The sequence below is a fragment of the Myotis myotis genome, unplaced genomic scaffold, assembly GCF_014108235.1.
Source record: "Myotis myotis isolate mMyoMyo1 unplaced genomic scaffold, mMyoMyo1.p scaffold_m19_p_8, whole genome shotgun sequence".
Taxonomy (NCBI): Eukaryota; Metazoa; Chordata; class Mammalia; order Chiroptera; family Vespertilionidae; genus Myotis; species Myotis myotis.
This window is the reverse complement of record NW_023416390.1, coordinates 36,485,668-36,976,059: the sequence shown is the minus strand read 5'-3', so window position 1 is coordinate 36,976,059 and position 490,392 is coordinate 36,485,668. Positions and strand designations below refer to the sequence as shown.

The 490,392-nt window shown below is 50.4% G+C and overlaps 12 protein-coding genes and 1 pseudogene across 40 annotated transcripts; 6 read left to right on the top strand and 7 right to left on the bottom strand.

Annotated features, from left to right (window-relative positions):
• Positions 1-4,378: 4,378 nt before the first annotated feature.
• On the top strand, positions 4,379-15,980 carry STK25 (serine/threonine kinase 25). Of its 7 annotated transcripts, none has more exons than XM_036320487.1 (12): positions 4,379-4,522; positions 4,920-5,040; positions 9,823-10,053; positions 10,703-10,759; positions 11,295-11,403; positions 12,178-12,335; positions 12,417-12,602; positions 12,927-13,072; positions 13,334-13,448; positions 13,618-13,689; positions 15,000-15,136; positions 15,399-15,980. In XM_036320487.1, exons 2-12 carry the CDS (start codon positions 5,011-5,013, stop codon positions 15,436-15,438), a joined length of 1,281 nt encoding a protein of 426 aa, XP_036176380.1. In that variant the 5' UTR covers positions 4,379-4,522; positions 4,920-5,010; the 3' UTR covers positions 15,439-15,980. The 7 variants fall into 7 exon arrangements, with proteins under 7 accessions (XP_036176380.1, XP_036176384.1, XP_036176378.1 ...); XM_036320485.1 differs by having other exon boundaries at positions 4,411-4,584; XM_036320486.1 differs by having other exon boundaries at positions 4,411-4,584; positions 4,824-5,040.
• Positions 15,981-16,120: 140 nt separating this feature from the next.
• Positions 16,121-117,441, bottom strand: FARP2 (FERM, ARH/RhoGEF and pleckstrin domain protein 2). 8 transcript variants are annotated; one of them, XM_036320478.1, is made up of 30 exons: positions 117,354-117,441; positions 107,375-107,558; positions 101,825-102,056; positions 68,012-68,116; positions 67,794-67,836; positions 66,639-66,717; positions 64,052-64,149; positions 61,424-61,538; positions 60,758-60,905; positions 54,427-54,522; positions 52,022-52,185; positions 50,416-50,484; positions 49,888-49,945; positions 48,901-49,153; positions 35,713-35,891; positions 33,818-33,847; positions 32,188-32,277; positions 31,680-31,813; positions 31,192-31,273; positions 29,279-29,516; positions 26,101-26,231; positions 25,532-25,600; positions 24,878-24,967; positions 19,940-19,960; positions 19,647-19,729; positions 18,691-18,809; positions 18,279-18,442; positions 17,334-17,441; positions 16,971-17,122; positions 16,121-16,732 (listed from the first exon to the last, which is right to left on the bottom strand). In XM_036320478.1, exons 3-30 carry the CDS (start codon positions 102,026-102,028, stop codon positions 16,666-16,668), a joined length of 3,189 nt encoding a protein of 1,062 aa, XP_036176371.1. In that variant the 5' UTR covers positions 102,029-102,056; positions 107,375-107,558; positions 117,354-117,441; the 3' UTR covers positions 16,121-16,665. The 8 variants fall into 8 exon arrangements, with proteins under 8 accessions (XP_036176371.1, XP_036176370.1, XP_036176372.1 ...); XM_036320477.1 differs by lacking the exon at positions 19,940-19,960 and having other exon boundaries at positions 64,022-64,149; XM_036320479.1 differs by lacking the exon at positions 33,818-33,847 and having other exon boundaries at positions 64,022-64,149.
• On the top strand, positions 42,809-45,671 carry LOC118661439 (annotated as a pseudogene).
• A 3,402-nt stretch (positions 117,442-120,843) lies between the features above and the next one.
• Positions 120,844-156,248, bottom strand: SEPTIN2 (septin 2). 3 transcript variants are annotated; one of them, XM_036319394.1, is made up of 12 exons: positions 156,129-156,248; positions 151,434-151,463; positions 148,904-149,024; positions 139,644-139,730; positions 138,767-138,890; positions 134,432-134,684; positions 131,165-131,266; positions 130,665-130,810; positions 128,807-128,890; positions 127,462-127,519; positions 124,665-124,767; positions 120,844-122,909 (listed from the first exon to the last, which is right to left on the bottom strand). In XM_036319394.1, the coding sequence occupies exons 2-11, from the start codon at positions 151,440-151,442 to the stop codon at positions 124,666-124,668; spliced, it is 1,086 nt and encodes a 361-aa protein (XP_036175287.1). In that variant the 5' UTR covers positions 151,443-151,463; positions 156,129-156,248; the 3' UTR covers positions 120,844-122,909; position 124,665. The 3 variants fall into 3 exon arrangements, with proteins under 3 accessions (XP_036175287.1, XP_036175288.1, XP_036175289.1); XM_036319395.1 differs by lacking the exons at positions 148,904-149,024; positions 151,434-151,463 and having other exon boundaries at positions 156,129-156,243; XM_036319396.1 differs by lacking the exons at positions 138,767-138,890; positions 139,644-139,730; positions 151,434-151,463; positions 156,129-156,248.
• A 150-nt stretch (positions 156,249-156,398) lies between these two features.
• On the top strand, positions 156,399-238,114 carry LOC118661375 (high density lipoprotein binding protein). 5 transcript variants are annotated; one of them, XM_036319390.1, is made up of 28 exons: positions 156,399-156,516; positions 200,255-200,319; positions 201,621-201,733; positions 203,696-203,853; positions 205,179-205,394; positions 211,361-211,567; positions 211,677-211,892; positions 212,397-212,603; positions 212,735-212,842; positions 213,767-213,871; positions 214,198-214,276; positions 216,631-216,770; positions 219,285-219,389; positions 219,513-219,626; positions 220,724-220,810; positions 220,970-221,101; positions 223,499-223,717; positions 226,298-226,519; positions 226,609-226,827; positions 227,548-227,686; positions 229,529-229,674; positions 230,725-230,829; positions 231,101-231,235; positions 232,185-232,328; positions 234,562-234,747; positions 235,284-235,400; positions 235,551-235,679; positions 235,843-238,114. In XM_036319390.1, exons 3-28 carry the CDS (start codon positions 201,658-201,660, stop codon positions 235,927-235,929), a joined length of 3,798 nt encoding a protein of 1,265 aa, XP_036175283.1. In that variant the 5' UTR covers positions 156,399-156,516; positions 200,255-200,319; positions 201,621-201,657; the 3' UTR covers positions 235,930-238,114. The 5 variants fall into 5 exon arrangements, 4 of the variants coding, with proteins under 4 accessions (XP_036175283.1, XP_036175282.1, XP_036175284.1 ...); XM_036319389.1 differs by having other exon boundaries at positions 156,404-156,501; XM_036319391.1 differs by lacking the exon at positions 156,399-156,516 and adding an exon at positions 162,661-162,754.
• A 1,020-nt stretch (positions 238,115-239,134) lies between these two features.
• Positions 239,135-265,653, bottom strand: ANO7 (anoctamin 7). The gene is made up of 23 exons (XM_036319393.1): positions 265,542-265,653; positions 264,573-264,630; positions 260,126-260,268; positions 258,689-258,796; positions 257,883-258,019; positions 257,072-257,129; positions 256,192-256,302; positions 255,157-255,322; positions 254,578-254,668; positions 253,456-253,552; positions 252,194-252,337; positions 251,990-252,127; positions 251,246-251,344; positions 251,040-251,142; positions 249,982-250,093; positions 249,655-249,709; positions 248,278-248,375; positions 247,118-247,263; positions 245,852-246,057; positions 245,599-245,741; positions 241,075-241,165; positions 240,502-240,621; positions 239,135-240,381 (listed from the first exon to the last, which is right to left on the bottom strand). The coding sequence occupies exons 1-23, from the start codon at positions 265,644-265,646 to the stop codon at positions 240,265-240,267; spliced, it is 2,646 nt and encodes an 881-aa protein (XP_036175286.1). The 5' UTR covers positions 265,647-265,653; the 3' UTR covers positions 239,135-240,264.
• Positions 265,654-270,931: 5,278 nt separating this feature from the next.
• On the bottom strand, positions 270,932-287,955 carry PPP1R7 (protein phosphatase 1 regulatory subunit 7). 5 transcript variants are annotated; one of them, XM_036319667.1, is made up of 11 exons: positions 287,817-287,886; positions 284,916-284,977; positions 284,411-284,539; positions 280,668-280,720; positions 279,920-279,985; positions 279,281-279,411; positions 278,789-278,951; positions 277,358-277,474; positions 276,398-276,502; positions 273,459-273,545; positions 270,932-271,952 (listed from the first exon to the last, which is right to left on the bottom strand). In XM_036319667.1, exons 2-11 carry the CDS (start codon positions 284,923-284,925, stop codon positions 271,743-271,745), a joined length of 1,071 nt encoding a protein of 356 aa, XP_036175560.1. In that variant the 5' UTR covers positions 284,926-284,977; positions 287,817-287,886; the 3' UTR covers positions 270,932-271,742. The 5 variants fall into 5 exon arrangements, with proteins under 5 accessions (XP_036175560.1, XP_036175558.1, XP_036175559.1 ...); XM_036319665.1 differs by lacking the exon at positions 284,916-284,977 and having other exon boundaries at positions 287,817-287,955; XM_036319666.1 differs by lacking the exon at positions 284,916-284,977 and having other exon boundaries at positions 270,932-271,919; positions 287,817-287,955.
• Positions 287,956-288,040: 85 nt separating this feature from the next.
• Positions 288,041-322,152, top strand: PASK (PAS domain containing serine/threonine kinase). Of its 2 annotated transcripts, XM_036319663.1 has the most exons (19): positions 288,730-288,822; positions 289,290-289,373; positions 291,967-292,194; positions 294,553-294,785; positions 295,350-295,520; positions 296,090-296,230; positions 296,980-297,114; positions 297,291-297,551; positions 298,891-299,050; positions 300,865-301,021; positions 307,436-308,832; positions 310,013-310,194; positions 310,527-310,694; positions 312,031-312,156; positions 312,263-312,397; positions 316,705-316,904; positions 319,088-319,221; positions 320,767-320,913; positions 321,705-322,152. In XM_036319663.1, the coding sequence occupies exons 3-19, from the start codon at positions 291,999-292,001 to the stop codon at positions 321,833-321,835; spliced, it is 4,074 nt and encodes a 1,357-aa protein (XP_036175556.1). In that variant the 5' UTR covers positions 288,730-288,822; positions 289,290-289,373; positions 291,967-291,998; the 3' UTR covers positions 321,836-322,152. The 2 variants fall into 2 exon arrangements, with proteins under 2 accessions (XP_036175555.1, XP_036175556.1); XM_036319662.1 differs by lacking the exon at positions 289,290-289,373 and having other exon boundaries at positions 288,041-288,822.
• Positions 322,153-326,918: 4,766 nt separating this feature from the next.
• On the top strand, positions 326,919-331,791 carry MTERF4 (mitochondrial transcription termination factor 4). Of its 3 annotated transcripts, XM_036318948.1 has the most exons (5): positions 326,919-327,046; positions 328,071-328,569; positions 330,380-330,564; positions 330,948-331,060; positions 331,160-331,323. In XM_036318948.1, the coding sequence occupies exons 1-5, from the start codon at positions 326,930-326,932 to the stop codon at positions 331,182-331,184; spliced, it is 939 nt and encodes a 312-aa protein (XP_036174841.1). In that variant the 5' UTR covers positions 326,919-326,929; the 3' UTR covers positions 331,185-331,323. The 3 variants fall into 3 exon arrangements, with proteins under 3 accessions (XP_036174841.1, XP_036174840.1, XP_036174842.1); XM_036318947.1 differs by lacking the exon at positions 330,948-331,060 and having other exon boundaries at positions 331,160-331,791; XM_036318949.1 differs by lacking the exons at positions 328,071-328,569; positions 330,948-331,060 and having other exon boundaries at positions 327,006-327,046; positions 331,160-331,791.
• Positions 331,792-331,938: 147 nt separating this feature from the next.
• Positions 331,939-388,028, bottom strand: SNED1 (sushi, nidogen and EGF like domains 1). Of its 3 annotated transcripts, XM_036318944.1 has the most exons (31): positions 387,487-388,028; positions 375,879-376,166; positions 370,431-370,571; positions 369,545-369,707; positions 366,918-367,043; positions 366,507-366,620; positions 365,190-365,303; positions 364,913-365,026; positions 359,970-360,095; positions 359,678-359,782; positions 359,283-359,396; positions 358,621-358,737; positions 357,770-357,886; positions 357,500-357,616; positions 357,216-357,329; positions 353,422-353,535; positions 352,679-352,792; positions 352,234-352,347; positions 351,192-351,305; positions 350,123-350,419; positions 348,888-349,071; positions 346,955-347,067; positions 345,960-346,241; positions 344,767-344,911; positions 344,592-344,674; positions 343,080-343,172; positions 342,297-342,413; positions 341,738-341,825; positions 338,222-338,305; positions 336,919-336,962; positions 331,939-335,505 (listed from the first exon to the last, which is right to left on the bottom strand). In XM_036318944.1, the coding sequence occupies exons 1-30, from the start codon at positions 387,697-387,699 to the stop codon at positions 336,926-336,928; spliced, it is 4,062 nt and encodes a 1,353-aa protein (XP_036174837.1). In that variant the 5' UTR covers positions 387,700-388,028; the 3' UTR covers positions 331,939-335,505; positions 336,919-336,925. The 3 variants fall into 3 exon arrangements, with proteins under 3 accessions (XP_036174837.1, XP_036174838.1, XP_036174839.1); XM_036318945.1 differs by lacking the exon at positions 357,216-357,329; XM_036318946.1 differs by lacking the exon at positions 375,879-376,166.
• A 4,653-nt stretch (positions 388,029-392,681) lies between these two features.
• CROCC2 (ciliary rootlet coiled-coil, rootletin family member 2) lies at positions 392,682-449,700 on the bottom strand. Its single transcript, XM_036319611.1, is given in 31 exon segments — positions 392,682-393,007; positions 393,803-393,925; positions 394,502-394,624; positions 396,952-397,101; positions 405,341-405,474; positions 406,076-406,196; positions 406,662-406,843; positions 407,059-407,383; positions 408,944-409,108; positions 409,758-409,917; positions 410,444-410,661; positions 413,667-413,810; positions 417,038-417,151; positions 419,773-419,949; positions 420,588-420,757; positions 421,211-421,338; positions 424,364-424,557; positions 429,071-429,238; positions 429,566-429,712; positions 430,005-430,149; positions 430,609-430,791; positions 431,541-431,740; positions 431,952-432,158; positions 432,436-432,532; positions 433,610-433,837; positions 434,438-434,544; positions 437,360-437,525; positions 438,855-438,961; positions 441,004-441,152; positions 442,111-442,261; positions 449,547-449,700. Coding segments are annotated over 31 exon segments (4,845 nt in total). The 5' UTR covers positions 449,625-449,700; the 3' UTR covers positions 392,682-392,923.
• A 7,075-nt stretch (positions 449,701-456,775) lies between these two features.
• Positions 456,776-466,941, top strand: MAB21L4 (mab-21 like 4). The gene is made up of 6 exons (XM_036319777.1): positions 456,776-456,951; positions 457,634-458,287; positions 461,627-461,852; positions 463,307-463,460; positions 464,764-465,120; positions 465,930-466,941. Exons 2-6 carry the CDS (start codon positions 457,780-457,782, stop codon positions 466,020-466,022), a joined length of 1,338 nt encoding a protein of 445 aa, XP_036175670.1. The 5' UTR covers positions 456,776-456,951; positions 457,634-457,779; the 3' UTR covers positions 466,023-466,941.
• Positions 466,942-469,072: 2,131 nt separating this feature from the next.
• Positions 469,073-478,641, bottom strand: AGXT (alanine--glyoxylate and serine--pyruvate aminotransferase). The gene is made up of 11 exons (XM_036319778.1): positions 478,373-478,641; positions 478,089-478,281; positions 476,849-476,913; positions 476,217-476,317; positions 474,278-474,348; positions 473,365-473,449; positions 472,599-472,694; positions 471,866-471,935; positions 470,826-470,921; positions 470,153-470,281; positions 469,073-469,628 (listed from the first exon to the last, which is right to left on the bottom strand). The coding sequence occupies exons 1-11, from the start codon at positions 478,601-478,603 to the stop codon at positions 469,521-469,523; spliced, it is 1,245 nt and encodes a 414-aa protein (XP_036175671.1). The 5' UTR covers positions 478,604-478,641; the 3' UTR covers positions 469,073-469,520.
• Between the last annotated feature and the right edge of the window lie 11,751 nt (positions 478,642-490,392).

Sequence of the window (490,392 nt, the reverse complement as noted above, 5' to 3'; positions counted from 1 at the left end):
AGCTCGTGCTCAAGGACTTGGCTCCCCCATGACTTCCAGGGGGCGGAAATCATTAATCATGGTGACTAAGGGAGTTGGGGTCGCAGTCAGGATCGTAGTCTCCATCTTCTGCACAACCTCAGGCAGCGCCACTCAGCCGTGGAGCCAGGCTCACCCTGGGCGCCTGCTGGGCGTCCTCCATACCCTGGTTTCCAGGACTTTCCTGGAAGACATGCTGCTGTGCCCCCTCTTGGAAGTGTGTGAGCAGCCTGATAGGGCTCACCTGGGCCTCCTCACGGAAACAATAGAGCCTCAAGGCGACTGGGATGTCACCGGACAGGGGCCTGAGAGGTGAACCTGCGTGGGGAGGGAGAGAGGGTCTATCCACAAAGTTCAGCCACGGAGTTCAGCCTGGGGTCCTCCACAGGACAGGGGAGGGATTTTTTTAGCACCTAAATAGCAAAGGGAAAAAGAAACAAGCCAACCCATGGTGACACATGGACCTTACTGGGATCTTGACAGTCATAGACAGGAAATCATATGTCCATGTACAGGCACCCGTGTATGAAAGTGGAACGCTGGCTCCATCTGTGATATGGAGGAATTATTTAAATTTTTAAATCTTTGTTTTAAAAATATGTACAGTGAAATTGCCTTTTTTAAAAAAACTTTTATTGATTTTTTACAGAGAGGAAGGGAGAGAAACATCGATGAGAGAGAAACATCGATCAGCTGCCTCCTGCACACCTCCCACTGGAGATATGCCTGCAACGCAGGTACATGCCCTTGACCGGAATCGAACCTGGGACCCTTCAGTCCGCAGGCTGATGCTCTTATCCACTGAGCCAAACCGGTTTCAGCTGAAATTGCCTTTTTTTAGTGTTCAGTTCTGAGTTCAGCATACGGATAGCTTTGTGGGCCTCAGGGCGCAGAGCAGTTCGGCCACCCGGAGAGCCCCTCATGCCACCCCGCTCCAGGCTGCCCCTTAACCCCTGGGGACCACTGGTCAGTTCTCCCTCGCAGCTTTGTCCTCTTACAATGTCTCCTCTCTGGAATCACATACTGTGTGACCTTTCGGACTGGCCTCTTCAGGTTACCCGAGGTGGCTGCATCAGTGGCCGATTTCAGGTACGGATTCAGGTACGGAACCTCAGGTGACCCACGTGTGGCTGAAGGACCTCCGGGGTGTCCCTCCTGGCTAGGGGCTCTGAGATAGACATGCTGTGGACATCTATGTACAGGCTTTTGACTGAAGACCAGCTTTCTCTTCTCTGGGATGAATACCCAAGAGTGGGAACACTGGCTCATGTGTCAAGTGTCTAGTTGACTTTAAAAAAAAAAATGCCAAGCTGGATATAAAAGGATCTCTTACCCTTTTCAATAGCATGGATGGACCTGGAGAGTATTACGCTAAGTGAAATAAGCCAGAGAAAGACAAATATCACATGATCTCACTTATATGTGGAATCTAATGAACAAAATAAACTGATGAACAAAATAGGTCCAGAGGGCATGGATGCGTGGAACCGACTGACAGATCTCAGGGGGAGGATGGGAAGAGAGTAACCAAAGAACGTATATTCATGTATGCATGGCCCATGGACACAGACAATAATGTGGTGAAGGTGGGGTGGGGTGGGGACTGGGTGAAGGGGGGCAAAGGGGAAAAATGGGGGGCATCTGCAACGCTGTCAACAGTAAATAAATAAAAACACAATAAACCCCTGGAGTTTAGAGGGGCTGCACCGCTTAGCATCTGCACAATTTACAATGCGCCAGAGACCTGGGCTCTGCCTCCTCACCGGGGTGACCTAGTGACCCACCACCTCCTTAGCCCAGGACTAGGGCGGGGGGGGGGGGGGGGGTGTGTTTCCGGGGATGGGGAACTTTCAGTGTTAAAATGGGAAACTCCTGGGAAAATTAGAATGATTGGTCACCCTATCCTTGTCAACACTTGCTAGGGTCAGTTTTTAAAAAAATTATGCTTGTTTTGATTTGAGAGAGAGAGAGGAAGGAAGAAGGGGAGAAACTTTGATGAGAGAGAAGCATCCTGCATGCCTCCTGCATGCCCCCTGCTGGGGATCGAGCCCACAACCTGGGCATGTGCCCTGGTTCATGGGTCAAGGCTCAACCACTGAGCCACACTGCTGGGCATTATTTTTTACTGTAGCTATCTTAATGTGTGTGTAGTTAGTATCTCATCATTTTAACTTGCATTCCCCTGAGAGCTGATGATGTTGAGCATCTGTTCATGCACTGTTTGCCATCCATATGTCCTCTTTGGTGAACTGTCTCTTTAAATCTAGTCTCAATTTTTTAAAAAATATATTTTATTGATTTTTTACAGAGAGGAAGGGAGAGGGATAGAGAATTAGAAACATCGATGAGAGAGAAACATCAACCAGCTGCCTCCTGCACACCCCCTACTGGGGATGTGCCCACAACCAAGGTACATGCCCTTGAGCGGAATCGAACCCAGGACCCCTCAGTCCGCAGGCTGACGCTCAATCCACTGAGCCAAACCGGTCAGGGCTAAATCTAGTCTCAACTTTTGCTTATTGAATTGTCTTCTAACTGTTGAGTTTTGAGAGCTTTCTATATATTCTCTCTCTATAGTTGTTTGTGTGATTTCCACTTTTGGTCTCCCAGTCTGTTGCTTGTGTTTTCATTCCGGTAACTGTCGTTTTGAAAGCAAAATTTTAAAATGTTGATGAAACTCCAGTTATCTTTGGTTTTCTTTATTTGTGGTAAAATTTATATAACATAAAATTTACCATTTGAAACATTTTAAGTGTACAATTCAGTGGCATTAAGTATATTCAGTGTTGTGTAACCATCACCATGATCTATTTCCAGGGCTTTTTATCACCCCAAACAGAACTCTGCTCCCACTAAGTAATATCTCCCCATTCCCCTCACCCCCAGGCCCCTGAAACCTCTATTCTACTTTCTATCTCTTGGATGGGACTATTGTTGACACCTTATACGAGTGGAATCATACAGTATTTGTCTTGTTGTGACTGGCCTATTTCCCTTAGCATAATGTTTTCAAGGTTCTCCCATGTTGTAGCATGTGTCAGAACTTAATTCCTTTAAAGAAATTTTTTTGGTTAATCCTAACCTGAGGATATTTTTCCCATTGATTTTTTTTTTTTTTTTCCTGAGAGAGAGGGAGGGAGGGAGGCAGAGAGAAAGAGATCATGTAAGAGAGACACTTTGTTTGGTTGCCTCCTCCATGTGCCCCAAGGGGGTGGAGGATGGAACCAGCAACCCAATACTGTGCCTTTGACCGCGCCCTTGACCCTTGACGGGGAATGGAAACCCACGACCCTTCCCTGCACGCGAGAGTGTGTGTGTGTGTGTGTGTGTGTGTGTGTTCGCTCTAAACACTGAACAACACTGGACAGGGCTCAAAATTTTTTTTAAATTGTATTGATTTTTAGAGCGAGGAAGGAAGAGAGGGAGAGGGAGAGAGAGAGAGGGATGTGAGAGAGAAACATCCATTGGCTGCCTCCTGCACGAGGGCCAACCAGGGATTGAACCTGAAAGCTGGGTCTGTCCCCTGACGTGGATCGAACCCGCCACCTTTTGGTGTACACGACATTCAACCAAAGGAGTCCACACTCCAGAGCAGAACTAATTCCTTCTTAAATCTCATTTTACTTATTTATAACTGTGGTAAAATACACATAATCCTAAATTTACCCTGTTAATAGTGTTCATTTGTGTTAAGCAACATTCACATGGTTGTGCAGCTGTCACTACTATCCATCCCCATCACTCTTTTAATTTTGCAAAACTGACACTCTGTCCCCATTAAAATACACTAATTCTCCCCCTCTCCCCACCCCTGTTCCCACCGTCCACTCATTTGTCTTGTGAACCTGACTCCTCCAGGAACCTCAGATCCGTGGAGTCACACAGCTGTTGTCCTTCCGTCTGGCTTATTGCACTGTGCTCCCTTTTCAGGCCCAATTCGTCGGTCCTTTCATCATTCCAGGGACACTGGGGCTGTTGCCACCGCAGGGCCCACGGCCTCCACCGTGGGTGGGTGGGTGGGGGCAGGGCTGGGGGGTGGGGGCGCGGTGGGGAGAATGAAGGAAGAGGAGGGGACGAAGAGAAGGAGGAGCGGAGGGCGTACTCTACCCCACCAGCGCCCGGCCTGGCCCCACCTCCAGGACCCGGCCCCGCCTCCAGGACCCGCCCCACCCCTGCCCCGCGGCCTGCCGGGAGACGTAGTCCAGAGCCTCTTAGGCAGCTGGACTCGGAGTCCCAGCGAGCCCCGCGGCGCGCCTGCGGTCCGCAACACCGTCCCGCCCCATGGCCTGCCGGGACTTGTAGTCCAGCTCTGGCGGATGCCCAGGCCCGGAGCGAGCGGCGGGACTCGGTGTCCCAGAGAGCTCCGCGCTGGGCTACAACGCCGAGCTCCGCCCTCGCTGTCGCCGCCGCCGCGGCCGCCGCCGGCCTTTCTTCGGCTGTCGCCGCCAGAGCCGCTGCTTTGCGGGTTGGAGGGCCCGGCGTCCGGGGCGAGCGAAGGCAGCGGGTGGGAGCCTGTGCGGGCACTGCGGAACGGGCCGGGGGAGGCCGGGATGGAGCCCCCCGGAGGTGGGCGCGCTGCCGGGCGAGCCCGCGCCTGGGGCAGTTGGGGAGGGGGCCGAACGGTGCGGGGAGTGGGGCTGGGGAGGAGGGCACCGGGGGCGGGGTCCGGTGCGGGGAAGAGGGCCTGAAGGCAGCGCCGAGCCGGGCCCTGAGGTGGGAAGAGCCTCAGGGATGCCCAGGGTGGGCAGTGCTCCAGCTGCAGTGGGTTTCCCCCCAGAGTCTTTGTCCCCCCCCCCCCCCTCCAGTTTGTTCCCAGATGGTCGGAGGAGGGGGCGGCCGCCCGACCTGGCGGAGCCCGTGTGCGCTGAGAGGGATACTGAGCCGGCCTGCTCTCTCTCCAGTTGACTGAAGCGAGCGAGCTGGGTTCCAGAGCCTCAGGCGGAATCCAGGGCCTCCCGGGGCTGCGGCGGATGGTCTGAGGGCCGCGCAGACATGGCTCACCTCAGGGGATTTGCCAACCAGGTGAGGGTTGGTTTCTGGGTTGTGAGCGCGCGTTCGCTGGGTCCCCTGGGACGAGAGCACTGCCTGCAGAGTCCGAGGTCCCGAAGGGGCACCTTTTGCACCTATAAGTATCTCTCCTACGTCTGGGGTTTCAGGGGAGCCCTCCCCTCCAGGGTGTGTGGGATGACAGGAGGCCTTCAAGGGGAGCCTTGTGATGCGCGTGTGTGGGCAGAGTGGGGCGCAGTCCTCGGGGGCTGCTCGGGCGGGCACAGGGCTGGCTCCGTGTGGCTGGGGCGGCGTTTTGCGAGGCAGAAGCCCCCAGGCCTCTCCCGGGAACCACTGGAGGTCAGTGGCAGGTGTGCAGAGACCTGTCTCAGGAACAGGGCGGGGCAGGGCGGGAACCTGGACCCGCAGGGACAGCGAAGGTCAGAGTCCACGCTGGAGGCTGGGCCTGGGCTGGAGGAGGGGCTCTGGGGGACCCCTCCCTGATGGGCACTGAGAGAGGCTGCGAATGTGACTAAGCAGCTGTCGTGTACCAGTTGGCAGGTAGAGAAAGCAGAGGACCCCTGTGGGCATGGAGGGGAGGTGGGCAGGGCTGGTCTGCAGAACCGTGTTTGCCCAGGCTGGGAGTGCTTACCTGGGCGAGGCCTTCTCTCCGCTGTCTTTCTTTGGTTGATGGCTTCTTGTATTTTGTGGCACCGGCTGCCTTTGAGGGACCCTCTGAAGTGTGCCCTGAGTTTGCCTGGAATGAGGACCCGCTCCTTGTGCCAGGAAGGGGGGTGCGCATGGGACTCGTGGTCTGTACCTCCTCCCTTTTTGTTATTTCAGCGCCTGTGTGATGTGGTGCTGGTTCGAAGTGGAGTGAACCACCTGGTGGCAGGTGTTCCTCCTGACGTGCTGGCTTGGGCTAGTGCAGGCCAACTGCTGCATGTTGGGAGGACCTCTGAGAAGGAGAGTGCTCCTCCAGCTCGCACGTGTGGGGACCAGTGCGAACAGCGTGCAGGAGGAGCAGGAGCTGCCTGTGTCCGTGTGCGGCCAGGAGGAGCAGGAGCCAGGGTTCAGCTCCAGACACAGGCAGGCTCCTTGGAGAAACCTGGAAGGCCACACGCAGTGTTGGGCAGGGTATCTGGGCCCAGCTGTGGTCACAGATGGGAGCCAGGGCTTGCTGACTGAGGCTGACAGGTTTTTCATTCATATCTGACATTGTGTATTTGGTAAATTACATGACTAATGATGGGAGAAACGCCTGCCTCCAGCTTATTTTTAAGAGCTATAGGAATAGCTCCTGTGGGTTCCAGAATGAGAAATTGGAGCTGTGAGCTGCCTCTTACCATGTGCTGATGGTGCTTGGTGCTCGGCCTGGGGTGTCGAGTCAGATCCGGGAGGGAGGGCGGGCGGGTGCAGAGGAGCTGAGGAAGGAAGCCCCCTTTTTCCTTTCAGGGGCAGAGAGACTCAGCCTTTGTCCGTGGTGGTTGTCACTGGACCTGTGGGGAGTTCCCCCACAGCCTGTGCTCCTACCCTGCCATTTCTCTTCACCGAGCTAGTGCCCTCCTGCCTGCAGGGCCTGAGTGGCTGCCGGTGCTCACTGGGGACAGCTTGGCTCCTCTTATTTTGTGGGGTGACACTAATGGCAGGCACACTGCCACATGGTGTGCCCAGATCTGACAGCACCAGGGCTGACTTGGAGAACAAGGGTCTTGACCGCCAGTTGGGTGACCTGAGTGATTGTCCAGACCAGCCGTGGGCAAACTACGGCCCGCGGGCCGGATCCGGCCGTTTGAAATGAATAAAACTAAAAAAAAAAAAAAAAAAAAAAAAAAAGACTGTACCCTTTTATGTAATGATGTTTACTTTGAATTTATATTAGTTCACACAAACACTCCATCCATGCTTTTGTTCCGGCCCTCCGGTCCAGTTTAAGAACCCATTGTGGCCCTCGAGTCAAAAAGTTTGCCCACCCCTGGTCCAGACCATGTACATCACTTAGAAGGGCAGCCTGGGCCTCAGACGGGGGAGCTGCTTGCCTTTCCTTCACCAAGGTTTGGGAATGGTTGTCCCTGTGATTGCTTGTAGGGTCAGTATCATAGTTGGGACTATTCCCGTCACACCCTGTCAGCTCAGTTGACTGACCTGCAGAGGTGGGGATGCAGAGTATGGGAGTTGAGGGTTGGGGGTCCCCCTTCCATATTGAGCTGGAACCCTGGCTTAGGGGTGCTCTGAATTCTGCTTGTGGCTGCCCGGCGTTTCCCTTGGGTGGCTGCGTGGATCAGATTCAGCTCTGGCCAGGTGTGCAGAGCGACACTGTTCTGAGCGGAGGGTGTGTTAGCAGCAGAGGCCTGAGAGTGGTTTGGGGGCAGGGGCTGAGAGCTAGAGGGGCGGTGGTGACGAGGGTGCTGCCAGGCCTCAGTCCCACCTCCTTTGGGTCTTAGGCCACCTTAGAAGGAGAGGACTGTCCTTGCAGTGACAGAGGTCGCAAGGTTAGGGCACCAGCTGGACTGCAATCACTGGACAGCTGGGTGTCTTACAGGGCTGCCCCAACATGAGCTGGGGGCAAGCCTTTGGGGTACCCGTTAAGCACTGTGGGAAGGCACTGTTTGGGTCAGTGGGGGAGGAGCAGGCAGAGAGGGCCCTTTCTGGACTACATTCCACACGTGGCCAAGGCTGAGCAGGGTGCATTGAGGTTCCCCACCCAGGTCATGCTGATTGTCAAGTGGTCAGCAGTGTGGGCAATGCAGTGATGAGAGGCTGTTCTCTCCAGGGGGGTTGGTTCTATCCATGACCCCATCTCCCTTCCTGAAGATGGCTGAGCAGCTGTGATTTGACGCCACACACCTGTTAGAACACGTGAAGCAGGAGAGAAGGGGCTGGGGCAGCCTGGCGTGAGGGACCTGCACTGCCCTCTGCTTTCACTGTCCTGCCCTTGACCTTGACTTTGGGGATTTCTGGCAGCGGTTGGCTGCATGCTTCTGCGGCTGTTTCCTCCACATGCACTGGACTGCCATTTCCCGTGAGGGAGGGAGAAGGGCCTCATTCCTAACCGGCTGAGTCAAGGTGCCAGTGGACACCCATAGGCCTGCTTGAGGCACCTGCCTGTGGCTGCATCCCCTGGCTTTGTCCGGCCTGACTTATTGGGTAGGGTTCTGAATTGAGACCCTGCTCTGGCCCCTGGCCGCTGCAGTGCCTGCTTACCTGTCACCTGCAGCTCTCTTCCGGCTTGCCTGGTACCTGGAATCTTCCAAGGTGTGTTCAGAGGGGTGGGCCTTCGTACGTCCCCTTCCTCCCTCCTGGTGAGGAACCCCAGGAAGGCAGGTAGCTGGTAGCTTCTGATTGACGTGTGGTCTCAGTCTGGGCCAGGACGGAGCTCTGCCTGGGGGTGAGCCCAGGGTGAGCATGGGCCCTGAGGGGAGCACTCCCGCCCTGGGCCGGTGTCAGCACCTAGTGCAGCAGGTGTGGTTTTTGTCACTGCATTGGCCCTGGTGTAGGTGCTTTGGTGGGGTGGGGTGGCCTCTTCAGAGGGAGGTGTGCCCTGGGGCATTTGAGGTCTACGGGACTTGGAAGCCTTTCTGCCTCTGTCCAGACAAGGCTGCTAAAGGACATGTGGGTCCTGGGCACCTGGCTCCCTTGTCACTGGGCCTGCAGGGCCAACCCTGGCTTTCTGAGAACATGGTCTGTGGTGGTGGGTGGAGTGTAACATTCTCTGGAGCCCAGGAAGCCACGTGGGCAGGAGCTGGGGGATGCCCAGGGTGGCCCTGGCCAGCTCTCTGGTGTTGCTGTCCTCCATGCAGCCCCCACACTGAGCCCTCTGAGCCTCTGATGCATTGAGGGTCACAGCCCCTCTGCCAACCCTGTCCTGGGCACCATCTGCACTGGCAGCTCTGTACCTTTCCGGCCTTGTTTGTGTTTAAATCCGAGGGCCATGTGGGGCAGTTTGCTGTGATACTTGAGTGTCCAGGGTCAAGCTCCGTGCTGGTGTGAGGGTGCAGTGTCCTGAGGACTGCGTGGGGGTGGTGAAGGGAAGCCCTTTCTAAGGGGGTGTGGCTGCTAGGTGAGCTCATGCACGCTGGGTGTTTTGTTTAAGAGAATTTTTTTTAGAGTAGTTTTAGGTTTACAGGAAAATGAGTGAGAGGTCTGGTCACTGCCCGGGTGTTAGCATATTATTATTATTTTTTTAAAATATATTTTATTGATTTTTTACAGAGAGGAAGGGAGAGGGATAGAGAGTTAGAAACATAGATGAGAGAGAAACATCGATCAGCTGCCTCCGGCACACCCCTACATGCCCTTGACCGGAATCGAACCTGGGACCCTTTAGTCCACAGGCCAACGCTCTATCCACTGAGCCAAACCGGTCAAGGCAAGCATATTATTAATATCTTGCATTTGTGTGTGAACGTTTGTTAAAACTGATGAGTCAACATGGATACATTATTAACTATGTCCATGGTTTTCATGTGGTATTGTATCCTACAGGATGGTCTCACTGCCTAAAATCCTTATGCTCCCCCTACTTTTAACCCATCACTGTACCTCCCTTGGTCCTCCCCACCGGTGGGGGTGGGCAGCGGGTGTGACCTTTGTGGCCCCTCCACCTGCTCCACACCTCCATCCCTTGGCTGGAGCCAGGCCTCTGTGCTCTCTGAGGATCTCCCTGTGGAGGGTGCATTTTGGTTTCCTGAAACAAAAGGGATGAAAGAGGAAACTCAGAAAGAACCTGGGTGAGCTCCTGTCTGCTGCTGGCACATGGGATCCCCACGGCCTGCAGCTGCCTGCCCTGACGGGGCTGCCCGCCCTGTGTTCCTGCAGCACTCGCGTGTGGACCCCGAGGAGCTCTTTACCAAGCTGGACCGCATTGGCAAGGGCTCCTTTGGGGAGGTGTTCAAGGGCATCGACAACCGCACCAAGGAGGTGGTGGCCATCAAGATCATTGACCTGGAGGAGGCCGAGGACGAGATCGAGGACATCCAGCAGGAGATCACTGTGCTCAGCCAGTGTGACAGCCCCTACATCACCCGATACTTCGGCTCCTACCTGAAGGTGTCTGGGGGTGGGGCCCGTGCTCAGGTGGATGCCCAGGGTTCCCTGGGGCCAGGGCTAAACCCAACAGTCTCTGCACCTGCCCCCATATTGGAACAACAGGGAGGAGAGGCATGGCTTGACAGCGAGCATGGACACAGCTTCACAGTTGAGCAGGCCCCCAAAACAATAGCCCAGAGGGCCAGGCAGGTGTTTGGGAGACTCCTGTCTCATCCTGAGGGGGAGCCCTGGGAGAGGCAGGGCCTGAGTGGAGTCTGCAGAGTCTGAATGGGCTGTATGACTCCCTGGCTGGGGTAGCCCCAGTGGGATGGCATTTCTGAGGTCCTGTAGTAGAGCCCAGTGCCAGCTCGGGGGCCTGGCCAGGGCACACGTGTGGATACATCGAGGTCAAGCGCTAGCTGGGCAGCTGTCTCCCCAGCCAAGTTTTTGATGGCCTGTTGCAGAGTAGACTTGGCTACTTGTCTGAGCACATGTTCCATCTGCAAAGCTGCTGTCATAGGAGTGTGATGGGAGGGGAGCCGGGTGAGGCTGCTGGATCCCTTTCTTGGAGGGTTCCCCACAGGCCGGAGCCCTGCCTGGGAGTGTGTCATGTGGCCTGGGGTGCTCCCTGCCGACTACCACGTACTGACAGGCATTTCTCTGGTCCCAGAGCACAAAGCTGTGGATTATCATGGAGTACCTGGGCGGCGGCTCCGCACTGGACCTGGTGAGGTGTAGGCCGAAACAGTGGGCAGCTTGCTAGGGGCAGGACCAGACCAAAGGTTGCTATGGGGTTGTCCCAGCGGTGTCCCTAGACTCCGTGGGCCTCCTTTCCTGCGCTGTGTTGGTGTATTTTCAGCCAGGAGCCGACTAAGCCCAAATGAAGTGCTATTTTTAGTCCCACTGGTGGGTGCTGAGGGTCCTGAGCATCTTCTGGCCTGGGGAGGGGGCAGGAGGGTTAGTGTCCCCAGTCATACAGGCGTAGAATGTGGCTGGGACCCCATTTTCATCTGTTACCTTTACAGTGAAGGTGAAGGTATTGTATGTTCTCTAAAAACAGCCTCTTGACCCACACCTGAAACTTCATTTTATTTCCAAAGTAGTTAATGGAGTAGGGAGCCCCACTATGCACAGGGTCACCCTCCCCTGGTGGCGAGGAGGTTGAGCTGGAGCCTTGGTGACAGTCTGGGGTGGTGTGGAAGGAAGGGCAGATTGGCCTTGGTGGAGGGAGTCTGAGGCCCTGCTGTCCGGTCTGTGCACAGTTGAAACCGGGCCCCCTGGAGGAGACCTACATCGCCACGATCCTGCGGGAGATTCTGAAGGGCCTGGACTACCTGCACTCGGAGCGCAAGATCCACAGAGACATCAAAGGTCCCTCAGGGCATGGCTCCTGCCTGGGCCCCTGAGCTCCGTGACCCTAGAAAGACCAGGGCATGAGGTGGCAGGCTGATATGGGCATGTGGATGGTGGTGCCAGGCATCTGGGATGCGGGGACCCTTGTAACCTAGTGTTCACTGGATCCTGAGCATAGCCATCAGCTCAGTTGCCAGAAAACACAGCCAGTAACTGGTAGAACTTTCTTAGCACCATATTTCTGTATGGCAAAAACACCTACTGTGCGTCTAGTGTGAGAAGGGACCCTATTTAAGTCAGAGGTGTACATTCTTTATGTAAGGTGTGGGCTGGCCCTGCTGAGTGTCCCTAGGAGGGATGTGGCTGAGAGGCTGACTGGAGACTCTGGTGGAGTGAGGGAATCTGCATGTTGGGTGGTGGAGTGAGGGGAAAGCCCTGCCTTCTGGGCGGTTTGGGAGAAAAAGGCAATTGCTGTGTTTTTTGGGATCTGTCATAAAAGGCAAACTATGGCAGGGTCCTGGAGCTTGGGCTGGGGGGCTGCACACGGTGGGCCCCTAGCTTGCTGGCACTGCCCTATGGCCTTGGGTCTGAGGGTGGACAGATCTGTTCCCATCTCTAGCCTGCTGGATGGAGGAGAGACAAGATGAGGTCTCAGGGACAGCTCTGCTGGTGTCCCCAGGAGACCAGGTGGCTGCCAGCAGGCGCGTCTTTTGCAACTGCACATAGGGTGGCACATAGGCGCATCTTTGCAGTGGCTCAAAGGGTGACGCCCTGCTGTCCTGTGTTGGGCAGCTGCCAATGTGCTGCTCTCAGAGCAAGGTGACGTGAAGCTGGCAGACTTCGGGGTGGCGGGGCAGCTCACGGACACGCAGATCAAGAGGAACACATTTGTGGGCACCCCCTTCTGGATGGCACCCGAAGTCATCAAGCAGTCAGCCTATGACTTCAAGGTGGGCACGGCAGGCATGAGGGTGGCTGCAGCAGGGTTCAGGGTGCCCCTAGTGGCAACTGTCCTGTGTGGCTCTGTCCAGGCCGACATTTGGTCGCTGGGGATCACAGCCATCGAGCTGGCCAAGGGTGAGCCTCCGAACTCTGACCTCCACCCCATGCGCGTCCTGTTCCTGATCCCCAAGAACAGCCCGCCCACGCTGGAGGGCCACCACAGCAAGCCTTTCAAGGAGTTTGTGGAGGCCTGCCTTAACAAGGACCCCCGCTTCGTAAGCTTCAGGCCCCTGGCCACATGGGGTGGGCTAGGACAGCTCCAGCCCTCTGGGAAGGTCTGGTGGGAATGGGAGGTGACAGGGCCCTAGGCCCTGCCTAGTTCAGGGTCTGGGGAAGCTCTTGGAGGGTTTTGGCCCGGGCAGATAGTGGAGCCCAGCCCCAGCTTCCTGGTTGCCTCCCTCGGAACCCCTCACGGGTCCTGTCAGAGAGCTTGATGGCCAGGCCCGTTCCCAGCCTGGCTGCCTGGAGTCCAAGCTCCAGGAGTTTGCAGGATGAGCCCAGCCAGCCCTCACCCGGTGACGCCTGCCCATTGCCCGCAGCGGCCCACCGCCAAGGAGCTCCTGAAGCACAAGTTCATCACACGATACACCAGGAAGACCTCCTTCCTGACCGAGCTCATCGACCGCTACAAGCGCTGGAAGTCTGAGGGGCACGGCGAGGAGTCGAGCTCCGAGGACTCGGACATGTAGGCCTGCTTGTCACGCAGGGTGTCTGCCCTGGGCTGTGACATGCAAGGGGTCCCTGCTCCAGGGCGGGAACTTGGGTGCTGGTTTCTGAGGACCTTTGTGGTCACCTGGCTCCTGCAGTCTGAGCAAGGCCCTACCCAGCATTTAGGGCCGTAAGGATGCCTCAGAAAGTGGTGGGGTGGGGGTGCTGAGAGGCGTGTGCTTGGGATCCCCCTGAATCCTGGCCCTCAGGGCCCTCTTGACTTCACTCTCCTCTGCAGTGATGGAGATGCTGAGGACGGAGAACAGGGCCCCATCTGGACGTTTCCCCCAACCATCCGGCCGAGCCCACACAGCAAGCTGCACAAGGGGACAGCCCTGCATGGCCCCCAGAAGGTGCAGTCCCCCAGGCCCTGGCCCTGCATGTGCTGGGAGGGTGCCTTGTGCTTCTCACATTCTGCATCTCTCAAGGAGGCTAGAAACGGGGCCAGGGTGGAGCACACCTGCCCCGGGAATCCACTTGCCTCTCTGCCCTGTTCACCTCGCTGTGGCCTTGCTTTTACAGGCTGTGGAGTCCGTCAAGAGGCAGCCGCGGTCCCAGTGCCTGTCCACGCTGGTCCGGCCTGTCTTCGGAGAGGTGAGGGCTAGGCTGGGGGTTCTGTGGGGCATGGGGCTGCAGTGCCCAGTACACAGGGTTCCAGGTCCCTTGGAGTTCACAGTTTAATTCTTGGCCAGGCTTTGTAGCAGAAGGACTAGGAACAGCTGAGACTGGTTGCCCTAACATGGCTCTCTCAAGTTCCCTGGCCTGCTCTTGTCCTGCCTGGGGTCCCAGGATGGCTTTGAACTGCAAACATATGGGATGACCAGAAGCATCTTGAGGCCTAGTTCTTGCTTCATGGTGATTGATCCTGTATCTGTGTCACCTGCTGATGGGAGTACGATGCAGCTGAGAGCCCCCAGAGTGGCCAGTTTCTACCCCAGAGTGAAGGCAGCACTGGGAATCCAGGGAGGGGGACAGGATGCAGCAGAGTCTTCCCGAGGAAGGTGGGGGCGTCTGGGCAGGGCAGCGCGCTTCTAGCCCCCGAAGCCTGGAATTCGAGGGCAGGAGGTCGGATGGAGCTGGTTGTCATGGACCCTGTGGGAAATTATGAGCTCAGCTTGAATACTTGGATTAGAGGCTGGGCTCCACGTGGGGTAGGAACTGGGGAGTTGACAGGTGTTGGAGAGAAGGGCGGGACTACCATATCCCAAACTGCTTGGAGCACGTGTGTGTGTGTGTGTGTGTGTGTGTGTGTGTGTGTGTTTATGGGGGGGGATCTGTAGGCTGTTGCAGCCTCCACAGTGAGCCCAGTGGGGAGGCAGAGCCCCACCCAGGCTCACAGGGGCATCCCTTAGGGGTCCTGATCCTGTAAGCTGGGCCTGAGATCTGGGCTGCCCGGTGGGGTGAACTGGGAGACATGTAGGCTCTTCCTCATTTGTGTCAGGTGTCAGGGTGTGGCAGGGCGGGCCATGCTGACCTGTCCCTAACTGCTCCTGCCAGGTCAGTGGTCCCCACAGCTTGGGGCAGCGTGGAGGCTGAGGGGTGGCTACTAGTGTCCTCTCACCCTGAGGGTCAGAGCAGGCGGTCTGGCTGTGCAGTGCACTCTGGGAGTTATCGTTTCTGGGCTGTTTTCTCAAGTCCGTTGGTCCTGAGCCCTGAGTGTCATTTACAATGGGAGGAAGTCCTGTGGTTAGCTGGGTCTACCACAGCATGGGAGGCTGGCAGAGACACCCCTGTTGAGAACCAAGACCTGAGACTCTGAGGGGGGCAACCCCTGGTTGGACCCAGCCATCCTGGCTTTATGGTGGAAGGACCATGAGTGGGGCCCCCAAATGCAAGTCATAGGAGAGAGCCTGAGAAGCCTTCAGCGTGAGCCTCTGACCAGGCGCACGGTGGTCTGTCCACAGCTCAAAGAGAAGCACAGGCAGAGTGGCGGGGGTGTGGGGGCTCTGGAGGAGCTGGAGAACGCCTTCAGCCTGGCCGAGGAGTCCTGCCCCGGCATCTCTGACAAGCTGATGGCTCACCTGGTGGAGCGGGTGCAGAGGTGAGGGGGAGCTGGGGTGGGACCCCAGGACGGGCTATAGGGGTCACTCTGGAAGAGGCTCTCTGCCTCTCTTCCTTTCTGTTTTGTAGCTTCAGGGCTGGAGAGAGGAGGGTGGCGTTTCCTGCCAATAGTGGGCTACAATGGGAGGTGCCCCCATCCCCTCCCAGGCTGCTCTGTGTTGCTGACTCAGCCCACGCCACCTGGTGGCTTCCTGTGGGCCTGCACTGGAGCCAGGGGTAGTGACAGGGTCTCTCTCCTCTAGGTTTTCACACAACAGAAACCACCTGCCGTCTGCCCGCTAAAGCTGCTGTTTGTGCAGAGGGGAGAGAAGGGTCTTGTTTTGAGCTCTGTACGGACTGTGCTGACTTGGAACCCCTTGTGGGACAGGGCCCCCCACCCTGTGCTGAGGGCTGTCTGCTTCCATTTCCTCCTGGCCTGGCTGAGGTTACCCGGCAGCAAAGACTCATGGAGAACTGTGCAGCCCTGGAGGCGGCAGGTGCAGCCTCCTCAACTCCCCTTGGCAGAGCCGTCCCTCCTTGGACTCACGGGATGGTAGCCACTGGAACTGAAGGTGGGGGAGCTGTTGGGCAAGTCAGCCTTCTCCCCCGCTCCCCCAGGCGCCCCGCCCCCACCCAGGGCCCACGTTGGCCCACAGTGGTTGTAGATTTGCCTTGTGGTGTTGGATCGGGTACTGTGTCTTCTCATAAGTACGAGTGTCAGCCAGAATGTTTTTTGTTTAAGAAAACCGAACTTCCTTGTTTCCCCTTATACTCTGAGGTTAAGGTGTTAGTTTTCATAGGACATTGAGAGACTTCTGCCACTTTCAATAAAGACCTGAAATGAAGACGTACTGGTGGTGGGTGGGGATCCAGGCCAGGGTCTCTACAGCCCTGTCTCCCCCTTGGAGTGACCCGAGACTGAGCAGGCAGGTGCAGAAAGATGCCCTTTATTTTCAGCCACACACACATAAGCAGGTGCATGTCTACTTCCACTCGTTAAGAAATACTGGGTACTAATAAATTAGAGGCCCTTGCCCTCCCAGGGCCATAAGGAACTTTGGTTTCCACTTCTCCAGAGGTATGTGGGAGGGGGGGCACCAGAGTGGCTTATGCTGGACTTTTGTGCAGCTGTGACCTGAGGCCTGTGCCTCACCCCTGGTTGACCCAGACTGAAGGACAGGGCAGCCAGGCCTATGTACAGCAGTGAGTGATTTGGGGCCACCCTAGTTCCTGCTCAAAGCCCTTTCTCAGCAGGGCCCTGTTCTAGAAGAGGAGAGGGCAGGCGAGCACCGGCTTGGTGGCCACCCTGGAGCTGGGCCTGCATTTTCACTTTGGTGTTCTTGCCGGGGCCCCACAGGGCCAGGGGACTGCACTGGGTCTTCAAGAGGACAGTGTCCTTCCCCGATGTCACAGTGAGGCCCACCCATACAGCTGATCCGTTGTTGGGAAGACTCGGGATGAGCAGTCGTGGGGCCTGTGCTGACTGTGCTTTGCTTCCTGGGCACTGTCCTCATCCAGGGAGAATGGGCTTCATGCCTCCTCGGGGCCCCCAGCCTTCCCGGGCGAGCTGCTGGCTCTCTCAATCACCTCCATCCACCTGCAGAAGGGGTGGTCCCGTCAGAAAGCCCAGGATGCCCGCTTGGGAAGCAGGGCACTTTCTGGCCATCTGACAGTGGGCTTGTGCTCAAATACCTTCCCAAGATACGGAGTGAATGGGACAAGACGAGGGCCAGTGAAAACCCAGGAAGCCATGCGCAGCCCTTTCTTCCCAACACCAGGAACTTGCCTCCAGCCCCCAGTGGGAGCAGGAGAACCAGGCAGTCCACTGCAGTTACCTCCCAAACGTGTACTTGCTCTCGGCCCGGAAGAAGTAAACATGAGATTTGAACTGCAGCTTGAAGACATGCTCCTTGTGGATGCCGTCAGCCTCCCTGGGGATGCTCACACTGTAGCCCAGCAGGGGGAGGCTAGCCAGGGGATAGTCATCCTAGAAGGCAGCACGGCTCCATGGGCATTCATTCCCCAGCCACCTCTCCTCTCCTCCACCCCTCCCCTCCCCTCCCGTCCTGTGCCAGTAGGGTCACACAGGCCCAGAGGCCCTGGGGAAGGGTAAGGACATTCTGAAGTGAGAGAGAAGGGCATGGTGGGCCCTCTAGCACCATGGGCAGGCTACCCCGGGCCCTGGTAAACACCCCTACCTGATGTGTTTTGTAGAAGAACAAGCAGAAATTGGTGAAGACCACCCAGAGCTTCTGCCAGCCATTACTGTTTTTGAACTTTCTTAGCAGATACCCTGAAAGCTGGTTCTAAAAGGAAAAAGCAAAAGTGCATTAGTTAAGGTCCCAAGACCGCCGCCCATCAGAGCAATCCCCCCTGGCTCCATCCTCTTGGGATCTCCTGGGAGCAGGTGTGCTCCCCAAGAATACAGCCAGCCCCCCCCCATCCCCATCCTCACAAATGCCCTAGCACGAAGGGAGAATGCTGTAATAGACCATGTGCAGCCAAGTCTAGAAGGTTCTTTCACATGCTGGGTGAGGGCAGGGATGTAACCCCAGCCCAAGCAGGTATCCGCTGGGCAGCCTTAGGACTGAGCCGCTCTTGTGCTGATACGTTGGGAGCCCTGGCCCAGGGCTGACCCTTCTCTGCAGTGCCCCCTCCTTTCGCCCCTCCCACCCTCCTGCTGGTACCACACTTCTTTCTGTGCCCTCACCGTGAGGGGCACGGGTTCTGAGCACATCTGCGGCCTTCACCACCCAAGCAGCCACCCACAGGATAGCACAGATGGCTGAGCTGCTCAAGTCAGGGGACACTCCTGTTCACAGGCACCCCTGACTGGTGAGGGGGGCGGGGGCCCTCTGGAGAGCCTCTGGAGACACCAGTTTCCCTGTTCTTCCCAGCACACGGGCCTCTGAGTTTTCCTCACTAGGTTGCTCTAGTCCTGAGGGTGACTGTCACTCCACAGCTCTGGCAAAAACCCTGGGCTGCTATGCCTGAGGGGACTTTTCCAAACCAATTTCCTGCCCAAAGAGAGCAGGAGGCAGCTCGCCATGGCCTGGCCCAGTCCTGCTGCCTGCGATCCCCAGGGTCCCTTAACCTCAGCAAACACAAGCTGAGAGGGTGCTTGTGCCAGTTATACCTCGTACCTCAACGGCTGCGCTGTGGTCAGCTCTGGAGACACTGGTGTTCCGGTACCAGCACACGTGCACCGTGGTGTTGGCCCGGTGCTGGCCTGGCCCCTCCGAGGAGCTGTGGGGACCATGTGCATCATCTTCTGACTCCTGCTCCAGGGAGACTTCATCGGAGGGTCCTGGGGGAGAAGTCAGGCATCTGCTCAGCGGGGACAGGACCACGCTGGTGAATGGAGCCCTGAGAGCAGGGGAGCTATCCCTTTGTGCTCAGGCCAAGAGCAAAACTATATGGGCTTCTGCCGGAAGAGCTTGCCCTTCTGCCTGGAACCTTGTATAAGAGCACGTGGGCTTAGTGGGTAGAACGTGACCTAGGAAACCGGTTTATAGGAAAGCTTCCTCAGTACAGGGGGTCTCAGCCAGAACTCACTGCGGGGAGGAATGCACACCGCGCTGCCTGGCAGAGCCAGGGTCATGTTGCCACTGCTCTTTGCCGCTTCAATGGCATTGTTCAGGTCATGCATCCACTTCTCCTTTTCCAGCTGAGTGCTGTGGGGAGAGGGAGGGGCGGGAGGGCGGGCTGAGGCTCAGAGCTGGCCCTCAGGGCCCGCACAATCTCTCAGAGGGGACAGGAGTGCGGGATGCCTGTCTCAGGGTTCAAAGGATGGTCCAGAGTGCTGCTGGTGGCCCAGCTTGCATCCCTCTGTGGGCTGCCAGGGGCAGGAGGAGGGAGGGCAGCACCTTGGTGTGGACTGGAGTTCTCTACGGGGTCATCTGTTCCTAAAACAAGGTTTAAAGTCTCAGATACGAGACTGGTTGTTTCCTGGATCACTGTTTCCTGGTGGGAGCTGGTGGATGCCTGCCTGAGAGAAGGAGAAACACTGGAGTCCCCCTGCTCCCCCAGGGGAGGACAGCACAGCATGGTGCTGACGGAGGTCGGGCTGCCCCTCCTTCGTTGGTCTGATGTCGAATAGGGGAAAGTGGCCATTTGCCCCTGAGCTGTGGCCCATCAGCCTCACTGCACAGCTAGGGGCTAGGGTGCAGGTGAGGAGGGCCCCAGCCTGGCTGCCCTGTCGTTCTTCCACTAACCCGCTGGCACTGCCCCTTAACTTGAGTGTGCCAAAGAGCTTGTGCCCCTGGAGACCGATAGTCTTTGCAGGCCTGTTCTTGTCAAGGGCAGGAAGCAGCTTGGCAGTGCCATGGCCAGTCTGTGGAGATGTTCTCTGGCTCCCCACCACTGGAGAAGCAATGCTCAAGGGGCACACATCACTCCTGACTGTGGGAATGACACTCTCATCACTCAGAGGGAACTCTGGCTCATGGCAGGGGAGCCCCTACTCATGGGCTCCCAGGGCCCACTGGGATGCAGATGTGAAAGGCTCTTACCTGGCTGCCACCACGATTGTTTTTTGAGCTGCATAAATAGTAAAACAGTGTGGAACAGACCACTCACTCTTGCTTTCTTCTACCTATGGGTGGGAGAAGAGGTAGAAGTCTGGACCAGGAGCAGGGCTGGCTGACATAAGCTTAAAGCACAACACAGGTGATGTGAAAATTCTGTGCTGTCCAAGTCTACGCTGACTCTACAAGGGGCTATGGGAGGCATAAGGAGTCCTCACACCATGGCACTTGCCACCCAGGTGGGTAAGCTGTGGGCCACAGGGCACCCAACTACTCACCGGTGGGTCCAGTACTATTAGCTGAAAATCAAGCACAGGAGACAGTGTTGAGCATTATCATTAAATAGGGAGTTGGACAATTCATTTCATAAACTTGGTACCAAAACCTAACAAAGTTAGATTCAAAGAAAAACCTATACAGAGTAATCTCAGCTATAAATGACTAAACGAAATACAGTGGGGCCTTGACTTACGAGTGTCCCGACTAATGAGTTTTTCGAGATACAAGCCGTCTCTTGGCTGATTTTTTGCTTTGAGTTGCAAGCTAAAATTCGGGTTACGAGCCAGCTTCAGATACCCCACCGCTAATTGGCGCAGCGAATGTCACAGTGAACGCCACATCAGCCCAGCATCACGTGTCTCACTCGTGACATACGAGTAATTTGAGTTACGAGCTCCGTCACGGAACGAATTAAACTCGTAAGTCAAGGCCCCCACTGTAACTTAAAAATAAAATATTCCTACTCAAGTCTAAAAGCAGACAAATTATCCTGTGACCAAGTAAGGTTGTTCTAGGAATGGAAGGATAGTTTGACCCTAGGAGGTGATAAAAGCAATAACTTTGTCACAACGTCAAAGGGAAAATAGTGATCATTTCTCTAAATGCTCAAAGGAACTTTGCTAAAGTTCATCATGTTATTTCTGATAATATTTCTTAGAATCTGAAAGAAACTGTGAACATGATAAAGGTTCTCTTTCTCAAGCCAAGAGTTATCATCCTTCCCTAGGTTCAGCCAAGTTACAGATCACTCTGTAGAACAGACAGCTTCCCTGTGCAGGGCCTATAGGATGTCAACCACTGAGCCTTACATTGAACATAAAAAATCTAAAATTAACATGAGCAATGACCAGCAGGAGAAGGTTGTCAAGATGTTAGTATTCCCCCAATATGTAATTTTACAGTTAATTGCCATATATCACTTCCATCAACAACAGATCACATATATGACAGTGGTCCTATGGAACTGAAAAATTCTTATCACCTAGTGATGCAGTGGTCATACGGTCCTTACTCATGAGTTTGTGGTGATATTGGTGTAAACAAACCTGCCACCAGTCATATAAAAGTATAGTAATACAGTTATGTAAGGTGTGTAATACTTAATAAACTACTATGTCACTGGTTTATGTATTTACGATACCATAATTTTCATCACTGTTTTAGCGTGTACTCTTTTGATGATTAAAAAGCAGTTTATTGTAAAACAGCTGTGTTACATTGGCGGCACCCTCATATATCTTGTGTTTACCGTGTCATCTCTTGATGTCATCATTTTCTCTTGTGCTTGATTAAAATCATGTTTTATACATTGAGTGTAGCCTCAGTGTACAGGGTTTATAAAGTCTACAGTTGTGTGCAGTGATGTCCCAGACCCTCATGTCCACTCACTATCCACTGACTCACCCAGAGCAACTTGCAGTCCTATAATCTCCATTCACGGTAAGTGCTCTATTCAGTTATACCATTTTTAATATTTTTTTCCACTTTCATTTTTTTTTTTTTTAAATATATTCCACTGATTCTTCACAGAGAGGAAGGGAGAGAGACAGAGAGCTAGAAACATCGATGAGAGAGAAACATCAATCAGCTGCCTCCTGCACATCTCCCACTGGGGAGGTGCCCGCAACCCAGGTACATGCCCTTGACCGGAATCGAACCCGGGACCCCCGAATCCGCAGGCCGACGCTCTATCCACTGAGCCAAACCGGTTTCGGCCCACTTTCATTTTTATACCGTATTTTTATAGTATCTTTTCTATGTCTAGATACACAAATAACATTGTGTTATAGTTGCACAGCCTAGGTGTGTAGTGGAACCACTTCAGTTTGTGCAGGTGTGGTCTGATATTCACATGACAAAATCACAGCATGGCACATTTCCCAAATGTATAGCCCCATCATTATATGGCATATGACTGCAATGCAATTTCAAGAGAAATCTCAATGGTGTTTTTTGAAGGAACCTGTCCAAATTATTCAAAAATTTACTGGAAGAATTAAATACTTGAGAATAGCAAAAAATTTTTTAAAAAGGAGGACAAATGAAGGATGAAACTAATTCTCCTAGACCAGCAGTTCTCAACCTGTGGGTCGCGACCCCTTTGGCTGTCGAATGACCCTTTCACAGGGGTCGCCTAAGACCATCCTGCATACCAGATATTTACATTACGATTCACAACAGTAGCAACATTACAGTTATGAAGTAGCAACGAAAATAATTTTATGGTTGGGTCACAACATGAACTGTATTTAAAGGGCCAGACGGTTGAGAACCACTGCCCTAGACAGTGACTGTAACACACAACACCACAAATTAGAAGAGTGTGGACTGACGAGAAACACACAAACGCCCAGAAAGAGCCCAAGCATGAAAACAAGGGCTGTTTATATGGTCAAGGCAGCCTTCAAAATCAGAATATGAAGGGCCCAATGAATAAGGGGAAAACGGATTATATGGCAGAAAATGAGTCCCAATCTAATAACATCCAATGAAATATTTTAGGTAGATTAACTGAGAAAAATGAAGCCATAACTGTACCGGGAAATAATGTGCCAATATAATCTTGGCATGGGAGGGACTTTTTGAGCCCACTCCAAGGTCAGGAACCCTAAAGGAAAAGATGGACAGATCTGACTACAGAGTCTAAGTTCACTCTCTCAGCAAGAATGTGCCACATACTGTTCTAGGAGCAAGACAAACACAATTGCTGCCCAGATGGGTTTCAATTCTACAAGGTAAAACCAAACTGCAGGCAAAGTAAAAAGGAGTTATTAGCTGGGGAAAGCATTTCTGACATGTGAGGGTTGGCTGGCCTCTTTATAACTGTCACAAAAGTGCATGAAAAGCTAACATCATGGAGACCAGAGTGATAGACATGAATGCCTCCTAGAAGGAGTGCCAGGAGACAAGGACCCAGCCAGCCTCACTGACGTCCCTGGGTTGCTCCACTCACCAAACTGGAAAAGAGGGGGAGTCCCCAGTGCTCCCCAGAGCTGTGCAGATGGTGCAGCCTTAGATGTGCTCAGTGGGACGGTCCCAGTGCAAATGCTCCGACAGCCACGGAGCAGCAACACTCACACTGGACATGGCACACTACGTCTACACAACGCCTTTTGGAATTTATTTCGAGGACGTGGTTGAGGTGTAGAGGGGCACACAATGGTGCTGTTTCTAATTCTGAAATGCTAGATGCCGCTGGAGTGTGCAGGATAGCGAGCCAGTCAAGTAAACGGGCTGGCTCCCCAGTGTGCCGTTCATCTCATCTCCACTTGACACGGTGGTGAGAGCACAGAGGACACGAGCACGTTCATGACACATTGCTAAGCAAAACCAGTGCAGGCCACAAAACGGCTTGTAAAAGTGAGTCCACTGTGGCAGCAAAAAACCTCGATCTACTCGTGAAGCTGGAAGGGCGTTTTGTAAAATGCCAACAGTGCTTATTGGTGGTTGGTAAAATTGTGACTGATTTTCGTTTTATATTTTCAGTTATTTTTTTCTATAATGAAAGCATAATTATGAAAACAGAGGGGTCTGCTTCCAGTAATGGCAGGTGAGCACTTTCAAACTGATCCTCCTTGCTGAGAGCTGGAGAAGCTCAGAGGGACCCTGAGGGCCGGGAAAGGCAAGACACCCTAGAAGAAGACGGGGTGCGTGCAGGACTGCTTTGAGTGCAGAAATCGAGACAGCGGGCCAGGCACAACAGAGCAGAGCATGATCGGACCCCACCCTTGGACACCTGGAGGGGAGGCCTGGCTGGGGGGCCTCAGGAAGAGAGACTCACTGCAGTCAGATGCTCTGGACCCATGGCACCTCTGAACGGGGCCTCCTATCTACCATTCCTAAATGTGGGTTCCAGGCTGAGTGCAGACTTACATGGAGGGCAAATGCAGGTCTCTCTTCAGGCCATAAAAAGAACTGACCACACAGGAGGTGGCTACAACTGGATCACATTAAAATGAAGAATTTCTATTCATCAGAGAATTACAAGTGTCATGTTGCAGCTGTGACCGTGGGGATGGGGACATGCTGGACAGAGTGTGGTAGACAGAGTGCTCCCAGACCAGCAGGATCCCTAACAGCCCAGGCCAGCAACAACAGAGCGGAAATGGAGGTTAAAGGGCAAAGGGCAAACTGGATGCCACACAAGAGATCACTGCATGGACCTCACACTGGACTCAGAGGAAAGAAGCCAGGCGCCAGCTCACTGGGAGCTTCTCCAGCCCATAGCTTCCCCATCAGTGGTAGCATGTGTTTTTTATTTTAATAATCCTCAGCCAAGGATATGTTTTAGAGAGAGGAAAAGGTGTGTGTGGGAGAGAGATACATCAATCAGTTGCCTCCTATACACACCCTGATCAGGGATTGAATGTGCAACCTAAGTACGTGTCCTGACTGGGAATTGAACCCACAGCCTCCTGGTGTATGGGACAATGCTCCCACTAACTGAGCTACCTGGCCAGGGCATGTCTGACTGTATTAAAGCTGTGTGTGTATCCGTGTGTGTGTGTGTGTGTGTGTGTGTGTGTGTGTGTGTGAGTGATAACTAATGATGCCATGCAGGACCAAAATTGTCAATATAAAAGAGATACAAATCAAAAAATCAAAGAAGTAGGAACTCAACAGTCTTAAGATGTGGTGGTTTGGTTTTGTCTTTCAAAACCTGTGTCAGCTCCCACCCCTCCAGCAGCAGAGTGGCCCCAGCGCCTGCCTGGGGTCTTTCATTGCACCTTCCACCCTGGGGGTGGCATGTGGACAAGGTGAGTTGGGGGCTTATCCTGCAGGTGCTGGTGGTGGCCCCAGGCTTGAGTCTGGAGGGGCTGCAGAGGCAGCTGTTTGAGCACCAAAAACAGTAACCACAACAGATAGAAACAGACCAACAGGTGCTTTAAGCTAGCCGGTTGAATCCCAAATACCACAGCCGGTTCCTCAGCACTCACCAGCATGCCACGAAGTGGGAGGAGGCCCCGGATCCGGAAGTGGCTGGTTCCCGAGACACCTCTGCTTGTGTACAGCAACATATCTGAGAACTGAGCCAGGCAGCTTTAGATAAATCATTTAAAAAACAAGTAACAGGGTTTTAACTGTCAGATGAACTTCAACTCCAAGGGCTTGATGGTGTTATCAAACCTATTCAGCTTGCTGGAGATTTTTGGCGCAAAAGGGATTTTTATTTCATTCATACAATTGTTGTTGACTAGAAGTAACTAGTAACCACACAAACCAGCAGATGTCCTTGGCCCAGTCACCCCTCATACAGGATGCTGAGGTCTGGATCTAACTGGATGTGAGGAAGAAGCAGATGACAGGAAAGCTGGTGGCAGCAGGGACTGGCTGGGAGGGCCTCAGCTCCCAGAGTCACAGCCGGACAGCAAGATCCTGTGAGCTGGCAGCTCGGCAGGAGGGACATCCCTGCAGCCACAGGCACGTGGAATTTTCTATGGGCTGGCTTTGCTCATCCACAGACAGAATCAGGACGGCAACTGGCCTGGATGTGTTCTGTGACCCTCACATGGCTCCTGACTTTGAAGCTGCCCGCCTGGCCCAACGCGCTGGCATAGTCCCCCTAACACATCTGCTGCCCATCCACCTACCAGAAAGAACATTCTCTGCTGCAGGCCCTTCCTGGTGAGCTTGTGCAGGCAGCCCTCACGGATGAACTCCTGAAAGACAGGAATGAGGTATGCATTGAGTGGGCCCACAGCCGCCTCAGCAGATAGCACGCTGGCGGGGCCAGGGCCTGGCTGATGTCACCATGTTGCTTCTCTGAGCCCTTGGATGAGACCCTCACAGCCCCATCCAGCCCTTCACCGGTGCCCTCCTGCCCAGATGCTCAAGGACCCTCCGCACCTTTCTGCCTTCCTCCTTCCTGTCTGCTCCTCGTGGTCACTCGGGGCCTGTCTGGGTGCCAATTAACTCAGTCTCCAAACCATCTGCTGAGCACCTTACAGCAGGCTGGCTACACTAAGGCCGTCATGTAAAGCAAAGCGTGCTGCTCTTATTGAGAAGCTTCTGGAAAGTTCAGCCATAGAGATGAAGCCATGAGTTCCACATGGAGAAAAACTGAGTTGCGCACGCTGAAAGGTGAATTCTGTGGTATGTGAATTATATCTCAACCAAAACAATGAAGTAACCAGTGCAAAGAACTTTCTGAGTCACTTACCCTGCCTGGAGCGATGAGGTTCTCTATGCCAACCAAGTCCCGCTGCAGCTCTGTCAGCTTCTGGAGGTTCTCCAGTCGGACGAGGCTGTGTTGTAGTATGGAGGTCACTTCCGTGATGACCTGGAGGGCGTCTGTGTGAAGAGATCCCTCAGTACAGGCACCTAGGCAGGTGGGCGAGGGGTGGCACAGACAACCCTGTTCCCCCGCCAGCACCACTTTGTGACAGGAACTGGCATTTTATTTTTTAAAATCCTCACCCAAGGACATACTTCTATCAATTTTAGATGAGAGAGGAAGGGAGAGGGAGAGAGAGAAACATGGATGCGAGAGTGAAACATCCATCAATTGACTCCCATACTTGCCCTGACTGGGGATCGAACTCGAAACCTGGGTATGTACCCTGACTGGTAATCAAACCAGTGATCTTTTGGTGTATGGGAAGATGCTCCAACTAGCTGAGCTACAGCGGCCAGGGCAGAACTAGCATTTTGTTTTTATTAAAAAATATTTTTATTGATTTCAGAGAGGAAGGGAAGAGAGAGAGACAGAAACACCAATGATGAGAGAGAATCATTGGTCAGCTTCTTTCTACATGCTCCCCACTAGGAATCGAGCTTGCAGCCCAGACATGTGCCCTGACCAGAATCGAACTGCAACCTCCTGGGTCATAGGTCAATACTCACCACTGAGTCACGCTGGCTGGGCCAGAACTGGCATTTTAAAAAGCCGTTTTAATTCAAGGAACACTCCACTCAAACTCTACCCATAGCTAAGGCACAAGGGCAGGTTCCTGCAGATGAGCCACAACTTGAATTTGTTCAGCCCAAACTACTGTCTAGCCAACACTCAGATGTGGTCAAGAGAAAGAACAGCCTTTCTTTGTAAGTAACTAATGTTACAGGCAAGGCAGTATTTGTTCTTTAGGGAAAATCATTTACTGCAGTTTAAAGTCTAAATAATTTGCACCTTCAAAGTATTAGTAATTTTCTCTTTGAATGGAGGTGCAGATGCTAATCTTATAGTTCAAGCCAAGTTATGAAAATTTAGAATCAGGAAGGAAAACATATTCAGACGAAACACAACCTCAGATATTGAGTGGTCATTAGAGACCTGACCAGGACACTGGGAGCAGCTGTTGGCCAGACGGGCCCAATCCCACATGCAGTGACCACATCTTCCTGTCTCCTGGTCTCCACCACTGATGGGGGCCTGATATCTTCTCATGAGGATCCCGCTGACTGCCTGGCCACTGCCCCTCGAGGTCCCAAGAAGCACAGGTGACATCCACCCCACCCAACTCTGCACCTTCTCAGCTCCAGCTCTGTGAGTCTGGTAAATGGAGGTCTGTGAGTGCTGGCTCAGTCCCTCTTCAGTGGAGGGGACAATACCTTCCCCAGAGCTTTAGGAGGATGAAGTCAGATAGGAAGCACCTGGGGAGACGAATTACTCACTCATAAATGACCCATTATAAGAGCCTTGGTGATGCTAACACAGGGCAGACACCTGGAGTTGCTCTGTGCAGACTCCTGAGCTCTGGCCCCTCTCTGACCTCACTAGCTCTCAGGGCCCAGCTCAGATCTGAGTGACACACTGTTGGTAAAGATTCTTCACTTTGCTTGTTCACTGTAGGCTGCCTGGCCCCACGTGTCTGTGTCTGCCCTGGATGGCACCCAGTGCCACCTTGCCCTTGGACATGTGTGCATGGAGTGCAGGGATGGAAGGTTTGGCTGCCCTTGGGCTGGAACTAGAAGCTGCCAGATGCTGGGGACGTGCTTTGGACCTGATGCAGGGCTGCTGGACACAGTATCGTCCCGTGCCTGGGTCTCCACAGAACCAGCGTGATGTTGACAAACCTTCAATGAACACTTAGCACCTGGCCAGCCCAGGCACAGCCCTTGAGAACCCCTTACTGAATGAAGGATAAAATTAAGATGCAAGGCCATCTTCTCTAAGCCCCAAGCTGGAGGTACCTCCTTTTGTCCAACAGGCTCAAGCTCAACTCTTGGGAAGACCCAAAGGTCTGGTAACATCTACAGCCCAGGGGCCTTCTTCCTTGGCTCTGTGGGAGGTGGGTCGTGGTGGGAAGGGACTCCATCAGCTGAGCCCTCCGGAGACGGCTGAAGCAAACCCGTCCAGGTGCCAGTTATTGGCACCATGTTGCGTCCACAATTTACAAAGCACTTTCAGAAGTGCAGCCTCATTTGGCTTTTGCATCAGCCCATGAGACGGTTTGACTGATGAGGAACCTGAATAGTGAGGGTGCCCGGCCTTCTCCATGGGCATGGCCTCCCTGATGACCTGGGGAGGGGCCACCCTCTCCCCCTAGTACTGCCCCCCCCCCCCCTTGCAGGAAAAGACTGACAGAGGCCAGCATGGCAGCATTTTTAATGTTGCTGCACTTTATTTCCCTGAAAATGCTTGGAAATATTTTTGACAATTTTGTCTTTTCCTTTGTAACAAACACAAAACACTTGCTTTTAGAATGAAGAAGAGATTTGTCAACATCATATGATCCATTTTGTTTCTCATTCAGCAGAAAACATCTTAATTATATCCATTTATGACTATGGGAGGTCAGCAAGAAGTAGTGCCAGTCTTTTATCTTTTACTTGTAACGATGATGGTGAATTCACTTGTAAAAACCTTCCTATAGAGAGTAACTTCCTGCACTAAATTTATCCTACAACTAGAGGTGATATTGTAGGTTAAAAAGGTCAGGGTTTATTCTTTTGTTCCTTTAACACACAAAAATGATAAAGTCTGTCTATGACAGAAACTTCTAACAGCCACCCTGGACCAAATGTTTGAGTTTTAGTGTCAAGGCTTGCAGAACAGAAATACCTCCAGGTAGCAGGTCACTCTAGGGTCATCCCACCCCCACTGCACAGGGGGAGCTCCTCCAGGACGATTGGATCCCTTCACTCGTGGTTCAGATTTGGAGCAGGGCAAGGCCTTGCTGGGGCAGTGGGGCCGAAGGGCATACTGGCCTGTGCAGACCCAGGGCCTGCTGGCCTCCATCAGCTGGGGAGGAGGGTGGGCAGTGCCAGCTCTGCCTGCTGCAGACTTGGCCCCTGGGGAGGGGAGCGCACACACCCTGTGCTTCCCAAATAAGGGAGCTGAAGCCTGCAGGTTTGCCAACGCTGCTCCTCCCTCAGCACAGCACGGCAGCCCCACTCACCACAGCAGTCGGGGTAGTCGCGGTGCCCGGGTGCGTAGTGCCCGCACAGCCGCTGCAGCAGCAGGCGGTAGTGCACCAGTCGCTGGATGGGCTTCAGCAAGAACGTGTTGAGAGGCAAATAGCAGACTTTCTGGAGCTCGAACTCTTTGTACACGGTCTCTAGCTTCTTGAAGCGTTTGGTGGCCTTTTCCAGTTCCGTCAGGACCTCATCGTGCCTTTGGAAGCAGCCCGTGAACTGCTGTGGAGGCACAACAGGGGCTCGTTAGGTCAGGGACCTGAGAGGGCGTCCGGCTGGGGAGTGGCCTCCTGTCTGGCTCCCCGTGTGGACATCACACACAGGCTGGGAATCCCAATGGGGCAGAACAGAGGACAACGGCCAGGGCGTGTCAGCTGGGTTTCCAGCCCCCTGGGGTCCATCCTGCCCCACGGAGACTCCACCCCAACCCAACCTCACGCCAGCAGGAGGGCAGCGGCTTGTCCACAGCGAAACTACCCCTGCACTGCTGACTGCCCTCAAACCTCCTGGGGGGGTGGGAGAAGACCACAGGCGTCACCTCACTCTGCAGATGAAGCGCTGAGGCTGAGGGCTGTACCCGCCTCAGGTGCCAGCAGGGAGCTCTCCGCCAGCCACACTCCAGAGCAGGCAGAGTGTGTTCAACCCACTTGCCAGAGAGGGAGGGTCACTCCTGACACTGTTTACAGCACCATGTGCATACATGTACGGGCTGGCAGTGTTTCAGTCATAGTAAACTCAACTGGTCCCTACCTTCTAGAAGTTTCTAACATTTAATCAGTTTGTTTTAATGAACATTGCTTGTGACTTGTGTGGTATAAGCTCAATCAAACAGATTTATATATATTTTGAAATAAATTTTTTGTAAGGGCTTTTGGGGTAGATAACACTTACTAATGAACCTGGCTCAGAAAACCAAAAAGTGTGTGGGGGTAAAAAATGGGGCTCTGGGCAGAATGGAGCTCTTCACGCAGGGCTCTCTGAAGACAGCGTAAGCGAGCCTGCGGCCCCTCAGGTGTCTAGGAGCGGAATGGGCCGGAAGGACCTCAGGAGTCTGGGCGGATTGGGTGGAGGTGGGACAGGCTTGGGATGGAGGTGCCCACCTCCCAGTGAATGGGCACAACAGCGAAGGCTTGGGGACTTGGAGCGATGCAAGCGGGTAGAAGACAGCGGTGGGAGGGCCCCCAGAGTCTCAGGCTAGATGCGAGAGCTCCCAGGACAGATGCGTGGGCGGGAGAGGCCCATCCCATCTGTTCAGCAAGAGCAGGACCCTGAGCAGTGAAAGCACAGCCGCTGGTTCGAACGCCTGTGGTGACCGGCCCTCAGGAGAAGGCCTCCGCTTCCTCCGCGCTGCTGACCTGGTGACCTACAGCCAATCCTTTCCATGAAACTCTAATGCCTCTGAAGAAAAACCCCTGAACTATGAGCCCAGAAGGAGAGTGGACGCAAACCCTAACAACCCCTGGACAGGCTCTGCACACCCTGTCTAGGCGGGAGCTCAGCAAGCTCAGCAACACCGGCACCTGGGCCCGGGGCTCATGTCCTGGGTGAGTCCAGCGCACTTCCCTGGAGGCTGCTCTGAGGGGAGAGGGTGCCTGAGGGGCCTGGTTCCTAGAGGAAGGAGCCCTGTCCTGACGGAGTGCTGCTCGGAGGGAAGAGCTGCCTGGGTGGGAAGGCTGGGCACCGGGAATGATGATGCTCCCAGGGGATCGCTGCTCCGAGGGAATTCCATCCTGACTTGATGCCGTTCTTAGAGGAATGAGGGGCGCTCCTGTGAAGGGGTGTTGTTAGGGAGGACACTGTCCTTAGGGGAAGCAGCTCTGAGGTGAGTGCTGTTCCAGGGAACGTGGTCCGGAGGGCACACTGTGCTGCACGGCAGGTGCTCGCCCGGAGTCACTACCTTTAACTGGCGCATGTTCCTGAGCAGGACGTCCCCGATCCGCTGGTGGCTGCCTGGGGCCTGGGCACCGGAAGGTCCTTCCCTGGAGCAGAGATGGACAAATACAATCACACCTCAGGAAGGCTTGTGAGATCCATGCTGATCCATCTCGTGGGCCAGCCGTCCCAGCACGGCCAGGACAGCAGTGAGCTCCTTGGAGGTGGAGGCCTGTGCCTGACAGAAGCATCTTTACTCTGGGCCATTCTCTAAAAGACAGTAATTAGGAAAAAAATAGAATCATCTACTTTTAACCAACTTTGCTCATTCTTCTGAAGCAATATGAATAAAAGTGATTATTACTGTCTACTCCTCCTCACACGTTTTAAAAATAGACTTCAATGAAGTAATGACTCTGGTGAATTAGCGTCTGAAGCTGGGAGGTTCCCGAAAGCAGCGGTGGTGACGAGGGGCGGCCGCGTGTGCGGGGCGGGCACGGGGTTGGGCATTACCAGAGTGCCAGCCTCTGCTCCACCTCACACAGGAAGCCCCTGTGGAACTCGTAGATGGGGTCGATGTTGGAGAAGAGCAGCGTCATCAGGTCCGCAGGCATGGCGTCCTCCTTGACCACGGCGCTTCGGAACCACTGCGGGGAGAGCAGAGCTCGGGTGACTGAGGGATCACCCCGGGGCTGCGGCCACAGGGGCCTGCGCTGACCCAGAGCCCCCTGAGGACAGCTCACATGCCATGGCTTCCTCTTGACTGGCCACCAGATTTTCCCAATTATTACACGAGAACAATTCTGGTGAAAAGCTTCAAGTGGCTATAGTCCCAGTTTTATGAAAAAATGGACCCAATATTCTGACCCGACTTAGACATTGTTTAAATGTGTTTCACAGAACATGTACAGGTAAATCTCATGATGGCTGAGAGGTATTTCTTAGGAGGGCTCTTCCGTCTCTGGTTTAGAATTAAGAAATATGAAGAAAATCAAAGTAATAAAAGACTTAGTTTTCATACCACAGTGATAACTTCTAAATCCTTCAGGTATGTGCGTTCTGTGGCGAGAATCTCCTTCGCTATGAAGTAGGCCTCGTCGGCGCCCGTGCCCTGCAAGAGGCGCAGATGGTGAGCACGTGCCTGTCGGGTACGCCACGGACAGGCCACATGCGCAACCCTCGCTTTCTCCTGCTCAGATTAACGTTCTCACACGGTTTTGTCCATAATTCCTGAAGACATTCCCCTCTGAGTAAAAATATAAGCTCGCTGTTTCTCCTTCACATAGTTTTCTCATTGTATGTTATTCTTTTTGAGAAAAGAATTGCTGTTCAAACATCAACATATTGAAGCTAATTATTGGTTTTGCGATAAAATTATTGTTCGGATACCACTGCCAGGAGTGTAGCTGCTGAACACACAGACGTGAGTGTGTGTATAAGTATACATGTAATGATAACTGTTAAGCCTAACTCACAAAAAAGTTATTACGATTGCCAAAGCTCTACACCCTAACGGTGCCCTGTGAGAGCACCGGGCGGCCAGCACGCGTTGAGTGCAGGGCCAGAGATGCCCAGCGCTGGAGCTCTAAACCCCATCAGGGCCTCTGCCTAATGTGCAGGTGCCGGCAGGCCCGTCAGCAGTGATGGCACCCTTGGAGCAGAAAGGGTGGCCCTGTGCCCTTGGGCCCCACCATGCCTGGCTCTCGGCAAAGCACAGGCCTCACACTTGGGCTCAATGGCCCCTTCTCCATCCTTCCTGGCTGGACGACACCTGGTCCTGCTCTAGCCCTGCGCCCTTGTGTTGTCCTCCACCAGGCTGAGATCTCTGAGAGGCCAACTGTCCCGTCTGCCACGCAAACATGCCTGTGAAGCACATGCCAGCCCCAAGGAGGCACCTGAGACGGGCCAGGAACAGCGGGCAGCCGCTCAGCAGGAAGGAGACAAGCAGCCTGGCACTGACCAGTGGGGCGGTTCCCGCACAGGAGACAAGTCCTCTGGACCCAAAGCAGAGCAGGAGGGTGAGGCAGCCACAGCCCCCAGGGAGAGGGCGGGCTGCTAGCTGGGTGTGGGACACAGGTCAGAGGTCAAGGGGGAGGGGGAAGAGGTGCAGCAAGCTGGTTACTGGCAGGGAAGGCAGGGAGGGGTTTTGGGGTGACGCAGGCTGGGAAGGGCCGGGCTCTTCAGGAGGCCTCTTCCCACCCTGGGAAGGGGAATGGCAGGAGGAGGGGTGGGACCCTGGATACACGCAGGGTCCAGTTCTGGTGTGGGTGGAGGTGTGAAGGACAAAGGAGGCAAGGATGACTGCAGTTTGGGGCCTAAGCCAAAGTAAAAAGCCTCTGAACCATGCAGGTGACAAGTTTGAGGAGGAAGGTCAGGGGCCAGGTTGGCCCCCATTTCCATTGCTGACCCCCATTTCTAGGGCAAAGAAACCTCTCAGGAATCCCTCAGTGGAGAGAAGGTAAAGCAGCCACCCACACCTCTGCCGTAGGCTGGGAGGTGGAGGGGGGGTGCCCGGGAGGGGACTGTGCTTTCTGCCAAGCTCTGCCACCTGCCCTGCAGAAAGCAGCTGAGATGCCGAGCGTGGTGCTGTGGCCCTCTCTCAGCCCACACAATCACCTGTAAGAGGCACCAGCCACCTTCGGCTCTCATACCTTTCGAATATTGTTGGTCCTCACCAATTTCTATTAGAAAGGAGGAGAAGCAGCGCGTTAAGTGGGAGACGCTGGTGAGAACAAGCCACACGGATCTCCTGAGGGGCAGGTGGTCCTGAGGGAGCCCAGACGTGAACGCCCTGACCACACCCAACCCGTGTGTGTTTGTGAAGCTGAGGAACCCCAAAACTGCCCAGGTCCCACCAGGGAGTCATCAGTGAACCTGGGGGCCGGGGCCTTGTTGGGGACACTGGTTCACAAAACCAGCACAGAACACAGCTAGTCACTCACTGGGGTGACCCAGGGGGCAGAGGTGAAGAAAGTGTGTCCTGCCACCCTCGGGGCCCCTGTGCTTGATGCTGCTTTTACATGCAGCCTGGGACACCAGCATCCCGTGGCCACGTGGCCGGAATTAGGAGGCAGCGTGAGGGGAGGGAGCGGGCGCACTGTGTGAGGTGGCTGCACTGTGACGACCATGTCCCTTCTCTCAGAGGCCTGGTTAGATAACGAAGGCCATAGACACCTCTGTTAGCCCAATTAACCTCAAGTGGCAGGTGTCAGGGGTCATCACCCTACAGATCACCACCTAAAGATCAGCTGTTTTATTAATACAGAAAGTGACAAATTAAAATTTAGTTTTGTAAACAGCTTTCCTCCAAAGCCATTTTTGTTATGGCACCAAAGCAACATGGCCAAGATGGAGGCCTGCGGGTGGGGGGCTGGCTGCAAAGCCCCAACCACCAGGGGGGTGTCCTAGGCTGGAAGCCAGCCGGCACCCACACCTCTTCAACAGCAGGCCTTCCATTCCAGGGCTGCTGTCACTAAAGAGGGCCCAGGACCTGGCACAAGGACAGACATCTGCAGAGGCCTCCCCATCCTTGGAAGAGTTGCAGCCGCCCTGCTGAGGAACCTCATGGGTCCAGCTCAGGTGGCCCTGGAAGTAACATGCTTTTTGGCCAATTCAGAAGGAAACACACGGGTGCTAAGGTGTTCTCGATGACAGCTGCCCACATGACAGGCACCTGCGAGGCAGGGATCCCACCACTTGGGGCCCAGTTCAACACGCTTCCTTCAGGTGTGCACTTCAGGGGCCTCTACTAGGTGCAGGGAAACAGATAGATGGTTCCTGGCTTCTCCCTCCCCATGGCCCCCAGGGCCCACACAGTCCACAGTCCATTATTTTAACCACTCTCTTCCCCAAATGTCAGATTCTCTGGACCCTATGCCCTTCCTCATGTGCTCACATGCAAAGCCAGCTTGCCCTGGCTGCCTTGCCCAGGACATGGCCCATGATGCAGGCCAGGGCCACAAGAGTGGAAGTGGCCACGAGGCCAGGGGTGCCAATGCCTCTGGCCATCGCCTTGTCCTTGAACCATGAGCTTTCTACCCTACCTTTCCACACCTGCCACACTCCTATCCCTGGGATCACCTCCACTTTCTACCCTAAATCCACCCCATCCCTTCCCTCCCCTTGCAATGACACTCCAGGACCCACTCATACATCAGCCCATGACTCCCTTGATTCCAGACAAGACTGGTCCCCACCCAGCAAACCCTTTCTGTGCATTAGACCTCCTCCCGGTTACTGGGCTGAGGGCTCCTCCAGGGCCTGCCCCTTTCTGCCACATCCCCAGGATCCAGCCCAACACTCAGAACCCATAGGTGCCAGGTACTGTTACAAAGGTCCCAAAAGAGTCCCCAAAAGGACAGGAGGACCCCAAGACAAGATTTCTCTAGGGAAGCCAGCTCACCATCGTTCCCTCAGCAGGCCTGGGAGGGAGGGCTGTGTGGGCATAGAGCCCAGTCCTGCTCTGCCCACAGGCTTCCCAGCCCAGAGAGAAGTTTGCAAATCCAGGCCCACCAGCACCCAGCCCTCTGCTTGGGGTGGTGCCCACCTTGTGTTTCGGCTCCTCCTCATCGTCCATCCTGGTTCCGCCAGCGTCGCTAAGGACAGGGCTCAGGAGTGGGGACGAGCCCCGCTCAGCTGGGCCCAGCGTCACCTGAAACACAGGGCTCAGGCTCAGTGGGCTCTTCTGGGTGGAGGGAGAAGGCTGAGGACTGTCCATGGGAAGGCCTGGAATTGAACAGGGCGGGGGATGGAGTGAGAAATGAGAAGGGCCAGGATACGGCCAGACACCACATTTCTTACCAGGCGTTAGCCGACACTAGCCTTATACTGCTGCTCGGCACTTTCTGGAAACCGTGTAAGTAAAGACGCTACCACATGCAGTTCTCAATGTGACATAAAGTGAACATGAGAAAAGGCTGCTGGCTGACCAATCCGATTTCACAGACACCAACCACAGGCGCCTGGACCCCTGGGCTGTGCAGTTGCAGGGCTTTCTCTTTGCTCTAGAGATAAAATCAGCAGCACAAGCATGTGAGGCAGGACAGACAGGGAGGAGCACCTTCTGTGTATGTGTTAGAGACATACCGAACTGATGCCAACATATCTGAAGAAAATATCTATTTTAATGCCAAACTCATCAATCATTCAGTTAAAAATCTGATCATATAAAATTACAACTCATTGTTTTCTACTTAACTGAATTTTCCATTAACAAAGGTTTTATTTTGGTTTTCTAGAATTATAACACAAAAGTAATTCATAGTTAAATTTTCCCCCTTTTTAAATGTTCACTTTTGATTAGACAGAAACCAAAATTTTGGCCTAGTTCTAAAAAGGCTAATGATGAGGCATATTCTATCATACATTTTGTAATAAAAAATTCTCTTATCCATTATTTAAAAAAAATTCTTAAAGGTTTATTTCTAATGTTTTTTTCCCCTCTGTGGGAAAACAATTACTATTAAATGTCGAATTTTAAAGATACCATTAAAGCAGAGTTTTAACAAAAAATGTAACTGCTGTTTAAAAGCTCCTTAAGATAGACAATTACCTTAAGTTTCCAAATGTAGAGTGTTTTAACACTTAAACTACCATTATTTCTAACTATGATTAAGTCAGTTTACAAAATGCTGGGATAGAAATAACTCAATTCGAGCCCGTGGTGGCTGCCCACTCCCTACACAATGGCTTAAAGCAAGATCCTCTAACACTACCACTAACGACTTCAGATGCAGTCACCTAGTGAGCAGCTTATAAAACCAAAGCTTGGTTTATTTAGCCCAAAACATGGGAGTGTGTAGACAGGTGTAGAGGAGTTTTGTGAACACCCGACACACCTGTTTCCTGCTCCCCAGACAGTCATAAGCAACTGAACTAGAGTCAGTAGCCGTCCCAGGCAGCGGCGGGCTGGCGGGGCCCTATTTTCACATTGACAGATCTGGAGCTGGGATGCCACCGAGTGCTTCCAGCGATGAATTACCAAAGCCAGGACGGCAGTTACCTCTGGAATTTCTCACAACTGACAGATTTAAAACATGATGAAACACCCATTCACATTAGAAAACCTGGACAAAATAAGATATGAAATTAACAACCAGTTTATTAGAATTTGCTTTTATTATATTTAAAATATGCTAAGCCACCTTAAAATAACAAAATTCCTATACCCATCCTCCCACACCAGGCCGGGTGCACTCTGTAAGTTCTGGAGGGCCCAAACCCGAATGGAGGGCACAGTTACTTTTCACATGGAGAAGAGGCATGTGTCCAAAGATGAGCTACTTAGGATTTGCACTCCAAAACCCTTTTGTCCCTAATAAGCCCAAAATTGCATTATGAGATACCTTCACACATTGAAATTTTAGAAAAAAGTCTAGAAGTGACTAATAACTGATCTATTTATTCTTCACAATTGTATTGTTCAAGGTGTGAGAGCCAAGATGTTTTATGCTCATTGGCTGTGAAAGGAAGTACAAGGTCATTGTTTACTCTCCCGTCTACCAGCACCGCACACAGCACCTCCCTTGGAGATGGGCAGTCCCATAGCAAATTACTAGTTGGCAATTCACCAAAAAGTTGCTGCAAAACTTGACTTTATTTTTCAATAGCAGGAGAAAGCTGAGGAGATGGGTGACCAGTTCTCTGCTATGTTGGCCAGTGCGGGCTAGTAAAGCTGTCAGATTAGAGAATGCAGCCCAGTAAACAGCCCCTCTGTGAAGAACTCATAAAAGAGAGAGACCCCTTTCAGGACGGACTGCTCATTTGGAAGGTTAAAAGTCATCATTTGATGTTAGCATTGTAGATACTTATTATTTCACAAAAATTGTCAACTCACAATTTAGTGAACAGATTAAAAAGTACCACAAACTGCCATTAAACACTTGTCTTTATTAAATCTGTCAGCTACAGCACAATGTTGTAAGTCATACCACCTCCTTCCAATTATGTAAACACAGATCCTACAAGATAAAGTCAACAAATCTGTGAGGAGATATTTTTTCAAGCAAATGACCCATCTACACCCAGTTTGTCTGAGTGTACATCGTGTACCCATGCCCTACCTACGTGGCCAATCTTTCTACTGTGTGTATCGCTGACACACACTCCACACCAAGAAACAAGCGTGGACCGCAGCTCGGCAGGTATCTCCCCAGAATTGATGTTGGGGTAGCCCCAGCCTGCTGGGATGATGTGAGAGGTGTATGAGCGCTCCCTTGCCTCTGAATATCCTGCCCGTGTTCACAATGCACATTAGAGCACCTGGATAAAAGGCAGATGCCTTCAGAATTTTAGGTATCACAGAATATGCTTACCCTTAACTGACATGGTGAAGAATTAACCTGAAATTTTTGTAAAAACAGACCCGTGTCCAAGGTCCTCTACTGAACAACAGGCAGGAAGAGTTGATGTTGTTCTCCGTTACAAGAGTCCCTATGACAAGCATCCACTTAGACACAGAGCGAGCTTCCAGACCACTATGGTATCAAGAAATGGTAGACAAAGAATTTTTGGAAATTCTTCAATTTTCAAATCTGGTTACTTGAAAGTAACAGACACAAGCGGTAGTTGTTTCACTGAGCTTCGAGTTTCTGCTGGAGCGGGTCAGATTGTCTACTTGTGTTCACAGACAGGCTCCGTTCTCAAGGCTGCAAGTTACAAAAGCTTAAATTTAAATCTGTTTCAAGTTCGGCAGTGAGTACCTCTGGCAGTTGGTTTTCTTTGCTTTGTGGCATTCGTTATTTCCAAAAATTTCTAAATATTTATCTTACAACTTTTGAAATGTCATTTTAAAAAGCACAGTATTATACGTTGTGCTTAACTTCATTTTCTTCATCTAACTAGGTGATGAAAGACAAATATCACATTTAGAGGAAAGTTAACATTACTTTTGTTTCATACCTTTAAATCCTCTTCATCAAATCTCTATAATAAATAATCTTGAACATTTTTTGCATAATAGTGGAGAAAGAATCAGCTCCAGTTTGGAAGACTCAAGGTTAAGTTTGAAGGTTAATGTGACAGTAGGAGGCATAAGATCTAGAAATTCCTTCTATAGCTTGAACAATGGCTCAGTAATCCCATGAGAGTAGGGAAGGCTGACTTGTCCCAAGAACCCAGGTGAATGTGAGCTTGCTGTTGAGTTAGCAGAAAACTCTCTGGCTCCATTTTTGGACTAGAATGTCATGAGTCACTTTACACAAAATTTGGCTTAAAAAAATAAGTGGGCAGTAGAAAAAATGGCCCAATTATCAGTTCATCTTATACCGTGTTCTCGCAAAGGTCACCTCCCTGCTCTGCTTCTTCATCTACAAAATAGCAGGTGAGAACCTGACATGTGGTATGCCCTCTCCATGGGGCCGTGAAGCCTACACAAGGAAGCTTGGAGTGGGTGCCTGGCCCACGACCCACGTGGTGACCTGAAGTTCAGAGGGTGACTGACATCAACACGTGCAATGCTCCAAGAAGCATGTTTTAGCTTTCTCTTTTGTTTGTTCTAAATAATCAAGACTCTTTCCTTGTTAAGAAAAACAGGCGCATTAACCGATACATAGTGACACTTAGGGTCATGTGCCTGGCTTGGTGCCTGCTGGGCGTGGGTCTCCACTGTGTGTGCACACATATGGGTGTCTCAGGGAGCTCTGTGTCTTTGTTCTAATAAACGACACCTTTTGTCTCAAAACTGTGATTACAGATCCTCTAAACTATTGGATCAATGACAGCAAGGTCCCCAAAGCAAATTATTCAATAAATGAAAAAGTCTGTAGGTGACTTTCATTAGAAAAGAAATGTAATCTGAAATAACATACTTCAAATATAAAGGCCATACAGTAGCACTCTCCTAATGGCAACCTACAGAGCCAATAGAGAAATGCTTTCGAGCAGTTTCTTAAAATCTGGATTTGTCACAGAGGCGTCTCTCTGAGGATCCACTCGCTTCCATCACCACTTCATCCCCAAATTGGGGCCTCGGTCAGGGAGCAGGGCCGGCCTGACACCAGGGCCGGCCTGACGTGGGAGGGAACCGACGCTCACTTGGTGACTCACCACCCTCTTCTCTCAGTGGGGTGTGACTGCCCACTCAGGGTCTTGGGGAGTCTGTGCAAAAAGGGTCTTTTCTAGAAGGCCACTGGCATGTGCCAGGCACCTTAAAAGCCAGGGAGGAGACCACACCCCCACTCCCGTGCAGCACAGAACAGCCCAAGGGAGCAAATGCTGCTGCCCAGGAGGCGGGGGGGGGGGGGGGGGTAGGATATCACCAATCCCATGACCCAAGTGTGGCAGGAGCGCAGGGACAGCTCTGGGGAGGCAGCAGAAAGCATGTTAGCCGAGTGGGAAACAAGTTCAGAGCTGGAGTAAAGACTGTCCAGAATCCGAGCTGAGGCTACACCATGGGCCAGGGATTTTATAGGGTGGGTTCTAGCCAACTGGGTGGGAAAGGCAATAATGTTCTCTTTTTCAGAATTAAGAAGCCAACAGCACGTGTTCTGTGCACAGGACCAGCCCAGGGACTACATGGTTCACCCCAAGGCTGTAAACAGTGCTGCCCTCAGCCAGAGCCTCAAGCTTAGAGCAGGCGACTGCCATCCACTTGTGCACCCGCCCACAGAAAGCACTGAAAGAAGACTAAGGCTGAGAAAAGCAAGCCCTCTCCTTGCTCCCAATGACCTTCTGGGGATGTTGTCCACATGTGAAACAGACAATGCCTGTTTGCTGCTCAGAAGCCTATGAAGTGAAGAGCCGTTTCAGGGATTCATTTAACATGAGAAATAATTTTTAATTATGTAAGTCAAAACTATAACCAAGTAGAGGGAAAGAAAGCTAAAAAGCCCATTTAAAAATTCATAGTAAATATGTCCTTATTTTATTGAATAAACAATTAAAAAATTCTGAATTAGTACAATCTGCATATTTATAAATGGCAATTTCAATGGAAAACAAGCTTTATAAGTACCACAAACCAGGCAACATAATGTTTCTTTAAAGAATGAACAAGTTCAAATGCATAATGAAACGCCAGTTCCTTCTCTCTCCATTTTCTAGGGGAATGTAGATGCTTTCATGCAAAAACAAAACAAAACAAAAAAACAAAAAAAAACAGCACCTGGGGACACTTAAGGCACAGCTACTGTGTGACAAGAGGGGCCAACAGTGGCCACCACAGCGAGCTGTGACAAGCTCTGTACCTTCAGGACAAGGGCCAAGCAAAATCCCAGCAAAGTAAGACTCCATGGCTTTGGGAACAGATACTAAAATCCTCAATTTTAAGTGCCTGAGAAAACACTAACATTTCGTCTATGAAGTAATTGATCTAGTAACAATTTAAGTTCCACAAACGAGGAGGGAATAACCGTACCGTGAAGACAAAAGACTTGGCATCACATGTCACCTACATATAACATGTAGGGGAACGGTTCATTGTGCTTGACAGCACAAGGTCGTTGCCGCGGCACGGGACATTTCCAGTCACCGCTGGGCAGCAGGAGCCGAGAGCCTGCACTGGGAGCAGAATGTTCCTGCACACCAAAGCCATTCAAAAGGCCTTTGCAAGATGACAATGACGGGCGTGACATAACCAACAAGCTTAAACATCTTTCATATTAAACTTCTTTGGTGTGCTATTTTTACTGCCCATCTCTCTGTCATTACTATTTTTTAAATGTGTGTTCAGTGGAAAAGGGAACCCTAAGCTGATTCTGTACTTAGAGAGAAAAAAGGTGCCCATAAATACCTAATGGTTAGAGGTGCTCCCATTGCACACCATCCTGTCCCATGCATCACTCTTCCTAACATGGAGCTAAACTGTTGTTAGATTTTAACATTCACAGATTGGTAGAATACCTGGATTTGGAAGCTTAAATACAAAAATAGATTTGGTAACTAATAAAAATAAATATTCTACCTGGATTAGAGGTGGACTCTGCAGGGACAACAGGCACAGCCTGCTGGGGACCTGGCAGTGTGGGGACGGCGCAGGCCTGTGGTCAGCTGGCCATACCAGCACACATGCCCTCCTGTCAGGTGTAAGGCCTTGGGTCGAGCAAAGGATATCAACAGATGAAAAGGGAAAACAACAATTATCCTGTCATCCAGGTAAATGGATCCCAGGTGGCGTCATTGCATAACACAAAGGCCTCTCATGATCAATAGCCATCAGCAGGCATGGCCTCGTGGCCTTCACTCTGGGCTGTTCTGGATGTCTGAGTATTTGCTACAAACCAATTCTCACTAAGATCAAATACAACAAGGTCACTGCTTACATGACCTGCCGTGAGTAGAAAGCCACAATGTGAGCAGGATATATGGTCCTTTCTAAAGAAGTCCCTCTGAGTCAGAGGGATGTTTACAAGCCCTCAAAAATGAAAGGAGCTATCTATGAGCAGTAACCAAAGAAAGCCACAAGTAATTTTAAAGTAAATCATTTCATTATAAAGGAAAAGCTGTAAATTCAAAAATATTATGAATACCCTGGAAAGTAAAATTTAATTTCTGCCAAAAAGTAAAATTTAATAATTTCTGCCAAAAAGCTAAACCTGGATCTGAAAATGACACCTTCACCAGCAATGTCCACAGAGCATCTGGGACCCTGGGCTCCTTCCTGTGCTGTGGGCCCTCCAGGCCAGTGGGAGGGAGGGCAACGGTTGATGAGCTCCAGATCCAGGCCAAGGTGAGCGGCCCGAGGGGCGGGCCAGGCTGTGGGCATGAGGAAGGACCACTTCTTCCACAAGCCACTGGCACAGAGGAGGGGTCTTCTACTGTCAGGGGAGCTAACAGCTACCAGCCACATGTGGCAAGCACTACCGTTCTTGTTTCTGTAAATTTCGAAAACTTTATAAACAAAGAGCTAAAAAATAATCTCTAGAAAATAAAGTTTCATTGAAGAAACCAAACCAAATCCTTTTATGGGAAGGCCTGGGCAGAGGTCTACACAACGTGTCTTCAGAATCTCCAGGACAAGAGCATGAACCACCACCTGCAGCCTGGCTGCACTCAGGAGTGGCCACCAGGCCGGATGTAGGGCTGACTCAAGCCCACATCTGACCTGCTACTCGGGCACTAGTGTGGGTGCCCTAAAGAAAAAAGGAGAGAAACATCCATCAGCTGCCTCCTGCATGCACACCGACCAGTGATTGAACCTATAACCCAGGTTGACATGTCTAAACAAGGGCCCTACCAGGAGCTCAAAGATGCGATGATCTTTCCCTGGTTAAGCTTCTAGAAAGGATAGGGAACTACTTAACAAACGGTTGAACCTACAGGATATGGGACCTTGGGTGAAATTGACTAAGAAATAGACCAACCATGTCTTTACTGCTTACTCCGACATGTTGAATGCTGAGTTACAAAGATGGGAACATTTGAGCTGATTTCCTTGGCTCAGATAGGTGACATAAGGGGCACGTCTGATCTCTGCAACTCACTTAGTGACTTTAGGCTTAGCAAGAGGAGCTGGTGGCTGTCAGCTAAGCAAGTGGGAGCCAAAGGACACCTGCCTCCAGCTCGGATAAGGCTGTGTGACTGATGCCATTTGCAGATGGAACATCTGGAGCAAATGATACCCGCTGTGTACAGGGCCTGCTATTCTCTAGAGCAGCGGTTCTCAACCTGTGGGTCGCGACCCCTTTGGGGGTTGAACGACCCTTTCACAGGGGTCGCCTAAGACCATTGGAAAACACATATATAATTACATATTGTTTTTGTGATTAATCACTATGCTTTAATTATGTTCAATTTGTAACAATGAAAATACATCCTGCATATCAGATATTTACATTACGATTCATAACGGTAGCAAAATTACAGTTATGAAGTAGCAACGAAAATAATTTTATGGTTGGGGTCACCACAACATGATGAACTGTATTAAAGGGTCGCGGCATTAGGAAGGTTGAGAACCACTGCTCTAGAGACTGCCAACTGGAGGAACCATCAGGAGACTCAAGTGTCAGTCTGATGCATTCTACGGAGAGAGGCATTCTTAGCAGGACACCTATGCTGGATTGTTACAGCCCATCTAAGGCATGTGCTAGAAGGACAGAGTGCCTGTGTGCTGGCCTGTGGACACACACACAACCCTGGGCAGCCCAGAACCACCTGGATGATTCCCCAGCTCTCATGGAATTCCTACAGCTCACACAAGAGGAGGGTGCCGAGGGCTGGCCACGTAGAGATCTACCAGGAAAAGGTGTTAGATCTCCTGAACCCTGTCTCTGGAGACCTGGTGATCTGAGAAGACTGTCGAGTAAACATACTTATTTCGGGGCTCATACTGAAGCTCATCACTAGTTTTGCTGATTTTGAACAGCACTTCCTGCCAGCACTCCTCCCATAGTCATGCTGTGTTCCTGGTTAAGGTGGATCAGCGAGAATGCTTGGCCCCATTTCCTCAGTGGGAGGGGAAACTACCTGATAGAATTGGCTGGCTCAGAGGACAACCAGTGCAGAGGCAGCAAGGGCCTGAGGTTGAAGGAGAGTGGAACCATCTACTCCTCCCTCTTTGTCCTGGGCAAGATGGTGGATATGCTGAACCAGGGCCTCCCTCTTGTGCCTTATCAGGACAGCAAGCTCGCTCTCTTATGGCATCCTCATTGCCAACACTGCCCCTGAGAGATGCTTTTACCTAGACATAGTCTCTACACTCAACTCTGCTGCCAGGTCCAAGGAGGTGATCAACTGACCTTTTACCAATGAGAGCCTACAGCTTCCTGTCTTGGCACCTGTTAAACTGTTTCAGAAAGAACTGGTAGGCCCTTCAGAGGCAAAGAGAGCTCAAAGCCCTGAGGAAGAACAGATTGGGAATCCTGAGCCCCTGGTACCTTCAGCTTCTGTTTCCCAGAAGTTCAGCGCCTACAGAAGCTAAGTAGCATGGACTGGCCATGCTGTAGCGCCTCCTGAGCTTGGGCCCTCTGCTGGGCTGCCAGAGGGTCCAGGAGACCCTGCTGCTGAGCACCCCAAAGTGAGAGCGAATGGTGATCATGGAGACAGTGGAGGAGAAGGACTTGGCAGCGCTAGCTGGTTTGGTTCAGTGGATAGAGTGTCAGTCTGTGAACAGAAGGCATTTGTTTGATTACGGTCAAGGGCACATGCCTGGGTTGTGGGCTCAATCCTCAGTAAGGGCATGCAAGAAGCAGCCGATCAATGATTCTCTCTCATTGTTGATGTTTCTATCTCTCTCTCTCTCCCTCTCCCTTCCTCTCTGAAATCAATAAAAATACATTAATAAAAAAAGAGAGAGAAGGATTTGGCAATTGAAAGGCTTAATTAAGATGAAAAAAACCAAAACAAAACTGGAAGCCAAGGTGCGGGGCCCAGGAAACTGTGGACCCAAAAGAGAAAAAGAATTGCTCTCCCACAATGCTCTGACCCTTTTGCCCGCCACACGGTCACAGTGGCTAAGCCCCTCAAAAGGTTGTGGTGGTTCCCCTACAACAGATTCAGGAGCAGGCAGCATCCCCAGATGCCAACCTCCATATCGTAAAGAAGAAAAGCCACAAGAGAAAGTTGTAGTGCCTGGATGCCAGGAAGAAAAGCTGAGGACTCTGGGAGCTACAGATCAGCCTGGAACTACTAGTCCATGGGTACCAAACAATACTGGATATCCCAGCCTGGGATCTGCACAGCCTGCAATGCATTGGCCAAAAGAAGGCCCAGCTCATCATGGTCTGGAGGGAGCGCCACGGCCCCTTCAGCCAGAGGGAGGACTTGGAATGCGTGAAGGTCATGTCAGGAAAAAAGCTGGAGTCTCTCCTGAAGGTATTTTGGGTCCTGCTGGCCCCTCCTGACTGCCAGCTCTTCTTTCCCATTGGCCTTTTCCCCACCCTTTTCAGTACTTGTATAACCACTCCTTGTATACAGTTTAACTCCGTTAAAAGAAGAAAGGGCAACTTGCTAGTATCAGCCATGGGCAAACTACGGCCCGCGGGCCGGATCTGGCCTGTTTGAAATGAATAAAACTAAAAAAAAAAAAAAAAAAAAGACCGTACCCTTTTATGTAATGATGTTTACTTTGAATTTATATTAGTTCACACAAACACTCCATCCATGCTTTTGTTCCAGCCCTCCGGTCCAGTTTAAGAACCCATTGTGGCCCTCGAGTCAAAAAGTTTGCCCACCCCTGTGCTAGTTGAAAGTATCACTGTGCAATAGCAGGTGAAGGACTGGGCAGCCCTCATAGGACTGAGGCCCAGGAAAAGCATTCTAGATGTATATGCTCATTGTCTTCACCACACAAGTCCAAACTTTGCTTTCTGAGTGACACAGAGGAAAAATGTCCTGAACAGGCTACTCTAAAGAGCAATTCTGACGACATCGCCTTTCTCTTGAGAGTCCCACGGTCTCTTTTCAGAGGTTAGCCAGCCCCTCGGAATGACCCTGTGCCCTGAGGTGGGTCTGAAGCGGGAGGGAATGGGCAGCAGCCGCACACCCCAGACACCAGTCCAGAGACCTGGATGAGAGTTAGACTGCGGTGCAGGTTTAAGGCAGCTACAAAAACCAGGACATTTCTCAATACATTTAGCTAAAACCCCACCAGTATTGGACCAGCACTGATGAGAAGAGAATGAGTGAGCCTCACAAGAGGCCCAGGGCAGCTCTGAGTCCCTGAGAGCACGTGCTGTCACACAGCAAACCCACCCAGGCACAGAGTTACAGTCTCACACAGGAGTAGAGGCTGTAGGCTTGATGTCACCACAGGCCTTGGAAGAAAATAAACCTTTAAACATGGTATCGCTCTCCTAGGTAAGAGCAGGAAGGATAAACCACAAAACCCAAAGCCTAATCCGTGGACTTGACAAATTGAACAGTATGTGCCCAGGGCTAGAGTGCAGTCACCTGAGGTCCTGGCTGCACAGCAGGGGTTTCCTTCCGACAGCCACAGAAGACGTGTACAGTGCGGGCTGTGAGCATCTGCCCACCTTCCACAGTGGTGTAGATGGGGAACTGAAGGGGCCTGTATGGCCACCTCAACCTGCCTTTCCCACTGCCTGGGGACAAGTCCATGTCCATGATGGGGGCTATGAGAGACGGCTAGGGACTGTGTATTACACAGCCCTGGCCAACAAGAAACAACACTCATAAGGAAAGCGGGAGCCCTTGATGTTCAGGGGGTCCTGGGATGTTTGTTTGTTTTAGTGAATAACCCACTCTGATAGGAAACAGTTCTTGGATGAGAGCTTACACTACAACTCTCAAGCCAACCAGTGCGTCTGGTTCTGTTTTTCTTCAACCAAATACCTGTTATACCCCCAATTAAGCTAAACAGAAGGAAAGAGTTCAATTGCATTGTAAACCAATGCCTCTCCAAGCCAACTACCTAAACATAGCACTCTTTCTGGGTCTCAAGTCATTAATGGGACAATGCCTTTGGCACTGAGACACCAGGATTTGGCTCACTCAGGACTTCGTGCAGTGGCTGGACAAACCAGGCAAAGCTTCCATCCAATGACTTGTGGCAGCATGCCTCATCTTAAAAAGCAGCCTCAAAAGACAGACTACACACATTCTACTAAAGATCAACATGAGTCAGACTGTGTGATGTTGAAAGTGGACAGCATCAGCTTTCAGCTGAATCAAAAAACAGCAAGAAAAATATAGCTGCAAGACTAATTCACCAGCTCCCAGGGGGACTAACTGCAAACACTTATCTATTCTAAACTCGATGCATAGTTTTAAACATCACTCCAAGTGAAAGTTTTAATTCTGTGACATTCAAAACAGAATACTGGACCAGAGAATTAGGAGAAGAAAGAATCCCTAGCCATGGATATAAGCCAACAGTCTGAGCTCACTGCACGAGCAGGTGCAGGGCAGCCTGTGAAGGCTGGGAGTGGTCAACATGGGCTTTGATTTACCTGCTCTCCTGGACTCACATTCTTTAAATTATTCTGCAAATCGAAAATGACTCTCTCTCCACTGGTCTGTGCAAAACAGTTGCCAAAGAAAAGGCTCACGTCCAGGGGGGATTCGGCTTCAGAGCCCCAGGAGTCTGTGTCTGTGCTGCTAGAGTCCTCAGCCGTCGTGGGCGGGTAACTGAGCTGTTCTAACTGGTCGAGGATGTCAGAAAACTGAAAGGCTGAGCTGGCCTCAGAGCGCACAGAGCAGGCGGGGAAGTTGGCCATGGAGCTGGCCTCAGACTGGTTGGTGGAGCTGGGTGTGTGCACGGACAGGCCAAGCAGTGGGAGGTGGCTGAGGGAGCTGCTCTGGGAGGGGCTCAGCAGGCTCTGCATCAGGCTGGCCTGGGCCTTCACCTCCAACAGTTCCGACGTGTCTGAGGGGTGCACACTGCCAAAGCCACTCTCTCCTTCAAACTCAAAGCCATGCTCTATGCTTATGGGCGCTGCCTCAGTAGAGTACCTGTCTGGGCTGAACTGGGCCGAGCGTGGGTGACCACACAAAGGGGTCTGCAAGGCCAAACTGCCATATGGGCAAGAAAATGCCTCAGAGCCTCCGGCAAAGAAAGAGATGTCTGCTGGGTCGTCATCTATGAACTCCTCAGACACCTGCAGCTGGGTGTTTGTCAATGTGAAAACAGGGCTCCTCCCAATGCCCTGCCGACCACATGGGTGCTCCCCCATGGAGGGGAATGAGCTCGTGGTCAAGTCTCCCTTGCTGTGGTCATTTTTACCAGCAGCTCTGCACTCCCTGCTGTACCCCCCTGCACCCAGGGCTAAGGCACTGTGACTCTGCCCCCCAGGACTGCTGGGGCTGCAACTCCTCACAACACGACAAACCCCAACACCTTGACAAGGCTGGAGCGCAGGGGGCCCTGGGGGCTGGGCCTGTCTCATGTCTGGTCCTTCCATGGCTTCGCAGGTCCTCTCTGCAGCCGGCCTCTTGGTGTGGGGAGCCTGGGGCTCCGTCAGGGAGATGATGCTGTCCTTGATATTGGGCCGGCCAGGAGGGGCAACGGGGGAGGTAGGGACTGAATAGAAGGAGGCATGTGTTGATGATGGGGACGCAGAAGTCCTCATGCCCTCAGTGAAGGAGATGCTCTGGGGATCAAAATTAAGAAAAGAAAAATAGGAACATAATTTTATAAATCACCATTAAAAAGTTGCAAAATTAACTGGGCCCAAATTAGTAAGTCCACACATTTCTATCACAACTTCCACAAAGGACAGTGGGGTCGGACTTTCCCTTTTACCAAAGACTTGTCATGCACACAGGTGTCCAAAAGGACCAGGATCATCTGTGTACAATCCTTTATCCTGCCATTTTTCCTCTATGGAAGTAAATGTTCACAACACAGAAAACTCCCATCCCTGAAAATAAAGACTGCCAAGAGTGACTGAAAAAATCAGCCTTGGAATCCTATCACATGGAGATGACAGACAGATGATATGGTGAGGTTTGCTCCCCAGCCTTTTGTCTCCTTGTGTCTAACTGTCTTTTTTAATTAAATGAGAGTCATGGGCTTCTTTTCGATCTGCTAGTTTTATTTAGTGACATGTTTTGAATGTGTCCCTGGTCACACTATTTTTCTAAAACAAGACTTTTAATGGCTCCTGAGTGCATCAAAGGGACACAAGTAACACTGTGACACCTGTCTCCAAGAATGAAGCCTTCTCTTCACTTAGGACTCCTTTCTGCAGACAGAGTCCCAGGACTGGAATTGCTGTGTAAATGATACAACTAGTTTTAAGACTCTTGTTACAACATTGCCAGATTATTTCCCAAAAGAGTGCAGGGGACTGACATGGTGTCGGTTTTAACCAGAAGGACTTACCTGCTTTGGCAATTCTGTAGTTAGAGCGCGGCCGGACGTCCGCGTCCTGCTGTGTCTTCTGCAAACAGAGAACAAGCTGTGAGCTGCCCCCTCTGGATTCCTGCTTGACCGTGCTTTGCCCACAAGAAAGAGCTCACACAGAAATGTGGCTAAGACTCTGATTATATGCCAAAAGGCATCTAGCTAGAAATGGGCAGGAGAACAGAAAACAAGAACAGGAAATAAAAAATAGATGTCTCGGAGAGGTAAAACTGTCCTCCCACACTGAAGGAACAAGGTGAATGTTCGGATTCAAAGTTTATTATACTATGTAAAAACATTTGTAAGCTAAGCTATGCAGACTAGAAACTAAAAGTAATATCTGTATCTGTATACAATAACTATACATAGATATTACAAATAAACAACTCAAGTTTCAAAATACATGTTTATGTATTTGAAATGACTTTTATTCAAATAAAGGTTAAAATACTTTAAATATTAATTTTAAAAGCATACACTTTACATCCTCAAGACCACAGAGCTTACCTTTCATAGGAAGTTCTTGTCATCACACCGTCTTTGACATAATCTACTAGTTGTTTCTGAGTTCTTCCACTGTGAACAAAGGTTCAAACATTAAAGAAAAGAATCAATGATAATTTGCAGCATTAATTTTTCACAAAAGCAAGACGTGCCCTGCCGGGAGCCGGTCCATGCTTGCTGTTTCAAGGGACCTGGCATATATGGCATACTGTTCTTAATATGTTTGCTCACCTTCTTGGCACTATGTGTTTTAACCAAGGTCTCTGAGAAAGGTTGTTTCCCCAGGTAGGGATTTTCCCCTGAAGTTAGGGAGGGAATAAAACCTCTTAACTAAGTGCCAGGTGGGTAATTAATCACTTAAACTACAAACAATCATGCTTAAGCTACATAATCTTTACCCCCTGGAATGGAGATAAGAAACGCCCTAACCTTTGTAATAGAGATTGGTAGGATTGAATCAACTGGTATAAATACAGATGTAGTAAGACAGCAAGACACAGAACTTAGAATACGGAACCAGGAGAGACAGAACCTAGGCACAGAACCTACACAGAACGTTCTCTAGAGACAGAAGAACTTCGCTGGAGAGAACATGGCAAAGGATCCTGGACAGAAACTGGCCTCAGAACCTAGAGACAGAACCTAGCGAGAGAACATGGCAAAAGATCCTGGACTGAACCTGACTACAGAAATTGGCAAGAGAACCTGACTAGAACCTGGTGGCTGAACCTGGCTGGAGAACCTGGACAGAACCTGGCTGGAGAACCTAGCGAGGGAACATGGCTACAGAACCTGGCTGGAGAACCTGGAAATCCTAGCAAGACAACATGGACACAGACCTAGCTGGAGATCCTAAGCAGAACTTCGCTGGAGATCCAGACCAGATCCTGGCTGGAGATCCTGGCTGGAGATCCTGGCTAGGCTGCTGATCAACTGAACACTGTCTCCGTGCCCTTCCTTCTTCGCCGACTCCATCCACACCTTTGGGGACCCCTGGACCTGCTGGGGTTGGACCCCGGCAGTGCCCATCCTTCCTCATAAATCTATATACACATTTTAAAGTTGTGCTGTGTAATAAGCATCAGCAATTTTCTAAACAAAGTTTTTATTACATCTATTTTTTCCACTATTTTATTTCATATTAGAGGCCCGGTGCATGATATTTGTGCACTGGGGAGGGGGAGAGGAAAGTCCCTTAGCCTGGCTTGCGCCCTCTCACAGTCTGGGACCCCTTGGGGGATGTCTGCCTGCCATGGAGGTGAGAGAGCTGTGAGCCCAGTGGCAGCGGGAGCCTCTCCCGCCTCCGAGGCAGTGCTAAGGAGCAGCGAGCCTGGCTTCTGGCTGAGCAGCGCTCCCCGTTGGGAGCGCACTGACCACCATGGGGCAGCTCCTGCATTGAGCATCTGCCCCCTGGTGGTCAGTGCACATCACAGCGACTGGTCATTCCTCTGTTCTTTCAATTTGCATATTAGCCTTTTATTACACAGGAGGATACTTTCTCCAGTGTGACAGTACTGCCTTCTGTATGTAATTCTCTGAAACATCTTACAACATTTTCCTGAACTAGGGATATTTCTGTTCTCAGCTCTACAAAGCAGCTTAGTCCCACCTGTATCTGAAGGAGGAGCCCCTGCTGAAGAGGACGGCCTTAGCCTTTGGCTTCGGTTGATCAAAGAGTCTAAAGAAGGTGTGATACTCCACACAGATCTTCCAGAAGTTCTTACATTCATCTCTGCTACCCAACAAGAACTCCAGTGTGTCCTGGTAAGGTCCCTAGAAACAAATACAAAGGTTCAAGTAACTAATTCAACTATGAAATTTAGGGAGCATTTCAGATAACAGGCTACTTCGAAGTTAAAAATTAGGAAAATATTTTCCTGAAAATTGTAAAGATTCCTGGTTCCCTTTACATTTAAGAGAAGAAAAACACTATACACACACACACACACACACACACACTCACTGTTTAACTATCAGAACATGTAGCCACCCATAGCCACTGTGAACATCCTGGAGTGTGTCCTTGTCAGATTTCCGAGAGGGATGAGGGCACCTCCTGTGACGGTAGACATGCTTATCTGTTATTACTGAACCATTTTCAGTGGGGCCCTGGGGGATGATGTCCAGACTCACAAACATCACCATGAAGAAACTACTGCATTACCTCTCAGGGTTATTCCTGGAAATGTTATACTGAGCTCACAGAGAATGCAGTTTTAACGTTTTGATATATATTATTAAACTACATTCCAGAAAAACTCTAATACTTTGATTCCTAGTTACTCTTAGGCAAGCATGTCAAACTTGCGGCCCCAGGGCCGCATGCAGCCTGCGACGAATATTTTCGCAGCCCAGCCAATATAAAGGTATGTAAGAAGCGTTTTAATAAAAATTTCGTAACTTAATTTTTACAATATCCTATTATACATAATTATTAATAACAAACTACAACATTTACTAATGACTGATTACTATAATCGTGTTGCATTCACTTCCCTTACATGCAGGCGCACCATTTGTCTCCACTAATACTAGCAGTGAATATTTTAGCAGCCAATTGCCACATCATTAATCTTGTACTGACTTGCTTGGTGTGTGCAACAGGAAATATTTCGCTCTCGGAGAACAAGAAAAATAGGTTTATTTGCATTACGCTTATTAATTTGTGCAGTTATTCAGTGTCTGGTAAGTTAATGTTCAAGAAAAAATATTAATTTTTATTAAAATGTTCTATTATTTTATGTTAAAGATTACTCATTTATTTCAGTCCTTTGTATTCAGCTGTCTCTACTGAAATAAACTTACGTTTCTATGAAAATTGAAGCTTTTGTTTTTTTGCAGCCTACATAAACTTAAACCTTGTTTACTTGGCCTGTGTTAGCCTTTGGGATTGACATGCTTGCTCTTAGGAATCTAAGTGCTTGGGGACGAAAAAGGCAACTTTACCAAGTGCAGCAACAGACATGGTTCTGAACTTTGAATATTATGCTATTCTAATTAATAGTTGCTGTGCTATCTTGAGCCATAATTCTCTTCTTTCTCTGTCTTTTCAGAGTAACTGCTGGAAACATTTTTTTAACTAAGTAACTAAAGAGAAAACAAGCAGTCTTTTGCTTGTGTTTTGTCTGTTTTTGGCATTCCTTGTGTTTCCTTTCAACTAAGGAAGAGAGATCTGAATAATAAACAATTAGGAACCCTCTCACAGACAGCCTGTGGCTTGACCTTGACAAAAGCCCTTGATAATGAAGTGCCTGTGAATTCTCAGGGCAGCCCCTCATCTGGACCAGCCCAGGTCTGAATCCCCACCACCAAAGCTGTGTAAACCCTCCCGGCCTCTTAAGCTTCCACCCAGCAGGTGGCTCAGCTAATCTTTCATCCCTAACTTCCTTTGTACATTGTAAATGTAACAATTTGAACTTATTTGAAGTACTGGATTTTTGCCAACTATCAGATTGATATACACTTTTCCCATTTTCACTCCTTTCTGTAAATTCATAGGCAATTATTACTTTACTGATTAATAATCTCAATAGAAAGGAATATTTATTTTCTGAAAATCAAGCTCCTTCATTTAAAGTTATTAAAAGGGTTGATTTCTGAGCCACAGATATCATGAGAACGTGGGGAATGCCCCTCAGTTAACTCTGGACATTACTCAGATTTGCTGTAGGGCTCCCATCATAGCTCACATTTTGTATTTCAACTCCTGTTACTTTGAGCACAAAAGGCTGTAACATCCAGTATTCTCAGCAGCCCCAGGGCTTGTCAGACAGGCACATTCTCAGGGCCACCCAGCCCTGCAGAACCTACGCCCCCTTCGCCCCCCCCATGTTGCACTTTCACCAGAGAACTACTGGGCAGACTATGGGGAGCCCCGCCAGACCCCAAACCGAACCCTGTCCTTAAATTCCGTGTGCATTACGCCAAAATGACTTACAAAACAACTAATTACTTGCTATTCTAACAGAATACATTCTCTTACAATTTACCAACTGCTCAAAATATAATACTTACATGGACCTCTGGGTGGAGTTTGATAAGGAATCTTTTCCTCTTGAAGCTGAGTTTCCGGACCCGGGACCAGTTGAAGGTGTTGATTTTGGTGGTGCACTGAAACCCAAGAGCAGACACTTAGTAATAAGGACACAGACTCAGGAGCTAGAGAATGTGTAAATGACATCCTTGCCAGATGCACAGCAATGCACATGGTCTTTTACAATCCCATTGGGAATGACTGAATTAAAATGTCAATACTACCGACTAATTTATGTTTTAGAAAAACAACTTGATTTCTTGGGTAAGGCTTTACATAACAAGTTCTTTTTTATTACTGTTAATATTAAGCATTTAAAAAAATATATTTTTATTGATTTCAGAGAGGAAGGGAGAGGGAGAGAGATAGAAATCTGAATGATGGGAGAGAGTCATTGATTGGCTGCCTCCTGCATACCCCCTATTGGGGATCGAGCCCTCAACCCGGGCATGTGTCCTGACTGGGAATAGAACTGTCACCTCCTGGTTCATAGGTCAATGCTCAACCACTGAGCCACACTGCCTGGGCAATATTAAGCATTTTCGAAGCTCACCCCTACAAGAAGGCTTGACAGTCGGGAAAGGGAAAGGGGCAACAGTGGAGGTTGGGCAGGGCTGCTTTTTCACAGCCACGTTTCTCAGAAGGAAAGGGAGGCCAGAGTGGGTCCTGGGTACTGAACTGAAACTAATGACATGAACTCTTGACACTCCGCTCACCTAGTGCATGGACCTGGGTTTCTAACTACTCTCTACTAAGAAGAGCAGGGTTCTATGGTCTTCCAGGGTGAAGCAGGCAAAGCAGAAAACGAACCTAGAATAGTTTGTTGTGTAAGAAAGTGAACAAGTGCTCAAAAAATGATGGGGACATGTCACAAGGACACAGGAACCAGCACTAAGGGCCAAATGAAGGGACAATTTAAAAATCAAAATAACGATAAAAACAGAGGGTCAAATATCAGATTATAACCCAGGTTATTACAATTTGAACTTAATACAATTATAATATAAATCCATAAATCCACAGTAACATAAAGAAACTAAATAAATGTGGAGAAAACCCTTCTAGGAGCACAAAAAAGGGAATTTACAGAGTTGTCATTCAGCAACCATCACAGTAATCCAACTAGGAGGTAGTGAATGAGGCCTCAAAGTATCTTTCCACAAAATATTTATTAATAACAAAGGATGAATAGTAACTTTCAGTAGAGAAGCCTGGGGACACCATCTGACCAAGTGATCAATGTTGATACCACCAGCAATGGGAGAGGTGGGCTATATCACAGACTGTACCAGGTATATCCTTATGTCTGTGATTTCCTGCCCAAGAAGATGAGCCTCGGGCTAATCACTAGCAAGTACTGGACAAGCTCATATTACGGTCATTCTACAGCCTATAATGACCAGCCTATAATCTTCCAAAACCTCAAGGTCAAGAGGAAGTTCGTGACTGAAGAGACTAGACACAGTGGTTCTCAACCTTCTGGCCCTTTAAACACAGTTCCTCATGTTGTGACCCAACCATAAAATTATTTTCATTGCTACTTCATAACTGTAATGCTGCTACTGTTATGAATTGTAATGTAAATATCTGATATGCAGGATGGTCTTAGGCGACCCCTATGAAAGGGTCATTCGACTGCCAAAGGGGTCGCGACCCACAGGTTTAGAACCGCTGGACTAGAGAGACATAATGACTGCACAGTGTTGGATCTTAGATGGGATCTTTTGCAACGAACAAGATTGGGGCAATTGGTGAAATCTGGATGGGTGAGGGTCGGGTTGGATGAAGGAGGTCTTGTATTGCGTTTGTAACTTTTCCGTAAGCTTGAAATTATTTCAACATAAAAAATCTAAATGTATTAATACTTTTCTGGCATTTTCTACTCTTGATCATCATGACCATTTACTCTTTACTGCAAACTTGAGGTGGGGGACAGCAAGATAAAGAATGTTTTCCCTTCAGAGAGACTAAAAAAAATCTCTGCCATAAAAGGGAGGCGGCCCTGATACATGGTACAATGTGGTCTGACTGTGAGAACAAGGGGAGAGGCCAGGCAAGGCCAAACACTGAATGATCCCATTTCTGTGAACTGTCCAGAAGGAAATGCAGACAGAAAGCAGAGTAGAGGTGGTCAGGGCTGTGAGGGGCTGCTGCCAATGACTGCGTGTGGAGTGATTAAATGTTCTGGAATTAGGTAGTGGGGATGGTTGCACAATAATGTGCAATTGTTTACACCAAAAGAACTGAATGTACACTTAAAGTGGTGAATTTTATGGCATGTGAATTATATCACAATAAAAATGATTCCTGATTTATGAGATGTTCTCAAAGCCAAGACATACATGTCTGAGTCCAAATGAGACCGGAAGCTTCCTAGCCCCCCAACTATGGCCCAAACGCTAAATTACTCTAATTTCTACTCAAGATAAAATATTGGAGGATTTTCAAAGATGTTAAAAAAAAAAGAGAGAAAAGAAAAAAGAAAAAATACCCATCACAGCCAACAAAACAACCCAAACACAAAACAGCAACAACAGAGAAGAATTGTTTCCAGCTGCTTGCTTGCCTTTCCAGTTCCCTCTTGCTCGAATTAAAAAGCTGCAGAGGCACTTTCAGTCTGGAAGTTCCTGCCTCAGGTTCTGAGTGTTTTCCCTGATAATGCCACGACTTCCTCTGCCTCTAGGATTCCTGGGTGCTGGACCTGGATTCCTGCTGGAATCTCCTTCACCTCTCCCATCGATCATCCTTTAGCTTTTATTCTGCTTTGTGGAGATTCCCTCAACTTTGTTTTTCCAACTGTCTGGCTCTGCTAATGCTGTCACTTCTGCTCTCACATGTGGAAATCTGCAGGCCACCTGTCCTCCCTGTGCCTGCATCCCACTCCTGTTTCAGAGATATAAGGTTTTCTCTGACTCCTGTGAGGCTTTCTGGAAAATGTAATACAGTAAGTACATTAACAAGGTTCAAATCCCAAAGGTGCTGAAAGTGAGTCCATCGTGAAGTCTGCCTCTAACCCTTCCCCAAAGCCTGCCAGCTGCCACATCTTGCTAGAGGCGACCAGCGCCACCTGCTTATTCTGTGTGGAATAAATAGTGTGTGTGAGTAATTTCCTTTTCCCCACAAGCAACCTGCACACAGTTTTTAGTCTCATCTCCAAGTCTGTCTCCTGAGTCAGGACAGAGAGCTTCCGCATCTTTGTACAGCTGCTCACATTCCAATACTTCACTAATGCAAACAAGGCCAGAACAAAAAATTACAAGATGGGAGTTTTACATGTGTGATAAAGGAGTGATCTGGGTCCTCACGAGCTGACACAATGTGGAGCCTTCTGTTTTGCTGATATGACAGGTGATATGCAGTCATGTCCTGTGAGGACGGTGAAGGGTTGTTTTTTTCTTTCTTCCATCACTGGCACTTCTTCTGTTTCTTCTGAGTTTCTTTGTCCCAACAATTTGGTTCTGGTTCTTCAAGAGAGAGGTCACGTGGGTTATCGTCCCTGTGCCTCCTGCACAGCCCCTAATAGGGATGGAGTCCACACTCGGGCATGTGTCCTGATTAGACTCAACTGGTGACCTCTTGGTGCATGGGATGATGATCAACCCACTGAGCACACTAGCTGGGCAATACCGCATGCGTGTGTGTATATACATATAATTATTTTTTAAAAAAATATTTTTATTTATTTCTGAGAGGAAGGGAGAGGGAGAAATAAAAACAGCAATGATGAGAGCAAATACTTGATCAGCTGCCTCCTGTACACCCCACACTGGGGATCAAGCCCACAACCCAGGTATGTGCCCTGATCGGGAATCGAACAGTGTCCTCCTGGTTCAAAGGAGGCAGTGGTTCACTCAACCACTGAGCCATGCTGGCCAGGCAATACCGCATGTTTATGTGATACTGTTTGTTGTTCCACTGATTGTGTCTGGAATATAATTAATAGTATTTCCACACATGGTTTTGTTATAAATTCTGTATTGCCAGTTAGGGATATAAATATACATTTTTCCTATATAAAATAAATAAATAAAAATTAAGAGGGACTACAAGCCTGGCAACTAAATGCTCTGTCTGGTCTTAGACTAGATCCTGTCCCAGAGGAAATGAAGTTCTGAGCACACCCCTGGCCAGCTGACGAGCCTGGGAAATAAATGGTGTATTAAGATGTGTTTGAGCCCTAACCGGTTTGGCTCAGTGGATAGAGCGCCGGCCTGCGGACTGAAAGGTCCTAGGTTTGATTCCAGCCAAGGGCCTGTACCTTGGTTGCGGGCACATACCCAGTAGGGAGTGTGCAGGAGGCAGCTGATGGATGTTTCTCTCTCATTGATGTTTCTAACTCTCTATCCCTCTCCCTTCCTCTCTGTAAAAAATTAAAAAAAAAAAAAAAGATGTGTTTGAGGCCTCCATGGTAACTGCATTGTGATTATGTAAGGGAAAATTCTAGTAGGAAATACACACTACAGTTCTTAGGGGTAAAGGTCCATGATAAATATCAAATGCTTCAGAAATAATTGTCTGTGTGCAGGTGTGCACGGGAGTGTGTGCACGTTTGTAAGGAGGAAGGAACATGCCTGTAATGGCTGGATCTGGGTAAAGGATACATGGGATCCGAGCTACTCTCATTCTTACAGGTTTTCTGACAGTTTGAAAGTCTTTATAAGAGGAGGCTCTAAAATGTGGGCGCAGGCCACATTTGTGGAGTATCCCAGGGTCAAAACCTGTGGGGTTCCTGCAAGGCTGGTCAGACTTTCTGGAGAGCAGAGTGTCCTTCCTCCAAGACAGCAGCCCGGCCACACTCCAGAGGGGCTGAGATAGGAGGCCTGCAGCCTGATGCACTTACATCGCAGGCTCCCCCACCTATGGGACTTGGTATCTCTACCTCTGAGCTGCACCTGGAGAGAAACAGGCTGCTCTGCCTCGGATCTGAAGCTGTAAGTCTCCTCGCAGACGATGAACGGATGAAACCAAGTTTCCGTTTCCAGCTCCAGGCTTCCCCTGGCTGTCAAGGGGTGCCCTTGTCCACTACTGGACACAGTGGTCTGCTCACAGCTTTCCCTCTGCAGGCCATCGGATTCCAGTCTTTTCCAACCATCTAATCATTTCCCAACTTCCAAAATTTTGCTGTTATACCTCATCTTCTGGATTCCCTTGTTCTCACAGATTTAAACTTAAAAAGAAAAAAAATTCCTTTACTCTCATTCTGTGGGGTTTGAGAGAACAGAAGTAAATTCAATCTAGAAGTCTCTGCTTCCTGCTTTTACAACTTCCTCTGGTTATAAATGGTGAAAAGTGACAACAGCTGGATTTGGATGGACATGCGATTAGAATCTGTGTGTTGTAGGAACGACCAGAGTGAGTAGGTTTGGGACCTGGAACCGCCTACTCAAAGGGGTGTGGCAGCTAAAGTCTCTACCTCGAATTTTATTGTTCCTGTCACATCTAGTGCATAATACAATTAACATTCTAAACTCAAAATTAATTTTTTTTCTTTGGACAAAACACTGAAATTTAATGGCTAGGTAAAGAAAAAGAAAGCAAGCCTGAGCAGGGAGCCTGAACAAACCAGCCACTGCAGGTGATCACAGGCTGAAAGGCCTACAGAGGAAAGAGCTGCCAGTCAGGTTCCAGAAACGAGTGCCAACTGCCACCATGTGCTCTAGGAGTCACTGTGCTCAACCAGAGGTGCACAGCTGTGCAAGGCCCAGTGACCAGAGAGCTGATAGGGGGTCAGAGCCGATGGTGGGCAGGACTGGGGACCCACCCAGTGTTGGACACTCGAAGGCCTGCGTATATAGTTGTCAGACCAATGACACCACAGACCCTAGGGCACATATACTTAACTACAAATAAAACTCAGTAGTCATTTATATAACTATCTAAACACAGATGACACAAAAATGCCATTAGGCCCTACTGTTATCCCATGTGGCACCTCCTGGTATTTTCTAGTGTGTTCTACCTCATTAACCTAAATGATGGCTGCATCCACTCAGAGACCCACACCCGGAGGACCGAATGGAGGCATGGAGACTGCTCCAGGGAAGGGCCAGTCTCAGTGAAAGGTTCTAAGGGGCGAACTTTCCTTCAGCATTAGAAGGAACAGTGGGAACAGTGATTGGATGCCCTGAGGGGCAATGGTCTCTGTGACAGTGAGGAAAAAGGCCAGAAGACAATTTCTCTACTGGGTGAGAAGCAAGATCAGATGACATGCAAAGCTCTCCTCCAAGTCCAAGACCTTACTCATCAGAGCAAAGATTTATCAATGTATGTAAACCCTCCTCCCCATCACATTGAGAAGTTCCCACCCCCTACCTGGAACACGAGGACCCCCATGTGGGACACAGCCAGGTTAATCTTGGCTCCCTCCCTGTCGGAAGCCTTGTGAAACCTGATGCCATACATTTCCAACTTCCGGGCAACCTCGAGCACCTGGAAATCTGACTCGGCTGGCGTCTGGCCCCTGTGATAAAAGACAGCAGGATCACAGCACTAAAAACAACCAGGTTCTGAGAGAGCCTAGCACTTCACAGAAGTGATCAGGTCAGCAGAGTAAAACAAATCAGCACAGGAGGCTTTGTGTCACGGTCATCTTCACCTCACCCACAGTGACTGCCCTGGCTCTGCCTTCTCCTGCCCATCCCTACTGCCCCAGTATGTTCCCTCCAGGCGTCCTTCACTACAGTCTAGAAAACTTGCCAGGGGCCAGTGTGGAGAACCCAGCATCTCAGCACTGGGCCGAGCTCACTGCAGGGCCGGCTCTACCTGCAATGGATAAGAAAGCCCACACCAGCCACCCAGCACTCCTGTCCTCACTCCTTCCTGGCCCTGATGTCTCTTCCAGCCTTTTCTAAATGCTGTGTCCCCAGAGAGCCATGGTCAGCTGTGGCTTTAGTCAGAGCTTTAATGCAGGCTCCCTGGTGCACTAGTCACGACCCACCGTAGTGACAGCAGTCCAGTGGCCGATTCTCACTGACTTACATGTGCTTCCGATGGAATTCTAGGATCTTCTCTAGACAACACTCCTGATGGGGCAGGTACTTGTTGACTTTGAGGTGCTCCCGATCCAGGGTTTCATCATAATCTCCTATTTCCGCTGAGATGAGATAATAACAGTAAGCAATTTTAATTTTTAAATAAAGAAAATATAAACTCACCCAGCCAGGGTGGCTCAGAGGTTGAGCATTGACCCATGAACCAGGAGGAGGTCCTGGTTCAGTTCCAGGTCAGGGCATATGCCTGGATTGTGGGTTCGAGCCCCAGTAGGGGGCATGCTGTGGCAGCTGATCGATGATTGACTCTCATCATTCATGTTTCTATTTCTCTCTCCCTCTCCCTTCCTGTCTGAAATCAATAAAAAACATTAAAAAAAGAGAAAAATATAAACTCATATTATTTTACTACAGACAGGATAATTTTTTTCTACTTTTAGTTTATGCATTTGGGTGTACAATACCTTCTCTGACCCATACTAAAAGTAGAAAATATTATCCTAAATATGTAGTATGGGGGGAGCAGGGGCAGGCTGGAGGGGGTAAATGGAAAAAAAAGGGATTATCTGTAATACTTTCAACAATAAATAATTTTTTAAAAAAGAGTAATATAAATATGCCGAAACCGGTCTGGCTCAGTGGATAGAGCGTCGGCCTGCGGACTGAAGGGTCCTGGGTTCGATTCCGGTCAAGGGCATGTACCTGGGTTGCGGGCATATCCCCAGTGGGAGATGTGCAGGAGGCAGCTGATCGATGTTTCTCTCTCATCAATGTTTCTAACTCTCTATCTCTCTCCCTTCCTCTCTGTAAAAAATCAATAAAATATATTTTTAAAAAAAGAGTAATATAAATAAACAAGAGTTTGTATCTGTATTCCAAATATTTTATGCTATGAAGGCAAATATAAAGACAGGTGAAGAGAATTTCTTCTGTGTTTTGAAGAACTAAGACACAGGTGAATGACTCCAGGGAGGCAAATGCTGGGCTTGCAAGCTTGATGTGTTTGTTAAGTTTTACACCACACTTTATACCAAAGTTGTTTCAAGACTACTGTGACCAGGATAAGGTATTTTACTTGTTTCAAGATAATGTATTTTAAATCATTTTTTCCTTCAGGACCTCTCAAATTCTTTAGGAACAATGTTTCTTTCTAATTTCATGTATTTCCAGGCTACAAATATTTTAAAAATAGTAAAGCCCAATAATTTTAAGCAATATACCTCTTGTTTTGTCTTGAGACCATTTCAAATCCACAGTAAAGTTTCATGCATAGAATCACACTTTAGAACAGATTTTCTATAAACCAGACGTTCTTGCTCACAACCACAGCACAGCACCCACATCAGGATGGGACCATGACCTGCTGTGACACTGAGCCTCAGCCCCTATTCATATTTTACCAGCTACCCAACTGTGTCTTTTACAGCTAAAAGCCCAGTTCAGAATCATGCACTGAATGTGGCTGTCAAATCGCTTTAGTGACCTTCAATCTCGGCAGCACACTTCTAAGGTGAAAACTATAGTTGGACAAGTTATTACGATATCTCTAAGCTGTACACAGAGCCCTCCAGCATGTGGCCAAATGAGTTTGCACTGAAAAGCCATCTGTCTGCCTGAGAAGACTTCAGGCCAAATAAAAAACTAAGTCACTTTGAAAACGTATGTTAGTGAGAACCAACAAGTACTATCCTGCAGGAGAAAAACCATAGATAAAAATTCGCTATTTGGACCTGGCTGGGTGGCTCAGTTGGTTGGAGTATTGTCCCATACATAGAAAGGTTGCGGGTTCGATTCCCGGTAAGGGCACGACCCCGGGTCCGGATGCATACGTGAGGCACTGATGTTTCTGTCTCACAGCGATGTTTCTCTCTCTCCCTTCTTCTCACTCTAAAAATCAATAAAAACATATCCTCAGGTGAGGATTAAGAAACAATGCTATTTGAAGGTGTGCCAGGGAAAGAACCAAGTAAATTATAAACAAACCCACATATATATTACTAAAGTTTCTGAAACTTTCTACAGCATGCTTCTTGCTTTCAGAAGCACTAGTTTACACCACAAAGATGTGCCTCCACCTCTAGTCCAGAAGCAACGTGGGTATTTCCTTCCTTCTGTCCCACCAGCTGGGGGCTTGGAAAAGCTCTGGCAAAGACCATACTTGCTTGCCAGAACCTCTTCTTACATTTCTCCTAGTTTGTTTTTTAAGTAACTACAGTTCTTCACATACTGCTGAACTTTCTCTTGTGTGAGATATTGAGGAAATATTTTCTTTTTCCTTCAGGGTTTAATGCCTAACCCATCACCAGGGGAGCTGTGACATTCACCCCAAGGAGACCTCTTTCTGGGGGTGCCACGTCAGGGTTACTGCCTGGCTTTTAGACTGAAGAGGTTTTTGGTAAAATGTGTGAAGGCACAAATGAGGGACAATCTGAAAGAATGTGTGTGGGACCGACTTTGGCCTTGAGCCTTTGTTTCTTAGCTGGGGGCTGTTTGCCTTAAGGAATTCCACTTTGTAGAAGTTAGTCTTCAGTTTATTACAAAATGTGAAAACTGAAAGGCCCGTTCTCGTTCAGGAGCCCTACGACACCTGCTGTCTGCCATACTGGCAGATACTGACACTGCAGAAGGTGGGACGTGAGGAGGGCCGCTGTGGTGTCTGTGCAGGTCAGGCGCTCTTCCAACAGGTCTCTCTTAAGTTGCAAGGCAAACAAGTATCTACAAGGGAATTCAAAACATCAGAGAGATCAGCTCCAAGGGTTCTAGAACACACTCCCCATGTCTCCATCACAGGAGAACACAGCCACTGATGCCATCAAAGCAAAGTTATAAGTAACCCTTCATACCCCACAGCACTGAACACCTTCAAATTTCTCTTACTTCTGTTACACACCAACTGTACCCATGATTTTGTGTGAAAAAGGAGAATATCCAATTAAGATACAGCTTAAAACGTGGCTATGAAACTTGTAAGCAGATTGATATTTCTTGGCTAGAATTTGAAGAACAGGGACTCCTAATACCACTGGTGAGAATGTAACCAGAAAAAGTGATTTGGAAATATTTATTTATTCCATCAATTAGAGGCCCAGTGCACATCATTTGTGCACTGCAGGGGGGTGGGGGTGGGGGGGGAGAGCGTCCCTCAGCCTGGCCTGTGCCCTCTAGCAGTCCGGGAGCCCTCGAGGGATGTCCAACTGATGGCTTAGGCCCGCTCCCCCTCGGGCCTAAGCTGTCAGACATCCTTAGCGTTGCGGCAGAGGTGGGAGAGGCTCCTGCCACCACTGCTGCGCTTGCCAGAGGGAGCACACTGACCACCAGGGGGCAGCTCCTGCATTGAGCGTCTGCCCCCTGGTGGTCAGTGCACGTCATAGCGACTGGTCATGCCTCCTTTTGGTCGATTTGCATATTACCCTTTTATTATATAGGATAACTACTGAGCACAGATTGTATTCCAGATTTCCTGGATCTGGAAATATGACGGTGAACAAGACGAACACTCTCTCCTCCCATCGGAATTCACATTTTAGTGTGATATCTTAAAATGTACTGCATTCACTTAAAATTTACATGTGCGTACTCCCTGGGGAGACCAGGGGTGGGGGGAGGGGGAGGAGGGTATAGGGGGGATAAATGGTGATGGAAGGAGTTTTGACTGGGGGGTGATGAACACACAATACAGTGTATAGATGATCAGTTGTGGAATCATGTACCTCAAACCTGTATGATTTCATTAACTTGTGTCACCCCAATATATTCAATAAAAAGGAAAAAAAATGTGCATACCCCTTAACCCGGCAATTCCAACAGAAATATTTCCAGAGTTCACAAAGATATGTGGAGAAGGATGTTTATTTATAACATTATAAGAGAGAAAAATTGGAAATAACCTAAATATGAATTAATATATAAGAATGGTTAAATAAATTAGATAGCAGCCATATATATACTAATAGGGAAAGATGTCCATGCAGGCTATGGATGTGCAGGTAACAATATCCCCCTCTGAGTTTCATATGCACAGACTGCCTCTGCCCTAGGTGGGCTGTGCACTGCTGGGAATTCACCTGGAACATGTGGGGTCAGAGCTCCTGGGCAGAATGTGGTGCAAGGAGTGAGGGGCTACTTTTACTTTATAGAGCTTCATTTCAACATTTTTCTTCTCTTATCCCAAGTGAGTACTGTTTTTATATGAATAAACCAAGGACCATCTGCATAAACATGGCTTGGGCCCAGGATGCTGAATTAGGTAACACTTTATGTTATTCATCATTTTCAAGGTCTAAATATATTTAGAAGCTATTACCTTAAAAGAGATTTTTTTAGTGTCAGGTATTTAATATGCCATTGAGATACATTCTGTACCATAAAAACTCTTTGTCATCCTTGGGGTCATTTCCTCACCTATATAGCGAGAGGTAAACAAATGGGATCTCGGACATTGCCTCACACTGACAGTCTACTTTTCTGATGGTAAATTACCTGTGAAAACTGCAGAGAGAGGTTCCTAAGACATCTAGGTCAAGTCCATGTTTTGTCCGAGGGTTAAACAGTTGTCCTATTCAGCTCACACCTGACCTTGGCTGTGAGTTGTTTTAGGTTGTTGCTTTATTCTCATTATAAAATTGGTACATAAAACATAAGGGAAAAATCTTCTATAATCCTATTGCCCAGATGAAACAACTTTTAATATTTTCTTTCAATTATTTCTGCAAAGAATTGAACATGAATTCAAGAGCTGCAGAAAAGAAGTCACCAGAAGTGTCTGCCCTACCTATTCATGAGGTCTCGCATACTAGGTACTTCTCCTAATTAAGTGTATTTTGTTGTTAAAGAAGTACTAGTAAATACATGGGCAAAATTTCTAAGAACTTTATGCACATGCAGAAATTTATGCCCATTCAGAGAATACCTGTTCAACCATATCCTAATACCCTATTTTTTAATTCTCAAATTTGTATCATAAACCTTTCTTCTAATTCCCATTCACATTGTGTTTGTGCAAGGATTAACTGTCAGAATGCTTCTTTTCACTACTACATACAGATTACAGTTTTTATGTGTATACTGGATTACAGTCTTTATGTGTATTCATTCATTCTTTGAATAAATATGCCCTGAACATCTGGTGAGCCAGGCGCTGTGGGAAACACAAGTGAATTCAAGGCCCTGCTGATAGTGGCCTCAGTTCAGAACAGGCTCTTTACCGTGTGTATTCCTCCTGCAACTGACCCGGATCGGGTGGAAAAAATTTTACTGCTAGGCGAAGCATTGCGTTCTTTGGCCCTATAAAAAGAAAAAATTTAAATGTCACATATAAGGCCATCTCTCTGTATTGTAGTTATCTTTCCATGTATTATGATATAGTTAAGCTAGTACTTTCAAATGGACTATTAAAGCAAATCTTTCCAAATGAGATAATAAGAAATTTCCTATGCATGAAATTATGAGTCCTAAGTACCAGTAAAGAAAAATTTTAAAACTCTTGTGTTAAATGGAGATTACTCAAGGAAACTTGAAGAAATGCAGGAAATTGCACATTAAAATTTTTAAATATATTTTTATGTTAAAAAGTTAAGGTATTTACATAATTAAGTAGTAATAATAAAAAATTATTTTTGAATTCCTTATATACATTACTGAAAGAAAAATGTTGTCATCACTCACTATACTCAATTGGAACAACCTGATTATTGTTTAAAAAAACATAATATATTAGCTCATCTAAGTATCTCAGCTTTATTGAAATGTTATATCATAACCATGTAATTTTTACCAAAAAAAAAGAGGAACTGTTTGTTAAAATGTTATGGCAACCAAAATGGCCTTAGCTTATCAGTGAATAAAGAAGTTACTCCTCATGTCCTTCCTTCTTCAGTTTAGTACTAAGGAAGTTCCAGGTGAATTCATCCTATACAAATACATAAGAACTAAGAAGCATTACTACATGCCTTACATTTAAAAAAATTAATTAAGAGACTAACAAAAATAATCATGTTTACAATTACAATTATGTTTATAGTTACGGAATGGTATTAACTATTTTATTAAAATGCCAATTAAAGAAAGAACCTCAGTGTCATTTCATACCTTAAAGAGAAACTGCATACCTATTTTTGCATATTGCTTCCAAATGCGAGGCAAGTAACCTAGAACCAGCGTGAAAGCATTGGCCCCTTTTCCCCCTCCCCACTTATTAAACGGCACTGTGACCTCCAGGTCCATTTGCTGCGGGAGCACCCCTCCCCTCATGGCTGTCCAGAATGGTGACAGGGAACAACTCATCATGCCTCAGATTTGAACAGTCAAGAACAAAAACAAAGCACTTTGAGTGAACAGAAGTTAAAAAAAAAAGGACTTACTTCGTACTTGCCTACTGATGGGTTTCATAGGTTCAAGCCAAATCTAAAGAGGATTTAAGAAGAGAGCAAATCCATGAAAATAACTTCTCTATTTAGTAAGTATGCTACAAACAAGAAAATAACTATAGTCATACTCAAAGGCTCTCGGTGACCCGTGGATGTGGGGAGGGTCCTATAACATACCCAGGGCTATTTCCAAATGAATGAGGAGCACCTACCCAGTAGGAGGGGACGTTTTGAAACTCCAACCCGAAGTAGTCACATTCTATCAGATTCAAACGCCTCCACACTTGTGTCAATAAGACCTGGCCGTCACATTTAGGCTGTGGTGAGACAGGTGAGAAAAAGCATGTAGAGGATTATATGACTTTAACAACAAAGACTTTAAACACTGTGTAGCATAAGGCTACTTCCTGCACACGAACTTTATTACAGTTAATTTCTTATTTCACATTTCTTCTAGGAGGGCTTCAGAACAGTCACAAAGTAGCCCTAGCCAGTTTGGTTCAGTGGACAGAGTACTGGCCTGAAGGATCTTGGGTTCAATTGGGATCCAGGGCACATGCCTGGGTTGCAAGTTGGATCCCTGGTCCTGGGGTCCTGGTCGGGGCGCATGTAGGAGGCAACCAACTGATGTGTCTCTCTCACATGGATGTTTCTCTCTCTGTGTCTGTCTCTCCCTCTCTAAAAAATCAATGGAAAAAAATAACCTCAGGTGGAGATTAACAAAAAAATAAAAAGTAAAATAAACTAAGAACTGTCACAAAGCAAATAAAATGAGTCTTGGGCTCTTTGTGCTCAGAAACTGACACCATTTAAATAAAGCTAAAAAATTCCTTCAATTTTACATTCTCAGTGTCTTTAGTCATATTTCTTTGTAAACTTAGGGCTACAGAAACCATTTTTAGTCTCAGTAAACATTTTATCAAATTTTGATATTTACTAAAAAGGCGGATCTCAGAGTCCATGTTTGCATAAAACCCCAGTGAATAAGTTACTTGGCGGCACTTCACGCTTATGAGAAGAGAATGGGCCATTCTCAAATGAGGTGGGGCAATCAGCTCTAAATTCCAGTGGACTAAAGACTAGAACAAAACCAAGGGGGATATTTCTATAATCTTGGGGTAAATAAAGTCTTCCTAAGATCAGCACAAAGGAAAGAATGACAAATTTGATTTGCTCAGTGAATGGAAAGACACTGAGCAAAGTTACATTCTAGAACCAAACTGAAAAAACCAACCATTATCTCATACTGCTTTTATGAATCGAGTGAGAAAATACAAAGGGCACTCCAGCCCTCTAATAACTAATGAAGTAAAACAGCAGGAACACAGCCATATCCACGCACACTGCTGTGACCACAGTTCACATGACCTTCTGGGCTCATTTGAAAACACCTCAAAATTTAAAGTGTATAAAATACCTTTGCCTCAGCAATTCTACTTGTAGAATTACTCCTAGAGATAGATATTCTTTTGTTTTGTTTTGTTAATCTTCACCCAAGGATAGTTTTTCCATTGATTTTTAGAGAGTGAAAGGGATGGGGAGAGACAGAGAGAAAAATTGATATGAGAGACACACATTGATTGGTTGCCTCCTGCACGGGCCCCGACCAGGCCTGGGGATTGAGCCTGCAAACGAGGTACTTGCCCTTGACCGGAATCGAACCTGTGACTCTTCAGTCCATGGCCAATGCTCTAACCACTGAGCAACCAGCCAGGGCTCTCCTACAGATATTCTCACACAAATATACAGAGCTAAATATCAGGACAAACTCAGTAATGAACTGGTAAACTAAACAATGGTGCAATCATAATTGAAAATTGTGCAACCCTTAAAAAGAACACAGAACACTGCATATACCATCACGGAATAAAGCCAGGGCTACAGTTTAGTCAAGAAAAAATGTTTCCATGTCTATACAGTGTAGAAAATATGATTCCATTTCCCAGAACCCACACACCCTGTTTACATACAATAGAAACAAGTCCGGAAGGCTGGACCTGGCATCTTTACAGGTAGCCACAGTGAAAGGACTGAATGGAGATGGGGAATGGTCAGGGCTTTTACTTTTACCTTATTTATGAACTTCTGTAATGTCTGCATTATTTTTCAATAGACATGTCATTTCCGCGATTAAAAAATACTATATGCAAGTGTGTGTGTATTGTTCCAAAGGACACTCTGTTTCTTTAGGCTTAACCACCAAGTTTTCTAAATGTGTACCCAAGAAGTGCTTACTCTCCTAAAATGAGAATTCTTATCTGAAGGAATAAAACCTGCATCTGTTGTAACAAAGAAGCACAGAGAGACACAGCACAGTGAGAATCTCAGCAGAATGAGAAGTGAGCTGCAAGGTGATCTCATATGGAAAATATAACATAAAGACCAAAGAGCAAATCATCCTCTAGCACAGCGGTTCTCAACCTGTGGGTTGCGACCCCTTTGGGGGTCGAATGACCCTTTCACAGGGGTCGCCTAAGACCATTGGAAAACACATATATAATTACATACTGTTTTTGTGATTAATCATTATGCTTTAATTATGTTCAATTTGTAACAATGAAAATACATCCTGCATATCAGATATTTACATTACGATTCATAACAGTAGCAAAATTATAGTTATGAAGTAGCAACGAAAATAATTTTATGGTTGGGGGTCACCACATGAGGAACTGGATTAAAGGGTCGCGGCATTAGGAAGGTTGAGAACCACTGCTCTAGCATCACCTCTTACAAGTGTCAGGAAGGAGCCCCTGTGACATGCTGGGGGATGGGAAGAGGCAAGCCCACGCCCCACATAGGCTCCGTGTCACTGGGATAACCACGCAGTCCCTCCTCTCTATTCTCCCTGCTGACAGAGCTGACCAAGTTGCTGTAGCACTGGAGTTGGAAACACGGGGAATGTGGGGTTGGGGGGAAGAAGGCTGCACAAGGAACACCCAAGTCCCTCTGCTTGAGTGCACAGCCCCACACTATGAGGCGTCACCCACCAGGGGTGACCTGAACACCCAGGCTATTCGTGCACAGAAAAATTCCCTCACTTTCTTTCTGTTGGCCTCCAACATGTCCTCTGAGAACCTGGCAAGTCACTCATCTTTCAAGTCCCTGTAATTTCAGTCAGTTCCACCTAATACCACATCACCTGGTACTGACTCCAGTACTGCACTTCTGGCATTGCTATTTATACCTCTGTGGGTACATTTCTCCCACTAGACAGTAAATCTGAAGGACAGAGACTATGTCTCATCCACCTTGAATCTCCAGGCCTAGCACATGAAAGATGTGCCATCAACAACCTAATACCCTAACCAGCTGCTACTGCTCCACTATCCTCAGCCCATCCCTCTCCTTAAGCTGCCTGGCCACCCTTGTCTGCTGGGGGGGTTAACAGTCCTATCCAAGCCCTCCACTCCTGGTGAGGATAGCTGGCCTTGCTCCAAGAAACCTGCCGACTGGGCTAAGGGACGCCAACGCACATTACGTGTGCAGACCCACACAGGCACATTCATGATGCATTCTTGCCATGCAATGTCCAATACCCAGGATTGAGCTCATAAGTCTGGGCACAAAAATACATTTAGTGACACATGCATTTGTATTTATACACATACACACATGTATAATATACACATGTACGAGCACATATAGATACACGTGTATAACACAACACACACATGTATAACACACAACATACATATACAAACACTTGCATGCATAAGTATAAAACACACAAACACATGCACATATGTATAACACACACATGAATACATATCCCCAATACACACATACTCACAACATGGATGGATACACATATGGACATATGTATGTTATGTAGGTGGGTTTAACCTCCTGAATTGGAGTAATTTTATTAAACTAAAAAAGTTTTCGCAAGTCAATTAGCCTATGTTCAGGTAAGAAAAGGAATTTTGAATTCTCTGTGTCACCTGAAATATATATTCAACATCTACAAAACCATCAAAATCTGGTGTTTTTATAAACCATATAGAAACAGACAGTTCCAATGTTATTTAAACTGACCCCAAGCACTGTAGTGGGGAATCCTTTCTGAATCTTTTTTTTTCTGAAAAAGAACCCCCAATCTCCAAACAAATCCACACACACACCCCGCCTATAGAAACATCTCCATTTATGGGTATCAATGAAAATATCCCCACTAAGATATCAACAAATATAATCCAGCAACAACTAAAAGAATAATAAGCCATAACCAAGTACAATTATTCAAAAGATAGAGGATAATTTAACATATAGTGTTAGAAGATTTATTACTACATCATATTACTAGACCTGTAGGAAAAAAACCAATCCTATGATGAGATACCAATCCCAGTATCTGAGATGCTGAGAAGGCATCTGATAACATTCCATTTCCACTCTTGGTATAAATTCTTAATAAAATAGGAAAGAGATATGACTGTTTACCATCTAACAAGACGAGTCACTCCCAAAGCACACTCCACCGCTACTGAATTAACTGACATCAACACGGAGAAGAAATGAGGGGTAAAAATCAGAAAAGGGGAAGCAAAACTATCATTTGCAGATACAATAATTAACTTTGAAAATCCAAGAACATCAACTAGAAAACTGTTATGGAAAAGAAGGAATTCCATTAGGTGGAGAGAAAAACTTATACAGATATCAACAGCCTTCACATAAACAATTAACCACCATTTTCAGGACAGAAAGGAAGAAATAACCATATTGTAACAACAACAAAAAGTTGAAGGAACGTGGAATAAATTTAACACTAAAAGAAAGCTTTATGGAGATAATTTATAAATCATTATTCTGAGAGAGAAAAGGGGGACAGTGAAGAGGCCTGAAGAGGTGGCGGGCACGCCATGTTCTCAGGTAGAAACTTCCCCAAAGAGACGTCAGGTCTTCTTGAATAAACTGCTGTCCTAATAAGAGTATCAACAGGATTCTGAGGTACCTGATAGGCTGATTCTATAGTTAACATGTATTTTTTTAAATGCAAAAATGGCCAAGAAAATTCTGAAAGAAGAAAAATAGGGGAGGACTAGCCTTATAGATATTCAAACTGTTGGAAACCGTAATTGAAATGTTTGGTACTGGTACATGTCTACAAAAGACAAATCAACGGAAGAGAATAGGAGGTGAAGAAATATATCCAAATATATAAGATACTGGAGTGTCTGATAAAAGTGACATTTCAAATCAATCAGTGGGAGAAAAACAGATTTTTTTCAATGAATACTATTGGGTATCCATCTGGAAAAAATAAGGTTGTAGACTTACTTCATATCATAATTTCAAGATGAGTAAAACATTTAAACACAAACATGCCTATTCATCAAAGTGCTACAATGAGATAATTTTGTTTTATACTCTGGGTGGGGAGAAGGCCATTCTCAGTACACTCCAGAAGCTAAAAGCCGTAATAGGAGGCTTGAGAGACTGAAAACATGAAGATCAAAAACATCTCCCAAGAAAGAAGCACTGTAAACTCAAAAGACTTTTTCAAAGACAAACAGGGAAAAACATTTATGGCTCCTATCACAGACAAAGGGCTAATTTCCTTAAAACACAGCAAACTGCACAAATCAGTAACAAGATAAGAGCTGAATTTTAAAAAGGGCAAAAGAACAGGCTGTTCACAAAACAGAAAACTAAATGATGTTTAAACATACACAAACACATCATGAAATATTCTATATAATAAAAGCCTAATATGCAAATTGTCCCCTTGGGCAGTCATTTGGGAGACTGGGAATTTGACCACTCGCCATGATGTGCGCTGACCGCCAGGGGTGGTGCAGAACATGGTGGGTGTGAGCGGGGCTCAACTGCCCTGCAACGGCGAACAGTGGCAGCGGCAGGGGGTGGGGCCACCACTGGGCTCCCAGGTGCTGAGGGAGCTAGGCAGAGGGCCTGGCCCCAACCGATCACCCCACAGGCGGGATGGTGGAGCAGATGAGGGGGTGGCACCAGGCCAAGGTGGGGTGCCAGGCAGGGCTGTGAAGCTGGGGACGCGAGCTGAGGCTGTGAGGCTGGGGACGTGAGCTGGGGCCCGATCTTCGCAGGCCACCCTGAGGGAACCCACCCGTGCATGAATTCGTGCACTGGGCCTCTAGTAAGAAAATAAAAATGAAGCTGAAATTCCATGTTTTGTCTATTGGGTTGGCAGAACTCAAAGTCTGAATGCACGTGTTGGGGAGTGTGGGAAAGGCATTCATTTGTCCACAGGGCTGACTGGAGCAAACCCTGTGGAGGCCAGAAACTACCTACTAAATGTCCACATCCACACCATTCTCTTAAAAACCCCACTTCTAACAAGTATTTCACAGGTGCAAAAACATGCAGATAAATAAGACCTGTTCCAATAATGCCTCCAATAGCAAATGATTAAACATACCCGAAGTTCGCCAGGACAGGGCAGGTAATGAACTGCGGCACACCCACTGCCACGAAGGGCAGTCAGACCGAGGCTACTCCCTATGACCAACGTAGAAAAAGAGCACAGTGCAGAGCAGTGCCCACGATGTATACCTAATCCTAGCCAGCACCTATCACTAAACCTAACCCGTACTTTAACCCTAGAGTGGGGGATATAAACACAGAATAGATATGCTGATGTGCACGTGAGGAAGTGCAGAGACTCTTGGGAGGGAGCACAGGAACAACAATGCTGGCGATTCAGAAAAATGAACCGTGTGAATGCATAACCTTCTTTATTATTATCATGAGCATGTACTAACCTATTTTTTTAAGTCTCTACATCTTTTTTTATTTTTTTTAAATATTTTTATTGATTTCAGAGAGGAAGGGAGAGGGAGAGAGAGAGAGAGAGAGAGAGAGTTAGAAAGAGCAATGATGAGAATCATTGATTGGCTACCTTTTGCAGACACCCCAGTGGGGATCAAGCTCACAGCCCGGGCATGTGCCCTTGACTGGAATCGAATCAGGAACCTTCAGTCCGCAGGCCGACGCTCTATCCACTGAGCCAAACCAGCTAGGGCTACACATTAAGAAAAAAATTAAAAAAAGTAGCCCTGGCTAGTGTGGCTCAGTTGGTTAGAGCATTGTCATGTATACCAAAAGGTTGCCAATTCGATTCCTGGTCAGAGCACATACCCAGGTCGTGGGTTCGATCCCTGATTGGGGTGCGTGCAGGAGGCAGCTGATCCATGTTTCTCTCTCACATCGATGTCTCTCTTCCTTCTTCTCTCTCTAAAAACAATAAAAACATTTAAAAAGTAAAAAAGTAGGCTGAGTATGGGGGTAGGGGACTGTTTGTACACAGGGCCAAGTGCAGGATGTGGGAACCCAGGTGGACGAGGGCTTTCCCTAGTGAGGGGGTGGGTGGGACTGGGGGGAAGGCAATAGAGACAAGCAGCCCAGGATGGGATGAATGCCAGACAGCAAGAGCGTATGTGTACATGGGAGGGTGGCTTGGAAGAAGAGGGACACAGCCCCCACCTGTCCATGAAGAGGTCCTGGGTCAGCAGGACTTGGAGAGGAAGAAGTGCACCCATCTCACACCTGCCACTTTCCTTAGAGGATGGGGTGATGCCAGATCTGGAGCAGGAAGATGAACCAGAGCATTCTGCACCACAAAGTAAGGCAGTACTCACAGATCAATGGAGATGTGTCAAAGGACACAGACCAATTCCCACTGGTCAAATCTGGACAAACGGAGCCTCAGAGGAGAGAGTGACACAGTGGGCAGAATCCACTGATAGACAGGAACCCACTAGTCCACACTGATATACAGCAATGAATGAACTGAGTCTGAGGGGCAATGAAATGATCATGTGATTTCTAAGAACCTCCTCACAAAGTGCTAATTACAGAGGGAGGAAGAGTAATTTCACTGTGGAGAAACCTGGCAGGCATCACCTCAACCAAGCGGTCAAAATGAACATCACCAGAAATGGGACAAATTGAAACTGTATGCCACATGACCGGATGCAGTGAGAACCCATCATCCTTTCTGTGCCACCCCTGAGTCTTGGTCTGTTGGGCTACTACACCACAGACCTATGAACAACAGAAATTTATTTCTCATAGCTTTCAAGGCTGAAAGTCCAAGATCAAGGTGCCTGCAGATTCCATGTCTGGTGAGGACCCACTTCCTGGGTCCTAGGTGGCACCTTCTCCCTGTGTCCTCCATGGTGGAAGGGGCAGGGAGTTCTCTGGGGTCCCTTTTATAAGGGCACTAACCCCATTCACAAGGGCTGCACCATCATGACCTAATCACCTACCTAAGGCCTCACCTCCTAAAACCATCACATTAGGGGGTATGTTTCCACATATGAATTTTGGGGGACACAAACATTCTGTCCATAACACCGAAATCCAATCATGAGAAAACAGTGAAGTCAACCTGAGACTCGTCTACAAAGTAACTGCTGTGATCTTCAGAAATGTCAAGGTCATGAAAGTCACAGGCTGGACACTAGAGACAGTGGACTGGGCCCTGTGTTATGAAGGACACTAGTGGGACCCACAGGGGACCTGACAGTAGGAATGGATCTATGCTACAGTCCTGACTGATGTTGATGAAGAACCTCCTGGTTTGTAGGAAACACACCAACAGGATTACGATGTTGGAGCAAAGTGTTGGCAGTTCATTGTCAAATCTTCAGATTTGTACTAAAAAAAATTATTTGTACTATTTTTGCTTTCCCCCCAAGTTTGAGATTTCTTCAAAATCGAAAGTTAAAAAAAGTTAAAAATACAAAATCTTAGCAGCTGAAAACAAAAGAATCCACATATAAACTAAGGGTGTTAAAAAATGAATTTAGCCCTGACGGGTTTGGCTCAGTGGATAGAGCATCAGCATGCGGACTCAAGGGTCCCAGGTTCGATTCCGATCAAAGGCATGTACCTTGGTTGAGGGCACATCCCCAGTGGGGAGTGTGCAAGAGGAAGCTGATCAATGTTTCTAACTCTCTATCCCTCTCCCTTCCTCTCTGTGAAAAATCAATAAAATATACTTTAAAAAAAATGAATTTAGTAAGGTAACAGGACATAAAGTTATTACACAAAAAGCAATTCCATTTCTATAAACTAAAATAAACAACTAGAAAGTGAAAACTAAAAATTGCTATTTACAGTGGCAAAAAAAGAAAAAGAAAAAAGAAAAAAAGAAGAAAAAGAAATCAAATGCCTCGGAATACACAAAAAGATCTGGAAGTCTGCTATTCTGGAAAGTATGAAACAAATGTTGAGAGAAGCTAAAGCCCAAATAAAGGAGAGACAGAGTCAATGTCTTTCAATCTATGAACACAGCACATCCTCCATATGAGCGCTGATTTACCAAGTGAATTAATAAAGAAGCCCTGACATAAGGTGTTAACAATAGGCAGCAATGCAGACAGGTCTCACAGAGTATATACTCTGATGACATTTATATGAAACTCAAGGTCTGGCAAAACCATTTTGCGGTAGCAGAGAGAGGGGTATCACAACTGACTGGTTGGCAGGGAGCCTGCCTACCCCAACCTGGGCAGTGGTACCAGCGTGGGGCACACTTGCAAAATCCACCCGGGTGCTCGGGGAAGGTATGTGCATTTTACTGTGGAAACTATAACTTGACAAGTAGTTACAAGGAAAATAAGGCAAAAAGCCCTTGGAGTTCATGAAAACTGACTGCCACCTTTTACATTAATCTCTGAGGTGTCACTGACCCGAGAATTGAAAACCACACAGCTCACTCATCACACAGCAGCCGGTCCTCTCACTGATGGTTCTGCTTGACAAGAACACTTGCCTTTGGCCAATAGGTCTCTCCAACCTCCACCTGCCCAAATCCCACCTGATCAGTCCCCTCCAGACACAGTCCAGCTTGTCAAGATTTCTTTAAAATGGTTACCCAAAACAGAACACCCAAAAACACAAGTCTGGTCCAGTACCTACACAGTGGCACTGAGTCGCTGGCTATAGGCCACTGCACAGAAATTCAGTTTTCCAGAGAATAGAGCGCTGCTCTCCACGACCCCACAACACTAAACATATATCCATCCAGTTTACTTTATAAACAAATCATTTTACAAAGGATTGAATGCAAAAAAAAAAAAAAAAAAAAAAGGAGAGAATTTCTTAGACCATGTTTTGGGACAGCAGGAACCATGTTTTGAATTTTGTCCAATAGTAACAATCTCCACACATGTAGAGACTTTCAATGTTTTCCTTGAGGATAAAATGCTATACGGTTCTTGATACTTCAACTCAAATTATAAAAAAAGGACAGAGTTGTTTACATGGTAGGCACTCAGATTAATGAATGAACAAATCACTTAATAACTGGACAAAACCTCTGGTTATGACTATAAATAATGAAGTCCAATCTGATGTAACGTATAAAAGATGAGCAATTCATCAAGAACAATTGTGATGGGCTGATGAGGTATGATTCTGGCTGCAGGCCAAGAGTGGTTTTCCAAACAGGCCCCCTGTCCCGGCAGTGACATAAGTACAGTTTCCAAGTATGTAAAGGCATTGGTGGTTCAGTGGTAGAATTCTTGCCTCCCAAGTATGTAAAGAATTTGAGGAAGATGTTCACCAGTTATTTCCAAACCTAAAGAAGACTAAATTAGAAGAAACAGTTTAATTTTTTATTTATTTTTCTTTTGAAATATATATATGTGTGTATATATACTGGTATGTTAAAACTAGAGGCCCAGTGCACGAAATTCATGCACTGGGGGTGGTGGTGGGGTGTTCCTCAGCCCAGCATGCGCCCTCTCGCAGTCTGGGAGCCCTCGGGGGATGTCCTGGGGGATGCATTTAGTGAGTTCAGAGAGGAAGGAAGAAAGAGACAGAGAGAAACATCAATGATGAGAATCATCGATTGGCTGTCTCCTGCATGACCCCCACTGGGGATCGCAACCCGGGCATGTGCCCTTGACTGGAATCAAACCCAGGACCCTTCAGTTTGCAGGCCGATGCTCTATCCACTGAGCCAAACCGAGTAGGGCTAATTTTATTTTTAAAAAATACATTTTTATTGACTTCTGAGAGGGAGAGGGAGAGAAAGAGAAACATCAATGATGAGAGAGACACATTAATTGGTTGCCTCCTGCATGCGCCCCAACCAGGCAGGGCCAGGGATCGAACCAGCAACCGAGGTACGTGCCCCTGACCGGAATCGAGCCTGGGTTTTCCTCATTCGAAAAATAAATACCATTCTTACCTGGAAGGGTTGATGGGGATGTAATAAGATAACGCTCTGCATGATGCCTGGCCAGGCTAGTTTCCAAATTTGATGTCTGCATCCCAGAGCAGATCTCTAACTGGCTGAGAGAGCTGACACCCTCCCAAATCCCTTCATCCAGAACTCTGTGCCCATCCAGTGTATACAATGGGAAGGAAGCAGACGCGACAGAGCCCCTGGTTTCTGTGACGGGGCATGTCACTCAAAATGGCAAGTGGTAACTAATTTCTCCTGCCAAAAAGTATGAAAACTTACTATCTTTTCTATAATGAAAGTTAAAGATACCAAACTTTAAAAGTTTTTTTTGGTTTGTTAATCCTCATCTAAGGATATTTTCCCATTTATTTTTAGGGAGAGTGGAAATGAGGGGGAAAGACAGAGAGAGAAACATCCATGTCAAAGAGACACGTCGATTGGTTGCCTCCTGCACACACCCGTGGGCCGGGGATTGAGCCTGCAACTGAGGTAAGCAATCTTGACCAGGTTCAAACCCGTGACCCTTCTTCTGTCTGAGGGCTAATGCTCTAACCACTGAGAAAAACTGGCTAGGGCAGGAGTATTTTTCAACATTACTTGCCAAAATAATTTCTCACAGGTTCATTCCTCTTAATTTCTACAGGGGCATTGTGACTGGAACTAATTAGGTGTTACAGCCAGTTCTGTTCTCAGTGTCTCTTGTTTTGTCACTTGTCCACTTCTACCCACTCATATCTACACTTACAATTTACTTTCTCTTCCTAAAAGTGCAGAAATTCACCATCAGTTGGACTGCATTACCCACTGTATATTCCCAAAGTAGCAAATGGTTGGATGACATGAGACTGTCCCTGAATGGGGATGGCAAGTCCTCAGAGATAGCAGAGGCACTGGTGTCATCAACAGGTCCCACAAACAAAGACAAACTGCCCCTTCAGCCATTTCCCACTGCAGTGAGCAGCTGCCAAGTCAGCACTGTGCTTCGAGGGCTGGCTGCAGGAGAAGCAGCACCAAGAACATAATGTACAAAATATAGCTTAAAACCAAGATTTTTTTGTTCAGTGTTTCCATTTCCCCAGTTGGTCAGCTTAGACATAAAGCATATTGTTAAAGGTTTATATCCACAAAAATACCATTAAAGATTGTGTCTGGATGGGAATGGGCTACAAAAGCTTAGCTAACAAAGTACTTCTTTATTCTTTGTCTTAAGCAGTGTGGGAAAATCCTTCTTGAAAAAGCTTGATTTCTTCCTTCAATTTGTTTGTTTCATGTGTCCATTTACTTCATTTGCCAAATTCTAACATCTCTATCTAGATGCCTCCCCTGTTATAAAATGCATATCTCTACAGTTAGTTTCACTGCTTAAGATTTTTCTTCTCTAATAATTAAATCAGCCCTAATTTCCTTTTATACAATTCCATTATGGAAGGAAACTAAGCATGAGAGCTTGTAGGAGACTGTAGCTACATTCATCCTAGATTCTTTGAAAGGTCACCAACATTTTTGATGGGCGTCTCATTCTCTCTGGCACACTTTCAACTCTTAGGTTCTCCCATATTCCTGAAATGCTGCAGCCACAGAGACTGGTGTTGAATTTGGGAGCACAGCTGTGAATGTTGCTTCTGCTTGTTGGGGGTTCTGCATCGGGTGGGAGGGATGTACCCCACACAGTCCTCAGACTGCAGATCCACTCGCATACAGATCACCTCCACCGTAAGATATGGGTCTAAGACAAACTTCTCATCAGTGGGTCTGTGGGCACTCGGCTCTTCCACGGTGGTTTCTCTTCAATGACATAAGGAAATAGGACAATGAAAATCCCTACACTTGAACCCGTGAATGTGGGGAAGCCCGTGTTCTAGACGTTGCAGCTTCTCCAAGCCCACCACCCTAAGCCTTGCTTTGTGAGACTGAGGTCCACAAAAATAAGCCTTTCTGTTTCTGCAGCTCTGGGGACAGATGCCAGCAGGTCGCCAGCTGAATGCAGGAGACCCAGTACCCCCCACCCCCGGGATTTTCCCAGAACTCCAGTCCTGTCAGTGGGCAGTGACCATCTCCACCTCCCTGGTCAGAACTGGCCCTGGATTCCTCAGTGCTTTCCTTCCTCCTCAGCCATTCATTCCATTCATTTTCCAGTTCACATAACTGGTGAATTTGTCTCTTGACCAGTCCCTGGAAAATGCCCATGATCCGTGAGCCTCAACAGCTTTACCCCGGAAAGAAGAGTCCTGAAACTGGGGCATTTTCCTAATCTCCAGTGGCCAGCCTGCCATATGTCAGCTCAGGCAGTCAGCACCCAGAATGGTACAAAAGCTCAGCATGACCTGATGAGGTCTGAGAGTGGAAGAGGTCCATGTGGGCACCTGTCCTGCTAGCTCCCTTCGGAGTCCCCAAGTTCATTGAGCAGTTCTCACAAGTGGGGGGATAGAATCGGTAATGAGCTTCCTAAATCAAGTGGGTGCAGAGACGATGGGGACATGAGTGCAGAAAGGTACACATGAAATCCAATCTGGTCATGCGGGAGGACCAGCGAGACCTCCTCACACCATGACAAGGGCAAGGGCACATAGAACAGGACACATGAGAGTGAACAGGCCCAGTTCCCCACCACAAGCCTGGGACATGGGACATGTCAGATACTAGGACCAAACATGCAACCTGCTATTTCTTTTTTTTTGCTAATCATCACCCAAGGATATTTTGCCCATTGATTTTTTTAGAGAATGTAAGGGAGGGAGACAAAGAAAGAAAAACATTGACGTGAAAGAGACACATCGATTGGCCACCTTCCACAGGCGCCCAGGTCTGCCAGGGACCAAGCCTACAACTGAGGTACCGAGTTGTGTGCCCTGGACCGGAAGTGAACTATTGACTCTTCAGTCTGTGGGCTGACACACTAACCACTGAAGCAAACTGGCCAGGGTGCAATCTGGTATTTCTGATAAGTTTTAGGAGTTGGGAGAGAACCTACTTTTTATTCCTTATCTTTTTGTTGTTGTTATTAATCCTTACCTGAGGATAATTTTTCCATTGATTATTGCAAAGAGTGGAAGGGAAGGGGAGAGACAGAGAGAGAGAAACATTGATGCAAGAGAGACACATCGATTGGCTGGCTTCCTCCATGCACCCCGACGGGCTGGGGATTGAGCCTGCAACCAAGGTACTGAGGTACATGCTCTGGAGTAGAAGTGAACTAGCCCTTCATTCTGCCGGCAACACTCTAACTACTGTGCCAAACTGGCTAGGGCTATTCCTTGTCTTTTATTTTATTTTTTATTTTCTAATCCTCACTCAGGGATATATTTCCCATTGATTTCTAGAGTATTCCTTGTCTTTAATTGAGCCTCAGGGACAAAGGGAAACAGATGTCTCAGCTCAGCCGTCAGCCACCTGGGCAATTCCTCGCTTGCTTCCTTCCTTCCTCATCAACCAAGGGCTTCTGGTCGGTCTGCCTGTCCTTGCTTGTGAAAACACACCCAACAGAAAGGAAACCTGTCTGTCAGCGTGCCCTACCCACTCACCCAGCCTGGGCCCTGCGGCCAAGGCAGTTGTCACTTTCACAAGAGAAGCCTGCCTGGGAAAATCACACTTATTTTTTTAATCCTCACCTGAGGACATTTTTTCCATTGATTTTTAGAGAGAGTGGAAGAAAGGGAAGAAGAGGGACAGAGAGAAAGAGAGAGAAAAACATTAGTGTGTGAGAGACATATGGATGGGTTGCCTCTCACATGCATCCTCACCAGGGCCTGGGATGGACCTGTAACCCAGGTATGTGCTCTTGACCAGGAATTGAACCTACAACACTTTGGTTTGCTTTATCACTGACCTACACCAGCCAGGGCAAAAATCACACTTTTAAAATGGTCAATGATCACTTCTCAGCCTTTTGGCTAAGATAAAGTGTTTACATCTGTTCTTATCAGTTTAAAAAAACGGTCAATAAAACCAGTATTGGTCAGTCTGAAACCTCATTCCAAAAGTACAGACAACCCAGAACACCAAATACTGAAAACCAAACTCCTGACACAAAGACAGCAACCAAATGCAGAAAAATGAACTTCCGATGAACAGTGTGAATGGGCTACACTAAAGAAAATTTAATACATTAAGATTCTTGAAAAGATCAATGTATTAATAAAATGTGGGGACTTTGGGGGGGGAACTAAAAAATAAAAAGGGGAAATAAAAAGATAACTGCAGCCTGGCTGGCGTGATTCAGTGGTTGAGTGTCAACCTATGAACCAGCAGGTCATGGTCAGGGCACATGCCTGGGTTGTGGGCTTGATCCCCAGTGTGGGGTGTGCAAGAGGCAGCTGATCAATGATTCTCTCTCATCATTGATGTTTCTATTTCTCTCTATATTAAAAAAGAAAGAAAGATAACTGCTAAAATTAAACCTCACTAGGAGGCCTGAATACCAGATTAAGAGGTGATGAGTGGTCCCTGGCCAGTGTGGCTCAGTTGATTGGAGCATTGTCCTGCATTCTCAAAGGTCATGGGTTCCATAAATTATCATTCTTCAATCTCTTGTGGAATTATTAAAAATAACAACAACAACAAAAAATACACACACCAAAAGACAAAATAAGAAACAAAAATGTGAATATCAGTTGGGGAAAAAAAGGGAACTCCATTTTCAGCAAAACTAGGAAGAGTGCAGGAAGAACCCAAATGTCTATGAACTGAAGACATTACAGTTACATCCTAAATCACAAATTTGGAGGGAGGTGTGCCGACAGCAACAGAACCAGAGCGCACAGTGCCAGGGCACAATTTCCGCAGGAGCCACAAAGAGCCATGGCCAACGGCATAACCTGCAAAGTTAAACCTAAATTTCATCTGCAAAACTGAGGGAAGAAGCTCAGGTAGCAGAGTCCCAGCTTGGATCAGCCTGGCTTGGTATAGTAGCACAGGGGGCAGGACCACAGGAAGACACAGCAGGCAGGTATACCTGTGTGGGACAGTGAGAAACTGCAGGGCAGAAACCCCACTGAGGGACCTTCCATTGGCTGAGAAGAAATAAAAGCCAAACTAACTCACACATAAGCCTGGAGTCATTAGCTACATTTCAAGTTTCAACTGGTCTATAATCAGCCACCCACACAAAACCTCCTTTAGAATAGCCAAACCATGAACAACTTAATTCAAAAATGGGTAATCAAATAGAACCAACACTGCAAATATTCAAAGACATTCAAGATAAAAAGAGGAAACAAAACAAACAAATGTCAGATGCACACTCAGTAGAAATATGTTGCCTCTTTAGCAGATGAAACTGTGACCAAAATTTCATCATGAAATTAAAAAAGTTAATAAGGCACCTGCCTCTGAAATACAAGAGCACAAAGCAGAGATATAAGAACTCTAGAAAAAGAAGAGAAGGCAGCACCCATTAGAAGAAGGATCACTGTGTGAGAGCTCCTGTGCCGTTTTCTAGCCATGTGTGTGGCCTTGGGTAATACCTGAAACTGGGTTTCTTGTCTTTATATTATTGAGTTGTCTGTTATTTTAAAAAACATTCTAGATATAAATTCCTTATCAGATATATAACTTGCTCTCATTCTCTTCACTTTCTCAATAGTATTCTTTCTAGCACAAATGTTTTTTTTATTTTAATGCAGTCCAATTGATTTATTTTTTCTTTTGTCATGTGTGATTTTTGCTTCATATCTAAGAAAGCACTCTTTAACCTGAGGTCATGAAAATTTATTCCTAGGTTGTCTTCTAAGGGTTTTCTAGTTTTAACTCTGACATATAGGTTGTTGATCCATTTTGAGTTAGTTTATGTGTACAGTGTGAGGTAGGGGTCCTACTTTATACTTTGTGTATGAAGATCCAATTGTGTTAGAACCATATCCCCACTGAATCGGCTTGGCACTTTTTTCATTGTATTTTTATGAACTGACCATAAATGTAATGATTTCTGGACTCTCAACTCTATTCCATTGATCTGTGTGGCCGTCCTGACGTCAGTACCACACTGCCTTGATTACTGTAGCATTGGAGCAAGTTTTGATATGAGCAAGTGTGAGTCCTTCAACTTCTTTTTCAAGATTGCTTTAGGTTATTTATTCTAGGTCCCTTGCATTTCCACATAAATTTTAAAATCTGCTTGATTTCTGCAAAAAAAAAAAAAAAAAAAGCTTGGATTTTGACAGGGATCACCTTTAGTTGGGAAGTACCACCATCTTAATAATAGTAAGACTTCTGATCCATAATCATGGGATGTCTTTGTACTTATTTAGATCTTGTTTAATTTCTTTCAACAGTTTTATAGTTTTCAGTGCACAGTGTATTTTAAATTTTTATTTATGTATGTATTAGAGGCCCAGTGCACGAAATATGTGCATGGGTAGGGTCCCTAGGCCTGGCCAGTGATCAGGGCCCATTGGGGCCTTCTGGCTGCTGGCCAGGGCCTTCCTTTGTTCCACACCACGCCCTGGTGGTCAGTGCAAGCCATAGTGAGCGATCGAACTCCCTGTATCAGGTTGAACTCCCAAGGGGACACTTTGCATATTAGCCTTTTATATATATATATATATAAGATAGCTAGGTTTCACTGGATCTTATGCCACTCTGTGTGGAATTTAGCCACACTGCCCCTGGTGGTCGTAGAAGCTGGGCTGTCCTCAAGAGGGAGCAGGTAGAGGAATGAAATGCAAACCAAACACCTGGGCTTTCACAGCTAAGATCTATGCTCCATTTTACTACCTTTCTTAGAAACACTGGGAACACTTGCTAAGTATTTTTTTAAAAATATATTTTATTGATTTTTTACAGAGAGGAAGGGAGGAGAGGGATAGAGAGTTAGAAACATCGATGAGAGAGAAACATCGATTCAGCTGCCTCCTGCACACCCCCTACTTGGGATGTGCCCGCAACCAAGGTACATGCCTTTGACCAGAATCGAACCTGGAACCCTTCAGTCCACAGGCCGATGCTCTATCCACTAAGCCAAACCGGTCAGGGCCTTGCTAAGTATTTTTGATAAACACTACCCTAAAATGAAAGTGAGTGTATATGTTCTCTGAGCCAAAACTTTTCCTTCAATCTTTAGGTATTTATTGAAGGGGGGGGGGGGGACCTCAATTCCTTCTGATACTTGGTTCTGACATTTAAATATTTTCTTTATCCCTGGATGGTGTGGCTCAGGTTGGAGCCTCACCCTATAAACTGAAAGATCTCGGGTTCGATTCTCAATAGGGGCACATACCTAGGTTTCAGGCTCCATCCCCAGTGCGGAGAGTGCAGGAGGCGGCTGATTGATGTTTCTCTCTCTCCCTTCCTCTGTCTCTCAAATAAATAAAAATGTATTTTAAAAAAGATGGACAATGCAAAGGGAGGATAATTTGATCCTATAAATAAACATATCAGTGGATTGTATTTTACTTAGAATTTTTTTAATTATTATTATTTTTTTTTTAGGGAAAATTGATCTTTATTAGTATGAAAGAGCAGCCTTGAAATTACATTTTGACGACTATGGACATTTAGACACTTGCCATCTCTAATTACAGGCAGTGTGAATAAGTGGAGACAGCCAAGAATTGGAGGGAGGAGAAAAGTACAGCCCAATTTTTCAAGCTGTTTCTGTGTGACTCAGGTGTTAACCATGTGCCCATGCCTCAGTTTCCTTTTTCATACAACAGGAAAACCTACTGTTTATTTTTATTTTTTTCTTTATTGATTAAGGTATTACATATGTGTCCTTATCCCTCCACTGACCCCGACCTCCCCTCATCCCTCCGCTCGTGCCCTCACTCCCCTAGTGTCTGTGTCCATTGGTTACGCTTATAGGCATGCATACAAGTCCTTTGGTTGATCTCTCCCTCTCCGCGCATCCCCCCCACTCCCCCGCTCCCCTGCCTTCCCTCAAAATTTTATTGTGTTTGGAAATTTGCAATTATTTTTATAATTATACTGGGAAGGAGGGAAGATCTCTCTGGATTATTTCTTTTGTAATTTTTCCCCTATAAACAGTTTAATTAAAAACCTCTAGTTGACTAATAGGCTATTTGAAACTCTCTTTTTTATGATTTATAACTACAGATTTCCCCTTAAAAAATTAGTAGTTGACACCAGAACCGGTTTGGCTCAGTGGATAGAGCGTCGGCCTGCGGACTCAAGGGTCCCGGGTTCGATTCCAGTCAAGGGCATGTATCTTGGATGCGGGCACATCCCCAGTGGGGGGCGTGCAGAAGGCAGCTGATCGATGTTTCTCTCTCATTGATGTTTCTGGCTCTCTATCCTTCTCCCTTCCTCTCTGTAAAAAAGCAATAAAATATATTTTAAAAAAAAATTAGTAGTTGACTACCAGGGAATATACAATTTTGAGAGGGGGAGGGGGAGAAGGGGAGAGAGAAAAAAAGAGAGAGAGAAAGAAACATCAATTTGTTGATCCACTTATGCATTCATTGGTTGATTCTTGTATGTGCCCTGACCAGAGATCGAACCCAAAATCTTGGCATATTGGGATGACGCTCTAACCAACTGAGTCCGACCAGGGCTGTATTAATTTTATAATTTGAAAAGTACATTACAAATACCTTTTAGGGTGGAAAATACAAAAAGGCCCCACAAGACAGTTATTTTATAAATCTAGTAGATTTGAATAATTAAAAGTAACAGCATTAATTTCTAAACTGCAGAAAATTTACAGCAACAAAATTTTTTTTTTAGAACTTTACAGCAACAATATTCCAGAACAAGTCTGCCCTCCTGTAGTACTCTTAGTTCTCTCCAAATTGGGTTCCACAGAGTAAGAAACAACTGAAGACCCATTGTCAAAGCCTATGTTCTTAGCAAGAGTTTATCAGACTCTCTCAAGATGTCTGTTTGTATTCTTTTTTTTAAAAAAATTCTTATTATTATTTTTTAATCTTCACCTGCAGATATTTTTTCCATTGATTTTTTTAGAGAAGGGGAGAGGGGGAGAGAGAGAAACATTGAAGTGAGAAGACACACTGATCGGTTGCCTCCTGCACTCACCCTGACTGGGGCAGGGAATCAAGCCTGCAACCAAGGTAGGTATCTTTGCCTGGGAATTGAACTCAAGACCTTTGATACATGGGCCAATGCTCTAACTACCGAGCTCCACCAGCCAGGGTTGTTAGTGTTCTTTTTTTTTTTTAACTTTTAATATTTATTTATTAAATTGATTGGGGTGACATTGGTCAACATGAACATATAGGTTTCAGATGTGGGTTTCTATGGTGTTTGTATTCTTTATGTTAATATAATAACAAGTTACATGATGTTAGTACTTATTTATAATTCAGCATTTAATTTCATAATGAAATTTGCCTTAACCACATTTAGGGTATGTTTCTATTATTTTATATGGTTTTAAAAGATGCAAGATTTGAGATAAGTTAAAGCCAGAAGCAAACAGTTATAGAGCTAACTATCCTTGATTTAACATAAACTTGATTTAAAAGAGCTCACTTAGTATTTTTAACATGAATGTTCCAACATATTTTCCAGAAGGATAGCAATGTCTAAAGCCTTAAAGTCATTCTGAGTTGTCTTAACAGAAAATTATTTTAATAGGGAAAAAATGGCTTTTCTTCTGCTACAAAACTCTGACTTTACCAGTTTCAAATATCAACACATGCAAAAAGGCACATGGGCACATATTAGGAAGGACCAAACAAAAATGTTATAATTATGATGAAACATTATGAATATCTGAAAACAGAACACTAAGAAAAATGTATTTTTCATAGTCAGAAACATTAGAAAGATATTTTAGATTTATCAATGAAATATGCTGGGAGACTAAACTGAAGCTTTTGAGGAGGCTGTCAGTTCCAGACAGGGGTACAGGCTGGGCTTAGAGCACTTCTCTGATTTCCACTGTCGGCAGAGAAAGCCCTGGAGAAGGAAGGGCTGGGATCCTCTGCCACTGTGGTGAATGTGATCTACAAAATTAGACACAAAAATGCACAACATGTGTGCACAGACCATTCCAGTAACAACAGTTTGGAAGCACCTACAGATGTTTTTCATGTTTCTCTTTAACAACTAGTCAAAATCTCTAAAAATAAAAGCCTGCAATGACTGTGGCCCAGGAGTCAGCGGCTGCGGAGTTTCACTGCCTCCTTGGCTAGCAATGCAGCATCTGACACTGGGTGCAACACCAACTTGTGTGAATGTGAGGACAGCATCACAGAGGGACAACACTGGCACCTGTGGGAGGTCACAGCAGTGGCCACCCTGCCCTTGTGCATGAGAGCCCAGACCTCTGAGGAGACGGCAAGGCCCCTCCACGTGTCCACACCGCCCTGACCTTGCTCCCATTGGTGACTCAGGCCCAGCCTGCATCATCTTGGCATTTCTAAGCCCATGTCTCCTCTACCGGAGAACCCTGCAACGGCAGCTTCCGAACACTTCCAGGACCACACTGATTCTCACCACCCCCTGTCACTCCTGTCCACACCACATTCTGGGCCAGGCCCTGGACAGGCTTGGTTCAGAGTCATCGTGTCCTTGGTGCTTTTCTGTCCATGAACACTTTTCCTGAGAAGAGGCCCACCCCTCCCACCTTCCTACCCAAGTCCCCTCCCTGTGTGATTTCTCTTCTGAGCAACAAGGGCTCTGTTGTACCTTGTTTACCCTTGGGCTCCCACTGCAGAATAAGAAGGCTGGGCTCAGTGTCCATTCCCGTTGGCCTCTGTACCCCCAGTTTCTTTCTTTCTTTTTTAAAAAAATATATTTTATTGATTTTTTACAGAGAGGAAGGGAGAGGGATAGAGAGAAACATCGATTCAGCTGCCTCCTGCACACCCCCTACTGGGGATGTGCCCGCAACCAAGGTACATGCCCTTGACCGGAATCGAACCTGGGACCCTTCAGTCCGCAGGCTGAGGCTCTATCCACTGAGCCTAACCGGTTAGGGCGGTACCCCCAGTTTCTAAATCAGCCTGGTGCCATCCCCTGTCAGGAGACCCAACTGGCAAGTTTCATTTCCATACCCCTCTGCTGAGATCCTGAAATGACTTCTCTACTACATAGCTATGGTGGTGGGACTGTTTGGCATGGAGATTAGTAGGATCTTGTTGCTTGCAGAACTTCGTTGTCACTGTGTCACCTAACATAGACTGTGTACACCAACCTTATGGGTGTGCGTGAGTGCATGTTTGTATGTTTGTGTGTGTGTGTGTGTGTGTGTGTGTGTGTGTGGTGGGGAGGGGGAGTTGGCACTGGGAGCCTTGGTACCACAACGAAGTAACTAAGAATAACAACATCCACATCTCTGCCTTGTGCCACATTTCTGGGCATCAGGGGCAAAGGAACAGATAAACTGCCCAAGACAAAATGACAGGTTTCAAAGGCCAGGGCAGAGTCACATAATAGCTGTGTGCACTAGAAACACAGAACTCCTGTGGAAAGCCTATATTATCCTGGAGTTTCAGATGCTGAATTACTAACTTCTTCTCCTGAGATCAGACCAAAATAAGTTCTGAGGCAGTTTATTGCCATATTTAGGATGTTCATGTAGGAGCAATGACAAACATCTGGCTATGATGCTTGCTGGAATTTCGACTATTTTTTCCTGGCCAGAAAGAAAACATTAGTTTTTTACTGAAATAGCAACGTAGTCTTCTAGCATGGAACTCCACAACTGAGAATCTGTCCTCCTATGTGCCACATGCTCAAGCAAAAGCTTTTGCAATTCTTAGAGAAAAGGAAGGAAAGCCCACTCTAAAAATGTTGAGTATTTTAAGCAAAGGCACGGGTGCTCACACCATGGGTGGGGTCTCACACACCCAAACTAGGTCCCAGACTGTTCTTTTAACCACCAAATAGCACTTTTCCACAGTACTAACTTCCAGATAAGATAATAGAAACGCTACAACTTGCATCAATTCCTAACCCTAATAATTACAAATTGTCTAGACACCTTGCTCTCCAAGTCGAGGAGGAGACACCCCTCCTCTGCGCCAGGGTTGACTTCAGACACCTCACCCCTGACAGGCTGGAGCAGAGTGTTTCTGCTCCACAACTGCATATGAGCCAGGGCAGGTGGCACATGGCTTCCACGTGGCTTCTTTTATTGCTCAGAAAAAAAACTTTCTAGAGCTGAGGCCAGATCCCCCCCGAGATTTTATACCACCAAATAGCACTTTTCCACAGTACTAACTTCCAGATAAGATAATAGAAACGCTACATCAACTGGTATAAATACAGATGTAACTGGGCTCAATCACCAGTGGGGGACTTGCAGGTGGCAGCTGACCCATGATTCTCTCTCATCATGGATGTTTCTATCTTTCTCTCCCTCTTCCTCCCTCAATAAAAAATATACTTTAAAAAATAAAAAAAATAAAGGTCCCAGTTCTGTAAATTTACATGATGACTATATATATATTTGAATATATATATATATATATATATATATATATATATATATGTATATATATATTCAAAACCACAGAATTCATTTATCAACTGAAAACAAATCAAGATTTTACTAGATCAAAAAGCTGGCCACTGCCTGGCCAGTGCTGCTCAGTGGTTGAACGGAGATCCATGAACCAGTAGGTAATGGTTTGATTCCCAGTCAAGGCACATGCCCAGGTTGCAGACTCGATCCCCAGTAGGGGGTGTGCAGGAGGCAGCCATGCTCCTGCCGGTCCATCCTTGCTGTTACAAGGGACCTGGCATAAATGGCATACTGTTCTTAATATGTTTGCTCACCTTCTTGGCACTATGTGTTTTAACCAAGGTCACCTCTCTGAGAAAGGTTGTTTCCCCAGGTAGGGATTTTCCCCTGAAGTTAGGGAGGGAATAAAACCCCTTAACTAAGTGCCAGGCGGGTAATTAATCACTTTAACTATGAACAATCATGCTTAAGCTACATAATCTTTACTCCCTGGAATGGAGATAAGAAAAGCCCTAACCTTTGGAATAGAGATTGATAGGATTGGAATCAACTGGTATAAATACAGATGTAACAAGACAACAGGACACAGAACCTACACAGAACCTAGAGACAGAACATGGCAAAAGATCCTGGACAGAAACTGGCCACAGAACTGGAGACAGAACCTAGCGAGAGAACCTGGCTGAAGAACCTAGAGACAGAACCTGCCTACAGAACCTGGATAGAACATGGCAAGAGAACCTGACTAGAACCTGGTGACTGAACCTGGCTGGAGAACCTGGACAGAACCTGGCAGGAGAACCTAGTGAGGGAACATGGCTACAGAACCTGGCTGGAGAACCTAGCGAGAGAACATGGACACACAACCTGGCTGGCGATCCTAACCAGAACTTCGCTGGAGATCCAGACCAGAACTTGGCTGGAGATCCTGGCTAGAGATCCTGGCTAGGCTGCTGATCAACTGAACGCTGTCTCCGTGTCATTCCTTCTTCGCCGACTCCGTCTACACCTTTGGGGACCCCTGGACCTGCTGGGGTTGGACCCCAGCAGTTTCTATTTCTCTTTCTCTCCCTTCCTCTCTCTAAAATGAATAAAAACATATAAAATATATTTTTTAAAAAGCTGGCCAGTGACTAACCTTTGGTAGCTTAAAATCCCACCAATAAGTGTCAAACATCACACAATGAAGCCCACATCATGGGCTCCACTCTGGATTCACAGATTTCTCTCCCTTTCTCTGTACTATAGCACATAACCTTCCACAGAGAGAAGTATTTTAATCTAATTAGTGATCAAGAGGAAGAGCCACAAAGCACATCTCACATCATTACCTCACAAACCCTAGTGAGCACATCCCTATTGTACCAGTGATTTCAATGGACAGGATTATCAGACACTGGTAGTTGTTATCTACAAATGAGATAAGTATTGATTTAAATACAGCATCAATTAAAGGTCCCAGTTCTGCCCTAGCTGGTTTGGCTCAGCGGATAGAGCATCGGCCTTCGAATTGAAAGGTCCCAGGTTCGATTCCGGTCAAGGGCACATGCCCGGGTTGTGGGCTCAATCACCAGTTGGGGACTTGCAGGTGGCAGCTGACCCATGATTCTCTCTCATCATGGATGTTTCTATCTTTCTCTCCCTCTTCCTCCCTCAATAAAAAATATACTTTAAAAAACAAAAAAAATAAAGGTCCCAGTTCTGTAAATTTACATGATGACTCTAAATGAAACTTTGAGCCTCTGCTTTCTGCCAGCTTCACTTCTCTAGGTTCACTATGGTCAGCCGCGAGCTGTGCTTTCTCCACGGTCCTCACAACCCGGGGAGGTAGTTCGTTCCTATACGGAAATTGGCTCAGCAAAGGTTAACATCACGATTACTCACAATCTATCCAAGGAACCACCCCTGAGAGTAACTTCTTAATGGTACAATTCTCATACTTTTGGTTCAAAACCTTCCTTCTTTACCCATTAAAAATAACTTTTAGCCCTGGACAGTATGACTCAGTTGGACGTTGTCCCATGCACCAAAAGTTGTTGGTTGGATTCTCGGTTAAGGCACATGTCCGGGTTGCAGGCTCAATCCCCGGTAGGGGGCATACTGAAAGCAGTCCATCAATGTTTCTCTCTCCCTCTCCATTCCTCTATCTCTAAAAATCAATTAAAAATCTAAAAAAAAGGAGATTAAAAATGGCGGCAGAGTAGAGGATGCTGCACGGACATGCTCCCAGGAACAAGCTGGAATTACAACTGAAATACAGAAAGGCTTCCTGAATAATCAATGGAAAACTCACAGGAGAGAACCCTGATACCCAAGGACCGAAGATGGAGACTGCATAGAGACTAGGAGGGGTGGAGGCGTAAGAGGGCTGGCTGGGCACCCACAGACAGCAACTGAAGTCCTGGAGAGATATCTCAGCTGTGTGTGGGGGGGTGGTGGGGGGATGTGCTACTGAGAACTCTGGGCTCTAATGCTGAAGCTGGGCTCCCCAGCAGAGAGCACCAAACTGAGGAGGGTACCCACATAACATCTAGCTATGAAAAGCAGTGGGGTGCTGTCTGCCAGGGAGTGGCAGCTGCAAGTTCTGGCACCCTCTTAAAGGACCAACACACAAAAATTCCCTGTGGAGCCACCCACCTTGTGCTCTGGCAGAGGGAGGGTGAAGTGGACTGGACTTGTGAGAGCAGAACCCAGGACTGGGAACTCGGGGGACAGAGCTTAGAAAGCAGACACCCCAAGTTTCCTGGGCTGAGTCATTTCCTCACACAGCAGAGGACATCTTTCCCACATAGACATCTGCCTTGCCTGGGGGGGAAAGAGTCACCACACCCTATTGAAAACACCTTACCCTGAGGCCACTGAAGAGATTAAAAATAACCATTAGCCTCCAGGAAGAACTAACTGCCCCACTCTTGAAAAAAAACTCTCACCACACCTGAGAACGGTTGCCTGGGGGCAATTCAAGTTGGAATCCTATTAGTCTGTAGACAGAGGCAGTCTCTGGAGGCTTTGAGTCTTTGCCTGATCCAATTAGAAACAGCCTTTAACACTATCCTGCACTAGAGATTGAGAGGTATAGAGGATCTACCTTGAAAAATAATATTTTCCTTGAAATATTAAGGTTTATTGCATGTAATATTATTATATTTAAAATCGTTTTTCTTGAAAAAAAAAAAAAAAACGGAGAAAAAACAACAGAGCCAGAGGGGGTAAAATATACTAGAATATAATAGAAGTAATCCTGTTATTTGCAGATTTTTAATATTTCCTACAACTTTGTAATATCATACTATGTTAGTACAGTTTTGGTAATCCTATATAATAAAAGGGTAATATGCAAATTGACCCTAACAGCAGAATGACCAGAATGACCGCTCGACCAGTCACAATGAGGTTTACTGACCACCTCTTGGTCCCTTTCCCCAGCCGGCAGGCTCCCATCACCTGATGTCGAATGGGGAACTGGGGGTGGGTGGTGGGGGATGCAGGTGGCGCCAGGCCAAGGCCCCCACCCCGCCGGTTGCTCCATATACAGAGGGCAACCCGTGGTAGGGGTGGGGCTGGCGAGAGGGTGGGAACAGCTGACCTCTTGGTTTTTCCCCCTGGCCGGCAGGCTCCAATCACCCGATAGCGAATGGGGAACCAGGGGTGGTTGATGGTGGGGTGTGGGGCCAGCTGCCAGCAGCCAGGGAAGATGACCCTGATTGCAGGCCAGGCCTAGAGACTGTATCTGTGCACGAATTTCTCACACCCGGCCTCTAGTATTATTATACTTAAAATCCTTTTACTCTTGAAATATTGTTTATTGTATGTAATATTATTATATGTAAGATCATTTTTCTTGAATAATTGATGTTTATTGCTTGTAACATTATCATATTTAAAATCGTTAAAAAAAAAAAAAAAAAAAAAAGGCTTCCTGCCTGGCCAGCATGGCTCAGTGGTTGAGCATCAACCTATGAACTAGGGGGTCACGGTTGGATTCCTGGTCACATGCCTGGATTGCGAGCTCAATCCCCAGTAGGGGGTGTGCAGGAGGCAGCTGATCAATGATTCTCTCTTATCACTGATGTTTCTATCTCTCTCTCCCTCTCCCTTCCTCTCTGAAATCAATAAAAATATATTTTAAAAAATCTTAAAATAAAACTTTTAAAATCCCACCTCAAGCCACACTGAGATACCACTTCATATCTACTAGGAGGGCTAGAATCTAAGTCAGAAAGGTGCTGATGTGAAGGTGAGAACGTGGAGAAAGTGGAGCCCTCATAACACTGCTGGGGGATGTAAATGGTGCAGCCACTTAGGAAAAGGCTGTCAGTTCCTCAAACAACTAAGCAGAGTCATCGCATGACCCAGCAATTCCAGTCCCAAGTATACAGCTAAACAAAAACATGTACACGAATGTTTAGAGCATCATTCACAACTGCCAAAAGAAGGAATGTCCATCAGCTGATGACGGATAGATAGTGTGGTCCATTGCACAATGGAATATTTTTTGGACATGAAAAGGAACGAGGTCCTGACATATGTACTTGGACAACCTTCTGAAACATGGTGCTCTGTGAGGAGGCCAGTCAAAAGACCATTTGTGGATAATCCCACTGATACGAAATGTCTAGAACAGTGACATTCACACACAGAAAATAGATTTTTTTTTTTTGCTTAGAGATGAGGGAGAGGGGATGGAGGACAGGGAGGTGACAGCTGGTGATGTGGGGTTTCTTTCTTTCTTAAATGCAAATATATTTTAAAATACTAGAGGCCCCTCCTCGCAGGAAGTGGGCCTAAGCTGGCACTCAGACATCCTTAGTGCTGCGGCAGAGGTTGGAGAGGCTCCCGCTACCACTACTGCGCTCGCCAGCCGTGAGCTCGGCTTCTAGTTGAGCTGCGCTCCCCCTGTGGGAGTGCACTGACCACCAGGGGACAGCTCCTGCGTTGAGCGTCTGCCCCCTGGTGGTCAGTGTGCGTCATAGCAACCAGTCATTCTGTGTTCGGTCGATTTGCCTTTTAGTATATAGGATACTTTTATTGATTTCAAAGAGGAAGGAAGAGGGAGAGAGAGATAGAAACATCAATGATGGGAGAGAATCATTGATCGGCTGTCTCTTGCAGGACCCCCACTGGGGACTGACTGAGTTAGAAACCCAGGGATGTGCCTTGACTCAGAATCAAACTGTGACCTCCTGGTTCATAGGTTGACACTCAACCACTGAGCTACACCACTGGGCTGTGGGGTTTCTTCCTAACGTGATGAAAGTGCCCTAAAATTGACTGCGGTAGCGGTTGCACATATCTGTGAGTATACGAAAAGAATACTGAATTGTATACTTTAAACGAGTGAATTGTATGGTAGGTGAATTATATCTCAATAAACCTATGAAACATTTTCAGTTTTATTGACTCTAGCTTCTGGCTTCAAGCCATCTTCATCCCCAGCAGCAAGAATTAAACAAGCACGTGTTCTCTGGATCTAGACAGAAAGTGGGGCAAGCGTACAAGTGCTCCCCTGATGATGGGATGAGGCAATTACGTGGCTGTATGAACATCACTTCTGAGAAAGCAGAACGACTACTGTTTCTCCTCTAGGTGACAGCAGTGTGGCTCTACACCAATCTGCCACTACTGTGGCAATCAGCACAGATAGCAAACAAAGTTCATTTGCACACGTGGGGAGACAGAAAGTATAATTAAAACTGGGTCTTGCAAGCCCATCTTTCTGAAGCAAGTATGATGAAGCAACAGGGCTGCCTCACTTGTTGAGGACAAACATGAAACAATTAGCCATAGGCTCTGAGTAGAAAGACAGACATGACCACAGGGAGGCCTTCAGGCCAAGTTACTCTATATTTTCAAAATATAGGCATTTCAAAAATAACTAAATGTCAAATTCTTCCCTAAGTTAAAAAGGTCCCTTAAGTATAAATCTCTGACATCAAGTAGAATATTCTACTCAGCCTCACTCAAGGCCAGTGTTTTGTCAATACCTGTGCATGTTAGCTAGGGCTCTGCAAAGTGTCACCAGCATGTCTGCCCTGCCAGTTCACAGGCTCTGCAAATTCATAGACTTTGCTGCTTAAGACTTAAGTGAAATATAAACCAAGCAAGTAGGCACAAGATGGGCGCAGATGGCCAAAACCCCAGAATAAACAAAAAAGGAAATACCTGGATCTGAGGTCAAAAAGATTGCTGCAGAGAGAAGAACTCAAGCACTTAAATAAAGCATGTTAATCCAATCTAACTTCTGATTTTGTTCATCCAACGCATATTTACAGAGCAAGGCCCTGTCCAAACGCCGACGATACAGCAATAGATAGAACAAAGCCTTGCCTTCCAGGAGGAGAGACAGCAGCCAATTCTGGGACAGGGAGTGTCCTCACTGTGGCCAACAGACCCACCCAGCCAGGGACCTCACTGCTCTGTATGCCCACACCCTGCACTATAAGCTTGCATCATCCCGCCGATCCAACAGCAAATGTGACTCTCTGTTCAAATATAAAAAATATAAAGGAGTATCTGGGTCATCTTATACATAAGGAGTATCTGGGCCCCTTTTTCTCTCTTTCTCAAAAAAATTCAATTAAAAAAAAAAAAAAAAAGCCCTGGCTGGGTGACTCAGTTGGTTGGAGCATTGTTCCGTACACCAAAAGGTGGTGGGTTTGAATCCCAGTCAGGGCACATACCTAGTTTGGGGGTTAAATCCCCAGTCAGGGTGTGTATGGGAGGCAACCAATTGATGTCCGTCTTTCTTTCTTTCTCTAAAAAAAAATCAAATATAAAGGAGGGGGCAGTGGGGACACAGGTGATCAGTGAAGAGTGACAGTGGAACAGGGACGAAAGGCCCAAAGAGGTGATCAGACTTGATCTCTGGATCTTAGGAGCTGCAACACACAAGAGACATGGAGGCAGAAAGTAGCAGGTAGTAGCAGGGCGTACCTGCCTTCTCAGACTAGCCCCTTCCGGAGGAATTTAGGGGAAGCACTTATAAGACAGGGCAACGAAGTGTGTCTATCATCTAGCAAACCAGCCCACCAGGCACTGAGCTTCACAAACAGTCTTCTTTCCAGGACTGTGATCCTAATCCCCTGGCAACAGCTGCTCTGGTAGCTGCAAAAGGCCACAGCTTCCTTGGCACGCCCCACCCATCACGGTGGCTCTGCCTCTCCACCCTGTGAATCCTGGTTGGCCTGGGAGCTTGCTTTGATCAGTAAAACCTGGCAGAAGCTACAATGGATCAGTAAAACCTGGCAGAAGCTACAATGCATGAATTCCAAACCTAGACCTCAAGGGACTTTACAGTTTCCACTCATCCCTAGGCAAGCAAGGCCATGTTATCGCTGGAGGGAATGAGTATGCACGGAGGGAGATTCTAGTTGAGGCTGTGGAAATGTAAGGCCATCATAGACCACCCAGCCCCTAACAGCCAGCCAGACCAGAAGAACCTCCAAGCCAACACTCAGACACACAGGCAATAGTAAATGTTTGTTTTAAGCTACTAAGTTTTGTTATTTACCAAAGCTAACTGGTACATATTTGAATTTTAACTCCTCCTAAAAAGTATGCATCAGTAGATAACCACAATTTAAAAAGTACCCTATCTACCTCAGGATATGCAACAGCAATCTGAGTCTTTAATTTCTGGTAACTCTCCAGGTCTATAAAAATACCAAACATGATAGTTGTATTTGATTAATATAAACAACAATCTCAATTTATTTATTTATTTATTTTAAATAATATTTTATTGATTTTTTTACAGAGAGGGAGAGGGATAGAGAGTTAGAAACAATGATCAGCTGCCTCCTGTACACTCCCCACTGGGTATGTGCCCGCAACCAAGGTACATGCCCTTGACCGGAATTGAACCTGGGACCCCTGAGTCCGGAGGCCGATGCTCTATCCACTGAGCCAAACCAGCCAGGGCAACAATCTCAATTTATTAAAACTTTTACATGCTCTAAATATTTTGAAACCTTTACAACATACCATCTCTAACTTCCTTATGTATAAAATGACCCAGATACTTAGTAAAAGTAAATTTCTCAGAGAAGGACTACATCCTATTTATGACTCAACAATAAGTGTGTGTTTTTTTCTTTTCTGGGGCCTAGTTTTAGTTGATAAAGACCATAAAGCAGAACAACAAAAAGGATGCTCTAAAGTAAACTTAGTACAATTCTTTTCTTTTCTTTCTTCCTTCTTTCCATCTTTTAAAAATTTGGACCCTGTTATAAGCCCAGACCACAGCGAATGTGTTTAGCTACTTGGTGGAAATTCTTCCAAACATTTGCCTGGAAGAGTTTTGGGAGCCCTCTTAATTCCCAGATCTTTAACTTATTTCCTACAGGTGATTTACGGAAGGGTGTCTTGGTGAGCCAGGAAATGCGGTCATGGAACCAGTAGCCACCCATTAGCTGCTCAGAGTCAAAGGTTGCCTGTGCCAGACTACCTTCCCTACAGAGGCTGCCTCTTGCAACATAGTGACTTGGGAAGCTGAACAGACAGGTCCTGCCAGTTTCAGTTACCACTGCCCCGATGAAGTGATATTTGATGTCCTCCTCAAATAAGACCTTAAAAGTAATAGTCAGGGTCCCGAGTTCAGACACTATGAATCTGGGCCAGGGGTGGGCAAACTTTTTGACTCGAGGGCCACAATGGGTTCTTAAACTGGACCGGAGGGCCGGAACAAAAGCATGGATGGAGTGTTTGTGTGAACTAATACATGTTAACACTGCTGCTGGTGAAGGAGCGGAGGGGAGAGCAAGAGAACCCTCCGCTCTTTCGGCTCCGCGGGCCGGATAGAACAGCCGAACGGGCCGAATCCGGCCCGAGGGCAGTAGTTTGCCCACAGCTGATCTAGGCACTCAAGGTAGAGAATGGTGTGCCCTAGGCTCTAAGCAAGAGGCCAGCCTCCCTTCCTGCAGCTCTGCTGGCCCCTTTCTAGCCTCACTGTGCTCATCTCCTCCCTACCCTCTCCTTTTTCATGCAATGCACTCTGCAATTAGGCACTGCCAGAGCCTAAAGGAGGTTTCCTTCAGGCCCCTTCACAGCCTGGCCCACAGCTCAATAACTGTTTTATTTTCTGTGTAGCATCTTGATTTCTTGACAGAAAAACCCAAGCATAAATTAACCTGCTAAAGTTTAAGTTCATTCTCTTGTCCTTACTTGTGACATTAGATCAGGAAAAGCTTCTAAAAATACTTCTGTGCCCAGTGGGTGTGGCTCAGTGGTTAAGCCTCAACCCATGAACCAGGAGGTTACAGTTCGATTCCCAGTCATGGCACATGCCCAGGTTGTGGGATCAGTCCCCAGGAGGGGTTGTGCAGGAGGCAGCTGATCAGTGATTCTCTCTCATCATTGATGTTTCCATCTCTCTCTCCCTTTCCCTTCCTCTCTGAAATCAATAAAAAAATATATTCAAAAAACAAACAAACAGATACTACTGTAAGTCAATATGAAATATTTAAAAAAGATAATATATTTATGCATTACATTTGAAAATAAATAACTTAAAAATATTCATTCTAATGTCATTTAGAAAAATCAGAATAATATTTTCTAATGTATTACATGGGTCTAAAATTTTCCTTTAAAAATATATATATGTATATACATAGATACATACATATACATAATTGTTTTTGCCAACATTATCAGTTCAATCTAATATTAGGAAATTTAAAAAATATAAATGTTATTATGGCTGACCTAGAAAAACCAGTTCTATGCTAAGACTGTGCAACACTTCCCATCCAGGCTCTCTGTATGATGAGTGTTCAGTCCTCCCCAGCCACCCTGAGCTTGGGGACTGTATCACCCCCACATTTCAGACGAGGAAGTTGACACGTAATGAGGCAAATGAACACCCCCACCACCACCCCCACCACCACCACCCCCGGGCAGCCAGTGGCTGAGCCAGGAGAACCTGGTTCCAGTCTGGGCTCTATAGCACCAGGCAGTTTCTCAAAAGAGAAAAGTGCAGAGACAACATGATCGGAATTTTAAAGGACAGAGAGGAGGATCCCATTCTCCAAACTGAAAGGAGAAATGCAATGTCACCATCTGCAAGGATTTTATTGGGTGTACCAAAGCCACCTTCAGTCAACTTCATAAAAAAGCAATGTCTAACCAGCAAAATGTAATTTGGGGCATAATATTCAATTTTCATGCCCTAGCTGGTTTGGCTCAGTGGATAGAGCATCAGCTTGTGGACTGAAGGGTCCTGGTTTGATTCCGGTCAAGGGCACATACGGCAGTTGCAGGCTCCTACCCTGTCCGGGCCCTGGTCAGGGCGCATGCAGAAGGCAACCAACCGATGTGTTTCTTTCACACTGATGTTTTTCTCTGTCTTTCCCTCTCTCTTCCACTCTCTCTAAAAAAATCAATGAAAAAATATCCTTGGGTAAGGATTAAAAAAAAAAGAAGAAAATATAAGAAACTATGCCTCCAAAAATCACTTCTTACCTCAATGTCAAACATTTCCACAGAGTTGTCCAGCAGCTTTACTCTGAGAGGAAAGCGCTTCTCCTGCATTCTAGCTGCCATCCGCGTCATCCCTGCTGAGGGAGCCTGCCCAGGCTCCAGGGTGCTCACTCCTGCCGGGGGCTGGGCGCCAAGGCGTGCCCCTGGGGTTTGCAGGGCTCGGTATGTTCCTTCTATCTCCCCCATTCTTCATCAGCTATGAGTGAGGAATACGCTACAAAAAAAATAAAACCCAAAGAATCACCACCAGCTATTTAGACATTAAAACAATGTAAAAAAATGACCAGGTACACAGGAATTCTCTGCATGATTTTACAACTCCAATGAGTCTTAAATTACATAAAATTACAGAGGTGTCCTAGGTGGGTGGCTCAGTTGATTGAAGTGGTGTCCTATATACAGCAAAAGGTTGCAGATTCGATTCTCAGTTAGGGCACATACCTAGGTTGTGAGTTAGATCCCCGGTTGGGCGTGTATGGGAGACAAACGATCCATGTTTCTCTCTCCCTTCCACTCTCTAAAGAAAAATCAGCCGAAACCGGTTTGGCTCAGTGGATAGAGCGTCGGCCTGCGGACTGAAAGGTCCCAGGTTCGATTCCGGTCAAGGGCATGTACCTGGGTTGCGGGCACATCCCCAGTGGGAGATGTGCAGGAGGCAGCTGATTGATGTTTCTCTCTCATCGATGTTTCTAACTTTCTATCTCTCTCCCTTCCGCTCTGTGAAAAATCAATAAAATATATTAAAAAAAGAAGAAAAAAAAGAAAAATCAATAAAAACATATCCTTGAGTGGATTAAAAAATAAACAAAACTTCTTCTATCTTCTACTCATACTTGGTTGGTGGAACAGAAAATATAACAAGCACCTCCAATAACAATATTTCCCAGGGGATTCTGCAGGCTGGGTGGCATCTGAGCACACCGACCACACAGAAGCTCCTATGAGAGCTGCCTCACCATCACTTGGTGGGCAGAGGGCAAGAGGCTGGCAGGGCTAGTCCTTCTCAGGCTCTGCCAACCAGCCACACACCCACTGTGCTGTCCGGGCCTTCGGCACAAGTAACGGGTCCCACGTGGCACAGCACCAATGCACTCAGCAGATTCCTCATTTCTGCTGATGGGTGGGGAAAATTCCAAGGACAGTAGCTCAAGATAACCACCCCTGACTCTGCCAGCTTTGCATTCCTTGGTTTTTCTACGTCGTGTCTCACAAGGCTGGAGTGGGTGCCACCGATGGCGAGGGAAATAGTTTCAGGCACGGTATAGAGGAGAGCCTAGGTGAGTGTCACGAGGCTCACACCTGAGGTTGGAAGGCATCCTCCCATCCCGTCCTCACAATGACCACCTACCACCCACCTAACTGGCAACAACACTGAGGGTCCAACAGAGCTAAGTAGCTGGGGCAGCACTGGGTGCCCTTTTCAATCCTCCTTGTGCCCTGGGGAAGGTCTCGCTTTTTAAGCTACTGAGTTGATACGGGCAAATCACTTCAGAGTTTTTTAACAAAGAAAGAACAGGCTAAGTATCAGCCAGAATCTAATAAGACTAGCTTGCTTTGAATTGTATTCATTAATATAGTTACCTTCTATTTATGGCAAATTTCCTTCTTAAATATATGTATTTATGTTTGAAAGTCAACTTAAAGAAACATATTTAACAGTAAAACACAATATGACGAAAACGAATGCCAGATGTATAATCAAGAAAGAATGCAGCTGCTGCCAAGTGTTTTGTTTCACAAAATCACCTTCAAAAAGTCTTATACGAGTTTGCAGTAAATGTTTTAGAGGATTAATCTCACTACATTCCTGGTCTAGTTCCTTGCTTGCAAATTGCATGGCTGGCTGAGTCCTTCGGCCCTTTTCTCTTTGTCATGCTTATTTTGTTATCAAGACAAACTCATTAACTTTTTACTCGAATTAAGTCCTAAAAGCTTCTCAATGACCAGGTGCCAGGCATCCCACTCTGTCCAATTAAACTCTACTTGGGCGAGAACTTCCATGCACATCCACTTGATCAGACAGAAAGCGCAAAGCAAGGAAGTGAAACCCCCAGGAAAGTGGAAGGTGAACAGCACGGCACAGGATGAGGCTGTGTGTCATTCTGCCAAGCACACCTCCTGTCTCAGTTCCCACACGTTTGGGCTGGGTTAGCAGTTACCTATTATCTTCAGAATTCTCTCTCCAGGTTGTATGCCCCTGAGAGCAGGAACTAAATGCTACTGTAAATGTCTGCTATGTGTTTACTTAAAGTCACTGGCATCAAAGAACCCGAACTGCCTCATTATGCAGTGCATTGTGTAGAGTTCAGAAACAAAGACAGGGCTCCCTCACAAGCAGAAGGACACTTGAGGAAATCACTGTTTTCATGCCATTAAGAGTAAACCTGAGATATACAGGTTCTGAGAATCATAAATACGAGCTTTTTCATTTCAATTTCACAAACTTGACAGTTAGTACAAAAGTGAGGGAAGGTGTCTCCTGTGTGAAACATTAAGTTCTTGGTCAGCTCACATTTAGCGAACCCGGAACCATCAAGAGTAGGTTCTTTTGAAACAAGTTGGGGGGGGGTGTTTTATTTTAGGCACCAAAGCTACCTTTCCACTTTTAAGCCAAGCTACAATTCTGAAAACATATGTAAACCAGAATATATTTTTAGAAGTCACTATCCTTATTTATTCCATTGTACAATTCTCATTTACATTTGTTCTTAATAATTTTATATGGAAAAAACTTCTTCAGGCTCTTTCTCTTCTGTCATTATAAGAAAGTCATGTCTACACACATACTTCTAAAAAAAGGCAAGAAAGACCAACCCATAGTGTCCAGAGGGCACATTCAGGTGAGAAAATGCCGAGGAAAATATGCAAGGAGGTTATTGCTAGAAAAGTCAGGGCAGTGGTCCCTCCTTCGTGGTGGGAGGGGTCTGTCACTGGAGGGTAAGGGGACTCAGTTCTATTATTTGACCAGGGCAGCGTTCACTTTATAATTCATTGAGCTATAGATTTGACTCATGTGGTTTTTCTATGTTTGTGTTTATTTTATAATAAAAACATATTTAAAACAGCATACTTTTAATTTAACACTGCTTCATCTGTCAGAAGAACGAAAGACATATTACACATAAAAGACTTTTCTTAGTTCAAGGAATACTAAAACATGGCTCCCTAGAGGAAACTCCTTCCTCACAGCAAACTTAGATCCACTCTACTGTAAACATTGGCACAGCTGATGCTGAAACTCAGGGTCATCTGAGGAAGACAGATACACTTGAGTCAATGCCCCAGGAGGGACCCTGCTGTGACGTTCCAAAGAAAAATCTATCTGCTATGACATAATAGTAATGTGGCATAAACTACCCGTTTAATGAGCATTCAGCTTTAAGTTTAAGAAAGCCTTGAAAGTAAGAAACTCCAGTGCTGTGAATGTCAGCTAACCTTGTTCTCAAAGGCTATCCATCTATTTCAGAACAAGCAGCATAACTGGATACTTCCTGTAGAAAGTGAGGCTGATCATCCAAGTCACTTTCTACAGCCCGATGACTTCCTTCAGCCTGACTCTGGGAAAGATGTCTGCATTGAGCCGTTTTTACAAATTATGACCTACAGAAGTTACTTTGTTCTGTTCTGTGTGCTTATAAACCAACATTACAAAGGCAAGAATATGCAAGCCAGACTAGAAATAAACACAGCAAGGTCACTACCAGTCCCTGACACACCCAGTGTTCTGCAGCCCCTGCTCACGTCTCTGCTGCTGCCAGAGAACCTTTCCAGAAATCCCGAGAGAAGTGACCTCCGAGGGACCGCAGCCCATTTTCCCATCTTCCTTGCACCAGACTGAAATGCTTTGTGGTCTTCATTTCTAAAAATACTGCTGGTAGCTGTATAGTTTCCACTACTGACATTTAGTGCTACCTACGACAAACTCAGCTCCTATGCGTACATACTCATTTAATAAAAAACTTAAAAAACCACCTTGAGACATATTCCACCTTAAAGTTGGAAGAATTTGGTTCAAAAGTCTGCCAAGGCTTTGACTAACGATGTGTCAATGCAGGTTTGTAACAAATGTTGCCTGGGGAGGGAGGGTGTTGATATCCAGGGAGGCTGTGCCAGAGTTGGGGCAGGGGTCATATGGGAATTCTCTATAACTTCACTCAGTTTAGCTGTGAACTAAAAACTGCTCTAAAAAAAAAAAGAAAGAAAAAAAGAAAAAAGTCTAGTAAAAACAAAAGTCTGCCACAGAACACATAACTCAGAAGTGACAGAGTCAGGACTCAAGCCCAGCCTGGATTTGGCCACCATGTTCCTGGTCTCTGCTGGAAAACCAGCTCACAGCTCCCCAGACACAGCAGCCCGTAATCACACAAAGGGAGCTTGCTCAAATTTCTCTGTGCAAAAAAAATCTACCTTCCATGAAATATTTTTGGTTGTTTCTTTTTGGAGGACCAAAAAACACACAACAGGTTCTTGAATAATGTCATTCTGTTTAATGTCATTTCCTTACAACACCGATGAGGAAAAAAGTCCATTCCTGGTGGGACCACTGTCTGTGTGGAGTGTGCACAGTCTCCCATGTCCATATGGGTTTCCTCCAGGGACTCCGGGCTCCTCCCAAATCCCAAGGATGTCACGTGAGGGGAATGCCCTATGTACAGGTACAGTGTCCCTATCTTTGTGTGCATGGGTGGCCCTAAGATGGAAGGGCACCGGTGGGGGTGGGGCGCCCCCACCTTGCGCCCTGAGCTGCTGGAAGAGGCTCCAGCCATCCATGACCCTGAACTGAAACCAGCAGGTTAGAAAATTGTTACTTGTTTTTACTATTAATGTTTCTCAAATGTATGTGTAGCTGACGTTTATTTCAATGTTTAATATTAGAAGTGTTTGGGGTCTTTATTTAGAAGTTTGGTGATGTTTTTGTGACCAGAAATATGTGGTAGGAACTTAGCTCTGATTCACATCATTAGCTGCTGGTAAAACTGGCTTACTTTAGGTTGTTTCTCTTAATGTTACAGTTTCCAAGAACCTGTCGACGACTAAGTGAGGACTTGCTGTACTTCTACAGTGACCAACGAAGGACGCAGAAGATGGCACTCATTCCCCTGCACGTTCTAATATCCTAAACCCCACTGCAGTGTTGGGAATGAACTTTTGGTGCTGGTGGCATTTAAATGGAATTGTCACCTGGTTCTCAACCTTGGATTGCATTACCTCTTTAACACAATACAGCAAGAGATGGACCCTTTTTATTCCCTTTCTAGTAAGCATGGCTGATAGGTTTTAGAATAAACAACTGAGTAATTCAATCAATGTAAGGACCTGGAGGAAAACCGTCAGAACCTGCATTGCCAGGCAAGGCTTCATAGAGCTGACAAGGAATAAATGGCTGGCCAGTGGAGGGCGGGTGGGCATCCCACCCAGGGAACAGGGCCAGCTTCACAACACCCCCTCCCCAGGATACAGCCCATCTGTTGAAAGCCATAGAAAACACGTCTGGTGCTGAAAAGCTGGGGAGAAGGGCACTTCGGAACTCACCTGTACACTTGCTCCAATAGGTGCTTCAGGATTGATGTCACATATGTGAAGCCTAAGGACTGACAAGAACCTGCATCCTGGGCAATGCTGTCCCTCAAGTACCATGAAGGGCAGTCATAGTCGCCAACCTCAAAAACCTCTGGTGTTGAAGGGCAGCTCACGAAAACAGAAAGGTGTCCCCAGGCTGTGATAAAAGAGGCCAAATAATCATGTGGACACTCAGGCACTCATGGGAAATGAGGAAGGAAGGACACAGCAGTAGCCTGGGGGCAGGGGGTGGAAGTCTGGAGGCAGTGCACCTGGGATCTAAGTCTAACTCAGCCATGGATGAGTGGTTATTTCACCACACCCAGCCCCACTCTTATGACTTTAGATAACCAATATTTTCAAACCTTACAATTCTTTTACTCCCTAGGTTTTTAAAAGAACTGCCTGAGCACTAAATAGATGTCAGTAATTTTGACCTTCTACCATCAGGTATCCTGACTTTACATGAAACAAAATTCTATTAGCTGAAAAATAAAGTTTAAAAATTGTTTTTATTTATTGATTTTAGAGAGAGAGGAGGGGGGAGGACAGAGAATACATTGATTTGTTGTTCCACTTATTTATGCATTCATTGCTTGACCCTGGACCGTACTCGCAACCTTGGAGTATAGGTATGGCGCTCTAACCAACCAAGTACCTAGCCAGGGTGTGAACAATAAAGTTTTAAGAGCTGAAATGAATTTGGATAGCTGACTGATTTTCAACATTTTTTTTTTATATGAAGTTGCCCAATTCACCATCAAAATCTTCACAAAGTCAGAAAGAGGTCTATACCAGTACACTGCTTTGATGTGAAAGCAGGTGTTTGGCGCACTAACTTCTGTTAGAGGAGTAGGAATATAAACACAAGCATTTGCTTATATTAAAAAGACTGAAGGATAAAGCAGAAACTAATGAGACAGGTAGGCATCGGACTGGGGAGAGGGGAGCGTTGGGAAGACATCCTGGAAGCCACTTCTAATATACTATGTTTAGTCATGTTGACTTGGGAACCTTGTAAATGTTCTTATATGATTAGAAAGCAAAATTAAATCAGTTTTTTAGAAAAGCAAGCGCTAAAATTTCAAACAAAATGAGACAGATGATCCTCATTGTACACTAAAACAGTGACTAAACTACAAAGAGAATTAGTTCAAGTAACTTTAAAACTTAGTAACTTCGTTATATATCACTAATAAAATGTATCCTAATCATTAAAAGACTACAAGTGAAACCAGAATGTGGCATATTCCATAAAAAAGTGACCTCATTTCTTCAATAAATGGCAAAGAAAGTGGGGAGGGAGGAAAGAAACTATTAAAAGACTAGAGGCCCAGTGCATGAAATTTGTACACTGGTAGGGTCCCTAGCAGCTGCTGGCCAGGTACTCCCTTCCCTTCCCTCAGCCGCCTGCTGCTGTCTGCTGCTGCTGCTGCTGGCCAGGGCCTCCCTCCCTTCCCCAGGCCAGCCTGCCCCCTAGTCGAACTCCTGGAAGAACTCTGGTTGAGGGAACAATTTGCATACTACACTTTTATTATATAGGATGTTACCTGTCAGATGTGGACCTTATTTGAATCCTGAATCAAGTATTTATGGAACAATCAGGGAAATGTGAATAGTAACTAGATATTATATGTTATAAAGTACTGTTAATTTTCTTAATGGTATTGTGTATATGTAAAGGATAAAATGGAATAATGTCTAGGATTTACTTTAATATAGTAAGATGGAGGGGACTGTAGACGAAACAAACAAAAAACCCCCAATCTACTTGCCCATATGTTGACTATGGAAGCTGGGTTTGATATATTACCCCTACTTTTGTGAATGTTTGGAATCTTCCATAAGTTAAAAACAAACAGGTCTAGCAACAAGTTTCAATGTATATAAGGATCTAAGGATCCCCTGGAATAGTGCACAGCTGATAGGGAGTGTGTGAGGTTCCTACACAATGAAATGCTGGCTCAGGCCCTCCCAGGCCAAGGTAACATAAGGCAAATTCTTCAAGATTAAAAAAAAAAAATTGACTTAAAAAACTACACCATGCATTATAAATTCACTGTTTCCTTTGTCACCTCCATTTTATTTCAGTTATTGTATTTTTCAGTTCTAAAATTCCAACTTGTTTTTCTTTATATCTATATATATTTTTTTTTTTTGGCTAAAACTTTCTATCTTTCCACTTGTTTCAAAAGTACCCTTACTTCTTGGAACATTTCAATAATAGTTGCTTTAAAGTGTGTTTTAGTTTTTTTATTGAAACCATAACAGCTTACCACAAACTTAGCTTCTTAAAATAACAGCCTTTTATTATCTCAGTTTCTGTGGGTTGGCAGTCTGGATTGTATGGACCAGCAGAGTTCTCTGCCTAGGGTCCCGTAAGGTCTAAGTCAGGGTGTCAACTGGCTTAGGGTTTTATGTGGCTGCTCTGGGAAGAAGGTACTTCTGGGCTCGTTCAGTTCTGCTTGGATACAGGACTGAGGTCCCCAGCCCATGCTTCTGGAGCTGCCTCACCCCATGGCTCCCTCCATCTTCAGAGGCAGCATGCTGAATCCTTCTCAGGCTTCCACGTCCCTTCTGCTGCAGCTGGGGAATGAACTCTGGTTTTAAAGACTTATGGAAATAGATGAGGCCCTGCTGGATGATCCAGGACACCTCTCCTTTAAGATTAGCTGATTGGGACCCTAAATTACATCTGTAAAGAGCTTTTGCAGCATAACATAACATGTCCCCAGAAGTGATACTAGTGGATAAAGGTCATGAAGGCCCAATTTTTGCCTACTCCAAGTCTTCATCAGGTGATTCCAACACCTGCAGCATTTCAGCTTTTGTCTGACTTTTCTCTTGTGAGGTGGCATTTTCCTGGTTCTGCATATACTGGGTAATTTTGAATTGTATCCTGGACATTTAAAAAAATGTGTTATGAGACCTTGGGTTTTGTTTCAATCCCATGCAGAATGCTGGTACTTTTGCTTTGGCAGGCACTGGCCTGGCTGGGTGCAGGCTGCAAGTCCCGACCAGCCATCTCCAGGCTGTGGATGGCTTCAGCTCATCTGTAGAGGCTCTGTCCTCCCGTGTACCGCAACCCAATGGCCAGCATTGTTTCCATTATTTGAGTTGCCAAAGTCTCTGGCAAGTTGCTCAGGGTCAGAATCATGCCCGCACAGCTCAGTGTTGAGCCCCAAAGTTCATAAACCACTTGGGTCACTTTTCTGAGCTCCTCCCTCTTCACAATCTCCCTTGTGTACTTTCCAGTTGCCTGGGGCTCTCCTCAGTCCTCCAGCCAGAAACCTGGGGCTTTAGTCATTTCCTGTGACCAACCCATGTCTGGGACCAAGCTGCAGGAGGAGAGGGAGACAAAGCAACAGGGTTCCCCTACTCCCTTAGAGATTCAAGTGTCTGTAGGCTCCTGCTGCCACAGGTCTGAGTGGAAGACAAGGAAGGAGAGGACAAGTGTGGCTTTCCTCACCCTCTCTCTTCTCCTGCAGCTCTCCTTGCTCCCACCTGTGCCCATCTCTGGGTTTCAGATGTCTGAAGACCAGGCTGGGGATGCTGGGAGAAAAACAGGAGCCTCCCTGTTGGTGCAGTGTACTTTAAATTCTGTCCTTTGTACCCAATCCGCCTGTCACCATTTACTTGTCAGAGTTCCCAAATAGCTCCATGCAGCTGTCCAGGCTTATAGTCAGTGGGAGAGTCAGCGTGGAATGTACACATTTTGCCTTCTTGGAACCAGTCCTTGACATGCATACACACTAAACCAGGTCTACAGTGGTTATCTCTGGGCGAGGCAAGAGAGTTGATTTCTATTTCCTTTCTTCCAATAATCTGTACTTTTCAAATTGCCATTACTATTGAAATCAGATGGCTTTTCTGCAGACTACTGTTTAATTACAACCTGCTTTAGAAGTCTTCATTGACAGGGTTACTTATAGTATGTTCACCTGCCAAGAGAAAGCAGGAAGGACTATTCCATCTTTCCTCTAGTTGTGCTCACTCTTCTAAAATAGTTCATTTAACCCTGGTTGTTGTGGCTCGGTCTGAGCCTTGTCCCCTACACTGAAAGGGGCAGGTTCAATTCTCGGTTAGGACACATACCCAGGTTGTGGGTTTGACCCCAGTCGGGGTGCATATGGAAGGCAACCGGTCGATGTTCCTCTCTCACACTGATTCTTCTTATTCTTTCACTCCCCTCCTCTCTCTAAAATCCATTAATTTAAATAAATCAGTTCACTTAAATAAAAATTAATATTTTCAAACACCCGGAATAGCTATCTTGTTCAGATACAGTCATGGGCTGTTAATGACTGGGATACAGTCTAAGACATGCATCATTAGGTAATTTGGTTGTGCAAAAATCATAGAAGCACTTACACAAACCTATATGGGACCACCTATTGTTCCCAGTCTACTAGCCTGGACAGCACGTTACTGGGCAAAACACCATGGGATTAAATCAAGCACAAGAGAAAATGATGTTATCAAGAGACAGTAAACACAGATGTATGAGGCTGCGGCCGGTCTAACACAGCTGCTGTTTTATAGAAAACATTTTTTTATAAGTAGGAAGAGTACACTCTAAAACAGGGATGGGGAATGTCCAGCCCGTGAGCCATATAAAGTCGGCAAAATCATTTGGTCTGGCCCTGCCAAAGTATTAGGGGTGAGTTAATTATTTGTTTGACCAGATATAGTAGGCTAATTTATTTTTATTGATTTCAGAGAAGAAAGGAGAGGGAGGGAGAGACATCAATGATGACAGAGAATCATTGATCGGCTGCCTTCTTCATGCCCCCTACTGGGGATTGCGCCTGCAACAGGGATATGCGCCCTAACTGGGAATTGACCTCCTGGTTCACAGGTCAACACTCAACCACTGAGCCACTGGGCGGGGCAGCAGGCTAATTTTTAAGCTGATAATTTCGTATGGCCTGCGAGTGATGTTATAAATATACAAATGGCCTTTGAGAAAAACATTTCCCCACCCCTGCTCTAAAATAATGGTAAAAAGAATACAGTAAATACATAAACCTGTAACATGACCATTTATTACCATTTTCAAGTATTATGTACTGTACATAATTGCATGTGCTGTACTTTTATAAGTATCAGCAGGGTTTTTTACACTAGCATCACCACAAACACGTAATGTGTTGCTCTATGTTGTGATGGCTATGACATCACTGGGATTTTTGGGGAACTGTTGTATATGAAGTCCCTTATTGGACAAAAGGTTGTTATGTGGCCATGGCTGTAGAGACTTGTTCCCCCAACATTCACCTGGTTAAATACCACCAATACCACTGGGGTTTGCATCGTGAAGGAGACAAGCATTAATGAAGCCGAGCCATTTAAACAGTCTGTGAAATTGCCTCGTATGCTTCCTCCTTCCCAAACACATTCTCATTGGCGGCTGGAGGATGCTCAGAACTCCCTCGCCCCCAAGAGCTCTACTGTGTCATCATCTGGCATCAAGCAAAGGACCAGAAACTACCCCTGCAAAAGCAGCTATTCTGCCTCGGATTTTTGGCCCCTCACTTGCACTGGCCCCTCCCAAGGTCCTATGCAAACTGTGCCTATCATTAGAGCCTTTTGTAAAATTTGCAAAAAATATTCTAATTGCAATGGACTAAGACTGCTGCCTCTTTGCACTCTCTCCCTTTCCCTTTATATCAGGTTGCTTAGAAGGGGCATCTTAGATCCAGCTAAGGGCGCAATGAGTTGGAAACATTTATTTTAGGTTTAATAGGTTCATTTATATGTTGTTCGCTGTTACTTCTGTGTATACTTAAGTTATGACCAGCCATCTCAGTGCAGGTGTGGCTTCCAGGAATACTGTTATAGCATTGTGCCTGCTCACCAGGGGCTAAGACAAAGGGCCAGGTGGGGGCTGCAGCACGGGACTAGCACGGGAAGTGTGTGGGCAGAAACAAGGCTTGAAAACCTGTGGCGCTCCTGTCAGAAAAATTGATAATGTAGTAATATAATTATAAATGTACCATAGATTTTTCTACTTTTTTGAATGGAATTGTGCAAAACAGAATTTAAAAGAACTCATACTTTGCCGAAATCGGTTTGGCTCAGTGGATAGAGCGTCGGCCTGCGGACTGAAAGGTCCCAGGTTTGATTCCGGTCAAGGGCATGTACCAGGGTTGCGGGCACATCCCCAGTAGGAGATGTGCAGGAGGCAGCTGATCGATGTTTCTAACTCTCTATCTCTCTCCCTTCCTCTCTGTAAAAAATCAATATATATATATATATATATATATATATATATAAAAGAACTCATACTTTCCCAAGACACACAGCTGTAGCTGTACTAGAAACAGCAAATATGTCTATATGTGAAATCATGTTTTCTGTATCTATCAATAATAAAGTTTTTTTATCAACTATGCTAGAGGAATCACTAAATTCTTTCCATTCTCTGTCATATGAAGAGGCAATTAAAAGTACACAGTCAAAGAAAAAGTACTACAGCATGTATCAGGTAATTAACAAATGTGCTATTTTCTGGGATTTAGTGATTTGTGTTCCTGGTCAGATTCTTCAAATCTGTAACTTACTTGTTTTTTTAAAATTCTTAATAATTATTCACTTTCAAAATTAATTATTTGTAACATTGTATTCTTGTCTTAAAGAGGCCCTCCTTCGCCCAACTGTGTAAGTTTCAGGCCCCATAAAATTTGGCATCTGCCCTTGCCCCAAATGAAATCTAATTTTATTGAGCACCCAAGTAAGTACTTAAGGACACGGGACTTTACAAGAGAGAGAAAATCCCTTCCATTATAGTGGAAGACTATAAACAGGAGAGTGTGCTAAATGGTGGTAAGTCCATGGAGAATGTCAAGTAAGGACAGCAGATGGGATGTGACAGGTGGAGAGGAAGGGGGAAGGCCTCAATAAGAAGACAGCACCTGCATCAGGCTTAAAGAAGATCCTGGTGCATATTCCAAGAGCCACCGCATCCCGAGTGACCGCCATTGCTAGGAGCCCATGCCACACCCTCCTCCATGTCATTGCATTTGATACTCAGGATCCCATTTACAGACCAAGGTGCAGAAGGGTTAGTGACTTGCTTGTGGTCACTCAGCTCTGCAAGTGACCCAACCCCAATTCCATGGTGTATTGTCTCCTCTCTGCTTTGAAGGACCCAGGTGACTAGCACAGGGACACAAAGATCTAGAAGGGGAGACAACCATGTAAGTGGCCAAGAGCACCTCCCCACTGTAGTACCAGAGAGCAGAAAGTACGAGGTAACATCAAGGAAGAGAGTGCTGCTAGCCTGACCCAGAGAGGCTTCCCACGCCTGAAGTTGGAGTTGGGTCTTGCAGGTGACAGGAGACCAGCTGGACAAAGAGCAGTGTGCACAGGCATGGGACTGCTGGGTAAGAATGGAAGGCTGTGTGTGGCTGGGGCCCCAAGGATGCCCATGGCCGGCTGGGCAGTGAGGGTGTCATGGCCCAACCTAAGAGGTCTGGATGCAATTTCACACCTATTTGAGGTCTATAGCTGGGAAACAATGAGGAGAATAAGCTGGGAGAGATGGGCTGAAGAGTCATCACTGCATCCTACAACATTATAGTAACATTTTGCATTTGAATTTTAAAATGGCTATAAACCAAATACCAGTTTAGGGGTAAAACAATCCTATGACTCTAAATAAAACTACTTATATCATTCTAATTTCACTTCTGATCCTTGTCCACGTCCTCACATACTTTTACAACATATAATTGCTGTGTACACAGTTTTGCCTTTTGGGTTAAGCCATGTTTTTGAACACATTTCAATTTTTTTGTGAGGGAAGGACAAGAATGGGGTTGCCAGAACATGCTTATTGGCTGTGGAGTGCTATTGCATGCATATTGGAATTTGTTTTAAAAACTGGAATTCCAAAATCACAGTCTTTATCACATACTGCCAGTTGCTCTCCAAAAAGATTAGATTTACAGAATCACCACCAATGTAACTGCTCCCCAGAAACTCACCAAACACTGGGATTTTTTCATATTAAGTTTTATGGAACCCTCACCTTTTTTAGTCTGCTGCCACGGTAAAACCTGGAGTGACTGCGGTTTTCCTGCATACCTAACACTATGGTGTGTGCAGGAAGCTCGTGACCCATTGGTAAGCTGATAAGAAAGCGGGTGAAGGAAAAATGCAAACAAACCTGAAAGGGGAAGCAGCATGTGCTGTACTTTTATACATATCAGCAGGGTTTTTTACACTAGCATCACCACAAACACGTAATGTGTTGCACTATGATGTTGTGACGGCTACGACATCACTAGGATTTTTGAGGAACTGTTGTATATGAAGTATAGAGGTGTTGAGTATAGAGGTGTTGATGTGACTATGGTAGGAGTGTTTAAGAAGAAGGACAGAATTCCTTGTGGCTATATGGGTTTAAAGAACTTGCATAGAATTATTCCTGCATCAGTCTTTGCTTTGTCAATCCAGTGTATATCCTTCCCTCCATGCAGAATAACTGCTTAAATCCTGTCCACTTCTCACTGTCTACTCAGACTAATCTTTCACCTGAGAGCAGAATGGCTAGCATTTATTAAGCACTGACTGCGTACCAGGCATCTTGCTAGCAGCTATCCTATTAGTCCTCACAACAACCATCTGAGGTAAATTTTAACCCCATTTTATCAACAAGGAACCTTGTTGAGGCAGCAATGAATTAATACCATATAAACTTCTTTGGGAAAGGAATTAGTAAAGAAAGAACTTGGAAGTCCATGATGAAAAGATGTTCATGTGTGTAAATGAGCCCAAACTGGTGCAGTTCAGCAACCTGGGCCATGAATGTGCAGTAAATGGGGCGGGGCCCATACCAATTACTCCAGTGCCTCTCCTTTAAAACGGTGCCATGCAAACTGGCCACATCTCTGCAGATTTGAAAGAACCAAACAGAACCACCAGCATGACACAATTCACAACTCAACACAGAATTATGTCTTCCGGTGTTCAGGAACTCAGAAAAACTTTTCAAAAAATACCAGATACAGGAAATTAAAATTATATTTGGTCTACAGGTAAAGGTCACTCCATGGTGCTACCTCAAATGTCTTCTCCCATCTCGCTGGCATCGAGAAAATCTGTGTCCTCTGTTGCAACGCAGTCTACACTCTAACCTGGGGCCACCTGATGGTTATCAAACATTTCCATAGTGGTCCAGCCAAAGCTACCTCATGGAAACAAACAAAATGAAGGTAGAAAGAAAAACCACCCTCTAAAGATTTAGCCCTGGGTCTTAAGTCTTCCCATTTTTTCTTTACATTACGTAATGACGTTATTCCTATCAACATGCCTGTTTTGTTTTTTCACAGCCATTTCTGACTAGGACCAGGGTCAGTGAAAAAGATGCTTGTGTGATGGACTGGACCATATCCTGGTCCTACCCTTCATGATTTTCCTTTAGAAAGCGCCCCACTGCCTTAGGAAGACAGTATTTCCAGACCTTAGTGGAGTAAAAACTTTAATACCTAACGCCGAATTCCTACCTTTAGGATACAATAAGAGGAAAGGCCAAGAAGGGCCTGGTCCACGCCAACCAGGGGGAGCTGCCACCTGTGGCTCTGCGCAGGCCTCCACCGTGCACATCTGGGCCTCCGCGCGGGGCACTCTCCGTCCCACCCGCTCCCGGGGCCTCCACGCGGGGCACTACCGTCACACCACGGGGCACTCTCCGCCCCGCCCACCCACGGGCTCCACGCGGGGCCCTTCCGGGGCACCACAGGCCTCAGGCGGTGGGCTCCCCACACATGGCCCTCTTCTCACGGGGCCCGCCATCCTAGAAGGCCTCGCGAGCGCGGGAGTGGACTCCTCCGGTGGACCGCTGTCTGAGGCGCCCGAAACGCCGCGGTACATACGCACGCCCTGCCCAGACACTCGGCCTTCGGCTTCCGCCGCCCGCCCCCGCGTCCTTGCGGCCCCGAGTCCTCACCCGCCAGAGAGCCCGTGCAGTCTCCAGCAGCGGCCTCCGGTCCTCCGCCAGCTCCGCCCGCTCCCGACTGCCCGCGGGCCGCGCCGCGCCCCCGCCCCAGCCCGGAGCCCCACCCCCTCCCCCGCGGACACGCCTCCGATTGGCTTGTCTAGGCGCGGCATTGAATTCTGATTGGTGAACGGACCTGGAGTGGGCGGGGAGGCGGAGGGGCTCTTGTGGATTCTAATGCAAATCATCAGAAACTCGGCTCTCTAAGCTGGACTCTGTCCTGGGCGTGGCTTCGACTAGGGAGCGGGGCCTCGGGCTCGCTGGGCAGGTCCCGTACTCTGTCCTGGGCGGGGCCTGGACTTGGGCCTGGGCGGGGCTTCACCTCTGAGGGACCGGCGCGGTTAGCCCCTCCCTGAGGCTCCCTCCGCTACCGGCGGAGCCGTCCTTCTTAAATTCCACCCATTGCTCTCCTGGGGCTACCGAGACCATATAGACTAAGGGAACCGAGTGCAACAGGAGGATGTGATGCGGCGAAGATGCATTCCTCTTGGAGGAGAACCGCGGCCTTTCAGCCTTTGAGGACCACTCCTGCTTCCCGACCCCGACCCAAGCATGGAAATGTGACATCACCGCCCCCTCCCGGCTCGCAGGAGCACAAACTCCTTCTCCTCCAGAGGCTCGGTGAATGAACTTCAGGGCCACGCCCAAAGTGCCCTCCGAGATGGGTGTGGTGCTGGCACCGCGGCTTTATCCGCTAAGGCTGTAGAGGGGATTACTCCAAAACCGACTGGGGTCATCCTCCAGGCGACTTCTACAGTGCTCCCGACTCCTGAGCCATGCCCGATACCTCGTTTCCGAAAGCCGAGATGGGAGTAAGTGTCGCTCCCGGTAGGGGAGGCTCAGGTTCCAGGCACGGCAGAGACCCTCCCTCCTCCTGACCCCGCAAGCCCTCCACCGCTCCCTCTGGGACTTCCCTCCTAATGGCCCCCAGTGACACCACCGCCAGCCCCCACGTCAGTACCCCCAGCGGCTGCACTCACTGCCCCTAGGGTGACGCAAAGCCCCCACTAACCCCACCCGCACAACAGGTGCATAGCGCCATGGGGGACTGCAAACTGGAGAGTCTGGTTAGAGGGCGGGTGACCCTGTGGAGGCTGCAGCTTGCATGCTGGCTACCATAGGGGACAGAGAAGGAACTAGAGACAGCGGGAGCCTCACTACCCAGTGGGATAGCGAGTGCTGTCCAGACCTCCAGATCAGCCTTACAGTCCAGGTAAAGTGTAAAGGAACTTTCCTACTGATCTTAGTAATATTCAGAATAGATATGGTTTCTATTTGTCATTCATTGTACTTCCAGGTATTTAGTAGCTGCTGCCACAGTGAATGAGATTTTTATCACTAAAAATTTTTGTAAAATACTGACTTTAGAGAAACATCGATTTGCTTGCCTACTATTGATACATTGATTGGTTGATTTTTGTATGTACCCTGACCGAGGATTGAGCCTGCAACCTTGGTGCATCAGGAGGATGCTCTAACAAACTGAAATAGCTACCTGGCCAGAGTCCTAAGTAAAATTTATTAGTGAGTAGACATCATTGAACTCTTACTAGTGCTGTTTTATCAGACATTCTTTCACTTTATGTAGGAGATCAGATCATCTGTAAATAATTCCTTTTCCAGCCAAAACTGGTTTGGCTCAGTGGATAGAGCGTCGGCCTGGGGACTGGAAGGTCCCAGGTTCGATTCCGGTCAAGGGCATGTACCTGGGTTGCGGACACATCCCCAAGAGATGTGCAGGAGGTAGCTGATCGATGTTTCTCTCTCGATGTTTCTCTCTATCTCTCTCCCTTCCTCTCTGTAAAAAATCAATAAAATATGTTTTTAAAAAAATAATTCCTTTTCCAGTCTTTATGGCTTTTCTTTGGGATTGGATTGCCAATACAAAATTGCTGACTGCTTATGCTATCAATGCAAGTAATTTACCTGACTTTACCAGCCGTGGGCAAACTACGGCCCGCGGGCTGGATCTGGTCCGTTTGAAATGAATAAAACTGAAAAAGAAAAAAAAAAAAAAAAAAAAGACTGTACCCTTTTATGTAATGACTAGAGGCCCGGTGCACAAAAATTTGTGCACTCGGGGCGGGGGGGGGGGGTCCCTCAGCCCGGCCTGTGCCCTCTCACAGTCTGGGACCCCTCGGGAGATAATGACCTGCTGGCTTAGGTCTGCTCCCAGGTGGCAGAGGGCAGGCCCAATCCCTAGGTGCAGCCCCTGGTTGGGCTCAGAGCAGGGCCAATTGGGGAGTTGGGGCACCTTCCCCTGTCATGCACAGAGCAGGGCGGATTGGGAGGTTGCGATGCCACCCTCAGTCACGCTCAGGGTAGAGCTGATTGGGGGGTTGGGGCACCTCCCCCTGTCACACTCAAGGCAGAGTCGATGGGGAGGTTGTGGCACCCGCTGTCACACAGAGCAGGGTCCATGGGGTGAGGGGGTTGGGGCGCCACACCCTGTCACACACAGAGCTGCAGGGTGATCAGGGGGTTGGGGTGCCTCCACCTGTCACGAACAGAGCAGGGCCGATAGGGAGGTTGTGGCCCCACCCCGTCACACACAGAGCTGCAGGGCGATCAGGGGGTTTGGGCGCTGCCCCCTGTCACACTGATCCTGGTGCCAGGAGGCCTCTCAGCTCCGCTGATCCCAGTGCTGGGAGGCATATTACCCTTTTACTATATAGAATAGAGGCCTCGTGCGTGGGTGGGGGCTGGCTGGTTTGCCCTGAAGGGTGTCCTGGATCAGGGTGGGGGTCCCCACTGGGGTGCCTGGCCAGCCTGGGTGAGGGGCTGAGGGCTGTTTTCAGGCTGGCGGGTGACTGAAGCTCCCAACTGCTTCTTTTTTTCTTTTTTTATGCTGGGCCAGCTTTAGCTCTGAGGCTTCAGCTCTTACGCCTCTGCTCCTGAAAGCAGGTATCTGGTTTGTTTCGGTTCTATAATCGAAACTCTGTATCAACTCCAGCTCTGAGATCCCAGCCGGCTGAAAGCTGGTTTCTGGGGTTTTGTTTAGCGTCTATATTTGTTACAATGTTTGAAACTGCAGGCTCAGAGGCCGGCAAGGCAGGCCAGGAAAGTTGCAGTCCTCCATCACTGAAGCAAGCAAGCCTCATGTTCGCTTTCAGCTGCCTGGCTGCTGGCCACCATCTTGGCTGGCAGTTAATTTGCATATCTCGCTCATTAGCCAATGGGAAGGGTAGCGGTTGTACGCCAATTACCATGTTTCTCTTTTATTAGATAGGAAGGATGTTTACTTTGAATTTATATTAGTTCACACAAACACTCCATCCATGCTTTTGTTCCGGCCCTCCGGTCCAGTTTAAGAACCCATTGTGGCCCTCGAGTCAAAAAGTTTGCCCACCCCTGCTTTAGACACACATTTTAAGGGCTTTGAACCTTTCCCAGAAGACCTTACACCTTTCCGTGGGAAAGAAACAATAATGAGGAGTACTACTTTGACCTCTAAACAATAGTGCTTTATTGATGAAAGGTTACTTTCAATGGATACAAAATGGCTGTGTAAAATTTTTTCAAAATAATTCTATAGGTAAAGAGTATGGCTTAGTAAAAGAACAGTTATCTAGTAGCAAAACTATTTCAGTTTGAGCAACAGGAAAAAAAAGATTTAGAAGTATAAAGGTGTAGGTCCACCCATCTCGCATAACCATTACTAGGTGCAGTCAGCCCCAAATAGTTTTACTCAAAAACACACAAGCTTACACAGATCACTTGCAAATGTCCCCCTGCCTCCCTTTAAACAGCTTTTATTAGCAGTTAATAAGTACCAAAATAACCCAAGTAATTGGCCTTGATGGTACTCTTAAGTTATGGAACACCTCTTCTTGTTGAAAACTTCGCAAAATATGCCAAAACCTAAAGGTTTTGACCATTCACAATAGTTAACAGTGAGGGGCCAAGTTAGCAAAAATACCGTATTATTTTCTGTAGTACACTTTTGTAACTAACATATTTTGACCTGTTATTTTTTGACCAAAACCAAAAAACCCTCCTCATTCTCAGATTAAGCATTTTCTCTTATTTTAACCCCTCCTGTTATAGCAAAATGAAAATAGTGAACCAGCACCTGCTCCCTCCAGATCTCCTTTAATCTGTCACTTTCTTTTTCAACTTCAGTAGAAATGTTGAATAAAAGCAGGCCTTGGAGCATCAGCACCCTGGGAATGCAGAGTGTGAGTGCCACAGTGGAGGATGAAGACATTCCAGGAGGGAACGGAAGGGCCAAGGCCACAGAGCACAGAGAACCCACCAGGAGTCGCTTTGACTGGCAGTACCTGCAAATGGCCCATGGTGTAGTTTTGAAGTGTTTTTCATTCTTACATGATACATGGAGCAATTTGTATTACAAGTAATGAAGGAAATGACAATGGCTAAAAATAGGCAACACAGACACACACACACACACACAATGGCTAAAAATAGTCCACACACACACACACACACACACACACACACACAAATAACTACGCGATTTGCCTCTCTTCAGAAAACCATTCAAAAAAGAATTAAAGGAAAGCCAAATCTGGGTTTGGCACCCACCAAAGGACCCCATTTCCACTCCTGAGGCAGATCTTCTACACCTTTAGTTACAGAAATATATTAAAGTGCAGTATAAAAATACAAAAGGTCAGTTTCTGAACAGATCAACTGCTAATTTTCTTTAAAAAGTTGACTTAGTGGAGTAAAAATAGTTTATTGACTTTCACTGTGTTGATAAGAATCTTAGTTGCAATATGAAAACTGGAGCTCATGGATACTCTGACTTTTTCCATAGCAGAGTATAACGAGTATTAGTGGAAAACACTATAAAAAGTGGCCGTAACAAGTTCTCCCTGCCCAGTGGTTTAAAAAATGATCTAGTATAAGAATGTAGAAATTTCTAAAATTTACCCCTAAAAGCCTGTTTTTAAAAGAAAGCTACTTAAGTATAAGCATATATCTCATTACATAATTATTTTTCATTTGGTAAACAGATGAATGTGCAGGTGAATTAACGGTATTGTATTGTAGCAGCAAAACTGGTCTTGGGTGTTGTGATCAAACAGAAAGGAAGGCAGGGAAGAATCTCCACATGGTGCTACGGTTAAGTAAATGGCCGGGTACCTTCTATATCATTAGATGCATCTCTTTATCACTCAGAATATTTGGGGTAAATAACAAATCAAGAGTGCTCCTCCATGACTAGTTGGTTAGGCCAGTCAAATGATTTTAACATACATGCCGACTGGTCCCTGGAAATGAAATCTAACATTAGTGGTTAGTTAAGGTGGAAGAAAATGAAAATGCAAAGTTCACTCACAAAATATAAAGTCTACCCTCTAGTAATGAATATAAATGTTAAAAGTACTTCATACAAAAGAACACATCAACAGTTTTTTAAAAAATTAAATTCTCGGGCCACAGGCACTGTAAAGTGTGAATGCTCACTTCTCCAACAATTTCTTGAAAACACAGAGCTGTATTTCTCATTTGGAATACTTTCTTTATCTTGCAAAACGTTTTCTGAAAAAAAGAAAACAACATGTTTAAATGGGAGGGATGCAATGCCTGCTGCTTTGACCATTAATAGCATGCTTTTTCTGTTAACAACAGAGTTAGCAAAATCAAAATATAACTTAGGAGGCTCCAGGAAATTAGGACTGCAAAACTGAAAAGTATACAAAAATATAAATCCATTTTATGTACCTAAAGTTGAATTTCCCTAATTCCATAATTAAAGTTTTAAAAAGAGCAGCAGTAAGGTCAGAGGAATCCAGCAAACATCTATTGCCCCCTCCCACCTCAATAGAGCCTCCAGAGTCCTTGCTTCTTTCCACTTTACCCTCACGTAGCCAGTGGGTGCCAACTTGCACATGCAGAATCAGCCTCTGATGTCACTAGTTATATGACTGCAGGCAAATAATCTTAAATGCTTGCATAGCAGCAATGTCTTTATTGGCAAAGTGTGAACTCAGCATATACCCTGGGACTGTGCTAAGGTTTCAACCAACTCTGACCCAGGTAGAGTTACATGGTTGGTCTCAGGACAGTAACTACTTATATTGGACAACTGTACTTGTGTTTTTTGGTGAATCTATTTCATAACTAAAACCTTTCCCAATAAAACACACGAGGGCAGGAGCTTTGTTTGGTGACCAATGCCTCTGGTTATGCTCTAGGTTCTTCCTTTATCACCAGTCTGTCTGTCATGGAGGACTCCTTGCCTTTTATCTCATCCATTATGCCAGGTGTCAGCTAAGCTCAAGACATTCCTGTCATTACACCCTGAGGGGGTTTTCATCAACACCCTCATGCTTCTACAGTGAGGTCCCTAATGTGCAGTGCAGATGATGTCCTTGCCGTCCAGCTTCTCCTCAGACCTGAGCCAGCTCACACTCTTATCCAGTGCCGGTCATCTTTCTTCTGAGGACAGGAATTGCCTTTACCTAACTCCATGTGACTGCTTCCTTCTTTCTGTTGAGGTGATGCAACAGCCACTAAACAGCTCTGAATGCCCACATATCCAGAGCACACAAGTCTGGGTCCCCAGACTGTGGAGTTCCTTCAAGCAGGGAGGCCAGACACCTACTGAATCACTATTACCATGGGTTGGAGCAGAGCTGTGGTGAGGAAGAAGGAGGTCAGCAATCTCTATCAGGGTAACCCTGCCCACCAGGAATAATTCACCTGTTTTACCAGCTTTGTTTTTGGTCTACATAAGCTATTTAACACTTAAAATTCTCTTTGAAGAGATATTTCCAGCTTTAATTAACTACTAACCCTAACTAATAAAAGTTACTTTAATATAATTTTTCTTGTATTGTTAATCATATTTATAAGCTTGGAAAATATGAAAAATCTGTCCTAGACATGAGTGGAAGAGAAGCTTCCTTTTTTAGGAGCAACCTTCTCCCTTTATTTATTTATTTATTTTTTGATTTTTTTTTTTTTAAATATATTTTATTGAGTTTTTACAGAGAGGAAAGGAGAGAGATAGAGAGTCAGAAACATCGATGAGAAACATCGATCAGCTGCCTCCTGCACACTCCCCACTGGGGATGTGCCCGCAACTAAGGCACATGCCCCTGACCGGAATCGAACCCGGGACCCCTCAGTCCGCAGGCCAACACTCCATCCACTGAGCCAAACCGGCCTTGGCCTTCTCCCTTTAAATACAGAGCTTCCGAAGGTCAACTGTTAGTAAAACCTGAGGAGGCAGCGGCACCTGCCCTTATGTTCGGGCTGAGTCAGTAACAAAGCTGCTCCTGGGCTCACTACCTCACACGTGGTGCCCGTGAACTGCGCCGTCACCGTCTCCGCCCTGCATCTGCAGCTGCATCTGTGCCTGCATCCTGGCGATCATCTCCTGCATGCGGCGGAGCTGTGGGCACAAGACAGGGACACATCACTGTGTGCAGGGTCTGCTAGCCCTTATTCTTTATGGGTGTCCTGGGAGGCCTAATATTAACTTCTACGCTTACCCAAAACAAGACAAAGAATTAACAAAGAACTTTTACAAACCAGTAGAATGAGCAACAACTCAATAGAGAACTGAGCAAATGCTAAGAACATGCAATTCAAGTATAAAAAAGAAATGAGTAAACAAAATAAAGACAATGAGAGATTTTTTAAACCTAAAAGGTAGGAAAGAGACTGGGGCTACCCAGTGGAGAATGTGAGCCCAGGCCACAGGACAGCCCTGTCACTCCCCTGGAGAATGTGCATCCTCCGCTATCCCTATCCATTCTACCAGTGTGGTTTCTACATGTTTAAAGGACCTCAAGGTTTGCAAGGATTATAAATTATTTACCTAAGTTTTCTTCAGGTAACTTTTTAGTTATGTTATTTAAAAAATATTTTAATTGATTTTTAGAGAGGAAGGAAGAGGGAGAGAAAGAAACATTAATGTGAGTGAAACATCGATTGGCTGCCTCATGCACACCTTATGCTCACTGGGGAATGGAGCCACAACCTGGGCATGTGCCCTGAACAGGCAACCTTCCCATGAGCAGGATGCCACCCAACCAATTGAGCCACACCGGCCAGGGCTTGGTTATGTTTTTAACATTTAAATATTTGCTCTATATTGAATTTATTTGGCCAAAGAATTGAGTCTTATTTTTGTTTCCAAAAGGCTGCCCTGTTCTGGGATTACTTACTGAGTATGTCTAGATCCCACAATTCAACAAACCTCAAAGCCAACTTTGTCAGAGCACATTTCCATCCTTCTGACCTAGTTCCTGACATGTACTGAATCAACCTCCCACACCTGGACCAACTTCTCAGGGTGACCACTTGTTCTCTGACTTCTCTGTAACCACCAAAGCCAACCTCTTCTCATTAGTCTATTTCCTACAGCGTCCTGTGTTTCCCCTGCTTAGTCTTCAAAAGAAATACAATTATGTTATCAACCTCTTTCCTCAAAGTAAAAACTTGATAAGCACACACAAGTCTGCTGGGATTGCATTAAATTTAGAGAAAACTGTGATCTTTGTATTAAGCATCCTAAAAAGTTGTGTCTCTATTAAAATTTTGAAAATTGTCAGTAGTTTTCTAGTTTCTTTCCCCACATAAGTCCTATATATTTCTCCGTAAATTTGTTAATGATTATGAATAGCAGTTTCTCATTATATCTTCTAATCGGTTATTACCTATGTATAGGAAAGCTGATTTATGAACATATTACAAAATCAGTCATGTTACTAAATTCTCATTGGTTCCAAGTTTTTTCACTAAAGTGTGATTGGAAATTAAATGAGAGAATACATGTAAAACAATAGGCATATTATTATATACTAGAGGCCTGGTGCACAAAATTTTGTGCACTTGGGGGGGGGGGAGGGGGCCCCTCAGCCCCCTCTCGCAGTCTGGGACCCCACAGGGGATGACCACCTGCTGGCTTAGGCCCGCTCCCCGGGGGGGATTGGGCCTAAGATGGCAATCAGACATCCATCTGGCGGCCCAGCAGCTCTTGGGGGATGTCCACTTGCCAGCGGGGGGCAGGCCTAAACTGCAGTCGGACATCCTTAGTGCTGCTGAGGAGGCAGGAGAGGCTCCCACCACCCTGCTGTACTGGCAGCCATCAGCCTGGCTTGTGGCTGAGCAGAGCTCCTCCCATGTGAGAGCACCCTGACCACCAGAGGGCAGCTCCTGCATTGAGCGTCTGCCCCCTGGTGGTCAGTGTGTGTCATAGTAACCAGTCATTCCCAGTCCTTCTGCTGTTAGGGTCAGTTTGCATATTACCCTTTTACTATATAGGATAGAGGCCTGGTGCACGAATGGGGGCCAGCTGGTTTGCCCTGAAGGGTGTTCCGGATCAGGGTGGGGATCCCGCTTGGGTGCCTGGACAGCCTGGGTGACAGGCTGATGGCTGTTTGCAGCTGGTCACACCCCCTTCAGGGTGGGGGTCCCCACTGGGGTGCCTGGCCAGTCTGGGTGAGGGGCTGAGGGCCGCTTTCAGGCTGGCAGGTGACTGAAGCTCCCAACCTCTCCTTTTTTTTTTTATTCTGGGATTTATTTACCTTCTATGGCTGTCACTGGAACTGAGAGCCGGCTTTAGCTCTGAGGCCCGGCTTCAGCTCTGAGACTTCAGCTGCTGAAAGCAGGTATCTGGGTTTGTTTGGCTTCTATAATTGAGACACTCTTGCAGCTCCAGCTCTGAGGCCTGGCTGGCTGAAAGCAGGTTTCTGGGGTTTGTTTAGCTTCTATAATTGCAACGTTGTTTCTTAAAGTGCAGCTCAGAGCCCAGCAGCGGCAGGCGGGGAACCTTGGCTTCCTCCATCACTGGAGCACCCAAGCCTCCCATTCGCTTCAGCTGCCTGGCTGCCAGCTGCCATCTTGGTTGGCAGTTAATTTGCATATCACCTTGATTAGCCAATGGGAAGCATGTCGGAGGTATGGTTAATTACCATGTTTGTCTATTATTAGATAGGATAGATGGGTATATGAAGTACATTAGCTACATGAAATATATTCCTTCTTAAAAATAAGGGAAGCTATAATAAGCTAATTATAAATAGTATTCTTGATATAAACTAAACAGCTTCAGATTTAAAAGTAATACTTTTCTACTTACCTCAGCTTCCTTTTCCAGCAAGATCTGATCTTTATTCATGTCCTCATTTTCCACCTTTCTAAGAGTTGAAAAAAATTACAATTATAATACGGCAACAAATATAAGTTGGTTATTTCTGATGACAGATAACCAAAGTAACATTTCACTTTACATTCCTCAGACATGTATCTACTTAAAATTACATATATTTATCATTTGTCTAATTAATGGCATGAATAAATGAGGATGAAAAAAGAACAACATGAAATGGAAAATACAAGAGATACTCTAAGCTGGGATGATGACACTTCCATCGTTATCTACTAAAAATACAGCAGCTACTTTCTGAAGAATACTTTTTTGAGTTATTCTTTATAAACACAGACTATGTCCATCACACTGAAAATAAGGAACAGGCTCTGAGGTCTAAGCAGAGGGGGCCAGTACAGAGACCCCAGCTCATGAAGACACAGCTTCTAATATGCTGAGGCTGGCCTACCCCTGGTCGGCAAACTGAGGCTCGCGAGCCACATGCGGCTCTTTGGCCCCTTGAGTGTGGCTCTTTCTAAGCCTTAGGAGTACCCTAATTAAGTTAATAACAATGTACCTACCTATATAGTTTAAGTTTAAAAAATTTGGCTCTCAAAAAAAATTTCAATCGTTGTACTGTTGATATTTGGCTCTGTTGACTAATGAGTTTGCCGACCACTGGCCTAGTCCATTGCCTGGTTGTCTGCTCCTCAATGGGACCACCTTGTTGCTTCTACCTTTCTTAATGTCTAGTCCCCACATTAATAAAACAATAAAGTAGACTTTAATGTACACTTTGTATATATGCATATATCTATCAAATTTTAAAAATGTGAATATTTTAGTGAACTACAATACAGAAAATTATTTTACTGAATGCTGTACATTACTTATTTATTAAGCTCTATGCACAGATGTGATTTTATCAGACATGAATCAGGTCTCAATTAAAAACCATTGAGGATAGTAAACAGCTGAGTGAGGGTGGCCATGTGCACTGAGGAGTAGACCTGCTGCTCCCACCTTAACCCTTGGGGTGCTGTACTTTCTTAATGTGAGTCTGTCCTCATTTATAGACAGACTGACACTTTTGAGAAAGTACCCCATCACATGTATATGGCCTTTCCATTTAAAGCTGTTCTGTCCGTGCAGATGATTAAAGCTGCCTTTAACAGGCAAAAAAGGGCACAATTTGATTAAATTAGCAACAAGTAGCTTATAATAGCTCGAGTAGAAAATCAAATCATATTGCTCTTAGGTCAAGGAAGAAGAGCTGGACACATATAGGACAGTGTGACTTGGGGTGACAAATATGGACAGAGAGGGATAGTCTCACCTGCCGCCCCTTTTGAGCCTTTCAGAACGGAAGTTCTCATAGTGAAGGTCCTGGGTCACCTCCTGGAGGTCCTGCATGTGAGTGCTGAAAGAGGTAAGAATGCACCAAGCTGGGCTCCATGCATGTGCCATTTGCATGAAGAAAACAACCAATCACGGACACAAAAGAACCCCTGGAACTAAAACTCCACTTATTGCCTGGCAAATTGTACACAAAGTTGATGGAATTTGGGGATAAGGCTGTGGAAACATCTACAGAGGTGTATCCTTCCTTGCTACCACAGTAAATGAACAACACACCCACCCCACAGGGCCAGGTTAAGAGCCCCTCCATGGGGCCTCTACCACAGGTACGGCCAAATTCTGCACGAGACTATCATCCCTGGACAGGGCCAGATGCATAGACATTAGGAGATTTTTTTAGGTAAACAGTGTCTGAAACAGAACACACTTTCTGAATGTACTTATAGAAAACATGCAATTCAAATATTCATGACTTTGTATGCTTACAATGTATGTCAGAGAGAGTTAACTAGCTTAAGCTATGGGGAAGAACACAAAATGAAGTATTAACACAAATGTATGTCAGAGAGAGTTAACTAGCTTAAGCTATGGGGAAGAACACAAAATGAAGTATTAACATTCTGGATAAAATAGAAACAGCACTTCAAATCTTCTAATCACTGTATAGAACATTCCTGGGTTTCTGGCTGAGTTTTTTCCAATATGTAAGAACTCAAAGAGTAGAGAGATTATATTCCTGTTACTCCGGATCCAGGGAATAGACTGAGTAATGGCAAAGGGGTGGCCCATTTTCCCTCTTTCTGAGAAACATAACTGACACCAAAGTTCCCTCTTCAGCCCTCCACACCTTCCACCTCTGACAGGATCATGACAGCTGAAGGGGCCAGGTGCACTTTAAATGACTGAAGGGGCCAGGTGCACTTTAAATGACTGAAGTACGTTTAATAGAGCTTGAATAGTAAATTTAATGGTATATTTTTTAGTGATTTTAATTCACTAAAACTGCTAACCCAAGTGAGACATATGTGGCATATAGAGCAGTTTTCAGTTATTTAAAGTTTATCTAGATTAGCCATTGTTTGAACTCTTTTGATTAAAGAGGTTTGGCAATACTCTTTCTTTCAACCTCTTCATTCCAGAGCAACAGCATTACATGTATGTTGCTAAATGTGGAATCTATTTTTAGAGGAAACAGTCTGTTTTTGTAGTCAGGGCTGTCCTAGTTGCTAGGACTCAATAGAGCAGTGGTTCTCAACCTTGGCTGCACATTAGAATCACCTGGGAATCTTTTTAAAATCCTGATTTCTGGGCCTCATCCTCCAGAAATTCTGTTTCATTGTTGCTAATGTTGTGGCCTCACCCCATAACAAAATTTCTGGAGGATGAGGCCCAGAAATCAGGATTTTAAAAAGATTCCCAGGTGATTCTAATGTGCAGCCAAGGTTGAGAACCACTGCAATAAGAGGAATAGAATGGGGGCGACCCTGAGAGAGCCTGAGGCTGACCAGCAGTGGCAGCATACCCCAGCTGGCCCCTAAGGCAGATCCAAACACATCCTCCCTGGAGCAGAAGGTGACTCTTGCTGGGAATGGCCACCGCAACATTAAGTCTAGTCTACTTTTTGCCTCAAAAGAGACCCTGGCATTCAATGAGAAAGGAGTACTGAGCTAAAGGTCACAGGTGGAAGGGCTAGTTCAGATCATTCCAGAGAGCCTACAGGTGCGGGCCTTCTGTACTATGCTGCGGCAGGCCCACTGCAGGCACAATGGAAGTCCCATGCACATCCCACACTCTCTGTGCTGGGCTCTGCCAACTGTAGTGCATGACTGTCTTACATGAGCATTGTCCTCAGCTTCAGAAAGTCATTGTGTTCTGGGTTCTCCACTTCCACGACACCCCACGGATAGAGGCGGCCTCGGACCTTCTTGCCTTTGGCTTCTATCAGCTGATTGGATCCAACCACAGAGAACGGGATACTGGCCTAGAAAGAGACACACAGGGTTGACAGGCTCCACACAGGGACTGCTACATTCACCGCAAACACAGGAGCATCAACACAGAGGGGACACTTGGCTGCTACCACAGGATTACTTGGAAAGCTTATGGTGCACACTTTACTTGGAAGTGGCAGGCATCTTCCACACAGGACAAACTGCACGAACAAATTAAACCTGCAATTAAGATTTCTAAGCCTTACAGTGACAGTTAGGTCACAATTCCCAGACAACTTCTCTAAGTCAAGGCTCCAGGATCTGGTTCTTCACCAACTCCTCCCATTTTGAATGCGGACAGCAGGAAACAGGAGTTAGTCACTCTGTGCACCTGGAATTCTTACCTTGAGAAGTCTGGTCTGCTCTTTAAAATCTTCATCTTCATCTGATTCTGCATCAGGTAAGTGATAGATTTTGATGTTATGTTCTTCAATTTCATCCAGAATCTGAAAGAATGACAAAATCAGAAGCAATTTTAACAAACTGCACAAATTTTAGTCAAGCCTAACTCATCGGATTGGGAAATACATCAGAATTACCCAAACTTCAATAAAAAATAAAATGGATTATGACAATTATTTTCAAAGCTTTCATGAACTGCTAAAATGGTATTTAAGTATCTGGAGGGACCTCTGTCCATAGTAACACAATATACCACCACTGTCCATGTACACCCTCCTCCAACCCCCACTGTGGCCAGAATGACAAGTGCCTAAGGAGAGGCACAGACAAATGCTGCCAGTAGAAAAGAGCCACAGGTGTTGTCTAAAGGGTTCCTGAAGAACACAAAGGAGTCTCATAAGGAGGGGGAGAGGCACCTGGGGAAAATCTGTCAAAATCATGAGGGGAGAACAGAGGAAGTCCGTTTTGGTAATCACAAGAAATCTAGGATGGCAGAATACAGGACAATGAGTTGAGTAAGTCAGAAGAACCCCTGGGGTTACCAAGGGGGCGAATCCCCAGAATGCCAGGCCAGGGTCTAAGATCTGGGATCCAGACTTTTACTCAATAGGCAAAAAGTGGCCTCCAGTGAAACCTCACACTCTACTGTCAACCAGGGAGCAGACCACTAAGAGGGAAGGGAAAAAAGGCTGGAGTTGGGGTAAGCAATCATTCATCTGTCTATATGCTGGGCACTCCATAAGGTATGAGGAAGGCTGGAGCTCTGCTTATTCTCACACCAAGACTTGGGCATTGTGGATGGAAAAAGGGGTCCTATGGAAAGTAAGCTCACAGGGTGACCTAGTCATAAATTCCTAACTGGGTAAGTCATGGTGGATAGTCATACCCCAGGCATACAACTTCCTTAGTGAAAGGTTTATCTTCAATTTAAGCTAGCTCTGTCCATTGTTCCTAGGTGAACACACCTTTGAAATGCCCCCCTGCAGACCCGTATATGTCCTGTAATCTGATCACTGCCTTGCTCTTGCCCACCCTCATGTAAATCTTGTGTTCCCTCCTTAATTCCAAATACTTAAGAGAAGCTGCAAAAATAAACTCATAAAAATTCTCTACAGTTTGGGTGTTTCTTATGCCTGACAGCCCTAGGGAAGAGAGAACATAATCCAAGCCAGCAGGGAACACCCACTTCAAACCCTGCTCCCAGATTTGTTCTTCCTTTTTTTTTTGGTTAATCCTCACCCGAGGATATTTTTTCCATTGATTTATAGAGTGTGTGGAAGGGAGGGAGGGAGGGGGAGAGAGAGAAAAACATCGATGTGAGAGACAAATCTATTGGTTGCCTACTATAGGCACCCAGACAGGTGGGATTTGTTCTTAATGTAGACCTTCCATTGAACATATTGTTTGCAGCTGGACAGGTGAGCCCCAAGTTAAAGGGATTAGGAGAGGGTAGATGGACATCAAGGCATAAAACAAAGGAGGGTGGGAGAGGTTTGAGAGGTTCCTTTAGATCAGGGAGTAAAAAGGCCCAAGATAAAAGAGATTAGTGCACCAAGTATTTCAATTCATTTCAGAGTTTGAAGTCAAGCCCTAAGTGTTTTGAGTATAAGATGAGATGGGTATAAAGCATGCTACCCTGGGTACCTCTTTCCCCTACCATTTGAAATGGAATGTAACACCCTAAAGAAGGTGAAGTTTCCTTAAGTGAAAGTGCTAAAATACGGACTATAACATATAAAAATGCCTAAGCTTTCAGGGGTTCCTTCAAGGGCCTGAATATTTCCTAAAATATTGGCAGCCTCCTGAGACAGTAAAGGGTACAGTTGAGAAATATGAGTATATACAATTTAGAAACTCTGCTATGGAAAAGACAGCCAGAAAAATGTGAACACACAAAACTCAGACTTCGACATAATAGTCTAAAAACAAGAATATCTGTAACTCAATGAAAAGAGAGGCAAGTCTCTAAAACCGAAGAGAATGCCAAGGGCATCGAGCAGAAGGAAACACATGACAAAAACTGGTGATACATCAGGAATGTCGGGGAGAGAAGAGCGTGCTTGAATGCTGCTTTGGGAATAAGCTTATTTTGAGGAAAATTTAGCCATCTTTCAAGTATTTAAACATGCATTAATTTCCTTTTCAAGAATTTGTCTGACTTTACAACTGTGAGATGACAGATGTGGAAAACTGTTCAACACATAAACATTTCTGAGTGTCTAACACGTGCCAAGTCCTGTTCCAAACTTTTGGAATACACAAGCAAGCAAAGATCCCAATGTCAGGGACTGGGGGGTGGGTGGGAAGACCCAGAAACACACTGAAGAACACTATGCATGCCATAGATAAGGGTGAGAGGCATGCTTTCTGCGTAAGACTTAGAAAGTCAAGTGGCAGGGTCACAGGTATGACATAATCCTATTCTGTAAAAACAAAAACATAAAGAGACCATGTTCTAGAACAGTGGTTCTCAACCTTCTGGCCCTTTAAATACAGTTCCTCATGTTGTGACCCAACCATAAAATTATTTTCGTTGCTACTTCGTAACTGTAATGTTGCTAATGTTATGAATCGTAATGTAAATATCTGATATGCAGGATGGTCTTAGGTGACCCCTGTGAAAAGGTCGTTCGACCGCCAAAGGGGTCGCGACTCACAGGTTGAGAACCGCTGTTCTACAAGGACAGATACCTGTTAATAGTGGTTATTTTTGAGGATAATTAAAGGAATTCTTATTTGTAGAATATAGCATACGAGCTTGGAATTCTCAGTAAGCATACAAACAGGTATGTAATTTAAACAGATAACTGAATCTCTATGGGAGAACAGAGACCACAGACAGCTTAGGAGGTGGAGGACCGCTGTGCAACCTCCACAGCTAAATGCAGGCCTCTCAGCCTTCTGACACCAGACTATCATCATTAGTACACGTTCCCAGAAAAATGTGGGGGTTATAGTGTTTAGATGGAACAGAGAACCTCAGGGAGATCCTCCCACCCAGTGCACATTGTTACCGACCATGAAACGTGACTGCACATTAGCCATCTTCTAGGCACTGAGGGGAAGTTCACCTAAGGTGACTTATAAGAAACAATAGTAATTCGATACTTTTGTGAAGGAAAAATACTAAAACATCAGAAGTATTGGGTGCTGGTTAAAACTACCCCACATCTCCATCGCACTTTGCTGCCTGCCCCACAGTCACTCACCCTTTTCTTCAAACGTTCCCGTTCCTTCAGAGTGAGGGTATCAGCTTTCGCAATGACAGGCACAATATTGACCTTGTTGTGTATCGCCTTCATAAACGCGACATCTAAGGGCTTAAGCCCGTGTCCAAAGGGCGAGATGAAATAGAAGCAGCAGTGTACCCTGTTGTCCACAATGTGCCGTCGGTTGAGGCCGCTCTCATCATGTAGGTACCGCTCGAACTGCTCGTCAATGTAGGAGATGATGGTCTTGAAGCTGAGACACACACACACACACATTGAGGATCAAGGGTACAAAAGGCAGGCAGGCAGACCCTAACTTCAGAAACAAAGCAAGTTTTCTTGTCCCCTGTGCCCCACTCCCAAATATAATTTTGTAACTCATCTGTAAGATGGAAATGGAAACTGACTCCATTTGGCAAGATGGATATATCTGGAAACTGTGCCAAGAGCTAAGGGCCGGGGGTCAAAAGTCAGAATGGAAGAGGTCATAAGAGCCTGGGCTGCCAATGCTTTTAAGGGGCGTGGTAGCAGCAGCAGAACATGGCAAGAGCAGGCAGTGAAGATGTGGAGATGGTAAGCAGCACAGCCACAATGCCAAGGCCGACCTGCAGGAGGGGCAGTTCCCAATGATGGGGAGAGGCCTCCCTGTCCTCCCTTTTCTACCTAGTGTTGGGCATTGATGCTTTATGCTCCTGGGAAGGACCAGGGGCCTCCGTACATGAAAAGGGATCCTCAGCAGGATCCTGGGAAGACTGCTATCATTTTCTACTTGTGCATTTCCAAATTGGTGCAAATGCCAGTGAGCCGCCATTTTCAGGCACTGGGTCTTGAGTGACTGAGAGAGTTCCAGAGGAACACTGGACCCCAATATTGTGTCCACTGGTTACAGTTCCGATCAGGACAGAGGGTTGACTCTACAATCTCAGATCTCACTAGAATGTTCTTAAGAGGGAAAAAACCCTTATTCTCTGTGAAATTCCTTATTTAAAATATCCTAATTAATGTGCCTTAAATTGTCTTATTAATTCCCTGGCCAGTGTTCACAGTGGTTAGAGTGTCAGGCACGCATCAAAGCGTCAAGGGTTCGATTCCCAGTCAAGGGCATGTACCTGGGTTGCAGCTTTGATGGAGGCCCCAGTGAATATGTCTCTTTCACACACTGATTTCCCTCTCACCCTCCCTCCCAATGGAAAAAATATCCTCAGGTGAGGATTAACCAAAAAATAAAAATAAAAATTGTCCCATTATTTTACTATATCCAGTTACTCCATATCCAATAATTACTCAGCACTATACATTTAAATATAGCAAAACAAACAAAAGTGGAGAAGTAACCACTGACACCACAAAAATACAAAGGATTATAAGAAAATACTATGAATAAGCTGGACAAAGTGGATGAAATGGACAAATTCCTAGAAAAAATACAATCTCCTAAAACTGATTCAGGAGGAATCAGAAAGCCTGTATAGGCCAATAACAACAAAAAACTCCCAGCAAACAAAAGCCCAGGTCCCAATGGCTTCACAGGGGAGTTTACCAAACATTCAAAGAAGAACTAACACCTATACTCCTCAAACTATTTCAGAAAATCCAAGAGGAAGGAACATTTCCAAATTCTTTTTATGAGTCCAGCATTATCCTAATTCCAAAACCAGATAAAGATACTATAAAGAAAGAGAATTACAGGCCAATATCCCTGGTGAACATAGATGCTAAAATCCTCAACAAAATATTAGCAAATTGCATCCAGCAATATATTAAAAAGATCATACACCACGACCAAGTGGGATTTATTCCAGGGATTCAAGGCTGGTACAATATTTGCAAATTAATAAACGAGATACATCACATAAACAAATTGAAAGACAAAAATCACATGATCATATCAATAGGTGCAGAAAAAGCATTTGAAAAAATCCAACACCCATTTTTGATAAAAACTCTCAGCAAAGTGGGAATAGAGGGAGCATATCTCAATATGATAAAGGCCATATATGACAAACCTACAGCCAACATTATACTCAATGGACAAAAACTAAAAGCATTTCCCCTAAGAACAGGAACAAGACAGGGATGTCCACTTTCACCACTCTTATTCAACATAGTACTGGAAGTCCTAGCCACAGTGATCAGACAAGAAGAAATAAAAGGCATCCAAATTGGAAAAAAGGAAGTAAAACTCTCATTATTCACAGATGGCATGATATTAGTCATAGAAAACCCTAAATACTCCACCAAAAAACTACTAGATTTAATAAATGAATTTGGCAATGTAGCAGGATACAAAATCAACATCCAAAAATCGATGGGTTTTTTTATACACCAATAATGAATTCTCAGAAAGAGAAACTAAACAAACAATCCCATTTACCATTGCAACAAAAAAATTAAAATACTTAGGAATAAACTTAACCAAGGAGACAAAGGACCTATACTCAGAAAACTTCAGGACAATGAAAGAGATAGAAGATGATATAGACAAGTGGAAGAATACACCATGTTAATGGATTGGTAGAATCAACATCATTAAAATGGCAATACTACACAAAGTAATCTATAGATTCAATGCAATCCCTATTAAAATACCAACGAAATATTTCACAGAGCAAGAACAAATATTCCAAAAATTTATATGGAATGAAAAAGACCCTGCATAGCTGCAGCAATTTTGAGAAAGAAAAACAAAGTTGGAAAAATCACAATACCAGTTTTCAAATTTATACTACAAAGCCACCGTAATCAAAACAGCCTGGTACTGGTACATGAACAGGCATATAGATCAATGGAACAGAACAGAGAACCCAGTAATCGACCCAAGCCATTACACTCAATTAATATTTGACAAAGGAGGCAAGAGCATACAATGGAGTCATGAGAGTCTCTTCAATAAATGTTGTTGGGAAAATTGGACAGATACATGCAAAAAAATGAAACTAGACCGTCAACTTAACAACATACACAAAAATAAACTTAAAAGGGATAAAAGAGTTAAATGTAAGTTGTGAAGCCATAAAAATCCTAGAAGATACCATAGGCAGCAAAATCTCAAGACATCTCTCATAGCAAGATGTTTACAGATACATCTCCTTAAGGCAAAGGAAACTAAGAGAAAATATACAAATGGGACTACATCAACATAAAAAACTTCTGCACAGCAAAAGAAACCACCAATCGAAAAGATTACCCACTGCATGGGAGAACATATTTGGCAATGATACATCTGATAAAGGGTTAATATCCAAAATATATAAGGAACTCACACAACTTAACAAAAGGAAGAGAAACGACCCAATTAAAAAATGGGCAAAGGACCTAAATAGACACTTCTCCAAAGAGGACATACAGATGGCCAAGAGACTTATGAAAAAAATGCCCAAAATCACTATCATCTGAGAGATGCAAATCAAAATGACAGTGAGGTACCGTCTCACACCTGTCAGAATGGCTACCATCAACAAATCAACAAATGACAAGGGCTGGCAAGGATGTGAAGAAAAGGTACACAGCTGGTGGGAATGCAGACTGGTGCAACCATTATGGAAAACAGTATGGAGTTTCCTCAAAAAATTAAATATGGATCTGCCATTTGACCCAGTGATCCCACTTCTAGGAGTATATCCTAAGAAACCCGAAACACCAATCAGAAAGAATGTATATACCCCTGTGTTCATAGCAGCACAATTTACAATAACTAAGTGGATGAGTGGATAAAAAAGCTGTGGTACATTTATACCATGTAATACTATGTAGCAGTAAAAACGAAGACTCTCTTATCCTTTGAGAAAGCATGGAGGGACCTGGAGAACATCATGCTAAGTGAAATAATTCAGTCAGAGAAAGACAAGTATCACATGATCACACTCATATGTGGAATCTAACAAAATAAACTGATGAACGGAGTGGATCCAGAGACATGGAAGCATGGAACAGTGTGTGGAATCTCAGAGGAAGGTCGGGGAGGGTGGGTGGGTGGGAGGTAATCAACCAAAGACCTTGTATGCATATATGCATAACCCATGAACATAGACAATAGAGTCCTGAAGGCTTGAGGCAGAGTGAGGGTTGGGGAGGGTTGGGAAGCCAGTCCCCTCCCTGCTTCCTGTTTTAGAGGGGGTCAACGGAGGAAAAAAGGGACACATGTAATACTTTCAACAATAAAGAATTAATAAAAAAATATATACATCCTTAGATACTTGCTACATATAGCCACACCTTAAGCAATAAAGCTATGCAATCATGAAAAAAATAAATAAAATAAAATATAGCAAAACAGGTGTTAATACATGCACAGCCCTCAACACTTCTGGGTGCCCATCCCTGTGGGGTGCGTACCAATCCCTGCAGTTGATGGCATCACCATAGCCGGGTGTGTCCACCACTGTCAGGCGCAGCTTGACCCCTCGCTCTTCAATCTCAACAGTAGAAGCCTCAATTTGGACTGTTCTTTCAATTTTCTCTAGAAAAGAAACAAACTTAGTAAGAGAATGTGCCTTAACATTGAGCCTGTTTGCAAAGAGATGAAATCATCTAGTATTAAATGACCTGAAAGCCACAACCTCTCTGAGGAAGGTTTTCAGAAGGTAATATGAGGATTGTGTAAAAATGATTCCAGTGTAAGCAAGGGAAGTGTTGAAGCTAAGATTAAAGGGCTGCCCAGGAAGGTAAAAATGCCAATATTGAAAATTTTAATTTCTTTTCCTGGGACAAAGAATACATTTATGAATTCCTTTAAAATTGAATTCAATGACAGGGCTATATCTCTCCATTGTGGTAGCTCAGGTCCTAGGATCTATCTGTGCTTAATCCATTCACTTAATCAGCATTCACAGACACCAGTGTCCTGCACTGGGAACACTCAGAACCCCTGACCCCCACAGTAGCCTACTGGCTACACAGCTTTTTTCCACGAGATAACACTGTCACTTGATCCTCCCATCACACAGAGAACATAGGCAAGAACAATTTATGACACTGTATAGACTTTATAGACAACAAACTTGGAGAGGATGGATCCACGGATACGTTGTCAGTCTACAACCTGAATCCAAGGACACAGGTGCAGCACACTCTTCCTTACCAAAATGACATTTTCCTTGTGTTTACAGCCAAACAAAAGCAAAAACTCAAGGCCGAGGCATCAAATATTAATTGTGCACTCTTAAACAACTTCTATGGTAAATTACACTTAGGAGTGTATGAATTTTTGTACCTGCAGCTCCAGGTATGATTCTTTCTGGGTAAAGATCCGTCAAGAACAGGCTGTTTATAAGAGTCGATTTTCCTAGCCCCGATTCACCTTTAAACAAAAAGGAAGACATCATCATGGTATTATCTGGATGACCATCTGCTGAGAGTTTATGCTAGGCCTGGCACTGGGCTAAATGCCCCACAAACATCATTTTCTGGACTCCGTACGACAACTATGAATTTGGTACAACTCTCCCAATTTACTGATGGGGAGATGGATGCTCACAGGTCAGACAACCACCCAGAGCAGGGCCTCAATTTGAATCCAGTGTGTGGGGCTCCAGAATTCATACACTGTAAGATCAGAAATGTGATCTCACCTCTTAACAAATATATGGAATGAACTCTGGAGGGGGTCTTTATATTTTAATAGAATGCAAAGTAGGTTTTCAATCATGAGTTTGCCAATCATTTAATGTGTCATATTTTCAGAAAACTGAACATATCTCCCCATCAATGTCAACAGCACTCACCTCCTAAGCTGTGGGAACGGGACAGAAACGGAGATCCTTATATACTTTGACTTGCTGCAATCCACCCCCCCCCCCCACTGCCCCGCCCAAGGAGGGAGCCAGTCCCCCTCCCTGCTTCCTGTTTTAAACACCTCCATGTCCCAAACTGGCAATTGCCTATGTCAAGGTAACTCCCCCCCACCCCCACACTGTTGAGTGTAACATGACCAAGATGGGCGATATGTATTCATTCTAGCATTTAAGGAGTTAAGAATCCCTCTTCAACTACATATTGAATGTTTAAAATTTAACTTCAAGGATTTGCAAAATACCGAACAGTAAATCTTATATTTGAAGGAAGCATGAACAGACTCCATCACTTCATGGTTAAGTTATCAGCTACAGCTTAATTTTGTACAGAGAAGTGCTTCTGAACTCGGTGCCTGACTGTCTCTCAGGCATCTGGGTTTGAATCTCCCCCTGCTAAGTCCCATAGGACATGTGAAAGGAGCACATGTTTTAAAAATCATTGTTGTTGACAAAATCAAGAACACAAGGGTGAATGTGAAATGTGCAAACATAGAAATTAGGACTGAACTTCAATTAGACTTTAATTTTCACAGATGAAAAGGAACATCAAAAGAACAAAACTAGAATTACATGTTGAACATGTCCCAATATAGGAGCATAAAAAATGTGACTAAACACATACTATCTCATCAAGTTATCCTTTTAATAAACTTTCCAGCAATCCCCTATATCTTTACCATGCTCAAAGGGGGCCTGATCAATATGTACTAAATCCTTTCCGAGTCCCTAGCAGAGGTCTGGGTGCTAGGACACAACAGAAAACAGGGAAGACAAGTCCCTGCTTCATGGAGCTTTGCAATCCAGTGGGGCAGATGACAAAGTTACCCTCTATCACCTGATGACTCGACAGCTGAAAGGGGCTATCATGCAGAAGACATATGAGCACAAGTGTCCAAGTAGAAGCAGCCTCTTTTAAAAAGCAGTACTAAAATCCTGGTGGCTGATTCTAAATCTTAATTTTAAGGGTACAAGTGATTATTTCATTTAGGATAGCTTTAGGGTAACATCTACAAATAATCTGCTAACTCAGAACATGATGCTGTCCTTGAGCTAAATTCTGAGTGCCCAGCTCTGCTCTGCTCCACTGCCACTGATCTCTTTCCTGTAGTGGGTAGTTTCTCCCTTTAAATGGGGGAAACACACAAGAGATCTCCACCAGTGTAAAGGCATCACCGTCCAAAAACTTTGCATAAAACATACTGGGTCCACAATCTTAATTAAATTAACCTGTAAAAGTAGTGACAACAAAGACTGGCTGGGATGGTGGTATTCAGTTTACAAAATGGCTCGTTAGCACCTTTTAAAAGAAAATATGCAGCACCAGGCACAAGGTGGCGCCACAAGATGAGAGAAAAGTGGCACGTGCTTTTACAATTCCACTGAGATCCCATCAGGCAAACTGTCAGAGGCTTCAGATTTTAATCTGAGGTTGTTGTTTTTTTAATCCTCACCCAAGGATGTTTTTATTAATTTTAGAGAGAGGAAAGGGGGGATAAAGAAACTGATCAGTTGTCTCCCGTACATGCCCTGACCAAGGACTGAACCTGCAACCTTCTGGTGTTTAGGACAACGCTCCAACCAACTGTGAGCCACCCTGCCAGGGCTGAGGTTTTATTTTTTAAACCCCAGCTAAAAAAAAAAAAAATAACACCCATACATACATAGGGTTAATATCCAAACTATATAAGGAACTCATACAACTTAACAAAAGATAAACAATCCAATCAAAAAATGGGCAAAGGACCTAAATAGACACCTTTCAAAAGAGGACATTCAGAAAGCCAAGAGACATATGAAAACTTGCTCAAAGTCACTAATCATCCGAGAGATGCAAATCAAAACAACAATGAGGTACCATCTCATACCTGTCAGAATGGCTATCATCAACAAATCAACAAATGACAAGTGCTGGAGAGGATGTGGAGAAAAAGGAACACTCGTGCACTGCTGGTGGGAATGTAGACTGGTGCAGCCACTATGGAAGACAGTATGGAGTTTCCTCAAAAAACTAAAAATGGAACTGCCATTTGACCCTGTGATCCCACTTCTAGGAATATATCCCAAGAAACCAGAAACACCAATCAGAAAGGATATATGCACCCCTATGTTCATAGCAGCACAATTCACCATAGCTAAGATCTGGAAACAGCCTAAGTGCCCATCAGTAGATGAATGGATTAGAAAACTGTGGTACATCTACACAATGGAATACTATGATGCTGCAAAAAAGAAGGAACTCTTACCATTTGCAACGGCATGGATGGAACTGGAGAGCATTATGCTAAGTGAAATAAGCCAGTCAATGAAGGAAAAATATCACATGATCTCACTCGCTCATGGATAATAAAGACCATTATAAACTTATGAACGAAAATAGATACAGAGGCAGAGCTGCCTCGAACAGACTGTCAAACTACAGCGGGAAAGCTGGGGAGGGTTGAGGGGCGGGAGGTGGGGGGAGGGAGGGGTAAGAGATCAACCAAAGGACTTGTATGCATGCATATAAGCATAACCAATGGACATAAAACACTGGGGGGTAGGGGAGGCCGGGGGATTGTTAAGGGCAGGAAAAAAAGGAGACATATGTAATACTCTTTGTAATACTTTAAGCAATAAAACAATTAAAAAATAAAATAAAGCCAAAACCGGTTTGGCTCAGTGGATAGAGTGTCAGCCTGTGGACTGAAAGGTCCCAGGTTTGAATCCGGTCAAGGGCATGTACCTGGGTTGCGGGCACATCCCCAGTAGGGGGTGTGCAGGAGGCAGCTGATTGATGTTTCTCTCTCATCGATGTTTCTAACTCTCTGTCTCTCTCCCTTCCTCTCTGTAAAAAATCAATAAAATATATTTAAAAAAATAAATAAATAAAATGAACAAAAAAAACTTAGGCCAAGCCAGGAATGGTAGGAAATAATATTTCTAACCTGGGGAAGTTTCTATTCACATTTACTTTTGATTTTAATCAACAAGAAGACACTACTTCCTCAGTGTGTAACAAGGGCCTTTCCCGAAGGCCTCTGAAGGGCAGCATTCTGAGTGGCTAGGTTTTCTGCCCCTTCAAACAACTCCTGTCATATGCAGAACTCCTGAACCTATAATTAGGTTAGCATATTTTTGCTTAAGCCAGGTTTCATTTTCTGTGTTTACTCTAACACTCTTGTGAATTTGGTCACACTAAGCACCCTGTTGACTTTCTATAAAGTAACATATTTGGCAATAGCCTTTATAATTTTAATCTTGCTTTTCTTATAAATTAAGCCACCATCCCACAAAATTGTGGAAGCTAACAACTTGATATAAGTTATCACCAACAGTCACCACCTAAGGAGACTCTTCAGCAGCATGGTCATCATGTTCCCTCATGGATGATCTTGTCTATAAACAACTTATTTCAAATTCCTTGCAGATTGCTGCCCAAACATGTGTCTTTCATTCCCATATGCTCTATCATTTTGTGAAGTTTCTCATTTCTTTAGAAATCTGCCATAATTTTTAAAAACTACACCTTTCCTCTCCTATAGTCTCTGACTTACAAGTTGGGTGTATTGGGATTTTCCTGATACACCATTTTCTTGGGCTGCTAATAGTTAACATTTAAAAGTTTGGCCCTGGCTGGTTTGGCTCAGTGAATAGAGCATTGACCTGCAGGCTGAAAGGTCCCAGATTCGATTCCAGTCAAGGACATGTATCTTGGTTGCAGGCACATCCCTAGTGGGAGGTGTGCAGGAGGCAGCTAATCGATGTTTCTCTCTCATTGATGTTTCTAACTCTCTCTCTCCCTTCCTCTCTGTAAAAAATCAATAATATATATATATTTTTAAAAAGTTTGTGGTTAACCTTCTAGATGTTTTTCACTACCCATCTCACCCTTAATGGCCCAAATTCATTGATTATGTATCATTTACATATACCTCAATTAAACATACAATGGGCACTCACTCAAACTTCACTCAAGATAGAGTACCTTTCTACCACTCAGGAGTCACTCTCCCTACCCCACCCTCACCCCCTGCCCCCAATGCATACATCAATCTGCTTTCTGTTACTACACATTGGTTTCAATTATTCTAGGACCTCACATACTTAGGCTCATTCACACCTGCTTCTATCTGGCTGCTTTTGCTCAGCATAATTAGCTTTGGAGATTATTCTGTGCTGTTGACCTATCAGCAGTCTGAATCTGTTTCCTGAGCAATGTTCCACCCTCTGGGTCCACAATTTGTAGACCTACCCTCCTGCTGCTGTCCTTCCTTTTTCTTTGCCATGTGCACTGACATATCATTATTAGCATGGTTGTGTTCAAGTGTCATTTTGCCACATTTTTTTCTATTTGTATCACCTATTTTTTGTTGTTGTTAATCCTCACCTGAAGATATTTTTCCATTGACTGTTTTTAGAGAGTGGAAGGGGGGAGGGGAGGGGAGGAGAGAGAGAGAGAGAGAGAGAGAGAGAGAGAGAGAGAGAGAGAGAGAGATCTATGTGAGAGAGATACATCAATTAGTTGCCTCCCACACTTGCTCCAACCAGGGCCAGGGGTAGAACCTGCAACCCAGGTTACTACCCTTGATCGAGAATGGAACCTGCAATTCTTTAGTGTGCAGGCTGATGCTCTAACCACTGTTCACGGGCCAGAGCTGTCTCACCTATTACTTTCTCTTCTGCTTTCTTTTGGATTGAGCACTTTTTAATACTGTATTTTATTGAAGCTATTAGCTTTTAGCCAAATCTTTTTTTTGGCCACTCTGCAGTTTGCAAAATGTACTTTAACTTTGGTCTTCCTTTAAGATGTATGCTGTCACTTCACATATATCATGAGAAGTTTACCCCAGCACCTTTCTAGTCACCCTCCTGTCTTTGCAGTATCCATACCTTTATTATTTCCATGTGGTATACAATATTTTTGTTTTAAAGTCAGTTATCTTTAAAACAAGAGATCTTTTATACTTACAACACATTCACCATTTCCAGTGCTCCCCCTTGTCAACCTGCGGAACCTCATTTAGTTTCCTATGGTGCAGGTCTGATAGTCATCAAGTCTCTCAGCTTATTTATCTGAAAATGTCTCTTTTATCATTTTTTGCTTTCATTTTAAAGGTTATTTTAGGTGAAAACTTATAGGCTGGCGGTTCTGTTCCTTTAGTATTTTAAGCTGTCATGCCACATGGTTTACGTTATTCCTAAGAAGTCGGTTATATAACTTACCTTTGATCCTCTGTATGCAACATTTTCCTTTTCCCCCCCTGGCTACTTTTAAGATGACTTCCCGCCCTGGCCAGATTTGCTCAGTGGTTAGAGTGTCAGCCTGCGGACTGAGTGTTGTGGGTTCGATTCCTAGTCAAGGGCACACACAACCTCAGCTGCAGGTTCTCCAGCCCGGGGAGGGGCATGTGTGGGAGGCAGCCAATCCATGTGTCTCTCTCAAGGTGATCTTTCTTTCTTTCTCCCTCTCTCTCTCTCTCTCCCCCCCACCCCCCTCCCTTCCTTCCATCTCTCTCTAGAAATCAATGGAAAAATATCCTTGGATGAAGATAAAAAAGAAAAAAGATGTTTTCCTTTTTTTGAGGGGTCTTCACCTGTCTGCTGTTCTTGGCATTTATTCTGCACAGTGTTGACTTTAGTATGGATGCTCTTGACTGCCTTATGCAAAATTTTTTAAATATATTTTTATTGATTTCAGGGAGTGAGGGGAAGAGAGAGAAATAGAAACATCAATGATGAGAGGAAATCATCAATCGGCTGCCTCCTGCACGCCCCACTGAGGATAGAGCCCATAATCCAGGCATGTGCCCTGACCGGGAATTGAAACGTGACTCCTGGTTCATAGGTCAATGCTCAACCACTGAGCCATGCCACCTGGACTCGACTGCCTTTTTTTTTTTTTTTAATTCTGTAGTCTATGATTTACTGTTGGCCCATCAGAAATTTTTCATCTCAGATATTGCAGGTTTTTTTACTCTAAGTTCCATTTGGTTAGTTTTTGTTTTCTTCTATTTACCTCATTACATTCATGTTTTCCTTTGAGTACTGGAGTATATTTAAAATGCTTTAGTTCTGCCCTGGCTAGTTTGGCTCAGTGGATAAGAGTGTTGGCCTGTGGACTGGATCTCCGATGTGGGGGTGTGCAGGAGGCAGCCGATCAATGATTCTCTCTCATCATTGATGTTTCTGTCTCTCTTCCTCTCTGAAATCAATAAAAATATATTGAAAAATAAAAATAATACTTAAGTTCTTGTCTGCCCACTCTAGCATCACTGTCATTTCCCAACCTATATCTCTTGCCTGATTTCTCTCATTATATGCCACATTTTCTTGCTTCTTTGCATATCCAATAATTTTCTAGTGGATCCTAGATATTGTGAATTTTACACTGAAATGACTGCATTTTGATGTCCTTCTCTAATGAGTGAGTCTTCTCCCAGAAAGTAGTTTAATTGGTTCTTTAAGTCTTGTTTAAAAGTTTTATTAGGGAGTGTTTAAAACAGCTTTTCTGTCTGGTTTAACACAACTCCCATGTACTTTCTGGAATTTCTATGAATGCTCTAAATGTTCAGTGATATCCCCTCTGCTTGGCTGAAATTCTAATGTCTCCCAACCCCATTTCAGCTTTCCAACTCCATGTGGTCTCCAGTTCAGCTCGCTCCCTTTGTGGCTACATTTTGCCCAGCCTTGTGGAATTTCAGTGTCAGCCAGTGTCCAAGGGAACCCCATGAAGATTTCTGGAGGCCTGGCTGTTTTTGGAACTCTGCTATGATAACTCAGGATCCAGGTACTCAGGTTCACTTAATAGTGATCAGTCCTTCAGCTCTGAGACTCTTGTGCTCTGACCAACTTAGCTCTCCCCAGGTACATGCCAGAAAGCTGGAATGACTTTACACTTTATGTAATTTGTTTCCCTTCTCTCAGAGACTGAAGTCCTACACTGCCTATTGCAGAATGTCTTAGAGAAGCTGTATTCTGACCAGCCTTTAGTTATTCATCCCCTGACTAGTCTGGTAGCAGTTATTTCAGGGAGCAGCAAACGATGAACCTCAGTGCAAATCTAGCCCGCTACTTGTAAGTGAAGATTCACTGGAACACAGCAGAATTGAATGGCTCCACGAAAAACTGTATGGTTCACAAAGCCTTAAATATTCACTATCTGGCCCTGTGAATTATTTTATCATGGCAAGAAGCAAAAGTTATTGCCTGTTTTAGAATGCTTTAAAATGTAGCAACTGCGTGACAGATTACACTGAATCTCTCTTCCACCAGGAGCTTGAATCTGCATTATCTTTATCATGTAATTGTGATCCTAAAACATGTCGTCCTTCCCTTCTCTGGACCAAGGGTCCCACAATTTCTCTCATTTCATTTATGAACTATTCACCCAAAGAAACAATAATTTGTACTATTCATTATCAAACTACCTCCTCATTTTGAGAGAATTTTACAGTTATCAAGATTGAAATGTGATATGGTAAACAGAATTAATAGTTAATCAGTAGATAGTTAAGCCTGTAATGGTCATGCTGAAACATAATATATACCCATGAAAAAATATATGTGATAACAGGAAATAATTCCAGTAACCATTCAATTTCAAAGGACTTTAATAATTTAAAAAATGTGTATAGGAAGAACTGTTACTTGTTTAAAATACATCCACCACAAAAATGTAAGAAGCTGTCTTTTTGAGTATTAAAGAAACATACTTTTCATTAAATATGTGTATTTGTTATCTATTAATATGTAAAACTCATAGGCCTAAACCAGCCGTGGGCAAACTACGGCCTGCGGGCCGGATCCGGACCTTTTGAAATGAATAAAACTAAAAAAAAAAAAAAAAAAAAAAAAAAAGACCGTACCCTTTTATGTGATGATGTTTACTTTGAATTTATATTAGTTCACACAAACACTCCATCCATGCTTTTGTTCCGGCCCTCCGGTCCAGTTTAAGAACCCAGTTTAAGAACCCATTGTGGCCCTCGAGTCAAAAAGTTTGCCCATCCCTGGCCTAAACCAATAATTAACATTTATTATTATTTCATGGAGTTTTTGGTTAGGAATTCTATGGAGGGAGGCAGGGGGTGTCTCTCATGCAGTAACAGTGAATGTCAGCCAGGATGGCTGTAACCACAGGTTTAATTGGAGCTAGAGGATATTTCTAAGATAGGTCACTACATGGCTACTGGCAGGCCTCAGTTCCTTGCCTTGTGGGACTTCGCTACAAGGTTGCTCAAGTGTCTTCCCAACATGGTGGCTGGCTGCCCTCAGGATGAGCTAAGAGAAGGTACAAGCACAATGTCTTTTGTGACCCAGGCTCGAAGTAACAGACTTACCTTTCTGCAATGTCCTACTGGCTACACAGGTAAGCCCTATTCAGTATGGGAAGGGACTAGAGAGCTGCACGAATACCAGGAGGCAAGGATCACTGGGCAACATTTTGGAGGATGGCTGCCACAATGAGTAAAAATTATCACTACATATAAAGAAATGACAGAAAAATTGTAATTTTACTATAAAGCAAAATTTTCTAAAAAATTCTCGCCCCTCCCTCCCCCTCTGCCAAATTCCCAAGTTATTTGATTCTGCCAACAAAGGAATTTCCCCTTTATAAGTCATGCTATTATTACACTCCACAGGTTGGGAAGGCAGATAGCCACATCTTTAATAAGCTTGAAAATAAAAGCTAATTTCTTACCGACCACCATTAGTGTGAACTCAAAACCTTTTTTCACTGATTTTCGGTGAACTTGGTTAGGAAGATTTGCAAATCCAACATAGCCAGGAGTTTCTGGATTTATAAACTGAGTTGGTTGTTGCTAAAATAAAATTTTACAGAAAAAAGAAAAGGGAGAGAAAATATCTTATCAATTGCTGATAAGACATAATAAAACTGTGACAAACCTAAGTATCATTAGTTCTCATGAATTAAATATATACAGTACATAAATAACACTTCTAAAAAGTTACTTCTATCAGAAAATTAATGCTATTCACCTAAGAACATTTATTTAAAAGAAAAACCAATCCAGTATTATTCCATACCTATACATTAACCTAAAATTACATTTCTGTTAAACAATTAAGCAACACATCAAAGAAAAATGTATCAAGTGTGATGCATTTGTGAAAAGTATCCAGGAAAAAGTCTTCTCCCTTGCTCTATATTCCTAGCTCTTTGGAACAAGTTTCACCAAGGGTGAGTGAGGCAGGCAACTTGGGGGTAGGATTTTGAGTATCTACCTTTAAAGGCCCAGAGAGAGAAGACTGAGAATGAGAGACATAGCTGACAATGTTAAGTGTCAATATTCCCTGACAGATGGACACCTGATGAGAAATGACAGATGGGCATGGGACAAAGTAAGTAAAGCTGTAGAACTGGGCAGTGGCACACTATAAATGGAAGGAGATCAAGATAAATCAATTAATTTACTTTCTAAATGTATATTCACATGTGTACACGAGTAATAAGAATATTCATAAGAAACTATCAGTGGTTATTTCTGGGTAAGAGAATTAATGGTTAACTTATATATTCTTACTGGTGTTCCACACTAATCTATCTATATATCTAAAACCCTAACATGCAAATAGACTGAACTGTGGAACAACCGAAAACTGGTTGCTATGTCGTGCACTAACCACCAGGAACATGGCAGGTGTCAGTCATGGCGGGATGGTGGAGCAGGTGAGCAGAGTGTCAGACCAAGGTGGGGTGCCAGTCACTGTCATCAGGGCGAGCTTCTGGTGGTTACTGAAAATTCTTTGCTCCCATGTATGTGCCACAGTCCCGCCCGGTGCTTGCACCCGCTGCCAGTGACAGTCCTGCTTGCACCTGCTGCCGGCACTGGGGCTGCCATTCACACCCACTGCCGGCGCCAGCCCCACTTGCACCCGCTGCCAGTGCCTGGCGCAGGTCTGATCGCTCAGCACTGTCAGCGGGTACGAGTGGCGGCTGCTGGTCCGTTTTGCCTTTGAGGGCTTCTCCCTCTGCCCTCCCCCACCCCCCCCTCCTGAGGGGTGATGGGGCAGCAGCCGCTACTTGCACCCGCTGCTGGTGCCGGCCCCAATCACTCTGCGCTGTCATTGGGAGCAGGGCTGCCAGCAGACAGGGAACCAGGGGCCGCGGTGGGAGAGGCCAGGCAGGGGTGCAGAGGATGGGCCCCTGTGCCCACCACAACCTCACGGCCCACAGTTCCTTTCAAGGTGCACAAATTTGTGCACTGGGCCCCTAGTATATATAAAAGACCAATATGCAAAGTGTCCCCTCGGGAGTTCGACCGGGAGAATGGGAGTTCAATCACTCGCTATGACGTGTGCTGATCACCAGGGGGCGGCCCGGAACATGGTGGGGGACCAGCAGCAGCAGGGCGCTGAGGGAGCAAGGGAAGGAGGAGGTGGGGAACCAGATGGGTCCTGATCACCGGCCAGGCCTAGGGACCCTACTTATGCATGTGTTTTGTGCACCTGGCGTCTAGTACTTGTATAAAAAAACAAAACTAGCATGATGCTTATGCATCAGATACTAATTCCCACAGATTCAAAAACGAAAGGCAAAAAGAAAGAATATAATCTTGTAATTTTAACCACAAATTCTGCTTTCCTCCACGTCTTTTAAAACTAATTTATTTCAGGGCTCTGGGCTAATCTGCAAAAGATAATATAAACCAATTTATCAAGCTGAAGAGCCCCATCAATTTCATCATGATAAATTATTAGAATTTTAAATTATTATGTGATTAGTCTGCTGGGAATGACCTATGGAGGCTAAATGGGTTGTTCTTGATGTATTTAGAAACAAGAGATTGGAAATATGAGAGAAAAAAAAGCTCAAAGCTTTTAGGACAATTAAATTAGAACATTGTCTTAATGAGTCAAATAGACCAGCTATATTAAAAATAATGAATCAGCTATACCATAGTTAGATCAGCTATATTAAACATAATGCCTGGCTGGTATAGCTTAGTGGTTGAGTATAAACACATGAACAAGGAGGTGCCAAGCTTGAGGGCTCAATCCACAGTAGGGAGTGTGCAGGAGGCAGCTGATTAATATTTCTCTCTCATCACTGATGTTTCTCTCTCTCTCTCTCCTCCCATTCTCTCTGAAATCAATAAAAACATACTTAAATAAAAATAATAACGAATCATAAATTTTGACTGTAAACAGTTTGAGAACATAAAGCCATTTCTGCTCACACTGTAGAAACAGGAAGTATAAGTTCTTACCTTAGACATCTTCAGTGAAGTTCCGTCAATCTGTAAAAATACACAGGCATATATCCATAATGCATACACGTATTTAACTTAGCATGAATTGACGTGAAAAACACACATAAGGCATCAATAGCTTGTTCACTCAGCTTCTCAATTACATCAAATACTTCCCCAGAAATGATAAAATTGTATCATTATAAAGACAAGTTAGATATGAATTAGTTCACAAAAGCAACCAGATATTTCTATGTATACATATATACATCATTCCATATTTTCAAGAATATTCAGACTTTCTTTAATAATGAGTATATGTTAGGTACTACAATCTCAGGTCACACCAGGAGAAGACAAGTTTCCATGACCTCTGGAACTGGTCTTCTCTCTTTGAACCTTTTCAACTGCAGGGAGCCGGTCCATCCTTGCTGTTACAAGGGACCTGGCATATATGGGATACTGTTCTTAATATGTTTGCTCACCTTCTTGGCACTATGTGTTTTAACCAAGGTCACCTCTCTGAGAAAGGTTGTTTCCCCAGGTAGGGATTTTCCCCTGAAGTTAAGGAGGGAATAAAACCCCTTAACTAAGTGCCAGGCGGGTAATTAATCACTTTAACTACGAACAATCATGCTTAAGCTACATAATCTTTACTCCCTGGAATGGAGATAAGAAACGCCCTAACCTTTGGAATAGAGATTGATAGGATTGGAATCAACTGGTATAAATACAGATGTAACAAGACAACAGGACACAGAACCTAGAGACAGAAGAACTTGGCTGGAGAGAACATGGCAAAAGATCCTGGACAGAAACTGGCCACAGAACCTAGAGACAGAACCTAGCGAGAGAACCTGGCTGAAGAACCTAGAGACAGAACCTGCCTACAGAACCTGGATAGAACATGGCAAGAGAACCTGACTAGAACCTGGTGACTGAACCTGGCTGGAGAACCTAGCGAGAGAACATGGACACAGAACCTGGCTGGAGATCCTAACCAGAACTTCGCTGGAGATCCTGACCAGAACTTGGCTAGAGATCCTGGCTAGGCTGCTGATCAACTGAATGCTGTCTCTGTGTCATTCCTTCTTCGCCGACTCTGTCCACACCTTTGGGGACCCCTGGACCTGCTGGGGTTGGATCCTGGCATTCAACAAGAAAGGGGTGCCTGGCTCAGCTGATTGAGCGCTGGCCTGTGCACCGAAAGGTTGCCGGTTCAATTCCTGGTCAGGGCACATGCACGGGCGGCAACAGATTGATATTTCTCTCTCTCTCTTTTCCTCTCTCTAACCATGTCTTCAGGTGAGGATTAAAAAGAAGGGGTGCTTGGAGAGTACTGTGCTACCTGGCTGTCAGAGATTCCTAGAGCGCCTGAGAATTAGATTTTGGCACTGGGGCATACAGAGCAATATGAACTACATTTATAAGCAAAGGAAAAAGGACTGAAGGCAATTGAGTGTTTGAGAAATGTGACAGTTTTAGAGTTATCTGGAATTTTCATGCAAATTTTAGAAGCCCTGAAACTTTGGGAAATGTGTGGGATCTGTTGGCTAACCTTTGGTAACAAAGTCAAGAGATCTGAATGCAGTCAAATTTTATTCTCTCTGAAGCTTAGAAACTTTATTAGAAAGCTTCTTTTAATTTTCTGCCCCCCACTTCCCCCAAATCTTTTCATGAATACTTCAGACTCTTAAGTTTCTCTACCAAATGGAAATGTTTCCAACCACCTCTGAAGAAACGAGGGCCCTGCACTCCAGTGTATGGCTTGGTTAACCAAGGTAAAGATAGGATTTCTAAGGAATTTGTTTCAAAGAACCAGCTTCTGGATTTTATTTAACCTTCTATTGCGATACTTTGTTCATCATTTCTTTCTTCTTTTTTTTTTTTTTTTAGAGAGAAGGAAGAGGGACAGAGAGAAACATCTATGTGAGAGTGAAACATGTATCAGCAGCCTCCTGCACACTCCTTACTGAGGATGGAGCTTGCAACCCAGGCCATGTGCCCTCACTGGGAATCAAACTGGAAATCTTTTGGTGCACAGAATGGCACCCTACTAACTGACCTACACTGGCCAGAACCATTTTATTTAAATTTATTGATTTTAGAGAGGGAGAAAAAGAGTCATTGATTTATTGTTCCACCTATACGTTCATTGGTTGTTTCTTGTATGTGCTCTGAAATCTTGCCTTAATGGACAATGCTCTAACCAATGCTCAAACCACCTCCCCAGTTTTAACAGAGCATAATTTATAAACTGCTACTATAAAAATCTCTTTTCAAAGTTGCTTAAATTTTCTTCACAGCAGTTACATATTTTTTAAAATTTTAATTGTTTTAAAAATATATTCTTTTTAATTTGTAGAGAGAGGAAGGGAGAGGGAAAGAAACATTGATGAGAAACATCATCAATCGGCTGCCTCCCCCTACTGGGGATCGAGCCCAAAACCCTGGCATGTGACCTAACCGGGAATTGACCCATTGACTTCTTGGTTCATGGGGCCAGGCTCAACTGCTGACACATCAGCTGAGGACAAACTGCTTTTCTTTATGCACCTGGTTTTCAGTGAGAAAGTTTTGATCTAGCAACACAAAATGCCAAGTACTGTGATTAATTTAATCTTTGGTGCAGACCAACTAGATCCCCCAAACCTCAGAAATGTGGTCAAATGAAAATTTTATTCTTTCAGGTTGTGTTCATTCTAGCGTTCTAGATGCTAGATCTTGTTTAAAATTTTTTTCTCCTTGACCCATGGCTTTCTTCTTCCACAAAGCAATACTTCCCAAGCAATACTCACATTTTCCAAAACAAAAGATGAAGAACGATGGATAAAACTGGATTCTTGGCAATATAAACATATTCTGCTGGTGGCATTTATATTAATGGACTACCCATAACTACCATTTATCGGCATGTTACTCTTGTATTTTATATACATTACCCCACGTCCACAAAATGACCCTGCAGTGTAGGACCTAGAAGGTTCATAATCCCTTATCTAGAGCCCTTGGAATGTTCTGGCATTCAGATTATTTGGATCTGAAGAAGGTACATGTACAGTATATCCCATAACACCCTCAATGGTATCTCGGGCAGCACCCCACATCCAAATGTATTTTATGTAGTGACATGTATGACAATTAGCAAAAAATGGGATAAATATGGACTATACATATGGATTCAACCCAGTTCTGCTGCCAAATGAGTTTTGGTGTCCTCTCTCTGGAAAAAGAACAAAAACTGTTCTTTTTTTAGCAGTTTGTCTTTAGTGTTGGATATAAAAAGGTACCTGAATCACATTTATGAATGATCGAGGTTCCACTCTCCCCTGCTCATTTCCCTAGGTCACCCTGCTAATCTGACCTAATGGAAAAGCCCTTGTTCTTACTCTGGGTGAGAGATCAAGATGGACAGTGGAAAGAAATATCAGGATATCCTTTCCAGCAGAGATCATTGCCAAGATTCGACAGAGCAGCACACAGTGAGTTAGGAAGTTGGGTGGTGCAAAGAAAGCCCCTGCCGGAACTACCAAAAATGGAAATCGTGAACCTCCAACTACAAACACCAGGAAGCAACTTTCGTGACCCCTTACACCAGTATGTCTCTCTCCTCATGACAGTAAGTCTGTTTTGGAACATACTTATTTTGAGGTATTATAACAGTGAGTCGTTCAACAAATATTTGGGAACTTACTAGGTGAGGGTCACTGTGCTAGGCAAAGGGTAAAGGTGACTCAGTTCACACATCCCCTGCCCCTCACAGGACAACTACCATACAGTAAGTAGGACAAAGGCTAACACCAGGCCAACATCTATGCCGGCCGTAGGAAATCGAATCTGGACCAAGTCCTGAGTAGCAGAGCTGGGACTAGGCAAGCAAAGGGCAGAAAAGGTGGGGAGGTAGCTGGGTTCTAGACAAAAGAAAGGGTTTGGGCCCAAGCCAAAAGAAAGACCACAGCAGTTTGAGCAGTTCAGTGTGGTTGGTCACGTGTCTATGGGGGCGGGCAGACAAGGTAAGGATCGTCCTGGTAAAAAAAAATTAGGCGGAAAAGTAAATGGTGGCCAGGTCTTGTGGGTCCTGTGGACCACGTGAGAGTTGAGGCTTTACAGAAAGCAAGGGCAGCCGCAGATGGGCCTCCTCCCCTCAGGCCTTCAGGGGAATGGTGGGGCCTCTTCCCTGCAGCCAGACAGCCAAGGAGGCAAGGACTTCTGGAGGCTTCCCTTCTGCCAGGGGCTAGCGGGAGGAAATCACCCATGTCAAAGGGACAAAAGGATGGCCGCACGACAAAAGCACTCTCCCTCCGGACCACGACCGCCAACTGCGCGTCCCGCACCCCTGGCCAACTACTGAAACAGTTGCACGGAATTATCACACAGCGAGCAAGGGGTCACTTGGGTTCTCCCGGGACACACCCTGTCGTTTCCGCCGGAGCCAGGACTCTCGGGGGGCGGGGTCCGGGGAGGGCCCGGAAGGCTGGGGAGACGGGAGAGGAGGGCCCGGGAAAGGACGGGGGAGGATACAGAACCTGGGAGGGCGGGGAGGACCAAGGACCGCAGGCTGACAGCCCCTCCCCCACACTGCGCAGTCACCACCGCCGCTGCGTCCCCCGGGACGGCTAACCGCCATCCAGAGCGGGTCCCCTACCCCTTCTCAGCCAGCCCCACAGCTCGCATCCCGGCAGCAGCGGCGGGGACCCACGGCGAGACACTCACCGCGGAGGAACCGAAGAAGAGCCAACCGACCGCGCCGCGTATCCACCCAGCGCCCGCCGTCTGCTCGCACCCCGCCTCGCGGGCAGGCGGATTGCGTCATCACGTCGCCCCGCCCCTTTGCCAACGCATTCCTCTTCTCTGCGCGACCTGTCCTGCCTCCCCTCCCCCATGCGCCGGTTTCTGAGTGCGCAGGCGCAGGCTCGTCCGCGTTTTCCGCCTCTGCGCAGGCGCCGTGCCCCTCCCACGGCGGTTGGCCATATAGACGCTGGGGGTGGGGGGGAGGTCAAGCGTAGCCTCTTCTCCTTTACCAAGATGGCGGCTTGTCCCTGTTTCGCCACAGTTCCCAGCTTGTGAGCCTGATCTCCTTACGCTGGTAAGACTGGAACAGGTAATGTGATTCTTCGCCTGTGGGTAACTAGAGTGGGAGTAAGGAAGTCTCTTTAGAAGGAACTAAGTGACTGCTGAGAACAGAGGCGTTCGGGGAAGGGCAGGTGGAGGTAAGAGTGCGGAGCGACCGCAGGGGCGGGCGCCTTCGCCTCTGGCCCTCTCCTCCCGGAAGATGGCGGCAGCACCGAGCTGGGAGCACTGGAGCTGGGCCGGAGTGGGGGCGGCAAGCGGACGAGCGGGCCACTCCAGCCCTAGGCCACCGTCGTCTCGATGGTCGGGGGCCTCCTCACGATTGGCTGCCGCACGTCACGTGGGCCGGCGGGTCTATGCACAGACCCTAGAGTCGGCACGGGTCCCGGGGGACGTGGCCTTCGAGCGCCTGGGGCTGGGGCCTGTGCCCTAGGAGGAGGGCGGGGCCGCGGGCTCCTCTCCCCCTTTCTCCTTGGGGTCCGGGTCGCGAAGTGAGACCTGGGGGACACTTCCAAACCCACTGGGATCGCGTGGCTCGGGGACTCGGGGGCGGGAGGGCAACATGCCTGGCCGGGGCGGGACGGGAGCAGCGCTGCCCCCTGCCCTAGCCGGGGTGTCTTCCCTCCCTCCATCCCTCCCTCCCAGTGGCCTGTAGGCCCAGCAGCCGTCCCACACTCTTGAAGGCTGTGCGCGGATGCTCTCCCACAGGAAGCCTTTGTAGATTGCTCCCGACTGAAAATAAACACATTCTTGAGTCTCTGACGTGCGACAGCTTCGTGTTGGGGACCTGAAGCTGTATCTGACACTAGCGGATACCGAGGGCATATTTTGGAAAGTTTGTATGTACTCAGGGACAGCTGCCAAATATCCTCTCCCACCCGACTTAGAAAATGGGAGGGTCAGACTTTGCATGGAGTTTGGATACCACGTAAAACGAAAGGAAATACATATTATGTGCTATTTATTAAGCAACGCTTCTGGTCAGATGAAGCATCTTCAGGAACGGATGACTGGCCCTTCAGTTTTGGGTTTTGTTATGGGTCCTTCGCTTCATGGCTCACTTCAGCCCTCAGGCAATGACTTTACCAGTGTTTGGTATCTGCTTAAGGATTCTCACTTTATTGGCAAGTAGGGTGTTATAGTCAGGATTTTGTCTGAGGCAGTTGATGGATGTTCACGTATGGAAGCAAACCAGGAATGATGGAACATGGGAGGAAACCTAGTGCTCCAGTTTATATGTGACCATTTTGAACTGGTTAAATACCTGCAAGCTAAACTCATTAAGTACGTTTAATTTTAGGATGCTTGGAAGCAGTGTTTAAAGTAGTTGGGAAGGTGTTTCAAAGCCTTGAGGAATAACATTTGAAAGCCAGTTAATTTATAATGAGGATTGGATTTCCCTCTAATTGCCATTAGTTCAATTATGTGCCATGCATCTTCTGTAATCAGGTTAACATCACCTGGGTACGTGTGCAGTGAGCATAAGGAGAGCACTTCTGGGATCATTGAGGCCATATTCCGAAGCACCTCCAGGCCCTATCCAGTGGGCTAAGCTGACATCTCAGCTGCTTGATGGGAGAATTTCTTCTTGAATCATTAATTACTAGAGGCCCAGTGCAAATCTGTGCACTGGTGGGGTCCCTCGGCCTGGCCTGCGACCTCTCACAATCTGGGACTCCTTGGGGGATGTTGGACTGCTGGTTTCCGCGGATCCCAGCAGGCCAGGCAGAGGGACCCCACCTCCCAGGCCTCTAGTACACATATAAGAACTTTGGTTAATCTCTTCATGCCCTCCCTCCTTCCCTCTGATGGTCAGTGCGCTTCATAGCTACCAGTTAGGCATATAATATATATATATATATATATGTTTTTCTTTTGGTTTTGCTGTTTGGGGCTTCTTATTCTCTGACTTCAGCCTCATAACTTCAACAGTTCAAGAAACATTTATTGGGAATTGCCGTGTGCCAGATACTGTTAAGGAGTCTGAGGATGCAAAAGTAAAGAGGGTATTGACTTTTTTTCACTAAAGCAATTTATGGTCTAGTATAGGGGATTTTCTGGTAAAAGAATAATTAGATTACAGTGCTGTAAGTACAGTAATGGAAATAGGCCCAATATTTGGGTAGAGGAAGGAGAAGGCAGTAATAAGTTGGAAAGTCTTCAGAAAGAATGTAGTTATTAAACGGGTTTAGAGAATGAATAAGAGGTTTTCTATGTGAAGTTGGCAGGATGGGGTGTTCTAGGCAGGAAGATTAGCTAATGCAAAGGGGACGTGTGACAGCTATAGCTTGGCATATATGGGCAAGAGCTTGAGAATTTGGTATGCTGCCAACCTCTGAAAGGGTGAAGGGCTTCATGCCCTTTAGTTAGTCCTATCTAAAACACTGTTTGGGACAGGGTTTCAGGTGATCACACTGTCTGCCAGGATGACTTGTGACCTTCAGTCACAAATTGATCAGGTAGATTCTTCATTAATGCTTCCCAACTGAAACATTCATTTACCAAAAGGGCTTGAGCAGAGAACACACTTTTTGAACTACCGATGGTATTTATACTGGTATCACTCCTTCAGTACACATTCCTCCCACAGGGCTGGTGATCATACATAGAAAGGCATTTTCCTTTTCTATTAAGAAATAACCAAGCTCCTGGAAGAATCAGCACACAGCTGAATTCTCAATTGCTCTTTTATGGCTGCAAAAAGTCTCAAGATTCACGTTATGAAAGTTTTTGACCCAGTAGAAAAGCAACCAGAGAACATGCCTTTTCCCTTAGAGGCACCACACATTCAACATTGAAAACCAAGAAGAGAAGGTCATGTGTATGACACTTTAAAAATTGATTATACGCTCTAGCCGGTTTGGCTCAGTGGATAGAGCATTGGCTGCGGACTGAAAGGTCCCAGGTTTGATTCCGGTCAAGGCATGTACCTTGGTTGTGGGCACATCCTCAGTAGGAGGTGTGCAAGAAGCAGCTGATTGATGTTTCTCTCTCATTGATGTTTCTAACACTCTATCCCTCTCCCTCTCTGTAAAAAAAAATAAAATATTTAAAAAAATTGATTATACACGTTATTTTGGGCTAAGCAAGATTTTCTTTCTCAAATCAGAGACATTTTTAAAGTGACATCCCTAGTAGGCTGTTATTTTCCGAGCACGCTGAAATTCCTCGAATACCGTTAAATACAAGCCAAACATGTTGTTCCAGGCATGTCTGGGCATTGTGTGGAGTTAGTCATCTTTTTTTTTTTTAAATATATTTTATTGATTTTTTACAGAGAGGAAGGGAGAGAGATAGTTAGAAACATCGATCAGTTGCCTCCTGCACATCTCCCACTGGGGATATGCCCGCAACCAAGGTACATGCCCCTGACCGAATCGAACCCGGGACCCTTCAGTCCACAGGCCGACGCTCTATCCATTGAGCCAAACCGGCTTCAGCTGGAGTTAATCATCTTGATGCTTGCTGTTAATTTGGTAAAATACATTGACTGCATACTCACCCTTAATACTTGTTATTTGGATTCATATGAATTTTAAAATAAAAAATTAATTTTATTTCAAACCAATGATGTATCTTCATGTTTTTAAGAGGTCAAACAAATCTAGAAAGGCTTGTAAGGAAAAATTATGACTAGCCTTCCCCAGGTCATGTTTCTTCTGCTGAGCACCCAGGCTTGCTCTTGGGTGATTCCTTTGGTCTTTATAGTGTACTAGAGGCCCGGTGCACAAAATTTGTGCGGGGGGGGGGGGGGCGGTCCCTCAGCCTGGCCTGCCCCTTCTCACAGTCTGGGATCCCTCAGGGGATGTCCTACTGATGGCTGCAGTCTGGCCTCCCTCTGCAGGAGGCGACCCGCCGATCACGGGAACCACCGCCCCCATCATCCCCTTGCTGCTGCTGCCTCTGGCCTCCCTTTGCAGGAGGCGACCCTGCAATCAGAGGAAGGCGACACCCCCATCACGCCTCTGCTGCTGCCACTGCCAGCCATGAGGCTGCCTGAGCCTCGCCCAGCCCTCATTGCCTGAGCTTTGGGCCCTCAAAGTGGCAGCGGCCAATGGCAGCTTGCTGGAGCACCGGGCCAGCCCTGGGCAAGCGGCAGTGGCCACCTGGCCACCAGGAGTGCTCACAGCTGCTGCTGCCATGTGGGGAGTACAGGCCGCCCTCCGACGGGCCCTACCCCCGTCCCCGCTTGCCCAGGGCCAGCCCGGCGCAAGCGGCAGTGGCCATTGAGTCCCCAATGCTGCAAGTCCCCACCCACCCGCTGCTGATGGTTGTTACTGTGATGGTGTCCCAACCAATTTGCATATTACTAGATAGATGTGCTGACTTGCTTATTTATGACTCTTCCTCCATTTCATACATTCTCTTCACTTAACTCAGAAATAGGTGTGAAGTTTCTGGTTTTCTTTTACCCTTTGCTGTTGCTGTGCAGACAAATACATGGCTATACGAGCAGGCTCATCTTTAACTTGGACAGTTCAGAATTTAGTGTTTATATTATGACTGCATAGTCTCACAGCTAGACCAGATAGTGTGATGGGTCACTTTATCTTTCCTAAATAAAGTTTTGTTTTCTATGAAGTTTTTATGAGTCTTGTTTGTTGGCTTAATTTTCTATGTATTTGTCACTAAAACTCAATGCCAAACCCACCTTTTTATCTTATAAAATTGTGTTTTTTATTAACCTCATAGTGTATAAATCTGTCCTAGGCCTCCATCCCCATCTTCCAGTGTTATTGCTGAAGCCTTTATGTGTGACTGTTGTTGCGTTTGTTTTTTTTCAGCTTAAAGGATTTTCTCACTATGAAATTCAAAACACGAAGTGTGTTGATGTCCCTTGGAACGCTTTGGACCCCTTTATTTGGAAACTCCTGTCCTTCAATGCTGGGCAGTTTTCCTGATTTATTACTTTAATTTCTTCCCATTCACTTTCTCTTTCTATGTTTTTTCCTTTTAATTGATTGATTTTTTTTTTTTTTTTTTTCCCAGAGAGAGGAAGGGAGACAGAGAGAGAAAAACATTGATCGGCTGCCTCCTGCACTCCCTCTACTGGGGATTGAGCCCACAATTTGGGCATGTGCCCTGACCAGATATATAACCTGTGGTCTCTTGGTGCATGGGTCTTAGAGCAACCAACTGAACTACACTGACCAGGGCCACTTTCTCTTTCTAGAATGAAACTCTTAGAGCTTCTGAATGGACACTGATTTTCTTAGGTGTTCTATTTTCTTTTTGGAAGACATTCTCAACTTTATCTTCTAGTCCTTCTATTGAGTTTTTCTCATTCTATTTCAAAGAGCTTTCTCTTATTCTCTCTATTCCTAATTTATAACCTCCTGTTTTTGTTTCATGGATGTGGTATCTCCTCTTATCTGAAGACATTAATGAGTTTTAAAGTTGAAGTCATTGTTTCCTTCAGGCTGCTTTTTGTTTGGGGATTTTGCCTTTGATCAGAGCCTTTATGGGCTATCTGGGATGTTCCCCTGCCTGCACATTTTTCAGAGAGCTCCTGAGCCTGTGCCTAGAACAGCGGTTCTCAACCTGTGGGTTGCGACCCCTTTGGAGGTCGAACGACCCTTTCAGAGGGTTCGCCTAAGACCATCGGAAAACACATATATAATTACATATTGTTTTTGTGATTAATCACTATGCTTTAATTATGTTCAGTTTGTAACAATGAAATTGGGGGTCACCACAACATGAGGAACTGTATTAAAGGGTCGCGGCATTAGGAAGGTTGAGAACCACTGGCCTAGAAGCACCTGGCAGGGCCATTAAAACATCCTGTCAGCTTCTTTGGGTCTCTTCGGATTATCCAGAAAAAACTTTCCAGCCTCTTGCTTGGCTGCCTGTGTTCAGGGGGCCAAGAGAGGAGAAGGCTACAAACTCAGCAGTAACTTTGGAAGTACTTACTCCCTCTGTCTTCAGAAAGGCTTCCCACCCTCCATTGTAACAGGTGTCCCCAGGTGAAAGATTCTATTTCCCTTTCCTGAGAAAAACCTCCATAGCCTTTGACCAGGGCATGAAAGGCAAAACATATCTCTTTTGATAATATTTTCTTATCACTTTTGCCTGGGTGCCCTTTAGCAATGTTCTTTTGAGCTTACAACTTGAGTTTCACTGAAATTTATAGTTCTTTCTTTGCTTTTCTCCTTAGTTGCATAGCCATGGATTTTGCTTCATCTAATGTGTGCTGAAATACCCTGGCTGAAAAGTGGACAGAGGTTGTGAATAGGTTCGTCTTCTCGGTTAAGAAAATCAGATGGCCAGTAAGCAAAGCAAGATTTTACTTTCACTGACAATCAAAGAATTGACATTAAAATCATATTTCCCTACAGATTGGAAAAATAAGCATGACTGTGTTAGTTATCAAGGGTGAGGGGCCAGGTTAATGCAGATTTGAGTGTGAATAGTGTAGCTTATAGGGGGTTCATCTGCTTTGGCAGTGCCTATCCATGTACCCCTCGTGATCATGTAACTATTTCTAAAACTTTGTCCTGTGGAGATACAGGCTCAGGTGGGCAGATGGTATTCTCTTCAGCATTTGTAATCACTAAAAAGGGGGGGAAAGCAACATCAGCAGGGGATTTGTGTTCATCCTATTTCATGCAGTTGCTAATAGGTCAATTTGTGTATAAAACCTGGAAAGACAGCATGATGCATTTAAAAAAATGTTTTTATTGACCTTAGAGAGAGAGGAAGGGAGATAGAGAGAAACATAGATCAGTTGCCTCCCTTTTGCACCCTGAATGGGGATTGAACCTGAAACCTGGGCATGTGCCCTGACTGGGAATCTAAACTGGCAACCTTCTGGTACACAGGACAACTCTCAACCATCCGAGCCACACCGGCCAGGGCATGATGCGTTTTTTTAATGGAACTAAGTGCAGCAAGTGGTGAAACACTGCATTAATGTGATCCTGTTTTGATTTAAACCATGTATTAATATATCCAATAAAAATCTTAGATAAAGCCATAATTTTGGAGATAGTTTTTGGGGAAGAATCATGAAGGATTGCCATTTTGTTTGTTGGTTTTTTGTTTCGTTATTTCTCACCTGAGGATATTTTTCCATTGATTTTTAGAGAGAGTGGAAGAGAGGGGGAGAGACAGAAAGAGAGAAACATAAATGTGAGAGAGACACATCTATTTTTTGCCTCCTGCATGCACCCTGACAGGGGCCAGGGATCGAGCCCACAACCAGGGTACCTGCCCTTGACCAGAATCGAACCTGTGCCCAACACCCCACCACTGGTACAGCAGGCCCTGTCTGGATGAGGAGAGGCAGGAAGTTGGTGGTGCAGAAAAACCTGGTTAGCAAGTGCCATTGAGCAGTCAGTATAAATTCTTTTCAAATAAGTGTTTTCTGAAAACCCTCTTAGGTTTGCCTTTTATTTGTATGAACTGATATTCTCAGATGTTCCTGGAGGTGGGCCTTGTAAGTGTATATACAGCAGTGCTTGTGTGTTAGGTGTAGATTGCTGGCCATTAGTGCTTTTACCAGAGGGTTGAATATTTCCTGGACTGTGAGTCAGGAGACCTTATTTCAGTTTGGACCTACTTACTCTTCATCAGCTCTGGGACTTTGGGTGTTTCCTAATCTGTAGGACTTTAGCTCCTTCCTTTTAAAATTAAGGAGCTGAGCTCTGAGCTCTAGCCAGTTTGGCTCAGTGGATACAGCGTCAGCCCACAGACTGAAGGGTCGCGGGTTCAATTCAGGTCAGGGGCACGTACCTTGGTTGCGGGCTCAATCCCCAGCCCTAGTCAGTGCAGTAGGTGCTGGAGGCAACCAATTGATGTGTCTATCTCGCATCAATGCTTCTCTCTTTCTGTCTCTCCCCCTCCCTTCTACCCTCTGGAAATCAATGGAAGAATATCCTCCAATGAGGATTAACAAAATAATAAAGAGAAGAAGCTGAATCTCTGTGGTCTCACCCCCTACCTTTGATAGCTCTGAACTCTTGGTCAACTCAGTTTATCAGTAACTTAGTTTGAAAGAATGATACTTGGAGCAGATAGTCACTCATACAGCATCTCACTTTGATCTGTTTCAAGGGTGCGCAAGTGATGCAAAAAGCTTTGCCTATTAAAGCTTTTATTCTTTGCTTCCCTCTCACATACCAAGCATCATGCCCTTTGTTTCCAGCAATGGTTTAGTCAGATGATTTTGTCCCCAGAGAACATATGGCAATGTCTGGGGACCTTTTGGTTGTCATGACTCAGGTGTGCTACTGGCATTCACTGGGTAGAGGACAGAGGTGTGTGATATCCTATGGGGCCCAGGACAGCCCCACAGCGAAGAATTGTCTCATGCAAAAGGTCAGGGGCACTGAGGTTGAGCAGCCCTGCTTTCCAGGGTCAGTCCTTGAAAGGGCTCTAGGTGGTAGATCCATTTTTTCAGGCTGGCAGGTGAAGCTGCTTGCCTGAGTGGCTGAGTTGGGGCTGTATCACATGCACTGTTGGAGTCCTCAACGTCACAGATATTCACAAGGGTAATGGTAATAGAAAATCCTTACTGAAATTTTGTCTTGTGTCCTTTATAATTTTGAATATCTCTCATTTATTCAGTCATCAAGCAGGTATTTTTCATCAAGTACATATTCATTAGTGGGTCCAGGTAAGGAAGTGAACAAATCAAAGTCCAGAACTAATGTATTCAGGGACAATTTCCACGGTAACCTGTAGGTGACTGCTTTCAGTCTATGTGCGGCCACCTTCAGGGGTTGGCTTTCTACTCTAGGCTCTTGCTGGACTAGTGTGTCCATCATCCTGTAGCAGCAGCCCAAACAGGGCAGAGGGTTGGATGTTTACAGGAATCCTCCACTGGACTTGGGAGTCAGGAGACTTTATTTCAGTTTGGACCTAGTTGTATCATCTCTGGCTGCCTGAGCCAGGTCTCTTGTTCTTACCTGCCCCCACCCCCAGTTGGGTCACAGGCTAAGTCATCTATGTATCTTTACTTGTTTTGGGACCCCATGGCGTAGCAGGTGACCTGGTCATGGCAGGTACCCTGTGCTTGTTTTGAGGGGGTGAACCGATAGGACTGTGTTGATTGCTAAAAAGGGAATATTCTGAATACTTGTTATGTTCTGACCTAAGGTGGATTATAATGGGCTGCTGCCTCCTAGGCTCTGAGGGAGATGCTGGATGTAGAAACAAGCCTGTCCAAAGGACAGGCCCCAAAGTGTTGCTCTTGTGTGTTTTAGCTGCCATTGGGTTTGTGGCTTCAGCAGCTACCTTTGCAGAGCAGCCTTCTCTGGAGGTTTGGATGTGGTTGGACTGACAGACTGCTGAGAAGCAGAGTGTGCTGACCATGTGCCTACGGGAGAGCTGCTGCTGCTGAGTCCACTCAGAGCTCAGTGTATCTATAGACATACTTTATTATCAGCATGATCCCTTTGTCTAACCAGCTAGCATCTCTTTTGGGGTGTGTGAGCTGGGGACCAAATTTCTGAAGCGGCCGAAACTGGTTTGGCTCAGTGGATAGAGCGTCGGCCTGCGGACTGAAAGGTCCCGGGTTTGATTCCATTCAAGGGCATGTACCTGGGTTGCGGGCACATCCCCAGTAGGAGGTGTGCAGGAGACGGCTGATCAATGTTTCTCTCTCATCAATGTTTCTAACTCTCTATCTCTCTCCCTTCCTCTCTGTAAAAACTCAAAATATATTTTTTTAAAAAAAGAATTATTAAAAAAAAAAAATTCTGAAGCGGAACAGTAGTTCTTCTTCTTGCTCTGCTAAGTGAGGAAGCATCCTGCCTAGTGTCCCCACTGCTCAGGTCTCTCATTGACCGGCTGCTCATGAGCAGGATACACTCTTTTTGGCCATGGGGTCAGCGACCGCACTTAAAGCTTCTAGACACAGCACAGCTGGACCAGTGGGTTTTTTCCTGGTGGGAGAATAACTTCAGCCTCAGTTGGGTGCCTTTAGTATATGTCGTTACTCTCCGGCAGAAACTGATGTGCCCTTCTGGGAAGTTTGGTGCTGTGAACTTGGTGTTGGTGCCTCTCGTGAGGAGCCTTGAGTTAGGCCCCTGAATCACCTGGCCTGGGTGGCTGCAGTTACGTGAATGGGGGCTGGGAGGCAGGGCAATGGAAATGGAAATTTCTTTGATTCTGCTCAGGTCAGGCACAGGAGGGCCTGGTGGCTGAGCTCTCTCCTACTCCCTGGCTCTAAGTCATCCTGCAGAGCTCTGGGTGTATGGTTCCCCAGAGAGTAAAAGCAGTCTTCTTGCAGGTGCCTTGATAGCAACTACCTGTATGGCAACCGCTCCTCACCTGTCAGGAGAGTTACATCTGGAGGCTCTGGAGAGAGCTGTTCTCCTCAAGAGGTTGCCACAACAGATAGCCTTAGGGAGTATGGCCAAGCTAGAAAAACTGCCCTTATCCCAAAAGGACCAGACCCCTTGGAACAAATAGGTCAGGGGGAAAGAGGAAACCAAAAAAGTATAGAGTTAAAAGAAATAATTTTTGAAAGAGGGCATGTATTTGGCATTTTTTGACTTTGGGGTTGCAGTGAGTGACATCATTCTGCCCTCAGGGCTTCCTCTCAATATAAAATGTATGGTGTCTGATTCCATGTTATATAGGGCTGAAAACTTTTTGCCCTCTCTAAAACTCTTTTTTTCTTTAGAAATTAAAAATGAAAGAGGAAAGGATGGCCTTACACAGTCTTTTTTTGTCTTTCTGCTATACCGTCCTGATAGTAGTTGGAAGCATGTTCCTGGATGGTGTTCCTCATTTGGTGTTCTTTATGCTGGAGATGGTGCCTTGGCTCCTGGACCTACTAGGCGATGACTAGAGGGAACTCCCACCATTGTTGCCTGCGGGGGAGGCGGGGAGGACAAAATCAAATATGTTGTATTATCCTGACAGGTTTTACTTTGTAATTAATGTGTGTTGCTCTTCATTTCACTCTTACATATTAGGTTTCTAATTTTATTAATACTTAGCTCATTTGTAAATATCTTCCAAATGGAATTATTGGATTGTATTTACTGTTTAGACTTTGATAAGAAGAAGATGAGTTAGGTGGTCCTGTAGCACTGGTTTAAATCAGTGTGTGTGAGATTAATTGGAAGAATACAATATCTTTTGAGACAAAGCTTCTATTTTGCTACATTTGCCTGTGCTTGGAGTTGACTGCAGGCCCCTGAGACCAGAGTTCTGTTGCCTTTGTGCCTGCTCGGTGATGAGTTCTGCTGCCTGGCTTGCCTGTACACAGGAGCTCCTTGGCTCCCAGGCGTGGCCCTGTGGTCTCTGGAACGTCCAGACAAGAGCCGGCTGTAGTCAGGGCAACCCTTCCAACTTTGTGCTCTGGGGATCCCTCCTTAGTTTATACAGGTGTTGGAGATAACTCCCACATCCACTTGAGATTGGTAAGTGCAGCTCTTGTCTGCAAGATTAGGCAAACAGAAAAAGATGGTGTTACTGGGGGAGAGTCAGCTTTTCTTTGAGCTATGAAAGAGCCTTTGCCTTAGGAGCAGTGTGGCATGTCAACCTCTCCTTCTTGTCCTTTATTGGTTGGGGCTTCTGGATGGATGCTTAGCCACCAAAGATTCTGTGAGTTGGAGAGTGTGTGCGTGAAATCCAGCCCTTGATTTCTTCCAAGAGAGGCCCTTTTGGTTTCAGGCTGTGCTGGCAGTTTCAGGACTAAATCTTCAAGTAGGAAATGGTTTGCAAAGGACTCAGTGCCAATCTATGGGTCTTCAGGTCCCTCAGATCTCACTGTACTTGACTTGTAGGGTAAGTAGGTTTTTGCTATCAGCTGGGGTATGACTTTACTGAAGGCTACTTTCCTCTTAGCTGATTCAGAACTTACTTGGGAGGCATTAGGGAGCTTCTTACAAGAATATTTTAATTCCAAAATGTACTTTCGCTCATCTTCTCACGCCAATCCTGCAGTGGTAGGTATGTGTGGGGAGGGCTCCTTCCTTTAAGCCATTGCTTGTTGACAACATGGTCACCCTGCTCACCCAGCCCACATGCCACTCCTCTGTCCATGGGCAGTGCTCCTTTGGTGTGACATGGGTGGCTCCATGTGCTAGTGTCTCTGAATTTGCCTTTTGCTAGAGATGTTGTGTAGTTTGCATTTGGCTGGCTCAGACAAGTGGCTTGTGCTCTCTCCTCTGAACGTGGTGTCTGAATTGTTCATAGGACACTGAGAGTAGAGGTCCTGGGGACGAGCTGGAGGGGGTCCTAATGTGCACCTTGAAGTTATTTGGAAGGTGCTGCTATGCATGTCTAGGCTGTGGGTTGACAGCCACGGAACACTTCTTATGGCTCAAAAATCTGCTTTCATGAACTTTGAACAAATGATGTGTAACAGACTTTAGTATCATAACAGTACCCTCAAATGGAGGTAAAACTTTGTTGTGCTATATAAAATGGGGGTGAACAGTGCATTGGTCTTAATAGTTGCTCTCATGATGAAACATATCTAATTAAAATTGGATTTTGACTTAGAGCTTGAATGGTTAATGTCACTTGCCACCCCCCCTCCAAATGAAGGCGTTTATTTTTTCTAATTAAAAAAGTAGTACTATCTGCCATTAAATTTTTAAAAAGTGTCTTGTACTTATAGAGGAGTTGTGAGTGTGGCACAAAACACTTTTTCTGAACCCCTGAGTAAGCTGGGGACATGAACCCTCATCATCCCTTGGTTATATTGAAGTGTTTCCCACAAACAAAAACACTGTCTTTCTTCACCACATACCACCATCCAGCTCAGGGAGTTAACATGGATGCCTTGCTGCATTCAGACCCATTTACATCCCACCAGAAGGACCCAGCTCAGAATTGTGCTAACATTTTCTTGTCAGGTATCGTTAGTCCCCTTCGCACTGGGGCATTTACTCCATCTTCTCTTGGCGTTCCTGACCTCGATACCTGTATGGTTATAGGCTTTTATGTTGCAGACTGTCCCTCAGTGTGGATTTGGTGTTTTCCTTTCCTTTTTTAAAAAATCAAATTAATTAGGGCGACATTGGTTAATAAGATTATGTAGGTTTTAAATGTACAATTCTATGACACATCATCTGTATGTTGCATCGTGCACCCAGGAGTTTCTTTTGATTGAATTCAGGTTTTGCCTCTGGCTGGACTAGCACAGGAGGGAAGCTGACTTCTTCGCTTTGTATTTTGTTTGATGGCACACAATTTCAGTTTGTCCTACTACCAGTAATGTTTGCTTTGATCCCTTGATTAAGGTGGTTTCTGCCAGGATTCTCCACTGTGAGGTCTTTGTAATTAATAAGTATAGAGTGGGAAGGTACTTTTAAAACTAAATATCTGTTTCTATCAAACTTTCAGTTTATTTATTTATATCAGTACAGGCTAACAATTTTCCTTTTTATTGAGTTAGTTATTATTCTTTATTATCATTATTTATTTTTATTCTCATATTGTCCAGTTTTGGCCACTGGGAGCCCCTTAAGGCCAGCTTGTGTCTTTCTGATATGTTCCCATATCCATTTAGCTCTTGACGCTTTCTGGCACCACATGATACTCTGGGCTCTTCATAGACTTACCTGTCCAGACCTGGAATCAGCCTTCTCTTCAAGGAAACCCAGTTTCTTTCTACAAGAGTTGATATTCAGCAGAGTCTGGGCACCAGGTAGGTGGTGGCTGTGGTGTCAGTGCATGCAGACCTTCAGTGGTCAGAGCTGCAGAGTGCGTGTTGTATACTTACATGTACACAAATTCTTGTGTTGTTATAATATTCATGTCTATTTTAACATCTATATATATAAAAGCTAAACGACCGGAACGACAGAATGACCGGTCACTATGACGCACACTGCAGTGGCCAGTTGGCCCCGCAACCTCCCGTGACCCCTCCCCCCAGCTGTGCATGAATTGTGCACCGGGCCTCTAATATATATGTATATAGTAAAACAATATATATTTCTATAGCTGTGATTTCAATTAATACCACAGGGTCTGTCCCAGTTTCTCCCTTTCTAAATCAGTAACTCCTTTTTCCAACAGTGACAGTCCTAGATGCTGGTGTTCCTACTATATTTATTTGACTAGTCATTCTATGTGTTAGTCTCATGCTGCTGTTCCCTTTCTTGCACAGATGCCCTCTGCCCTCTTCATCTCTGTTAGCCTTGATACCCCAGCTGTGTGGACAGCCTCTTATGTGGAAGCCCATGTCCCAGTTGTCAAAAACCAAGTCCTGTGCACTGTCTTTCCCTCTCCAGGCTATTACCTGAGCCAGCACTTTATTGCTGGTAACTGTACACTTGTCATGTGGTTTTGATGTGCCACTGTGTAGTAACCATTTCCTCACTGATGCACACTTGTGTTCTTCCCAGTTCTTTGCCTGTGGATAGTGCTGCTGTGTGCCTTCCTGTATGTATTATACCGTACCTCTGCCATGTTCTGCAGGTACTTCAGGAGAGCAGCTTCTTCGCACTGTGATGGCTGAACTGGATTATACATGTATACATCTATCGTTATGTGTCTTTAAATGCCTTATAATTTTACACTTCCTCAGTGGTCAAGGAGCATATTTTTCTTAACCATTTCACAAACTGCATCACTTTTGTTCATATTTATTGATCTCAGAGTAAGGGCTAAATGAGAAGGAATGTGTATTTGTGTGTTTATGTGCAGTGTGTGTTGATATGTCTTAGCCTATTCAGATGTTTTTCAAGTAGAGAAAAACAGAATTTGTATTCTAACTTCTCTACTAGATAGTCTCTGCTACATAAAATTCTTTTTTTTTTTTAAATATATTTTATTGATTTTTTACAGAGAGGAAGGGAGAGAGATAGAGAGCCAGAAACATCGATGAGAGAGAAACATCGATCAGCTGCCTCCTGCACATCTCCCACTGGGGATATGCGCGCAACCCAGGTACATGCCCTTGACCGGAATCGAACCTGGGACCCTTCAGTCCCCAGGCCGATGCTCCATCCACCGAGCCAAACCGGTTTCGGCTGCTACATAAAATTCTTAAGCATTTGGGGTCAAATGAGTTAACCCTTTGCGGTCGTATTAAATTTGGACATGGGTGTTGTACTGGTCGGAATTAATTTCCATTGAAAGAGCAGTGATACATAACATGCAAGATTATGAAGGATAAACAAGATTTATTAATTCTTTTTTGGAACTACGTCACTACTAGTAGAATCACTACAAACATTATCACTTTCTACGTCAGAGTCAGCATTCAAGGTGCCAAAATAAAACTCTTCATCGTTACTTTCAGATTCGTAGTACACTTCTTTCGGTAACTTTCTTTTTGCCATTTTGGAGTATTTTTTTTTTTTAATTAAATCTTTATTGTTCAGATTATTACATTTGTTCCTCTTTTTTTTTCCCCCATAACTCCCCTCCTCCCAGTTCCCGCCCCACCCTCCGCCCTCACTCCCCACCCACTGTCCTCATCCATAGGTGCACAATTTTTGTCCAGTCTCTTCCCGAATCTCCCACACCCCTTTCCCCCCCAGGAATAGTCAGTCCATTCCCTTTCTATGTCCCTGATTCTATTATAATCAACAGTTCATTCTGTTCATCAGATTATTTATTCACTTGATTCTTAGATTCACTTGTTGATAGATGCATATTTGTTGTTCATAATTTGTATCTTTACCTTTTTCTTCCTCTTCCTCTTCTTAAAGGATACCTTTCAGCATTTCATATAATCCTGGTTTGGTGGTGATGAACTCCTTTAGCTTTTCCTTATCTGTGAAGCTCTTTATCTGACCTTCAATTCTGAATGATAGCTTTGCTGGATAAAGTAATCTTGGTTGTAGGTTCTTGGTATTCATCACTTTGAATATTTCTTGCCACTCCCTTCTGGCCTGCAAAGTTTCTGTTGAGAAATCAGCTGACAGTCGTATGGGTATTCCCTTGTAGGTAACTGAGTTTCTTTCTCTTGCTGCTTTTAAGATTCTCTCTTTATCTTTTGCTCTTGGCATTTTAATGATGATGTGTCTTGGTGTGGTCCTCTTTGGATTCCTTTTGTTTGGGGTTCTCCGTGCTTCTTGGACCTGTAAGTCCATTTCTTTCACCAGGTGGGGGAAGTTTTCTGTCATTATTTCTTCAAATAGGTTTTCAATATCTTGCTCTCTCTCATCTTCTGGCACCCCTATAATTCTGATGTTGGTACGCTTGAAGCTGTCCCAGAGGCTCCTTACACTATCCTCGCATTTTTGGATTCTTTTTTCATTTTGCTTTTCCGGTTGGGTGTTTTTTGCTTCCTCGCATTTCAAATCATTGACTTGATTCTTGCGCTCCTCTGGTCTGCTGTCGGGAGTCTGTATAATATTCGTTATTTCAGTCCGTGTATGCTTAATTTCTAGTTGGTTCCCCAATATAGCATCAAGGGTCTCATTAGTTTTCTTGTAGATCTCATTAAGTTTATCGGCGGCTTCTAAACAGTTCTTGAGAGACCTTAAAAGTGTGGTTCTGAACTCTATATCTTCCATTGACAATTTTGTCCTGTTTCTTTGTCTCCGCATTTTGTTATGCTTCCTTGGTGCACCCCCTAGTGGTCTTTGTTCGCAGTCTTATAGTTAAATCTTGATTGTTGTAGCTAATTCCAGGGAGGGTTTGACCTCCAGGCCAAGTGGCTATGAGAATCAGCTGTGTCAGCAGTGAGAGAACTTCTGTCCTCTAGGGAGGTGCTAATCTAGCCTTTGCCTGAGGCTATCCGGCAAATGCCTCAGTGCAGGGCTTGGGCGGGGCAGGTCGAACAGGATCAACAGGGTGGGCCGGAGAGAGCAGTTATGGCGGCTCTCAGTCCTGTCCCCAGGGGCTCTGCCTCTCTGAGTCCCAGCACCCGCTGCAAAGCTCGGAGAGAAAGCTGCACTCGCTCTGACCGAAGCCAGACAGTCCCATTTCTCCCGTTTGAGTCTGGGTCCCTAAAGACTCACCCGGATCTGGAGCTCAGAGTCTGCGACTCCCTCCCGATTGAAAACTCCAACCGCGCCCTCCGCCGCCAGCCCGCTCTGCGCACTCCGCACCTCAGAATTTGACTTCAGCACTGTGCCTCCTCTGAGTGTCCGTATGCGTTTCTCTTTCCTCCTAGTTGTAGGACTTCCACTCAGCCGGCGTTCCTGTGGTTCTGGGTGCTGTCCCTTCCGTTTTTTGGTTTCACTTTTGAAGTAGTTGTTCAAAGCAGCAAACTCCGGCGTTAACCTATGCCGCCATCTTGGTTCCTCCCGCAAAAATTCTTAAATCGATCCCATTTTGGAGTATTATTTTGAAATATCTTAACAAGCGAGAATGCCTAATTACAGTTAAATGTAATTTGTAAAGCTTTATTTGAAATTCTGCGAAGTATCTCCGAAGCTTGTCAATTTCTTCATTCTCAAAAGGTGACTGACTCCCCACGGTGTTTTGCATGGCGAGTGTGGAACAACCGCGCTTGTTTATATTGAGTTTCGATATCTCCGATTTGTCGGGGCAATGTTTTGGTTCGTGACAAGGTCGCTTAGACACTTAAGAGCTTTCAGAGAAATTATGAACTGATACATGAATGAATAGAGTTAAGATTCGTACGGTTCCTTGCTGTGGTGGCTGAGAGCAGATATACGACCGGAATGGTAAAAAAGCTTTGGTGGCTAAGAATAGACAAACGACCGCAAAGGGTTAATACTTTCCTTGATGATGTCTGCAGTCCGAGTCATCATTAGGTGCTTGCACCCCCTGGTTGCAGTTTTTCCTCCTCAGTCTTCTAACTCCTCAAGGCGAAACTGTTCACCTCCACATCTCCAATTTAGCTGAAATTTATGTTGGACTATGGTGTGAGGTAAGGATCACCCTTTATATTTTTAAAAAATGGATACCAAATTGGCCTAAATCTCTTTATTGCCTAGTCCATCCTTCCTGCTGACTTGAAATGGCACTTGTATCAAAAGATAAACTCACAGGTGCACATGAGTTCTGTTTAAATAACAGAAATCAATTCTCTCACGTTTCTGGGGGCTACAAATCTAAAATCTGGCAAGGTCACACTCCCTCTGGGGGCACTGGGACAAACCCTGTGATATTGATTGAAATCACAGCTATAGGAATATATATTGTTTTACTATATAGATATAGATATAGATATAGATATATACATACACACACACACACACACACACACACACACACACACACACTAGAGACCTGGTGCATGAATTCTTTGCCTCTTCCAGCTTCTGGTGGCCACCCTCATTCCTTGGCTTGTGGCTGCATCACTCCAATCTTTGCCTCAGTCTTCTTAACAGCTTTTTCTTCTGCATTATGTTTCTTGACTCTCTTATTTTTTAATATAATTTTTTTGTATTGATTCAAAAGAGAGGGAGAGAGAAAGAGAGAGAGAGAGAGAAACATCAATCAGTTGCCTCCCATACAAGCCGAGAGAGAGAGAGAGAGAGAGAGAGAGAGAGAGAGAGAGACAGACACACACATCAATCAGTTGCCTCCCATACAAGCCCCAACTGGGGGATTGAACCCGACTGGGTATGTGCCTTGGCCGGGAATCAAACCCACCCCCTTTTGGTTTATGGAATGACACTTCAACCAACGGAGCCACCCAGCCAGGGCTCTTTGGCTCTCCTTTATAAGGACATTTATGGGGCCTTATAGGACCCATTCAGACAATTCAAGGCAATCTCCTCGAGATCTTTAATCACATCTAGAAGGACTTTTTTTCCCCCCCAAGTAAGGTAACATTTACATTCCAAGTAATCAGGACTTGATATCTTTGGGTGGCCATTATTCAGCCTACCACAGAGATTTGACATTTCCTTGGGGGTGTAGCTGAACTTGGAGAGAACAGACATCTTTGTGAGAAGTCTCCTGGGCTGCGATTTGGCATCTCCATGATTTGGACCTTGTGTATGTGTGTGTCTGTGTGTATGTTTTGCCTAGTCCATCCTTCCTGCTGACTAGTTTTTCATTATAGTAGAGGTGTCTTCTCTTTGCTTAATTATGTATTTTAGGTAGCATGATTGACAGTCTGACAACAGTAGACATCTTTGCCATTTTGTTACTAGTGTCAGTAGGATAATTTTAGCTTTAAATATATTTTACTTTGGGGCAATATTTTAAATTTTATTTTTGGTTAATCCTCACTCTAGGATATTTTTCCCATTGGTTTTTAGAGAGTGGAAAGAGGGAGGGGAGAGGAAGAGCAGGGAGAGAGAGAATATCAATGTGAGAGGGACACATTGATTGGTGGCCTCCTGGGTGTGCCCTGACTGGGGCCAGGATTGAACCTGCAACCCAGGTAGATGCCCTTGACTTGCAATCAAACCCAAGACCCTTTCGTGTGCAGGACTGATACTAACCACTGAGAACACTAGCCAGACCGGGGCAATATTATTTTTATAGCTATTTCTGTCTATTCCTGATATTAAATTCCATAGGAAGCAAGGAATAGATGCTGAATTGCATCAGTCTTTTGGCCATTTTTTAAATGGCCATTTATCAGTCATGCATATTTGTTCAATTATCCTCCTTTGAGCTATAAATGTGAGATGTATACACTTCCTAATACTGAATCTTGCCCTGGCCAGGTAGCTTGGTTGATTAGAGTGTTGTTCCGATATGCCAAGGTTGTGACGTCAGTCCCCAGGCAGGACACATACAGGAATCAACCAGTGAATGCATAACTAAGTGGAACAATAAATCAATGTTTCTCCCCCCCTTCCTCCCTCCCTCCTTCCCTCCCTCCCTCCCCCTTCCTCTCTCTGTCAAATCAGTAAATTAAAAAAATAATAATAATAAATCCTTACTGAATCCCTAAAACAGATCCTACTTAGTTCTGAGGGCTTATTTTCTAAATTTAGTATGGATTTATTTGGCTGGTGTTCTGTTTAAAATTTTACATGTTTGTAAACTACATGGTAGTTAGTTGGTAATCTCTTCTCTCTGCAGATGTACTCATTGTTTTGGGGAGGGAAACAGTGCCATGATCTTCCTCTGGGAGCCACTCTTTTCCACCACCATGTGCAAGCCATATGTTTTTGATGAAATGGTCCAGCTGCATGGGTAGACCTGTTTGGCTGTGTCTGTCATATCCCATCCCCTTGTCCCCTTGACTACAGTTATTGGTCCCTTAATGGCCTCAGAACCCAATTAATGCCAGTGAGATGTAAAAATAATTTATGGGGCCCCCTTGGGGCAAAGAAACTCTGACTTCCTTGGGATCTACCCAGAGGTATAATTACTGCCATTTGTAGCACAGTTCTTATTTCAGAACAGGGTGAGAATAATCGTTGTGAGCTTGGATTCGGTGTGTTCTTTCCTTTTCTTTGTCAGACTGAAAAGAGCTAATTGCTTTTTAAAAAATCGATTTTAGAGAGGGGGGGGGGGCGGGGGGTGGATATCGATCAGTTGCCTCCTGAATCTACCCTGACTGGGGATTGAACCTGTAACCTGGGTATGTGCTCTGACTGAGAACCAAACCCGCCATCTAGGTGCCCAGGAGGATACTCGAACCGAGCCTCACGGGCCAGAGCAGAACTAACTGCTTTTTAATTGAGTTTTTCCAGAGAAACTGACTCTGGTTTTGCTTGATTAACTCAGCTGTTTTTTGTTTGTTTCAGTTTTGTATTTCACCAATTCTTTTATTTATTCCTTCTATTTTTTCCCCTCTATCTTGACTTAAATGCTTAGTGCATTTATCTTAATTCTTTCTTATAATGAAATTTACAAGTTTGATTCATCCTCTGAGTGTGGTTTTGGCAGCGTTCTGTAGATGTTGAGAAGTAGTACTCTTTGATTTTAAGGACACCTATGATTACATTTAGGTCCCACCGATAACTTAATTTGTCGGTAACATTCATGGGCTTCAGGACGAAGGACCTGGTTGTCTGTGGGGACCATGAGTTAGCCCACAATTGGCAATTGCAAAATAGAGATTTTTCTAATTCTATTTATACATTTATTAATTGGCATTCTTACATAGGCACACTTTGTTTTATTGTGCTTCTCTTTATTGCATGTCATAGATGTTGGGTGTTTTTTTGTTTTTTTTACAAATTGAAGGCAAGATTCCACCAGCAAAAAGATTACATCTCGCTTTATTGCAGTACCTGCTTTGTTGCGGTGGTCAGGACCCGAACCTGCAGTATCTCTGAGGTCAAACTGTGTAAAGAAGACTTCCCTTATCATCAATTCTGGTTACACTGAAATACAGTTCATACTGGAGAGGAAGGAGAAATGAAGATTTCGTTCCTTAACGTTAGAATGTATTGGGACTAGCAACTTCCAAAGTGACAATGCCTTTTTGTGGCTTTCCTCCCTGGTACTATAAACTTGTGTATATGTACTAGTATAGAATTGTGTTTCAACCCATTGAGGTCATATTTTGACACTCCTATTATTCCCCAAGTTGGCTTCTCTTCTTTGGATGTGGCCCCATTAGTCTGTGACTGCTTCTTTGCTTTCTGCCTCAGCAAGATGTCCCGTCTTGTCCATATTCTGCCCCGGACCTAGCTGTTCTCTAAGGTGCCCTGGTTTCGTTTAGTGGGGAGTGGTGTTTGAATGCCATAGTCTATGTCTGGATGTACCCACTATTGCTGTGTTGTTTCTCATAGCATACAGGCCTGGGAAACAATTTTGAGTGTAGATAGTTCCCATTCAGTAAAAACTTATATGGTTGTTACTTAAATGTATATCTTTTAATTATGCTGAAAAACCTTGGTTTTTAAGGATATTAACTTGATTACCTAGTCACCTTATGACATAATATTTTTAGAATAAAATACTCATATTATTAGGATATGTCTCACTTGGAATATACTGTCAAATTATTGTGTTTTACAGTTACATTTTCTCTGAAGGCTATATCACCAATGTGATATACAAAATGTAAGATACATTTTCTTTTTTTTTTATTTTCTAATTTATCATTTTATTTTATTTTATTTTTTTAAATATCTTTTTTTTTAATTAAATCTTTATTTATTTATTTTTTAATTAGTTAAGGTATTACAAATGTGTCCTCATCCCCCCCATTAACCCCCAACCTCCCCCCCACACACAAACTCATGCTCCCATCCCCCCGTTGTCCATGTCCATTGGTTTGGCTTATATACATGTATACAAGTCCTTCGGTTGATCTCTTCCCCTTACCCCCGCCCTCCCCTACCTTCCTTCTGGGGATTGATAGCCTGATTGCTGTTTCTCAGTCTTTGGGTCTGTCCCTTTTCATCAGTCTATGTTGTTCTCTATAATCCACAAATGAGTGAGATCATGTGGTATTTATCTTTCTCTGACTGGCTTATTTCACTTAGCATAATGCTCTCCAGTTCCATCCATGCTATTGCAAAAGGCAAGAGTTCCTTTTTTTTTACCGCAGCATAGTATTCCATTGTGTATATGTACCACAGTTTTCTAATCCACTCATCTGCTGATGGGCACTTAGGCTGTTTCCAAATCTTAGCTGTGGTGAATTGTGCTGCTATGAACATAGGGGTGCATATATCCTTTCTGATTGGCGTTTCTGGTTTCTTGGGATATATTCCTAGTAGTGGGATCACTGGGTCAAATGGGAGTTCCATTTTTAGTCTTCTGAGGTAGCTCCATACTGTTCTCCACAGTGGCTGCACCAGTCTGCATTCCCACCAGCAGTGCAGAAGGGTTCCTTTTTCTCCACATCCTCTCCAACACTTGTTGTTTGTTGATTTGTTGATGATAGCCATTCTGACAGGTGTGAGATGATAACGCATTGTCGTTTTGATTTGCATCTCTCGTATAATTAGTGACTTTGAGCAGGTTTTCATATGTCTTTCGGCCTTCTGTATGTCCTCTTTCGAAAAGTGTCTATCTAGGTCCATTGCCCATTTTTTTTATTGGATTGTTTATCTTCCTTTTGTTAAGCTTCATGAGATCCCTGTAAATGTTGGAAATTAAACCCTTATCGGTGGTATCATTGGCAAATATGTTCTCCCATGTAGTGGGTCTTCTTGTTGTTTTGTTGATGGTTTCCTTTGCTGTGCAAAAGCTTTTTATTTTGATGTAGTCCCATTTGTTTATTTTCTCTTTAGTTTCCATTGCCCTAGGAGCATTATCAGAGAAGAAATTTCTTCGGCATATGTTTGCGATTTCGCTGCCTGTGGATTCCTCTAGTATTTTTATGGTTTCCCGTCTTACGTTTAAGTCTTTTATCCATTTTGAGTTTATTTTTGTGTATGGTGTGAGTTGGTGATCTAGTTTCATCCTTTTGCATGTATCTGTCCAATTTTCCCAACACCATTTATTGAAAAGACTGTCTTGACTCCATTGTATGCTCTTGCCTCCTTTGTCGAATATTAATTGGGCATAGTGGTTTGGGTTGATTTCTGGGGTCTCTATTCTATTCCATTGATCTATATGTCTGTTCTTGTGCCAGTACCAAGCTGTTTTAAGAATAGTGGCTTTGTAATACAGTTTGATATCTGGTATTGAGATCCCACCTACTTTGTTCTTTCTCAGGATTGCTGCAGCTATTCGGGGTCTTTTTTTATTCCAGATGAATTTTTGGAACGTTCGTTCTAGGTCTGTGAAATATGCTGTTGGTAATTTAATGGGGATTGCATTGAATCTATAAATTGCTTTGGGTAGTATGGACATTTTGATGATGTTGATTCTACCAATCCATGAACACGGTATATTCTTCCATCTGTTTATGTCTTCCTCTATCTCTTTTTTCAGTGTCCTGTAGTTTTCAGCATATAAGTCTTTTACCTCCTTAGTTAAGTTTATTCCTAGGTATTTTAATTTTTTTGGTGCAATGGTAAATGGGATTGCTTCTGTAGTTTCACTTTCTGTAAGTTCACTATTGGTGTAAAGAAATGCCATGGATTTCTTAGCATTAATTTTGTATCCTGCTACATTGCCGAATTCATTTATTAAGTCTAATAATTTTTTGATGGAGTCTTTAGGGTTCTGTATGTACAGTATCATGTCATCTGCAAATAAGGACAGTTTTACTTCTTCTTTTCCAATCTGGATGCCTTTTATTTCTTCTTCGTGTCTGATCGCAATGGCTAGTACTTCCAGTACTATGTTGAACAGGAGTGGTGAGAGGGGGCATCCCTGTCTTGTTCCTGTTTTTAGGGGGAATGGTTTTAGTTTTTGCCCATTGATTATGATGTTGGCTGTGGGTTTGTCATATATGGCTTTTATTATGTTGAGGTATGATCCCTCAATTCCTATCTTGCTGAGAGTTTTTATCAAGAAAGGGTGTTGGATTTTGTCAAATGCTTTTTCCGCATCAATTGATATGACTATGTGGTTTTTCTCTCTCAATTTGTTTATGTGATGTATCACATTTATTGATTTGCGGATATTGTACCATCCTTGCATCCCTGGGATAAATCCTACTTGGTCATGGTGTATGATCTTTTTGATGTACTGCTGGATCCGATTTGCTAGGATTTTGTTGAGGATTTTGGCATCTATGTTCATGAGGGATATTGGCCTATAATTCTCTTTCATTGTATTGTCTTTATCTGGTTTTGGGATTTGGGTGATGTTGGCTTCATAGAATGAGCTGGGAAGTGCTCCTTCCTCTTGGATCTTTTGACATAGTTTGAGGAGGATAGGTTTTAGGTCTTCCTTGAATGTTTGGTAAAACTCCCCTGTGAAGCCATCTGGCCCCGGGCTTTTGTTTGCTGGAAGCTTTTTGATTACTGCTTCGATTTCCTCCATAGTTATTGGCCTATTGAGATTTTTAGATTCTTCCTGGTTAAGTTTTGGAAGGTTGTATTTATCTAGGAATATGTCCATTTCCTCCAGGTTGTCTAGTGTGTTGGAGTAGAGTTGTTCATAGTATTTTCTAACAATCCTTTGTATTTCTATGGGTTCTGTTGTTATTTCTCCTCTTTCATTTCTGATTTTGTTTATTTGGGTCCTCTCTCTTTGTTTCTTGGTGAGCCTGGCTAGAGGTGTATCAATCTTGTTTATCCTTTCAAAGAACCAGCTCTTGGTTTTGTTGATAGTAAACTCTTTATTGAAGTGCATTGAACGTACAGAGAACTGTGCAGAACTAATAGTATGTGGCTCAGTGACTGTCCACTGACTGAACTCACCGTGTGATCAGCCTCAAGATAGGGAGTGGGGCATTTTTAGTTTTGGAGTTTGTTTTCTAATTTATGTGATTCTCAAAGCAAAGCTGTAAAAATCATGGTATATTCAGAAACATTTGTCTTCTATCCCTGTCCCCCTCCTTTTTTTCCTTCTCCCGTTGTTTCCTTTGCAACTATAAACTGACATACAAATGTGTGTTTCTGATTCACTTTGCATGTCCTTCCCCCTTTGTCATTAACCATGTGCCGTAGGGACCACGTATGGTCCTGTGTGCAGCTTTCCTACCCTCTTATGCTGCATGTTGTTTCATTGTGTGGACATAGCATGATACTCATTCAGTTACCTCCATGTGGAAGTTGTTATTTCCAGACTTTGCTAGTGTTTTATTCTCACTGTTTCCGTGGTTGCCTTCTACAGTCCCTTCACAGAGCAGCCAGAGTTCGTCCCAAGTGGCGCTTCATGTTGCCTTGGAGCTGGCCTCAGCGGCTTTCATTAGTTCTTGGTGCTGTCCCTCTCCTGTCCTTGGCCCCCTGTGGAGCCACAGACAGATCATCTTTCTCTTAGGTCCCTCTTTATTTGGTGCTGGTTTTCTAATAGTGGGGTTAACAGTTCTTGCCCTGCTGGCTCTCGACAAGTGGAGCATCTTCGTCCCTGCTCCTAGATGCTCGTATAGCACGGCGGCCTGCTTGAGGCCAGGTTCTCCATTGCCTGCCTCAGGTGGGGTAGAAAACTGCACTGTGCACACTGTGCTTGTGGTAGGGCGCCCTAATGTGGAGATAGTTCTTGGGCGTACAGCTGTATCATTAAGAATTTTCAGAAGTCTTTAAATCCAAACGTGAGATGCGTTCCATAGAGTAGCCTCAGAAAGATGGTACTGGAAGATAGAGTGGAGTCCCACATCCTCATCTGACAAACAAGGAGGAAACAGGCCAAGTGAAAAGGTGTGATGTGGCCAGTGTCAACAAGCAGAGTAACCACAGTGATTTACCCTCTAAGGAGGAGAGAATCCAAAGACTGAATTTTTCTGATATTTATTTCTTCTTTTGTAGAAAAGCATTACATTTGTAGGACTGGTTCTGATTCCTATGTATTTCCACCCATGGCTTTAGCTAGCTTTGTATCCATAGCAAAGTTTTTATAAACATGAGCTAAGCTCATTCCGGCTCATGGAACTTTTCTATGTAAATTGTAGGAAGAAAAATATCTTCAAGTAGAAATTGTTGCCCTAGGTCAAACTTGGAATTATTTTTACTTCTTATGGATTAATGGGATTTATAGTTGGAAGATTAAAAGTATATTTTCATTGTAGGGCTGGGGGTGAGGCTGCCAGAGCCCTTTTCTCTAGCCTTCCCATCCCTGGCTGGCCTTATTGTCCTTCTTTTCCCAGAAGCACCATACATTGCAGCAGGTACTGGCTGTGGCGAGGAACCTGTGTGTGTCACCATGGAGGTCAGACATGGAGTGACCCCAGGGTCACTTGGATGCATCTCCACCTTGGAGCACTGGTTGGCTTCTTTAATGAAACAGTTAAACAGTTTTAGAGATGGAGACCCTAGAAGTTCTCTAAGCCAGACCATCACCCAGGAGGGAGCACAGCACCAGTGGGAAGGACTTTGCCCAGTGCTTGCAGGATGCAAGTCCATTGAAGTGTGCTCACTGTCAGATATGTTCTTGTGTTGAGGTGAACTGTGTCTGCAGCCTGCACTCCACCTCATTCTTAGTGTGCATGAAGCGGTCCACAGGCTTGGCCCTTCTCTGCTGCTGTGTTGGTGTTTGCAGATGGCAAGTCTCATCTCTGCAATCAGCAGCTCCTTACAAGCAAATTAATAGCTGAGAAGTCTTACTTCAGACATCATAAAATTCTATGACTGCCATTCATTGATTTGTAGTAGCTCATGCTACTTAGTACCTGTTTCCCTCTTCAGAGGGGAGCATCATATACCACAGAGATTTCCCCTGCTGCAGTTAGTTAACTGGCTTGAACACTCACCATAAGTCCATTCATAATTTCTATACCTGTTAAAACACACTTTTTTTTTTTTTTTTTTGCTAAGGGGTAGATTAAATAAATACTGTTTTTCCATGTGCTCATCTCCCAGCTTCACAGTCTATAACTTAACAGTACAGTTGCTGCTTTTTCAGGTCAGTAAGTGATGCCCCCTTCCTTTACCCAGTTGCTAATGCATGTGATTGTCAGTACCTGGCTCTGCCCTTCTGCTCTCAGTGGCTTGAGCAGCCTTCTAGAGACGCTGATGCATATAAACACGGCTCTCTGACACAGCCGGCTGCATATGAAAGAATACAGACTTGACACAGCACCGTATATGTGGTTCAGGGGAAGATGTTCATTTGGCCACTGGTCATTTCATATGGGGCTGAGAGTTTGTCTGAGGGTTTGCTGACCGGATGCTGTAGTCTTTTCTTACATAAACTCTACTTGTCCTCTAGGACATTCAGAATCAGTTTCTTTTTTAAGTGGATCAAGAATTTAAGACACAAAGTAGTGGGAATGTGGGATTTCTTGAGATTTTACAGCTTTTTTTGTACCTAACTGCATAATTTTTTAAAAGCAACTTTCCCTTGTGAGAAATTCCAGTGTGCTAAATTTAGTATTCACAGAATTATTTCTTTTGCTCTTATTTTCTTCTTTTATTATTATTTTTAAATTATGTAATTACATTACCAAGCAGTGCTGGCAAGAGCAGGTTCGGAAGCAAGCAATGACTGTCTTGGGGGAGCTGGAATTCAGGGTGGCATCTGTTCTTGCCTGTGTTGGAGAGTGAAGACTTGCTCCTAGGCAGGTCATCAGGAGGATGGTTAACGGGGCATGTGTTTGCTCAGTGCATTTCTCTTTGGACATATACCTGTATATGTGGGAAAAATCCTTAGAAGTAGGACTTGCTGGGTCAAAGAACATTTCTGGGTTGTTTTTTTTAATATGTTGTTTTGTTGATTTTAGAGAAACATCGATTGGTTCCCTCCTGTATGCCCCTGACCTGACCCAGGCCTGAACCCAGAATCTGGGTTTGTGCCCTGACTGGGAATCGAACCAGTGACCTTTCGGTGTACCGGATGACGCTCAACCAACTGAGCCACACTGGCCAGGGCAAAGAACATTTGTATTTTAAATTAAAACCTGTAATCAAAGTTGCTTTCCAAAGAGATCACATCAGTAATTATTCCTCCAGCCACACCAGCTTTCCCACACCTTTTCTGACAGCCATCAAACTTCGTTTTTGCCAAACTAAGAGGTGAAATGTAGAGTCTCATGCTACTGTTAATTTCGGTTTTCTTTTGTGAAAGATGTTTGTATCTTTTGCCCCCCACTTTTAAAATGAGAGTTAGAGTCCTTGGAAGAAATTCTGTAAATAAACTTGGTTGCTTCTTTCCTGGAAGTCTTTGATACTGTATCCTGCTCCGCACACCCCTGCATGCTTGTGGTAAAGGAAATATTTTTATGACTGAGACAAGTACTCATTTTGTGTTTTCTCCCTAGTCTAAATGTATTCATTATAAGCAAGAGATTTCTAATAGATTGATTTATACTTTCCTCTAAGACTGATATATTGAATTAGTAAGAAAAGCTTTTTTGTCAGATTACATTTTTGCTTTGGTTTGGGAAACCAAACCGTATAGCATTGCTGTTCAAATAACAGCTGCATATAGTGGTATAATTTAAAATTTACTAATGTCTGACTTAAAAATATAAAAAGAGCCCAGCCAGTGTTGCTGAGTGGTTGAGCATTGACTTATGAACCAGTCAGGGCATATGCCCAGGTTGTGGGCTCAATCCCCAAGGTGGGTGTGCAGGAGACAGCCGGTCGATGATTCTCTCTCTTGATGTTTCTGTCTCTCCCTCTCCTTTCCTCTCTGAAATCAATAAAAAAATAAAATATAAATATATATAAACAGGCAAAGTTAAGTTTGATAATATATTTTGTTTAACCCAATCTAATATTTCAACATGTAATCAATATAAAATTATTGATAAGATGTTTTACATTGAGTTTTTTTTGTCTAAGTCTTCAAAATCCAGTGTGTATTTTAGACTAACAACATATATCAATGTGAGCTAGCCACATCGCAAGAATCAACAGACACATATGTCACTAGTATACATTGGCCAGCATGGCTCTGAAGAGTAGTGTTTCATTCATTTCTATGGGAATTCATTAACTTAATATTTTGAACCTAACATTTGTCCATTCCGTTTTTTAAAAACATAAGTTGTATTAATCTGACACATGTTCTTGAATTAGGCTTTAAATATTATTGTTTACTCATCTTTATAAAGACATGCTGATTATTTCAATATTCTATAAATTAATGTATAGAATATTGAAATACAGTACTTCATTAAATGTATTCATTTAGTCAGATTAAATGCTGATGTCCCCAGTGAGATACCTACTTTAGAGCAGATGCTCTTTCTTTTTAACAATTTGAAAAGGCTCCAAAAGTTCACAAATGGGAAACATGGGTTGAAAGCTTAAATATCTAGCCAAGGTAACCCAGACAGTATCCGAGCAAGATTGTGAACTTTTGTGTCCTGACAACAAGCTTGGTGTTCTCTATACAGTCTCTTCTCATGGGGGACGCCTGTATTTTCAAATTACAGAAAAATATGTGAACCTAATAAGAGGAACAGTGTTATTGAGGAAACTTCTAAGTTATCATTCCTGTAAAGAAGTGATATTGACAGAATTAGTGGAAGAGCAACAAAGCCATGTGAGGGAAACCATGGGCCACAGCAGTCGTATCTCATCTGAACTTGTACTGTTTTATTTTAGAGAACAAGCTGCTGAGTTGAATGTACGTATGGTAATAAATGTACATTCTGTCAAATAAATGTACAATGAGTCAAAGAAGGAGCCTGGGTTTGATATGTTCAGTGTTAAGACAAATCAACTTGGGTTGATACTACAGTTTATAATTTTAGCTAAGTATAAGCTTAATCATAAAAGGAGTTTATTGGCATATTTCAGTTATTGAGGGGGCTGAAAACATTGTTCTTTCCCTTGACCCGCCCTCTGCATTCAGGATGGGAGCTCCACTTGAACACCCTCCCTTAGCACCATTCCTATGGACACAGGGCTGCCAGCAAGTATCAGACCTTGGAGACAGCCTCTGGTCTGTCTACTTTTCTAACATGCGATTAGGTAAAGCTGTTAGGACAAGTAGCATAAATTATGCACCTCAGTTTTTCTACATATGATAATCCATTGGCAGGTTGTTAAAGTTGTGGCTAATGGTGCTGTGATTACCATTCTTGTGTATGTCTCCTTTTATTGTATTTTTCCATGTATAAGACTCTATTTTTTTCTAAAATCGAGGGGCGGCTTATACATGGAAGTCAGCCGAGGAGGGAGCCGTGTGGGTGCGTAGCTGGCCCATACCTTGTCAAACAGGCTTCCTCCAATCACTGAGCCTTATTATTACTGATGTCAGCTGATGCCGTAATTGGAGGTGGAAGTGGAGTGTGCGCAGAAACTACAGGGACCTGAGCGTTCTGAGCCCATAAAGCTGTCAAAAAAAAGATAAAATACTGGTAAGCAATTGTCTTACTCTGCAAAATTCAAACTGAATGTAATCACCTATGCAAAAGAGCATGGAAATAGAGCTGCAGAGAGACAATTTGGACCTCCTCCCACTGAGTGTATGATCAGACAGTGGAGAAAACAGGAAGAACAACTCCTTAAGATGCCAAAAAAGAAGGCCTTAAAGAGGAAAACCAGCAAAATGTTTAAAATATTGATTTCCTTAATTTTGGATTGGAAAAGTCTTATACATGGGTGTGTCTTATACACGGAAAAAATATGGTACTCATATGGGAGAGCTTCTTCCTAAGGTCTGTGTCTAGAAGTGGGCTTGTTATCTCATGGTATTTGCATATTAAACCTTAATGGGCCTTGTGAGTGGTGTGAAGGACAAAGGTTTTTTTCCTGATTTGAATAATCACTTTTCCGAGAGAGAGAGAGAGAGAGAGAGAGAGAGAGAGAGAGAGAGAGAGAGAGACATTGATTGTATAGTCTATCCACAAGGCCACCTCTGATGAAAATGATATCTCTCTATTATGATGTCCATGCCAGGGGCCTTCTCAGCCTGTGTGCCTGTCCCTGCACCAGCACACTGCCTGAATTACTATAGTTGAAAATCTTGATGTTGAGGAGTGCAAGTCCTCCTTCCCATCTTGTTTTCCTCAAGCATTGTATTGGCTGTTCAATGGTCCTTGATTTTTTGTATAAAATTTGTTGTATAAAGTTGTATATGTAAATATTCTAAAAACTTTGTGTCTATATATATTCTTTTACAATGCACTATTTTTAAAATGTATATAGAAATAAGTTTTTAAAAATAAAAATTGTATAAAATCTGATTGTAAAATTCCATACACACATGAACGGGCACAACCCTTTTGGAATTTAAGCTGCATTTGCTTTGCAATTCTAATCTAATTGGGGAGGATTGCAATCTTTATGATTGTCTTCTATGTAGGTAAACATGGCACTTCTCCAGTTTTTAGGTCTTTTATGCATTTTATAAAGTTTTTTAATAATGTTCTTCAATACAGGCTATTTTTTTAGTTTATTTCTAATAGTTTGTTGCTGGTGTTTGGAACATAATTAATTTTGTGTACTGATGTTGTTGGACTCTAGTTCTGGTGGTGTGTTGACAGATTCCCTGGATCTTGTGCAGTTGCTCAGATAGTTGTGTTGTCTAAATAATGGCAGTTTTGCTCTTTCCAAGCCTCATACCTTTCTTTTTCTTGCCTTGCTGCTCTGGTTAGAATCTCTAGTGTAGGTTTGTATAGACACAATACTTGGTCTCTTATTGCAGCCTGTCTTCTTCATGACCCTGATGTGAATTCTGCTGAGGAAAGTGGCCCTGTATTCCTGGTTTTATCAGGAATGAGTAAATCATATCAAATTTTTTTATTTGAATGTTTTGAGATTATCAAATCTTCTTGCTCCAGTGCTAATAGTATGTTGAATTACTTTATTTTTCTAACTAGAGGCCCAGTGCATGAATTCATGCACCAGTGGGGTCCCTCGGCCTGGCCTGCAGGATCGGGTCAAAACCAGCTCTCAACATCCCCTTAGGTGTCCCAGATTGCGAGAGGGTGCAGGCCAGGCCAAGGGACCCCACGGTGCACAATCAGGGCTGGGGAGGGACACGGGAGGTTGGCCAGCCAGTGAGGGATCACAGGAGGGCTCCAGGGTATGTCTGGCCTGTCTTGCTCAGTCCCAATTGGCCAGACCCCAGCAGCAAGCTAACCTATTGGTCTGAGTGTCTGCCCCCTGGTGGTCAGTGTACATCATAACAACTGGTAGACTGATCAACTGTCTGCCTCCTAGTGGTCAGTGCACATCATAGAGAGCAGTTGAGCGACTTTAGCATATCATTAGCATATTATGCTTTGATTGGTTGAACAGCTGACTGGCTGACCGGACACTTCGCATATTAGGCTTTTATTATATAGGATAGTGTACCCCTTTGCATTATTATAATGAACTTGACTTTATCATGATAATTTTTTACATTTCTGAATCATTTGGCTAGATTATGTTACGCTTTTGCTTTTAAGCTCCTAGGTGAAATTCACATATTCTTTTCTCCTGTTATCTTGGTCTGGGAGGTATTAGAGTTTCCTGAGTTTGTAGGTAAGGTAGGAAGGTAATTTCTGTTTCTTCAAAGATTGGAGAGGCTTGTTTATTTAATATTTACATTTCTAGCCCTGACCTGTTTGGCTCAGTGGATAAAGCGTCGGCCTGTGGATTGAAGGGTCCCAGGTTTGATTCTGGTCAAGGGCATGTACCTTGGTTGTGGGCACATCCCCAGTAGGGGGTGTGTAGGAGGCAGCTGATCAATGTTTCTCTCTCATTGATGTTTCTAACTCTCTCCCTTCCTCTTCGTAAAAAATCAATAAAATATATTTTTTAAAAAATTACATTTCTAAACAGACTCAATTTAGGGAACGTATTTTTCTTTTCTTTTTCTTCTTTCCCTATTTTTATTGATTTCAGAGAGGAATGGAGAGGAAGAGAGAGATAGAAACACCAGTGATGAGAGGGGATCGTTGATTGGCTGTTTCCTGCACATTGAATGGAGCCTGCAACCCAGGCATGTACCCTTGACCGGAATCAAACCTGGGACCCTTGGGTCCGTAGGCAATACTCTATCCACTGAGCCAAACCAGCTAGGGCGGGAACTTATTTTTCTAGAAATTGCCTATTTCATCTGTTTCCAAGTTTTTTTTTTTGTTTTGTTTTGTTTTTGTCTTTTTTTTTCCAAGTTTTTTATAATACATATTTTTCTCAGTAGAATTCTTACAAGATTTCTCAAAATCTCTATTGTAGCTGTAGTTTTAACCTCCTCTAAATTCTTAATATTGCCTACTTACACATGTTCTCTTTTTTTTCATTCATCATTTTTACCAGAGATCTAGCTAGGTTTTCTTTTTATGACTCAGATGTAAGGTTGTGTTTATTCTCTCTAGTATGTATTTTTTTTTTATTAATTTCATATCTTTATTTCTATTTTCTTTGGGTTTATTCTGTGGTTTTTCTACTTTTAGGAGAAAATGATCAGCCAATTAATTTGTGCTTTTCCCTTTTCACTAATATGGTAGCTTAAGGCTATAAACTTGTCTCTATGTAACTAACAATCTGGCCTTATTCCAAAAGTTTGGATATAAACTGCTTTATTCTAAATATTTTCTGGATTCTAAATATTTTCAGATTTTTTCTTTGGCCCATGAGCTAAATAGGAGCAAGTTTTAAAATTTACAGGCTTCTTAAAATTTTTACTTGACTTGTAATTAATTGTATTGTGGTCAGAGAATGTTGTGATACTAAATTTTTTTGCCATTTGTTTTTTTTTTCCCCCCTCAGCTTGTGGCCAATTTTTATAAAAGTTCCATGTATGCTTGAAAAGAATATGTCACTTCTAATCATTAGGCAAAGAATTACATAAATCCAATAGAGTAAGTTTAGTAATTACATTGTTTTAATTTTCTGTATCATTTTAATCTTTGTAATCTGTTACCAAGAGTTGAGTCAGTCTTCCCCTGTAACTTGGATATATCAATTTCTAGTAAACTTCAGTTTTTACTTTCTATGTTTTTAAAGCTATACTATCAGATACACACATAATCAGAGTTGATTGAATCTTTTACTCTTGGCCTTCTTTGTTCTTAATAATGCTTTCTACCCTAGTCTGTTTCATGTGAAAGTAATACAGCTAGCCCAACTTTCTTTGGTTAGTATCTGCTTGGAGTCCATCTTCCATCCCTTTACTTTCAGACTCTGTGTCTTAATGTTTTAGGATTCTTAAATAGCTTATAGCTGGATTTTGTAACAGGCCAGGTTTAGTGTGTTAACATTAGATTATTGCCATATTGGATTCATCTCTGCCATCATTTTTGTTTTGAATTGGCTTTTAAATTGCTTCTCTCTTCTTATTTTGTTTTCTTTTTTCCCTCTCTTTAGTAATTAGCATTACAGAACATCATAACTGCTAAGTTATAACATTTATTGTATGAATACCTCTGAACTTAATAGCTAATCTAAGATAGGACATTGCCAACAACTTCCATTTGCATGGGTATGGTTTTTAGTTTGAAAGTTAAAAACTATTTTTACTAGATTATCTTTAAATTAAAAATATATATATATTTGTATTTATTTCAGAGAGAAGGAAGATCGAGAGAGAGATAGAAGCACCAATGATGAGAGAATCATTGACCAGCCACCTACTGCACACCACATACTGGGGGGATCATGCCCACCTCATGGGCGCATATGCCCTGACAGGGAATCGAACTGTGACCTCCTGGTTCATAGGTCGATGCTCAACTACTGAGCCATGCTGGCCAGACTATCTTTAAATTTTTATCATTCATTTAACAAGAGCTAAAATTAATATTTTTAACTTCTCAAATAATATAATGATCTTAAAATATTATAACTTCAATTTTCCCCTCCTACCTTATATTTTATTGTTGCCTAGAATCTTAATTCTATCTTATATTTTAACTATTTATTGTTGTTGTTGTTGTTGTTATTAGTATACTAGAGGCTTGGTGCATGACATTCGTGCATTGAGGGGTGTGGGGGTCCCTCAGCCCGACCTGCACCCTCTCTAATCTGGGAGCCTTCAGGGGAGCCCTCTCCAATTCGGGAGTTTCTGTCTGTCTTTGCAATCATATGAGCGAATTGTCTGAGACCCCAACTCAGTTTGGTTTGTTGCTCACAGAATAATAGAGGCTTTTTTTTTTCTTTGCTTCATGGGTGGAGATTTCCTGGAAGTTTTAGGATATCTTCCCTTTAATTTTTCCTAGACACTCTGATTTTACTTATGTCTCTAATCTTTGCTTTCCCTCCATCCCCCACCGCAACAGTAACTTGCTCCAGGCTCACTTTGCTCTAGTGCAGTGGTTCTCAACCTTCTGGCCCTTTAAATACAGTTCCTCATATTGTGACCCAACCATAAAAGTATTTTTGTTGCTACTTCATAACTGTAATCTTGCTACTGTTATGAATCATAATATAAGTATCTGATATGCAGGATGGTCTTAGGCGACTCCTGTGAAAGGGTCATTCGACCGCCAAAGGGGTCGCGACCCACAGGTTGAGAACAGCTGCCTAGTGTCTAGGAGATCTGTCTGCCACCAGAACTACGATTCCCAGCATTCCTGGTGCTCCCTGCGCTCTGGGCTTCCGGTCCTGGGGCTGCCACCAAAACTACTATTCCCAGAATTCCTGGTGTTCCCGCAATCTTGGTTTTCCCTTTCTGCTCCATCTCCGTCCCATGGCCTCCCACTCTGCCAAGTCCTCCAAGCTGCCAGCTCTCCCTCTCTGCTCTCTGTCTGGTGGCTTGGGGAGCCAATTTCCCCAAGATGCTCCACTCTCTGCTGGCTCTCCCACTCTGCGGCTGTGTATGCAAATTAACCTGCCATCTTTGCTGGGTTAATTTGCATACTCACGCCTGATTGGCTGGTGAGTGTAGCGGAGGGATGGTCAATTTACATGTTTCTCTTTTATTATATAGGATGGTCACTACTTGTTTCATTTTACCTAGGTTACTGGTTTCTTTATCAATATTATTCTTGCAAGTCTCTGACTTTCACTTTATTCTTGCTGAAATATATCCTTTTATTTATTTTATTTTGTTAATCCTCACCCAAAGATATTTTTCAATTGATTTTTAGAGACAGTGGAAGGGAGGGGGAGAGACAGAGAGAGAAACATCGATCTGAGAAAGACACATCGATTGGTTGCCTCTGGCATCAGGGCCAGGGATCAAGCCTGAACCGAGATATGCCTTGATCAGGAATCGAACCCAGTACTTTTCAGTCCGCAGGCCAGTACTCTATCCACTGAGCTGAACCAGCTAGAGCATGAAATATATCCTTTAACAGTTAACTCAGCAGCTAGCTATTGACAGTAATAGGTCTACTCTTTTGGCATTCTGAGGTTTCACTCTAGTGTGCTTTGGTGTGGGTTCATTTAAATTATGCTGCTAGCCACCTGTTCTGTCTCTTTTGGGGAAAGAAGGGAATGTTGTGTCTTTACATTTTAGGATTTTCTTTAGTCTTCTTTTCTCTGTTCTTTGTATTTCTTTTTGGAATTACTATTAGACTTATGTGGAATGTCCTTTTGTCTATGCTTCTTAACCTCTTCATTTGTCCCACCTTCAGATTTATTAATGTTGCCTTTATGTCTTATGTCTCCAATCACTAACATTTTTCTATAGTCTCAATCAGATAGTTCTGTCCTTTGAAGTTTTCGAGTCTAATCCTATTTCAGTCTTATTTTTTGAATTTTGGGCTTTTAGCCTCTCTGCAGTGTAGGTATCCTTTGCAGCCTGGTGTGAGGTTTATTCCCTCCTGAGCAGGATTTCTTTCTGTTTTATTTTCTACGTTTAACCTAGGTGTTCTTGGACAGATATGATTGTAGGAGTTTGAGCCCTGAATTTTATTGACTAGTCCATGGTTGCTAGTGCTCAGAGGTGCTCCCATCTCCCAGTGCGCAGGCTGGTCAGAAAGCATCCTGTAATATCTCTGTGCTTATAGGGTTTTTTTTGTTTGTTTTTTAAAGGAGTTTTTGTTTTGTTTTGTTTTGTTTTTTGTGTTTTTTTTTTGTATTGATTTCAGAGAGGAAGGGAGAGGAGGGAGAGAGAGAGAGAGAGAGAGATAGAAACATCAATGATGATTGAGACCGCAACCTAGGCATGTGCCCTTGACCGGAATTGAACCCAGGACCCTTCAGTCTGTAGGCCGACACTCTATCCACTGAGCAAAACGAGCTAGGGCTGTGCTTGTAGGTTTTTCTTCTTTTTTAGCACCTGTCTTCTGTTGAGGGTTGGTCTTTTTGTAGATCATGGCTTTAAGTGGGGGTAGGGATGGTGGCCTAGTCTAACCTTTTACCTTGAGCAGGCTCAAAGCTTCTTCCCTATTCCCTTGAGGGCTGAAACCTAAAGTCACATAGACCAATGTTCGTCTTTTGAGCAAATGATTTGCACATTATCTGGTGTGAGTGTTGCGGGATCCAGACATCTTAGAATTTGCCTCTACAAACTGTTCACTGCACTAAACCTTGCTGGGAAGAAAAGCTGGTCATAATTGTCAGCACCAAGGCACCTGGGATGGTTTGTGGCACCAATTTAACATTAGATTTTATTTTTTGTTAATAATAAGTTTCTTAATCAACTCTTTTAAGGCCTCCTGTGCACTAGGTATTGTGAGAGTTTCTGCCTGTGGCAACTTCCTAGCTTCATTGGAATTTCTTTGATAGCAAACCTAATGACTGTTCCCGAATCCCTCTCTTCTTCCTCCTTCCTCATCCCTCAGTCCAGTGCTGGATCTTCAAAATAAACAGTAACAAAACACACCTGTCTGAGTTGCTGGTTTGGTAATCCCTGTGGAAAGACTACCTACAAACGGCAGTAATAATACAGGAAGGGGTGCTTAAGAGTTCCTTGGAGCTTAAAGAGGAAGTGCCCCTGTCCAGGTACCTTCCTAGTGACTTCGGGCACCTCTTTGATGATGTCCTTGGCTTGGAGTGGCGGGTTTTTCTCTGTCTTCCATCTCTCCCACGGTGATGTCATGAGGGGCCATGGTATTTTTGCTCACTGTGCTGGGCTTCTTCCCTGGTCTTCAGCTTGCACATACAGTTGCCTACTTGACATTCCTACTTGGTCATCTAGTGGGACATCTCACATGTTAAATCATGAAGTCCTGATTTTTTACATCACACTCCCCCTTTTCCCTGAGGGCAGCTATAGAACCCCTATGCCATTCTTGACTTTTAATCATGCCCACATCCAGGTAAGACAACTTGGTGTTGCCTTCCAAATCTGGCCATTTAGTTAGCTACCATTGCCAGCCATAATGGAAAGCCAGTCATCTTTAGACTGAACAACTGCAGTAGCCTCCTGCCCACCTCCTTCTCTATGTACTTTGACAGTGTGCCACTAAAAAGTACATTTGGTCAGTGCCTCTGCTGTTTGCTGGAAGCTCCCCACCAGCCTCCTATTATCCTGAGCAACCTCCCTATGGTGACTATAGGCTGTGCTGACCAAGTCCTGAACTGACTGTTCCCACCTGACCTCTCTGTTCCCAAAGGCCCATGTGCCCCTGTGTCTCACCCCATGTGGGATGGTTCTGTGCTCAAGTATACATGGTGCACTCCGTAATTCATGCAGGAATACCCTCTCTCCCCCTTGAGTGAGGGAATGAAAATTTGTGCTCCAAACTTTGGAGGCATGGCTTGTGTTCCCAGGGGAGTGTTGTTAGGCTAAAGCAGCTTGTCATCAGCTACTGAAAGTTGGAACTGGTTGGGGTAGTATTTAATTTGCTATGTGTTGTCTCTCAAAGCTGCTCGTTTCTTTTGGGTGGGGGACAGAGCGGCAGCTCTTTTTTGCCCCTTCTCTGGTTGGCCCTGCAGGTCTCTGCGGTCTGGAGTTGGGCAGGACTCAGGCGCCCTGACCTGTGCGCCGAGCGGGGGCGGGGCCCCGCGCGAGGGGGGGCGGGGCGCCACGATCTGACGTGTCTCTGCGGGATTGGAGCCGCCGCCCTATATAGCAGCCGGGGCCCGTGCGCCGGCCTCGGAGCGGCGCGGAGCACTGGCATTCTTGGAGCGGGCGGGCGGCGAGCGCACCGCACAGCGAGTGAGTGAGCGAGCGGGAGAGTGGCAGAGTAGGCGCGGGGCGCGGGCCCAGAGCAGCTGGCGCCCCAGGCTGTGTGGGGAAGTTGGGTACCGGGGGCGGGGCCGGGTGTCCGGGCTGGCTGCCGACGTGGAGCGCCGGGGCTGGCAAGCGGGGGAGGGGCCGGGGTCGCCTTCCGTCTCCCCCACCCCGGCCCCTCAGTCAGTACCCTTCTTCACGCCCCAGCCACGGGCGCCCCCTCCTCTCTGGCCGGCTGGCCAAGCGGGAGGGGGGGGGGGTGGCCGGCTACGTGTCACCATTGCGCATGGGCCGCGGCGTTGGCTAGGGAAGAGTAAGAAACTTTCCCGAGTCCAGCGTCCGCCGGCCTCGCCCGTGCCGAGGTGAGAGCGCCCCTCCCAGCCCTCTACCCCTAAACAGGGTCGTATTCCCTCTGCACTACCCACCCCCACAACCCGGGTGCAGGGTGAGGTGCGGCCGACCTGGGCCCAGGTCGGTGACGTGGGCGTCTGGGCCGTGCCCCTTATCCCCCCTCCCACCCCCCACAAGAGGAGCGCTCCTCCCCCAAGAGGGGGGCTGGTTCACAGATGTCTGTCCCGCAAGGGTAGCCGGTGCCTGGGACAGCGGGAGGGGCCTGGTAGTCCAGTTGCACCTTCACCTGCCGCCAGCCCACCCGCCTACGGGGTCAGGGCTGGGCCTGCGCCCTCCTCGGGCTGGAGTGCAACTTGGATGTGCCCCAGGGTCCCGAACGAAAAATACCTTACGGAAAAATACCGAATTTGGATGGAAGGCGAGGAGGCCGAGCGAGCTCCTGCCCCTTTAAGCCTGTCCCCGCCCGCGGGCTCGCGTGGCCTGTGGGAGGGCCGTGCTGAGGTGGCATCTGCGAAAGTTCCTCCTGCGGGATGGTGCAGACTTCCAGAACTTGGCGGAACACACGCATGCCCGCCTCTGCTCCCTGCTCCTCCGGTTGATCTGAAACAGGCTTGCTGATTTTTTTCGGCCTGTGGGGATATTATGTTTATCAAGTTTGGTTTATGGATCCTGAGAAGTACTTTAAAAAAACTTCCCTTGCAAGTTTGCTGTGGGATGAAAGTAAATTTTAATTTTGGAAGAAGAGGGGAGAAGCCCTGGGTTTCATCTGTAGGTTTTGATACTCTCCATACTCAGTCCTATCTCTATGTAAAGTGCGAGATTATCATTAGTTGGAGGTAACATTCTTTCTGGACTGTTACTGTGAGTTTTCTTTGCAAAGATTTATCCTTTTGAATATGTAATTGGCAAAACATCACAAGGAATCAACTTATGCTTTGTTTTTAAAAGCAAAAAAGTACAATTCTTAAAGATTTTCCTGTTGTGTGTGCTTTTTAAAAACAAGTTTCAGGTGTAATCTATACATTTCTCCCACGTGGGGGGAGGGGGGGGGGAGTCAAGAGCGCTTGATGTTCCCTGAGAGGAAGAGAAGAGTCTGGGCTTCACCCACCCTTCTTTTCTAGTTCTGTTTGCTGCATACTTATCATTTGAGATGTGGCTTTTTTTTTTTTTTTTGATCTGGACATTTACCCTGAGGAACACTCGAAGTCCAGGTTGAGAATAGTTTGAGATTTGTATGGGTGGACCTGAATGCTTAGTGCAGGGAAAGTAGTTGAGAGCCACCACAGTGATGAAGGGATTGGGGCCGTCTTGGGAACCACTGAAGTAGGGGCACAGCCTCACACATCTAGAGTGTAGTAGGGAAGAGTGGGCTTGTTCTCTGGCCAGAACGGGGAGAGAGGTTGTAGGTTTAGCACAACATAAGGCGGACTGTTCTGACAGCTACACAGTGGAACAGAAGTAGAGTGTGGCTCCCTTGAAAGGCCATGTGGTTCCTGTCTCTGGTGGTGTTCAAAGACTGCAATAGAGTAATGTCTAAGGTCCCTTTCAATCCTGATTTGAGCACAATTATTAGATTAACTGAGAAATTGTGATAGTAGATGTCTGGTCTCTGTTCTTTGGGCCTGTCTAAGGTCTCCTGGGAACTTAAGATAGCAAGTGAAGGAGCTAGAGTGGAGACCACCTGCAGCCGTGTTCACACTTGTGAGGTGGAAAAGACATCTGTGAGCAGGAGTAAGTCTGTCGGGGGTTGTCTGTGAAGGCGCAGCTGGAGCCAGTGGGTAAGGTTGGTACTAGCCTTTTGTAAGGCTTTACCTCAGAGCCTCAGGTGGGGCTGAGATCTAATTTACATGGGGGTCATTAGATACATACTTAAAGTGGAATCTTTAAAGGTGGGAGTTTTGAGAAATTTAGAAGAAAAATGATAGCCTTATTTGATGATATCAGAACCTTAGGTGTTAAATCTATTGCTTAATTTAAATCCATTCACATAATCTGTTTAGCTGTGACATTTCAGATTCAAACTGCCATTTGAAATTTGAAGATGGGAGACCTAGTGTGTCCTGTCAGACCAGTCTGGAGTTTTCTGGAGGTCCACTCTGTTCTCAGCTGCCTGAGGGCCTGTGCACATGTGGGGGCGTTAGAGACTGCAGCACATTAGGATCTGTTGCAGCAGTGCTTCTTTCTTGAGTCCAATAGAAGGGCTAGCTGGAGTTGATTTTTGAAAGGTGTGTAAGTAATATCAGAAGAGATCCTCAGGAATTTGTCCCATTTTCTGTGTGATACCAAGTGCATAGTGGGGATTGGCTGGTCACAGATCTGTGGCTGGAGTGGACATGGATAGTGACTGAGCTCCATGGGCCTGTTGTGTGCCTGTCACTGGGACATGAAGACTTGCCTTGTCCAGGAAAGATGGAAGACTAGTCCATGGGAGCACAGAGGAGAGGGAGTGGCTATTGTTATGGTTATGTGTGTGAACCTGACTTGTTCAGAGATGAATGTTGCCCACCCAATGTGGCTCAGTGGTTGAGCATCAAACCCAGGAACCAAGAGGTCACTCACTGTTCAGTTTCCGGTCGGGCACATGCCCGGGTTGCAGGCTCGATCCCCAGTAGGGAGCGTACAAGAGGCAGCCAGTCAAAGATGTTTCTCATCGATGTTTCTCTCTCTATCTCTCTCCCTTCCTCTCTCTCTAAAAATCAATAAAAACGTATTTTTTTTAAAAAGAAGTGGATGTGTGTATATCTTAAGAATTTATGTTGGTGCCTGGGACAACCCCGGGTGGGATGTTGTTCAGGTAGAAGGTCACCTGGCAAGAGTGTGTGCAGCTGCAGTGGGAATTCTGAGAAAGGAGGGTCAGTTGGACACCAGGGTCCTGGCTTCATTGTCAGTGTTTGGACCTGGAACACCTCCATCTTACTTCTGGACTGGCTACATGTACACTGGGAATCCCACAGAGTGCTTGCCCTTCCTAACTGTCAGACCTGGGTGGATGTGCTGCTCTGATACTATGACTTAATGGAAAGGCTTTCTTTATTCCTCACCGTAATCTTTAAAACTTGCAGATTAGAATTAGTTGGAGACAAATTCCTAAGTAAATAGTCTTAGTCAGTTTGTCTCCACTTTCTTCCTTGGTCTCAGGATGCATCTGTGTGTAGGGTGGGACTGGGGCCCCACAGAGGCTCTGGCCTATGGGTCATAGAACTTTCCCCATGTGGTTGCCCAAGCCTTGCATTCAGGGATTTCTAAAATCTTGAAGTGCCACTGGTCTGTATCCCATTTGGGACGATGAGACCCTTTTAAATCTAGTCTGCTGCATCTCAGATTGCCATGAGCTGTCTTCCTAGCTCCTGAGCGGTGCGTATTAATGGGGGCATTATTCTTCAATTAGGTTACTGTTGTTGATTCTCCCACTAATGACCCGTGACTGAGCTTTGTTATTTAGTCTAGCTAGCTTATCGTACCTTGTCCAGCATATGGTATTTTGCCTAAAGTGGCAGTAACTGACCTGGCAGCCTCACTATCCCAAAGTCCCCCAAGGCAGGGTGACCCATACCCTCTTAATTCATAGAGTAGTTCTTGACTCTCCCCAGATGGCCTTGCAAAGTTCCTTCCAACCCTGCTGTTTCCTGGCCTGGTTTCTAAAACCTCATGGATTAGAAGGGAGCAAAGGACTTTTAAAGACAGTAACTCTCAGTTACCCTTAAAAGCTCAGGGGGCCCCAAGGTCCACATTCTATGTCATAGCATAATATCAGAACCTTTTTTTCATCTGGCTCAGTATTCAGATTAGGAGGAGTATAGGGAAAAGGTACGTAACCATGCAGGAGAACAAACCATCAATTTTGTGAGGATTTTACTTCAAAATGGTTACACTTAAAAAAAGTTTTGGCTCTATGGGATCACTCCCTCAAGGTCCCTGGAAAACTTGTCCTCTAATACAGCGGTCGCCAACTGGTGGTCCGTGAGGTCCAAAAGGTTGGCGATCACTGCTCTAAAAGATGGTTCAGGTTTTACTGCAATATGTTTTGTTTGGAGCTAATGGTCTAAGAGCAGAGCTTCCTTTTTTCCCCCCAAGAAAAATGCCTAAATATTGGGAAAGTTTAAATACTATTTTGACTTTTTTTGGTTGGGAGGTAAAAGGGTCTGGTTTGAACAGTGCAGATAAGTAACTTTTCTCTGGTTTTCTCCTGTTCCCTCTTCCTTCCTGTTCCATACCAGCAAAAGCTGGCAGGCTGACAGAGGTGGCCTCAGGACGGACTTTCTGGCTACTGACCGTTTTGCTGGTAAGTTTGTCCTGTCTGAATGCTTCCTGTCCTTGGGCTGTGTGTGTACTTCCTTCCAGTACATTTCATCCTTAAGTTTCTAGTGGTTCTTGAGAGAGAATCAGGTCCTGCCTGAGCAGTGTGTGCACGTGTGCCCTTCAGATGTATCGTCTGGCATCCATCCATTTTAATCTTTTTTCTTAAATGTGAATTATGTTTGCTCAGGATTATCTGAGTTTGCATATTGCTTCTCTTTAATGCTGAGCTTAATTTTCTTGAACTTGGGGAGAGGTCTAAATTATTAAAGTTATGTAAAAACTCACTCTTCTAATTAAATTACTTGGCCTTCTTATACTTTTTTTTGCCAAGGTGGTATAAGACACTTGGTACATAATTGTGTGAAGAGGGGGGTTCTTCCTCATTATATTAGCATGGGGCTCACCTAGAGTTGGGGGAAGAAGCTAACACCCCTGGCCTCGGTGTCTTATAAGCCCTGTTTTCCAAATAGAGGAGCCCTGGCTTTGAGAGCTAGAGTCCCATGGAATCCCACTGAGTACTGTGGCTTGGGAGTGGGTTCCAGTTCCTGCCCTAATTGAGGTGCCCTTGTACCAGGTTCTACCTGCTGCAAGTCCCCTCCCACACCTGGGCGATAGGATGTTGGAGAATAACCAATCGGCATATGTTAAAGGCACTTAGCCCATCTGGGCAGTCCTTGCTGCCTTTTGCTACTACATTGTTGCCACAGGGTGTTGTAAGGCTGCTCTTCCCGCCCCCCAGCCAGCCCCCTTAGCATTGCAGTGCTGTTCAGGTGACTGAGCCCTGGATGAGAGCCTTGCCTCTGCTGCTTGATTGGCTTTTTGGTAGCAACTGTCATGTGGTACATTGTATTATAAGCATCAGGAGGTAACTTGGTGAACAGAGAGACAGAATAACTGAGACTGCTGTCCGGAGAACCTTCCAGATGTTGATCTGTGTTGCTGGGTCACAGCGTGGTGGGTTCTAGTTGGCCCTAGTAGTTGCAGTGCAGACTGTATCTGTGAGCCCTGGCATTCTGGTGTTGATCCCTCTCAGCCAGAGCCTCCATCTGTTCAACTACAGGGCAACTTTTGAAGGGACAGTTGTCCAAGGACCCTCCTTTATTTGCATTTTTCTTTTCTTCACTTGGTGAGAGTTTGTAAGACATTAGAGGTTGTAAGTGAGGAAAGTAAGGTATAGTTTGTTAGTAAAAGAGAATTAATTCTTGGTTGAAAGCTTTACAGTCTCGTGGATATGGAGAGCTGTCTGTGCCTGACTTTCTTCTCTCTCCTCATTCCCCACTCCAGTGCCTCACCAGGATTGTGTGTGGGCACCCCATCAACCATGAGCTCGGTTGCAGTTTTGACCCAAGAGAGCTTTGCTGAACACCGAAGTGGGCTGGTTCCGCAACAGATCAAAGGTGACAGCTTTGTACACACTCTTAACTTTTCAGACAGCGTTCCCTCCAAGCCCTTTTGAAATCTGTAGAAGTGCATTTGACACTAGTTGTGGGGTAGGGTCAGGGCCCACCTGTCTTGTGCACTTGGTTTTGCACTACCCTTCTGTGCAGGAAGGAACTAGCCAGGAGTAATAGGTGAATCTGGACTCAATGAGATTTAAAATGTGGACAACTTTCTGGAAAGCCGATGAATTTGACCATTGTTAATTAATATGATTCTTTTTTCAAAATTGCTGTTCCCAGTTGTGTTGAACTAAATCGGGGCTGTGGAGCACCCCAGAGCACTGTCCGGAGCCCACCAGCGGGGTGAAGGCTGGGCCCTCCCTGGCTTCTCAGTTCCTTAAAGCAGCTGGCCATGACCAAGAACACTCATCTGGAGGAATATGTCTAAAACATTGTCATTTCAATATCTCTTAATGTAGAAAGAAAAAAATGATACTTGACGTTATTTTCTTCAGAATCTGGTCTCCATTTACAACATCAGGACAGCTTGATTTGCACACCAAATGTTTATCTAAAACCCTTCATCTGTATTTGATTTTTTTTTTTTTAATATATTTTATTGATTTTTTTACAGAGAGGAAGGGAGAGAGATAGTTAGAAACATTGCCGAAACCGGTTTGGCTCAGTGGAGAGTTAGAAACATCGATGAGAGAGAAACATCGATCAGCTGCCTCCTGCACATCTCCCACTGGGGATGTGCCCGCAACCCAGGTACATGCCCTTGACCGGAATCGAACCCGGGACCCTTGAGTCCGCAGGCCGACGCTCTATCCACTGAGCCAAACCGGTTTCGGCATCTGTATTTGATTTTATAAAATTTTCATTTGAAAGAGTAGGCTATTCTATTCCAAGTTGTTCCAAACATTCTTAAGTTTTCTATAAATGAATCGGATATTGGTTCTTAAGTTAAAGTAATTAAAATTAAAAATTCATTTTGTCAGTCACTTGTGCCACCTTTCAAGTGATCCTCTCTGGGTTGTGGAGACCTGGACACTTCCTCGCTTTGATTCTGAGTGCCTGTAGTGCTGGGTCTTTCTAAATGACCCAGCAGCCCTATGGAGTACACATCATATCCCTTTCTAGATGAGTGACAGATGCAAGGTAGTGACAGAACCCAAGCACTGTGTCTTTATTGGTGTTTGGGTATAGCTTAGCCACATGGACAGAAGTGGTGAACCCACAGTTGGATATAGGCCTGTGTGAACCCAAAGGTTATCTCACTGCTCTGTGCACACACCCATCCACAGCGAGTTTTATCAGGCCCTCCTATTGCCAGACGCTGTGCTTGGCCTTGCATATAGGCTGATTCCAAATAATCACACTCCCGCTTTCATGGAGCTGTGGCTATTGGGACAGGAGTGTGAATGGTGAGGATGGAGGATGGAAGTGGGTAATGATGAGGGACCCTGATTTCCAGGGCTTGCTGCTCTCTGAGAAGGGTGAGGAGTCCCTGCCAGAGTTCTTGTCAACGTTGTACATGACAGGCCATGCCTGGCAGCAGCGTTACTTTATTCTGCAAATTTGAGGGCCAGCTCTGTGCCAGGCATTGCCCTAATTATGATTTAAAAGAAAAAAAATACAGGATTAGAAGACTGTGAGGGCAAGGCCTGCCTTCAAGGGGCTCACCTCATCACGGGAAGGGTGGGGTGCCCGGTGTCTGAGCTGATCCTTCACAGGGAAGCTGCCAGGGCAGGGGTCTTGCCATCAGGTTCACATCAACTTGGCCTCTACAGTTCACATGTTGGACCTGGGGGTGCTGGGCCTGGCAACCTCTTGGGGCCCTTTCCCATCACTGAATGAGACAGGTCACTGTCACTTGAGCAATTAGTGTTCTCTTTTTGACATTAAAACCTCCCAAGTGTTTTTTCTTCTGATACTGAAAACAATGTGCTTCCTCTTACTCTGTGTTGGCTGGTCCAGTTGCCACTTTAAATTCAGAAGAAGAGAGTGACCCTCCAACCTACAAGGATGCCTTCCCCCCACTCCCTGAGAAAGCAGCTTGCTTGGAAAGCGCCCAGGAACCTGCAGGCGCCTGGGGTAACAAGATCCGGCCCATCAAGGCTTCTGTCATCACTCAGGTAGGAATGCCACTCTTTCTTTACCTGCCCTTCCCAGGAGGAAGAAGGAGTATCTGATTAGAGTGCTTGGGGAGGTGCAGAGGGAATAGGCCTTCAGGTTTAGCCCATCCCCACCCCAGGGCTGCTCCATGGAGTACACTGCCCTCATGCTAACCTATGTCCCCAGCACCCAGAAGGAATGGGTCTCCTTCTGTTCTTCAGCCTACTGCAATTCCGTCTCTTCTCCCAACTCCTGAAACTGCCCCTGCCTTTCACCCTTCCCCATCAGTACCTCCAATAAGACCTGTCTATCTTATCTACTTTGTATCCTGTTGTCTTGAAGCAGTCATCTCTCCTACCTTCTGTCTGTGAACTCGTGGGGTCACAGTGGGTAATTGCCACCTGTCCACCTCTGTGCTGAGAGGGCACCTCTCCAAATCCAGACTCATAACCAGCTGCATCTGATCATCTTCTTTCAATAGGTGTCTCCCAATCTTTTTCTTTTCTTTTCTTTTCTTTTTTTTTGTAGTTAGTCATTATTCTTTTTTATTTTAATCCTCACCCAAGGATATTTTTCCTTTTTTTTTTTTTAAGAGAGAGTGGAGGAGAGAGGGAAAGACAGAGAGAAATACCTATGTGAGAGACATCAATTGGTTGCCTCCTGCATGAGCCCCAACCAGGGCCCAGGCTGGGAAGGAACCTGTAACCGAGATACATGCCCTTTGACCAAAATCGAACCCGGGACCCTTCGGTCCGCAGGCCGACGCTCTATGCACTGAGCCAAACCAGCTAGGGCTCTCCCAATCTTTTTAACGCACAGCTTAGTGTGTCATGTTCAGTCCCATCTCCACAGAGCAGCTGGGGGACCCGAGTTGGCAGTCAGATGTCTCCTTCTGCTGACACCATCTCAATGCAAGGTGGCTTGAGGGGTCTGGCCCCTTCCTTTTTGCTGCTCAGATTGCTCTCACACCTGACTTTGTTAAGCCTTTGCCCTCTCTCTTCCACTCGTCCTTACCTCCCAGCAGAGCCGGCTGTGTCTTGACTCTTCAGGAAGGTCCTTCCTGGACATCCTCTGAACCTCCCTTACCTCTGCCCTACCCAGCCTCTCAACTCCGTCTGTTTACTTCACTGCACTCACTGTGTTGGGGGTGGTTGCTTCTTCACTAGAAGGTCGGCCTCATTACCTTCGGCACCTGCTTATCTCTTCACTGCTCTCTGGGCCTTCCCTCAGTGGGTAGAGGAGTGGCACTTAGTGGACAGACTACAATATTCCGTGCCTAGACATTTAAATATCCTTGCTTCTCTTCTTGCTGTCTCAACTTCCCCATTGGTCCTTTTCTGAGCAGGTGTTCCATGTACCCCTGGAGGAGAGAAAATACAAGGACATGAACCAGTTTGGAGAAGGTGAACAAGCAAAAATCTGCCTTGAGATCATGCAGAGGACAGGAGCTCACCTGGAACTGTCTCTCGCCAAAGACCAGGGCCTCTCCATTATGGTCTCTGGGAAGCTGGACGCTGTCATGAAAGCCCGGAAGGATATTGTTGCTAGGCTGCAGACCCAGGTGAGTGTCCCCTGGCCTGGTCCTCCCGAGTGGGCACACTCGAACTTCTTCAGGCTCTCCCACCACTAGAGCAGGTTGATAGTTCAGAGGTGGGACAGCAACATTTGGAGCCTCCTGGCATTTTTAGTGAAACGCCACTAATTCAGTAATAGAACTGGGGTAAATGAACTGAAAGTTCAAGGGTTTCCCAGAGTTTGAGACATTTACAAGAAGCTGATGGCGTAGCAGGGGCATAGTGTAGATGGGCAGTTCCAAGTGCAAAAAAGGCACAGGATCAGCAAGTAACATTGTAAGTACACATTTTCAGGCCCAGACTTGAGAGGTTACAAGTTCGAAGTTTGTTTTAAACCAGTTTCATAGTTCTGAACAGTCTAATACCAGAATGAGGACTTATTTGGAAACCATTGTAATAAGTAACCTGCAGTGCATTTCTCCCCAAGGGGCGTCGCTCAGAGACCAAGACTCTGCGTGGAGAATTGTCAGTCTCATGACAGGTAGAGCCTTTGTAGGTTTATTTAGAACTCTCAGAGGCCTTCCCACCTGCTGCTGAGCCATGAGCTCACAGGGGAGACCATTCTAGAACACGTGGTGAGAAGATGGGAGTCTGATGCAGGAGGGGCGATGGGACAGAGGCCAGGGGCTTAGCTTGTTAGCAGAAGGATGAGCACTGACTTGGCCACATGGAGCCTGGGACAGTCCCTAACCCCACTAGATTCAGGGAGTTAAATCATTAAGTGCAGGAAGTAGGAAATGTTGTGTGTAAATTGCTTCCCGTTGTGGCTGGTGAGTAGTATCCTCTGACTTTTGCTGTTACTTGCTAATTGGTGAATATTTGAATATTTTCAATTGAATACTGGGTGGGAGAGGGGACACTGAAAAGCATTTGTCCCTGGCCCATTTCATTACCTCCTGCCCTCCCCCCAATTAAGTAATACAGTGTGGTGCCCCTCAATCTTTTGTGTGTTTTTTATATAACCACTTTGCTTTTAACTCACTTATTAATAGTAATTTCTTAACATATCCATATTCCACTGAGTCTGCATATATGGACTTCCCTCATCATTGTGTTCAAGTAACTGTCCACTCACAGCCTGCTGTGTGCTTGTCAGGCCTTGAGTCCTTTCATTCTTCAGCAGTGCGTCTCCCTCCTTTTCTTAATGCCCTTGGGTTTTGGGGGTGAGGGGGCGGGGGAACAAGTGGGTGCCTGGTTTGCTCCGCTATCCATCATTATTTTCTGTACACTCGTGGTTAGGTCTTGGGGCTTGGTTATTTTCACATTCAACTTGTTTTTTTGGCAAGAAAACTTGTGGGTGGTGCTGTGTACTTGGTGTTGAGTCCAAGATTGATCCGTAGACTGAGGTGTCTTCAGCCAAATTCATCCATTATAAAGCTCCTGATCCATCTGTGTTGTCCTTGCCTCACGCATTGCTGGTGGCTGCCTGGCTCCATCAGGGAGATGGCTTTCTCATCCCATCCCCATCCACCTCCACCCCACATCTGCAGGTACTCTGTGAAGAGCTTCTCTGCTGTTGGAGTGGGAAAGGCAGGTCCTTTTCCTTCCCCCTAATTTTTAGACTGAATTGGCCCTCTCACATCTTCACTGGTGATCATTAATTCTTTTTAAGTGTCATTAGAATTTTTTTTATTGATTTTAGAGAGGGAGGAAGGGAAAGAGAAAGAAACATCAATGTGAAAGGGAAACATCGATACGCTCCCACCTGCATACCCCCTACTGGGGTTTGAGCCCACAACCCAGGCATGTGCCCTGACCTAGAATCAAACCTGCAACTTTTTTGGTGCACAGGAGGACACACTCAACCAAGTCATACAGACCAGGGCAGGACTTTTGATGTGTTTATTGTTCTTTAGGCTGAAGTTGCCTCATCTTCGGCCAGTGGTTGGACTCCTCCCTGTTGGCTTCTTGCAGTTTTCTGCCAGGACCGCCCACCTTCGTTCACTTCCTGATTTCTAACAAAGACGTGTGGACTGACCTTAACCATGTCTTTCCACAGACCCAAAGTCGGCTGTTTGTCCAAGAATTCTTGACGTTTGTAGTGGGAAGTTTCTTGAGTTACTGAGCCTTCTAATTAAGGTGAAGGGTTGTGGATTTTGTAATCACTTGGAGTCATTTTTCTCTCTGTTTATGTTAGGCTATCATCCTGATTAAGTAGTTGGGTTCATTTTCTGTTATTTATTTTCCATGTTTAAAAGTTACTTAGCCCTGGCCGGTGTGGCTCAGTTGGTTGAGCAGCATCCCATGCACTGAAAGGTCACCAGGTCAGGGCACATACCCAGGTTGTGGGTTCAATGACCAGTCAGGTTGTGTGTGGGAGGCAGCTGATCCATGTCTCTCTCTCTCTCTTTCTCCTCCTCCCTCTCCCTCCCTCTCTCTAAAATTTTAAAAAAATTTCTAAGTTACATTTTTTAAAAAGTAACTTAAACATTTGATGATTGCACAGTCAAAGCTGTGTGATCAGGTAGGTACATGCAGAGCCAGACTCTTCGTCCTTCTCCCACCCTACCTGCTTGGTGGCTTTTATTTTTATTTTTTATTTTTTTATTTCAGAGAAGGGAGAGAGAGGTAGAAACATCAATGATGAGGGACAATCTTTAATCAGCTGCCTCCTGCACGCCCTCTACTGGGAATCAAGCCCACAACCCAGGTATGTGCCCAGACCGGGAATTGAACCAGTGACCTCCTGGTTCACAGGTCAGTGCTCAACCATTGAGCCACACCCGCCAGGCCTGGGTGACATTCTTAGTCTTTGGTGTATCCTTCCTATTTGGGTTGGAGAATAGGAGCAAAAGGTAGCTGGCCATAGACTCTGTCCTACATCCTGTTTTTCCTGCATATTTTTTGGAGGTGTCTGCATATTAGCACATAGCGATCTTCCTCGCTTCTTCATACAACCAAGGGATGTGGTGCCCAGGGAATTATTCGGGCATTCCCATTGATGGGCATTTGAGTAGCTTCCCAATTTCTGTTGTTATGAATCATGTCACAGGAAAACCTTGTGCACATGCCATTTCCTATTTTACCTAGTATATCTCAGGGTTGGTTTCCAAGAAGGTGATGGGTCAGCAGTAGCAGCAGGTGTGATTTTGCCATAACAGCTAGGTCCCCTTCCTCCAGGCTGTACCCTTGCACTCCATTCCTTCCCCATGGCCAAGCCAGGCCCAGCCAGTATTTGAATATTTCAGGCTGAAAGGCAGTGGAGTGAACTTTTTTGTTGTTTGCAGTCTTCACCCAAGGATATTTTCCATTGATTTTTAGAGAGAGAGAAAGGGATGGGTAGAGACAAAGAGAAACATTGATGTGAGAGACATATCAATTGGTTGCCTCCTGCATATGTCCCCACCAGGGCCAAGGATCGAGCCTTTAACTGAAGTACGTACCTTTGACCAAAATCAAACCAGGACCCTTCAGTCCTCCGGCCGCTGCTCTATCCACTGAGCCAAACTGGTTAGGACTGAGTAAACTTATTTGCATTGTTTTGGTGAACAAGATTAAGCATCTTTCCACATCCAAAGGCCTTTTGCTTTTCTCTGTGCACTGTCTGTTCTTTTGCCCTTTTCTATCAAGTTAAAGTTGTGCATCTTGCTCAGTGTATTAGGGCTCCTAAAAACCCTTCTCAGTCATATGTTACAAATAATATTTCCCAGTTTGCCATTTGTGTTTGATCTTGTGTTCTGCTTTGTGAAAGTTTATTAATGTGTAGTGAAATTCATTGAACAGTTTGTTATTTTGAGTCACTGTTAGGAAAGTTTTTTTCACATAGGTATTGTAAGAATGTTTATTGTATTCCTCTGGTGCATTTAAGGATGTTCTTATATTCCAGTTCCTGTTCTGTGTGGAATTTATTGTGAATGGTGTGGGCTACACATCCAGTTTCACTCTTTCCCATATGGCTTTCCCATCATCAATATTTTTTTTAAATCAGTACCGTGGTGCTGGCAGTGCATGGCCTAAAGGAATTTCCCCCCACTGATTTTGAGTGGCTGTTTATATCAAGTTCTAAATGTTCATATTAACTTGGATATGTTCCTGGGTTTTCACTTCTGACCTTTTGCTAGTGTTCTCCTGATTTAGTATTGATGGTTTTATACTTTCATGTGTATACAGTACAGTGTTTCCCATCTCTCCCGTACTGTTCTTTTTTGGGTTTTCCTGTCTGTTGTATTCTTTTTTGTTTACATGCAAACTTTATAATCAGCCTTTTGCTCACGGTTGCATTAGACCTCCTAAGGGATGTTTTCTGATTGCTAATGCCTAACATTCCACCTCTTTTACTGGCTTATAGTCCAACTACTTTATTGTCTTTTTCCTTTCTTTTGCCTATTGGAAAGGGTGGTCTTTTTCATACGTTTTCTAACCCGGTTGTTTTTAGTTAAGATAAAGCTGTTGGCTTCTGGCCCTGGTCGGTGTGGCTCCGTTGGTTGGAGTGTCCTCCTGTACATCAAAAGGTAGCAGGTTCAGTTCCTGGTCAGGGCACATATGTGGGTTGGGGGTTTGATCCTCAGTCGGGGTCCATGTGGGAGGCAATTGATCGATATCTCCCTCTCTCCCTTCCTCTTTCACCCTTCCTCTCTCTAAATTCAATTAAAAAATAAAAATCAGTTGTTATAAAAAACAAAGGCTGTTGACTGTATTCTAATTTTGCCTTCCTGTTATAGACAGTAAGAAAAATGTAATAAAGCAGCAGTTTCCCAGGGTTCGAGGCTTTGTGGGCAGGTGCTCTTCCTGTGCAGTCTTGTGCCCCTCTTGTGTGGGGACCTGCTCCAGTGGGTGCGGGCAGTGCATGGCCTAAACAAGCACTTTCCCATTAAGTAGAGCTTTGGGGCTGAGGTAAATGTATTTTGTCATGTTAAAAAATATAGTAGAAATCCACATATAAGTTGATCTGTGCAGTTTACACCTGTGTTCAAGGGGGTCAACTGAATATCCATTGATTTCTATTTTCTTGTAAATTTTTATCATGGATTTAAATTTTGTGGACATGATCACTTGATTATTTCTCTTCATAGATCTAACAATATGCTGAATTATATAAATGGATTTCCTAACATTGAATCATTTTTGGACTAAACCTCATTTGATCACAATGTAGAAGCCAGTGGTCTTAATTTCTATGCTAGTTGTGAAGTGAGGACCTTTTCTATTGCCTCTGTGATACAATTTAACGGTTTCTGTTGTAAATGTTGAATATTCTGTGTGAAACTGTACGCCTTGGGGGAGAAGAGAAGCTGGCTAATCTGTGACTTTGCTGGGACAGTGGTGGGAACCTTAATGGTTTGCTTCTTTTTAAGTTGCTGGCTGTTCTCTGTACAGAGTTAGAAAGACTAGAAACAGCCATCTTCCTCCCAGGTTTCTCCATGACCTCAGGAAGTTGGTTGATTTCTGACAGACAGTTTGACTTACGAGATGAAGGGTTTAGATTGTTTCCATTTTCTTTACTCAGATGAGTTGTCTGTTTTATTTGCTTGTAAAAGAGACAGGTAGAAAAGTTTATTAATAGACATAGGGTTTATGTCTGAAAAAGGTAGCCCAGTACTCCAGAAACAGAAATGAATCTGGTCTGTCAGTACGTCTCTGCCTCCTACGATGTCCCAGTATGGTGTTAGGAGTCACCAACATGGAAAGCAAGACAGATGAACTTGAATATCCCTGTCTTAGTGGTGGCTTATAGCTGGGCCGAGAAGATGTTGAATAAAGAATTATCTCTAAATGTGATAGCTGAAAGTGTGGCCCGGGTCATACCACACTTGAACTTACCCTAGTCAGGAGGTCTGGGAAAGCATTCCCAAGAAGGTGATGTTTAACCTGAGACTATTCTAAAGGATAATGGGGGTTGGCTAGGCAAAATCAGATGAGACTTGCATTCTAACTGGAGAGAATATTATGGAAGAACGTGCTTTTTCATAACCTACAAGTACTTTTATTTTCTTTGTTTCTCTACCTATTGTAGGCCTCAGCAACTGTTGCCATTCCCAAAGAACATCATCGCTTTGTTATTGGTAAAAATGGAGAGAAACTACAAGACTTGGAGCTAAAAACGGCAACCAAAATTCAAATCCCACGCCCAGATGATGCAAGTAACCAGATCAGAATCACTGGCACCAAAGAGGGCATCGAGAAAGCTCGCCACGAAGTCCTGCTCATCTCTGCCGAGCAGGTAAGGCCAACTGTGGACCTAGTATTCATAGGGCAGCCTTGACCCCAACAGGCCCTGTCTGTCCAGGTTGTGCCCAGACCTGTGCTCAGCTGTGTCCTTTCATTTCCAGGATAAACGTGCTGTAGAGAGGCTAGAAGTGGAGAAGGCATTCCATCCCTTCATCGCTGGGCCTTATAATCGACTCGTCAGTGAGATCATGCAAGAAACAGGGACGCGCATCAACATCCCCCCACCCAGTGTCAACCGGACAGAAATCGTCTTCACTGGGGAGAAGGAGCAGCTGGCTCAGGCTGTGGCTCGGATCAAGAAGATTTATGAAGAAAAGGTAGTGGTGGGAGAAGGGAAATCCCCATGGGCAGGGATGGAGAGTGAACTGAGTTCGTGCTGAAGGCTTTCCCTTCTATCTGCCAACCTCACTCCGCCTCCCGCCTCTCTCACTCTCCCACCCTGGGCTAGATGCACTGCTCACAAGTGGCCACGTCTTTGAGTAAGCTGTTAGCTCCATTTGGTGACTTTGAGGTCTGAAACTTGTTCCTTAATTTAAGGAGAGGATTTGGTATTACTGCTCTTCCAAACTGATCACTGCTTTTCCAAGTTGTAGTAATCAGTTTGGGCTTGACAAATTATCAGGTGATTCTTCTAAGGAGAAAACCCAACCCATGATGAGTGGGGTTTCTGAGATTGGCTGGTCATTGTTTCCCCTTCCAGGGCTCAGCAGCTGTAGTCTAGGCCCCATGTCCTGATCCCTGCCCTTTTGGTGACAATATTCTGTCTTCGCCTGCTTCTCCTGTGCCCTTCCCTCTGACATCTTTATGGTACTCTTACTTAGAAAAAGAAGACCACAACCATCGCAGTGGAAGTGAAGAAATCCCAGCACAAGTATGTCATTGGGCCCAAGGGCAATTCCTTGCAGGAGATTCTCGAAAGAACTGGAGTTTCTGTGGAGATCCCACCGTCCGACAGCATCTCTGAGACTGTGATACTTCGAGGGGAGCCTGAAAAGCTAGGGCAGGCACTGACTGAGGTCTATGCCAAGGTAACTGCCTCCCAGGGAATCCAGGGCCCGGGCTGTGTTCGTCAGGGTGCTCGTCTATCGCTAAGTCCAGCTGAGCAACCTGGTGCGTGCTTACGTAGCCTGGACGTTGGTTTGTTTGCTTGTTTTCCTAGGCCAACAGTTTTACAGTCTCCTCGGTCTCTGCTCCTTCTTGGCTTCACCGTTTCATCATTGGCAAGAAGGGGCAGAACTTGGCCAAGATCACTCAGCAGATGCCAAAGGTGAGGGAACATGTTGACCTGCTGCACTGGGTTGGCCTTGCATTCTGTTGTCCTGTTGCTGACTAACTTTTGGTTTGGTGTTGCTGTTTATCCCCTGGGGTGCCTTTGAAGACGGTGGCACATTTTTTTTTTAATTAGAATAAGTTTTTTTAAATACCTCTTTTTTAAGATGTCTTTTGGTCTTTTTAACCAGAGAGAATGCTAGGTTTGATGAATATCTTAAGAAATACCTCACTTATAGTTACTATGGCATAATAACTTCCTAATAGTTATGTCTGCAAATTCTGAAGAGCAAAATTTGTCTACAAACTGTATGAAGTGTAGAGCTCGTAGCGTTGTCCTCTGTATCTCTGTACCTCTGTCCTGGAGGCCTCAGTTTTCCCCAGGAAACACCAAAGGACACACCATTGTGTTGGATTCCTGTTATGTGTGGGTGTCGTGTCCTATTTACCCTGTAGCCACTTTATTTCTAAGATCAAAGTCCTGGTCACACTTAATGTGATAACTTTGTGAGGCTAGTCCCCTATGAAGTCACCTCCTCATCTGGTGTGTTATAAGCAGGTGGTCTGGTGACCACCCTCGCAGCTATACTGGAGTTAAAATTCCGTCCCTGTTAGCTGTCTCATTCTTTATGCAATCAGATGGGAGTAGGGGTTCTACAGTGCGAGTGATACAGGAAGGTGTGCTAAGGTATTTCATGCTTTAAGGTATTGGTGACAAGCACAGTGTGTAGGATTTCACAGTTCCTGTTTTGGTAAAGGAAAGATGATTAGACTAGATTAAATAACAAAATAATGGTTGTCCTCAGGCCCCCTTTGCACTTTTTCATGGTGTTGGTGGATTTGCATTCTCGTGAAGCAGTTTGGAATCAGTCGCTGCCACTGTGCCATCTCGTGTTCACTGTCCCTTATTTTGGTGCGGTAGGTTCACATCGAGTTTACAGAAGGCGAGGACAAGATCACCCTGGAAGGCCCCACGGAGGATGTAAATGTGGCCCAGGAACAGATCGAAGCTATGGTGAAAGACTTGGTAAGATGCCCCTGTGAGTGTTCCAAGTGCTTTGAACTGGGGATGGGCTGTCATTGTGTCGTGTGGCAGTCAGGCTTCATGGGTGGGCATAGAGACAAGAGGCTGGCCCAGTCGGAGAGTGGTGCATTCTGAGAGTTAGAAGCTGGCCAGAGCCATGGAGAGAGAAGACATTATTTTGAGGAAGGGTCTTTCAAGGGGGCCAGAGGGATGAGGTTGCAATAGTCTTGATGGCTGAGTGGTCAGAAAAGGCGGCAGCTGCTGGCTCTCTCCTGTGGTTCTGGCTGCCCAGCTGGCATGTCTCATGGATGCGCTCTGTGTCCTTGCAGATTCACCGCATGGACTATGTGGAGATCAGCATTGACCACAAGTTTCACAGACACCTCATCGGGAAGAGCGGAGCCAACAGTGAGTGAAGTGGACACCATGGGGGCAGGCTGGGAGAAAAGCCACCAGCTATTTGACTGGGTGCCCTCACCCAGTTGTTTGGCCTAGAGATGAATGTGATCAACTGGGTCAGTTCCCTGAGTCACCCACAAGGGCCATGGCAAAGGGACTCCCCAGGGTGTCATCCTGCATGTTTCAGCCAGAGCTGCTGGGTGAAGTCCACCAGTGTTGTCCTCCTCACCTCTAACCCCTGACCTGGAGCTCACCAAGGAGTCAGACGTTTCTAGACTCATGCCCAAGTCAGACAACTCAGGGAGGGATTCTGTTGGACAAACAGTAATATGTGAGCCCAGGTTCCATGTTGGATTACTTGTGTCAGGTAGGTAGCACAAGGTGGGGCAGCATTGGAAATGTGTTAGATGAGTTCTGCTTGAATCCCAGGATGTGTTTTAAAATCTCCTCCTTTGCTCAGTTTTACTGCATGGCCATCATGCACATCACAGTGCTTACTAGTTCTGGAGACAGTCCTGTGTTTCACCTTCAGTGGGAGGTGAGGGCTAACACTTAATCTGGTCGTGGGTCCTTCCGTAAGTTGCAAGAACTTCACCTCACTAAGCATGATGTCTCTGTGAGTGCGCCCTCTTTGGATGTTGCCCTGTGCGGTCCCTTTTTTTTTTCAGAGTACATGTAAACTTGTCACCTGCTTTATTTGGTGCCAGTTTTGTGTTATGGGAGCATTTTAAACAATAGCACCCACTCAGAGCAGCTCCGGTCATTGCTCACCTGCACACACCATAAACTTGCTTTTGTTCTCTTTGTTTATTTTGGTTAGTGTTTCCTTAAGAATGTAAGGAAATGCAATGCTAATATTAATCTCTGGTTTCTGCTCCCTAGGATGTGTGAAATCACTCAGTGTGATTCAGAGAATTGTGTCTGTTCTGTTTCTTCTGGTTCATTTCCTAACCCGTGTTTTCTTTCATAATCTAAAACCTGCCACCAGCTTCTGTGTGCTTGTCTGTTGTCCTGCATGGTTCCACCTTGGAACAGTGCCACTTCCGGCCCATGTCCTAGCACATGGGCTCATGGCTATCTCTGTGCTTGGAACCCTCCCTGTGACCCTTTAAGGAGTTTGGCTTCCCTTACACAGTGGACCAAATGCTGACCCTGTTTCTGGTGATAAGGCTTCTCCAGGGGGTGGGGCCAGATCTCTAACAGTGGGCACAAGGTGCTGGAGGAGGGTTTTCAACTCCACCTGTTCTGCAAAGACAGTGAAGAGCTCAGTTTGCACCTGAGCTGACAATGGAGTGTTAGGCAACAGCATGGCCGCCAAGGGGTTCTGAGGTAGTTGATGGGGGTGCTCTTATTTTCAGTTAATGTAAGGGCTTCTGGTTTTTAATTTTTATTTATTTTTTAAATTTTATTTATTTATTTTCAGAAAGGGAGAGGGGGAAAGAGATAGACACATCAACGATGAGAGAGAATCATCAATCGGCTGCCTCCTCACAACCCCCAGCCCAAAACCAGGGCATGTGGCATGACCAGGAATTGAACTGTGACCTCTTGGTTCATGGGTCAACATTCAACCACTGAGCCATACTGGCCGGGCTCCTACGACATTTGTCACAAAAACATCACCAAATTTTAAATGAAAATCCAAAACTCTTAAAATATCAAACATGAAATGTGAGCTACACATACATTTGAGAAAAATTAATGAAACAAAATAATTCTTTCTTCACCACTCATTCCAATTTAGGGTCATGTGTGGCTGGAGCCTCTCCTGGCAGCTCAGGGTACAAGGTGGGACCCACCCTGTACAGGTGCCCTTCCAACTCCAGGGATTCTGAGGGACTTTTCTGGATTTTCAAAGGCAGACAGATGACTCTTGTGTGTGTCTAAGATTGAGAGTCACTGGTATGACGTTATCTGCACACTCACAAAGATGGGGACAGTGCAGACAGGGCAGTTCTCTCACGTGCACATCCTTGTGATGTGGAAGGAACCTGGAGTCCTCAGAGGAAACTCCACACAGTCCACTGGGAGTCAACTTTTTTCTCATCAACATAACGAAAGCATATTGAACAAAATGACATTTTGTGAGGACCTGCTGTATTCTAAGCCTTGGACACACTCCAGATCAGCTGGGTCTCAGGCTCTGAGCAGTTGTTCAGCATGGACAGGTTGATGCTCCATGTGGTCAGTCCTGTGGAGATTGTGCCCAGCTCCTGCTAGAATAGGGGCAGTCTTGCTCTGGGGGGCCTCATCATCCTTTCTGCTTTGGGGTGACTGGTTAGGTTATTTGGGGCTTTAACCATGTTAATCATTGGTGGACTGTAGTACAGTCTGAGTCCAAAATGTTTCCTTTTGTTCTTAAGTCAACAGAATCAAAGATCAGTACAAGGTGTCTGTACGCATCCCTCCCGACAGCGAGAAGAGCAACCTGATCCGCATCGAGGGGGACCCGCAGGGTGTGCAGCAGGCCAAGCGGGAGCTGCTGGAGCTTGCCTCCCGCATGGTGAGCCCTGTGGCGGGTCCTGTGGGAGCATTGTTGGCATGTCCCAGAGAATGGAATTGCTAAGTGTCCCGTTGGACTACTGCTATGCCAGGGGGGCTCTGGAGATCTGCAGTGGAGAACTCAGCCTTGGTCAAACCCTGGCTTCCATGACACGTCAGTACCAACTCCAGGGATTGTGAGAGACTTTTCTGGATTTTCAAAGGCGGACAGATGACTCGTGTGTGTCTAAGATTGAGAGTCACTGGTATGACGTTATCTGCAAACAGAAAGAGGACACAGTGAGCCTTGTTCGCTACGTCCAGATTAAAGTACTATGCTGTCCTCAGCCTGCTACCAGCACCCGACTGAGTCAAATACACATAACCACACAATAGTGAGTCTCAACCTGGGCTGCACGTGACTCACTGGGGTGCCTTTGACTCCAGATGAGTCCAATATTGTATGAGTGCTCAGAGCTTAGCATGAACATGTACAGACTCTCAGGAAAGCCCAAGGCAATGTAGGACCTCTACCTCGTCAGGGTAGGAGCAAGTCCCAGGGTCAGCTTCCTTTACCCTGGCATTCTTATAGATCAAGCTTGTCAAACTCAAAGGCTAACATGGGCCAAATATCAAGGTTTAAGTTTATGTGGGCTGCAAAAAAAAAAAAAAGCTTAAATTTTCATAGAAACATAGGTTTATTTCGATAGAGACATGCTGAATACAAAGGGCTGAAATAAATGAGTAATCGTTAACGTAAAATAATAGAACGTTTTAATAAAAATTAATAGTTTTCCTTGGACATTAACTCACCAGACACTGAATAACTGCACAAATTAATAAGCATAACGCAAATAAACCTATTTTTCTTGTTCTCCGAAAGCAAAATATTTCCTGTAGCACACACCAAACAAGTCAGTACAAGACTAATGACATGGCAGTTGGCTGCTAAAATATTTGTTGCTGGTATTAGTGGAAAGAAATGGTGCACCTGCCCAGCGTAAGAGGAATGAATGCAACACAATTAGAGTAATCAATAATTAGCAAACATAGTTCGTTAATAATAACTAGAAACCTGGTGCACGGATTTGTGCACTGGTGGGGTCCCTCAGCCTGGCCTGCGGTGATCCAGCCGAAACCTGCTCCATGACATCCCCCAAGAGGTCCTGGATTGTGAGAGTGCGTAGGACCCCACCAGTGCACGATCTGGGCCAGGGAGTGACTGCAGGAGGGCTCCAGGGCATGTCCAGCCACGTCTCACCCAGTCCCTATCAGCCGGACCCCAGCAGCAAGCTAACCTACCCGTCAGAGCGTCTGCCCCCTGGTGGTCAGTGCACATCATAGTGATTGGTCAACAGTTGCTTAGGCTTTTACATATATATATCTATATAATGTATAACAGGATATTGTAAAAATTAAGTTATGAAATTTTTTTTTTAAAATATATTTTATTGATATTTTACAGAGAGGAAGGGAGAGAGATAGAGAGTCAGAAACATCGATGAGAGAGAAACATCGATCAGCTGCCTCCTGCACATCTCCCACTGGAGATGTGCCCGCAACCCAGGTACATGCCCTTGACCGGAATCGAACCTGGGACCCTTCAGTCCGCAAGCCGACGCTCTATCCACTGAGCCAAACCGGTTTCGGCATGAAATTTTTATTAAAACGTTTCTTACATACCATATTGGCTGGGTCACAAAAATATTGGTTGTGGGCTGCATGTGGCCCGAGGGCCGCAAGTTTGACATGCTTGTAGATGTTTTCACTACCCATGCGAAGGGCCCCAAATTGAAGGCCAGCTTTATGTAGTAACTTCGTGGCCTCAGCTATAGTCCAGGGCATGGCATGGCCTTCTGTCACTCTTTGGCTGTCCCTGAACTTACTCCTCAGCCTGGGAGTGTCCTAGGTTCTCCCCTACATCAGCCAGCTCTTATCCTGACCATCCATGGTCCCTTGCTCTGGCGTCTAGTTACTAGAGTGCTGAACACTCGTTTCTCTGTCACCCCAATGCTCCAGAATCTCCCAGATAGGTAGTGTTTTTCCCCGCTTTCCACCCCTGCTTATATATCTTCTGACGTAACAGGCCCTCAGGAGCAGCGGTCGTCAACTGGTTGGCAACTGCTGCTCTGGAGGATAGTGTGGACCATATAGGTTCAGTGCCCCATGTTGAGTGATTCTTAATGCACATGGGCAGTCATCCCAGCCTCCTGGTGGTGAGGAGGGATCGTTCCCTGCTGTGCAGTGTCAGGCCTCAGTTCTTGTTAAAACACAGCACTGAGTGAATGGCTCTGGTAAATATGGCTCCTGCGGTAGCACTTTTGGTTGGAGGGGTCTGCACTCAGTTCTTTCATTACACTTTGTTCAGGGGAACAGTGTGCACCCAGGGCAGCACACAGTGTGGCAGGTAGAGAGGGCAGGTAGCTAGTGGGTGCTGTCTACTGGCCAGTGTGGCTGGCACTACCTCCCTGCTGTGAGGAAGGTTGTTCACCTTGCTTGTAATAAGTGCATTTATTTCTTGTCCATGTTTTTTCAGGAAAACGAGCGTACCAAGGATCTAATCATTGAGCAGAGATTTCATCGCACAATCATTGGGCAGAAGGGTGAACGGATTCGTGAAATTCGGGACAAATTCCCAGAGGTAGTTACCCAGCAGCCTTATTTTGATAACCCTCCGGCAGCGGTCTGATTGGCACTTGGGAGTATTCAGTTTTTTAGCGTTCTCACCAATAATCGAACTTGGTCTCCTGGTGATTTATTCTAGGTTATCATCAACTTTCCAGACCCAGCACAAAAAAGTGATATTGTCCAACTTAGAGGGCCCAAGAATGAAGTGGAAAAGTGTACAAAATACATGCAGAAGATGGTTGCTGATTTGGTAGGAGATGCTTTCCATCCTTTATTGTGTGATGGTGGGGGCGGGGGAGGGTAGGGGATGTGTGCCATCAGCACACTTGGGCATTAGGTGAGTCTGCCGTCTCAGGTACTTGGGACAAAGTCATGATGCTACCTTTCAACACCTGAAATTACACTGGCAGAAATTGTCACAGCTTGAGTGTTTCATGGAATTAAAGTGGGGAGCTCCTCTATGTCCCATACCAAGTGACCTTGTTTCCTTCATGGGTCTTCAGACACCTAGGAAACTGTCCCATCCAGTGAGGAGAGAGACTTGTACAAGTAGTGTCATTTATGGATTGTTCTTTCCTCAGACCTAGAAAGGGAGGAGACGGTTGATGGAGAGGCTGCAGGCGTCCCTGTGCTCTCTACAGTCACTTGCGGGCATGCACTTAGCTTGTGACCCCCTGGGAGAGGAGCTGCCTGGGCTCCTTAGCACTGGGCTTGTCCTGCTGCCCAGTAGAGCTGGGTGTTCTGAGCTTAATCCTCTTTTTGTCCATCCCCAGCCTGCTCTCCTCCTGTAGTGGCACCCACTCCCTTTTACCCTAGAGCAGTGATGGCGAACCTTTTGAGCTCGGCGTGTCAGCATTTTGAAAAACCCTAACTTAACTCTGGTGCCGTGTCACATATAGAAATTTTTTGACATTTGCAACCATAGTAAAACAAAGACTTATATTTTTGATATTTATTTTATATATTTAAATGCCATTTAATAAAGAAAAATCAACCAAAAAAATGAGTTCGCGTGTCATCTCTGACACGCGTGTCATAGGTTCGCCATCACTGACCTAGAGGCCCAATTGAGGGCACCTGGGTAGACTTGATTGCTTCTGGATTGTGGAACACACATCTGACAGGTTGTAGGGTCTGTGGCAGTCCACTTTTTATAAAAGGGGGCCCTGCACCTGTCAACTGTGACAGGCCAGGTGAGTTAGTTGTTGAGTAGTTATCTCGCCCATCCTCGTGACGACTTCTGAAGGTCAGAAAGTAAGAGAGACGCAGGACAAAGTCTTCCCTAGCATTCTGTCGTTTAGGGACGCTCTAGCTTGACAGTTAATTTGGCAATCTCTTGTTTTTAAGGTGGAAAATAGTTATTCGATCTCTGTTCCGATCTTCAAGCAGTTTCACAAGAACATCATTGGGAAAGGAGGCGCAAACATTAAAAAGGTGACTGGCCGGCTTGTCCCCGGAATCGTGGCTCTTCTCACCTTGCCTCCATGGTCCTGTGCCATTCTAGCTTTAAATTTGAAGGAGGGGGCCTTACTTCCTAGCTCTGGGCTCTGGGTGTCTCAATGGTAGTTGCTTCTCACTGCGTCTTTTTCGTAGATTCGTGAAGAAAGCAATACCAAGATCGACCTTCCAGCAGAAAATAGCAACTCGGAGACCATCATCATCACAGGCAAGCGGGCCAACTGTGAGGCTGCCCGGAGCCGCATCCTGTCCATCCAGAAAGACCTGGTAATGTGGAGCTGGCTGTAGGACAGGCTCTGGCCTGGGGACAGGAAGGGACAGGAGGGCCAGAGCCCCTCATAGAGGAGCTTTGGTCTGGGTGGTGATCTCTGGCAGTGCTTACAGATAGTCCTAAGCAGCAGTAGCATTTGACTTGGGTGCTGGGAAATTTTCATGTCCTCAAGGTGTTGTATTCTTCCCAGTTTTTGAAAAATGAACATGTAAGAAACTGAACACATTTAAAGTGTGCAGTTGGATGCATTTGCCATATGTATATGTCCATGAAATCCCCTCCACAGTCAGGATAATGCACTTACCCATCACCCCCAAAATAAGCCTTGTGCCCCTCCCCTTTTTAAAATATATTTTTATTAATTTCAGTGAGGGAGGGAGAGGGGGAGAGAGATACAAATATCAGTGATGAGAGAGAATCACTGATTGGTCGCTTCCTGCACGCCCCCCACTTGGGTTGGAGCCCGTAACCCAGGCATGTGACCTTGACCAGAATTGAACCTGGGACCCTTCATTTTGCAGGTCAGTGCTCTATCCATTGAGCCAAACCAGTTAGCACCTCTGTTCAGCATCACTTTCCCAGCTTCCCCACTGTCTGTCGAACCCCCAGTCCACTTTGTTAAAGTAGATGAGCTTGAATTTTCATGTAATTGTCTAAAAGTCATAGTATCTATTCTTGAGTCTAGTTGCTTTCACTTTGCATAATTATTTTGAGATTCATCCATGTTATGTATATCAGTACTTCATTTTTTAAAAATATATATTTTTTTATTGATTTCAGAGAGGAAGGGAGGGAGATAGATAGAAATATCAATAATGAGAGAGAATCATTGATTGGCTGCCTCTTGCATGCCCCCTACTGGCGGGGGAGGTCAAGCCCACAGCCCAGGCATGTGCCCTTGGCCAGAATTGAACCTGGGACCCTTTAGTCCGCAGGCTGACACTATCCACTGAGCCAAACCAGCTAGAGCAGTACTTCATTTCTTAATTGAGATATAAAGACATACAACATTATCCTTGGCTTCACTCATCTGCACAGACTAGTCCTTCCTATGGCTATTTTTTTTTATTGTATCACCAGCTTTGTAGTTTTCTTCATGTTTCTTTGCTTGGAGTTCATTGAACTCCTTGGATATTTGAGGTTAGAGTTTTCATCAAATTTGGAAAAATTAAGGTCATTATTTAATAGTTTTTTCTGTCCTCCCCTTCAGGGAGTCTACTTACTGCGTGTTAGGCAGCATGACATCCTACCATTCACTGGCTCTCTGTTTATTTGGGTCGGGGGGGGGGGGGGGGTGTTGCTAAGTTTTTCTTCATGAGTTTCTTTCAATTCATTAGTTTTCTGCAGTGTCTATTCTGCCTGTGACCCCATCTAGTATATTTTTCATTTCAGATACTGTTTTCACCTGTAGAAGTTCAATTTGAATTTTTTTGGTTTTATACCTGACACGTTTAGTCATTTCCTTTGGCTTCTTGACTCTATGCTCTATAGTGAAAATACCTGTTTTAGTGTCATTCCTGTGTTGTTTTCTATTGTTTTATCCTGGTTGTGGGATTTTCCCCTGTGTCTTTGCATATCCAGTATTTTTCTTATTATGCCAGACATTAGGAAGTTTACTTTGGTGGATGCTGGATACTTTTGTGGTTTCTGTAAATACCTTTATGCTTTGTTAAGTTACTTTGAAACAGTTTGCTCCTTTTTGGACTTGTTAGGTGGGGTCAGGGTGGTGGTGTAGGCCCAGTTGTTCCCTCTTGAGGTGAGACCCTTCTAGTACTGTGCCCAGGGTCCTATACTTGTGGACACTGACTAAGCTGCCATCCCCGTGTTCTCTCGTTCTTCTGCTGGTTCTTCCCCTGGCCCAGGCAGTCTCCCTACATGTGTCAATATGGTAGTCTCTCTCCACATTCTCTCTTCTTGGGCTCTGACCCACCAGCTCCTAGCACCTTGATCTTCCTGGGCTGTCAGCTTTGTGTCCTCAGTGCAGGGGCTCAACCAGGGCACAGTCATAGGGATCACCTCATTTGCTTTTGTCTCCAGGGTCTTGAACACCATTGTTTCATGTGGCAGATAAATGCAGTCTTTGTTGTTTCGTCTTGGTGGGAGGCAGAGTCCTTGCTTATATATAGAGTTTAATGGGAAAGGTTGATCCATAAGCATCTCAAACTTGTCTTTACTGCTCGAACCAGAGAGGGCCTGAAGGAGCAGCGCTGTTCATGATCTGACATCGCAGCTTCTCTTCTGCACTGTGTGACATACACACGCACACATACACGCTTTGGGCTCCTTCTGCACCAGGTCTATTGAATACTCACCACATCGATTATGGCTGACTCTTGCTCTTGCCCTTCTTGCCACACAAAAATATGGTTCTCTTGTGCCGTGTGTGATTTCAGGCCAACATAGCCGAGGTGGAGGTCTCCATCCCTGCCAAGCTGCACAACTCCCTCATTGGCACGAAGGGTCGCCTGATCCGCTCCATCATGGAGGAGTGCGGCGGGGTCCACATTCACTTCCCTGTGGAAGGCTCGGGAAGCGACACAGTTGTCATCAGGGGCCCTTCCTCGGATGTGGAGAAGGCCAAGAAACAGCTTCTGCACCTGGCAGAGGAGAAGGTGAGTGCCACCCCGGGAGGAGTCACTGTGTGCTACTTGCTGGAAGTGTCCTCTCTTCAGGATAGAAACTCTAAAAACCCTGTCTTTGTGGCAGGTCAGAAAACTTCATGTACCTTTATGTCTCTTTGATCTTGCCATTACTGAAGGGTCTTTCAAGGTCAGATGCCCACGTCTGTAAAGTAGGAAATCTATTGTTTACCTTAAAAAGGATTTTTATACAGTTAAATCCACCCTTGTTAATGTAGTGTTCACAAGCAGTGTTTGTGTGACCACCTCTGTAATAACATGTTTTGCTCATCGGGCCCCCAAATTCTTCATTGAATCGCCTTTGCCCCTTCGTCAAACCTGTCTGCCAGTCTGTGTGTGGACATGCTGCTCCATTCCAGGGACACCACAGGTTGGAGTGGCTGCCTTGACGGGACACCTGGTGGATCCAGCAGCATTTTTGCATTTCAGATTGCTGTGGCTGTTACAGACCCTTTCCCTTTCCAAAAGCATTTGGAAAATTTCCAGGGGGGAAATTCCTGCTTGGATTTTTATTGGGATTATGTCAAAGCTAAAGATCAAATTCAGGAGAATTCTCAGCATTTCTGAATCTTCCAGTCTAGCACGTCAATTTTTTAAGGTTTTGACTTTTCATTGGCATTTTGTAGTTCTTCGCATGCAGGTCTTATTCATGTTTTGTTCAGTTTTACATCTGTTTTGTTTTTTAATGCTATCATAAATGGTACTTTTGTAATTCATAATGTAGGGCATAGAAATACATACTTGATTTTGTGTATTGGCCTTGTTTTGTGTGTCTGGTGTAAAGCTCACTTATTAGTTCCAGTAGCTTTTTGTGTGGATTCTTAGGAGGTTTTTTTTGTTTGTTTTTTTACTAGAGGCCTGGTGCATGGATTCGTGCATCAGTGGGGTCCCTCGGCCTGGCCAGCGGAAATCTGGCTGAAACCAGCTCTCCGACATCCCTCGAGGGGTCCCAGATTGCAAGAGTGCACAGGCCAGGCCAAGGGACCCCACCAGTGCATGATCCAGGCCGGGAAGGGCTCCAGTGTGTGTCCGGCCCATCTGACCCAGTCCTGATCGGGTCGGAGCGTCTTCCCCCTGGTGGTCAGTGTGTGTCATAGTGACTGGTCAAACGGTCGGACGCTTGGCATATTAGGCTTTTATATATTTAGATATTTGTTAATCCTTACCCAAGGATATTTTTCCATTGATTTTTAGAGCGAGTGGAAGGGAGAGGGAGAGACAGAGAAACATCAGTGTAAGAGACACATTGATTGGTTGCCTCCTGCACACACCCTGACCAGGGTCAGGGAACCTTCAACCAAGGTATGTGCCTGTGACCAGAATCAAACCTGGGACCCTTCAGTCTGCGGGCTGATGCTCTGTCCACTGAGCCAAACTGGCTAGGGTGATTCTTGTGAGTTTTATGTAAAACACATAATCTGTGAGTGGACAGTGCACTTCTGTTATGTACACCTATGTGTCTCATCTTGCTGCGTTGCTAGGGGCCTCCAATGTGTTGCATAACAGGAGTTGATTTTTTTTTTTAAATGTTTAACCAACCTTGTATTCTTGGGGAAGCCCCACTTGGTTTTTTGTGACATCCTTCATTGTATTGCTGGATTGGGCTTGCCTAAACTTTTAGCTTTCCATTGCTGCTGTTTGCAAGTAATTGTCTAAAGTTAGAGGCTCTCTGTGGTGTTCTGTGGAGTCAGCACTTGGAAGGTGACAAAATATCGGTGTGCTGCTAGCATCCGGCAATCCTGCTTTGCTCTTCCTTGTGTTTCTTCTTCCTGCTTGTGGGCCTGAGTCACCTTAGAGAAGCGTGTCCCTCCAGGTGAATCAATCTGCCAGAGTAGCTGGCGTTGCAGCAAGGTTCCTGTGGTGGGGTCTTTCCTGGGCCCAAATTTAAAAAAAAAAAAAAAAAAAAAAATGTTTTTATTGACTTTAAAGAGGAAGGGTGGGGGAGAGAGAAAGAGAAACATTGATATGAGAGAGAAAAATCAATCGTTTGCCTCCTGCACAGGCCCCGACTGGGGATCAAACCCACCACCTTTTGGTGTATGGGACAACACTTCAACTGAGTCACACTGGCCAGGGCTGGGTCTAGTTTCTTGGTGTCAGATGGTGTCCTGGTTGGCTAGGGTCTCTGAGCTTTAGGTTTGGGCATTGCTGGCTGTGTGCAGGCTCACCCAGGCCGCTGACGAAGGAATACCTGGACGGAGAGGACTCTGCCTTTGTTGGGAGGAGGGGGGCTGATAGTTCTGTGCAGGTGTACCCCACACCATGTGGGTCCTGGCAGAGTTTGGTAATAGCTGATAAGTGACAGGCATGGGACTCTGGGTCTGATACTCTGTCTTGGTATCTTCCACTGAGGCTAAGCAAAGTACAAGGGCAGTTGGTCTGCGTGGCCATGCATTTCTTTGGGTGAGGTTTGATTAGCCTCATTAAGAGGACATTGGGACAGCGTGAGGTAAGCTCCACCCCACACTCTTGTCCTATCAGGCTTCTTCTTCACCTGCTCCAGGGGCCGGGCAGGTGGCATTAGGCCAATGTATATGGGGTTGATTTCTGCAGCAAACCAAGAGTTTCACTGTTGACATCCGAGCCAAGCCGGAGTACCACAAGTTCCTCATTGGCAAAGGGGGTGGCAAGATCCGCAAGGTACGTGACACCACCGGAGCCCGCATCATATTCCCAACGGCAGAGGACAAGGACCAGGACCTGATCACCATCATTGGAAAAGAGGATGCTGTCAAGGAGGCCCAAAAGGAGCTGGAGGCCTTGATTCAGAACCTGGTAAGGCCCCGTCTCCCTGGGGCCACCTGAGCATTGGGAATGGGGCCTTCACCGTTGGTCCTTTACTTTCTCTTGTCTCCATGCTACAGGATAATGTGGTAGAAGACTACATGCTGGTGGACCCCAAGCACCACCGTCATTTTGTTATTCGAAGGGGCCAAGTCTTGCGGGAAATCGCCGAGGAGTACGGTGGGGTGATGGTTAGCTTCCCGCGGTCTGGCACACAGAGTGACAAAGTGACTCTCAAGGGTGCCAAGGAATGTGTGGAGGCAGCCAGGAAGCGCATCCAGGAGATCATCGAAGACCTGGTGAGCACCTAGAAGTTTGTAGGGTGCTAGGCCTGGCAGCCACTCAAAGCTGGGGAGTGGGCTTGCCCCCAACATATCCCTCGGGTTGCAGGCTCCCTCCCTCCTCGCCCTTCCTTCAGTGGGTGAAGGCTGCCTGTGAGAAGCAACTTAGCTGTCCATTTTGTGAAAGTGCCATGTGTACAGGAACCAGCTGCCTTCCCTCCTCTGCTCCAAAGGGAGGAAAGGAGGTTGACAGTGCCAGGGAGTCCACGGAGAGGTCACATGGACATACTGGGCTTTCTAAACCAGCCTGTAGAGAACTGGGCCCTCTCTCCTGGCACCTCCCTGCCATGGCCTTAGAACTGGAGTCACAGCCACAGCATCTTCAGGTCCCTATCACCTGGAACTAACATAGCAGGGGCTCCCTGTATGGAGAGAAATCAGATGCTGCTGTATTCAAATGTTGGTTGGGAGCAAGCAACAGAGTAGTTTTGTGTGGATGAACCATTGATGCTTTCCTCTTTTGGGGAAATGTTTCAGAAGGCCTCCTGTGGCCCCTCCCACATCCCTTCTCCCTTCAACCCATTGTAAGATGAGCCCTGGGTTCATCTTGGAAAAGGGGTGTGTCTGCACTCCCGGAAGTGGCTGCAGAGGAAGGTGGTGTAAACAGGAATCAATCATAAGTAGTTAACCTTAACCTTTGCCTTTGTTTTTCTTCTTGCTGTGCCCTCCTCCCCCCAGGAAGCCCAGGTGACCATAGAGTGTGCCATACCCCAGAAATTCCATCGCTCTGTCATGGGCCCCAAAGGTTCCAGAATCCAGCAGATCACTCGGGACTATAATGTTCAAATTAAATTCCCAGACAAAGAGGAGAACCCAGGTGGGTCCCCACGGGGAGTTCTATGCTAGGTGGGAGGTAGGAGTATGAATGGTCCTGGTCTGGGGAGAGGTGGGGACATGTTTCCTGGTGAAGCTTCATCCATCTTGGTGCTGGACATGTCAGGGGACCCGGGGCTTTCAGAGGCTCAGGCTCCCTGGTCCCCAGGTGGTGGCCTCGTCAGTTGCTTTAAGGTAACAAGGTGCCCTTCAGATGTCCTAGAGGCTTGCAGCTGATGACAAGGCCAGAGGAGAGAAAGGACCTGCATGCAGCCTCTTATGGAGGGGAAGCCCGTGTTCAGTTCCCCTGCTCCTCACAGGCCCTCTGAGAGCTGTGGTGAGGCTGCACCTGTTCTGCACAGCAGCAGCCTCCCTCCCTGGATTCCTTGTGGGTCCTGTGCCTCGTGAGGCCAGACAGCTACAGAAGGGATAGCAGCCTCTGACCCATCCAAGGATGTCACTGGGTGACTGGCTGCCCTCTGGGATGGTCCTTCAGCTCCCAATATCTTGCTTGTCATCTGGTTCTGCTTCTTGTCCCCAGGATGGGATTGGCTAGGAGGTGACCTATAAGCAGGATCTGGCTTTTATCTCAGACCTAACTTTGTAAGTTCTTTGCGCTCCTCGTATTGTCACAAAAAAGCGTTCTCTCTCTGACTAGTCTCCCTGGACCCACGGGGGGCAAGCTGGGATGAGCTGGGGGCCTGCAGCCTACTGAGTGCACTGGCATATTCTGACTTTGCCTGGTGCTGCAGCTTGTCTTGGCCACCGAAGCTCCTCTCTTCTCTCGGAATATAGGCTAATTTGAGTTGAAAACTAGTTAGATCATACATGCCACATTTATGTTTCACACTAGAATATCTTTTAAATTTTGATATAATTTCACACTTCAGAAAAATTGCACAGAACAGAACAAAAATCTACTCTTTGTACTCACTATTCAAACCTTCCCTGTCTTTCTCACCCACCCATCCCTTTACACGCACACACTGTGTGTTCAGGCCTGCCCCTTTTCCATAATGGCTATTTCCTAAGAGTAAGAATGTTCTTACATCAGTTGCGATAACCCTAGTATGTTCATCAGAATCTGTAGATCTGATTATGTGAGTTATGAATTCATTGTTGACATTCAGATTTTCTGTTTTGAAACGTCCCCCAATTTTAATCCAGGATCATGATGGCTCTAGGCCAGTGATGGCCAACCTTTTGAGCTCGGCGTGTCAGCATTTTGAAAAACCCTAACTTAACTCTGGTGCCGTGTCACATATAGAAATTTTTTGGTATTTGCAGCCATAGTAAAACAAAGACTTATAATTTTGGTATTTATTTTATATATTTAAATGCCATTTAACAAAAATCAACCAAAAAAATGAGTTCGCGTGTCACCTCTGACATGCGTGTCATAGGTTCGCCATCACTGCTCTAGGCAGTCATGCCTGCTTGCTTATTTATATCGTACAGACTACTGGATTCTGTTTCACACCAGGAATATTCTTTTGGTGTTAATTTGGGTACATACATGGTCCCCAGTGTGGTCCACGGGAGCCTCACCAGCTGCTTGTGTGTCCTGTTTCAGGTCGCTTTATTCTTGTGGCTTGCTTTCTTCGTAGCAGAAGAAGCTGGTGCAGCGTCACCTTGTCCCTCCTAAATCTCTCAAGCCCCTCCCACTGACTCCTCCCAGAACCAGGTCTCCTGGGCCATGGGAACATCTGTCATCCCCTCTCAAACACGGTGGGCACCTCTCACCTCTCCTGCCACCAGTTCCTGTGTCTCGAGTACTCATGTCCATGTTGAAAGTGAGGCAGTATGACTGAGGCCTGTGTGACCTGCCCCTCTGCTCTCTCCCCAGTTCATAGTGCAGAGCCAGCTGTCCAGGAGAATGGTGACGATGCTGGGGAGGGCAGAGAGGCTGACCCTGGCTCTCCAAGGAGGTGTGATATCATCATCATCTCTGGCCGCAAGGAAAAGTGTGAAGCTGCCAAGGAAGCCCTTGAGGTGCGTGTGGCTCCTCCCCCTCCTTGGGGGTGAGTGGTGACCTGAGGGATGCTTCCCTAGTGGCAGATTCATGGTCTAGTCACTTTATAGTCCTAAGTCCGAGCACTGTGGCTTGTACTGCAGGCTGTGGCATTTCCTTCCTCAGACCTGGCAGCAAGCCTGGGGGCTGCAGAGAGCATAGTTGGAGGGTCTCAGTGTCCCTCTCTGTGAAGTAGGGATGTTTGGACTTGTGAGGATGAGTCAAGTATTTTTTTGTTGTTGTTTAAATGAATTGTACTGTTACAGATGGTTGTCTTTCTATTTTTATTGATTTCAAAGAGGAAGGGAGAGAGAGAAACAGATAGAAACATCAGTGATGAGAGAGAATCATCGATTGGCTGCCTCCTGCATGCCTCCCACTGGGGAATTGAGCCCGCAACCCGGGCATGTTCCCTTGACTGGAATCGAACCTGGGACCTTTCGGTCTGCAGGCCTACGCTCTATGCAGTGAGCCACACCAGCTAGGGCGAGGATGAATCAGTTTTGCAGTGAGTACTTACTGAGTGCCACCTACATGTTGGGTGCTGTTCTAAATGCTGCACACACAGTGTACAAAGCCTCTGCATTGAGCCGAGAGACAGGTGAGAAACAGCTCTCCCATGTCTAGGGGTTGGTGCCATTGGAGGCGGTTGGGACTAGGGTGGTCATAGTCCATTCTTTACCTCTGTAAGGCTGGGGGTCGGGGCAGCCTCTGTGTCTAAGGGCTCTCCCCTGCCCCTATAGGTCTCAAGTCCTGTTTTTCCTGGATTTTTGTTCTATTGTTTTGCTTCAATAAGGGGCCTTCTATATTTAAGAGCAGAGGCTTGGGGCCAGGGTCTGAAAGCTGCTCTGCCAGAATTAATACTGGACCCTCTCCCATGTTTTCTCTGGGGTTAGCAGTGGCCTACTCAGTCCAGGGGGAACAGTATGGAAAGTTCTGACATGCACTGTACTTCTCTCCATGAAGTCCTGTTGCTGAGCCCACAGAGTCACTGCTCACTACTCTGGGCCTAACAACCCTCTTCCCTGTAGGCTCTGGTTCCTGTCACCATTGAAGTGGAAGTGCCCTTTGACCTTCACCGGTACATCATCGGACAGAAGGGAAGCGGGATCCGCAAGATGATGGATGAGTTTGAGGTAAGCAGTTTGCAGGTCCTATCCCTGGATACCAGGTTTAGGGAGTGAGCTGTCACACACCCAACCCAGGGAAGGTGCCCTCCTCCTGCTCTTGGTTATCATGCTTCACACTACCCAACCTCCTTGTCCCCAGTTTGTGGGTGTATCTCCTGGCCAAATGTGACAGACAGGTTGATAATGGCTTCCAAGCTCACCATCAGAGGAGCCAGATAGACACATCCCCGTCCTGAGGAACCCCCACGTACATCAGGTCTGTTCCTGTGTTCACCAGGTGAATATACACGTCCCGGCACCTGAGCTGCAGTCTGATGTCATCGCCATCACAGGCCTTGCTGCAAATCTGGACCGGGCCAAGGCTGGGCTCCTGGAGCGTGTGCGGGAGCTGCAGGCAGAGCAGGAGGACCGGGTGAGCAGCAGGTGGGGCCGTGGATGTTTCTTTTCTCAGTGTAGTCACACTTGAGGATCACCAGGGGCTTCTAAGAGACCCAGCACCCCGGCTACACTTCAACCAGTTAAATCAGGAGGCTGGAGGCAGACCCAGTCAACATCCAGAGGTCTTGTTAAGTGGGGAGTCTTTATCAGAACAGTGTTGCTTGCTTATTAGCAAGTTCTTTACAAGTACATCGGGAGACGTGATGGTGCCTTCAACTTTATAGGGAAGTTGAGGTTGAGAGGCCCTCTGAGAGCTTTTGAGAGCTGTTGCTGGAGAGACTCCAGGATATGCTGACGCCCAGAGTGGGTGCGGTGTCCCTGCTGTTGATGAGGGGTGACAGCCCGCCCACCCATGGTGGAGCTGGGGGTCACATGAGTGACGCACAGTGGGCGGGTCCTGGGCACTGTTAGTAGTGTTGCAGGTTAAGCAGGGTACCAACTCTTCACTGAGGGGCATGACTGAGCTCAGACATCCTGCAGTGTCAGTGTGGGCACAGCACTGACTTTGCAGGGTGTCTGTCCTCTGACCAGTTTTCTGGCCACACACATTGGGGCTATGTCCCCTTACCACTTTGGTTCCCTCCTTTCTTTTTAGCCTTTTTAATGCTTGTTCCTCAGATCCCTGCTCCACATCTTAGAAACACACAGCTCCACCTGTTATCATCCAGGCCTCTCCGGTCCTTTTCTGAAGGCCCAGTGGACCTGGTTGTGCAGGTCAAGGCTCTGGTTTTCATTACTAGCTGATGATGGGATGCGGCACAGACTCATGGAAAAGCCGTGGCTTGTTCTTGTTGCTGTGGTAATAGAGAACACTTTCCAGGTATAGGATGGAGTAGAGGCATGTGGATACATGTGATAGTGAAGTGAAACTCAAGGCTCAAGTGTTCCACCCTTTGCCTCATTCTCACTTATTTTATCCACAGGCTTTAAGGAGTTTTAAGCTAAGCGTCACTGTCGACCCTAAATACCATCCCAAAATCATTGGGAGAAAGGGGGCAGTGATTACCCAAATCCGCTTGGAGCATGACGTGAACATCCAATTTCCTGATAAGGATGATGGGAACCAGGTAAGAGACCTCTCGGGTCAGATAGCACGTTGGAGTACTTTTGGGGCAGATGGACTCATTGACGTTTGTCCTGACTGGGAACAGTGACCAGGCAAACAGGAGGAGCTCAGCTGGGAGGTGAGAGAGCAGGATCCAGAGTGGCAGGTCTTTGAGGACTGAATTTAGCTCCGGATTTGGGCCCCATCTTGACATGTGCCAGTTGGGTGAGGTTTCCCTGTCATGGATGTGTTGCCATGTGGACTTGGGCATTTTTCCTGTGCCTGTCTGGGGGCTCTGGCAGGGTCCCCGCACAATTGTCCTCACAGGTAGAGCCCTGCAGAACTGCACGCCCTCTACCCTCTGCACTGCATTGGGCCCATCCCATCCTACACCCCTGCCTGTCTTATCTCTTGGCCCTTCCTGGCCCTCGGGGAGGTGGGGAGCCCAGTCTCTCCTTGGGTCTCCTGCAGTATTTGCTGCACAGCAGAGCACCCAGAAATGGTTCCCTGGAACCTTCTGGCCAGAAAATCCCAACAAGCCTCTGCAGACTGGCCTGGTCCCACCATACTATGCCTTTCCAACCTGTGTCTGAGCATCACTGCGGGCCTCCTGCCTGCTTCTCTCCCCAGCCTTCCCTTCCAGGGTCTTTGTCATTCAGAAAGTGAGTCAGGTCTGTAGGTGCTGACCTCGCATCCCTTTTCCTCTGTGCTCCCTGAACTGATCCTGCCCCAGGTACAGCCTTTCACTGCCTTTTCTTCTGTTGATCTCTGTTTCTAAGGATTATGTTTACATTGCTGTTCTTTTTTTATTTTTCTATTTGATGTTTTAATTATCTTGATCTTGAGAATTTAGCTCTCTCCAACCCCTCACCTTTATTTCCCACAAATTTCCCATATAATTATTGGTTTTGTAAAGTCATTATTTAGTGTTTAGACTATTAGCATCCCATGAACCAAGTAGGGTCAGTCAGCTACATCTTTCATACAAAGCTTTTTCCTGTGAGAATTATGCCAACTGTGTTCTGCCCTGCGTGGTGCCTCACTGGGGAGTGGGGGTTTCTGGGCATTGCTGGGTGGGGACTGGGTAGGGTTGTCTCCTGTCCTACATCTGCTTCACCTAGACTCCTGGGGTTTCTCTGTCTCTCTCCCAGATGGGTCTTTTAAGTTCTTGTTCCTCTATTCCATTTCCAAGTTCCTGTTCCTCTGTTTTATTTTGTTTTGATCCTCATTGGAGGATATTTTTCCAATTGATTTTAGTGAGAGTGGAGGGGAGGGAGAGGGGAGAGAGAGAAACATTGATGTTAGCCACATCAATTGGTTGCCTCCCACACACACCCCAGTCGGGACAGAGAACTTGCAATCCAGGTATGTGCCCTTGACCGGAATTGAACCCGTGACCCTTAAGTTCTCAGGCCAACACTCTAATCATTGAGCCATGCTGGCCAGGGCTCCAGATGTTTATTCTGTTCTCTTACACTATGTTCTGTTCTTTTCTTTTTTTTGGGGGGGGGGGGGGGTGTATAATACTCTTTTCTGTCCTTAACACATTGCGCACCAGTAGTTTTATTGCTAGCTTTACCCAGTGGCCAGATAAGTTTCTATTGAACGAGTACAAAATAGGTTTTACAAAGAATCATACTTAGCTTGTAAGAACATGTAATAAATAACTTAAAAATGCAATGCGTATTTAATTTTAAGGCGTGCCTTTAACATTTATGTAAAACACTGTAATATGCAAACACGAGAATGCTCGTGATCCACCCGCAGTGTGTTAAGAATGTGGTCTGAGGCTATTATTTTGTTTTCCCATTTCTTTCTCTGTGCCTTGAATTACCCGTTTGCTCTGCTCACTCTTTACCAATCTGGTGTGCTCATCCAGACATTTGTATGATCAGCGGTATGGAGTACTGGCTACACCGACTGGCACCTTCTTCCAGGTCAGGTCGGTCGTCTTCACTGAGACCCCTCCAGATGAAGGGCCCAGGGGGACCTCCCCAGACCCCTCACCTGCTAGTGTCCTGCCGTGTCTTTGTGGGCAGGTGCTCTTTCTTTTCCTGTGTGTTACTGGGAGGGGCAGGAGCTAAATAAATGGATATTGTTTCTTTTCACCTTCTTTCTCTTCTGAGTGGATCGGTCTTTCCCCTTGAACTGAAGCCTACCTCCTTCAATCCAGCTAACGCTCTCCAGTCCCTGTGTGCCCTCCCAGCCAGGAATCCTGGGACATGTCCTCTTCTGATGGGATTCTCCTTTCTCAGCCGCAGGACCAAATCACCATCACAGGGTACGAAAAGAACACAGAAGCTGCCCGGGATGCCATACTGAAAATTGTGGGTGAACTTGAACAGATGGTTTCTGAGGACGTCCCATTAGACCACCGTGTCCACGCCCGCATCATTGGTGCCCGTGGCAAAGCCATTCGCAAAATCATGGATGAATTCAAGGTGTGTCTTCAGCCCCACCGTGAAGGGTGTATGTTAGTCCTGGAAGCCCCATGGGTGAGATCGGCATACTCCCTGCTGTCAGAGCTTTCTTCCATGGGCTGGTGAGGGACACCAGGGCCTCAGTTATCCTGCCGAGACTGCTGAGCACACTCACGGGCCAGCAGAGGTCTGAAAGGGCGGACATCCAAGGCTCAGGCGCTCATCGCTAAGGCGGTGAGGTCAAGTGGGGTTACAGCTGTATAGTTGATGCCGTTGGTCAGTGCCCTGTGCTAGCTCCAAAGGTTTGGCTGCCTGCCACCCCAGCCATAGGTATACACATCTTGGAGTTGGGGCCTCTACACCAGCTGCTTCTGCAGTGCACTGGCCTCACATGTCGTGAAGGTGAGGGACCATGAACCAGGTTCTTAGGTTTCATGAACCCAAAGGGAAAACACTAGAAATGGACTGTTCCAGCCATACCTAATGGCCACTGTTTAGTCCAGAATCCTCTAACGGGCACTTGGAGCCACCTCAGCTGCTATGTGTGCTCCTTCCAGGTGGACATTCGCTTCCCGCAGAGCGGGGCCCCGGACCCCAACTGCGTCACCGTGACGGGGCTCCCAGAGAACGTGGAGGAGGCCATCGACCACATCCTCAACTTGGAGGAAGAATATGTGAGTTCTGGGGTCGCATGAGGCCACATGCAGGTGTTTTCAGATGCCTGCCAGGTGCAGGCGAGCCCCAGCGCCTCAGAGCAGGGTGAGCACAGTGGTGGATGCTCACGGGGAATCACTACTGCCAGCTGATCCCACCTGTGCCCACAGCTGGCCGACGTGGTGGACAGCGAGGTCCTGCAGGTGTACATGAAGCCCCCAGCCCACGAGGAGTCCAAGGCACCTTCCAAGGGCTTTGTGGTTCGGGACGCTCCCTGGACCGCCAACAGCAGTGAGAAGGTCAGACAGTGCTCATCCTGGGTGCCCTCCCTGTGCCCGGGAAGTGGGGATGCCTGCCACACTTACCTGCCAGTGGGTGGGCCCAGGTTCAGAGGGTGGGTCCATTTTGGAGCTGCCTGAGTGAAACTTGCTTAGTAAAGCTGTGCCCTCTCTGTCCCCACAGGCTCCAGATATGAGCAGCTCTGAAGAATTTCCCAGCTTTGGGGCTCAGGTGGCCCCCAAGACCCTCCCTTGGGGCCCCAAACGATAATGATCAGAAAACAAACCTCTCCAGCCTGCTGACCCAAACCCCACCACGCAATGGTTTGTTTCAATCTGACTCAGCAGCTGGACCCTCCATAAATTCTTGACGCTCCCCCCTCCCCGAGGTCTCACAGTGAAGCCGGGCGCCTGGCGCTGTGTGCAGCTGGTCGTCAGGCCTGGCCAGCGCCCGGCACGTGCTCAGGATCTGCCCTTGACACCGGCTGTGGGCCGGCTTTCCACGGTTCAAACACTAATAGAGGCAATTGGACATTTCACGACAAGCTTCCCGGTCCACCGGCATGTCAATAAGGCCCTGGCCCCACTAAGAGTGCTGCACAGCTGGGGCTGAGCCCACTTCCTGTGTCGTGACCTCAGGAAATAAATTTCCTTGACTTTAGAAAAGCCAAACGTTTGCCCTCTTCCTTTCCCAGCTCTCTCTCTCCCTCTGCCTGTAGTCCAGCCCTCTGTAGACTGCAGTCCGCCTCCTTCCCACTGCCAAAGCCCGCACATCCCAGTCCACAGGGTGGGAGGAAGGCCCATTGTGCACACTGGAGCACCTGGGCCCAGAGAAGGGACCAGGTTCCAAGTGTGTGCCCCTGCACCACAGGCACCGGAGGCCCCGCATCTGGTGGGCAAGACCTGTAAGTGAGGCTGCATCTACCACCTGGGTTTGGTGTGAGCTTAGACCCACAGGGATGGGGAGAGAGGTGGCCCACAGAGGAGACTCACTTCCCCTCCCGGCTGACCTGTCACATCGACTTCAGCTTTCCTGCCCCTCCCCAAATGCCGAGTCCAGTCTCCTTTCTACCTCAGAGCCAGTGTGGTGGTGATCTCATGGTGAGGGTGGTGCCGCCCCAGGTGCTCAGCCTCCTGATTGCAACGGCTCTGGTCACGAGTGCCTGAGTCCACTGACTGTCACAGCTCTGGGTCGCACCCTCACTTGCAAGTGGCCAGTGGGAAAGTCCAGAGTGGAGAGTGCGTACACCATCCTACAGGCTGCCCTCAGACACATGGATGCCGTGTGCTGACCCTGGGAGCTGGCCTTCAGAGGCAGCTTCCTGGTCCTGGGGTAGAGAGAGGCTGTCACTCAACCTGGGCTGGAGGACCAGGTCCTGCTAAGGGAGTCTGCTTTTCTCAGGGTGGTGGGGCAGGGTGCCCTGCCCCAGCCAGCATGGTGATGTGCTCTGGAGAGGAAAGGTGGCCAAGGCAGTGTTGTGAGAGCCACAGGCCCTTGGTTTCCAGGTTGTCTGGTCTCCCATCCCCACCTCTACCCATGTAGAGGTGACTGAGCCCCTCTCAAGTTTTCCATCCAAATAATGGAGTTCCTAGAGAAGCCAACTAGTACCCCTTGCCCAGCCCTTCCCTGGGGAAGGTCACTTCTTCCCTGACCACCCCCTCCATGAAGTTTTCTATTCGGTTATTGCTCAGCTTGGCAGTCTTTAGACTGAAATTTCTGAATAGACCAGAATTGCTGAACACAAGTCTGGTATCAATCGTCTCTGAGTTCCCATTAGCTCAAGCAGCCTCAAATGTGCCCATATGTAGAAGTGATGAATTGGGGTAGGAAAACATTTGCTCCAGCTGAGTAGGTTGGGTGACCCCAAATTAGGTGGAGTCAATTGAAAAAGGAAGTGAGAAGGGAAGTTGCTGTTTTGCCTTTCTCCAGGACCATCCCCTACCTCCCTGGTCCCTGGAGTTCCTTTTATCTGCATGAGTTTTGGAGCCTTTCCTATTGGCCAGTGTACTGCCCTCCCCTCCGACCCCTCCCTGCCCTCTGGCATCTGCCCGAACCTCATGTTTCTGTGATATTTAACCCCTTCCCCGCAAAGGTGGATTTTTAATTGCCCCAACAGGTGTTTGCACATCTGCACTTATTCCTAAATGTAGGTGCAGCCCCCTCTCCTACACTGTGCGGGTTCTCACTGTGTGGCTGTTAGTCAGGCTCATGAGGTGACTGTGCCTGGGGCTCTCCTGCTGCCTCTGGTGCTGCTGCAGGAGCCCTGGGCAGGGGTGGGGCATGAGTGTCCATTTCCTCTTGTTGACTGTCTTCCATATTATATGTGTCCACAGTTAAAATCCATCCCTTGGCCTTAACTTTGGAGTTTGGAGATTATATGCAAACATGTGTAAAGGCTCATGAATATGGATGACACTGGAATTTTATAAATTCTAAAATAAAACCCAAAACCAGATGCAGTGTGCCGAGGCTCGTTTTATCACACCACATGTGTTCTCAGTCCATGGCACTCGAGTGGTCACAGACATTCATAAACGGTTCTCATCTTTGGTGCGATTCTCCCAGCTGGCATCTATAGTTCTCAGCACCACATTAACTGACTGCCCTGCAGGGGCCATGGTGGGAGGCTAGCAGTGGTCACAGCTGTTTGGCTGCCTGTCCCTGGGCTCCTGACCTTGCTTCACCTGCTGTGAAGCAGTAACTTGCTACTTCACTCAGCTCAGGATTCTGCCTGAATGATCTCTATCAGCAAACTGAGGTGTCCCCAGGACTGGCTCCCAGCCTCCAGGCAGATACAGAGGAACCACCTGTCATATGAGGGAGGACTGAGGCGTCAAGGGTCAGAGCTACAGGGAGTGCACATGGCAGCAGGATGGGCCCGTGATGCACCATCCCTGAAGGTCGGGGCCAGACTCTGGGTTCCACTGCATTAGAGTCCAAGGTGGTGGCCACTCTGGGTGGGAAGGGGTTAGGTGGGAGGGTCCATGCCAGGCACTAGGCCGATGATAGGCTGTCTAGATTGACATGCTGACTACAATGTGTGTGTTCGCTTCAAGAAAACCTGAGTTAAGGCTCAAGTATTTTCTTATGTTCAATAGATTTACTCTAAAATAACAGAGTTTGAGAAAGCAATAACGCAACCACTGGAAGGACGTACTTGTGGATGTTGTGAGGACACTGCATAATGGAACCATTTGGCCTCACCACTGGGCGGCTCTGCTGCTCCAAGGACGGTCCCTTTTCTCAAAGTGGATGAATGAGTGATGCCCAAAAGCAGTGCCAATGGCACCTTTGCTCACCTCATTCGGAAACGCTGCCTGCAGTGCACACAGTGCTGCCTGAGACCAGAGTGGTGGGTTTTTAATGGCACCACATTGGCAAGAATGCTGTGCAGAGAGGTATCGATGGGCCCTTCTGGAGGAAGTTTGACAGCGCGTCTAGGAGTGTGCCCCGAGGAAGCCAGTGGTGCGCATAGTACTTTGGGAGGTTTATTCCAGCATGAATTACAAGGTACAGGTGGAGAAAACCCACACACCCAGCAGGGAGTGCACAGCCAAGGGCAGGCACCCCGTGGTGGAGTCACGCATGGGCACAGCGGTTAACTGAGTTAACGGAAGGAGGATGTGGAAGGGGGTTCACAAGCTGGTCAGTGGACAAGGTCCAACTGGATGTACTAAGGTGCTCCCAACTTTGGAGATGATCACGTGTAAACATACAGGAAACTCTAGTGTTTCACAGGTCAGGGAATAAAATTGAGTCTTCTTCCAAACCTTCCTCAGCCTCAGGCTGTAATCTGGGAGGGAGCTGGGCAGTACAGCTTTTTAGCCTGAGAGGCCACTCATAGTGGCTGGGAGTGAAAGGGGGCACCAGGTTCAAGAAATGGTGACAGAATCAGGAGCCCTTGGCTAGGAATGGGGAGCGGAAAAAGTGGCTGAGGGGTTGAGCTGACTCCAGGTTGTGACCTGGAACATAGAGTGCTGGGGGGCAGGCAGGACTCTGTGTAACCAGGTGGGCCTAGAGAGGGGTCATTCCATCATTCCAAGGACAGCAGGATCAAAACACCAGAGAGGACACAGGACCCAGAGTCCACTGGCTGGATTGGCAGATGAGTCATGTGAGGGCTGATGGGCAAGTAGGAAGTGAGCAGGGAGAGGCAGGGGGGCCGTGGGTGCAGGGACCCAGGATGGCACGAAGTGGAGGGTTGAGGCCTGGAAGGGCCACAGCTCTGAGTAAAGATGTAGGGGAGTAGGCAGTGTGCCCAGAGGCGGGTGGGGGTGACAGGAACAAGTCTCAGGGTGGAGCCATTCTGCCCCTGGGGGAGTGTGAGGAGAGGATACTGGCTCATGGGGCTGGGAGGGAGATGGTGGAGGCATGCCCCAGCCCACCAGGTTCCCCTGCTATAGTCGCCTGGCTTTGGGTACTCCAAAGGGGTGGCCAGTGGGGGCTGCAACCAGGACCTGGGAGGCAGGGGGCAGGAGCAGGGGCCCAAGGCAGCTGAGGAGGGGAAGGAGAGGAGGAGACCTCTCATCTCCAGGGCGTGAGGGCTCTGCACTCCAGGTGGGTCTGACTCCAGGCCCCTCAGCCCCCAACATGATCCCTGCGACCTTAGAGGGAAGGGGTTGGCGAGGCCCGGCTGGCTTCTGGTCGTCTAGGCTGTGGGCCCAGACTCTCCTCTGAGGCTGAGGGCTGATCGTCCTTGGCTCCATTCGTCCCCAAGAGAGCCTGTGTCCAGGAGGGTGGCCGAGGAGAGTGTGATTAAATGCACTCTGGCCTGCTTGGCAGCAAGTACCTGGTTGGGGCCACTCCACAGTGGGCGCACGAGGGCTGTGGGTGGGGGCTCACCTCGTTCTCAGCCAGCGCCTGCTTGGCCAGGTAGTATTCCCGCTTCACCTTGATCTGCACAGACTCAGGGATGTCAGGTACCAGGAGGTCGAGGATCCGGCCGATGGAGAACACCACATGCTGGGAGAGGGGACAGGACCAGCCATGGGAGAGGGCACCCTACCCAATGGTAAAACAAGTGCCCAGAGTGGCCTTCATGGGCCCAGGTGTGGACACCTGCTTCCCAGGTGTGGGTGAACTGAAAAGCAGCAGTGTCATGGCCCCAGAGACCACCCCCTGCTTCCGTGGCCCCATGTAGCTTCCCTGGGACACTACACGGTGCCCAGAGCATCCTGATGTCCGCACATCCCTGTGACAGGCTAAGCAGGGATTGCTCCCTTCTCCAGATGGAGAACTGATGCAGAGAGGAACTGTGATTCGACCACAGTGACAGAGCGGTAAGACCAGGGCTCTATTCCTTTGGACACACCAACCCCCCAAACCACATGGTGAGATTAGGCAAAGCATGAGGGTGGGGGAATCATGCTAAGGCCAAGAAGAAGCCAACAGAGGGTCTGGTGGTGCCCCAGCTACCTCAAACACAATGACAAAGGCCAGGCGGATAGCCAGAAGGTTCCAGTAGGTCCCAGAATAATGCCCATCATCTTCCCTGAATGCCCGATACCTGCAGGAAATATGGGACTCGGTGTGGGGATCGCGGCAGATGACTTCTTGGCATCTCCACCTTTGGCCTCCCTGATGCTAAAATTCTGGGCCTCTGAGAGGATGAACTAGGTTATCCCATTCCCCCACTAGGCTAATCTGGGCCCACTACTGTAGCCACATAAGTTAATACCCCAAATAGATGTGATTAACAAATGACAAACTGTTTCTGTGTGTTTTTAATAGTAAAATTAAAACTGTAGAACAATAAGATAGACTGATGGGTGCTCAATAGGTTGTGGTAAAGCACATGAAGATCCTTGTCACACACAAGGAAATGAGACAAAAATAAATTCCTTCAGGATTTGTTAGAAAAGTGTATAGTTAAGATTGTATGCTAAAAATATAAGGGTAGTCCCTAAAATAATAAAAATATACAGCATCAGTTCCAAATGAGTGTAAAGAGAAAAAATACAGAACACTAATTCATCAGGAAGTAGAAGAGGAATAAAAAGGAAAAAGAATAATGGAGAAAGACCAGCTGGTGTTGCTCAGTGGTTGAGCACTGACCCATACACCAAGAGATTGCTGGTTTGATTCCTGCTCAGGGCATATGCCCAGGTTGCAGGCTCAGTCCCCAGCAGGGAACATGCAGGAGACAGCTTATCGATGATGTTTCTCATCTCTCATTGAGGTTTCTATCTCTGTTTCCCTCTCCTTTCCTCTCTCTCTAAAATCAATGAAAACATATTTTAAATAAAACAATAAAGAAAAAAAGAATAAATGGAGAAAGTATCCACTCAAAAGAGATGACAAATATGAACTTGTACGCAACTAAGAACCTCAAAATACATAAGGCAAAACCTGACAGAACTACCTGAAAAGACTGAAAAGCTTTAATTCACCTCTATTAGAATCTGATAGAATAAGCAGGGAAAAGGGGGAGATGAAAATCCGAACAATAAAATTAAGAAGTCTGGCCTACTAGTATATAAAGAAACTTGCTCCAAAATTAACAGTGAAAAAAATATGTTTTCAAGTTCACCTGAAATATATGCAAAACCCATTGTGACCAGATCATGAAGAAGCCTCAACAATGTGAGAGATTTACATATCAACTCTTCAGGTTCTCTGCCCTCCAAGTAAATCAGAATCAATTACATATATATATATATATATATATATATATATATATATATATATAATTATTACATATATATATATTATAAATTTCAGAGAGGAAGGGAGAGGGAGAGAGAAACATCAATGATGAGAGAGAATCATTGATTGGCTGCCTACTGTATGCCCCACACCGGGAATCAAGCATGTGCCCTGACCAGGATTCGAACCATGACCTCTTGGTCAATGTTCAACCACTGAGCCACACTGGTCGGGCAATGACCTTTGTTTTTGAGTAGCAAACAGATTTTGTATGGGTGGATCTAAAGGGTATTATGCTAAGTGAAATAAGTCAGGCAGAGAAAGACAAATACCATATGATTTTACTTATTTATGGAATCTAAAGAACAAAACAGCAAAATGGAAACAGACTCTGATTCAGAGAACAAACTGTTGGTTGCCAAAGGAGAGGAGGGTGGGAGGATGGGTAAAACAGATGAAGGGGATTAAGAGGTACAAACTTTCAGCTCTAAAATAAATAAGTCACAGGAATTTATTGTACATGCACTGTAGGGAATATAGTCAATAATATTGTAATAACAATATTATTGTTACACTTGATAGCTAGATTTATCATGGTGTATAAAAATACTGACCTGAAACTAACATAATATTGTATGTCAAGTATAATTCAATTTTAAAAAAAGGCTGGCCCTGGCCAGTTTGGCTCAATGGATAGAGTGTCTGCCTGCGGACTGAAGGGTCCAAGGTTCGGTTTCAGTCAGGGGCACGTGCTTGGGTTGTGGGTTCAATCCCCAGTAGGGGGCGTGCAGGAAGCAGCCAATTGAATCTCTCTCATCACTGATGTTTCACTCTCTCTCTCCCTCTCCCTTCCTCTCTGAAATAATTTTTTTACAAAAAGGCTGTTTGAGAACTTACTCTCCCAAATAACTCATGGATAAATAAGAAAATCACAATGGAAGTTATGAAATATTTAGAACTGAAGGAGAACAGATATGTTATCAGCCCTAATGGAAAGTGACTTGTAAGGGATATATATATTCAAGTACATTTATAGACATTAATTTGTTTATTAAAACCCAAGAAATACTAAAAATGAATGAGCTAAGGTTTCAACTCCAGAAAATTGACTTTTAAGAGAAAGGAAAAGACACAAACTATATCTGGAAAGAAAATGCAGCCATAACTACAAAAACAGAAGAAAACCTAAGAGAATATTATGAGTAAATTTGTGTTACTTTTTAAAAAAAATTTTTAAATTCTCATCCAAGGATAATTTTTCCATTGATTTCTGGCAAGAGTGAAAGGGGGGAGTGGGGGGAGGTGGGAAGAGAGAGAGAGAAACATCAATGGGAGAGTGACACATCGTTTGGTTGCTCCCCCCCCCCCCCCGCCCCCACACACACACACATGTGGGCAAGCACACTGGGGAACCTGCAACCTTGCCCTTGACCGGGAGTTGAACCCTTGACCCTTAGGTCGGCAGGCCAATGCTCTACTGAGCCAATGTGGCCAGGACTGTGTCACTTTTAAAGTTTAGCTGAGTTTTCTGTAAAGACGAAACGAAACTACCAAAATTGACTGAAAATGACCTAGAAAAAAGGGAACTATAGCCCTAGATGGTTTGGCTCAGTGGTAGAGCAGTGGCCTGCGGACTGAAGGGTCCTGGGATCTATTCTGGTCAAGGGCACATGCCCAGGTTGGGGGCTCAACCCCCAGTGGGCAAGGAGGGGGGGTGCAGGAGGCAGCTGATCAATGATTCCCTCTCATTATTCTCATCATTGATGTTTCTGTCTCTCTCCCTCTTCCTTCCTCTCTGAAATCAATATCTACACTAATAAAAGAGAAACGTGGTAATTGGCGTACGACCGCTACCCTTTTCATTGGCTAATTAGCGAGATATGCAAATTAACTGTCAGCCAAGATGGCGGCTGGCAGCCAGGCAGCTTGAAACTAACATGAGGCTTGCTTGCCTCAGTGACGGAGGATCATTTGTTAGAGGCCTCTGAGCGGGCAGTTTAAGAAACATTGTAACAAATACCACTGGGCTTCAGCCAGCAGAATCCCAACATTGTAAGCAAAGGCCAGAAACCTACTTTCAGCCAGAGGCCTAAGAGCTGGAGCCAAGCCTCAAGGTAAAGCTGGCCCAGAATAAAAATTAAAAAAAAGAAAAAAAGGAGCGGTTGGGAGCTTCAGTCACCCCTAGCCTGAAAACAGCCCTCAGCCCCTCACCCAGACTGGCCAGGCACCCCAGTGGGGACCTCCACCCTGATCCAGGACACCCTTCAGGGCAAACCAGCCGGCACCCAACCGTGCACCAGGCCTCTACCCTATATAGTAAAAGGGTAATATGCCTCCCAGCACCGGGATCAGCGTGACAGGGGGCAGCGCCCAAACCCCCTGATCGCCCTGCGGCTCTGTGTGTGACAGGGGGCAGGGCCACAACCCCCTGAGCAGCCCTGCTCTGTGCCTGATAGGGGGGAGCTCCCCAACCCGCCCCCCCACGGGCCCTGCTCTGTGTGTGCGGGGTAGAGCCATAACCTCCCCATCGGCCCTGCCCTGAGTGTGAGAGTGACGGCGCCCCAACCCCCTGATCGGCCCTGCTCTGTGGGTGACAGGGTGGCGCCGCAACCTCCCCATCGACCCTGCCTTGAGTGTGACAGGGGGCGGTGCCCCAACCCCCCAATTGGCCCTACCCTGAGCGTGACTGAGGGTGGCATCACAACCTCCCAATCAGCCCTGCTCTGAGCCCGACCAGGGGCTGCACCTAGGGATTGGGCCTGCCCTCTGCCACCCGGGAGCAGGCCTAAGCCAGCAGGTCGTTATCTCCCGAGGGGTCCCAGACTGCGAGAGGGCACAGGCCGGGCTGAGGGGACCCCCCCCCCCCGGAGTGCACAAATTTTTGTGCACCGGGCCTCTAATATATATATATATATTTTTTAAGGGAACTATAAGTTGACCCTTGAACAACACGAGCTTCAACTGTGGGGGTCATATGCTCAGATTTTCCAAAAATTCAACCCGGGGTTGTTGGAGTGTCAGCTGTAACCGATCCCCCCCCCCACCACCCCCCAAACCCCCTACCCGGGGGATGAGGAGGATGGGCAATCACAGTCCCCTCCCCGTGTCCCCGGAGTCCTACAGCCCGTGGCTTGTTTAAGGCAGGAAGCGCAGGGCTCGGGGGGGGGGGGGGGGGGGGGGGGGGCCACGCCTCTCTGTTCGCCCCGTTCTCAGGACCGGTCTCCTATCCCGGGGAACTCCCCTTCCAGCCAGTCCACAGCCCTGACCTGCCCGCCCCTCACCTGGCGGCCTCACCTGCACGTGCGGTTGTGCGCGGCGGTGAAGGCCGGCGGGGCGCGCGCCAGTGTGAAGTTGACGAAGCCGCGCAGGTCACCGGTGCGGGTCCAACGGTAATAGGTGCGCGGCAGGAAATCGGAGGAGAAGGCCAGCAGCAAGGCCTGGGCGCCGGGCCGTCAGCTTGGGCCAATCCCACCCGCCCCGGGCGAGCCCCGCCCCGGGGAGCCCCGCCCCTCACAACCTCCCTGACCTCCCCCGACCCAGCGCTCACGTTGCTGATGACCGCCAGGTGCGTGATGCCAGCCAGGATGGAGAACCAGATGCCCACATCCTGCGCGCGCTCGGCCACTGGGCGCCGGCGCTCGCACACGAACTTGCGCGCGTCCAGGCGGATCTCCACCCAGTTGTTGAGCAGCGCGAAGAGCGGCGCCAGCGGACAGGCAGCCACGAAGATGGTGACGAAGCCGAACTGCAGCACTGTGGGCGTAGGTGTCACCGCAGGCCCTGTCCCCGCCCGCCAGCTTCTGCTCTGATTCATTTCCTAGGCTTAGCACCAGGGCCCCTGCTCCCAGGAAGCCTCCCTGACTGCCCCTAACTGCTCCACAGAGCTGCACGAGGGGCATGGGCCTCCCGGGGCTCCCTGAGGTCTGGGATTCTCTCTCCTCCCCTGTGGGCTTCTGGCAGGAAAGGGAGTAGATTTTAGGCCGGCCTTCTCCATTTACCCCTCTCGGAGCAGCTGGCTCCTCTGTAAAATACTAAGAAGAGCCTTGGTCCCATTGCCTGCTGTCCAGTGGCGTAGGGCCACACAAGGTCAACCCCACTCACACATTATCATGAAAATGCACGTGAACTGTCTGCTCCCTCTTGTCCAGGGACCGATGCAACTACTATCGCCCCATTTGCTGTGGCTGCCAGGGAGCTCAGTGATGTGTTTGACTCAGATGCAACACTTTCCATTGAAGTGTGCCATGATCTCAGAGTAAGACTTGGGCTGCTGGGACAAACATCCTGTCCTCCAAAAGAGCACCATCCCATGCAGGAAGTGAGTACAGGCACGGGCCACCACCTGGAGAGGGCACAGTTGAGGGTCTGGCAAAGAGTGTGGGCATCAAGAAATTTTCTGGAATCAACTCCCATATGGGACTCCATTGGTCAGGGGACCTGAGGCCAGTCGCCTCCCAGGTGCAGCCTTACTCTCAGGGGCAGTTGTCCTACCCCTAGTGCCTGGTCTCCTGAGCACCCAGATTCCTTCCTAGCTCCTACAGGAGGATCTAGCAGATGCCTACTGGGGTGGGGGATTAAGGCCACTCCAGGAGAGCTCCATCAACTGCCCCAGTCCTCTTCGCAACCTCTGTGCCCAGGGCGCTGTCCCTTCTCATCTCCAGCCTGCCTTTCTGGGGCACTCCCCACTGCGATCCCAAGTCCTTTCGGGATCCTTTGTAGGCTTGGCTCCACTAGGGACCCTCTGTCCCCACCCACATCATGTTTCAAGGGAGACAGAGGAATGTTGAGGCTGGAGGCCCCCAGGGGCACCTACCCATTTCGAGGTACTCATCAAATAGGCCCTCACAGGGCAGGAGCTCATAGTCTGCCTCCCAGGGCGTCTGGCTGGCAGCAGCTGAAGCCCCCACCTTCCTCTTCTTGGAGCGAAGCCGGAACTTCTGCCACCAGCCTGTGAGCTTCCTGGAGGTGGAAACACCCAGGAAAATAGCTTTTGCTCCTCCAGCTGGTTGCTCTGCAGTTTGAAGGCAGCAGGGAGAGGGTCTGGACCCTGGGACCGGCACAGCAGGCTGGCCAGGCCTTGTAGAACCCTCAAGCGCATCTGCCTCCTCTGGGGGTAGCCCCTCCCCCAGCTCCCCTGCAGTGCCCATTGTTCATGAAAGCTTTGGGGGGGATGGGTTCCTCCTGGGACATGCAAAGAGGTGCCAAGAGGTATGTCCAGGTGGAAGTGAGCAGATGAGGACGTCGCTGTGTCAATGGGGGCATGTGTGCTTGTTACTTTGTCATATGTAGGGGAATGGGTGTATGTGGCGTTGTCAGCACGCATCCAGCCCCTCCAGGCACCAACTACACCCCAAACACATGATCTCCTGGAATTCAGCTGCACAGCACTGACTGCACCCAAAGAGAGGCATGGGCTGGCTAAGGTCCCACAGCTACAGTTCGAGGTGCCCAGGGGAGTCCATGCTGTCTGTGGGAGATCGGGTGTGCGGGAGAGATGGCAAGATGTCCAGGTTGGGCCCAGCCTTGGGCAGTCATTGCAAGGGCTCTTGCCTGGGAGGGATTCCAGTTGCTTGGATGGGAAGCACAGTGGTGCCAGTGGGGGTAGCATTGGGGAGAAAGGACCTCAGTGGCAGGGAACCTGAGGCTGGGGGCCTCGCCTGGACCCCCCTCTGGTGCTGCCTTGGCTGGGGGTGCTGCAGAAAGGATGGGCCTCCTCCCTCAACAAAGCTGGCCAGGACAAAAGAACTCAATATGCTGACACAGCAACCACAGGTTGCGGGTGTCACAGAGCCCATGGGGTAGATGGCAGGGCAGACCCTCCCCTCCCCTGCAGGTGAGACAGCCAGGTCCAGGAGGGGCCCACCTGGCTTCCCTCCACCTCTTTTCCAGGTTGGGACTGGGCTGGTGCTACTGCCCCAGACAGTCCCAGTCCCAGGGTCCCTGGATGCTGCCCAGGACAAGTGGGGGACTCACGGGACGAGAATCTCCTGCACATTATTGATGATTTGCTTGCCCACCATGATGACCAGGAGCTCCTGAGCCAGCTCGATGAGACAGCCTCCTGCCGCACACTGCACAGCCAAGCTCCAGGTTAGTGCAGGGGCGGGGGTCTCCTCCCCACCCAACCTCCTCTAACCCTGAAAGGTGGCCTTTGCCATGTCCCTCTCCCCTTCAGATATGCCATGGATTGCACAGACTCCCCCCCCAGACCTCACCGAAGCCCCCCCACTGTCTCCCCAAGGTCCACCTGGTGGACGGTGCGTGGGAATGACCAGGGCCACTGCTGCAAGGCACCCAGATTTTCTTTGGAGACCCACATGGTATGAGGCTGATGCTGGCCCTGTGGCTCCAGGGAGGACCCACTATGTAGGTCCCTCAGCAATTCCAGCCAGTGAGAGGTGCACGGGGGCTTTGAGGGGGGGCTCCTGAGACAGCATACCTTGCACAGGGGTCGCAAGCAAGAGGGCGTCGGCCTGTACTGTTGGGATGTTGGCCCTCCCAGGGGTTGGGAGAACCTGACCGAGCACAAGGCCAGTGCTGGGGAAGTAGGGCAGCATTGTTCAGACGCCTGCACCCAGCCCCACCTGAGCCCACAGGGCCTGACCGGCTTCATTATAGGAGCTGACGGGAAGGAACTCTGTTTTCATTAAGCCAGTGTGCGTTGGGAACTTTTCCCACTGGTGACCAAAAGCCCCCTGAGTTGGGGTCCCAGCTGCCCAGTCCCTGAAAAGCCCCTCCCTCTCATGTGAAGCTAGACTGTTCCTCGGGGTTGGCCACTTTGCAGGCAGTGGGGTTGGGTCACAGAACAGACCCATGGGAACGAGGGAGCCCTTCTGGCCAGAGAGGAGAGGGTCTTCCAGGTGAGGCACTCGGTGGAGCAGTTGGAGCCCCGCCGCCCTGGCCCAGCCTGTGCACTGTTCCAGCTCCTCCCAGGCTGTGCCCTCAGCCAGTGAGGAGCCAGATGCCTGGGGATCTCAAGGGGCTTTCGTCAGTGTCTATGAGGGTGGGGGAGGGCAAGCCCCGGTGCCCACAGTGGGCCCCGAGCCCTGGGAGAGTCACCAGCCTCTATGTTCCCAGCGGAGCTCTGGGCAGTGGAAGTGTCACCCTTTCCCCACTCTGACTTGATTCACAAGTCAGGTCAGCGTGGGGAAAGGGTGACACATGAGGACACGATTGTGTTGTGTGGGTGCTGCTCCAGGTGGGGGTCTGAGAATGCTATGAAGAGCCTGCTGTGGGGGTCCTGGGGCAGTTGCAACTGTGAGGGGGGAGGGCAGAAAGAATCCCTGCAGATTAACATTCTGATAGAGGTTAGGGGGCAGGACCTGTGGGTGTCTGTCCCTACACACTTACCTCCTCATTGCGAACCCCAAACAAGGTGTGGTAGCTGCCCGGGTACCCCACAAACCTAGAGGAAATGGAGGTCCTGAGGTTGCAAGTGAGGAGGTGCCATCAGCTGCCCCTCCCTCTCCCCCCACTATCTCCCTTGCTGCACACACCGGACCTGCAGGAACCTCAAGGTGGACCTGGAGCCCAGCTTTGCTCTGAGGCCCTGAGCCAGGACAGCTGTTGTCCCCACCCTGGACTGTCATCCCCACCCTCCCTGAGCCTCTGGGGCCACATGGTTTGGCGCAAGAGCAGGGCTCGGGGTGAGGTGCGGCCAGGGGAAGCCGTGCTGACCTGCCCTTGAAGAAGCCGATGTAGATGGGCGAGGAATAGAAGTTGACGAACTGGAAGATGAACACCTTGAGGGTGAAGGCGTCCTCAAACCTGGTCTGCGTCCGGTGCATTTCTGGGCAGAGAGGCTCACTCAGTCCCCCACAGCCCAGCCCTGTAACCACCTCACCCGTCCAGGGAGTGAGGAAAGCCGTGTTGCCCAGATATTGGACAGACACTCGTTCAGGAAGGGGGCAAAGGGCAGCTTTCCTCAAGTTCTAATTTCAAAATCATCTAAAAACGTTATGTTGGTGCAGGAAGAGCTGGCAGGTGATAAGCCACAGCAATGCTGAGGGTGAAATGGCAGGGCACAGAGAGTAGCCAGAGGCCGAGTGGAGTGACAGTCTGAGGCTGGGGTGACCGTGCCTGGAAAGCCGGTGCTGAGACAGAGGTCGGGGCATAAAAGGTGAATTGGAGGGGACACCTGAGGCCGGAAACGGGATGCACATGGCCCTGCTGTTGCAGGAACACGGTGGGGGCTCCCTGGGACATCTGCCCACCCGAAGGCTCCCCCCAGGTGGACACTGAGCTCTCTGTCCCACTCCTAGACCAGGGCTGCTAATAGACAATGTGTGGAATGAATGAATTGGTTCATTGGCGTTTGCCTTTAGGAAATGGGAGAGTAGAGAAAGTGGGGGGAGAGGCAGGCAGTGGGGGCGGGCAGAGGAGAAGGAAGGAGTTCACTCTGCAGCCACCTCTAGTTATCTCTCCTACACTGAGAGAGCAGGGGCACACAGGGGGGCCTGAGCTGGGCAGACCGTCCCAGGGGAGCTCAGCTTCGAACGGTCCTGTGCACGGGGTGGGGGTGGGGTAAGGGCACCCCAGCAGCAGGGCAAGGCCTGGGTGCCCCAGAGGACCCTCCTGTCTCCACCCTCAGGTACTGCTCACAGTTGGGGGCGGGTCTCACATCCCATCTGTGCCTCATTCAGACTGGAGGACCCTGCGATCTGCAAGGAAGTGTGTTCTGTCTCGGGCAGCAGGGCTGGGATGGTCCTGAGTCAGCACTCAGCCTGGCCACTCACCCCATCTTGTCAGGATGTGGGCCAGGGCCACGTAGATCTTGGAGAGGACAAGGATGATGACCAGGTTCACCACGGAGCCTGTGAGGCTGGCAATGCGAGAAGCCTGGTGACAGGTGGTGGATCAGAGCTGGCGCTGGGGGTGGTCCCGAGCCATCCCGCCCCCCCACTCCCCCCCCCCCCCGCAGGAGCAGGCAGTGGAGGCTCACCCAGGCTGCCAGGAGGGTGTTGTTCGACCTGGACACCAGGATGGCCATGATGGCGCGGTACAGGATGATGGACACGAGGCACATGACCACCACTGCCACCTATGGGTGACCAAGTGCGTGAGCCCCCACACCTAGGCCTGGTACTCCAGCGCCCTCAGGCCACAGCCCCCACTTATAGGCCTGGCTGTGCTCCGTGCTTCTTCCAGTGGGTTGTTGGAGGGACAGGGAGGCAGGATGGGGGGCTGGGAGGGAGGGGGCTGGAAGGCCATTTAGAATTACAGGTGGGCGATATCCGGATGTCAAGGGAGCCACTGTGCGTTGTTCTTGGTCCCAAGTGCTGAGAATCAACCATCTGGCCCCCCACCCTGCTCTCCCACCGGCCAAAACTTGGGAATTCCTGCCATCTTGGAAGGGGAGGGGAAGGGAGGGTCATGCTAGGGAGCCCCTTTGGCTGGAGGAACCCACTGCTGGGATTCCCCCCGCCCCCCCCATGCTTGAAAGATGCCCCAAGCCCACATCCGTGGGGAAACATTCTGGGAGTCCCTGCCCACACACACTCACGTCTTACAACCCAGACCCCCTGCCCTGGCCCCTGAGCTGGGCCCCTTCTCTGGAGCCCAGGCACACGAGGGCCTTTCTGCAGCAGCGAGTGTCTTCCGGGTCCCAGGAGTACGGGGGACAACAGCTGCCCCCAGCAGCTCAGGAGAAGGGGCGTGAAGGGAGGGAGGATGGCAGGACCCTCACCATCATCAGCACCAGCACGGAGCCGGCCAGCACACGGCGCATACGGCTCCTCTTGGGGAAGTAGGGCTCCTCCTCGCCGGTGATGGGGTTCAGGGCTGTCGTGGGGGCCGAGGCGGCAAACTGGGGCCGCGGCCTCTCCTGGAAGGAAGCCAATGCTTAGTGGCGGCCTCATGGGCAGCGGCCACGGTCTGGGGACCGACCCACCTCGATGTCCTCGTAGTCGAAGCAGCCCCAGCGGTAGGCCAGCATGGCGCTCTTCCGTTTCCAGTACTCCAGGAGCAGCACCGCCCACAGGGCCATGAACACGCTGAAGAAGACGGTGCCGCCGTGGTCGAAGAGCCGGCCGGCCTGCGGGCGGGGCACGTGGTTCACACTCGCTTCGACTGCTGGCCCCTCTGGGCCTCAGTTTCTCCCTTGAGCAGCGTATCGTATTGTGCAAGCAGGCGACTCGTTCCCCGGCATGGGGCAGCAGATAGCGGGATGTTACCCCAGGGTGGCCACACCCGAGTCTCCCCCATAACGACTTAGGTGATGTAGGTGAGATTTTTGAGCTGTTGATATTTGGGAGATTTTTGGACTTGAGTTTAAAACTTTGGGGATGTTGGGCTGGAGTGACTGTATTTTGCACGAACTTGATGTTTTGGGGGCCAGAGGGTGGACTGTAGTGGATTGGTTTGTGGCCCCCACCTGGAAGGTAAGCTTATTTGGAACAAGGGCCTTTGTGTGTGTAATTAAGGTGGGGGTCTCTACATGAAAGTACCCTCGTTTAGGGGCCCCTGAGCCCAGTGATAAATCCTTGTGACAGGAGAAGGGGGATAGGCACAGGTGCCCAGAGGGAAAGGCCACGTGAACACAGAGGCAGAAGTTGGGGTGGTGCAGCCACCAGAAGTAAGAGCAAGGCAGGGAACAGGCCAGGGGAAGCCAGCCTTGCTAACACCCGGAGTTTGGACTTCTGGCCTCTGAGCTTTGGGAAAGTAATTCCTGTTGTTTCAAGAACAGGAACGCGTTAGAGCAGCCCCAGGAAACGGTACAGACGGATTCCAGGAGTGTGTCAAAGGTGTGTCTGGTCTGGGCCCCAACAATGCACCAAGAGCTCCAAGCCCGGTGTGTGGGGGCTGCAGGTGAGGCCACAAGGAAAAGCTAACACACCAGTGTGCTGGGCTGCTGTGGGGGCCCACCGGGCCCAAGGCCTCCGAGGGGCTACCTGTCCCCACCTCTTAAGCTGGGGGCTCAGCTATGCCTGCCTTGGGGGGTCCTCTGGTTCCTCTTGGTCAGCTACAGACAATAACAGCAATAAGAGTAAGGGCCCACCGCTGGGCACCAACTGGTGCAGGCACTCCGCCAAGGGGCGCACCAGTCCCAACCCCATGCCAGGTGCAGACATCACCACAGAGCTGGGGTCACAGCGGGGGCAGGACCAGGACCCAGGGAGCTGCCTTCCTCCCTTCGCCCACCCTTCCTCGTACCTGGACCAGGGCGCAGGCGCTGGAGAGCAGCCAGAAGGGGCAGTTGAGGCAGAGTGGGCACATCTGGAAGCTATCGGCGCTGCTGCACAGCTCCTGCCTTCAGAGTGGAAGGGGGTGCTGGAGCACGGGGACCCCTTCCCACCTGGTCTGCCCCTTGTCCTCTCCCTCCCACCACTGCCCTTGCCAGGCCCAGCATTTCTTTAAAATATATGCAATGATAATTTTTGAGATAACTCTTTGAAATTTCAGCTCCATAATAAAGTAAAATTCAAGCCCTGTCTTTTGTTTATTAAAAGAAAAGCTTACACTATTCCAAGAAACAGGGGTACCAATACAATTAGTCTGGGAGCACACCTGTCCACCTGTGTCATTCTGGAAACACACCTGTCCACCTGTGTCATCCTGGAAACACACCTGTCCACCTGTGTCATTCTAGGGCATGGGTGGGCAAACTTTTTGACTCGAGGGCCACAATGGGTTCTTAAACTGGACCGGAGGGCCGGAACAAAAGCATGGATGGAGTGTTTGTGTGAGCTAATATAAATTCAAAGTAAACATCATTACATAAAAGGATACGGTCTTTTTTTTTTTTTTAGTTTTATTCATTTCAAACGGGCCGGATCCGGCCCGCGGGCCGTAGTTTGCCCACGGCTGTTCTAGGGGCACACCTGTCTACCTGTGTCATCCTGGAAGCATACCTGTCTACCTGTGTCAGTCTGGAGCACACATATCAGTGTGGGAACACACCTGTTCACCTGTGTCATTCTGGAAACACACCTGTCTACCTGTGTCATCCTGGAAGCATACCTGTCTACCTGTCATTCTAGGGGCACACCTGTCTACCTGTGTCAGTCTGGAGCACACGTATCAGTGTGGGAGCACACCTGTTCACCTGTGTCAGTCTGAGGTCACACCTGTCCGATGGTCAGTCCTGGAGCACCCCTATCTACCTGTCATCCCTCCAGCCAGATCCATGGGCCCTCTGACATCCAGGAAGGCGGGAGGTGCTCATGTTCACCTCCATCCCCAGCTCTGCACAGGGTCTGGCAGGTGGGGGTTCCCCTTCCACCCTCCCCGGAGACACAGGGTGAGGCCTGGGAGCTGAGGGGAGAGGGCACTTACGTGGGTGTGTCTGAGAACACCATGAAACAGCCCACCAGGAATACCAGCGTGCCCACCACGGCTGCTGGCAGGAGCCAGCCTGTGTAGAACCCTGCAGAGGGGAGCCAGGTAGGGGCCCCAGGAGCCAGCTGTCAGCAACCATGATGGGTCTGTGCACCCAGCGCTGGGCTGAGTGCCGGGTGGGGGTCTGCACAGACACAGTTGTCCCCCAGAGACCCACCTCCAACCAGCAGGGTTTGGGGCTATCTGGAAGGCACTCATGAAGGGGACAGTCCTCAGAGGTTCCCCCTGGCAGCCCCTTTGTCCTAGCCTCTGTCCTGAGCTCTGCAGCCCCCACCACATGACCAAGGCCTCATGGGCCGGGTCTGGTGGCTGGAGTGGGGAGGCCCACCTGCAGGAGGGGGTTCCCAGCCCCTCACTGGGGTGTTAAGACACCCTGGGCCAGTGGCTGTGTTGGCCAAGGAGGGATCAGCATGCTGGCAGCCCAGCCCCTGTGCTCGCTCCCCTCTTGGAGACTATTACCCTGAAGACTAAAGTCGGGGACCCAGGAGGCCCCAAGGGGCAGTGGGTGGGACTTACCCAGCCAGGCGAAGTAGAGGGCCACCTTCTCCCCGAAGTACCTGCGCACGTGGTCCAGAGGCTGGTACTTGTGCCACTTGCGCCAGCGGGCCCAGTACTGGAACAGGACCTGCCGCTGGTTGAGGCCAGGGGCCCACGGGCCCTCAGGGGGTGTTGTGAAGGGGCCCTGGGGACGAGAAGCCAGTGGGCGGGACTCAGGCTGGTCTGGGCATCCTACCGGGCCTTATTCTAAGTGTAGGCCTTCAGCGCTGGGCAAGGCCACGTGCCTGGTGTCCTGGACGCAGGGTTGCTGCTCGAGGATGACAGAGTTATGTTTGGGTCCCGGGGGCATCTAGGAAGGCCTCTCCGGGAAAGGCATCTGAGCTGGGCACCTCGGCATCCCAGGAGTTCGGGGGTCTGCGTCCAGGAGGAGCTGCGGCTGTGGTCCAGGATGGATTGGCATCTCTGGGTGGGCTTCTGCAGCCTGGGGCTCTGCTACCCCCCGAGCACCAGGCAAGTGAGGCCGGCTGTGCCAGGCGCTGTGCGTCCTGTGCTCTGGCCAGAGGCGGGAAGAGGGACGCCCCACAGCCAAAGTGGAGCTGGCCATTCCACTGCATGTCCTCAGGTGGCCCCTCGGTACCTCACACAGCAGCTGCAGGCCTGCCCCTGCCCTCCACCCTGCTGCCCCTTCCTGCAGCTCTGAATTCGGTGGGCAGCTGCGGGTGTGAGGGGCATAAACAGCCTCCAGACCTCGGTGGACATTTTGTCGGGACGATGGTGAGCGCCCCTCCCCTGTTCAGTTTACCCAGATTTGGGGAGCACAGGGGACCTCACTGTCTCCCCTACGAAGATGCAGCTGTTGGGCCTCTCATGTGCTGAGAGGGCAGTGCCTGGCTGCCCAGGACCTTGAACAGCAGCATGGCCTGGTTACATTACAGGCTTCCTGTCTGGCTACAGCTGACCCAACAGGTGACAGCAAGACCCCCTCATCTAGGAACTCAGCCCATGCCTGGGTCTGAGACCCCCACCACAGCCTCTCCAGCCCCCAGGTCTCACCTCATGCAGGGGGAAGGCCGCCTTGAAGACGCCCTGGGACAGCAGCTGGTCGATCCCAAACAGACCTTTCTTCTCATGGCCGTACAGGGTCTTGGCCAGGATCTCAAATAGCTGGGGATGGTGGGGTGGGGAAGGGCACTGGTCACCTGTCATGTGATGGCAGGGTAGGGACATCCTGGCCCTCCCATCTTGGGGCTGAGCCCATGGACAGCCTCCCACAGCCTCTGGTAACAAATGAAGAGAACACTTTGTGCACCCCGATCTTCCTCCTGTCCCCGGCTCATACACCCCACACCCCTGAGGTGGGACGGTAACTCTCCACTGTACAATCACAAGACCTGGGCCAGATTGTGGGCGCACGGGAGTTGGGCTTGGATTTGACTCCAGGTCCTGGCTGTGCACAGCCAGCCCTGGACCTTGCTCTGGGCAGGGTCAGCCTCCAGTTGGACGGCTGTGTCAGGCGTGGGCTCTGCCCCTTTGGTGGCCAGCAGAAGGTGGCCTAGGCAGGCCTGTCCAAAGCCTCTTCCTGTCACAGACGCCGGAGTGGCTGGCTCAGCCCACCCTTCTCAGGCATGATACTCTGACCCTCGGCTCTCTTCCTCACTGACCAGCAGGACCCACATCCACCAGGGTCAGTAGCCGTGGCTGTCTGTCCCACAAGTTCATAACCAGATATCCATCCTGAGCCCTGGGGGCTCCCATGGGGGCACTGAGCAGGGCCCCAACGGAGTTCAATGAGGGGGCACCCCTAAGTCTCCAGCCCCCAGCCCCCAGCCCTGGCCTCAGTGCTCCAATCACAGGAGAGCTTTCCCGTGTCCCGACCTCAGGCTCCTTTGAGCCGGGTCAGGGTGTGGGGACTGCAGTGGGGTCCCCCACTCACGATCTGGTGCCTGTTGGTGCAGGTGAAGAAGGTGTCCTGGTCATCACTCCTGAGGAACCTGTGGGCAGGTGAAAAGTGCAGAAGAGTCCACAAAGGCAGGGACACACACACACACACACACACACACACTGACCACACTCATGCTTTCTCCTCACACACTGGGGAACAGCCACCATCCCCTTTCCACCCCCACCCCACGCTCCACCCCCAACGCAGGATCAAGTCCCATTTTTGTCTTTTCCTTCCTGGAGGCAGGAGGTCACAGAACATTGCCCAGAAGTCATAGACATCCTCCATCCGGGACAGTGGCTGGCAGAGGGCAGGGCAGTGTGAAAGCCCCAGGGTCACCAGGGAGCCCGTGGCTTCCATGTGCATTGGAGCACCAAACATAGGTGTGCCATGTGACACACGCACACAGGAGAGGTGCCACCAGCAGCCAGTGAGGACTGACCACGACCATCTTCTGCCTTGTTTGTGAGAGGAGGGCCTCCAGCCACCTGGGCCTGAGAGACCCCGCCGCCCACCATGGACATGTCATTGAGTCGGAAATGGGCCGTGTGGCCAGCAACTGAGGTTTGGGGAATGTTTGTCTGCAGCACAACCTGCCTGTCCTGACTGAAGTGGACGTGCACAGAAACTTGCCCACCTGCCACTCACGCTCCCTGGTTAAAAAGCTCCAGAAAGGAGAAGGTTCTGGAGGTTTAGATCTGTCACTCGTTGACCTCTCATGCACGCATCCCTGGCTGTGTCCCCCAGCCCTGGGCACCGTGTGAAGCTGTCCTGCGGGCACAGCAGGGCCACTGTCTCTCACCTCGACAGCTTGCTCACTTTGAACTGGCAGGAGTAACACTCGGGGGGCACATCGGGCACGTCCTCCAGCAGGACATTGGGGATGCCCAGCCACTGCAGCAGGCTGGCCGACCAGTTGCAGGCCTGGTTGGGCAGCTCCTGGAAAGGATCATCACTTGTTCCTCCCACCCCTGAGCACGATGCCACGTGGCGGGGTGGGGTGTGTAGATTTGCAAACTGAGCAACAGTGAAAGGGCTCAGCCAGGGAACGGGCAAGCCCCTTCCTGTCTCGGTCCTGGGTGCTAGGGGGCTCAGCTGGTCCAGCTGAGGCCCAGGTTTCATGGTAGGGAGGTTCAGATGGTCACATGTCCCTTTGTCTACCAAATGCCATAATGATCAAAGGGAGCCAGAGTAGGTGGCAGAGCAGCCCCCAGGCACATCATCCGGAGGTCACCTGCTGCCTCTTCACACTGTGTCCTCAGGCTACCCCTCCCCCTCCTGCAGTGGTCTTCAATGGGCAGCCTGGTGGGGGTCAGGAGCTGGAGGGCCCAGGTGGTTAGACTAAGCCATGGTTGCTGCACACACTGCCCATACCTCCCCACCTCCCCAGAGCAGCCATGGTTGTGGGGTATGACCACCCCACCTGTCTGCCTAATAAGGCTTCCTGGAGAACAGTGATGGCCGCTAGGAGGGACCTTTGAGGACAAAATGGGGAGCCTCAGGTTGTCAGCAATGGACACTGCACCCAGCACATGGGGTGCAGTCATGAGTAACCCTGGACTGGGGGGACCTCCAGGCCTTCTCTGCATGTCATGCACTCCCGGGTACCTGCAGGGGCAGCTTCAGGCGCAGGTCTTCCGCGTAGTAGCAGAGCACGGCCCAGGGGGCGCTGAGGAGGATGTAGTGCACAGCGCTGTCCTCATCCTGTACATGATGCTGTGGGGACCAGGGCTCTGTCAGAGCCTGAGGGTGCCCTGTGTACGTGTGCACATGTTTGCAGTGTGCATGTATGTACATGTGTACACACATGGGTGCATGTTTGTATGGGTGCACATGTGGGTGAATATTTGTACACAGTGTGTGTGCGTGCACGTGCATGTGTGCATACATGTGTGGGTGTCGGTGTGTGTGTGCACACAAAGGTGTGTGCCCTTGTGTGTGTGTGTGTGTGTGTGTGTGTCCATTCACACTTTTAGGAAAAGGCAGATGTTTCTGTAGCCATGTTAACAACCAACCAGCCATGGTTTTAAAACTATTTGATAAGTGACAGCGCCTCTGAAAGCCAAGCACAGGGTGCCTGCCCCTGTCTGGAAATCAGGCAATCAGCGACAGACAGAGGACACCAAGCTACTAGGGCCGATGCCAGCCATACCCCCAGTGATGAGCAAACCCACCCCAAGACCTGAGCTCAGAGTACTGCCCACGCAGCCCTGCTCCCCTGACTCAAGTAGGCAATGACTCTAACACAGCGGAGTCACCTGCAGGTGCTCTATGCAGTGACCTGGCAGCCGCTGCACCAGTGATGCAGGCGGGTCTCACATGCATGACGTTAGGAAGAGTCACACGGAACACAACTCCATCTTATCAAGTTCAAACAGAAACAAAGCTGCATTGTTTAGCAACGTAAAATGTGCTCACACGGTAAAGAAACACAAGAACAAGATTAACATGAAGCTCAGGATTGAATACTCTGGGGCTGGGGAAGACACACTGAACAGCAGAGCCTGCTCTTGGGGTCAGAAAGCAGGTCAGACAATGCGGGAGACGTGCAGAGGGACCCGGGATGGGGGCAGTGATGAGATGGAACCAGAGTTCTGCATCCCAGTCCCCACTGCTCCGAGCCCCACTCACTGCCTGCCTGCCCCCCCTGCACACCAGCACCACACAGCTCCTTCCTGCTTCTCATACTCCCTGCAACTGAAGTGGGACCAACTATTGTAACTGACATCGTACCCGTGAAAGGACTGATGCGTACCTTTAAGCACACAAGAGTTATAATTACATAAGAATTGTATTTACAAATGTCACATCTAGACAGAAGCCCTAATGTTGGAGGTGAGGCAATTGGATGGAGGAGATAGCTCCTGAGTTTTCTGGTGAACCTGAAGGGCTCTGGCTTCTGTGAGTGAGCTTGTGTGCTACGATGGGTTGATATTTAACCTGAGGGGAGGGCCATCTAGTACAACTCTGGGCTTGATTTGTTGTCATTCCCCCAAGCCTAGTGGATGCAGAGCCGAGGGCCCTGCCCGCAACCAACCCCTGTACCTGGTCCACATGCAGGCCAGCCACACGAAGGTTATCCAGGAAGGTCTCCCGCCAGGCCCTGTGTGTGTCTCTCTTGTCCTGGGTGGCACTGTCCTGATGCTGACCCAGCCTCAGGTCTTCTTCCCAAACAAGGACAAAGTCTGCTGGGAAGCAACAGGGACAGAAGCAGGGAGGACAGGCTCAGGGATGCCAGTCTCCCAGCTGGGACACCAGGTACTGGGTGGGAAGGAAGTAGGAGTCAAGCACTTGGACACTGGCCTACCCCTCTATACAAGAGGATGTGGTCATGGTTAAAGGGCCCAACACATATGATCTGAGAACCAGAGAGAGAGAGTAGGAAGAAGCACTTTTTAAAGAAAAATGGTCAAGAATTTTTAAATCTGCCGTAACCGGTTTGGGTCAGTGGATAGAGCATCGGCCTGCAGACTGAAAAGTCCCGGTTCGATTCCGGTCAAGGGCATGTACCTTGGTTGTGGGCACATCCCTGGTGGGAGGTGTGCAGGAGGCAGCTGATCGATGTTTCTAGCTCTCTATCTCTCTCCCTTCCTCTCTGTAAAAAATCAATAAAATATATTTTTTTTAAAAAAGAATTTTTAAATCTGATGAAAAAAAATTGTGGAGAGCGGCTCCCAGGTGGTTAAGTGATATAGGCTGTGGAAGTGCAGCGAGTAAACAAAGCTTGATCAGGTGCATGTAACTGAGTAGATTCGAAACCCACGAGAACGTTGTAAACATCTTGACCATGCCCTTACTTTGCCTCGTGGAATCTGGCTATAAAATAAAGACTCGGTTTGCAGGCCGTGACGCTGTCTCTCCATCAGAGAGGGCAGCGTCCCACCCAGCCCCAGCTTTCTTCTTTTGTCTGTCTTTTCTAATCCTTCACCACCGCCCCCCCCCCGCCCCCCAGGTTCACCCATGGCCGTGCTGGCACGGCACAAAAATCAATACAAAGAATAAAACATCTCAGTGATCCCCAAGCAGGATAAAGAAACTCCAGCTAGAAAAACCATGGACAGCGTGTCTTTGCTGTGCACTACAGAGAAAGAGGGAAAAAAACAAACCATTATATTTCAGGGAACAATAAGAGTATGGACACCCAATTTCTCAACAGAAACCATGGAAGCCAAAGGACGATAGAATAGCATGTTTAAAGTGCTGGGGAAAATACGGAACACTGGAATTCTTATTCTGTAGAAATGTTCTTCAGAGATGAGGCTAAATGAAAACATCCTCAATCAAAATCTGGGAAATGAAGTTCAGCGCACCTGCTCTACAGGAAACACGGGAGGAAGTCCTTGAGGCCAAAGACGATACTCTCAGATGGAAATGCAGATGAGCAAGAAGAATGAATACACTGCAAAGGGTAAGCAGTTAAATGTGAAAGTAAAATGACCTATTTACAGAGGACATGATCTTGTATATAGATATTCCAAAGGAATTCACTACAGAAACTATTAGAACTAATAACAGGTTTGAGAAGGTGTTAGATACAAAATCAACATATAAATTTCAACTGTAGCCCTGGCCAGTGTGGCTCAGTTGTTTGGAGTGTTGTCCATGCACTGAAGCATCATGATGCTGGTCAGCACACATACCCAGGTTGTGGGTTCAATCCCCAGTCAGGGTGCATATGGGAGACAACTGATCAATGTTTTTCTCTCACATCTATGCTCTTTTTTCTCTTTCTCCCTCTCCCTTCCTCTCTAAAATAAATTTTTAAAAAATCAATTATATTTCCATATATTAGTAATAAACAAGCCAAAAATGAAATGAAGAAAAACAATTCCATTTACAACAACAATTCCATATACAACAGCACCAAAAAAGGAACAAATTTAAAAAATGTGCAAGAATTATACATTGAAAACTACCTAATGTTGAAATACATTGAAGACAAGTTAAATAAATGTGAAGCATCCCTTGTGCGTGAGTTGCATGTGAAGAAGACAACCTTGCCAGGATAGCAAACTGATTTACAGGCTTAATTCCTATCAAACCCACAACTGGATTTCTCCCCCCCCCCCCCAAAATTTACAAGTTTGAACTTCCTGTGGAAACACATGAGATCCAGAATATTGAAAAAGAACAGAGTTGGCCTCACCGGTATTGCTCAGTGGTTGAGCATTGACCCATGAGCCAAGAGGTCACAGTTTGACTCCCAGTCAGACAGAGCACATGCCCGGGTTGTGGGCTCCATCCCGTGTAGAGCATGCAGGAGGCAGCCAATCAATGATTCTCTCTCATCATTGATGTTTCTATCTCTTCCTCTCCTTTCCTCTCTGAAATCAGTAAAAATATATTTAGAAAAGAATGAAATGATAATAAGACTCAGGAGAAAATATAGAGATAAATCCTCATGACCTGGATTCTTAGATACGACATCAAAAGCACAGCAATAAAAGAGAATATTAATAAGATGGACTTTGTCAAAATGAACAACCTATATGCTTCAAAGGACAGTGGCAGGAAAGTAAAAAGGCAACGCACAGAATGGAAGAAAAACATACTTGTAAATAGTGTTCTGTTAAGGGTCTTGTATCCAGAATACATAAAGAACTTTTACAACTTTATAAGAAGGCAAGGAACCCAATTTTAAAATGGGCAAAGATTTTGAATAGACATTTCTCTAAAGAAGACATACAAATGGCCAATAAGCCTATGAAGAGATGCTCAATATCATGAGTCATTAGGAAATTACAAACATGAGCCACATAGAGATGCCACTTCACACCCACTGGAATGACTGTCATCAAGACAGACAGTAAGTGCTGGACAGGACGTGGAGAAACTGGAAGCCTTGCACATTGCCGATGGTTTGTAAAACGGGCTGTCACTTTGTAAAACAGTTCGGCAGCTCTTCAAAATGTTAAACATTGAGTCACCATACGACCTGGCAATTCCACTCAAAGATGAACACTTATGACTACGCAAAATCGTGTTCGGGAATGTCCACCAAGAAGTTATCACAATAGCTCCCACTCCCCTCAAATGGAGACAACCTAAATGTTCATCATTAATTCTTTTGGGTCTCTCCAGAAGTGGGGTTGCTGGGCCACATGGTAACTCTATGTTTAAATTTTTAAAAATGTATTTTATTGATTTTTTACAGAGAGGAAGGGAGAAGGATAGGGAGTCAGAAACATCGATGACAGAGAAACATTGATCAGCTGCCTCCTGCACACCCCCCACTGGGGATGTGCCTGCAACCAAGGTACATGCCCTTGACCAGAATCGAACCTGGGACCCCTCAGTCCGCAGGCCGACGCTCCATCCACTGAGCCAAACCAGTCAGGGCATAATTTTTTGAGAAACCTCCATACTGTTCCCCACAGGGGCTGCACCATTTCACATTCCCACTAGCAGTTGCCAGGGTTCTAATTTATCTGCATCCTTACCAACACTTGGTATTTCCTGTTTTTGTCGTTGTTGTAAGTGGGTGGGGGCTGAGGGCACATTAACAAGGATCTTTGCTGCATGGAGGGCAGGGGCAGGTGGGTGTGCCCAGTGGGGTGCAGTCCTCTCAGAGATGATGGTGGCTTGGGGCAGACAGGAGCAGTGAGGGTGGGGTGAGGAGAAGGTGGAAAAGCTATGAGGTACAACAGATAAGAATCTGAGGTGAGCCCTGGCTGGTGTTTTTTGGGCATTGTCCTGTGCACCAAAATGTTGCTGGTTCGATTTCTGGTCAGGCACATGCCCCGGTTGTGGGCTTGATCCCCATTGGGGATGTGCAGGAGGCAGCTGATCAATATTCCACTCTCACATCGATGTTTCTCTATCTCTCTCTCTTCCTCTCCTTTCCCCTCTCTCTAAAAATCAATTAAAAATAAAAAGAATCTGAGGTGACTCCAAGCTGTCCTGAGTCCAGAGCAGGAGGGAGATGGGCCTCCACTCTGCCCTCTAGAGCTCTCTCAGCTCCAAACCCTCAGTAGGAACCCCCTTTCCTGCTGTGCCCTAGACCAGTGATGGCGAACCTTTTGAGCTCGGCGTGTCAGCATTTTGAAAAACCCTAACTTAACTCTGGTGCTGTGTCACATATAGAAAGTTTTTGATATTTGCAACCATAGTAAAACAAAGACTTATATTTTTGATATATTATTATATTATTATTATATATTATTTTATATATTATTATTTTATATTATTTTATATATTTAAATTCCATTTAACAAAGAAAAATCAACCAAAAAAATGAGTTCGCGTGTCACCTCTGACACGCGTGTCAGGTTCGCCATCACTGCCCTAGACTGTGTTCTGCTCACCATGGGGCCCACACCCCATTTCCCAGCACAGCAATTGGCACCAGAGCTGGGGTGGGGAGGGGCAGCCTGGTCACAAAGGATGGTGACCCAGACCTGCTGTCCTTCTCCTACCACCTGGGGGTGCCCATCTGTGTTCCCACCCCCAGGACCAACACAGGAACAGCTGGCAGATACTGGGAAGGGCTCACCGATCTGGGGCTTGGCAGGGTTCCCCACCCTGCAAGTGGCCGCCTGGTGTCCATCGGGCTGGAAGGAAAGCACCTCACAGTGAGAACACACCCCCACCCTGCCCTAGACAACCCAGGAACACGGAAGGCCGAATGGAGGGAGACACTATTGGGTATGGGCAGGGGGCCCATAGGCACATTCAGGATGAGGCAGCCCACACCCTTCCTGCCCTCCACTGGCTTCTGTGCAGTAGGCATGGGCTGTGGTCAAGGGTCAGGTTGCAGGCAGCATGCCAGTACCCAGGGTGCCCACCCTGCTGGCTCCAGGGGCTAGAGGGGAGTTGGGCTGCCCTGTAAGTGGCCTGTGGATGGCCATAGATGGTCATGTGCCCAGAGGGTGGAATCCTGTTCTGGTGAATGAGGCCTTGTGTCCCCCATCCCCAGACACTGTATTGTGGGGCAGCAGGAAGGGGCCCGTGTCTGCTCTCAGCTGTGAGGGTGGGATGGGCAGCACCTGGAGGCAGACACGAAGCCCAGGAGGACCAGGAATCCTCCCAACAGCCTCACTCAGGGTGTCCGTAACCCCCCTGCCCCCAGGGCCAGGAATGGGAGCCCAGTGTCCCCCTCTCTCTCCTCCATGCTGATGGGATCTGACCCTGCCCCCTCCTCCGCCTGAGTGGCCTCATCTAGCCATCCCAGGGGTCAGCGAGGCAGGCAGCACCTAACTGTGACACCTCCCTCTTCCCAGGCAGCTTGGGGACACTGGAGGTCCATGCAACAAGTGAGGGCTTGGCGTCTCCAGGAAGCATCCACCACAGGGGCTTGGGGCCAGCGCAAGCCATTGTCCACAGAGTCCCTGTGTCCATTCTGGGCTGGGGGCCCAGAGACCCTCCAGTATCCACCTTAGACCATGGCCTGAAGCCCAGGGCGGGGAGCCAAAGGGCTGTGCTGGGCCTCCTGTACCCGAGGTCCCTGGTGATGGAGAGTTACCTGTGAGGTGTTGGCTGTGCTTCCGTAAGAGTCCCCCTTCTCCATCCCCGGGGCCATGTTGATCAGGACAGCACTGTCCTCCTCTGGGGCCCGCCTCCGCAGCATCCCACTCCTGCACCCGCCAGGACCAGGGTGGGTGCCAGAGTAAAGAGGGGCACATAAGACATGGCTGCACCACCGCACAGCCCTCAGACCCCTGACAGGTGAGAACAGGCCCAGGGGCTGCAGGCAGGGCCAGCCGTCTGACCTGGGACCACGTGAAGACCCCAGAACTTGGCAAGGGAAATGCCTACTTGTCTGTCTGTCTGTCTGATGAGTACCCACCTCCCCCTCAGCCCTGCATGTGGGCTTGGAGCATGGGTACCCCTCTTCCTTCTGTTCGCCTGTGGGGGACAGACGATACCCTTTAACAGAGACAGGACCCTGGCTCCTCCTCGGGGTCCTGGGCCTGGTCATGCTGAGTCTGCATTCTCCCCCTCCCCCTTTCTGGGTCCCTTTGTGGGGAGGACAGTCACCACGGTTCCAGTGGACGGGTTGGCAAAGTGGGGCAAAGAGTGAGAGCAGCCCTGTGGCCTGGAAGGGGATTGGAGTGGAGCCGGGGCTGGCGGTTCACACCAGCAAAACTGGTGTGGCCCTGAGTGGCATCACCAGGGTCACTGAGCTGGGAGGCTATGTGGGTGGTGGCGACACGGGAGGCCAGAGGGGACAGGGAGCAGTTCATCCAGTCCAGATAGACTGAGGCTGGAGGGGCAGACGTGGTGCCCACACCTCCTGACCCTGCCAGGTTCCAGATGCCCCAGAGCCAGTGTGGGTGTGGGGCGTTCCTACTGCTGTGAGCAGGCGGGAGGGGGTCTCCTCAGTGCTCTGTTCAGAAGAGACAGAACAGAGGATGCCCCAAGCAAAAGGCCAGGAGTAACCTGTTCTGTGGTGGGTTCATTGGACAGGTGGGAAAACTGGGCTCCCTAGGTTTGGGGTGCCCTGCACAAAGCCACTCTGAGCACCTGGTCCTTCTCATGACCCCTAGCCCTGTGCCAGGTCTTGGGGTGCCAGCCTCCCCGGAGAATCCACCCCTTGGAGCCCTGGTGGGTTGGGGTGCTCACCAGCCTCCCTAGAGTCCATCTGCCTACCTTCCTCCCTGTGCCCATGCGATGTAGAACAGTCCCCACCTGGCGCAGTGGCTTCTTCCAGAAGAGGCCTCGGAGGTCATGGACCACTTCCAGCAAGAGCCCGGTCCGGGCAGTGCGTCTGGGCTGGTCCCCGGGGAGGACTAGGTGGGACCTTGTCCTGGTAGGCCTGCGCAGGCGGTGACGGCCACTCTGGTGTCCTCACTGAACTCAGCAAACGGGCAGGCAGGAGAGGTGCCTGGCACGGGGCTGGGCAAGGTCTCCCAGCTCCCGGACCCAGGACCTGCCTCTGTTTGCAAAGGGGGTGTGCTCTCAGATCTGCAAACAGGCAACGCATTTTCCTAGAGCCTGCACACCCGCATGCAAATGCTGCCGTCTGCTTTCTGCCCTATTTGCTTAGGGAGCTCAGTGTCCACCAGCTGCTGGTGTGGAGGGCAAAGGAGGGGTGGAATTCAGCTGGATGGCCACAGGTGGGCTCTTGTCATCCTCACCTGGTGCTGTGCCCATAGGGACATCTGGGGACCCAGGCTGCAGAACCAGCTCTGCTACTTCCTGGGTGTCAGGGCCCACCTGTAAGAGGGGATCCCAGCCCTCCTTCCCGTGGCCCTGCGCCTGTCTCCTGGGAGCCCATTCCCTCGTCCTCACAGCCTTCCCCACCAGATGACTGAGCTGGAGGCTGTGTGGATGGAGGAGAACTGGAGGCCAAAGGGCTGTTGTGCTGTGTGCGCTCCTCTGCCTGTTGAAACCCCTGAATCAGACCCTCGCCTAGGCTGGAGTCCTGCTGGATTCCTTCACCCCTTCCATAGAGCCCTTGAGGGGAGAGTCAGATCCCTGTGGCCGGGCTCTGTCCCTTGTGCCCAGCAGAGCCTGGATGGCAACTGGGATGCCCTGGTCCTGAGAGCAGTGGCACAGGGGGTCTGTCAAGGGTCAAGCTTTCCGCACACAGACCCTGAGGTGGAATCCTGTGCAAGGGTTGGATTGAGGAGGGACTCAGGGCCCAAGTGTGGGAGGCAGGCTGTGAGGAAGGAGGTGGCCTCAGGCTGACCCCACCGAGCTTCTGCAGGGGAGGCGTGGACCACCCCATGAAGAGGACAGCTCTAGGGGGCTCTCTGCTCTTGGTGGTAAAATGGCTCTGGTGGCCGCATGGCTGTTGGTCCAACAAGAGCAGCAGGGGGCAGGAAGTGGAGCCTGGAGGGACATATGCATGGGGGACACCTAGATGAGGACTCATCTGGGTATAGTTTTCAATTTTTACTCTCTACAATATTTTATGGCTTGAAACTCTTTTCAAGTTGTGTTACTTTTGCAGTTAGAGAGAGAGAGAGAGAGAGAGAGAGAGAGAGAGAGAGAGAGAGAGAGAGAGAGAGAGAAAGAGAGAGAGAGAGAGCTACAACCAGCAGAGGTGTCTCCTTGGGTCCCAAGCTCTAGGAAGAGCCCTGCCCAGGACTTGCTACATCAGCTTTATTTGACTATAACTTTTTTTTTTTTTTAAATATATTTTATTGATTTTTTACAGAGAGGAAGGGAGAGAGATAGAGAGTTAGAAACATCGATGAGAGAGAAACATCGATCAGCTGCCTCCTGCACATCTCCCACTGGGGATGTGCCCGCAGCCCAGGTACATGCCCTTGACCGGAATCGAACCTGGGACCTTTCAGTCCGCAGGCCGATGCTCTATCCACTGAGCCAAACCGGCTTCGGCGACTATAACTTTTTATATCCATTTATGTAACATTTAGAAATACATTTAATGGAAGTTAAAATGAAAAGCTTCCAATTACTGCAGCTTAAGAAAAAATACCTTCCCTTTGGTGTGAAGGCGCTTTTGCCCTCTGCCCAGCCTTTTCCGGGCTGCTCTGTCAGTGTCTCCTCACCCTCTTCCTTCCCTCCTCCCTGCGCCCCGTCAGCCTCCTCCAGGGCTGTTCTGATCAGTTTGGCCCTTCCTCAGGGTCATCCGCTACAGCTAGATTCAGTGACTCAGTGAGCACGCCCAACATGCTCTTGCCTTCTTCCCTCGCACACATCACCTTGTACCTACATGATTAATTATGGTTGCCTGATCTGCTCCCCTCCCCTGGACCTGACAGTGGGAGTGGCACAGAGTGGGGGGCTTTCCCTCTTTGTACCATCAATAGTGCCCCCCACTGGCTCTTTCCAACCCCACCCCATCTCTAAAACTAGCCTCCTGCACTTTGTCTTTGGTTGTTTCAAAACTCAGAGAGGGTTGGTCCCTGCTGCCCAGTGCTCATGCGCACTCTCAGCCTGGATCCCCCGCCCACCCCATCCCGTCCATAAGCGTCCCTTCTGGAGCTGTCCTGTACCTCTCTAATGGAGATGCACTTCACGTGGCTGTGGCCTTGGTCCCCAGCATGGGCACCAAGGGTATTTCCATTTGAGCTCAGGCGACCCAGGTGCATGCGGGGTCCTCTGGTCTAGCTAGCACTTCTTTTGCTCGTGGCCCTCTGGCTTCTCTTGCCCTCACCTATTTCTATACAGATTCCTATCTCTTCTCTGATTTGGGGAAACTTCTTTACATGTAATATTAGGCTCTTGCCAGATTTAAACGCTGCAATACCGCAATACCTATCTGTTATCTGTGGCCCCTTTGAGGTGCTCTCTGTTCTACAGGAATTTTCATTTTTTTTTTTAATATATTTTATTGATTTTTCACAGAGAGGAAGGGAGAGAGATAGAGAGTTAGAAACATCGATGGGAGAGAAACATTGATCAGCCACCTCCTGCACATCTCCTACTGGGGATGTGCCCACAACCCAGGTACATGCCCCTGACCGGAATCGAACCTGGGACCTTTCAGTCTGCAGGCCGACGCTCTATCCACTGAGCCAAACCGGTTTCGGCAGGAATTTTCATTTTTATGTTAAACCCCCATCAGCCCAGCTGGCGTAGCTCAGTGGTTGAGCATTGACCTATGAACCAGGAGGTTCCTGGTCAGGACACATGCCCAGGTTGTGGGCTTGGTCCCCAGTGGCGGGTATGCAGGAGGCAGCCAATCAGATTCTCTCATCATTGGTTATTTCTCTCTCCCTTCCTATCTGAAATTATATATATATAAAAACAACAACAAAAACACACCCTTGTCCGATGGCTGCACTTTGGGTTTTAAGTTCTTCACTCTGCGCTCACAAATAGGTTTTCCCACATTTTCCTACTAACTTCCTATTTTATTTTCACACCGAGGTTTTTCAGTCCTCTAAGTTGGCCCAGTGTGCACCCTGCCTGGCCCGAGCCAATCCCCAAGCCCAAGCCTGTATCTGCCCGCTGACTGCTGTTACTGCAGGTCTGCAGTCAGTAGGATCCAGCAGGAAATCACCTCTACTGACATCTCCTCAGAGCTGACTGGACTTTTCCAAAGTTTCAATGTGGACCTTTTTTCTTCTGTATAAATTTTAAAGTTTAATGAATTTCTTTAAAAATCAGGTGGGATTTTATTAGGATTGTGCTGGATTTATAGCACGTTTCCCTTCAACCTTTTTGTATAACTTTCAAATGTGAAAGAACAGACGCTGGACTTCAATTTGTGACCCAGTCTGAGTCTACCCTCCACCCCAGGGCTTCCTTGTCGTTTTTGTCCCCAAGAGGATACGAGGCTGGACAGACTGACAGCCTCACCTCTGCCCCCCACCCCCCTTGAATCTCCTCCCTGTCCTCTTTGCTGGAAGATTTGGATTTTTCCTAGTTGTGAGTTGGCTGTTTCATAATTGATTTCTGTTCTATTAGAGGTTACTTTAAACTTCTCTTTTCCTATAAACTTTATTGCTCCCTTTTCTACCCCAAGGTGAACATTCCTCCTTTTTCAGTTCCTCACTTGGAGTATGTCCTTTTTGGGGTGGAATAACTTTTTTCAACACAGGCACCCCAATCCTGAACCCTTGTGTCTAAACACATCTCTTTTGGCTGCGGGCAGAGTGCGGGGTCACCATGCCAAGGGGCCCCGTCCTACCCACCCCTTTCCTTTCGAGGAGCTTGCTCTTCAATAGGCGCTCACGGTCAGGTTGCATGGTTTATTTTGGCCAAGATTAAAATCAGGACTTGGACATGGCCTTCACCTTAGGGCAACCACTGCCGTGCTTATGGCTTCCCTGGCCATGGATCTCTGCTGCCCCGAAGGCACCAATACGCTCCCGGCTCCCAGGGCCGCCTGCGCACAGCGGTGTCACAGCACCTAGGGCAGTGCTGGCCAGGAGGGCTGCCCTGGAGAGCTGTGGCTACTGAGCACTTGGGATGTGCCGAGCACAACCAAGAAACTGAATTTTTAATTCCACTTTATTTAAACGAAGTTAACTGTGAACCGAATCAGCCATGAGTAGCAGCACGTGGCTCCCATACTGGACAGGGCATCTCTGAAGTGGGGAGCGGAGGGACCTGTGGTGACTGTGTGTGGGTCCTCATTCTGCAGAGGAGAAATCTGAGACCCCAAGGATGAATCAGACCCCTGGGGCTGTTGAGGTAAATTTTATAAAACACGAATCAACACGATGATGGGGTCAGAGTGGGAGACAATGTTGCAGGTGGTCAGAGGCGAGCTCTTTGCAGAAAGTCTTTGAGGAGCCTCAGGTGGGTTTACCATCTGTCAGTGGCAACATGACCTCAGAGGGCCGCAGGGGCAGGGGGAACAGGAGGATCGGGGCCTGCACACGACATTGCTCTTTAAGAGAGCTGAGGGTCACAGCACAGAGGGCTGAGCCATCCTTTACGCAGTTTTGTTTTAAAATATCATTTTAAAACACTGGCATCACTGGTCTAAAAGACTAGAAGCTCTGGGCTGATAGGCTTCAGGCCACTGGGACGACCCCTGAATGCCCACCCAGCAGCACACGGATGCTTGAGTGACCTCCCTCAGAGAGGACACAGAGCAATGGGACACCGTGTGGTGCATGGAACAGCAATGCCTCCCAGAGTGTGACTGGCAGTACACACGGCAGTGATCACTCAGTGCCTTTTTATTGCCATTGGGTTGTGACCGTTGATAGTGATGATTTCAGGAGCAACGGGTGGATTAAAAAACCGTGGCCAGGAAGTTCTTTTGGAGAGAAAGAGCAAGTGAGGGCGAGGAGGGTCAGAACCTGACGAAGGTGGCGTCGATCTGCCGCACGCTAGGCAGTGCCAACATCACCTTCCGTCGGTACTGTGGGTCCTTCTGCAGGGGGTTCCCCTCCAAGTATACTGTCTCCAGGTTCTTGGCTCCCTTCAGCTCGTCCAGGTCGCTCCAGCTCTCGAGGAGATTGTCATTCATCTGGGAGGACACACACAGACACGCACACACAGACTTAATGAGACAGAAAATGTATATGTATTTACAAGTAACTGTTACTTCCTCCTCTGTGACTTGCCTGTTTGCTTCTGCCCACTGTTCAAATGGCAGCTCTGTACGGCTGTGTTTAATGTCAGGACATCACCTCATCGGACAGAGTCGTATAAGCACATTCTCACTGTCATGCAGGCGCCCTCCACCTGACTGCTCAGCTGTGAAATGGGCAACGCTGCCTGCCTCTCAGGCTGCCGTGATCGTCAGTCGGACGGGAAAGCCGTCTGGACACCACAGCAGCTCTGTCTGTGCTTACTGTCTGTCTGGTGGTCTGAGGAACAGCATTCCTGTGTTCCGGGGCCAGGTGCTAGCCAACCTCCAGCAGTTGTGAGCCTGCCTGCCTCCCAGTCTCAGCAGCCCAGGTCCCATGTGCTGTCCCTTGGCAAGGCATGCAGCAGAACCCCATCTTCAGAAACTCTACTTAAGTGTCAGCTATGCCCCAAACCTGCCAGCACCCACCCCTTTTGTGGTGCAGGTCTTGTCTCTGGTTGTTTGGTTTCTCTGTGTGGTTCCCTGGTCCCTCCAGAGCCAAATCCCCTCAGTGCAATGCACCCAGCCCTCCAGCAGCCACACCTTCCCTCAGGGTGCAGCATAGGGGCCTTGGGGCTCATGTTCCCTGTGCACTCAGCCCAGCACACCTACCACCATGGTCTGGTTGGGCATCCCTGACACACTCTGGTGCTACTCCAGGCCCAATGCTATAATAAGGGGTGAGACACTTTTCACCGTGGGCCACCTGTGGTCTAGGGACATTTGGATATCCTTTTAAGGAGAGAAAAGGAAAGCCACCAGATACCAGCAGGGTCCGCAGCATAGTCAGAGGAGGAAGAATCATGCTTTAGACTCCACACGCATCTTGGATTAGAGTGACTGCACCGAGGACAACACTCACTTCACAGAATCACAGAGAGTATATGGGCAGTGACCCCATAGGGCATGAGCTTGGGGACCAGTGGTACACATGCCTGGAACACGCATAGGATCCTGACACTGAGGACAACTTCACCATCATTTGCAACCTGTTTAGAGTGGTGTCCAGATGCCTGACATACGTTTACTCTTCCAACTGACGGCGACAGACTCCCTAAGCCACACCTGCAGCCATGAGACAGCTCGAGGCAGATTCCAGGGTGACCAGAGAGGACACACACCCATTTCCTCTGTGCTACAGGGCCCTCTGGTCACATGGCAATCCTCAGGTCCCCCTTCCATGTGCAACGCAATCACCCAGTCCGCTGGTCGGGTATAGATGGGGCCAGAGAGCCGCATCTTTAACAAGTTCCTGGTGATGCTGATGCCACAGGCCAATACAATGATGCCACCAGCCTTCAACCTCTCTGTGCACGCCCATCTCAGCTCGCACCTCATCACCCGTGAGCCCCATCATCCTGAATGCTAGGCCCAGGGCTGCAGGCCCCACACTCACTGACCACTTCACTCACCCACCCTAGAGGGTACTCAACTTACCCAGAATTCCAGCAGCTCTGTTAGATGGCTGATATTTTCAATCTTTTTAATTCTGTTTGCCGCAATGTCCAGCATCGTGAGTTTGTTCTAAATAAGGAAGTAAAGTTTGTCTTGGGTATACCTCAGTTCATGGTGATTGCATGGCCATGAACATAGCTCAGAGCTGTGGGCCAGCTGCCCTCACAGAACAGAGGCATGCTGACAGGATGATGACCCCTGCCCATTGCTTGCAGGTCCTCCCCACCCCTGCCCACTACACAGCATCCACACAACCCCATCACCCAGCTCTCAGTATCACTGGGATATCAAACTGGTCCTGTTAGACCTGAGCCCGGAGCTCCCAGATGCCCATCCACAAGGACCCAGTGAGACGACAGTCCTGGGAAGGGCAGGGTAGCCCCTGTCGAAAAGCAAAGGGAGGCCTGGCCCCTGGGGCTGTATGGGGCATGAGATTTAGTGCTTATCTCAAGGACCCCTCTGACACTAATACTTAGAATAGCATTTTTTCATTCAGGAAGGAGGAGCCTGGGCTAGTCCGAGGTAAGAAACTGCCCAGGCGCAGGTGGAGGTGGCGGAGGGGAAAGTCAAGCCCATTGTCCTGCAGTAGGCTGTCCTGTCCAGGGAAAGGCCACCAGGAGCAGGGCAGGGGAAGCCTGGGCACTAAGGGAGGGGCTGGCTGGCCTGGATTGCAGCCGATGGAAGAGAGGCGATGGGAGGAGTCTGGAGCCCAGCCCCGCAGAGGACAGTGCCCAGAGCTCTGAAAGTGTGTGTTCCTCTGCCTCATCCCTCCATTTCTGACCGGGTGCCTTCTCCCATTCTCTTCGGTACCTTGGGACACTGACACCAAGCCCTCCCAAGTTTAAGGGCAAGTTCAAGAATGTCCCAGTAAAATAAAATGACCCCCTGCCTGTCCCTAAAGCACACAGACAGCAGCTCTGCTGATTCAGAAGCACTCTGGCCTTGGTGTCTGACTCCTTATGGGCCCAGCCCCACCTTCCCACACCCCATGTCCCACCTGGGGTGGAGCAGTGACAGCAGGAGCTGGGGTGCTCATGCTGGACTCGTCATGTGTCCTTAGCCTGGCGAGTGCCTGTAGCACCCAGGGGGCTTCAGAGCAGGGACTGGAGGGGGCCTGTGGGCAGCCCTTGAGTGCACGGTAGGCACACGGCAGGGACAGGCCGGGTCCATGTTCCTGAGGGTGGGTCTCTCCAGCCATGCCCATGTTTTGCAATTCTCAGTGCAGGTGCAGAAACCAGCAGAGCTAAAGTAGCCTGACACATGGCAGATCTAATCTCTGCGCAGTCTGAGCTCATAGGCTCAGCAGCAGAGCGGGGTCCTGTCTACCAGAACCGGCCCTGAAACTCTGAGGACAGGGAATCAGTTAGGCACTCAACACCTCATGTTTTTCTGGGGAGCTGGACAATGTTTTGAGAGCAAACCAGTAAGACTCTCTCCCCATCCTGCAAAACAAAAGGAAAGTGGGAAGAGCAGGCACCAGAGGCTCCGACTTCCAGCAGAGGGACAGGTGTGAGAGCTAAGGCCAGACCAGCAGGAAGACGCAGCGCATGGAGGGAATAGCAGAGCAGAGGAGCACCAAGGTGCTGGGAGCAGGATTGTTTGTGGTGCTGAGACAGGGGATTTGCCCTTTCATTTACTGCCTTACCTCCCACCACAAAAATAAATGCCAGGTAAGTGGGGAGATAAAACTTAGAAGTATAGACGAATATTTGACCTCTAGCTGATTACCAATCCTGAGGAAAAAAACTCTTGATCAGGACCAATGTACAATCAGGTAACTACCTTTAGAGCCACAACTGCTTTGTTTCTGTTCTGTTTCAGAGGCCTAGGGAGTCCTAACCTCTTGACTCACCCATAGGCGGGGGCTCCTCAGCCTGGGCCTCCATGACCACAGCCTGCCCAGCTCCGGTCCCATGGCCTCCATCCACAGTCTCACCTCTCAGAACTATGCTTCAATGTACAGAGGAAGGTAACTAAACTTCCACAAGCAAATTCTAACTCTCCCCAAATTTTATGTGGATGTTGGTGACATGAAATTCACCTCATGGTTTCCCCCCCCAACATTACTCATGGTAACCAGGTCCAGGGGCTGAGGCAACGGTCAAAGGAGCCTTTCCTGACTAAAATGGTGTTTGCCGTAGCAAGTGAACAGTCAGGTGACACTGCTGATAATGAAGAAAACGAAAGCAACCCCGTAAAACTGAATGAGCAAAGTACATTATTTGCTTGAACGCTGCTCTGAGAAAAGCAGTTAGTCTGCAGGCAGCCTAGGCGGGCCAGGTTTCTGCAGGAGCTCCAGGGGAATCTGCCCCCCACACTTATTCACCTGCCTTTACGCAGCTCCTGTGCTGGGCTGAGCAGGAGCAGGCCAGGGGTGGGGTTGTGGGAGAGTGTGGACAGGCCTGTCCTTACCAGGGATGGTGAGGAGGAGAAGGAATGTGCAGGAATGACTGGGAGAGGCACCCATCCTGGGCAGCTGAGATGAGCTGTCCCTATAGGCTAGGAAGTGCAGTGGTCAGGAGAGGGCAGGAGAAGAACAGCTGCTGATTCCTGCTGGCCTCCGCAGTACGGGGGAGGGGAGTACACGAGCAGGTAGGGTTTGGATTTTACCCCCTAGCAAATGCCTACAGTGCTGCTGGAGGCTGTGCAGTGAATACGGTCTCTGTGAGGCCCTCACTGCCTGTGCTGATCAGACACTGGCCGTGGTGGGAACACTGGTTTAGGGCTCACTCAGGGGACTTTCCTGCATTTCCTGGTGAGAGGGGTCACTCTGTCTGCAGGACTGGAAGCTTCTCTATGAGAAACCTCCAGAGGCAGCATCTACTGAAGACCAGCCCCGGAGGCCGAAGTGTGCTGTTGGCCAGCTGCCTGCCACTCAAGCCCCATGCCCACCCACCCAGATGGACAAGAGGACGTCTTACGTTGTTCTCCAGGCCTTCTATCACTTCGATGCCGTTGTGGCTGAGGTACAGCTCCCTCAGGTTTACCAGGCTCTGCAGACCCTCCATCTTGGTCAGCCTGTTGCTCTGGAAGGGAGAGCCGACAGCCATCAGAATCATGTGTAGGGTGTGAGGTAAGACAGCTTTTAGGAAAGGAGGTTTCTCTTGTTGGAGAATTTGGACAATTGGGCATTCCACTTAAAACAGGCCAGCATCGGGTTATGAAGAGAGAAAGATCAGCATCTCCAGTCTGTTGTTCTGGGCTACAATTCATGCGTGAAGGTTGAAGGTTTTTATGCAAAGAATTTGTTTTTAGATGTACTCAGGGAGGGTCTAAAAATCAGATTAGTAGTTCAAATGTTAAGATCACTGAATATTTTAAATTCATTCTTTCTCTCTCTCTCTCTCTCTCTCTCTCTCTCTCTTTCTCTTTACTTTCAGGATATGTTGTAACTCAAATTAAACTATGAGGCTCTCCCATACCCAGTCCCTGTCACCAGAACACCCACCACATCCCACCTCCCTGGTCTGATTCCACTCATTGGCTTTTAACAGAAAAGGTCACGTGAGCCTAGCAATATTCAGGTGCTGACTCCCAAACGCAGAGTAGGACCCTTGCCCACCATTGAGCCAAATATGCTAGGAACATTTGGAACAAACTTATCCTTCTGAAGGCGCCCCTTTGCCTAAAAACCACCAGGGACTTTTACCAAGAAAAGGAACGTGACCCATAAAAGATGAAGTGTTAGTCTAACACGCATATGTTCACAGGAGCATGTGCACATATGAGATCTAATGCTTCAACTGCTCGTGATGCAGTGCTGATCATGGACATAGTGGGAGAGAAAACTGTGCCAAGTAGCAGCTCTGGCTGGCTGGGAGGCCATGCAGGCCCTGCTGGTTCAGGACAGGGGGTAGAGGTGGGGCAAGCTGGTTTGATACCTGTATACTGAGGACTGTCAGGTTGGAGAGTGCATCCAGGTTTTGAAGTTTAGTGATCTTGTTTTTCCCCAAAAACAAACTGTCCAAATTGGTTAACGTGTCGATATTTTCAATGGCCTGTAAAACGGACAGAGCAACAGTTTTCCCAGGGGAGGGGACAGCGCTCTCTGGACTTGGTCTTGGGGTGTCAGGCAAGTCTCAATCTGGAAACTTTCTAGTAAAATCTTACTTCAAAGTACAGAATGAAAAAACTGAGGAAAGGCGGAGGGTCTGAGGCCTGTCTCTCAGGCTCACTCCTCACCTCCATGCACCAGATTTCGCAACTCCTCCCAGTTCTGAGCTGACATTGTTCTGTTAGTCTATGTGGGGTTTGTTACAATGCATCCCACCAGCCTCAGTCTCCCCAGAAGTGAGCCCCCACGCAGGATCCGGCTGTGCCCCTCTTCCTCGTTCCCACCCTCTTTTCTCGTCCGCCCTGCCAGGTGCTGAGCTCTGCGCATCTGCACACAGCAGGGTTTAATGAAGGTGCAGTGACCAGATCTGTCTCCCTCCTCTGCTCAGTCAGGGCAGGCTAGCACGGTGGTGACCGCAGCAAGTGCACGAGGTGCAGCTCGTCTGCCCATTGCAGCAGGACTTGGCTGGGGGGTCTATGAGGATGGAGATTCAGGAGAGGGCACCCTTAACAGCTACTGCCTGCGGTAATTTGTGACAAGCCACCTCTCCTGGAACGTGCCACAGAGACACTTAATAAAATACTGATGTGACTGCTCTCTAGTTTTAAACGTATGGCTCTGCTGCCACATTACCACCAACAGTGTCTGTCCTCACTACAGCCACCTCTTTGGTTTGTGTCCTGCCCAACTCTCAAGGGCCAAGCCGGACCGACAACTGTCAGCTGTAAGCTTCCAAAAGCCATACGGAGGGCTACTTTCACCAGGGATGGAGGGGAAGAAATGCTCAAAGATACCTGAGCTCAGCTGCTCAGCAAGGCCAGTGGGAAGCACAGGCTTCCTGTGGCCCTGGTGAAGGTCAGGTTGCTGTCAGCCCCTCTGCTCGGGATATGCTCATGTCAGGCAGGATTGCCAGAAACACAACCGAAGTGTTTGAGGCCGATCAGTTCACCTCAGGCAGAATGTACTGGTAACTGGGATGGTTTGCTAAGAGTTTAGCTCAGACGGGGATGGACAGCAAGTGAAACCTACATGCAGCAGGCTAGGCCACTCCATTTGGGCACATATTCTTTTTGTTTTGTTTTGTTTTACACCAAGCAACCTATGTAACAAACATGGTTGCTTTTTTTTCTGGGCACATACTCTTATTAATACTGACCCTAGTATTTTTTCTTAAAAATTAACTTTCGTTTCTGGGGGGGGGGAATCACACCCTATGGAAAATATACATCCTGTACCCCCAGGCCATGCCCACACCTACCCGGATGCGGTTGGATCCCAGCTCCAGCATCTCCAGTTGACGTAAGTTGCTCAAGTTCTCAATTTTATTGATTTTATTGTTGACCAAGAAGAGCTTTTTCAGTTTTGTCAACTTGTCAACCCCTTCAATGTTTCTCAGTAGATTAAAAGAAATATCTAGAATCCTGGAATGAGCAAAACAATTATTTTTGAAGAGTACAGGCCACACAGAACTCAGAATATAACTGTCTCAAGGGCGGCATCCCACCTGGGGAACAGCCTCCAGAGCCCCCAGTGCCCGCTCATAGGACTGCACCGAGGGCAGACACCATATCATCCCCTACTGACAGGACCAACCAGCAGCCTCTACCCAAAGGCTGATTTGCAGGCTGGGACTGGGCAAGCTGATGCCACTGATGGAGCCAGGACCCAATGGCAGAGGTGGCCTCTCCAGGGCAGACTGGTTCTGGAGACACTGGTCAGCCCCTGGCCATCCCTGGGACTTGGGACTCACTCCAGCTCTGTTAGTGTGTCCAGATTCTCTATCTTCTTGATCTGGTTGTCATACAGGTCCAGTTCTCGGAGGCTGTGCAGCTCCTCCAGGTTCTCAATGCACTTAATTAGATTTTGACGGAGGCAGAGAGTCTGGAGGGTTGGAAAAAGGATACTTGACAACTAGCAGGGAGGTCATGGGAAAGCCTTAGGGGGAAGGATGTGTTTTCTAGAAAGGGGCTGGCATGAGGAAGATGGAAGACACCCACAGGAAGGCTGCAGACAGGCCCTGCACCATGCAGACCTACTCAGTAAGGGAAGCTTTGGTCAGTTTGGGGTGTATATTGTTTCCTGGCAGAGTGAACCCTTGGACTCAGGTGAGTTCAGGACTGTACAGTCTGATGTGGGCTCAGCTGCAGGCAAGCCCTGAACTGAGGCTCTGCAAGCAGCAGTGGGTCTGAGCCGCCTGCACTACTCCTCAAAACTGCCATGTTCAAGTCAAATATGCTCAATGTGGTTCCTGATGTAGGCGGCACGTCCTGCTGGACTGTGCCTGCCCCAGAGCTGAGTCTCAGTTATGGATTTACCTATATTCTGTGGGTGGGGCAAGCTCTGGACTATTACAAAATCACCTCACATGAAAGGACAGACCCCCTCTCACCTTTACTTTCTTCAGAATCTCAAATCCTTCAATTTTTCCAATGCGGTAGTGATTCAGGTCAATGTCCTGAAACAGAGAAGACATTGAACTTAGCTGCAGGAAAAGTGCCCAGAGCCCCACTTCCTAGGAGCCTTACTTCCTAGAACAGGAGTTAAAAAGGGGCCTGATAGGGGGGTGGACACGAGGGTAGGGAGAACAGGTGAGCCAGTGCCACACAGGAGTCTGCAGCAGATAGGTGACAGGGACATAGAGGTGAACTTCAAGATGCTCATGGGTTTAGCTACGATTTATCATAGTTTTATGTAAAACTAACCCTCCAAATGAGCGGATATAACATCTTCCTCTCACCCCCTAGCGCAAAACCAGGTGCAAGAAGGTACACCCAGCCAGGGCACTGCCAGAGGCTCCATGGTTGGTTATTATACAACAGGTGCTTCTGCAGGCCTTGGATTATGACTGCTTTTCAGATGTGGATGTTAGCACCCCATATTTATAATGTAATCACTGGATCTATTGATTGACGATTCAAAGGAGTTTCATTTGCCACAACGTGGCAAACAGAAATGGAATTCAAATCAGTGCTATTAAAAACAATAAGAACCCAAGGAATCTGACCCACCCAAGGGAGGCTTAGACGACCTCCTCTAGGGGATCACTTACTAATCTGACACCTTCATAAAAGATAACCTGACGGTCAGAGTGGTCCGTCACCACGCCCCCTGAGGCTGGGTCGAGCAGGCGGCATTACCTCTGCATCTCTGTCCAGGGTAATGGTTTCCATATCCACAGGCAGCTCTTGTCCTGAAAAAGTGAGAGAGAGGAAAAAAGAGCCCACTCAGAGTCCACGTGGCAGGAGGCAGCAGCCAGCCTCGGTGAAGAGCTGGCACGCAGGCCTCCTGGGGCAGAGTGGACTCCAATGCAGAGGTGACACCAACAGGTGATCTGGAGGATCTGGATGGCACAAAGGTCTAAGTAACACCCTACTCCAGCCATGGTCACCTTTCCAGCATTCTGAGTTTCCTGAATTCAGCTATCAGCAAAGGTTTCCACACTTCCATCTGTACTGCAGAGCATTCAGAGAAAGGAAATGTGGTCTGAGGCTGGCCACCAACCTCCCACTTCTGGTGACAACCAGAGCTGTGTAACTGGCAGCAGGACCCCCCCCCTCCCCCCCCCCCCGTCTATGGCAATATATCAGGCCATTGGACTATAGACCATGTTGGGTATATCAGATGTTCTAGGATGTGCCTTTTATTGCTTTGGAAAGTGGCCCAGCATCTACAAACACTTCTCTCTGCAAAGAGCACAAGAGAATGAAGCATGGCTCAGCAGACAGATCAGCCCTGTTGAATAATTTAAATACACTTGACTGGGAGGCTGGAAGCTGAACCAGCAGAGGACCTCCACCCTGTAGGCTGGGCCTCCTGGGACATCCGATGGCTGAGGAAGGCTGCAAGAACCACTCTTGCTGCAGAGTTCACAGTCTCAAATTTAGCAGACCCCACCTCCCCATCTTAATTTCATCTGATCCTATCTAGGCATTATGTTTAAAAGGGTTAAATTCTTAAAAAGAGTAACAGTAATTTCTTGATTTCACCAACTATCTTATGATTTCTTCTCCCACTGAGTGAGTTCTGCTTGAATTAGGATATGAAGGTCATATATTGAGGCTGAATGGCTTTTCTCTGAAGTCCCTAAAGTCCCTTTTTGCTCCCCCAATGCTTTGCTGAAGCAGCCAGGCTGCCTGTCTTACGGAGCTTCTCTGGGTTGGATTGGAGCGTGTGGCTGCCATCTCATCTATTTCCTGTAAACTGGTTGTTACACTCTTGCCTGGCTCCCATTGCTGCCCCTTCCATTCAACAAAACTGTGTTTGGTTCTGCAGTGCAGCTCGCTTGCAGCTCCCAATCTCCTGAGGTCAGCCTGGCCCCTGCACAGGAGGCCTCAGAGGGGCGCACTTGACACAGGACCAGCTTAATCAGGAAGTACTGGCCCCACACTGGCTGAAATCACTTCCTAGTCTTTTCACTATACCTTTTCCATAATGATCAATAGTGGCTAGATTTAAAAAAATGTCTTCTACAGTGTATCCAAAACTTTATGAGATATCACCAACCTAAGAATTAAATAAAAGAAGCTGAGCAAAACCAAGAGATATAACCAAGCTATCTGTCCACCCCCCCACGCCCCCCCAGCCCCCAAGACAGCCTAAATTCACCATTAGGACCCAGGATGCTGCAGTGAGAGAGGCTATGCAATGAAGGCCAGAAACTCAGGTCACTCAATGTCCAAACCAGGATGCTTTAGGATAAAAGGGGCACCACAGACAATTATGCTGGGCCACCAGATGGATATTGGGGCTGTCCTGGGCTCCTCAAGGACATGTGGTTACATGGCTTAAAGGGGTTCTGTCTGTAATCCATCCAGCACAGGATGGGCCCCCAAAAGGTCAGCTTATCCTTTAAAACAAAGTTACTAGACTAGAACATCTTTCTGTATATATTCTGCACTGACCATATTTTGTGATTTCTTAGGGAAAATAAGTAAAAGGGAACAGTTGACACGTTTGAATTTGTTTTATTTGAACTTCAGATTTAAATATAGGTAAGAGCAAGTCCTACTTTCTCTAAGGACTTACAAAAATGTGTATTCCCAGAGAACTTCTAACCAGTTAGTAGTTTGGAGGAAAGAATGCTGGGTTTAGGTAACCCGGCTCAAATCCAGCTGTTCCACTTTGGAGCCATGCGCCCTTAGGCTCACCGTAGTGAGCCTGGGAGAGGATGCCCATGACAGAGCTCCATCAACTCTCCAGTCCAGCACAAGCAGCAGGTGTTCATACGTGACGACAGGTGATGCTCCCACCTGCTTGGCTTTCTAGACCTCAGACAGACATCAATGAAAGCTTTCACCATCACTCCCATGTACTTATCCCACCCACATCATCTCCAGAATATCGACTGCAGTTCTGAAATGTGACTGGTGCTTTTGTGGTAATCTTCTTTGCCTTAAAATTAGGTTGCCATAGTTACCAGTCATCTTCACCGGCACAGAGAGCACAATGTTATTTTAAAAATTTGTTTGGTTTTTATAAATTTGTTGTTTTTATTACTAGAAAGGTAAAATGTACGATTACTACCTTGAACATCCACAACTGTATATAAACCTAGAAAATGAAGAAGGTACAAGACCTTCACCAACCTGCTGTTCAGTGACACCTTCAACAACAGCTTGAGGCATTTTCTCTGGAGCAGGTAAAACCACATATTAATAGTTTCTAAATAAAAACAAGATCTTAACATGCATACTTTTTGGAAATTTGTTTTCACCTAATAATATATCTTGGACAGCTTTTTTTCTGTTTATATGGTTTCTACTCTCATTCTTTTCAATGAAAGTTGATTTTCTAAGCAACAAACAAATGGGCTAAGACAGCCGTGGGCAAACTACGGCCTGTGGGCCGGTTTGAAATGAATAAAACTATTGAAAAAAAAAGACCATACCCTTTTATGTAATGATGTTTACTTTGAATTTATATTAGTTCACACAAACACTCCATCCATGCTTTTGTTCCGGCCCTCCGGTCCAGTTTAAGAAACCATTGTGGCCCTCGAGTCAAAAAGTTTGCCCACCCCTGGGCTAAGATCATGGCTGGGGAGTGTGAAAAGCTACCATCGTGGGCTAAGGACTTACTTCTCTTGTCTCCAAATTCATTTTGCTGTTCTTGTTATTCACTAAAACAACAGGAGGCCACTGGTACGTTTTCCACGTAAAAGGATTTCCCTAACACCTGGGCAGTGAAGAAGTCCATCCTCAGGCCTATAAAAATGGTGAAGAAGTACTCAAGAAATGACTTCTTTAAGACATTAGAAGTGCTATTCTGGCTCTAACTGGTTTGGCTCAGTGGACAGAGCAGCAGCCTGCGGACTGAAGGGTCCCAGGGTTTGATTCCAGTCAGGGGCACATGCCTGGGTTGCAGGCTTGATCCCCAGTAGGGGATGTGCAGGAGGCAGCCAATCAATGATTCTCCCTCATCATTGATGATTCTATCTCTCTTTCCCTCTCCCTTCCTCTCTGAAATCAATAAAGATATATATTTAAAAAAATAAAGTGCTATTCTGAAAGCAGTTTGTATTACTATGGTAGGACATCAAAGCATAGTAGTCAGCCATAATGTTTACTGTAAATCTCATCCTGAACATATGGTTAATAAAACAATTTTCTGATTCTGTCCCAAATGACGCACTAGGACCAATATCATTATTATTATTTGCCTTCAGTGGAATTAGAAAAGTTGCACTGTGCCTGCAAGTGCCAGCAGTCAGCTGGTTAGGGGAGTGCGCCTCAGACGGGCCCTGCTCCCACCAGCAGACCAACACAGTACAGTGGTCCTCCCCAGAATGACACACGCTGCCACCTTGGGAAGGGGGAGATAGACTGTGTGCAACACTGCCTGCACCCCTTTAGTGACCAAGGTTCTTAACTGGGCAGGGTACCTGCTGGTTCTTCTTCCCCCCGTTCCTCTCCATCCTTCAGGCTGTGCTCGCTGAGGTCTGCCACTATACGGCTGCTCTGCTTCTTCCCTTCTTCATCGCCCGATTCTTCAAACTCGACCCGCCTGTCAACTGAACACACACAGATCAATGAGAATTCCCATCCACATCATGTTCTCTTTGAAGTACATATAACAGACAGACATCCAGTTGCAAGTAAAAAACGCCATTTAAAAACATTTGTTGAATTCAGTTCAATGAACATTTGAGTGTCTTCCATGTCCCAGGTACCATCTGTACAGTGTCAGGGAGACCTGGGGTTGGGAAAGGGGCAGGGAGGCCACATGGACATGAAGGTGAGTATCATACTATTCCTCAAGGAGCTCATGAAGAGTCGCCAGGTGTTCTGAATGCCCTGGGATGTTGCGATTAAAAGTACTAGTGCTAAAATGCAGTGAAGCCTGGATATCCGTGTAGAGGGGACCATTGTGACCCTTCCACCACATACCTTCATCCATGCTCCACTATCCATTTGGTCAAGAAAACCAGCCCAGTTCACAGGCCCACGTTCTGAAAGAAATCAAGACTAACTCAAATCAGACTGTGGGCAGGGGCCTCTAATGAAAAAGGAGAAGACAGCCAATAGTGCTAACTGCCCCCCGTAAACGTCACAGATGCTAACCCTCAGGACATAGTGAGGCCAGCCAGCTCAAAGCTTTGAAGAGCTGGCAAGTAAATATTTTTTCAATTAATAATAAGGCAATGATGAAATGTGGCAGATTGGTAAAAATTCATTGGCAAAATTGTAAAATAATGTTCCTTTCTCCTAACTTTCTTCATGACCTCTTTGGAAGTTTGTCTAGAAGCCCCAATGCACTTAGAACTTACTTGGAATTATCAACCACACTGAAAGATTGTGTGTTCCTGAGTCCAGCTTATCTACAGAGGGAAGGAAGTGCTTTTCCATTTTTGTATCTCCACTGGGCCTAGTAAGGAAGCGTCTAGGAAAGGACTGCTGGACAAAACATATCCCTATGAAATCCACCTCCAAAACCTCCACATCTGTTCCTCTTCCCTGCCCTTGGCAACTGCTTTGGCTCAGCTACTCATTACTTGTGGCCTGGGCTCATGCTGGGCCTCCTAACTGGTCTTTCTGTGATTTATCTGACCCTGTCTAATCTATTCTCCATTGTCAGAGAATCTGATCTGAGTCTAAAATCCAAGTCTGATCTTTGACTCCAAAAACTCCTAGAATGCCAATGGCTCTTCCCGAGTCTACATCTTGACCCTAGAAGCACAGCTTAGTAAGTTATTTCCTTTTCCAAGCCGCAGCCTTCAAATCTGCAGAAGGGAGCTAGTATAGTAACTATATCTTAGAGTTGATCAGAATTAAATTAGAGAAGGCACAGAAGCAGTTAGCTTTTAATAAATAAAAGCAGTAAACATTTAATAAATTAATTACAGGTATTCCCTGCTTCCCAAAAGTTCACTTTATGCCACGTCATCTTTAAGAAAGAACTATATTAGTTTTTTCACTAATGAGATAACTGTAAAGAGAATTTTCTCTTTCATGAAAAATGTGAAAAGCAAAAATAGCATCGTTTTGTTTTGCAATGAGCTTTAATAGAGGCAGTTTGAACTCCAACCAGCCAGCGTGGCACCATCAAGCTCCTTCCCCAGGGACTATACCCGACATCTCAGCATCAAGATGCCATAGCTTTGAACTGTATCTGTGAGTGTCTAGGCTTCATCTTGATTCTGTGCATCCATTAGCAAGATGTGCCCTAAGATAACTGCTTCTTCACTTTATTCCATTTTGGCTTTGAAAGGTTTCATAGGAACATTTCACTTTCAGATACTGAGGAAACCTGCATTGCCAGGCACAAGCACTCTGTGGCCTCGGCTAAAGGAGAGCAAGTTCTACTGGGCCAAGATCTGGTGCGGCTCAGCCCTGGGTGGGAGGGGCTTAGCTAATGAGGGGCAGCCAATGTGAAACCTGGGACTCTATTCTGAGGACTGCAGCGGTATGGGACAGGATCAGCATCTGAGGTGACTTTCGGGGACTGGGGCAATGGGCTGGCTCAAGGTATTGGCAGCACAGCATGAATAGAAGAGGTTCGAAAATTTGGAGATTTTTATTTTTTTGTTAATCCTCACCTGAGGATATTTCTTTTCCCATTGATTTTTAGAGAGTGGAAGGAAGGGGTAAAGACAGAGAGAGAGAGAGAAAAAAAAAATCAATGTGAGAGACACATCCATGGGTTGCCTCCTGCAGGTGTCCCCACCAGGGCCAGGGATCGAACCTGCAACGGAGGCACGTGCCCTTGACCAGAATTGAACCTGAGACCCTTCAGTCCGAGAGTGGATGCTCTAACCACTGAGAAACCGGCTAGGGTGAATTTGGAAATTTTAGAGCCTGAACTCTCCCCACCTCATCCATGACTTTCTCTTGCTATCCTCAATGGCACTCTCTACCCTCAACCGAAATGAATGTCACCCTTGGTCAAACTCTCCTCCAAACAGGCCACATTCTTTCACACCCTTTGCCTTTGACTATGTGGTTTCCTTGGCCAGAAATGACCTTCGATCTTTCCTCCAACCTGGCTGAGCCGTTAACGTTCAACTTGGAGCTGGCTTTGATTGGGCAGCCATCAACCCCGAACATGCCAGCTCTTCCTTCACCGCCCCTGCCCCCGCCCCCTTCTTCCCTAGCATTTACATACGGGACAGATAGGAGGAAACCTGCACTGCCAGGCACAAGCACTGTATCCTCCATGAAACCAGCACATAAGCACTCAAGAACAACTGACTCTCCAGTTAGCATATAACTACATGCATAGATATGCACATCATATTTTTAACTAAGTGGAAGAGTTGAATTTAGTCTTTGCTTAACTGTGATAACTTTGTAAACAGGTACCGGTGTTCTGTAACAATCTCTCGGCTGCTTGTCACACTTCCCCACAACCCATTCGCTTTGGAGAGGACCCTGCTCCGCCGCCGCCACGAACACGAATGAACCAACTCGGGGCAGGTCCCACGGCGCCCTGCCCGTTTCCCGATTAGTTGCAAGGGGACCGACCCCGTGGGTCAGGCCAGAGGTTCAGTGCGAGGCTCCAATCAGCTGGTGGGCGCTCGGGCTGCGAAACCACCGCGCCGTCAGCTCGCACTCATAGGCCCGGCTCGCGCCGCCGTTGTCCCCTATGCCCGGGGTCCAGCACCTCCGGGGCTGCCGCGCCTTCTCGGCCACCCCCGCCCCTCCGAGCGGGCCAGCAGTTGTCAGGGGTCGCGCAGCAGGGCTGGGCCGCGGCCGGAGGCGGGACGCCCTGTGTCTCTCGGGGAAGACCAGTGCGGGTCGCCACCCCCCACCCTCTGGGCCCTTCGGTCGCCGCACCGCCGGGCTGCTCACCCTCCATCATCTCCTGCGACAGTTGCTGGCCCCCGCCGTGCTCCGCCGCCATGTTGGCTGCTCTTCCCCTTTCCGGAATTTGTCGCCTCAGGCCCCTCAGCCAATCAGGACTCCAAGCTCGGAGTTTTCCCAGCCAATGGAATCCCAGCGCAGGGAGGGCTGAACCTCAACGCGCCTGCGCGGCCCCAGTACCTCATGGGAGTTGTAGTTCATCCCTGAGGACGGCCGCCTGACCTCCCCCGGACAAGTAATTTAAGAACGCCCGTAGGTGTCTAGGCGAGGAGCGGGGAAGAGGGCAGGGACTGGCGAAGTGCACGCACAGAACCGTAGCTGCAGGCGAGCGGAGAGAAAAATCTGAGCTGGCGCGTAGCGGGTCTCTGCGTGGGGCTGCAAAGTGCGGACTTTCAAGCCTCATCAACCGCGCCTGCACAATGGGCTGAATTTGTCCCGGCGTCGCCGCGCAGACTTAGCCTGTGTAAAGGGGCCTCCTCCAGTTAACGCTCAGCTCAGGGCGGGCTCAGCGCGGGGCACCCGCGCTCGTGCCGGGGGCGACTGCGCCGCATGTTCTGAGAGCCCGTCGAGACCCGGGACGCCGACCCAACACAGGCAGGCGCTGCAGTCTCTCGGTCCTCGGCCCCGCAGGCGCGCTTGGCCCGTGAAGGAGTCGTCCCCGCAGCCCCCGCCTCCAGGACGAGGCAGCCGAGAGGCGTGCTCCGCGCTGCTCATCCTTCTTAATTCCGAGAAAGAAGGAACCGGCGACTGCGGGACCGGGTTGGAGGAGGCGCTGGCGCCTCTCAGGCGCCGTAGGAGCCTGGTGCGTCCTTAGCTACCGTTAGCGCGGGCTTCCCCACTCAGGCTCGGTAGCTCCCGTCCACAGGAGTCAGTGGTTGGCTTATGGGACCTGTCAATCGGCGTGAGTTGCTCTACGATTGGCCGGCAGGACTGGAGGGGAAGAACGGTTTCCTCGTGGCGGGGTACTCGGTCGGGTGTCGTTCGTCGGATCCAGGTGAGATACCTGCGCCCTGGAGAGGTGGCCTGGGCTCCGTGGGGCCCCGGCTCGGCCCTGGGATGAGCCAACCTGAGTGCTATGTCCCCGCCGCTGCCGGCTCCCCTCCGTGCGGCTCCGGCCCAGGGGGTGGCCCGCCGTCCTGCGGCCGTTTGTCCGGGCCCGGGCCTCCCTGGTCCTCCGTGTCTCCGCCTCTGCCCAGCCCTTCCCGCGCTCAGTCCTCCCCTGGAGTTAACTGTGCGCTTTATCCAAGATCATTGCCTGCCTCCGGGAAGGTGAGCTCTAGAACGGAGGCCGTGTCTGGCTCAGCTGCGGACAGTGCCAGGCACGTAGGAGCTTTTCAGTAATAGTGGGATGAATGCGTGAGCTGTGGGTACAGACCACGGCTTCCCGACATCTTCACTTGGATGTCCCAAGCACGCCCGGCTTTCTCCTTCATTTTACCTTCACCAGTGTTTCTTTTCCAGAGAATGGCAGTGGCCTGCGTTGAAAACTCGTGATGTGGTCTTGATGCCTTTCATTCCCTCACTTCATCACCCAGAAAATCGATGGTAGTTTTATGTCGAGTTTTTTCTTAAGGGTTCCCCTCGCCATCTTTCTGCCATTGCTTTCATTTCAGACTTCATAATTTCTTGCCTGGATTACTGTAACCTTTCTCTCCCCATCTCCCCCAACCCTTGCCCTTGGAGTGATCTTCATGAAATCTGGTCTTGTTGCTCCCGAGCATAGAGGCCATTAAAGTGAATCTTAGGGATGAAATCCAGACTGCTTGGGCAGGCCTAAGGGGCCCTGGGAGTTATGCCCTGCTACTCCTTCCCAAGGGCTGTGGACATCTTTGACCTGTGGTGGTTCTGCCTGGAAGGCTTATACCCTCTGCAGTGCCTCCTGGAGGAACCCCTTGCTTACACCCTCTGTTACAGCAGCCTTTGTCCTGGGTATTGTTTAGGATGCTTGATGCAAGAAAAAGACACAGTCTTTAAGACACAGTCTCAAAATGGCTCTGATGGCCGATAAAGTCATTGGCCCCCAAACCTGCAGTCCAGAGGAAGGTAGATTTTAGGATGGGTTCATTGGTGGTGCACAGAGACGTTCTTGCCATCTTCTGCTCTGCTGTCTACATGTGGGCTTCATCCTGAGGCTGGTTCTGCTCTTGGTTGTACAGCAGTGGTGGGGGCAGTTGGAGGTATTTGCTTCATAGCTTGTGTTCTAGTGGCACAAAGATGGTTGCTTCCAGAAGTTCACCCATAAGAGGAAGGAGTGCTTTCCAAAAGATCCCTGCAGTGCTCTCCTTGTTTCTGTTTGGTCTGAGCAGGGTCACTCACACCTTCTGGAATCAAAACTGGCAACAGGAATAGGATTATTCTAAGGCTGTGGTCGGCAAACCGCAGCTGACGAGCCACATGCGGCTCTTTGGCCCCTTGAGTGTGGCTCTTCCACAAAATACCACGTGCGGGCACGCACATACAGTGCGATTGAAACTTCGTGGCCCATGCGCAGAAGTCGGTATCTTGTGGAAGAGCCGGTATTTTGTGGAAGAGCCACCCTCAAGGGGCCAAAGAGCCGCATGTGGCTCGCGAGCCGCGGTTTGCCGACCACTGTTCTAAGGCATCATGAAGTCCTCTCTGTGTTCAGCTTCCCATGATAATCCCCCTTCACTCTGGTTCCCACTCCACGACCCCAATACCAAACTGCCATTGCTTAAAAATAAAACTATTCTAAATACCTAGGCCTGGACTTGCACACAGTTCTGGTTGCTGTTTGACTCAAAATTAACCCTGAGAAAAGGAAGTGATCTACAGTGGTGTGAAGTCAAGCTCTGTGCTCAGAGGCCAGAGGCCCTAGTCCCTGGGGTTGGGATATGCCGTGCAGTGCCAGGCTGGCCTACGAAGGACCACAGGCAGTGCAGGAAGCACAAAGGGAAAAGGATTTGTCTTTCCCACATCTGCTGGTTTATCAGTTTAAGACTAATTATTTCTTTTCATGAAAGACAAAATTTCTTGCCCTTATGGAGGCTTCACATTTCCTTCCCCTCAATCTCCCTTGTTACTTTTACAAAGTAAAGTTTTGTAACATTTACAATCTAAGTCTGAAGCTGTAATCAAGTCTTCTGTGTTTTGTCTGTAGATTGGTTGAAGAAGTAGAAAACTAGGATCATGTCATAATTACTTATAGAAATTATTAGAGACATTAAATATTGCTATTTGAACAAAAGCAATACATTCTGAGGGTTTCTTATTTAATTTCTTTCTAGCTTCCTACTCATTCAGCTGTTGCTTTTCAGGATCCCATGCTGGATGTATATGTGTATATAAAACGTCTCTGAATTTTTAGTACGTACAGTTGCCTCATACAAAAGGATAAATGCAGTATCAGTTGTGAATCATAACAGTAAAGTGAACCATTTAAACCCGCCACCCAAATTTGAAACCCTATGCCATTGTGTCCTTCCTCACCCTGCCAGCTTGTTGCTGGACCCACAGAGGAAACCTCTGCCTGAAGTTTGGATGATGCAGGCTTGGGGTGGGCGTGTCGCCTGGGCCCTATGACTCCTCACTTCTCAAGCCCCTGGTCCAGGCCTCTGCGGTTTTTCTGTGGTTACATAAGATGTAACCATCCGAGGAAACCCAGTGAAGGCCATGTAGAATTTTTCTGTATTTTTTTTCTTATATCTACATGAAAATCCACAAATAACTAAAAATAAAAAGTTCAAAACATAAATCTCGGCTGTGGTGCATCTCTAGACTCAGCCTTGGCCTTACATTGCTATGTTTGTAGAAGCTCCATGGGTGATTCCGGGTGTAATTGGTTGGACCCATCTGATTCATGGCATTGATAACATTCCTCTTGATCTGAGAGCAGTTTCAGTTCTGTGACCTGCAGCCCAGTCTTCCCCTCGGCCCTCTCCCACTCTGGTCCATTTTCCTCTTTTTCTTCTTTCCCATCTCTTCCTGTGTATGCCACTGAAGAGCTCCTTTTAGCAGGACTTTGGTTCAACTATCCTCATGTAGATTCTGACCCAGAGGGCAGTTGGGTGTGTGAGCCTTTTGGGGCTGAGCTTAACGCAGCCTTGGGAAGAATTACTTGGTTAAACTGTCTTCACCTTCTTGCATTGCAGATGTTGATTAGGGTCTCCTTGTTTTCTAGTTGACGGCTGTTCCACAGCCTACCATCTCTCAATGGAGGACAGAGGCTCACCCGCCTTGGAAAAGGACTGGAGGTGTCTGTGTGGGAACCCATCCTCGTTGGCACCCTCTGAGGGTCCTGCTGTGCAGACCTCCCCCCAGCTCAGCAAGTCTGTGTCTTCGGCCCACAGACACCTGAACAGAAGGAATGGGCTCTCGAAACTCTGCCAGAGCAGGATGGCACTCTCCGGTGACTACCTCCTTGTGGTCATGTGGGCATCTCGTCTCTGTTCTTGCAGAGACAGGTGTAGGTTTAGGTGCTCTGTGCACTGGCCAACTATGCCACACGTCTTTCCTGGTGTGTCTGTTCATGAGATTCTTAGGAAACTCTCCTTTTCAGGCAGCGGTTGAAATTCTCTACATTTCAGGATTAAATTAAAGCAAAATATCATCTCTTATTTCAGAGTGTGGGGAACACTGTCCTGGGCTGGGCTGCATTGCAGGTGAGACACAGATATGCTAGTTTAGCTCAGCCAGTACCTACTGACTGCACTGCAGGCTCAGGCTCTCCTCGACCCAGGCAGAGCAGACCAGGTGGGGACAGCCAGCTTCACAGCTGTGGTGGGTGGGGGTGCCAAAGCCCAGGCACAGCAAGGAAGAAAGGGTTGCTCTGCCTTTGAGGGGCTTGTCTTCTGTAGGGGATGGGGGCAGGGGTGCTGCTTCAGGAGATAGCAGGGTCCACCCTAGAACCTGGGTGAGCCTGGAACACAGGGATGTTAGGACAGTGGAGAGATGGCAGGGAGCCAGAGATGGGCTGCAAGGGAGAGAGGATGGGTCCGGTTTTGAGGAAAGAACAGTTTGACAGAGGGGGGCTGGGGGTCATGAAGCAACCATCCCTCAGGACTGGGCGTCAGCCAAGTGCGCTGGCCCAGGGATGGGTCATTCGGGAGCAGAGGCAGAGCTGGCGCCACAGTGTCTGTTCCAAGGTGCGAGGTAGTGGAGCTGACCTTGGGCTCCTGATCTGATGAGGCCACTGAGAAGATGGAGGCTCCTCAGTGAAGGACCCAGAGGGGATAGGAGGGTGACTCTTTTTTAAAAAATATATATTTTATTGATTTTTTACAGAGAGAAAGGGAGAGGGGGATAAAGAGTTAGAAACATTGATAAGAGAGAAACATCAATTTAGCTGCCTCCTGCACACTCCCTACTGGGGATGTGCCCGCAACCAAGGTACATGCCCTTGACTGGAATCGAACCTGGGACCCTTCAGTCCACAGGCCGATGCTCTATCCACTGAGCGAAACCAGTTAGGGCGGAGGGTGACTCTTGTTTGGTTTTCGATCCTCTAGAGCCGTGGTCAGCAAACTGTGGCTCGCGAGCCACATGCGGCTCTTTGGCCCCTTGAGTGTGGCTCTTCCTAAGCCTTAGGAGTACCCTAATTAAGTTAATAACAATGTACCTACCTATATAGTTTAAGTTTAAAAAATTTGGCTCTCAAGAGAAATTTCAATCGTCGTACTGTTGATATTTGGCTCTGTTGACTAATGAGTTTGCCGACCACTGCCCTAGAACAGTGGTTCTCAACCTTGGCTGCACAATAGAATCACCTGGGAATCTTTTTAAAATCCTGATTTCTGGGCCTCATCCTCCAGAAATTCTGTTTCTTTGTTATAGGGTGGGGCCACAACATTAGTAACAAAGAAACAGAATTTCCGGAGGATGAGGCCCAGAAATCAGGATTTTATTTTATTTTTTTTAAAATATATTTTATTGATTTTTTACAGAGAGGAAGGGAGAGGGATAGAGAGTTAGAAATATCGATGAGAGAGAAACATTGATCAGCTGCCTCCTGCACACTCCCCACTGGGGATGTGCCTGCAACTAAGGTACATGCCCTTGACCGGAGTCGAACCTGGGACCCTTGAGCCCGCAGTCCGATGCTCTATCCACTGAGCCAAACCGGTTAGGGCAGAAATCAGGATTTTAAAAAGATTCCCAGGTGATTCTAATGTGCAGCCAAGGTTGAGAACCACTGCCCTAGAGGGAGGGACTGACAATACTGAGATGGGGCAGCTGCCGGAGCCAGGAGGGGAGCAGAGGTTCTGAGGCTGAGCCATGGCAGTGGTGAGAGGCTGGGAAGGGGAGGGGCAGGGTGCTGTACTGAGGGCAGGCACTGTAGGATGTGGGAGCAGCTGGGGGGAGCCACTGGAGGTATTGCCAAGAGCAGACTTTTTGGAGGTGAGGAGTGACCAGTTCAGCAGAATGGAGGGCGGGGAGTGGAGACAGCAGATAGTACTTGGATTAGTGAACTTCTGGGAACAAGTGATAGGGCAGCAATGGGTTCTGTAATGATGTACATGGGAGAGTGCCCCTTGGCTGGCTGGTGGGTAGGGACCTCAGAGTGTTATTTGCACAGAAATGTTGAGCTCTGAGGGACACAGCTCTGCTGACTATGGAGCCCTTGGACTCGGGACTGTTAGCATGTAAATCAACTCTATAGGTTAGTCATTTTGCAGGGGTTGGGGGTGAGGGCTGTGGGTTTTGTGTGTTTCAGAAGCAAGCTCCTGGCAGCCAGGGACTCTAAAGCTTCCTTTTCTTTTCTTTCCAGAAGACAGATGGTCCTCCTATTGTCTCTCGTCATTGGCTGCCCAAAACATCTGCACAGGGAAAGTGCAGTGCCCAGCCATGGCCGAGCAGGCGGACCCAGCCGGGTTCCTGGGCAGCATGTCCTGCTGCTCATTGCTGCGCGGCTTGTCCTCCGGGTGCTCCACGCCCCTGCTCCCGGCTCCTGCGGGCAACCCCAACAAGGCCATCTTCACGGTGGATGCCAAGACTTCAGAGGTATTTGCTGTGCTTTGTGATGCAGCCATGGATTTGGGGTCTGTGCCTTCAACCTGTAATCTCAATTAGAAGTATTTGTGCGTTTAAGGGCAACTAGAAAAATGTTTGGTTTTACTTCTATAGTAACAACAGAGAGATGAATTCGGAGACCTAAATGTGACTCCATCAAGCACATTGACTCGGAGAGGATGAGACCTGTTATTTACTTGTGCTTGCTGAAGCGTTGGCTGAACTGAAATAACACTGTTCAATATTTGAGCTAAATATGTTGGCATGAATGCACATTTTTATACACAAAGAACTGAAACTGTTGGAAGTGTGGCGCATGTCCCATCACTGCCTCCTGGTCTTGATGATATGCCCATCTTGTCAGGGGACAGTCTCCTTTCCACTTGGTCAGACACAGATATCCTGAGAGCGTCTCTGTGTGAGCCTGCCCACAGTAGATGGTGGGGAGAGGATGGGTCTCCCTCCCCTGAGGGTGCCCAAGCCACCTTCTTCTCACTGCTCCGGGAGTTAGAGATGCTGCTGGTGATGCTGGTGTCTTCTCTCTGCCACACTCAGATCCTGGTTGCCAACGACAATGCTTGCCGGCTCCTGGGGTATAGCAGCCACGATCTCATCGGCCTGAAGCTCACTCAGTTCTTTCTGAAGCCAGACTGCGATGTGGTGGAAGCGCTCAGCGAGGAGCATGTGGAGGCCGACGGCCATGCTGCCGTGGTGTTTGGCACAGTGGTGAGTCCGGGCTGTGGACTGCTGCCAGCTGGAATGTGCAGCTTGGGGAGCAGCAGGGGCGGCGAGGACACCACAGGAACAGAAACCACTGCTGCTGGCCTGGTGCTGCTCATTTGGGAGCAAGCCTGACAGCATCTGCAAACCTGTAGGCACCACCTCAGGTTCCCGAGAGAGAAACATGTTTTTACTTTTTGGTGGTGTTGGGGGGTCTGGCTTGTGGGATGTGTCCAGCCTGGATTTTGATGGGTTGAACTGCATGTTAGATGCTGAGCCCTGGGTCTCAGGCACTGGAAGATTAGACAGCATCTAATACCCTGGAAAAATTACCTGTCCTAGGGACTGTGTCTGTTTCTTTAAGAAATTACAGATGCCGCTGATGATAAAATCTACTCTTTTGGTAGAACTTTCACTCAGATTGTAAAGTTCAGTGTCAGAAACCTTGTTTGTACTTTATTTACACAAAGTACAGGCAGGTGAGCAGAGCTTGAAAATACCACGTGCCTGGAATGGGGTGGGCCTGGCCGATGTGGGAGGGGTAGGCTGCAGGTGCAGCTTGTCCCTGTCCACAGGTGGACGTTGTGAGCCGAAGCAGTGAGCGGATCCCAGTGTCCGTGTGGATGAAGAGGATGAAGCAGGAGCCCCGCCTGTGTTGTGTGGTCGTGCTGGAGCCAGTGGAGAGGGTCTCAGCCTGGGTCTCTTTCCAAAGTGATGTAAGTTTCGCGAGTTTGACCTCACATCTTCTCCCCAGCGCATCACACACACTGTTCCTACCATGTGCGTCTAAGCAGCAACAATGAGGGTTCTGGAGGTTGCCCCCATCTGCTGAGTCCTTTAGTAATTATATTCTTGGGCAAGGAACCTCATCTCCCCATGCCTCAGTTTTCTCATCTGCCAAATCAGGATATAATTGTAACCACTCATGGGATTGTTTTAACACTTCAATAAAATAGTATATGTAAAGCCCTCAGGATGATGGCTGCACACAGACAGCATGCAGATGTGAGCTGTGGACGTGGTCATTGTACTAGCTGATGAGCTTCTGCAGTGTACTGGGCTCTGCAGATGCCTCCAGATTGAACAGTTTAGGTCCATGTGGCAGGAGGAGCCAGCTGACCTGTTGTTAGAAGTCCATTTGTTATGTACCTTTTGCAGGAGGAGTAGCTTGAAGGTTCAGTGAAGTTTGAAGCTGAAGTACAAGAAGCTGTTATTATAGTCAGTCAGTGTAGCTCAGTGGTTGAGTGTCAACCTATGAACCAGGAAATCATGGTTTGATTCCTGGTCAGGGCATGTGTCCAGGTTGCAGGCTTGGTCCCCAGTAGGGGGCATGCTGGAGACAGCTGATCAATGATTCTCTCTCATCACTGATGTTTCTATCTTTCTCTCTCCCTTCCTCTCTGAAATCAATAAAAATATATTTTAAAAAAAGAAGCTGTTATTTAACACTGGCTTTTCCTCCAAGGGAACGATCACATCGTGTGACAGTGTCTTTGCCCATCTGCATGGCTACGAGTGTGGGAACGAGGTGGCTGGGCAACGCATCACAGACCTGATCCCTTCCGTGCAACTCCCTGCACCTGGCCAGCCTCTCCCACAGGTGGGGTCCTGACCGCCTGCCCTGCCTTCCCTGGGAGACTGAGGGAGGGAGGAGGGTATAGGGAGCTGGATGTTGAGGTGCCCCCATGCCAAGCATGTGATAGATGATCTAAAGCAGCAGAGACTTAGAGCTCAGTGATGAGATGCCATCTGTTCAGTGGTGCATCTTTCTTTCAGAATCTCAAGATTCAGAGGTCTGTCGGAAGAGCCAAGGATGGTACCACCTTCCCTCTGAGCTTAAAGCTGAAACCTAAGCCCAATAGCAAGGAGGCAGAAGCCGGCCAGGCGGCCCCTGAGCAAGGTTACTCGGCGTCCATCTGGGTGTTCTCCACCATCAGTGGCCTTATCACCCTCCTGTCGGACGGGACCATCTATGGCATCAATCACAGCTTTGCACTGATGCTGTTCGGTTATGGGAGGACCGAGCTCCTGGGCAAGGTGGGCTCTCCCTGCATGGCTGGCCACTCCCTGTGAGGAAGCTGGTCTGGGTCTCACAGTGAAGGTGTGCATTGGTCCCTGGCCCTGTGCATCCACGTCTTCCAGTCCGGCTGCTGGCTTCACTGGGGGCATGCGGGCTGAGAGGGATTTCTTGCTCATGGTACCACTTCCCTGCTTGATTTTTTTAGACCCCACTGAGCATTCTGACCCTCTGGACCATCTCCAGAGCCACCCCAGCAGAGGGAAGGAGCTCTTGCCTCAAAGCTTCATCCCTATCGAGTCTGGTCTAAGAGACTGGACCAGGGTGTGTGTCACAGCTGTGGGCATTTGCTCTGAACCCTCAGGTCGGGGCTTGTCTGCTTCTCCCCTGACAGCCCTGGGGATTATTGGGGAAGCCTGCTGTTCAAAGGAAGGTATTTCTGTGACCTTCTTCCTTGGTTGAGCTTTCTCTCAGGTCCTTGCACATGGGAGGTAGAAGTCTCCACACACCAGGGCCAGGCTCCAGGGGTGCTGACTACCCCTTTTTTCTTACCAAGACTGCTGAGTGGTCCTGTGCCAGTTATTGCAAAAAACCTCAAACTTAGTGCCCAAGTGACAATCATGTGTTCTGGTCATAAATCGGTCCTTTGAGCTGAATTGTAAGTGGAACAGCCATTCTATTCCATGTGGTGTTGGCTAGGGGTGATGTCCTCCCCGGGCTCATGGTTCAGTTGAAGTTAATGGAGACTTAGTTGGCATGATTTTTGGACAAGGGATTTCGCGGGAGTGTTGAGGACAGCAGGTCCCTTCAGGGAGGGTGTGTGTGGGTAAGAGCATGTTCTGGATTCACGTGACGAAGGGCAGCCCGGGAGTCGCGGCCACATGCAGACCAGAGAAAGTGTCTGTCCTTGCAGTTCTGGGCCCAGGACTCTCACACTGGGGCCATGGTTGGTGCAGCACAGGCCCCTGCTAGATTCTGGGGATCAATATCCTACTGCCCGAGGCCCTTTGTCTTTTTATGCCAGGACATTGGAGTAGGAAGCTTGTAAACATGGGCTCCCAGGCCTGAGGAGAACATGGGGCAAATTCAGAAAATGTGTAGAAATCTGAATAATTAGCTTCAGAGTGTGTTAGTTTTCTCTTTTCACAAGAAAAAGGCAAAAAGTCATGAATTCCATGTTGAGGATTAGAGGATTTCAGGCCTTTCAGGGAAATCTGACTCGGTCTCCCTCACCTGGAGGAATGATACCCCAGAGACTGGGCACCTTGTTTCCGTCCCCCCCTCCCTCCAGAAGGGATGGTGGGTGGTGCAGCAGGCCTGGATTCTCTCCTGTTCTGAGCACTGCTGTTTGTTTTCTAGAACATCACTTTCCTGATCCCTGGTTTCTACCGTTGCATGGACTTTGTAAATGAGGGCTCCTTACCACTGCCAGACCTGGTCAGCCGCCTGGGCATGGGAAACCGGAGTGAGCCTGGGGAAACGACCGTGGACCCCCTGCAGGGCTGGAGCACGGCTGAGGGTGAGCCTGGGGCCTCCTCGAAGGAGCCTGCCTGAACCTCCACTGGGGACAGGAGGGAGCTGGGGCTTGGGTGTGTCAGGTGGGAGTGGGAGAGATCGGGAATTGTGTGTGTGGATTCTGTGTTCCTCTGTTTCTGATGGGCCTTCAGTGTTTCCTGGGGATAGGACATGTGTATCCCACTAATGTGTTAGCAGAGAAAGGACCAGAACTTCCCCACATGCCTGTCATAAGTTCCCACAGGCCTGTATATAGGATGCCATAGCTAATTGTCTTTTGTAAATAAGTCTGTGTAGCTTTATGTAGTTTGAGGTCTGATGTAGCATGTCAAGTTAACCTGATGTAAAACAATCACTGTAGGATTTCTTTATCTTGTTAATTACTGCATTTTTTAAAAAAAATCCTCACCCAAGGAGTGAGGATATTTTTTTGAGGATATATTCATTGATTTTATAGAGAGTGGAAGGGAGGAGGGAAGGGGAAAGGGAGAAAGAGAGGAGAGAGAGGTAGGAAAAAAGATTGATGTGACAAAGACACATTGGTTGGTTGCCTTCTATACACACCCTGACTGGAGGGCGGGGATTGGATCTGCAACCCAGGTACGAGCCCTTGACCAGGAATCAAGCCCTCTAACCATTGAGAACATTGGCCAGGGCAATCACTGTGCTTTTAATTTTTTTTTCAATTCTCACCTGAGGACGTGCTTGTTGATTTTAGAGAGAGGGGATGGGAGAGAGAGAGGAATGATTGATGTGAGAAAGAAACATTGATTTGGCTTCCCATAGGTGCCCTGACTGGGGATCAAACCCACAATCTAGGTATATGCCCAGACCAAGAATTCAACCCACAAACTTTCAGTATACGGGACGATGCTCTAACCAACCGAGCCACACTGACCAACGCCCCTGTACTTTTATTTTTAACATTTAAAAAAATATATATTTTTATTGATTTCAGAGAGTAAAGGAGAAGGTAGAGAGGGATAGAAACATCAGTGATGAGAGAGAATCATTGATCAGCTGCCTCCTGCATACCCCACACTGGGCATTGAGTCCACAACCCAGGCATGTTCCCTGACTGGGAATAGAACTGTGACCTGGTTCATAGGCCAATGCTCAACCACTGAGTCAGGCTGGCTGGGCTAATTTAACATTTAAGATTATTCCCACACCTGCCCCGAGTCACACTCTATGACTTTGTTAGTGTCCAGTGAGGACTAAGAGCTCACGGCTCCTGCCCTGAGTGATTCCTACCATGGAGCTCAGGGCTGTGGCAGCAGCTTTAGCTCTAGTTGAATGGGGAAGGAGTGGGGCACTCTGCAGCCTCCTGGGTGCTCACCTTCCCTTGACAAGGAGCAAGGAGTTGCACCCCACACACTCCCTGGCAGCCTTCTCACTGCCCTCAGTGGGCGGGCGGGCTGGGTGCAGTTCTGGAAGGCTAGCAGGAGTCAGGTCACAGGGCTGTGTGGTCATCTTAGGGATGGTGTCTTTTATCCCGAGTCAGAGTGGAGCCCTTGAAGGGCTGTGGGCTGATGAGGGACCTGATCCAACTGCGGTGTTAGTGGGATCATGCTGGCCAAGTGCAGGGTCCAGAGCAATACAGCAGGGTGGGCAGAGGGTGCTGGCCTGGACTGGGTGTCTGTGAGGTGGCTAGAGGTGACGGGATCTGGGACAGGCTTTGAACGTGGGGCAGATAGAGTTTAGTAGATCAGGTTATCTCCTGTTCCCTCATGCCCTTGAGTCACTGAGAAATGAGGAGCTTTGTCTCAGCAGGGTTGCTTGCAAATGGAAAACATTTTTTTCTGCTGTTGTTGCTAGATCCAGGGGTTAATGTCATGCTCGCTGTTGACCACATGCTGCCCCCAGACAGGACCCCAAAGCCAGCGGGAAGCCAAGAAGTTGTCACAGGGACCCAGACCCAAGTGGACACTGGAGTCCAGCTCCCTTCTCCCCTCTCATCTCTGCCCACTCTGGGGTAAGTCCTCTGGAAGGTGCAGGTTACTTGGTGCTCCCTAGCAGCCTCTGTGTGATTACCCGCATTTTACCTGGAAGGAAACATTTAGGTAGGTTTCAGGTAACTGATATGAGCACAGTTTTCTCATTTTAAGAATTATATGAATCTGTTCTCTTTGTGTGTGTTAAGTAACAAAGTATTTTATTTAAAGAAAGTACGTATTAGGGAATTTGGTAAAATGAGAAACGTAGAAATAAAAAAATGCCCCTTTCAGTTACCACATCCTATTGTGCATAGCATTTTGGTGTGTTTCAACCAGTTTTATCCTTAAAAATCTGATGCGTAGCACACAGTAATGCGCCACACAAGGGTGTGCGTGTGCCTGGCCTTTCTGCTCTGCCCAGGACTCAGTGCCCTCCGTGCCCTAGGGCCTGGATGCAGGTCATAGGGCTGCTTTTGAACTTGACCTATGCAATCCCTATGTCTGATTTCTCTTGCTCATTGTTGTGTCTGGGAGATTTATCCACATTATTGTGTTTTCCAGTCTTCTTAAAATTATTTCAAAAATATGTAATATGTGAATGAATGTGCGCTTTTCGAAAGTACAGAAGAATAATGGTAAAAAGCAAATGTTCGGTGACTATCTCCCAATCTTTCCGAGAGGGAACCACTGTCAGCAGTTGTATTCTTCTAGACCAGTGGTCGGCAAACTCATTAGTCAACAGAGCCAAATATCAACAGTACAACGATTAAAATTTCTTTTGAGAGCCACATTTTTTAAACTTAAACTATATAGGTAGGTACATTGTTATTAACTTAATTAGGGCACTCCTAAGGCTTAGGAAGAGCCACACTCAAGGGGCCAAAGAGCCCCATGTGGCTCGCGAGCCGCAGTTTGCCAACCACTGTTCTAGACCATTTCCCTGTGCACTTAAATATAATATACTAAAGGCCCAGCGCATGAAATCGTGCATGGGTAGGGTCCCTAGGCCTAGCCTGTGATCAGGGCTCTCTTCTACCCGCTAACCAGTCCCCAGTGCCGCCCCGCTGCCACCCACTACGGTTCCTTCCCCGTGGTTTTCCGTTTGCCAGATTGGAGCCTGCGGGCCAGGGGGAGGGACCAAGAGGTCTGCCTTCCGCCTGCTTGTCAGTCCCCAGTCCTGCCCTGCCGCCAACCACCCTGGTTCCCTGTTGGCCATCCAGCAGTCGGAGCCTGATGGCTGGGGGGAGGGACCGAGAGGTGGTCAATGCACCTCATAGTGACTGGTCGATCGGTCGTTCTGGTCGCTGGCCTTTTATTATATAGGATTATACATGTGTGCTCATATAAAGCTGCCCTGTTCCTTTAATAGATCACTCTGTGCATGTTGTGCTCCCTGTGCGCATGCACACATGCACACACACACTAATGTACACAAATAGGGTCACACTGTACATGTTGTCTTCCGTGTATACGTGCACACATGCACATACTTGTGTGTGTCTTGAAGATTTTTCTCTGTGGTGCTACCTCAGAACCAGCTTTCTATGTACCACCAGAGTTCAGGTCGATGTTTTCTTGTTGATAAAGTGTTCCAGCTGTTTCCTGTCCTTTGCTTAGGCTCCCTGGCTTCTTCTACCTTAACTGTGGTGTCCACTCTTGGTGGGTTTTTTTTTTTTTTTTTTTGACATTTTATTTTATTTTTTTTACAATTTTTTTTTTTTTTAAATTAAATCTTTATTGTTCAGATTATTACAGTTGTTCCTCTTTTTCCCCCCATAGCTCCCCTCCACCTGGTTCCCACCCCACCCTCTGCCCTTACCCCCCCACTGTCCTCACCCATAGGTGCACAATTTTTGTCCAGTCTCTTCTCGCACCCCCCACACTCCTTTCCCTCCGAGAATAGTCAGTCCACTCCTTTTCTATGCCGCTGATTCTATTATATTCACCAGTTTATTCTGTTCATCAGATTATTTATTCACTTGATTTTTAGACTCACTTGTTGATAGATGTATATTTGTTGTTCATAATTTGTATCTTTACCTTTTTCTTCTTCCTCTTCTTAAAGGAAACCTTTCAGCATTTCATATAATACTGGTTTGGTGGTGATGACTCCTTTAGCTTTTTCTTATCTGTGAAGCTCTTTATCTGACCTTCAATTCTGAATGATAGCTTTGCTGGGTAAAGTAATCTTGGATCTTGGTTGTAGGTTCTTGCTATTCATCACTTTGAATACTTCTTGCCACTCCCTTCTGGCCTTCATAGTTTCTGTTGAGAAATCAGCTGACAGTCGTATGGGTACTCCCTTGTAGGTAACTGACTTTTTTCTCTTGCTGCTTTTTTTTTTTTTTAAATATATTTTATTGATTTTTTTACAGAGAGGAAGGGAGAGGGATAGAGAGTTAGAAACATCGATGAGAGAGAAACATAGATCAGCTGCCTCCTGCACATCTCCTACTGGAGATGTGCCCGCAACCCATTGACTGGAATCGAACCCGGGACCTTTCAGTCCGCAGGCCAACGCTCTATCCACTGAGCCAAACCGGTTTCGGCTCTTGCTGCTTTTAAGATTCTCTCTTTGTCTTTTGCCCTTGGCATTTTAATTATGATGTGTCTTGGTGTGGTCCTCTTTGGATTCCTTTTGTTTGGGGTTCTCTGTGCTTCCTAGACTTGTAAGTCTATTTCTTTCACCAGGTAGGGGAAGTTTTCTGTCATTATTTCTTCAAATAGGTTTTCAATATCTTGCTCTCTCTCTTCTTCTGGCACCCCCATAATTTGGATGTTGGTACGTTTGAAGTTGTCCCAGAGGCTCCTTACACTATCTTCATATTTTTGGATTCTTTTTTCTTTTTGTTTTTCTGGTTGGGTGTTTTCTGCTTCTTTGTATTTCAAGTCTTTGATTTGATTCTTTTCTTTTTTTTTTTTAAATATATTTTATTGATTTTTTACAGAGAGGAAGGGAGAGAGATAGAGAGTCAGAAACATCGATGAGAGAGAAACATCGATCAGCTGCCTCCTGCACATCTCCTACTGGGGATATGCCCGCAATCCAGGCACATGCCCTTGACCGGAATTGAACCTGGGACCTTTCAGTCCGCAGGCCGACGCTCTATCCACTGAGCCAAACCGGTTTTGGCTGATTTGATTCTTGCGATCTTCTAGTCTGCTGTTGGAACTCTGTATAATATTATTTTTTTCAGTCAGTGTATGCTTAATTTCTAGTTGGTCCTTTTTCATAACCTCGAGGGTCTCACTAGATTTCTTGAGGGTCTCACTAAATTTATTGGTGGTTTCTAGAAAATTCTTGAAAAACCTTAGAAGGGTGGTATTGAACTCTATATCCAGTAGTTTGCTTTCCTCCATTTCTGTCATTTGTGACCTGTTTCTTTGTCTCCGCATTTTTTATGCTTCCCTGTGTTGATAGAGTGGCTTTCTGTGCTAGGTGTCCTATAGGGCCCAGTGGCTCAGCCTCCCCAATTACCTGAGGTGGACACTCTTGGTGCACCCCTTTGTGGGCTTTGTGCACAGTCTTGTTGTAGTTAACACATTGTTTGCGGGTAGTTTTTATCACGCGCTAACAGGTGGCGCGGGCCATTTTTGCTAATTTTTTGCGCAAATGGCAACGTTCAGTAAAATTACAATAACTTTAGTTTACGTATTTATACGTTACCCGCATTCTACCGCTAGTCTATAAAAAACGTATCCCGCGTCTACCAGTCAACGTAAAATGTATAAATACGTTTCCCACATACAATGTGTTAAGCCTTGATTGTTGTAGGTATCACTGGGAGGAATTGACCTCCAGGCCAATTAGCTGTGAGAATCAGCTGTGTCTGCAGTGGGAGAACTTCTGTGCTGGGGACACCCTTCTGGGGCAAGACTTGCTTCAGTGGGGCTTTGGTGCTCACTGAGTCTGCCCCCTGAGTGTGTCCCTTATGGATCTGAGGTGTTGTAATCTGGATGGTCCCACTCTGACCACTGGGTACACTGGCTCTTGGATCTCTAAGGAGGTGCTAATTTAGCCTCTGCCTGAGGCTACCCAGCAGGAGCTATGGAGAGATCTGCAGATTCCTCTCCTTTGTTTGGGGTTTGGAGGTGCCCAGATGAGGCCCAGCTGTGAAGCAATGCAAGCTTCTGTGGGGCCTTGGGCCTTCTTTTGGAAGTTCTGGGTCTCTCTGACCAGCTTCAGTTTGTTAGGTAATTTTCAGATTGCAAAGGGCCAGGCCTTTCATATGCAAAAGCCTCTGGGAACAGCTTGGGTGAGGCGGGGTCTCTGGGGATCAACAGGGCGGAGCAAGTGGCTATGGCTGCTCCTCAGTCCTACCCTAAGACCCCCGCTTCTCAGTGTCCCGGTAATCGCTGTAAGTACCTCTGAGAGAAAGCTGCCGTTGAGTTCCGACCGATGCCAGACAGTCCAGTTTCTCCTGTATGAGTCTGGTTCCCCAGAGGCTCGCCTGGAACTGGAGTTCAGAGCAGTCAGGAGCTTGAGACTCCCTCCCGATTGAAAAAAGACAACCGTGTCCTCAGTTTCTAGCCCTTTCCACGTGCTCCGAGTCCTCAGCTGCCAGCCCTTTCCATGTGCACCGCGTCCTCAGCTGCCAGCTCTTTCCACGTGCGCCGCATCCTCAGTTGCCAGCCCTTTCCGCATGCGCCTCCGTACCTCTGCACTTTACTTCTGCACCTCCTCTGAGTTTCAGTGTGCTTTTCTCTTTCCTTCTAGTTGTAGAATTTCCACTCAGCCAGCCTTCCTGTGGTTCTGGATGATGTCCGTTTTGTCTCTTAGTTGTATTTTTGAAGTGGTTGTGTGAGGCAGCCATTTCCGGTGTTTACCTATGCCGCCATCTTGGTTTCTCTCCACTCTTGGTGTTTTGAGCAGTTAACCACTCTCCTGTTTCATCCACAGACAAGGAGGGAGGCTCTGCCCCAGCAGGCTGTGTGCTACAGGACAGGGTCTGAAAGCGCTTGCTGCGGGCATCTCAGATGGTGGCATGTTTCGCTCTGCCCTGAGCTTCTCAGGGCCCTGGACAGCTTGTTTTCTGGGATGTGATTATGCAATGATTCCACTAGATGAGCCCATCCTATGTTTCAGTCAGTTGGTGAGGAAGCAGAGTGGACCCTTAGAGTGTAGACCAGATGTTGAGACCCTGAATGAGGCACTCAGAAGCTGGGGGAGGGAGGGTTGTCCTAGGTTCCCACGGCACCCATCACTGGAGGCCGTGCCATCCCCCTGTTCCTCATGGCTTGCAGACTTGGCAGTGGGGAAGCAGGCAGGGTAGGGAGGAGGATAGGGGCCTCCCCATACTTCCTCACTTCTCCATGACCAGAATTTAGTGACAAGGTGACACCTGGCTACTGGGGAGGTGCAGAGACAGTGCAGAGCTTGACCCTGGGACCACATCGGAGAGGTTTCCCATCCTGCTTAATAAGGAGAGTGAGACCCTCCTGCCTCAGCTGCTTTCCTGCAGATGGCCTGCAGCTCCTGAGATTGGCATAGGGCTGGTCTCTTGGCATCAATGGATGGATGGAGGTGTAGGTGTAGGTGTAGCTGTAGCAAGAGGGACAGATACTTATTGCTTGGCTTCTGCAGACCCTTTTCCCATCTCTCAGGTCCCTGTAGCAACTCCCACTGTCCCTCCAAACTTCTTGCTGTTCCCTCGTCCTGGAGTGGAACCCATCCTGGAGTGGAACCCATCCTGGAGTGGAACCCATCCTGGAGTGGAACCCATCCTGGAGTGGGGTCCTTTGTCTCCTGTGCCTCTCTGTGAACCTCTGGTACATCTACCACATCGCTGGCATGTCTGCCTAAGGAGGCCGGGCATGGCCACCTCCAGTGGTTTTGGTGCCAGTGTCTGCCTGGGGCTGACATCGGCCAGACCACCTGGAAGGGTCTTGACCCAGATCTCCCCACAGTTGCTCTAGCTCAGTGCTCGGCAAACTGTGGCTCGCAAGCCACATGCAGCTCTTTGGCTCCTTGAGTGTGGCCATGAAGTTTCAATTGCACTGTACGTGCGTGACCGCATGTGGTATTTTGTGGAAGAGCCACACTCAAGGGGCCGCAGTTTGCTGACCACTACTCTAGCTGCATGGTGGTAGCCTCTTCCTCAGTGGCCACCCCATGCTGAACATGCTTGTGGGGTGGCCACTCAAATCCCTTCTCCCTTTGCACCTGCCTTCTGTGAGGCTGCTATATACTGCTGACAAGCCTTCAGCACATAGTCCTGGTGCTCTGTGGCTTTGATTAATTAATCATTGCTAAACGTGCATTTATCTGGAAAATATGTGTGTGAGTGCTTTACTTTTTAACTTGGTTACAAAATTTAATCTTTTTTTTCTGTTGTAAGTTTATGTTGTTAAATGCTTTGTACTTTTCTCTAATAGAGGGGAAGTTCACATGATCTGTTTTTGACTCTTTTGTGGCTCCTAAGTGACTGTGTTATCTGTATTGTAACCCCCAGGGGGGACAGCATCCCAGGAGGAAGCCCACCAGCCCAGGAACAGTCATTGCCTGAGGACCAGTGGAACATTCCAGAAAGAAGCCCACCAGCCCAAGTATCATCATCGCCTGAGGACCAGCAGGACATCCCAGAAGGAACCCCACCAGCCCAGGTATGGTCATCGCCTGAGGACCAACAGGACATCCCAGAAGGAAGCCCACCAGCCCATCGCCAGTTGTCATCACCTGAGGACCAGCAGGACACTGTCTTGGAGAAGCAGGAACCTACAGGAACAGAGAGCCTCAGACAGGAGCTTTTGAGGGGAAGCAGGTCTGCCTCAGTGGACATAAGACCCTTTGCTTCCTGTGAAGATTCTGAAGCTCTGACCCCAGCTGAGGACAGGAGCTTGGGTGAAGTGTGTGGCCTGTCCCAGGAAGCACAGCTGGAGTGCATGGGTTTGAGCATTGCCAACCATCAGGCAGATGCTGCGGGACAGCTAGCAGAGGTGGGCCTCCCAGTGCTGCACCCTGGGTATGGGGCTGAGTGGAGCACACCCCAGGGGAGCCCAGCTACAGCCGCCAGTCCCTCAGGGCCCTCGGGGACAGCACAACTCTCACTTTCCGTACCTTTGGAGGAGCAGTGGCTAGGAGCGCAGGATGACAGGGAGGAGCTGCAGACTTGCTTACTGAAGGAGCAGCTGTCCAAGTCGAGCTTTGGGAGACCTCAGGATATTTCCTCCATTGAGCTGGTCCCGGCGGAGCATACTGCCTTCTCCGCCCCTCTGTCGCTGTGTGACCTGGGAGGCAGAGACCTCTACAGCGGCCACTCCGGCAGCTCCTCAGCTTGCTATGCCCTAGCCACAGACCTCCCCGGTGTCTTGGACACAGTGGAGGCCCCAGAGGCTGATGGAAATTCCTTTTTATGGAACCTCAGGGAAGTGTTTTACAGCCGGTGGACAGACCGAACTTCTTCCAACTGTTCCTGTGCCTCATCTGAGCTCGTGGGGACAGCCTCCCCTTCACTGACTGGCTCCGATGTGGATGTGAGCACTTTGCATGGGCACAGGGCAGAGGTTCTGGATGACAGGGAACTGTTGTTGCTGACTGGCACCTATTTCAATCTTGGTGAAGGCCGGCAGTTCTTTGAGACCCATCTGGGCCTCAATCAGACAGAACCATCTGACACCTCAGAATGTGAAGACGTGAGTGGCCGAGAGAGCACTGGCTGTGTCCTTCCCAGTTTGGAGTCCAGCCCCATGGACATGTGTCCGTTAGAGGAGCCCAGGTCAAGCATCCAGGTCACCTCCACGCCTGTGAGAGGGGATAGCTCAGCGACATCCGGGACCACTAGCCTGCAGCAGGAAATCCAGGAGGGCACCTACTTGGGGAGCTGCTGCCACAGAGACGGCTCGCTGCTGAGTATGTCCCGGGGGGTTGTCCCCTAGAGTGCAGCTGGGTGCAGGGCATCCTCGTCCCAGGGTCTGATGGCTCTCCACCCTAGTAGTTCTGGCAGAAGTGATGTATTCAAGGACAGGAAGTTACAACTTACTTCTTGCACATCAGGATTATAGTATGCGTTCCCAGGACAGGGAGCCCAGGTCCCACTGGGGCTGCAGAGCAGGACGGGGTGATGTCCAGGGCCAGGCTGCTGTATCTCTGACTGGCTTCACTCTGGGAAGGTATAGGGATTAGGCCCATTCACTTGCCTATTTGAGGGTGATTGCTTTCCTTTCCTTTCCTTTTTTTTTTTTATTAATACCCAAGGTTATTTTATTTCATTTTTATTTATTTTATGTATTTATTTTAGAGAGAGGAACGGAGAGGGGGAGAGAAAGAGAAACATCAATGTGAGAGAGAAACATCACATTGCCTCCTGTGCTCACCCCGACTGGGAATCAAACCCACAACCTTTTGGTGTACGGGAAGATGTGCCAACCAAGCCACCGGCCAGGGCTTACTTTCTTTTTAATTTTCCTAATTACTTAATAGGTCATATTATTTTAGCCAGTTTTTTATGGTTTTGTGTTGTTGATTCCTAAGGCTTTTTCCCTAAACTTTAAAAACTTATTTAAGTAATACATACGTTATTTTAAAAAATATTTGAAAATATAAACAAAAAGAAAATAAAATCATCTGTAAACACCCCTCCCCCCATAAAAACCTCTTTTTTGGGTATAGGACCTGGAGGCCGTGTAAAAGTGCAGGTGTGCACAAGCGCAGAGCACGTGTAGTTCAGTGTAACTCAGGGACCCACAGCCGGCACGTGTGTGTGCCTCCGCTGGGTCATTTACATGCCTCCACCGAGGCAGAGCCTCCCTGTTGAGGGCAGGTTTTCCAGGCTTTCCTGAGTTGGCAGGTGATTGCTGGTATCCCTGAAGTGCTTCCCTGGCTCTGGCTGCTGCGGATGTGCCAAGCTGCAGGCTCCACACCAAGTGGAGGTGATGCTGCCGCTGTGCTCAGCCTGGTGCTCTGTGCCCCCCTGCCCTCCTGCCCTGGGTGTTCTGTATGGTTCTGTGCTGCCCAGGGTGTGTGCTTGTTTCATCATGATGCTGTCTTGGTGAAGTCAGCAGAGGGCTGTGCGTTTTCGCCTTCCCCTCAGGTGTTCAGTTTGAGGTGAAGCGGGTGGAGCTCCAAGGCCCTGCTCCCCTGTTCTGCTGCTGGCTGGTGAAAAACCTCCTGCACGGCCAACAGGCCTCGGCCACTCATACCCAACTGCTGCTGGCCAGCCTGCCCAGCTCCACGCACTCCGCGTGTGAGCATCCTGGACCCAGCCCAGGGGAGGTGGGTATGTGCAGCTTGCTCTGCCTTGTAGTTGCCTGTCTGCATGGAAGTGTCTTCCTATCAGCATCCCTCTCTGTTTCTTCTGGGAAGGATGGGAGGAGGCTTTTTAACTCTGTCTTCTAATGTGCAGGATGGGGTGTGAACATGCTTCAATGTGGGTGCTAATTTGGCTCTCAGGCTGGGTTCCCAGAGGCACGGGAGGAATGGGCTGCACAGGGTTTGGGTGCTGCTGTCCATATAGCTGCAGGGAATGGGGGGTAATGCACCCATCTGCTGCCGCCTCCTTTCTGATGGTTGCATGTGGCCCCTCATACCTTCCTTCACCCACACAGATACTTAGAAGCAGACCGTGGTTTGAGGAGCCCCCCAAGGCAGGGGAGTTGGAGGGGCTGGCAGCCTGTGAGGGTGCATACTCTCACAAGTACAGTACGCTGAGCCCACTGGGCAGTGGGGCCTTTGGCTTCGTGTGGACTGCTCTGGACAGGGATCAGAATAAGGAGGTACTTGGGCCCTTGGGGGTAGGTGGGGCTGGACCACCTCGGGTGGTCCCATACCTCCAGTCCTCGTGTCTGCCTGCCGGGACTCAGTGGGTAGTAGTCCTCTGTGTGCAGCACGCGGCCAGCCCTGCTTGGGGTCTGGATGCTGGGAGGAGGTCTCTTCAAAGCAAACACACTCAGCCCTGGCCGTCCCTCTGGCTGCTTCAGACACCATGAATGGCATCCATGCTCCTTCGTGCATTAGGGCTACATCTCCTTGACTTCCAGGTTCAGACCTGCAGGGCTTCTTCCCTGGCTGGTGATCCTGGCCATTCCACATATTCTGCTGCTGGATGAGCCTCAGAGCCAGTCCTGTGGAGAGGTGACTGGTAGTTGCCAGTGCGCGTGTGATTTGGGGATGTGACATTGCTGCCTGTCCCTGTGAACATTGTCTGGTGTCCCATGCCCAGTCTGCCAAGTCCTGGGAGTGCCATGCTTGCTGGAATTGATCAGAGCTGCATGCCTGGGCTGATGCCTGGTCAGAAGTCTGCAACTGTCTTCCTGCTTTTGACAATTGTTCAGTGGGTCCCTAGATGAACGATCATTCCTCTGCGGTCATGACAATTGTCTCTCCTTTTCTGTTTGTGTCTCCTCAACTTTTCTTTTCTTCCCCTCCTGTAACTGGGGCAGGACCTGCAAAGCCGGTGAAGTGACAGGTATGCCACTGGTCTCCTGCTGTTCCCCTGCCCTTCGCAGACACCCCTTTTATTTCTTGATGGATATCTTTTGTTTGAGGAGATTTTATTTTCAGTTCATTAAATTGTTTTTTGAGAGTGAGTGTTGAGTTTTATGAATTGTCTTTTCAGCATCTGTTGAGATGACCATGTCTGTGTTTACTTTACTATTACACTTTCAGGGGACTATCATTCATTGTACTCACACCACTTTTCATATATTGATCTTGTGTTCATCAACCTTGCTGAGCACATCTAGTCTCAGAATCGATGTTGATAATGGTTTTTGACTATTTTCTAGTTCTCAGACATCTAGTTCCATTTTCTTGCCCAGTTCATCCAGTTCTCAGTTGAGAAATCAGGGTGAGACGGGGTGTTCTGGGGAGTGTCTGCTCCGAAGTCTCCGAGGCCTCCCTTTCCGGTGAGGTTGTGGCTCCTCAGCCCCTGGGCTCTGCACTGTCCCATCCACCCACTATATATGTCCTCATGCCGCAAGAAGGTTATCATGTTCTTCTTTCATGTCCCTGGGGGCCAGGGGATTAAAGTGGGGACCCTGCCTGCTGCTGTTGAGGAAGTGTGAGTACCAGGTCCCATGGGGCAGCTTCTCCCTTCTGCTTTCCTCATAGGTGGTGGTGAAGTTTATTAAGAAGGAGAAGGTTCTGGAGGATTGTTGGATCGAGGATCCCACACTTGGAAAAGTTACGTTGGAGATATCGATCCTGTCCAGGGTGGAGCACGCCAACATCATCAAGGTGGATAGTGGTTCTCTTTGAGAGATGCCCTGATAGGACTCACAGGAGCATCCTAAACATGCCTGAGGCATCTGGGCAGTGCCGGACCCACGTTGTCTCTTCCTAGATCCTGGACATATTCGAGAACCAGAGCTTCTTTCAGCTGGTGATGGAGAAGCACGGCTCTGGCCTGGACCTCTTTGCGTTCATCGACCACCACCCCAGCCTGGATGAGCCATTGGCCAGTTACATCTTCCGACAGGTGACTCTGCCGGAGCTGTGTAGGGAGGGTGGGCGGGGTGCTCTGTCCTAGAGGCTGCACTCAGTCCTCTCTGAGTTACGTCTAGCCTTCAGTTTTTTTTTTTTGTTTGTTTGTTTTTTTTTTAAATATATTTTATTGATTTTTTACAGAGAGGAAGGGAGAGAGATAGAGAGTTAGAAACATCGATGAGAGAGAAACATCGATCAGCTGCCTCCTGCACATCTCCCACTGGGGATGTGCCCGCAACCCAGGTACATGCCCTTGACCGGAATCGAACCCGGGACCCCTCAGTCCGCAGGCTGACGCTCTATCCACTGAGCCAAACCGGTTTCGGCATAGCCTTCAGTTTTTGAGAAGAGAATTTTGTGGTTGAAGTAGAGAAAATGAGGTTGGGAAGGAAGGATGAGGCCAGATACCTGGAATGATTGGGGAATGATTGAAGTAGGGTTAATGATTGAAGTTTATTTACATACATAGATTATCCACATATCCAACTTCAAAGTGAGCCAACAGAGCTGTCAGCCTGAGCTCTTCGACCTGCAGGTTTTGAAAGGCGCGCCGCCCGCCTCTCCGGGCGGTGCGGGAGGAGGAGTCTGGCCGCTGGGCTCTGGGATCCCTCCGCGGCCGCCGGCCTCCCCGGAGCAGGTCCGAGTGTCCGGACCGGCTGTGTGGTGGCCGGCGGCGGGCCGAGGGGTGGGGCCGGGCAGCGACCGACCGCGGGGGAGGTCATGGGAGCGGAAGGCCTCACCGCCTGGCTCTTCCCTCCCTTCTCCCGTGGTCGGCTCCCCGCTTGCCCGCGCTGGGGCCGGGGGTCCATGCGGCCCTTGGGGCCCGGTCGGGGGGACCGGGGCCTGCGTGGGCCGGCCGCTGGGCCCCATGGGGGGGGGGGGCATTGGCTCCCCAGCCCATGGCGGGAGCCCGGTGTGGGCTGCCGCCCGCCCCCCCCCCCCCCGACCCGGCCCAGTGCAGCAGCAGTGGCAGCGGAGTGGGGCGCGTGCCCTAGCTCGGGGAGGCCGCCATGCTGCAGTGCACCGGCCCCATGGCCGGGCCTGCTCCGAGCGGATGCCGCTCCTCCAGAGCTGGGCCACTCCACCGGCCGCACCCCGTTTGCTGGGCCTGTGCCGCCCAGACGCGCTGGAGTCCCAGTCTGCCCGCAGGCCAGCTGCAGGTGCTGTGCGGGGGGGGGGGGGGGGGGGGGGGGGGCCATCCTGCCTTGTGGTGAGTTCGAGCGGCAGCAGCAGGAGCCAGGCAAGGACTGCGCCCTCCATCTTGCCTTGGGTTCTCCATCTTGGGACAGAGCCATGTGCGCCCTCCATCTTGCCTTGGGTCCTCCATTTTGGGACGGTGCCATGTGCTTCCTCACGGGAAGAAGCCGCTACTAGCCACACCCAGGATTTCTGTGGACTAACCAATAATAATCAAGGGAAGTGCACACCATCACTATGACCAACTCGCGCCTGGCCAATCAGCGGGGCCCACAGTCCCCTCTCCTGCCCTCACTCCACCCCCCTTTAAAACCCCCTGTCCCATCAGGCGTCGCTCTCTCTCTCGGCCACTGGAGCTTACCGTTGCATCGGTGAGTGTGGCAGGGGAGCCAAACCTAGGTTTGAAATAAATGACTCTTTGCTTTTGCATCGGACTGACTGGCTCCCTGGGGGTCTTGGGAACTTTGAAATCTGGGCACAACAGTTTGATCTGGGTTTTTGCCTACAACCAGGAAACCACTGCTAACTTGTACAGCAGCAGTCATTCTAGTGCCTCCACCATGAGGCTGTTTGGGTTAAATGAGAGAGCACCTATCTCTAAGGCATACATGCAGCACGGCGGCCTGGAGGGGCGTGTGGACAGGCGTGCAGCAGGGAGTCCTGAGGGCGGTGTGCTGCAGGATGTCCTGGACAGGGCGGGGATGTGAATAAGGCAGATTTGCTCTTAGTCACTTGGAGGTGACTCAATCTCTAAAGGCAACTTCCCTGAATTGACATTGCTTAAAGCTATAAACTCCCAGAGGTTACTGGATTTCTGAAATTAAGTTTCTGAGGCACCTACTTGTAGTTTCAGGCACTGTGGTTCTGTGCAAGGAATGTTACTGCTCTCCCTCTTCCTTGTTGGAAGATCATATACTCGTCTGCTTTACTTCATGGCAAAGATTTGTTTCTGGCCGAAACCGGTTTGGCTCAGTGGATAGAGTGTCGGCCTGCGGACTGAAAGGTCCCAGGTTCGATTCCGGTCAAGGGCATGTACCTGGGTTGCGGGCATATCCCCAGTAGGAGATGTGCAGGAGGCAGCTGATCTATGTTTCTCTCTCATCGACGTTTCTAACTCTCTATCTCTCTCCCTTCCTCTCTGTAAAAAATCCATAAAATATATATATATATAAAAAAGATTTGTTTCTGAATTCTTCATGGTAAAAAGAGTGTCTGTCTGAGGTAACAGTAGTTAAAAGCTGCCGCCTGACTTAATTCTGGGGCTACTGATATAGGTGATTATAGTGTTCGATATTGTACAATTTTTAAAAAATAAATATTTTATTGATTTTTTTATAGAGAGGAGGGGAGAGGGATAGAGAGTTAGAAACATCAGTGAGAGAGAAACATCGATCAGCTGCCTCCTGCACGCCCCCCACCGGAGATGTGCCCGCAACCAAGGTACATGCCCTTGACCGGAATCGAACCCGGGACCCTTGAGTCCACAGGTTGACGCTCTATCTGCTGAGCCAAACCGGTTAGGGCGATATTGTACAATTTTTGCAGGAAGTATCTGTAGCCCATTAGTAAATCAATATACATAATATTATAGTAAACAGAGTCATTTTATAGAACTATTATTATTATATGTAAATATGTATACATAATGCCTGTTATCAGTGTGCTGCCTGCTTGGCTGGGGAGTGGAGGGGTGGCGAGTGGGGCCTGTGACCAGCTCTCCTGGCATCTAGGGCATTGGGGACTAGCAGCAGGTCTGTTTTTTGTCCAGGGTCAGGTTCTCTTACCCCTTTGTAGTTATAAGCTTGATGAAACTTTCCTTGTTCAGATGAAATGTGGTCTGTTTCCTGAATGGGCCCTGATATGTGTGTATGAACATAAGTGTGTGTGCTCATGTATATGTATGCATGTGTGTGTACATGCATGTTATAAAAACATGTTTCAATATATAAATATGCAGGTGTTTGCATACATGTGTATATAAATACATTTATTGATTGTCAGTTAACCTGTCATTAGCCATTGCTTCTGGTTCATACTCATTTGTAAATATACATCCATGAAATCACTATGCTGATGGTACAACTGGTGTCCAATTTATGAATGCAGCCTGAAAGTACCAATCTACTTCAGCTTAACGGAACAGCTACCTTTGTTGGTGTCTGTCACCAAATAGGCAGTGTGGGCCATCCCAGGCCCAGGGGACAGCAGTGTATTATAGTAACTTTGCCCTTTCGGAGTGCAGGCTAACACCTTGGGCTCATGGAAATGGAGCCGATTCCAATGGAATTACTCTGAGTCCACGTGGCTGAGAGTCCTGCATGCGTTGCAGCCAGTGTGGCTGTTGCTGCTTTTTGAGAAGCTGCAGAGCCCTGAAATAATAGTTTGGGGATGTGGCTTTGTGCTTAGGTCTGCTCCTAAACTGCTGCGTGAACTCTGCTGAACCCAACGGCCGGACTTGGGCTTTCTCTGGGGCCACTTCCCATTAGTGTCCACCCCACACTCATTAAAATGCCGCCACATGTCTCTGTAGCTTCTGCTTGTGGTCTGTGTCTTTCCTCTCGAGAAGGTCATGGCGTGGGTCAGTGCGTGAGAGGATGTCTGCTGGGAAGTTTTTGTCAATAGCACAGAGATAGAGAGGACGTAAGAATCATGCATTTGTGTGGGAGGAAAGTGGGCAGCGGAAGGTATAGTATCAGTGATGTAGGTGAGGAACCCTGTGGTCTGCGGCTCGGCCTGCTACCTGTGGCCCTGATGCTGTCGTGTTCTTAAAAACGTGAGAAGAGGGTAGATCTTATGTTGTGTCCATGTCACAAATAATAGCAGTGGTACAGTTTTTAAAGTCATATGCTCTCGTTTGTGTTTGTTGGGGAGACGTGTGCCAGCCGTGGTGAGCACACTGCCTGGAAGCGCTCTGCCTCCGTGTTGGCCAGGTTGTGTCTGTAGCATCCAGTGGTCTTTCCTGTCACTGTTTCATCACGAGTTAGAGAACGTCTATTTTATTTTTCTTTGTTGTTGTTTTCTGTTTTGCTTGTCAGTCCTTATTTTAAATGCATGTTTTGAGTGAACTACTTTGTACAAAGTCCTATGGCCTCTTGGTTTCAGCTGGTGTCGGCAGTGGGGTATCTCCGCTCGAAGAGCATCCTTCACCGGGACATCAAGGATGAGAACATCGTCATTGCCGAGGACTTCACCATTAAGCTCATAGACTTCGGCTCCGCTGCCTACTTGGAAAGGGGCAAACTGTTCTACACCTTCTGTGGGACAATCGAGTACTGTGCGCCTGAAGTTCTCATGGGGAATCCGTACGTATTGTACCACTTGGCCTCGTCATCTGTGAATTTTAGGTAGGGAAAATGTGTGATGAGAGATAAAGGATGATATTTGGAAAGTCGGCAAACAGGCAAAGGAAGGAAGATTGGTCAGGGAAGCTGGGCAATGAATACAGGATTCTCTATATTAATTTCTCAACTTTTGTTTATGTGTGCAATTTTATACAATTAAAAGTTAAAAAGATAAAGGAATCCCAAAAGATGGGACTCTCCAAATAAGCAAAGAGGAGTCTTGTTTAGTTGGGCTCATTTTGATGACAGGAATAATAATCTGTTCCCATAAAATATGTTGGGCTGGCCATTGATACAGCAGGGAATCAGTAACAGAGGCAGAGCTGAGGCAGCACCGTGCCAAGACGGCACCTTGGCTGGAGGTGCTGTTGTGTCTCGCTGGGAGAAGCAGGTCCTGGGGGTGCGGGCTGCACTGGTGTCTGTTCGGGAAGCCTAGGGGCTTTGGGGCAGCCTGGGCAGGGCCTGCTCTTGGGGACTCAGGAGAGCAGAGAACACTGATTATTGCTCAGGTGTTGCTGGGGGTGGAGTGCAAACAGTTCTCAGTATTGTCTGCTTCACACACATGAATTTCCATGTCATCCACATATAATGAAGTGACTTATTTTGGTCACATATAATGACTTATTTTGGTCAGATCCAGATAGCAGGCACTTTCCTGCAGCACCTACACGTATGTCAGGTCTAGGAAGACTGTGTCTGGAGGTGCCTGTGACTAGGGCAGATGTCAGTGTTGTGTGGGCTTCCCTGCAGTGCTGTGCTATACCCTCAGAGCCCACCTCTGGTTCTGTTCTGATGTGACAGGTGTGTGGGGACATTCAGCCAGACCTGGTCAGAGCCAGATTAGAGCCCAGGTGGCCTGAGTCTGGAGCATTGGCTTATGGGCACTGCTGTCTCTTTGCCATGCCTCAGGCCCCCAGAAATCTCCCGGCATTGGTGTGAGATGTGACTGGCACTCTGTCACAGTGTCTGCTCAGGTCACGTTTCATTTCAGAGTCAGGCAGAGAGGACTGCAGGATGCTCACGTGGAGTCTGCTGCCCTCCTGATCCACACGCCAGGCTGGCCCTGTGAGCAGAACGACCAGGCTTTTTGTCCACAGCAGAAGGGGGGGTGGGGTGGCTAAATAAACCATCTCCCTGTCACCTCTGTGCACATCTAGAGCCACAGACAATGACATACTTACGGGGGATCATCCACGAAGAGCCTTTAAGATATAATTTGGTTATCCTGGCACCCCAGAGTGCCAGTGGCTGTTGTCCTGTGGTGCCCATCATGACATCAGTGTTGGAGGGGCCTTTGTGTCCACAGGACCGTGAATGTGCTGGTGGGTGGCTTGTCTGCCTCACTCTCATCCCATGCCTTCCTCCCACTTTCTCCCGCTGGCCCCACCCAGTATCATTTCTGCTCCTTCCTCCCCAGCTGGGCCGCAGGTGTCCTCAGAGCTCCGTCCTCCATCCTGGGTGCTTCTCCCATCTCATGGGCCAAAAGACTTCTGAGCTCCGATTCTAGATCCTATCCTCAGGAGCTTTTCTTCCTCCCTCATCATTTTCATGTCTGTCCACTCAAGGGCTCAGCAAACTATGGTCCTGGGCCATATCTGGCCCACTAGTTGTTTTTATAAAGCTTCATTGGCACACAGCCACATGGATTGGCTTATTTATGTCTGTAGCTGCTGCTGTGCTGCCATGGCAGAAAGAAGGGGTAGTGACAGAAGCTGTGTGGCCTGCAGCCCAAATCTACTCTCTGCCATCTCTGAAGGGCACACTGCCCTGTTCGGGAACTGCCTGTGGTTCCCCATGGCCCTGCTGCCTTGCATGCTGCTGTGCCTTCTGTCCATCTCCACTGGGACATCCCCCACACCCCCAGGGGATGCTGTCTCTGATCCCTTGTGCCGTGTACATTGTCCCACCCACTGGTGGGCATACTGTCTCCTGAATTAGTCTCTCAGCTGCCCAAGCACCATGGCTTTGTGTCACCTCCCTCTCCTGGCACGGAGCGGTACCTGACCAGAGCAGATGTGCCGGATATTGAGGATGTGGTCAGGAGCATGTCGAACCTCACTGGGCACCATCTTAGGTGACTGGGGACTTGGGGCTCACACTCCTTGACTGAGCTGCTGTGTGCCATGAGTGCTGTCTTCTGTCAGTTACAAGGGTCCGGAGCTAGAGATGTGGTCCCTGGGAGTTACGCTGTACACGCTCATCTTTGAGGAGAACCCCTTCTGCGAGCTGGAGGAGACCCTGGAAGCTGCAATAAACCCCCCGTACTTGGTGTCGGAAGGTGAGCAGGGCTGCAGCCGGCATCCCTCCCTCCCTTCTGTCTCCTAGAGCCTTTGTCAGAGCTGCCTTATTTCCATTTCTCTCATACTTTGTTTTTTAATCATTATATATTTTTATTGATTTTAGAGAGGAAGGGAGAGAGACAGATAGAAACATCAATAATGAGAGAGAATTATCAATCAGCTGCCTCCCACATGCCCTCTACTGGGGATTGAGCCTGCAACCCGGGCATGTGTCCTGACTGGGAATCAAACCGTGACCTCCTGGTTCATGGTTCGATGCTCAACCACTGAGCCACACCGGCTGGGCCATTCCTCTCATACTTTGATTTGAACAGAAGGATGGTTGGGATCTGACTTTAAAATATCACGATAATTCTATTAGTATGAGCTTCCCCTTTGGATTACAGGGGATTTAGACATTATTCTGAGAGTTAGGCATTAATGCTTGTGGGTTTGGCCATTAGTGGGAAGGGGGGAAAATGGAGGGACTCAAGCCCCAGGAGCTCCCACGGAAGGAAGCCTGGGGGTGTCTGTCACACCTCAAGCGCCCCATGAGCTGGCAGTGTGAGCTTGATTTGCTTCTGAAGTGAGGACCAGCATGGGAGGCAGATATGAACTTGGTGGCTGGAAAGGACTTACTGAGTCTGCAGCTGGCCCAGAGGATTCTGAAGTCCCTTCCAGTCTTGATAGTTTGTGATTCCATAGTTGTCACTTATTGTTACGAGTATCGAGGTGACTAGTATCTTCATGCATGAAGTCTGTGCCTTGATTCTTTGCTTGGGTTAGAAGCCTGTGTCTCAGGTGGCTATGACACTCACACAGACAGGGGGCTCAAAAAGCAACCATTTGCTTCTCAGTCTTGAGGCTGGGAGTCCAAGGTCCAGGCACTGGCCTTTTCAGCTGCTGGTGAGAGCCTCTTCCTGTGTTACAGACAGCAGCCTGTTCTGTGTCCTCACGTGGTGGAGAGAGGGACACAGTGAGCTTTCTGGCCTCTCTTACAAGGGCATCAATACCATCATGGGGCCTCACCTAATCACCCTGGTCACCTCCCAAAGGCCCCACCTCCTCTTACCACCACCATGGGGGCAGGGCTTCAGCATGCGCATTTGAGGTGTCACAATCAGCCCCCAGTGACCCAGGAGAGGACTGTAGGGTGCTGTTGATCTCTGGATCCTAGGACTCCTGCAGCCCTTTCCTGTCACACCCTGTGTCATTCTGGGCTCTGCACAAGCACAGCCCCTGAGAACAGACCATGGTTAGGGATTTCTGCACAGTGAGTGATGGAGGCAGGATCTCAAGCTCCCAGCTCTCATTTCAGAGGTGATAGATGGCTCTTGTAGCCTTTCTCAAAGCACAGCTGAAGGCCCCATGTGCTGAAAACCTGGAGTTGCTAGTTAAAAATGAGGGTTCCAGGGCCACATGTCCAGTTGGAGGTGCTCCTGGGGGCAGGTAGGACTGTGGTTTTGATGCCCTTCACTTGAGCCCATCCTGGACCACTGATGGTCTTCTGGCCCTATGCTTAGGGTGGGTTTTTATGTCCCCAGATCTCATGAACCTCATGTCTGGGCTGCTGCAGCCTGTCCCCGAGCAGCGTACCACCTTGGAGAAGCTGGTGACAGACCCTTGGGTTACCCAGCCCGTGAACCTTGCAGACTACACCTGGGAGGAAGTGTGTGGAATAAACAAGCCAGGTATGAGGTGTGACCTATGAACCAGAGAGGGTGAGGAGGTTCCCCAGGCTGCCTTCTGGGTCTCAGGAGGCAGGGTAGCTCCCACTCCATGCTGTCCTGTCCTGGATTTACACCTGTGGAGCAAATGGGGCTTGATTCTGTGGTCCCTGAATGCCACCAGGGTTCAGAGCTTGGCTGTGGTCCTTGGAGGGAAGGGGAGTGCCCATGGACCCTGTGTTGACATGGCACCTACAGAGGAGTTTAGCTGGGGCTTTAAGAGGTGCAGTAGGTAATGGTCTGAGTGGGCTGAAGGGAATGATAAGATCACAGATAGGGAGTGCAGGCCTCTGGAGCAGTGGTTCTCAACCTTCTGGCCCTTTAAATACAGTTCCTCATGTTGTGACCCAACCATAAAAATATTTTCGTTGCTACTTCATAACTGTAATGTTGCTACTGTTATGAATCGTAATGTAAATAGCTGATATGCAGGACGGTCTTAGGCGATCCCTGTGAAAGGGTCGTTTGACCGCCAAAGGGGTCACAACCCACAGGCTGAGAACCGCTGCCCTGGAGGCTCCTGGCAGCACAGCCAGCAGGAGCAGCTGTATGGTCACTGCTCAGAGCAGGTGGCCCAGCTGGTGTTGATGGCTCTGGTGTAGAAGCCCCACAGCACCTCAGCAGTCCGGGAACTCTAGGGCTTCGCCAGTTGGGTTCTGAAGAGTCCTTCTCGTCTTTCAGTCCTGTCCAGAGAGAAGCAAAGTGTTTGAGAATCATGTGTTGTTAGCATGTGATACAATGTCTTCTTTCTTCAGAAAGTAGAATCGTGTCCACTGTGAGTCTGGAGGTGGAGAGCAGGAGCCCCAACGAAGTGGCTCAGCATCCGGAGCTGGCGGCGCCCCCTAGTGGTCCTCATCCATTCAGGAAAAGTAATTCTCAAGATTGAGTCCAATTCACCTAAAAACTCATGTGCATTTGATAAATGCTAGAACAAAAGCCAGTGGTGCTATATTATTTTAGGTTTATAAAATAGACATGTAGTTCATTTTTTTCATGGCCTTGGAAAAACATTGTAGAGTTCAGTACTATGAAAGGACTTTGAATCTGTGAACTTCTGAAAAGCATAAAAGCATTTTCAAATTCTCTCTTATTTCTGTATATATTCATATGTTTTGTTTCCTCTGACTCAGTCTATGCTTATCTGATAGGTAGAATTTGTAGAACTGATGACCAGGGCATTTCATTAATTTATTTCTTTGAACATTTTCCAAATTAAAGCAATTTTGTTAGTAAAAATTACACTGACTTGGACTTTATGAATTCTTGTACAATGCAAGTGTGGGGAGCACTGGCAAGAGGTTCACCTTCAGACAGTTTGGGGGATCCCTTCCTGGGTGGGAGCTCTTCAGCTTGCTTAGTCTAAGGCAGGGGTCCTCAAACTTTTTAAACAGGGGGCCAGTTCACTGTCCCTCAGACCGTTGGAGGACCGGACTATAGTTTAAAAAAAAACTATGAGCAAATTCCTATGCACAATGCACATATCTTATTTTGAAGTAAAAAAACAAAACGGGAACAAATACAGTATTTGTATTTGCATGTGGCCCGCGGGCCGTAGTTTGAGGACCCCTGGTCTAAGGAGACTGAGAGTGTGTTCTCAGACACTTCCCTTGTGCCCATGCACAGCTTGTTAGAGTTGGCCCACTGTCTGTCCAGGCTCTGAGGTACAGTGGGCTTTGCAGCAGGACTCTGCTGTTCACCCACAACACTGCTCTGCCCCGTACCCACAGACCTCCTGCAGCCAGAAGTCCAGGTCCCCCCTCTTCAGTGATATGTGGGCATCCAGCCCTAACTGTCACTGTTCTACCGTTGCTCAGGTCCCAGTGTCTCTCAAACAATCAGCTAGCTCAAACACTTGAAATCTAGCCTCTATTTTGTATCTGTTGGGAGGGGAGGGATTGGTCAGGGGTAAGAGAAAAATCTTTCTTTTCCTCCCCACCACACTGAGATAGCAGGAAAAAAACAAAACCCAAGACTCTCCGCCCCTTTCCCCCACGTCATTACTTTCTGCAGGTTCCAAAGCTCCTCCTGCCCAGAGCCCTCAGGAAGACTTCGGGGGCCAGGCTGCCTGCAGTGTTCCTGTGCTCAGTTTCTAGTGCTCATTTAGGAAGCACTCACTGTGTTAATATTTTAGGACACTCATGACAATTCACTTTATTTTCAACTACTAGGATATGGGATTTCACTATCTCCTTCCTTTTATGTATTTATTTTTAAAATATATTTTTATTGATTTTAGAGAGGGAGGAGAGAGATAAAAACAATGAGAATCATTGATCTGCTGACTCCTGTACGCCCCCTACTGGGATTGAACCCACAACCCGGGCATATGCCCTGACCTGGAATCAACTGGTTCCTGGGTCAACGCTCAACTGGGCTATCTTCTTCCTTTTAGAAAGTGCTGCCCTAGTCTTCCTGCCATCACAAAACACTGATGGGCTCCCCTCCTCCACCAGGGACGGGAAAGGCAGGGTTTTTTTTATTTTTATTTTTATTTTTTTAAATATATTTTTTATTGATTTTTTTACAGAGAGGAAGGGAGAGAGATAGAGAGCTAGAAACATCGATGAGAGAGAAACATCGATCAGCTGCCTCCTGCACATCTCCTACTGGGGATATGCCCGCAACCCAGGTACATGGAAAGGCAGGGTTTTTAGAAGTCTATTCTTTTTAAGTGTGTAGGAAAAAGCTAGTGATGTTTATACTCTTCGGAATGAGTTTCTTTATGTTCTAAGAACTGTTTTCAAGAGTGGAAAAAACCCCCAAAATTTATCCTTGGAGTGTTTATGATGCTTCTAACAAAAAATATTATAGAATGTTTTCTTCAGACAGGTGTGCACTGGGCTTATAATGCAAAGTCCTTCCTCTTCAAGAACTCTTCCTTCTTTTTAAGAACAAATAATTAAAACTCATCTGACTTGAGGGCAGTAGAAGGTTTGATACTTTAAGAGTGTTCTTTGCAGAAAGAATCCTGGTAGAAAAGTTCTGAGTCTGAGGCTGACATTTTCCTATCCATGTCCCAACTATGAATCCAGAAAGCAAAATGTTCAGAACAAAATGAAGATGCTGTGGACCTTGAGAGCAGTTCCTGCACCTCAGCTGTCCCTTTATTTCCAGAGCTGGAGAACTGCTTAGGTCCCTTGATTATTTCTAGAGTGGGGGTTGCACACAGGATTTTCTTAGGCTTTGGTCATAAAAGTATTACCATAATTTATTTTGAGGTGCTGATAGATGAGTGTTTTAAGAAGAAAGATGAACCTTCCTTTTCTTTGATAAAATTGTTGTCCAAAAAGATATGTCTTAACACTCAGCCCAGTGCCTGGCACAGAGCAGGTACTTTGTAAATTGTATCCATGCGAGAATCAAATACCTTTTCTCAGTTCAGAAACAAGTAGATAAAACATGAAGAAATGCTTGTAAACTAATATTTGGGTCTTACGAGTGTGGGATTTAGGCAGCTGGGAGAGTACACTGTTTCGTTCTCTTTCACAGCTACCCTATTTTGAAAGATGCATAGGCTCTATACCGGAATTACTACAGGTCTAGATAAGAAATTTAGAATGAATACAGTGACAAGGAGAAAATTCCAAGACGTCCTGTGTTAACGTAAAAAACCATTGACACCTGTAAAGAATTTTTGTGAGTTTGAGCCAAACTGTCGACATATGCCGGGAAGCAGAACCTCAACGAATTGAGATAATGCTCCGGAGAATGGCAGGTTACATCTGTATTTATACATTGCAATTAAAGGAAAGGGACGTAGGTGGGTTACATGAAATCCATTGGTGATAGACTAGAGAGGTGGGAGAAAGCAAAGTGGGGGGTGGGTGGGGGGGTGAGGGGAGGGTCTGGGATTAGATAAAAAGTAAAATGATAGACACATACTTAGGTGAGTGCAGGAACATTAACATAATAATGAAGGGATTTGTGGTATCTGCACTGGCGCCAGGCACATTAGGTTGTGCCCCAAGGGCTCCAGAAAAAGGGAAGTTACAAGTTACCAGACATTTCAAGGGTATGTTATTATCGATGCAAAGACACACAGGCTCAGTTAAGGTAAAGGTTGACCTTGTCAGTGAAGATACCAGCTTAGGACATAACTACCCACCATAACTGCTTTTAAAGTTTAATTTCAGACCATACTTTGTGGTTACTTTAGGTCTCTGAGTTTGCAAGACCACCATGCAGGCAGTCTTCCCTAAGCTTGTCAGGTTAGCATGTGGCCCTTTCCTCCACACCTGAATTAATTACAGCGGCCAGAGGGTGGAAGGAAGAGACAAGAAGTTAATCAGTTAACAGGAGGGCAAAACCAACAAAAGATGGTTCACATTCCTGAGTGTGTGTTGGAACTTTGAACTTCCAGGTGCCCATTTCCATGATTATCCAGAGAACAGCCAGGCACCACTGCCCCCCAGGTGTGTGACTTTTCCATACTCTTGCCTGTCCTGGAACCAGCCCGCCTCACCTCCCCTGCCTTTATCTATGCCGATGTCAGTTTTTTTAATCAACTTGCATCTTTATTCTCCTACGTGGTGTACAAAGAGTCCCTCAGACCCAGTACTGTGGGCACGTGCTCTTGTTACAGAATTTACCAGGCGACTGAAAAATACACAGGAGATATAGGAAAAACCCATTTATTTTCAGATGTACTAGTACCATGACTCAGGGGAGCCTATTTCCAAATCCTGAGTAAGCCAATATGGAGGAAGCTTTCTCTTTATACCCTTTGGTTTCTTTGTCCCCCAAATATGGATCATATTTCTGGAACTTTCCTGGGCTTTGCAAAAACCCCATGTGTTGGGATGGGGGCCGTGAGACCACACCTAAAGGCCTGGCCTGGCGCCAGCACTGATAACCCCCTATTGTTCATGGTTTATGGCTTCTGTAAAATGGGAGTATTTAGTATTTAGGTAAACAGGTCTTGCAAGGCCAGATAATTAAGGAAAAGGCAGTGACTAGCCAGGGGTGGGCAAACCTTTTGACTCGAGGGCCACAATGGGTTCTTAAACTGGACTCAGAAGAAGGAGCTGCGGCGGTGTTTCCCGACGTTGCCATGTTAACACTGCTGCTGGTGAAGGAGCGGAGGGGAGAGCAAGAGAACCCTCCGCTCTTTTGGCTCCACCGGCGGGATAGAACAGCCGAGTGGGCCGGATCCTGCACAGGAATGTACATTAGGGATAGAGTCAGGCTGCTAGCCCCCCCCCCCCCCCCCCCCCCCCCCCCCCCCCCCGCGCAAATGTCTTATTTTCCTCTTCACTCTCACCTGGCTCTGCTGTGGTGGTTCAGGCTGATGCCCCAGGACCCTGCCTGCTGGGCAAGTTTTTTGTTTAACAAGTTCGTCTGAAACATTACTGGCTTTCATCCTAAGGGAAAACCAGACCCTAGTGGCGAGGGTTGTGTTTCTAGCAGTGGTTCTCAAACTTTCTGGCCCTTTAAACACAGTTCCTCATGTTGTGACCCAACCATAAAAGTATTTTCGTTGCTACTTCACAGCTGTAATGTTGCTACTGTTATGAATCGTAATGTAAATATCTGGTATGCAGGATGGTCTTAGGCGACCCCTGTGAAAGGGTCGTTCGACCGCCAAAAGGGTCGCGACCCACAGGTTGAGAACTGCTGAAGGGGAACTGTGCTGCAGTTCCTGCCGTCCTATTCCTTGACAACTGGACTTCTGTAGTTTCTCCGGAGACTAGACATCTCTGGGCTATACCTACCATCTTTAATATGTGTGTGTGTCCTCAGCATTCATGCTGAACGCAGATTTTCACATAATTAAAATCTTAAAACATCATTGCCTGGCTGCATGCTTGTTCGGTCACCGTGTCCCCCCACGTGCGACGGCTGGGGAGGCTCTTGCTCATGAGACAGCAGCACAGCACGTGGCCCGTCTGCACCTCCGGGGAGATTCTGAACTGCGGCGCGGGCACTCGGCGCATTCTGACCGGAGCCACGGCGCTTCCGCCGCCCCACTCTCCCGCTTGTAATGGGGAGGGCGGAAGCACAGGACCGGGGAGGGCGGAAGTGGCGGAACGAAGAGGCTCTACTTCCGGCGCAGGAGTCGCAGCGTCGCGATCGCACGATGGCGGCGCTTGGGCGGCAGGTGAGGCCGCGCAGGGCAGGGCTCTTCGCGGGCCGCGGGCGGGGCCGGCTGTTTCACGACAGCCCGTGGCATCTTGCAGCCGGAGCCTTCAGGGAGGCCGGTGCCCGCTGACCGGGGGCCGCCCCTGCCCCGAGGAGGCAGCCGCTGGACCGGTGGCCGGGAGGGAGGGGAAGCCGAGAGCGGCGACTTACTGCCGGGTCCTCGGCGGGAAGGCGGGGCTGCCCGGTGACGTGCTTGGTTTGCTCTGCGCGAGCAGGAACCGCGGAAGGTTTTTGAAGCAAAGGAGCTATTCTGTTTGCGAGATCCAGATTTCAGAAGTGGGTACCAGCCCGGCCCCCCAGCGTTGGCACGAAAATTGTTTTAAACTAAAGACATTTGAGATTCAGCAGATGCAGGAAGAAGCGTCGTAGGATTTTCTCTCACCACAAAGCAGAAACTTCTGGGAGTGAGGCAGCCATGAATCCTCTCTCCTAGGGAGTTAGTGGCCATGAAGGAAAAAAAAAAGTGGACACTTGCATCGGTGTAGACAAACACTATGGCAGACTTTCCTATCTCCCGTTGTTCCCCTGGAAACCCATTTGTGCTTCTTAAGTTATTAGCCCCTACCTTTAGCCACCTAGGGAGCTAGCTGCCTCTTTGGTTAGGTTCCATATACATACTAAGAAACTTTGAGGCTTTTCTTCTGTTAATCTGACTAAATGTGTAGGCCCCCAGGCACTGAACCTTAGCAGGTAAGAGGAAAAGCCCTCCTCTAAACTTTACCAGGTGGCCTTTAACTAGTTCTCCCTGTCCCCCCTGCCCCTGTCCCCCTTTTCAACTGAGGGTGCCTCTCAGTTGTGGCAGCAGAAGCTAATAGGGACTGTTTGACTCTGTTCTCCATGTGTGAACCTCTTCTAGGTTTTTAAAATTCAGATATGGTTTTGCAGATTTCTTACAAAATCTGTTATGTTTGTGTAGGACTCTGCTCACCAACCCTGTGGGTTCCCATTACATGGATGACTCCCTTTTGTATTACATTTTACAGGTCTTGGATTGGCATCGCCTGATCCCCCTCTCCTGGGCCAGCATCTTGAGGCAGACGCCTCATTTTGGAGAACAGAAAAGGGCAACGGCTTCCTTGCTGCGTAAACTGACCACAGCCTCCAGTGGAGGGGCCCTTAAGGGGTTACCCCATGTCCAACCCAGAAAGTATGTGCAGGAACTAGAGTGTGGGACAAGCCTTACTCAGTGCCTCCTTGAGAAGCAGAGGGCTCCTGTGGATGGAGGGTCCTCGGAGCGAGAGGAGCTCATCAGTTCCCTCCTGGACATGGGTTTCACTGATGTCCATGTCCAAGAATTGCTCAGTATACAACCAAGTCCCCACCCTCAACAGTTGCTGGCTATCGTCTCAAAGTTAATACTCTTGGGTGTGAATCCAGAGCCTGTGTGTGTGGCCTTGAAGAAAAGTCCCCAATTATTGAAACTGCCTATAATGCATATGGAGAAGCGCTCCAGTTACCTTCGAAAGCTTGGGATTGGAGAAGGTACATAGTGGGGTAACAACACTATGTTGTTCTAGGTGAGGAGGGCAGAAGGAGACCTAGAATATGAAGTACGCACCTGTCCGCTGGGAAGGTACATAGTGCTGAGTCATTCTGAGCTGGAATACAAATAGCCTAGGTGAGATGGGTTTAGGGAGGTTTCTGGGAGAAAGTTCTTGAAAGGAATGTGTGATTTGGTTTGGAGGTGAGGCAGCAGGCATTGCAGGAAGGAAGGGGGGATTGAATGACAGGCAGGGACTCTTGTCTGGATTGCTCACCTTGGGGACTCAGCATCTAGAACAGTGGTGGGCACATGATGCATGCTCAGCTGGTAGATGTTAATCTGTGATGTTGTGTACGTGGGCATTTGTAACCTTTGATGTTTAAATAACTGGATGTGGACTTAATGCTTTGTATCTGAATGATATAAAGCCAGAGACTTACAGAGTCCCTTGTAAAGACTGGATCCCAGCTGGGTGTCTTGACATACTGTGGAACATGAGATCTTACCAGATTCCTGGGAAGCTGGTGGAGTGGCTGTCTCCTCCAGACACTGTCCTCACCCCCATCAGGTTTTAGGCCTCCAGGATCCTAGGAGTTCATTGGATCTCTTTATGGGCCTCTGGAGAAGGGGGGATAGGGCCCATGAGGGTCTCCAATTTGACCACAGGAGTTCCACTATTTTATTTTATATATTTTTTATTAATTTAATTTTTTATTTTACTTTATTTTATTTTATAGTGTAATCTGATAGGCCAAACTTAATGCCTTATGCGCTGTTACATAAATTGGCAAGCTCAGCACAGCTTTAAGCTGCAAAGATAAAGTCTAAATTTCTGAAAGTCATTCCTGACCATTTTATCAAGGCAGTGACTAACTCAACTGTTAGGAAGATTTTAATTAACAGTTTGAGTAAGTGATTTTAAGTTTCTAGGTACTAATTTTCCCCCAACTGTCCATAGGAAACTATATGCCCTAATTCTAGGGCAGTCTCGATTTATACATTTATCCTAATACAGTTAATAGCGCCTCTTTCACTTAAAGTGCCCAGTTTGGGTAAAACATATGGTCTTCTCACTAACTTGGAATCAGTAGTTGTGGTTGTGCATTGTTGTTACCCCACTAAATATTGTCATGGATCATCTTCCCATGACTTTTACTATGGAAGGAACCTCAGCCCAAAGCCCCCACTTGGGGGACACTACTATCCCATCTTACTGTCTGACTTTTCCAGTCAGTCCTTGGGAAATTCTTTTATATATATGTATGTGTGTGTATATATATATATATATATATATATATATATATATATTTTATTGATTTTTTACAGAGAGGAAGGGAGAGAGATAGAGTGTTAGAAACATCGATGAGAGAGAAACATCGATCAGCTGCCTCCTGCACATCTCCTACTGGGGATATGCCCGCAACCCAGGTACATGCCCTTGACCGGAATCGAACCTGGGACCTTTCAGTCTGCAGGCTGACGCTCTATCCACTGAGCCAAACCGGTTTCGGCGGGAAATTCTTTTCTAGGTGAGGAGGGCAGAAGGAGACCTAGACTATGAAGTACGCACCTGTCCGCTGGGAAGCCAGAAGGAGGCAGGAATGCCAGGGAGGGAGGGAGGGTTGTCCAGTCTGAGGAATGAGCGCATCAGCGGAGTGATGGGCTGTTCTGGTTTCCGACTTCCATGGTGCTGCTGGAAGACCTCGGAGGCTGGCACCCATTTGGGAGGTGTCCGTGTTCATCTTGAAATGCTGGCTTGACTTGGGCACAGCTAGCCCCCTTTTCTGGAATATCCTTTGTGTTCTACAGGGAAACTAAAGAGGGTGCTTCACTGTTGCCCCGAAATTTTCACCATGCATCAGCGGGACATTGACCGCATCGTCAAGGTGCTCAGGGAGAAGTGCCTTTTTACGGTTCAGCAAGTGACTGAGATTTTGCACAGATGTCCCTATGTTCTCCGGGAGGACCCGGGTGAGCTGGAATACAAATTCCAGGTGAGAGTGGCAGAGTGACTGGAGGACCCACAGCAGATTCTGGAATGTAGCAGGGTCAGCTCTGTGGGTAAGAAGCATGGGCTACCCCCTGGCCAAAGAACCTGGTTTTGGTTCTTTCACGTCCGTACAGGTGAGATGGATTCTGCAGCTTTTCTGTATTAACGGTGAGTAACCCTGCCCCATTCTCAGAGTCTGAGTGGGGCCTCTGTTTGAAATAACTAATTTAGAAATATGTAAACCTTCCTATCTTTAGAGCCTGTTTTGCATGTTGATATCAGAAATGATTATGACACCTGTCCTAATTTTTTTGGTAAACAGTTATGATGACTTAGGTCAAATCTCTAGATGTTTCCTGATTCATTGTTTTCTTCCCCCATCTAAAGAGAAATAGAACTCCCGCTCTTTATTTCCTGCAACAAGAATTTGAAAATGCTTTGAAACTTGTCAGCCATCATGCAGATGTGGGTGTCAGAGGGTGCCCTGTCTTGTTGGTTAGGTGCGCTTCCTGAATGCTTTTGCACAGTTGAATTTGCTGTGACTATGGAAGAACAGGTCTGAGGACACTTCCTGAATCCTAACCTGCCTGTGTCTCCAGTATGCCTACTTTAGGATGGGGGTGAATCACTCGGATATGGTGAGGACCGACTTCCTGCAGTACTCCATCACCAAGATCAGGCAGAGACACACGTTCCTGGAGCGCCTAGGACGGTACCAGACCCCGGATAAGAAGGGGCAGACGCAGATCCCCAACCCTCTTGTCAAGGACATTCTCAGAGTTTCAGAAGCTGAGTTTCTGTCCAAGACGGCTTATTCTACTGCTGAGGAGTTTGAAGTTTTTAAGAAGCTCCTGGCTCGGGAGGAGGAAGAGGAATCTGAGAGCCACATGTCTGGTGACAAAAGCACTAGTGAGGAAGAGGAGGAGGAGGAGGAGGACGAGGACAAGGACGAGGACGAGGACGAGGACTAGGAGGAGGAGGAGCTGTGATAGAAGGCCCAGAGACATTAAAGGACATTTTAGTTCTCTCAGAGCTTTTGGAGCTTCACTTGGACCTTCTCAGGCTATTTTTCATTCTAAAACTAGTGTTTTGATGAAAAATTATTATAGATCATCTGAGAAGTAGGTCAGACTGAGTTGGAGGTTGGTTAGTTTGATTTGTTGTCAGGTCTCTGGGGAGAGCCCTGCTCCATCGAAAATAAAGACTGTCAGCAGTTGGAATTGGGAACTCAGTGCATCGAAATTTGGTTTTATTTTCTCTGTCATAGCTGTGGGTGATGTTCCATGACAGTGTGGGGGACAAGGATCCTTCTTCTGGTTCTAGTCATTTTACATTTCCTTCTAGTGGTAAGGATACAATTATGAGAATGCAGGGAGGCTTTAATACATCATAGCACTTTATTTTATGAAAACAAGTAGCAGGTTTTCCACAAAAATTCTCATGTTTTTAATCTAAAAATATTACTTCATAGTTGCCTTCAGTGTACAGCAGAGTAGGGGGAAGTGGGTCAGTTTGGCTTCATTTTGCACAGGTTCTTCCTGCCAGCACAGTGCTGGGCACTTCTCTCTCTTGTGAGGAGCAGGCCCTGGCTCTGACCTCAGGGAATTTGGCTTTCATGCCTGCTTATGGCCAGCGGGTCATGTCAGGGCCTGATGTCTCTAGCAGGCAGCAGTGCTGACCTGGGGCATGCCAGAACAGAAGGAGCCATGGGGCAGATACAGTCAGGCATCCCCCATCCTTTTAGGGGGCTTTGGAGGCCAGAGGAGAAGAGCACATGAACACAGCCAGGGGCCAAGGGTCTGGTGGTTGTGCAATCCAGGAGCTCTCCGTGACACCCAGGGGGAGGAAGTCCCCTAGGGAACCCAGTAGGTCTAATCAGTGACTTGAGCGTTGGGTCAGAGGCCCAGACCTGAGGGCATGAGCTCTATGATGGGGGGTGGGGGGAGAAGGGTGGGTACATCCTAGGATGTTCTGGGCACCCCTTCTTTGGGCTAATGCTGCAGAGAAGAATTTTGGTGATGTGACCAGAGTGTAGGCTGGCAGCACTTAGAACCTTTAGGCTCCCAGCTCTTTCCTGCAGACCATGTGAGAATCCTGTCAGGCCCTGTTCTCATCCTGACCAGGGAACATCTGGGGACATTTTTGGTTGTTAGGACCAGGAGAAGGAGCAGTTGGGACCCAGTGGGTTGAGGCCAGGGCTGCTGTCAAATGCCCTGCTGTGCACAGGACAGTGCGCACAGAATGACCAGCCCTAATGTCTCTGGCTGAGGTGAAGAAACAGCTCTCAGGCTTGGGCCCGCAAAATATGACCGTATCGGCTCCTGAGAACCTCTGGTTTTAAATGGGCTTACATTTGTTGTATTTATTTTATTTAAAAGGAAAGTAAATTGTTTTTAAAGAGAGTTCCTTTCCCTGTGCACTGGATTGCAGTTGGCTGACTTGAGCTTTATTTTACAAGGGAATTCAGTGCTGAATCAAAACAATCGTGCTTTTGCTTTCTCTTGGCTCCGGGACTGCAGAGAGAGGCACTGTGCAAAACAAGTAGCTCAGGGAACCTCTGGACATGTGAGCCAGACATCTGTGGCCCTGGCTGGCCAGCGGGAGGCGGTCCAGCTAAAGGAAGGTGCTGGAGCTCGGTGACACGAAGTGGCCCTTGCCTGCTGAACTCGCTGGTGGCGAGTCGCTCCGTTTCCTCTGTGACAGCCATGTGCAGTGGGGAAAGGGGACATTCTGTCTTTACTGCCTTTTTTGGCCAGAGACAAAATTTTTGAAAAAGAAAATACTTCACCACATGCCAGTGTTTTCACTTACTCTCCATTTTGTGGTGTCCAAGTGACCAGCATGTTCCCTGGAGCCTTCAGTGTGGTTTTTGTGCCCAGTTAGGAGACACAGTGGAACCCCAAGTCCCAAATCTACGCCTAATTGGATGGTCAGGTCACCCAGCCTGGTCAGCAGGTGGCTAACTCTGCAACTCAAGGTTGCTCCCCTGGGATTTTGACACAGAAGTAAATGTTGATGCCCTGACAGTTTTCTGATCCAGTATTACTAATTTCTTTGGGTGGACATTGAGTATTTTCAAGGAAGGAGAGTTTTACGAAGGAGCCATGTGGAAGCTCGTTTGGAGTGTTTCAAGGATGATTTGTAATTTCCTTTAGTGTCAGAAGTCTTTGTACTAGATATTTAATTTGTACAACATCAAAATGGGCTAATTGTGAGACCACACGGCACTAAGCCCAGGATTCAGTAGACTTGTGAAAACAAAGCTTCTGAGCTAAAATCGAGCACGTCTGCCTCATGGCTGAGGGGCTTGAGGTCATTAACATGGTCACAGAAAGTTTCATCTGCTTTTCCAGTGATGCCACTTGGTCTTGTCATTTGCTGGTGATGCTGTAGCTTATGTGGACACACAGTGACAGGTCGCAGTGCCGCAGCAGGAGTCAGCGGCATGTGTTCATGGTCATGGTTTTCTCCTTTCACCCAGGGTTGGAGCCCCTTGATGGAGCTTGTGCCTTCAGATGGCCCTGAGACTGGGAGCGCAGTAGAGATTTCTGGAAATGACTAATCTCCTTTCTGAAAATGACAAGTATACTACACAGACACATGTACACACAACTTTAATAAAAAAACCCCACTCTAAAATATACTCTAACTCTTTAAAAAATGTTTTGTAAAGATGAGAGGAAGGAGCTCTTCCTATGGCTGCAAAACTGACTTGGGAGTGCCAGTGAAGACGCACCAGGGCTCTGGTTCCAGTTGGGTCGGCTGTTAAAGTGCCCAGCAGGTGGAGGTGGGCTGGCTTCTGTAGTGGCCTCACTTGCAGGGAGGAAAGCTGTTCAGAAGGCTCTGGAATGCGGTGTGGCGATGATGCGCAATGCTGGGAGCTGTTTAGTGTGGAGATGGTGCTTGCTGCCTGGTAGTCTGAAACTGTGTTGCCTGAGTTGTGGATTAAAAGGATCTTAAACATCGTTTGGCCTCACCCGCCCCAGATGCCTGTCTTCATTACTCAGACCTGTAAGGAGGAGCCCTGGCTACCGCCAAGTGCCTTCCCAAACAGGGTTTGTGTAGCAATTCCATGACACTCGGGTGGGTCTTTGGTGCCATGCTGTGACTTGTCGTCTGGGATGGCTTTCTCCGCATCAGGCCGAAGCCTGAGTGGAGTTAGCCACATATGGTCAAGGGGAAGTGGCCCCCAATTTTGTAAATCAAGTTTTATTGGAACAGCCTCACCAGACTAGGCACATGTCAATGGCTGTTTTTTTGCACAAGCGCAGGGCTAAGTTGTTGCCACAGAGACCATCCGGTCGACAAAGTCAAAGATATTTCCTGCCTGACCCTTTCTGGGAAAAGTGGTAGACTAAAAGTGTCTAAACTCCAGCTTAGTATGATATGAACATTTTCTCTTTCAGAATCTGCTGGTTGGTGGATGGATCACTAGCCTTCACCTCCCTTCGTAAATGACCTGCTGGGGAGGTGAGCCTGCTTCCCTGTGCCCCTCATCAGTCTGCCCTCCTTGCCTCCCAGCCCCATCCTCTGCTCTGCAGGTTGTCGATGGCAGCTCCTCCTCATTTTGGCTCTTGGGTTTCAAAGGGAGAATTCTTTCTCTGATTTAGAATCTGGAACTAGTTTCTGGATGTTGCTGAGGCTTCATCCAGTGCTCTCCGCACGTGGTGGCTGCTTGTCAGCGATGCAGGCCACCCTGGAGAAACTTCCAGCCCTGTGCTGGAGACAGTGTGGGACTAGGAGGTGTCTGTCCTAGAGGACCTCCCTGGCTGGACCCGTCTGGCCATCTGTCTTCTAGAAGCCGGAGGAGCAAAGCCACAGAGGGGACAGACTCCAGCCAGGACCCTGTCACTCAGGGTGTTCTTGTCAATTCAATTGAGACCTTATCTTCCAGGGCTTTAGAAACTTGTGAGGTTGGTGGACTATAGCAAGAATGTCCAGAATCCTTTGAAGAAAACAAAAAGGGGGGGACATGAGAATGGTACCCTTATCTCTGAGACGGTGACTTCTCATCTCGCTTAGTGCCTTCGGTCGCTGCCCAGGCCCCATGTTGCCACATCAGAACTGTGAGGTCCTTGCCCTCTAATGTGGCCGTACACAGGGTGGGGCAGGTTTGTTGAGGACTGGCCATGTCCCCTGGGGTAGGGACCTTTCGGCAGCATCACAGGCTGCTCCGCCTTTCGGTGATGCCCTTGATCTTTCCTTGCAGGCATGCTGCCCCATTACTCTGGGTTGAAATGAGTTCTTATGTGGTGGCCTTGGGTGTGTGACTGTGTCTGTATTTCTGTGTCCTGTTGGCTGGTGTTTTCTCCATTGTTTCAAGAATTAGTATTGTAAAAGCCAGTATTTGATAATTAGTGGAGTGTTTCTGATTTGTTTTTAGAGAAATGGATTTGTTGAGCAACTTTTTAAAAAATATATTATTCTTTCAGGCGATTTATTGCAATATAAATATTTGAAACCCAAATCATATTTGTGGGTTCTTGATCCCAGTACTGAATTGCTTGCAGGGCTTGGAGTATGTGTTTTGGATACGCATGTCTTTGGAGCCTGCCGTGGGGGGTGATGCCTTTGAGTGACTTCACATATGATGGGACGGCAGCTGGAGGCCATGGTTCTCTCATGGCACTTCCCAACTGCAGATCCCTGCCTGGGTAGTGTGAGCTCACAACTGCAAGGCTCTTTTGCTTCTGGTTGTTGGTAAAGGTCTCTGAATAACATTCCTCAGCCATATTGTGACCATGGCTTGTGTGAAGCTGCGTGTACCCGGAGCACCTCCCTCTCCTACCACATAGGCAATGGGCTATTTGGCTCATTGATGAGTGAGAGCAGTGAGTTGTCCCAGGCAGTGGGAAGCTTGGTATCTTTCAAATGACTGTGAAGACTTGGGCCGCTTACATGTGGGGAGGTGGCGCCCCAGTAGGGTTTGGGAAATGTTAGGTGAAATCAAAGTCAGGAAGCTTCTTTCATCTCAAGGTTTCTGAATGCTCCTAATCACTCTCTCAGTGACAGAGTCTTTAGGACCTCCCAGAAGTTGTGACGAAGGCCCCACACCCTGTTTTTTCTTTCAATAGATGGCCATTTACAGGGTCTGGAAAGCACTCCCTTAAATCCCCAGCCCCTAGCATTCCTGTGTCCCCCACCCTGTTTCTTGGTTCCCTTTGAGACAAAGCAGTTTGTCTTCCCAGCAGAGAGCCTCATTTCTACCTGAAGACGTATCTGTCACAGGTTTGTCTACTGGGAGGCCTTATGGACTCTTTTTCTCACCCAGCTCCCTCGGAATTCTGAAGCCTGGTCTAGGCTTCCTAACAAGAGCCTCCCTGTAGCTCTCCTAGCTGCTGCGAATGTAAGTACGTACCTAGTACCTACGCTGTCTTCAGTGTTGCACTGTTACTTTGTTTCCTGAAAGAAATAGAGAAGATGGTTTATGAAAAGAAATTGTGGATCTGTGACCTTGTGGTACCCTCCACTCAGCCGCCTGCTGCCACCCCTTTTCTTTAGCTCACACACCAGTGTGCCCGATGCCAAGGATAGCATTTCAGTCTATATGCCCCTTCCCACTCAACTGAATGGCTGGGTGATTCATGCAGCATAAAGGGGGTGGGTAAGGGGGGCAGTGGGGAGCCTGACCTACCGACGGGGAGACAAGGACACACTCACACCAGCAGCAGCTTTTGTGAATTGTCACCCTGTTTTTCCTGAACACAGTGATGCAGACCCAGTGTGTGTGGTTATTGGGGTCTGTGAAGACTGTGCCTAGGCTCTTTTGAAAGCATGCGATGTACTCAGTACTTTATGTAATAACTAGAGGCCCAGTGCATGAAATTCGTGCAGGGTGGGGGGGGGGAGTGTCCCTCAGCCCAGCCTGCACCCTCTTCAATCTGGGACATCCCTCTCACAATCTGGGACTGCTGGCTCCCAAACGCTCGCCTGCCTGCCTGCCTGATTGCCCCTAACTACTTCTGCCTGCCATCCTGATCACCTCCTAACCATTCCCCTGCTGGCCCGATCGCCCCCAACTGCCCTCCCCTGCCGGCCTGGTACCCCCCAACAGCCCTCCCTCCCCTGCAGGCCCAGTTGCCCCCAACTGCCCTCCCCTGCTGGCCTAGTCGCGCCTAATTGGCCTCCCATGCTGGCCTGGTCTCCCCTAACTGCCCTCCCTTGCAGGCCATCTTGTGACCACATGGGGGCGGCCATCTTGTGTGAGGATGTGATGCTCAATTTGCATATTACCTCTTTATTATATAGGATTATTGTGACTACCTTGAGCCCTTTAGGGAAGGAACCTGGGTGTGAGAGGGTAAAAAGTAAACAGAGACTTGCTGTATTTGCAGTTATGTACTTGGGCCTGTCCTAATGCTTCCCAATTTGAGCACCAGATACTGAGTGCACATGCATGACCAGAGTGACCCCTCACAGCCCCAGCACCCACCCTGTGACCCACCCTAGCACTATCCTGTGACCTCCCCACAGCACCCACCCTCTGACCACCCCAGCACCCACCATGCCTAGCTCCTCCTGTCTGGGGTGCTCACATGCACCTCTGGGCAGATATACAGCCTGGCTCAGCCCCAGGCCTGTTGTATCCACAGTGCTCAGTCCCCTTGCCTGTGGCCCTGTGAGCCACAGCAGGACAAGCAGGGCCTCCTCCTGAGACGCACCTGCTTGGGGTTTTCTTGATGCTTGTGCTCTCACAGCTCTCTTTGAAGCAGATATCCTGGTGTACCTTGTAGACCCGTTTATACCTGTCACAAGAAAGCTCCATCAAGGCAGGAACTGAAGCAGAATGGTGCCCAGCTGGTTCACCTAGGCTACATGGAGACCAGATAACCGTGCAGGTGTTTGAGGGAAAGGCCATTATTTTCTTAATAAAACTTTACCTTATCGGGGCATATTGAAATATCCCACATAAAAGTCATGTAATTTTTAAAATTAACTTTACCAAGGCATAGTTTACATAAAATAAGACACACCCACTTTAAGTACATTTTGAGGAGTGTTGACAGTTATATGATATTAAGAGAGAAAATGTGAAATTTAAAGGACATATCTTGCTTGAGGCAGGCCACTTGGCCCAGTGGCCTTGAGATGCTATGACCCACTTCTCCATTGATGGGCAGTTCACTGTGAGAAACCTTGGAGATGCAGGCATTGGATGTGAACAGCGTGGAACAGGAGAGCTGACTTCATGCTCCACCTAGCATGTCTCTGGAACTTAAGCCTCAGTTTTGTGTAAAATGGGAATAATTCATATTACCTCTCTCACAGGTTTATAGATGACAATGAATGGAAAGGACTTTGGTTCTTTTTAAAACTCTCAAACATCATACCTGTGGAAGAGAGATCCATGGAGTTGGATGGGCACTGCTCCAGCTCATGTGCTCAGTCTAGGACAGTGGTCAGCAAACTGCGGCCCCTTGAGTGTGGCTCTTCCACAAAATTCCACATGCGGGCGTGCACGTACAGTGCGATTGAAACTTCGTGGCCACACTCAAGGGGCCAAAGAGCCGCATGTGGCTCGCGAGCCGCAGTTTGCCAACCACTGGTCTAGGAGAGCCATTGGGAGTTAAGGCCTTTGGTAAGACTTGCGGCCATCAGGGAGTAACAGGATCAGGAACTACCTCCCAATGCAAACAACCAGAGAACTGGACAGAATATAAAAAGTAACTTTTTTCCAGATATTAGAAAACAGAGCAAGACTGTGATCCCTGAGAGAAGGCAAATGAATGAGATGAGTCCTGTGGTCACCCTGGAACTCATTCTGGAAACACGTTTTGGACTTTGTGTCAGGTCAGGGGATCCAAGCAGTGGTTTCAAGTTGAGGAAACAGATGGAGTTGGGAAGGCAGAGGCAGTGGGACCGTGTGGGGTGGAGCACTGGAGAGGAGGGAGCCATGCAGTGGAAGAGAGCCAGAGTGGAGAGATCTTGCTCAATAAGAGGCCATTCTATAAAAATAAAAACCTCAGTAAGGCCATGCCTTAGAAGTGGGGCAGAATTAATCCCAGAACAAAGCTGATGCTAGAGCCACCCTTAGCAAGCCTCAAAAGAATCAAAGTCAAAATAACTGCCTTTCAGAAAAAAACAAACCCAACATTCTTGAAAAGAGTACAAAAAATTAAAAATCCAGCATGCAGTAACAAAGTTTACAACATCCAGCATCCGACAAAAATTATAAGACATTCAAAGAATTAGATAAAGAATCGAGAAACTCATAAATAGGAAAAAACTGATTAGAAAAACATCTAGAAATGAGAGCAATGACAGAAACAGCAGAAAGGGCCTTAAACATCTATGATAAATTTTGTTCCACATGTTCAGTGGTCTAAAGGAAAAATATAAACATAATGAGAGACATGGAAGATCTAAGAAAGAATTCAGTGGGACTTATGAAGAAAATGGAAATTTTGCCAACTGGATTAGTGGTCGGTAAGACACTGCAGGAGGAAAGGTCAGTGAACTTGAAGGCATAGCACTAGGATCTATCCAAAATGAATAGAGAAAAAGACCGGGGGGAAAAAAATGAAAGGAGCCTCAGTGACCTACGGGACAACATCAGTCTAATACATGCATAAGTGGAATTCCAGAAGGAGAGGAGAGAAGTGGAGGAACAGAAAATATTTTAAAGAAATAATGGCCAAAAGTTTTTCAAATCTAATGAAAGCTAAAATCCCAGAGATACAAGAAGCTTAATAAACTCCAAAGAGTAAACACACACACACACACCCACACACACACACACACCCACACGAAAGCACGTCATAGGTAAGTTTCCTGAAACCAGTAATAAAGAGAAAACAGAAGCAGCGACAGGGAGTTTGGGGACATATTTCATAGTCTTCTTATCTGAAACCAGGCAAGACAGAAGACAAAGGAAGGACCTACCTCTTTAGAGTGTGGAAAGAAAAAGTCAACCAAGAATTTTGTATTTAGCAACTTTATCCTTAAAAATGGAGGTGAAGTAAAAACCTTTTTAGGAGCAGAGAGAATTCATTGCTAGCAGACCTACACTGTAGGGTTGAGTGCCAGAGATGGTGGACATGCAGGTAAATACAAAAGATTTTGCTCTCAACATTTTAAAATATATTGTTGAGAGGAAGACAACGTTTTGCAGCTTGGAGCATGGTGGAAGTAAAAGACTGACATCGGTAGTCAAAACTCAGGGAAAGTAGAGGCAAGTCTTCCCTTAGATAAAGGGATACTGTGATGAGCATATTGTTAATCCCTAAATCCCCTAAAAAAATTAAACCAAAGAAGTATAACCAATGAGCCAACAGGCGAGGTAAAACAGGATCTTAAGAAATAATCCAGAAGTAGGCAGGAAAAGAGAAAAAGGTAACAAGATTAGATGGAACAGAAAACAAGTAGCAATGTGGTAGATTTAAACCAATCACATAAATCATTGTGTTAGAATGTGGCCTGGTCTCTGCAGTGAAAACCAAGGCTGTGAGCCTGGGCTTAAAGCAGACCCGCCCCTGAGGAAGGGGTGGTGGGGAGATTCTGGGAGGATCGGAGCTCTCCTAGTGAGGCCCCCGGGAGCTGGTGGCTGCTATGGCTTCGGATGGCCATTCCCCAGAATCCCAAGTCGAGGGCCTTTCAACGCAGATCCCAAGTCCCAGTGCAGCTCAGAACTTCCTGTGTCTAACACACCTATGCTCTCTGTGGATGGCTGTCTCCTTCTGGATGGAAGGAGCCGCGGGTAGGGCGGGGGCGTGTCCTGTTCACTGCATGTGCCAAGGGTTAGAGCTGTGCCTGGTTCCCAGATGTGCTTATGTGTATTGGCTGACTAACCAGATTGTGAGTGGGACCCAGAGTCACAGAGTGTGAGCAAGAAAGGTCCTAAGAGGCGAGCAAGGCCACATCACCACTTAGTGGCAGAGCCGACTCCAGCTCTCACAGGCTGCTGTTTAGTTTTCCGGGGGCTCCATGGCAGAGAGGACCCTGCTGTCCAGGGAAGGGGGCTAATGCCGCCCGAAGGGTCCAGAGCCAGGTTGTCAGGGTTCCAGAACTCCTGTGCCTCTGCTCCCTGCTGCATGGACTCAGACAAGTTGTTCAGCCTTTCTGCCTCAGTTTCCTAATTTGTCACATGGCAGGAACGGGTGGTCAAAACAAACCTCTATGGGGTGAGCTGGACTTTGTGGAAACACTTCGGAGGTCAGGGACAGAGGGAAGAAACTTACACGTGGTGGCAGACACCTCCTTCCCAGACTGGCAGGGACTTTGTCTCCGAGAACAGGCGCGTGCAGGGCTGGGGCTGCTTTTTACAGGCTGCAGAGTACAAAAGAGGCCGAGGCTCACTGCGGCTTGGGCCCTGGCTGCCCTCTCCAGCACCCTTGGGAGACCCACACCCAGGCTGGGGTCCTTGGAGCCTGCAGGCTAGTTCCCCTCAGGGCTTACTCCAAAAGTCTTCTGAGGGAGGCCTGTGGCCCTTTTCCCTCCCACCACCTTTGGCCCCTGAGCCAAAAATAGCCCCCTCACCCACCTCTCACTGTGGGGGTGGCTGTCGCTCTGTGTTCCTTACTTTCTGGCTGTTCCCAGATCCCCCACTTATCCAGGCAGCACCTTTTGGCCTGGCACTCCGGGGCTGTGAGCAGCCCAGTGATTCATTGCCTACTACCTCCGTGCCTGGACACCTGGAAGTCTGGGCACTTCATGGCGAACCCACCCTGGCCCAGCAGTCTCAGCCCAGCCTGCTGTAACAGGCATCTCAAGGCCAGGCCTGAACGGGCCCTGACTTACCAAGCTCGCAGCGCCTGCCTTTGAACCCTGGGCTGCAGTCACAGCTGTGGGTGTCCACGCCTGGCACGCAGGTGCCTCCGTTCTGACAGGGGTTTTCTGTACAGTTCCCAGGGGTGTCTGCAAACAGGTCATAAGTGGTTAGTCTCTAGGACCCCAGAGGAAGGCCTGCTGGCATTGCCACATTGTGGTCCCGTTTCAGGTGGTCAGAGAGATGCTTGGCTCTGACCCCATTACTTTGAGGGCCAGGGTCCAAACAGTGCTTCTGCTGGGACCCTCAGTGCTGAGCCCTCCATGGCGGAGGAGCCTCGAGTCACTGCTTAGATTATGGTCGGGCACTGGTGGTCTCAGGAGAGACTCCTGGTTCTGCCCTAGCCTGTGCTTCCACCCCCTTCTCTCCGGATGGAGGACTGTGCTGGGGACAGTCTAGGCCCTGTGTGGCCCAGTGTCAGCAGGGGCCCTGCTGGCCCTGTTCGCGGAGCCTGGGTCTGCCAGGTGGTGCTCCAGTTGGGCCATGCTCAGTGCTGCCCCTCTGTGGATTCCTGCCTTTTTCTCAAGATGTTCCTCTGCAGGGAGGCGATGGGAGGGCTGCCGTATGTGGTGAGGGGCAGGGACAGGAGGGACAGGGGTACGTCCAGACAGATCTGGATAGTTGGTCTGTAAAAGGACGTGGTGCCAAGTGCCTCCTTTCCGGGGTGGGGCATCTGGCTGCCCCTGGGGTAGGCTCAGTGCCTCACGTTCCCACTCTGGGTGCTCAGCCCTGGAAGTCCATTCCTGCTGACTTACTTCCCACGTCCTTGTCGCCGTCACGTTTGGGGTGCTGCAGGGCCAGGCTGACCTGCTCAGTGGTGTCCTCGAGCTGCACCAGAGCTGTGGGTTCTAGGAGAAACCAGGATGAGCAGTGCTGACCACATGGCCTGCTGCCTCTCACCCAGGACTGTCCCTGGGCCTTCTCCTGAACTGCTTCTCTCCCTCAGGGTGTAGGGCCATCCTGTGTGGCAGGAGTAGGATGCTCGCTTGCATGCTGGCTCCCCAACTTGGGCACAGAACCCATGGTCTCTGGCACTGTCTCCAGGAAGACCCACTTTTCTCCAAGTGGGGCCAGCCCTCACCTACTGCCAACCCTCCACAGGGACCTGGCTTCCACTGCTGCCCCAGCGAAAGCTGCTTTGTGAAGGTAACCAGTGGCCTGAGGCAGGGCCGAACCTCCTGCTGACCTCCTGGCCTCAGCTTCTAAGTCTCCTTCAAACTCCATCTCCTCTCCGCCACCCCTGATTCTCGGGGGTGATGACACCTCCTCCCCCTCATATCTGCGCTCAGGCAGATCGCACACTTGGCCACCCCTAACTGCAGGTCAGCTTCTCTGCAGGTCCCTGCCTGTGCCCTCCCCACTCCTGGTCACCGAGGGCTATGGATGCTCTGCCCTCCCTCATCACTCCCTGGTGCACCTGTCCCCTGCCTAGGAACGCTGTCATTGGCGGAAACTTCTCATTGAACTGGTGATTAGGCTCCCTGCCAGAGAACTCTGTGAAGGTGGGATTCTGGCTTAGAAGTGAGGGTGAGGGTGAGGCCTGGGGATCCCCACCCATAGTCTGAGGTCGTCTGTGGCAGCCTGTGGGCCTGCCATGTCAGGATTTTGGGGAAGGCCTGCTTTGCCAGGAGGGAAGGGTCAGGGCTTCTCAGTCCATTGCTCATGCCCTATACTGCTGGGCCAGGCAGAGGTCCCGCTAGTCTGGGCCAAGCAGGACATAAACCCAAAGGCTCTGCTTTTAACATGGGATATGACCTCAGTGTGATGAGGATGTGAGCTCCTGGGGCCACACTGTGAGTGCCAGTCACCTGGCTCCTTGTTTGCAGACAGATTCCTCCTGCACAGCTCCGAGCAGGACCCTGCATGTCTAGTAGCCCCCAGGCTGGTGTTGCTGGTCCAGGGACCTCTGTGAGTAGCAACACCTCAGATGGAGCCACACTCTCCTGTCTACTGCTTACCAATAATGCTTGGAGTCCTGGCTTCACAAGCAAAGCTTCCATGTCTTGGACCTGGTTCTAATATGTTAACTTTTCATCCTCTCTCATGTGCCCTGCCAACAACCTGCACCCTCAACCCGTATTAGGAAGGTTCCTCTGACTCTGGATGGCGTGAGCAATTCATGCTGACCCCAGAGGCCAGGGCCGTGGGCACTGTCCAGAGGTGATGTAGGCATTGGGAGTCATCTTTGAGTTCATGTTTAGGGGCCTCATCCCTCCTGTGCTGGGGGTGGTGAGTGACAGGTCACTAAGGTTGGCATTGGTACTCACGTGATCTCATGGTGACTGATTTGCCAGGTGAGCCACTGAACTTGGCACTCACTCGTCCTCTGCCGTCTACGAGCTCCGAGAACCTGCCGGGAGAGTCACTAGTGTCGCCACGTGGAGCTCCATGCCTAGGGCCATGCCAGGTTACCCAGAGGGGGCTGATGGCAGAGGCGTGTACCTGGGCGCCTGCGTTGGCATTTCGAGGGCCCCATGGTCACTGAGTAGACGCAGCTCTGGCAGGCGCGCTGGGACTGGTCTGTTTCTGAGCACCCGTGGGTGGAGTCCTTCTCGGTGCCAGCGTCTGTCGGAGCTGTCCCTTGGGGCTGCAGGCAGTGAATGACGGGGTGGGGGCACATAAGGCAGGTCTGGGGCTTCCCTTTGTCTCCTTCTCGCCCCACTGCTCAGAGAGAACTAAAGGGACCTGACTGTCCCTGCGGTCCAATGTGCCTTTATGGCTTTGTGAGAAGCCTAGACCCCACACCCCACCTGAGGAGGAGCCACAGCATTCCTACTGGGAAGCAGACACTGCCTGGCAGTGTTGAGGGGGGCTGGTCCTAGCCCCCCACCCTGGGCCCAGGTTCCCCACCTGTAGGGCAGGGCCAGGCACCCGACCTGGCGGGACTTCCCTTGGCCGAGGCCGCCACCCCACACTTGCCCTGAGAATGACAGTATGGTTTCTCGGTGGGTCCTTGTCATCTAGCTACGTGCTTCAGCCCCTGTACACCCCTCCTCCCTGGACCAGCTCATGGAGGTGGCCCCAACATGCCCTGGAGCTGAGCTGCACTGGGTCTGACTCCAAGCAGCCTGCCATGCTCAGACACACCATCTTCCACAGCACCTCCCGTGAGCTTTAAAGTATGAGCAGGGCCATGCAGGACCTTGGGGGGACCCGAAGGGCCTCCATGCACTTGAGGGCAGGTCCACATCCTTAGTGTGGCCCATTGGAGTCGCCGTGCTCCTGAGCTGTTTCCCTTCTGTCCATCCATCCTGGCTTTCCTTCCTGCCTCTCCCCGCAGCCCTTCCTATGGCTGTCATGGCCTCTCTTTCCCCTGCTCCTGTCCAGTGGCTCCTCTTGGGTCAGCCTGGCCCCCTCCCTGGGCCCTACCACACTGCTCTCCTCACTGGGGTCCACAGAGTTGGACGGCACAAGGTGAGGAGCAAAATGCTGCTTTTCCAAGTTGCATTCTGCTGACCCAGCATCAACTGTTCATGAACCCTTCCTTCCCCACCGCTTTTCACACAAATTCACCTGTGTGGACACAGTCCTATTTCTAGGCTGTCTGATGTCCTTTCGACAGTGTGGCCATGCGGGGTGAGGGTCGTGGGGTGCACGTGGCCCACCCGGCCCTGTGCCCGCTGCCCTGCACTCACAGGTGATGATGTAGAGGTGAGCAGGCTCGCTGTGCAGCTGGTCACCCTCTGTGCTCTGCACGGCTGTCACTGAGAGCTGGTACCGCCGCCCGGGCACCAGGTCCCGTATCGTGTAGGACACCAGCCTCCCATTGGGGACGTAGCGGCTCTTGGTGCTCTGGCTGGTGGTCACGTTGATGACGTACGCCTCCAGTGAGGTGCCTGGAGTGGGGGCATCCCAGACCACATGGGCAGAGGTGGCCGTGACTCGGGTGGCAGTCAGGTTTGCTGGCGGCAGAGGCCCTGGAAGAGGCACAGAGCAGGGGAGGGAGAGGGAGGGGGCTGATGGGTTCTTGTGTCCAGGACATAGTTTAAAGATCTGACACGGCCTGCGGAAGCCACATTTGAAGCCAGATTTAGTTACTGTGGTCCTGAAGGATGGGGGTGGGGGCCTGCAGCACTCTCCTCCTGTCCAGAGACCCACCCCCACAATGTGGCCCGCCAGCACCCAGCAAGGCCCTGAGCCTGCTCAGTGTCCCCTCCTGTGTGGCACTTCTGACCCCCCTGAGCCTGGCCACACCCCTTCTCCTGGGATGTAGAAAAGGGGAGTGGGTCCCAGCATTCAGGGTCAGAGCAAGGACTTAAGCCTGTGCTGACTCCTTGCCCCCCTGGTCAGGCCCTGCTCACACCTTCCCTCTCACCAAGCCACCTGTTCCCCCACCCTCACCCTCCACCTTGTTTACCATTTACAGCATGGTGCTCAGGGTCCACTCCCCCTGAGATACCCTAGAGCTCAGCGAGTGGGCTCCCACACCCGGTGTTCCTCTGGAGCCGCTGGGTGTGAGGGTCAACCCAGCAGGAGGGGATGATACTGCTGGGCACACTGCTGTGTCCGGTACACTCAGCTCAGGGCTGGGGTCCTAGTGCCTCAGCCATTATGGAGAGCACTGGTGGGCTGGAGGGAGCCGAGAGCTCCCGCAGGCTCTGCTCGCCACGAGTGGCCACACTGTACTCACGGGTCCACACGTGCAATGGAGCCGACGCCACGCTCTCCGTAGGGCGCTCCTGTGCCCCGAGCCCACTGAGGGCGGTCACCCGGACGGTGTATCTCCTTCCAGGAAGCAGGGCACTGAGGGGAGAGAGGACAGGATGGTCTCGGGCTATATGTCCAGCTCTGTGGCCAGGCTGTGGATGGTCTCGAGTTGGTGGCTCAGGCGGCCTCCACGAGGGCAGATTTGTGGCCTGAGACCTGGGTGCTCCTTGGTGGGAAGCTGCTCCCTGTCTGTCTGTCCAGTGCAGTAAGTCCGAGAAGGCATAGGCCTGTCTGGAGTGCTTGGCATGGCTTAGAGGCTGATGTTCAGACAGGAAAGGGGCCCTTGGCTGGAATTCCCAGGTGGGTCCCCAGCCCTTCATGAATACGAGGGCTTCGCTGAGCCTAATGTTTGTGGTTCACACAGAGCCATCACCTCCTGGGAGCCTGGACTCTTCCCCAGGCAGGGGGCGCCGTGACCAGCCCCAATAACCCTGGGCTCTGTGTCTCTGACTGGCTTCCCTGTTTGTCCTCACATGTGTCATCACAACTGGTGGTGGGGAATGAAGCGTGTCCAGTGTGGCTTCATGGGGAGGGGGCTCTGGGAGCTCATGCCTGGCCCCCAACCTTTCCCCGTAGGCCTCTTCCCTTCTGTGTGCTCATGATGTTTCTCTGTCACGGATTCAGCTGTACATGCAGCCTTGGTTGAATCCTGAGAGTCATCTCGGCAAGCCTGGGAGTGGTCTTGGGGACCCGACAGCCACCAAGTGCCCCTGGGGCCACAGGTGTTGTTTCTGTCATATATTCTTTGGAAATGGGCAGGATGTCAATCAAGAAAAGTGACAGCAACACTTAAAGCAGAGTCTTGTCTCCAGCACAGATGACCATCTGATGGGAGACCAACATGGCTGGAAAAATCTTGATGAGGCTGCAGATGAATCTTAAACAGTGCGGATGGGTTAGAGCAGGGGTGGGCAAACTTTTTGACTCGAGGGCCACAATGGGTTCTTAAACTGGGCCGGAGGGCCGGAACAAAAGCATGGATGGAGTGTTTGTGTGAACTAATATAAATTCAAAGTAAACATCATTACATAAAAGGGTACGGTCTTTTTTTTTTTAGTTTTATTCATTTCAAACGGGCCGTTGCCCACGGCTGGGTTAGAGGGTGCCCAGGGACAGAGTCCCTACCCCCTTATGCCCTTGACCCCTGGCTGCTCTGGGCTGCACACTGCTGTGCTTTTCCCATAAGCAGCCTGGCCATCTGTTGGCAAGCACAGAAACTGGATGGGAGTTTCCTCCGCTGGAGCTGTGTCTACTCTGCAGGCCCCAGAATCCAGGGCCAAGGCCACCCCTCCCCAGGATTACCAGCCAGTCCCCCTTCCTCACTCTCTCATTGTTTAGCACTGTCTGCCTGCCCAGCCTGACCCCGGGTGGCCTGATGTCTGATACCCTGTATGGGTCGTTAAGGTGGTGATTTCGATCAGCTATTTTGAATGAGTTGTGTTTGTCATTAATTTGTAATAATTGGGCATAAGAAGTTTATATGCCTAGGTTAAGGTTTGAACGTATCAATGCCTGTTTTTTCCCCTCTCAGAGGGGCCTATGTGACTCAGGCTGGAGGAGCTCTGCGGAACCGTGACAGGCTGGTCTCCAGGTAGTGAGTCTGTCTCACTCCCTTGCAGGAGATACAGCTTCCAGGTTTTTAGGGTATCTCTGTTCTTTTGGGACTTAACCCCTTGTCTGGCATCCCTGTGAGGAAGTACTGAAGGAGTGAGCCCAGGCTGAGAGTAGCTGGGCCCTGTGTGGACCACCAGGTGCCAGGTGGACACAGGAGGCACACACCTACCCCTCAGGTGGGCAGGGGCAGTGGCAACCATAGGGAGCTGGAAGGAGGAAAGGAGGCCGGCCTGAGCTCTTACCTGAATGTGAACATGTCCACACTTTTGTCCACATTGGTGGACTGGTCCTCGTGGGCCTCAGGGTGGCGGATGGACACACGGACACTGCTGACAGTGGCGTGACGTATCCTATGCAGAGCCCACCGCACGGAGATGGCGTTGGCCGTCACATTGGTGACCTCAAGGCCCTCGACAGGGCGGGGTCCTGGGAGACAAAGGGTGCTCAGCCTTGCCAGCACCTCCTTACCCCTGGGAAGGTGGGGTCTTGAAACAACAGAAGAGGCTCAAGAAGGTGCTGGGGGAGGGGAGTGGTCACACAAAAGCACTAAGTGCATCCCTCAGCCACAGTGGGGACTCTGTCAGGTGGACCTGCCCCAGGCTCCTGCCCTGGCAGGGCTGTGAAGGGCCAGCCAGCTCCACCAGAGGCCAGCGGGTGGGCACAGGGCCCCTCCTGATACCCCTGTGTCTTTTCTCTGGCTGATGTTTTGGTCGCACTGATGTAATCATCAGGGTGGTGCTGGGGCCTGTCGGTGATAGAAGCTAAGAGAGTCCTCTGACCCAGAGAAGGGGCCCGGTGCAGACCAAACCTGGACCAGCGGAGCGGAGGCGGGTGCTGCAGCACCAGTCTAGTGGGCAGTGGTCCTCCCACCCACCCTGGTGTCCTGGTGGAGACCCCATTCTGATGAGAAGGGGAGGCCATCTTCCTCCCAGATGCCTTTTCTGGGCAGACCCCTTCTCGAGGAGCTTTGAAAGTGCTTATTCCTAAAGCCAAGCTCAGGATGATCCCTATTCTCCCTCGGACCCCCAGGACTCCACCGCTGCCACACGCTCAGGGCCCTGCTGTCCTTACCCGCAACACGCCTATCTTGACTCGGTATCTGTCCCTCACTTGGCCCTCAGTGTCCACAGATCAGTGCCCTGTGAGGGATGCACACTGCCCCAGGACGCCTTTCTGCTCCCTTCCCTGGGACCTTGCCTTCCAGCACCTGATGTGGTAGGAGCTCAGCGCTGCCCAGGGCTGCACCCCCCAGTCCACCTTCTTCCCCCAGCACCCCTTCCCCTGACCGCACCCCCCCTCCCCGACCCAGTGCTCTCCACCATTCCTAGTGGCTCCCACCCACCCGTCCCACTGCCCTTCCCCCAAGACAGCCCCTCCTCCCACACTCCTCCACCAGCCTGGCTCCCTAACCCTGCCAGTCTGTCAGCCTGTTTCTGCCCAGCCTGTGTCTGGGGTGGGCCATGCTGGGTGGACTCACGCGTGCGGGTGAGCAGCACCAGGGGCCTGCTGATGTCGTTCCTATTGTTGGCGTGGCGCTTGACCGAGAAGATGGAGATGTTGTAGGCCCTGCCAGCCCCCAGGGCTCGGAGCTGGTGGGAGGAGCGGCTCTGGTCCACAAAGTCGGTGCGGCGGAAGGAGCCGTCAGCAGAGGCGTAGGTGACCGCATACCCATCCAGCATCTGCCTGGCAGCCTGGCCTTCGGGTGGGCGCCAGGAGATGGTGACCCCACTCTCCTCCACTTGGTCCACCTTGAGGGCCGTTGGTGGGAAGAGCTCTTCAGGGTTTCGGTCAAGAACAAGGGAAGGGGGGTGGTCAGCTGTCGGCCATCAAAGCCCCCGGACCCCAAGCAGGTACCCAGCCTGGTGGCTCTGGGGCCTGGCTACCCTGGGGTAGATGTGGGCACTGCTGGCAGGGAAGCCACTCCTGGCACCTGCAGGAGATGCTTTCATTTTGGTTTCTGGCTGTTGCTCCTGGAATAGGCTCTTGCATACACATGACCGCACTGAAGCCTCCTGGAGGGGCTCATGTGCACACGTGACTATTCATGCCACCTCGACTTATGTGCCCCTCCCTCCTTTCCTGTAGATCAGCGGTTCTCAACCTGTGGGTCGCGATTCCTTTGGGGGTCGAACGACCCTTTCACAGGGGTCGCCTAAGACCATCGGAAAACACATATATAATTACATACTGTTTTTGTGATTAATCACTATGCTTTAATTATGTTCAATTTGTAACAATGAAAATACAGCCTGCATATCAGATACTTACATTACGATTCATAACAGTAGCAAAATTACAGTTATGAAGTAGCAACGAAAATAATTTTATGGTTGGGGGTCACCACAACAAGAGGAACTGTATTAAAGGGTCGCGGCATTAGGAAGGTTGAGAACCACTGCTGTAGATCCTGGGAAGCAGCTGTCAGACGCTCTGCCCTGGGGTGGAAGGGGAGCCTCGACCCTTTGGCCTGTCATTTGGGGTGTCTACTGCTCTCTGAGTGAGGAATAGAGGCCCTACCACCTCATTCTGGTGCCCTTATGCCTCACCTTTGGCGCAGTCCTTGCCCGTGTAGCCCACTTTGCAGGTACAGCTGTGGGACCCATTGCTGGCCAGGCAGTAGCCACGACCCCCACAGGGGCTGGAGAAACAGGGATCACTCACTGGAGGAGGGGGAAAAGCAGCATTGAGCTCTGGGGTGTCACCTGGCCCCCCACTGGCCTGGGCCTTGCTCTTGGGGGACTTGGTTGTTCCTGTGTGGGTGTGTTTTTGATGGAGGTGAGGGTACTATCAGGCAGCTTTTGGGGGGGGGGGGGAGTAGGAGAAGGGACACTCCAGGATGTGGGGTCAGGGCTCATCAGAAGCTGGGCAGGTGTGGCCTTCTGACTCTGAGCCAGGCCATCTCCCCCCACCCCAAGCCAGGTGCCCTGGCAGGCAGTGACTTGGGGTGAGGTGAGCACAGCGCTAGCCCTTCCACGCATCCCTCTGCACTGCGCTGTGGCTGGAGTCCCCATCCAGGGCAGGGCCCGCAGGTTCCCAGCATGGCCACAGGAAATACTTGCAAACCAGTAGCAAGTCCCTGATCACTGTCTCAGCTGCTGATCTCAGGGCCCCCGCCTGCCCCAGGCCTGTTCACCAACAGTCCCTACCCTGCTTGTCCCTAGGCAGGCTCCTGTGTCTGCAGTCCCATCACAGGCCTTGTCCCTGGAAGCCCCGTCCACCCTGCACAGCTAAGTGCTGCCAGCCAGGCCCAGTCGGGGCTGGGGACATGCCCATAAGCAGGTCATCCTCCCCCACGGACACATCTGTTCTAGGAGGGTGGTGTGACACCAAGTGGAGGGAATACAGATGAAACAACCCCATAGGGCAGGGAGTGCTGGGGGCATGATCCGTCAGAAGTCAGGGAATGCCTCATCTGGGAGAGACATGTCCCAGGGGGAGACTATTCCAGGTGTAGGAGTCGGGGGGGGGGGGGGGGGGGGGGGGCGGTGCCCAGACCCTGAGCTGGAAAGCCTGGCCATCCAGGGACAGCAGGGGAGGCGGGGGAACTTGCAAGGAGCCCGAGGAGGAGTGCCCGGGCCATGCCCACACCTGTCTCACAGTGGTAGCCGAAGAAACCCTCTGGGCAGACGCACAGGTAGGCCCCGCCACCGTTCTTGCACTGGCCTCCGTGCTGGCAGGGGCTGGAGTCGCAGGCATCCACCTCTGGAGAACACCCAAAGAGTGGGCCCGAGCGGCAAAGGGGTGTCTGGGGGAGGGAGGAGAGGACAGCGGGAAGAAGGGAAAGGGCGGCGTGGACGAGCCGGGGGTGGAAGTCTCTCTCATCCTTGGTGGGTGCCCAGCTCTCCCTTCACCCCTAGAATCCTGCCTGCCAGGGGATCTGTCCAGCAGGGCCGGGGTGGCTGCCCCCTCCACTCTGCTCTCTGTGGCCCAGGGTCTGGGCTTTCAGAAAGCAGTTTTGCCTGGGTGTCTGGGGCATCTCAAGTGTGGGTGAGGGCCTGGGCACACAGGGGATCCACCCAAGCATAGCCCCTACCTGTCTCGCAGTGGACTCCAGTGAAGCCTGCGGGGCACTGGCACACAAAGGCTCCTGGGAGGTCCCTACAGGAGCCTCCGTTTCTGCAGGGCTGCGCCTGGCACTCATCTGTCTCTGCAAAGACAGGACACGGGGCTGCATGAGCCTACCTACCCCACATGGGCCTAATGGGCCTATAGGGCCCCACATGGTCTTATATGGGCTTACATGGGCCTACATGGACTTACATGACCTCCAGGGTTCTGTGTTCAGCCTGAGGTTTCTATCTCACTCCTGCCCTCTCCACTGCCTGTCCCACAAAGCCCCCACCCCAAGCTACTCCCAAGTTTACTGTCCAGGCTGGACATCCTGGGCCTGGCCCTCCCTGGGTGGTGTCACTGTCTCAAGGCTTAGAGCCCAACAGAGGTGTAAGGAGTGCAGGGCTCATCCAGCAGTGCACCTGGCAGGCCCCCACTCCCTCTGCCAGCTTGGAGCACTGGCCAGGTATCAGGGCTGTGACCTGCCCTCTCTGAACCCCATCTTGTCTGCCCCTGAAGCCAGAGTCTGCAGGAGCAGGAGAAGACAGTCAGTCAGTGTTTCTTAGCCAAGCTTCCAATCTCCCCAGGTAGGTGGAGGCAGAGCTGGCAGGGGCCTGAGTGTGTAGCCAGCCAGACACCAGCAAGGGTGAAGAGGGTCAGGGCAGGTCATGGACATGGCCAGGCTGCTGCAGCTGCTGCCCTGTGGTGAGGGCCAGGCTGTCTTACCCAGCTCACAGTGGGCTCCTTCATGCCCCGGGCTGCAGACGCACAGGTACCCGGCGACTCGATCCTGGCAGGAGCCCCCATGCAGGCACGGCTGGGATCTGCACTCGTCAATTTCTGGGAGAGAGGAGTGCCCAGGTGCACGGGTGCCAGGAGAGATCCGAGAATAAAACAATGTTGCCGTCATTAGAGGCATTGGCTTGAAGCCAAATTAAGATGGACATAAATGAGTTTTGTTCTGAGGAGACACCGTGGGACTCAGTTTCCCAGCTCAGGCGGATGGGCCCAATCTTGCCAATTCACTTAATAACAATCATGTACGAAAACAATAAAATGGGGTTGCGTCCTTTGTTTTAAAATGTTCACCCTGTGTGTTTCTTAAACTGGGAGTTGTGCTACTGAATTCAAAATGTTCCATTTAGAAAAGTTTAATTTGAATGCTTAGCAACATGTGAGTAAATAGATGGTAATGATATAATGACTCCTGGAGCTGCACTCAACCTGGGCACTAGAATGCTGACGGGCTCAGCAGGGCATATGCACATCCCCACCCGGTGTGACATGAGTTTCTGTGGCTATCATTTCTGTGCCTGTTTGAATTTAAATTTTTATGGGTTGCCTAATCAATACTATAGATGGCTTTGCTTTTGCTATTTATGAACTTTATCTATAGGATATTGTGGTATATGTACTCTTCTCTGTCCACGCTACATTAATAAGACATCTCCATGTTGCTGCGGGTCTCTGTGGGACCCCCTTTCCCTGCTGTATAATATTCCACAGTGTGATTATACTGTACTTTACCCATCTTTGTTTGGTGCACACTTGGGTTGGTCCTAGACTTCTTACTATTGCAAAACAAGTGTTTCTGTGTCTGCTTCCCCATCTCCTGCTTGTGGATGTGCACCGAGAAGTGGAGTTGCCGGGACACAGCTTATATGAACGGTCAGCTCGATGGGCAGATTACCAAGTGGTTTTCAAAGTGCTTAAACAATTCACATTTCCTCCAGCAGTTTTCTCACAAATCCTGTGGATCCACATCCTCACCAACACATAGGCCTCTTCAACTTCGGAAGTTTGGCCAACTGCACGCATCTTGGTGTGCTTTTGACTGGCATATGGGTGATTGCTGCATTCTTTACGTTCACTGGTTCTGTGTACCTCCTCCTCCATGAAATGCCTGCTCATGAGTTTTGCTGATTTTCCTGTCAGGTTGATTATTCTTTTCTTACTGATTCATAGAGTTCTTCATATGTTCTTGAAACCAGTTTGAACCTTACATTTCACTTTCTTCCCTAAGTTCCTAATTTTTATAGAGTCAATTTGTCCACTTTTCCCCTTTTATAGTTAGTGCTTTTTTTTTTTTTCCTGGCTTATGGCATCTTTTCTTACCCCAAGGCCAAAAAAAAAAAAACCAAAAAAAATTTACCTATATTTCTCAAAGTGCATGAAAATTTTATTTCAGCTGTGGTGAAGATTTTCTCATCCTTTTAAAAGAAGTGTATAGTCCTAGCCAGTTTGGTTTAGTGGATAGAGCGTAGGCCTGTAGACTGAAAGGTCCTGGGTTCTATTCGATCAAGGGTACAAGCCCAGGTTGCGGGCTCAATACCCAGTAGGGGGGTGTGCAGGAGGCATCCAAGCAATGATTCTCTCTCATCATTGATGTCTGTCTCTCTCTCTCTCTCTCTCTCTCTCTCTTTCTCTTTCTCTTTCTCTCTCTTTCTCTTCCTCTCTGAAATCAATAAAAATACATTAAAAAAGAAAGTTTATAATTTTGGCCTTTATATGGATGTTATAATGAATTTCACATATAAAAATTTATCATGATTTTGATACATCATTTTTGTTTCACTTCATTTCCCAAGTGTTCACTGCTAGAATATGAAAATATAACTGGTTTGGTATGTTGACTCTGAATCCTGTGACCTCATTGAATTCACTTCTTAGTTCTATAGCTTCTTTTGTAGAATTGCCTTAGCACTTTCTGTGCTCACTATTGTGTCATCTTCACGGCTTCCTTTCCAGTGGACACACCCTTTATTTCCTCTTGTCCATGGCCCTGTCTGGGGTCTCCAGGACCACACTGGGAAGAGTTGGTGAGATGGACACATTTGCTCAATACTGATTATGGCAGGAAGCCAGTCATCATTAAGTATACTATTGGCTGTTGAGTTTTTCATGGGTTCCTTTATCAGGTTGAAGAAATTCTCTTCTACTCTTAGTTTATTTAATTTTTAATAATAGTTGAATTTTGTCAAATGATTTTTCTGCCTCTATTGAGGTGATCATATGGTTTCCTCCTTTATCTTCTAATATGGTGTATTACATTGATTGCTTTCCAGATGTTAAACCAGCCTGTGCTCTTGAGATAAATCCCACTTGGTCATGATGTGTTTTGCTTTTTATGTAGTACTGGGTTTAATTTAGTAACATATTGTTAAGATTTTTGTATGTATATCATGAGACTGTTATCTGTAATTCACTTTTTGTAATGTCTCTGTCTTGTTTTGGTATCACAGAAATACTGGTCTCATAAAATAAGTAGAGAAATACTCCTTCCCCCTGTGTTTTCTAAAAGAGCTTGTATAGGGTATAATTCCTTTCTTAGATGCTTGATAGAATTCGCTAGTGTTATGAAAATCTGGTCCTGATATTTTCTTTGTAGGAGGGTTTTTCATTCCAAATAAAATTTAATAGATATAGGGATATTCATATTTTCTAATTTTCCTTCTGCCAGTTCTGGTAATTTGTGTCTTTCAAGGTATTCATCTGTTTCATGTAGGTCAGTGATGGCGAACCTCTGACACGCGAACTTATTTTTTTGGTAGATTTTTCTTTGTTAAATGGTATTTAAATATATAAAATAAATATCAAAAATATAAGTCTTTGTTTTACTATGGTTGCAAATATCAAAAAATTTCTATATGTGACACGGCACCAGAGTTAAGTTAGGGTTTTTCAAAATGCTGACATGCCGAGCTCAAAAGGTTCCCCATCACTGATCTAGGTTGTCAGATATATTGGCCTAAAGTGCAATACCCCCTGTTGTCCTTTAAACATTGGTAGGGTCATTAGTGATGCCTCTTCTTTCATTCTAATATTGCCAGTTTTTCTTTTTTTCTTGATCAGTCTAGCTCGAGGTTATCTATTTCATTGACTTTTTCAAGGAACCAGATTTTGGTTTCATTGATTTTCTCTGTATATATGTTTTTTATAATTAAATTCTCTAAATGTTTATTTATTTATTTTTATTTATATACTAGAGGCCCGATGCACGAAATTCGAGCAAGGGGCTTGGCTCTCTCAGCCGTAGCGGCTGCCTCAGCCCTCGCAGCCCCACCCCAGAGGGCCCACAGATCACTATGGCACTGGGGAGGCTCACTCCAGACGCCCTGCAGCTGGAAGACCGGATGGAATTAGGGGCGCTCAGGCTGTATGTAGCCTTAGTCACTCGAGTGCCATGCCACCGAGACCAGCCGTGTGCCATTGAAGCGCCACATGGCATGCATGACCTCCTCGGGGGGCGCAGTCCATCTCTGCAAGGACACAGCAGCCCCTTCTGCACAGCAGGGCACCTGCCCAGCCCCATTACTCTGCCCACCAGGCCACAGAGCTCGGAACCCCTGCTCCCCACACAGCCTGTCCCATGGTGAAGGTGCCTTGACCTCCAGGAGGGCTGCCCAGAGGTTTCCTTTCCTTCTTCCCCTCTGTCCCCTCCACCCCCTGCACACTGTCCTCTGCTCTTCCAGGATTAGGAAGAACTCCTTGCCCCCACCCCAGTCCCCTGGCCCTCTCACCCGCCTGGCACCGGCGTCCTGTGTACCCGCCTCGGCAGCGGCAGAAGAAATCTGTGCCCAGGTCCTCGCAGGTACCCCCATTCACACAGGGGCTCCGGAAGCAGGGGGAAGGGGCTGCAAGGTCACAGGGGCCACTATCACCCATCACTTCCTCCCCACTGGCCTCTGGGCTGCACAGAGATGTCCCCTCTGTGCCGCTCTGCCTACCCCTCCACCCCTGCCACCCCGCCTGGGCCAGCCATGAGGGGCGTGTTTTTGTCTCTAGTGGCCTGCATCCACCTTACCTATCTCACAGTGCCGCCCGGAGAAGCCTGGGGGACAGTCACACTTGTATTTGCCAATGTAGTGGAAGCAGGTGCCTCCATTGTGACAGGGCCCAGAGGCACATGAGTCTGGCTTCCCTGGGAGCAGAGGGCACAGTTGGGGTCAGGTGTCATATACCCACCACCTCTGCCCCTTCCCTGGTCCCCAGATCCCAAAGCAGACATGGTGGTGGGTTGGGGGTCCTGGTTTCCACCCCCGATTCCTAGCCGATCCCAGCTGGCAGGCCGCACCGATCTCACAGTGCCTCCCGGTGAAGCGGAAAGGGCAGTTGCACTGGTATTCGCCGCCTGCTTCCTTGCAGGTGCCCCCGTTCCGGCAGGGCCCCGAGCTGCACAGGCGCGGCCGGGCTGTGGAAGGACAGAGAGAGAGGGAGACGGGTAAACAAGGGCTCACGGTACCCCCACCCATGTCTTCTCAGTCCTCAGGCACTTGTGGGCCCTGCAGGCTCTGGCCTGCTTCTCAGCCCCACGGGCCTGGCAGCAGCAGCAGGGGCCAAGCCAGTCTGTAGGTTCCCTCTCCACCTCGGGGCCTCTGCCCACCCCGCCTCTCTCCTCTGCCCCGAGCCCTTCAAACTGCATGGAGGGGACCATCCAGGGTGGGCGCTGGTCAGTACTTAGGGAAGAATAGTTACACTCTCAAGTGGCTGTGTTGTTGACATTCTCCAAGTTGGATTAGATGTAACAAAATCCTAATGAATGTTTTTCAAATCAGTGATTCTAAAAGCTATTTGAAAAAATGCTGAGCAGGACACAAAGCCTATTCTGAGGAAAGCAGTGATGACCAGGGGGCCACAGACCAGATCAAGGAACCTCTGAACCATTGGAAGGGGAGTGCATTATTCCCGGGATGACAATTTAAAAACACAATGATAATAAAATTTGGACTGTGTGACATATACAAAAATAAACTCTATGACACCAATAGCCTGAAGCAGAGTGCACCAGCTCTCCCTGCAAAGGGCCCGCTATTAATATTTGTGGCTTTCGGCCAGGTGGTCACAGGGCGACCAATGCACTGACAAATACCCTCGGGCAGGGGGAGGAGCCAGGCCACTGGCGCTGTCCGGGGTGCTGACACCCACCTTTCTCGCAGTGCCTGCCATGGAACCCACGTGGGCACTCGCACGTGTAGGAGTCATCCTGGGCCTCGCAGGAGCCTCCGTTGAAGCAGGGGTCTGAGTCGCAGGGTGAGGGCAGTGCTGTGGGGTCAGAGGGCAGCCCTGTTGCATTCTGGGCAAGAGGCTGGCAGGGCCACCCTGACACCCTGGCTAGGACCTCGGCCCCTAAAATACACTCTGCTGGGTCTTGATTCCTCACTCAGGCTCTAAGGCCCCTCCCTGGAATTTCTCTTATCCTTGATTTTCCCAGAATTCAGCCTCCCTCTTCTAAGAGCTGGGATTGAGCTCACCCACACCATCATCACACATGGTGGTGGTGGTGGGGTTTAATCACATGCTGCATTCGGCACCCGTTGACATGCTAGCAGCTAAGCTAGAGGCTTAGGAAGACACTGCATGGCACCTGCATGCGGTCAGGTGCCCTTTGGCTATCAGCCTGCTGCAGGGAAGATGGGAGGAGACCTGGCCTGTGTTAGAGGACTGCCTGCCGACTGGGTGGGGGTGCACCCACAGGTCCTCTGGTGCGCCGCAGGGAAGCTACCACTTTCCTCCCAAACACCTCCCACCCCCAGTTTGTGGGAACCATCCCAGCCCTCAGGCATGTGCACGCCCTCCACCCCTCTCACAGTGGCTGATGTTGTGGTCAGTGTGGCAGACGCACAGGTAGCTCCCGCTGTACTCCATGCAGTAGCCGCCATCGGGGCACTGGGTGTTCATGTTGCAGGGCGTGGCTGTGACTTCTGCGCGGGAGGAAGGAGCCCTGTCTCAGGTCTTCCTAGGGACCTGGTGTTCTTAACAAGGGTGGGGGTGTGCAAGACCCAGTGACCCCAACAGGAGATCAGGTTCAGGCACTTTTATTGCCAGCAGGAGCACCCTCCTGGGGTGGGGGTGGGGCCACAGAAACACTGGTGGAGGGTCTGACCTTGTGGATCCTGGTCCAGGCTGAAGCCACCTTCAAACCCTGGTTTGGAGGATAGTCAGGGGCAGGCAAGGTGTCCCCAGCTCAACTCTGGGCACCTACCAAATTCACAGAGGAGCCCAAAGAAGCCCAGGGGGCACTGGCAGAGGGTGGTATTGCCCGCGAGACATCTGCCACCATTTCGGCACTCACAGTCATCAGGGGTTCCTGCCACGGAGAGAGGAAGGAGCCTCTAATGTGGGGGTGCTAGAGGGTGGAGCCCTTTCCTGACCCTGCCCTGCTCCTGGCGACCTTCCCATAAGAGCTGCTGTGTATACCCCCACATGCTCACACATTCTCTATCCTGCTGTTTGCATGCACACCCCACGGGAGGCCCCAGCCCGGCCACACGCACTGTCCCTGCAGTCGAGGCCCATGAAGCCTTCGGGGCACTCGCACACGTAGCCCTCATCTCCGTCGACACAGGTGCCCCCGTTCTGGCAAGGGGCCGAGAGGCAGGGGTCAGGCACTGGCTGGCTTCCTGTAAGAAAGACAGTGGTCACCAGAGCAGCAGCACACATTGGTGTTTCCACCTCTGTTCCCAGTGCCAAGTGCAGTTTAAGCCGGAGGCCTATTTCCTGGGAGCTAATTTCCCGCTGCCCCTCCCCTGAGAGCCCCTCTTTGGAGCAGAATGAGAAGCAAGGATAAGAAGGGCCCATGGTGGGCACCGAAGGTCCCAGCAAGGCCGGAGGCCTCCAGATGGTTCTGCTCGAGCATCTCTTAGTAAAATACGGGGATTTTCCTGGTACCTTTCTGTTGTTGATTCTACTTTAATTTTGCTGTGGTCAGAGAACACAATCCTTTTGAATTTATTGAGCCTTATTTTATGGTGGCAGGACGGCCTGGCATGGCGAGTGCTCCCTGAGCACTGAAAAGAATGTGCGTCTGGATGCCCATCAGGCCAGGCGGCCAATGGTGCTGGGCAGGTCCATCCTTGCTGGCTTCGTTCCCGTGTCCTGAGCTGCTGGCGTGTCCTGACCTCTCCACCGACAATGATCTGTGTCTCCTAGTGGTTCTGTTAGCTTTTGCTTCATGTATCTTGATTCATGTTAATAGTATATTTAAGATTGTTGATCCTCTTGGCAAATTTCTCTCTTTGTCATTATGAAAGGTCTCTCTTTGTCCCTGGCAGTATTTCTTGTTCTACAGAGAAGCCGGGCCAGATTCCCGGGATGAGTAATGGCCAACTCTTTCCTCTTCGTTTCTTCCATGTTCAGTTTCTTCACATAGTTTCAGAATTTATCTGTTAAATTAATACATAGTAAAGTTGACTTTTGTTGGCAGTGTACTTCCATGAATTGTAACACGTGTAGATCTGTGTGACCCCGCCACACGTCCTATCACCCCCACGATGTCCCTGTTCTCTCTCTTCGGGGTCACAGATGCCCTCGGTCCACTTCACATGCAACGGACAGACCTGGCAATGTTTTATTCCCTTTACTCAGAGGTGGGTAAACTGTGGCCCACAGACCAAATCTTGCCTGCTGCCAATTTAAACACAAAGTTTCTTTGGACACTGCCTTGCCCGGTCATTTACGTGTCATCTGTGGCTGGCTGCTTTTCATTACTCTGGCAGTGTTGAAGAGCTATGACCACCTGGCCGGAAAGCCAAAAATATTAATAGCGGGCCCTTTGCAGGGAAAGCTGGTGCACTCTGCTTCAGGCTATTGGTGTCATATAGTTTATTTTTGTATATGTTACACAGTCCAAATTTTATTGTTATAATTGTGTTTTTAAATTGTCATTAAGGTGATCAAAAGATAAAAAGAAAAGTTATATCTGCTCACATATTTACTATTTCTAGAACTCTTCATTCCTTGGTGTAGGTCCAGATTTTCATCTGGTACCATTTTCTTCTATCTAAAGAGTTTCCTTTAGCATTTCTTGCAACGCAGATATGCTGGTGATGAATTCTCTCAGAGTTTTCTTTTTTTTAATTTTAAAAATATTTTTATGGATTTTAAAGAGGAAGGGAGAGGGAGAGAGAAACATCAATGTTGAGAGAGAGGACCATTGGTCGGCTGCCTCCTGCATGCCCCCTACTGGGAATCGAGCCTGCAACCTTGGCATGTGCCCTTGACTGGAATCAAACCCGGGACCCTTCAGTCTGCAGGCCGACGCTCTATCCACTGAGCCAAACCAGCTAGGGCTCAGAGTTTTCTCTGTTGGAAAATCTTTATTTCACCTGCATCTTTGAAAGTAGGTTGACAGTGTTTTCCTTTCTGCCCCACAGTCTGGCCTGCACGTCCCCGTTCCTCTGTTTGGATTCTGTTTTTTCCTCTGGCTGCTTTTAAGATTTTCTCTTTGTCACCGGTTTTCAGCAAGCTGACTGTGGTGTGGCTTCATGTGATTTCCTTAATGCTTTTCTTGGACATGTGGGTCTTAGTTTTCATCAAATGTAGCGAATGTTTCTTCATATATTTTCTGTGCCCCCAGCACTCCCTCCTCCTGGAACTCCAAACGCACCACTAATCACTGAGAGCTGGTCCTAGCCTTACTCTGCCTGTGCTGCGTGTGGAGCTGTTCCGTTTCTCTCTTCAAGTTCTCATATGTTTCCTTCTCCACTGTCTACCTACTGTGAATATGGTCCAGTGCAGTTTTAAAATTCAGATACTATATTTTTCTTTTCTTTTTTTTAAAAAAACGTTATTGCTGGGAGTATTACAGATGTCCCCTTTTTTTCTGCCCATTACCCCCTTCCACCCGGTTCCCGCCCCACCCCAGGCCTTCACCACCCTATTGTCTGTGTCCATAGGTAATGCATATGCATATGAGTTCTTTGGTTCATGTCTTTCTACCCTCCTCTCCCTCTTCCTTCTGAGGTTCGTCAGTCTGTTCCATGTTTCCATGCCTCAGGTTCTATTTTATTCATCAGTTTATTTTGTTCATTAGATTCCTTGTTCATTTATTTGATTTTTAGATTCAGTTGTTTATAGATATGTATTCATTATCATTTTATTGTTTATATTTTGATCCTCCTTCCCCTCCTCCTCCTCCTCCTCCTCCTCCTCCTCCTCCTCCTCCTTCTCCTCCTTCTCCTTTCTGTATACCCTTCAACATTTCTTGTAATACTGGTTTGCTGGTGAGGAATTCCTTTAGCTTTTTCTTGTCTCAGACGTTCTTTATCTGACCTTCAATTCTGAATGATAGCTTTGCTGGGTAGAAAAATCTTGGTTGTAGGTCCTTGCTATTCATCACTTGAATATTTCTTGCCACTCCCTTCTGGCCTGAAATGTTTTTGTTGAGAAATCAGTTGACAATCATATGGTGCTCCCTTGTAGGTAACTAACTGCTTTTCTCTTGCTGCTTTTTTTCTCTTTGTCTTTTGCTCTTGGCATTTTAATTATGATGTGTCCTGGTGTGGGCCTCCTTGGGTTCCACTTGTTTGGGACTCTCTGCACTTCCTGGATTTGTAAGTCTATTTCTTTCACCAGGTAGGGGAAGTTTTCTGTCATTATTTCTTCAAAAAGGTTTTCAATATCTTGCTCTCTCTCTTCTCCTTCTGGCACCCCCATAATGCAAATGTTAGTACGCTTGAAATTGTCCCGGAGGCTCCTTACACTATCTTCATATTTTTGGATTCTTTTTTCTCTTCTGATTAGGTGTTCTTTGCTTCCTCATATCCCAAATTATTGATTTGATTCTCAGAATCCTCTGCTCTACTGTTGAATCCCTGTAAATTATTTTTTATTTCAGTTAGTGTATGTTTAACTTCTGACTGGTCCTTTTTCATGTCTTTGACATTCTCACTAAGATCCTTGGAAGTCTCTTGAAAATTCTTGAGTAACCTTATAACCATGGTTTTTAACTATGTATCCAGTAGTTTGTCTGGCTTTCTAGTTCTTGACAGTAAGGGGGAAATTCTCAGCACAGCTAATCTTGCTTGGCAAGGAGCAGGAGGCCAGACTCTCTCTCTCACTCTCTTTAAATAATCTCCAAATTTTGGCCAACTTCTTGCTGGATCTGATTAGAATGTCAAGGTTTGTACCTTGTAATGTGGCTAATGAGCTGATATCAGGAATAGAATGTCAGTTCTGTTGTTTCTTCCTGCTTGCTTTCCTTTGCTTTATTGTTTTGTATAAAATGTGGTTTCTTATTTCGCGTAGCATAATATTCTCCAAGTCCCGCCTTGCTGTCTCAAAGGGTCAGAGAAAGACAAGTATCACATCATCTCACTCATATGTGGAATGAACAAAATAAACTAATGAACAAAATAGATCCAGAGACACAGAGCATGGAATAGACTATTGAATCTCAGGGAAGGGGTGTGTGTGTGAGTGAGTGGGTGGGATGAGATCAACCAAGGAACTTGTATGCATATATGCATAACCCATGGACACAGACAATAGTGTGGTGAAGGCCTAGGGTGGGAGGTGAGGGCAGGCTAGAAGGGGTCAATGGGGAAAAAACGGAATATATGTAATACTTTCAACAATAAAAATTATTTTAAAATGCGGTTTCTTTGCAAAATCTTTTGAAATCACTTATGTTTTCTGACTTGCATTTAGTTAAACACGCTGATATTTAGATTAAAATCTGGACAAGGAGAACCGTGACATACACAGTGATTTAAAGCAACCAAACCGGTAAGAGTGCCTCCCTTCCCCCCCCCTCCCCCCCGCACTGCACAGCCTCACCCTCTTCTGAGGACACAGTGACCCATGGCAGGCACAGCATCCATCTGCATCTTACTTGTGCCCAAATATAATTTCCTCCTTAAGTTTTTAGACTCAAAGTAAATCGGACTAGATTGTCCTGAGTGTCTCCTGGGGAGAAGCTGTTCCTGCTGTGTGCACAGCTGTCCTGGCACAGGGGCCGAGGCCGCTGGAGGATAGGGCGATGCCTTGAATGAAAGCCCTGTATTTAATCTGTGGGTTGTCACATTTAGTTGGTCTTTTAATTGATCTGAGTCATAACCAGCATTTAAAACAACATGAAATAGAGTGGAAACTAGCAGATCTCATCCCCAGTAATAAAGGTCAGTGTTCTTTCAGACTCCCACAGTGGTTCCCTCGCCTGGTGAGGGGTCTGGGGCACAAGGCAGTATGTTAAAAAGTCAGTGCTCTCCCCGAGAGTGGTCACCATCCCTGCATATAATCAGGAGACCAGGCCAAGAGGAGAACTGATTTGCTCGGTCTCACATAGCACGTGGGTGGACCAGCCAAGACCAGTTTCCCCACAGAGGCTCAGGGGACCGGCCAGAGTAGAAGACAGGGGTGGGGCTAAGCCAGACAGTGATGGAAAGAGGCCAGTGACCCCGAAAGCACTATCACCTTTGAGGGGTTACATGGCCATTACCTGCCTCGCAGCGTGGTCCCTCGAAGGGCCCTGTGCACAGACAGGTGAAGTTCCCCACAAGGTCGACACATGAGGCTCCGTTCAGGCAGGGGCTGGAGCCGCATTCGTCCACGTCTGTGGGCAGTGGAGGTAGGAGCTGGGCTTCCAGCCAGCCTTTGACCACAGCTCCACATTTGGCCAGGAGTAGCCCCGCCCTTCCCGGCCCCGCCCCACCCCTGTCTGTCCCATGCCCTCTCCGCGCCCCCCTCCCCACCTTTCCGGAGTGCAGGCCACTCACCTGTCTCACAGGCGTTGCCCGTGTAGCCCACTGGGCACTCGCACACCGCGGAGCCGCTGACCACCTGGCACCGGCCGCCATTCACACACTCTTTGGTGTTACATGGAGATGGTGCTACAAGTGCAGAGGGTAGAAGTCCTGGAGTCCTGGCTGCAGTGCCCCTGGGGCCTGTCAGGTGGTGGGGGGTCCTGACCAGGGCATTCCTCATCTACCGGCTGCTGAAAGCTCATCTGCTGAAAGCTGCTGTATAGAGTTTTGTTCAGCAGAGGGTGTGCGTGCTGGATGGGGGCTTCGCTGAGCTGACTCAGAGCCGGACTCTGGGGCACTGGCTGAGAGATTCTTTCCAGCCAGGTGGGTGGATACTGCCTGTGATGGAGACTTAAAGGGTGTGCAGTTCCCAGGGGTGCAGAAGGGGCCTCAATGGTCCTGGGGGGTTGACATGTTGCTGCAGGGACATCGTGTAAGGCACTCAGTCCCCACCTCTGTCCACCCTCCCACCCACCCTTCACTGGGGATTCAGTCTTCCTGACTCCCTGGTGGTCACTGACAGCAGATCCAGTGATTGGGAGACACTGCTTTGCCCCTGCTACATTGCCTGTCTCCAGGCAACTCGTTACAAGGACCAGATACATCCTGGATGAATGAGCAGCCCTCTCTGGAGTGGTGGGGTGCGGGGGGGCGGGGAGGAAAGGGAGGGAGGAAAGCAAGGGGAAGGCCCCACCCCCCTAGATGTGGAGGTGCTTTGGTGGCTAAAGTCCTGGGCAGCGTAGATGGGAGCACAGCTCTGAGCGAGCCTGTGACCACTCAAAGCCAGGGGTGTCTCAAGAAGGACCCCAACCCATACCCGGGCTGTGGGAGCTCTGGGGGTTGGAGAGAAACAGCTTCCATTCCTGCCAGAGCAGCTGGGGTTCAGGGTTCCAGGCTACAGGCAGGAAGAAGGTAGCGGGTGTTGGTCCTCCTCCCCACACCCCCACATTCTCTTCAAACCGGTTCTGGGGTGAGAGGGCTCGATGGCTCCTACCACACCAGGCCCAGCCACCAGTATGGCTCTGACACGGGCCCAGTTGGGAACTGGGCACTGGCCGGTTCCAAGGCCTCCTCCCTGGTCTAAACACCAGGGCTCAGGAGGCCCCAGTGCTGTGGTCAGTGCTCCTGCCCTGGACCCTCAGGCCTCTCTGGTGACCCTTGCCTGGGGCCAAGCCCTCTGTGGCGTGGCTGACCTGACGGTTCCCCCAGGCCGCCCACCACTCCTTGGGCAGGACCACCCAGCCACCCTGCAGCCAGCAGAACTCAGGGGCCCAGGTGGTTTCCTCTTACCTGTCTCACAGGTGGGTCCTCCGAAGCCAGCTGGGCACTGGCAGCTGAAGCTGTTGACGCTGTGGGTGCAGGTCCCACCATTCTGACATGGGTGGGAAGCACACTCATCCACATCTGAAAAACAGGTGGGCTGGGGCCTCAGTGGAGGAACCAGGTTGGGAGGATCTGCCACGCCTGGGAGGAGTGGGGAGGGGACAGCAAACCTGGCCTTCCTGGGCCTCACCCTGGGGCAGTGGCTCAGAGGGGCAGCTGTCACACCTGTCAGGAAGCCACTGTGTTTGGCGCCCCCAGTGGTGCCCCCACCACAGGGACAGAGACCCTTGACCTTGGGCACTTAGGGCCACTGGCTGCACTTCCAGGGTTCCTTCAGAGCCCGTGCAGCCCAGTGGGTGGGGCCACGAGTGAACTCACCCAGTTGGCACCTCCTCCCTGTGAATCCAGAGAGGCAGGAGCAGGTGTAGGAGGGGTTGCCTGTGACACAGTCGTCAATGCACTTCCCACCGTTGAGGCATGGGCGCAAAGCCAGGCACACGGAGGCTGCAGACACAGGAGGAGCAGAGCAGTCATCCCTCCATCCTCCCAGACCTAAAGGTTCCATCTCCAAGGAATGACTGTGTCGCCCTCTGGCGGCAAAGCGTCCAGGGTTTTTCTTCCCAGGTCTGCGCAAGGGTGCCCAGTGCCCCTGACGTCTGTCCTCTGCCTGTGTCTCCCCTGGATGTTGTTTCCTAAGCTGTGACCCTGGCTGCCGGTGAAGGGCAGGCTTTCGCACCCCTGACACCCACAGCACCTTCATATTCCATTAATCTATCAGCTTCCAAATTTGTCCAAGGTACTAAGAAGACAGGGACCTGAGGACTCCCAGCAACATGGGGAGACACGAGTGCTCCTCGTGGACAAGGGGATCCCTATGTGGAAACCACAGGTGGTGTGGGGAGCCCCTCAGACGCTCTGGCAGGTGCAGTCTGGCCCCGGCGCTGCCTCAGACAGTTACATAATTCGGGCATGCCCCGTGCCCTCCGTTCCCCGTGTGCAACACCAGGTCTGTGCTCAGAGATGTTGAAACTGGTGCTTCCTGGCCAGGGTGGGGGTGCCTCCTGGAGTTGCTCAGGGCCACACAACACTGCCCTGCCCAGTCTTCTAGGAAAGGCAGCATGTAGAGCCCTCTGGAGAATCAAGGCTGCTGACATTTGTGGTTAATCAGCACAGATTGGCAGGTTATGGCTGCGTCCTGCTGTAACTCGAGTTACTGAGGGCCCCAGAGAGCTGGCATGGTGTCAGGGGTGGGAGGGGGCACTCCGGGAAGTACCCTGGGCCCAGAACGCCATCAAGGCTGTGGGACTGCACCTTTCCATCACTTAGCTACATGTCACTCAGTCTGCGCTTTGGCTGCACGGTGGCATGTGGCAGCTGACTGCACGAGCCCTGTCTCTGGACCAGCCTTGCTCAGGAGCTAGAGTTCCCGGTGTAGACGCACTGCCTCTCAGGTGTGAACCGACCCTTCCTGGTAAAGCTGAAGTGTGTAATCCCAGCACTAACCCACACTGGCTCCGTCTCCTGGGCTTGCAGTGGGGTGGGGACAGCAGGGGGCTGGTCCTCCCCGCAGCACTGCTCCCAGGGCCTCTGCAGTAGTTTGGAGGGCCCAGTGTGCCTGCTCCATCTGCTCCCAGAGGCCTGGGACAGAGAGCGAGGCACCTCTACCTGGAAAAGGGATCCACAAAGGACTGTGGGCCCTTTTCTGAGGACCCCACTCCTCAGGGTCACAGCCTGCAGCCTCTGCAGAGGAGCATGGACCTGCCCACACCTGCACCCATACGTGTTCATCCACCTGTCCCCACTTGTACTGACACCCACTCACACCAGTCCACACCTGCACCCATACCCTACTCTTCAACCACAACCCAAGCCCCTGAGGCACCACTGACCAGAGCCCCCCTGGGGCTGCAGGAGAGCCTGGCTCTTAGGTGCCCTGCTTGCTACTCTGGGGGAGGGAGAGAAATCGTTGGCACCTGGTGCCATGAGCCCCTCACCCCCTAAGCTCAGTCTCCCAACTGGGGGCTATCGGGTGCTCCAGTGAGTGAGCAGACTCAGTTCCCAGGTCTCTCTCAGGGGGATACCATCCTCAGTTGTCTGTGAGTCTTTCTGCCCCAAGCATTGTCATGGGTGGGGGCTCGGTGTCTGCCCCTCATGCACTCATACCCTACCTGGCCCTGGCCCTGGGGTGCATGCCTGCCTCCCTGGGTGGGCTCTCACCCATTTTATGTTAGGGGGAGCAGCCCTTTCCAGTGCCTGGGTCTCCATGGGTTAGAGGTGAGTTGGGGGTGGTGGGAAGTCCCAGGACAGGCCTCAGAATGGCCAGGGCTTGGCAGGGCTTATGCTCAGCCCCTCTAGGCGGAGTGGCTGAGTCAATCACTGACACCCTCCCTCTATGTATAAGTCCTACAGTTTCATGAGGGTCTGTGACTCGCCCAGTGCCACACCCCCTTCTGCAGCCAATCCAACTGTCCCCACCGGTCACGTGCTCTCCCCTGGGGTGGACCCTTCCTCCTCCTCTGCAGTGTGTTCTGAGCCGGAAGAACACCCCCCCCCCCGGGGTGTCAGGGACCCTTGGGTGTCTCCCTCCCGGCGGGTAGATGGATGTCCAGGTTGTCAAAAAAGCTGCAAGTCCCAGCAGAAAAGGTGAAATGGGGTGAACAGAACACCTGTTTCCCAGGTGGTCAGGGGACACAGGTGGCCGCGGACGCCCATCTCGACCCAGGAAGGAGGCTGGGCTCCTCCCCTTTGTACCGCAAACCTTGGGCTCCAGCGGGTCCCCCGGCCCCGCAGCTGAGGCGCGAAGGCCCCCCCCAGGAAGAGACTGAGGCTCTGGGGCCAGCGGGGCGGGACAGTAGCCGCGATGGGCGGAGCCACGCGCAGCCCAGGGTCTGGGGCAGAGCTGGCGCCAAAGTCCCCGCCCCGCCCCGCCCCCTCCGGCCCCTCCCCCGCCCCTCCCTAGGCCACGCCCCTCCCCGGCGCCCGAGCTGCTCGCTCGGTGCTCTTACTTGCATGGGCGCAGCCCCCCACGCGCACCTGGGCATCATCGATTCTGAAAGCCCAGCGCCCGGGCACGCCCACGTTGGTGCTGGTCTCCACCTCCGCCATATCCGCAGTGCGCGAGCCTGGGATGCTGAAGTAGCGCCTCCCATCTCCCGCGTTGAAGCCAGCCTGGGTGGGTGCGAGAGAGTGGGGGCAGGTGCGGGCTGGGTCCGCAGGTCTCCCTAAAGCTCCCACCTCTCCCAGATGGGGCCCTGCCCCATCCACCATTCCTGCACACACTGTCAAGGTCAAAGAGCTTGTGTGGGAGACAGCCGGAGAGCTCTAAGGTGTAGGGGTATCCAACCCTTCCCCCCACCACGCTGTCCTTGCCAATGTCAGCAGCCTCCCAGCCAGGCCCTGAGCCAAAGACTTGGTTCGGCCTGGCACCCCCACGCCCCCCCCCCCCATGACTCACTGCTGGTTTCTGGGTCTCCCCTAGGGGCCAGCGGCAAGTGCAGCCTCAGGGGAAGTAGATGGGGGTGCACAGCCAGAAGGGGACCAGCAGGCCCTGGGCAGTGGCCCTTGACCATGCCCTCCACACCTGGGACTTCCTGCTGGCCGGGGTCCTTGGGGCCACAGCCCTGCCAGACCTGGGGGCAGTCAGTGCAGAGATCCCAGGACCTTCTTTCCCTGCTGCAGTGGCCAGGCAGTGTGGTCAGGACAAAGGCCTTTGGCCAAGGATGTTTCTGTGGTTCTGGGCGGTGAGAGGGCTTGGATCACCCTGCACCAGCCTCTGCACAGTAGTGCATGTGGAGGTGGGGGTGGGGGTGGGGGTGGGGTTGGGGGCAGGGAGAGGTCTGCCTGTTTCATTAGCTCATGACAGTGCTGGCAATGGGGAGCAGGGACCCCTACCTGGGCCGCGATGCCCCCCAGGCCAGTGGCGTCACCCCCGCTGCTGGCGTGTGTGCCTGTGGTCCACGTGATGGACTCATAGTTGAAGATGGTGAAAGAGAACTTGCCGTCCGTAATGAGCACAGTCTGGAACGTGTTGACCTGCCAAGGAGGGAGGCCTGAACAGGGTCCTGCCCGCCTCGTCTCCGTTCCCAGGCCCTGCCCCTCCACTACTCCTGCACACACTGTCATTGTCTCCCCAACTAGACGTTGTCAGCCATAGGGCAGAACCCTGATGGCCTCGTCCTCCATCCTCCACTGTGTCTCCAGTGCCTGAGGCCCTGGCACAGGCCAACCTGCCCCCCTCCCCAAGAATCTGCACGGGGGCTGTGGGGGCCCACCGACGCCAGGAGCAGAACCTGTCCCCTGTGGGGGCCGGGGGCACAGAGAGTTCCTGCTCACTTGGTCAAATCCACAAAACTGCCTTGAGGGAATAGGACAAAAACATAAAAAGAAAAGGGAAAGATGAACAGAGGAATCAAGGAAAAATGTTTTTAATAATCAGGTTTTATGATTTTCATGGAATTCTATTTCAAAATGTTAGTGGGTAGGGTACATGTGAGGTGCTATTTCAGATCAGGCAAAGGATCATGGGATGAATAGGAAACTCCAAAAAACAATGAAATTAGAATTTTACATCACTCATGAAAATAAAGCCTAAATCAAGTAAGGCTGTAAATGACACTGTCGCAGCACTGGAAGAAATAGTGGGCGCCATGGAGAGCCTTTCAGGGAGGCTTAAGCATGACTTATGTTAATGCAAAAACAAACAAAAAAAGAGATTTATACATTTGGCTACAAAAATTTCTGAATATCACAAAGTGCCATAAACACAAACTGAGTGGCAAACAGCAAAGTGAAAAATGTTTTTATAATATATGCAGCAGGCAAGACTATTCATATTCTTAATACAAGAACGTCTGTCTACAGATCAATGAGAAAAAGATCAAAAAGATAACACAGGCTATGCGCAGATACATGACAGGTAGAATACAACTAGCAGGTAACACAGGAGCAAATCCAGCATCGCTAGGAATCAAAGATGTGGAAGTTTGAAAAGGCGAAGAAGGAAAGCGGGAGGACTCGTGGCTGGAGTGCAGGGAACCGGGAACGTCGATGTGGCATGTGAGAATGCATGGGCACATTTTTGAGGGGAACATGAAATTCTGCAGGCAGTAATCTCCCTTTTAGAGGCTCATGCCAGCATAAACCTCAGTGGACTTGAGGCTGCGCATGCCCACCTCAGGGTACCCTGCACTCGAGGCCTTGGGTCAGCGACTCGGCCAGTGTGTGGACGTGGCAGTGACTAGAGACCATACGGTGTATAGGCACACTTTGTTTCATTGCATTTCATTGATGGCGCTTTTAGAAATTGTGTTTTTAGAAATTGAAGACGTGCGATGACCCTGCATTGAGCACGTCTATTGGTGCTGTTTTCCAATAGCATTTGCTTACTTTGTGTCTCTGTGTCACGTTTTGGTAATTGTCACAATATTTCAGACTTTTCATCATTATGATATCTGTTATGGTGATCTGTGATCAGTGATCGATGTTACTATTGTAATTGTTTTGGTGCACCATGAACCACCCCATTAAGACAGTGAACTTAATTGATAAATGTGTGTGTTGTGACTGCTTTGCTCGTCGTTCCCCTGTCTATGTCCCTCTCTTCAGGCCTCCCTGTTCTCTGAAACACAATAGTGAAATTGGGCCAATAAATAATCCCACAATGGCCTCTAGGTGTTCAAGTGAAAGGACTAGTCACATGTCTCTCACTTTAAATCAAAAGCTAGAAATGATTAAGCTTAATGAGGAAGGCATGTCAAAAGCTGAGACTGGCTTAAAACCAGACCTTTTGCACCAAACAGCTAAGTTGTGATGCAAAGGAAACATTCTTGAAGGAACTTAAAAGGGCTATTCCAGCGAATACACAGTGATAAGCTAAACAGCCTTACTGTTTATGTGCAAAAGGTTTTAGCGGTCTGGATAGAAGATCAAACCAGCCACAACATTCCCTTAAGCCAGCGGTTCTCAACCTGTGGGTTGTGACCCCTTTGGGGGTCGAACGACCCTTTCACAGGGGTCGCCTAAGACCATCGGAAAACACATATATAATTACATATTTTTTTGTGATTAATCACTATGCTTTAATTATGTTCAATTTGTAACAATGAAATTGGGGGTCACCACAACATGAGGAACTGTATTAAAGGGTCGTGGCATTAGGAAGGTTGAGAACCACTGCCTTAAGCCAAAGCCTATCCCAGATCAATGCCCTAACTCTTTTTAATTCTATGAAGACTTGGGGGAATTGAGGGGACTGCAGAAGGAAAGTCTGAAGCTGTCTGAAGTTGATTCATGAAGTTAAAGGGAAGAAGCCATCTCTATAACATCAAAGTACAAGGTGAAGCAGCAAGAGCTGATGTAGAAGATGTGGCAAGTTATTCAGAAGATCTAGCTGAGATAATTAACGAAGGTGGCTACACTGAACAACGGATTTGTAATACATAGAGACAGGCTCATATTGGAAGATACCACCTAGGACTTTCATAGCTGGAGAGAAGTCAATGCCTGGCTGTAACGCTTCAAGGACAGGCTGACTCTCTTGTTAGGGGCTAATGCAGCTGGTCACCCAAGAGCTCTGATAGAGATGGACAATGAGATTAATGTTATTTTCATGCCTGCTAACACAACACCCATTCTATAGCCCATGGATCAAGAAGTCATTTCGACTTTCAAGTCTTATTATTTTGTAAGGCTATAGCTCACATAAATATGATTCTTCTGATAGACCTGTGCAAGGTAAATTGGAAACTTTCTGGAAAGGATTCACCATTCTAGAAGCTATTAAGGACATTCGTGGAAATAGATCAACATAGCAACTTAACAGAAGTTTGGAAGAAGGTGGTTCCAGGCCTCAGGGGGGTTCAAGACATCAGTGAGGAGTAACTGCAGATGTGGTGGAAATAGCAAAATATCTAGAATTAACAGTAGAGTCTGAAGGTGTGACTGAATTACTGCAACCTCATGACCAAATTTGAAAGGATGAAGAGTTGATTTTTACAGATGAGCAAAGACAGTAGTTTTTTGAGCTGGAATCCACTCCTGGTGAAGATGTTGTGAAGACTGTTGAGGTGACAACAAGGGATTTAAAATATCACATAAACTTAGTTGATAGGGGTTGAGAGGACTAACTCCAGTTTTGAAAGAAGTCTGTGGGTAAAATTCTGATAGCACTACAGAAAAATAGTCTATGAAAGGAAGAGTCAATCAGTGCAGCAAACGTCATCGTCATATGTTAAGAAACTGCCCTGGCCACCCAACCATCTGCAACCACGACCCCGACTAGTCAGCAGCCATAACATCGAGGCAGGACCCTCCACCAGCACCAAGATTACCCCTCACTGCGGGCTCAGATGATGGTTAGCCTTTTTTAGCGATATAGTATTTTTAATTAAGGTATGTACCTTTTTAAAGTGTCCAATAATGCTATTGTACACTTAATGGACTATAGTATAGTGTCAACATAACTTTTATATGCAATGGGACACAAAATAAGTCATGTGACTCATTCTATTGTGATATCTGCTTTATGGCGCTGTTCTGTGTGTCTTCTTAGGTTAACGTTAACAATGGGAAGGTGTGGACCTACGTGCTAGAGTTCTGAGGACAGGGAGGAGGTGATGGCCATGAAGGCGGAGTGGCAGCATGGTCAGTCCGGGCAGCGTGTGTGCAGGTGAGGCCTGGATTTGAGGAGCGTTAGCAGCTGCACTGTCACCGCCTGTGGATCACCTGCTTCCAGAGCTGCCGCTGCAGAGAGGGCTCCCAAGTCTCCCTGTCACAGGCCACCTCCCAGCCCAAACTCAGGATCTCGACTCCCTGTCTTCTGAGGATGTGACGTGGATATTCCTTTTCTAACCCACATCTCCGGGTTTGGAAATGGGAACGTTAAGGTTCTCTGTCAACTCCGGAGGCGTTCTGGGTGCCTCTTCCTCCGCAGAGGTGAAAGAGTAATTTTTAAAATGAGGTAAGAGAACATATAAAATGAGGACAATGCCCACAATACTGTTGAGTGAAAAACAAAACAACAACCACTCACAAAACAGCATGTTCTTGGCGGCTCTATTTATTTTTTAGACTGTGGGTCAGTGGACACTAGGAAATGTTGACGGGGAGTTGTCTTCTGGTAGAGGAATTATAGTTGGGTTTTCTTTACCTTTTGTTACAAAGTTGTTCTGTTACAAATTGGTGGAAAGAAAACAAACAAACAAAACTTACAAAATACCAGTGAGCTCTGTATGCACAGAAGTCCGCCAGTGCACGGCTTTGCAGTAATGTTCACAGAAAGGCCCACACAGTGAGTGTCTCCCTCTCGTAGGCACCTGCTAACTTCCTTCTTCCTCTCTCTTGTTCATTTTGGCTGCTGGGGAGCTCAGAGTCTGTGGGCATCTAGTCACTTGGCACATCCCTCCCTTGACCCACTTGCCCACCTTCCCAGTTCCCCAGAGCCACCTCTAAGGACCCTGGGCTCCATCTCTAGATGCCTGCTGGGCATGGCCATCTTGGCACATCCGGGACCAAGTCCCTCACCTGCACCCCCAGAGCCTGAGTGCAGCCCCCCCTGTCCACTCACCCTCCCCCGTGTGTGTGACAGGAACCAGGCTCTGCTGTGAGTGCTGCTGCTCCCCTTGCTGCCCAGTGTCCTGTCACATCCCCCCCGTGGCTGCTCTGAGCCATCCTGGTCCTCTACCCTCAACCCCTCACGTGGCTCAGACCCACCCTCCGGCTGGCACAGCCATGCTGGCCACTTCAGGGCAACTGGCACCTTTATCACATGGTCATTTGTGACACCCCAGAGAGGCGTGTCCTGTCTGCTCTGTCCAGGGCCTGCCCCCCGAGAGGTGCCCCTACAGAAATGTGGGTTAAATGCGTGAACAAACAGCTCAGAGAACCCCTCTGCTCCCAGTGCCTCCTCGTGCATGGTGTGACCCCCAGGAGGGACAGCACTGTCCTTATTGCGGGGGGTGGGGGGACCCACTCAGGGGGACCCGCACCAGCACTATCTTGCTGGGCAGAGTGCTCAGTTACTCCTGAGCTCACACTTCGTTGTTTGGCACAGTCAAGGATGAAGTATAAGACGCGATAACTTCCTGACTGACCCTTTGAGGACAGAAGCATTCCCAACGGAAAACCCGGTAACACATCATCCTTCTCGTCTCCCCGGCGTGTGAGCTACTCTCCCGGGCCTTGTCAGGAGCGGACCTTCGTGAGTGACTCCCGTGCCTGAACCCAGCTTTTCCTCTCAGGCATGGGCCGGCAACTAAAGCTGACCCCCTCAGCAAGGTGGGTGCCCTGGAGGGAGGCCTGGGCCCAGCTGTACCTCCTCCCTTCCCCAGGACAGAAACTCACGGGGGAGGAGGAGCTGCCGCCAAAGAAGGTCACGCGGTACCAGGTGGCGATGAAAACCCAGGTGGCAGAGAAGTCTGGGAGCTCGGGGAAGTAGCGTCTGACATCCTCCGTGGCTCTGTGCAGCATGGTGGGGTCGGCGGCCTCCCGGTAGTACACATCCCCTGCACGCCGGTTGTCCACATCCGCCCAGAAGGCCGCCACCACACAGCGGTCCTTGGCGATGGGGAAGGCCACCGGGGTGAACTGAGAAACCTCCTTCAGGAAGGAGATGATCCCATTGTTGTTCACCTGTCAGGGCAGAAAGCCAGAGAGGGACTGATGGGGGCTGTGGGTGGGCACAGCCTCCCAGCCTCCCCCACCAGGCACCCTGCGAGGGTGAGCTGGGCTTGGGAAGAGCATCCCGGGATGGCCTGGCAGTTCCTGGTCCCAGACAGGGGACCCCTCAGCCTGATCCATTGCCTCCTGGACCGGTTGTGTCCCAGATGCCCTGCAGGGTACCCAGCCCTGGGCTGCCACTCTGGGGTCAGGGAGCCCCAGTGTGGGCCCTGGTCTTTGACATGTGGGGCATTCAGGTCTGCTCAGCAGCCTGAGCTTCTGGATCCCATTCCAGCCAGGGGCCTTCGGAGGGTAGGACGGGGTCCCAGCCTCTGGTCTGGAAGGATCAGGTGAGGGCAGGAGTGCCCATAGAGCAGAGGCGGGGAGCACAGGGGCTAGCATTGCCAGGGGAGGCTGCAAGGGCCTCAATGACCAGGTGGCTTCTGTGCTCAGGACTCTGGGAAGTGGGAGCCCTAGAAGCTCCTGAGCAGAGGAAGGGGAGCAGCATCTTTGCAGCTGGACAGCCCTGACCCTGCCACTCGCTGGGTATGCAACCACAAGGTGCAGCCTGCGCTCTCTGCGCTCTGGATGTTTACCTCTGAGGCGGGGCTAACGCTGCTGCTGTCCTCGCAGGGTGCTGGGCAGGGTCGAATGAGTTAGCGATCACAGAGCTGGGCTCGAGGCTGTCCTGACTCACCCCTGGGAAGATTGTGGTCAGAACTGTGCTTTTAGAAAACACCTTTAGGACTCCCCCTTAGGTGAGGGAGGCTCTGTTACCAAGACCACCAAAAAAGGCCGATAAACATACTTCTCAAAGGCACCAATGAGCCAACAAGCAAGTGAGGTTCTTGATTCCACGTGGAGGACAAGGAGCCTGGAGGGGCCCTGGCACTCAGAGCCCTTTCCCTGAGAGACTGTGTCCGCAGACATAGAAGCCACAGCTACAAAGCCGACCTGCGATTTGAGTGGCCTCATGGAGGGAGAGGGATAGATGTCAGAGCTCAGAGCTGGCTCGAGGCAGGGACCTAGGGAACCTCACACTAAGCTGGGACCCCCCCAGCTGCCCATACAGTTCAGGTGAACCTGAAGGAAGAGTCTTGTGCAGACTTATCACCTCCCGTCAGGCCTGTGACTTGGATTAAGGTGTTTCCTGCCAGGCGGAAGCAGAGAAACACCCTTTCTGGAGGAAGATGGTCTCACCTGAGGCTCAAGTCACTCCCATGAATGATGCTTCAAATGCAAACCCCAGGACACAGTTGGAGATAACGGGCGCGCAAGGAAGCAGGACGCCACCAACAGGAGTAAGTGGAAACATGAGAAACACCAGATACTAGAGTTATCTGACAATAAAATAACTAAATTTACTATGTTCAGCCAGGCAGAGAGGCCCATGGGCCAGAACAGAGAGTCCAGAAATAACCCCTTGCTCGTGTGGTCAAATGGCTTTCAACAAACGGTGCTGGGAAAACAGGAGGTTCACAGGCAAAACAAGGAAGTGGGACCCTTACCTAACACCACAGCCAAAAATTAGTTCCAATGGATCAAAGACCTAAAGGTAAGGGCTCAAAATTAAACACTCAGAAGAAAACTCAGGATAAAGGCTTCACAACGTTGGACTTGGCAGTGATTTCCTGCAGGTGACACCAAGGCACAGGTAACAAACAAAACAAAACAAACTGCAGTCCATCAAAATGAAAAACCTTTTGTGCATCAAAAGGCATGATTAGCGACCCACTAGATGGGAGAAAACATCTGCAAATCACATATCTAATAAGGGATATATAGAAAACTCATGCAACAATAAAGCCCAAAGCAACCTGATTAAAAAATGGGCAAAGGACCTGAAATAGACATTTCTCCAAAGAAGATCCATGAATGGCCAATCAGCACATGCTGGGTCATCAGGAAAACGCAAGTCAAAGCCACAGAGCAGTACCACCTCACACCCATCAGGGTGGCTTTTATCAAACAAACAGGAAATACCAAGTGTGAGGGGCTCACAGAGAAGGGAACACGGCACAGCCGTGCCGTTGGGGTAAGAGGTCACCACAGAGCCCCAGCCCAGGCCCTTTTGCAGAAACTCCGAGATTCCCAGAGGAGCAGGTGGGTCACAGCTGAAGCTGAAGCAGGACCCAGCCACACCCTGTTTAAAATTGGAACGCTGATGGGGCTGGTGAGCGCTTGTCGAAGCTGAGTGTGACCCGTGGGGGCCTTGTGACTCGCTGGCCTCTCATTTGGGGTGAGTTGACTGGAACTTGACACTAACAAGGGAAGGGCCCAGGGTGGGAGGCCTAATGGAAATGGCTCAGTGGCAAGAGTCACCTCGGTTTTTGTGAAACAGTGGAGCTACCCCTGGGAAGCCTTTTCTCCCACTCCAGCGGCCAGTGAAGCCGCTGTTTTCCTGGGCCCTCAGGTCACAGCGGGGCCCCTTGGTGGCGGCAGCCTCCCAGTGCAGCCCCAACCCGGGGCGCTCTCAGGAAGGCCAGTCAGTGCTGTGGGCAGAATTGGAAGCGGTCACCCTGGCCATGTAGGGGGCTCTTTCGGACCAGACAAGCCGGATTTTTACTGACCTTGGGTTGTTGCAAATGGCCTCAGTCTCTATTGTGCATTCCTCTCCCTTCTTATTGATTTTGTTTTTACAGCCCTTTAAAAATATAAACAACATTCCTAGCTCACAGGCCATACCGTGGCTGTCCTATGAGGACCCCTGGTTTTGCAAATCCAGGCTTACTGGCACAGCCACGCCCACTTGCTACCTGTGGGGCTCAGAGCAGAGTAGCCAGTCAGAGCCCGTATGGCTACAGGCCGAAGATGTCCACTGCCTGGCCCTCTGCTGCAGAAGCCTGGCGGACCTGTCTGCTGGTGGGCCTACCACGGGAAGAGCACAGCCTGCCTCACCAAAGACGCCCACTTGGAGGCCACTGATGAAGGAACAGACTGCAGCTGCTGGTGAAACAGTCTGGGTCCCTCTGATGGGGCTGATGCGGACTGAGCAGCTGGAGGTGCATCCTAGGTTGCCCCGGCCTCTGGGACGCTTCATGCCAGAAATGGCAGCTGGGCAGGAGGGAAGGACTGTGTGCTATTGAGGCAAAGCCACCAACACACACTGGGCTTGTCTCCCACAGACACTGGCCTGCTATTCCCAGGGCGGGTCCTGGGACTGGGCTGCTGCCACCGGCGCCACGGGCCACCTGCTGGGGTGGGACCTGCCGCACTGCCCCTCCTGCCTCCCCCTCTCCTGGCCCCGCTCCCACAGACGACCAGGTTTCCTTCCTGCCTTTGAAGTGCAAGTCCAACTCTCAGGTGTGTGTACTGTGTGCAGGGGCCGCTCCAGCCTGCCCACTAGCACTTGGCCTCATTCCTCTCCTGTGTGCCTCCCCACGGGGTGTGGGCCCAGAGCCCGGGGGTCCAGGAAGGAGGCAGAACAAGCCGGCCCTGTTCCCCTGCCAGAGCAGGGCAGGGCCAGGACCACAGCGGAGCAGGCAGCGGGGCCAGGCACTGGGCAAGCAGGCTGCTGGCAGGCCTGTCACCTGGACAGGATCCTCTTTGGATGTCCTCTTTCCAGATGGGAACTCTGAGCATCCTGTGTGGGTGGGGAGTGGGCAAGGGCTGGGTGAGGTGGGCCCAGGGAAGCGAGCTGCCTGGCAAACGCTACTTCCTGCAAAATATCAATTTTATTATTATTATTTTTCTACTTTCAATAGTACTTAGTAAAACACACAGCACAGAGATGGAAACAAGGAGAAAGGGTGAGGCCAGACCCCCTGCCGGACGCATCCTGTGAACGGGTGCATACCCTAGATGAGAGGTGTGTTTAATCCCACCCTTCACCTACACAGGGGGCCCACCAGCATGCTCTTCTCAGAGACTCGGCTGTGGCCTGGCTGTTGCTGGGATCCAGGGCCCGGGTGCTGCCCCACACCAGGGGCCATGTGGGCCTGAAGTCAGCCTAGCCCAGCCTAGTGGGATGCTTGAGAGATGCAAGGAGACCCAGGAGCAGAAAGGAAAAATGTGTGGTGCTGTGTATAGGGCCTTCTGCTCTGCCCCCACTGCAGCCTCCGCAGACCTCCCTGCGGGCCCCCAGGCCCAGGCCCTGGGGTTAGTGCTGGTATTGCTGTCCTTTCCAACAGGGGCCACCTCTCTGGTGTCCAAGCACCTGCTGCTGAGAAAAACAAGGTGCCACTGGGTGTCACAGCCCAGGATGGGACAGCACAGGAGCTGAGTGCAGGGTGAGCAGCTGGCAACTGCCCCCTCTTTGACCAGGCGGGTGTAGGAGGCCTGTGGTCAAGGAAGGGTGTTCCTGTCCCCTCTGAAGAGACTGAGAATCTTGGGAAGGGAGTAGCTTGTCATCTGGGAGAAGCCCTGAGGCCACATGCTACAGGAAGCCCAATGACTGTGAACTCCAGGTGGCCCTTGGGGCATGAAAGAGGCCTATGCTTCACCTGGGGGGTGGGGACATACGTGGTCAGGAGGGGACTGGCCTGTGGGGACTCAGGCCTTTCCTGCAGGACACGGCTGGCCCTGGCTGGCTCAGGAAGAAGCACAGAGAGACTGTGCTGGTGGCATTTCCGACTTGGATAGAAGCAGGAAAGAGCGGAAGTATCCTGGAGAGTCTCTTGGAGAGACTTCCAGCCAAAAGCGTGTGAGTGGGACTGGCTGGTCCCCTGTGTGGGAGAGCATGAGGGCTCTCTGGTGCCACCTCGCTGGGCGGAGGGGCTGCTCTGAGAGGGCACCCTGGAGGGGAGCCAGGGACCCCGCGTGTGCGGCCACAGACCCCAGCTCTGCAAACATCAGAGCCAAGAGGGCGGGCCTTAGTTCCTGCTTTGACTTCTCTGCCAAAAATAAAACAATAAAGCCCCTGAGGCCTTTTATAAGCTTGTTTTGAAAAATGTAGGCATGTCTTTTATTTCCTGGCAGCTCTCTGGGTAATCAGGGTTCCTCCCACAAGCACAGTTGGGGCCGGAGTTCTGCTTGAAGGGCAGTGAGTGGGCAGGGCTCCTGGGGCCCAGGGGCAAGGTCAGTCTGAGCCCTGGAGCCCAGAGCCTGGTGTACACCCAGCCTGGGGAGAAGGAAGGCGGGCTCGTGGCTGGCACCCACGTCCTGGGGGAACAGCACTTGGGGTTGTGGGAAGATTGGGAGGGGAGGGCACTACCACCAGGGGCATCCAGGGCCAACTTCCTGCGGGAGGGGGATCTGAGGGGAGCCAGTGCCCAGTTGGCTGCGGGGTTGGGGTGGGGGTGAGCGTGGGGGGTGAAGGAGGAATTCCCAAGGGTGGGAAAGAGAAGCTGGTGTTGGGGGACCAGCCCTTCCTTCCCTTCCAGGCCAAGCCCTGCTGGGCTGTGGGCCCTGGGCTACACTTCCTGCTGTCTGCTGTCCAGGGCCTCCCTGCGGCCACACCCTGGTCTGCAGGGCCTCATGGCACTGCCTTCTCTGAGTCCAGCCCTTTGAACCCTTCCAACACCTGTCCCTTCCATATCTTCTTGCTATCCCCCCTCTCTTCCCTTTCCCATGTACACCTAGCCAGCTCGTGCCTCCCCCTCCCTGCCAAAGTCACCTTTTTGCCTCACCTCTGGTACACCTCAGCCAGGTGCCCCTCTAGGGCCAGAGCCCAACTCCACAGAGGCCCCTGGACATGCTCGCCTGTGGGCAGCAGTCCCTCATCACCTGGGCCCCCATACCCTCCTTCTACACCCATCACCAGCCTGAGCCCAGACACAAACTCCCACTGTGGGCCTGATACGCCCCTGCTTCCCACACACACCTAGGCCTCTCACTTCTTGGGACAGTGGCTGCTCCCCTGGGACTCAGCCTCATCCCAGGCCCCATCCCCAGCAAGCATCCAAGGTGGCCTATGCCTGCTGCCCCCTCAGGCTAGTGCAGGTGGTAGAATGTGTTCAAGTGCCAAGGGTGGTGTCTGGCCCTGGACAAGCCTTGAACCGACTGGAGGTCAGTGGGCCCTGGCTGCCTGCTGTGTGCAGGGTTTGGGGTTGGGGCCTATGCCTGGACACTGTCCTGTTCTCCCTCCTCCCACCCTGGCCTCCCTGCAGAGCTCAGTGTGGGAAGCAGTGCTTCAGATGGTGGTTAACAAATCACTTGCCCCACTGAGGTGGGACCCCTGTGGGGAGGCGGGGGGGCGGGTGAAACCAGTGGGGCGGCCCCACCAGCCGCCTGCTCACAGACCCATGGGAGAAACATCCCCGGGGGCCAACTCTTCCAGCTTCTTCTGTTCTTGGGCCTGCTCGCTGCCCCCACCCCTATCATCAGTCTGACTACAAGGATGGCCTGGAAGCCAGGGGCCACAAGGTGCACCTGTGGCCGGGGCCCTTAGGGGGCAGCTTGTCCCAGCCAGCCCTGCACTAGTACATGGGAGGCAGTGGAGACTTGAGCTTGCAGGGTTAGGGGTGCCCGGGGCACCATGAGCAGGATGGCAGGCCGGTGGGTGCCCTCAGGAGGAGCAGCGCTTCTCAGGTGGGGCCCTGGACAGGCACCAGGAACCTGATTAAAGGCTGATTCTGGGGCCCTTGCATCCTGGGGAGGGTCCAGGGCTCTGCATTTCTCTCCTGCTCCCAGGTGACCCGGCAGAGTCCCACACTAGGATCTGCTCTGGTCAGGTGCCTAGTCCTGGACCATGCGGAGCTGAGTGAGTGGTGGCCTCCTGGTTGACCCAGGCCAGATGAGGTGACTCCTTCACCCAGGAGAGAAGGGTGCAGACGAGGATGCCCTCTGGTTGACAGGCAGCAGGGAGATGCTGTGAGAAGCACATTCCCTCTGACCCACTAGGAAAGGAAAGCAGAGAGCGGGAGACTCGCATAAGGACACACAGGGGGTCATGCCGGCGACATTAGTTCATGGGAGATCCTGAAACCACCCACAGTCAACAACTCATTGGTTAAAACGACATGGTGCGGCGACTGGGTGAAATATCATACTGTCACCAAAAAGCATGCTCTTCCACACTCAAGGCATGGGGAAATGCTCACATATGTGCAACATAAACTTGTATGAAAGGGTGAGTTTGTTTTGTAGAACCCTAATGGCGCTTGAAACAAACCAGGGAGTTTGGATGCAGGATCACGGTTCTGTCATCCCAAGGCAGAAGATGACTCGCACTGACTGAGGCCGCCAGGAGCCAGCACTCTCCTGGAAGCGGGGACAGCACAGGGAACAAAGCAGGAAACAGTGACTTCAACTCTCAGAGTGACACGCTGCTGCCACCACATCTTGCCCCCTAGGCTCAGCCTGGCCTCAGGCAGGACTTCAGGATGCTACATGGATGAACGCATTAGTGAAGAAGTCCATGGGGAGTGAACACACCAGGTTTCCATGCGAGTTGTCTGGGAAGACAGTCTGGCAAGCTGGTCACTTCTAGCTAAGAAGTTCTGGCTTCACAGAGTCCCCAAGAGATAAGGAGTGGGGACACCCGAGTCATTCCCAGCTGCCAGGCTTGCTGCCCAGTGAGGTGCACAGGGTCAGACCGTCCAGCCTAAAGCCAGGGGCAGGTAAGGGCAGGAAATAGAGGCAGGGGAGAAGCCCATTTGGCTTTCTTGGCTGCCCTGTAAACAGGCTCGAGGGGCAGGGCCAGCAGCTGGAGGCCAGTGAGTGGGGACGGTGGCCTGGCCCAGGGACTTGACTGCAGGTGCTGGGAAGTGGACGTGTTTCCAAGGCAGAGCTGACAGGCCCAGCTGCTGACAACGTGGGGACAAGGAAGGGAGGGAGGTCCTGAGGAGGCTCCGGGGGCTCCTGCACGCTCTGGGCAGTGGGCCGGAGGAAGCAGGGCTTCGGGCTGGGCCCTGCTAGTTTGGGCTGGAGTGGTTAGGAGGCACTTGGACATGAGAATCAGGGGCCCTGGATCTGCCTTCTTCGCCTGAGTCTCCTCATCTGTACAGAGGATGACCATCCTGCCTGTCCTCTCACAGGCTGCCAGGGAGGAGGTCTGGGCAGGGGGGGCCAATGCCAGCTCGACCCCGACTCCAGCTCTATTCCACCCCCGCATCTCCTTTCTTTTGCTGCCCCTCCCCAGGCACAGCAGGAAGGGAGCACCCATGAGGGCGCCTACAGCAGGAAGAGGGGCAGCTCCTGGGCCACTCTGGAGCCGGCTGGGCTCTCACAGGTTTGCTCAGTGGGTTCAGAAGAAGCAGGACTCTACCACCAGGCCTTCCTGCATCTCACCAGGCTGTCCTTGTGGGTCAGGGCAGGTTTTGTAGATGGCTTGGAACTGGCGGCCAGAACAGCTGTGACAGTGGTGGTTGGACATGTGTCACGGGCATACTCAGATGGGGCACTCTACTGCAGAGAGAGGAAACTGAGGCTTTGGGAGGAAATGGCTAGCCATGGCGGCCCTGATCTGGGGAAGGCGGGATGGGGATGTTCAGGGTGGGCACGCAACCTCCCTCGGTCAAATTCGTGGTTAATGCTGTGCCTTCCCTCTGGGCTCCACAGGCACACTGTCCACCTCAGCTCCCACTCAGCTCTGCGTGCTGGGACTGGCTCCAAGGTGTTCCAAAAGACAAGGAGGGTCAGAGCAGCATGGGTGAGAGGCCAGCAGGGGTTGGAGGAGGCCCTGGGGTGACAGGTGGAAGGGACCCTAAGGGCACACCTTGTCTACCACTCCAACAGCTCAGTCTTGGAGACACGACTGTCAGACCCTGCACCCCCTTCCTGGCCTCTGCAACCTTGTAACATACTTGTGGGCCCTTCACAGGGTGGGGCACCTTCACAGGTGTTGCTTACCTGGCAAACCCTTCACCCAATGAGGGAACAGAAGCTGAGTGGTGACGTGCTACCTGAAGCCACTAGTTCAGCCGGGGGCAAACTACGGCCCGCGGGCCGGATCCGGCCCGTTTGAAATGAATAAAACTAAAAAAAAAAAAAGACCGTACCCTTTTATGTAATGATGTTTACTTTGAATTTATATTAGTTCACACAAACACTCCATCCATGCTTTTGTTCCGGCCCTCCGGTTCAGTTTAAGAACCCTTTGTGGCCCTCGAGTCAAAAAGTTTGCCCACCCCTGCACTAGTTGCAGTTCCTGGTGACAAATAAACCGGGATCTTCCTTTACATCTCCATAACCCCACCCGGGGGCAGGGCTGCACCTGGGACTTCTGCAGAATCACTGCCTCTCACTTCCCATGCCACCCTGAGTGGATGCTTCACCTTGACCAGGCCCGTAGGCCATGACACAGCTGCCATCTATACTCACAAACCATGTCCCTCAGCAGGCTGCTGCAGCTCCAACCTGCTAGCAGCACTGGCTGGTGTAGGACCTTAGCAATAGAATGACTCTCCGTGATTTTCAGAGCCTCACGACTTAGCACATGCAGCTGCTATGACATGAGAAGAAGCCTAATGCTGGGTGCCTTCTGGAAAGGGTGCCCCCAAGTATCGCAGGACTGAATCCTTACTAGGGTGTAGTCTGTGTCCTGATTCCATGGAGACTCAGAAAGCATTGGTCTCCAAGCAGCGTCACTGCTAACTTCACACCTTGTGACAAGTGGGCCCTGTCAGAGGGCTGTGGCACCCATCCCTCCATCCCTCCAGCCACTCAACAAGCCTGCTCTTCGCCAAACAATAGGCTGGGGACTAAGGGGGCAGAGGCTGGGGAGGGGGAACTGGCCTATAGAGGGTTCTCACTCGGCTGGTGGGCTCAGGGCTGGCCCAGGTGTGCTCTGCTGGACAAGGGTTGGATCTAGGGACATGCAGGAAAGTGTCTTCTGGACCTGAGTGGGTGTGAGGGCCACCTGGTCGGACCCACTTGCTTCAGAACAAATACCATCCCTTCCCTCCTTTGGCTGTGATTCTAAGGCCTCCCTGCCCGCCAGTTCATTCCATTCCCTCCCTGACATAGAGCCCGTCGTTATTTCAGGCAAGGTGCTCTGGGCATTGCCCCTCAAGAACTCCATTCTTTCCTACAGAGTGAAGAGAAGGTGAAGGGGCTCACTATGTCCACATGGGCAAGTGTTTTTCAAATAACATCTCTGTTTCAGGACGAAGCTCTTATGAAGATCTATGTTTTGCTAGCAGCCAGAATGTTGGTTTCTGATGAAACCATTTGTTTTGCTAGCGGATCTGTCCACTTCAGCGCCCTCTCCCCCGTTGTTTTGGCAAGGGTCGATGTTTTTAGAGGGGCTGGTCAGAGGGTGGACTGTTTTCATAATATTTTCACCTGTGACTGTGGCTGGGAAAGTTGAGCCTGGCCAATTCCTAAGGGCCATGTTGATGCAGTGTTGTGTAAGATGGTGCCAACAAGAGTTTTCCCAGTTCTAAGATGTGTGGGGATCCTTGGCTCCCGGAGACCCTGAGCACAGTTCTGTCCTGCTCACTCCACTTTCTGAAGTCAGTCCTGGCTCCAGGTCCAAATCCTGGTCCAGAGGGACTTCCAGCAGGTGCTTCTACAGAGCAATGGCTGCCTCCTGCCACCACAGTCACATCAGCAAATGCTGCGCCCAATGGGAGGAGGCCTTTCTGCACTGGCTTGGGAAAGGCAGCTGCCCAGCTGTGGGGTGGCCAAGTGGTGGAGGGAGCCGATGATGTTGGCGAGGGAGTGGCAGAGGCCACATGAACAGTGGCGAGTAAGAAGGACAGCAGTGCCAAAGCTGTGGATGGTGATGGAGGCGGTGTTGGAGATGGTGGGGATGAGGGAGCAGGTGACAATGCTGATGGGGGAGATGGCAGTGCCGGGGTGGTGCTGGTACTGGGCTGATGGGGGAATGGGAGGTGGTGGTGGTGATGGTGGTGGGAATGACAGAGGTTGTGTTCCGGGCATTGGTGTTGGAGGTGACAGTGCATCGGGCTGCCCAGCCCCTTTCTAGCCCAGATTCAGGGCGGTGCACTGTGGCCCACCCACAGAAAGTGCACGATGCAGGGAGGAGAGGCACAGCATTTCTTTCCCCGCAGGGGCCAGGGTCCCGCCCTGGGAGCGGTGGAGACAGAATTGGCCCATGCCTGCTGTCTCTGAGAGTCAGGAGCGGGCCAGCACTCCCCCCACCAAGCTGGGACCAGGCACCGGCAGACCCTCAGTGCACGCTGCCCACGCTCTGGGCCGGTCAGGCGGGGGCAGGGGCGGGGCAGGCGCCCGTCGCCAAGGTGGTGGGGCTGCAGCTCGCACCCCCGCCGGCCCGCTTCTCCTGCGGGCCGCTGTCCGGCCTTGGCCGCCGAGGGAGGAAGCGCTGTCCTCATTCCACCTCTGGCCACCGTGGTGCCAAGCTGCTGGCGGCGGCGGCGGGAGTCGGGGCGGCGGGCAGCGGCCGGGGCACAGCTCCCTCCCCGGCGCCCCGCGGGCTCGGGGTACTCACGTAGAGTCCGGAGTGCTCGGCGCCGAAGAACGGGAAGGGCACGGAGAGCGGCCGCAGCCCCGAGCCGCCGTCGTCCTGCTTGGGGGTGACAGCGTCGCCGTGCTCCGCGCCGAACGGGTAGAAGTCGGCCAGGGCCACCGCGCCGCGCACCCCGCGCGCCCCGAGCCCCCAGGCCACGGCCAAGAGCAGCGCCCAGGCGGCACCGCACGGCATCGCCAGCGGTCGGCGGCGGGGACCGAGCGGGACAAAGCAGCGCAGAGCTGGGACGGATGCGGACAGAGCGGGGACAGAGCGGAGCGGAGCGGGGGCACAGCGGGGACAGAACGGGGACAGAGAGGGACAGAGCGGGGCTTCGCGGTCCCCGCCGCCGGGAGCGAGGCCGCTGTCGGGAGTGGCCCGCAGGGCCGAGCGGGCGTTCGGGCAGCGCGGCCGCGCCGTCGACAGCTCTGCGCCCGACACCCGCGAGCTCTGCCGGGCCGCTGTCCGGTGGCCGCTCCGCGAAGGAAGGCGCCGGGCGGGACCGCGTTCGGGGCCGGCCCCGCCCCTGGGGCGGCGATTTAAATATCGAGCCGGGCCGCACACCGGCCTGGGCGGGGCCATGCAAATAGGGCGACTCTTAAAGCGCCAGGACGGCGGAAAGCGCGGGCGCGCGCGCCGTGCCCCTGACCCAGGGCTTGGGGCACCTAGTGGCCCTGCCCCGCTTGGAGGCCCAGCCCACGGCCCCCACGTTCCCGTACCCCCCCTGGCCGGGTGTTGGGGAAGTGAGGGCTTCGCGGGCGCACGCCCTGCGACGGGGACCATCCTCCTCCGTGAGGCCGCAGTGTGCACGGAGCAGTTTTGGGACAGACCTTACCTTGGGGGGCAGGCGTTCCGCGTGCTCTTTCAGGTTGCTGCCCGGCCAGGGAACCCGGCCACCCCGCTGCCAGAGTGTCATGGGGGGAGGGGGGGGCACGCTGGCTGAGCGGTGCCTGGACGAACCCTTCTAGGACAGACAGAGGCCAGCCCTACATTGCCCCCCACCCCTCCCTAGCCTTGAGCCTGGGGGCACTGGATTCCTGTGCAGGGCGAGGCTTCCTATCTGGTTTAATGTGGGAATGACCCCTGGCCTGGGGAACCTCAGGGCATTAAAGTGTTTCTGCCCCAGAGGTTTCCTGCCGGGTGCAGGCAGCAAGAGAATTTTGGCGACTCCTATGGGTGGCCAGTGGGGGCCTCTGGCAAGTGGTTTGATGTCCCTGGGCCCCTGGGTGGGAGTAAGACCTCAGGAGCCCACATTCAGATTCTCTGTCCCCAGCTGTGGTCACCCCAGCCCTCCTTCTGCCTCCGGGACTGCTGACCTGGGACATCACTGTGCATTTGTCCCTCAGGGGGCATCTGTTCACCTCTGGGTCCCAAGGCCCAGGGCAAGACTTGACTCTTGGGGCCTCAGTTCCTCCCCCATCCTCTCTGCTCTCAGAGTCTTGATGTTGGTGACTCCAGCCAAGCCCGGGGCCCCTGAAGACAGGTGAACCCCCAAAGATAAGCAGAGTGAACAGTCACCAGGTCCTGAGAGGTTTCACACTTGTCATTGTTTTTCTGTATTTTCCAAAACGTCTTCAATGAGCATGTTGTTTTGCAGTCAAAACAAGGAACATTTGATTTGATTTTTAGGAACTAGTGGGAGGGCCCCTCTGTGTGTGGATAATTCTGAGGCCTCCGGTTTACACAGATCCCGTTAGGATGCAATCAGGGCCACTCAAGAATTTCAGGAGGCCAGCCCTACACTGGCAGCACCCAGAGAGTGAGGGCCCGTAAATGCCCTAGTCCCACAAGGTGCAGCTGTGGAAGGACTGGAGACCCTAGGACACCAGGACAGGGGCTCCCAACCCCACCGCCCCAGGGAATCTCCTGGGCAGCTTTGTGAGATGCTCAGGCCCGGGCCCACCCAGAGAGCCTGCTTACTCCATGGCCTTCACCCTGGACTGGTCTGCAGCCTGGCCTGGGGGTTAACACAGGGCCTCACCCCCACTGGGCATTACATTAAAACAACAACAACAAAAACAACAACATCACAAAACACAACTCCACTGGCAAAAGGAGAAAAAAAATGTTTGTTTTTTTTCAGGTGCTAAAAATATTATCAGGAAATAGTTTTCAGCAATGTGTCGTTGTAGGTTCTCCTCTGGACTCAAGGGCGCCTTTGTCTCTGCCACAGAAAGTCCACATTTATCAAAACCAAAATGGTTTTATCAAGCAGGCTCATGTTCTGCGGCAGGAAACCTGAGCCTCCCCATAGGCCTGTGACATTTTAATTTAGGGCCTGAGTGTGTGTGCAGTTTAGATGGGGGAGCCTGGAGCCGGCCTCTGGATGCCCCAGGACTTGGGACTCCTTGCAGGGTAAGGTGGTGAGTGTCCACACCTGGCCCAGGGGGCTGTTCCCTGCAGGGCTGGGGGAGGGGGCTTTGGGGGAGGCTGCTAGTGGCAGGGGCTGGCAGGCTTGTTCCCCCCCACCCCCTACTTTCTCTTCTTCCCTCCAAGAGGCAGCTGGCAGGGCATAGATCTCCCCAGAGCAGTTGGTTCTACCATGCAGGTGAAACCAGAGACTCTGTCCCAGGTAACCCGCCACCTGCTCTGGGAATGAGGTTGGGAGATCACCGCGCCCAGAGGGGCAGGTAGGATCTGGCTCCTGTCACTACACTGTAAGGCTAGATGGGTGCCGCTGGTGTACCAAGACAGAGCGGGGAGGGCCTGGCTCAGGGTGCCCCGCTGTTCACCTAGCCAGTGTGTTGAGCCCACTAACCCCGGCCCACTGGCTCTCTATGTGCAGTGAGGGACAGAGCCTCCACGGAGCCCCCCACACCTGAACATCATGATGAGGCTTCTGCTAGTGATCGTAAGGAAATGCTCAGAATGGGTGCACATTCACTGCTGGGATGTTTGTTGCTGCTTTAGCTCAGGGTGGGGGGGGGGGGGGGAGAGAGAGAGAGAGAGAGAGAGAGAGAGAGAGAGAGAGAGAGAGAGAGAGAGAGACTAGAAACATTGAGCTAAGTTCTGCAGGGAGAGGCCATAAATGGGTTACAGGTGGGCTCAGGTATGGCTCTTCTTGCCCTGGGGTGGTGACAGGCCCCTCCCTGCCTCCTGCATATCCCCTGGTTCAAGGGCAAAGATTCCCATTTCTGAGTGTTCCATGATGGCAGGGAAACCACAGTGGAGACCCAGGCATGTGGGAGGCAGGGTATGTCCCTGGTTGGCAGCCAATAAAATTATGCGCTGTGGCCTTTCTAATGATGCAGGAAAACACAAGTAAAGTTTTTTGTGTGTTTTGTTAATCCTCACCTGAGGATATTTTTTCCATTGATTTTTTGAGAGAGTGGAAGAGAGGGGTGTGGGAGAGAGAGAGTGAGAGAGAGATCGATCCCCACACATGTCCTGACTGGGGCCAGGGATTGAACCTGCAACTCAGCAACGTGCTCTTGACCAGGAATCAAACCCAAGGCCCTTTGGTGCTTGGGCCGACGCTCTAACCACTGAGAACACTGGCCAGGGCTCAAGTAAACATTTTAAAAAGAGTATTAAAAGTAGCAGATACAGTCTAACCCACAGGCTCCGAGCATGCATGTGCTGGGAGAGGGAGCGCTCTGGCCTCACTTTAGCATCCACAGGTGAGAATATTAATGTCAAGAGGCCCAGATACCAATTGCCCTGGCCCAGCTGCACTCCTGGGTCCCTCGGCTCATTTCCTCCCCAGCTGTGGCCGAGATGGGGCCTTTGCCTCCCTCAAAAGCTGGTGTGTTGGAGGTGGAGTCTGTCTCCTCGGGTGCTTGGTCATCCTCCCCTGCCTCTGTCTTACAGTGTCACTTCCTTCTTTCTGGCCCCAGTGCTTCAGGATGGCCCTGTTCCCATGGCTCTCCTGCTCTCTCAGGAGATGAGTCCTCCTCCCCCTGTGGGCTTCAGGTGTGTCCTTTGACTCCTGAGAAGGTTGGTGCCCCAGACCAGGTGGTCCCCGAGGCCTAGAGAGCCTGTCTGGGATTGCACAGCTGGAGAGGAGCAGAGCTGGGACTGCCCTGCAAGGCTGGCAACTCCTATAGGGATGCTGGAACCTGCCGAGCCTCTTACAGGCCACAGAACTCCATGTGGGATAGCAGGGGAGAAGCACCCAAGGGCCTTGGCCCGAGTTCCAGGGAGCAGGGATGGGTGGGAGACGGGTCGCTTTTCTGCCCTATCCCTTCGACTGTGGGGAGGGCAGCAGTTCTGCCTTGACCTTGTATACCAGGATGGGCCTCTACCCCGCCCTCCTCCCTGCACCTCACCTACAGGGTGCTGTGTGAGGACAGAGTCCAGTGCCCAACACTGGGCCTCACTTTGCTCAGTCTACCTGGCCCAGCTCTGTCCTCCAGTCAACAGGACCCTGTGCCCAAAGCTTTGCTGGGCAGATGAGGGTGGGCGAGGCCAGCATGGCCCGCCTCCTTGGGGGATGGCAGGGATGCCCGTCTCTAGCTGTGCAATCCCAGACAGGTCTCCAAAGGACCACCAGGTGAAAACAAGCCTGGATCCATCTTGAATGAGACAGACGGCCGTCTCTCTGGGCCACAGCTTACAGTGGCCGAGATGGGGTGGCTTCCGGGAGCTTTGGACCCCTCCTGCCCCCATGCTTGTCCTCCAGAGTATGACAGGGGTTCCCTGGGAGGAGCTGAACTCACAAGAACCTTGGGTACCGTGAGTCCTGGGCTGGCTGGTGTCATAGAACAAAAGAGGCCATTTGGAGAGGAAAATAAATCGCTGACCTGGTATAAATGGGGGAAATGAATAAAAATGCCTATAGGTGAAGATGGCTGCCTTGTTTCCATAGCAACGGGGCTGGATTCTAAGGGTCCCTGGCCCAGGTTCACAGATTGGGAAAGTGAGAGGTTCTGCAACTCTGACTTTTAAGTTCCTGCTCCCGTGCCTCTCAGGCCAGTGAGTCACAGGGACCGACTGAGTCATTTCCAGCCACCTGCCATCGTGAGAGACCTGCAGTTCCTGGATACAGAAGGTTCCACAGCCTCTGGGCGTGGGAGGCGGGCACTGGGCCTTGAAGGACACTCTGTTTTTGGCTCCATTTGGTGGAAATGTTTTCCACGTGTTTCCCCGTGTTTACAGAGCTGAGGGCAGGGGATGTAGCCTGTGGCCAAGGAAACTGGCTTGGCGGGGTCTGTCCCGATGGCATGTCCAGGTGGAGACAGTGGCTGGAGGAGGAGGTGTGCAGCAGAAGCCCACGTCACAGGGTGGGGTGCTCAGTGGTCGGGGAGCCAGAGGATGCCTGCTGACATGGGACTCCTGGAGGTGAGTGTAGGCTCCGGCTTCCTGCTCCCTGAGCCCCTCTGCAGGCACCGGGCCCACACTGAGCCGCATGAGCATTGGTTTTCCACTTCATGGTTCTGCGTCTGGCTGGTCAGGACTGTGGCAGGGTTGGCAGCAGGGCTCACTTCTTGGCAGGGAAGGCCTGACTGAGGTGGGCATGTTGCTGCCGTTGTACTTCCTAGTCCAGCTGCTCCTTCCTGGCCACCTGGGAACGGGGCAGAAACGGTCTTAGGCCTCCCCAGAGCTCTGTAACAGGAAGCACTGGGAGGCCACAGTCCATGGTTCCCCCAAGAGGTGACATGCATGGGACTGAAACATCAGCAAACACACAGGGACACGCAGGCTCACCTCATCCGGTACATCCACCCATCCTAGGGACCCACAGTGGACAGACCCCCTTCCATTCAGGCCATGAATGTACTCAGAGTGATAAGGAAATAAGTTCTCCTGAGCTCATAAATTCAGCAGACGTGGCTTGGTGGGTCAGGGACACTAACTTGGGGGTAACACTGGGCAGTCACTTTACCTTTCTGGGTCTCAGTTTCCTTATTCGTAGAATGTAGCTGTCTCTGACAGCTTGGAGCCTGTGGGCCAGCCCTGGCAGGCATGTCTTTGCCGGTGTGTATACATGTGTGTGTACCTGTGTGTGTGTGGGGGGGGCAGCACAGCTACATTTCCAAGGCTCTGTCACACTGTCATCACCTTGTCCCCACATGACACTCTCTCTTCCTGCCTGAAGGACAACTGCCACCTGCCAGGCACAGTCTGGACACTTCGCAGGCCTCGACCTCTGACTGAGGGACTGTCCTCACCACCCCTCCTTACGGGCAGGCAGTAGAGGCAGAGCAGGTGGCAACTGCCCCAGAAACCTGCTCCGCCTCTCAGTGAGCTGGAGCTCCTGGGTGTCAGTGTGGAGAACCCCTGCTGGAGGGGTGTGTTGCAGGACACCGGGCTTTCCCCTCCCCTCCCCTCCCCTCTTCTGCCCTCCACCCGGACCCACCTGCTCCTCCAGCACTTGGGACCCCAGGGCCTGCTTGGCCTCCACAGCCAGGTCTTGCTGGTGCTGGGCAGCCAGCTCCTGGGGCTGCTGGGCTTGGGCCTGTTCCAGCTCCGCTCTCTGGACCTGGGTGAGAACTTAGACACCTCATTGCTGCCCGCTTGCCCTTGAGGCCACTATTCCTTTGTCCAGTCCTCTGTTACCCACTGCCCTCTGGTGGGGGGTGGGCCCCAGTCTAGATCGGCAAGCAGATTTGGGCCTCATCTGAGCTAGAGCCCAGTCCACAGGCCGGCAGGGTGGACCTTACATCTGCTTTAATGGCATCCTGGTTTCTGCTTGTCTGGACTGGGGTTCTGCAGGCGTCATAGGCTGAATGTTGCTGCCTCCCACCTGCTTGTAAATTCCTCGTCTGGGGTGGAGAGTCTGCCCAGTGGTGGAAAGGGAGATCCCCCCCAACACATGCAGGGGAGCTGTGCTCCCCCACACCTCCCTTTTTGGTTTAGGTGCTGGCTCACGAGACACCCGACCGTCCCACCACTCCCAGGTGTGACCCAGCAGACACCCCTGTGCGTGCACACCTGTATGTGTGTCCTGAGTCAGGCAGGGTGGCCCACCCTTCCGGGACCCACACCACCTGGATACCCCCTGTGCTGAGCCCACTCCCAAGGCTGGGGTATGCAGAGCTGCGCCGGCCCTGCTCACCAGTAGGTGCTGGTCCTGCCTCAGGGCCCTGTCCACTTGGAGGTGCAGGCTGCTCAGGGGCTGGTCCAGTGGCTCCTCGGCCCCCCCTGTATCCCCTTCCCTGTTCAGCGTGTCCCTCTCTCTCTGCAAGAGCAGAGCCTGTAGTGGCTGCTGGGGGAGTGTGGCCTGCTCTTCGGGGAGCATGTGGGTACCTCTGGGAAGGGCTCTGGGTCCCATGAGCACTGGCTTGGTGGGGCAGGGCGCTGCCCTGGGCCAGGACCCCGAGCCCCACCCAGGGCCATTGGCATTTGAACGAGGGTGAAACAGAGAAACAGTGTTGGTGGGAAGGTCGGTGGAGCTCCATTTGCCCCTGAGGATGATCCCTTTGGAGGAAGGACCTGACCCCGGACGTGCCTCTTGGGTGCTGCTGGGATGGTCTCTGGCCTGCAGTCCTAGCAGCAGCTGGGCAGCATCAGAGCCCAGGCCCTCTCTCCAAACCAGACCTGTCCACTGCCCACTGTGCCCAGTCCTGCTGCAGCCCCTGTCGGTCCTCCCTTCAGGGTCTGGGCTCTCAGGGGCCTGCTACAGAGGAGCAGCCTCAGGGTGAGACTATGGGGTCAGTGTTCAAAAGCAAGGATTCCTTCTTCTTCAGGACTGAGAAAAACAGCCCCTCCACTGAAAAGGAAGTCCTGTTTCTTTAAAATCCCAGTGACAGTCCTGGCAGTGCATGTGAAACAGAGAAACATGAGGTCCAAAATAAACAAACGGCCACGGCCGGGCTTCCCCTCCTGAGACACCAATAAAGGGTTTATGGGTTTGCGGCCCCTCGCAGCTGACCTCCTGGAACTCATTAGCTGTTCCTCCCCTCCCCCACGGGGCGGTGCCATAGCCGGGCTAATGCTCAGCCCCCCAGGAGCCCCTGGAGTGGCCGTGAGTCCTCCGCTTCCCCAGCTCAGCAGCTCAGCGCTGGCCCACCCTTCAGGAGAAGTGACAGGATCCTGGTGACTGTACCCAGCTGCCGACCCTCCTTCCTGGGCGGGCAGGTGGCCCGGTGTGGACAAGCTGGCCAGTGGTTGTCAGTGCCTGTGCTGGCCTGCTGGTCTCTGTGCCCCCATCCAGACCCCAATCCTATCCCCAGGGTCCCTTCCCCCCACTGACTTGGCCACTTCCCTCGGGAAAACCCTCCTGTCCCTGAGTCCACCTCAGCTGAACAGGACCTGCCTGGGACATGGGACAGATACTTTCCTGGGGGCTCCAGGCCCAGCAGTCCCCTCCCCGCCAAGGCCCCACTGCTCCCTCAGGAGGCGTGTGGTCAGTGTCCACATAGCTGTCACATACACCCTATGACCCGTGGGGACCATGGCTGTTCCTGGTTCTGCCTCTGCTCCTGACACAACTAACTCTTTCCCTCCTGCTTGAGGTGGTGGCAGCCTTCACCTTGTCTCTGGCCCTGACCTTTCCTTTTCTGGTGTTCGCATGCCCCCCTGGCATCTTTCTCCTTCAGAGTCTGAGAGCCCGGAGCACCTGTCTCCTTGCTACTCCTTCCACCAGTGATGCTAAGCCTGGCCTCTGTGGTCCCCCAGGTCCTTATGCCTTTGGGCCACATTGCCCAGACCAGACAAGCCTGCCCCAGCAGGAAGCCAGTCTTTATAGGTCTTGGTGAGCAGGTGACACAGTGACAAGCCCAGGGGTTCACTGGACCCGAGGAGGCCCTTGCAAAGTCTGTGGGGGAGCCAGTTAACATGGCCTCCACCAGCCCTTCTGAGCAGCCCAGCCTGGGACAGCCATGAGTGACAGACACCTGGTTCCCTTTGCATAGGTGAGCCCAGGCTGAATGCCCTTCCTGGAGTCCTGCCTGGGGCCGGTGCTGCAAGGGGAAGGATGACAGGGTGTGGATGTCTGTGCCCAGGTGGCAGCTGTGTGTTCCTGAGCCCCTCCTCTGTCTGTGTCCGCATACCACTCTAGATCCCTGTGCTGGGGGACAGGCAAGACCCTCTGCCTAGACGTGGCCCAGGGGTGCTCACAGAGACTCTCAGCCATGACCTGTCAGGCCCCCAGGGCAGTAGGACACATCCCAAGCCTCACCTGACCCCAGTGAGGGACCCTGGTGAGGGATCCCCTGACCCTCTCCTAGGGACCACTGTCAGAGCCCATACCAGCGGCTGGCATTCAGGCCGCACCACGAGCTCCCCTTGTAGGTGGGAGCCCTTGAGGTGTTGGGAGGCCCTGTGTCCCTCTTCATGCACTGTGCCCCCAATCCCTGCTTCCTGAGCTGCTGCCTCTGAAGTTCCTGGGTAGACAGAGGCTACGTGGACCAGGCTCTCGGGTGGTCCTGGACCAGGGAATCCCTGCGTGTGCTCTCCCTCCTCCGATTTCTGCTCTGTCAGCCGGGCACTGAATGGTGTCTGAACACCTGGACCTCTGTTCATGCCCAGGGGCTGATTCTGTTCATGCCCTTCTGGGGGCCTCACCTGCCGCAGGGGCCCCTGTGCACTCTCGGCCTCCTGGCACCTGTGTTCCAGGCTGGCAACCTGCTCCTCCAGCCGCCGACTCCTCTGGGCCAGGCCCTGGCTGTGCCTCCTGCTCTCATGCAGGGCCCGGTGCAGTGTGTCCAGTTGCTCCTGGGGAGGGAGGCACAGGGTGTCTGCCCAGACCTGCTGCAGGTCGCTGGGATGTGAGGAGGTGAGAGGAGGCCAAGTACACTGCACAACTGGGCCGTCTGAGATGTAGCCGTGGGAACTGGAAAGGAGGCCTTGTGGGCCCAGTGTGGGCAGAGGCTCCACTGGCAGGTTCTGTGCTGTGGCCAGAGTGGCCTCAAGACTCAACCAGTGTCCCTCACCTGCTTCCAGACTTGGAATGAAGACCAGAGTCACCCCAAGTCACGGAGCCTATTGGACTCAGCCCACCCCTCTACCACCTGCTCCCCTGCCCCAGGGCCCTGCCCTCACTGCCCAGAGTCCTGCTCAGCCCTGCAGCCCAACCAGCCTCACTGAGTCCCCCACCGACACCACCCCCACCAGGTCTCTCTCCTGTGACAGCAGCCTTGCCCCCTCACCCCTCTGCTCTGAGCCCTCACAAGGAGAACATGGCCCCTGGGCCCTGAGCCGGCCTGCAGTGGGGCCTGGAGATTTCTGATGAGTTCTATGCAGACTCCATTGTTGGAAACTTGAGGTTGGCTTGTGACCAGCATGGCTTCATGTGGTTGGGACAGTCTCTAGTTTTTGAATTTTCCCCTGTGTTCTGTGTGAGAAGTGGCCAGTATCTCTGGTCCTCTGACTCCGTGGTGGACAGGAGGTGGCTTGGATGTGAGTGGGGGAGTAAACGGACATGACATGGGACTTTGAGCCTGGAGGGGCCGTGCGGGGGAATGAGGACTCCCAGGCATGGGCTGCTGGGTGGTCCAGGACCCACTCACCCAGACGGAAGGCAGGCGGGGAACATATCTGGGGGTGAAGGTTCAGAGTTCAGTCTTGAGGGGTGCCCAGGAGTCACTAAACTCAGGGGCAGTGTTTCAGAACCAGGTGGCTCTGGAGGCCAGAGGAGGGGAGGGTGTCCCGGTAAGAGGGGAGAAGGGGAGCGAAGGGGTCCTGACAAGCAGATGTCCGGACAGAGAGAAAAAGAGATGGTCGAGCAGGGAAGCCCAGAACGTCAGCAGAAATTGGGAGGGAGGTGCCCCAAGGGGTAAAGGAGACACCCAAAAAGGACCCTTTGGGTGGGACCAAGTGTTGCTAGTGACCTTTTCTAGTGTGTGTGTATGTGTGTGTGTGTGTGGTGACAGGCTGAGGGTGTCGGGGAGAGAGGGGCAGGCCTTCTGGAAGCCTGGCTGGGGGAGGGGAGAAAGGGCCAACTGAGGGGGTGAAGTGTGAGGGCAAGAGGAAGCCTGGGCACCGAGCCAGGGAGAGGAGCCTGAAGGTGCAGGCACCCCAGTGGCCCAGGCAAGCTCTAGTTCTCAGGTCCCAGGGTCCCAGTCTCAGCAAACACCCATCCTCCACAGCGACCACAGCAGCCAGGCCCCGGGGCTGTCAGAGGGGCCATGGTCCATCCTTTCACTCTATTCTCACTAAATGCTGGAGCAGACGCTGGCCGCTCACACAGGGGGGCTGCTCGGAGGAGCCGGGAAGTGACTGGAGACGGCAGGGTGACCCTGTACACACTTTTTTGGGGGCTGACACTAGTACTTTGAAAAAGAAAAGGGAGGAGGGCAATGCTTGTCCCTAAAATTGTGACGTTTCACCCTCCCTTGCAATTTTGAAAATTATAATTTTCTGTTTGGACACATTTTCCAGTAGAAAAGCAGAGGTTTCCTTCAAACACAGCTTAAATATCTCATGGTATTTAAAGAGGCCCAGACCGCTTATGTGAAACTGGGCTTCTCTTATAAGGACTCAGTGCCCATGGAATTAAATTCATTGTAATAGCGAATGGAGCCCAACCTGTAGCTCTGACCTGGGAGCCAGGCAGGGAAGAGCCGGGCGTGGGGCAGGGACACGGGGCTCCCCTCGTGCCCTTGGACCAGGCCCCCAGCCTCAGTTTCCCCATCTGTGCATGGGGTGATGCAATCTCACTGGGTTCTTGTTGAGGCCAGGAGAAGGAAGGGAGGGGGCTGTAAGGTGCCACATCCTCTGAGGGCTGTTGTGAAATGAGGGTCTTGTAGAAGGAAGGGTGGAAAATGTCTTGTGCACATACAGGGTGGGGGTCTCATTGCACAGCCTGCTTATGCACAGTGAAGAGCAGAGCATGCCACGACCAGCCAATCCGTCCTCTGGGCCTTGGAGTTCAGGTCCTCAGCCTGACACCTTTCCAGCCCCTGGGTCACAACGGACCCATTCATTGGTTGGCTGGTTCCGCCCTCTGGCCAGTCCCAGGACACAATGGGCCCCCGAATTGCTCAGATATAAGAGACTTGGCGCCAAGTAGTGACAGCTGAACACCTCTGGACTCTACCACCCTGCTGGCCTCTTTGTCCAGCCTGTGCTACCCCTCCTGCTGCCTTAAATCAGTTATAAACATCTTTTCTTCCCCGTAAACTTTGCAATCAGCTTGTTCAGTTTCCTCCAAACATACCACAAACAAATAGACAAAACCAAACCAAGAAAGCAAAGAGCAACCAGCAAACAGCCGACAACCAGGAGCATAAACCCAGATCCCCCCAGAAGCTGACCAAAGGCCCACACTGCCCACGCCACACCCTCTCGCCAGTGAGACCAGATGTGGCGACAAAAGGAGGCACAAACATGGAATTAGTCTTTTGAATTAAAGAAGGAATAAAAACTGAAACTCCTGGAAAATGGGTAAAAAGGAAAATAATTCATATGGAAAAGCCACGGCTCACACAGCAAACCTCAATTAGGGAAAACACGGTTCACAGTGAATTCTCTTACTAGTGACAGACAAAGTCCAAACATAAACACACACTTATTCAATGTCAGAAATCAGGAAAATGACAACCAAAAGAGGATGTTAACAGAGATAAAAGCCGAAATGAGTAAAGTGGACAGAAATAAGAGAAGAGATAAAAGTTGATTCTTTGAAAAGATCAATAAAAGAGATGAACTGTTGACAAGTTGGATGAGGGGAAATAAATAGAATCTCCGACACCCAGCACAGGCACAGATCTAACTGCAGGTATAGCCACACATGTCACTATGACGACAGTAAACACACGTGCACTCAACAATGTAAGGTGGGTGACTGCCACGTGACAAGAAGAGGCGGAGAACTGAAAATGACAGAGATGGAGAGGAAGTTAAAGCCTATGTAAGATGACAGGAGGGCGCAGTTTGCACGCAAATTCAGACTAACCTTTCAAAAAGCTTACCTCTTAGGCTATTTAGATTATTCCAGGTGAGAGAAAAAGATGGAAAGCTCACCAATTCACTAAATCAAGATAAAACATCTCAACACAAAAAAAAGCTGATAAAGACAATACCCTAAGGAGACACAAACACAGACATTCTTGACAAAAGTTAGGAACCAGCTAAAAACATGTGCCCAGGGGTGCCAGGGGCTCCCCAGCTTCGCTTCTAGAACCTGGACTGAGCTCAGGCTGGGCCTGGGGAGTGTTCTCTGGAGAGGTGGGATGTGCGGCAGGGCTCACACAGGGGCACGTGAGAGCCAGTGGGGTCGGACGTGACAAGTCCGGGTGCCAGGAGGACACTGTGAGCCTTGGAGCGGGAGGCTGGGACCTGGCTCTGATGCAGGGTCATGTGGGTGGGTGATGCGAGCTGTGCATCGCTGATCTAGTGAATCCCCAGGGTAGCCCTGGAAACGGGAGGGGTTTGCACTCAAACAAGAATCTTACTGTTTGCACAGCACGGCCTACCATTTAATTAGAAAAATATGTTTTTAATTAACTTTCTCTTGACAAACACATTGGCTTATGTGAAATGGAGAAAAACCCAGGCCGGGAACGTGAACGTTGTCGTGTAGCTTGCAGACCTTGCTCTGGCTCACACCCTCAGTGGCAAACACTGATGCCTGGGTTGGCTGTTTGTCAAAAGGGCCTGGGGCTGCCAGTGATTTAGGTGAGTCTCAATCCCCATCCTATGCCCACTGCAATGGTCAAGAGGTCACAAAATGTGGGAGAACTTCCCTCAGAGCTGGAGACCAGAACTTTGAGGGCTCCTGCAAGATGGAGGATAGACAGAACCAACCAGCCTGAAAATAGGAGAAATGGTAATTGCCAGAATTCTAGAAAAATTTCACATAATACTGAGATTTTAGGACACACACTCCAATAAAAAAAAAATGAGGAAATTATTGATCAAGCAGAAAAATTAACATGGATACAGAATATCTGAAGAACCTCAGAAGACTCCCCAGTTCCTGGGAACCCCGGCTCAGAGCCAGGACTGGAGGGGGCGTCTGACATGGAGGGGAGGCCTCCGGGAATGAGGGTCATGGTGTGTGAAGAACAAGAGGCCTCCAGTCACTATGGCTGTGGCCCCAGAGCAGGGCCCTCGCCCACCCCATTCCTGGAACAGAAAAGCTCTAGTGAGGGCTCGGGACTGCTTTTGCCACCGGCTCCCCATGCCCCATGGCCCCCTCGGCTCCCCTTGGGACCTTTCTCTCTGCCTTTCCTTTGGGCCTGAAGTATCTGGAAGGGTCACACCAAGTCCCCAGGAGATTCCTCTCCACTTCCAACTTTGAGCAAGACCAGACCCCCTTCTTTAAAGACGTGCAGAGGAAAAAAATGATGACGTGCGTAGCAATCAACTGGTTCAAGAGACAAAGCCAATCTGAGGAATCAGATCTGAGGGTCTCAAACTATAGAGAACAAAGTGATTGCAAGAAAAGGGAATCCGTGTTAGAAAAGGTTCAATGATATTCTCAAGGTGAGGCCATGGGGGAGCCGGAGAGTGAACAATTGAGATAGAAACACAAAGGCCGCCTACCTGGCTTGGCTCAGTGTATAAAGGTCAGCCTGTGGCCCAAAGAGTCCCGGGTTTGATGCAAGGGCATGTACCTCGGTTGCAGGCTCCTTCTCAGCCCTGCCCTGGTCGGGGCTCACGCAGGAGGCAACCAATCGATGTGTTTCTCTCACATCGATGTTTCTCTCTGTCTTTCCCTCTCCCATTCTTCCTAAAAATCAGTGGGAAAATATCCTCGGGTGAGGATTAACAAACAACAACAACAACACACACACACAAAGGCCAACACAGGACAGGTCAGCTAAACAGGCAGAAGACCCTGAACTGCTGTGACCTGGAAAGGTGAAGTTCAAGGTCAGGAAGGAAGACAGGCCCAGAGAGCAGTGTTGGGCTGCTGTGAATTTTGGGACAAACTAACAGGGAAGCATGGGGAAGGAGAGATGCTTTTCCAGTGGAAAGAGCCTGTATAAACGGAGGTAGATTGGATTCTGCCTTGTTGGGTTCACCAAGCACAGGCACAAACAATGGAGGAGTCAATGTTTTTGAATTTCAAAGCTAAATGGGCGTTCTGGCTCCCCACTCTGGACACAACACTTCAAATAACCTACAACATTCTCACATTTCTGGAATCCAACCGAGACGGAGGTCAGAGGGCAAGCAACCAGCCTGAGATCGGAGGGAAAAAGCCTCTCTCGGAGAGATGGGGAGAGGGCTGGCTCACCTGAGATAGCTGTGTGCACAAGAGTTCAGCCTACACGTCCAACAAATTCCTAAAATCCGGGGCCGGCAGTTACAGATGGCCTGTGACCTTTGGCCCTGATGTCATCCTCTAATGATTACGTAGCAAAGGGATTTGCAGAGGTAATGAGGGCTAGTAATTAACCAATAGGAGACCACCCAGGCGGGTCTAGTGTCACAGGAGGTCTGATCTTCGGGGATCCGATGAGGGACCATGAGAAGGCCCATGCCAGGACCTGGGAGAAGCCTGTAGAAGTTGCTCCATCCTCAGCCGAGGGCTGGGATACGGGACTTGGTCCCAGAGCCACAGGGAACTGGACCTTGCCACACCCTGAATGAGCTGCCAGGGGATTCTTCCAGCTTCGGGACCAGCCCACCCCAGAGGCTGAGACGTGGGAGAGAACAAGTCACCCACGAGGGATTTTTGGCCTGCAGGACTGGGAGCCCACAAATGGGGTTCCATCGGCCCCTGTGATTGAGAAGGAAGGCACCAGGTGTGGCTGCTGTTGGATAATCCTCTGGGTCTGTCTGCAGACACTGGGGGCTTGAACTCAGGGGCAGGCTTTGCACGAACCCAGCCAGCACTTAGCAGAAAGATAAGGGCAGGTCCCGGGACAGAACTCCTGGGGGAGGCCGGGCATAAGAAGGGGTTCCAACTGCCACCAGCATTCCCTGAGCACAGTGCAACATTGCTACATGCTCATCTCGGTAACACCCGTGTACCCCCAAGACCAGGGAAAGGGACGAGGCCAGCATGTGGGCACTGAGGGAAGGGGAGAGCAAACAACCTACAGTCAAGGGCAGAGAAAAGCAGAGTGAGCACACCACTGTGAGGCTTGTAAGTGGGATAAAGTCTCCTGAAACGGCAAAAGGGCAGAGACTCAGGTGGAGTTGAAACAGATTCCTGGCTGAGGGACGGTGGGGCAGGAAGGGCAGGAGTGCCTCTGGGACGGGTGGGCTGTGCCCCATCAGGTGGAGTGGAATTTAGGACAGAACGGTTACGGGCAGAGGCCTCCAGATCTGGAAAAGCTGGAGCAGCGAGAAAGGTGGAATTCTGAAGAGCATGCCGTAAAAATCCACAAATCAAAGACTCTTGGAATAAAGGAGACGTTGCCAAAAGAAAAAAAATCACAGTGGGAAAATTTAACGTATCACTCTCAGCCTGGATAAATTCGGGAGACAGATCCAGTGAGGAGTGTTGTATTTGTAACGGTTGATTTAATAGGTATAGTTCAACTTATTTTCAAACTAGAGGCCTGATGCACGAAATTCGTGCAAGAGTAGGCCTTCCTTCCCCAGGCTGTTGACACCAGCTTCCCTCTGGCACCCAGGACCCGGGCTTCCCTCTGGCTGCCAGCAGGCACCCGGGACCCGGGCTTCCCTTGAAGCCCTGGCTTCCTCCAGAAGATCGTCCAGAAGGACAATTAGCATATTACACTTTTATTATTATAGATGTGCATGGGACACATACATGTGAACATATGTGTAAAACGGAACATAGTCCCACCCTACCTCTCCTGGTTTTTCAGACTCTCACACCTCACAAGTCCTGCTACCACTCAGCTAGGCACCTGGGCCCTGGGATGACCCGCCCCCCATCACCACAGCAGCTTCAGCTGGAGGGGTCTTGAAACAGAAACTACATTTTGTCTTACAAATCTTTTCTGGGCTGAGCTCCTCCGTGCTTTCTCTGGCCCCTCCCCTGCAGGACCATCCCTGTCCTCCCTCACCCATCCATCCAGGGCGCTTGGAGAGGGGTGATGTGCAGCTAGTGGCACTTGTGGGGCTGAGAGCCTGTGTCCTGCCCCATGAATCCCTTCTGCTCTGCTGCCCGCAGCCACCTCAACTTCTCAGGGTGAGGCCCGAGACCCTGGTCCCCCAGGGTCTCCCAAGGGCCAGTGCTCCACTCCAAGCACACTGTCCCCCATGCCCCTGAAGTCCTCAAGGAGCCTCAGCTTTCCGGGGCCGAGCAGTGAGGGGGAAGCCGGCCCCCATCACCCAGGCCGGCCCTCTCTGGGCCCAGATTCCTCACCTGGAAACTGCAGACCACCAGCCACCTTCACAGCACAGAGCCCACATGGGGTCATTTACTGAGTCCATCCTGTGCAGCCTGCTTTGTGTGTGAGTGACATGGGGTAAAAACCGCCCCACAGGCCCTGGATGAGCTGCTTGGTTGGTTGGAGGGTCAACCCATATACCAAAAGGTTTTGGGTTTGATTCTGGGTCAGGGCACATACCTAGGCTGGGGGTTCAATCCATGGTCGGGGTGTGCACAGGAGGCAACAGATTGATGTTTCTCTCTCACATCCATATCCCTCCTTCTCTCTCTCTCTCTCTCTCTCTCTCTCTCTCTCTCTCTCTCTCTCAAAATCAATAAAACATCCTTGGATGAAGATAAAAAAAAAAGTCCCGTAACAGCATAGACCTGACCCCATAGAGAGAGAGCACCGAGGCGGGGCCCGCTATGCCTGCTGGTGTGGTCACAGAAAGAGGCCGGGTCTGCCCTGGTCTGCCTCTGGCTGGCTCTGCCACCTAGGCCAACTCACTCTCTGCCCAGGACTCAGTTTCCCCAATCTGTAAAATAAGGGTTAGGACCACCTCAAATACAGCTCTTCAGGGACAGCCCTGATAAGCTCTGTGGGAACCCAGTGCCCCTGAGGCCACCTGCCCACAGGGACCTGAAACCTCCCCTCCCCAGCAGCCCTTTCAGCCTCCCCCTTCCCCTCCCGGCCCTGGGGTGTGGGGTCCCCACCTGGAGCCGCCTCTTCTCCTGTCCTGCTGTCCGCACACTCGCCAGGTACTCCCCCTCCAGCCTCTGAAGCACCTCCTTCTGCAGGGCCCTGGTGGCCTGGGCACTGCCCACTTCCCTCTCTGCCTGGCGCCAGCCTGTGGGGCAAGCAGGGTGGCTTGCCTGGTTCCCAAGGTCTAGGGACTCCCATACGGGGGATCGCCCCTCCCATCTCAGAGGCTGGGAAACTGAGGCCCGGGAGTTTTAGTGACTGGCATCTAGACGGTGGGGGCTGAGAGGCTCCCCTCTGACAACCTTGCTCCTCCCTCAAAGCTCAAGGCCTGGACCCCAGGCCCCTCCCCAGCCCACCCTTCTCTCAGGCCTTTCCTTCCAGACATTCAGGCCCTGGGCCTGGCTCCCTGGGTGACCCACTAATGGGGTGAGGGACAGAAATGCAGTGGGGTGACCAGCAGGGCAGGGGCCTCTCTGAGGGCAGAGACCCAATGGGGGGATGGGCCTTGTGACTGGGAGGAAGGCTCCAACTTTGGGCACAGCCAGTGCAGAAGCCCAGGTGGGAAGAGAATGCCATGGAGGGAGGAGGCCTCTCAGAGTCTCAGGAAGTCTGTCCCCCAGAGCAGGGGGGTGCTGGTTTGGTGTTACCCCATGGCCCAAGCCTGAGCTGTTCCCAGGACTGCACACTGGAGGCCAGGAGTGGGTGTTCTGGGGGACCCCCAGGAGCAGGTGGGGAAGGGAGGTCACCTTCCTCCGCCTGGGCCAGCGCTGTCTTCAGCAGCCGCACGTGGCTTTGGGCTCGGGCACGCTCCCTCTCCACCTCTCTCAGCCAGCTGCTCAGGTGGCGAACCTGGGCGCGCCAGTTGTCCTGGGAGAAGGTCAAAGGTCAGCAGGCAGGGCTGCGGGGAGTGGGGAGCTAGAGGTTTTGGGGGTCTGGTGGGCATTATAGAGGCACTCAGGACAGGCCCTGGGGAGGACTTGGAGGCGCTGTGCCTGCATGTCTAGGTTTGGGGTATGCACGTAGAGTGGGGGAATAGGTCATGCCATGACTATCAGTCTTTCCCATAGCTCCTCCCACCTGGTAGGTTAGGAGGGGCATCCCCGGGGTGGCAAGATGGGGAGCCCATGTGAGTAGCTGCTGGGAGCTTGGTCCCGTGTGAGAGGTCACGGGGGACACTCTGCAGGTGATGTGGCCAGCCCCTGGGATGGTTCTTCAGGAGACAGGCATGGGGATGGTGACGCCCTTGCCCTGGACCCAGGTGGACAGCACACAGAGAGTGGCCCCTCCTGTCTCTCGGAGCCTTCAGGGCAGGTCCTCTCTGCCCCTTTTTACCCGCTCCTGCTGGGCATCCCGCAGCTTCTGCATGAAGTCCCTCAGGGCGTCCTGCACAGAGGCCACGTCCATGTCTGGGCCCTGCTGTCCTGGTGCGGGTGAAGGCCATCGAAGTGGTGAGCGGGACCTGGCAGGGGGGCTGGCACTGTGCCGCCCAGAGCGACCCTGAGAACCGTCCAAACCTGTAGGACAGTGAGGTCTGAGGGGACGGGCTCAGTGGCACATGGATGCCCTGTCTCCCTTTCTCTCTGTTGTCCCCACCCACAGGGAGCCGGGGATGGGGCACAGGGTCCAGGCCCTTATGGTGCAGAGTGTGAGGCCCAGGGAGGGGTGGGGGTGGCCCAGGTAGGTGGTGGAGCTGGGAGAGGAGCCCCCTGCAGCCACCAAAGACACTGACCTTTGGTGGGGGAGCCGGGCCGTTTAGGGGAGGCAGAGGGGCTCTGTGCTCGGAGCCCCAGCTCGCAGCAGAGTATGGACCAAAGCCGGCCCAGCTGGCCCTCTGCATCCCGCCTGGCACCCTCTGCCCGGGCCAGCTCCTGCTCCAGGCTATGGGCGCGGTGGCAGGCCCTGTCCAGGCGAGCCTGGAGGCTGTCAGTCACACTGCTGGCCTGCTGCAGCTTCATGGTGGCTCCGTGCAGCTCAGCCCGGAGGCTCTGTTCAGCCCTGCGGCTCTCACAGAGCCGCTCCTTCACTTCCGCCAGCTTCTGCTGCAGCCTCAGGACCTGTGGCAGGGCCGTGGGGGCTCAGATGGAGGTTGGATACTAAGGGACCTCTGAAGACTGGGTCTTTCGCCCCAGCCCCTCTTTGGCATATCACAGCTGGAGGGACCAAGGACCTGCCTCACAGCCCATGTTTGGCAGGGGAGACACCTGAGCCCGGGTCGGGAAGGGCACCCCAGGACCACGGAGTACATTTGGGCAGGCAGCAGAGAGCCCCCTGCAGCCTCATGAAAACCTGGGCCAGACAGGGCCGTGGCCCAGGCTGCACCTCCTGCGGCCAGCCCTTGCTTGTCTGCCTGCTCAGGGCCTGTGGTAGCAAAGGCTGTGTCAGCATCACCTGAGACCAGGGCTGGGGAACCTCAGGGTGCCAGACGCCCCACCACAGACTTCCAAATGGATAAGACCAGGGAAAAATAGAATGTCGTCCACCCCACACACAGTGCACAGAGGCTGAGGGGGCAGGGAGGCGCTGGGTGGCTTCCCTGGGCTCCTCTGGCTGGGCCTCCCTTGCTCCCTCTCTCTTCACTTCAGCCCCTGGCAGCCCCTCTCCACACTGTCCTTGCTGGGCCACCTTCCCCTTCCTTCTTTGGGCAGCCCAGCCCCGGTGAGAGGGGCTCTCCCTGACCCTGCTGTCCTTCTGCTGCTGTCCATCGCCCTGCTCCCAATTAGGCCACTTGTTTGCTGCTGCAGATCCTGGTCATGGCCTGTGTCCCCAGTTCTCCATTCTCACAAGGTGAGTGAATAGGGCAATAAACAGGGACACCCCCCCTGACCCCCCTGCTCGGAATGTGCACAGGTTGTGGGGAGGCAGCCAGGCCCCAGCTCCAGGCTATGTAGCCCCTGCCAGACTGTAACCCCCCGGGTAGGAGGCCTGGCGCCAGTGCAGGTGGGCCTCATCTCATCTCCCTCCCTGGGTGGCCGCAGTATAACGACCCCATTCACAGATGGAGGTGAGGGGCTGTGAGGTGACACAGGGGTCACATGGGCCATGGGAAGTAAACCATGTTTCTGGGTATGGTGGGTACGTGAGAATAGCCACTCTGCACATGACTTTGGGTCTGAACCCGGGAGCCCCACACAGGCCGAGGCCCAGGGAGACCTTCTCAGGCTGTGTGTGGGGGGTCCGAGGCCACCTGGCCGTGGCAGCACAGCCCGGCAGCAAACAGAACCTGAGGGGCGGTGCCTGGGACTGAACAGAGGGTCTTTCAAGCTGGTGTGGGGCTGTGTGAGCTGGTGGGGGGAGCTCACGGCAGAGTGAATGTGGTAGGGTGTGGGGACATGTGTGCAGGCGTTTGGGGAGAGCTCATGGGAGAGTGTGTGCCTGTGTGTGCAGGTGTTGGGGCGTGGGACACGTGTGCAGGCCTGGGTGGAGGTGTGAGCTCAGAGACCTGAAGCTCTTGAGAGCTGGTCTTTTCTGGGTCCCCCTGCCTGTCTGCAGGCTCAGAACTCTCTTTGCCTGGGGGAGACTCTGTCCTTGACTAAAATGTGATGAAACGAGGGTGAGAGCAAGGCCTGGGCGACCCCGGCCCTCTGCCTCCCCTTCTGGGCCCCTCAGCCCTCTACCTCCTTCTGGGCGTCTTCCCGGGCAGCGTCCACCTCAGCCGCCTGCCTCTGCAGCTCCAGGACCTCTCGCCAGCTCTGCCGCCGCTGCGAGTCCTGTGCACACTGGGCCTGCAGCTGGCACACCTCTTGGCTTTTCCTCTGGTTCTCAGTCTCCAGCGTCTTCACCTGGGGGATGGGGACGGAACTGATGGGGGCCCACGTCCCCTCATAGGAGCTCAGGCAGCCTCCTGCACCCCTGCCTCTGCTCACATGTCCTGGGAAAAAGCCTCCCTCCCGGGCATCTCCCCACATCCGGGACGCTCAGGCCAAGTCCAGCTCTGGACAGGGGTCTGTGCAGTACCCTCAGACCTTCACCCTCAGCCACTCCACAGACACCTGGCACCTCCACCCTGGGGCCAGGACCCGGTGGAGCGCAGAGCTCAGAGCTCAACATCAGCCTTGGTGGCCCAGCTTACCACCAGCATCAGCCACTGGACATGTGAGAGGAGGTGCCTCCAGGAGACCCAGTCCCTGCTGTGGAGGCTTCCCCGAGGGTGCCTGTGCTGTGGGGCAGAGCCAAGCTCCCGTCTGCCCTCAGGCTGGATTTCTGACCCTCAGGGCTCATGAGCCTCAGAAGGTTGTTTTAGGCCATTAGGTTTGAGGTTTGTCACCTGAGCCCCATAGGGCAGACCCACCCAGGAACCCTGTGAGTCTGAGCAGGGCCCTTCTGCTGGTGGCTCCAAGGGCACAAGGCACCTGGGTGCCCTGGTGGGAGGGCCCCAAGGTGGGGGAAGAGGGAGGGCGGCGTGTGTGAGGCTCCAGAGAGCTTGGTCACCTGACTGCGGAGCTCCTGGAGCTCCCGGCGGGTGTCTAACTGGGCCTGCTCTGCCTCCTGCAGGCTGGCCCTCAGCTTGCCAGCCTCCTTCTGGGCTGCGGCTCGGGCCTCCTCCAGGACCAGCACCTTTTGCTCCTTTTCTTCCTTGGACCGCTGAAAACTGAGCAGAGCGTCATTGGCTGGGGCTGGGGGAGCCACCTGGGGGCTCTGGCGTCTCCCATGGTTACCGTTCAGGCTGCCCTGCAGGCTGTTCACCTCACTCTATTGAGATATGCCTAAGGCGTCCCAAAGCCCAGCCTCCTTGGGGCTGCCTGTCACCTTTGGGCAGTGGGTTTGAGTGCCCAGCTGTCCTGGCCCCTCTCTATGTCTCCAGCTCCTCTCACCACTACTCCCCTCCCTCCAGCCCCGGCCATTTCCCACTGGCCACTGGGGCCCGTCTTTCCTGCCGGAGGGGAACTCCCTGAGGGCAGGGACGGGTCTGTGTGTCCAGGACTCCCCCTCATGGCCAACAGTCATCATTCTGGATGGGTAGTCGGCATCCTGGATCTGCCGGGTATATCCCCCACCATCATCTGGCCCAGCTTAGTAGGAAACCCCTTTCCTACCACGGCCAGGGGTGGGGGTGGGGGGGTAGAGAGCTTTGGGGCGAGGGGGACTCCCACAGCCAGTCCATGGTGGAGCCGTACCTGGCCTTTTCCTGCTCTGCCTTGCGCACTGCGGCCCGCAGCTCGGCGTTGGAGCGCTGCAGCACGTCCTTCTCGAGGGCCTCGTCCCCCAGTGCACGGTGGGCATCCTCGACCTCCCTGCGCAGCCCCTCGAGGCTGTCCTCACTGCTCTGCAGCTCCCTGCGAAGCACAGCCAGCCCCTCCTGGGCCTCCCCCAGCTGTGCCCACAGCTGCTCGGCCTGGAGAAGGAGCGTGCAGTTCTAGGGGCCATGGGCCAGCCCGGGTGGGGGGTCAGGAGCTATGGGTCCAGCAGGCAGAGCTGCTGCTCTAGGGACAGCCACAGGCAGCACACAGCCTGGGGCTCTGGTCTGCAGTGCTCGTGTCCTGCTGGCCTCCTCTCCCAAGTGCTTGCAGAAGCAGACAGCCTGGTTCTGCCAACCCGTGGTTGCAGGGTGACTCCCCAGGGCCAGTCCCAGAGCCCAGGCAGGTGACACCCTGACTTCTCCTCGTTCTGGTCCTGTCCTGTGCTCCCTCCCTGGACCCCAGGGTTGATGGATACTCCGTGCATGGGACACGGCTCTGCCCACCCATCAGCACTGTCCCCATGGCGTGGCACCCAGGGTCACTGTCTGCCCCGGCATGGGCAGCAGTGTCAATGCCGAGGCTCCTGACCCCTGCGGCTCCGGGCCCCTGTTGGAACCGGAGGCAGTGGGAGGCGGGTCTCTGGTATCCTTGGAATCCTCCGTTGGCACCAGGGCCACTGGGCCAGGCTGTCCAGCTGCTCGGGCAGGGAGTTCTCGCTGTGCTCTGCATGGAGTGCTCCAGTGTGAGCCTCCTAAACTCGAGGTGGGCCGTCGAGGCCCATGGTAGGAGATTCCCACGTCCAGTCCGCACCTCAGGGAGCTGACCCAGGGAGGGGCAGAGGCTGCAGGTGGGACACCCACCACCTGGAACCAGGACCTGTGTTCTCTCCTGCACCAGGCCCTACACCGGGGGCTTCTAGGCAGAGCCTGCTGACACCAAAGTGTGGGTGGGGGTCGGGGCCCTACTCACCTTGGGGCACAAAGGCCCTGGGCTCAGCCCTGCTAGGAGGGTCTGGGGGAGAGTGAGGCCTGGGGAAGGGGCAGCCCAGCCTTCAATGCCCGGGCTGTGGGGTGTGGGGTTCTGCCAGGGCACCTGGTCTTTTGCCTCCTGAGCTGGCTGTGGCCCTAACCAGGACACTCTGCAGAAAGCTCTGTTCCAATTCGCATGTCCCCCAGGAGGAGACAGAGGAAGCTGGCGGGGACATGCCAGGGAGGGGAAGCCGCAGGAACTCTGGGCCATGTCAAGAAGCCCGTTTGCCAAGAGCAAACTCCACTTTGCTGGCTGCTTCTATGGGACACTGTCCAGGCCCCGGCCGGCCTGGCTCCTGCACCGGCCTGCTGTTATTGTTGTTCTGTTTTTGGGAAGGGCCTGAGCCCCCCCTCCGCTCCCCTCCCACCCCCCACATGTGGGAGCCACAAGTTGTGTAGAGCATTTTCCGCTGAGCTCAGCAGAAATCCGCCCAGAAGGTCAAGGACCAGCAAAAGGGCCTATCCATCACAAAAGAAGCTGTTTTCATTTCCCAGGACAAGGAGATGAAAACAAGCAAAACAAATGCAGGGCCCCTCCCCCGCACCTCCACCCACCTCCCTCTGTCTCCCGAGAACAACCATCCCTTTTACAGGAATTTTACAGCCAAATCGCTTAATGTGATTATAATAATTATTTCTTTACTAAAAATTGTATAAACAGCCTCTTTTGAAATCTCCTGCAGGGAGGTGGTCGAGAGCTCTGCAAAGAGGAGGGAGGGGAGTTGAGGGCCCTGGCCTGCATGTGGCATGTTCATTTGTGCACACATGGCAACACACATGTGTGATTGGTGTGCACATGTGTGTGCATGCAGCATGGTGACTGTGTGGTTGTGCAACTGCAAACATGTATCTATGTGTGAGCACACATGGCATTATGTATGAGCATGCAAGTATGTATGGAAGTGCATGTGCTCCTGTTGGATATACTAGTGTGTGTGTACTTCATGGTGTTCACATGTGTTTACATGTGCATTGTGCCCACACATGAGTGCATGTGTGTGCATGCATGTATGCAATGCCACTTTTTGTGTACACGTGTGTGCATGCAGGTATGGGGTGTGCATGCGTGTGAGCCATGCAGTGGGTTCATGTGTGTGCATGTACACACACATGTGTGGACTCGGTCAGGGCTGCCAGAGGCCTGGATGTGCCTTCAGTTTAAGGACTGTGAAAATGTTATGGTTTCCATGGCGACCCTGGCCAGCCTGGCGCCTGTGAGGGCGCTTCCATGCTCCTCTTTCCCCTTCACCCTCCAGGCTCCCTGTCCGTCCCCCCACTCCCTTTCTGGAGGCCCCTCTCCAAGAACCTGAACTTGTACATCTCCCAGCTCCTCCCACTGCTGCCCCCAGTTTTAAAACCTCATTTTGTTTCCCCGTGTGGTCGCTGACCGGCCTGACTTTGAAATCTGTTGAAAGGAGACCTTTCTCTTTGGGGGCCAAAGTAAACAGCCTGTCATGTTAAATCACGCTCTCTTCCTCCGTCCACCCAGCCTTCCCTGGTGCTGGGGGAGGGCGAGCCCCTCCTCCCCCCGCCGAGCCTCCAGGCTAGTGCATGAGCACGGTCAGCGCCGCCTACCAGCCTTGGCACACTGCCCAGGGAGCACGAGCGCTAGAGCCGCTCGTCCCTGCCTGCCGGCCCTACCTGGGCGCCAGCTTACCCTCCCCCAGCCCCAATCCCGTGTCCTCCTGCCCTCCCCTCTCCCAGGCGCCCGAGTGCTGTCAAACCTACCTCAGGAACACCTCCCCAAGCTGCCTGCCTGCCGAGCTCCACCCGGCCTCGCTGGGGCCTTTCCTGCTCACTTTGCCCAAGACTGTCCCCACCCAGGACACCATCACAGGGCTCTGGGGCCATGTCAGGCCCAGGCAGGGCCACCCTGCACCTCTGCTGCCTCTCTGCTCCAGGAGACCCCAGGGTGGCCTCACCCCACCCAGGCTCAGCTCCGTGGGGTCCATGCCTCACGCTGCTCACCGGGGATCTTCCCACAGCGTGTTGGATGGATGGGCCTCTAGGCTAATGGCCCAATCCCCTCTCCCCACCCCTCAGATCACACCTGCCTTCTCTCCCCTCTCCTTGTACTCCCCTCTCTCACCCCTCCTGGCACCTCCCTCTCTCCCCTTGGGGCACCCCCTCACCTCTCTGCCCGCATTGCTCCGCTCTGCCGCCATCTTCCGGAGACTGTGGCTCAAAGCCGAGGTCTCTCTCTGATGGGCCGAGATGGCCTCCTCAAACTGGGCCTGCAGGGCCTTCAGCTCCGCCTCTGTGGCTCTGACTGTGGCCTGGGGGGAGCAGTAAGCCACTGAGGCATCAAGGGGCCGCCCATGGCGGGTGGGGGCCACACGGGCAGCCACACAAAGTCCTGGGACCAGATGGGCAGCTCGCTTCGGCAGCACAAGGCAGGTGGGGACCAGAGCAGGGACTGGGGCTCCACGGGATGGTTCTTGTCCTGGCTACAGCCAGTGCCACCAATGCCAGGTCCAGAGTGGACACAGTGGTGAAGGGTGGGGGCAGAGGCCCCAAGGGGCATCCCTAAGGGAAGGGGCTGACCCATTCCTTGTCCCCTGGGCCTTTCCTCTGGGATCCCCAGGCTGCCAGGGCAGGGCTCTCCAGTGCCGACCTCTTTCCTGCCTAAATCATTGCTATTAGGCCCACTTTGCTGAATAGTGAGTAGCCAGGAATGGCCACTTGGCAAACGAAAAGAGACCCTGCCCTCAGGTGACACTGGACTTGGGCTCCTGCAGCCAGGCGGGGGCTGGCATTTGCACCAGGAGCTGAGCCTCTGCCCTCTTGGGTTTGTGGGGCACAGGAGGAGCACCCCTCAGCCTGTGGCCCTTGGCCTGGGGTGTCCCAGGGAAGGTGCCTCCAGGGTCCCACCATCAGTGTAGGGCAAGAAGGCTGGACCCCCCAGCAGACACGGCAGTGGCTGGAGGAGAGGAGAGCGGCCCTATCCCTGAGTGCAGGTGACCACAGGAACCCCTCCATCAGCCGGAACTTTCAAACAGGCAGGTGGGATTAAGTGACACTCCCAGTCCTCCCAGGGCCGTTCCTGCAGGGACCACAGGCCATGCTCAGGCGGCCAGACATCCGTTCAGAACTCAGCCCGGCCAAATGTGCTTTTCTTAGGCCACAGCACCCAAGATGCTCCTCCCTGGCTCCTCCCTGGGCACTGGGAGGAGGCACCTCCTTGTCCAAGAGCAAGGATGTCACCTGCTCACCTGTGCCCCAGGCCCACCCAGCCCAGCCTCTGTACTGGGACCCAGGGTAGTTTGAGGGTTTCCTTAGCAGGCTTCCTTCTCCCAGGAGGCACAGGAGCCCCTTCGGCTGCCCTGAACCCGTCTCTGGGACACACACTCCATGCCCCACTCCCCCGCTCAGGGCACTGGTGGGCTGGGCTCTATCAGCTCCTGCCTCCTGCTCTTTTTTTGTTATTGTTGTTAATCCTCACCTGAGGATATCTTTTCCCATTGCTAAAAAGAGGGAACAGAAGGGAGGGGGGAGAAGGGGAGAGAGAGAGAGAGAGACTTTCCAATTGGTTATCTCTTGCACGCATCCCTACTGGGGACTGTGAGCTGGGGAACAACCCTGCAACCCAGGTACGTGCCCTTGACCGGGAATTGAACCAGCAACCCCCGATCTGTGGACCGACACTCTACCACTGAGCCAAACCGGCCAGGGCTCGTGCCTTCTGCTCTTGGTGAGGGAGCCTCCTCTGTCTCCATGAGCCCCTCCACCCTCGTTGGGCTTGTTCTTACATCGCCTGCAACTGGTGTTCCTTGGCTGGCCTTTCTCTCTCCCTCCTCTCTCAGTGGGTTTTCATTTTCATTTTCCAAGCTAAGGTGGCAAAAGAACCCTTAATGAGCTCCCTGAAGAACCCGCTGGCTGGCAGGCCATCCAAGGGGACACTCAGCCAGAGTGAGGGAGGCCCCCCTGAGAGCTGGGGGAGTTCCCAGGGTCTGGGCGGGGCGGCTTTCTTAGTTTCCTGCTGCCTGAGAGGGTTTGAAGGAGCATCTGCGGGGGGGGGGGGGGGGGGGGGGCATGGGCAGGAAGGAGGACACAATTCCAGGGCCCCCCACTCCCCTCTTGGCTGTGCACATGGAAGGGCCATCTGCTAGGGGGTGGGACAGAGCCTGACAGGGATCCAGGGAGCAAGGATCTTGGGCAAGGCTCCCCTGAGTGCTGGTGCCTCAGTGCTGGGAGTTCCTCCCCAGCTCTGCTCAGAGTGACTGGGATCTGGGTGCCCGGCAGGCAGGAGGGGACAGAGACACCCTGGCAACCAACTTCTAAGTGCAGCCCCTTGTCCACCGCACAGCCCCCTGCCCCCTGTCCATAGGTCACAGTGAACTTCATGGCTTCCCAGCCAGGCCTTCCCACCCCTGCAGCTCAGGAAGGAAGCTCCGGGCTTGGCAGAGCAGTCCACACTCGTCCACACACTCATTCACGGACTCCTGAATCATTCACTCAAGGCCAGGGAGCATATGACTGTGCCCTTGGGACGAGGACATGCCAGGGACCAGGGTGAACAGGGATCACCGAGGTTAAAAGTGAAAGAGCAGCACTGGACAGGAAAGGTGACCGGGGCTGGAGGGACAAAGGCAGAGCAGAGGGGACAGAGCTGGCCCCGTGAGGCTGTGTGGGTGTGGCTAGAGGTGGGGCTGTGTCCCCCTCTGTCCTGGAGGGTACCTGCAGCCTGTGTCTGCTCAGGGCCAGCCCCCAGGACAGCTGTCTGACCCCAACTGCAGGCAGTGCAGTCCTCCTGTGAGTGGGCTGTTGCCTCCGCATTGCCCACTTCACAAATGGCTGAGGCCACCCTGCCAGCAATGGCAGTGGGTGCCCAGTCCCATTCATGGGGTGAGGACACAGGGCCCCATAATTGCTGCCCCTCCCCTCTCCAGAGTCCTAATTGCTGCTGCCTGGCCTGCCCTAGACATGGGTCCTGAAGAGGAGTCAGGGGCCCAGGCAACCTCAGCTGCAGCCTGCAGCAGTCTCCATGCATTTGTGGGCCTCTGTTCCCTGGTCGAGGGCAGGTAGCTGCCTCCTGGGGTCTCTCCCGGCCCATGGTGGCTGCCTCACTTCAGGCTCTATGGGATTTTCCGTGCGTGTCCTTCCTCTGGTTTGGTTTCTTCTTTGAAAGGGGTCCCTCCAGCGAGTCAGATTTCCTGCAGTTATGTTCAAGTGCCCAGACAGGCAAGGCTGGGGGCCAGTGGATTGGGGGCATAGTCCTGGGTTCTGCCCACTCTGATGCTGGCTCATGTGGAGTCCCTGGTGCCTTCTGTGGGGGCAGGGACTACCTTCCTCAGCCTTTCCTTCCCATCAAGACAATGTTCCCTCCCAGCAAGAAGCCTAGAGATACCCAAGAGAAACTGAGGCTCAGAGGGGGGCTGAGGGGGAGTGTATACCTGGGACGAGGTGGGAAGGGGTGCATCTGGGGCTCTGCCAGCGCCTCCCGGGCACTGCAGGGGCCAGGCCAGTGCCTGGGTTCTGGCTGATGGGGGCACACAGGGCTCACCTCTGCTTGCTCCTGCTGGCCGTGGGCCTCCTGCTGCACCTGCTTCAGCTCCCGAGTGGCCCGGGAGAGCTCCTGCTGCAGCAGGCTCCTTTCTGCTTCTTTCAGAGACAGGGCCTGGTGTGACAGCGGGTTACTGGGTGCTGAAGCCCTTGGTGGGACACAGCATGTTCCTGGTTCCACATCCCTGCTCTGGAGGGGGCAGTACCCCAGAGACAGCGACGTCTGGGGGGTGGGGGGTGGGAGCCTGTTGTCCTATATGACATGGTCCATCCTTCGTGCCTGCACTCAGGCAGTCCCTCCCACCCCACCAGGTGCACCACCTCCCCTCCCTCCCCCCCCCCCCCCGCCCGCCGTGCACCTGTCTAATACCTGCTCCTTCCCAGCACAGCTCAGGGGCTTCACAGAACCCTTCTCCCTGGAGTCCCCCAACCCCTCCAGACACCACTTCCTACAGAGCACAGAGTGGGGACCACTAATGATTCTGAACCTCTGAAAATGCTGTGTCACTAAGGGTGAGGGGTGCAGGTGAGCGCCCCCCACAGGGCTGCAGAAGGTAGAAGGAATTTGTCAATGACCATCAAAGTCACAGGTGCATGGGTCTCTGGAGGCCCAGGCCCACTGGGGCAGGTGGCCTGGAGACCTGCCTGTACATGTGTGGGATGACCTGCTCAGGGTCACTGATTATTGTTCATTATATCATTCATAACAGCAACAAACTGGAAATAAACCAGATGTCTGCCGATGGGGGGGCCAACAAAACAGTCGTGATACAAGCATCTGAGGACCTCACGAGGCTATGAGGAGGATAAGCAAATCCTGAGCATACGATGTGGAAAGACTCCTAACATAGATTGACCTGAAAATGCGTGTACTTGTCGTGTTACAGAGGCGGGATAGCCATGTGTATTTCTATTTGCTCTTCTGTGCACAGCGATCTCTGGGAGGCTCTTTCATAATAAGATTTGGTCTGTTTTTTGTCCTGGGAGGAGCCTCTAAACCCTTGGAATTCACCAAGAGAGGAGCGTCTTTGTTATTCCTGGGCCCTAGGACCGCACCTGATTTACTCTAAGGGGTGACTCATGGCTGCCTGACATAGTTTGGGGAGGGGGTGGCCATGCCCCACCAGTCATGGATTAGAACACTGGGACTGTGAGCCACTGAGATCTCCCAGCCTCGGGGAAGGTGTGGGGACTGAGTTTCATCATGTGGCCAGTGATTCTGTCAATCACACCTATAGGAGGACCCCAGTGAAAACCCTAGACCACCCTGATATGCCAGAGGGTGATGCGCCTGATTCCAGGGGAGAGACCTCATCCCACATGTCTGTTCATTGGAGTGGTCCTGATTTATGTCCTTTAAATAACTCTGTAATCATAAGTGTAGCACTTTCTTGAGTTCTCTAGATGATTCTGGAGAATCATTGAACTCAGGGCTTCTGCACAGTCCTTTGCGCCATCCCCAGACATTCCCCAAATTCCCTTCCCTCCCTACCCAACCACCTCCTGCTCCTCCTTTACAGTCTCACTCTCCCTCCCCCAATGCCACCACAGCTACAAAGCCTTTTCTTCCTCCTCCTCAGGAAGCGGAGGGTGGAACAGCTATGAGCACAGACCCCAGTGTGCTGTGCAAGCTGGGGCAAGGTGGTCACCATGTGTGAACCTTACTTTTCTCACCAATAAAATGGGGCTAATAAGAGCATGTACCTAAGCATGTTGAGAGAAGCAAGTTAAAAATGCATGGAGTCTGACAATAAACCTTGGTGACTCCTGCTACTGGAACCCATCCCCTGTGGTTTGTAATTTGTGCCAACACCTGAGAGTTCTATCACTTTATGTGACAACACATGTGAATACGTTTACTTGTCCTCCCATTCACTGGACAGTGAATACTTCACGGTGTCACAGTAAAATGAAGAGCCTGGACTCAGAAGGTAACTTTTACATGTCCAGTGTCTGAATCTCAATAGCCGGGGGATGGAAGGATAGTCAGAAGAGTAGTTGGATACATGGATGGATGAATGGCTGGCTAATCAGATAGATGGATGTATAGTCGGATGAATGGTGGATATGAATGGACAGCTGAGTGTGTGGACAGAGAGAAGGCTGTTTAAATGAAGAAATAGATGGATGGTCAAGTGAGTGGTTGGATAGGTGGATGGTCAGATGAGTGGATGGATGGATAGTCATGTTGATGGAAGATTGGGTACATGAATAGCTGGATGGATGTTCAAGCAAATTGGTGAATTGATGAACAGTGATGTGTGTGAATAGACAATTGAGTATGTGGAGAGATCGCCATGTACGTGGGTGGACAGCTGGGTGTGTGGATAGAAGAATGGAGTCAGGTGAATGAATGGTTAATGGACAAGAAGTTGAGGGACAGTTGAGTTGCATGGATGTATGGACAGATAGATACATGAGCAGATGGATGAATGGATGGATAGACAGATGAAAGGATGGATAGATGGATAAAGGGATGGGTGGATGGATGGATGGATGGATGGATGGATGGACAGATGGGTGGATGGGTGGATAGATGGGTAGATGGATGGTGGATGGATGGATGGGTGGATAGGTGGGTGGGTGAATGTCTGTCCTCCAGGACTGCTGTGGAAGACCAGCACTACAGTAGCAGTGACCTGGAAAGGCTTCCCCTACACAGCCCTCTTGCTGGGCCAGAGGAGGCGTGGTGAGGTGGAAGTGAGCATATCCACTGCCTCACAGTCCCCCCATTACCTGTTGCATCTCATGTTCTAGTTGGAGGAGGCTCTCATCCCGTTCATGCTTCAGGCTCTGAATTTCCTCCTTCAGAGCCTCCCTCTTGGCTGCACTTTTTGCCACCAGCTCCTTCTCCTGTTCCAACCTGCATGCTGCCATCTTCTTCTCCTCCGTCAGAGACAGACTGAGGGTCTCCTGGGCCAAGACGAAGGGACAGGCTGTGAGGACCATACAGGTTAGGACATGTGAGACCAGCAGTGCCTGTGGTCTGAGTGAGACCTGGTTCATGGGACTCCAGGGCAAGACAGGTCCCCAGGGATTGTCGAGCTGGCTGCAAGCCCCTTGTCTCACACACAGTGTCACTGAAGCAAGAGCTGCAAAGGGGCTCTCTGGGCCTCCACCTCCACCTCCTCTATCTGGCATGAACTAACAGTTCAAAGGCCTTTCCTGAGCCTCCACGGCACACCACGCACCAGTGACATGCATGAGGTGTGCAGGCATGTCAAACAAGGCCTGCAGGAGTCTTGGCCAGTGGGATGGCTCGGATGGGTGATGAAACGCCCTCCAGCTTCGGCCCTCAACCTGCAGCCAGGTCAGTCAATGCCCACAGCTGGCCCCTCCTTCGAAGGAGAGGACCTAGCCACACTGGCTCAGCCCCATGACCTAGCTGCCCACCTTATCTATGAAGGGTCCTCTCTGGCCCCCACCTGAGTGTGGCCTGGCACCTCTGCCTCCTGCCTGGTCTCCTAGGACCCCTCCCCTGAGGGTCTTCCATGACCTGGGACATGTAAATTCCCAGGAGTGGCAGCAACTGGTGGCCTAGGGAAGCAGACCTTCTCCCTCTGGAGCCGTGCGATGTCTTCACAGTGGGCCAGTGCCTGGCTCTCCAGGGCCAGCTGTGCTTCCCGCTCCTGCTGCGCCATCTGCCGCCGTAGCTGCCCAATGTCCCACTCCAGCTTCGTCTCCTGGACCTCCCAGGCGCCTTTCAGTTGCTCCAATTCCACTGCAAAGTGACATATGTATCCAGGATTGGCCACAGGGCCCCATGCCATGGAACACCCTGTGGCCTGTGCAAGCCCCCTGTGGAGTGACAGCCACCTGCTCTGAGGATGCTGCCCAAGCAGGCAGGGACAAAGTCCCACCACAGCATGTATTCTGGCTATGGCCAGGCCTAGGGGCTGGGTGAGCTACACATGGTGAGGTGGGCTGAGCAGGGGTGGGAGCTCAGGGAATGGGGCAGGGGCTGCCACACTGACCCAGGTCTAGACCCTGGGAAGCAGACTGGGCAGGCCACCCCTCACAGATGAACCCATTCAGCTCCAGGAGCTCCAGGCCCGAGTTGGTGCCCTTCCTGGGGGACTAGGCAGTGGGAGCAACACTTTGGGACTGAGCTCTATGGAAGGGGCCCTTCTGGGCCATGTGGGGAGAAGAGAGACAGGCGGGGCTGCTGGAGCACCTTGCAGGGCCTGCCGGGCCTGCCGGGCGCTCTGGGCCTCTCCCTCCAGATGTTCTTGCTGTGCCTGCAGCTGCTCTGCCAGCTGTTGAGCCTCAAAGAGGCTGCTCTCCAGCACATCCCGCTCGGCCCTGTGGAGAACCATCAAACAGCGGGCCAGTCACCAAGCGATCCCATTTGCTGCTGGCAGGACAGAGCTTGCCAAAGCCAGGCTGGTAAGTCAGAGAATAAACAGAGGACATTTCTTTCATCTTAAATCTGTAAAAACAAATTGATTCCACACAAAAAACGTTTCAGGTGGATTAAAAGCTAAATGAAAAAAACCCCCACAAAAATATAAAAACAAACAAACAAACAGAAACAACAACAATAATAACTAAAGCATTTAGAACTGTAAAGGTAGTAGAAAAAATACAGAAGGGTATTTTATAATCTTCTTAAGAAAGACACAAACAACAGAAGATAAAAATAAAGAAGCTGATAGGTCTGAATATACTTAAAGATAGGGAGGGAGAGCTTTCATGCAGAAAAGATTCCACAAACCAACTTAAAAGACAAGGAACAGACTTGAAGAAAAAAAAATCTGCACTAAATATACACAGGGTCCATATCCATCATATACAAAAAGCTCCTACTAATCAATGACAGAAAATCAGCTGACTCCACAGAAAAATGAGAAAAATGACTGTTATTCACAAAAAAATCCACAGATGGTTAATAAACATATGAAACTTGCTAACCTTATTCGGTACTCAAGGAAATTAAAACCACAACCAGGCACTCGATTACCAAAAGACTGAAGCAATGATAATACCCAGTGCTGGTTAGGGTGCCTGACCTCTAGCAGCAACCCCACCTTCGGGTGTTAGCACCTTAGAAACACACTGGACCAACAACGCTGCACAGGGTGCTCACTGTGGCTGGAGAGCTGCACTAGTCTTCAGAGCTGGCGGATGGCAGAGTGTTGTGGAAATGATGGCACATTGTCAGTCGTAAGGAGGATGAGGAAACTCTTTCACCTAAAGAGTTGCTCTGAGAAGCAGAACCTCACACGTGTGGCTCCATTATAGGAGAAGCTGCCTCGCGCCTCTGCACCCATGCGAACGCTCAGAAGGACCTGGGACGAGCACAGCCCTGACAGCAGCCCCCATTTCTGGGGAGGTGGCTTGAACACAGCCAACCCATTAGCATCAACCAGCCAGTGAGCATGTTTTAAGTGTTGCTCTGCTCTGCTGTGCTGGGTGACGTACACATGGGCACCCACAGACACTGAACACAAATCCCACATGAGCACACAAATTGCCAATGCGCAGCCCCACGATAGCCCATGAGCCAGGGCGGGCCGTGGGCCTTGGGCAGCCTCTCTAGGTTCCCCCTGCACACCGCTACCACCACTATTGGGGGTTGGGCACTTTCACACCTTCCAGGGGCCCGATACCTGCACAGCTCAGAAATTTTGCTTCTCTGAGACCCTGGTTCCCCCTCCAGTCCCTACCTGGTCAGCACCCACATGTTCCCCACTCTCTCTACCTAGACTGCTTTCCCTACCCAGAACATTCCTCCTCCCAGAGGCCCTCCAGGTCTCCTCTGCTGCTCAGAATCTGCACCTGGAGGCAGGAATCTAAGGGCATGTCTAGTCTTTCCCTCCACAGGAGCCCACAGGCAGCTCAGCCTCCTGAGGCCAGCCAGGGTGAGCGTGGGGTATGCAGGCAGGGAACCTAGTCCATCTCCCAGACTGAACAGCATGCTGGCACCCTGTGAACTGAGGGCGTGTCCCCAGGGCCTGGGGTCCTCCCACATCAAGCTGACCATGGAGGTTTCACCAGGAGACCTGGAGCAGGACCGCTCACACTGAGCGGTCATCAATACGGTCTGGGAACTCATGAAAACTGAGGCGGCCAGAGATTCCCACCCCAGCGAAATAAACACACACCGCTTGTGCCAGGCAGACATGGTTTCGGGACAAGTCCCGAGCAGCCCTGTCATCAGCAGCTCAGATGGGTCATCCTGAAATGCTGTTTGGTGGGTATGTGACTGTGCAGGGGTCCTGGGCCCAGGAGTCAGGCTTGAGTTGGTGCAGGATCCCAGGTTCCCGAAACCACTGACCAGGGCCCATGATCCAGGGCCCATGATCCAGCAGCACATGCTGGTGGGAGGAAAAGGGCCTCCAACCACACTGCCCTCTGAGCACTGCGGGCCTAGGAGGCGGTGGGCAGGGTCCTGTGACCCTCTGCTTCTGACAACCCACCCCAGCCTTAGTCAAGTTTCATCAATTTCCACCAAGCTTTCATTTATCAATTTCCAAAAGCTTTCATTTTGAGGAGAGGATTGTCTGAGAAGATGTACAAGGACCCCCAGATTCTGGCATTCCAGGAGGAAATCTTTTCTAGAAAAGTACTCGGATATTCCTGAGAAGGGCCCAAAAGGTCCAGAGGCTATGGGACCAGGTCAGCTCACGAGGCACAGCCTGCAGGGCACCCCTGGTGTTGCCTAAAGTGCCCATTCCATGTCTTCTGGAAGTGGCCCCATGGTCACTGAGCTCACTGTGGCCCCACTCTCTGCTTGGTGGTTCCCTGGGGCTGACACCCCCTCCCCCCCACTCCAGGGATGAGCATATGACCCGGCCAGCCAATCTGAGCCCTGTGACTCACTGAATTGGTTCAGGGACATGAAGTAGCTCAGGATGGTTAATGGCAGCAACTCTTGGGCCTTGTGGGGAGAAGGGCACTCTGTGTCTGCTAGAGAAGGAAGCCTGGAGGAGCCACTGACCATCTTGCCACCTCTCACCCTGAGCCCTTGAACCAGACCTCCTCAGGATTGAGCAGCACTGAGGGGGGAGAGGCAGGGTCCTACGGGCACTGTGGGAGTACCTGGATCCAGCCTTGCCTGAAGCCATGTATACCTTAAACGTCTCAGATCCACGAGTAAGACATTCCATGTTGTCATTCTGCAACTTGCCACCTGGCCGGTGCAGCCACCTCTCACAGAAAGGCCACCCCAGGACTCTCACTGGGTCCACCTCACTCACAGTCTCTCTCCCATGTAAACATACCCTCCCTGGCCTACCATTGCTAGGTGAATGCCTGCCCCCTGCCACACTGCAGCCTCCCTGAGGCAAGGCCAGGCACACACACCCTGTCCATAGCCCCTGGGTACCTGAGATCAGCTGCCTCCTCAGCCGTGAGCCGGCCCTGCCTCTCCAGGGCCTCCTGCTTGGCCAGCAGCTGAGCTCGCTCCTCCAACAAAGCCTCCTTCTCCTGAAGGGCTGTCCGGAGAGTGTCCATCTGCGCCTCCTGGTCCCTCAGGCTCTGGGCCAGCTGATCCTCCAGGGCCTGTTTCTTGCATGTGACCTAGAGGAGGGGGAAGGGGAGAGTCCAGCAGAGAAAGAGCGAGTGGGAGGGTGAGCGGGGCCTCTTCAGGGAAAAGCAGGACTTCAGAAGAAGTGGTGTCATGCAGAATGGAATGAAGAAAAGGTAGAGGAGAGTGAATATGAGACACATGGGACCTCAGAGTGCTCACGGGCTAACGCAGCAGAGGCTCCACTCCTGTGACCATGATGGAGGAGTTACTGAACTGAGCATGCCCAGCTTCCAGTCTACATGGTAATCTTGGTTAGACCACAAGTGTCCAGGGGGCAGGAAAAATTGCACAGAAATGGCAGTAGAAGGTGACAGAGGACCAGGTTGCTACAGACTAACACTTCCACCAACAACATCACAAAAATCTAGATAAAATACATCATGGAATCTGAGTAAGGCCTGGGGAGCTGCCAGGCCAGCTGGGATGGAAGGATCTGAGATCTTGGAGAGAAGGGATTGAGCCCACCATTAGCTATCTTGTCCCTCTTCAGAGAATGTGCTGATTTAAAAGTTTAGGCTGAGAAATTGGGAAGTCAAGGACAGCTTCTGGCAATATTATGATCTTAGGGGGCCAAAAACTTAAATTCAGAGCCTTTGAAGCAGAAGGATCCTGATAAACACCCCAGGTTTCTAGTTGTATGCACAGAAGGGCTTCACCCTAGTAATAGAGGTGGATCAGAACAGACCATCCCTCAATCATGGATTATGGTGATTATCTACCCTCACTACCTACTAGAATCAAAAGTAAATCCTCTCTGGAAGAATAGCATCATCAAATTATTTCTATAGTTTTAAAATATGGTAATTGACACTTGATCAACATTACCAGGAATATCAGAAGATAAGATCACATGGCAAAAACCATGTGTAAGAACATCAAATAAACACAGATACCTCCCTGTCTCTTTAAACTTTAAAATAGCTGTGATTAAATGTTCAAGAATGTGAATGGCAAGATGTAGAATTTTACCATAGAACTAGAAACAAAATATAAGCAACATAATTTTAAAATACAATAAGCAAAATTAATAAATATAAGGTTTCAATGACAGATTAGACAGAGGTCTAATAATCTGGAAGAGAGACAAAAGAATGTATTCAGACTGAATTATGAAAAGAAAAAATGATGGAAAATACAGAAAAAAGTGTAACAGACACGCAGGGCAAGGCCTAACATATGTATAATTGAAGTTGCAGAGGGAGAGGAGAGAGAATATTTGAACAGATACCAGACAGAAATTTGGCAAATCTAATAAAATGCATCAAGCCACAGATTTAAAATGAGCCATAACACCCTAAAAAGATAAAGACAATGAAAATGTCACATAGATATATCTTAGTTCTAAGTTTCCAAATACCAAAATAAAGGAAAATATCTTTAAAATCAGAGGGGCAAACCCCCCTCCCCTGAGACATTACATTTAAACGAGCAACAATAAGTCTGACATTTGACTTCCAAATAGCAACAATGACAGTCAGAGAATGGTGGAATCTATATATATAAAACCTGAATATGCAAATAGACCGAACAGTGGAACAACTGAACAACCAGTCGCTATGACGAGCACTGACCACCAGGGGGTGCGTGTGGAACATGGTGGGCGTTGGCCATGGCGGGATGGTGGAGCAGGTGAGTGGGACCCCGGTCACTGATTTGGGGCAAGCCTATAGTGGTTACTGAAAATTCTTTGCTCCCGCACACATGATCCCGCCAGGTGCTCACACCTGCTGCTGGTGCCCAGCGTCGGTCCCAATCACTCACTCAATTGCTCAGCATCGTCAGCGGGTAGGAGTTGTGGTTGCCAGCCCCAATCATCCCTGAGGGCTTCTCCACCTCCCCCTGCTCCTGAGGGGTGATCGGGCTGCCACTCGCACCCGCTGACCGCACCCACTGACAGCACCGGCCCTGCGCTCTCACCCGCTGTTGCGAGGGGGCCAGCACCATCAGAGTGTGGGAGTGGTGGCAGCAGAAGCAGGGCTGCCGGCAGACAGAGGACTGGAGGCCATGGTGGGAGGGGCTGGGTGGGGGTGTGGAGGATGGGCCAAGACCCACCCCTGTGCCCACTGCAGCCTTATGTCCCACAGTTCCTTTCAAGTTCCCCTGGGCCCCTAGTGAAACTATAAAAATGCTGAAAGAAAATAATGGCTATCCTAATATTCTATACCCAGCAAAAATATTCTTCAAACATAAAGACCAGAAATTTCTGCTTCTGACAATGGTGAAGTAGATTGTTGGAGGCCAACCCTCCCACCTAGAATGGCTAGAAAAGCTGCACCCTATATCTCCAACATATCTGTGTGATGGCCAGAAAGATACCAAGGCAGCCACGGCCCAAAGGGGCCTGATTACTGAGAGACATGTATTCAAATTAGCCTGACATTCTACCCAGATTTCTCTTGGAAGTATCTGCTAGCACATAGGTGGTACAGTGCCCACGGCCTCAGGAGCCAAGGACAAACACAACATGGGCAGGAGAGACAGCCACAGACTGAAGAGGAACTCTGAGTAGCCCTATACCTGTTAAAGAAACTGAATTTATTATCAAAACGTTTCTCACAAAGGAAACTGCAGATTCAAATAACTTCACTAGTGAAGCCTACCAACATTTAGAAAAAAATAACACCAATTTTTAAAACACTTCCCAAGAAACAGAGGAGGAGGAAATATTTTCCAACTTACTTTATGAGGCCCTGATTCCAAATCTGACAAAAACATTATGAGAGGAGAAAATTACAGACCAACATTCCTCATGAATAAACATGCAAAAGTCTTTCACAAGATATTATGAAATTTAATTGAAAGATATATAAAATATCTGTTAACTTATGACCAAGTAGGGTTTATCTCAGGTAGACAAGGTTGGTTTAACATTAAAAAATTAACCAATATAATTCATCACATTAACAGAGTGAGAATAATGACATGATCATCTTACTAGATACAGAAAAAATGTTAACAGAATGCAAAGGCTCCGGATTTAAGCAAAAGGGAACATTGTCAATCTGATAAGAGACATTTATAAAATGCCTACAGATAATATCATTCTTGAGGGTGAAATATTGAATTTTTTCCTAGTATTGTCATTGGTGGAAGGAAGGCCACTCACCACTTCTTACTGACTTTGTTCTGTTGGCCTTTAGTCAGTGCACAGAGAGAAGAAGAAATACAAGCACTGAAGCCATAAAAAAAGTGAAGTCTGTTATTCCCAGATAACATGAAAATGTGCTCAACATCTCCTGTTATCAAGAGATGTAAACTAAACCACAATGATCTATAACTCCACACACATGGGAGAGCTAAAAAGTAAAAATGGGTGATACCAAGTGCTGACAAGGCCAAGGAGCAAAGGGAAGTCTCCCCGCTGTTGGCGGTAGAGTAAAACGACAGGCCCACTTTGGAAAACTGCTTGGCAGTTTCTTATAAAGTTCAGCACACACCTATCCAATGACTCCACAACTTCACTCCTATATATTTACTCAAGAGAAATGAGAATATATACACAAGTGTTCATACAAGTCTTGTCCATTATCGCCCCAAACCCAAATGCCCCGCCACAGGTGAATAGGTATGGAAATGTCGTTTATTTGTACAGTGGAATATTACTACGTAGTGAAAAGGAACACGCCCTTGATTCACCTGACATTATGGATGGCTCTCAAAGCCCTGTTGACATAGAGAAGCTGGGCACAAAAGCATTTGTACTGTGACTCCATTTACAAAAAGCTCTAAAACAGGCGACGCCAGTCTTGGTGGTACGTGGCAGAGCAGAGGCTGCCAGGGGTGGGGTGCCTGGAGGAGCATGAGGAAATGGGCTGGGCTGGTGGAGCAGATCTACGTCTTGGTCTCAGTGGTGGCTACACAGGTGCATGGAGCTGTCAAACCTCACTGAACTGTACACTGGCATATTGGATGTAACCGTGTAATTAAATACAGAGGAAACCAATGACTGAAAAAGGGACACGACAGAGTCTCAGAAGCCAAAAGAGGCTGCGCTGAGTCCCAAAGGTAGGTGACAGGGGCCATGGAGTCTGAATGCCACTGGGGGCCCAGAAAATAGCAAAGTTGCTTCAGTGTAACTACCCCCTGAGTGTGGCCTCCTCCTTAACACAAGATTTATGTCAATAGAAGACCTGGGAATCAGTGACCGAGTGAATAAGTGAGTCCAGCCGCGGACGAAAGGCAACAACATACAGGAAAAAGCAGTGAAGCCTTTGAGCCCTGAGTGTGCGGAATCACTGGGCCTCTGACCCCTAATGAGGGGCGGAACTCAGCCCCCGGGATTGGTGGCAGGTATGATGTAAAGGTTCTTCTTTGTATACCCACCCCCTGTCCTCTCCCTGCCTTTGAATGCAGCCAAGTCAGTCAGCACTGCAGTCAGAATGCGCCGGTGCTGACAGCCTGAGCCAGTGCGATGTGGTGAGGTGACCTGTGACCCGTCCACACCACAGAAAGGGTGGCCCTGCAGGGTGGGGCCAGAGCCAGGAGCCCCTGCAGACCTCTCACCTGGCCCACCTGCTCCTGCAATTGGGCTCTCTCACGCTGGAGCCGGTCTGCCTGCCCCTCCAGCTGCTCCAGCTGCTGCTCTGCCAATGCCAACCGCTCCCTGGCGTCTGCCCGCTCCTGCCTCAGCACTTGCTCCTGCTCCCTCAGCCGGTCCCCCTCCTGTTGCAGCTGCCGGGGAGGGGGGAGGGAGGGGTGTTGGGGGAGTCAGCATCCAGGCCATGCCCCACACACCTGTGCCTCCATGGGCTGACCATCTCTCCCTGGACTGCCTTGGTGTGCGTGGCCTTCCCTCCACAGGCCCACTGTCCAGGCCCACTGTCCCTATGTGGGCCTCTTCTCTACACACCTGTGCTCAGTCCAGGAATGGAAGAGGTGGGGGGAGATGGGTGCAGGGAGGATTTTAGGCTCAGAGATCAGAGCTGGGACCGAGTCTCATGGCCACCCCGGGGAATGTGAGGCTCAGGGGAAGGGCTGCTCACATGGCCCTCGTCTCACCTGCAGGACCTGGTGGGTCAGGCTGCCTTTGTCCTTCGCCAGGCCCTCCATCAGGGTGGCCATCTTGGCCAGGGAGTCCCTTTGCTGCACCCCCTCTGACTTCAGCCGGCTCACAAGCAATTCCAGGTCAGCATTGCTGGACTCAGCCTAGGGTTGTGGGGGGGGGGGGGGTAGGGAGGGCAGTGGTCACCCTGAGGGGGGATGCCAAGGAGGGACTTTCAGATTCACAGGAGGAACTTTCTCCCCGGCAGAGCTGTTGGTGCCAGGGAAGGAGGGAGCCCCTCATCATGGAGGTGTGCACGCTGGAGGTCTGGGTAGGATGGGTGTGGGGAGGGAATCCCACAGTGAGGAGGCCTCCAGGGTAAACGGCAGCCCCTGAGCACTGGAGCTGCGGCCAGGGGAAGTGAAGGGTGGCCTGGAGGGAGAGACAGAGGCATACCCGAGCCAGGGTGCCATGCAGGGCCTCCCTCTCACTCTCCAGAACGTCCCTCTGTAGCCGGGCTGCATTCAGTGCCTCCCGGGCCGACACCAGCTCCTTCTTGAGCCCTGAGACCTTCTCCTCCAGCTGCTCCAGGCGTCCTTGGCTAAGGTCCCCAAATCAGAGGTAGAGGGTGTGAGGCTGGCTCAAGGCAAGACAGGCCACCTCACAGGACCTAGCAGGCAGGGTGGCCGCCTGCAACTTCCTCCAAGCCCAGGGACCCCCAGAGGAGCCCAGGTCACTCTGGAGGCCTGAACTTGGTGAGTCCACAGGGTGGCATCCGAACCAGGACCCTGTTTCCCGGCTGGGGGTGGGGTTCTGTCCATGCCTCAGTGGACTCACCTGGGTGTACACATGCTGGGGGCACCCCCTCTCCTGGGCCCGAGGTGGTGGATTTGCTGGGGCAGGCACTGGGTGGATGTTGGGCGGGTGTTGGGGCGATGGCTCAACCTACAGGAAGCCTGGAGAGCCTGTCACCCCCACTGTCTCGGTGGGTGCCCCCACTCCCGGAAACAAGGTTGCTAAGGAAGCGGTCCCCTTAGTGGATGAGGACGCTGAGGCCCACCTGGTCTGCAGCTCCCTGCGGCTCCGCTCGCCCTGCTGCTCCAGCACCTCCTTCTGCTGTGTCCAGAGCAGGAGGCTTCTCTGCAGCTCAGCGTTCTCGGCCTCCCGCTTCTGCTTGTCCATGTCCCAAACATCCATCTTGCCCCTTAGCTCCTCCACCTCCAACTCCAGGGCCTTCTTCTCTCTGGGAGCAGGGGAGGCCAAGGTTGGGGCAGCTTTGGAGGAGGGGAGCCTGGAGACCCACACAGGGTACATTCCAGCCTCAGCCCACTGCCAGGAGGATGTGCAGGGCAGGGTGGGCGCCAGGCATGAGGGCTCCTGGGGGCAGGAGCTCAGGGAAGTGTGGGGAGGGACAAGGAAGATCCAATAACCTCCAGCCCCAGGACAGCCTGCAAGGTGGGGTGGCCAGCAGCTTGTCCCCTCCTGGTGGCCCTTGGGAGTCCTTAAAACGCAAAGGCTCCTGGTGCAGCCCTGTGCTCAGCCCTCTGCCACCCGCAGGCCCGGCTCCACCGGTCCTTGCAGAACTCGCTGGAGGGAAGAGACATCTCTCCACCTGCACCTTCCCAGCTCCACATCTGCTTGTACTGCTCACCTGTCCTGACGGCCCCGGGCCCTCCAGATCCAGCTCCCTGTGTGAGGCTGTGCTCAACGCTGACCCACTCAGAGTCCTTGCCGCATGTCACCTTTCCGCCAGGGACCTGAACCTCAGCTGCACCCCCAGGCCCTGGCCCCTGAGGCCTCCATTTCCCAAATGCCCTTTAAATCTGGCCATGTTCTCTCCATGCTGAGGGGCCCACCTGTCCTCAGGAATCATGGCCGACTCCCTCCTATGTGGAAGGTTTGTGGGGGAAGCGTCCCCAAGCTGGGACGGCCCGCTCTGTCCAACCTGGACCCAGACAGCTCATCGCCCTGCCCAGCCCTCAGGTCAGCCACCTTCCCAGGAGCTCGCTGGCTGCCCTGCAGTGCTGTGCCTTCTGGCTCTGTGCCTCCAGCCTGTCCAGGAGGTCCCCGTGCTCCTGCTCTCGCTCCTGCAGGAGCCTCCGGGAGGCTCGCAGCTCCCGCTGCCTCTCTGACAGCTGCTCCCGGAGCCTGGCCGCCACCACCTGGGAGGACTTCAGCTGTAGACGCAGCTCCTGCTCGGGGTGGGGTGGGGGGGAGGTAGCATGAGCTCCCTCCGGCCTGGGCAGGCCTTTGACCACAGACCCCCCCAGAAAGGATGCACCTAGGGCAGAGCCCCCTCCCTGGGGCTGTGGGTCTCAGGGGCAGGTCCTATAGGAACACCTGCCAGCCCCATGGGTTTCACATCCCCGTGGGGCCCAGGGTACAGCTCTGGTGGCTGCCCACCTGTTCCTGCTGCCTCCTCCTCTCAATAGCTGCCTGCACAGCCCGCAGCGCAGGGTCTGGGCTGGCCCGGGAGTGGGCCCGTGGTGGAGATGCACCCCAGTGAAGGGACGAGGTGCGTGGAGGGCTCCTCAGTGGACTCTGTGCCTTCTCCCTGTCAGTGCTGCTGCTCTGTGCCAGCTCTGGGCACCTCGAGTCTGCCTGGGCCACCTTCACAGTGTGGGGAGAGCGCTCAGGGTCATGTCCAGTGGGGACCTCCCAGATTATCCCACACATCAGCTGGACCCCCTGAGACCCAAGATGGCCTGCACCTCTGTGATGATGTTCAAAACACGCCGTAGGGACTTCACTTCCTCCTTCAGGTTGTCTGCCGCCAGCTGGCCTCCACTGCGCCAGGACTCCTGTGCCCAGGCAGACCCCTTAGCAGGGCGGCAGACGCTCTGGCCCCAGAGCCCCCACACCCCACCACGTCCCCACCCCCACGCACTAGTCTCTGGACATCCATTCTGAGGGAAGAAATGGTTCTTTCCTTCTCCGAGTTTTGCTCTGTGAGCCTCTCCACCAGCAATTTCTGCTCGGAGAGTCTGCAGAAAAGTTGGGGGCGGGGGGCAGGGTGGTCAGCACAGAGCCCAGAGCCCAGGTCACCGGTGGGCCCTGAAGACTGCCTGGCTGAATCAGACTCCTCCTGTGGTGTGGCCAGGCCTCAGGCATTGGCCACATCTGTCTGAGTGGACCTCAGTCCTGGTCTGGTCAGACACCTCTCTCCTACTTTAGAACCTTCAATGGCTCCCACTGTCTTGAGAGTAAAGCACAAACCCCAAAGTCAGGATCCAAGGGCCCAGGCTGACCCTGACTCAGACCCTGTCCTGCCCTTGGGGCCAGCAGATGCAGTGCTCATCTGGGGCCTTTGCCCGCCACTGCTCTGCCTGGACTACCTCTGCCACCACAAGTCTAACAGTGAGTGAAGATGTTATTGTCCCTTCCCAGGACCCACCTTCTTCTCCTGACTCTCCATGGCACCTGGATCTCCTTTCCCATGACCCCAGAGTACTCTTCTCTGAGTACGGGGCCCTGAGTGCTGCCCTGCAGGATGTACGGGACTCCCCGCACCCCATGAACTCCTGCTCCCTTGAGGGCAGGGCAGGCCCCATCCTGTCAGCTGGCAGGGTGTCTGTGGCCATGTGAGCCCCAGGCACCCAGATTCTGTGGAATTGTGCCCTGTGGCCTTCCGTGGGGAGCTATTTCCCTGTTTTCTGCTGAAGGAAACATACTTCAAGCCCCCGATGCGGGTTCTGTGTGCAGAACATCCCATGCTTCCTCTGAGGCTCATGGACCCCAGATGGGCCCGGCCCACTGCCTGCTCTGCTTCTCAAACAGTTGACCCCAAAGCAAGTGCCTGCTCCTGAAGGATGTGCCTTTAGCCCCAAGGACAGTCCATGTGTATCCAATGCAGTGTCCACGGAGACCCTCCAAGTTGGGCAGCTCTAACTGGCCTGCAGGGCTGGAAGGAGTTTGGGCTTGCCTACCCGCGGGAATGTCATGTGGCAGCTGGAATAACAACTGCCTATCACTTGGATCCCTGGCTGCAGGGCAGATAGGAAGGGGGCGCAGGGTGCCCCCACCCTGACCTCCACTGTGCGATAGCCCTCTCAGGCACCCACCTGGCCTGCAGTGCCACCTTCTCCGTGTCCCAGCGGCCCTGCAGCTGCAGCATCTCCCGCACCTTGTCCCGCAGCTGCTGCTCCAGCCAAGAACCCTGCAAGGCCTGCCTCTCCAGGGCACCTGCCGAGCTGCTGGCCGACAGCTGCAGGTTGGAGTTGAGGTTCAGGCAGGCCGTGTGCAGGCGCCGGGCTGTCCTGGCTGCCTCTGCTTGCATGTCAGTGAGACTCCTAGGGACAAGGCAGCACCCCCAGCTGAACCTCAGGGCCAGCTGTGGGCTCAGGGCCCTGAAGGTGTCCCACTGGCTAGGAGGGGCAGGGTATGGTCACATGGGTCCTGCTTTCTGCCCTCAGCAGACCCCCTTACCCTCCCCCGCCCCCATTCTCAGGAGAGGCCCATACTGTGTGTTACCAACGGTCCCCATGTCACAGCCAGAGAGGTCCCCCTGTCACAGCAAGGGCTCAGCAAGGCCACAGAGGACATGGACTCTCTGAGCCCTGTTTCCTTGTGTGCAGACGAGGGGTGACAGGTCCCTCAATAATCCAGGGCAGACCCAAGAGGTGCCTGGCAGGGACTAGAGGAACTGGAAATTGTACCGTGTAGCTCCTCCCCTTCCGTCACCTCTGCCCTGCACCCCCTCCCTCCCTCTGTGCTTTAGTGCTTCTCAACCCTACCACCCTCCACCCCACAGGGACCCTGAGGCCCAGCAGGGCTGGGGCAGTAGCTTGTGAGCCAGGACAGCTCCTCCATGGGAGCAGCTTGGAGGGCCCAATACCTGGGCCACCATCAGATGCCCCTTCTCCTACACCCCGATGGGGCAGCTGGCTCACCTCTCAGAGGCAGATCGAAGCTCAGCCACCTGTGTTCGGAGCGCTGTCACCTGTCTCCACAGGAGGAGGAAGTCCTGGGGCTGTACCCCAAGGTGTGAACGCCGGGTCTGAAAGGAAGGGGCCCGTGCCCACCTCAGGTGCAGGCCCAGGCATGGGAAGTGAGAAGCCCTGCGACCCGTTCCTCTAGCTGTCACACTGGCCAGACCCCACACCCCCAAACCGTTCTGCAGCCCAATGGGCTCATCTTTCACAATAATGCAATCTGCCATCCCCAGAGGACCTGTGAAGGTGACAGCACCCAGCTTCTGCCCAGGTCAGGACCCACTCAGCCTGGCCCTCTGGAGTGGGAGGCACTTCTGCAGCCCTCAGCTCGTGTGCAGCGCTCCCCCCTCCCCACAGGGTACAGACTCTGCCTCCTTCTCCAGAGTGGAGGGTGGCTTTTACTCTGGGAGGGCTCCTAAGATGTCCAGGTGTGTGGCCTGGCCCTTTTCCTTCAGAAAAAGCCTTTGCTGATCCCCTGCCCTGACCCCACGTCCCAGGTCCCCTCATTGGCCCAAACACTTTGCTGGGTGTCTTGTGTAGGGGGTGCCCCTCAGTGCCTGGCACAGGGTCCTCGGTGTATGTGTGGAATAAGCTGCTTGCCCGGTAAGTGCAGGAGCGGCTGCCCGGACCAGCCTTCGCAGTAACTACACCTACATCCTTCAGATTCCACACTTCACAAGTCCTGAACTGGAGGCTGGGCTGGCCCACGTGGTGAGGAACACGCAGGCCAGAAACAAAGTCAGAGGTACATAGGTAGCTTTTGCCAAATGGAGCAATTTCAACACATTTCCTTGACCTCAGGGGCTCAGGAAAGAGAGAGTAAAGCCCAGAGGCCACCCACCGGGGGAATCTAGTCACACAGAGAAGTGATACCCCGCAGTGGCACTCTGTGTAAGGTGTGCTAGAGGTGAGTAAACGTGAGGGTGAACTAGTACACACACATACATGCACACATGCGTGTGCGCACACACGCACACACACACACAAATGCTTGTATCCCCCAATTCATATGTTGAACTCCCAACCCCACTGTGTTGATGTCAGAGGGGGAACTTTGGGAGGTGATAAGCCATGAGAGGGGCTCTCATAATGGGGTTAGTGTCCTTATAACGGGGCCCAGAGAGCTTCCCGCCCCTCTGCCACGTGAAGTTATCCTGAGAAGGTTTGCGACCCAGGAAGGGGCCCTCACCAGTAACTGAATCTGCCAGCACCTTGATCTCAAACTTCCTGCCTCCAGAACTGTGAGAAATTAATGCGTTTATAAGCCCCCCGTCTGTGGGGTTTGTTATGGCAGCCTGGGTGCACTAAGACAGGAGGGAAAACTGCCTTCCCTGTGGGCCAGACAGCATTTGTCCAGTTTTCAGCCTGCGTTCGCATAACTGGGTGCTTCCAGAAAACTCAAGCTGAAAATTAACTTCAGCGTGGTCCCAAAGACCGTCAGAAGCCGTAAGCACCTGTCAGAAGCACATAAAAATGCTCTCTAGAAGATACCACATTCATCCCAGGTGTCAAAGAATTTTCACAAAGTTCAGAGGGAAATAAGCAGCTCCCACTTTAACAAAAACAAAACAAATTGAAGACATCACCAAAGACACAAGGCACAAAGCACATGGAGTGGTGGCAGGAACAGTGGAGGCAGACCTTAAACCTCAGATACGAGACTTCACACACAGGCCACAAGACAACTGCCGCTGCTATGCACCAGCATATACATGGCAGGCTGGAAAACAGAAGGAAAGAGTAAGATATTTGGGAAAGAACTCACCGGAACTCTTAAGGATGAAAAATACATTATTTGGAATGGAAGCCTAGTAGGCAGGTTTAACAGATTGGCAACTGAAGAGAAAACTGATGACCAGGAAGGTGTATTTGACGAAATTAACTAGAATATAGATCAGGGAATAGAGAGAAAGATGATGTGGGCAGTTCAGAAGCACGGGAGGGAGCATGAGAATGGCTTACACACTCAGGCCGGAGAGGAGGCAGTGTGCAGAGTAATGGACACTTTCCCAAAATAACGAAAACACAGCATCCTGATGAAGCCTCAGCAGGACAGACAAACAGCAACCTCCACACAGACACATTGCAGTGAAATTGCAGGACAGCAGAGCCAAAGCCGAGATCCTACAGCAGCCAGAGGGAGGAGGCAGACGGCCTTCCCCAGGAGGGGCTGGAAGCCAGAGACAGAAAGGGTGTCTTGGGGCTGCTGAGAGAACACATCTGCCAACCAGCGAGCTCAGTTCTTAAGGGCAAGGGGAGGAAAGACCCTGATAAACCAGAGCCACACCAGCTCAGACCTGTCCCCCAGCTCTCTGCGAAGACGTGGATGGCAGGGCATGGGGCGTGATCCGTCTTAAATGTTACCCCTCTCAGGCTGAAAGTCCTGCTGTCGGTGACCACCTGTGAGGAGGAACAGCTTCTCCCTGCCAAGGCTTCACCTGCAGGACTTCGCCCTGACTCCCTCCCCCCCTCTAGCCCCCAGGGCTTAGGATGTCAGACAACTGTGACCAGGCAAGGCTTCTGCCCTGCTGGCCAGGGGTGGGGAGCCACGGTCTGCGTCCTGCCCAGGAGGCAGGCCTCTGGAACAGATGGGTATGCTAGAGCCAGGATTCCAGCCCCTACTTTCCAGGTCTGGCCTCGGTCCTGCCCTGCTTCTCTCAAGCAGAAAGTCTCCCTACCTTGGGCCCCCCCAACTCTGCGGACTTCTGTGGCCAAGCAGCGTGGGGGGGGGGTGGCATGGCAGGAGGCCAGTGCCTTGCCCTCAGAGGGAAGCATGGCTGAAACCAGCTTCCCCTGTCCTGGTCCCTGCGGCCCATGCCCCCAGCAGCCACGGGCACTGGAGCAAGTATCCCTGCCAATGGGTGGAGGCCGAGGGAGCACCTGTCTCTCGGTCCAGCGCTGAGCCTCCCTCAGCTCCAGCTCGCCCCTCAGGTGGAGCACGCTGCCCGTCGTCCTGGCCAGCTCCTCAGCCAGCGCGTCGTTGGCCTTCTTCATGTGCTCCAGCTGTTCTCTCAGAAGGGTGTTCACCTGGGAGAGGCCGGTGCTCCTGGACGGGCGGGAACCACAGTGGTGGTGTGGGCAGGTGGCTCTGCTTAGAGGGGCTCGGAGACCCAGCCCTGAACCTCCTGGGCCCAGCCGATACCAGCTCAGGGTGCAGCTCCCTGCATGCCCCTAAGCAGCACTGACCATATGCTGTGGGTCCCCAATGGCCCCCAAACTGGGCCAACATCTGGATGCCCCCCTGCCCCCCTCTTTCTCCCTTCTGAGCTTTCCTGGCTCTGCCCCCACAACTATGGTGGGCTCCTCAATCCTAGGTTCAGAGGTGAACCCTGAGACAAGAAAGAGGGGCAGGGCTGGGAGCCCTGGCCAGGGTACCAGGGCTAGGGGGTGGTGCCGTCCCTGCAGTGGGGCAGGTGAGAACAGGGAGGGGCAGCCCCCACCGTGACCTGGGAGCCTTCTCCACCCAAGACAGGCCTGTGTGTGGAGGGATGCCAAACCCACCCTCCAGAGCCAGCATCTCCCTGCCAGGTGGCAAGGCCATGGCAGGACATTCTCTGCTCCTGGGGTGTGAGTCTCCACTCGGATTATGCCCCCCTCAAAACTAGTTTGCAAAGGGCTTCCCGGCACTCTCCTCCCTTTCCAGTCCCCTAAGATGGGCGAGTGCAGGAAGTGGAAGAACTCCACAGGCCTGAACCTCCCCAGGGCTGCAGGTGGAGACACTGAGGGCTCAGCTCCTCTGGGCTCCTCTGGGCAGAGAGCTGGAGGGGTGCCCTGCCCTTCTGGGACTGTGTCCTGAGGCTTGGGGTCCAGGGGTGCAGGGGCTACCTCTGCAAGGCTAGGGTATCACACATGCTCACCACAGTGAACAAATGAGCCCCTGACCATGAAATCAGAGTGACCAAGGCCAAAGGAGCCTGGGAGTCAGGGCCAGAGCATGAAGAGTGGGTTCAAGGACAGCACCATGGGCACCCCAGGACAGGCTGAGCCACCCGAGGGCCACAGTCGACTGCAATGCTGGCCAGGGCACCAGCCACAGCAAGCATCAGGGGTCTGGGGGGCACTCTCGAGAAGTAGGGTCAGGGAGACCCTCACAGCCTGTTGGACCTGCACCCCACGCCTGAGGCCATCAACTCCCCATTCTGCTCTACGCCCTCCTTCCCCTGCCTGCTCCCCCCCCCCACCCCCCCCCCCCCCCCCCCCCCCCCCCCCCCGCCCAAGCCCTAAAGCCTGCAGCTGACTCTTACAGGCGAATTCGACTTAGAGCCACTTTGGGAGCAGGTTGGCCCTCAGCTTTAAGGCACAGTGGGGTCCACTGCCTCTTGAGGTGATGGCCGAGCTCCCTGCAGCCCTGACTGCTGTGCCTGCCTGGCCTCACCTCTGCTCTGCAGCCTCCAATCGGCCCAGTGCCTCTTCCAGGTCCACGCTGTGCTCCAGCTCTGACCTCCGCAGCTGGGCCTCAGTGGTCTGCAGCCGGGCCTGCAGCTAGAGGGGAGCATTAGCCCACCTGGAGAGCAGCTTTGGCACAAAGCCCTCCCAAGGGGCTGGGGTCAGATGGGGTCAGGTGGGGTCTGGGTCTGGAGAAGCTCAGGCCCCTCCACTGGATGGGTCAGATGGATGGGCATCCACACCCTGGCCGTGTCGAGGGGGTACGGCCAGCTTAGGAGGTGGCCTCCAGGGTCTGCATTGGCCACACAGGGGGCAGGACAGCCAGTTGCAGAGCAGGCCTGGGGTCACCCTCTATGACAATGTATGAGCTTAGGGTCCCACCTTCTGGCTGCCCTTCCTGCCTATGCTCACACCTCTGCTTCTCCCAGCACCACAGCCAGCAGGTGAGTGGGGACCACACCCACCATGTGTGGGTCAGGCCTGCCCCAGAGCCTGAGCAGATGGGGACCCTGGGGTTCTGAGGGGGAAAGCAGATGCAGGTCCCTACAAGATGTGACTCAGAGCACACTCTGGGGGTATTGGGGGAGGGAACTCAGGCCCTGCAGGCAAGGTGGTGGGGGCCTGAGAGATATGAAGGTCAGGAGAGCGGAGGCCACACCTGTGGCATGACCTGAGGACCTGGGACCAGGTGTGTGGGGAGGTGAGTGTCTCCTCCTCAGCCACCAGCTGGGTGAGAGAGGAGGGGCCACAGGTCCCAAATGGATCTAGGGGCAGGAGAAAAGGTTGCCACTGGGGTTGGGGACATCAGGAAATAGTCACACCGGCCACCCTGACCCCCACCCACCCAGGTAACTTGCAGGAGGCTCAGCCTCTTTGGTGCTGAACAGGGGAGCCTGGGCGTGGGCTGAGCTGCTGAGTCTGTGAGTTCAGATCTGACTCATGAGGTTTGCTAATCTGTCCACAGGATTTCTGCGGCCTCTATTCCCACTGGCCAGTTCCCAACATCTCCCCACCCTGTGCTAGGAACATCCCCCACCCCCACGGCCAGTGGGCCACAGACAGCCCCGGGAGGGCAGGCGAGCTCACAGAGTATTCTCCATGCTCCCACCCCGGACCCCATGAGAAGGACCCTCGCCTCACAGCCCTGCCCCGGGCCCCACTCTGGTGCAGGCAACCATGAGAATAGGAGTCCACAGTGTGGGAGACCCTGGGGCCCTCGGGCACTTAGCACAGAGCACTGGTCACTGGTGGTGGTCTCAGCCCCAATAACGGCAGCAGGGCCCTGGACACTCTGGCTGCTGTGAGCCTCTGTTTGCTCATCTGGAAAGTGGGATCATCTATCCAGAGACACATGGAGCAAGCTGTCTCTTAAGATAGCAAAGGCAGGTGCGGGGCCAACCCAGCAAGGCCTCTGAGCCCCCCACACTGTGGGCTGGGCCCCCCCTTGCCTAGTCATGCCTCAGAAGCCATCATGTCTGGGGGTGGCAGAAATGGGAGAGGCTCTGAGTAAGTATCTTCACTTCTCTGCCTTAGTTTCCCCACATATACAATGGGAGCCTGCCTTCCCCCCACTCCCCTTCCCACCCCCTGGACTTTGTAATCAAATCGGCCTCTGGCTGCAGCTTGCCGGACACCCTGGAAGGCACAGAGGATGGAGGACCCAGGCCAAGGGTCACAGCTGTTCCTCAGCTGTCAGGAGGGGTGGGGGCTGGGGCTGAGCCAATTCTCCACAAGCTGGGTCTGAGTATTGGGGCCAATTCAGCATGACTCCAATGGGCTTGCTTCCTTCCGCTTGCCGCCCACCCTCCTGGGGCAGGTGGTGACGGAGGGCTGGTGCTGGGCTCACCTGGGCTAGTCGCTGGGCCAACAGCCAGGACTGATCAGGCCGCCCCCATAGGGCTCCTGGGCAGGCAGGCACAATTCAATGCCTTAGCTGGGCTGTGAGCCTGGCGCGGCCTGGCACCATCCTGCCCTCACCTTCCACCTCCAGCCCAGGGTTTGGATTGCGTGGCTGAGGTACATACTAAGACTCGATGCTGGTCCCACTGGTCCAACTGCCAGTCCCAATGGGTGACCGCCTCAACCTGGGCCCGGCTGCCCCAACCCTGGTCTGTCACGCACTTATTATGAACACTTACCCGCTCGCTGACCATGTGGTACCTGCTGGCCAGCTCGTCCCGCTCGGCGCCCACCTGTGCCAGCAGGTCCTCCAGCCGGGACAGCTCCTCCTGCAGGAGCTCACTCTCCTCCTGCACCTGGGCTGAGGCTCCCGGTGGCTCCCGCACCCCTGCAGGTGGCACCGGGGTCAGCCATAGCACCCTGCCCCTATGGTGGCACTGAAGGCTGTTCTGACCCAGGGGACCGGATGTGGGGGAGGTAGACTTCACCCTCTGGGCCTCTCCTGCTCTCTGGTCAGTGGGCCTTCTCCTGCCTCCCTGCCTTTACAACATCCTCACCTCAAACACAAACCGATGCCAAGGGTGAGCCCCAAACCAATTACAACGAGTGGGGGTGCCCCAGCCCTGGGAAACAGTGGGAACTGCTGATTCAGTGAAATCAGATCCCATCCCTGAATAATGAGTTGCTTTTCCAACCACACGCAGGGTTTCTCTTTCCTTAATACACCCTAGTGAGCTCTCAGTTCCTTTAGAGGGCAGCACGGACCCTCAGTTCAGAAGGGGTCCTGGGACCCAGGGGGGGTGCCAGACTGGTTTGGAGTTATGAGCACCTCTGAGGCCCAATGGCTGGGTGGCCTCGGTGCAGAAACCCAGCCTCAGGGCCAGCTCCTCAGCTGAAAAGCATGACAATGAGCTGGTGCCTCGAGGGGGCCTGCAGGGTTGGGTGAGGCAGCTCGTGGGGTGGGGGTAGGATGGGGGAGGGGGGCTGATCAGCATCTGTTTCCTGAGTGTCAACCCTAAGGGTTTTCCCTCATCTAATGAAAAACAAATGTGGATGAAACCAAGACTGGCGCTCACAAACGTTTCACAAACACAAATGCAGTGCTGGCTTGGGCAGGTCCCTGTGGCCTAGTAGTGAGGACAAAGTGGGTATGACACATGACCCCCCGGGCCTCCCTATGGGAGGATGTGGTTCTGTGGCCCTTCACACAGGACGATGACAGGCCAGCAGGGGCCCAGTAGGGGACAATGTGGCCTTGACTCCCTGAAGCTGGACTGCGGCTGATGGCTGGGCAGCTCCCCTGGTGTCCCTTCACCCCCATCACCTCTTCCGACACCTCTATTCACCTTGGGGTGGCTCCTCGCCCAGGCTGCTGGCCACGATCTCACGGATTCGGGCAGGCAGGGGGGTGGGCGAGGCCTGCCAGCCTTCCCCACGCACGGTCAGCGCCCTGTCTTCTTTGCTGGCTGTGGGGCTCAGGACAGTGTCCTCCAGCCTCTGAAAAACACCCACCCAGAGACACCTGGGGCTGGCAGGTCCTTGAACAGCTGCCAGGCACCCCTATATGAGCCCAGTGGAGTTCATGAGGGTGAGGGGTGACCATAGAGCTCTCCCACAGCAGAAAATGCCCTGGAGAGGACTGGGTGAGGCTGAGGTCACCCAAGACATGTGCTTTGGTTTCTCCACCGTACAGTGGCGTGGCGCCCTGCCTGTCCTGGCACCACTCGGTGAACCAATTAGCAAGTACAGAGAAGGGCCTGTCCAAGAACAGCTAGCCTAGGTCCTCACCACGCCCGCCCTTTGGCACTACTCCCCTTCTGAGGGGCTGGGCTGAGCCTCATATGTGCACCTCTCTAGGGGTGCTGGGAGGAAGGGGCAGTGTGAGGAGAGCAAGGTGGCCCTCCTCCCTAGCCTCCAGAGCAGCTGGCCTGCCTTGGAAGAGTCCAAAGAGACCTGGAAGTGGGCAGCAAATTCAGGTCCGGGGCTTCTGGGACTCTGAGCTGACAGTGCCTTGGCCTGGGGAATCTTTGCTCCACCAAGTCAACAGCAGGGGGAGGGCCTGGTCTTGGGGTGCCCAGACTAGACAGGGGTCTTTCTGTCTGGGTCTCATTGTGGCGCTGACTGTGGGGAGGACGGTCAGGGGCCTTTGAACTCAGGGGGTGAGTGTATAGCCATTTGAAACCAGAGGAAGCCTGTGGATGTGACAGGTGCCAGATAAGATCACCCAGGAGTAAGGCAGGTCTTGGCCACCCGCCCTGCTATAGTCAGGATGTCTGCTTTAAGGCAGGGAATTAAATATGAAAGGGTGACCCGACGATTCTCAAGGGGTTGAGGTGGATGTCCACTCGCAGTGACTCTCCAGGGTGACAAAACAGGGCCCTGCTGTCACCCCACCCCCCGCCCCCAAGTCCCAGACTTACCAAACTGGCCATCTTGGGCCCAGATACCCCCTCCACTGGAAGTCCTCTCCCTCTGGCCTCTCAGTGCTTCCCCCACCAGGTGACTCCCCAAATCTCCTTTCCAGCCCAGGGTCCTGGTGAGTGACCACTGGCCTCCTCTCTGCCTGTCCTTCCTCCTCTGACTTCTTTCCAGTTCTCCCTGAAGATCCTCTCCAGTCTAGATCCCTCTGCCCAGCTCTGACCTCATGCCCAGCTGGCTGGTGGGAGCAGAGGGCCTCCTGGGTGCCCTCCCGCTCCCCAACCTTGTGGCCCCGATTCACTTTCCCTCGGGCCTCTCCTGAGACCCCAGCCTGGAGTCTTCGGTGCACATCCACCTCAAATGCTCCTGGTCCTGACTCTCCATCCCTACCAAACTGCCAGTCCCCCCAAAACCTGGCTCCTGCGTGACATCTAGTGAGGCCGGTTCTGATCCCCAACAGCAGCCCACGGATGGGCAGCCGCTGAACAAACGCCTGGGACTGAATTCCACCGCTGCGCGCGGAGTGAGAGCCCCTGTCCCGGTTCCCCGGAACCAACCCAGCCCTGCTTCAGGCTGGAGCCTTACTCTTCACCCTGGGTTTGAATTTTAGTCCCCTGGGAGGTCTTGGGGAGGAGCCTTCGCTCAACATCCCCCCACATGACCCCCTCAAGCCCTACTCTGGGCGGGTGTGAGCAGCCGGTGGGGGTGGGGGTGGGGGTGGGGAGGAAGGGGAGGCCAGGCCTCCTCTGGGCCAAGCGAGGACCGGGCGCCAAGACCACCAGCCGCCTCTCCGGTGAGCCTGGGAGGAGAGGCGCGGGGGGCGGGCAGGGGGGCTCAGCCACGGCCGCCTGAACCCTTCATTAGCGCGCAGGGAAACTGAGGCCGGCGCGGTGGCGACATCCGCCACCCCCCGCCGCCGGCAAAGGCATGGACGGTGCGTCCAGGAAGCGCCCCTCCTGGGCCAGGCAGGCCTCTGCCCTGGCCCGCCGCCCGCCGCCCGCGCTCCCCCGGGCATCCGCGGCGCCACCCGCTAACGGGAAGGCAGCAGCGCGGCCCGAACTTGACTCATTCCGAGCATTTACAGAGGGTCACTTATTAGCCCAGGCGTCCCGGGAGGCGCTGCGCCTAATGGGTTCCAGCTGTGGCCGGGTGCCTGCGACGGGCCGCGGCCCAGCTGGAGCCGAGGGGGCGCTCGGCCCGCCCGCGGGGTGTGAGGCTGCCCCGCCCCCGCGGAAGCGCGGAGGGGGGAGGGGGAGAGGGGAGGGGGAGGGGGAGGGGGGAAGGGCCGCAGGGGATGGGGCGCGGGGAGGGGCTCCGTCCAGGGCCGGCGGAGCCTGCGCAGACCCGGGGCTCGGACCCCACCGCTCGCGGCCTCTCCCGCCGGCGGGGGTCTGCCTCTGGGGGGCTCACCGTCCGCACCAGCGGGCTGGGGCCCTGGGGCCGGGCCTGGAGGGGGGCGTCCACTCTGACGGGCAGCGCCCTGCCAGCTCCCACGGACCCCGAGGCGGCCGAGGGACACCAGGGCTGGACACCCGTTTCTCCAAAGACCCTGGACCGGACTCTCGGTTGAGCTCGGCCCTGTTCCTTCCTCCGGCCTCCCCAGCGCCGCCGTCCTCCGCTAACCTGCCCTAAAGACCCAGCGAGGTCACAGCTGGGCGGGCCCCCCCGTGGCCTCAGGTGGCCTCTGAGTGGCCCCTGCCTCCGTGGAGGAGAGAGCCTCCACCGGGGAGCACGGGCTCCCCTGTCAGCCCCACCCCATCAGGGCAGGACGCATTTCAGAGAATTGGGCTGGGGACCCTGCTCCGGCCCGGTGGTGTCACCTGCACCAGCCTCCTAGCGCCCTCAACAGAGAGAGGGAGAGAGAGAGAGAGAGTCCCAGAAGAACCCTCTCCCTCACAGCTCTATAGGGTGGCGGGTGCAGTCTCAGGGACTCCCCCCCCCCCCCCCCATTTTCACAGATGAAGAGGAGAGGCGGCTGGGAGGAGGCGAGTGGACTTGTAGGTCAGAAATGGAAATCGCATGGAGGGATCTTGCCATTTCCCCTTGCTGGTGACCAGCACAGAACCCCCTGAGTGGGTCCTTCTGGACCTCCCGGCTGCTAGGGGCACAGGGAGAGACTGCTGATGTCCGGGTCCCCAGGGGAGTGGAGGATGGATTAGGAAAAAGAGGATGAAACTCCCCCACACCCAGACTCAAATTAGGGAGACCCCTGGGCTGTCCAGGTGAGCCCAGTGGCAGGCAGGCAGGGCGGGGCAACAGAATGGCCCCAACTCAACCAGGACCTAGTCCTAGGCAGAGTCACAGTGTGGGGAGAAGGCTGGCCTGGGCCTGGGAGGGGTGGACATGGTGGGTCCAACAGTGCCACCTCGTGGGTGCCAGGGGTGCTGCAAGAGACTGAGCCGGCTCAGCTCTGGGAGGGTGGAGGCCTGGGCTCTGTCCCATGAACGAGTGAGTGCCCTGTGACTGCATCAGTGAAGTGAGGCAGGGCACACCACTCGAGGTTTCTCAGCAAACATTTTCATATCCCTTATCTTGACCCCACAGGGCAGCTTCTCACTTCCACTTTATGGGTGAGGAAGTTGGGGACTTGCCCAGTCATCCTCTCATGTGTGGCAATGTTAGGATCCCGCCTGTGGGCCCCCAAATGCCCTTGGCGGCCGTTACTGAGCCAGCACCTGCCCAGTGGCCAGAGATCAGGATCCAGCAAGCACACTGACCTCAGGTGTTCTCCCCCATGTGGCACCCTCTTGAGCCCATGCAGAGGAAAAGGCGGCCAGGGGCCCGCACAAGCACACTGCCTGCCTTCCTCCACCACCTCTGCCCACTCAGAGCCTCCCGAGCCTTTCCACAGTGGCACACCCACAGACCTCCCTGCACTCCCAGGTGGCTCTGGCCCTCGCCAGGGGTGGGCACAGCTTGAGGAACACATCTGAGGACAGGGCCCCCAGCCAAGTCCAGCCACCGGACGTCTGCTTGCCATCCTTCCGCAGCTTGGCTGCTGCAGAGAGGGCCCTGGGCTGGGGTGGCTGCCCGCCAGGCTCCATTTCCTTAAGAGAAAGAGCTTCTCTGTGTCTGAGGCAGCACCTGGCCCCGCCATGTGTATCTCAGCCCGTCTCAGTTTAGGCCTCTCACGGAGCCCTGGAGCCCTGGGGTAGGGTCATGCCTCTCATGAGTGGCAGTTTGGTCCTCAACTAATAGTACAGGGGAGATCTGGGCCAGGCATTGGCTCAGGCATTGGGGGTGAGGGGGACAGCTCATTCATCTCTGAGCCCCTACCCCAGCCCTCAGCATGATTGATGCTTGGCACACAGCGAGCTCAGAGGGGTCACTACATGAATGACTGAAACCCCAACCTAAGGTATAAATATCACCAACTGCAAAATGACTCATATCAAGGAACACTGGGGAGGGCAATAACCTTGTGGATCATGTTTGCTCCTGTGTCCCCAGTACCCACACAGGCTTCCTGGAGGAGGTGGCAGGCGAATTGGACTTTGAAGGATAAGTAAGAGTTCCACATCCAGAGGGGGCACAGGTCAGATGTCCAGGTGGAGGTAACAGTAGGAGCAAAGCAGTGGGATGGGCCTCCAAAGTCTGCCCATGCACCCACGTGCTGATGTTCACTAGGGGGCCTCAGTCCATTGCGTATGCACATGGAAGGAACCGCATGGTGATCCCCACCCCAAGCTGCACACAAAGGTCAGTTGCACATAGGTGTCAGATTTCCCGGTGAAGGTTAAACAACACAGCTTTTAAAAGGAAACAAGAACGTCTTTGTGGCCTGGGAGTGGGCTAAGTGTGTTTCTTAAACAGCACACAGAGACACTAACATAAAGGGGGAAATTGATGAATTGTGCTGTATTAAAATGATGAGCTTCTGTCCATCAAAATATGCCATTACAGGAGGAAAAGGCCACCCACCTACAGAAGACATTTGCAATGCATGCCTTCAATAAAGGACTTGTTTCCAAATCAATAATAAAAAGAGAAGCCACCACAGTAGAAAAATGGGCAAGATTTTAGAGCAGACACTTCACCAAAGAAGGTACCCAAGGGGTCAATAAGCATGGGGACATATATTCAGCTACACTAGTCATCAGGCAAATGATAGATAGCAAAGCCACAATGTAACATTCAGGAACATTCACTCTAATGGCTATGTAGGAAAATGGTAGGAAGTGCCAAGTGTTGGCTGGGGTATGCAGCAACCAGCCCCTGGCATCCTGTGGCTTGGATGGCACAACCTCTTTGGAAATCCATTCGGCAGCATCCACCAAAACTGCACATACAAAACCTAGGATGATTGTTTGCCCTCCTGGGTAGATCCCCAAAAGAGATGCATACACAAGGCCCCCAATGACACGTTCCAGAATGTTTATGGCCGTGCTGTGCCTGGCAGGACAAATTGGCAGCCACTCCAATGGCTGTTAGCAATAAGCTGGATGAAAAGTATGGAGAACCAGATGGCCGTGAGCACAGTGAGCCACGGCCACGCGTGTTCTGGGGGTTCACAGATGTGCTGCCACACATACAAGCACACTTTCGTTGTGATAAAGTTCCTAAATAGGACACATGAATCTAAGTCAGGGGCTTCTGGCATTCTGATGATGCTCTAGTGCAGCGGTTCTCAACCTGTGGGTCGCCACCCCTTCGGGGGTCGAACGACCCTTTCACAGGGGTCGCCTAAACCATCGGAAAACACATATATAATTGCATATTGTTTTTGTGATTAATCACTATGCTTTATTTATGTTCAATTTGTAACAATGAAATTGGGGGTCACCACAACATGAGGAACTGTATTAAAGGGTCGCAGCATTAGGAAGGTTGAGAACCACTGCTCTAGTGGATGCACAAGGGGGCCAGAAGTGGAAGGGGGTGCAGAGGACGAGGCAGCACCTCTGGCTGGAGGGGTGGGGCGTCAGTAGGCTTCTCTGACGTGGGGAGCATGTTCAGGCCTGGTCGCACATGAGGCCCCCCATCCTCAAGTCACACTGTGCCCAGGCTCCCAGTTTCCCCATCTGCTGCCCTGCCGCCCCGTCTGGACAGGCCCATCTGGGTCTCCGTGGCGCCTGCCTGCTTGCTCACCCCAGTATCGTGCACTGAGATCTCAATCACTGCCAGGCAAATAACAGATGTTGGCCAGGCGGGTGGAGCAGACCTTGTGGGGTTTCTTGTGGCTTCAGATGACAGTTTCCCAGGGCAGCCATGTTTGCCAAGCACTGATGCCCACTGCCCATATCGACGCCATCCTATATTTCTCTCACAAACCAGCCTGTCACCGTGGCAACTTGCTTCCACCCTTGAGCCTCTATTTTCCCCGAATCGAGGGGGGATGATGGAACGCTCAGGGGCAGATGGGGCCACTGGGACACGCTGAAAGTCTTGGACACTCTGTGTGCAAGCCCCTCCCCTCCCTCACCCACCTTTGGTCAGACCCCCTGAGACCCTCCTAAGAGCTGGACAGAGTGTCACCCACCCAGGCCACCTCATTTGTCTCATTTTATCACCTGACTCAAATACCCTCATCACATTCTGTCCTGTGTGGGCACCTGTGTGTGTGAGTGTGTGCATGCACATGCGTGTGGTGACTCCACCGTGTTGCCTAATCTCCTGGCACCAACTGTGGGCAGTTGCTTTTCCCCAGGGACCTGCATTGTTGATGTAGGACCACGTCACCTCCAGAGTGTCGTTCCGAAGTTCCAAGAACTGAGTTAATGGACAACTCTGAGTCGCTGCTGCATGGGCCTTCGCTGGGATGCCCTGGGGTCAGTCAGGGCAGGGACTGCCTGACTGTGATAGCCCGGGGTGAGGGACACCTAAGGGGGTGAGATGGCAGGGATGCCATCAGGTTGGGTCAGGGGTGACGGGGAGAGGGGCATGGGGATAACAACCAGTCATTGTTGTTGTTATGTCAGTGGGGCTAAGAAAGTCAGAACTAGAACTTCTGGAACTCACAGGACAGACATTGGGGACGGTCCCACCCACCCACCCATGGGCAGAGGTGACAAGCAGCTCTGGCAAGGGACTGCCGGCTCCCACACTTCGCCACAAAGGAAGCAGTGAATTAGACCCAGAAGTCAGCCTGGATCTAGTCCCCCCTCCTCACCATGTGCAAGCTGCAAGCCTGAGGCTCAGCGGAAAGGGGCTCACCAGGGGTCTGGGGCCCCAGCCCCCTTTCCCAGTCCGTCTGCGCTGTGTGTGTGTGTCTGCGCATGCGGTTGTGTGCTCTTGCTGACCACGTGAGCTTGTGCAAAGTGCCCCTTGAGCCTAGGAGGCGTGGCCTCTGCAGGGTCCCTTCCCTCTCAAGGTGCCCTTGGAGCCTGCTCCTGGGAGCGTGCTGGAGGGCAGCCACCCCACTGACCTGGATCACGGTGTCCAGCCCCAGCTGGGGCCGCTCGGCTGCATCCCCGTTGCCTGGCTCGCTGGAGGCAGAACTCATTGCAGCTGGAGCACAGGATCCAGGAGAAAGCCGGGCTCCAGTCTGGGCGTCTCCTCCTAGGATCCTGGCCAGGACCTCCTTCAGCTCTTGGCCCCACACCTGTGCAGCACCTGCTCCCCTGTCCTGGGTTCCCAGCTGCCCCCTCTGGGTTGGGACCTTGTGGGCAACTGAAGCTTAGGTGTTGCTGTGGCAACTGGGACGCTGAAGGCTGGGTTTCCCTGGAAACAGGAGTGCAGGCCTTGTTGCGATGGGGACTAAGGAACGCTGTTGTCTGGAAGCTGTTTCCCCCGGAGACCTGGAGACGCCCTGGGAGAAGCTGTCCACCTGAGCAACCACAATCAGGGAGGGGCCGACCTCTCCCCCTGACCCCCTCGCCTGCGGGGAAAGGCCCAGCCTTCCGTTGGCCAGTTGCCCTGGGAGGAATCGTGTGCTTGGTGGCCACAAGCTGTGGAGGTGGCATGCTGACCGCCGCTTCCTCCTGATGGAGAATCAAACCGTGACTCCCCCTGATGTTTGGAGAAGAACCTAGAGTTCAACAGTGCACTGGCATGTAGCAGCTGAGCAAACTGAGGCCTGGGGAGGGGAAGCCACCTGCTCGAGGACCAAAGGAGACCTTGTCTTCCTGGCCTTGTGCTTGGTCACGCCTTCTGGAATCTGATTTCCCTCTGGACCCTTCAGGGTCCCTGCTCCATGAGCAATGCGCCGCATCCTTGCCAGAGGAAGGTCATTTCTGCTCACTCACTGCACCTGCCCAGAGCCACATGAAGGGAAGGCTGCAGGGGCACTCCAGCCAGTGGCACCCAATCCCCATGGGAGAGGTGAAGGAAGAGAGGCAGGGCCATTCGTCAGGGCAGAGAGAGAAGTCTGTCCCTCCCTGCCTGGCCTTTTGGGGCCTCCGGACTGAGTGTGGCAACAGACGTTCAGCCAGGCCAGTGTCCCACCCCACCTGTCTCCCCTCGGGGCCTTATTCCAAGCTGGACCTACCCCAGCTGGGCTGATGCCGACGGGAGTCCCTGTTGGGGAGGGGTGGCGCTGGAGTAGGCCCTAAAGCCAGAAGTGACTATCCCTCTGATGAGAGGAGGCCATTTGGGGGCCCTGGGGATGGGTGTGTCCCTCTGAGGCCACCAGGATGGACACCGCGGGTGAGCATACCTGTGCCCAGTGCTGCAGGAGGTGGGGCAGCCTGAGGGGCCGGGGCACTTCCTCAGAACCGAAGCTCACTGAAGGCTCCTGTGCTCTGTCCTGCTCCTGATGTCCTCAGGGGCTCCGGCCACCCTCCCCTTCCTGAGAAGACAGTTACAAGGGTGCCCCATGCAAAGACAGGCCAGCTCTCAGGGCCAGACACAGCCCCACTGGGCATCGGGGCTGGCGTGGGTTTATGGGGCAGTTCCTAGGGCACCAGGGCCTAGGCTGTCCCTCTGACCCCGGCCCCTCTGGTCTAGTAGTGAGTTCTGGCTCCTGAAGTCACAAAGCAGAGGTCCAGATTCAGAGCCCAGGGGACCGACGCCATGGCTTGGGCATCCTCTTGGCACCCAAGGCTTCCTGCAGCATCCCTGAGTCCTGGAGCCCCTGTGGGCCTGGAGGATGAGCCCAGAGGAGCTTGGGAGGGGCAGGCCAGCATTTCCTGCTGCTCAGAGGCTGGACCTCCTCTGACAGGAGGATGTGGCCCTGTCCTCTGGTGAGAGTTCCTGCCTTGGGCAGGGGGGAGGGGGTACCAGTGTAATTTGGGTGCTTAGGCCATGCGGGGTGAGATACTGCAGAGGTCGGTGTGTCCATCTGTGAAGGTCACTTAGATGAGTCTAAATAAGGCTCCAGTCACTGGAAACCGTGACAGTTGGTGCCTTGAGGTGGGTGGGGCCATCCTACCATGCCCCTCCCCCCACCCTGATCTCAGCTTGCCCACTCCCCCTTGACCCCACCCTGCATGCTCTCCTCGGGGAGCCTTCTCCGCCCCCTCAAGGCCCACACAGGGTCTGTGCATACCCTGGAGCCTCACTGCCTGGTGTCCATGCTTGCAGCTTCTGGGCCTGGGCCCTCCATGGACTAGGAGGAGAACTGAGGGCAGAGTCAGCGCTGAGCCTGGGCACAGCCCCAGGGAAATTTCTGGAATGAGTAGATGTGATAGGAGTCTTCACCATGCAGGTCGCTCCTCTGTGGGATGGACGGGCAGGCAGGGAGGCACGGCTGGTCCTGACCCACATCCTGACTGAGCTGGACTCAGCCAGCCGGGGCCCTGAACTGCCTGCTCCCTGGGGTTCAAGAAAGTGCTCAGAGGGCAGGCAGCCTCGCTCACCACGTGTCCAGAATGTGCTTGCCTCCCCTTGTCTGTGCAGAAGGCCCTCACAGATGGGCCAGGGCTGGGTTTTGTCCTCCAAGCGGGAAACTCACTGGATTTCACTCGGCCCCACCGTGTCACTCACAGACTGCATTTCCAGCTCCCCTGGGACAATCCAAGTCCTGGCTGGGTCTGGCCCATGTGTGGGCCCGGGGGACACAGGGGTGGGGCAGGACTAGGGAAGGGGAGGCAGAACTCAGCTAGCCTCACCTTTTTCTGTCTCCTGCTGGCCCCAGGGACACCAGAATTTGCCACCCCTGGCCCAGATCCTCTCTAAGAGGAGAGGGGACCTCAAAATTCACATGAAAGCTTTTGTACTTCCCGGTGCATGGCCAGTCACTCCTGCCCTTGATCAGCCTCTCGTCCTCACCCTGACAGACAGGCTTGCTGTGGGTGGGACACTCAGTTCTGACGCGTCCTCCAAAGACGGGTCATATGGAGGACAATCGGGGAAGAGGGTGAGAGGCCACAGAGGAATGTGGTGCCCCCTGTCCCAGCCCTCTGGGCCTCCAGGCTGCCAGTCCCGCGCCAATCAGCTCTGGCATCTGCCTGTCTTCCCACCCCTGTCTGTACTCTTGGCGACTCTGCCCTGGGGACCGGTACTCTCCTGCACTCCCTACAGACATCTCTCCCAAAGGAGAGGAGTGGTTCCTGCCTGTGGCTGTGGCTCAGCTGAGAGACGGTTCGCAGTCTCTAAGGGCGCGTCCCCTGCAGGTGCCAGACAGGAAGCAGGCTGTGCATTCCTCCGTTGAACCAAAATACAGCCCTGCTCGGGACAGTGGCTGGGGCACTGGCTCCGGCACCGCCCAGAACTGCTGACTGGGGCCAAGGCTGACTGTCCTCCTGCCCCATGGGTAGGTGCCCAGGCCCCTGGTGTCTGTGTTCCCCTGGCCATCTGTCCATGTCTGAGGCCTGGTTTTGGGGACAGCAGTGGAGACCCTGTAAAGGGGTGGTGGGATCAGGGAAGACACTGAAAGGCTCACAGTGGGGACACTACCAGGTCAGCCTCTCAGGGTCACCCCAGTGGACCCCTGGGCATATGTGCTGCAGGAGAGAACTCTCACTCCCTTCCCTCTCCATCCAGCTCTTGGGGCCTCTCTTTGCCTCTGGCCCCCTGCCCAGAGGACCACAGGGGGCTATCAGCCCTGGTTGGTGGGAGGAATCCAGACTGTGGTCAATCCTGAGAGGTTCCTTGGGACAGAACCCCCCTGCATTCATCTATTCAAAGGGTTGCCTGAGGAGGATGCTAAGCATGCTGTGGGGGCCCATCCTGGGGCAGGGGTACGGGGGTGACTCATGGACCCTGCCCTCTGTCCCTTGCTTTCATGGGGTGGCTAAAATGAAATCCCAGACACTGCATTGCAATGAAGAAAGGAGCTTGGGGCAGGGGGGGAGGGGGGAGGAGGAGCTCTGCTGGGGTGACTGGAACTTGGAGCTGTTAGGGCCTTAAAGCCCTGCCGAGCACCTAAACGGAAGAGCTAAGGCTGTATGACTCTTAGAAGAAAACACGGGGGGAAATCTTCACGGCCTTGGAGTTGGCAACAATTGCTTAGATATGACACCAAAAGCACAGGAAATAAAAGAAAAGAAAGACAAATTGGAAAAATTAAAAACTTTGTGCTTCAAAGGATGTTATTGAGAGTGAAAAGGCAGCCCAGAGAATGGGAAAAAATACTTGCAAATCATGAATCTGATATTAGATTTAATGACCAGAATACACAGAGAACTCTTATAACTCAACAACAAACCCCCCAAACACCTTAATTTAAAAGTGGGTAAAGGACTTGAATAGACATCCCCAAAGAAGATACATGACTGGCCAACCAGCCCATGAAAAGATGCTCAACAGTGCCTGTGATGGGAAACGCCAATCAAACCACACCACAGTGATGCCTCTTCATCCATCAGGATGGCTGCTGTCAAAACCCCAGGAAATAACAGTGTCAGGAGGGTGTGGGGAAACTGGAGCCCTGAGCACTGTTGGTGGGAACGTAAAATGGTGCAGCTCCTGTGGAAAACAGTAGGAAGTTTCCTCAAAAATTAAATGTAGAATTCCCATATGATCCAGCAATTCCACTTCTGGGTATACACCCAAAAGAATTGCAAGCAGGGTTTCGAAGAGATATTTGCAAACCCATGTTCACAGCAGCATCACTCACTACAGCTAAAACATGGGAGCAACCCCCGTGTCCATGGACAGATGAAAGAACAAAGAAAATGTGGTGCATCCACACAGGGAACATTAGCCTTAGAAAGGAAGGGAATCGTGACACCGGCTACCACATGCATGTAAGTGGAATCATACCATCTCCATCTTCTTCTGGTTGGCTGATTTCACTCAGCACATATCCTCAAGGAGCTCCTACTCCTCACATACGTGAGGCCCTTGCAGGATCCGAGTCACAGAGACAGAAGGTGTGATGGTGGGTGCCGGGGCCGGGGCAGGAGCTGGGGAGTTTGTGTTTAATTGAGACAGGGTTTCATTTTGGGAAGAAGAGCTCTGGAGATGGATGCTGATGTTGGTAGCACAGTGTTAATGTCCTGATGTCACTGAATTGCACAGTTAAATGATAAGATGATAAATTTTCTTACGTTTATTTGTCACAATAAAAAAACCCGAATATTCCAACCCTGCCTGCAGCACCAGGGGCTGGATCTTCTCCCACACATGGCAGCCACAGCGGAGGTCTAGTGGGTTCCCGAGTCCAGGCTGTGCGATAGATTCCACCCTCTGGGGGAGGGTTGGGGGGAGCTCCGGTCTGGCCCTGTGCTGACTGAATGGCCCCTGGCTGCTCTGTGTGGCCCCACTCAGGGCCACGCCCACTTGAGCCCCTTCTCCACACCACCCTTTCCCAGCCCCGTGCGGAGCTCCCTGGAGCTTTCCTGTCCCCATAGGCCCCTGCCCACCTCTGTCCTGGCTGCAGCTGCCGCTGGCCTCCTTCCTGCTTTGCAGATCTCCACGGCTCAGCTGTCTGCTCCTCACTTCCTTCTGCCAGGGTCCGAGGGCAGGCACCTCCCCGAGGACAATGCTGGTCGGCCACATACCTGCTTCTCCTTCGGTGGCCCTGAGCATCTACAAACAGCTGGACAGCCCCCACCAGACAGGCTTACCCCTCACAACCCCAGCCCATGTTCTGTAGGGAAGGGTCTTCCTGCTTCGCCAGCCTCTCCATGAACCTTGGGGTGAGTTGTCCCGGCACCTCCTTCCACACCTAGTCCTGCCTGTTTCCTGCCTTGAAGGAGCGGCAGGGGTGGAGGAGATGGGCACACCCAGGAGCTGGGTCTCTGTGGGAGGAGGATGCAGGCCAGCGCTGGCTGTGTCACATCGGGGCTTGGGACTCCTCCCGAGGGGCCTGGCTTACCCTCTCAGCAAGCCCCTCACCACGTAGGGATTTTCACTCCTCACCGGGTGCTGAGACGCGGGGGTTTGGGTGGAAGGCCCCTCCCGCCCTCTTGTCAGCACCTCTGGGAATTCCTGAAATACAGGATCTGTGCTCTCGCCTTGAATTACATGGAGGTGGAAGCTGGACAAACATGCAATCGAAGTTGTTGTGTGAGCTTCGAGCAATCCCCTTCCTGAGCCACCAAGGCCCTGATGGAACGATGGAACGCTTCCGATATGCCCACACCGGGTCCTGCTCCCCTCACTCACCACACCACCCTACTGGGCTCTCAGGGTGGTGGGCTGGGCTGTGGCCTGCAGGTCTCTGGCCAAACGCTTCCCAGGTGAGCAGGCATCTGCATCTCCTGTGCCAGCAGCCCGGTCCTCCCCGCTCTGCCCTGCCTGGTCCAGGTGCAGCTTATGACCATCTTCCTGGCCTTCACCTGTCCACAGCTTCAAGGCCTTGTCCAAGTGCCTGTGGCCACCTTCATGTGGGCTCCAGGACACACTGAAGACCATTCCCCACCCAGGGAGACAGTGGCTGACAGTGTGACCCTCTGATTTTGTCCCCCTCCCAACTGCCAGTGCTCACAGGGCCACTCCCCTCTCCTCCTCCCCTAGCCTAGCGGGGAGGACCCCTGCTCCACTGTCTCCTGATGGGCAGCTGGTGGGGTGTGGAGCTGGAGCTTGTCCTGACTCAGAGCCCTGGGCGCTTTGGGTAGACAGGGGTCCATTTGTCTCCTGGGCAAGTTCAGAGACAGTTGTAAGATTCCTGGGAAAGTGGAGGAACATGAGAATCCCGAGAATCCCACTCGCAGACAAGGGAAGCCACTACAGGAACAGGACCCAAGCCTGAGAGTCAGGATGAGGGCTGCAGGACCAGCTCCCCTGCAGCCTCGTCCCTCCCTCTAGGCCAGAGTCCCTGGAGACAGGGGGGCCATGCAAAGCAGTGTGTGCAGGGAAAAGATCGGGATGCAGGTGTTATGTGAGGTCCTGGGGGAGGGGCAGAATGCTCTGGGCAACCCCCAAGGACAGTGCTGGGCCAGGTTTGAGGAGGGAAATGTCTTGTTTGATTGTGTCGTGGGCTCCAGTCAGGTGGGGAGCTCCCCGTCCTAGGAGGCATGGAAGCAGAGACCCATTCACTGGGGCTGCAGCTCCACAGAAGGGCTTCCAAGCACCAGGAAGTGAGTGCCTTGGATCCGGTTCTGCCCACAGCTCTGACTCAGGCACACCATCTGACTCAGGCACGCAGCTCCCGGGTGGGCTGCAGGGGTGGGAGGGCATGTTTGCGATAGCTGTCAGCCTTCTCCATGGAGCCGTCTCCACGTTTGCTGTTTACAGAAGCTCCAGGGGGCGCGGGTGTGTGTGTGTGTGTGTGGGGGGGGGGGGGGTACCTGAAGCACAGGGCCAGCCTGGAGGGGCCAAGGGTCATAGGGGCGGCTCCCACCTGCTGGTTGGGACTTGCTCAGCCCTGAGCAGAGAGGCAGTTGGGCTGGGCAGGGTGCCCAGCACAGGTGCTGGAGGGGCTGGCAGGCGGGGCTTTTCAGCCCCAAGAGGTGGAGCCAAGGAGACTTCCCCTAGAACCAGACTCACTCCAGCTCCAGGCCCAGGTGGGTACTCTTCTCAAGCTGAAGGCCAGGTGGGGTGGGGGACAGGAAACTTGAGGGCCCAAGGCTGGTGGTGGGCATCAGGGGGCACTGGACACAGGCCTTGCAGGAGCAAGGGGCAGGATTCACACCTGGACTTTGGTGGGCCCCAAGTTGGAAGTTCCCAGCTTCAAGGGGGGCACAGGTACCTGAGGGAATGCTCAGGTTACTATGGAAATGCAGTCCCCAGCTCTGGCCTGAGGCTGTTACTTTTAGGATGCCTCAGAGAGAGACAGCTGGGAGGTGGTGGCCCCAGAGACGGCCTCCACACTCAGGGGGCCCTGCCTCACCTTTCACATCTCAGCAAAAGGGGATATCTTGTGTCCAAATACCAATCTAGTGGGGTGGTGGTGGTGGGGTGATGTCACAGAGACCCTGAGGCTGCTGCCACTGGGATAAGGATGGGAGGGGGGGACAAAAACAGGCCCCCGCCTCCAGGGACAGCACAGTAGCAGGGTGGGGGTAGGGGGGAGCCAGGCCCAGGAGGGTGGGAGTCTCAGCTTGAATGTGCCGTGGGCCTAGAGACTGAGGCAGTGTGAGAGAGGGAGGTGCCCAGCGAGGCCGCTCCCCCTGTAAACAGGCCCCCTCTCTGCCTGCCCCTGTGGCATTCCTAATTGTTGATGATTGACTCACCCTCACTTCAAAGGCTTGGGCCAAGTTCAGCTATTTAACCTGCTGCACCCCACATCACTCTGGAATTCTGCTCTGCGGGGAGCTGGTGCCCCACCTGCGGACCTGCTCCTCACCTGGGCAGGTGCCTCCTCCTGGCTTCGGCACAGCCCCTCCAGGGCTATGTCCTCTACCCTGGCCCCAGCCATGGCCGTGCAGGTGCCCCTGTGGCACCACTACCTGCAGGCCATCCGCTCGCGGGAGGCCTCCCGAGCGCAGGACTACCAGCGTGCAGAGAACGTGCTGCTCACCGTGCTGGAGCGCGTGCATGCCCAGGACCCCCGCTTCCTTGTGGATTACTCCCGAGACCTGGAGGCCTTGCAGTTTGCCCTGCGCTCCTCGGACAGCCCAGTGGACATGGAGGTGCCTCTGAGGGTGGACGCGGAAGCCCTCCTGAGTGAGGAGCCAGGGGCCAGCGAGATGGGTGATGGCCCCGTGACCTGCCGCCTGGGTGTCCCTAGAGAAGGGGCCGGCTTGGAGCAGTGGGTGACTGACGACGTCTTCACCGCCTCCTTGAACAGCAGCGCCAAGTGCTGCGGCCACATTGTGCCCAGCAAGGTCCTGCACGTCCTCAAGGACCTTCTGGTGGCTGCCATCGTGCACTGCAAGCACCATGGCCTCATCACGCCAGGTAGTGGGCAAGCTCTCTGTGCACGAATGAGTGCATACGTATGATGGTGGTGTGTGCACGCACACCTGTGTGAGTGCTCAGTGTGTGTGTCAGGGGCACACGAGTTGGGGACATTGCTCTGAGTTCTAAGAAGACATGTTTCATGTTATTTGAGTTTTACATGGTGATTTTGATAGTGACAGTAACATTTTAAGGGATGCTACTTTGTAAGCGGCTGGAAACTATGACCAGTGTGCTGTTTTCCAGCTGATTTGCTTCAGGAGGGTCCCTGATGCAGTTCTGTTGTCAGTCCCAGCTGGACCTGACAGTCCTCCCAGCTGTCCTCACATCCAGCCTCTGGTCACATTGTCCTGGGACAGGACACTGTGTGTGTGTGTGACTGTGGTATTGTGAAGGCATGTACATGTGTGAGTGTGCACACATGTGAGTGTGGGTGTGTGCATACATGCACATGTGTGCACAGGACTGGTTCAAGTTATGGCCCGGTTGCTAATTGATGTCTTGAGCCCCAAGTGGGATCGGTGGCAGGTACCTTCAGATGAGCCAGGGGTCTGGCCTCAGTCTCTCCTCTGGTGCCTTGTTGATGTGGTCTGGATGGTGGCCCACTCAAGGTGGGCAGGGCCAGGAGTGGCAGGCTCCCTGCTCCCCAGGACTATGAGGGGCTAAGCACAGGTGCGGGTTGTACAGGGCCCAGGACAGTGGGGCCTGGGGTGAGGAAGTCCATCTTCCTGGGGGTCAGGAAAAAGACATCAAGTTGTCCTGACAGGCAATTAGGGACTGAAATAGAAAGTCCTGCCTCCTTGGGAGGGACAGATACGCGTGGGGGTGGCTGCACCTGGTATTAGTTTGGACCTCACATCTGCCATTAGGTCAGTGAGTGGGGATGGTCAGACCCCTGACGGACGGTGACCTGCCCCAGGCTGCCCAGGTGTGGAGCCCAGGTGTGGAGCCCAGGTGTGGAACACAGGTGTGGAGCCCAGGCTCCGGCCCACCTGGTGACATGGTGACCTTAGCCACCTGGGCAGCCCACAGGACCAACCTTCTTCCTGTGGGTTCTAGGGAAGCCGGGCATCCTCCATGCTGATGTAAAGATTCAGAAGGAGGCCAGGCTTCTGGATAGACTTGTAACACAGGAGGGGTAGCTTCCCATCCCAGTCCCTCCCCAGACCTGGCTGGTGACTTGGGCAGTTGGCCCTAATCCCAGGGCTGATGACGGACACTGCCCTCACAGAGTGGCCGGGCCTGTCATTAGCTGCTCCTAAAGCCCGGCCTGCAGACATCTTAGCTGACCATCTCTGAACCTTCCAATTATCGAAGGCAGCACTGGCAAGGCCTTTCTGTCTTCTTCTGAGACCTAGCCTGGCTGTTCCTACCTGGTCCTGTCACCTTCAGGCCCTCCGTCCTGCCTAGGGGACAGACCCACCAATTGGTTGAGCACAAGGTTCTGCCCAGCCCGGGGTCCTTCAGGCACATTCTAGGCTGCCAGGCCCCTCCTCACCTTCCCCAGGTCCCCTCATCCTGGCTGAGAAGGCAGCCACACCCAGGGGCTGGCCACCTGCATGCAGGAAAATTCCAAGCATTGTTTCCTGACACCTCCCTTAAAAGGAAGTGTGCAGCTGCAGGTGACAAGGTTCAGGCTGTCCACCCCACCCCCAACCCCACCCTGGGAGCTCCTGGGAACTGTGACACCAGGCCAGACTGGTAGGGAGTGGCTGGGATGGGTGGCAGGTGTGGCTGGCTACCTTCCAAGCCACCATTTCATGGACAAAATGTGTGACCATTGGTAGCTAAGGAAATGAAGTCACCTGTGGCTTTGCATGACAGGTGCCTCAAATGGTAAAAGGGTGGGACTGGGGATCACGGAACCCTTCTCTCCCTTTAACTGATGGGAAAACTGAGGCCCATTCATGGGATGGAGTAGCCCAGGTGGCAGGGACAGGACCAGCCCTGGGCTGGGTCCCAGGAGGTGGCCTAAGAGCTGCCCTGCAGGAGATTAGGAGGGGTATACAGATGGGGTCCTGGTTCCTTTCTGGAGGACCCCCCAGGGCCCTGGACTCTCCAGGGCAGACTGTGTGCTGTAGGACAGGGGGAAGGACAACTGAGGGAGAAGGCTAGTGTGCCGGTATCCCCCACCTCTCGAGCCCCAGTCCCATGACCCCATGGAACGCCCCTTCTGGGTGGTCTGGGGCCTCTGTGAAGGGGAGTAGGCTCTGGGCTGGGCCCCATGAGGCCTGAGTGGGAAGGGGATCAGGAAACATTTTTGCTAGAATGTTCTGTCTCCCCTACCCCCCAGATGCCAGTGGAATTTAGGGCAGCCAGGCTTGTCCACTGTGAGCCTTCAGGGAGGGCCTCCTGGGTGCTGGGCACCAAGCCTGCTCCTCCTAACCCCAGGCCTTCAGGGGCATTGTTCATTCCCTTCTGAGCAGACTTGTCCTTCACTTCCCAGCCCTTCCCATGAGGGGTGTCTGAGCTGGCAGACAAGCCACTCAGAGAGAAGTGTTAGAGCCCTCCTGACCTTCCTCCTTGAGAGAGGGGCAGGTCTCAGAACCATCTGGGGCATTGTGGGGGGTGGAGGGTTGGGCTGGTGGGCCCTTGGACCCAGCCAATGGGGCAGTGGCCAGGACCACTGGCCGAGGGCCCTGCCCTGGGGCAGACCTGCTCCTCTTGGGTTGTGGCCTCTCCTGGCCCAGCCTGGGCAGCTGCTGCTGCCCCTCCTCCAGCAGAGAGGGCTGCAGGGGACATGGCCATGGGGTGGAACAGAGCCCGGGTCAGGAGGGCCTGGGGAGATGCCCATAGGGAAGCCTCACTGCATCCTCACTGCACAAGTCAGCCGCTGGGTTGTGGGAACAGATACCACAGCCAGGTGCTTAAACAACTTAAATTTAGGCTGGAAGTCCAAGGCCACGGGGTGGGCAGAGTTGGTTTCTCCTGAGGCCTCTGGCCAGTCCTCACATGGCTTCTTCTCTGGGTGGGATTCCCTGGCATCTCTTCCATAAGGACCAGACGTATCAGATTAGCACCCACCCTGATGGCCTCATTTCGCTTCCCCTTTTCTAAGACCCCCATCTCCACATACAATCACAGTCTGAGCTGCTGGGGGTTAGGGCTTCCACACCTGAGTCTGAGGGGACACAATTCTGCCCATAACAGTCGTGCAGGCACCTGCTGGGCCAGCCCCACGCCTGGCTGAGGTTCCGTGTTGATACAGGTGTTGGGGGATGGAGGGGCCTGCGGGTGTGGGCCTGGACAGGGCCAACAGGGATGCAGGTGAGGGCCGAGGAGTGTCTTGGGAAGGCAGGGTTAGGCACGGATGAGGGGCCAGCAGGGCGGTCATTGCAGGTTCTCTGAAGGCGGACAGCCTGAGGGAGGAGGCGCTTCACCTGTCGCTGCTGGTGTCCAGTGGCTGGAGGACAATCCGCTTCAATGTGGTGCCCGTGGTGCGGTGGAAGCACAGGGTGCCTGTCCTGGAGGGGGCCCAGCGGGCGCCCGGGTTCCCTGAAGGCAGCTTGAAAAGGATCATCAGCCAAGAGGTGGCCCTAGTGCCCGCCAGCGCCCAGCTCTGGAGGTAGGAGGCACCTCCTGGGTCAGTGGGGTCCTGGGGAGTGGGCAGGGAGGGTCACACCCCGCTGCTCCGTGGGCATCTCTACCACACAGAGGTTATAGGAGTGTCAGGGGAATTCAGGGCACCCCTCCGAGCTTTGGGGAGTGGGCTGTGTGGTGGAACCCTTCATGACCAGCCCCGTGCACGAAAGCAGCAAAGAGGTCAGGTGGCTTGTCCAGGGTCCCGGCAGGTTCCAGGAGCAGCTGGGCGAGTGGTCAGGATCTAATGAGACAAAGTAGCACTGGGGCTTCACTCCATCTGGGCTGCTCTTCCCGATTAGTGTCCCCGCTCCCAGGAGTCCCCCACCCAAGGTAGTTAGTTGTGATGTCCTCTCCCTGGCCCGGCTGAGGAGCCCAGCGATCTCGGGGAGGGTGGCATCTGCTGGGAAGGGAGCCCGAGAAGGTTCTGTGGGAGGGCGGGAGGGAGTGGGGGGCACAGGGCAGAGGCTGAGCTCCCTGCAGACCCCACACCAGGGCCCGGCGAACCCCATTGGGATCTACGCTGCTTAACTGCAGCGGGCACACAGGTCACCATGACTTGGCCAGCTCTCATGTCCGGGGTGAAGTATGCACGTGGGTGATGTTTGTAAAACTGGTTATGCCTTTTTGTGGTTTTCTGCTGCTCAGAAAGGCTCAGTAGAGCACCTGGGAGCCACCCACCCACCTGGCCCATCTTTGCACAGAGCAGGGGCTGTGTTCAAGCTAGTGATGACGCCGGCTGCCGAGAAAGGGGAACAAGGGCTGGGCTGAGCAGTCATTTTTTGCAAGTAAATGGCCTTTCCTGTGCTCTGCCCACCACAGACTCAGGGGGCAGTTGCCATCCAGTGTTGAGACTGCACACAGAGTGGGGACCCTGAGGGCACCATGCCCAGGTCGCACCCTCAATCACCCAGCAAGCACACAGCTAGTGCCTCTGGTGTGCCCTGTGGCACTGCTGGGAGCAAGATTCTGAGCCCCTTTGTGGCCTGAAGCTGCCCGGTAGAGGCTGGCTGCCAGAGTGGGGCATGGAATGAAGACATCATACCTGCCAGGCTGTGGTGGCTCCTCCCACACCCCTGCCAGGAACCAGAAACCTCAGCTGCTCCACCCTGGGCTGCTGAGAGTGGCACCTTCCAGTCCCCATAAAAAGGCTTGACTAGCCCAGAGGCTCCCCATGTCCCTCCGTGCTCTGTGTCTATGTGTCAACCAGACATTTCACACTAGACAGCCCTCTGCATGCCATTCCTGAAACATGCATGAAGCCCGGCTACATGCATCCTGCTAGCCGCTGCCAAGGCCTGGGCTGTCCCCTGGGGCTCAGGAGCTGCCCATCCTGGGGAGGCTTTCCTTTCTGGGAATACGCTGTGGATGCAGGGTGCCATGACACCTGGCTGAGGCCGAGATGCCGACCATGAGTGGTGTGTCTGTCTGGGCTCCCAGGGTCTCCATGGACTACCTGCTCACCAGGCTGCTTAGTGCCCTGGGCTCCCTGCCGGGCCACCGCCTGGACAGCCTCTCCGTCCTGGACCGGGTCAACCATGAGAGCTGGTGCGACAGCGGCCAGAGCCCCGGCCTCACCTTTGATCACCTGAAGGTACATGTGGGGCTTAGGAGCCCTGTTCCCACTCTGCTGGGCCTTTGTCTATCACCAGGGGCCCGGGGCAGGGGACCCCAGGTTGGGCCCTTGGGCCGGCTCTGACCGGTGCACAGCCTGGAGCAAGCTCTGAGTCAGAGGCTTCTGAGGCCTTGCCGGGTTCCCGGAGGCCCAGGCTCACAGTGACATCTGGCTGCTGAGTGCGGTGGCACCTCAGACCCGCCTTTGCCATCCCAGGGCTGGTGACCCCGGGGGTTCTCCTGGCCCTTTGGGTTGGATGGCACACAGCCAGACTGCCCACCAGCTCGTGTCAGCCCTGGGAGACCCCTGTCCTCCGCCCTGGAGTCTGTGAATGTTACCGGCCAGGATTCCCTCTCTGAGTGGAGCCAGCCCAGCCCTGGCACCCCTCCTCTGCTGCCCAGTGGCTCCGTGACAGCACTGGGACAGTGTCCTCCTAGGGCTGGGCACTGCCAGGCGCTGGAAAAGTAGGGGCAGGAGCTCACAGGGTGGTGCAGGGGAAGTGGGTGGGCCATGGAGTCTTGGGGTCTCTGCCCAGAATGGGTAGTGGGAGGCCTCAGAATGCTCCTCCATGACACGGGTCGAGGGTTAAGAGACGTGGTCCAACCTGGTGCAGAAGAAACTCTACCAGGAGTCCCCGTGCGACCTCAAGCCACTCACCGTCCCTCTCAGAACTCCATCCCACCCCCTGAGGGGGTGCCAACTTCTGAGGGGGTCCTTTGGAGTCTGACACAGGGTGGCTCCTGCAGTGAAGTAAGGGTAGTGGGACGGCAAAGGGAGAGGGGACTCAGGACCAGGGGTGGGAGGGCAGCCAGATAAGTCTAATTGTGGCTTTCAGACATATTCTGGGCTCAGGAGTCCTGGGCACACAGACTAGGGCAGGGACTGTCATGGAATGGGGCCCTTAGGGTGGAGCTATAGGGCATGAGTAGGAGTTCAGTGGGAGTGGGGCGTGAGGAAAGGGCCAGAGGGTGGGTAGGAGCCTCAAATCCCCTCAGAAGGATCTTGGTGGCTGGTGTTGGGGTGCCAGGGAGGCATGGAGAGGAGGCTGGGTGGGGACCTGCTCAGCTGCAGTGCCCTCCTGCCCCCGGGAGTCAAGGGAGGCACCATGGTGGGCACAGCAGGTGGGAAGGGTCTAGGACTCACGCTGGGGCACCCAGGGGAGGTATAAAGAGTGGGGGGAAAGTGCCTGTGGGCAGGGTCTTCTGGGGGTGAGGAGAGGGGGGAGGGCTGGAGGGTCCGTCCACATCCCGTCCCCAGGGCCTGACCCACTGTCTTCCCAAAGGCTGTGCTGCTCTGGGCCTCGGTGCTCTTCCCGGCGCCCGAGGACTGGGCGGAGCTGCAGGGCGCTGTGTACCGCCTGCTCGTGGTGCTGCTGTGCTGCTTGGCCACCAGGAACCTGCCCCACTTCCTCCACCCCGAGCACAACCTGCTGCAGGACACCAGCCTGGACCTCAATGCCCTCTACCAGCGCGTGGAGCACTTCGCCAGCCAGCCTGAGGCGTCCCTGCGCATCCACGTCACCCACCTGGGCCGCAGCCCCCCGCCGCGCATCGGCCACGGGGTCAAGGCGCTCCTGCAGCTGCCCGCCAGCGACCCCACCTACTGGGCCACCGCCTACTTTGATGTCCTGCTGGACAAGGTGGGCACAGACAGTTGAGGGGGCCTTGGGCAGACCTCTGCCAGGGTCAGGAGCTTGAGCAAGGAGGTTGGGTCAGGTCAGGCCTCTAGACAGCTTCGGTCAGGAAAGGATGTGACATTGGGATCAGATAGGCCATGACTGCCCCCTGCCCACCAGTGGCCCCACAGGCCCAGGACCGCTATCTCGGAAGTAGGGAAGCATGCCCAAGCCTGGCCCTTGTTCTCCCCAGAACCACCCAAACCCACAGTGAGAGCACTCAGAGCCCCAGCAGCTACCCTGGGCTCCATTCCTCCTGAAGGGGTGTGGCCTCTGTGGGCCTCATCGGCAGGTTCCCTGGACCCAGCAGCCCCATGCCATGTCCCTTGGCATTTAGGGGGTGCCTGTCTGCTCCACCAGCTGCCCCTCTCAAGCCCCAAGGTTCTACCAGCTCTGCTGACCCTCCCTTCCCCCGTCCCTGGGAGTCCCCTCCTACTCCTCCCCCAAGGGCTATCCCCACCTTCATGCCAAAGAGCCAACATGTCCCCTTCCAGGGTACACTCAGGGACATGGAGTGATGGTAGCGGGAAGGGTAAACCATATTCAGGCCTCAGCAAGCACCTGCCCAGGCCTCCTTGGTGTCAGGCCATCCAGGGACACCTGGGTGTGAGGAAGGCCCTAGGCAGGTCCAGCTTCAGGGAGGACTGTCCAGGTGAGACCCAGAGGCAGGAAGCCCAGTGGTCAGGGACAGGTGCTGTCCCATGCTGTGCCTGGGGCCCAGTGATGGACTCCCAGATGTCTCTGTGACCCCTCTGTCCTTGCCCTGCCCGCAGTTCCAGGTCTTCCACATCCAGGATAAGGACCGGATCTCGGCCATGCAGAGCATATTCCGGAAGACCAAGACCCTGGGCGGTGAGGACAGCTGAGTGGGTGCCTGGGCTCTGCCGCTGCTGCACTGCCCCATGGAGGCTCCTGGGACACGGGCAGAGGCCTTCACCTTGAGGCGGGTGGTGGGTCTTGGAGGGACTTTGTCCGGGGGGGGTGGCCTCATAGGAGTCTAAGAGTGCAGGACAGTGGGCCCCTGGGAGCAGCTGCCTTGTCTCCAGGGGCGAGGGGCGTGTGCTTCTTGTGTCCATCCACCTGCGTGGTGCCATCAAGACTCAGAAAACTCAGTGTCTGGACCTGAGGACTCATCCCGTCTGTGTCAAATGCCACTCCATGAGGTGAAATACTACGTGTCTGATCTGGAATAAATTAATGCACTCCCAGGGAATAGCAAGAGTTCTTGTACCTGCCCACCTACCACAAGCACAAGGATGGGGCCTGCAGCCTCACTGGATTCTGGAGATGCGGTTACCTCCTTGGGGAGGTCCATTTGTTGGCTGGCTCGGAGATGGTGAGTTCTGAGTGGGTCAAAGCACAGATTGGCTGTCCAGCAGGTTCATGGGCTGGGGTCCCTGGAAAACCCTAGCATGGAAGCTGAGGTTCTGCAGCAGAGAACGATAGTTCACTGTTCAAAGCACAGTGTCTGGTACATGGGGCCCCACGGAGGATGGGCCCGACCACAGAACCCAGGCCACTGCGTGCCCCCACGAGCTCCGTGTTATAGGTCCTTGCAATGAAGCAGGAAAACGTAAGTAAAAGGCATAGATATTGGAAAAGAAGTATAAAACTGTCATTATTCATAGGCAACATGATTATGTACATAGAAAACCTTAAGGAATTCACAAAGAAACTACCAGACTTGTTAATTTAACAAGTCAAGAGATACAAGGTGAATAGAGGAAAATGAACTGTATTTCTATATATTACAAGTAAACCACTGGAAATAAAAATTTAAAAATACCATTAACAACAGCGTGAAAATATCACACATGCAGAAATATATCTAACAAAGGCTATGTGAGACTTCCACACTCAAAGCTAGAAACAGTGCAACATACGATCTCAAGCAATCCAAATTAATGTTTAGGTCTTTAGAATTTTTAAACTAAAAATTTATAATATGTTGATGCTTTCCATTGTACGTAACTTGATACATAGATTTAGTGCCAGTCCATCAAAACTCCGACACACTCTAGATAAGACAATTCTAGAATTTACGTAGAAATTCAAAGGCTCTCGGACAGGAGAAACAATTTTGAAATATCAAAACTGGAGGATTTGAACCGCCTGACTTTAGACATACTAGGAAGCTGCAGTGATTAAGACAGTGTGGCGCTAACGTGAGGATAACTAAATGCAACAACACAAAATGGAGAGACCAGAGCAGACCCATGCATGTGGTCAGCTGACAGAGTGGCCCAGCCCATCAATTAGCTGGGGAAGGAAAGTCTGGTCAGGGTGGGTGAAACTGTACCTCCACTCCATCTCAAAATTAATATGACGTGGATCATAAACCTACACATCAAAGCTGGCACCAGTGCTTCCAGGAGAAACATGGTAAGATATCTTTAGGATCACAAAGGAGGCAAATGTTTCCTGGACAGCATCCAAGCAGCACAGACCATAAAGGAAAACACTCGGACTTCCTCAACATTTAAAATATCTGCTCTTTGAAAGACACGATATGAGTGCAGGTAAGCCACAGATTAGGAGAAAATGCTCATAGCAGCGTGTCTGACAGTATCCAGAACTTATCGAATAACTATCACAAGTTGACAATAAGAAGATAACATCAAATAATGTGAGCAAAACCCTTGGGCTGACACGCCTCAAAAGGAAATACATGAATGGCCAATAAACACATGAAAAGATGCTCAACACCATCAATCATCAGGGAAATGCATAATAACATCAAAGCAGATTCAATTTCACACGCACTGAGGGGAAAGAACGCCAAGTGATGGTGAGAGTGTGGAGCAACAGGAGCTCCCCTCCACTCTGGTGAGACTGTAAAAGGTTGCAACCACCTCTGAGGACATGGTAGCAGCGCCTTACACAGTTAAACCTGTCCTTACCGTGTGACCCATGATTCCACTCTAGGTATTTACCCAAGAGAAATGAATAGGTGTCCACATAAAGCCTGTCTAAGAATGGTCATTACCTCTGTATTCATAGTAGCCCCCAGTTGGAAATCACCCAGGGGTCCGTCAGCAGCAGGTGATGCACCAATTTTGATAAATCCATGCAATGCGATGGTAACCCAGCAACAAAGACTCGCCGCATTCCAACAGCAACAAAGTGCGAAGGGAAAGAAGCAGACCGGCTAGAGAATATACTGTGTGGTTCCATTTATATGAACTCCAGTCACAAAACTGATTGGCGGTGATGGAAATCAGTGGGAGGTGGGGCACGGACTGGATGGAGAGCTCAGGGGACCTGCCACTGGATGGTGCTTGTCTGCTTCTGGGGAAGACCCACCAACACAGGGCTGCTCTCAGGACAGAGGCCAACGTCGTGAAGGTGTGCAGGGCCCTGCGTGTTCGGGCCCCCAAGCTTTCTGGCCTCTTCTGGAAAAGCACCCATCCCTACCTTTGCTTTCTGGACTTCAGGCCCTCTGGCCCTCACAGGTCCTGTGCTGACCTGACCATAGCTGTCATGTGAGTGTCCCACTAGTGCCCGTCTCTCCTGGTGGCCCAAAGTACTGGGGGTGGATGGCCTCTGATCTGCTCAGGGCCCTACCCCAGTGCCCTGGGTGAGTGACAGGGGCAGAGCCAGTGAGGACCAGTGAGGACCTGGTAATGTGGGCATGGCTCTGACTGCCCAGAGCATACCCTGGTCCAGAGTAGGTCAGAGGTGGGCCTAGTCTGAAAATTCAAATTAGGGAGAGGCTGAGGGGGTTCGGCCCAAGTGAGGGCAGAGTGAATGGACAGAAGGTCCAAGAGCCAAACCAAGGAGTGGGGAGGCTGGGGCTCCAGGTCACCCTCAGCTGCAGGTTGGAGGGTCTGCGGCGGGTCCGGGCAGAGGCCCCCCAGACTCGGTGCCTGCGCTGGCCTGCGGGCCAGGTACCCAGGCTCAGGTCCCAGCTGTGTGCTCTAGGCTTTCTGCCTTCACCCTCAACTCAGGTCACGGGTCCCCCTGCAGCTGTGAGCTCCCCTGGAGGCAGTGTGTGACCATGTGTTTTGCAGGTGTGAGACCTGGGGCCCCTGCACACCCCATCTTCTAGCCCCAGGGAAGCCCTAAGCGAGGATCTGCCGTGAGCTCCCCGCAACAAAGGTGCAGTCAGGGGGCAGCAGTGCCTTCCTGCCAGACTCTTCCGCAGCCCAGCCCGCACAGTGAGGATGGATGGCCACCTGTTCTTTATTGAGTATTCTCAGAAGGCCAGTGACCTGGGGACGGCAGCTCAGTTGAGAGGAGCTGAGAAGCTGAGGATCCTGAGCCCAAAGGGCCATTTCCAGGGAGTTCTACGAGGAAGGAGAAGGGCCACTTGGGGCTGGGGCCTATCCTGCCCCCGGGCCCAAGGGCAGGGCCTGGTGCCCAAATCATAGCTTGTTCCGGGGGCAGCGCTGCAGGGCCTCCTGTAGGGCCTCAATCACTCGGTCCACGTTCTCCCGGGTGGCGTTGCAGCCCAGGAGGCCGATCCGCAGCACCTGGGGGGCAAGGGCGGCGAGACGTCGTCCTCCACCCAGGACCCCACCTGGCCCTGGCTGAGGTTTGGACAGAGCCAGGTGGGCTCCCAACGAGGGGACTCCCACCCAGGGTACACAGGGAAGCCAGAGCTTCCTCCAGTCACACAGGGAGCTCCCAGACCCAGGCAGAGCCCACAGAGCTCGAGAAGGGTATCCAGGGTGGCGGTCAGAAAAGGCCACTCAGAATCACCCTTTCAGTGGGCACAGCTGGACCTGGGCACAGGGCCTCCTGCCTGCTCTGCCCCACAGAGGGGAGGAAGGACATTCTGGGTGGAATTGGAGGTGCTGCACCTCACCAGCTGGGGAAGAAGGGCCCAGATCCCCCCTGTACACACCCCTGGGGTTTGGAGAAAGATGTTCCCTTCCGGACACCCCTGCTGTCCTGGGTCCTTGGTTGACTGCCGACCTCAGCCTGGACCCAGGCACAGTCATGCTCCATGTGGGGGTGAACCTAGTTTCTGTGGTAGGTATGGCCACCCCCTCACCTTCCCCAAGGAGGGCCCCAGGCCGCCCGTGATTTCGATGGAGAAGTGGTCCATGAGGTACTTGACGATGTCTCTCCAGTCGTAGCCAGCGGGCACGGCAATCGTGGTGACGGTGGGCAGCCGGAGCGTCTGCAGGACAGGCCTGGCTCAGCACCATCCTGACCGCTCCGGGCCAGCCCACCCGCCCTGCCTTGGGCTTCAGAGGGACAGGTGGGGCTGGGGAAAAACTGGGGGGTCACAGGCTGCTGCTCAACCCCCAAGTGCCTCCATATGGCTGTTCCCTCAAGCAGGTCACACACATCCTGTGTCAGGGGGGCTTCAGTTGCCTCCTGACACTTGGGGTGCCTGGCTCATTCAGCCGACCTTCCCCCCAGTCAAAGCCCATGACTGGTTGGGCTCTGGAGGCCGATGGGAATCTTCCAGGTCAGGGATCCCCCATAACTAGTCCAGGTGGAGGGGCTATGGGGGAGATTGAGGCATCGAACTAAAGATTCAGAGGCCGGGGAGCCATGACCTTGATAGTGATGGCCCCCAGGATTGTCCCCAACCCCAGGACCACAGGAACCTGCGTCCATATAGAGGGAACTGGGCAGGAGCTGTCCCCTTCCGCAGACCCCCATGGGGCAGAGCCTCCCTCCCCTACCCCCAATCTCCTGGCCCCTGCCCTCCTTACAGGATCCTTCACAAAGAGCTGCAGGCCCAGCCCTTGAAGGCGCCCGTGCAGGTAAGCGGTGACATCCCGGTGCCGTCGCCAGCTGTTCTCCAGGCCCTGCTCGGGGAGAGGGCACCAGTAGGCAGGTGGGTGGGGAGGAGAAAGCAGACTCCCACCCACAGGGGCAGCTTCAGACTGGGGGGCTCCAAGCCTGCCCGGGACTTTGAACCCCTTGAGAGTCTCCTTGAGCTCCCAGGTTTGGGGCTATGGCTCTGCGCCAGGGGCTACCTCTGGTGAGGGGGATGGGGCCCAGCCAGCACTGGAGCCCTGGGGAGGTGAGTCGAGAGCACCTTGTGCAGGTGGGGGGCTGGCCAGGGGAGGGCAGGGGGTTTCTCAGTCACACACTGCCCCCTGTCTTCTCAGCACACTGACCACAACCTGAGTTCCATGTGGCTCCACCCTCTCCCTGCCCTACACCCTCACACCCAGCCCACCTTCAGAGCCACCCCCTGTGACAAAGGGCCCAGTCTGGGGCCAGTGACCTCCGCCTCCTCGATGCCAGCTCAGCTCTGGGGCGGTGGCTTTATGAGTGGACACAGGAGGGCAAGTGCGACCAGCGCAGCACTGAGCCTCGAGGAGAGGCCGCCCACAGCCCGCTCTCTTCCTGGCCTCTGGGCTGGGGGCCAGCGTGGCCCAGGGGGAGGTCAGGGCGGTGAAGGTGGGCTGAGCTGCAGCTGTGTGTCCGTCTGTGCCCTGCAGAGCCAGCCCAGCCTGTGTGAACAGTCGTCCCAGCACTGTCCCTGTCTGGCTCCTGACCCCAGCCTGGGGGCTGGATGTGGCTGCAGGAAAGTGCCCGGCTGCTGAACTTGGGTAATTTTACACTCACAAACCTGGCTCCTGCCCTCACTCCGGGCCGCCCCACCCCTCCCCTCTGCACACCTTGCCTCTCCTCAGACCCCTCCTGCTGGCTGGGCCCTCACGGAGGTGTCACTCAGCACCTACCCGCCCTGGGTCCTGTCCCCGGCCACCCTCGGCCCCCAGCTGGTTCTCTCCTGCCTCACCTCTTCTGCGATGAGGGCCAGGCTCTCTCTCAGGCTGAACAAGCTGATGACGGGGGTCGTGTGATGGTACCTGGAAGATGGGATGGGTGGGCTTGGTCCAGCGTCACTGGGCTGGGGCTGGGCAGCCACAGTTGGGTCAGGGTCTGTGTCAACTGGGCCAGCTCCCTTCCCGTGTGGGAATCAGGGACTCAGAGCTGGTAGGGCAGCTGGATCTGCAGGAGCAGAGCTCAGAGGGGCACTGGCCACACCTCAGTGGGATGATGACAGGCACAGAGGCCCCATGCTGGCTCCCACCTCCCAGCTGGCCTCCCTGGGCCCCAGTGGCCCCAAAGAACCCACACTGCACCCACTGGGCCTGCTGGGTAGGGCACAATTCCCAGGGTCCCTGTCTCCATGTGTGATAAGGAGCCTTGGGTTATGGCCAAAGCCACTGCACAGAGAGCCCTGGGTTCACCTCCTTCTTTTGAGACATGGGTAAACTGAGGCCCAGAAATGGGGAGATGTGGCCAGGTCCAAAGTACCTGCTGCCACACTTTTAGGGGCACAGGGATCTGGGAAAGGGGGGGGCATTCGGCTGGCCCTGAGCCCCCAGGCCAGGGAGAAATGGGGGAGTGTAGGTGGGGGCATTGATGGGGAGCTTGAAACAAAGTAAGACTGATGAAGGGCTGAGGATAGTGAGAGGTCACCCCCAACACTCCTCAGGCACACCCAGCCCACCCCACCCCTGCCTCACATCCTGGGCTTGTCGTCACAGCCCCAGAAGTTGGCCAGCCACTTCATATCCAGGTAGAAGGAGTAGGGCTTCGTCTTCCGGCTGTAGATCTTATTTCTGGGGAGGAAGAACCAGCCTGAGTGCCCACCTGTCCGGCTGACACTATGGGACCATCTCCCAGGCCCTCCTGTTCCTCAGAGGTGGGTCCCGGGACAGGCCCATTGCTGGCCCTTGGGCTTGGCCTGTGCCTCTGCCACGTGGGTGTGACCCTGCCGCCTGGGGACTGCCGCATTGGTGAGTCCAAACACATCAAAATGACAAACAGGAAACTGAGGCCAGGGCCCCACCTCTCCTGGGGCGTAGTCTGTGAAGCTGGGTATAATTGAGGGCCTATAGGCAACCTCATCCCCAGGCTGGGCACCTCCAGATTGGCCTCACAAACTGGGCCTCTCCCCGAGCTCTGGACTCAGACCCCGCTGTCTCCTCGACCCTCCCACAGTCATCTCAGTCTTCCTGTCCACACAGAATTCCTGATCTCACCCCAAATAGCCTCTGTTCTGGTAAATGGCACCAACATTAACCTGGTGACAATCTGCTGGGGCCGGTCTCCTATCCCCTCCCCCAGACCACCCTGGCCTGGCATAGGGCTGGAAACCTGTCTAGGGTAGGTGACCAGCATTCTAGGGGTATCTGGGAGCACAACTCAAGGCACCCTTCCCTCCCTCCTGGGGGCCAGCTGGACTCACTGCACATCCAGCCCTGGATTGGGGGCCCCGGGGCCACTCACTTGGCCTTGTCACTGAAGGAGATGAGGGCGGTGCCCGGAGGGGCATTCAGGACCTTCTGGGAACCCGAGTACAAGATGTCGATGCCTGTGGGGAGGAGGGACACGTGTTCCCGGGGCCATGCCATACCCAGGGTGGGGTCATACCAGCTCGGGTGTCCCTGAAGCCCAGGACCTGGCAAGTCTGACAGTTTGGGGTAACCTGGGGACCCATGATGCAACTGGCGTCTGGAGTGAGAGGGACACCCTGGCAGGACCAGTCCTACCCTGTGGAGTCTGACGCTGTCCCCACTGAGGTGCAGTGAGCTTGGGACACCCAGTGAGTGTCCACTTGGTATGGAGAGAGCCAGGCCCTGGTGTCAGAGTGCGTGAGTGCGCTGGTTCAGTGCAAAGGAGGCAAAGAGGTTTTCTTTTCACACCTTGGAGTACTGGCCCCCTAATCTGTCACAAAAGGCCTACAATGCCATCACCTGAGGAGGCCTTATAGTTCTGAGCGGCAGCAAAGAATATCAGGGCTCCAGGATAAAGGGCCGAGCACATCTGAGCTGTGCCCACCTTATGATGGCCTGACGGTGGGGCCAAAGGAATGGCTTCAAATGTGCACCCACAGGCCCGAACGAGAATGTCCTCACAGCTTATTCCTAAGAGCCTGAAACTGGAGAGAAGCCCAAGTCTACCAATCGGATAGTGTGCATGTGATCAATGAAAACTGAAGAACCGCCCTCCATGCCCAGAGGCATCGCAGTCCCCTACCTCCTCCCACCCCTCCTGCAGGGGTTCTGGGCGTCTCCCCCATATCAACTCCAGAGAAGCTCCCGCCTGCCCCCACATCCGTGCCTGGTAGCCCCCCAGAAACAATAGGTGTTGATTAGTTCATGGAGCCTAGCTGGCTGGGGTGTCGGGGGCACACCCTTACCTTGCTGATCCATGTGGATGGGGGCCCCGCCCAGGGATGCCACAGTATCCACCAGGAGCAGGCACTGGTACCTGGGGGAGGGGCAGCAGAGTGAAGCAGGAGGGACTTCAGCTCCTTGCCCTGCCCGCCAGCCCCCGGGACCCCATACAGGGGTGCGTGAGGCCAGCCCAGGCCGCCTGTGGTCCTGGGGTGGCTGGGGCCTCTGAGGGCTCAGCGCCAAGCATGTGTGTGGGGTCCAGGAACCGCACAGCATGAGCCTGGGCCTCCCGCTGCCAGCAGCCTGCTGACTGTACGGTCAGAGCCCAGGGAGGATAGAGTCCAGAAACAGCCCCAGCCAAGCGTTGCCTCTTCCCCACCTCCACGTTTTCTTATAAAAAAGGCCAAGGCGTGGAAACAGCCAAGTGTCCTGCGGTAGAGGACTGGATGGAGAAGACGTGGTACATGTACACAGTGGGATACTGCTCAGCCATAAGAAGGGATGAAATACTGCCATTTGCAACACCATGGATGGACCTTGAGAATGTCATACTAAGTGAAATAAGTCAGTCAGAAAAAGCTAAAAACCATACAATTTCACTCATATGTGGGATATACAACTGAAACTTGTGGACACAAACAGCAGTGTGGTGGTGCCAGAGGGAAGGGGCTGGGGGTGAAGGGTCCTAATATATGGTGAGGGGAGAAGATTTAACTTTGGGTGGATGAGCACACAGTGCAATATACAGATCTTGCAACATAGAAACCCACACCTGAAACCTGTATGATCATATTAACCAATGTCACCTCAATAAATTTAACTTAAAAAAAAGGCAAAATGAGTGTCCCATGCTGGGTGCAGAGGGACAGGTGTGCCCCTCAGGAATCATGGCCCAGGTCACATTCATGAGCTTGATTCACTGGACAGCACTCCGGGGGCAGGCTGTCGGGGCTGGAGCTGTGCCCGGCGGCCCCTCCGCCCCCGTAGATCCTGTCTGGGTGTGAGCCTCCTCCTTCCAGCTTGTGGTCAACTCTGCAGAGCAGGACCGCTGGTCACAGGAAGGCCCTGTGCGCCCCTGCAGGGATCGGGGAGGCCAGAGGAGGGGAGTAGAGAGCAGAGCTGCCTTGGGGCACTGGGATCTCAGGTGAGGTGGGTCAGCATAAGCACTTCCCAGTGGGGACTGAAGGACAGTGGGCATTATGGGGGCACTGGCCATGGGGAACCTAATCCTGCTCTCAGCCAGAAGGAGCCCACCCAGACTCAGCAAAGAACAAGGAGGACCCGAGAGGTGCCTGCATCCCACACCATGTGACATAGGCTGGGTGGGGCCATGAAGGATGGGTTTCAGTTTCACCTGCTACCACCCGGCTGGAGGGACCACCCACACGCCCCCCTCCCCCCGCCCCCCCGCCTGGTCTGAGCTGGGCTTGGCTCTGCCCACAGCACTGTGACCTTGAGACAGGCTCACCTGTGGGGAAGGATCACCTATGGGGACAGGCTCATCTGTGGAGACAGGCTCACCTGTGGGGAAGGATCACCTATGGGGACAGGCTCATCTGTGGGGACAGGCTCACCTGTGGGGACAAGCTCACCTGTGGGGACAGGCTCATCTGAGGGACAGGCTCACCTGTGGGGAAGGATCACCTGTGGGGACAGGCTCACCTGTGGGGAAGGATCACCTGTGGGGACAGGCTCATCTGTGGGGACAGGCTCACCTGTGGGGACAGGCTCACCTGTGGGGACAGGCTCACCTGTGGGGAAGGATCACCTGTGGGGACAGGCTCACCTGTAGGGACAGGCTCACCTGTAGGGACAGGCTCATCTGTGGGGAAGGATCACCTGTGGGGACAGGCTCACCTGTGGGGAAGGATCACCTGTGGGGACAGGCTCAGCTGTGGGGACAGGCTCACCTGTGGGGAAGGATCACCTGTGGGGACAGGCTCATCTGAAGGACAGGCTCACCTGTGGCAGAGCTCCCCGTAGCCATCCAGGGGCTGCAGCACGCCGCTGGAGGACTCCCCCTGGGTCAGGAACAGCAGCACCGGCTTGTGCTGGGCCAGGCCCTGAGGGGGTCAGAGGTGACAGCTTTGGGCAGAGCCAGTGCCAGCTAGTGCCCCCGGCAGGACTTTTCCTGGAGAAGGTGGGGCAGGATGCATCCCAAGCGCTCCCTTCCTCCCCTGGTTGGCACACCCTCCTCATCTGCACGTGTGCTGATGTGGGGCCGGCATCTTGACTCTGGGAGGAGGTTTGTTCCAGGAAGAGAGGGACTTCCCTCCCAGAGACCCAGGGAGAGTGGCCTCAGCCTCTGACCCGTCTGTTGGGACCTTCGTGAGGTCAGCTGAGTCCCCAGCTCAGGGCCTGGGGTGTCAGGGCCTATTCTGCTCCCCAGCTCTTGCCTCCATCCCCTCTGGTCCTGCCCACAGGGCTGGGCTCCTGACTCAGTTTCCCTGCCAGGCAGAATCCTACCTATCAGGCTTCCCACCTGCTCCTAGGTATCACCTGTGGGTCACCTGGTGCTGGGCAGCCATCTACCCCAGCCTCCCAGCCCCAAGCCCCCCCAGCTGACCAGCCCCCTCCCTTCCCCAGGGTCGTACCTCCTCCACCTCCTGCTTTGTGTAGTGGCCTCCAGGGTCCTTGATCATCTGGTGCGTGCGGGCTCCTGGGGGCAGGAGCACAGTGAGCAGAGAGCCACCCCTGCCCCAGCACACAGAGCAGGAGCCAGTGTTGGGGACGGCTTTGTGCTGAGCAGGCCACATGAGGAGAGGGACCTGCCACCCCAGCCCCAGCCACTGCACGGCAGAGGAAAGTGGGGCTTGCTCAGTGAGGCTGCTCTTCGTCAGCTGAGGTTTTGGGGTGCGCAGGGCAATAATGTGCCTGGCTCAGCTGTGCTGTCCCTTCCTCAGGCGGCCTTCCCCCAGTCCAGCCAGGCTGGGCATCCCCAGCACTCCTCACTGGGGAAATCAACAAGCATTTGTGCAAGGCCAGTGGACGGTGCCTTCCCAGCAGAGGAAGGAATGAAGGAAGGAAGGAATGGAGGAGGGAAGGGGGCTCCTGGAACATAGGCCCTAGTCCTGCTCCCTCTCTCCCAGCCTTGCATCCCCGTGCACAGCGAGCCCCAGAGCTGAACATAGGAGATGAGGAGGCCCCAGGACCATGCACGGCTCAGGGGAGAGCCCAAGCCTGGGGGCGGGCAGTCAGAGCCACTGGATTGTGGGTGCTGAGGTCCTGGCCTCTGCCCAACCGGTGTGTGCTCTCAAGGGGACCAGGTGGGGGGTTGGGAACCGTGAGCTGTCAGAAGTTGTCTATTAACCGGCGGCGTGCGGCCATGTGTGGAGCTGACCATGCAGGCGGATTTCCAAAGGCACCGTCAATCGTTAACCCAGGGCTCACTCCTGCCCCTGAGCTTTGTCTCCAAGATATTTTCCTCTGGGAGTGAAATGCTGTCCATTCCTCCATATTTTGTGGCTTCACAGAAAGAGTTTGTTTCTGAGACTTTTGGGGGGGGGGGGGACTTCAGCCTCTAAAACCCTGTCCGAAGGCCGAGCAGAGGTGACCCTGGGGACCCCGGCGAGCTGTGGGCGCTGAGACCAGAGGATTCCCTGCAGTGCCACCCAGGTGCTCCACAAACAGCTGTCCCCAACTCTGGGAGACCAGGGAGGTGGGACCCTCAAGCATCCTGACACCTGGACTGGCCAGAAAGTGACCACAGAGGGGGGTGGGCAGGGGCCAAGGTTGGTACCTGGGGTGAGGGGGCTGCTAGGCATCCTGCCAGAGGCAGGAGGATGGGGAAGGGTGGAGTGGGGGCCACACCCCTCCCTCTGCCCCATCCCTTACCTATGCGCTCCCCGATCTCGGCTGCCCGCTGTCCCCAGATGCCGTTGACCCCAACCAGGAAGGAGTCCCCAGGCTCCAGGAGGTTGAACAGGGCAGCCTCCAGGGCAGAGTGCCCCGAGCCGCTGATGGCCAGCGTGAGGCGGTTCCTGGTCTGGAACACGTACTGGATGCCTTGCTTGATCTCATCCATTATCTGAGGGTGGTAGGGGTGCAGGTCAGACGCAGCTCCCGGCCCTCCTGCAGTGAGGAGGCAGCTCAGGGACTGACCCACCCCCACAGCCAACCTGGTACATCTCCTTGTGCATGTGGCCGATCATCTGCAGTCCCCCAGCCGCCAGGACGCGTGGAGCCAGGTTGGAGGGGCCGGGCCCCAGCAGGAGCCGGCTGGGCACCGACAGGGGCTTGAGCAGAGCCTCTGGGGGGGTCACCAGCAGCTGGTGCGAGGCCATGGTGCGCACCCAGCCTGCCACCCGGGGCCCCAGGGCCACACTGGCGGAGGTCAGAGTGCGGAGCATTTCCCGGCTGGCCCAGGCGGTGTCAGAGGTGAGGTCTGTGAATGGGCTCCCCCTCCAGCTCCGCCCGCTGCCCGCTGCCCGCTGCCCACTGACCGCTGACCGCTTGTGGTGGTTACCTGACCCTTTGTCAATGCTTAGCTTTCTGTCAGGGCCTGACAGCTGGGGTGTTGAACCCCTGGCAGGGAGGAGGCGCCTTCAGAGACCAGTCAATGGAAAACAGCCTGGGCGTCCTCCGCCCCCAGCACCCTCTCTCAGGCTCCTCCCAGCCATCTGGGGTGGTCCCCAGCCCAGTGCTCATGTGGGGCTCAGGGGATCCCAAAGTTTTTATTAAAGGACCGGAGAGCAAATATTTCAGGTTTGGCAGGCCTTATAGTCGGTGCTGCAAATACTCGACCAGGCTGTTGGATTGCAGAGCAGCCACTGAGCTGTGGCCATGTGCAATAAACTTTTATTTACAAGCAAGCCATGGGCCAGATTTGGCTCAGACACATGGGTACACACACATGTACACACACGCACGCACATACACGCGTACACTGAGGACATGGTCATTCCTGAGCCTTTTGGAAATAAGTATTTCTTCTGCTTCTCCATGTCCACAGCTCTGAGGGTTGGCATTTACACATGTAACCAAGGGCACACGCAGCGGGTGGGGTGAGCCTCCTCTCCTTTGCTGAGTCAACAGGCAGGTAGAATAAATGTAAGTCCAGGGCCCCTGCAGGAGAAGGAGCCAGACCCACCAAGGGGGCACCCAGCAGAGCTGCTTGTGGCCCCAGAAGCCAGCGGGGGCCTGGTGTTGCCTGTGACCTGGTGAAGGAGGCGCTGGGCCTGTGATCTCTGAGCAACTGGCAGGCTTCTTGCAGTTCTGTGCTCAGGGCTCTGACCTCCTGGGCCATAGTAACCAGGAGACCTCAGGGCTTCTGCAGGTGACTGAGGAGGCTGCACACCTCCTGGGACCCAGTGGGAGACTTACTTCCAAGCTCAGCAGAGCCTCTCCATTCAGCACTCATTGCTGGGACTGGGTTTGTGTGACATCCTGGGGGCATGGGGACCCCACCAGTTTTAGCCTGGCTGGTCAGTCATAGCCTGAGAACCTTACAGCCCTGCGGGTGGGCAGGAGGTAATCTGTCAATAAAAACATAGAGGGAATAGGCAGAGGGCCTCCAAGGTGTGGTCTGTGCTGGCCCAGGGCAGGCATGTGTGATGCTGGCCTTCACTTCCACAGGGTGGCCTGGTGTGAGCTCCCCTTCCCTCTCTGTTCCTCCCTCCCCCCTTCCTTACAGAGTTCCCTCTGGGCCAGAACCCAGTCAGGCTGCTCCAGCTGATGCACTTCCAGCCAGAAGAGAAGCATACACTGGGAGCAAGGCGCCACCCTCCCCAAGGGCCAACCTCCCTCAGCTCAGCTCTGGCCTCCTTGTCTGCAGCCCACAGGACTAGGCCCCTTCCCTCTGGTCTCAGGCTCCCTCCCACCTGGGTTGCTGTATCACCTCCCCCTGGACCAGCTAGTCTAGTCATGACACCTCTATCTCCTGCCCTCCCCCAGGCACATTGCCTCTTCACTCCAGTCTAGCAGAAGCATCTGTGCCTTTGCATGTGCTGTTCCCTCAGCCTGGAATGCTTGTCCCTGTCTTTGCTCAACCCCTCTTCTGCTTTGGCCAAGCTTCCCGTCTGCTCAGAGCTCCTCAGCTGCCCCTGAGTAAGAACTAAAAGGGAGTCACTGTGCTAAGTCAAGCTGCTAAGTTATTGAAATCAAGTGGGCTGGGCCTGAGGAGTCTTATTCCTGTTCTGACTCTGGGAACTCCCACTTCTGCACTTTCCTGTCCTGTACCTGTACCTGGATGGACATCCACTTGTCCTGTGGCAAGGCCTGGACATACACCACGCCTTCGGTTAACCACCCGAATGACTTTTGAATGATGATGTTCCAGTGCCCAGCCCCCCAGACATGTGACAATTACCATCTTGGACCAATCAGGGCTAAGAATGCAGGACCGATTCTTCTTGAGTCTGCAGGCTGACACTCTATCCACTGAGCCAAACCGGTTAGGGCAGGACCGATTCTTCTGAAGGATATGCTTTTCAGTGTCAAACTCTCAGACTTCGCTTTCTCCTCAAAACACTCTGGGTGTTGCCTCCTAGTGTTTCCAGTTTGCAAACCTTACGACCCTTGACTAAATCTTGGTCACTTACTTCTAGCCAAAGCCTCCTGACCTCCTGGAGTAAGTTCACCGTCCTTCTGCCACATGTCACACTAGTCACACTGCCTGTTCCCTTGGGCAGGACTCTACATGAGAGGCCGGGAAGCCTGGGCCCTGGAGAAACCAGGGAGGTGTGTATGTTCTGTTCGAAAACAGGCGTTCTTTGCTAATGTAACCTGGAGGGGAGCTGTTGCAATCAAGAGAGGTGTTTCCTCAGGCCAAGAGCTGATTGGAAGCTGTGGAGCCATTGAGGACAGTGAACAGCAGGGCCGGTACCAGACCTCCACCTCCTGAGTCCTGGAGATAAGGGCCAGGTGAACTGGGAAGTTCCAGCCTCAATACCAAGGCCAGAGGCAGCACCTACCCTGGGAGCAGCGACTCTACCCAGCTCTGTGAGGATCAGCCAGCCCACCCACCCTGCCTTGCCAGGGCCCTGGGCCAGCAGCCCCGGGAGGGAGGTCTGGGAGTGGCATGAAGTCTAGACCAGGACCTGGTGCCCACTCTGCCTCACCTTCCCCACGGCAGGCCTCCCAGGCCCTGCTCCCCGGGGACCCAGAGGTGTCTTAGCTCTCCAGGCCGTGGCCGAACCACAGGCTGCTGCCTGCCACACTGTGCTATGAAGGAGTTTGTTTCTTTTCTTTTTTTAAAAAAAAAATTTAACTTCTGGTTTTCCCTAACTAATGTGAAAAGTGCAAGCAGTTGCTTTAGTCTATGGGTCTGCAACCTGCCGCACCCCAAGTGGTGTTAGGACGGCAGATGTGTGCCACCTGTCCCGGGGCACTCTAGGCGGACTGTGACCTCCTCTGCTGGTAACACTGCTTTCTGGCCCCTCCGCCAGCTGCCTGATGCTGCTGGGTGTCTCCACGGAGTTGTGTTTCAAATCTACAGCGAAAGCCAGCCTGTTGTGACATCTAGGCTGGAGGAGGCCCTCAGAGGCCCTCACAGACAGACAGCCCCTGTGTCCCAGATGGGGAGGGGTTGGCCTGGGGCCTGCAGCCTCAGCCTGAGTCCTACGAGTCTTTCCAGAAGCCTGGGGGTAGTCTTGGGGACCCGGGTGATTATGCACGAATGACTTGTTAAAACTCGGGAAGCCGAGGGCCTCCCATTAGCACTCCCCCCTCCATGATGAGGCCACGTTTCTGGCCCCGTGCGACCAGCTGCAGCCTCGTTTCTCCCCCATCCCAGCAGAGGCTTTCTTCCAGCTTCATTGATTCACACTTTTCTTTGCTCACCATCATTTGTGAGAAGAGATGATTTTGAGTAAGGTGGTGAGAAGACTCACAGCTCACTGCTCCGCATGCGGCCCGGGAGAGGCAGCAGCCCAAGGTGGACAGGCAGTGCCAGAGCACCCGGGGTGGGAGCAGGCAGGTGGGAAGGCTTTCTGAGCCAGGACCTGACATGGAGGAAGGGTAACTGGGTGCGGCTGGGGGTGCAGAGTGGGCCAGGCCCCAGGAGCCAGGCACAGCTGGGAGCGTGGAAAGTTTGTTGGAGGCCCTCGGAACCACAGACTTCACTACCGACAGCAGGAGCAATCACGGCCAGGAAAGCCAAGAGTTGGCAAGGAAAGGGAGGTGCCTCCTCCTGGGTGACCCCCAGTGCCTAGAGTGCATCAGAATCCCCAGATTCCGACTCACAGGATGAAACCGGGTCCGAGAAGTTGCATTTCTTGCAGGCAGGGAGCCCCAGGAGGCCAAGTTCCCAAGCACAGGGAGGCTCTAAGGGGAGTGGGCCTCGGGTCCCAGGTCACCGGACTGCAATAGCCTGTGCTTGGGCCCCACTCTTGACAGAGAAGGTGAGGGGACTACGTGCTGGCGCCATGGGGCACAGCAACACTGAGCTTCCCGTCTCCCCTTAAATGCAGCTTTCTGCTGCTTCTGGAAGGCAAAGGGGACAGGCTGGTTGTCCCCATGGGGTGGGGGTGGCAGGCTACATGATCCCACCCAGAATCAGGGTTGGAGTGCAAACTCTGCCGATGATCCAGGTGGGTGCAGGACGCCCAGAAGGTGGCTGGGTACCCACCGACCAGCACCACAGGCTTGGAGCTGGCTGTGCTCTGGTGTGAGCAACACGACAGTGACCTCTTGTGGCCAAGTCTGTGAGACATGCAGAGGCAGTGACAGATGATAATCACAATTTTAAAATGTCTGCAATGTGAGTAAGGGCACATTCTCCAGACACACACTGTGGAGCACGAGGAGCCTTCAGCTCCGTCTCTGCCAGCCTTATCGCACCGACATCTGTCAGCAGCTGCCTGGCCCTCACTTTCACTTGTCTAATTTTGCCAGAGTTTTTAATCCTCACCGAGGATATTTTTTCCATTGATTTCTAGAGAGAGAGAGAGTGGTAGGGAGGGAGAAGGGGAGAGGGAGGGGGAGAGAGAGGAACTTAGGTTTGTGCCTTGACCAAGAATCAATGATGCTCCAACCAACAAAGCCACCCAGCCAGGGCGAGGTCTCTTTTCATGGGTGATAGGACTTTAGTGGACACACACCCCAGGAAGCTTTTTTTTTTTTTTTAATTGCTTAAAGTATTACAAAGGGTATTACATATGTGTCCTTTTTTCCCCCCCGTCCTTGACAATCCCCTGGCCTCCCCTACCCCCCAGTGTCTTATGTCCATTGGTTATGCTTATATGCATGCATACAAGTCCTTCAGTTGATCTCTTACCCCCCTTCCTCCTGCCCCCCAACCCTCCCCAGGAAGCTTTTTGAAAACACATTCTGGCTCAGGCAGCTGGGTTGGGCCCACGACACTGCATTTATACAAACCCCCACGGCATGGAGAGCCCTGGGTCTGCAGGCCTTTTCGCTGCCCAAGGCCCCTGCCACCTGGCCAGCCTCCTCTCCCCGAATCTCTCCCACTCTCCCCCACCCGAGGAGCCTCTGGGCAGAGGGGACAGAACAAAGGGAGCAGGGCAGGAGGGTCCCTTCCCCGGGTGGGAAAGGTGAAGGTGCTCCGAGAAGGGTCACCCTAGGTCAGGAGACTCCCCTCCCAGGGCAGACCTCCCCCGGGTTTCTCTGCCAAGTCCCAAGCTCAGACCTTCACCCAGCTGTGCTGGAAGCCCGGGCAGCCCTCCCAGCCCTCCTTGTTCCCTTGCCTCTGCCCTGCCCTGCCCTGGCAGGGGCCCCAGGAGTCTCTGCACATCCCTCTGTGCTGCCCCTGCCCCCCTCCCCCCCAGACCTGGTGTGGCTGGAGGGGTGTCTGAGGTCGAGGGTCTCCTGCTGACCTGTCCCCTCCACCTGCCCTCTGGGAGGCCATCACTGTCGGGGCTGCTGAACTCCCCAGACTCCAGATATGGCCCAGGAGGCTGCAGAGGAGGCTGGGGAGATGTCGGGACCCAGGGGGAAGCTTCTCAATGCCCAGCCAGGATCACAGGTCCCAGGGGGCCCCCTCCTCTGCCAGATCCATCTGGGAAGGGCTGAAACCAAAAGCACAGGGGGGGTGGGAGGGGTTTTCTGCACGTCCCTCTCCGGTCCTGTCTTCGACACTTCACAGAACTAAACTCAGCCAGTCCTCGAACCCTCTCAGGAAAGCAGTCCTTTTAGTCCCCTTTTCACAGACAAGGAAACTGAGGCACAGAGCAGGGCGTGACCTGCCCTAGGCACCCCATTTACCATGGGGAAGAACACGGGGAAGGAGAGGCTGGCCAAGCTGGCCTGGAGTGGAAGGGGGCCTGGAGTGACCCCCTGGGCCCATCTTCACCTGGACACTGGCTGCTGTGTCACATGCTGATGGGTGTCAGTGGTGTGTTGGGGTCCCCTGGCCTCAGCCCCAGGTGCGGTGTTCCTGGGAGGTGGGCAGGCTTGTAGCTCCACTCCTGCTGGCCAGGGCCCTGATCCTCCAGAGGAGGGAGCCTGGGCCAGGCAGGGGCCTGGTGTTTGGGCTTACTCAGAAAACTTACCCCCCCAGGGGCACCCCCCTAACCTTTCCTATCATTTCTAGACTAGTTCTGGAGTGTGGCTGAGACCAAGTGATCCCCGGGGTCTCATCCATGCTGACAAGGCTGGGGGAGCTCACTCTTCCCCATCAGGGCCGCTCAGACCGAGCCTTGGTCCCCAGATTCCAGGGTGAGCCCCTGCCTCTGCTCAGCCTTTCCCTGGGAGCCCCTCCCCATGCCCCCCCATTATTTCACCCATCTTCATGGCCAGATCATGAGAGGCCTGAAGTCACCCCAGGAAGCGATGCTCGTGGTGGTCAGCCTGCAGGACCCCGAGCCCCACACTCGTTCCTGGTGAAGCCTCAGCAAACAGCAGCAGCATCCGGGCTTGGGCTAGCCTCCTGGCTCCTCACACGCCCTCTGGGAAAACAAACGAGGAAGACATTGATCCTCAAACTCCTTCCTCCAAGGTCAGCCTCTTTCTGCCAAGATCTAAGAAAAGATTTAATTTCAGCCACCTTCGCTGCCAATTCTGTTTTGCACTGTCATCTTCTGACCTCCGCGTCGGAATGAATCCCTGAGCTGCGTTTTCTGGGAGCAAAGCAGAACCGAAGACCCTCGAGGGCGCTCCTGCCCACAGAGATCAGCCTGGCCACAGCCAGGGATTCACGCTCAGTTCTGTCTGTACAAAGAGGCCCAAACAATTGATTCCTTAGGAAAATAACAAGCACATCATTGCGCAGAGAGAAACACAAATTTGGGGGGAAAACAGACAGGTAGAAACTGACACCAACGCACATGGAGGTGAATGACCTGAGTCCAAATATTCTGCGTCCAGGCACTTAGCCTGCGGGTCTCACCGAAGGGCCTCACGTGGGAGGGGGTCCTGGCCACCATGTGCAGTAGGTGCCAGACAGATGCACGACAGTGCAGAATGTGGTTCGGATTAATTGTGGGATGTCCATGCAGTGGACGGCCACAGCCGCTGAGTCTGATAAATGAGGAGGGAGCCTGCCCACACTTTCGTGGAATAGAAACCGACGCCTTTGCAAACTCAGTTGCTCCAGGTGGGGGTCCTCGGTCCCACTGCCCATGGCATCCACGTCACACCGTCCAGGCCAGGAGTCTGCACAGCCTGACTCAGTGTGCCCCTGTGAGGCTCAGGCAGAAAACAATGTGATGATGAAAGCAGAGACTTAGGGCTGCTGCTCTGCTGGCTTTGCAGATGGTGGACTGTAGCTCCCGAAGCTGGGAGAGGAGGGGCAGGGTCTCCCCCTGGGCGCTCTGGAAGGACCCTGCCACTCTGACACCTGGATTTTGGTCCAGTGAAACTGCTGGACTGTGCCCTCCAAAACCGCCAGAGAATAAATGTCTGTGTTTTAAGCCACCATGTTTATGATACGTTTTACAGCACCCACAGGAAACTGCATGGTTCAAGAGAAGTTCTCCCAAAGGATGGATGCAAACGCATACACATCACATGCACACATGCACACATGCACACATGTGCAGACACACACAGATGCACACACCGAGCCGTTCATCAACCTCGCCCTTTACCTGCCACCCCCACCCTCGCTTTTGTTACTGAGCCATTGGGGTTTTCTCTCTCCTTGTGTCTTAGTCTGTTTGGGCTGCTATAGCAGAATACCACCAATGAGGTGTCTTATAAACTCCAGAAATTTCTCTGTCTCAAGTCTGAAAGTCCAAGATGAAGGTGCCTGCAGATTCTGTCTAGTGAGGACCTGCTTTCTGGGCCATAGGGGACACCTCCTTCCCATGTCCTCTGTGGTGGAAGGTGTGACGGAGCTCTGTGGAGTCCCTAACCCCATTCACCAGGGCTTCACCCTCATGACCTATCATCGTCTCCAGAGGCCCCACCTCCTCACACATCACACAGGGGGTTAGGACTTCAACATAAGAATTTGGGGGGGGGGGGGAATACAACCATTCAGCTTTAACACCTTGTGAAAAAAAACCTCAATAATATATTTTTAGAAAACTATCAATTTTATTTAGATTTTCACTTTTTCTATATTTACACTAAAATATTTGTTTCTATAGTTATATCATCTTCTTATTATCAAAGAACCAATCCCTTTTTATTCCCTGAAGTTAATTTTTAAAAAAAATATTTTTATTGATTTCAGAGAGGAAGAGAGAGGGAGATAGAAGCATCAATGATGAGAGAGAGTCATTTGATTATCTGCTTCCTACATACCCCCCACTGGGGATCAGGCCACAACTTGGGCATGTGCCCTGACCAGGAATTGAACTGTGATCTCCTGGTTCATAAGTCGACACTCAACCACTGAGACACATTGGCAGTGCTCCCTAAGTCTAATTTTGTTTTTTATTTCCTAACTTCAGGTTTTGCCTGAATTTCTTTCCTTTACTTTCTGCTGAATTTTGTTGTTGCTGTTACTCACTATCTGAATTCTGAGGTTGGATGTATACGCCAATCATTTTCAGTCTTTTGTGGATTCTTCTATCAATGCATTTAAGACTTGATCTTCCCTCTCTTGGCACAATGGCCACATCCCAGTGGTTTTTGTAGATCATTCTCACTCTCACTCATAAATAGAGTGCAGTTTTGGTCTCATTCCCTCATTTAACTCAGTGAGTTGTTTAATTTCCTCGGTGTTACATTTCCCCTGGACTATGCTTTTCTGCTCGCTTCCTCTTTATTACCTGGGCTCTGAGAAGATGACACACCGTTTCTTCCTTAGATAATGTATTGAGATTCCGGGGGGCTCCAGGCCTGATTAAAATTATGTCGACACTCTGGGCTTTTGAGAAGGGCCCACATGTTCTCAGTGAGGGTTTGGGCAGGGAGCTGGTTGTTATTCTCTAGTGGGGCAGCCACAGGGACTTCGCTGGCTGACTGGCAGTTTTCTCATGGTGGGCGGGGCTCCAGACCCCCAGAGGGAGGGTGAGCCCAGGTGTTAGCGGCACTGGGTGTCTGTCCTGGAGAGCACAGGAGGGAGCCTGGGGCAGAGACGACCGAGGCTGACTGCGGGAGTTGGGGAGTCAGGATAAGGGGGGTCCTGTCCTGCACACTCCTGGGTCGCTGCCATGTACCACCTCCCCCGCTTGGCTGTAAGTTCTTGTGGAAGTGTCTGTCCTCAGTAAGACTGAAAACTTGCCCTGGGCAGGACTGTGTCCACGCAGTCCATCACCTTGAGCCACTTAGCAGTGTGTTGGATGCCCCCAGGTGTCCCACTCCAGGGCACCTTCTCTAGACCCTGCCCCTCCCCTGCCTTACGTGCAGGCTCACAATAGAGCCATGTCCAAGGACCCAGCTCACATAGGTACTGGGTGTCCTGATTTATTAGCCACACCTAACAAACAACACAGTGGCCCACAGAGAGGGACAGCTCTTCCCATCCCCTACAACCCGACACAGCTCAGAGCTTGTAGGGTCTCTGAGGATGCCCAGAGGAAGGGAAACCACGGAGGGGCCAGGAGGGGAGGAAGCAGAGGGGCGTGTGTTGGGGACATCACTGTCTTTTAAAGAGTCAGCATTTCCTTCTGGTCTGGGTCACTAAGGGGCTGCTGGAAGCAGCTGCTCTGTGGACACGGGTCCCCACAATGGGCTCTGGCCCCAGGCCAGCCACCCGGCTGCCAGCTGCTGCTGGCCAGACACTGAGTCAGCAGCCAGCCACCTAGCGCACCATCGCCTGAGCCCAATGCAGTGCAGGTCCCTGTGGGCCCCCGCACCAGAAGCCCAAAGTCCATTCACTCTGGGCCTTGCCAGTCTCCACTCCTCGCTGGGCGGGGGGTCTCCCAGCTCTGTTCTGTCCCACCCATCGCTTTAGGTTTCCGAGTCTGGGACCCAGCGATGCCTTGCTCCCGCAGGCTATGTCACTCCATGAAACTGCCTCCTGTGTTACTCTCAGTGAGGTGAGATGAGGAACTGTGGAGGGGCAGGACCCCCAGCCCTGCCCCCTCCTACAGGGGATGAGCCGCCGATTGAAGCCTGGGTGGGCCAGCCACCTGGAGCCTGCTTCCCACCATCCCCAATGTCTGCCTAGCCCCCAGCCTGGCCCCCTGCCCTGCTGCTCTTGGCCCTGAGAAGCTACTGGAGTCGTGGAATGTTCAGCCAGGGGTCTGGCTTAGACTGACCTCAGGCACCCTCTGAACGTCAGGGTCCTTTTCAACTCTCTCAGCTTTGGTTTCTTCATTCGTAAAATGGGGTGATCATTGTGCCTCCCTATGCAAGAGGGTGTGAGTGAACCAAGCTCAGTTGTTCAAAAGTAAGCACTTTGCAAATTCCGCATCATGCTGCAGATGCTGGGGAGGCCCCGGTGCTGCTGCCAACCAGGAGCAGGTGCGGGTGTTCCAATGTGGCCTGTCCAGCTGAAGCCTCCAGTCAGCTCAGCTCTGACCAGGTCTGCCCAGACTCAGGCTGCCCTCTGGTCAGCGGGTGGAGAGTCCCAGCCCTCCAACTTGAGTCTCTGGCCAGCTCCTGGATCTGAACCCCACCCACATGCTGGGCCAGTGACGGGGGCTCCGCTGGGCCACCTTCCCTGCACTCAGACCCGTGTGTGGTGTCTGGTGTCCACCTCATCTTACCAGCCCCATGTTATGCAGGAAGCCCATCCACACCATTGCAGAAGTTCCTAATGCTCTGCACACATGTTGGCCTACCAGTTGGGAGTTTGTGCCACACCCTCCCTCCTGTCCAGGACTGCGGCCAGACAGCCTGGTTTTCAGACAATTCACACACTGCCTGTTGGCTCACTTGTTCTACCTTTCTCAAACCCCAAGGAGGGCATCGTCCCCACTTTAAACATGACTGAGCCTCTCACAGGATGGAACAAATGAGAACTTAGAGGATGGGAACATTCCAAACAGAGGTGAAAGCAGGAAGGCTGCATGGAGGAGGCATCCCAATAGGGCTTGGGGGGATGGGAATTCTGTTTTAGGGAAAGGCCACAAAGCTGAAGAGAAAGTGTGACTACAGCAAGGCCTGCAGTGGGGCAGCTGGGAGGACACGCCTGGAGAACCCACAGGGACCAAGTGGCCAAAAGGATCCAGAGTCCAGATCAGGGAAACTGTCCTGCACAGGCCACTCTTGGGGCCTGGACCTGCTTAGCCGGCTGAGCAAAGTTGGGGAGAATAGGATCCTGGCTGGGCCAGCAGGATCCTGCCTGGACACCAACACATTGGCTTGGAGCAAGTCCTTTTCTTCATTTTCCCCATCTTGGCCTCAATTTCCCCATATGTAAAATGCAGCTTCGGATCCCTAAGGCCTTCCAGCAATGGCTATGGAACCCCACACCATGCTGCTGGAGCTTGGACCCACTTCAAGCTCAGGACTCTGGACTCCAAAGGCAGCTCTCCCAGTCGGAAACCAGGCTGGACACGCCCCACCGTTGCTATGGCAGCGACGTTGCCAGGCAACAAGGGGCTGGAACTTGACTACTACAGGTTGCTATGGCAACCAGGCATGGCCTCCAGGGGCCTGGTCTCTGGTGGGGCCGGCCCAGTATTCAGCAGGTGGTCCAGACAGGAAGATCCCAGCCTCAGCGGTGGGCACCAGCAGAGGAGCCCGGGCCTGGTGGTTCCTGGTGGGGGTGAGGCTGCAGACTGCTGGCCGGGACTGAGGCTGGGCAGCCTCTTTCACACCCCAAGGCCATCCACCTGGACTCCCACAGGTCTCCCACCCAGCTCCGCAGACCTGCATATTTCTCGTAACGCTGGGCATTTTA

Coding starts and splice junctions, on each gene's coding strand:
- ANO7 (XM_036319393.1), bottom strand. CDS start 265,646: ATGCTGCGGAGGCGGGCCCCAGAGGAGGACAGTGCTGTCCTGATCAAC. Junction 253,553..254,577: donor GTGTTCTCAGACACACCCAC/GTAAGTGCCCTC, acceptor TCCACTCTGAAG/GCAGGAGCTGTGCAGCAGCG. Junction 251,345..251,989: donor CCGTGCTGGTGCTGATGATG/GTGAGGGTCCTG, acceptor GGTCACCCATAG/GTGGCAGTGGTGGTCATGTG.
- AGXT (XM_036319778.1), bottom strand. CDS start 478,603: ATGCTCCGCACTCTGACCTCCGCCAGTGTGGCCCTGGGGCCCCGGGTG. Junction 473,450..474,277: donor CATCCACATGGATCAGCAAG/GTAAGGGTGTGC, acceptor TCCTCCCCACAG/GCATCGACATCTTGTACTCG. Junction 471,936..472,598: donor TGTGACGACAAGCCCAGGAT/GTGAGGCAGGGG, acceptor CCCATCTTCCAG/GTACCATCACACGACCCCCG.
- SNED1 (XM_036318944.1), bottom strand. CDS start 387,699: ATGCCGTGCGGTGCCGCCTGGGCGCTGCTCTTGGCCGTGGCCTGGGGG. Junction 351,306..352,233: donor CGGCTACCACTGTGAGACAG/GTGTGGGCATGG, acceptor CCCCTCCTCCAG/TGAGTGATCCCTGTTTCTCC. Junction 344,912..345,959: donor TCACCTCTACATCATCACCT/GTGAGTGCAGGG, acceptor CACTGCCTGCAG/CCCCAAGGGACAGCTCCGAC.
- STK25 (XM_036320487.1), top strand. CDS start 5,011: ATGGCTCACCTCAGGGGATTTGCCAACCAG. Junction 13,449..13,617: donor CCCTGCATGGCCCCCAGAAG/GTGCAGTCCCCC, acceptor TTGCTTTTACAG/GCTGTGGAGTCCGTCAAGAG. Junction 15,137..15,398: donor CTGGTGGAGCGGGTGCAGAG/GTGAGGGGGAGC, acceptor TCTCTCCTCTAG/GTTTTCACACAACAGAAACC.
- FARP2 (XM_036320477.1), bottom strand. CDS start 102,028: ATGGGGGAGATAGAAGGAACATACCGAGCCCTGCAAACCCCAGGGGCA. Junction 68,117..101,824: donor TGGAAATGTTTGACATTGAG/GTAAGAAGTGAT, acceptor GTCTCACCACAG/CCTAAATGTGACGGCCAGGT. Junction 50,485..52,021: donor GGCTCCTCCTTCAGATACAG/GTGGGACTAAGC, acceptor CTTTGTTCACAG/TGGAAGAACTCAGAAACAAC.
- SEPTIN2 (XM_036319394.1), bottom strand. Junction 131,267..134,431: donor GGGAACGTTTGAAGAAAAGG/GTGAGTGACTGT, acceptor TCATTCTTTCAG/ATTCTGGATGAAATTGAAGA. Junction 130,811..131,164: donor AGCAGACCAGACTTCTCAAG/GTAAGAATTCCA, acceptor GTCTCTTTCTAG/GCCAGTATCCCGTTCTCTGT.
- PASK (XM_036319662.1), top strand. CDS start 288,711: ATGGGACCTGTCAATCGGCGTGAGTTGCTCTACGATTGGCCGGCAGGA. Junction 301,022..307,435: donor TCATCTCTGCCCACTCTGGG/GTAAGTCCTCTG, acceptor TGTAACCCCCAG/GGGGGACAGCATCCCAGGAG. Junction 320,914..321,704: donor GTGTGGAATAAACAAGCCAG/GTATGAGGTGTG, acceptor TTCTTTCTTCAG/AAAGTAGAATCGTGTCCACT.
- MTERF4 (XM_036318947.1), top strand. CDS start 326,930: ATGGGGAGGGCGGAAGCACAGGACCGGGGAGGGCGGAAGTGGCGGAAC. Junction 327,047..328,070: donor TGGCGGCGCTTGGGCGGCAG/GTGAGGCCGCGC, acceptor TACATTTTACAG/GTCTTGGATTGGCATCGCCT. Junction 330,565..331,159: donor AGCTGGAATACAAATTCCAG/GTGAGAGTGGCA, acceptor CTGTGTCTCCAG/TATGCCTACTTTAGGATGGG.
- PPP1R7 (XM_036319665.1), bottom strand. CDS start 287,868: ATGGCGGCGGAGCACGGCGGGGGCCAGCAACTGTCGCAGGAGATGATG. Junction 284,540..287,816: donor GTCGCAGGAGATGATGGAGG/GTGAGCAGCCCG, acceptor GTGTGTGTTCAG/TTGACAGGCGGGTCGAGTTT. Junction 273,546..276,397: donor TAGAAGGCCTGGAGAACAAC/GTAAGACGTCCT, acceptor TTCCTTATTTAG/AACAAACTCACGATGCTGGA.
- LOC118661375 (XM_036319390.1), top strand. CDS start 201,658: ATGAGCTCGGTTGCAGTTTTGACCCAAGAGAGCTTTGCTGAACACCGA. Junction 203,854..205,178: donor AGGCTTCTGTCATCACTCAG/GTAGGAATGCCA, acceptor TTTTCTGAGCAG/GTGTTCCATGTACCCCTGGA. Junction 211,893..212,396: donor AGAAGATTTATGAAGAAAAG/GTAGTGGTGGGA, acceptor ACTCTTACTTAG/AAAAAGAAGACCACAACCAT.
- MAB21L4 (XM_036319777.1), top strand. CDS start 457,780: ATGTCCTCTACCCTGGCCCCAGCCATGGCCGTGCAGGTGCCCCTGTGG. Junction 463,461..464,763: donor TCACCTTTGATCACCTGAAG/GTACATGTGGGG, acceptor GTCTTCCCAAAG/GCTGTGCTGCTCTGGGCCTC. Junction 465,121..465,929: donor TTGATGTCCTGCTGGACAAG/GTGGGCACAGAC, acceptor CCCTGCCCGCAG/TTCCAGGTCTTCCACATCCA.